The following is a 576,716-nucleotide window of genomic DNA, read 5'->3' on the forward strand; positions in this document are numbered from 1 at the left end:
GCTTCCAATGCTGGGGATGCGGGTTCAATCCCTAGTCGGGCACCAGGATCCCACATGCTGTGCGGCACGGCCACATAAATAAATAAATTGGCTTTAAAATAAATAAAGTGGGGGTAGACTTTGAGATTTTACCAACCAGTAGATTTTTTAATGCTTTGGATATCAGCCTGTGATTGCCAAGGTTTAATTTTACCAAAGACAAACCAAGAGCCACTGCCACCTACTATCACCATTACTTTATAATATAAAGATTATTTTAGCATTAAAAAAAGGAGGAAGAAAATATCCCCCAATAATCTCCATTTTTAAAGCTTGTTTCTTTTACTTTATTAGGAAAACTCATTGTTTGTCCTTTTTTCCATTTTGCTTCAGACTGGTGAAAATTTCATCATAGATCAGCACAAGCTTCGAATGCGTATTTGCACGTCTGAGGCATCCCTCCCATCTTTGACTTTTTAGATGTTCACTGCAACAACTTAACTTTCTGAGCCTCAGTATCTCCATCTGACAAATGGGCACAGAGAAACCAACTTTACTTCCCAGGGTTGTTATGAATGTGAAGTGAAAAAGTGGTTTTAGTAGTGCTTTAAAAAAAAAAAATTAAGGTACCATTCCTACCACCATCTTTTAAAATCCTTTACGTTCCATTCAGCATCAAGACTGCAATTATGGATCTCCCAACTTTTTCTCTAACTCTCCAGCCTTGACTGGTTTAATTTAGACACTGAACATTAGTTTAACAAAGTGCTTTCATGTTTATTATATTGGATTAGCAAATTATAAGCTATCATTTGAGGCTTTCAAGAACACCCAGACAAACAGTCTGCACACAGGGAACCCTCATATAGTCACCATATGGGCTTCATTTATTAAAGCTTTGGACATCGAGCGTGGGGAGAGCCAACCTCTTTGCAGAGAGACTCCTGAGGACTGGTTGCTAGGAAGCTACAAAAGCTAGTGTTTCTAATGAGATTTAAAGTATCATAAATTATATATTATTTTCTGCACTTAGGACATTCATAGCTCCTTGGCTTATTTTTGTATTTCATTTTGCATTGGTGACCTATAATCCTTTACATATAAAATGGCTTGCATAAGAATTCCCTCAGAAATCAGAGCAAAATTACATTTCAAAATTATTATTTTTTCCTCTCTAAAATAAAAGTTCACATTTCTTTGTCTCCTTCTGTGTGTCCGGGGCAGGCAATTGCTAAGAATTTATTCTCTCCAGCTTAAAAAAAATTAATCCCAGCCTTTAGCAATAATAATTACTCAAGTGAATACTGTGAGTTGAGTCTGGAGCTGCTGTTAGTAAGAATTCTCATAATTCCATTTTCGGATGAGAGTTAATGTGGGTTCTGCGGGTTTAATTCCACAGATAATTACGGAGGCAATATTTAAAAAGCCTGTTTAGTTGGTACCCTTCCTCAACTCCCTTCAGTGTTCAACATTAAATAAAGAGCCATTCCACAAAAGAAATTCAAAAACTATTTGGTTTAACTGCCCATCTTTAAGGAGGAGAGTCATTATGCAAATATGGTACCCAGAATTGGCTGGTGGAGGCCAGTTCTGTCCGATCTGCATGATAAAATGCGGCCCCTGGTCTGTTTCAAAGGGCCAGGGGCGTATTTCTGCAGAGAGTGGACACCCATAGAACAAATTAAGAGAGTGGTTTTCGATTAAGAAGCTGTTTTGATCAGGAACATTTGCGAAATGAGATTTTTAACACCTTTGGAAAGCAATGGTCCCTGAGAAAGACGTGTTTTCTTTTTTGCTTCCCCTTTGTAACTTGTCTTCTTCTCCATCACAAGCTTCTCAAATTAGGCAGCTTTCAGGGACATCTCTGTGATTTAATTTAGCAAGCTCTATTTTTCACTTTTAACAAAAACCAAGGGCTCTAGCAAGGTACAATTAATTCCAGCAAAAGTTTAGGAACAGGTGTAAGTCGAGACATGGAGAAATCTGGGAGGCATGGATATGGCCATCAACAATTGGATGCAGGACTATGGAGCCCAGGTCTTCTTGGAATGTTGAAAGTCATCTTTGTCTTGCCTTCACAGCAGCCAGTTTACACACTACTCCCCATTATCTTCCCCCCAATTCCAGTGTAGGGGCTTTTGACAGATCAGGCTCTATCTGCTTCAGGGTCCTGATCTCCGCCTTTGATTGCTTGATTTCTGGACTCAGCTTATCCCTCACTGGGTTAGTAGCTGACCAATCAGAAATCTGGGCTTCACTCAGCATCCCGGTCCCCTGTTCCTTCTGCTCTGCTTTATACCAAAATATCCTTTTCCAATTGCATTCAAATGCAACTGTTCATAGACTTGTCAACTTATGAACTACGTCCTTTAGCTGTAATTTCAAGAAAACCAGGAGAGGGTAGAAGGATGACACGGAAGGCTGGAACAAGTGGCAAAATGGAAAAAATAAGAAATTGTTGGCAGATTGAAAAGAGCAATGGAAATAGGAAAAAAAAAGTCCGAAAAGATATATATAAACCAGAATCATTAGGGTAGCTATATGTGAGTTCTGAAGGTTGATTTATATTTTCTTTTTTTGGTCTACTTGTCTTTTCTACATTTTCTACAATGATCATGCATTACCATTACAAATATTTTAAATATTTTTTTAAGCATGTACTGATTTCCCATGTTGATATGGCCAAGTGAAGCCTTCAGGTGTGGCTGCACGAGCTTGGACCCTCTTGGACTTCAGCTTCCTCATTTGAAAAGGAAGAATCTGATTCTGAAGGTCTCTTCTGGGGCTCACGTGTTGAGTCATCTATGAATACCTGTTTCATTCTAAGGATAAAAGAAAAATAAAGAAGCAAAAGGATAAGGAGGCAAGATAAATCTTATTCCTACAACTCAGCAATATTCAAGCTATAAGAGTGCTTGGAGATCTTCCAAAATGTTCCTGTGTAAGAATTATTTGAAAAGAATTATTCCACTAAGCAGAAAAAATGGTTGAGAACCTCTGATCTATTTTAATGCCTTAGATAAGAAATAAGTGGCTCAAGGGTGACTTGAGCCTGCTTCAAGCTAGAAGCAGGCAGAGCTAGGACTGGAACTTTGATGGCTTAGATCTGTCTAGGGCGTCTTCTACCAAATTATGTGCTTTCTTTAATTTGTGATGTTTCCCTATTTGACCCCTGAATAGGGTGACTATTCATTGCAGTTTGCCTCGGATCGTCCAGGTGTACAGCTGTTGTCCCAGTGAAATTCTTAATAGCATCCCTTTTGCTCTCAAAAACGACTTGAATTAGACAATAAATTTTATGGTCATGTCACTCACCCCTTAGCCCTCTCTCAGCCTGCCAGCATGACACAGCTTGACCTGGGTTCCCTCCTTGACATCTATCTTCATCAGAGAAAGGACTGACCCTAATATCTCAGAGTCCGTCTTCATTCATGGGTCATCTTATGGTCTGGATGACAAAAGAGATCCCAGGAGACATAGACTGGGGTTTGGTCTCTTAGCTCAGGAACCAAACTCTTCAACAAATCATAAGGGGAGGTGGGATGAATTGGGAGATTGATATTGACATATATACACTATTGATACTATATATAAAATAGATAACTAATGAGAACCGACTGTATAGCACAGGGAACTCTACACAGTGCTCTGTGGTGACCTAAATGGGAAGGAAATCCAAAAAAGAGGGGATATATGTATACATGTAGCTGATTCACTTTGCTGTACAGTAGAAACAAACCCAACACTGTAAAGCAACTATACTCCAGTAAAAATTTAAAAACAAACAAACAAGCAAAAAAAAAATCATGAAACACCACGCAGAGAGAGAGGCCAGACCTGCTTAAAAGGGGACCACCATATCCACATGGGGCAACAGCCCCTTTCTTTCTAAAAGGAAGAATATGGTACGTAAAATGTCTCATATCCCCACTAGGGATATGAGTCTTGTCCAATCAGCCTCTTTCATTCATTTGTTTGACAATTCCTATGTGTCAGGTTCCATGTTAGTCCTTGAGGAGAACTACGTCACAGTCTGTATTCCCAAGAACTTCACAGTCTAACTGGGGTTGGGGGGAGAGGTAAGGATGCAGGTTTCACATATCACTGCCTCATCTTTACCATTCTTAGTCTCCTCCAGACAATGTGCCGTGTCGTAGGCACTCAAAAAGATTTGTCGAACGCATTCATGAATGAACTCATTAACTAACATTGCCTTATTCTGTAATTGCATTGCGTATATATTTCTCATCTCCCAAGGGATAGAACCATATTATGATAGCATGGTAGACTCAGAGAGACAGTAACCTGTAACAGGTAAGAAGTTGGGTCTACGGGCAGAGCTCCTAGGTGTGAATCTTGGCTTTTCCACCTGCTAGTTGCACAATTTGAGGCAATTTACTTTACTTCTCTGTGCCTCAGTTTCCCATTCTGAAAATAAAGATAATATAGTAGCTACTTCATGGGGCTGTTGAGATGATTGAGCTAATGCATACTCAGTACCTGAAGCAGTGCCTAGCGATGGTGTTGTGCTGGTAAATGTTTAACAATCAGCTTTCTGGTGGTTAAAACGCACACACACACACACACACACATATACCCCAATTTGTCCCATTTGCTGATTTCAGTGGTGTAAATGCTTCCGCCACCAATCACCATCAACATGAAATCACTGAACTCAGAGCTGGGAGGAGATGTGTCCAATCTGTTTGGTGAGCCAGCTCTCCACTGAGTTATATCTAATGAGCTAATGTACATGAAATCATTTCCTAAACTTTTGTACATGTTAAGTTTGCTCTGTTAATCTTTTTCCGTTTGCGGTCCTTATTGTGTTTGACAGAATGGTAAAGATATGAGGTCAATTTCTCAATAATTATACGAACAAGCCAACTACTGTCTCCAAGTCTGGCTGAGCACCAAGGAATGAGGGAGGTCCCCTTCACAGCACTGTCCACTGTGCACGATGTTGTCAAGTTTCTTTAGAAAGATGCCATGATGATAAGTCAAATCTAAAGGACTTACTACAGTCTACAAACTGTATCAGGTGTCTTAAATACATCATTCCATTCTATCCTCACAACTTTGAAAAATCAGAAATATAACCCCAATTTACAGATGAGAAAACTGAGGCTCAAAGGGGTAAAAACAAACTCCTATTCCACCACCACTAAGTGGCAAAGCCAGGATTTAACCTTGGTCTGTGTGATGTCAAAACTCACACCCTAAACCACTTACACTTGAACTTCCATGACGCTTTTAGGTCCTAAAGTCAGTTTTAAAAAAATTTATTTTATTTATTTATTTTTGGCTGCATTGGGTTTTTGTTGCTGCACGTGGGCTTTCTCTAGTTGTGGCGAGTGGGGACCACTGTTGTTGCGGTGCATGGGCTTCTCATTGCGGTGGCCTCTCTTGTTGCAGAGCACAGGCTCTAGGTGTGCGGGCTTCAGTAGTTGTGGCTCGCGGGCTCTAGAGCACAGGCTCAGTAGTTGTGGCGCATAGGCTTAGTTGCTCAGCAGCATGTGGGATCTTCCTGGACCAGGGCTTGAACCTGTGTCCCCTGCATTGGCAGGTGGATTCTTAACCACTGTGCCACCAGGGAAGTTCCCTAAGGTCATTTTAATTTTGACTATTGGTGCCAGTAGGCAACATATCATAGTGGATAAGAGGATAAACTCTAGAGCCAGACCAGGTTCAGATAGTTGTCTGCTTTTTATCAGCTGTGTGACTTCAGGCAACTTACTTAGCTTCTCTGTGCCTCTGTTTCTTCATCTATAAAATGGGGATAATTATGGTAACAGCTTTAAAGTTTGTTTTGAGGACTAAATGAGCTAATATGTATGAAATATTTATAACAATGTCTGGAACTGAAAAGTTCTGTGTAATTGTTTAGTATATGAAAATGAAGTTCCTTTAGATGAGGTGAGAGTATCCCTGGATTTCAAGAGAGAAATCACGTGAAACCAACTCTTAGATACAATAGCCAGTTCACTTAATTCACTTTCCAGAAAAGCTTCAGGCAGATGAAACCAAACAATAACAGGACCAAATACAGACAAACAGCAGGCCTAGCTTTCCTCTCACACGTACACTCTGCACCCTGAGTTTCCAGTTAAATGACCTCTATGGAAACCCCAATCATAACAGCTTACATTTTCCTAAGCAGGTTCTTCAATGGTGACTATCAGTGCCCCTCAGAGGACACAGGATGGAAAATAAACAGGAGTTTTTATATGGTGATAAACTCGTGACTTAAGCAGCCTTTCCTCAGTTATGAGTAACACAATTCCACTCAGCTAACTAACCCCAAACAAAGCCACATAGACATGGCTCTCTCTCACATCCCTCCAAATCATAAGGAAACACTCCTGTTGAAAGGCAAAAGCTTTTGAAAAATCTGATCAAGATATAGACCCAGGTGACGTTGCTGTATCCACCAAATGGGTGGCTTTCAAAAAGTACCTGGAGGGGTCTCACTGAGTTCTTCTTTTCTTTCTAACTGGTGGTGGCAGCGATACAAGTTGGATGACCCATATACACCTCCAGAAACTTGTTTTGCATAGTTTTGATAGCACCCCTTGAAACCTTTAACCACACATACACTCATGTAGGCCATCACCTCCAACACAGTACTTACCATGTTTTCCAACAAAGTCTGTGTCTTTAAGGATTACCTCTTATGTGTAGAAAGTTATAATAAGATCTAACTACCAGTGTTCAAGGTCAGGGGTCAGAGGAACATGATAAATGGTACTACTGGGATGCAATCAGCAAACCTTGGAAATTCTATAGGGTAAATGACGTGGTTTCTTCCATGAATAAAAGGGAAGGAAATTGTTATAGATTAAAAGAGAGTTTAACTGATGAAAGAAATTAAAGATGATAGAAGCGGATGGAGAGATATACCATGTTCTTGGATTGGAAGAATCAATATTGTGAAAATGACTCTACTACCCAAAGCAATCTACAGATTCAATGCAATCCCTATCAAGCTACCACTGGCATTTTTCACAGAACTAGAACGAAAAATTTCACAATTTGTATGGAAACACAAAAGACCCCGAATAGCCAAAGCAATCTTGAGAAAGAAAAATGGAGCTGGAGGAATCAGGCTCCTGGACTTCAGACTATACTGCAAAGCTACAGTAATCAAGAAAGTATGCTACCGGCACAAGAACAGAAATATAGATCAATGGAACAGGATAGAAAGCCCAGAGACAAACCCACGCACATATGGTCACCTTATCTTTGATAAAGGAGGCAAGAATATACAATGGAGAAAAGACAGCCTCTTCAATAAGTGGTGCTGGGATAACTGGACAGCTACATGTAAAAGATTGAAATTAGAATACTTCCTAACACCATACACAAAAATAAACTCAAAATGGATTAAAGACCTAAATGTAAGACCAGACACTATAAAACTCTTAGAGGAAAACATAGGAAGAACACTCTTTGACATAAATCATAGCAAGATCCTTTTTGACCCACTTCCTAGAGAAATGGAAATAACAACAAAAATAAACAAATGGCACCTAATGAAACTTAAAAGCTTTTGCACCGCAAAGGAAGCCATAAACAAGATGAAAAGATCACCCTCAGAATGGGAGAAAATATTTGCAAACAAAGCAACTGGCAAAGGATTAATCTCCAACATATACAAGCAGCTCATGCAGCTCAATATCAAAAAAACAAACAACCCAATCCAAAACTGGGCAGAAGACCTAAACAGACATTTCTCCAAAGAAGACGTACAGATTGCCAACAAACACTTGAAAGGATGCTCAACATCACTAATCAGTATAGAAATGCAACTCAAAACTACAATGAGTTATCACCTCACACCGGTCCGAATGGCCATCATCAAAAAATCTACAAACGACAAATGCTGGAGAGGGTGTGGAGAAGAGGGAACCCTCTTGCACTGTTGGTGGGAATGTAAATTGATACAGCCACTATGGAGAACAGTATAGAGGTGCATTAAAAAACTAAAAATAGAACTACCATACGACCCAGCAATCCCACTACTGGGCATACACCCTGAGAAAACCATAATTCAAAAAGAGTCATGTACCAAAATGTTCACTGCAGCTCTATTTACAATAACCAGGACATGGAAGCAACCTGAGTGTCCATTGACAGATGAATGGCTAAAGAAGATGTGGCACATATACACAATGGCATATTACTCAGCCATAAAAAGAAATGAAATTGAGTTATTTGTAGTGAGTTGGATGGACCTAGAGCCTGTCATACAGAGTGAAGTCAGAAAGAGAAAAACAAATACCGTATGCTAACACATTTATATGGAATCTAAAAAAAAAAAGGTTCTGATGAACCTAGGGGCAGGAAGGAATAAAGACACAGATGTAGAGAATGGACTTGAGGACACGGGGAGAGGGAAGGGTAAGTTGGGGTGAAGTGAGAAAGTAGCATTGACATACATACACTACCAAATGTAAAATAGATAGCTAGTGGGAAGCAGCTACATTGAACGGGGAGAGCAGCTCGGTGCTGTGTGACCACCTAGAGGGGTGGGATAGGGAGGGTGGGAGGGAGACGCAAGAGGGAGGGGATATGGAGATATGGGGATATATGTATACATATAGCCTATTCACTTTGTTATACAGCAGAGACTAACATACCATTGTAAAGCAATTATACTCCAATAAAGATGTTAAAAAAAGAGAGAGAGAGAGAGAGAGTTTAAAGCCATGTCAACCAAGTGCAATGTGTGGACTTTGGTTCAGATCTTCATGTGAGCAAACCAATTACAGAAAGTCATTTTGAGATTGTTTGAGCACTGATTGAATATTGGATTATATTAGGAAATTTATGTTAACTTTTTAGGGGATAAAGACATTGTATTTATGCTTTTAAATCCTTCTTATCTCTTAGAAATCCATGCTGAAGTGTTTATGGTTGAAATCATGGGATATCTGGTACTTGCTTTAAAACACTTCAGGCAGAGGTGAGGGGCATTGTGGGGGGGAAGTCAGAATTGATGAAACCAAAGGACTCTATGTTGATGGTTGTTGGATATTAAGTACAAGAGGGTTTATTATACTATTCTCTCTACCTTGTGTATGTTTGAAGGTTTCTATAATGAAAAGTCTTTTCAACTTTCTGAATCAGAAACATGTGAATCCTTTCTGATTTTTCCCCTCCCTTCTTCCCTACCCCCCTTCCCTTTGGTGTTCAGTCACTAGGGCTGGTCTCTTCTACATACTACAAACTGTCCCCTCTTCATCCAATAGCAACCACCTTAGTCAAACCCTCATTTCTTCCTTCCTGCATCATTGCCACAGCCTCCGTACTGTCCCCAGTCTCCAAGCTCCTGAGCCTTCATCTTCTCTCCCACCAGAGTAATCTTACTAAAATGCAAATCTGATCAAGGCACCCCACTATGTACAACCCTTCCGTGGCTCATCTTCATCTACCAGGAAGAGTTTAACCATAACCCACAAGGCCCCTCATGATCCGTCCCTTGCCTACCATTCCAGCCTCATCTTCCCATCTTGCCTTCAAATAAGTAGGTTCCAACAATACCAGGCCACTTCTCATTCATTTGACAAGAATTTAATTAATGGGCCCCTATTATCAGATGAACACCATGCTAAGTATGGGGAACACAATTGCAAAAACCACAGACAAAGTTCCTACCTCATGGAACTTATATTCCACTAGGAAAAACAATACATAAATAAACAAGACAGTGACGAACAGTGAATGTATTCACTTACAGTCCCCTGAATTTGCTATGCTCTTAATCTTCTACATCTTTGCATATGCAGTTGCTTTTATCTGGAATGCCCTCCCACAATCAGCTCCCTTCATCTGCTGAATGCCCACCCATCTATTCACCCTTTAAGATTCAGCCCAGCCATAGCTTCCTCTGGGAAACCTTCCCTACCTCCCTCAGGCTTGGTTTTTCATCGTTGTATCACCAATATTTTGTACATTGCCTAGGCTAAAGTAGGTCTTTAATAAATGCTTATTTTTAAAAAAAATGAATGAATGGATCAATGAATGGATTTCTGCCTCCCTTAAACTGGCTTTCTTGGTCTTTTAAGTTGTGAGTGTTAAAAGCAGAGGTTACATTTGAGCATTATTCTATATCTTGAAGCACTTGGGATTATGATGTACTGTCTACTAACCAAAGTCATTGAAAATGGATATTTGCTGAAAGCAAAAGTTTCTCTGCGCATTTCCAGTGAATCGTGTTATATGCAAAAAAGGCTCTACCATGAAACACACTGAGTTAAAGAAAAATTATACTGAGTAGTTTTTTTTTTAGCTCCAGGATTTCTCAGAACCTTTAACATGCTAATTTGCATTGTGACCCTCCAGAATGATACTTTATATCATTTTCCAAAACATGTTTGACCAACGGACCCATTTGTTCTAAGGGCATCTCAACAGATGAAGGTCTTGAAGAGCACCTTCTAGGAAGCATTGGTCTACCTGATGCTCTGCCTAAGAGCTTGCCTTTACTGGTCCATGTGACTTACCATAAAATAAGTAATACAACAGGCCTTGGAAGCAGTGGCTTTTCAACAGCAAGAGAGTGCTGAAGCTCTCTGCTCCCTTGCCTCCTGGTCTGTTAAACTACGGTAATAACATGTGCTAGAATGAAATCAGCAGAACGAAAAATAATTTACAAGGATGGGATGTAGAGATTTTATTGTTGTAGTGTGTTATTATCACTACTTTCCAGCTTTCTCCCTTTCTGTCTCTATTCCTCAATCTATACAGTAAAGTTAGCAACGCCTTAGTGATTGAGAAAATGGCATATCAATCAATGCTCGTTGAAACGAACGTACAAAAATGAAAATCTCTAAGGACAAAAATCAGTAGCTGCTAAGGCTGCTTCTAGATACGTGAGAAATGAAATAAGAGTAGAGACTATATGACATTTGGGAGAAGAGAGCTTCTTTTAACACAGTGGTTTACATTGTTTTCGAGAACACAAAGAATGCAATAAAATACATGTGAATGTGCGATTTTACACATATATATGAATACCTGCCTTACACTATCGTGTGAGAAAATAAAATTGATGAAGGTTTTCTTTTCAGGCTATATCTTTGTAGCTTAAATGATGACTAATCTTACAGATTAAATCTGATCGCTGGATTATTGATATTAATTCTTTCTTTGGCTTGACAGCTGTAGGATGAAAATGTCATAGGAAACACACTGAAATTGACTGAGCCCAATTAAGAAGGCAGGACCTGGGCAGACACATAAAAAATACATCAATCACAGCTCAGAGTTTCATTTTTAAGTCAGAATATTTTTGTAACTGGAGAAAGTAAGTTTAACACACTATATTAGTAACAATATTATTTTACATGATGATTTATGTAATGATTTAAGCTTTAGTCCATTGTTTAAACCTAATCTGTCAACACATAGTAAAGATTTCTTAAACTCTTTTAAAAGCACAATTTGACCAAGAAATGATCAGACATGGAGGAGACTTTATCATCTTCAGAATTTCAAGCCGTGCTTTTGGTGAAAGCTTTTAGTTAAACAAAGATGAATCTGTCTAATCTGGCAATTCGCAAATAGGCTCATTTCAGTACCCATTCATTAATGTGCTGATTAGAATCATAATGTAGAGTTGGAGGCATCTTAAAGTCAACTCATTTATGGAAATGCTCGTAAATTTAGCACCTCATTGTTCAAATAGAAACATTCCATAATTATAGAATGTAGAAAGGGAGTAGATTTTAAGCAATCGAGGACGAAGGAGCATACAAGTTCCTTGTTACAAAGTATCTAGACGGAAGTGACAAAACCTAAAATCAGAAGACGTGAAAGATATCCAGTATCAGTGAATGGTAAAATTGGCAGATTCCAGCAGACGCATCTTTATCCAAGTGCAGAAAGCAGTGGGAAAGAAGGAAATGGAGGCGTAAGGAGAGAAGGAAGTCTTTAGAAGTAAGATTGGTCGTGAGCTGATTATTGTTGAAATGACATGACTGATACATGAGATTGACTATTTTTATATTTGTGTGAGACTTGTCATGATAAAAATGTAAAAATAGGGCCTCCCTGGTGGCACAGTGGTTGAGAGTCCGCCTGCCGATGCAGGGGACACGGGTTCGTGCCCCGGTCTGGGAAGATCCCACATGCCGCGGAGCGGCTGGGCCCGTGAGCCATGGCCGCTGAGCCTGCGCGTCCGGAGCCTGTGCTCTGCAATGGGAAAGGCCACAACAGTGAGAGGCCCGCGTACCGCAAAAAAAAAAAAAAAAAAGTAAAAATATGTATATTTGACTTCTAGCAAGAAACATACTAATTTTAAGTGAATAAAAAAGAAATCAAAAGTAAATCAAGTACTATGAAAGGAATACATTGACTATAAAGAAGAAAGGAAGGAAGAAAACTTTCCAGAGAAAGGAAGAAACCCTGTATAAGGAATATTTAGAAGAAAGCAGGACAAGCTGAACATAACAACAACAACAACAAAATTGTAACTGTGTGAGGTAAAGGACTTGTTAACTGCTGTGTTAAACTGCTTCGCGGTATATACGTGTATCAAATCATCACATTGTACGTCTTAAACTTATACAGTGTCATATGTCAATTATATCTTAATAAAGCTGGGGGAAAAGAAAACCAGATGGAGGATGATACAGATGTGTTTTGATAGATAACACGTTTTTCAATTTCAAGTAAAAACAAACAATTATTACTGAAGTACACTACATATTTAAAAGAGTACTAAGAAAAATGTACAGATAGAGGAGACAGATGTAGCTAGGACCAAAATTACAGAAAATATTCAAATCAAAATTCTCGTGAGAAGGTGCTTGAAATTAAAAAGAGGGAATATAACTTCCTACATGGGAAAGGGAGACTTGTGAAGGCAAAAAGAGCACTTCAGAAAGTTCCAAGGATTTCTTTTCTCTCTAGGATAGCATTCATCCCAGCCAAGCCAAACACCTTGCCCCTTCTGTGACCTGTATTTCTTTTTTTTTTAACGTATACTTGGTTTACAGTGTTGTGTATCTAGTGTACAAGAAAGTGATTCAGTTTTATACATATATATATTCTTTTTCATATTTTTTCCGTTACAGGTTATTACAAGATATTGAGTATAGGTCCCTGTGCTGTACAGTAAGACCTTGTTAGTTATCTATTTTATATATAGTAGTGTGTATCTATTAATCCCACATTCCTAATTTATCCCTCCCCCGCACTTCCCCTTTGTTAACCATAAGTTTGTTTTCTATTTCTGTTCTGTAAATAAGTACATCCCTCTGCATACTTCTAAGTGGTCCTAGGACAGGGCCGAAAAGAGATGACGTGCACGCCCAGGTTCTACTTCAACAGGTACAGCGAGAAGGTGACAGGTGTGTAGCTGTGCTGTTTAAAACCTTAAAATCTTTTGCTATTGAGTTTTTAACATATTCCTTGTGACTGGTGGCATACCTGGCAACTAGGCATTATTTCTCAATTAATATTTGTTGGATGAATAGGAGAATGAATAGGTGAATGTATGAAAATAAATGAATGAAGCACAGAACATTCCCTGTATGATACCATCTCCACTAGATATCTGGGCACGTGAGTGTCAGACTGCATCCAAGTCTATTTCGTCTTAAAATGAACACATCAGGCAACAGGTGGCTTCAGGGTCACCGTCATTTCCTCCGTGTCCCTCACTCTTCTTGTCCAATCAGTCCTCAGTGTCAATGTCACCTCCTAAATATCTCTCAAATCTACTCCTTCTTCCATTGTCTCATTAGACCCTTATCATCTTTCACCTAGACTGTCTGAATAGTTTCCTAACTAGTCTTCCCTTAAACCTTTCCGTTCTCCAATATGATCCTCTTTGACCACAGATCCATCATGCCTCTTCCCTTATTTAAACAGTCCACAGCTCCCCTAACTCAGAGGCTAAAATCAAAGATTCTTAGCCCAGGAAAGGCTTTCCCAAGACTCCCTCCACCCAACCCACCAGTTTCCTCTGCTTCCATTATACCCAGCTGTACTTGTCAGGGATCATGGTGGTTTTGTAGGCTTTTCCTATATAAGAATGCTTTTTTCTCCAGCTAGGGCACTATAGATCCTTCCAAGCCAATTTGAAATGTAACCTCTGAAAAACTTTCTAATCGTTCTTTCTTCTGTTTCCATTGGCATTTAGGTCATAGGCTTTTATAAAAACTTATCTGATTATCCTAGAATTATTAGTTGACTTGTCTGTTTTTCCTACTAAACAATGAGCTCTTAGATGGAAAATATTAATTCTTATTCTGCTCAGAATCTCCCATGCCCAGCAGGCACCTGACGTATAGTAGGTATTCAATACGTGTTTGTTGTATTAACACAATTCACATTTGGGAATGAGATTAAGGACAGAGAAGGGAGTGACCCAAGATAGAGTCCAAAAAATGCTATGAAAAGTCCACAAGTTTCTTGAAAAAAAAACATAAAGGAAGATATATGAACCTAACACATAAAGTCCCTAAATTAGCAAATGTTGGGAATGTAGTAAGCTTTCAGGCCAACTATTATTCCATCATTAGGAAAAATGAGAAACTATAATCCCACTGTTATCTAACCTTTCCCACTGTGTAATGTCATTCTATCTCCAAATCATTTTCTTCCTGGTCTGGCAAAAGGAAAAAGTTGATCCAAGAGGAAGACCACACCATGGATTTGAGACCTGAGTTAGAAATGAAAAAGGAAGGAAGAAAGGAAAGAAGGAAGTGAAGGAGGGAAGAAGAAAGATCTAAAAAGATAAATGCAATGACCTCGTTACATCAGTAATTTTACTTACCAGGTTTTGAGGCCCCAGTATTTTGGGAGGCCTGCTAATAATAAAAATCAGCCCAAAACATAGATACCAAATTACAGTGACGTGATGTCTCCTCTCTTCTTGTTTCCTTCTTTGCTAAAATGGCCTTGATTTCCCCCCATTAATTGCACACCAGTTCTTCTAACATACAGAATATCTTCTAAATTACCCACTAGTGTGAGCAATTCGTAGTGTGTGAGCTGAATGAAATACTCAGCTCCTCAAAGCCCCCCAAATACTTTCTTTCAAAAATGATCCAGTATTTTCTTAGTTTGAATAGTCTTTTCATCGTAACCTCAGTGACTACCAAAACAGTTTAATGTTATTAGAATGTCATCAAGTTTCATTATGTTTAATAAGAGATGGTGACAAGAGATAATTTTAAATACATTTTCACCAAAATTAAAATCACAAGTTGTAAAATTAATCTTCGAAGTGTCAGTTATAATGTGATGTAATTTCAGTCTTCTTAAACTTATTCTCATTAGCTGCTCTGGTATGGAGGTCTAGCAATAAAATTATAAATATGGCAAAGAAGTTAAGATCTTAAATACCCATCTTCATTCTCAATAATGAAAACTGTGGTTTACCTCATCAATTTATTTGCCACTTTAAACGGATTATCTAAAGGAAATTGATTGACATGATCAAATATCTCATTGTCTATTCATCATTCGGTGTATATTCATCAAATATCTATACATAGAACATTGTTGGTAGGCCCAGTGTGAACTAACAAGAAGGGTAAAAGACATTGCATGCTCACTTTCCCCCATTCTCTGTAACGAATTCAGAGAATAACCTGGAAAAGTATCCAATTAAATGTGATTTGTATTTATTTATTCATATCCTGTTTCATGTAAAAAAAGTTTTTGAGTTTCATTTTTAAAAATACCTGAAATACGAGAGTATAAAACAAAAGATAAATTAAGATGAAAGGAAAATGAAAGAAAACATATGGTCAGGTGGACATTCCATTAAAAGAGGTGAACTGTAGGGCTTCCCTGGTGGTGCAGTGGTTGAGAGTCCACCTGCTGATGCAGGGGACCCGGGTTCCTGCCCTGGTCCGGGAAGATCCCACATGCCGCGGAGTGGCTGGGCCCGTGGGCCATGGCCGCTGAGCCTGCGCTGCTCCGCTACGGGAGAGGCCACAGCAGTGAGAGGTCCGCGTACCGAAACAAACAAACAAACAAACAAACAAAAAAAAAGAGGTGAACTGTAAATGAGGCAGAGAGCTCCCTGTGGGTCAAAGCAAAGAACACACACACACACACATACACACACATACACGTACACACACGCGCATGCACACACATACACACACGTGCACATACACACACATACACCAGTTGCTTAGAGAATGCCAAGCTTTTCCGGAACTAAAACTCAAATGATGCTTTCATGGAACATATAAGGGATGCTGCAATGTTTCCTTGACAACGTCATATCTGTATCTGATGGCATGGCGAGTTTCATGTAGCTTAGCTGATAGCAGAGTGGTAATAAGAGGCCAAAGCAACATGGGCTAAGCTTGCTGCTTTCTATTCCTCATCTCCCAAGGACTCATTATCTAGTTGGAATCCCTGAGGAATCCAGTCGGAATTACAGTGCATGTGATAAGAACTATGGTAGTCTCACACACAAAGTATCATGAACACACAAAGAAACAGGTGGCCCTTGGGCAAAGTTATAAAGGAGGAGGAGGAGTTACCTTAGACTAGAGGAAGCAAACCAGCAGGGCACAGTCAAATCTCACAGTCGGCTGTATCTTTAAATGTACACCGGTTGCTAATGAATTCAGATTCCCCATTCCCACCACAAAAAATGGGAAGATTTGTCAGTCTAGAGCCCACATTCTTGCATGACAAAAGTTGGTTGAGACTGAGCAGTGGCCTCTTCTTTTGATACAGTGAGCACCCTCCAGTTTGTCCCAAATCCCATCCAATCCACTTCACTCATGAAGTTACCTTCCTTAGCCCCATGGACAGTCAAGGAATAAGGGAAGGAAAGGAATCAGCCCATGCAAAGGTATGAAACAGCATGGCACCTTGGGGAAACTGGAGTGAAAGGTGTGTGTAGGAATGATGAAGAAGAGGCTAGGGTGGTCAGCAAAAGCCAGATGCTATTCAAGACAGTACTTGTTACAGGCAGAATAAAATTTGTCACACCTGTTCTTTGCTCACGTGATCCATTGACTCCATTTGCTGCAAGAAGCTCTTAGGGTCTAATTGTTGCAATGGTTGTAGATCTTTAGTGAAGAGGCTCCACTAAGTATTTAACACATGTCTCTGGGAGAGGTTCCTTAGGAACATTAGCGTTCAAAGACTTACATTTAGATCTCTTTGCTGCACCAGAGTGGGTTCCCCATTTGAATGTAACAGTCATAAATAATCCCTAGGAATCAGTGTCCTCAGGACATTTCTTCTGTGTCTGGAAACCCATACTATAGTGAGTCTTCCCCACTCCTTTTTGCAGACGCAGAGATCAGTGCAAAGACTGCTTCCTACATGAAGCCATCTGCTTTTCATCTACCTGGATGTGATCTCTCCCCGCATTGAGTCCCTTGTGGCCCTCAGTGCTTGGTATCTTTATATCACAGTTATTTGTGTACACATTTCCTCCCTTATTTGTTGAGATTTTGGGGGGAAAAATATCAAAAAGACTTCCAGAATGAGAGCAGGAATTTCAGTTTGATGCTCTTCTGTATCCTGTATACTTGTACCACCAACTTCATTCAGTCCACAAACTATAACTGACCATCTACCATGTACCAAACACTGTTCTAGGCACTGAAGAACCACATTCTAAAAGAGGAAGAAAACGGTCCTTAGCTAAAGGAATTTAATTCTAGAAATTATAATGAAATCATTTCAGATGGTGATAAGGATACAAAATGCAGTGAAATAAAAGACAATGGCTGGGGGAGGGATGCCCGCTTAGAGACAGGGGTATCAGGAAAGACCCCTGGGATGACTTGACATTTGAGCTGAGACCCAGAAAAATCGTGGAGAAGGAAACAAGCCATGGAAACATCCGAGGGCAAGATGTTCCAGGCAGAAGGACAGCAAAGGCAATCACAGGCAGAAACAAGCTTGGTGAGTTTGCAGAACAGAAAAGAGGTCAAAGTGGCTGGATGGCAGTGAGTGAGGGAGAGAGAAATAGGAGGCGAGGCCAGGGAAGTGAGCACTTTAGTGCCCTGTGAACTAACTAGGCCAGGGGTCTGCAAGCTATGGCCCATGGGTCCAATCCAGCTCACCACCTGTTTTTGTATGGCCAAAATGGTTTTCACATTTTTGATTAGTTGGGGAGAAAAATCAGAATCAAAATACTTCATGACATGTGAAAATTATATAAAATTCAAATTTCAGCATCCGTAAAGAAAGACTTATTGGAACGTAGCCATGCCCATTCACTGACGTATGGTCTGTGGTTGCTTTCATCCAACAACAGCAGTTGAATAGTTACAACAAAGAGCATATGGCCCACAAAGCCTAAGATATTTACTATCTGATCCTGTGCAGAAAAAGTTTGCCAACTGTTGAACTAGACTATAAGCTTCCTAAGGTCCATTCATCTAGTCAACAAATATGCCTTGAGGGTCTCTTTTCCAGACATGATGTTGGCTTCCAGAGAAACCTGGTGGATTAAGTCAGACAATGGAAGATTCTGAATTCCAGTAAAGATACATTAGATACTGGGTGAGCAGGAAGACAGTTTTCTTTGAGTTCACGGATTTACAAAAACTCTTGTGACCCTCTCCCACTGAACAAAAGCATCTGGCCCCATTTTTATCAGCCCCCAAAGACAAGAAAAGCTGGATCCTGAAAAGTGACCAGCTTGTGAGAGAAATGTAGCCAATCAGCAAAATCTAAAGGCTCTGAAATATGTTTAGTCAAACTTTTTTTTTCAGAGCAAATACGAAAAAAGACGATGAAGTCCTCAGAAACGGAATATTATTTAGCAAGCGCTGGAAAGTGCTCTCACTGCACTAATGAGTGATTAAGTGAGGCATTTGGGAACTGGGGAGGTGCTATAATTAGGTTATCTGTATTTTTAACACAAGAAAAATAATCCAAAGCGGCATTAACCCAGGCAGCTGTATTGGAAGGGGGACAGCTCTTTGCAAGTCTCCAAACAGAGGGGAATCGTTTTTAACAACTCAGAGTTCAGCTGAGCAGTTAATTTAACAAAATGCTTAAGAACAAACCGTCAGCCATTGGTTGCCATCCTTAACTGTCTCCTAGTTTTACCCTAACTAGAAATCAACACACCATTCCAAAACACCAGGCCTGTAGAGATATCAGTTTAGATGGAGTGGAAACAGCAGATCTGATCATAACAAAAGGGGAACAGAAATGAAGTGAGTGACGGGTTAGGGATTTCACATAATTAAATTGTCAAAGGCCACAAAAGGAATGTGAAAATCAGGGGATATCACCATCCTAGGGGAAGAGAGAGGGGATTTAGTTATAAATACATTTCAGAGGAAGATGAAGAAAAAATAGATGTCCAGATTGCTCATTTTTGGCCTAATGAATAAATCATCTTGCTCTCCCCCAACCCCCAATGCACCTGCTGCTTTGAAAAGTCCTTCCACACCAACCCAACAGTAAATGCCTCACAATGGCTCCAACGAAGCTGGAGTCCCGCCAATGAAAATTACCACTCTTCAACCAAGATAAACATCATATTACTTCATTACCCTTTTAAAACATATGCAAATTAAATCCATTATTCTTTTTTCACCCAGAAATGAGGTTCGTTTGGCTGGAATTCAGCGATTCCTTTTGTTGCAATTGACCATGAATGGATGAACTTCATGTAGATGGTGCTCACTCCCCATCTTTGAATCAAACATTAATACCATTTGACAGTAATAAATAACACTTATCACAATAGGGATGGAATAATGATTTTCCCACTCAGCTGGCTCATCAGAGCCTATCAGCTGACAACTGCATAAATGAGATTAGCATAACAGCTGCCTATGACAAATGTATCTAAATCCTCCTAATGCCAGCTAGTGCTTTGATCTCCCTATCAAGTCGATGCCAAAACCCAAATCCATTTCTGCAAAATACATCTTGTTTATTATAGATACATATGTATGTCCCAGCCCAGTCTGCAATCCCAAGACAACCTTAATTCAACGAATTTGGAATATTGATTGAAAATTGTCAACTCTGGCTTTGTATTTCCTTCTATGACATTGCCGAATATTTTAAGAAATTTATATTCAAGATGGAGTTTATGCTTTGCCTTCCCATACTTCCCCTTGAGTCACTCACTAGAATGTAATGAGGTCCCATTCTGATGTTTTCAAATGAAAATAATTACCATGGTTTCATTTTGATTATTGCCTTTCAGAGGTATCAGGTTCATAAAAATTTAAATCAGCTCCAAGTAACATAAGCCACAGTCCTTTACTTCCTATTATACAATCACAGTGAAACACAGACTTGTTCTTTGTTTGGGAATGCAAATGGAGTTTGATCAAACCTGAACTAGAATGCCTTCATTTATCCTTCTCAACAATCCACATGGCTGATGAGGGTAATATGAGAAGCAGTAAATACACATTTTTGGTGTCCAGGTCCCTGCAAGTCTCCATTTGTTTCTCCTACTGAACTTGAAGTTGAAGCAAGACAGAGAGTCCAGTGTCCAGGAAATAATATACTGGATATTAGGGAGATTAGTATGTAAGGAGTTAGAGATTCCCTTAAGAAAAGAGAGGCAGTTTGGAAAGCAAGGCTAGCACGTGAATAGAGTGTAGGTCTTGTTACTCTGTCTTGAAACATACTAAAGGCAATGGGCAGTAGTACCTAGTTTACCTCCTGCCCCTCTATGTGGAGCATTTTAATCATGTCCGTATCGCAACACTCCTCCAAACAATAAAATTAGTCAGTCAGTCAACAGTCATTTGTTCATACAATAAGTATTTATCAGGGGGCTGCCATGTACTAATAATTAATAATGTAGGTGCTAGGAGTACCACAGAAGCCAGATAAACAAAGTCCTCACCCTCATGGGCCGTTCCAGGGGACAGATACCAAGTACTATTGAAAAGTAATTACTTAACAGTTGAGAGAGACAGGATGCTTTTCAGATCACATATTAGAGAAGATGTGAACAGATTTCAACATTTGCACAAATATGAGCCATCACAAATAAGAACAGACATAGGTGTGTTAGGCAAATACAACTGATGAAGACCACATTTGAGGTCTGACTTTTGAGCAATTTTTAGACCGGGGTTGGGATTCCTCTGTAATTAATTAGCCCAATGTAGAGTGCTCAATATGAAGCCTCGGGGGATATTCATTAATTTATTCAACAAACGTGTATTGATCAGCCACTACGTGCTAAGGATACTAGCATGAATGAGACTAAGTCTCTGCCCTCTGTGGCATGCCATCCCAATGGTGGAGTTATGGGCATCATCATGATTTACAAAAGTGTAAGTCTACTAGGCTAGGAGGAAACAGGTAAGGGGTTCATGAAGAAGTGGACTTTAAAATGAGACTAAAGAGTGAAGGCTGGTTATAATACACAGCAGAGGATCCGTGTGACAAAGGTAGACACCAGATAATATCAGCAAAAGGCAGGCATGTCAGAGCAAGAACTTCAGCAAGATCAAATTAAGGAGATCTTGGTCATTAACACCAGACCCCTTTGTAGTTGTCACAAAGTGATTTGTAGTTGGATGGACATGTGTTTCTTGACATTAACTCTTCATAAACCATCTATGCTTCATTGTGTAAGGTAGATCTAACCATGAGTGAAGGAGTCCCACAAATATTATGAGGGCAAGACTTCATAACCTTCCCAGAGATGGTAGAGAAGAAAAGTAATGCACTTAGCTGAAAGGTTGTGGAATAGAATCTAGTCCTTCTTGGTTTTGCTCCACAAAACCTAGTTAGACATTTATTAGACATCTGTTAGTCAATTGACATTCACATCAATGGTTCCACCGGAAAGAGTTCTGAAAGTCTATTTGTACTACATGCATTACCTGTTGTCGGAATAAACATTATGCATCACACAACAAAATTCTGCTTTTGTCAAATATATGTAGATGGTGCTATGACTAACAAGATACGAAAGATTTTTAAAGCATTATTGAATTTGTCTTAGTTCTATTATTGTGTATTTTTTCCATTCCCAGACACAAAAGTACTACTATCATAAAATTAGCATTAAAAATAGAGGTTTTCACCATATGATATCACTTATACATGGAATCTAAAATATGACACAAATGAACCTATCTATGAAACAGAAGCAGCATCACAGCCATTGAGAACAGACTGGTGGTTGCCAAGGGGGAGGGGGAGGGGGAAGGATAGAGTGGGAGGCTGGGGATAGTGAATGTAAGCTTTTATATATAGAATGGATAAACAATGTCTTACTGATAGCACAGAGAACTGTGCTATCTGAATCACTTTTCTGTACAGCAGTAATTAACAAAACATTGTAAATCAGCTATACGTCAATTAAAAATTATGTAATTCAAACAAAGAGAAATTATGCAACTGAGGTAACTCTGTATGCTTAAGGCCTCTTCCACAAAGGTGGAACTAGAGATTCAAGCCGAAAACCTACAGGATTATGACCAATAACCCTATTAAGGATTATTTTAATCCTGAACACAAGTATGATATCCCCAAATAGTCTATTTGGGTTAGAAAAGTTTCTACATGGACTGTTTTGGCTCCTGAAAAGAGCCATCTTTTGTAATCAAATCATTAATGAGTTCAAAGGAAGTGGTTCTGATATGCTCTTTATGTTATTAAAAGACATCAGAAAAGTATAAGGTATTGTTGATTTACAATGTTGTGTTAGTTTCAGGTGTACAGCAAAGTGATTCAGTTATATACATATACATATATATATATATTCTTTTTCAGATTCTTGCCATCGTGGCTTATCATAAGATATTGAGTATAGCTCCCTGTGCTATACAGTAGGTCCTTGTTGTTTACCTATTTTATGTATAGTACTGTGTATCTATTAATCCCAAACTCCTAATTTATCCCACCTCCCCCTTTGATAACTGTAAGTTTGTTTTCTATGTCTGTGAGTCTGTTTCTGTTTTGTAAATAAGTTCATTTGTATCATTTTTTTAGATTCCACATATAAGTGATATCATATGTTTATCTTTCTCTGACTTACTTCACTTAGTATGATAATCTCTAGGCTCATTTTTAAACTTTATTTCATTAGAGAATCAAACTTTGTTTTAAAAAATTGTATATTATTTGCCTATGCAGCATCTCCTTTCTACATTCCTGGGAATTCTCTCAAATTCCTAGAAATCTGAAAATAAAAACACACACAACCTCATAAAAAATATATGTAATAAAATTTTAAAAAGAAATAGAGGTTTTCATAATGTAAAAAATTAGAAACTTCTGGTCTATCTGATGAAAATGCCATATGGAAAAATGATCGATTCTGTGTTATATGTCTCACCCAGCTAATGATTAAGAATAACCAAGCAATTGATTCACTTGATTTCACAGAATTCCATCCTTAACACGACCCCAGAGACTTCTATTTGATTCAACATGCCATATATCCAAACTTGAAAATAAAATAATGGAATCAATAGAGTCAGTGTTATTAAGAAGACCATAGGTTTCCATCTCAGTCACGACTGAAACCTCTGGCCATGTTTTTGGTTTCTTTGTTTCCATTCCGAGCACTTGCTATGTGCCTAGCACTTTGATGGTGCTATGGAAGAGACAGTAATTTTGTCTCCTGACTTCAAGGATCTTACAGTATAATTGGGGAGATAATATAGAGAAGATGTATACCTTGGGGGGTGGGGCGTGGTGGTGGGATGAATTGGGAGATTGGGATTGACATATATACACTAATATGTATAAAATGGATAACTAATAAGAACCTGCTGTATAAAAAAGTAAATAAAATTCTAAAATTCAAAAAAAAAAAAAAAAGATGTATACCTAAGTTCCAATTCAAGACAGAAAGAGCTAAGGACCATAAGAAATATGGGTGGTCAGAATGGGAAAATTGTCCCAAACACTGGTATCAAGAAAGTCTGCTGGAAGAGAAAACATAGGAGATGAGTGTGGGAGACTGGGCTGCACTAGGCTTCTGGTCCAGATTGGCTAAAACTTCTGAGGACAAAAGGATAAATGAGAAACTAAAATTTAGGACCAATGGATGGAGGGTATTGACCACCCTCCTGGGAGTCACTAGGCTTTGGGGAGCCATCATCTACTTTTTTAAACTACAGAGTACAGTTTAATTTTCTTTATATGACACGAAGTCTGGATGTGGGCAGCCCACAACTAGTACAGCTGCTCCGTGGTGCCATCAGTTTCTATCTTTATATTCCATCATTTTTTTTAATTTAAAAAAAGAAAAAACATTTTTAAGTGTACAGTTCAGGAGTGTTAACTATATTCATGTTGTTGTGTAGCCTATCTCCAGAATTTTTTCATCTTGAAAAACTGAAATTCTATAGCCATTAGACAACAATTCCTTCATTTCCTGGTAACCACAATTCTACTTTGTTTCTAGGAATTCAATACTTTAGATGCCACGTTTAAGTGGGATCAAAGCAATATTTTTTTTTTTGTGGCTGGCTTATTTCACTTAGTATAATGTCTTCAAATGTCTTCCCTCCATGTAGTAGCATGTGACAGGATTTCCCCCCATTTTAAGGCTGAGTAAAATTCCATTGTACGTATATACCACATTTTCTTTATTGATAGACGTTTGGGTTGCCTCCATCTCTGTGGAATATAGTGAATAATGGACTAATATTGCTAGGAAGATGGGTGTGCCCTCATGCACTTTTGAGGTAGAGAAAATGATAACCACATAGATACGCAGCCATTAAGATTTAAGAGCTTTTGCCTCACTCAAACTCTCATCAACTGTTAAAGAATAGTGAGTGAATAGAACTTATTAAAATGTACAAGGGGCTCTTGCCCAGACACGGTTGTTTGCAAATGCCTCAGCAAATAGCCCATTCGACCAACCTTCCTTCCACCCTCCCCCGCCAGCTGGCCGAGATTCCTCAACAGTCTCAGCACCTACTGATCTCCTGATCTCAAGGTCCCGGCTAGCTGGATTTGTAAGACTTCACTGAGTACGAGGGATGTTAATCAGAGACTCTGCCTGGGGCTACAGCTGAGGTGAAAGTCGGGGCTGTAGGGCAGACACATGAAGAGAGAAGCAAGTATCAATGAAAAATATGTGGCCTGCCGTATCAGGAAACAAAGGGTGCTGCAGCCCTCAAGCCATCACATTACACTGGGCGCCTCCACCCATGGTGAGCCCTGAAGGAACTCAGGATGATAAAGCACAGGATACGGGCCCAGATAGCTGAGGTGCACAGCAAAGGAGAGATTTCAGTGAGCCCAGACTCTTGCATCTTCCCATACATACAAAAGCACTAAATTCCTTAACGCCAGAGAGCGGGGTTTTCTTTAATTAACAGTAATCTTTTGAAGTTCTGACTACCTGGTCTTTGTTGCAAAAACTCATATATCCTGTTCTCCTCCCTTACCTCTTCAGACCAGTCCCTCAGAGCGATCTGAGATGCTGTGTCCCAGGCTTAAGTCTTCAGTTTTGTCCGCCAAATAAAACATAATTCTTAACTTTTAGGTTGTGCATTTTTTTTCAGTTGACACAAGAAAAGCCGTCTTCTGCGAGAGAGCAAAGGGGTTACAAAGAGAAAGACAGAGATGAGAGACCAAATGACCCCAGAAGGAAACCAAAAGAATCAGTGCCTTGGTTCTGGACATATTCTAATCCCAGCCCCCTGTGGCTTCTGTCGCATACTCCTGTATACTTATAATAAATTCCATTTCTTGTTTAAGCTAGCTTGGTGTGGGTTTCTAGTCCTTAGAGCTAAAACAGCCTTCACTGGGATAGTGACATAAAACATCGCCTAGTGTACATGATAAATGTGTTTGCATTCATCAAAGTGATATTTCAATGGGTCTGTGGTCAAATAAGTGCTCTCGCCTTGCAGTTTGTCGCTTCATTTAGAATCGCTTGGAGCAGGGTTCACTCTGCAGTTTGAAGACAGGTCTCTTTATGTGGCTTTTTCATATGATAATGTAGACTGTATTTTCAGCCCAGCCCTCAATCAAATGGGCATCGTCTTAAAGAGATATAATTATAGTAGCTATTTTGCTGGCTCTTAACTGAAGACAAAGCAAACAGTATGCTAAGAAATTATATCCAATGATGACACTTAGAACAAGGTGGGGAAGAGGGTCAGGCAGCATAGAGGGACTGCACATTCCCATCTGTAACATTTTATCCTCAGAGGACTCCCCCCTAAACTGAAGGAACATGAGGATTGTTGGGTAATTTTTCTTGGGTGTAGGGACTGTGTTACTTTAATAGGCTGTGAAATGATTGATGCTGGCATACCCAACAAATCCAAATAAAATAAGGAACAATAGCATGATCACCAGTGAATCGTATTCAGCAATAACCACTTAAATCCACTGAAAACAACTTAGGTAAAACAGTCAACCATTTTTCGTTTTGTTTTATTTGTTGTTGTTTATCTTTTTTTTTTAACATCTTTATTGGAGTATAATTGCTTTACAATGGTGTGTTAGTTTCTGCCCTACAACAAAGTGAATCAGCTCTACATATACATATATCCCCATATCTCCTCCCTCTGCGTCTCCCTCCCACCCTCCCTGTCCCACCCCTCTAGGTGGTCACAAAGCACCGAGCTGATCTCCCTGTGCTATGCGGCTGCTTCCCACTAGCTATCTATTTTACATTTGGTAGTGTATATATGTCCATGCCACTCTCTTCATCCCAGCTTACCCTTCCCACTCCCTGTGTCCTCAAGTCCATTCTCTACGTCTGTGTCTTTATTTGTGTCCTGCCCCCAGGTTCTTCAGAACAATTTTTTTATTTTTTAGATTCCATATATATGTGTTAGCATACGGTATTTGCTTTTCTCTTTCTGACTTACTTCACTCTGTATGACAGACTCTAGGTCCATCCACCTCACTACAAATAACTCAATTTAGCTTCTTTTTATGGCTAAGTAATATTCCATTGTATATATGTGCCACATCTTCTTTATCCATTCAACTGTTGATGGACGCTTAGGTTGCTTGCATGTCCTGGCTGTTGTAAATAGAGCTGTGTTGTTTATCATTTAATACCAACCATTCAAATTCACATTGGAAATTTTTGCCTTCCAGTGAAGAGTCAACCTTGACAATTTCACAACCTTGACAAAACCTTGACAATTCTTTGTAGTTTAAAATTGCCCCAAAATTAAAACACTGTAAAAATGATTAACTATGATAATATAGTCTATCTTAATGCCACAATCGGCAAATGAAACATAATTAGAGAACACCTGGTTTGTAGTCCAATTATTTATCCATCTCTGTTTGTTAAGAGAGAAATTTGACTTGGTCCATCATGAAAGTCACCAAACTGCATTACATATCCTCTGTGGTGAAATAATTACATTTCAAACATACAGCAAATGTGTTTGAAAGTGAGAAGATAAGAGAAAATAATTTTAAGAAATACAAGTGATACGTGCTGGTATAAATCTTTCTAATTTTCTTTCTTTCTTTTTTTTTTTTCATTTCATAAGGTTCACTCAGACAATTGGGTTTGTCTGTAAGCACAACCGACCCATTCTCATTGAAAAGACCCTTTTCTCACTCTTCAGCTAATAATATTTTCCTTTTGTTCCACCTCATTACTTCGAGATCTCCTCCACTGTTCTAAGCTAAGTAATTTCTCTCCCTCTTCACTGCCTGCACCTTTACAGATATTTGCAAACTGTTATCATGACCTATCCTGGTACTTACCACGAAGCAAAAATCTTCAGTGTCTTAATAACTGGGCCAGCGTCTTAACTGTTTTTCTCCCCTGTCATTTCAATTGTCTAACATGTTATGGTAATTACCTAACACAGTCCTCGAAAGCACAATGTTGAATTCAAAATTCATGTTGTTTTCCTCAGAAAATGCTGTCTTGGATGAAACTACTCCAAGAGGTTATCAGAGCCAAAGAGGCACCACTGAGTCCTAGACAGTTATGAGACTTTGGTCGTGAGATTAACATAGTCGTCCTACCTCTCTCACCGTGTGGCTTTGGGCAAATCAACTTCTATGGATCTCACCTTCTTTTCTTACAAAGGGAGAGTTCACACAGACTGTCTCTAAGATGCCTTTTAAATCCATGATTCTAAGGCCAACCTACATTTTAGATTATCCCATTTTAAAACCTAAATCTAATCAAGTCACTCCTTTCTTAAGAGCCTTTGGTTGTTTCCTAATGCACTTATAGTAAAATCAAACTTCTTTGCAAAGCCCGCAAAGTGCTGCATGGTCCAGCTTCTGCCTACATTTCCAGCCTCAGCTTGTATCACCCTGCCCATTGATCTTCAGCTAGGTTTCTCCAAATGAGACCTTGAAAAAAAAGGATATGAGTTTATCTGGAAGGGGAACAATAAAGGAGTGGGGAAGAGAGGCATTTAAGGGAAGGAAGCCAGCAAAGGGTATCTTATCAAGCATCTTACCATGATGGGTTCCTGAGGTTCAACCCCAATGAGGACCCCTGGGAGGCTGTGGGGGGAACAGAATTTGCCTCCTGGTCATCCCTACCAAGGGATGGGGCGGTTGGGACATGTCTCCACCAACCCATTCATTATAGGTTGAGAACAGCTCCTGGGACATCAACTCCCTGGCAACTCTAGCTTGCCCAATATGTTGACCCAGCATGCCAGGAAAAGCCCCCACTTTATACAGGACTGATATAAGGGCTGATGATATAGGGCACTGACACATCTGCTACCCCATTTTTACAAAAATCCAGGCTTGCAGGCCTTCTTCCCGTTCCTCAGACTTGTCCTGTCCTCTCTTTTAGGGCCTCTGCAAACATGACCCACTCTGATTCAGACACATTGCAAAGCTCCCTCCGTCTTGGTGTAAGCGTCACCTTCTCAGGCAAGTCTTCCTTGACCACCTTAATTAGGTTACCCTATTTATTGTATTAGCACTCTGTGTTTGATCCCTTCAGAGCATTCTTTATACTTTGTAATTACGTTATTATTTTAATTTATTTTACATTTGTATATGCCACTAGAATATAAGTTGTCCTTATAGGGACCATGTCTATTTTATTCACCAATGTATAGCCAGGATCTGATAAATGGCTGGTAATCACTAAATTGTTCTCACATGAGTAAATTTTTGAAAGCCCATAGCTGCTTGTAAAACGTCATGCATTTATACTCAACAACAAAATGTTTGAGGGAGATACAGAGGAAATGTTTTGATGCGTTATTCTCCTACACATTGAAAAGTGCTGATTTCAATGGTCTTCTGGAGGAGACCATACCATAAATTACTATAGGTACTCAGCTCAAGTAACTTGTACAAGTACAGTAGATGTAAGTAGGGATGCAGATACTAAAGCAGTCAGAAGACAGGTTTCCAGTCTAAGCCTTCTATGCTCCTATGCTTCAGGCAATAATTGTCACTTTCTGAGCCTCTAGTGTATTTGTTCTCTTTTTTGGAGGTTTTAATTTTTTCATTAAAAAAAATCATTTGAGGAAATTAGGTTATCTTTTAAGTCTCCCCTTCAGCCTCAACATTCTCTCAGTCTATTAACTGAGAAACAAAAATATGGCCCTTGCATATTATAGATGTTCAACAAATATTTCTTTTTTAAATGCTTAACATGGATGCACTGTATGGATGGCAGAGCCATATATACAATTACATGAAATTCTGAATAACTGAATCTCAAGTTCATCTGCAAGAGATGGTGGCCTTATCTGAGTCAGAAATAGCAAATATCAATACTTGCTCTGAGTAGCACTATTCCCTGATTCTGTGCTCATGGCAGACACCACTAATCAATTGCCATACTCCTTACCACTGATCAAAATGTAGCCCCAGAAACCTGACATACACTAACTTAACCAAGAGATCAAGGTTAACACTGCCAGTGGTAAGTTACACTGAAAGCAGGATAGCATGATATGATGTGATGAGAAAGACACCCTACTTCTGTGGTATTTTTCCCAAAAACCCATAACCCCAGTCAAATCAGGAGAAAAACATTAAGACAAATCCAAATGGAGGGATATTCTACAAAATACCTGACCAGTATTCTTCAAACTGTCAAGGTCATGAAAAATGAGGAAAGACTGAGAAACTGTCGCAGACCAGAGGAGACTAGGAGACATGACAACGAAATGCAATGTGGGGTCTCAAATAAGATCCTGGGTCAGAAAAAGGACATTAGTGAAAATAAATAAATAAACACACACACATACAAACCTGAATAATATCTAGAGTTTAGTTACTAGTGATGTACCAATGTTAATTTCTTAGTTTTGACAAATATACCATGTAAGATGTTAACAGCAGTTCAAACAGGGTAACAGGTTTACAGGAATTCTGTGTTATCCTGGTGATCTTTCTGTAAATCTAAAATTATTCTGAAGTAAAAGGTTATTTTTAAGAAGTCGGTAAGCCAGACCCTTCACTAATTATATGTTTAACCTCTTTGACATTCAGCTTTCTCATCAGTATATCTTTAATCTTTTCAGATATTTTATGCAGATATAAAAGATTGAAATTAAATACTTACTATTAAATCTTGCAGTTAGAACGCCTTGCCTGGGGCACATAGTAGGAGAAAAATAAACGAGCCCGCCAAACTCAGCACTGCTTTTTTCCCACTTTCAAGTAATTTGAGTTGCTATGCAGCCACAGACCTTTCTAAATTAATGCTTTTGTTAAGTTTTTAATTTAAAAATTAGTTTTCCAAAGCATCTTTTACCTACACCCAAATTTAATTGCAAAGTCTGAAATCTGGGCGCAGGGAGAATTTATGGAGTATTTTGATGCTAAGGAATCACTGCCCCTAACACTAACAACCAACTCAATTGCTACAAATCTTCTCTTAATACCCTCCAGATGACATCCAGGCTGTGGCTAGTCTTTGTTAGATTCTTACAGCTTTTCCCTTGAAGGTACATACCAAGTGCAGTATTCAGGCTTTCTATGTACTTATGGATCCCATAATTCATTGTCTAGGTGAAATGGGCAGCTTTTGAAAAGTTGGAGACTACAGCCTTCACTTTTCAAATTGTGTAGCTAGCAGATTTCATTTACAGTATATTGCAACAAGTCCCTGGGAGTTTCCACCTAAAGCCATAAATCAGAATCAGTTAAGAAAAATGTTCAAGAGAATTTCCCATTTCTGCAGATAGACAAGGTTGAGAAATATCAGAGGGAGAGTTATGTAGTGTGAAATGACACTTTCTAAAGGGCTCTTCTGAGCAATTTATTAAGAATTTGTCAAAGACTTGCCAAGTGCTCACCAGTGAATTAAGCATGTATTATAATGCTTATTGTAGCATTTAAAGATCACGATACTTATCACTTAGATTGTACTTAACATGCTCAAAACATTTTCAGTTCTAATTAAATATTCTCCCACGTGTATCTGTGTAGAGAAATAACCATTTATAGGAGGAAGAAACACCCAGACTCACAAATTAAAAAAGTCCATCAGAGAAGGCTTGGGAACTTGAGTACAGCATTAAATATGTAGGCAATTGAGTTTCAGCCAGAAGTCTAAGCTGGTTCCTCAAACAACAATTTGGAGTTCAGTCTTCTCGTCAAAATGAGCCTTAATGCTTTTTTTTTTTTCCCTGAAGTTTGAGCTGCCCTAGACAGAGTCTTCTGAGGTTTAGGTTAATTATGCGAAGCCAAACAGGGAAGCCAAGAGATTCCAGTTTCCCAAATGCAGGGTTTGTCTTTTCAAAAATCAAGCTCCACAAATATGGGTTCAACATATTCCAGCTTCATGACTTCCTCTTCTTCGTTTTTTTTCAAGTTTAAAAAAGGCATCACTATTTCCCAGTGGAATCAGCACTTTGGTAGAGGGAACCAACCAAAAGGAGAGGTAATAATTTTGCTATTTGAAAATATGGGGTAAGAATTTTTCCTGAGAGGAGTTTGGGTTTCAAGATTCAAATTCGGCCACTCAGTGAGGAGCTTTAATTTTAATGTTCCCCCACTAAACACTAAATTTAGTGTAACCATGAGTCCCAATGGTAGACAAGATGGTGGTATTTATCCAAATGTATCAATGCATGTCCTTTGGTCCAAGCATGGAACATATAAGCATCTGTCCCAAGGTCATACCATGTATGAAGTATATGTACAAGTGTGTTTATTGTAGCACAGTTGATAATAGGAAAAAACTGGGACTCTTCAAAAGGCCCCTTGATCGGGAAATATATATTCATCCATCAAATAGAATACAACCCTGCAATAACGTGAGTTAGAACTAGGGTCACATCAGCTGGCTCTATTAGTATCCTGCTGCTCCATAGAGAATCAGCCACCACAACTTTACCCAGAAGAGCAAAGAAACAAGAGTTAGAGTTTTTCAAAAGCTAAATTACTTGGCAGGCGACAGTGCTGTCATTATGCATATGAGCAACAGAGCCAGATACTATGAATTCAAATCCCAGCTCTGCCCTCCACATGACCTTGGGCAAGGTGGCGATACCCATGATCCTTGGTTTCATTATCTATAAAATGTGGATGACATTAATCATATACCCTCTGTAGAGCTCTTATGAGAATTAAATGAGACAATGCGTGGACTTAGCACATTGTCTAGCACACAGGAAGTACTCAGTAAACATCACTTACTATGCTCATACACAGCTAGAAGGGATCTGAGAGCCTCACTACTCAAAGTATACTTTGAGGAGCAGCTGGGGGAGCTACAGCAGCAGCCCCTGGGAGCTCAATGGAATGCAGAATCTCAGGCTCTACCCCAGATACGCTTAATCAGATTCTGCATTTTAACATGATCCCCAGATGATCCGTAAGCATATCATAGTTTGAAACTAGTAAATCTGGGGTAGGGACTGAGATTCTGCATTTTCAACAAGCTTCTGGTCCGTGGCCCACGCTTTGAATAGCAAATTAATTTTGAGATATACTGCCTTAAAATTTGCCCAGTTCTGCCCCCTCTGTTTTATAGATGAAGGAACTGAGTTCTGAAAAGGTTAACTGACTTGTTCAAGTCACACACACACACCAGTCCATGGTAAACCCGAGACAGACCCAGCTTTCCTCACTCGGCGCCTTATACTTTAAACAAAGCTTTTGGATTGCAAATTGTCAAACCAGCACAGTTCTCTAAGAGCACAGTGGACAGTTTGAAATGGACTCACTATTGAATCCTGAGAATCCGTAGGCGTGTCAAGGTAAGCGAGATCCTAAATGGCTGTTTTAATGAACGCCACGTTATCATTCATGCAGAGTCACTGTTGTACCTAGCAAATCCATAATTAGAGGTAATTTTGCACCTGCTGTCACAAGAAGATGGCATTTCCTTTAATTTAACTTGATGCCTTGCCTATACTGTGGGAGCGGCAGGAGACAAGGCAATCTCTCACTCGACTCCTGGAGAAAACACACAGCCTCTGGTCTGTGGTTATGGTTAATAAAGCCAGTTATCGTCCTCGGAGACATCGGCTGGTGCTTCTCATCATACTGACGCAGAATCTTCCATGAGGCGGGAGCGCTTGTCACCATCCAACCTGTTGCAGAAAACGTGAGAGGCCACTGGGTCCTTTTTAGGATGAACCATCCCAAGAATCCCATTCAAACTAACTTGGATAATTATCACTAAAGCAGCTGTGAATTTGTTCTAGTTCAAAACCAGGAGTCTGGAAGGATACCACCTTTTCTTGTGGGCTGCTTTAAATTGGGGGAATTTATGTGGCGCCAAGTCATTAGGGATGTGATGGTTAATTTTATGTGTCGACTTGACTGGGCTAAGAGATATCCAGGTAGTTGGTAAAACATTATTTCTGGATGTATAACATTCTGTAAGGATGTTTCTGGAAGATTAGCATTTGAATTGGTGAACTGAGTAAAGAAGATGGCCCTCCCCAATGTGGGCTGGCATCATCCAACTCATTCAGGGCCCGAATAGAACAAAAGGCAGAGGAAGGGCAGTTCGCGCTCTCTCTGCTTGAGCTGAGACATCCACCTTCTCCTGCCCTTGGACATCAGCGCTCCTGGTTCTCAGACTTTTAGACTCAGATCAGGACTTACACCATCAATTCTCAGGCCTTCGAACTCAGATTGAATTACACCACCAGCTTTCCTGATTCTTCATCTTGCAGACAGCAGATCATGGGACTTCTAGACCTCCGTAACCACATGAGCCAATTCCTATATTAAATCCCCTATCTATCTATCTATCTACCCCCTGTTGCTTCTGTTTCTCTGGAGGATGCTGTCTCTTACAAGAGGAGAGAGGCTTCTAGGCACACTGACATCCACTGAGAGGTCTCTATCTGGTGCTGATCATCAGTCCCCAGGGTCACTGCTATGTCCAGTCACAGGATTAACCCATTCCAGTGCTCTCTTGGGGACTCTTGGGTGCCCAGATGTTTTTCTGCTACTCCGTGCCAGCCAGAGGAAAAGGGGGGGCCAGGTGAAGCCTGTCCTCTACCACAAAGCCACCGCGTCTGCTCTGGTATCATGCTGAGAGAGTACGGAGAACTATGGAGTCTTGCCAGCTCAGGGTTCAAATCCAGGTTTAGCTGAGGCCAAGTCACTCCTTAACCAATGCATGACTGAGCCTCTTATTTTCCCCTTCAGTGTTGATCAGTAGGGGGCATGCTCGGGTTCTGGCTACCTAACTGTGTGACACTGGAAACCTATTGAACATTCTAGGGAGGAAGCCGGAAGGTCAGGCTGGGGAGTCAGAAGAAGACACAAGTCCCTGGGACAAGTCTCTTAACCTGCCTGGCTGTCTCTCTTCAGTCCTGACCCTCTTCTCAGCGGCTGAGGAATATTCCGTGATGGCAGTCACCATCCTTCGTTGCTTTAATCCCTTGCTGATGAAAAATGAGGTCATCTGCACTTCTTCCTATTTTATGCAAAGCTGCAATGGGCAGTCTTTAGACACAGGCTGTTGTTACCTGATCAGCAGGGATGGGGACAGAGTGTGAGGTCACCGGAACCACTCTGGACTCTAGTCCCCAACCATACCATTCCTTCCCTCCTGGCTGTCTCTTTTAAAGGAGTGTTCCTTCAAAACACAGGAGTGAAGAGAGTGCAGTTTACAGCTAGAAGACTCCAGTTCACATCACAGTTGTGCTGCTTACCAGTTGCGTGACTGTGAGCCAGTTTCTTGACCTCTCCTAGCCTCAGCATCCTCACCTATAAAGTAAAAATACTGCCTCCCTCACAAGGTATTGCAAGGTCTAGATGAGATATGATAAGTAAAAAATATATAAAGTGTTTAGCATTGTGTTTCACTATTGGTAAACACTTTAAAAATGGCTTGTTGTTGCTGTTATTATTATTATGACTCGAGTAGGGAAAAAAGAGGAAGAGCAGGAGAACAGAGAAGGACAGTGAAACATTTAGGAGCTTATCATTCATGGACACACCAGAAGGTGGTCCACACCTGCTCAAAAGTGGCTGTCAAGTGAGATGAATTGTCCGCGAAGAATGGATGGACCTTCACCACCTCAGCCGGATCTCCACTTCCTGTCGTATCTCCTCACCTCCAGGAAAAAGGGAGTCCATCTGGGGTGACTCAAGAAGACCCTTCAATGCTCCGAAATGGCAAATAACTACTCAGGTATGTTAAATTCATAATAACTTTCTGGTGTAGACACATAAAGTCAGTATGAATTCTCAACGAAATGCAATTAACTCTAAGCTATTTTAGTAATTGTGAGATTTTGTTACACATAAAAAACATTCATGATGACTTGAAGCCAAACTACATTCCAAAGGATGTATGTTGTTTGGGGTTTGCTTTTTAATCAAACAGTAATAGGGGATGCAAAATTATGGGGAACATAATTACAGGGTTGAATTTTCTTGGGGGGTAGGTTTTGCTTGTATTTTTTTAAAAGGTTTTATTGTGTTTATTCTATTTGCCTCTCATGAGATTCAAAATACAATTGAAAGTGGTATTAAAAGACAATCATTACCCCAAGCCCAGAGGATAGAAGGCTCAGCGTGTTGCATATGAGCCACTTGATTTCAAGTGGTGTTAAGAGGGTTTTTAATTACTCAGCTTTGGACTCAGGTATCACCTTCTCTGACAAAACAGCAAGAGAGGAACAGCTTTCTAAATGGATTAGATCACTTCCCCCACAACCTGCCCCATGACTGGGAGCCATTTTGCCACACCGGGGAAGCTGTTTTAAACCAGCTCATTAGAGGGGGCAGGGAGAGATGCTATTTAGAGCTCCCCGGGGCCCGTGGGGAGAAAGCTGAGGGGAAAGTAGGCAACTCTCATCAGTAGTCAACATCTCAACACTTTTCCCCACCCAGAATCTGCCTCTTTCAAGGGCACCACTCAAACTATATGGAACGAACAGAGCAATACCTAAGAGCAGGGGCTTCAGAGTTGATCAAAAAGATCTAAGCTCCAATCCCAGCTTGGGTACACAGAAGCTTAGGCAGTTCTTCAGGGATTTTAGACTCACTTTCCTCACCTGGGAACAGGGCATATGAATATTATTTGCCCCATAGGAGTTTTGTAAGAATTTTTTAAAAATTTAAGTCTTGGCAAAATGCTTCCCCCTCAGTAAATGCTCATAGGAAGTAACTATAATTAGTGTTACGATGATGGCCTTTCTTTCCTCAATCTACCAAACCAATGTCATACAACAACTTCATTCTCGTCTCGTCCTAAATCATCCTTCAACCTAGTGTGTCTTCCATGATGCTCAGCTTCACCACTGGCTTCTGTGAGGAGGGCGCCCCATTCACACAAGCCCTGATCACTCTGCTTTTCAGCTCTACCATCTCTTACCCCACCTCAAACTTGTAGTACAAGCTACGGGTGGGGAGAGTGGGACTGAAAGTTCCAACCCTCCAATCATGTGGTTGGCTCCACTGGCTACTAGCCCCCATCCTTAGGTGAGACCCAAAAGTCACCTTGTTGGAACCCTCTTGCACTGTTGGTGGGAATGTAAATTGATACAGCCACTATGGAGAACAGTATGGAGGTTCCTTAAGAAACTACACATAGAGCTACCATACGACCCAGCAATCCCACTACTGGGCATATACCCTGAGAAAACCATAATTCAAAAAGAGTCATGAACCACAATGTTCATTGCAGCTCTATTTACAGTAGCCAGGACATGGGAAGAACCTAAGTGTCCACTGACAGTTGAATGGCTAAAGAAGATGTGGCACATATATACAATGGAATATTACTCAGCCATAAAAAGAAACGAAATTGAGTTATTTGTAGTGAGGTGGATGGACCTAGAGTCTGTCATACAGAGTGAAGTAAGTCAGAAAGAGAAAAACAAATACCGTATGCTAACACATATATATGGAATCTAAAAAAGAAAGGTTTTGAAGAACCTAGGGGCAGGACAGGAATAAAGACACAGACGTAGAGAATGGACTTGAGGATATGGGGAGGGGGAAGGTTAAGCTGAGACAAAGTGAGAGAGTGGTATGGACATATATACACTACCAAATGTAAAATAGATAGCTAGTGGGAAGCAGCCACATAGCACAGGGAGACCAGCTCGATGCTTTGTGACCACCTAGAGAGGTGGGATAGGGAGGGTGGGAGGGAGTTGCAAGAGGGAAGAGATATGGGGATATATGTATACGTATAGCTGATTCACTTTGTTGTAGGGCAGAAACTAACACACCATTGTAAAGCAATTATACTCCAATACAGATGTTAAAAAAAAAAAAGTTACCTGTTAACATAGCAAAAAACACCTTTATCACTCTCATCACTTAGGAAATTCCAAGGGTTTTAGGAGCTCTGTTCTGGAAACCTGGACAAACACCAAATATATATAGGTTATCATAAATCATGCTACCACACTACCTCACGGGGCTGTAGGGAGGACTGAATGAGTTATTTCATGTAAAGCACCTAGAAGAGCACTGAGTAAGTGTTGGCTATTTTTGCTTTGGTTTATTGTCCCAAACACATGTGCATTCATTCAATTCTCAGAACCATGCCTATGAAGAAAGCAGAACATGATTTACTGATGAGGCTTAGAAAGTTGTCCCTCCTATCAGAGTTCACCTTTGTTCTTCCCAACTTGCATCAAGTAGAAAGTCAAATCCCCCCTATATGATCACCCACCCAGACAAAGGCACTGTTAACAGGTGGTGTGTGTTATTCTACATGTTCAAAAAATATGAACACATATAAATGAAATTCTTCTATACAACCGGCCTTGTTTTTTAATTTAATAATGTATTGTAGACATCTTTCATGTCAATATTATTGGCTATCTCATTCTTTCCAATGGTTAATTCTGTGCCATGGCATCCATGTACCATACTGTGTTGAACTAATCCTCTAGCCACCAAAATGTGATCCTGCATTCATCATCATTTTAAATGCATCCACACAAATGTATCTGAGTATTTAGGATACATTTCTAAATGTGCACTATCTAGGTCAAGGAATATAAATATTTAAAATTTGGGTACCTATTGCCTATACACCCACCCCAAAGAGAGTTTTTACTGTATTTTATCTATTTGGTTTGCCCTTTCTTCTAGTTCTGATCAAATTTTACCTTGGGTTACATTTCGTTTCTATCTGTATTAGTTTGCTAGGACTACGGTAACAAAGTAGTCTTACAGACTGGGTGGCTCAAATAACAGAAATTTATTTCCTCACCGTTCTGGAGGCTGGAAGTCCAAGATCAAGATATCAGCAAATTAGTCCTTTCTAAGGAGTCTCTTCTTGGCTTAGAAATAGCCATTTTCTCTCTGCATCTTCACATGGTCTTCCCTCTGTACCTGTCTGTGTCCCAATTTCCTCTTCTTGTAAGGACATCCATCATATTGGATTAGGGCCCACCCTAATTTCCTCATTTTAACTTAATGACTTCTTTAAACACTCTATCTCCGATTGACATATATACACTACTATGTATAAAATAGATAATTAATGAGAACCTACGGTTTAGCACGGGGAACCTTACTCAATGATCTGTGGTGATCTAAATGTGAAGGAAATTTTAAAAAGAGTGGATATGTGTATATGTATAAGTGATTCACTTTGCTGTACAGCAGAAACTAACCCAACATTGTAAAGCAACTATACTCCAAATAAACTTTTTTTTTAAAAAGACCCTATCTCCAAATACAGTCACATTCTGAGGTTCCAGGGGTTAGGATTTCATCATATGAATGGGGTGTGGTGTGTGTGACACAACTCGGCCCATAACATTACCTGTCACCTAACAATTGCTTTTTGTATTTCTGGAATGCCTAGTATGAAAAAAAAAGAACTCAAAGAATTATTAAGGCTCTCCAATGAAAAATTCATATGAATGCATTTAGTAGACAACAAAGTATGTGTAAAGATGAAGGGCAGTTACTACACTGTTTCTTCTTGCCTCTGCTTCTCCCATCACCACATTCATGCACCCCTACCCCTCTTGGCCTCTTCAGAGTTTACCTTCCTCAAGAAGAGGTCTGCTTCCTGTGCAGTCTCCAAAGGTAATCAGGACTCACCCTCCCTCCCCAGGGTTTGTGAAACTCTATGCATTCCATGCTTCTAAAAACAGTAACCATGACTTGGTGACACCATCCCAAAAGGGACCAGTTGGCTTTGGGATAGCAGACAACGGCTTCATCGGGAAAGCCATTGATCATAATTATGAAATAATGAAATGGCTGTCAATTTGCCCATGCCTAATAACACCTAGTTAATAAGAGGGTCTTTTTATTTCTCGCAGTGGAAATGGATGGCAGGGGATAGTGTTTCTGGGAGAACATTACACGTCTTGGATGGCTGAAACGCCTTGGCCAGTGGAAGTCACTCAGCTCTTGGCTGAATGCCTCGGCAACACTCTATGAGACGTGCAAAAACCTCTCCGAAATGCACTGCCTGCCTCTGTCTTATTGCTTAATTAATCCTCTTCCAACTGATATGGCTATGCATTACCATGGCTGCTTCCCTGCCGTGAGAGCCCATAAAAACTTATTTGGCTTTTTTAACAGGACTCTCCAAAACAATGTCAAGAACATGAACTTCTAAATGACATCATACTTTGTCAGAGCTGTGAGTCCTGTGACATTGACCAAATATGATCCTGACGTCTAATAAAAACGTCCGGATCCATCGAAAGCATTACCATATTTCAAAGAATTTATATTGCAGGGAGGTGGGGGAGGGGGGCATGGAAGAAGATAGGAACTAATTGGAGAGTGGAGGCTGATACTGCCTTTTGTACCATCCCCTAGTGGACACTCTTCTTATCCTTCCTCCTAATTGTATCATTCTAATCACCGAAATGTCTCTATCAGGTACCTAACTGAGTGGTAGGCTGTGTGAAGCACTGTCCTAAAAGAAATTCATTTCCAGATCAGTCAATTCTAGATGTTTCTGAGAAGGGGTTCCAAAAACAGACGGACAGTGTTCAAATCCCAGCTCCGTCACTCCCTAGCGGGATGCCTTTGGACACGTTTCCTAAGCTCCCTACCTAACCCATTTCTCTCAAATATTTAAAAAAAAAAAATTAATCACATATAACAGTATGTTGACTAGGGCTGAGAACAAAGTCTTTGCAGATTACATATAATCAAAATCATCTTTAGAAAATCCTTTAAACCCCTGTTGTCCCTCTAAATCTACCCCTGTAATCCTCAGGCACATTCCACTTTGAGACCTCTGAAAGGAAAGTCTAGATCAAGGGTTGACAAACTATGGGCCAAATCCAGCCCACCACCTGTTTTTGTAAGTAAAGTTTTATTGGAACACAGACACACATTCATTTACATATCGTCTGTGGCTGCTTTCCCACAGCAGCAGAATCAAGTGGTTGCAACAGAAGCCATATGGCCCACAAAGCCTAAAATATTTCCTCTCTGGCCCTTACAGAAGAAGTTTGCTGACTCCTGGTTCAGGAGCAGATGTCTGTCCATTCCACCCCCTCTGCCTTCAAGACGACTCTCAAATCCCTCACAGTGAATGGAGAGAGATGGAGAATTCTCAAGCACACCACTTGCCTGTATGGTAGTCTCCATTAAGTTGTAATATGTAACCTCTACAGCCTTAATTTGGGTTAATGGAGTTGTTGGTTGCCAACAGACTTAAAAAGAAATCTTGGCAAACATCTTGCGCAGGAGTTAGGTTCTGAAATCAGCTAGCACTGCATTTGGGATTTGATTTCCCTAAACTCAGCACCTCTCTTTCCCAAGTGGGAATCAAAGTGAGGGGTGAGGGGTGTCAGCACAGAAGCAGGGCCTGTTGGGAGAGTTCTAGGGTTAGGCTCCGTCCCCCTGGGAGCTGGCAGGATGGGAGACTGAAGAATTCTCTGCGAAGGGACAAATCAGGGCTTCTTGGCTACTGGATTCACAGGAGCCTTTGACAAACTGGCTTTGCCCCCCAGCTCAGTATTTCGCCGTCAGTTCCCAATGTCATCTCCACCACTTTACGCATTCCAGCTCCCTCCTTCCCGCGAGAGCAGCTCAGAGACACTTCACAGGAGATATTAATCACGTTGATTAGGCTCGACCTTCCCTTTTGTAAACTAATGTTGATGGCCTCAAACCAATCAGTACCTGTCGCAATGTCTCTGGTCCCTAATGAGGGTGCAAGACAGTGCAAGGGGAGAGTGCTCTGTGTGAGAATTAGGAGTCCCTCCAGGCCCGGCCTGCTGGTGGCAGCTGCCAATTCTGGGAGGAAGTGGTTTTCAGAAATCTCCTCATTGCTGTGGCCTCTTTTTTTTTGGTCTTTTTTTCCCCCTCAGCTCTATTGAGCTATGATCGACAAAAACAATACACGTTGTACAACGTGATTTTTTTTTTCAAGATGTACAACATCATGATTTAATATGCACTGTGAAAAAAATCAAGTTCATTAGCACGTTCATCACCTCACAAAGTTCTCTTTGTGGGTGTGTGTGTGGTAAGAACACAAGATCTACTCTTTTAGCAAATTCCAGGTATACAGCACAGTATTATTAACCCTAATCATCACGCTGCACATTAGATCCGCAGAATTTATTCATCTTGCAACCCTTTTACGGTCTACATTCATAAGGCTGCCCCTGTTGGAAACAAAACCAAAACCAAAACCAAACCAAAACAAAACACTACATTTATGCAGCATCTCCGCGTACGTTATCTCCCTACGAAGATGTTACAGATTAGGGGCAACAGACCTGGGCTCTTGACTCACGCTGCCAGGATATGAATCTTGCGTGCCTTGTACTAGCTAATGACCTTGTAGGAGTGTGAATTTCTTTATACCTCAGTTAGACCATCTGCAAATGAGGGACAGTAGTCAGGGCCAGCTTTGTGGACCAGTGACGTCACCAGTTGCACAGAACTCCCCACTTAGCAGGGTATTGAACTTGATCTAGTTCTCTGTGGTCACCATCTTGAAATTCTTAGGAATTTTTAAACAAAGAGCCTTGCATTTTTATTTTGCACTGGGCCCTACAAGTGTTGTCGTTGTCCTGAAGTGGGTACCTCCTTCACAGGGATCACTGGGATAGATGAATGCATGGGAAGTTCTTGGTACAGTACCTGGCACATGGTAAGCACCCCAAAAATAAGCTATTCTCATCAATACTGCTTATCTGATCTCACAACAGGCTTATGAGGCAAACTGAACTGAGTCTATGATTTAGCCAACAGTATGATTTTACTTTACAAGTGAAAACTTTGAGGCTCGGGGAGGTGAGATATCTTCTCAAGATCATCTGACTCAGCTTTGTTCAACACACGTTCATTCATTCATTTATTCAGAAAATGCTTAGTAGGCTCCGATTATGTGCCCAAAGGCTCGGGGAGACTAGCGAAAAAGATAGACCAATGTATCCCTCGTGCATCTAACCATCCAGCACCAGCTCTTCAAAACCATAACCCAGGGTCACTATCCTCTAAGATCAGCAGAGCCAGCTCACGTGCCCTTTCAGCGGTGACTAAGGTGCCCTACAAACACCTTTGGTCGTGTCCCAAGTCCTTTGCGGAATTTTCGAGTCTCAGTCATGGAGGTGTGTCCACTGCCCCACATCTGGCCCCAGCGTTAACCTCCAATGTCACTTGTCACTCCTAGGCTTCCCTCCTGCAAGGACACCCCAGGGGATGACCTACTGGTCCTCAATTTTAGTTTCCTTGCCCCTGGGGAGAAAGTCCATATGCACAAATACTGCTGTGCTCAGCCCGGTGCTCTGGGGTCTTGCTTATCTGAGAAGAGGATGAAACAGCGAGTCCCTAGAACCTAATCAGCTGTTTGTCCATCATAGCAGAGCCAGAGCAGGAACTGCAGTTTCACCCTCTAGTCCACCTGGTCCCCAGGATGAATCGGTCCCCTCCTTATGGCCCCTCCAATTGATCCCAGCACCCATGATTAGTCAAGTAGTCATTGCCAAGAACTCACAACCTTGTTTCTGCCTCACCCACCCCAATTACAGGGCCTTTCCATCTATCCATGAAATAAGATGTGCTGTTAAACCAGCATTTCCCAAACGTAGAGTCATTCATGGTATTTTTCCACGTCCTCGTACACCTATCTTATAAGGTACGTAATATTTTTCTTCAAGTTGCCTTTTTTCAATTAAATAAGTTTATTTAAAAGAAATTTTATATCTTTAACAGGCCCACTTGCCCTAAACAGAAAGTGACTGCACAGAGGAAAAATAAAATAAAATAATATAAAATAAAATACTGGGTAAGATCGTGTGGGTACCACTTATAACCATCTTCCATACCTCAAGAGATATGCAGGGCCCACTCCGGGAAACTCAGGGTTAAACTAATTCCCAGCACTTCATTAACAGCTGACAACACCTGAGTGTACTACCTATTTGTGGATATTTGCATTTTTATAGGAGACTCTTGGAAACATAATGCTTAACATATAGAAATAACGTGGGGATTCTAAGCAACTGGTAATACGAGATATTTTGCTGAGAGCAGGGCTTTCCGGTAAAGCTGAAAACTTAACGCATGGGCAGCCACTTTACTCATCTCTGAGTAATGCAGACCCTGGACACTCAAGAGTGCGGTCTGGACTCCCTGTTGAACGGAGGAAGAAAGGTGATCTGCTTTCCCAATGAGCTCCATTTTCTTTGTGCTTTGGTCCTTTCCCAAGTGAAACCAGATAAGGAGCGGCTGCCAGGTCCTCCTGTCATGACAAATGACTGGTGGAGATGTGAGTTATGGAACAAATAATCTAACAGGTATCTACTGAACAGATGTTCAGGTGCTTATCTGCTGATAGCCAGGGCTGGCCTGCTGCAAAATGGAGAAGACGGTCCTGTTTGTCAGCCACGCCTTTCTTGTCTATCTTGCTTTCCCCCCGGGGGTCATGATTCCCCTCAACTTCTCAGGGGTCCACCCTTTCATAATGCACCTGCTGACTTTTCCCTCCTCTCTTCCTACCTAAATTTGACAGCCTTGATCCATTTCAAACATTGGAGCTGCTCCAGGAAACACAATTAGAACAGGAATGGCCACGATGAGCTCTGTAACTTTGCATGCTTCACCATCAGCTCAGCATACAAAACTTTCTCACTTTCTGTCCCACGATTAATCACTCCCCCGGATGACTGACAGTGGGGACATTCATTTCCTTTGGACAAAAGCACTACTTCCACCCACTGAGTGTCATCTTGTCACCATGGTCTCAAAAGACAGCCATGAAAGAGTCAGCCGTTGGTACATTTCACAATGTCCGGGCTGTCCAGTCTCATCTGTGACTAATTTGTTATGCAGATACAGAACCTTCCAGAGCCTGTGGCCTCCTACTGTTGAAATGAGATGACCTCAAGGAGAGAAGACATGGGAATGAGTTCTAGACATGTTAGAAAGCTAAGGAGAAAGGTAAAAGGACCTAGTACTTGCTAAATGACATTTCTTTTAATAATCAAATTATAGTGAATCCAAGTTCCTGTATGCTTAGGTGATCCAAGGTCCAGTCTTTCCTGGAGGTTTCTCTTCAGATATCAGAGGGATCCCCAGGTTGCTTACTGGACCTGTGAGTCAGGCTCCTCAGTGTTACCCGCTGCCACCTCCCAACTGAGACTGACTCACGGGCAACCCAGAAGGTGTGACAGCCTCATCTCCTGCTGTTGGTTGCCCTGGAGAACTTCTCCTTCCCACGGCCAAAGTGGCCCCACAGCTGGAACCCAAACAGCTCAAGAAGTCTAAAGAAATGCCCCCAGAGGTTGCCTACCATCTCCAGTGCCTTGCTTATTCCCAGCCAAGGCTAGATGGTAGGTCTCTGCTAATTGGTTCAGGTCACATTCAAGCAAGCCTTGCAACAAAACTGCCCAATACTGCAAAACAGCTTTGTGTGAAGTAAGAGACGAGCTGATGTTAGACACCGGCTGGGAGATTTTCACATTATTCCCAGACGTTTTGCAAATAGAGTTTGTTGCTCCAATAAGGATAGTGGGTAAGCAGTGACTTGTGTGTCTTTCTGGGTGAGTGCAGACTCAGGTTTTAGACTTTTTCTTCTGCTAACACAACAGCACACCAGATCATAAGGATCTGCCTGGATTCAGGAGCTTGATTGGGACTATCTGGTCTACCAAGGTGTGTGCTTCCCACTACTGCAGGCCAATACATTGAAATTCGGGGGCCCACGTTGCCTCTGTCTTCCCTAAGGTGCTATTGCATGGAGGAGGAAGCCGCCCCAAAATAGATAGAACAGCCAGGGAATAAATGTCTCCCAGCCCCCAACATCTATCCCAGACAAATGAGAACATGGATGAAACAAGGGACTCTTAAGTATAATTTTCAATGCCTTGAATTCTTAACAAAATCTCCAAACAAGAATCTCCTAGGAGAGGATAGAAAAATGCAACTGAAATAAAGACTTTTGGAAACGAAAAAGAAATGGCACATTTGACAAGGGTCAGCTGGCCAGGCTCCTGTGATGACAGCATTCTGGGAGTATTGATGTGTATCAAGAGCTGTAAATGGTTGCAAAAATGTACATGGATTCCTTGACATAATGTACTAGCTCACACCATCTGCCACTTTCAGCAGTCATGGACTGCATGCTTGAAATCCTTTTTAATCGCTTTCACTTAGCAAGGAGTTGAACTCCAAGCTAATTTTTGAAAATCTACCACTAGAGCACTTCCTTGGGGTTGTTGCTCTGGTGACCTTTAGGGATACCTAAGATAGACAGAAGTCTATGAAAGAATGCCAAGCATTTCAAAACTTGTGTGCTAGCCTACACTGGGTACTAAATTGAGCTTCTCTTATGCTAATAATGTTGGCCATACATAGTAGATAGGGCAGTGAAATCCCCACACACCAACATATAGTTTCCACAGAATTGATCCTATATTCTCAGGGGGCAAAAAAGAATTTTTAATATAGTATGGGCACTTAAGCCAATTACTCTTTCTCAAGAAACTCGAGGTCTATTCAACTCACGATGCCAACACTTCAAGGAGAGTATGACAGTGCTAAACTTATTAAAGTCTGATACCGTATGCCCTAAACCATGTATGCTACACATCCTAGTGAATATAAAATATTTTTAAGGAAATGTTCAATTATACACAGTTTTTGCCTTAGACATTTAGAGTCCTAACCCCAGTCTTAAGAGTTAAGCCTTCTTTTGAAATTCTTTCCAAGTCCACAGAAAGCCACCCTCTCTTTGGAGATTGGAGGGAACACGTGTAAGAAGACAGAATACCCAGAGTTAGTGGGTGTAAGGGTCTCTGAGGTAGACTCTCCAATTTCTGGTGGGTTTGTTTTGTTCTCCCAGGGAAGTGTCGCCTTGGCAACATTTTGCCAAAAAAGTCAACTTTTAGGGCCAAATAACAGGACTTTCTAGAAAGGAAATAAAGATTCTTCCTGTCTTTCAAAAAGAGCATAAGAGGGCTTCCCTGGTGGCGCAGTGGTTGACAGTTCGCCTGCCGATGCAGGAGACACTGGTTTGCGCTCCGGTCCGGGAAGATCCCACATGCCGCGGAGCGGCTGGGCCCGCGAGCCATGGCCGCTGAGCCTGCGCGTCGGGAGCCTGTGCTCCGCAACGGGAGAGGCCACAGCAGTGAGAGGCCCGCGTACCACAAAAAAAAAAAAAAAGAGCATAAGAGAGAAAAAAATTCCCAGATCAGGGCTACATGCACTGCCACATACCCCAGAGAGATATGAGCGGAAACCACACATTGGCACCTAAACAGAGACAGTTATATAATGAGACCTTTTTTCAAGTATCATAACTGAAGCTTTATTTCAATATGTTTCATTATTTTCGGAGCATCACTGGCAATTAAAAACTTGTATGCATGGGTGATTTTACAGTACAGTAAATAAAAGACTTTTACATATAAGCCACAGATGTCTGTCTCTCTCTCTCTCAATGGAATGACCTTTGGGGTTACATTGCCAAATGGACTGATTTTAACACCAAATTCCATTGCTCTGTATTGGCTCCAAGATTTGTTCACCATAGAATGAACCTGTTTCCCACAAAGCCTCAAATTCATCTTGTGGTAGATAATCTTATGTCTCAACTTGACTGAGCCATGGGGTGCCCAGATATGGGGGCAAACATTATTCTGGGTGTTTCTGTGAGGGTGTTTTGGGATGAGATGAACATTTAAATCAGTAGATCGAGTAAAGCAGATTGCCCTCCCTAACATGGGTGGGGCTTCATCCAATCAGTAAAAAGCCTGAGTAGAACAAAAAGGCTGAATAAGAGAGAACGCCTTCCGCCTGACTACTAGAGCTGGAACACGGGTCCTTCCCTGCCTTCAAACTCGAACTGAAATATCTCTTCTTTTTGGGTCTCGAGGCTGTCAGCTTTTAGACTGGAGTTTATACCACCTGCATTCCTGGTTCTCAGGACATTGGACTCAGATTGGAACTATACCACTGGAACTCATGGGCCTTCAGCCGGCTGACTTTAGATTTGGGGGACTTCTCAGCCTTTATAATCACATGAGCCAATTCCTTGTAATAAATCTCTTTATACACACGCTTGCACACACACATACACATATATCCTATTAGTCTGTTTCTTTGGAGAACCCTGACTGAGACTTGCCTCTGTAGGCAGAACAGTCTCTGTGGTCTGTGCATCAAACTAGGTCTCAACGTGACTATATTCATCAGAATAGGCTCTGGTAACAAGCAATTCCAAAACCTAAGGCACTTCTGGCAACATTGGTCATAACTCACAATACTCACCCATCCCAGGTCAGTAGAGAAGCACAATTATTGCAGTCACTCAGAGATACAGGCAGATGGAGTAGCCATCACCCCACCACACATCCCCCCCCAGATCCTGCTGGTCACTGTGCCAGGGGAAAAGGAAACTCTGGACAGTCTTGTACCAGGAATGTAATGTTCCAGCTAGAAAAGACATGGAAAAGACAAACTACTTTTTCTTACAACTCATTGACCTGGGCTGGTGCATGGCCTCCTCCAACCATTAGGAAAATAAGGAGTACAATCCTACTGTGTGCCTGGAAGGCAGAGAGTTGGAAATATATAGTAAGGATTGCTAAGGTCGGCTATACTCATTTAAGACATGATTCTTACTTCCTCTGCTAATCTTCTTCGGTTGTCTTAAAAATCACAAAGCAGTCTGACCAGATCCTGTGAACTCATTGCTAGAACAGTAAAAAAGAAAAAAGAAAAGAAAATCCTTGAACTGATCGGTAGGTTGTCCAGCTAGTAAATTTTCATTGAAATAAGTAAGTAAATAAATAAACAAACACAGCACCCTCAGAGTGATGCCTGGGACTCTTCTTCGATGGTCCAGTTTTGCTTTGTGGTAGTAGAAAAGCATTAGTGCCCAAGACGAAATGTTCCTTGAAGATGTCCTTTTCTCCTCTGTCCCACTTTGTGGGCAGTGAGCTTTCCAGAATTCTTATCTCATAGTCACTACTCTTGATTTTAATTCTCTTACACTTATCCCCGAATTTATCTTCCCTCCATTCCAAGAATTGATGCTTTATTCAGGTGAGATATCACATTTATCTCAAGAGCATCATTACATAAATTGTAGAGCAAGGCAGTGGGAGGGTAGCCTTAAAATCAGTGAGAATAACTGCTTCATTTTATGGATAAGGAAATTGAGGCCCAGAAGAGGAAAGTTACTTTTGCAGGTCAGAGTCAAGGCTCCTAACTATTAGCCCAATTCACTTTTTACCAAACCACGTGTCATCGCGGAGGAACAAAAAGAGATTTATTTTGCCCAGGAAGTATGGGAAAAAACAAACAAACAAAAAACTAAAAGGGGCTAGTCCCATGAATCATAGGGAAAGAAAGGAAGATAGAAAATGAGTACCTGTGATGTTTAAGAAAAAACTAGGGGATGCTTTATCATATTCAAGATTTCCAAAAACCATGTTTCATGATGTTCATGATTCACCCTCCTTGTTTTTCCCTCTTCAGTCTCTCTTTACTTACGCACAAAAAGACACAAGTTAAACAACAACAGGGTATGAAACCATTTCACTGAGCATTTCAGGACAGGTGAGTCATAAAAGAAAATGACCACTGACTCATTCCTTCTGAAGGTGAAAGGAAAGAAAACAGAGGTTCCTGTTGCATCAAGGGCATCCTTACAATTGACTTTTCCCCTACAAATGGTGTTTTCCCTGGGAGTCATAGTCTAATCTATATTCATAAAGACTAGTGCAGAAATCAAAAGTTAAATAACACCTCTGGCCTTAGCCAGCGACCTCTTCATAAGCACAAATTTCATTCTCACCTCTCTTGGAGCTCTTTGATATCTAACATATATTTAAAGTAAGTATCAGTCATATAGAACATCTGCATAATCTTGGAGAGGGTTATAGTCATGCAAATAATACTAGTAGATGAGGGACCGGGGGATAAAGGCACTGTTCACTGTAAATCTTAATTTGAAAGCTAGATCTGTAACCTGTCACTCTAATTACACCAGTCCTCTGTCCTCCACGGGTCCCCTACATATCCGTGTGTCGTGGCTTTCAATGGAAGGGACAAAGCGTTTTAGAGAAGCGACAAAAGTGTTCTTGTCGATTACAGCAGCTATTAATACTAATTGTGCTTTAGAATTCTCACTAACAACAGCATCAGAGACCCTAATTAATACACCATGGTTTATAGAGATAGGATGAAACCGAGGTGTTACTGACACCAGTGTAATAACCAGGCTGGTTGCGATGTGAACTGGCTCAGAGTTAGAATTTTAAGTACCATACAGAAAAGGAATTCGTATCCTTCAGTCTCCTGTTGTAATGGGGGTGTGCGGAGCCGGCCTCAATTGCAGAGTTGTGGCTGGAGGAACATAAAGCCCCTGAAAGGGGAGTCTTGTTTTCTAAACCTTTTGGAAAATGGAAAGGCCTTCCCAGTGTTGTCAGTTCGAGTAAACGTGTGCAGTGGGGTTGAACACAGAAGGGGGCTTATCCTGGGAAGTTTCACCTTCACAGTCAAACACCAAGAGAAAGAGTTACAAGGTGACTTCCATAGACCAGCTTCTACTTCTCGTCGAGAGAGTAAATCGGAGTGGAGACTTCTAGAAAAGAAGAAGAAAAGTGTCTCTCCTTTTGTTGATAGAATTAAGTGCTTGCCTTGGACTTGGAGGGTATTATGCCGAGTGAAATAAGACAGACAGAGAAAGACAAATACTGTATGATATCACTTATATGTGAAATCTAAAAAATACAACAAACTAGTGAATATAACAAAAAAAAGAAATAGACTCACAGATACAGAGAAAAAAAACTAGTGGTTACCAGTGGAGAGGGAAGGGGGAAGGAGGAAATAGGAGAAGGGATTAAGAGATACTACTATGTATAAAATAAATAAGCTACAAGGATATATTGTATGGCACAGGGAGTAGAGCCAATATTTTATAATAACTATAAATGGAGTATAGCCTTTAAAAATTGTGAATCACTATGTCATATGCCTGAAACTTATATAATATGGTAAATCAACTGTTCCTCGATTAAAAAAAAAGAGAGAGATTGCCTTGGTTTGGGGGTGGAGTGTTACACTTGCAAATAGGTGTTTATATCTAGGTGTTTGTATCTGTAAAAGAAACACACACACATACACACACACACACACACACACACACACACACACACAACTTTTCTCAGCCATGCTCTGCAGAGCTGCATGGTCCAACTTTACAAGATTTCCTCTCCATTCCATTGGTAGAGGCCCTCTTTTCACACATCTCAGAGGGCCAAGAGACTATTCCAGATGGTAAAACAAATTCCCTTCATTTAACTTGAATTTATATCAAGATCTGTGTGCAATAGCTTTGAGCACAGAGGCAACCGAGGAAGGGGATCTTATTTCTCTATGTGTATTATTTTCAGATCTCTGATCTCCTTTGACCTGGTCCTGCGTCCTACTATGCAACATTTCCATGCACAGATACTACAATCAAGGACTTGTCATAGAAATCCATTAGGACATGCAATCATGCTCTTAACAGATAAGATCCAACAGATTTATTCTCTTAGGCAAGGAACAGTCTTGGCCAGTGATAATGCACAGGTGAGAGGTTTTGTCAAACCAGGTACCGATCTCGGTGACCAGGACCAGTCATTTTACTGCTCTGTGCCATTGTTTCCTCAGTGGTTGAAAGAGGGTGACAACTGGTTCCTCCTAAGAATGTTATAGTGAGGAAAGGATGTGAATGCCCTTGGATGGGGGAAAGGTAGTATACAAAAGTTGGATGTTACTAACCAACTAAAGGAGAGGTTTTTAAAAAAAGGAGTAGAGAAGGGAAGATGAGAGAAAAAGGAAGGAAAAGAAAATATAAGCATATTCACAAATAGAACCATCCACCCTCAGAGGAGCTGTTGGAAAATGTCCTTATTCCATGGGATGTTAATAGGTGTTATATAATAAAAACATTCTAGCAATCCCATCCTTAGGCCTGTAGAAGAGAGGACCCTGACCTGGGTCTTGAGTGGCAGAGGCCTAGCTCTGGTCCTTCCCTGGTTGTACCCTTCAGGGCAAGGAGTCCCAGGTCCATGGGGGCATGTCTGCTTAGAACCCACACCCCTCCTTCTAGCCCACACCCTGTGTCCCCAACAGTCCCCAAGCTCCTATGGGAAGAAGCTTGGATATGGATGTGCTATTAGAGTGTCCACACACATAAACCAGAGGCTTCCTGTAGTGTGGGATGCAACCAGGGGTGGTATGGGAGAGAGAACAGACCATGAGCTGGGGGCCAAGGAATAACCCTCTCAATGCAGAAGCCTAAGGAGTCCAAGAATTCCAAATTCAAACCTGGATTTCCACGTAATTGAGAAGGTATATTCATCAGTATATTGAGGATATAGTATATATTACATAACAGTTTGTTATGGTATATGGATCTCCACTTACTCTCTTGTCAAGGCCCTGAAAATATTAGGAGTGGGCCTAGATTCCAGGGTCAATTAAGTTTGGGCAACACTGGGATAAACACAGTTAAACAGACTTTTTTTCAGGGCAGAGTGTCACAAAGCCTTAAATATGCATCATGCATTATGCATATCCAAGAAGGGATTATACTATATTTCCTTCATTCCAAAATGCACATTTTTTTTCACATTTTAACATTTCCGAAATCAAAATGCATCTTACATTGTAGTCAGCCAGAAAAACGGCTGTGCAAGAACATATGCATTAAAATTTGCATAGTGAGTGTCAGTGGCTTGGAAGAAAATCTCAGAGACAATAGTGGAGCGTGTTTTAAGAAATGTGGCATCACCCAAACTCCTGGTGACATAGAAGAAGATACCTTGGGGGAAAACACACATATCGATGACTCTTGGAGTCAAATGATACACAAGAGTCAAACTCAACGTGAAGGAGACCTAAGAAATTTAATTGGCTTAAATTTTCTTCTTTAGGTGTATGCAAGAGTGATTATGACAAAAATGTATATAACTACATAAACATTAGACAACTCTTTCAATAAATATAAAATAAAAATTCTAAGCGCTAAGAAAGAGTTGTTTCATGGTTTAGTCGGTAGCAATTTGCCTTCCTTAGTTGAGCACAAAGTAGTGGTATGTATTTATTTAATGGCATTTTGGAGCCTATGAAATACTATAGCATGCAAAGCTTCCCAGATGTCTTTGAACAGGGAGGCTCTTTTTTGCTAAACGATTACTTGAGGTTAATGATTTCTGGATCATACTTTGAAAAGGCTGCATTATATCATGAAATATTGAAATGTAGGGGTTGGAAAGGGCTTCAGATGACCCAAATCCCTCACTTTCAAGCTAAGAAAAGTGAGATACAAAGGGGAAGTGACTGGTCCAAATTTATACAGCACATAAATGGCAGATGTAAAACAAGCTACCCCGATGCCTGATAGAAAATATTTGATCCCTAGATCAATTGAATCTTCCTGGATTTTGTCACACTCATTATTTCTGTCCCACACAGAGTGAGTCAATCAATATTCTGTTCTTTTGTGTCTTGGCAAACTCAAAACTTGTTTAGGATTTGCTTGTCAATCATCAATTAAAAAAACGAAAGTGACTGACAAAGAAAATTCATCCAGAGGTCTATAAGCCCACAGATTCAAGAAGCTCAGTGAACCAGGAGCAGAATAAATTTAAAGAAGACTGCTGCAAGATACCATAATCAAATTACTGAAAGCCAACCTTTTTTTTTAATCTCCAAAACAGTCAGAGGCAAGAAATATAAATAGGTTAAAAATGAAAGAATAGAAAATAGATGTGCAAACACTAATCAAATGAAAGCTGGAGTGACTTTATTAATATTAGACAAAGTAGACTTCAGAACAGGAATATCAGCTGGAACCTTCTGAGGAGATTTCTGATATTATTACAGGTATTACATCTAACATCAAGTGATGAAAATGTAAATCATCGAGAAGATCTAACAATCCTAAACATATACACCCAATAACAGGGCTTCACAATATATAAAGCAAAACTGACAGAACTAAAAAAGAGAAAGCAGCAAATCTACAATTATAGTTGGAGATTTCAACAATCCTCTCTCAGGAATCAATAGAATAAATAACTAGAAAATCTGTATGAGCACTCCCAGTTTTACAGAAATGTACGTACACAACTCTTTGGAGAAGCACACATTTTGAACCTGGATTTTACCCCTGTAAAGTAATGATGCAGACTCCTGAAACTGTGCTCAGCATTGAGTCCTGTCAAGTGAAGTGGATTTTATCTGCATTTCAGCTTATGTCAAGAGTTAAACAACTCATGAGTCATTAACTATGGGCTCTCCACTTCTGCCCAAAGCATTTGAGAAGCTAGCAGGAACTTTTACAGAGAGTTTATCACTGAATGACTGAGATGTGTACCACCTCTTTCTTGGGGACAACAACCCCATTAGGACACAGAGGGGGTAAAACATGCATAACCCCTTTCCTGTGTCATTTATCTCTAGAGAATGCTAGATAATTCACCTTGTGGTAGATGGATACAATCACGGCCCTCAGTGAATCATGCTTCCTTGTACCTAGGCTTATATGTAGTTTCTCCCACTATGACTGTTGTCTTGTCATGTAACTTGCTTTGGCCAATGGGACATCAGCAAACATGTAAGGTAACATATTCACAGGTCCATCCTAATCCCCAGAACCTGTGAATATGTTACCTTATGGGCAGAGGCTTGAAAAGCACTAGGGAATTGGGGTTTCTCTCTCTCTCTCTCTCTCTTTCTTTCTGGAACCCAGCCACCACGTCAAGAGTCTAGGCCAGTCTCCCAGACACATGTGCCCCATGATAACCAAGCACCAACCACCATATATGTGAGCCAGCCATCTTAGCCAACCAGTTCCAGGCAAGCAACCGTAAGTGACCCCAGATGAGACTGGGGGAAGCCCTGCAGAAATTGTGACAGAATTGCGCACAATAAGATAATTGTTTTAAGTTTGGGGGTAGTTTAGAAGGCAGCGAGCAATGACCTGTTATTCCCCAAGCAACCACCAGCTCTGTACCAAGAAAGGCATGAGTAGTAACCACTCTTCTGGTGACTCAAGGGAGAGACAGAAAATGTCTCAAGGCATGAGTAGTAACCACTCTTCTGGTGACTCAAGGGAGAGACAGAAAATGTCTCATTAGTATCGCCTAGGAATTCAGGCTTAACCTGTTCTAACGCAATCCCTCTCTCAGCCCCGCAAAACGACATGTTAATAAAACACATGTGCTGGAAATCCCCTGATACCATTCTAGGCAGAACTTTTTGGTTAGGAAAAGAAAAAGAAACTTAATTTGAAGCTTTAATAACCTCCCAATTAGGTTGTTTCTGTTAGTACGAATATTTAATCTTGACAGTACTGTGACTATTTTAGAACTGAACCAAAATGAAGTAAAAATGATCATAAATAATTTCATTATTAAAAATAATCTTTGTTATGTGTGTTCCTGTGCCTATCTTTTATTAAGTTTACTTTTCATGTTGACATTTTTAAGGGCATAATTGTATGTTTTCGTTCTCAGTAATATTGTTACCATATATTAATTATGACATCATGCCAGGAACACTAGTAATGAAATTTGTTGCGTTTCTAGCCCAGCCATAGTCTCTCTCTCCTTCACAACTAACAGACAGATGATCGGCTTTGAGCTGTACATTGATTACCTGAATTATCGTCTCTCCTTCTTAATTTGTGAGTCAAGCACCATTGGTCTTGATTTATGGGAAAAAATCAGTGTGAACAAGAATGGAAGGGATCGTTATCTTTGCCCTGTTTTCAGGAGTTTCCTGGAGGCCCCATATAGCACTCAAGGAAGGGTGATACGGTAGGCAGAAAAACAGCCCCCCAGAGATGCCCACATCCTAATCCCCAGAATCTGTGAATATGTTACCTTCCATGGCAAAAGGGACTTTGCAGATGTGAGTAAGGACCTAGGGATGGAGAGACTATTCTGGATTCTCTGGTTGGGCAAAATGTAATCATAGGGGTCCTTAAAAGTGGAGGAGGGAGGCTGAAGAGACAGGCAGAGCGGTAGATATGACAATGGAAGCAGGATGGGAGTGATATCATATGAGGACTCAACCCACCATGGCTGGCTTTGAAGATGGAGGAAGGGGTCATGCATCAAGGGATGTGGGGCAGCTTCTAGAAGCTGGAAAATGGAAGGAAATGAATGCACCTCAGTTTGTGAATCTAGGCATCCCACTCACAGGCTGCAGAGCAGGAGGCAAGCTATTTAACCTCTCCAAGCTTCCATTTTCTCGTCTGTAAAGTGAGGATAATAGTGGTTATTTCCTAAGGTTATTGGGATCATTAAATGAGGTGATTTGCATAAAGCTCTTGGCACAGTGTCTAGCACACTTTAAGTACTTGTTAAAGGTCAGTTATTGTTGCCATTATTAAAACCTGTTGTGACCGAATGTGTGATTGTTCCCACTTATTTGCATTCTGCCTTCGTAGAGGATCCCACTGCCTGCCCATCTGCAAGAAATCTGCAGAGCCTTCCTAGAGGTGGTGTGCACCCCCAGCCCCCAGTGTCAGGCTTGGAAAGGGGGCTTCTTTAGCCAATGGATGGTGAGCACACCTGAGCTGAACCACATCCAAGGCGAAGCGTCCAGGCACACAGGTTGGCTGGGCCTCTTTTTCTTTTCTCTTTGTGACAAGAAAGTCATTTCCCAAATAAGGGCTGCTCCTTCCACCTGGGTCCTGGCTGGGAAGACACACGGCAGAGTCACAGCACATGTAAAGAGGGATAGAAATGTTTATTGTGGGAAGTCATTGAGATTTGGGGATAGTTCATTTTCACAGTAAAGTTGCCAAACACACCTCTCAGAGATACAGTTTAGAGAGTCTGCCAGCTCACTTTCTCTCTCTGTCTCTCTGTCTCTCTGTCTCTTTCTCTGTCTCTGTCTCTCTGTCTCTCTCTCTCTCTCTCTCTCACACACACACACACACACACACACACCCCTCCCCCTAGACTATTCCAAGAACTACACTTCGCAGACCCACAGATACAGAGAACAAACTAGTGGTTACCAGTTCAGAAAGGAGGAGAGGGGAATTGTAGGGGTAGGAAGTGGGAAGTACAAGCTATTGGGTGTAAGACAGGCTCAAGGATATACTGTACAACACAGGGAATATAGTCAATATTTTGTAATAACTGTAAATGGAAAGTTACATTTAAATTGTATTTAAATATTTAAAAAATTTTTAGTAAATTATTAAAAAAAGAACTACACTTTGTTCTCAAGTACTCTGACACTCACATTAGTATTCTGTGACCCCAGGGTCCCTAACCATAGTTATTCCAAGCACAGATGGACCCTTGGCCCTACTGGGGCCAAATAAATTCCCTGTCTGAGAAACTTGGAATTGTGACATAGAGGCAGCTAGAGACAAGCTCTATCTATGCCAAGAACTAAGGGTTTTGTGCAGCAGATGAGGTGGAAGAAGTGACCCAGTTGGATGATCTTGAAATATTCATAATTAGACTTGATAGCAGACATTTGCACCTTGGACAGATTAACAATCTGTGGGTGTGGGGAAAACGAGGAGAGGAGTGAGGGCATAAGCCACTGAGCATTTTATTGCATCTGGGGAGGGTTCTATCTCAAGGAAGAACAGTAGAGAGTAACAGTAGTTTAAACAATAAAGCAACGAAGACCCAACAACAAAGACCCAATGCAGCCATAAATAAATACACTTTTTAAAAAACAATAAAGCATCCTACTGTCTTACATATCTAAGCGCCGTAAGTTCCCTATATACGAACCTTCAAGTTGTGAACTTTCAATGATGCCGACGTGCGTTCACACATCCAATCACGTAAGGTAGTTCACGTGTCTGGCATAAATTGTCACGTGTGTGCATCCTCTACAAGTGGTTGTGCTTTGTGTACTTTACTGTACGGCACTGTATAGAGTACAATAGTGCAGTATCTTTATTTCAAGCCCAGGATGTCCTGAAGTAAGCGTAAAAGCAGTGGTGATGTAGCTGGTATTACTGTACTTTTTAAGGTACTGTACTGTAAGATTAAAAATGTTTTCCTTACTATTTATGTTTGTTTTTATGTATTATTTGGTGAAAAATATTATAAACCTATTACAGTACAGTACTATACAGCCGATTATGTTAGCTGGGTACCTAGGCTAAATTTGTTGGACTTAAGAACAAATTGAACTTACAAACGTGCTCTTGGAATGGAACTTGTTCACAGGTAGGGGGCTTACTGTATAGAGCTAGGTGTTTCTGAGTTGTTTTAGCCTCACATCAGAGATCAATATTCTTTTTGTTTTTTCCTTCCTTTTACTCCACCATCCTCCACATGTAGATTTTCAACCTCCAACTTATTACCTCATAATCACAAGATGGCTGCCATAACCCTGGGTATTGCACCCTAACACTACAGCATCCAAAGCAGGAAGGGAGAGAACAAGCCCTTTCTTTCTACATGTCTCTTTGTAACCAGGCAGGAAAACTCCTTCCAGAAATAGCATTCATCTTATGCCTCATTGGCCAGGACTCTCTCACTTGATCACTGTTGAGGGTTGAATTGTGTCCACCCCAAAATCTATGTGTTGAAGTCCTAGCCCCCAGTACCTCAGAGTGTGTGACCTTATTTAGAGATAAGGTCTCTGTAGAGAGGTAATCAAATTAATGTGAGGTCATTAGGGTGGCTCCTAATCCAACATGACCCGTGTCCTTATAAGAAGAGGAAATTTGAACACAGACACGGACAAGGGGAAGATGATGTGAAGACACAGGGAGAAGACGGTCATTTAAAAGCCAAGGAGACGAGCCTGGAACAGATGCTTCCCTTGTGGCCCTCAGAAGGAACCAACCTTGCTGACACCTATATCTTGGACTTCCAGCTTTCAGGACCGCGAGACAATACATTCCTGTGACTTATGCCACCCAGTTTGTGGTACTTTGTCACAGCAGCCATAGCAAATGCATACAGCCACCCCTTGCCTAAGTTCAAGAGACGCCACGAGAGTAAATACATAATCAGCCTCTATTGTGCGAGGCAGACCCGTAGCCATAGAATATAGAGGAGAAAATGCCCGTTGGCTGGGCAACCAGTAGTGACAATCCCCATCTTTGTTTGCAAGTCACAGAAATAGAATCTGACTAGCTTAGTGGGGAAAGGAATGCATTAGAATCATATAAAGAAGGGGTTCGGATTAGGGACTTGAGGGGAAAGCTAGAGAACCAAGCTCAGACAAGTATAGAAAGCAGGGTGGGACTGGGGGTCTGGATAGCAGGAGTGACACCACCTCTTCTCATATCTCCCCCACTATAATGAATGAGCTCCTGATACACGTTCTGCCCTTAAAATGTTTAATATTCCAAGCTCCAGGAGAGACTGGACCCACCTTTTGACCAGGTAAAAACAGAGAAGCGTAACCTGAGTTAAGTCCAACAAAGCAAGCCTACACTAAGTTGAAGACAGAGAATTCTCCAAAAGAAAATTAAGGAATTATTTCTTAAAGGATTAAGAATAAATGCTGGGGGGCTTCCCTGGTGGCGCAGTGGTTGGGAGTCCTCCTGCCGATGCAGGGGACACGGGTTCGTGCCCCGGTCCGGGAGGATCCCACATGCCGAGGAGCGGCTGGGCCCGTGAGCTATGGCCGCTGAACCTGCACGTCCGGAGCCTGTGCTCCGCAACGGGAGAGGCCACAACAGTGAGAGGCCCGCGTACCGCAAAAAAAAAAAAAAAAAAAAAGAATAAATGCTGGGAGGCCAGAAAAATCCATCCACTACACTGGTCAAAGAAGGGCAATGGGTACAAAGACAAATAAGCCTTTCTTTCAACTATTGCAGGTGTCCCAGATCCTGGGGAGGGGTCCTCAGGGCCAAGTTATTTTTAAGCTGCCCACACTTTTCAATCTAACACCCCCAGCTCTTGAGCATGATAACTAATTACCCAGTATCCATTCAGGAATCATTTTCCAATCTCTTCTTCTAAATTCTCCCTATTCCCTTTGGATCTTAAGCCCTCAAAGGACCAAATTAAAAAGCAAACACAAAAGCACTGGTGTCAATTCACCAGGATCACCCAATTTCTTCAGATCCAGCAACTTTTTGCATACAAATAACAAAGAAAAAAAATCACTTGAGTCTTTGTTGACAAGGTACCAAAACATTTAGTCAATTAGATCACATTGGCAAACAGACTGTCACTCTGGTCGAGGGAGGGGAGAGAATCTGTCACATTAGTTCTTTGACTAAATTGATGGACTGCCTTGGTCAAAATAAGTCTTTTTTATTAAATGTTGACAGATCATAGTATATCAAAAGGAAAATCTACAAAAGCCACTTTTCATCTATGTAAACAGTAAAATCAAGATGGCATATTGGAAATCTCTAAATAATACTTTGTCTACATAAAAGGGTGTAATTCTTTTTTTTTTTTTTTTTTTTTTTTTTTTTTTTGCGGTACGCAGGCCTCTCACTGTTGTGGCCTCTCCCGTTGCGGAGCACAGGCTCCGGCTGCGCAGGCTCAGCGGCCATGGCTCACGGGCCCAGCTGCTCCGCGGCATGTGGGATCTTCCCGGGCCGCGGCACGAACCCGTGTCCCCTGCATCGGCAGGCGGACTCTCAACCACTGCGCCACCAGGGAAGCCCAGGTGTAATTCTTTAGGTCAGAATAAATTAGGAAAGAAAGCCTCCTTTTTCAGTAGAAAAGGATTGAGAATCTAAATTACCTGGAGATGGTGTGTCACCAATATCAGTATGATTTCTCACCACCTCTATCATTTCACAACTACCTGCATAGTTTCAGCCCCATATACTATGCACGCCATTCTGTTTTCTATTATTATCTTATTTAATCTGAGCATCAGCTGTATCGGTAAGGAACTGCTCTCCCCTTTGCAGAAAGAGGAAACTGTGGTTTATGTAGTCTAAGTAGCTTCCCCAACTTTAGACAGATATGAAATTTCAGAGTGGAGATTTGAACTTATGTCTGACTTCAAAGCCCTTGGTTTTAACCACTGTGCTAGTGGCTGCCTGCTAAGAGCATCTGACTGTACCTTCCTGGCAACTTTTTCCTTGGGCTGACTCAAAAGTTCTAGAACATTCTTTTACAACAGTTTGGGATCAAAGAGGACCCACTTTCATCAGCTCCCATAAATACAAAGATGACCTCTTGACAACCCTGGCTTCAAAATTCTTTCACCCAGGGGAAAAATGTGCTGCCGACTGGAGCTGTAAGCAGCCTTGCTTACTGTCAGAACAGTGGCCTAAAAGAGCCAGTCCGCAAGGACTGGAAAGTGAATTACAATAGGAGAAAATCAGACTTCTATGCAGTGGATGCCTGATGCATTTTTAGAAGCCTAACGGTAATAGGGGGAGACCTTCAAGATGGTGGAGGAGTAAGACATGGAGATCACCTTCCTCCCCACAAATACATCAGAAATACATCTACATGTGGAACAGCTCCTACAGAACACCAACTGAATGCTGGCAGAAGACTTCAGACTTCCCAAAAGTGTGGCTGACAGGGTCTTGGTGCCCCGGCCGGGTGTCAGGCCTGTGCCTCTGAGGTGGGAGAGCTGAGTTCAGGAAACTGATCCACCAGAGACCCCCCGGCTCCACATAATATCAAATGGCAAAAGCTCCACCAGAGATCTCCATCTCAACGGTAAGACCCAGCTCGCCTCAACGACCAGCAAGCTACAGTGCTGGACACCCTATGCCAAACAACTAGCAAGACAGGAACACAATCTCACCCATTAGCAGAGAGGCTGCCTAAAATCAAAATAAGGTCACAGACACCCCAAAACGCACCACCGGACACAGTCCTGCCCACCAGAAAGGCAAGATCCAGCCTCATCCACCAGAACACATGCACCAGTCCCCTCCACCAGGAAGCCTACACAACCCACTGAACCAAACTTACCCACTGGGGGCTGATACCAAAAACAACAGAAACTATAAACCTGCAGCCTGCAAAAAGGAGACCCCAAACGCAGTAAGTTAAGCAAAATGAGAAGACAGAGAAACACACAGCAGATGAAGGAGCAGGGTAAAAACCCACCAGAACAAACAAATGAATAAGAAATATGCAGTCTACCTGAAAAAGAATTCAGAGTAATGATAGTAAAGATGATCCAAAATCTTGAAAATATAATGGAGAAAGTACAAGAAACGTTTAACAAGGACCTAGAAGAACTGAAGAGCAAACAAACAGTGATAAACAACACAATTACTGAAATTAAAAATTCTCTAACAGGAATCAATAGCAGAATAAATGAGGCAGAAGAACAGATAAGTGACCTGGAAGATAAAATAGTGGAAATAGCCACCACAGAGCAGAATAAAGACAAAAGAATGAAAAAAAATTGAGGACAGTCTCAGAGACCTCTAGGACAACATTAAATGCACCAACATTCGAATTATAGGGGTCCCAGAAGAAGAAGAGAAAAAGAAAGGGACTGAGTAAATATTTGAAGAGATTATAGTTGAAAACTTCCTTAATATGGGAAAGGAAATAGTCAGTCAGGTCCAGGAAGTGCAGAGAGTTCCATACAGGATAAATCCAAGGAGAAACACACCAAGACACATATTAATAAAACTATTAAAAATTAAATACCAAGAAAAAATATTAAAAGCAGCAAGGGAAAAACAACAAATAACGTACAAGGGAATCCACATAAAATTAACAGCTGATTTTTCAGCAGAAACTCTGCAAGACAGGAGAGAGTGACAGGACATATTTAAAGTGATGAAAGGGAAAAAAATACAACCAAGATTACTCTACCCAGCAAGGATCTCATTCATATTCGATGGGGAAATTAAAACCTTTACAAACAAGTAAAAGCTAAGAGAATTCAGCACCACCAAGCCAGCTTTACAACAAATGCTAAAGGAACTTTAGGCAGGAAACACAAGGGAAGGTAAAGACCTACAATAACAAACCGAAAACAGTTAAGAAAATGGTAATAGGAACATACATATGGATAATTACCTTAAATGTAAATGGATTAAATGCTCCAACCAAAAGACATAGACTGGCTGAAAGGATACAAAAACAAGACCCATATATATGCTGTCTACAAGAGACCCACTTCAGACCTAGGGACACATACAGACTGAAAGTGAGGGGACAGAATTAGATAGTCCATGCAAATGGAAATCAAAAGAAAGCTGGGGTAGCAATTCTCATATCAAACAAAACAGACTTTAAAATAAAGACTATTACAAGAGAAGGACACTACATAATGATCAAGGGAACCCAAGAAGAAGATATAACAATTGTAAATATTTATGCACCCAACATAGGAGCACCTCAATACATAAGGCAAATTCTAACAGCCATAAAAGGGGAAATTGACAGTAACACAATCATGGTAGGGGACTTTAACACCCCACTTTCACCAATGGACAGATCATCAAAGATGAAAATAAATAAGGAAACACAAGCTTTAAATGATACATTAAACAAGATGGACTAAATTGATATTTATAGGGCATTCTAACCAAAAACAACAGAATACATTTTCTTCTCAAGTGCTCATGGAACATTCTCCAGGATAGATCATATCTTGGGTCACAAATCAAGCCTTGGTAAATTTAAGAAAATTGAAATCATATCAAGTATCTTTTCTGACCACAACGTTATGAGACTAGATAACAATTACAGGGAAAAATCTGTAAAAAATACAAACACATTGAGGCTAAATAATACAATACTAAATAACCAAGGGATCACTGAAGAAATCAAAGAGGAAATCAAAAAATACCTAGAAACAAATGACAGTGAAAACATGATGACCCAAAATCTATGGGATGTAGCAAAGGCTGTTCTAAGAGGGAAGTTTATAGCAATACGATTCTACCTCAAGAAACAAGAAACATCTCAAATAAACAACCTAACCTTGCACCTAAAGTAATTAGAGAAAGAATGACAAAAAGCCCGAAGAGTTAGCAGAAGGAAAGAAATCATAAAGATCAGAGCAGAAATAAATGAAAAAGAAATGAGGAAACAATAGCAAAGATCAATAAAATTAAAAGAAGTTTCTTAGGGAAGATAAACAAAATTGATAAACCATTAGCCAGACTCACCAAGAAAAAAAGGGAGAAGACTCAAATCAACAGAATTAGAAATGAAAAAGGAGAAGTGACAACTGACACTGCAGAAATACAACGGATCATGAGAGATTACTACAAGCAACTCTATGCCAATAAAATGGACAACCTGGAAGAAATGGACAAATTCTTAGAAAAGCACAACCTTCTGAGACTGAACCAGGAAGAAATAGAAAATATAAACAGACCAGTCACAAGCACTGCAATTGAGACTGTGATTAAAAATCTTCCAACAAACAAAAGCCCAGGACCAGATGGCTTCACAGGCGAATTCTACCAAACATTTAGAGAATAGCTAACACCTCTCCTTCTCAAACTCCTCCAAAATATAGCACAGGGAGGAACACTCCCAAACTCATTCTACGAGGCCACCATCACCTTGATACCAAAACCAGACAAAGATGTCAGAAAAAAGAAGACTACAGGCCAATATCTCTGATGAACATAGATGCAAAAATCCTCAACAAAATACTAACAAACAGAATCCAACAGAACGTTAAAAGGATCACACACCATGATCTGGTGGAGATTATCCCAGGAATGCAAAGATTCTTCAATATAAGCAAATCAATCAATATGATAAGCCATATTAACAAAATGAAGGAGAAAAACTATATGATCATCTCAACAGAGGCAGAAAAAGCTTTTGACAAAATTCAACACCCATTTATTATAAAAACCCTCCAGAAAGCAGGCATAGAGGGAACTTACCTCAACATAATAAAGGCCATATATGACAAACCCACATCCAGCATTATTCTCAATAATGAAAAACTGAAACCATTTCCTCTAAGATCAGGAACAAGGTTATCCACTCTTACCACTATTATTCAACATAGTTTTGCAAATTTTAGCCACAGCAATGAGACAAGTAAAAGAAATAAAAGGAATCCAAATTGGAAAAGAAGAGGTAAAACTGTCACTATGCAGATGACATGATCTATACATAGAGAATCCTAAAGATGCCACCAGAAAACTACTAGAGCTAATCAATGAATTTGGTAAAGTAGCAGGATACAAAATTAATGCACAGAAATCTCTTGCATTCCTATACACTAATGATGAAAAATCTGAAAGAGAAATTAAGGAAACACTCCCATTTACCATTGCAACAAAAAGAATAAAATACCTAGGAATAAACCTACCTAAGGAGACAAAGACCTGTATGCAGAAAACTATAAGACACTGATGAAAGAAATTAAAGTGATACAAACAGATGGAGGGATATACCATGTTCTTGGATTGGAGGAATCACCACTGTGAAAATGACTATACTACCCAAAGCAATCGACAGATTCAATGCAATCCCTATCAAACTACCAATGGCATTTTTCACAGAACTAGAACAAAAAATGTCACAATTTGTATGGAAACACAAAAGACCCTGAATAGCCAAAGCAATCTTGAGAATGAAAAACGGAACTGGAGGAATCAGGCTCCCAGAATTCAGACTATACTACAAATCTACTGTAATCAAGAGAGTATGGTACTGGCACAAGAACAGAAATACATATCAACGGAACAGGATAGAAAGCCCAGAGGTAAACCCATGCACATATGGTTACCTTATGTTTGATAAAGGAAGCAAGACTATACAATGGAGAAAAGACAGCCTCTTCAATAAGTGGTGCTAGGAAAACTGGACAGCTACATGTAAAAGAATGAAATTGTAATGCTCCCTAACACCATACACAAAAATAAACTCAAAATGTAATGTAAGGCCAGACACTATAAAACTCTGAGAGGAAAACATAGGCAGAACACTCTATGACATAAATCACAGCAAGATCCTTTTTGACCCACCTCCTAGAGAAATGGAAATAAAAACAAAAATAAACAAATGGGACCTAATGAAACTTAAAAGCTTTTGCACAGCAAAGGAAACCATAAACAAGACGAAAAGACAACCCTCAGAATGGGAGAAAATGTTTGCAAATGAAGCAACTGGCAAAGGATTAATCTCCAACATATACAAGCAGCTCATGGAGCTCAATATCAAAAAAACAAACAACCCAATCCAGAAATGGGCAGAAGACCTAAACAGACATTTCTCCAAAGAAGATATACAGATTGCCAGCAAACATGTGAAAGGATGCTCAGCATCACTAATCAGTAGAGAAATGCAAATCAAAACTACAATGAGGTATCACCTCACACCTGTCAGAATGGCCATCATCAAAATATCTAGAAACAATAAATGCTGGAGAGGGTGTGGAGAAAAGGGAACCCTCTTGCACTGTTGGTGGGAATGTAAATTGATTCAGCCACTATGGAGAACAGCATGGAGGTTCCTTAAAAAACTACAAATAGAACTACCATATGACCAGCAATCTCACTACTGGGCATATACCCTGAGAAAACCATAATTCAAAGAGTCATGTACCACAATGTTCGCTGTGGCTCTATCTACAATAGCCAGGACATGGAAGCAAACTAAATGTCCATCGACAAATGAATGGATAAAGAAGATGTGGCACATATATACAATGGAATATTACTCAGCCATAAAAAGAGATGAAATTGAGTTATTTGTAGTGAGTTGGATGGACCTAGGGTCTGTCATACAGAGTGAAGTAAGTCAGAAAGAGAAAAACAAATACCATATGCTAACACATATATATGGAATCTTAGAAAAAAAAAATGGTTCTCAAGAACCTAGGGACAGGACAGGAATAAAGATGCAGACATAGAGAATGGACTTGAGGACACGGGGAGGGGGAAGGTTAAGCTGGGACAAAGTGAGAGAGTGGCATGGACGTATATACAATACCAAATGTAAAATAGATAGCTAGTGGGAAGCAGCTGCATAGCACAGGGACATCAGCTCAGTGCTTTGTGATCAACTAGAGGGGTGGGATAAGGAGGGTGGGATAGGGAGGGTGGGAGGGAGACGCAAGAGGGAGGGCATATGGGGATATATGTATACGTATAGTTGCTTCACTTTGCTATACAGCAGAAACTAACACAACACTGTAAAGCAATTATACTCCAATAAAGATGTTTAAAAAAAATAGAGTAAATAAAAAAAGAAATTATTTCACCCAAAATGCCCTTGCCTTTCTTTTAGGCTCAAAGCATGGAGTCCAACAAGGTCTCCCCTGCCCTGTCTAACACTCTGTTTTCCAAGTGCAATGTGATTTCCCGCTTAGGCTGCACAGTCTGTGTTCTCAGAGATAAGAACTTTCACACAATAGTGCCTGACCCATGGTGTCCACTACTGCTTTATTCTATTTAACTCAGGCACCAGAGGGGCTCTTTCTCTGAGCACAGTGGTAAGATTTTCATTGCATTGTCATTGACTTTTGTCTTATATTTATGACCAGGTCTTCAATATCTCCTTTAATTTAAAGAGCAAGGGCTGCTTGAAAGGCACCAAGACCAGCTACTCAGTGGACTGTCTCCTGCCACTTCTTTATTGCTTCTTGCATTTTATTCATCCCAACTTCAATTTCTCCTTTGTGCAGTGTGACCAAAGCCCAAAGGGGATCACAGAACATGAAGAAGTGGTTTCTGGTTAACCCTTCTCTTCAGGGATAATGGCTCAAGAGGTACATAGGACTTTTGTAGCTCATGGACTATTTTTATTCTTTGCCTTAAGGGTTGTCACAGAAATTAATAAGGAGTGAGCTTCCCGTGGTCCATTCCAGTAAGACACAAAATTATTTTGAACTATTTCAATAGCCCAAATCAATTTCTTTAAATTCTAGGCCCCTATTTTTCAACACTTATCTCTTAGACAAGCATTATATATAATTAAGCTGAGCTCCAGGATCAGACCCAGAAGGAAGAAGAGTCATGTGAGAAATGAGGTTCAGAAACATGGGCTCTTCCTTTTAAAAAAAAAAAAGAAAAAAATCTTCACAAGAGTGGTCACACTTCTTGCCCTTATCCTCACTCATCTCTACTCTTAAAACTTAAAAGAATACTTTGTAATTTTCTATCATTCTTTTTCCTTCCAAATTTATAAGCACCTTCCTGGACAAAGGACAAGTAGTGAAATGTAGCATGCCCACAGAATCATCTGTCCCAAAAGCCATCCCCAGTCAGGTCCCCAAATCATGGCTCATAGGTTCATATCACTTTTCCAAACAGGGAGAGTTTAGTCTCTAGAAAGAGATCCATTGCATCTAATTGCTTGATTCTAGACAGCATTTCTTCTCCCTCTTTCCCAAAAAGTTTTTACTAAATAGATGATATATTTTATAATCCATGTCAATTTAAAATTAAAGAATTTGGGAATTCCCTAGCAGTCCAGTGTTTAGGACTCCACACTTTCACTGCCGAGGGCACTTGTTCAATCCCCGGTCAGGAAACTAGGATCCTGTAAGCCGCATGGTGCAGACAAAAATAAATAAATAAAATTTTACATGAATAAAATTAAAGAATTAATCAATCCTCCTGCCTCTCTGTCCAGGGGACTTCTCTTAATCTATTATGTATTATTTAATATAAATTACATGTATTATTTTTGTATGTAAATCATGAAGCATACAACAAAATGAAGACCTGTCAACCCATGACCTTATGTACACCACTACTGTTGTGTCTACCTGAGAGCTTCTTCTCCATCCCAGCTCCCCAATACCTATAGAGGCCCAAGATTTTTCATTGTTTTTTTTTTCTTTTAGTTTTTACACGTGTGTCTCCCTAAATATATTGCTTAATTTTGTTACTCTTTGAATTTTTAAAAAATGGCATCATACTATATGATGTCTCCAGTAACCTTCTTTTTCATTCAATTTTATGTTTGTAAGATTCACTCATGGCTGGTCTATGTGACTGTGATTCATCTAGTTTCTTTTCTGTATAATATTCCATTGTGTAACTATACCCTAATTCACTTAACTATTCTCATATGATGGATATTTCGATTGTTTCCAATTTTGGTGGCTCCAAATATTCTTTTACATGTCTCCTAGTAAAGACATCCAAGGATATCTCTGAAGAACATACCAAGGAATAGAATGGTAAATCATAGAGTATGCAAATGTTCAATTCTACAGGAGAGTGACACATTGTTTTCCAAAGTGGTTGTAACAATTTACATCGTCTGCCTCAACTTCTATTTCAATCTTGTAGAAGTCTGAGAACAAGACTGAAAGAATGAAACAGGATGAGCAGAGTTTGACATAAGTTGGGAAGGGGTGCAAAAGAAGATTGCACATGGGGTGATGCCCACACCAGGCAAGCCAGGCTAGAATCCTCTTCCTGACTGTGTCTGATCCCTCAGACCCAGCCCAGCCCACAGCCATAGGCAACCCATAAAATCCACCATGGCTTCCTGGTCCTCAGAGCCCTTCCCACCCTCGTCTCATGCCTGCCTTCTTGGCAGGGTCTCCCAGTATCTGTCCTTGGCCTTGGCCCTGAATATTGTCAGTCTACAAGGACTTCTTGAGCATCTATCACATGCAAGACACTGGAGGTATATGAGGGATACAGCAGGCAAGGGGCTCGCCCTTATATTCTATTGGAGGGAAAAGATATAAGTAAACAAAAAGATGAGTCCAGATTATGACTATTGTCCCTTGTCCTATCTGTTTTCTTGATAACAGGTGAAGAGCTTAAGAAAAGCATTCCAGGCAGAGAGCTGGAAAGTTTGAGTTCTCTAAGGTTGAGCTCATCTCTCAGCATTGCCGAATGAAGCCGTGGCATCAAGGGGAGAGCCCTAAAATGCGAATCATGGTCCAAACCTGCTACTTCTTAATGATGTGATGTATGGACAAGTTGCTTAAGCTGAGTCTCAGATTCTTAGGATGTAAAATGGGATGGGCAGTGGGATGGGGGACTTTGAGTACCTGTTGTACATTGGGCACTGTACATATTTCATCTCTTTTAATCCTGAAAGTAACACCATTTTATGGATGAGAAAGCTAAGGCTGAGAGATATTCAAGGTAACTTTCCCAAGGCCACCATGATAAGACTCTAACCAAGGTTCTCTAAGACTCTACAGAGCAATGCCTCAGAGATATCGTGAGCACTAAGTAAGAGAATGTATGCAAAAATGTTATTGAAGCATTCTTTACAAATGTAAGGTGTAATTACTAATTTTTAATCTTATTTCTAGTTGCTTGCCCACATACTTTCTGCGTAATGAGCTATTTGCCCTTTCCAAGATGCTTCTTGTACTTCAATGAAGGCCTTTTCTCATATCATTCCTTTTCCCCAAATACTCTCCCCCATCTTATCTACCAGGTACTCTTTCATTCTATTTTCAAAAAGACTTACTCAGTGACTTCTTCCTTTCCAATTTTTCTTACTCTTGTCCTGAAAACAAGACTGATTACCACTTCTTCTGGATTCGAACGGTACCTGACACATATAGCATATATATACAGATTAGCTGTTGACACAGTAATGCATTAACGTCCACCCCAAAACTATGTAACTTCAAACAACAGTAATTTTTTCTTGCTCAAAAATCTGGGTGTTGGCTGATCTAGGCTGGGCTCAGCTCCAAACTGAATGTTGAGTCCAGATCTACTCCACATAAGTACTGCTTGGAGCTTCTCCAGAGAAGTGAACTCTTTCTCTAGATGAAAGAGCTGTAGAGTAAAATGGCAAAGGATAGAGCATCAGGGACAGGTGAAGATTTGAGGTCAATAACTCAATCTGTCACACATACCTAGTAAAATGTTCATACCATTCACTCAACAACTTCTTACTGAGCACCGACTGTGTGCCAGGCACTCTTCTAAGCTCTATGGACACAGCAGTAAGCAAAACCAGTTAAGGTGCCCAACTGAATGGAGCTAACATTCTGCTGGGAGGGAGCAGACCAACAGACAAGAAAAGTAATTTCAAATAGCGTTCAGTACTGGACTTCCCTGGTGGCGCAGTGGTTAAGAATCCTCCTGCCAATTCAGGGGACACGGGTTCGAGCCCTGGTCCGGGAAGATCTCACATGTCACAGAGCAACTAAGCCCATGCACCACAACTACTGCCTGCGCTCTAGAGCCCGTGAGCCACAACTACTCAGCCCACGTGCCACCACTACTGAATCCCGTGCGCCTAGAGCCCATGCTCCATGCCAAGAGAAGCCACCGCAATGAGAAGCCTGTGCACCGCAACGAAGAGTAGCCCCTGCTCGACGCAACTAGAGAAAAGCCCGCACGCAGCAACGAAGACCCAACGCAGCCAAAAATAAATAAATAAATAAATTTAAAAGAAATAGTGTTCAGTACTGTAAATAAAACCCAGACATATGGTAGAGTAATGAGAACAAGAGCAGGAGCAAAGGGGAACACAGATATCTTAGACGGGGTACGTGGCAATGTCCTTTCTGAAGAAATGGCTTTGGAACAGATATGAATAGGGAAGCAGAGCTGGTCCCACAAATCATGCGGAAATCTGGGGAAGAGCCTTCAGGCAGAGGGATGGCTCCTGTGTCTAAGGAGCACAGAGAAGCCAGTGTAATATCAGAATCACCTAGAAGGCTTGTTAAAACACAGATTAGTTGGGCTTTCCTGGTGGCGCAGTGGTTGAGAGTCCGCCTGCCGATGCAGGGGACACGGGTTCGTGCCCCGGTCCCGGAAGATCCCACATGCCGCGGAGCGGCTGGGCCTGTGAGCCATGGCCGCCGAGCCTGCGCGTCCGGAGCCTGTGCTCCGCAACGGGAGAGGCCACAAGAGTGAGAGGCCCGCGTACCGCAAAAAAAAAACCAACACAGATTAGTGGCCCTCACCCCCAGAGTTTCTCATTCAATAGATCTGGTGTGGGCCCAAGAACTGCATCTCTGACAAGTTCCCAGTGATGTTCATAGGGCATGGACCACTTTTGAAACCGTGGTACCTGTATGATCAAGAGAGTGTGGCATAAGATCAGGCCTGTTAGGCCATGCTGGAGAGCTTGAATGTTACAGTGTGTGCAATGGGAAGCCACTGGAGTACATTAAGCAAGGGAGTGATGTGACCTGATTTAGGTTGAATAGAGCACTCTGGCTTCTATATGGAGAGAGGGTCACAAGGGACCCAAAGCAGAAGAAGGAAGTTATTTTCATCATATCATCAGTTCTCCAGGGTTCCTACTTGGGGTGATGGGGCACATGGCGCTGCCACCAACATAGAGGAGAATCATGGAGAGAAGCTTTGGGAAGGAGGTGAGGTCAATTCAGAGACCCCCATGGGACATCCAAGATCACCATGCTGCACAGCTCTATTTAATGTGAATGGCAGCCCTGCAGCACAGAAGCATAAAGGGACAAGGTGAACAGGACCTCTTGAAGTTGTGCAACATGTCAGCCCTGGAATAGTCTCCTACCACTGAGTTGACATCCTAGTGAGAGGAGGCAGATGAGAGGCAAGCAAGGTACTTTCAAATGATGCTCAGTACTATGAAGAAAATCAACTCTCAACTATGTAGATCGAGACCACTCATGTGGCTGCTACTCCCGACTACATGGCTGGGGCATCCTGGTGCTGCATTCTTAGAACCTGCTTAGTTAAAGAAGACACACAGAGAATGGGAACTTGCAGGTAATAATAGTAGCTAACATTTATTAGCACCTATGAGGTGCTAAGCACTAAAAGCTCTTTTCGTGTATTATTTCAAATAATAGTCCTATGAGATGTGTATAATCATTATCCCCATTTTACAAATGGGAAAATTAAGGCACAGAGTGGTTTAGTAACTTGCTAGAGGGTACACAGCTAGGAAGGAACAAAGCTGGGATTCGAGACCAAGGAGGCTAAATGCAGAGCTGACTCTTGTACCCACTCAGCTCTACTGGCTCTCAGTTACTTGCTAGCAGACTCTGTCTGAAGGGGTCTATATCACCCTTGTCCCCTGGCCAGACTCCAATATTACCAAGGAGAAAAATCCAGCCTTTCCAAGGCCTATGTGCTTTGCCAATAAGTAGCTAGAACTGTCAGAGTGCCTGTAGCATTAAAAAAAGAAAAAAACCCATGCCTGAATCTATGTTACAGACCTTTTATACAGAGAAAATATGGATATTTTCTTTTAATAATGTTACAGACAAATAATGAAATGGTAGCATTACAAAAACATAATTAGGTCTTCAAAAAAAATCTCCACTGGAGTCCTATAAAAAGACCACAGGTGTTCGTCATTATTTTTTATTTAGCAGACAGTTTTAGCCATTGTTTGTTTTTTCCCCCTGTTTATTAAGTTCTGGTATTTTAAGATGATTTGTGTATAATAATATCAATAATTTCCTGTTTGCCTGTCAGTTGTGAGCTGTTTTAATTACAGATATTCATTTTCACAAGTTAACTTGGTAAACATGCTCATTTGTTATGTTCCCTGTTCATTAAATCAGTTAGCACAGCTAGTAACTACTTTAAGTATCTTGCTGTCGGGTTTCAGCAATGGCTGTTCATCGGTTTCCAATACTATTTCTCACAGAGACAGAGACTTCCTGAGAGTCCCTTCCCATTGGACTGGAGATGCAGAGTCTTCCATCCACTTAAGGCTTTGTGTATCACAGTCAAAATCATTAATTCAGACTAGAGCGCGGTACTTGGTAACCAGAGGCGAGATATGAGATAAAGGAAAAAGGACACCCTAACGAGGGAGGATTTGTGTAGACATGTTCAGAGCACACCTGATCATAACCCTGTCCTTAGACACCCTCACAACCGACCCCTGCAGAAGGGGAGAGCCTACGCGACCACCGTTGTACCAGATGACCTGGACCTCTGGCAGCAGTAATTATTCCAGGGGTGGACACCAGAGAGCATCAGTTGTCTCACTCAAGCCTTTGAAGGAGCAATGTCAGGTTGGAGAAGCAAAATTCGGATAGAATCGGGGCTGAGTCTCTGTGCCATTACCGCCCCAAAACACACACAAGCGTGGAAAACTATTGAGATGAATGAAGCAGACATTCCTCAGCAACAGGAGAACACGCAACCAGAAAAGAAAAAGCGGACAGAAGGAAGGTCAGCTGAAGACCTAGCAGTTCCCAAGAAACCTAGCTACCCGGGTCCTTGAGACTTCTGGGCGTCTTTACAATAAACTGGTTACTTAGCTAATTTACTGAGTCTCTGTTGCTTACAACCAAACACCCTTTGATCGGTAAATATTTAATCATAGTGACTAGGATGATGGTGGTTCCACTAAAAAGTGTCATATCTGGTACATTCCAATTTTTCTAGGAAGAAGCCCAAAATACCAGCGCCTAGGTGATTAGACGCTTCGTTCAAATTTTCCTTTAAGCAAGTGAGGACTACAATTGTGCTGACATGCCAAATCAGGACTAAGGGAAGTAAGGGGTTATAAGCCCCCAGTAGCTAAGTCAAAAGGCTCAAGAGGAATTAGTTTGTCCAAGGTGTGAGTCAGGATGGAGAAACTTGTGTCAAGGCACTCAAGAGTAGATATTCAAAACAGAATAAAAATTCCATGAATTGACCATGGTCAATTCTTTTAACTACTCTACCTTGTTTCTTTTGTGGCCTTGCTGAACTTTCCTAAAAGAGAAAGATCCATTGGTTGTCCCTGGGCAAGCAATGATGAGAAACCGAATGAGAAGAAGGTTTGATGTAAGCATGGGGCAATTAGGGAAGATGATATTAGGCATGCTGAGTTTAAGGCAGGGCATCTAGATGGAGACATCAGACCCTGAGGGACACCATTAATCGTCATAGGGTAAAAGCCACCACATTTAATAAACCCAAACCAATCTGGTAAGGATTCTACAAAAGGCTGCAAAACTAGTCCCATACTATTTTCTCCAGCATACATGACATTGTCCTATATTTCCTTCTCTAGTTTGCAATTTCAGTTCCTCCCTACTTGGCTCTCCTATCTGCTCATCATACACCCATCTTTTGGCTTCTCCTATGGGCCTTAGTTATCCCTGGATTTTCCCTCCTTTCAGAGAGAAATCCCTGGGTCAATGCTGGAAATACGTGCTGGAGTTCAGGAGAGAGCTAGGGGTCTCATGCTCCAACCCTGGAGGTAAGAATGGAACACCACCTAAACCACAGGGTCATGGGGGTGCAGGGTAGGTAGAGAAAGAATTTTTGTCCCAAGGCCCCCAAAGGAGGTGGATGATAATAGGACCTAGAGTTCACGTGAAGGATTATAGTCTTGGAAGAGAAAGAAACTTGAAAAGAAGGAGAAATGTCAAGGTAGAGCAGAAGAATGACAAGGGATCTCCTTTTAGAAACTTTCATCTTCCCTGTAAAGTGGACGTATGGGGCTCAGAGATAGAATTACAGGCATAAACAGAGTGGGGAATATTTGGAGAAGGCAATGCCTATGTACTTATGAGGCTCACTTTCATGAGTATATGGAGTCATTTTCGTGCTGGCACTCTGTAGGTTTTATGTACCCTGCATCCATTTTCCTGACTCTGATAATAGCACCTCGTTGTGAGGTGGATGGATGCAGACTTACTGAGACTGTCAGTCAAAGTGTCCCACCCTCCCCTGCCTAAGGGGTGGCCAGGTGACCCAAGCTAGACCAGTCAGAGGTCTCTCCCTGGAATTTGAATCTTGAGTGTAGTAACACAGAGACTGAAAACTCTTGGTGCTGATTGATTCAGGTGGTGGCTCCTGGAAGGGACTGCCGTTTGGTTCCTGCTCTCCAAAGACAAGCAGAATTCAGATGCCAGTCTTGTCAGAGGTCTGGTTCTTCAAGTCTTCCTTTAATTTTGTGAACCACTCACTGCTTTCCAAGAAGCTCCTTTTGTGCTTGCATTGGTCAAAACCAGGTTCTGTCGCGTATAACTTACAAACCCCAACCAAGGCATAAGTAAGTATTACCAGTGTTAAATAAAAGTAAGACTTGGGGGAAAGAATTAAGAATTCTTAAACCAGGGTTGCCCTCCCAGCCCTGCCACTGCCACTAAGATGCTGGGCAAGTTTGAGCAATTACCTCAAGCTCACTCAGCTTCATTTTCCGCATCTATAGCAGAGGTTCAACTGTGTGCTGCTAAGATTCTTTTCTGTCTTCGCAGAAGTAGTTTTTCCCACATCTCAAGTGCTTTAAACAGTCTCTAGTCTCTGCCATCCACTAACGCTGGCCTCAACCATTGGGCTGAAGGGACTTCAAGCAAAGGGAAGAACAGAAACGTTATATAATAATACCATTCCAATAGCCTTCATTAAAAGAATTCTAAATCCCATGTGATAAGCCAATTTTGTTAAGCAATATAAGTTTAATCTGATTTCATTATTTTCTCACTCTTTCATTTAGCATCAACCAAGTACTTCTTTCATACACTTTACTCTTTTTCAGGGCCTAGAAAAGGAAGTCAGGACATGATCTCTGCCCTTAAGAAGCTTGAAATTTAATTGACGAGGTCCATGAAATCCCTAGAGAGTATTTCCAGGAGGGCCAGAATCACACACCCAGCACCTAGCAGGTGCCAAGTATCTAGTAAGTAATTAGTAAACATTTGTTGATTAAATGAGCGACAACACACATACACATACTGTTATGTAGACTATAACCTTAAGAATTCGGAAGATGAAAAGAAGATGAATATTTCTTTTGTAAAGTACATAGAAATTTAACATAGGTTTCAATTCTAAAAATGTTGGTCAAAATAGATCAATTGAAGGATGACTATTTGCATTTCAAAAAAGAATATTCTTAACTTAAGGGAAATTATTTAAAGGGTCTAGTATGTTTAAAATAGATTTTTCTTTGAATGAGAGTTTAAGAACATTTCTGTAGTAAATGAGGGTAAACCTGAACTTGACATGCTTAAACATAACTCCATCCAAAAACTTAAGGCCTGTCCCTTAGGTGCCAGTGTAATGGAATTTGACATCCAGCAGTGTTAAGCAAATGGAATTAAAGCCTCGGGTCCCTCGCCAGGCCTGTCAGCACTTAGAGGTCTGAGTAACACAGGGGACTCTTGTTTCAAGAGGCAAAGTTCAACCTGAAGATCACAATCCCTTAGGCAGTAACGAGAGCCTTCTGGCATGGCCAAGTGGACGAGACTCGGAAAACCTGAACAGTGAATGCAATAAAATTAAAATGCGAAGGGGGTGAACTGCCGTGGCAGCAAGCGTAACCTTCCTGGTGTCTTTAGTGGTGTTAATGGATCTACTTATGGCAAAGATGGTGGTTTTCAGAAAAGTCATTTTTTCTCTTAACAAATTCATGGCTAAACTAAAGAGACCACTATCAACTTCATTATGCTTTCCAATTGACTTGCTTTAAGGGTTATTCTTTTATTACAGCCCTTAAGCTCCCATTTCTTTTTTAAAGTACTTCTTTTAATACCAATTTTCACAGCACTAAGAAATTTAACACTCCTCAATGGTTACATTAATGGCAAGGAACCACTGCAGTCTGGATAGAAGCATGAAAGATACTACTATTGGACTGGTCATTTGTTATCTCCTCCACCACAAGTTAGGGACACAGATCCTAGGGGGTGGCCATCAGATTGCCACTGAGGAAAGTGGTAATGAGAGAAATGCGGTGTCATACCTCCTCAGAGAAAACTGTCTTCCTCGCCAGCAGCACGAGAGTTATGACACACAGCAGATTCTATATTACTCTTTTCTAACATGATTCTACAATATGTCTCGCCTAGCCAACTGTGTCCAGTTAGATTTTTCAAGTGACCACAGATCTAGTTTGGGGTTGGTCACACGAACAAATCCATAAGCCTTTTACAAACATCATCATGAGTAACTGTAACCACAAAGATAAAACAGAGTTTGTATAACGTGGGACCAGCCAGAGTTCTGCATTAGGAGACAACAAAACAATTTCATTTTCTTCGAAGTGAGAGGCAACCCAAGATACAAGATATCTATAAACAAGATAGTACAACTAAATAAAACACCTGATCTATAGGAAAAGTACCGGTAGAAATACACGAAGATGCCACCAACGGTTGTCCTCTGATGGTGGAATTACAGGCATGTGCTCACTCACTCCCATTTCTCTATTTTTCAATCTTCTTACAATGTGTTTATTTAAATTTATAAGGAAAATTTTTAAATATTTTATCTCAAGTGGAGGGAGAACAGGGATCATTCACCCAGAGGTTTTAATGATAGAAAATGTGTCTCTAGTGATTTGAATTCCATTTGAAGGCCCCCCTTTACCATATGACTTTTGAACAGTTCATACCATTGCATTGAGAAATCATACTTAGCATCAAAACTGGTCAAAGAAAGGGTCACACGATCCAACCCTGCCTCTTTGCAGGTGGAGAAACTGAGGTTTGGAAGTCCCTTACCTGAGACAGAGAAAGACATTCCTTCCTTCAGCTCCCTCGTCTCTCAACTAGATCATTCCTTTCAAGGTAAATCCTTGCCTGTGGGAGAAAATCTGCATGGAATAAAGGAAGGAATAAAAATTTAAGACTCCACTTAGACTTAATCAAATTTTTTCACTGTATTTTGCCATTTGGTTGCAAAACAGACTCAAATTCAGCTGCTGGATTAGATTCAGGGAGACAATGTTTCATAATTCTTAATTTATGAAACTAAGAATTACCATGGCCTCCAAAGCCCTCTTACTTTGAGTCTCACTCCTGAGTCTAGGGGTTATGTGATGGTGTGTGCAAGTGACTGCAGTTGTGAGCTCCTGTATCCCTATTTGGCTAAGAAAACTCTGGAATCTGCCTCAACAATATTTTACTGTGACATGGTCTGTGCACGGTACAGATGTTACAGGCATATGGAGAAACACAGAGCAGCCTGTGTTATCTGGAAAACAAGAGCTTGAGTGGAACACTCTAAAATGTTTGCTTGCTTAAACTAATCCTATCCTGGGGTGAGCGGGGGGTGAGTTAACATGTTGGAATATCTGAGGAAAATTAAAGTGCTTTTCAACGAAAGGTTGAATTTTTTTAAGAAAGTTTGCTTCCGTCTTTTTCTCAGAGACATTCCCCCCTTTGGAAATGGAAAGCAGTTCTTTTTTATTCAACTTGTCTTTAATTTTTATCTCATGTGAAGAAAGAACAGTGATCACTCACAAAGAGGTTTTTTGTTTTTTGTTTTTTTGCAGTACGCAGGCCTCTCACTGTTGCGGCCTCTCCCGTTGCAGAGCACAGGCTCCGGACACGCAGGCCCAGCGGCCATGGCTCACGGGCCCAGCCGCTCCGCAGCATGTGGGATCCTCCCGGACCGGGGCACAAACCCGTGTCCCCTGCATCGGCAGGCGGACTCTCAACCACTGAGCCACCAGGGAAGCCCCACAAAGAGGTTTCAATGACAGGAAAATGGTTTCATGCTTGATCATTTCATATCACACATTGCCCCTGGAGCGCCTACAGATCGATCGCCAGCATGGGAGAGGCTATCAGTACAAGCCAGGAGCAGGCCTCAAGGGCTTGGCATATGCGGGGGTATTCCTTGAACAAAAAACACAGGAACAAAGGGCCACAATTAGAGGTACCTTTAGAGGCAGAGAGAAATACTCATATTGTGAAATATTTGAGCACTTTTGAATGTACTCTAAACTTTTAAACTCTCCCATCATTTTCCATATCCTGATTTTTAATGAGGAGCACCACAGATAGATACCAAAAAAAACCCCCAAAAAACCTGAATGAACAATCAGGAGAGTCCTTAAAAATCAGAGACATTTGAAAGAAGCTACATATATCTGTAACTCAACCTTTTCGTTAACACAATGTTGAACACAACATTGAAGAAAATTGTTCTTTGTCTCAGTGTGCAAAGTTTCTCAGTAAGTTAGACGAATGCAGTACTTAGCTCATTTCAATTCTGATTTCCCAGCACAGTTTTCTCTGCAGTAGGCTCTGAGGTGGAATGGAGCATCACATACGCTCTAGAAGGTTTTACTTTCTTTCCCATGAACTTTCAGGTTGGCATGGCGGTTAACAGATATTCATACTCCAAACCTCCCAATAAAATGCCCACCAGGATACACAAAAGGCCTATTGTGTCTACAACATTGTAAACCAAAGATTGAAGACCACAAACCTAAAGACAGAGGGAATTGATACTAGCTGTTTCATTAAATGAAATTGATTTAGAAACACATACATACTCTCTGAATCCAAAGAGGATACTTAGCTCCAAACAAGGTAAGAGAAATTAACTCTCCTTCACTATCTATGGCTCAACTCTATGACCCAAGGATTGACCTGACAGAAAAACAATCACCCTTTCCTCTGTCCCCACAACTCCTAAACTAGAGCCCCAACCTTGCCTCCATCAGCTTCTCTCTCCCCATCCATTCAGAGGCGTCAAAGCCCAACATATAACATGGCAGAAAGAGAAGGGGTTGAGAAGAGGTGTTTTTGCAGCCTGAGCTACACTGCCTTCACAAGAACAGCATCAGAAACAGGCTTGGAAAACAAGAAGTGCTGAGAGCCATGGAAGGTGTTGGGGAGAGGGTGATTTTCACTTCATACACTACTCAAAATATTGAAAATGATCTGTGACTCTTGAAATTTTTAAATCAGACTGCAACACAATTTCTAAAACAGACAAAAATAGTATATAGACCAGTGGGCAGGAGGCAATTGATTTGGTTAAAGACTGTATAACATACACGCAAGCACACATATGCATGTGCGTATACACACACACACACACACACACACACACACATACATTTCTCTTCCAATCAAATCTTTATTGCAATGAAGGTGAGGGCAAAGTCTTAGATATGGAAGCATTAGATATAGTGTTGGGTCCTTGAGAAATACAAAAGCTCAAAGAAACAACAAAACCGTCAGTCAGAGCTCAGTGCTCAGAAATGATTTGAAACATTCTTCTAATCTGAACGGAAAAAAATTAAATCCTGGATAGTGTTGGGGGATTTTGATACTTAGCTTTGAATAATTGTTTAGTAAATCACTTTGGCTACCTCAACTAGCGTTTCCCAAAAGTAACAAATTGGTCTTAATGGTTAGCTCTCCTTTTGGCTCTACTTCCTCACCTTAAGACAGGAATGTGCTAATGACATTTCTTGAAAGACTATAATAAAGAGAAGACATTAAAACATCTCAGATGGTCTGCCTGGAACATGCTCTAAGGCCAAGAGGAAGGCAAATGGATGGATGATACAGCTGAAGTGGCACATTTGAGATGGGCTAGAGAGGTGTTCAAAGAATCCCTTCACTTGTACGATATCAGCATTTCCCTACGTGACCTAAACAAACTCTCAGGCTTGGGGAAAGAAGTCTTTCCCCAAATCTCATTTTGTAGGTAGACATCTAAAGAAAGGCAAGCTAGTGTACAGTCGTAGATCTTGTGAAGTCTCCAGTGCCTGTTATTTCTCTGTGTGCTTTTAAAATGTTAAGAGTCTAAAAGTTCTTAGGAGGAGCATTGCCTTGATGGAAGAGTCTTGTTTAAGAAACCCAAGTCACTTTATTCTTTGGGAGACCTTTTCATCAGAACCATCTCCATAATGCAAATTCTAGAATAACCTTTGTTATGAGTACTACATATGTTTTCTGAAACCTCAAAGGTACAAAGCAATATTTTACTGAGACATCTTCTATTCCCACTGTCCCCAAATCTCCTGCTACAAAAAAGTCCTGATTCTGAAGGAAAGATTCGTCAAACTACATTCAACCAAGATTTATAGAGCCCCTACCAGGAATTTAAGGGAATGAATTCTACAGTTTCCAGAGACACAATATGGAGATCCTGTTTCATAAGGTTCCAAAGGCAGCTCAAAAGAAAAGAAAAAAATAACCTAAATGTGATCTTTGAGGATCTAATAATCATAATAATAACCTAGGGTATTAAGTGTCTGCTGTAAGTGACACCAAGGAACCACGCCATTCAATGTTCTCTCTCTGCAGCTTCTCTAATGCTTAGTGGCATTTGAACACCTGATCACCCCCACGGTGTTGAAAACCTTCTCTTGGCTCCAATGACGCCACATTCTGCTGATTTTCCTCCAACCTCAATGGCTACTCTTTCTTAATTTTTTAAATCAAAGCCATCTCTAAAAGTTGGCATGTCAGGCTCTAGGGCTTTCTCTTCTCTACCCATGAACCCTCTGTAGGTGATTTTTTTTCTTAGTCCCATGGCTTTAAATATTCTCTATACGCAGAGAAATCTTGAGCTCTCACCTGAGAGGCTTGGGTCCATCTGCCTATTTGATATAGTAGCAGGCACTGCTCATATCCCTATATTGACACATATCCAGCTGCCAGCACCTGCATCTCTTTACCTAAGGGCTTTCTCCGATGCTTAGAGGCTGCTCTATCTGTACACACAACAGGTCAAAAGTGCCAGGATTCTCTTTCTCCCCCAGGGACAGCCTTCAATCAATGGCTGCTGGGAGTTGATGGATTAAGAAACCCAGTTTCCTTGCCACTCAGGTGGAATAACACTGAGGTGTATGTTCCATACTGACCCCCGCAGTGTTCTCCAAGGGAAACTTGCCCACAGTGGTAACTTGCTTGATCGTTTATACTCGATTGGCTGCCTTCCCCTCCCTGCCTCGCCTCCCCGTGCCTGTACCAGTGTTTGCTGGGATCACCTCCCAAATAATCTAGTTATACTCCAATCCTTATCTTGGGACTCCTGGGAAAACTCAAATGGAGACATGTCCCTACACATATACATTAAAACCCCTCCCAATCTACCCTTCTATATATGTCTCTTTCCATCTCAGAAAACGGCACCACTATTTCCCCCCTTCCTCAAACGAAGAATTAGGAACTGTCCTTACTTTTCCCATTTCCATCCATTTTCATAGCCAAGTCCTGTCTCTTGATCTACCTTGTTCTTTCACTTTCCTTCTCTAGTCCTACCACCCATCTACCCATCGGCTTTTGTCTGAACTACTACAACAGTCTTCCATCTGGCCTCCCCAAATCTACTCCCCACCCAGATGCTATTCTCTACAAAGTGTCCAGAGTCATCTCTAAAAAAATTTCAATCAGATCAAGTCACTCCCTTGCTTTAAATATTATGATGCTTTCCCAACACACTCTGAGCAAAATCTAAACAAACGTCTTCCAGGCCCTTCACAGTCTAACCCCCTGCTCACGACACTCCAGGCCTCCTTGCTCTCCTCCAGACATGCCAAGCTTATGCCTAACTTAGGATCCTGGGTTGACATTCCCTCTGCTCACAGATATTTCTAGGACAGACCCATTGCCATCCAGGTCACCACTCAAATATCCCCTATTCTCTGGACATTCAGTCCCAGAAGTGATACCCTGTCCCTCTCTATTACACCACCTGAAATCCTTATTTCTTTACTTGCTTTTGTCTACTTTCCTACACCAGAATGCACGTTTTTGTCTGCCATGGGCACCACGGTAACCTCAGCCTCTGGAACAATGCCGGGCACACAGCAGATGCTCAAAAATACCTCTTGAACGAGTGCACACTCCAGGCGAAGCACCACGCTATGTGCTTTACAGACACAAGGAAGCATTGCCATCGACACTTACCACCCTGACCTTCAATTTTCCATTTCTAAAGTGGCTTGCCAAAGATCACTCAGCTAATTAGGGGAGATAACTGCCTACTCAGGGATGCTGAAGAGTTAGAAATGAGGATTTGTGGCTAATTGTTTCAGTTGAAACAGCTAAAGTCACGAACAGCTGCCTCATCTAGAAACTCAAATAATTAGGTCACACATTTAGCCTAAGTTTCCCGCCTTCCTATAGTCATCTTCAAAAACACTAAACTTGAAAACAGCAGTACCCTCGTTTATAAAGAGGTATCTAGCACAGAATTGTGAACGGAAACCTTCTGACTTAAATCCTAAAAATTCAAACATGTTTGAATGCTGATGCTAAAGAAACAAAAAAATCAGAAAATTTGAAAATTAGATTTCATTGACATAGAAGTTACCAAAGGACAGCAGAGTCTGACGACAGTGTTTTTTAATTTTTTATCAAAAGTCACACTTCAGAACCTCTTTGTGGATGAGACTATTCTTAGCATCCTTCTCATAGGTTAGGCTTGCTGGATGATCAAGGCCCAGTAGGAGGCATATATATATTTATAAAATTCTACATGACTTTTAGCATGTTTTACTATGATAAAGTACACATTTATCAAACCCTCACAGGACTTTCAGAATTTAGAATTCCAAGCATCATCCATAAAAAGGCATTGTATTGTTTCCTATTTAATAAGGGAATTACTTGAACTCAAAAACTTGTTTGGCGATCTAATCATAGTTTGGTTACAGAAGGTTCAACGTTAATTATGAATGTAATTCTAGGCCAGAGCAAGGCTCTATGGGAATGTTTGGGGATGAGAAAGATGATCTCAAAGGAAGCAACATCAATACTGAGGGGGGGGGAAGCCTTTTAACAGATTCATAGCACTAATATGTATGGCTGTTACCCAGCAGGTATCTATTAATGAGCGAGAAGAGAAAAAATGAAAAAAGGCGAATACATCCCTACAGCTAAGAGGCGTGTTAGAGCCAGAAGCTGGAAACTCAACCAGTTGCTGACCACTGCGGACATCCCTCAGGTAACTGTGTCTTTTGCCCATTATATTCCAGACACAGACCCTTAAGGAAAAGGAGAGGCATCAGTGGGGAAAAAAACCTACCTTCCATCAGCTGGATGGACTTTCCTAGGAGGAATTATCTTTGCTTCTCAGGAGGCCCTGGTAGAATCAGGCCTCCCCTGGCCAAGTAGCAACCTCACTCGCACTGTCTTCTGTGGACCTTTCCTCCTCCCTGTTGCATTCTCCCTAGCCCCTTACTCCACCTTCCTGAGAGCACCTGCCTCCAAGTCTTTGTCTCAGGTTTTCAGGGTAATCTAATCAAGGCACCATTCATGGGAGTTGATAGATACTACTTAAGAGATCACTTCTTCCATTTTATATAATACTTTACTCCTTCCAATTTCCTAAGAATTTCACATACTCACCTCCTTTGGACCTCTCAAAAACTTTCTGGGTTGTTAATGGAGAGAAGGTTATCTTCCTCACCTGGGCAGTTGAGGAAATTTAGATTCAGAAGTGGAAAGAGCATTGGCCAAGATGACAGGGTTTGTCGAAGGTATGGCTGGACATCATCACCAACCCAGGGCTGACATCAAGTCCTCAGCCCCACCCAGTGCACTTGGATTTTCCTCAGACTGCCTGCAACATCATTTCCTTCCTCGTCTGCCCAGCACCCTTCTCCTACTTGTCTTAACTCCTTGACTCTAGGAAGCCCACTGAGCTCTTTTAGGGAAGGGACCAAGTCTTATTACTCTTGATATCCCGTTATGACCACAACATCAGTGCCTAGGGCATCATCAGTACAATGTGTCTGTTCCTTAAATGAATGAAAAAAAAATAGTGAATGAATGAGTTCATGACTCACTCTTCCAGGGCATTTCTCTTCCTGCTCTGATGAACTGCTTACTAGTCTGCCTCCCTCGAGTCTGTGAGCCCCTTGAGAAACCATACTAGTCATCTTCACATCTCTGTGCCTGGAACAGTGTTATGCACAAGTTGGTACTTAACAGCATTTCATGAATGAATGAATGAATGGACAGAACTTCACTTTCCTAAGAATAATATGGCACTAGGCATAGGATAAACTGGCTAAAGAGTCATCTAGAAGAAAACTCTGGAATCAGGTCACAGATGAACCAAATCCACAGAAATACAAAAATCGAATCCAAGCTTTTAGTAGATAATTGTTGGTTATCTTAATCTAACAATTGAAATCTAATATTAAAAACACCAGAATTGTTGATAGCCATGTATAGTTGCTGCCACATGATGGTGGCTTTTTCACAGAGAGTATATATTTACAGACAGGTTTCATAACATTTGTGTGCCTTAGGTGTCTTAATAATAATAATAATAGTAATAATAATAATGGCTGTTTCATATATCAAGCACTGACTTTGTACCCAAGCTGCCACATTGCATTGTAGTCTATATGACTGTTGTCCACTGGAGTTGTTCAGTTCACAATCTACACAGCTTTACTTGGCAGCCCTACGTTGTGCTAAGCACTCCATGTGTATTATCTCATTTAATCCCCCCCAACAACTCTGAAAAATATAGAAGTACAGGCTCCATATTACAGATAAATCGATCTAGAGAAGTTAAGTGATTTACCCAACATCACTAAGCTATGAAACAGGATTTCCACCTGTGAAATCTGCCTCTGAGGCTCCCAGTATGAACCTCATGCAAGACTGTGCAGTATTATTACAAAGTTAGAATAAACTCATAGATAGGAAGGAGATACTTTTGCAAAGGGTAAAGTCAGGATATCTTTTAAAACCTTTTTTATCTCTACCTTTCCTTGATGATCCAAACCCAAGAGGTTTTATAAATAATCTGGGAAAATGTCTAACCTCTCTGTACAAATTCATATTTTATAACGTGAGCCTAAACTATAGCTAAGAGAGAAATAGAATCAATCCCAGCCATTACTGATGTTCTTTATCAATAACGATAAATATAGAATGATTCAGAGCAAAAGGGAGAAAGAGCTAGAATCTGTTGAATAATGGAGAGTCACAGAATTTCCTTCCTTTAAAAAAGTCCTCAAATCCATCAACTCAGCAGCAGCCCTACTTCTGAGAGTGATGTATTCTCAGGCTCCCAAGCTGAAAACAATCGATTTCCCCCCAAGTTTAGCAAGGGTGGTCCAAGATACTTTTTCCTAGGAGAGCACTGGTTTTCAGCAGGCAGCATAAACTGTGAGTACATAAAGTATGTTTTATTATTCTGCATAGATTGTTTTTAAAAACGGAGTAATGTAGATTTTGAATGTTCTCTTAAGCCCCATAGAGAATCTGGCCAAAGATTTGTGCAGAAAGCTGGTTTCATTAGCTAGTCTCAAGCTTAAAGAGCAAAAGATAAAAAATGCAGTACCACTTCAAGAGCCACAGATTTCAGAAATGGACAATTCCATGAGTTTTTCAGATAACTGACGCTCACCATTGTAAGTACAAAAATTCCTTTTTTATTTTCATCTGTTTGGTGTAACTCTCTCATATATGGTCCTTAATTCTCTATCTTTGTAATCAGGATATATGGAATATATTTTAATAGCTGCTGGAGGATGTGGGGTTATCATTATGAATCTCAGTTATCACATTTGAAATCATATCAGTGATGTTATGCTCCCAGAACGATTTCTGCCCCATGGAAAGGACTTGGAAGGGTGCATCTATATAAGGTTCTGTCTACCTTGAAGATGTTGTTTTATCCTTCCTTCTGTTCAACAGCTATTCTTTTTTTTTTTTTTACATCTTTATTGGAGTATAATTGCTTTACAATGGTGTGTTAGTTTCTGCTGTATAACAAAGTGAATCAGTTATACATATACATATGTCCCCATATCTCTTCCCTCTTGTGTCTCCCTCCCTCCCACCCTCCCTATCCCACCCCTCTAGGTGGTCACAAAGCACCGAGCTGATCTCCCTGTGCTATGCGGCTGCTTCCCACTAGCTAATTATTTTACGTTTGGTAGTGTATACATGTCCATGCCACTCTCTCACTTTGTCCCAGCTTACCCTTCCCCCTCCCCATATCCTCAAGTCCATTCTCTAGTAGGTCTGTGTCTTTATTCCCATCTTCACCCTAGGTTCTTGATGACCTTTTTTTTTTTTTTTTTAGATTCCATATATATGTGTTAGCATACGGTATTTGTTTTTCTCTTTCTGACTTACTTCACTCTGTATGACAGACTCTAGGTCCATCCACCTCATTACAAATAAGTCAATTTCATTTCTTTTTATGGCTGAGTAATATTCCATTGTATATATGTGCCACATCTTCTTTATCCATTCATCTGTCAATGGACATTTAGGTTGCTTCCACGTCCTGGTTATTGTAAATAGAGCTGCAATGAACATTGTGGTACATGACTCTTTTTGAATTATGGTTATCTCAGGGTATATGCCCAGTAGTGGGATTGCTGGGTCGTATGGTAGTTCTATTTTTAGTTCTGTAAGAAACTTCCATACTGTTCTCCATGGTGGCTGCATCAATTTACATTCCCACAGCGCAAGAGCGTTCCTTTTTGCCACAATATTTTAGATCAGAGGTGGGCAAACTATAGCCCGTGAGCCAAATCCAGCCCATTTCTTGCTTTGTAAATACAATTTTATTAGAGCACAGCCATGCTCATTCCTTTCCATGATGTCTATGGCTGCTTTCACTCTACAACAGGCCAAGTTAAGCAGTTGTAACCGAGACTGCATGTTATGCAAAGCTTAAAATATTCACTCTGCTCTTTACAGAAAAAGTTTGCCGGCTCCTGTTTTAGTTTCATAGGTAAGTCAGTGCCTTTTGGAAAAAGCTTGCCCTCTCCTTCTGGATAAAGTACTGTGTTTGGCAACAATTGGCCTTAGCAGCTGAAAGACCTTTTTCGTTTACACCTATGTTTCCAGATATGTCCCGGATGGCTGAGGAGGCTAAAAACCTGACCCTCAAGTAAGGGAGCATTTCCCAGACTTTTAAAAGTTATAAAACACCATTATGTTTGATGGTAGTTTACAATGGCCTAAAAACAATGTTTGTAAATGAGAGAGCTGTATCTATAGCCTGAAGCCGGGTATGTAAACATCACTGTCATTCAGTTCTGATGTCTTCAAGTAATTGAGCACACAGCTAGTCCCAACCCTCAAAGCACAGCTTGAGCCACTGACTTTAATAATAATAGAAAAATGAGCTGGAAAAAAGAGAATTAGGCAGTCACCCAATTAAAAAATAAAATTATAAGGAACAACAACTGAATCAAACTTCTTCTCCTACAGAGGAGAAGTCAACCAGAGACATTGTTTAAAAACTAACATGGCATTATAACCCAGAGCAGATTTCCAGCTAGAGGAATTACAGCATATGGTATTTCACATATAAAAGGTAATTAAGAACTGCCTTGGAAAAGAGCACTTGTAGACACCTCATCAGTGACCTGGCAGGCTGGTTTCTATCAGTTTCTATTCATTACTGTCAGTAAGAGCAAAACAGGGTATGATTAATGCAGTCCAGTGCAATGAATTGCAACAGAGGAAGACGCCTCCAAAAAAGTCTAGACAAAAATACCATCATTTACTAAGCCTGAGGATTCTATCTGCATTTTATACCCATAAATAGTACTATTATAATTGTTATTATTACTAACAAAGTAATGAGCATTTAAACATTGCCTAAAACTGGACTATGTGTTATATGTGTGTTAGCTTATTGAATCATTGAAAATGTCAGTGAAATAGGTGGTAACATCATCCCTAATCTACAGGTAAGGAGACATTTTTCAAGAAGTCAAGTAATCTAAAAGGTAGTAGAACCAGAATACACAACCAAACTTGAGTAATTCCCAAGGCTATACTCTGAATTCTAGTTCTACACTGCCCCCCCCACAACCCATTTCACTGGGACTTAGAACTTTGAAGCTAGACATTAGGTGCCCTCCAATATAGCTTATATCATTGCTATACGATAGAAATAGAGTACAAGCCATATATGTGACTTTATATCCTCCATGTAGCCACAATCAAAAAAGGGAAAATAAATAAGTGGAAATAAATTTAATAACATATTTTTACTTAATCCATTAAATCCATAATAGTTTCAATTCAACAAATAATAACTAATTAACTACCAATAATTATTCAACAAATAAATAATTATTGAAATACTTTACTGTTTTTTTCATGCTACATCTTCTAAATCCAACAAATACATTACATCTCAATTCAGACACTAAGGTTTCATTAAGAAACACAAGACATATTTAGATATAAAATTTACAGTTAGAAAAACCACTTTTTCATGTATTCATGTTATTTCAAACATGTTTAAAAGTTTCCCAATGCTTATTGAGTATCGGTCTTTAAATTTGAGCTTAAATTCATTAAAATTCAATAAATTTAAAATTCAGTTCCCTAGCTGCAGTAGCTACATTTCAAGTACTTATTAGCTCCATGAGGCTAGTGGCTACTATATACTGAGAAGAAAAATCTATATCCTACTTTTCACATCCTAAGTATTGGAGTAAACTGAGCAAATGATAAATGGCACTGGTGAGTAGAAAAGGGAAACATTGGGAATCCAGGGACTGGGTCCCAAGTCTGATTTTGAACGTTCAAAATTGTGTAGCCTTGGGCAGGCCTTTTAACTTCTCCAGACCTCTCTTCCCCTATGCAAAATAGGGGTTGAAATAGCTGCTCTATCTCTTAAACCTGTTGTTAAATAAGATGATATTTTTGAAATAACTCAAAATTTTAAAAGCTGTATCAATGTAAGATCCTATGATCATGCTATCTACTTTTCATGATGAGTAACTCAATTCTGTCTGGAGTACTGTTTCATGTCAGCCCAAGCCAGATCAGCATAAATGGTCACCAGGGTTAAGAAAGCACCCCAAGAGCAATAATTGGAATATTGCAAGTTGAAGTCACATATGAGGATCTCTAGATTATTATCTCCTTAAGTTTAGGGTATGTAACAAAGTAGTCACTCAATAAACATTTGTTGAGCTCATGAATCAATAATGGCATGGATGAATAAACATCTAAGCCAATCTGCCTGGTTTGAATATCAGGTCTATCCTAATTTGTTTACCTAGCAATCTAAATGTATGTCTAAAATACTTACATTTTCCCTGTCAGATACATATGTTTATTTAGACAGATGGCTCCTCATGGATGGTCCTTTACAACATGATGGCACATAAACACCTCCAAGGGTAGCATGATTAGAGGTGGCCCCTGAAATCACCTGAAACATGGGAGAATTCCTTCCTTTCTAGAGCAGAGGTTGGCAAAGTGTGTTCCATAGTACAGGAATAGGCGTTTTAGCCCAAAACACAGTGCTGTGGCCAAGTAAGTTTCAGAAAAACAGAGCTAATCAAATTTCTTAACTTCAGAAATTCTGAGAGCTTTTAATATGCTAAAGTGCATTGAGAATGGCCAACTAGAGAAACCTAGTCTACAGAATTTATCAAATTCAGTTGATCATGGCAACACTTTCTTAAAGCAATCTTCTAGGACTATGAACCTGAGAAATCCACACTGGGAATTGTTGTTATAAAGAAAGACAAATGCATCGATATGACAAAAAAATTACTAAAAACTTATGGACACAAATTGGTGGTGCCGAAGAGAGAAACCTGGGAGATTTACTCTTGTCAGGACTAGATCTCTGGTTTTAGGCACAGTCAAATTCGGGGGCTGAAACATGGTCATCAGGATTCAGCTCTTCTCCATGTGTCAGCATCTTCCACCCATGTGTGGGCTTCATTCCCAGGCTTCATAGGGTAGCCCTGGCCGTTTCAAGATCACATCCTTCTAGATTCAAGCCCAGGGAAATCACTTGCTCAAGCAAAAATCCCCAAGATGAACTGAATTTAGATGAATTAGATTCTAATTGAATCTAAGAGTACCCACCCTGACCCAATTGCTGTGGCCAGAGGACTGAAATTCTCTGAGTGGTCAGGCCAAATCAGGCATTCCACCACTGCAATTCAGAATTATTACCTCCTAAAGCACAGGGTTGAGAGTGGAGGACAGGGTGAGTCACCAGGGGATACTTTTACTAGAAGAAAGAAAAACGGATGTTGGGAGCTGAAATGAATCAAAGATTAATTTCCCAGTATTTCTAAAATACAAGTGGTTTTCTGATAGGTTGGGTAATGCCCCCTCATATTAACAGCTGATTAAAAATCCTAAGGTAACACAGCACCTGAGGAGGAGATCACATCCCCAGATTTGCTCAAAACCTGACCCAACTAGCAAAACCTTGATCCTTGCCTTTGTTTCCCTTTGTCATTTCTGTGGCTTTAGTCTTACCAAATTGGACACCACAGTGCTGTCTATCTCATATTTTTCTTCTAAATGTTAATCCCCGTTCCCCAAAACTAGAGAATAATGAATCTAAGAAAGAGCCAAATTTATACCAATTTCCTTCTTGACAAATTCCAAGGCTAAGTCTCCCGGTCCTATAATCCACAGGAGGAACATCCGATTTCACCAGAGCTATTTCCCTATTGTTGACTATTCTACATTTTAGCACTGCATTGTGAAAACTATTCAGAATAACAGGTATTATGCTTTTAGCCTGCATAAAACTAAATATTTCTGTCGTAGGAAACCTCGAGGTCTGTGCTACTCGATACAGTGGCCGGTAGCCACGCGTAGCTGTGAAGCAGTTGAAATGTGACTAGTGAGGATTGAGAAGTGCTCCAGGTATAGAATACACATTGGATATCAAAGACTTATCACAAAGAATGTAAAAGATCGCATTAATAATTTGTATTTTGAATACATTTTGAAATGACAGTCATTTGGATATCATTGGTTAAACAAAATATATTATTAAAATACATCAAAATACAGTCATCCCTCAGTATCTGTCGGGTATTGGTTCCAGAACCCCTGGAGGTACCAAAATCTGGTGATGCTCAAGTCCCTCAGAGTAAATGGCGCAGGACAGCCGCCATTCATACCCGTGGGTTCTGCATCCTCATCCACATCCGCAGATTCAACCAACCAGAGATGGAAATCAGTATCAGCAGTTGGCTGAATCCACAGACGCGGAACCTGCGGATACGGAAGGTGTATTGTGTATTACTAAAATTAATTTCATGTCTCCTTTTACTTTTTAAAAATGCACCTACTGGAAAAGTTTAAGTTACATATGCAGGCTTTGTTATATTTCTATTGGAGAGCATGGCTCTAAGCCATCTCTACGTGTGGCAGAGATAAAGAAATACTACTTTACAGTTACGGTGGTAAATACCGGAAGAAATGGATAAGAGAGTTAAACGTGAGTACTTCTAGAAAGCTGGGATGACAATTTTCATGTTACCTTTTCAGTACAATCCAAATTATCTTTAACTATGTTTATTCATCACCTTAATTTTTAAAATCTCGGTAGCAGCAAAATAATAATTAAGCATTTCAGGGGGACCGCATTGAGACCTTTTAGATATGGACTTGTTTACAACTGCTCCAATTTTTTTTCAGCTCAATACCTATACTTCTTAACCAGGGTGGATGCTTCAGAATCACCCGTGGAGCTTTAATAAAAATACATAAACCCAGGAACCATCCTAGATTTTTCAAGCATATTTTTTTCCCAAAGATTCAAGGCGATTCCTTCTCTCACATCTAGTTAAGAACTTCTGGGCTATGGCATGGAACTCTGGGATCTTATGGTAAATGTTATAATGGAGCCAAAACTATTTATTGAGGAAGATATTGGCCCAAGCTATAGGTATTCTTTAGGTAATAGGTCCACTTTCCTTTGGAAGGGGAGCCATCGTGAAATCACAAGTGTCCTTATTAGGCTCTTCAACTCTACCCTTGGGAATACGTGACTGTTAAACATATTCTGGCTTAGTATTAGCTGTTGCCACAGAATAGCTATAGGGCAGGTATTGTCAGGGTGTTACCCCAAATGCACCACCACTCAGCACATATCTAAAGCCCAATTCAGGGAAATATTTATGGCAGATTTCCTGAGGGGTAAATAATCTGACCCTTTCTCTGCACCAAAATATTGTCCAGAGACCCTACACTGGAAACACTTGGGGTTCTCATACAAAATACAGATTATTTTCTTCCAGGCCCAAGGTGGGGTTGCATTTTCCTGCCTCCCTTGAAGTTTAGCATGACCAGGTGACTCGTTTTGACCAAATGGACTTGAGAAGTAACATGCCTATTTTCCAGATGGAAGCTTTTGGAGCCAACATGTAATTTGCCCCAATCTCTTTTCTGCCTCAGCAGGCATGGAAGCTTAGAAATGGAGCCTCCCATAGCCTGGATCCCAGAGTGCAAAAGCCACAGAGCAGAGACACTCTCACCCCCTCCCCACCCACTTCCCCAGTCGACCTGCAGTGGTCATGTAGCATGAGCAAGAAATTAACCTTTGCTCTTTCAAGCCCGTGAGATTTGGGGGCTGTTTGTTTCTGCAGCATAACCTGGCTTATCCTCACATTTGAGAAGTTTAACAAACTTGCTGGGTGGATCTTATGCACAATGAAGTTTGAGAACCACTACATGGGTGTGCCATGATCTCCTCCTGGCTTAGGCATGGGCAGGAGGGAACTGCCTGTCTAGGTTTCATGTTTGGCGCCCACAGAAATGTTTTTGCTGCTTGGCACTGTGCCATTGGCCTTCAGGGAAATACAAGTATAAGAAAAACCCCAGCTACTTCGTTGTGTTTCTTTAGGATGTTGTTGAAGACTCTTGTCCCTCAATTATAGTGTCCTCTTGGTGAGGACCCAGAGGGGAAAAGTCTCTCTGATGCCAATACCAAGCACAGTTTGGCTTCTCCTGAGTCATTAGTGTGTTTCTAATCTAATGGTTACTAGGAATTATGGCATTAATCCTACGAGGAGCCTCCAAGCCAAACGCATGGTCTTCCTTTCACAGTATGCAACTTCATAACGTTCCTTGTGTGGGTCAATCTCATGCCTTCATTTTATTCTTCTAAAATGATTTCCCCCTTTCCACCAATTTTTCTGACTCACTCATTTTTATTTTATTTTGAATTATGTGTTTTTGTAAGCTGCCTTAATTCTTTTCAGGAAAAAAGGTGGTATAGGAATAAAAATATAGATGACATGCAAGCATGCATGCATAAATAACAGGCTCTTACTGCCAGAGCTGCAATAATGAACCTCAACTTGTTTTTTAATGATGGCAGGAAAAGAGGAAAGAAAAGAGCAGGAAGAGGTTGGAGGGGAAGGCGTGGGGAGAGGATGTTATGACATGAACCCTCCACAGTATTCCAATTCTGGCTCCTAGTTAGTAGGCAGCTGAGGAAGGCAGCTTTATCTTCGAGATAAATGTTATAAATTGCACCTAATGAAATAAGGTCTTATTTTCCCACCTTTCAGTTTCTTATTTTTAAGATATACAGTCCTGTGTCAACCAAAATATCTAGACTTATAGCACCCAATTCTATTCTGCTTGTAGAACAAATTCACTGGCACAGTCGATTTTTATTTTAATTATTTGTATAGAGCGGAAAGGAATGGCCTGATTTATTACCGGGTTGGACTCCAATGGCAATATTATTATAGTTGCAACAGATGCATAAACTAATATATTTCTTAAAGCCATAAAACAACCAGCTACATGTCAAGGAAAATTTTTCTCCAAAACAACTGCAAAAAAGAAAAAAGAAAAGAAAATCAAGGAAAACAGTGGCCTCCTTAGCCTCCCAAAGCCATTCCAAAGAAAACAGGACTCCCACAGACCAGGAAAAACTCATTTCAACAAACTTACTTTCTATCTACCCCCTGAAATTAAAAGTTGACTGAAATAATTGATAATATTGTCTCTGGCATTGATGTGTTTATTCCATTTGAATGTGCTTTTGAAAACATCAGTGGCCACAGAAGATGATTGTTCTCTCATAACCCAAAGTTTGACGTGCGGATGCATGCAGCCTGTGGCAGCAAGCCGCAGGATTAAGTTGATCAGAACTATGTGCTATGATGACATTTTAATGCCTGATCAGGACAGAACTGTTCTTTGCAATTTGCTTTGAAGGGAGAATGAGGAGGGAGGGGGCAAAAATGGGAGGACGTTTTTTCAATCCATCTTTGCTTATCTCCAGTGTGCATGCCATTCCTGTGAAGGCTGAGGGCAATGAACAGCGGACTACTGAGGGTGGTTAAAGTCAAGTGCAGCGCTGAATGCCTCCCCTGGAAGTCTTCATTGGATTAGGTGAACTCAGGCTGTGCTGACTGCCAGGCTGCGGGGTCACCAGTGTTTCTGTTATCCACCGAGATGCTGAGGTTGATTTTCTGGTGTTTTCCATTTGTATCTATTTCAAGGTAGGCTGCACACCTCAAAACGTGCAGAACTACCCAGGGAATGTGAAATGTGTGTATTCCAAAATACACATTAAACACACATGTAATAGTTAAGACCTCCGGTTCTAGAATCAGAAAATTTTGAATGAAATTCTCTTTCCACATACTTCTTGCAGTGTGTCCTTGGGCAAGTTCCCTGAACAGTTTGAGCCTCCCTTTTCTCATCTGCTGAGTGGGGATATTAATGCCTACCTCATACGATTATTGAAGGGAGCAAAAACAATAAGCTTAGCACAGTGCCCGCCTCGTGCCAACAGCAGAAGCTCCCAGGGGTTATTTACTACAAACCCAATCATTTTTAAATTGCACAGGCTGCTTTTTATGCCAATGACCACTTCCAAATTCTCTCATCAGGTCTGGAACTTGGTTTTCTTTCCAGGTACTTGTAGTTTCTTGGAATGTCCCATTTGAAAGTAGATCTTTCAAAGCAAGTGCTACAGCATTATAATTCAGAGAAGATAAATCACTTACCTAGGAAACATGGAATGTAAATGCTATGGGTCTGAAAATACTAGTAGGCCCACAAGGCTATCCCCAAGAGCTGTCAAAACATCAAGGCTTTTTCTCTTCTGGGCAGCAAATTTTAAAATAATAAAAATAACAACAACCGTGTGGTTGTATGTATGAGGCACTTACTGTGTGCCAGGCACTGTATCATAGCCCTTGCCAAGCCATAGCTCATCTAATCATCACAGCAGTCTGCTAAGGCAGTTAGTAGCTGCATCCCCATTTTACAGATGAAGAAGCTCTCTCAGAGAGGTCCAGCCACTCGTCCAAACTAGGAAGTAACAAAGCAAGAATTCAAACCCAAGTCAGTCTAATTCTGCAGCCTATGGTTTTAACCAGTCTTAAGTGAAAATCTAAGACGGTGGTCACCCACATTCCGTTCCTTCCCCTAGAAGTCTCTTTTGCTCCTGCTGGCATTGGAAAGTTCATGTAGCACCTCTCACCCCTCACGTTGGCACAATTCCACTTTAAAGAGCCCTTTCTAAAGGGACTGTCTGCAGGCAAAGGAATGACTCCCATGGTAGGTCTGGCTTTGGAGGAATACATTCTCTTCTCCATCACTAAGATTTCAACACACAGCGTTCAGGCACTGCGGGGATCGACCAAGTTATTAAAAAGATGGTCTCTGCTTTCAAGGAGTTCCCTTTTAAAAGCAAATGCACAAATGAAAAAGTCCCCTATTCACAAATACCCTGAGACTTAGAGGGAAATATCCCACAAGGATCGGAGTGAAGAAACCTCTTTTTCTGAATGCCAACCTTCCCTCGGCACAAGTAATTAATTTCATAGCTAGAAAACCTCCGACCTATCTGGCCTGAAGACCCCCATCTCTAGCTCAAACTAGACAACAACCAAGGGATAATCAAAAGATCAAAAACAGATGATTTAAACCTCTCTCCACTGTGAAAAAAGAACATTCATATTTATTTATTCCTTATTGAAAAAAAGATTTCATTTCTAACTCTAAAAGAATTCATAGTTTCTTTAAGCCATTGTTCTGATTTGGAGCAATTCATCACAGAGCGATAACACGCTGATGATACGTTACACTAATACATCCTTACACTGGTAATGCTCTAATGATCTGGCAGGCTCCTAAATCACCAGAGAGCTGTCACTCCCATGATGTGTTACTCAGAGATATGGCTCTGATCAGAGGAAGGCATCCAGGAACCCAGCAATGGGAGAATTATACTTTTTGACTTCAGAATTTTTTGACTATAAATAATCACCTCTTTCATAGCAAATAGAAAACTCAGCCTGAAATCAAGAGAAGCAGCAAAATTTCTTATATTTTTGAATACACCAGAGATACCAAGATAAGCATATATATTAGCGGCCTCGGCTATGTGATGGAGGAGGTCACTGATAAGAAAATTTCTGGAGTATCAATGGGGTTGCTGAATCTGTTCCTGAAAGGTAATCAGTTGGGTGCTTACGGATCCATTTGTCACTGATGTGGATTTCATCAGTGCCCTAAAATAAACAGTGTTAAAACCTGAGTTAAGAGAAAAATGACAGGGTAAGGAGAGAGGTACCCTCTTCAGCACTGTTGGCAGGAGAGTAAATTGATATAACTTTTCAGAGGGCAATTTGGCAATATTGATCAAAATTTAGAGCATGCATGTTCTGGGCCCAGCAATATCATCTCTAAAAATCTATTCTGCAGAGATTCACACATGTACAGAAGGATATGTTATGTGTAAGAACATTTAAGAACTGTTGCAACCGAAAAAAAACAAAAATGGAAACAACCTAAATACCCATCAATAGTGGAGTGCTTAACTACATCAGTCTGTGTTCATTCTCTGAAGTTTATGTGGTCATTACAAATTATGATGTGGATCAATGGCTTTGAAAGTGTTGCAGAGAATTGTAGAGCTGTGGTTGTCAATTATCTGTGTGGACAGAATCACTTGGGGAGGTAATAAAAAACACAGAGGCCCACTGAAGAAGAATCAGATCTAAGCCTCTGTATTTCCATCAGGTTCTCCAGCTGGTGATGAGATACACTAAGATCAGAGAACCACTTTTCCAGAATACCTAGAGGGGCATCCAGTACTCTGGATCCTCACTCGAACATCATTCAGAGAAGTGTCACTCTGTGTGTGTATGTGTGTGTGTGTGTGTGTGTGTGTGTGTGTTTCTTTACTTAGGGCTCTGCAAAATATTTTCTTACAAGGTTGCTTTAAACTGGTTTGAAGGGACTTCCCTGGTGGCGCAGTGATTAAGAATCTGCCTGCCAATGCAGGGGACACTAGTTCGAGCCCTGGTCCAGGAAGATCCCACATGTTGCCGAGCAACTAAGCCTGTGCACCACAACTACTGAGCCTGCACTCTAGAGCCCGCGAGCCACAACTACTGAAGCCTGCGCACCTAGAGCCCGTGCTCCGCAACAGGAGAAGCCACCGCAATGAGAAGCCCGCTCACCGCAACGAAGAGTAGCCCCCACTCACCGCAAATAGAGAAAGCCCGCATGCAGCAACGAAGACCCAATGCAGCCAAAAATAAATAAATAAAGTAAATTTATATTTTAAAAAAACTGGTTTGAAAACAATCACTGTAGAAAGATAGTTAAAACTGAGTCCTTATGCTGTACTTTACAGTCATTCTCATTTAATCCTTATAGTAACACAGTGAATTAGGTCGTATTATTACCCCAATTTGGTGGACTAGAGGCACAAAGAGGGTAAGTCAATTCCTCAAGACCAGCACAGCTAGTAATTCTGAGGCTGGGACGTGAACCCAGGTGGTGTGAGAGCTGAGAGCTGAGAGCTCTGTTTTCTGACTCCAACGTGCATGTAACCCCATGTATTTGTTGACCTGGAAACAGGTCTACAATATATGGGGTTTTTGAGAAGCAGGCTAATAAACAGCATGTGCAACTGGGTACCATTTTATTATATATGCATAAAAGGGATGGATGTGAACAGAAAAAAAAAATGAAGCTATATCCAAAATGAAGAGAATGAGAAGCAGTGTAAGCCAGCTGGAGAACGTGTCCTAAAGATTCCGAATTCGATATATTCTATTATCCCAGGCACGATCATGTCCCCTCCTCAAGTTGCATATGGGTGGATTGCCCTTGGAGAGCACAGCATTTGTGTATGACCAGCCCATATTTTGGACACTGAAATGTCTTGGGTGTTAGGGTCTTATTGAGGAAGGAGATCCTGTGTAAGCTCCATGCAGGCAAGAACCCCATCTCTCTTGTTTCTCTTGTATATTCAGTGCCTACTCAACGGAAGGCACATAGCATATGATCCATAAATAGTTACTGAATGAATAGTATTGTAACTATGAATATGTGACTGAAGGATATATGACTGTATTGAGAAGAATTTTTTTCTGCATTTTAAGAATTTATTTTTTTATATAAATTTATTTATTTATTTTTGGCTGTGTTGGGTCTTTGTTGCTGAGCACAGGCTTTCTCTAGTTGTGGCAAGTGGGGGCTACTCTTCGTTGCGGTGCGTGGGCTTCTCATTGTGGTGGATTCTCTTGTTGCGGAGCACAGGCTCTAGGCACGCGGGCTTCAGTAGTTGTGGCACGTGGGCTCGGTAGTTGTGGCTCGTGGGCTCTAGAGTGCAGGCTCAGAAGTTGTGGCACACGGGCTTAGTTGCTCTGCGGCATGTAGGATCTTCCCGGACCAGGGCTCGAACCCGTGTCCCCTGCATTGGCAGGCGGATTCTTAACCACTGAGCCACCAGGGAAGTCCCAAGAATTTATTTTTTAGAGCAGTTTTAGGTTCACAGAAAAATTGAGAAGTTACAGAGATTTCCTATATACCCTCTGTCCCCACACATGCACAGTCTCCCCCATTATCGACACCCTTCCTTGGTGACGGTTTACTGCTGGTGTTATATATTCTACAGGTTTGGACAAGTGTATAATGATATATGTCCACCATTAGAGTATCATACAGAGTATTTTCACTGCCCTAAAAATCCTTTATGCTCTGCCTGTTCATCACTCCTTCATCCCTAACCCCTGGCAACCACTGATCTTTTTACTGTCTCTATATAGTTTTGCCTTTTCCAGAATGTCATCTAGTTGGACTCATACAGTAGGTGGCCTTTCCAGGTAGGCTTCTTTCACTTAGTAATTATACATTTAAGTTTCCTCCAAGCCTTTTCATGGCTTGATAGCTCGTTTCTGTTTAGCATCGAATAATATTCCATTGTCTGGATATACCCGTTTATCCATTCACCTACTGAAAGACACCTTGGTTGCTTCCAAGTTTTGGTAATTATGAATAAAGCTGCTATAAACATTGTGTTCCAGTTTTTATGTGAATCTCAGTTTTTGACTCCTGTAGATAAATTCCAAGCAGAGAGATTGTTGGATCATACGGCAAGAATATATTTAGTTTTGTGAGGAACTGCCAAAGCGTCTTCCGAAGTGGCTGTACCTTTTTGCATTCTTACCAGCAATGAATGAGAGTTCCTGTTGCTCTACATCCTTGTCAGCATTTGGTATTGTCAATGTTCTAGATTTTGGCCATTCTGAAGATGTGTACTGGTATCTCATTGTTGTTTTAATTTGCATTTCTCTGATGATGTATGATGTGAAGCACCTTTTCATATGCTTATCTTCCAACTGTATATCTTCTTTGACAAAGAGTCGTTTAAGGTCTCTGGCTCTTTTTTTCAATCAGGTTGTTTTCTAATTGTTGACTTTTAAGAGTTATCTGTATATTTTGGATGACAGTCCCTTATCAGATGTGTCTTTTGCAAATATTCTCTCCCAGTCTGTGGCTTGGCTTTTCATTCTCTTGACAGTGTCTTTTACACAGCAGTTGGCAAAATTTTTAATCACAAGTTTGCCATAGGCATGATTAAAATTTTCTCACCTTTGTTTAAATCACCTAATCTAGATAAATCACCTTAATAGTTATTTTTTAAAGAGATTTTGCACTATGTTTTTTATTTTTTTATAGTTTATTATTATTTTTTAAATTAATTAATTCATTTATTTATTTTTGGCTGCCTTGGGTCTTCGTTGCTGCGCACGGGCTTTCTCTAGTTGCAGCAAGTGGGGGCTACTCTTCGTTGTGGTGCGCGGGCTTCTCATTGTGGTGGCTTCTCTTGTTGCAGAGCATGGGCTCTAGAGCACAGGCTCAGTAGTTGTGGTGAATGGGCATAGTTGCTCCACAGCATGTGGGATCTTCCTGGACCAGGGCTCAAACCCGTGTTCCCTTCATTGACAGGAGGATTCTTAACCACTAGGGAAGCCCACCCTAATTGTTATTTTTTAAATCTACAGATATAGTGGAATTGAACTCACTCAGGAGCCAAGGGAGAAGTGACACAAAATAACTAGCAGGTGGTTCTCCTAGCTTCATGATACTTACAAGTTCTTACTAAAATGAGAAAACACAGATTTAACAAAGAATTACAAAATGACACAAAAGTTTACAAATCACATGTTAGATTACATGGTGTAGGCTGAATTAAAGGAAAGGGAAGAGCCTAAAATAGCCACAAAAGACATAAGGTTTTAACTGGACTCTATAAAAATAATTTGCATTAGCCAAGAACATAAGTAGATCTAGATAAGTGGTTCTCAACCATCGCGTTGTTGCGTACTAATGAACCATCAGCCTGGCACAGAGGTACAACCAGATTTTGCCCAATATGACTTTTTTTGAATAAGGGCACAACTGAAAATGCATACAGTTCCAGCAGCATCTGTTTTATGGACAGTTCAGTTGAGTAGGCAGGAAAACATAAATGATGGTCTAACCTGCTGTGAAAAAAGAGTCAAGTGTGAGGTCAAATGGGCAAGAGCTTTTGAGTATTTAAGAGAGTATCGTCAAGGCAGTAAACAATTCTATTCAAATAGCAGGATGGTGTGGAACCCTAACCACTAAGCTCTTTGTAAACGCTGGGAGATATTGTGACACTGCGGTAATGATGGCATTGTAATCATTCCCAATTTGTTCAAATGTTGTTGTTAGTCTCCTAGTCACGCCAAGAGGGCAGCCAAAATTCTAATATTTAAAAGTGTGCCATGAATCCACAAAGTCTGGGAACCACTGATTTATGACCTCTCCCACTCATATGTTCTGCTTCATTTTATAGTTTTGCCCTTAGGACACAGCATTTTAATAAAACTAAGCAAAATCATTTGTGGGCTATGGAATTTTGTGATTGCCTGCAATTGTTTAAGTTGAGAAGATACTTTCTAAAAATAACGGTTTATTTTGAAAGAGTTTAAAACTCACATGAAGTTGCAAGAATAGTGTAGTGTTCCCATGTACCCTTCATCCAGTTCCCCCCAATGATTACATTTTTTTTTTTTTTTTTTTTTGCAGTACACGGACCTCTCACTGTTGTGGCCTCTCCCGTTGCGAAGCACAGGCTCTGGATGCGCAGGCTCAGTGGCCATGGCTCATGGGCCCAGCCGCTCCGTGGCATGTGGGATCTTCCCGGACCGGGGCACGAACCGGTGTCCCCTGCATTGGCAGGCGGACTCTCAACCACTGCGCCACCAGGGAAGCCCCAATGATTACATTTTGTATAACCATAAATGTCATCAAAACCAGAAAACTCACATTGGTACAATACTTTGAATCAGGTTGTACTGTTTATTTTTACAAATTGTCCCCAACTTACAGTGGTTCAACTTATGATTTTTTGACTTTACAATGTTGCAAAAGCAATATACAAATTCAGTAGAAAACATACTTTGATTTTTGAATTTGGATCTTTTCCCAGGCTAGCCATATGTGGTACAATCTTCTCTTGTGATGCTGGGCAGTGGCAGTGAGCCACAGCGGCCAGTCAGCCACACAATCACAGGGGTAAACAACTGATACACTGACAACCCTTCTGTACCCATACAACCATTCTGGTTTTCACTGTTAGTAAAATATTCAACAAATTATGTGAGATACTCAGCACTTTATTACAAAATGGGCTTTGTGTTAGAAGATTTTGCCCAACTGTAGGCTAATGTAAGTGTATTGAGCAAGTTTAAGGTGCCAGGCTAAGCTATGATGTTCGGTAGATGTATTAAATGCATTTCCAACATGATATTTTCCACTTATGATGGGTTTATCAGATGAAATTCCATCATAAGTCAAGGAAAATCTGTATACAGATAGTTTAAGGCATGTTTATTTATAAAATAAATCAATCCGACTTTGAGTTTTTAACTCTGAAAAATTTGAGGCATTTGACTCCATATGTTAACTCAGTCAGCAAAAGTGAGTATAAAAGTTTAGTTTGGGTATCTGAAAATCAACAAATAATGCTTTATTGAGAATCCAGTATGTTTTAGGCATTGAACTAGTGAGTCAGAGATACCAATAGTGCCTTCATACAGCTCACAGTCCACAGGGAACTACAAACCAGCAAATGGCATTGGGAACACAGCAAGAAATATTCTGTGATGCTTCTTAGGAAACACATGGGAACACATAAGGAAAGACACCTAACCTGGGTCTGGAAAGTCACAGAAGGTTTTCTGGAGGAAGGTGAAACCTGAAAATTACACAGGAGCTAGCCAGATACAGGAGGGGTGGGAAAGACGTTCCAGGCAGAGAAATAACCTGTGCTAAGACCCAGAGGTGAGAAAGAGCATGATCTACCTAAAGGACAGACAGAAGTTTTGTGACTGCACAGGAGATGAGAGACAAGCCCCACAGGAGGGCAGTCAACTAAGTCTACAGCTATGCTCTCCAATACAGGATCCCCTAACTACACGTGGCTATTGAGACCTGAAACGTGGCTAGGCTTAATTGAGATGTGCTGTAAGCACAAAATATGCACCAGATTTTAAAGATTCACTACCAGTATATATATATATATATATATATATATATATACATAAATTTTAAAGTATCTCAATAATTTTTATCTTGATTTCACATTGAAATGAAAATGTTTTGAACATGTGAACAAGAGCCCCAAAATGTAGTGTCTTCTAGGTTATGTTGAGAATATAAATTTTAATCTGAGGGTAATTGAACCACTGAAGAATTTTATGCAGGAAAGTGACATGATAGATTTTTAACTAAGAGGATCACTCCAATCAATGGGATGGAGCAGGAGTGAAGTAGGGGAGACAAGTTAGCCATTGTTGAAGTATTCCTGGGCTAAATATCTTTCTGCCTGTCCTAACCCTCAACTCCCCATGTCTACCCTGGTGCAAATCCTAATTAAACGCGCGCCCTACTTAGGGCATAAGGTGATGTCAGAGAACACTTGGAAACTTTATAAGAAAGCCTTTTCTCTGTAGCTCAATTTCCAAAGCTTAAATAATAAGCGATAAGGTCCTTCCTAGATGTACTGGGTGGAATTCAAAACTAATTACAGATCCATCTCTGTTCTCTGCTTTCCTTTGCCCTATGTACATCAAAGTGATATGATCTCAAAAGGACCATTAAATCAACTTAACTCTTCAATGTCCCATTGACATCTCAATTCTCCATTGAGGGGGCTTATTCAGAGATCGGAGGTTAAGGATGAGTGTGCCTTCCCAATCCTGTCCCTCAGTTCCAGCCACTGGCTAATCAACAAGCAATCAGTGAGGGATCCTGCTGTCAGCCAATCAGATATATCCAATGGGGACACGGGGGTGGGGAGCAATACAGCGTTAGTGTATTAATATGCCTACACTGACCATTGTTAGTGACATCTTTGGAGGTGATTTTAACCACCAAGTCCTCAATTATACTTTTTTTTTCCTAGGTTGACTTGCTGTTGTTTATTGTTCTCATTGTTTTGTTAATTGTTGCTATTGCTTGGGTTTGGGTTTTGTTCTTGCTTTTTTCGTTAGTTTCAGTTTGAGGGTCATCTTGGGCACACTGGGTAGATGGAAACTGAGGTCTGGAGATAGAGGTATTGTTTGTCCTATGGAGTGGATACAAAAATGAGTAAGGAAAGGGGCTTGCCTTTGAAAAAAAAAATTAGCCTAGAGGGATAATGAAAATAGTACATGCAGTAGTATAGATAATTCAGTGGTATGCAAATAGTGGGGAACGGTGTTAATCAAAGGGCACACATCAGCTGTCCTCCAGCCACATCAAGGCTGCAGGTGAGTTTTGTTTAAATTGGATGACTATAAAATATTCGACTTAGTTGTCAGCTTTTAAAAACTAAGAACTTTTCCTTCAAAATCTATATTTCAGACTTCTCTTGAAAAATAGGAAGTTTTTGCCACACTGGGCCTGTCGTCCCATATGGCAATAACTGGCTGGGGCAGCTGGGTAGCTGCTGCCCATGCATCTCCAGTACTTCAGCCTCCACTCTGCCCAGCTATTTTATACCCCGCCTCCCTTACTCATTTATGTTATCTGCCAGGCCCCCGTAGACACTTGGGCTAGCCACCCATAGTATAAATGCATAGAAAAACTGCATGAAGGCTAGGCCCCATACCTTAAGAGTGGTTACCTATGAGAAGGGTCGCGGGATTGGGAGGCACTCTCTGTTTTCCAATTTACGTCTGCATTTTTGAAGATTTTAGGACAAGAGTATATTCATGTTTTATTACAACAACTCTACAAAGCAATGTTTATTAAGAAATTACAGTCGTGTGTAGAAAACTAAAAATACCATAAGAGGAGAATAAATGGATTACTATGGATTCTTAGAAGGGAGAGAAATTATCTTCAACTGGGAAAATCCCCCTGGACTGAATTGTGAGATTATGCTAGAATCTCAGCTCTGTTCATTGACATTTAGCAGACGGATGCTATATGAGAATAGGCAATGTATTTTCTGCCTAATACATACAATGGCAAAACAGCTAAGTTGGAGATCTTCCCTGGTGGTCCAGTGGTTAAGACTCTGCACTCTCAATGCAGGGGGCCTGGGTTCTAGATCCCACATGCCACAACTAAGAGTCCGCATGCCACAACGAAAGATCCCACATTCTGCAACTAAAGATCCCACACTCTGCAACTAAGACCAGGTGCAGCCAAATAAATAAATAATTTTTTAAAAAAAAAGCTAAGTTGAAAGGTCAAACAGGATTAGACTATGTGAAACCTTGGACATAGTAGGTCATATTGAAGAAAAAAATCAGCCTTAGACCAGTCTATTTTTCTCTTCTTGCTTTACTAATACAAAAAACAAGCAAGACCAGGTTTCATATCTATTTAAGATGAGACCATCTGGGCCAGGGTGCTTTTGCCTGTCCCATACAGAGGCACAAAAAAGCATGACCATCAACTGGGCAAAACCCAGAAAAACCTTGCTCTTCTCAATACATGCTGCAGGACAAGGGTATGTTCAAATGAATAAACGCTCTTTAAACAGATTGATCAGCCAGTATTGATGGTCCTGATAAATTTGATATTCTCAGCTTATTCTCTGTGCTCCATAAAAGAATTCCTTAATCAAATTTCATTTTTCAGTTTCCATTAAAACCTAAAATAAGAGAATCCTGAGCATGTTTCAAAAGTCTACAGAAAGCAGTGAAAATAAACTTAATAGTCAGCTGGGATATAGCAAATAAAAAGAAATCACTCTTCCTCTCACTGATTTTTCAGGAAAGAGGTAACACATAAATTACAGTTTTTAAATCCATAAGGAACTGCAATTATTTGCCTATACTTTCAATTTATGGCTATGCAAACAAACCAGCTTTACTTTGAAGATTTTTAAAATAATCCCCTTCATCTTAAAAGAAGTTTGGATGAGATGAATCTGTTAGTCCTCCCAGCTCTAGGAGCCTATGTTTTATGACACTAAATTCACTCAAACAGCTGTTGTTTTTTAAATAACTAATTAGCACTACCATGGCTGGCTACTGAAGTTAATTGGGGGAAAAAAGTCCAGCAATGAATTATTTCAACCCATGTGATGATTTCTTTATTATGTATTATCTCTAAATTTCTAATGTGATTGTTTTATTATAAAAATAATGATAATATCCATTAAGTACTAAGTGTTTTTATGTGCCAGACACTTAACTGGTGGTGATTTTTTAATCTTGACATCAGTCCTATTAAGTAGATACCGTACTGCGCCCCATTGTATACATTAGAAAACTAAGGCTCAGTGGGGTTAAATAACTTTCCCAAGGTCTCAGAGATAAGAAATGGTGGAGCCAGGATTCAAACCCAGATTGATTTTATGCCAAAATTTTTGTTCTTATTCATTCCATGCTACAGTCTCCAGATTTAAGGGTAAGCTTTTTTTATCAGGAGAAGCCAAATTTAATCTATCCCTTTGACTGATCGATTTAGTGATAGACCATATAGTCTCTATAACAAGACTCCAATAGAAAAATAGCCAATTTTTCCTATCATTGTCCTATCACTGTCCATTCTACACATTTTAATATAGCTTTATATTTCCCTTTATATTTCTTTTATATTTACATTATAATATAATGCTCATGTAAAAAGAATCAGAGAGCTGTAATTATTTTCGTCGTCTCAAACACGATCTGTACTTTTAAGAAGATTCTTAGAAATGTGTATCTGAGGCCTCCCACCCACTCCCAAACATTGCTTTATTACTCAACCATCTGCATGGCTCCTTTGACAAAGAGTATGTCACTTTCATACCTAATAGCTAAATAGGATTGATATGACACCAAACAAATGCCTTTCCGTTTGGGAGAATTTATACTTGAGAAAACATGTTTCCCCCAGGAAGCCTCCATTTATCCACCAGGATGAATCATGAGGATGGGTTACAAAGGCAGTCCCCAAAGAGAGGATTTGCTCACGTGCTTTGATTGGTGGGCTTTCGGCTCTGAAAAGTATACCTGCAAATTAAGCACGTGAATTATCTTCTCAATGTCTTCTAGGTTTTGTTCATTTCAGTGGGAGAAGAGAGCAAGGCAGTGTTTAGACCCAAAGCGCTTTCCAAATGGAACATGCAAGTTAGATCTAAACATTTACTAAGAAGGCATAATCTGAGTCCAGTCATATTATTTTAAACAGAAACATTGTTTGGCCAGAAATTACTTCAGGACAGAGCTGATTCCAGCATTCACCATGGCTACAAAAGGGATTCTATTTTGGCCAGCAAATACTTCCAAAAAAACATTGCTAGCCATCCATGGGAAAGGAGTGAGTGCCCCCTGGTGAAAATGTGGGAAACGTTTCCATATGTTATTTTTGGCTGGCAAGAGGGTGCAGATGTCTTCACAATAAAAATATACTCGCTGTGAGTGCACGTCTCCTTGAGAAGAGTTGGCACCATTTGGAGCACTGGATCTACAGTGTGGCAAAGACACACAAAGAGAGGAGGGTAGCCAAAGCAATCGCCAAGGCACAGTTAAGAGGGCGGGCACCCAAGTTACACAAGGTGGGGATCATGGGTGACCCTTGTTTTACTTTTTTATACCTCTGTTGGATGGTCTCTTGTTTTTCGCCCCTCCAAATCCATTCTTCACCCATCTCCACCCTGCCCTGTGTCCCTGGAGACTGACCTTTAGGGACTACATTAAACTATTTCCTTGTTCTGTGGCTTCTAGTTGGGTTCAACCAAGGGAAGACACCAGCAGGTGATCAGAGGGTAGGAGGAGAGTGAAACTGGGGTATTTATTCCAGGAACTCACTCTTTGTCAGTAGAGGTTGGGATGGACGGTGTCCCTCCACCAGCTCTGTCGGAAGCTCTCTATTATACCTATAACTCTCCAGGATCTGGTGAACTATCCCTCCCGAAGCCCCTTGAGGCTTACAGGTGGTAATAGTTCCTTCCTGTTGTTGGCCTTGCGTGCTTCACCATTCTTTGTTGGGTTCCCTTAATCCTAACCACACCTTTGTAAAAAGTCCATACAGTAAACATACCCTCTTAGCTGTTGTGAGTGTGCCATCATCGCTTCCCCTTGTGTCCTCCAACTAATACAGTACTTTGCCATATGTTCCAAATTTTCTGCAATGGGCATCTATCCCAATGCAACTGCAGGGATGACTAAGGTTACTGGTAGTCCCCATTACACCAGTTCTGACCACTTGGACTTGGGTGAGGTCAGAAGAATCAGAAGGTGGGACCATTGTTTTCAGGGTCTCACCCCACCGTCCTGTTCTCCAGGGGGTTAATTAGGCCACAGCCACCCTCTCATTCCGGCTGCTGGCTTCCACTGCATCTCTACATTTTGAACAAGAAAAAGAAAGGCTCTGTTTACGTTCAGACTGTATCACCAGGAGGGAAGGAGAACAGGGTGTTCTGTCAGGAGGGATCTGAAAGATTAAGCAAACAGTGGACTGGTTCTGTGGGTCTGGAGCTGGCAAGACTTGGGCGCTCTGCAAACCACAAGAACAGAAGGGCAGCCCGCAGGGTCAGCTTCCAGCCCAGGGGTCGGCTTTTGATAAGAGGAAACAGACATAGTTAGACCTGGCCAGTTACACCTGTCCTCCAAAGACCCAGACTTGCTTCATTATTCTATTATGAAACAGTCTTCCAAGATCTTGCCTGAATATACCTTTTGATACTGTAAAGAGCAATGGTGAGAGGGGAGCACGGGCCCTAAAGCCGGGCTCAACTCCCAGATCCACTCCCCTCTTACTGTATGATGAAGGTCAATTTTACTTACTTTACTTCAGAGACTAACTGTCCTCAACTGTCAAATGGAAATGGCAACACTTATAGCATAGGGTGGTCTTGAGGATAAATGAAATCATGTAGATGAAGTACACCAGCCCGGACACAGAGCTGGAACTCTATGATATGATTTTGCTTGTTCCCTTTTACTTCCCGAGGTATTGTAGGGTTCCATATCTTCGTTGAAATTCAACAATTAGATCATCATGAAGAAAACAACTCAGATCTAACACAGAGATGGAATTGTTATGCATCAAGGAAGTTTCTCCTTGCTTCCTTTCACATCTGCTCAGCACTGACACACTAGGGATCATAAAATTAATGATAACTAATTATTGAAGACTCATTATACAACAGGTACAGTGCTAAGACTTTTTTAAATTTTATGTTTATCAAAAATATAAATGCACTAAATACTTAAAGAGTTGGACCAGTTTATGCAAAATTCAGCAACTCTCCCCCTTCACCTTACTTCTGTCTTCCCAGAGGCCACCATTTCCTACTCTCTGATGAGATTATTTGTGTATTTACCTTCACATCTTGAAACAATATCCTTATTACCACTTCTTTACTTAGATATTATCCATTGACCTCTTTCTATGCATAATGACAACCGAGCTTCTATTTATTCCCCTGCCCTTCACCACACACTTCCCAATATAACTTTCCCTTCTCCCTACTTCCCAACTAGTTTGTGATTTTCCTAGATCTACATTTCAGTGTTGACATGACAACTGTGTAAACGCTGTTCACAGCTGAGTCATGAGCAAACTAAAGATTATGTTTCTTTCCCTTACAAATTTTAGTTTCCCTAGAGATAATTGTCTTGTTTTCGTATCTGTTTTCCGTGAACTTATCACTAATTCAACTCCAAACTCTCTTTGGTCTGAATCTCTTTTAAAAATATTTAGATGATCAGATACTCCATCAATTTCCTACTCTTGCAGCAAACTTTCCTGGAGGCCGCTGATAGGCTCCAAACTCTATTTGTTACCCTCCAGGCCTGGTGCACAGCTCCTATCCTGGGACGTCCCCTCAACATCTTCTTGTGTGTTCCCTTTACCTCTCCCTATTTTGGGTGGAACAGATCCTTCAGTAGCTTCCTGAGAAAGGACAGTGGGAAATAAAAGTTGTTTAAACATTGCTTACTAAAAACATCCTTATTCCACTCTCATACCTGATGTTCAGCTATGTATAGATGTCCAAGTAGGAATAATTATTTTCAAGTTCTGAAGGCATTTCTCCATTGTCTTCCACCATCCATTATGGCCATTGAGAAGCTTGAAACCATTCTGATTCCTGGTCCTGTTTTGTGTGGCTAGTAATTTTCTCTCTCTCTTTTTTGTCCCCAGTATTCTGAGATCTGTGGGTCTGGTGTCAATCTTTGTCCATCCAATGTGCTGATAACTCAGTTGCCCTCCCTATCTGGGAACTCACCCCTCTCTTCTGAGAAATGTTCAGTTGTCGCTCCCTCCATCTTCTCTTTCTGGAGCTCCCGTCATTCAGATATTGTACTTCCTAAACTGGTTCTCAAAATTTTCTTCCTCTCTATCACTTCAACTTTTTACTCTACTTTCCGGGAGATATTCTTGGCTTAATCTTTTCCTCTGCCTAATGCTCAGACTCTCTTGTTGAATTTCTCATTTCTGTTCTCACTTGTAATTATCAAGAGTTCTATTTTATTTTCTAAATGTTCCTTTTTTAAAGCATCCTGTTCTTGCTTTATGCATGCAACGATAAAAGGTTTTTTTTCTTAATTTGTTTCCCCTGAATGGTCTCCACTTTTTTTTTTTTTTTTGCAGTACGTGGGCCTCTCACTGTTGTGGCCTCTCCCGTTGCGGAGCACAGGCTCCGGATGCACAGGCTCAGCGGCCATGGCTAATGGGCCCACCCACCCCACGGCATGTGGGATCTTCCCGGACCGGGGCACGAACCCGTGTCCCCTGCATCGGCAGGCGGACTCTCAACCACTGCGCCACCAGGGAAGCCCTGGTCTCCATTTTTTTTCCAGATTGTTATTGTTTGTTTGTTTGTTTAATTGTTGCTGCTCATTTTCGTTTCTCTTGTTCAATGTTTAAGCTTTCTCTTGTGTCTGGTCATCCAATTGCCTGCTGTATTTAAGAGCGGTGGAGAGAAAACACAGATTAGAAGCTCTGAGTGGGACATACTGACTGCGAACTTGACTAGGTGACCTGGCTGGACTGTTTCCTTGCAAAACATCCACAAACCAGATGAGATTCCCCAGAAAAGGACTCTGTCCACCTCCTAGGAAGGGAAAAGGCCAGAATGTTGCCTCCGGAAACTGAGTGAAGGGAGAGTTGGGGGTCGCAGCAGCTAGAATGCAGTCATTCATTTAAACCCTGTGTTTTCAGTAGGGTCACCCTTCAGGTATGACTGGGGCCTCCCAATCCAGAGATGAGGAAGGGCCAGTTGTCTAGCTATACACTATGCAGCTAGCTAGGATAGGATATGAGGCTAGAACTGTTCTGAAATAGACTTTCAACCTATCCTCCTGGCCTCTGATCCCCTGCCTCACCCCATCTGTGTTCCTGACTCCAAGCCTTTGGGTCTGTGGTTTAAATCAGGTTGATTTTCAGCTTTCCACACTGCAGGTTTGAGATTCCGTTTCCTGAAGTGTGCTAAGTTGCACACTATCCTATGTATCTGTTAATGGCCTCTAAAAACTTGCTGCTGCTGTGTCCTCTCCCGTTCGTTTATTCAAAGCAAAGCACGACACTTCATTTAGCGGTGTTTCAGGAGAGAATCAAAGTAAATGAGTAAAATGCATGGATTCCAAACGTTGTCTTTACTCAGACATCCCATGAAGCACTTTACATATATAATTTCCTTTACTCCTCACAGTCCCCCTCTGAGCAAAGTACAATTATTATCCCCATTTCACAGATGTGGAAACCAAAGCTCAGAGAGCTTAATTTGCCAAAGGATGCACAACCAACCAGAGGCATAACTAGGATTTTAAAATTTGCTCTGTCTGACTCCGGAGCCTCATTTCTAATTACCACACAAATGTGCAATGTACGTAAATCATGTAGACCTAAAAAGAAAGACAATATGGATGTGACTCTAGACCCTGTAATCTAAAGTTCCCTATGGTCAACAGACATTATATGAAAACTGGTCTAGATTTGAATTAAAATGCATTGCACAAGTGTTGGTAATATGATGTATTTGTACTAGGACGTCTTGGGCTTAGTTAAACAACAGTTTGAAAGTTTGGATTACAATTGGCATCTTATTGGATTGTAATATAATGAGTAGCATTCTAAATAAAATGCTAGAGAGTGAACGAAGAAGACTGAAATTTGAGCTCCTTCAGTGAATATTTTGATCAAAGTCAATAATTTCATCAAAGGTACTTCAGCTGCTAAAATAAGGCAGACCTAATATTCAAACTTTTTATAATGTGAGCATGTAAAATTAAATTTTCTCTCTCAGCTTCTGATCATCTTTGCTTTTCATCAGGTGTTTGAGGGAGTGAGAGAGACTTGTAATGTTTTCTTCCATGAGAAGGAATCTGCTTTAGCATAAGACTCCTGGCCTGTCTCTGGCCCCCTACCCCCCAGCTCCAGATGGGGGAATGTGGGGAGAAGAAATCGGAAATGCGTAGTTGTCACTCCTCCTCTCTCTTTCATTTTTGTATGCTAGTTGTCTGCCAGATGCACCTTCCCCACTTGCTCTAAGGGCCAGGGCTGCCTGGGACTAGTGTGTAACTGTGTGTATCCATCAGGGTTCCACCAGGAAGAGATTTATTACAAGGAATTGGCTTATGCAATTGTGGGAACTGGCTAGACAAATCCAAAATTCATAGGGCAGGCTACCCGGGCATGCTGGGAACTCTGGAACAGGAGCTGATGCTGTCATCCATGGGCTTAATTGCTCCTTCCTCAGGAAACCCTCAGTTTTGCTCTTAAAGTCCTTTCAACTGATTAGATCAGGCCCATCCAGATTATCCAGGATAATCTCCTTTACATAAAGTGCACTGATTATAGATGTTAATCACATCTGCAAAATACCTTCACAGCAACACACAGATTGGTGTTTGACTGAATAACTGTACTATAAGCCTAGTCAAGTGGGTACATAAAACTGACCATGACAGTGTGTAAGCTCATTGTTGACTCAGACCTAAGTCACATTCTTAGATACCAGCTTTCCTTCACACGTAGTAGTGCTCAAGAAGTACTTATTTGAATAAATGTATGAATTATAGTCTCCATCTGCTTACCCTTCTCAATGTTTTTGGAACTCAGGATGCAAGAAGGGATATGGTCCACTGTAGCCCCTCAAACTCACCCTGCCCTCCTCCCCCCACTCCCCAGTCTGAGTCCAGTAGGTTCGAGGGACAACAGATGCCAAGAGAGGCAGTCATCAAGCAGAGGAGAAGTGTCCCATGAGACAAGGAGGGGTCCCAATGGGGTTGCCTGCAGCCCAAAGCATTGTGGGAATAAAATAAGTGTCTCCCCAGTGAAGGGCTTTGGACAAACCCAGCAAGTTGCCCTTGACCTCAGAGTGGAACAGGAAAGCAGCCAAGTATTTTTCATGATCCCAAATGGGATGCAGAAATAGCTGACAAAGATTAAAGCTAGAAAGGCTGGGCTTTCAGAAGTGAAGGACAACACAGCAGCCTGGATCAATGACCCAGGCCAGATGGGACCATTTCAGCAAATGTCAGCAGGGCGATTTGCAGGTCCAGGACTCAATACCTCTCCTCTACAAAACTGTAACATGAGTAGGGACCCCAGAAACTAGATACAATCCAGGAGGAGCATGCAGGGTCAAGTGGAATAGACCCTGAATTGACTGAGATTGTGTCCCACCCTCCACCATCCCTCTCAGAATGGAAGTTCAACAGGCAAATTATGGTGGATTATGGAAAAATAACTTATTTCCCATGCATCAGAGTTTGTGGACCAATACTCATGCCTGGCTACACACAGAGACTGATGGTGTGGACTGCAAACGCTTCAGTTAGAAAGCCCTTCTTTCTTTCTTTTTTCCTCTCCTCTCTTTTTCTTCCTTTTTTTTTTTTTTAAATAGACACTTCTGGATCTTTCATCACTTTATATCTAGGCTAAAAGAGTGACCTGAGGTATCTAGGATCTTCTCAAGGACTGAAGAGACAATAATGCCTATAACTGGAAAAGAAAAAAAAAAAGTGTGGATGTATTCTTTACCCCAGCAGAGAAGCATATAGATGTTTTGCTCTATCCAGAAGAGGATGGAGTGTTTGGGGGAGATTTTTTTTTTAGTTGCATACAAAATTCATTTTGAAAATGAAGTTTAAATTTGTGTATTAGAGTAATTGACTATTTGGATGTACCTTCACATCAACTCAATTAGAAAAGAACCTTTATAGGGTAATTGACTATTTGGATGTACCTTCAAATCGATTCAATTAGAAAAGAATCTTTACAAAATATAATGGCCTTCTAACACACCCAGTTTTGGCAAAGGTGTGGAGAAACCCAAATTCAGACATGCTGATGGGAGTAGAAATTGGGCAACTACTTTGGAAAACTGTTTGGCAATATCTACCAGCCTGTGACTCAGCAACAAAAGAAATGAGTAAAACAGTCACCAAAAGATATTGTGATCGGTTTAAAAGCATGGCCACAGTATTTACTACCTCCTCCCATCCAAAGGTGGAATCTATTTCCCCACCTCTCGAATTTGGGTTGACCATGTGGCAGGTGCGACAGTGTATGCCTGTCAGAGTTCCAGAGTCTAGACCTCAAGATGTCTTGTAGCTTTTACTTTCACCCTCTTGGAACAATGCTCTGAGATTGCCACATAAGCCAGTCTAGCCTTCGGGAGGATGCGAGCCCACGTGGAGGAGATGCAAGATGCCTCAGCTGACAGCTAATTGCCAAATGTGAAGGCTGTCTCAAACCTTCCATTCCAGCTGAATACGGTTGCACAATGGGTCCAGAAACGACCTGCAGAGGGACCGCCAAGCCAACCCACAGATTCATGAGAAATAATACATCATCGTTGGTTTGTTGTGGTGGTTTTGAGGACAGCAATACGAAATAGATTCAAAAGTACAAAACTAGGCGCAACTATTCAATGCTTTTAGAAGTCAGAATAGTGGCTTCCTTTGGGGGATGGTAATTAGAAGGGAACACAAATGGGGGCTTGGGGGCTTGAATGTTCAAGTTTCTCGGTCTATAGGTATTAGAGGCAAGGCTATGTTCAGCTTGTGAAAATCCAACAATCTGTGTAGTCAAAGATTATAAACTTCCAGTTATAAGATGAACAAGTTCTGGGAGGTAACACTCAGCATGACGACTACAGTTAACTATACTGTACTGAATACAAAAGTTGCTAGAAGTGTAAATCTTAAATTTTATCACCACAAAAAAATGTGTAATTATGTGAGGTGATAGGCATGTCACCTAACCTTAGAGAGGTAATCATTTTGCAGTATAAATGTGCATCAGGTCCTCACATTGTACACCTTAATCTCACACAATGTTATATGTCAAATACATTTCAATAAAGCTGGAAAAAAATAAATGAAATAAATCAATGAGTTCAACAAACTATAGCCTTGTCTCCTGTGCACTTCCCCATCTGTATGTCACACTTTAATAAAAAGTTCAAAATATATACCCTATAGATTATCTACTGGGTTGGAGCTGTTGAAAGTGGGACATACCTTTCATGGCAATGCACGGTTATATATGGATTCAGAGTCTCTGAAGAGGAATTCCCAGAATGTAGCTTTAAATTATTTTACTGGGTTCTGCTAGCTCTCAGTTCTAGTTACTGTGGCCTTAAAATTTAGATACTATTTTTCCTGGGATTTAGCTAAGTGATATGACGCCAAACCAAAAATAAAAATAGAGTCTTCCCATCCTTGAATGTCCTCTACAATATCTTTGACAAATAATTAAAGTACCACTCATTCAATAGCCATTTATTAGGTATTTACTCTATCTTGAGTTCTGTGCCAGTCCCTGGGGGATACAGTGGTGAGGAAGATGGGCACTCTGGCTGCTCTCAGGGAACTTACATTCTAGTGGGTCTACTTCATTTTGACTAGTAACAGGGAACTCACTATTTCACAAGGGAGCCTCTTCTACCCCTGGTAACTTTGGTTGTTAGAAATGGCTTCCAAACCTAAGTGTCCATAGACAGATGAATGGATAAAGTAGATGTGGTATATATATATATACAATGGAATATTACTCAGCCCTAAAAAAGAGTGAAATAATGCCATTTGCAGCAACATGAGTGCAACTAGAGATTGTCATACCAAGTGAAGTAAGCCAGTCACAGAAAGACAAATATTTATATGTAGAATCCAAAAAAAAGTGGTACAAATATACTTATTTACAAAACAGAAATAGACTCACAGACATAGAAAACGAACGTATGGTTACCAAAGGGGAAAGGGGGGGGTGGATAAATTAGGAGTTTGGGATTAAAATATACCCACTACTATATATAAAATAGATAACAAACAAGGACCTACTGTATAGCACAGGGAACTATATTCAATATCTTGTAATAACCTATAATGGAAGAGAATGTAAAAAAACAATATATATATTTTTATACACATGTATAACTGAATCAATTTGCTGTGTACCTGAAACTAACACAACAACTAACACAACATTGTAAATCAAGTATATTTCAATAAAAATTAAAAACATTTTAAAAAAAAGAAATGGCTTCCCTATGTTAAGCCAAAACCTCTGTCCCAGTGGAGTCCATTCAGTTTGGTCTATGAAGTAGCAGAACAAACTTCCAGGCTTCCTGAGCCTCCCTTTCTCTGGATTCAACAGTCTTGGTTCCTTTCCCCTTATCTTGTCTGATACCATTTCAAGTACCCCACCTTTCAGCCACCCTCCTGGGACAAGCTCCAGATAGGCAAGATTTTGATTAAAGCATTAGACTCAGAACCAGATACAATATTCTAGGTAAGACTCGATCTAGAGCAGGGTTTCTCAACCTTGGCATGATTGACATTTGGGGCAGGATAATTCTTTGTGGTGAGGGCTGTCCTGTGCATGGTACAATGTGTTGCAGCATCCCTGCTTTCCAGCTGTGACAATCAGAGGTGTCTCCAGACATTGCCAAATGTCCCATGGCAGACCAAATGCCCCCAAGTTAAAAACCAGTGACCTAGAAACAGCACGATTGCCAGGTTTTCTGTCTGGACGTTCTACGTCTACCCTTAAGCCTCCAAAGTGCCAATTTTACACGGACTTCTCAGGCAATAACTACAAGTTTTCTCTTGCTTGCTCTAAACTACATCGCCCAAAATAAATACGTACACACATAAAATAAAGTAGAATAAAAAGGCAATTGCCCAGAGAAAAACAAAGTTTGTGCTGTAGCCTCACAAAGAAGAAACTCTCTCTCTTTGCTCCAATAAAATCAAGCTAATAGTTTTATTATACATCCATGTCTCTTTCAGAAGGGAACTGTAGAGTAGAATTAAACAGACAGAACTTGAGTCTCCGTGACCAGTTGAAAGAGAACCAAGGTCCGGAAACAAAGTACATATTAATTTAATTTCCCACCAACCCATTATGGTGGGGCAGGAGGGGAAAAGTTTATGGGAAGGAGAGAGCTACAGTAGACTGTCAGGTTCTTAGAATCCTCGAGTCGTCCAAGTCAAAATCAGGAAATCTGGTCTTTGTCCTATGCTCAGTAAACAGATCTTATTCTTAACTGAATGAATAACAGCCTAGTGTGTACAAAGCAGACACTTACAGATTAGGTGGGTGGTGTGCTTTTACCCTAGAACTGAAGGAGAATCTCAATCAGGCTGAATTTAGTTTAGCTCGTAAGCTTTTGAAATGGGCAATAGACTGGATCTTGGTTACTCTGTAAACCAGAAATTCAAGTTTGCGACTAGTGTTAGCTCAACACTTCTCTGTCAGAACATACTAGAATTGTCTTTATAGAATGAGATCAGCTTGCAGCCAAATTACACTTCCGGAATAGGGCAGTGCAAGCCTTTAGCACAAGAAGGTAAACAAAGCGATCTACTCTTTTTTTTTTTTCTTTTTCTTATCTATAACAAATGCACTTTGAGTTATCCTACTTAAGTGGGGGGGAAGGGTGAGCGGAGATGGGAGACACATTATTTTGTTTTTGGTGTGCATAACTGGAGGAATTCCTTCAAGCTTGGGGTGGGAAGCAGGCAGTGAAAGGCCAATGGTTAATTCTTTTGTTTGGTTTTTATTGTGCATGACTAAATGTATTAGACATGTTGGATCACAGAGAATATGCATCTGTGAATCACTGCCCTGTTGAATTTGTATGTGTTTTGCCTACTAATATCAGCTACCCTTTGCAGCTACAAAAGGCCTCCCTGCTAACATGGTATCTGAATTACCTTAACAAAACTAGAGACAGAATGTGCTATGTGAGACTTCTGCAAGAAACAAGAGATCCTTCCCGATGCCTTTATAAAGATACTGATTTTCTGTGATTTGTGTTTTCTTTAAAAACAAAATAGGAAAAGATGAAGAATGGGAAAGTAGGAAGCATTGCACAGAAAAGAGAGTGATGAATATAATAGGTTTTAGAAACAATTCTTTATAGCGTCCAACTAACTACAAATAATGCACATTTTTTTTTAATTTAATCTTTTCAACAAAAAAACCTCATTCAACGTCTGCTATGTGAATGGAGTTTGGCTTGGCTAGGTCATTTTCCAATATGGTTGCTGGAAAGCTACTGATTCAAAGGACAGGCCATTCTGTAAATAGATGGGTGGGTTTTTATTCTTTCGCCGATGGAGTAGTAATAAAGCATTGCACTGGGCTTCTACTAGACACCAGGGGGAGAAATCTGAACATCGCAAGGTTTTCATCAGCTTTATTGTCATTCCTTGGGAGAAGAAAAATGAGATTTACTTAATCACAAAAGTATGACAAATTTCTTTCTTCAAATCTCAAAATGTTTTTCAGTGAAGATTTTCAATTGAGAGAGATTATTATTTAGAGGGGACATCCTTGAAAACATCTTTGCTCCCTGTTTGAAAATCACTCACCAAGAGGATTACTTCTAGCTTTATTGCTATGTCACAAAGCCAGGTACTTTGTGTTTAAAACAAAGGTAGTGTGGTCTCCTGGAAAGAACACTGGAGCAGGAATAAGAGGTCTGACTGGCCCTCCTTCTACTATATGACCTTGAATAAGTCACTTTCTTTCTCTATGCCTTGGTTTTCCCATTTGCAAAAGGAGGGCTTTGAGCTAGATTATCTTTAAGGCCCCAATGGCTCAAAGCAATCTTAAGATTAAATGTGTTCCTGCCTGCCAACCAGATATCACTCTGAGCAAACATATTTGCTCTGCTGAATGGCTGTGTTTCCCCCATACACATAATTGAAGCTATTTTCTACCTGAAGTTACAATTTCACCACTTACCTACCCAATATCATTTAAGGTCTCCTCCTTCTGCTTTGAAGTTCAAAGAAAGAGAAGACTCCGTATAATGAGAATGGCCCCTTTGAAATGTACCCTTCGCAGCTGCAAGCTTGGCGGATCCTGCACTGTACAAAGACGAGGAGGCTATTGTGATGCAGATGTGCTCCAAACCGCGTCTGCAGCAAGAACATTTCCATGGGTCTTTACTGTATGTCTTCTATTATTCATAGAACACAATGTAAATGAAGCCATAAATTTTACCCCCCCCCCCACTAGATGTAGAAAGAAGATAATGGAAATTGTGAATTATGAATGAATCACTGTTATTGTAATTCCTTAAGGATTCTGATGGAGATGATTAAATTCATGCAAAGACACAGATTCTAAACTTTTATGCCTGAGTCCTTAGTCATGCTGCTTGGAATTTCACAAGGAATGGAATAGAGATGATCTTGGTTTTGCATTTACTTGCGAAATCCTCTCACAGGTAATCTACCTAGGCCTGGCCCCATCACCTTATTAAAGATGAATTCATTCCTGGGGGAGGGGAAAGTGTGGCAAAATAAGTGTGTCTTCCAACTATTCAGACACATTACTTGGGATCTTAAACACAAAGCAGTTGAAACCTTCAACACTGAGTTCTTGGAATTTATTTTCTCCTTTAGAAAACCAGAGGGAAAAAGAACAAAGTAATTAGGAGTCCCTATCCTTCTTTAAAAAATGACCCAGCAACATAAAGTCAAGGATGCAGATTTTTATTTTCCTTCTAAATTTGTTTTGATAACAGGAATTCTGGTCAGCAATTATTCTCTCAACCCTGGTACACAATTCTTCTCAATAATAACAGTGGACCATGAGATTCAGAAGCTCTTCTGGTTTTGATAGTGATAGAAAGTGATTAGAAGTACTTCACTGATCTGAGACAAAGCCTCCGGAAAATTTCAACCTTAATCCACTTTAGTCTTGCGCCAGGCTTTTAGAAGGTTATAGCCCCCCAAATGAGATTTGAGATGATATTTAGCAGTTCAAGTGTCATTCCAGAAAGAGTTCTCTTTTGCAGAACCCCAAAATAGATTTTTGACATTTTTATGCTACCGAATATGCATGAATTGATAAAGATATAGGCACATGCAAGCTTCTGTTCAGTAGCTGCTTTCAACTCTCAAACACAAAATAATTTAAATTTTAGAATATATGCGATTATGCACGGTGTAAAAGGTACCAGTGGAGATTCTCCATAAAAGATGCTAATATTCACCAAAATGTAGTAGATGCAAGATGAGCTAAGAGTTCTTGGGCAGCCAAGAACCCCTCCCTGATCCTCAATACCCTTATTTGCAAAATGAAAAATTTGGATTAGATGGTGTCTAAGGTACTTTCCAGCTTTAACTTTCTCACTTCTTGAATAGAAAGCAAATTGAGATGCAAATGTTCTTACCTTATGGGGCCTGGGCTAAGCGGTATATGAAAAACTTACTCCATCCTCCATCTTGAGGACTTAGGAGTGTCCTGAAAGTCTTGAATGGGGGTTGTCTACATACAGCCAAGTTTGGGGTCAAAAACAATGTCACTGCTGCTACTAGCCAAGGGGAGTCTTTGCCAGTTGCCAAAGGTAAGGACAACTAACGATCTGAGGCCACGATTCCCCCAGATCCTAGATGCTGCACCCATGGTGCTTGCTTGAATGGCTGCTCAAGTAGAGGCCAGACAGTGCCTTAAAGAAACTCCTACCTGGTCCATACGGGTCCTTCAGCTCTGCTTCCTTCAACCCAGGACCCATTCACACCTCTCCTTCCTTGTGGGCCCTGCTGACAACTTCAGGGCATCAGTCAGTATCCAGTCATGGAAACAGAGCTTACACCACACTGAAGGCATTTAAAGTGGAGAACAAGTTACAAAGGATAGAAAAATTCCAGGGCCATCAGGAGACAACCAGTCAACCTGTAAAGCTACAGGGACAAAGGGACAAAAGGAGGAGCCCAGATGCTGTTGGAATCAGGGGTGACACCTGCTGGGCATTAGAACCTTGGAGCTGATGCAGCTGCTGTCAGGGATGCCACCAGAGCAGAGAGAAAAGAGGAAGAAATGTCCTGATGTCTCCCTCCCCTCACGCCCCCACCACAATGTCTGTGCCACACCCTGGACAAACCAGATGAGTAGAAGAGCCTGGGAGCAGCGTCTGCAGGAGTCAACCTTGACATGCAAATCAGAGCAGCAGAAAGGTGAGAAATGGGTCTCAGAGCAAGCCCACCATGACCCACACACCTGGGAAACCTTTTCTCCCATTAGAAGCCAGAAGTTTTCCTCTGATGCAACTCAAATCCTTCCTACTCCTCTAAGGCCTAAGGCTTTTTTTTTTTTTTTAACATCTTTATTAGAGCATAATTGCTTTACAGTATTGTGTTAATTTCTGCTGTATAACAAAGTGAATCAGCTATAAGCATACGTATATCCCCATATCCCCTCCGTCTTGAGTATCCCTCCCACCCTCCTTATCCCACCCCTCTAGGTGGTCACAAAGCACCAACCTGATCTCCCTGCGCTATGCGGCTGCTTCCCACTAGCTGTCTATTTTACATCTGGTAGTGAATATATGTCAGTGCTACTCTCTCACTTCATCCCAGCTTACCCTTCCCCCTCCCCGTGTCCGCAAGTTCATCTCTACACCTGTGTCTTTATTCCTGTCCTGCCCCTAGTTTCATCAGAACCATTTTTTTTTAGATTCCATATATATGTGTTAGCATACAGTATTTGTTTTTCTCTTTCTGACTTACTTCACTCTGTATGACAGACCCTAGGTCCATCTACCTCACTACAAATAACTCAATTTCATTTCTTTTTATGGCTGAGTAATATTCCATTGTATATATGTGCCACATCTTCTTTATCCATTCATTTGTCGATGGACATTTAGTTTGCTTCCATGTCCTGGCTATTGTAGATAGAGCCACAGTGAACATTGTGGTACATGACTCTTTGAATTATGGTTTTCTCAGGGTATATGCCCAGTAGTGGGATTGCTGGTCATATGGTAGTTCTATTTGTAGTTTTTTAAGGAACCTCCATGCTGTTCTCCATAGTGGCTGAATCAATTTACATTCCCACCAACAGTGCAAGAGGGTTCCCTTTTCTCCACACCCTCTCCAGCATTTATTGCTTCTAGATATTTTGATGATGGCCATTCTGACAGGTGTGAGGTGATACCTCATTGTAGTTTTGATTTCCATTTCTCTAATGATTAGTGATATTGAGGATCTTTTCATGTGTTTGTTGGCAATCCGTATATCTTCTTTGGAGAAATGTCTATTTAGGTCTTCTGCCCATTTCTGGATTGGGTTGTTTGCTTTTTTGATATTGAACTGCATGAGCTGCTTGTATATGTTGGAGATTAATCCTTTGCCAGTTGCTTCATTTGCAAATATTTTCTCCCATTCTGAGGGTTGTCTTTTCGTCTTGTTTATGGTTTCCTTTGCAGTGCAAAAGCTTTGAAGTTTCATTAGGTCCCGTTTGTTTATTTTTGTTTTTATTTCCATTTCTCTAGGAGGTGGGTCAAAAAGGATCTTGCTGTGATTTATGTTATAGAGTATTCTACCTATGTTTTCCTCTAAAAGTTTGATAGTGTCTGGCCTTACATTTATGGTTCTAACCATTTTGAGTTTATTTTTGTGTATGGTGTTAGGGAGCATTCTAAGTCCATTCTTTTACATGTAGCTGTCCAGTTTTCCCAGCACCACTTAATTGAAGAAGCTGTCCTTTCTCCATTATATAGTCTTGCCTCCTTTATCAAAGATAAGGTGACCATATGTGCGTGGGTTTACCTCTGAGCTTTCTATCCTGTTCCATTGATCGATATTTCTGTTTTTGTGCCAATACCATACTGTCTTGATTACTGTAGCTTTGTAGTATAATCTGAATTCAGGGGGCCTGATTCCTCCAACTCCATTTTTCTTTCTCAAGATTGCTTTGGCTATTCAGGGTCTTTTGTGTTTCTGTATAAATTGTGAAATTTTTTGTTCTAGTTCTGTGAAAAATGACTTTGGTAGTTTGATAGGGATTGCACTGAATCTGTAGATTGCTTTGGGTAGTATAGTCATTTTCACAATGTTGATTCTTCCAATCCAAGAACATAATATATCTCTCCATCTGTTTGTATCATCTTTAATTTCCTTCATCAGTGTCTTATATTTTCTGCATACAGGTCTTTTGTCTCCTTAGGTAGGTTTATTCTGAGGTATTTTATTCTTTTTGTTGCAATGGTAAATGAGAGTTTTCCATAATTTCTCTTTCAGATTTTTCATCATTAATGTATAGGAATGCAAGAGATTTCTGTGCATTAATTTTGTATCCTGCTACGTTACCAAATTCATTGATTAGCTCTAGTAGTTTTCTGGTAGCATCTTTAGGATTCTCTATGTATAGTATCATCTCATCTGCAAACAGTGACAGCTTTACTTCTTCTTTTCAGATTTGGATTCCTTTTATTTCTTTTTCTTGTCTCATTGCTGTGGCTAAAATTTCCAGAACTATGTTGAATAATAGTGGTAAGAGTGGATAACCTTGTTCCTGATCTTAGAGGAAATGGTTTCAGTTTTTCATTATTGAGAATAATGCTGGATGTGGGTTTGTCATATATGGCCTTTATTATGTTGAGGTAGGTTCCCTCTATGCCTACTTTCTGGAGAGTTTTTTTAATAAATCGGTGTTGAATTTTGTCAAAAGCTTTTTCTACATCTGTTGAGATTATCATCTGGTTTCTATCCTTCAATTTGTTAATATCCTGTATCACACTGATTGATTTACGTATATTAAAGAATCCTTGCATTCCTGGGATAAACCCCACCAGATCATGTTGTATGATCCTTTTTTTTTTTTTCCACGGGCTTCTCACTGTTGTGGACTCTCCCGTTACGGAGCACAGGCTCTGGACGTGCAGGCTCAGCGGCCATGGCTCACGGGCCTAGCCGCTCCGTGGCATGTGGGATCCTCCCGGACCGGGGCACAAACCTGTGTCCCCTGCATCAGCAGGCAGACTCTCAACCACTGCACCACCAGGGAAGCCCCCTGTATGATCCTTTTAATGTGCTGTTGGATTCTGTTTGCTAGTATTTTGTTGAGGATTTTTGCGTTTTTGTTCATCAGAGATATTGGCCTGTAGTTTTCTTTTTTTGTGACACCTTTGTCTGGTTTTGGTATCAGGGTGATGGTGGCCTCGTAGAATAAGTTTGGGAGTATTCCTCTCTCTGTTATATTTTGGAATAGTTTGAGAAGGATAGGTGTTAGCTCTTCTCTAAATGTTTGATAGAATTCGCCTGTGAAGCCATCTGGTCCTGGGCTTTTGTTTGTTGGAAGATTTTTAATCACAGTTTCAATTTCTGTGCTTGTGATTGGTCTGTTTACATATTCTATTTCTTCCTGGTTCAGTCCTGGAAGGTTATGCTTTTCTAAGAGTTTGTCTATTTCTTCCAGGTTGTCCATTTTATTGGCATAGAGTCACTTGTAGTAATCTCTCATGATCCTTTGTATTTCTGCAGTGTCAGTTGTTACTTGTCCTTTTTCATTTCTAATTCTGTTGATTTGAGTCTTCTCCCTTTTTTTCTTCGTGACTCTGGCTAATGGTTTATCAATTTTGTTTGTCTTCTCAAAGAACCAGATTTTAGATTTATTGATCTCTGCTATTGTTTCCTTCATTTCTTTTTCATTTATTTCTGATCTGATATTTATGATTTCTTTCCTTCTGCAAACTTTTGGTTTCTTTGTTCACCTTTCTCTAATTGCTTTAGGTTTAAAGTTAGGTTGTTTTTTTGAGATTTTTCTTGCTTCTTGAGGTATGATTGTATTGCTATAAACTTCCCTCTTAGAACTACTTTTGCTGCATCCCATAGGTTTTGGGTCATCATATTTTCTTTGTCATTTGTTTCTAGGTATTTTTTGATTTCCTCTTCTATTTCTTCAGTGATCTCTTGGTTATTTAGTAGTGTACTGTTTAGCCTCCATGTGTTTGTATTTTTTACAGTTTTTTTCCTGTAATTGATATCTAGTCTCATAACGTTGTGGTCGGAAAAGATATTTGATATGATTTCAATTTTCTTAAATTTACCAAGGCTTGATTTGTGACCCAAGATATGGTCTATCCTAGAGAATGTTCCATGAGTACTTAAGAAGAAAGTGTATTCTGTTGTTTTTGCATGGAAGGTCCTATAAATGTCAATTAAATCCATCTTGTCTGATGTGTCATTTAAAGCTTGTGTTTCCTTTTCATTTTCATTTTGGATGATCTGTCCATTGATTAAAGTGGGCTGTTAAAGTCTCCTACTATGATTGTGTTACTGTCAATTTCCCCTTTTATGGCTGTTAGCATTTGCCTTATGTATTGAGGTGCTCCTATGTTGGGTGCATAAATATCTACAATTGTTATGTCTTCTTCTTGGATTAATCCCTTGATCATTATGTCGTGTCCTTCTTTGTCTCTTGCAATAGTCTTTATTTTAAAGTCTATTTTGTCTGATATGAGAATTGCTACTCCAGCTTTCTTTTGATTTCCATTTGCATGAAATATCTTTTTCCATCCCCTCACTTTCAGTCTGTATGGGTCCCTAGGTCTCTGGTAGACTGCATATGTATGGGTCTTGTTTTTGTATCCATTCAGCCAGTCTTTGTCTTTTGGTTGGAACATTTAATCCATTTACATTTAAGGTAATTATTGATATGTATGTTCCTATTACCATCTTCTTAATTGTTTGGGGTTTGTTTTTTTAGGTCTTTTCCTTCCCTTGTGTTTCCTTCCTAGAGAACTTCCTTTAGCATTTGTTGTGAAGGTGGTTTGGTGGTGCTGAATTCTCTTAGCTTTTGCTTGTCTGTAAATGTTTTAATTTCTCCATCAAATCTGAATGAGATCCTTGCTGGGTACAGTAATGGTTGTAGGTTTTCCCCCTCATCACTTTAAATATGTCCTGCCACTCCCTTCTGTCTTGCAGAGTTTCTGCTGAAAACTCAGCTGTTAACTTATGGGGATTCCCTTGTATGTTATTTGTTGCTTTTCCCTTGTTGCTTTTAATATTTTTTTCTTTGTATTTAATTTTTGATAGTTTGATTAATGTACGTCTCGGCATGTTTCTCTTTGGGTTTATCCTGTGTGGTACTCTCTGTTCTTCCTGGACCTGACTGACTATTTCCTTTCCCATGTTAGGGAAGTTTTCGACTATAATCTCTTCAAATATTTTCTCAGATCCTTTCTTTTTCTCACCTTCTTCTGGAACCCCTATAATTCGAATATTGATGTTTTTAATGTTGTCCCAGAGGTCTCTGAGACTATCCTCAATTCTTTTCATTCTTTTCTTTTTATTCTGCTTCCTGGCAGTTATTTTCACCTTTTTATCTTCCAGGTCACTTATCCGTTCTTCTCCCTCAGTTATTCTGTTATTGATTCCTTCTAGAGTATTTTTAATTTCAGTAATTGTGTTGTTCATCACTGTTTGTTTGCTCTTTAGTTCTTCTAGATCCTTGTTAAACGTTTCTTGTATTTTCTCCATTCTATTTCCAAGATTTTGGATCAACTGTACTATCATTACTCTGAATTCTTTTTCAGGTAGGTTGCCTATTTCATCTTCATTTATCTTGTCCTGTAGGTTTTTACCTTGCTCCTTTCTCTGTAACATATTTTTTTGTCATTTCAGTTTCTTTTTTTTTTTTTTTTGATGGGTGGTGCTGTATTCCTGTCTTACTGGTTGTTTGGCCTGAGACATCCAGCACTGGAGTTCGCAGGCAGTTGGATAGAGCTGGGTCTTGGTGCTGAGGTGAGGACCTCCAGGAGGCCTCACTCCAATTGATATTCCCTGAGGTCTGAGGTTCTCTGTTTGTCCAGCAGTTTGGACTCAGAGCTCCCACCACAGGAGCTTGGTCCTGACCTCCAGCCTGGGAACCAAGATCCTGCAAGCTTCATGGCGTGGTTAAAAAATAAAAAAGGAAGAAAGAAAGAAAAAAAGGAGCAGTACAATATCAAAGAACAAAAAACAAAATAAAATTAGAAAGATAAAAAATATATTAGAAAAAAAAACTATAATTGAAACTACTGCAACAAGGTAAAATAAAACCACAACAGAAAAAAGAAAATAAAAAAATATAAAAGGGGGGGGAACAAGCCAAAAGGAGAGAACAATAATAAAGCATAAAGAATAAAACAAAATTAGAAAAATAAAAGATTTATTAGGAAAAATATAAAAGAATCAACAGCAATGAATCAACAAGGTAAAACAGAACCCCAATCCAAAAGAGGAAAAAAAAAAAAGCCTTGGCTATGGGGGCATAGTTTAGGTGAGGGTGGAACTTAGGCAGGGGCAGGGTTTAGGATGGGGAGGAACCTGGGCGGATGGGTGGGGTGATGTTTGAGCATGGGGCGGGGCCTAGGCTGGGGGACGTTCAAGCATGGGGCGGGGCCTGTGCTTAGGACCTGCGCAGAAGGGGAGAGGCAGCCAGTGGAACAGAGGGCCCCTGGAGTGTAGAGTTCTGGAGTTTGGAGGTGGGGCCCTGATGAGGGTGTGTGGGTGGGGTTTAGGCCCAGCACGTTGGAGGGGTCTCAGAAGGGGTCCCCGAGGGTAGAGGTGGGGCCCTGGGTGGGGGTGTAGGGGCGGGACTTGGGCTCCGTGCGGCAGGAGGGAGGCTCCGAGGGCAGAGGATTAGGCCCGGGAACCAAACAGGCTTCCTGGCTCCTAAGTGGACAGGGAAAGCACTGGCCTCGTTCCCTTCCATTCCTTTGTGCCCCTCCCCCACCACCTCCCCCAGGGTCTGCCCAGTCGCTGCTGGACCCCTAACCGTGGGTGTGTCCCGCTGGGTGTAGGAACTCACCTCCCCCAGCCACCCCTCAGGGGTGCCGTCCCAGAGCTCTGGCCTTTACTTTTGCTCCCCCTTCCCTCCCTCCGACTCCCTCAGGACCCCTGCAGCTGGAGGCGGCCTCAGTGGGCAGAGGATCAGGCCCGGGATCTCAGCAGGTTCCTGGGGGGCCAAGTGAGCAGGGGAAACCTGGCCACGCTCCCTTTTGATCCTCTGCCCTCCCAGTGGTTCCCCAATTTCCCCCTTCGGACGTGGGATCCCTTCCCCTCCCCCAGCTGCCCCTCGGGGAGCCTGTCCCGTCCCGCCTCCACTTCTCTTCCCCTTTCACTTCCCCCCCGCCACGCCCCACGTCCTATCTGGTCACTGGGGTTTCCTCCCGTCCCTTTAGGTGTCTGTGGTCCCCCACGGGTGCCTGGTAGTTGCCCTAGTTGTGCAGAGACACCAATTCCACGTTTTCCTAGTGTGCCCTCTTGACTCCGCCAGGCCTAAGGCTTTTGAAATTCAAAACCAAGAAGAGACTCTTTTCTCTGAATTTCTGCTAAGACAGCAAAGATGGAGTGCCTGGCTGACTGGATGGAGAAGTACCAAGAGCTAGAGAGAAATTCAAGAAACTAAAATCACACTATTAATACTTTTTTTTTTTTTAAAGAAATTGGAAGTTTAATTCAGAACAAGTTTGGTTTGCTTTTTCCAACAAGAGTCATAGCATTGTTTAGTAACATCCATACTTGTTTTCCTTCTCTGGAAGGAAATACTAATGTTTAAAATTCTTCACATATTGGAGATGTCGAGATGTGCATAATTCAGATTCGTTTGGAGTTTGGTGTAATATCTTCTTAGTTAGATCCAGGTACTGTAGTTCTGTGTTATAGAGTCCAGGCTCTTGGATACTCCTGAGTTTAAATGACTAAACTCATTCTTTTACTCCTAATGATCATACATATTCATAAGAGTATGAGATGATTCAAAGACTAAATAATAACAAGTGACACCTATTATCACTTATTATGTACAAGGTACCATATTAACTATCTAATATTTATTAGTTTATTTAATCTTATGAAAACCCTGTGAGATATTTACTATTATTATCACCTGTTTTGTATGTGTCAAAACTGAGCCATGGATATTCTGAAAAAGACCATATATATATACATATATGTATGTATATATATACGTATATATACACATACATATATGTATATATGGAACTGAACCACTTTGCTGTACACCTGAAACATAGTAAGTCAACTACCATAAAAAAAATCAAAATTAACATTTATGAGGAATTTAATGGTAAAAATTAAAAAGTGAAAATTATTTACTGTTGTATTCATCTCACTTTTTTTTTTAATTAATTAATTTATTTATGGCTGTGTTGGGTCTTCCTTGCTGCGCGTGGGCTCTCTCTAGTTGCGGAGAGCAGGGGCCACTCTTCGTTGCCGCGGCATGTGGGATCCTCCCGGACCAGGGCCCAAACCCACCTCCCCTGCATTGGCAGGCGGATTCTCAACCACCGCGCCACCAGGGAAGTCCTCATCTCACTTTTAAAGAACTGAGTACTGACCTTATAGTAATGATAAAACAGAAAAAAAAAAAAGGTCAATAGCAGAGCAAGAAGCAGTGCATCATTATGGTGAACAGTATGGCCTCTAGGAATACCAGAGCCAGGTTGCCTGTCCCGTCATGGTTAGTACTTTTTAAATGTTATGCCATTACGTTTTCTTCTCTAAGCCCACAATCACACTTCTAGACACAGGTCCCCGTTGCCTGTGTCAATAGTCCCCTTACTGAGTTTCCCATCACTGCATCCCAGGATGAACATTTATTTTTACATATGGAAACAGTCACATCAACTCAACTCACACAATGGTTATATTTAATGAATGTCAAAACAGACAAATCAATTATTTCTCATCAGATAGGTAATACTCCTCACCCAGGAGTATTAGCATCACAGACATAGCTCATATGAATTCTTCATCTATTCTAATTCAGTAACACTAGGAGACAAATGCCAATGACTCATCCCTCAAAGCGACCTAGGTAGAAGTCCTTTTCTGCCCTCATTTCTCACTCATGGTGTTGGGTCATGCTTCCATAGCGCCCACTGCTTCTCTTTTCATTGCTTGATTCACACTTGTAGTTACCTGTACAAAGTCTAGCTTTCCCTGTGATATTAAGCTCCAACTTTGTAGGGATTGTGTCAATGTGATTCACCACTACATCTTTAGTTCCATAGTGCCAGGAACACAGAAGGCATTTCATAAATACTTGTGGAATGAATGGGTGAATGAATAAATAAAGCCACTCATAAGACTGCCTTCAAGTATGCTGGAAAGAGTTATTCCTCTTTGGAAAGAAAGACTTTCACAAAGGAGGAAGTGCAAAAGATTTTGTGGGCTCCAAAATTATCTGCCTGCTGGCCTGTCATGATTACCATATTCTCTTCACAGACTCACCCCTCAGGATTCACGTATAGTCCCCAAGTAGCTCCTATTAAGTAGTTCTTACTTAAGTGGCATATTTAGGCCATATCAGAGGAGAAAGTAGTTGACAAGAATGAACTGAACATTCTGAGGTTATAGGAGCGTATGGGATTTAGGCTTGGGAATAGCTACTTCAATTAAAAAAATTCTTTCCAAGTACAATTTGCAAAATGTAATTTTTTTTTTTTTTTTTTGCGGTACGCGGGCCTCTCACTGCTGTGGTCTCTCCCGTTGCCGAGCACAGGCTCAGCAGCCATGGCTCGCGGGCCTAGCTGCTCCGCGGCATGTGGGATCTTCCCAGACCGGGGCATGAACCCACGTCCCCTGCACCGGCAGGCGGACTCTCAACCACTGCACCACCAGGGAAGCCCCGCAAAATGTAATTTTGATGTGTGACTCTCCTCGAAATCTTTCACATTTTTATGACATTTCCATAATTACTTTTGGAAAGGAAAGTTTCCTTTTCTAAAAACTATGGGTTTCTGAAATACCAAAGATTCCTTCCTCAGTCCCACAGTTCTTCAGTTAAGGTAAAGCAAAGGTCCAGTTTATACAGAGCCTTCAATCACTGGATGAGTCCATCAGTGGTTTACAAACCACTTAATGTATTAAAAAAGGAGGGACAAGAAAGAGTCCTCAAAACCATCTCAGATTTTTTTGTGTATATATATATATATATATATATGCAAGCCTCTCCCTAGAGATTTCGATTCAGCAGGTCTGGAGTGGAGCCCAGGCATCTGCATAGTAATAATCCCCACATGATGCCATAGATCAGACATTTGGGGTCCCACTAAGCTCCTTTCAAGCTTTGACATTCTAAGGGTTTCAGTCTTTTCATCAGCAGAGGAGCACTTGTCCCAGCAACCCCTGCTTTGAAAGGGGACCATCAAAGGGCAAGAGTTCTGCCCCTACAGTGTTCTGCTCAGTGGTTCTCACCAGTGAGAACAGCAGCCTCTGTTTACTGAGCGTTTCTATGCAGTCAGGCTTTCAGCACATGTCAAGGGAGTTAAGGGCTTTTCCAACGTGACCTTAATTTCTGCAACAACTCTCCCAAGTAGGTCTAATAGCCTCTCTCCCACAAATGAAGCAACCAAAAGGCTTTGAGAGGCTGAAAAGATTGCCAAAAGTCCTTGGCTTCAAAATGGTGGAATCAGGATTTGAACTCACAGCTGTCTGATTCCAAATCCACAGGTTTAACCACTGCACTAGCCCATCTGCTATGCCAAAGAGCACAGGCTTCCCATTTAGACACAGGCGCTGGAGACAAGGACAAGATTCAAATCCCAACCAGAAAGTGAGCAAAAGGGAGGCAGAAGGACAAAGCCACACTCATTTCTTTTCCAAGCAAAAATCCCCCTGCTGACATTGTTCACAACAGCCAAAAGGTGGAAACAACCCAAATGTCCATCAACAGATCAATGGATTAAAAACATATGGTGTGTGTATATATTAGTCAACCAAGAAAAAGAAGAAAATCCTGCTCTTTGTGGCATGGATGGACCTTGAGGGCATTATGCTAAGAGAAATAAGTCAGAGAAAGACAAATACTGTATGATCACACTTACATGTACAATATAAAAAAATTTTTTTTAAACCTCATAGATATAGAGAAAAGACTGGTGGTCACAAGAGTCAGGAGGGTGGGCATATTGGGCAAAGGTGGTCAAAAAGGTCCAAATGCACAGTTGTAAGATAGTAAGTCCTGGGGATGTAATGTACAGCATGGTGACTGTAGCTAATAACACTGTAGTGTATATTTGAAAGTTACTGAGAGTAAATCTTAAAATTTCTCATCACAAGAAAAAATTGATAACTCTGTATGGTGATGAATGTTGATTAAACTTATTGTGGTGATCATTTCATAATAAATTCATATATCAAATTATTATGCTGTACACCTAAAACTAATACAATGTTATATGTCAGTTATATCTCAATTTTTAAAATGTGGTATATGCATACAATGAAATATTACTCAGCCTTAAAAATGAATGAAATTCTGGTGCATGCTACAATATAAGCTTTGAAAACAATATGCTAAGTGAAATAAGTCAGACACAAAAGGACAAATATTGTGGGAGTTCAGTTATATGAGGTACCTGGAATAAGCAAATTCATGTAGAGCCAGAAAGACGAACATAAGTTACTAGGGGATTGGAGGGGGTGGGGAACTGAAGAGTTATTGTTTTATGGATACAGAGGTTCTGTCTGGCGTGATGGAAAATTCTGGAAATTGTTTGCAGAACGTTGTGAGAGTACTGAATGCCGCTGATTTTTAGGCTTAAATGTGGTCAAAATGGTGAAAAACAAAGCAAAGCAAAACTCACAGCCAAACTGGATTGATCCCAGAATCGTAAGAATGGTTTCATATCAGAAAATCCATAAAAGTAGCTCACTTTAATCGACTAAAAGAGATAAACATTTTTTTAAATCTTGCTACTGTCACTGAGGTCAAAGTTATTTCCTATGCTACTCTTTCCCAGTCAATTCTGCTTGAAATTTTTAACCAAGGCATTCAAGTGAGGCATCAACAGGATACCACTGTAAAAATGGCAGCAGATGAGGGTCATCTGTAGAGTTTTTTAGTCTTTTATTTTACGTTCTTCTTCTGTATGTCCAGAGAAATCAGTTCAGTAAATATATGGACTGTCTTTTGAAATGTGATTTCTGGGGCTGGAGGTTCTTTATCTCCCCAGCATTTCCAATTTCACTGCTCCCCAAGACTTCCTACTGCAAATGTTTCAGCCAAGTAAACTTTATTTTTTAAATTTTTTATTGAAGTATAGTTGATTTACAATGTTGTGTTAGTTTCAAGTGTACAGCAAATATATATATACAAATTCTTTTTCAGATTCTTTTCCATTATAGGTTATTACAAGATGTTGAATATAGTTTCCTGTGCTATACAGTAGGACCTTGTTGTTTATCTATTTTATATATAGTAGTTTGTATCTGTTAATCCCAAACTCCTAATTTATCCCTCCCCCCTTCCCCTTTGGTAACCATAAGTTTGTGTTCTATGTCTGTGAGTCTATTTCTGTTTTGTACATAAGTTCATTTGTATCATTTTTTTAGATTCCACATGTAAATGATATCATATGGTATTTGTCTTTCTCTGTCTGACTTACTTCACTTAGCATGATAATCTCTAGGTCCATCCACATAGCTGCAAATGACATTATTTCATTCTTTTTAATGGCTGAGTAATATTCTATCATACATATGTACCACATCTTCTTTATCCATTCACCTGTCAATGGACACTTAGGCTGCTTCCATGTCTTCGCTATCATAAATAGTGCTGCTATGAACATTGGGGTGCATGGATCTTTCCGAATTAGTTTTCATCTTTGCCGGATATATGCCCAGGAGTGGGATTGCTGGATCATATGGTAACTTTATTTTTAGTTTTTTAAGGAACCTCATACTGTTCTTACAAATAAACTTTCTAATGCACAGTGGATTTCAATTTCTTGCCATTGCAAATAGTGTGGAGTTCCCCACTCACCTGTAAAAAGAGTTTAATAGAACAGTCTCCAGAGCTTTGGAAGCAGAGAGACGAACCAGTAAAAGACTCTATAAATCACAACCTGTCTGGATCTGCAGAGGGAGATTCGCCAACTTCTAGAAGGCCAAGATCTAGGGAACTCCTGCTTTTAAGTGTCAAAGAGGTAGGTAAAGAACAAGCAAGAATGGGACTTCCCTGGTGGCCCAGTGGTTAGGAATCCACCTGCCACTGCAGGGGACAAGGGTTTGATCCCTGGGAAGGGAAGATCCCACATGCCGCAGAGCAACTAAGCCCGTGTGCCACAACTATTGAGCCTGAGCTCTAGAGCCCGTGAGCCATAACTACTGAGCCCTCATTCCACAACTAAGGAAAGCCTGAGTGCCTAGAGCCCGTGCTTTGCAACAAGAGAAGCCACCGCAATGACAAGCCCGCACACAGCAGTGAAGAGTAGACCCCGCTCGCCGTAACTCTAGTTGATTCTAGAGAAGCCCGGACGCAGCAAAGAAGACCCAATGCAGCCAAAAAAAAAAAAAAGAAAGAAAGAAAAGAAGAAGCAAGAATAAACTGGCTTACTCAACACTCAGTGCTATAATGAACTTACAAATATTGTTCAGGCTCTATGTGTAAATACCTACTGACAACGCTTTGGGTAAGTGTGTGGCTGACATCTTCATTCTGGATTCTGAAATAAATACTCAATGATTACTATTTCCATATTATTTAAATTTAAGTAACTTCAAATGGTTAATGTTTAGAGAGACTGGGGCATTTGTGAAACATCTACCCCCCTTCCAAAAAACTGCAATATTAAGGGAGGCCATATTAATTCACAGATCAGACAGCAATAATGTGACACTAGGAGAAAAAAAGTCTATGGGTTGGGCTTCCCTGGTGGCACAGTGGTTGAGAGTCCGCATGCCGATGCAGGGGACACGGGTTTGTGTCCCGGTCCGGGAAGATCCCACATGCCGCGGAGCGGCTGGGCCCGTGAGCCATGGCCGCTGAGCCTGCGCGTCCGGAGCCTGTGCTCCGCAACGGGAGAGGCCACAACAGTGAGAGGCCCGTGTACCGCAAAAAAAAAAAAAAAAAAAAGTCTGTGGGTCACCTCAAGTTACCAACTGGAAAAATCTATAAGTCTAACTGCAGCACATCGAGATCTTGGTGCTCCTGACAAAGAAAATGATCTACTTCCATGTCCACTGTGCTCCACTACCTACCACTGGCCCCTTCTCAGACTCTAACAGGCCAAGCTCCTTCCTGCCAGGGGTCTTTGCCCACGCTGTTCCCTCCACCTGGAATGATCTCCCTAGAGAACTCTGCATGTTTGCATTGTCTATCCTTCAGATGTCTGCCCAAATGGCTCTTTTTCTGGGTGACTTCATTGACTCCAGCTTACTAGCTCCCCTTGTTACATACCCTCTAAGCCCCCTGGACCTGTCCCTTAGTAGCCCTCATCACAATTGGAATAGCAACTTATATAATTAGTTCATGCCTGTCTCCCCCACTAAACTAAACTCCATGAGAGCAGAACTGATTGTGTATGTATCAGGACCAGCTGCATATTTAGGAGGGCCAGTGCAAAATGAAAACATGGGCCCTCTTATTTGAAAATTACTAAGAATTTCAAGACAGCAACAAGAGAACATTAAACCAAGCATGGGACCCTCATAAGCATGTAGCTTTGGGCAAAAGCAGAGGTCACATGTCCATGAAGTCGGCTCTGGTCTTTAGGTTTACCACTATATCCCCAGCTCCTACATACTTGCTACATAGTAGGTGCCCAATAAATATGTTTTTCATAAGTAGATAGAGTGCAGAAATTCTCTGACATTCTCTTCTTCCTTTGCTCCATCCATCTCCTATCACTTCAAGGCAAGAAACATGATTCCTGCTACGGTCACTCACATCTTTCTTTAAAGGTTAGAAACTTGCTCAGCAGCCTCACCTGGAGCCCCTAAGATTGAGATTTCTCAGAAGTTGCAGCTGAGAAATGTATTTTTATGTTTTCTTAAAGAAGGCTCCAGTGCATCCTTCAGTGAACTGTTCTTGAAGAGGAGGGGAAAATCAATGCTTTCAGATAGCATTACATTGCCCTGAATAATCCTGAAGCTGCCCATGACTTACTGTAGAGGGTATAATTGAAGTGAGGATAAACTGCACACCATTTCAAAGTCTACTAAATTGAAACCGTTCTTTTTGTTGACACAGGCTTGGGAAGCTGTAGATAATGTGATTTAAAATAAATACACTGGCCCGGTATACTTCTATAATTGAAATAAATATGGAATAACCCATAGAGTCTACAGGCAGTTGGGTACATTAACACCTTGTGTACCAGGTGACAGGGCACCTGCATGGGAAGGAGGATGTTGCACTGAGTAAATTTGGGGAAGAAAAGCGCACACATCCTGAAATGAGATGGACACTTTCAAATGTTGAGTTTTCAGAGCGTTTCTGTAGAAAAAAGGCTGCCAGGTAATGAATCCTCTCTTGATTCTCCCACCACACAATTCTGTTGAGTCAATATTAAGGACTCCCGATGCCCAAGGGCAACAGTTGCAGTAGATTTAAAAAAGAAAGAGAGAGAGAGCAAAGAATTCGTTTTCCTTTTTCTGATGGTTCCCAGGGAACAATAAACAGCAAAACTCCAAAAACTTCATTCAGATGCTTTCATCAGGGCTTTTTTGAGCAATCTGAATGTGTAATTTCTCAGTCAGGATGTACCTGAACACCCCAGTGGGTGTGCATCCATCAGCTAGCTTTCCATCAGAGAAGCAGAGCCACCATGAGTGAAAAGACAGATTTGTTAGAGGGTCTAGGTCATCAGTGATCCAGGGACCAGTTAGTTGTCAGGGAAGGTCTGTTGCCCTGTCCTAAAGTCAGCAGGCTTAGCCATTGCAAAAGGAAGATCATGATGACATGAAGGTGAATAAGGACAAAATGAGACCAGAAGAACAGTCTGGAACCACAAGGACTGATGGTAATGGGTGTCTAGCCCTCGTGGGAACCAACATTGGTCTCTCACCACCTCCAAGCCTGTAGCATCATTGATACAGGTGTCCTGCTGGGGAGCCCTGCAGGAGCCTGATGCAGAATCTAGAGAAGCTGAGGGAGGAGATGCCAGGAGTGGGAGCAGCCATCTGTCTACCCACACTGCCCCCCCCACACACACACCATGATGGCCCACGCCGACGACGTGGTCAGCAGACCCACGACATCCAGTGTGAGTTGCAGCAGAACGTGACCCTCTTACCACCTTTCATAGAAACAGGACCGTAGCCACAATCCTAGACTTATCCTTAGATATTTTCCTTTTTCACTTGAGATGTCGTACAGAAGTATGGTTGCAGGCATTTTGATATAATCTAACCCTGGAAGACATACATATGAAATCTACCTCTGAAGACATATGTAAGAAAGCACAGCATCTGCCCCCAGAAAACTTTGGACCTACAAAGGAAGACAGTGTTTGTCCGAGGGAAAATAAGATTCAGGAGCTTTTTGTCGGTTGCGGTGTTTAACTTTTAAGCCAGGTGACATGAAGTTACACTGATTTATCAAAAAGCCTCATCGGAACATGCCTGCCCTTGTTGAGCTTACCTTCCAGGTATCTGTGTGGGGATGGGAGTAAAGAGGGTGGGAGGGAAAGGACCATAAGGTCAATAGAGGTAAGTAAAATGAAAGAAATAAAATATAGAGCTAAGCAGTTGAGAACAAATGGGGGCAGGGGAGGCCCCCTAAAGCGGGGATGGTCAGGAAAGAAGGTAACATTTGAGCTGTGACATGGATGACGATGAGCCTGCCATAGCCTCTATGGAAAGAGAGCTCCCAGCAGGGGGAAGAGTAAGTGGAAAGATCTCGAGCCAGAAAACCAGGTGGGGCTGCAGCAGGAGACTGATTCAAATGAACTGACACTTTTACAAATCACTCCTAGAGACCATGTAGAGAATGGGCGCAGGGTGGGAGTTGATGGGGGACAAGAATGGAAGCAGGGAGACCAGTTACAGATGGGGAAATGGATGACCAAGTAGAGGAAGGGAACTTGTTCAAGGTCAGACAGCAAGAAAGGAGCACCTCTGAATGGGCTCACTTCCCTCCTTATAGGTGAGAGCTTCTTGCTCTAGCTGGAGACATCAAACCATCAGGGGTCTTCATCCACGGCAAGTAACCAGCCACTCCCCCGGTGTCACATAGCCTCTGGGCTGCCAACAAACATTCACTGTTGGATTTTTAAATGTTTTGCTAAATGCGTCAAAAAAAAAAAAAAGGACATTTTATTCGAAGCAGCATTTACAGTCACTTGACAGCTGGTGGCTGCTAATCGTCATCTGTTAGGTTGGGCATCAGAATGTGGCATCAGGGCTTCCCTGGTGGCGCAGTGGTTAAGAATCGCCTGCCAATGCAGAGGACACAGGTTCGAGCCCTGGTCCAGGAAAATCCCACATGCCTCAGAGCAACTAAGCTCATTCACCACAACTACTGAGCCTGAGCTCTAAAGCCCGCGAGCCACAACTACTGAGCCCACGTGCCTAGAGACCGTACTCCACAACCAAGGGAAGCCACCGCAATGAGAAGCCTGTGCACCTCAACCAAGAGTGGCTCCGCTCACCACTACTAGAGAAAGCCGGCGCGCAGCAATGAAAACCCAACACAGCCAAAAATAAATAAATAAAATTTTAAAAAAAAGAAAGAATGTGGCATCAGAAAGTCTGTCCATCTGTCCTGGGCTCTATCAGGCTTCCTTATGCTTCCCATCTACAACGTGCCTTCTTACCATTCTCTCCAGGGCAAGGTGCTCTGTCTCTTGGTCCTCAAGCCAACCCTCTCTGGGAGGAGAAGACAAATTCTTATTCATGAGGTTTCATTGGCTGGAGAAGTGGAAACAGCTATACGAATTCAAAATAAGAGTCTGAACATGTGGGTCCCAGTAAGAGTCTGTCTCTCATGGCTGTCAGCCCAACACCTCAAATCCTTTTTGTACAGAGGTTGTTAGAAAGAAATAATTACATGAATAAAGAAAGCAATAGACATGCAAACACTCTCCCTGAGCTTCATCTTCACCCATAAAATGAGAATGTTAAATATACATGGGGAAAAATTGAGAAACATATACATCAAGGTGTTAACAGTTTCTATCTCTGAGTGAGATTTTTTTCTTCTTCTTGCTTGTGTTTGGTAACATTTCTATAGGAAATATGTATTGTTTTTGCAGTAAGAAATAAAAACAATCAAAGCTATTTTTAAATGAAGATAGGAAGTACTGTCTTGCCTACCTCAAAGCCCCAGTGTGCAGGCCTTAGAAGCCATGGGATGGTCTTGGTCTTAATCCAACCCCAGTGAGAGGCCATGGGAGTCTTATAAGCAGGAAGATGACATGTTTACATGTGCAGGGTGTGTGTGTGAGACACCACTCTCGCCTTAATGTGAGGAAGGAATCTGAAAGATGGCAAGTGGAAAATTGCCAGTTTTCTCCAAATCCTTCCTCCTTTCCTCCTGGGCACACATTCACCCAGCTAGAGCCTCCATTTCCCAGCATCCCTTTCAGCCAGGTGTGGCCGCATCACGTGAGCATTCGCAGAGCAAACAACTTCTACTCACTTGTTTAACAGGAAGTGTTGGCCACGGGCTTCCTCTCACCCGTGGGCTGGAATGTCGATGTGGCAGTGACCCCGCATCAACCAAGAAGACAAGGACAGCACCCTAGGAATTGGCAGAGCAGCAAGGAGGAAGCTATCTGGGCCCGCATGACCTTAGGGCACAGACCCGCTCACCCGCTCTGGACTGTGACACAAGAGACGGACAAACGTAGACCTGGCTTGACCCACTGTATTTTGAAGTTTCTGTTACAGCAGCTTAGTCTTTATCCTAACCAGTGTCATGGATATTAGTTCAAATTCTTTGGTCATAAGAAACAGGAATTCACTCAGGTTAACCTAAGCAAAAAAAAAAAAAAAAAGCAAAGGCAATTTACTAGAAGACTATGGGAGATTAAGGCCCAGAATCAAAGGAAAATCTAAAGAGCCTGGATTGGAAGCAATAGTCTCTTCTGGTACTGCCAACTGGATGAATAACTATAGTCATTTTCATTCTTTATTACACTCTGCTCAAAATTTAAATTCCGAAGACAGAGCCTCTGAACGCCTAGTATAGGTCACATGCACCCCTGGGCAGATAAGGGGGTTGGAAGGAGTAGCAAGCACCTTGTTTGATACTCCCACTAAGGCGGTACCTAACGGAACTGGATGTTCCCCCAAGAAAAATCATGGTGCTGCAACCAAGAAAAGGGGAATGGATGTCCACCCCAAGAGTGCAAGGGCAAATATGAGGCAACAATTTAGGAAGCTACTGCAGAAGTCCGGGTGACCATCGATGCTGTCTTGGATAAGGATGGTAGTCATGATGATAAAAAGAAATAGATAAATGTAAGATATAATTAGGAGGTAGAACCAAAAGAAGTTAATTCATACGTACTCCTTCAGTGCCGTGACAGAATTAAAAACAGAAAGCATAACATAAGGCCAATCTAAGACAGAGCTCTCTTCCCAGCAGGGTAAATGGGATAGGAATTTTGTAGGTAAGCTTTAAACTGAAAGATGCACACACCCATTGTAAGATTAATACCTGATCTGTTTAGCCAAAAATACTGAGAATTCTGGGAGTTATCCTTGTGGCCTAGTGGTTAGGATTCTGGGCTTTCACTGCCATGGGCCAGGTTCACTCCCTGGTTGGGGAACTGAGATCCCGCAGGCCGCGTGAGAATTCGCAGATGCAGAATGGCCATTTGGACTAGGACTGCAGCCCCAGTAGGGCCGCAGCTCCACTGATGCTGCCCGTAAAGCTAAGACTCTGCCAGAACTGAGAAGCTCAATTCTTGCTGCTGCACATGGGACTTCCAAGAAGAATGTGCATAAACAATTGGTGCCCTTGACAGAAAGTATTTACAGACATCCAAGGCTTTCCAACTCTCAAGCCAAACTTAAGGCTGGCGAGGCCACATTCTAACCCAGCTTAAAAAAGCAAAAAGCAAGACAGTGCCTAGGTGCCTCTGAACAATATTCCTAGCCCAGCTTCCCAGCATCCCAGAAGCCCCAGCACCCTGTGAAGTTAACTTCACTTCTCCCAGTGATACTGTCAGTCCTCTGCTCATAACCCCTCAGTGCTCACCATTCGCATGGGGGCCAACAGTTTCTACAGCGAGCACTCGTGGCTATGCCTGAGTGCTTTCTCTGGCTGTGGGAACATGCTCAACCCACACGAGGAGCAGGGTAGAGAGCAGCTCTTTGGCAATGAAGAATGGGAGTGAAGGGGTCAATATCCCAGGTCCTTAACCCTTGGGTAGATAATGCAGAGGTGGATGCCACACCATCTTCCAGAAGAGTCCCCAGTAGGGTTGAGTGGTAACATGCTCCTTCCTGCCCCCTGGACTGGCTGTCCCCCTTTCCCTGTCTCTCTTCCCCACTTCCTTTCTAATATCTCCTGGTATCACCTCCCAAATAAATTGCTTGTTCTGGGATCCTTGGGTCAGGATCTGGGGAAAGCTCACTCTAAGACACCCATTACAATACACTAAGATTCGGCCTTCCCTGGTGGCGCAGTGGTTGGGAGTCCACCTGCAGATGCAGGGGGCGCGGATTCGTGCCCCCGTCCGGGAGGATCCCGCATGCCGCAGGGCGGCTGGGCCCGTGAGCCATGGCTGCTGAGCCTGCGCGTCTGGAGCCTGTGCTCCGAGGCCGCGGCGGTGAGAGGCCCGCGTTCCACAAAAAAAAAAAAAAAAAAAAAAAAAGAAATACACTAAGATTGGATCACAGTGTAAAGTCCAACTACATGTTACACACAAGACATATATCTAAAACAAAATCCCTCAGAAAGATCGGAAGTGAAAGAATGAACAAGACATTCCAGGTAAAAACAAAGAGAAAATGGCCAAGTGAGTGAGGCCACAAATAAAACCTCAACAAATTCTCAATATCAGAAACATCTCCGTGGGAGAAGCGGGGAAGGGAAGTTATTGCTTAATGAGTAACAGGGAAGATGACAATGTTATGGAGATGAATGTTGATGGAGGTTGCACAACCATGCAAATGTACTTAATGTACATTTAACATGGTCAAAATGATAAATTTTGTATTATGTATATTTTACTGCAAGAAAAAATATCTCAGATAGCATACTCTAATTACAAAGCAATAACGTTAGAAATTAATGAGAATGCACTAAACAATAAACACACTGCACCTGAAAAAGTGGTGAACCTCATCTTAAGTAATTTTTGCATCAAAGAAGAAATCCAAATCAAAATATTGGACTATGTACAAAGGTGTATCAGAACATATGGAATAAAACAAAAGCAGTATTTAGGGAAAAATCAAAGCTTAATATATGTATACTGTTAAATAGGAAAGAATAAAAGTAAGTTACAAAAACTTCCAAAAGTTTTTTTTAAAGCATAACAAAATAAATCTAAGGAAATCAAAAATAAGGAATAAGTAGGTACAAAAGCAGAAATTAGTGACTTAAAAACATGAAAAGTTGGGAATTTCCTGGTGGTCCAGTGGTTGGGAGTCCATGCTTTCACTGCAGGGGATGCACGTTCCATCCCTGGTGGGGGAATTAAGATACCGCGTGCCGCACCACACGGCCAAGAAAGAAAAAACAACAATTGTTTTTTAAAGGCATGAAGGGACTTCCCTGGTGGCACAGTGGTTAAGAATCCACCTGCCAACGCAGGGGACACGGGTTCGAGCCCTGGTCCAGGAAGATCCCACATGCCACAGAGCAACTAAGCCCATTCGCCACAACTACTGAGCCTGTGCTCTAGAGCCCGCGAGCCACAACTACTGAAGCCCACGCACTCCAGGGCCCGTGCTCCACCGCAAGAGAAGCCACCGCAATGAGAAGCCCACACACCACGACGAAGTAGCTCCCGCTCGCCACAACTAGAGAAAGCCCGCGCGCAGCAACAACCCAAGGCAGCCAAAAATAAATTTTAAAAAAGGCATGAAAACTTGTGACTAGAGAATAAATCCAAGAGCTTGCTCTTTGGGGAAAAATAAAATAAAATGTATGTACCATTAACTAATCTAAAAAAGAAAGAATAAAACAGAATAGGTACAAAATATAAGTGATGATGGAAATAATGAGATAATTCAAAGAATCATGATAGAGGCTTCAATTCCTTGTAAAGTTGAAGACTGGGATGAAATAGATAATTTCCTAGAGAAGTATAATCACAGCTGACCCAGGAAGAGGTAAGAGTATAAATACGCTAATTTTTTATAGACATTAATTTATTGTAATGTTTTTACATCACAAGTGGAACCACATACAGCTATGCTTTTTTAAATACACTAATTTTAGAAGTAATTCAGAAAGGAATTAAAGAGCTAGCCACTCAAAATGTAGAAGAGAGTTTCACAAAGGAAAATAACCAAATCTTCACAGAACACATAACTCCAGTGCTACTTCAGCTGTTCAGAGTCTTAAAAGATTCTTTCCAACTCCTTTTTTCAAAGCTAGCAAAACTTTGATACCAAAATCTGACTAAAATAGCATAATAAAAAAATACAGAGTAAATCTCACTTATGAATAGTAATGCAAAAATCCTGAATAAAATATCATCACTTAAGATCTGGCAGAACACTAAAAGAATAATATAACTAGATTTAAAATGCAAAGATAGTTCAACATTAGGGGCTCACTAGAGTCACATGTCAATGGAGAGAAATGATATAGCCATCTTCAAAGATGCTGGTAAAGGTATCAGATTAAAAAACATTGTCTTGTTGAAAAAAACAAACTCTTTATTAAAACAAAGAAATAGTTACATCTTTAATACGATTTTTTAAACATATATAGAGAAATGTATATAAGAAATATAAGCAAGAAAAAGTCATCATCGTGTATAACAGTGAATTACCAAATCATTCTCATTAAAGTCTGGAATAAAGGAAGATACCCATCACCACTACTACTATTTAACATTCCTCTGGATGCTTTAGCAAGCCACAAAAATGTGATAGTTAAAATTGGAAATGGAAAGGCAAAATAATGTGCTTGTATACCTATGAAACCCAAGAGGATCAACTACAAAGCTATGTAAAAAAGGGGAGAACTCAGTAAAGTATTTAAATTTTATATACACATAACAATAGCTTTCTGTATACAATATCCCAATTAGAATACATAAGGGAAGAAAAAAATCTCATTTATAAATAGGAGTTTGAAAAGATAAAATACTGAGGAATAAGCTTTAAAGGTGCAGAATCTATAAAAAGAAAATGTTAAGGCACTACTGAGGGACATGAAAGAAAACTGGAATGAATGGAAAGACAACCCTGTCCTTGGAAGGAAGGTTGAGTATGTAAAGATGTCACTTCACCCTAAATCAACCCATAAATTTTATACAATCTCAATAATATATCAATAGAATATTTCTTGAATGAATAAAACTCATTCTAGGGAGCTATAAAGCTTCAGTAATTAAAATAATTTGGTCCAGGTGCATTATACAGACAGAAAAGAATGGAGAGTCTAGAAATGAATCTAAATACCTGTGGAAATGTATTATGTGACAAAGGTTGCGTTTCAATCAGTGAAGAAAACTAGAATCTTGTCAATAAAAGACATTATAACAACTGGCTAGCCATTTCTGGGGGGAGAAAAAAACAGATCCCAAATTCACTTCTTACCCCAAAATAAATGTTAAAAAAATCAAACATTTAAACATAAAAAATAGTAAAAACGTTAGGGAAAAAACACAGGATAATTTAGTTTTCTTTTTAATTTTGTAATAGAAAAGGCCACTTGATGATATAAAACCCAAAGCCACAAAGAAATTTTTTTAATCTTTTAAACTTAAATTTGATTCCATAAAAATTTTAAATATCTCTATAATAAAATGGTCACCATAAATAAAGTTGAAAAACAAACAAAAAATGGAAAAAAGTGTTTGTGACACATATGACAAAGGGCTAATTTTGTCTAGGATAAGAAGATTTTTACAAGTTAAAGAAAACAGTTCAACGACCCAATACATAAACAAACATGAAATATGCAATGTGGTTCACAGGGTTTAAAAAAAAAAAGCATTTAAAAAAAATACTGAACAGGGCTTCCCTGGTGGCGCAGTGGTTGAGGGTCCGCCTGCCGATGCAGGGGACACGGGTTCGTGCCCCGGTCCGGGAAGATCCCACATGCCGTGGAGCGGCTAGGCCCGTGAGCCATGGCCGCTGAGCCTGTGCGTCCGGAGCCTGTGCTCTGCAACGGGAGAGGCCACAATAGTGAGAGGCCCGCATATTGCAAAAAAAAAAAAAAAAAAAAATATATATATATATATATATATATATATACTGAACATCTAATCATCAGGGAAATGCAAATCAAAACCACGATTAGATATCACCTCACACCAGTCAGAATAGCTATTATCAAAAAGACAACAAACAAGTGTTAGCAAGGATGTGGAGAAAAGGGAACCCTGGTACACTGCTGGTAGAAATGTAAATTGGTGCAGCCACTATGGAAAGCAGTATGTAGATTGCTCAAAAAATTAAAAATAGACCTACCGTACAATCCAGCAATTTCACTTCTGAATATTTATCCAAAGAAAAGGAAAACACTAATTCAAAAAGATATTTGCACCCATATGTTCACTGCAGCATTATGTACAATGTCCAAGATATGAAAGCAACCTAAGTGCCCATCAATAGATGAATGGATAAAGACGTGATACGGATATACAAAGGAATATTACTCAGCCATAAAAAAATAACGTAATCTTGCCATTTGCAACACCATCAATGGATCTAGAGGGTATTATGCTAAGTGAAATAAGTGAGACAGAGAAAGACTGTTGGAACACAGGGATTTTGAGTAATATCCTCCAAACTGAAAAGAAATTTTGAGACCAAAAAACAAAGCAGACAACTACATAAAGTGCAATTATGAAGTTTATCGTGGGTAACTTACATACAGGCAGGATTGGGTGGACAACCATCCAGAGGCATTCACAGCTGCACTCTGCACTGCTAAAAGGGGTACAGGGGGATTTAAAGGTGCCAAAGCCAAAAATAGGATCTGACTACTAAGGGAGAAGCACATCTGCACCAACGGGAACCGGGGGAGTTTTCCCCCACCGAGGTCTCATGACCATTATTCCTCAAGGGCCATTAACCATTGCATCAGCAAAAAGGCATCCTTCCTGTTTTCATATCAGATGAAGCCAAGGGTAAAAGTTGATAGGGAACTCATCTGGCTTGGGTGCATCCCTTGTGAGTTAGGCTAAAGCTCAGCCATGCAGAAATGGGAAGGAGCGGGACCAGGTCTAGGATGGAGATGACCACATGGAGTCAGTGTGGTTTAGCCAGACAAAGACAAATACTGTATGATTTCACCTATATATGAAATCTAAAAAACAAAACAACTAAACAGAAAGAGAGGCATAGATACGTGAACAAACAGATGGTTGCCAGAGGAGGTGGGGGGGAGAGGAGGAGAAAAATAAGTGAGGGAGATTCAGAGGTACGAACTTTCAATTCTAAAATAAATGAGTCATGGGTATGAAATGTACAGTGTGGGGGAATATAGTCAATTATGTAATATCTTTGTATGGTGACAGATGGTAACGAGAGTTATCATGAGGATCATTTTGAAATGTATAGAAATATCAAAGCTATGTTGTGTAACAGGAACTAACATAGCGTTGTAGGTCAATTGTACTCCAAAAACAAAAAACAAACAATCTCATAGAAAAAGAGATAAGATGTATGGTTTCCAGAGGCTGGAGTAGGGGCTGGGGGGAGGCAAAATGGATGAAGGTGGTCAAAAGGTACAAACTTCCAGTTATAAGAGAAATAAGTATTAGGGATGCAATGTACAACATGATAGAATTAACACTTCTGTATGTTATATATGAAAGTTGATAAGAGAGTAAATCCTAAGAGTTCTCATCACAAAGAAAAAATATTTTTTCTATTTCTTTAATTTTGTATCTATATGTGATGATAGGTGTTCACTAAACTTATTGCGGTTTCATTTCATGACATAAGTAAGTCAAATCATTATGCTGTACATCTTAAACTGATACAGTGCTGTGTGTCAGTTGCATCTCAATAAAACCAAAGGAAAAAAAATATACTGAACATGACTTCTTATACTATGAAAATATAAATTAAACCATTAAAAATATGTCATTATTTTAACCCATCAAAACCCGGCAAAAATCAAAGTGTCGCTAGTGATATGGGGGAAAACCTTTATCTTCATATACTATCAGCAACGTGTAAATTGTTAAAACTCCAATACAATCTCCCCAAAATTCCCATGTACATAATCTTGACCCTGCAATTGCCATTCTAGAAACAGACTCAAGAATTTATCCTAGTGGTATATTCATACAGGTACTCAAAGATATATGTACAATGATGTCCACTGAAGCATTCTTTCTAATAGCAAAAACTGGAAATAATCTGAATGTCTCTCACTGTGGAAATGGTTTAAAAAACAAAGGTATACAACCTGCAAAGTCAGTAGCCTTTCAATAGAATGAGGTATTTCCTGGTGTGCTGATATAGAATTATCTCCATGATATACTGAATTTAAAAGAAAAAAAGCAAGGTCCAAAACCTTGTGCATCCCATCTGTTCATAAAATGACTATATCAAGACAGCATATCTCTGGAAGGCATCACAAGCTACCAGCAAGGAGGAAGGATTCTGGGAGGGAGAGCTTGGACCTAGAGGTCAGGTATAGAGGGACACTTATTTTTCACTGTATATGTTCCTATGCTGGGTGAATTTTTTACCGTGTGCTCATTCAATTTTGAAGAACTAAACATTTCAAGTAAGTCTCCCTGAACAATCCAAAAAATAAAATTAAATTAAGAAAATGATTCCATTTACAATAGCATCAAAAAATAATAAAATACTTAAAAATAAACTTAACAGAAGAGGCAAAAGACACATTGAAGAAAGCAAAACATTGCTGAAAGAAATTAGACAAAAATAATGAGAAAACACTCAGAAGTGATTAAAATGGTACATTTTATGTATGCTTTTTTTTTAAATTAATTAATTTATTTATTTTTGACTGTGTTGGGTCTTCGTTTCTGTGTGAGGGCTTTCTCTAGTTGCAGCGAGTGGGGGCCACTCTTCACTGCGGTGAGCGGGCCTCTCACTGTCGCGGCCTCTCTTGTTGTGGAGCACAAGCTCCAGACGTGCAGGCTCAGTAGTTGTGGCGCACGGGCTTAGTTGCTCCGCGGAATGTGGGATCTTCCCAGATCAGGGCTTGAACCCGTGTTCCCTGCATTAGCAGGCAGATCCTCAACCACTGGGCCACCAGGGAAGCCCTATGTTTGCATTTTTTGTTTTTGTTTTGTTTTTTTGTGGTACGCGGGCCTCTCACTGTTGTGGCCTCTCCCGTTGCAGAGCACAGGCTCTGGACGCACAGGCTCAGCAGCCATGGCTCACGGGCCCAGCCGCCCCGCGGCATGTGGGATCTTCCTGGACCGGGGCACGAACCCGTGTCCCCTGCATCGGTAGGTGGACTCTCAACCACTGTGCCACCAGGGAAGCCCTATGTATGCATTTTTTACCACAATAAAAAAAAAAAAATTTAAGTAAATCTCTAGATCCAAGGATTTTCCAAGTAATTCCCTTTGTTTCTAGGTCCAGTGAGATACGGTTTTGTTGTCCTCACCATCATCAACGTTTTTTGAATACCCTTTATGTATGCATTGCCTTATTTAATCCTTAAAATTGCCCCATGAAGTTATTACATTATTTTCTACAGGAAACTGAAACACAAAAGAGTTAAGTAACTTGCCCAAGATTAATAATTTGAGAGCTAAGACCTTGAACTTAAGGCATTCAAACAACCACTCCTCCTATTTGACCACCTCTCTTTACTCTGCCTCTCAGGAGCTGGGATGTGGAATTGAAGAGTGGAGGTGGGAAAGGCAGGCAGGAAATACCCCGTTGTTTTTGTTTTTCAGAGACTTTCACTTCCAATGGCCCTATTGCACCTTAACCCTGCCCATCCACGGGAGGTTTCAGGTGAATTAAATCAGACGCGTGTGGCAGCCCTAGAGAACTAGACGAAGGTCTTATTGTATTAGTCATTTTTCCTGTCATCTTGAATTAGTGTCATATTAGCTTAATGCAATACTAACATGATACAGAAATGTTAGCATATTACAGACTACTCAGTGTGTCAAGTAAGAACTTTATCATATTACCCTGCCGCTGATATGTCAAAGGGGAGGAGGTGTGAGTGTGCCCATAAAATAGAACCAGTTAATGTCAAATCCAAGCAAACCCCCGCAAATGAACCTTGAATTGGAGAGGAGAGAGATTATGTTAGGATATCTGATTCCAAAACCTGTAATCACATAAATATTAAGAGAAAAGCTAACATAGGTGCCTTCCAATAAGGTAACAAAGAGGGTGAATCCTTGATGAATTGATATTTTCAACCTCGTGCCCTTTTGCCCTAATTATTGACGGAGAGCAGACTTGAAGGGAACTGGGAAGGGAATCTCTACTTAGGACCCAAAAAGTTGGATCTTCCGTTCTCATATGAAGTCTAAACCTCTGCTTGGTGGATAACACCTTATTGCTGGGTAAATGGCCAGGGTTCTTATCTTGGAATAAATAGACCCTTAAGGAGTCCAACACTGACTTCCAGAGGGTGATTAAATCCCCCAAATTTTACATAAAATTATGTGTGTGCAAATGGCTTTTTTTTCCTTGGAAAAGGTCTGAAGACTCTTAAAGGGGAGTTCCAAATAGTTCGGCACCTCTACATTAAAGGTAGATCAGGAAACATCCAGGTGGAGTCACACAAGGAATAACTGGAAGACCTGGGGTCCAGTCCAACTCTAGCTTTGACTTGCTGGTTGACATTAAGTCACATCTCCCTCCATTATTTCATCCAAGTAATGGGGATAATCATATCTGTGTTATGTATTTCACAAGGTTTTGGTGAGGCTTAATGAGATGACATATTGAAAGAACTTGAAAAAGGATAAATCCCTTTTTTTAAAAAAAAGTAATCAATTAATACTTCCTTGAAAAATTATTATCAGTTTTCAAAGGGGAGAAGGTCACAGAGACACCTACACACACTACTGTGATCAGGACTCCTGTATGAATTACTTGGTCCTCTGGCAACAGCATCAACTATATTTCCATAAGAATCTTCTTGTTTTTCTCATGGTAACACATCTTTGGGTTCCTCCACCTGTGGGGATATAGAGACTTCATTGAACTAGCTCCTGATGGAACAATCTAATGTATGATCCAAACACAGAAAGCTATCAGCAACTTTGGCACAGAGAGATCAAGCCCATTTCTCAATTTTTCAAAGTGAATCCGAGGCTCCATGTCCAAACCAGGAGAAAGATGTTGAACTCAAGGCAGTACTACTATGAACCTGAAGTTCCCCTTAATTAAAAATCTATTAACAAATTTCCTGATAAGCCGAAGGTATTTACAAATATAAACTAATAGCTATTTATTAGAATGTTTATTCTAAGGCCTTAAAATGAGTTTTTCCTTGTAGTGTGATAATTGTTCAGATGGCTTCCTGCTGATTTAATTACTTCAGCTAACTAGGATTCTGAGAGACAAGTTTCCCTTAGCTTTGGATTTTCTATCCCCATTTGTCATCACTGGGGCCTCATTTTTTGTAGCTTAAGGACCAAGCTTGTATCTGTGCCACCCAGCACCAAATACCAATGCTGAAAGATGTGAAGTCAGTATGAAGAGGAAAGAAGAAAAATCAAGCCTGTGCATGTGTTTCCCAGGCCCTCCTTCACAGACAAAGAGGATGCTACTGGGTCACACATCACTAGGTTGAGTCTCTTTTGGTTCAGAATGTGGGGGGCTAGTTCTATTTTACTTCTGGCCTCTGTGTTGTCAGTGACATACTTTAAACCATTATACGAAGCCTGAGAGAGGTATATGACTCAGCAGAAGAGTGCCAGGCTTAGCAAATGATGGACTGAGTGTGCTGGTTTTAAAATATGTCCACATAGAGAACAGTCTGGTGGTTGCCAAGTGGGGGTTGGGGGAAGGATGGAGTGGGAGGCTGGGGTTAGCAGACATAGGCTTTTATATATGGAATGGATAAGCAGCAAGGTCCTACTGTATGGTACAGAGAACATACCTTATGATAAACCATAATGGAAAAGAATATAAAAAAGGAATGTGGGGCTTCCCTGGTGGCGCAGTGGTTAGGGGTCCGCCTGCCGATGCAGGGGACGCGGGTTCGTGCCCTGGTCTGGGAGGATCCCGCATGCCGCGGAGCGGCTGGGCCCGTGAGCCATGGCTGAGCCTGCGCGTCCGGAGCCTGTGCTCCGCAATGGGAGAGGCCACAACAGTGAGAGGCCCGCATACAGCAAAAAAAAGAAAAAAAAAAAGAGAAAAGGAATGTGTATATATATATATATATATATATATATATACATGGAGACAACACATGTGATAATCCAAGAAGGTGTCAGAAGAGACCAGAGCATGAAAGGTCTTATAAGCCAACAGAGGGAGTAGCTTTAATTCCAGGGGAAAAGGGAAATCAATGGAGGGATTTAAGCTGGGAAGTGACACAGTCCAATGTACATCTTTAAAAGATGACTCTGGCTGCTGTGTAGGGGTCAAGAGGGGAAGCCTTGTGATCCGTTAGCCTCAGGGCTTCACTCAGGAGGTCAAAGGCCATGGCCGGCCTGGGTGGAAGCAGGAAAGATGAAAAGAAGAAATAGATTTGGGTTAAGTTTTTATTGTAAAATAGATACGAATGCTGAGAGATTGGACTTTGGGGGGAATCAAAGATGACTCTGATTTTGGGCTTGAGCAATGGGAAAGAGAGCAGAGTTAGTGACTGAGATATTGAAGCCTCAGATAGAAACACATTTGAGTCCTATCTCTGTGACTCAGGCCTCAGCTGGTTACAGCTTCCGTGGCCAATGGGGCCAGGCTTATGGATGAAACTTTCCTACAAACCAAGGAAGTTTGCTGGGTCATATAATGCATTATAATTTGTTAAAAGGGCTTTAATGTAGGTTACGTATTTGAAATCCACAATTCTATGAGGTAATCAAGATGAATGTTTATATCTCCATTCTCAGATAAAGTAAACTGATGTTCAGAGAAGTTACGTAGCTAGAAAGAAGCCCTCCAGGGCTTCTTAAAGGGGGAGCAGATGGGATTTTGGACAAGACAATTCTTTGTGCTGAATTGTTTCCTGCACGTTCAGCACCCTTGGATTCTGCCCTAGTAAATGCCAGTGGGGAGCCCCTCACCCACCCACCCACCCAATCATTGTGACGACCAGATGCATTTCCAAACCCTCCTTAGGGGGGCACACATATATACCATGATTATCATTAACTGCTAATCCCCTCCCCCTGCACACACACACACACACACCTTCAATATTAAAAAGTAACATTATCCAGCTTCCCCCTCCCTGAATTAATTTGTTCATGAAGCCCTTCCTCTCTGCCAGGCACTTGTTGGGTGCTGAGGATACAGAGATGGATCGAATCGGTGCCTAATTTCCATGACTTCTAAGTCAGGTAAGGAGCTCACGATCCCTGCAATATCTAGAGAAAAATTTTAGGAAGGTTTTCCAGGCCTGATCTCGTGCAAAACCTTCAACATGTAACGTGAATGCCTTCCTGCTGGTGATAAACAAATATCAGGCGTCTGAATATACAAACACATCATACAGAAGACAATTCTGGGACCTCGGGCAAAATATTATAATATCTTCATGGGCTGCCCAAATTCCAAGCATTAGATTTGATGAACAGCTTTATTGAATTTTGTGGATAAATATTTAAAGCCTTCAAGGGCTTGTGTAAATCACACCTAGGCAGACCCACTTGCTCACAGCGCCATCTGCTGGTAGCTACTGGTGTTGGGCAGGGAAAAGGACGGGTAGCAAGGACTCTATCGAGAGCGCTGCAAGGCCGGTCTGGGAGACGCAGTCCTTCCGCACTGGCCCCAGAGCTCAGACCCTGAACGGGCCAACCCCAAGGCACCAATCCTCAGGAGCTTCGAGGTGTCCAAGAGCAAAAATTTTCAAAATCAACATAAGATGAAGGAAGCAGAAGGAAGGCGGGTATGAAGGAGATGCAAGAATTTCTTGTTTGCAGAGGAATTTTGGAAACATAGTGCCCTCCAGAGGTCATACAGCCCTTCCCCCTACTCCAGGCAGGAATGTACCGGAACCGTCAGGAGAGGAGAGTTCACAACCCCCCCAGGTACAACCTCCCAGGGTCCTTTGCTCCTTGCTTCCCTGACACTTATCCTGTAGAGGAAAGCTGCACAGCTCTTTTAAAAAATCATGCCCTGGGAGCATATTTAATAGTATACAAAGTGTTCATGCAGTCAGAGTGTGTGGGAAAAAAATGACAAAATAGAAGATGTCTGTGTGTGCACGCATGCAGGATATGCACCAAAGTATTGGCAATGTTTACCTCTAATGGTGAGCATAAGGGTGATTTTTAAAATTGTCTTCCTTGTGGCTTTCTGTGTTTTCCACATTTCTGTATTTTCCACATCAAATAAACATGTACTTTCCACATTTTCTGTAATAAACATGTATCACTTTTTTAAGAAGAAAAAGAAGTCTTAAGGGAAAAAATACTACCCCAAGAATAAATTATTCCTTTCTTCCCTCCAGCTGTATTGCAAGTTCACTTCCTCTGGTTTTACCCACAAGGTAAGTAGGTTAAGGCAATTAGTATTAATAATGGTGATGATAACAGCTTACAAGTGAGCATTTATTATGTAAATCTGTACGTGTAAAGCATCTAGCCCAGTGTCTGGCCCTTGGTAAAACCTGAGTTAATGTGAGCTATTATTATCATTAGCCTTCTCTAAAATATACAGAACACTGACCTCAAAAAGCTCACAGTTTAAATGGAGCAATAAAAACAATATATAGAGTTTCTAATAATACCAGAAAGAAAGTGACATGATAAATCAAACAGGAAGCAATGCCCCTCAAGCTTCTGTTTTAGGCAGGTTCTTTTGGTTGCAAGAGATTCACTCAGTCTTTAGCTCAGCTAAAGAATATTCTCAGGAGTATCTCTCAGAACCCAAATGTAAGAACCAAAGTGCAGCTTGGCCCTACTGGAATTGAAAATGGGAAGCCAGGAAGAATCAAGTTTCCCTCCCTCTTCCCACCTCAACTTCCGACCTTTCCGTTCTAGATCCCACTCTCTTACTAAGCTGCATCCTCTTGCACAGAGCTTGTACTATCCACTCCCAAACTGCCCCTGCCACCCCGTTTGTACCCCGTGCATAATAGCTAAGTTGCTCAGTTTCTGTCTCCCCATTCCAAATTCCCAAGTGGAGAATTTGATTGAACTGGCTCTTCATGTTTCCATACCAGACCACCAAATTCACTTATCACTTGCCAGCCAATGGCTGAATTACCCCTTAATCAGGTTCTCACCACTAGTGCAATCAACTTGGTAAGAGGAATTGGCACATGTACATAACAGGCACCACTGCCAGCATCAGCTGGGGTTATAGGTGAGCATATGCAGAGCAGGCAATGATTGACATTTCTAGAATAGTACTTGTTTGTTTCCATTTGTTTTGCCAGGTTTCTTTCCTATCTGTCCTCATGGATTGATTCTTCTGGGAGTGTCTGATTGCTCAAATAGTAATGAAGGAAAAGTCTTTGTCACAGGTTGGGTTTCCCAGGAAACAGATGCTGAGATAGAGATTAGGGTACAGGAGGCTGATTCCTAAGTTCTCTTGGGATCAACACCAGAGAAGGGAAAGACAAGAAGCAGGTCTGGTAGAGGGAGAGGTCAAGCTGTGATGAGATCTCAAAAGACATTTGGGGGACCCTGTGGGAAGTCCTCAAGATGGATGTACCCAACAAATCTGTCCCTAGTTGGGGCAAGAGAGCCTTTTTACCACCAACTCTAAACAGTCACACCCTCAGACAAGTTACCCCTAAAAAATGCAATTCATATGACAGACCCCTAGATCATCATAGATTTTTATCTCTCACCCTCTGGAGTTCATTTGTCCTATCAGGGCCTCCAACATACCAGCCACGTCTTGCTTATCTAGTCTGATTAGCATGATGTTATCAATATAGTAGACCAATGTGATATTCCAAATGTAGGATGTCCAAACAGCCCAGATCTATTCAGAGTATATTATGATAGAAGGTAGAGAATTAACATAGTCCTGGAGCAAAAGTATAAATGTATGCTACTGACTGTTCCATGTGAATGCAGACTGTTTCTGGTCCTCTTTTCTGATAGGGAATGAAAAGGACACATTTTCCAGATCCATGGTTATATACTATGTCTCTGTGTGTATTAACCATGTTTTTTATGTTCTGTATTCTGATGCTTTAACATCTGAGGCCTTGCTAACCCTGGAGGGACTGTCCCTCCCAGGGTTAGTCAATTCTTAGAGGTAGTGAACAGCTTGCCCACTAGCATGCTTTTCAAATGCTAGCCAACCAATCCAGTGCCTATACCCTCAGCTGCCTCCTTTATTGGGCTCTCACACTGTGAGCCACTAACAGCCCCTGTACCCCAGAGCCCACTGGAATTATTCAAACTAGCCAGTCGTAAGCCTGACAACCCTGCCTCACCCATTCCTTCCCAAGGAAGCCCCATTGTAGACTCTTTCCCGCATTTCCTCCAACTCCCTCTGCCTCCTGACCAACCTGGTGCTTCCCCATGTGCCCCTCCACCCCGTGGTGTGGTATGCCTCCTCCTCTTGGGAATTATGAATAACAAACGATTTTTTCAATGATAGTTGTCTTCTAATCTGTTGGCCTTCCTGAACCTCACATTTTCTATTAATACACTATATTTTATAACTGTGTCCTTGTTAATCTACTCTGACAAAGATATGGCATCTGACATAGTAGCTGCAAGGGAAGCTACTACTTGGTTGAGGTTGCAGTGGTCCACTGTCATCTTCCAGAGTCCATCTGATTTTTTCAGGGGCCAGACTAATCAATTGAATGAGGGATGATGGGTACCACCACCTCTGCATTGTTTAGGTGTTTAGAGTGGCACTAATTTCTACCACCCCCCTTGGGATGAGATATTGTCTTTAATTGACTATCTTTTCCAGGGTTGGGGAATGGGAGGCAGTTTCATAGCCTTACCCTTGCCCCTTCCACACTATGATAACTCTTACCCCATAGACCAAGGACTGAATGTGTGGGTTAAACCAACTATGAAGTATGTCTATCCTGATTATACATTTGAAAACTTGGGTAGAGGAAAGGGAACCCTTGTACACTGTTGGTAGGAATGTAAATTGGTGTAGCCACTGTGGGAAACAGTATGGGGATTCCTCAATAAGACAAAATTAGAACTACCATATGATCCAGCAATTCCACTTCTGGATTTGTATACAAAGAAAACAAAAACACTAATTCAGAGAGATACGTGCCCCCAATGTTCATAACGGCATTATTTACAAGAACCAAGATATGGAAGCAACCTAAGTGTCTGTCAACAGATGAATGGATTAAAAAGATGGATGTATGGATGTGTATGTATACAATGGAATACTACTCAGCCATAAAAAAGAATGAAATTCTGCCATTTGCATCAATATGGATGGACCTAGAGAATATTATGCTTAGTAACATAAGTAAGACAGAGAAAGACAAATACTCTATGTTATCACTATATTTGGAATCTAAAAAATAAAATAAACAAATGTATATAACAAAACAGGAACAGACTCACAGATATAGAGACTCACAGATATGGAGAACAAACTAGTGGTTACCAGTGGTGAGAGGGAAGAGGGGAGGGTAAGACAAGGGTAAGGTATTAAGAGGTACAAACTACTATGTATAAAATAGATAAGCAACAAGGATATATTGTACAGCACGGGGAAATATATACCATTGTTTTGTGATAATTTTAAATGGAGTATAATTTATAAAAATATTAATGACTATGTCATACACCTGAAACTAATATAATATTATAAATCAAGTCTACTTCAAGAAAGAAAGAAAGGGAAGGAGGGAGGGAGGGAAAGAAAGAAAGAGAGAGAAAGAAACTAAGAAGAAAGAAAGAAAGAAAGAAGAAAGGAAGGAAAGAAAGAAAGAAAGCAAGAAAGAGAAAGAAAAGGAGGGAGGGAGGGAGGAAGGAAGGAAGGAAGAAAGAGAACCAGGGACATGATGACTGAGTCCACAGACCTTGCAGACTGTGAGCTGGACTATAGCCAGGACTTCAAACCTGGTCTCCCATGCCCCCACTCTAATTGGGGGGTCACGATGACACTTCGGCCTCTAGGTGTCAATGTAAGTTGGGATCCTGTGTCCAACAGTCCTTGAAATGTCTGGGCATTCCCCTTTCCCCAGTGTACAGTTACTTCCATAAATGGCTATAAATCCCTTTGGGGAAAACCTGGAGGAATCATTACTGTATATACTTGTGTTATGTTGAAGTGTCCTTTCTCCTGGATTACTGGCCTCTCACTGGATTTCAGGTTCCAAAACTAGTTCAGGTCTGGCAGAAACGGGTGAGTTGTTGTGCCTTTTTATTGAGAGTGATTGATCTCAGCCTCCTGATCATCTATCCTTGATTTCTTTTGATTGTGTAGACTCAGTAGTACTCTTAATGGCTGCTCATCTCCTTTGCCCCTGGAGATGCCATTTTCCATTAAGCATCTTCATAACTCTGCAGGAAAGACCTTACTGGTTGTTCCCCTGACCTTTTAATTTATTACAAAACTTGTGCCTACCTGATGTGTTAATGTCACCCTCTGGCCTCTATTTTCCCAGAATGCTAGCTTCCCTGTTGCTATCAGTAAGCCCAGTTCTGTTATGGTGTCTCCTACTGTTACCCCTGGCAAGCCAACAGGCCAGTGCCAGACTTTAAGGAATTCTGGTGTCCCTTTCACTAGCACATATCTTATTTACTTACGAGTGTATCTTCCAAACCTTTCCATGGCACACAATCCAGTGGGTTTTCTGCCTTTACTCTGAGCCTTTCAATCCTGTTTCCACCACCTTCCATGGAAATTCTGGCATTTCCACCTCACTTACCATGGACCATTTCTTTCTCCATGCCTCTGAAAACCATCCTAGTAGCAGGTCCGCATCCTCTCCTGGGTCACAGCACCATCCCTCTGTTGGCTTCTCAAAAATTCCATCTTCTGTGTGACTACTCTTTGCATTAAATTCCCTCATTTTAAATGCTTGGAGGTGTTTCTGCTTTCCTGGTTAGACCTTAATGATTCTCCATTCAACATCTCCAGATTAAAACTCCCTGAGGCGAGGAACCATCTGTTCTCCATCTTTGAGGCATCTAACTAAGCACCTGATATTTAATCAGTCCTCAGTAGAAGTCTGATTAATTTACTGGACAATGTTTACATAGAGGATAATTTCTCCTGTGAAAATGTCTGTCATGTGTGTAGTGAAAGGTAAGCTTCTTAACATATTATGAAGCATCATCCTTTGAAAAAAAGAATTAGAAAGAGTCCTGCTTTCAACTGGAAAGAACATTTTAAATTCCTTTCAAAGATAATGAACTGGCAAAGCCTCCTTCCATTACAGCTGTGTTTATATGTCTGTTTTAGCCATTAGTATTTCCTCAGAAAGCCAAAACTGCAGAAAAATCAGTGTCCAAAGTCACCGCCCGACAGTACAGACAAAATTTCCCCTCCTCTTCTACTCCTGTCATAATGTTTTCCTTTCTACCATTTAATCTTTAACTATAGAAAACTTTAGCCATTTTCTAATCCAGTTCCTTTATTTTATAAGTGAAAAAGCAAAAATAGCCCAAGAAGATGAATGACTTGTCCAAAGCCACAAAGCTATGAGAATGCCTAAAACTTAGGTTTCCTGACTCCCCAGCCCCACTCACCTTCCTGGAATCACCCAGATTTGCAGCTCAGTGAAACAGCAAAGAAGACATAGTAAGACTGTAAACTCAAATATATCAGTAATTACATTAAATATGGATGGAATAATCATTCCGATTAAATGATATACAATTTCAACAGGATATTTTTTTTCTTTCCTGAAAAAATTTTATTGAAGTATAGTTGATTTACAATATTGTGTTAATTTCTGCTGTACAGCAAAGTGACTTATATGTATGTACATTCTTTTTCATATTCTTTTCCAATATGGTTTATCACAGGATATTGAATATAGTTCCCTGTGCCATACAGTGGGCCCTTGTTGTTAATCCTAGATTAAACATTTTTATACTTATTTTTCTTTATATGAACATATTCCTTAGTGTGTGAAAACAGTCACTTCTAGATTGAATGTGCTTAAAATACCAATAGCTACAATCAGTATGTAGCAGCATCAACAGGATATTTTTAAAGTATAAGTAGTTTACAAAGGAGATAGATAAAACATAAAGTTACAAATAAAAAGGCAGAAAATATACTATATAAACATTAAATTTTTAAAAGCTGGTATAACTATGTTAATATCAGACAGAGTAGACTTTAAGACAAAAAGCCTTATCCTATTGATAAATTTTTCAATTCATCCTTAAGATACAGTAACCAGAAATTTTTGTGTACTTAATAACATATTCTCAAAATATATAAGACAAAAATTGACAAGATGCAAAAGAGACAAAAGCATAATCACAGTGGGAAATTTCAGTGATTCTTTACAGAACAAATGAAAATCAGTAAAAATCTAGAAGATTTGAACAATACAATTACAAAGGTGACTCAATGAACATCTATAGAAAATTGCAACCACTAACTACAAAAAAACACATGCATTATTTCCAAGAAATAATATTTACAAATATTGCTGGTTGGTCCATAACGCAAGTCTCAAGAAATTTCTAAGGATTGAAACCATTGGAGTGTGTTTACTGACCCTAATACTAGAAATCAATTACAAAAAAAAAAACCTAGAAAAATCCACAAGTTTGAAAAATTTTTAATAGACTTTAAATAATTAATAAGTAAAAACTTACAGTGGAAACTTTACATATATTTTAAATGAATTGTAAAACTAATGTACAATAAACTAGTTATGTGTAGACATAAATATTTATGAGCTGCCGATAAACCCATGGTTTAAGAAAAATTCATAGCTTTATTAGAAAAAGAGAAAGATGGATAATCAAAGGGCTAAGCATATATGTCAATAAGATGGAAAAAGAAAAACAAAGGAGGTATAAAGAAACATAGAAAGAGAAATTTAAAAAATAGTAAAGAAACATCTATAAAGAAAACCAATTAACCAAAGTTAATTCTTGGGAAAACCACTAAAATTAATAAATGCATAATAAGACTCCAAGAAAAGTAGGTAGAAGGCACAAATAATCAGTCAGAAATAAAAAATGAGACATTACTACAGATTTTATAAGCATTAAGAAAATAGTAAGAGGATATTATGAACAAATTTATGCCAATAAATTTGAAAGAAATTTAGTTGAATGGACAAATTCCAACAAAAACTAACTTAAGAAGAGATGGAAATAGAAAACTTGAATGGTCTTATTAATTTACCTAAAGAAAAAGAAAATGGCCAATTTGCCACTGGAGCCTTCAGCCAAGATTAGAAAGAAAAGGCAAACTGGTGGCCTCTGGGCCAGCTCCTGTTGCAGACTTTTTTTTTTACAGCCTTACAGTGTTTTAAAGTTTTTGTTAACTCTGAATGCTTTTAGACTGGACAAATGTTCCTCAGTTCACCGTAGATCTCACCCAGTGCTTCACTTTTTTAGGTTACCTGCTAGGGTCCTTAAGGTATTTAAGTATGCAACCCTTGAAACCATGCAAAATCATTAATTTCAAACAGTTGAATAAAAAGAAGTCTGTCTAGTGCTGTTTTTCTAAATATCAAATTTAGACTATTTTACAAGTACCCCAAGTGAAATTTCTTGCTGCAGCGGGAGGGATCTGAGGCGTGAGTGATATCATTGCTGTTTAGAACTAGACACATTTGCATGTCCATAGACCTCTTTCAGTTGGTACTTAACCGTACATTATTCAAATTGCAACAGCAAGAAGGAACAGTTCCCCCAACACTCCATTCACTCCTGATGTCAGTTACAAGTTTGGGGGTTAGGGTTCCAAACCCAGTTTCAATAATTCACTAGAAGGACTTACAGAACTCACCAGAAGCTATGATACTCACAGTTATGGTTTTTTACAGGGAAGGGATACAGATGAAAATCAGTCAAAGGAATAGATGCCTAGGGCAGAGTCTGAGAGGGTAACAGATACAAAGCTTCTGTTGTCCTCTCCCATGGAGTCAGGATGCATTACTCTCCCAGGATTGAAATGTGACAACACACACAGAGTATTGACAAGCAGGGAAGCTCACCAGCTTTGGTGTTCAAAGTTTTTATTGGCGCTTCATTACATAGTCCTGATTGCCCAGTTGTTGAATTCAGTGTCCAAGTCAACTGACACCACGTGACCCAATCTCCAACTATAAATCGCATGGCTGGTCTTTCTGGCGTGGCCACTCCACACCCTAAGACTGTCAGGTGTGACTGGTCCCACATACAATCCAGTGTGCCCAGCCCACACCTAACCAAAGACACTTCACTCGTGTATGAGGAAGATTACTTCCCAGAAGCTGAGGGCAAAGCCAGACCTCTTTTGGGGCAAGTCCAAGTTCCTTACTCAAGGTTCTGACATATGGATGATGGTCCTTAATTCAAACTCTCTGCAGTCATATCTATCAACCCACTTGCGGATAGACAGGAACATAGGCAAAGGGTCCAGTTTCAATAAAGGAGCCGTAAAAAATGGAGTAACTAGAGTACAAAGTAACATCATCTTACCATATTCTTTCTACAGGAGATATTGTCTCATGATTCTTAATGTTATACCCCTGAATAACTCACTTGAGATCCCAGCTGGTTTCCTAAGGCAATTTCAGCAAAATAAAAAGGGTAAGACGCACTGAAAGCTCACCCTGCCTCTTCCTATTAGATATAGTTTTAGTATCTCTTTTCTTCCCCAGAAATCCATGTTGAGAACTGAAGAGATCTTTACCACAGAATAAGCAGCTCTATACCTTTGTTTTGTGGCTGACACCTTTCAGAGGAAAAATAATAATTTAGCATGTCTCTTCTATTTAAGTTGCTTGACAACCAGACTATCCAACCACAAAGAGATCGTGGCAGTCATAGAAACAAGCCTTGGGATATTTCATAGTACTAGTCACATAACATCCCTCAATAAAGTAGTCATTCGCTCTTTAAATATCTAACTTAAAAATCCTTATTTGTTAGTGACTATATATTCTCCAGAAACATTATTATAAAATTCTTTGAATAGTAAGCTCTCCTTATGCATTTAAAATCTGATTTACCTATGAGTTTCCAGGGGCATAGCATAAAATATAGTAAGATATACCTTGCTGATTTGCTAAGCAGACTCCTTTTTTTCATAAATGGTATAATGGTAACATTCAGCCCAGGCTGCGTTTTGAATTATCACAGATTGTGAATTAATGGCATCTCTGTTTGGCATAGCATCTCATGCACAGTGAGTGCTAAATAAATATTTGTTGTATTAAATTGAATTTGTGCATGTTTTATTATACGTCCATGTTAAAGCTCTAAGAATTTGAGATAAGAGGCTAATGGGGCTCAGAGGGTACAATGAGTTCAGTTGTTTAATATCCAGGAGTCTACATGAAAGAATACCAATTCCTCTACCATGTGTTTTCTTGAGGGAAAGCACATTTGATCAGCACTGATAAGACAATAGAACGAATCACAGAGCCAGTGTCACTTTTTTTTCAAATCCACAGTAACATATATATTCATCTTGTCAGATTGCTATATAAATAGATGAGGTAAAACAACATGGCATTTGTTGTACTTCAATTACTTTCTTGTATAATGTCAAGAAGTAAAAGCTAACAAACCATAACTTTTCTTGACATTTCCTCCCTCAAGTGACCAATGATGGATTTGCCTTAAAAAAACATTCATCATTTTAAAGAAGGGTAGAGACAGTACATTTCTTTGTGTTATTTTTTTTTTCCATTTTTTAAGCCAGTGGTTAAATTGAAAAGCCCAGCTCTCCCACAGACAGGAACCAAACCTGGTTGATAAGATTACATGTTTCTAATCCTGGGGGATGTTTGAAGTCATCCAAGTAGAGAGGGCATAGGCTGTCATAAATGGTCCAGAGATGGAACTGAATTCCCAGAGAGGCCAAAAGGCCGCCCTCACCATCACAGCACACTCCTCCCCACTGCCTTCAACCCACCTTCCCATTAAACAGGGTGCATTTTGCCAGGCAAATCTTTTATGTGGCCAGATCTGACAGCCCAGTGTGATTGTTAAGAACACTGGCACTTGAGTTTGAGGGACATAGTTTCAAATCCTGTCTGTACTATTTACCACTCTGTGACCCTGCTCAAATTATTTACGTTCTCTAAACCTCTTACCTTGTCTGTAAAATAAAGACAATAATATCTAATTTCACAGAGTTATTGCAAAGGATAAAATTAGATAACATGTTAAAAGTGTTCACAGCAGAGACTCCTCAAAAAAGAAGATATCTGTTAGCAAACTCATTGCGGGCTCTATGAAGACAGGAACTGTGTCAGGCTTATTCACCATTTGTATCCTCAGGGCCTAGCCCAGAATTTGGCCCATAGGTGTTCAATGTTTGCTGAATGCCTTAATGTATGGATATTATTATAATGATGATTTTTATTTTATTAGTAACCCCTTTGGATGCCGAGGATCAGTGTATCAAAATAATAATCATTAATATCATATATTGAGTATCATTAAGTCTAGCCACCTATGATTTCATAGGTGTTAAATCATTTAGTCCTCACAATAACCTTAGGAGATAGATACTGCTATTGTCATAATTCTATAAATGAAGAAATTGAGGTATAGAGAGGTCAAGTAATTTGTACAAAATTACACAGCTAGTAAGCAGTGGAGCAGGGATTTGAGCCCAACAGCAAAGCATTAAATTATACTCTACCAGGAAGTGGGGTTAGCCATTGTTCAAAAATAAGGATAATAGCTACTACTTACCGAATACTTCTAAAGTATTCAATACTTCTAAAGTATAGTCATCACTTTTATTTACCATTCACAATGACCTGAGGAACCATAATTACCCTTGTTTTCCAGAAGAGAAAAGTGAGACACCAACTGATTAAACAAATCACCCAAGGGCACACAGCTAGAAAGTGGCTCAGGTAGGACTCAAATCCAGGTCTGTCTGGTTTACAAAGCCATGCTTTTTGAGCCCTATGTTTGAGGACATGGTAGGATAGTTGGAGAATGGACCTTGAATTCCACTGTCAGATTTTCTATTGTGCTGGTTGTGGTAAAGATTGCTACCTGTTCACAGGTGGGTTTCCTCTTCTTCCTGGGCACAGAGCTAGACAACATTTCCCAACCTCACTGGCAATTTGGTATTATCATAAGCCAATGGAGCATGAAAGGAAATAGTATGTTTTACTTCCATGCTTGGCCCGTGGAAAACTCCTCCCTTCCCTTTCGAGATAAACAAGAGAACGACTGGGCTTTGGTGCAGGGGTCAGCAAACTATGCCCCAAGAGCCAAATCCAGTCAGCCACCTCTTTCTGTAAAACATGTTTAATTGGAAAATAGCCACACCCATTAATTTACATCTTGTCTACGGCTGCTTTCATGGTACAAGGGCAGGGTTAAGTAATTGTGACAGAGACCATGTAGCATGCAAAGCCTAAAATATTTGCTATCTGGTTCTTTGTCCAAAGAAAAAGACAAATTGCTAACCCCCTAGTCTAGGGAATGGCAGAGCCACAAGACGGAAGGAATCTGGGCTCCTGAGTGAGTTTGTCAAAGAGAGCTGCCCTGTCAACATGAACACCAATCCCAGACAGTTACTGATCAAGAAATAAACTTCTGTGATGAGCCATTACATTCCCAGGTGTATTTGTTATAGAGCTATCCTACTGTAACTTAGAGGACACTCTAGTTAGAGAAAATAATAAATTGCTTCCACGTTCAGAAAGAATAACCTCCCTGGGTTTCAAAAATGATCCTCAGACGATCTCACTGCTTCTCCATATCACTCAGCCCTTACATTCAGCCACCCCACCCAGTAATGGAAGCACCTCCTTCTTTGTGAGAATATACGGCACACAAGCATCCCCATCACCCCCAGGAAAGACCTGTCAATGTCAGTGTTCTAACCTGGTATCTCTACTTCTTGACAATCTTTTGTTTCTGTTCTTTTAATTAGAGGTTTTGGCATTCCAGAAACAATCAGAATTACAGCACTTATCCAATAATTCTATGTTGAGAAATAGGATTCTGGCAAACATAGAAAAATATATTTTTATTAGTATATCCAAAACTAGAATGTAATAAGACACAGACCTTTCAGAAGAGGAAGGGGGGGAACCCTCTGTAAAGAGAAGGAAAGCCAAGAGCAGATTACTTACTGCCACAGAATCCAATATTGTAAAGTACTTTTTTTTCCCTTTTCCTATGTCACATTTTTAATGCCTCCGTGAGCTCAGTATGCTGTAACTATCAATCACAGGAAACTACTGACATTATGAAACTGCTTTTAAGATACACAGAGTTTTCAAAGCCAAAGTTGTCTGAAGAACAAAATTTTTCAAAGCTTGTATATTTTCAAAAATATCTATTTGATACACCAAGCTGAGTAATGGTCAGCTGTCTCTAGTCTGTAACCGCTTGACAGAGTGCATGAATATTGGCTTGTGGAGAGCATTAAATACAGGAAACAAAAACTTTTTATAAGAACTCCCAATTCTGCTCTGGTCAACCTCTTCATCTGTGGGCAGCAGAGGTCATACACCGACACCCAGGGGCTGAGAGTGGGCAGATCAGAATCAAATTAATTTGGAAGTAGACATAGTCCTCTTGACATAGTGTACCTGGTTTTTGACAAATTAAAATTGTATATATTTAAGTTGTAGAATATAATGTTTTGATATAGGTATACATTGTGAAATGATTATCACAATCAAGCTAATTAACATATCCATTACCTCCTATAGTTACCATTTTGTGTGTATGTGGTCAGAACACTTGAGGTCTACTCCCTTAGCAAATTTTCAGTACATAATACAGTATTATTAACTATAGTCACTATGCTGTACGTTAGGTCTCCAGAACTTTGATGCTTAAGACATTTCGCTGTTTTTCAGACACATATGGATATAAGCCATGGAGCCAAGTTTATGGGTGTGGACTGGAGCCTATGGGGATTTGCATCATCTTCTAAGTGGCCAAGAAAGGCCACCTAGAAGAAATAGATTCTGATCACCAGCATTACTATCAGCATCAATCATTTTTTCATTCAACAAATGCTGAGTTACTGCTATGTGCCAAACACCATTCTAGATATTGGAGACATGATAGCAAAATAGAGTAAACTCCTTTCTTCATGAAAATCACATTCCAGAGGGGGATTATATAAAATAAGGAAATGTACTATAGATATTGAAACAGAGTAATATTATACAGAGCATAGTCTTTGATGACAACACAATACAATTAAAATTCAATAACAAAAAAAACCCATAAAAATCTTATATGCTTGGAAATGTTCATTTATAAATATGATGAGTTCATGGACCAAGTAAGAAATTACAGTGGAAATTAAATCTCAGTAATAATGAGGAATTTCCCAGGTGGTCCAGCGGTTAAGAATCCATGCTGGGGGCTTCCCTGGTGGCGCAGTGGTTGAGAGTCCGCCTGCCGATGCAGGGGACACGGGTTCGTGCCCCGGTCCGGGAAGATCCCACATGCCGCGGAGTGGCTGGGCCTGCGCGTCTGGAGCCTGTGCTCCGCAATGGGAGAGGCCACAGTGAGAGGCCCGCGTACAGCAAAAAAAAAAACAAAAAACGAATCCGTGCTGCCATTGCAGGGGATGTAGGTTTGATCCCTGATCAGGGAACTAAGATGCTGCATGCTGTGTAGCAGAGCCAAAAAAAAAAAAAAACTCAGTTACAATGAAAAACACTACCAATCAGGACCTATGGAGTGTGATTAAAGCAAATATATATATATGTATATGTGTATATATATATATATATATATACACACACACATATATACATATATATGAAATCTAAAATTTAATGAGATGAGTATCCAACACCCCCAAAAAGTGATATTAGCAATGAAAAGTGAGCCATAAATACAGACATAGCAATAACTAAATATCAGTATGAGTATATTATAACCATTAGGTCAATACACTTGAAAATCTAGTTGAAATGGACAAACTGCTAGAAAAATGTAACTCGACAAAAGCAAATCAAAAAGAAAAAAATTGAAACTGAATAAGTTAAAATACATCCACAAAAAGGAAAATGTTAGCTGATTTACCCAACCTTCAGGAATACATCATCCCTCTCTTATATAAAATTTCAGGGAGTAGAATAATAGCAATGATAGCTAAAACCAAAAGGTTGCTTATTATGTTATGGACACTGTTCTAAGTGCTTTATTTATTTTAACTCTTTTAATCCTCAAAATATCTCCATGAAGTTGGTATTTCCACTTTCCAAATTAGGAAACTGAGGCAAGAAGAAATAAGGCTTAATTGTTATAAGCAGCTAGAATGTAAAAGAAAACAAGGAGAAAGCATTCTCCTTTCATGAAATTAACATAACTTCTTTTGAAATTTATTTATTTATTTGTTTGGTTATTTATTTATTTATTTATTTATTTTTGGCTGCATTGGGTCCTCGTTGCTGTGCTCCAGCTTTCTCTAGTTGCGGCGAGCGGGGGCTACTCTTCCTTGCGGTGCATGGGCTTCTCACTGCAGTGGCTTCTCGTTGCAGAGCACAGGCTCTAGTCACGTGGGCTTCAGTAGTTGTGGCACACAGGCTTCAGTAGTTGTGGCTCACGGGCTCTAGAGCTCAGGCTCAGTAGTTGTGGCACATGGGCTTAGTTGCTCCACGGCATGTGGGATCTTCCCGGACCAGGGCTCGAATCTGTGTACCCTGCATTGGCAGGTAGATTCTTAACCACTGCGCCACCAGGGAAGCCCTAATATAACTTTAATATGAAAACGAGACAAGGGCAGGAAAGGAAAATTATACATCAAACTCACTTACAAAGCTACAAAAATCCTAAATAAGATATTAACAAACCAATTGCAAACATGCATTATAACCAAGCAAGGCTTATTCCTGGAGTGCAAGGTTGGTTTAACATTAGAAAATCTGGGAGGGAGAAATTAGGAGGTTGGGATTAACATATACACACTGCTATTTATAAAGTAGATAACCAACAAGGACCTACTGTATAGCACAGGGAACTATACTCAATATTTTGTAATAACCTATAAGGGAAAAGAATCCAAAGAAGAATATATATATATATATATATATATATATATATATATATACACATATATATTGAACTTATATATACAAAAAGTATATATATATATATATATATATAAAAAAAAAACTGAATCACTGTGCTGTACACCTGAAACTAACCTGATGTTGTAAATCAACTATACTTCAATAAAAATTAAAATAAATTAAAATTTTTTAAAAATTAGAAAATCTACTAACATAATTCATCATACTAACAGATAAGAATATATGATAATCTAAATAAGTACCGGGGGGAAAAAACTTTTAGCAAACTTGTAATAGAAAGAGAACTTCCTTACTGTCAAAAACCTACTGTAAATATCTATCTAAAGCTAAAACATTATACATGTGGTCTCTTTAGGGGAAGAAACAAAAATACCTGTTACTCCCTTATACTTATCATGTACTAAAGGTCCTAGCCAGTGCAATATGAAAGAAAAGAAATTACATATATTTTTCTCACTGCACATTCAATTGAGAACTATGTTATTATATTTTGTTTCATTTACATTCTATGAGTATTTCTTTTTTGAATTTTTTCTTTTTTGGCCATACCATACAGCTTGCGGGATCTTAGTTCCCCGACCAGGGATTGAATCCGGGCCACTGCAGTGGAAGTGCCAAGTCCTAACCACTGGACCGCCAAGGAACTTCTTTTTTTCATTTTTTTAACCAATTTTTATTGAAGTATAGTTAATTTACAATGTTGTGTTAGTTTCAGGTATACAGCAAAGTGATTCAGTTATATATATGTTTATATATATATACTTTTTTCAAATTATTTTCCCTTATAGGTTATTTCAAATTATTAAATATAGTTCCCTGTGCTATACAGTAGGTCCTTGTTGGTTATCTACTTTATAAATAACAGTGTGTCCCTGTTGTTTATCTCTTTTATATATAGTAGTGTGTATATGTTAATCCCAAACTCCTCATTTATCTCTCCCCCGCTCCCCCCACTACCCCCTTTGGTAACCATAAGTTTGTTTTCTATGTCTGTGAGTCTATTTCTGTTTTGTAAATACACTTATAATGAGTATTTCTTAAAAAGAGGTCTATGGATTCATGAAGAGGACTGTGGATATATACTCAGTCCTTAAATATCTCTACAATATTTTTCATTTCATTTTTTAAGCATTTGTAAATATTAAGCATTTTATATCTGGATCATTTGGATAACCTCCTTTGACCTAACTATCCCCATACAATTTTTGCACTTAAGTTGGGCACTGAGTTAATAATGATCTTTCAAGGAAAGAGTAAAAGCAGACTTCATTCTTAAAAGATGCTTTCAACATGAAAGCAAATGGTGATAGGGCAAATTGTGGTGTGAAAGTTCCACAGTAGTTAGAATGGAAACATCTTTATGTGAGAACTGAGTCATCACTGAGCCTACAAGCATGAAGGAATCCCCACCTGACAAAAACTGACCGTAGCATCATGACCCAAATGCATTCCACGTGTGATGATGCGGTTTCTGCAAAACCGTGTTTTCTATCACCTTAAATTAATATTGTCAGTTATATGTCTTTTAATTTACAGTTTCCTTTTTATTTAATTTGCGATCTTATTTTGGTTTTTATATGAGCAAAACTCATAAATTTAAGGAGTATATACAACATTTAATATGTAAACTTGTTTATACTTGTACAGGTAACATTATAATAAAACCATTTAAAATTTTTTTAAATGAGGGAATAGGACCCATGAGGATTTTGTAGCTTGCACGGAAATCAGTGGGCAGTTAGTAATTCTGGTACAATATTTATAATTGCATTATTAGATTTGAAACACCTTTAAATTTGAAGAGTCTGGATTTAACTGACAAGGAAACATGTGAGAAGCAATGGAAATGGATTGTAAATGTCAGCATCATGTTTGATCATACCAAGGTGACCTTAAAATGCCATCTTATCCACTTTAATTTAACAAGGCTGATTCCCTAAAATATCAAATATTTGATATAACCAAGAATATATATTGAACTACTGGAACAAATAGCTAGAAGATATTTTAGTTGTCCCACTTGAAAAAGCAAGATGTAGGCAGACTCTTCTTAACATGGATGGGAGGGTAGTCCTCCTTAAGTGGAAAATTTTATCTTTCCTCTTCATTGAAAGCTGGGCTAGTCAACCTTACCCAGACATGGGGAACATTTTCCTTTACAGGATTTCTTCTAAGGGCCCCTGTCCCCCCAAATGCCTACCATCAGCATGTCATTCCTTTATTCAGATATCCCAGCTCCTCTTTTTTAAAAATGCAATTTCCCTGGGAAGAACACATTAAATCCCTAAAATCTTAATGAACAAGCTTTAATCAAATTGCTTTCTTCCCTGAAATAATAGGCTGGACATATAAAAATGGAAGGAAGGAGCTGAAAATAAATAATATTTTTTAAAATTATCATTTATCAACAGGTAATTCCTTACCAGATACTGTAGGGGCTTTATGTACTCTCTAATTCCTATAATCATTTAAAGAAGGTTTTATTTGCCCATTTTACAAACGAGGGAACTAAAATAAAGAATTAAAGTAACTTGCCCAGTCATACAGCTGCTAACTAAAGGAGTGAGGATTTGAACTCACATCCTGCTCCAATGCCTTTCCTCTGCACCAGCTGTGTGTTCACAGAAAGTTAAATGTAGTCAGATTGGCTACTGAGCATCAAAGATAAATTTCTCTCATATCATCATTTTGTTGAGAGCAAATCCCAGTTAGGACACCAATCCTGATCAGCTGACCTCATCCCAAAAATTTTGTCTGAAATGTGGTTCAATCACTGAGGAGAAATTTCTCATCCAAATGGTCTCCCCGGGATCTCTGAACATTGGTTATTTGGATGGTTCAGTATTTCCACGGGTTAGGAGTCCACATTTCCCCACTAGAAAAAAACAAAACAAAAAAACGGCAGGGATTGTGAGATTTCCAGGAGATTTCTATTTCTCTCAAAGAACTCCAGGGATCAACATCTGTGGGAAGAAGAGGCCAGAAGCAGGACTGGGCAGAAAGGGAAGTTATACAGCAATGCAGCTCCATCAGAGCCTGGGCCAACAGCATGGGGCACTCTGGAACATACGTGGTCCATCAGAGCTGTCCCACAGTGGGCTGAAATGCTTTATACTCCTGCCATAATCTGTGGGCTTTCCTGGCAAGGTGGCTCTCTGCAGCCGAAGGAGCTGAGAGTTAGAGGTTGTCTGTTGACAGCACTTCCAGGAGTTGGGGAAACAAGTCCTTCTCTGAAAGGAGGGTCTGGGCGGCAAATGTCAGCATTCACCACAGTCCACACTTGGCACTGCACAGATCCACTTCGACTTTGTTCAAGGAGCTGCTCCTCCAGGATTCCAATGGGCCTCCCTGGGGGAAACTTAGAAATGAAGGTTAGTGGAATGAAATACAGACCCCACCCTGCAGCTGGTCTTGGAGCCACACTGATACTCATCATCTCCCTCCTCCATGATCCATTCTGGATTACCCTCACCCTCAAATATCACCTGTGCATGTCTCAGTGGACCACCTGGTGGCAGGACCCCATCACTGAGGGGTCTGGGCTCCTGGTCACCATGCCCTTCTCAGGCCAGGATGGCTGCACTTGTCCATTTACCATCACAGTTGAGCAAGGGAGTAGCAAGAGGCGTCCAAGTGGATCGTTTGGGTGCCACAGTTATTCCTCCCTCCCTGTTGTGACATCTCCTGATATCAAGGTCAATTGCTCCTGCCAAGATGGTGGCTCCTTGTTTTGTCTCACGTTCTCTGGAGAAGAAGGAGCCTGAAGTGCTCAGGCAGCAGCTACAGTGCACAGTTCAAAGGGACTCTTGCTGTGTTATTTTTTCCCACCACCACAGATAAGTCCTGCCAGGTTGTATGGTCACATGGCTGATTGCACCACACCCTGGACTTGCTGCAGAGCCATTTCCTGCTCCAGGCTCCACTCAAAGCTGACAGCCTTTCATGACACCTGTTATATGGGCTATAGCAGCACTCTCCAGAATCACAAGGGGTCTACCAGGCATTGGACTTCCTCCTTCATGATAGGATGCAATTAATTGAAAGATGCAATAATTTGTCTTTTACTTTGGAGAGGATTTCCTGACATTCCCCTGATTCCCGGATCCTTAAAAACTTTACCGACGTGACAGGCCCCTGAATTTTCATAGGTTTTACCTCTTATGCTCTGGAACACATCCTGCAGAATTCTAGCCAGTTCTCGCTCATCCAATCCGATTCGCATAGTATCATCAACATAGTGAATCAATGTGATATTCTGTACGATGCCCAAATGGTCTGGATCTTTTTAGACTATATTATGGCAGGGGGCAGGAGAGTTAAATAGCCCTGGGGCAAAACTATAAATGTATATTGTTGCCTGTTATTTATGAATGCAAAATATTTCTGAACCCATTTTCTGATTAAAAGAAAAGAACACATTCGCCAAACTAATGGCTGTATACTATGTAACTGAAACCATAATATTTGGCTCTAGGAAAGATACACATCTGTCATGGTGGCTGCAGTTGGGACTAGTACTTGGTTATGTTTGTGGACGTCTACTGACATCCTCCAGGATCCATCTTTTTTCTCCAGGGGCCAGACTGATGAATTGAAGGGAAATATGATAGGATCACCAATCTTTAGATCCTCAAGGTTGACACAAATTTCCACCATCCCCCAATCCTGAGATATGATCATTGTTTTTTATTTGCCATCATTGCTAAAGAAGAAAAGTTAGCTGATTTTTTTAAAAATTTAAGAATATAATAGTACTAGTGGTATGTGATATTGTAAAAATCTTGAAAGTGGTCCTTGAATGATTAAAGTTGGGCAGATTCTAGGGCTAATGTAGCATATTGCCTTTCTAGAATTCTCCCTTAATGATGTGGATGGTTCCAAAATGCAGCAATGCTCTGCTACTCATGTAAAAGCACTTCAGATTGGTAGGTACGTGTCTGTTTGATTCCTAATCCTGTTTGTCACTTAAAACTGAATGTTGGGCTTCCCTGGTGGCACAGTGGTTGAGAGTCCGCCTGCCGATGCAGGGGACACGGGTTCGTGCCCTGGTCCGGGAAGATCCCACATGCCGCGGAGCGGCTGGGCCCATGAGCCATGGCCGCTGAGCCTGCGCGTCTGGAGCCTGTGCTCTGCAACGGGAGAGGCCACAACAGTGAGAGGCCCACGTACCGCCAAAAAAAAAAAAAAGAATAGTTATAATAATATCTGTAAATAGATGTTTGTAATTTAGAGACTGCTCAGCATCCTTTCCCTCTTTTTAAAACTTCTGCAATTTCCTTGGAGGATAGACCTCTCTGATGTTGGCTACAGTCTTCACAGGAGGGTGGTTCTTGAGGATTACTTAAACTGAAGGTCTAATTCCTTCTTCTCCACAGCCCGAGACCGTGGGGATGAGGGAGAGTGGGAGGCACATGACCTAAGCTCAACTCCATCCATCATTCACACCTGGGACTTTGAGTCTTAAGAGCCTTAGGCAAGAATGAAAAGAAGTTTTCGCGGTCCTTTACCACTGTAGCCAGGGTACCTTGATCACTCTGCTCCTGCTGCCAGCTATGTATTCATTTCCTGTGGCAAGAGATTCATTTCCTGTGGAAACAGATTACCAGACATGTCATGGCTTAAAATAACAGAAATTTATTCTTGAACAGTTCTGGAGGCCAAAAGTCTGAAATCCACATCACTGGGCGGAAATCAAGGTGTCTGCAGAGCTGTGCTCCCTCTAGAGGCTCTAGGGAGGAGTCTGTTCCTTGCTTCCTCCAACTCCTGGTGACTGCCAACATTCCTTGGTGTTTTGCTACATCACTCTCATCTTCTAGGCTAGCATCTTCAGGTCTGTCTCTGCTCTATTTCCACATCACCTTCTCCTCTGTGTGTAACAAATCTCCCTCTGCCTCTCTCTTCTAAGGACACTTGTACGTGCATTTAGGGCACACACAGATAATCCAGGGTAATCTCCCCACCTCAAAATCCTTAACTTAATCAAATCTTCAAAGTCTTTGCCATATAAATTAACATTTACAAGTCCCGGGGATTTACTGATATCTTTGAGGGACATTTTTCATCCTACAACAGTCTTTGACAAAAGTGCTTGAGATTTCTATGAATTGATCTGATGTGGCCCTCAGCATTTAGGACAGAAGGAGTTTATTTACTCCTATTTCCTTTAATCTATCTAGGAAGTAAACAAAAATGAGAAGTAAGATAGTGAAAGGAAATAAATTTACATATTATCCCAGCACAATGTTCATCAAGCTAGAGGGGCCCAGAGCTTGTAATGCAATTTGCCCACACCCAGGGTCTCTTTCCCTAAAGCAAATATTTCCCAAAGTTTAGAATTCACACAACCTTCCGAAATTTTGCCTAAATGGAATAACACTTATATTCAGCATAGCACCTACGTTATTATTTATCCAATATTTTTCATTAAAGGCACTTTCTTTTTTAATTAATTTTTATTGGAGTATAGCTGATTTACAATGTTATGTTAGTTTCTGCTGTACAGCAAAGTGAATCAGTTATACATATACATATATCCACTCCTTTTTTAGATTCTTTTCCCATACAGGTCATTACAGAGTATTGAGTAGAGTTCCCTGTGCTATACAGTAGGTTCATATTAGTTATCTATTTTATACATAGTGGTGTGCATATGTCAATCCCAATCTCCCAGTGTATCCCTCCCCCACCATTTTCCCCCTTGATAACCATAATTTTGTTTTCTACATCTGAAACGCAGTTTCCTTTTAATGTAAATAAACACTGTTTTAAAGAAAATATTATTTCACTATTAAAAAGGGAAAATAAATATCACCTATCATAAAATACAACAAAAAAATAAATGGTTAAAATTCCAGGTAGATACCATGCTGCCTGCAAAGGCCCTGAGTCCGAGTCTGCTCTCTTTGTGAAAAGTAAGATTTTGCAGGTGTTGGGTGTTAAAGACTAGCACCCACCTGAGACTTTCTTCTTAGTATAAACAGAAGGATTAAATGAGAAGTGAAAAGAATATGGCCAATATTTTATAATAACTATAAGTGGAGTATAACCTTTAAAAATTGTGAATCACTATATTGCACACCTGTAGCATATAATATTGTACGTCAACTATACTTCAACTTAAAAAATAGTTTATTACTAAAACAAAAAGAGAGAGAACTGAAAAGGAATCGCTCTCTCTCCATCCAGTTCAATGTCACATAACCACTTAAAATCGTAACTCACTCACCACGTAAAATGTTCACAGAGAAGACTAGGAACCCCTGCCCTAGTGAAAAAGGAAGTTCTAAAACCTACCCAGCTCACTCCACCCTAAGTTTCTATCTTATCCTTTGTCTTCTGTGTTTTTAGAGTCTTTGTTGAAAGCAATTCTCTCTCTACAGAGACATTGAGAAGAAGCATATTGGTTATTTAGTTCCTCCTTAACCACTCTGGACTCAGTTTCCTCATCTGCAAAATGGGGGGTAATAATAATACCTTCTATAGGGTTGTGGTGAGGATTAAATCTGTTAAAACATGTGAAGTACTTACACATAATACATGGTAATTGCTGTGTCTGCTATAATAATAATGACTATTATTATTATTCCCATCAATTAGATAAGTAGTTATTTATTGCCAGCATTGATTTTTGCCTTGTGCTAAGCTTTGTGAGACTGGAAGAGAAATAAGCCATAATCTTTGCCGTCGATGAACTTACAATTTCACCAGAGAGGTGAGGAAATAACAGACAAAAAAATAGACAGTTCTATAGCAATTCTTAAAAGCCTATGCTAGAAACCAAAAATCACGCTAAGGACAGATAAACACGGTACAGGCATACCTCATTTTATTGCACTTTGCTTTATTGCACTTCAGAGATAATGGATTTTTACAAATTGAAAGTTTGTGGCAACACTGCATCAAGCAAGCCTATAGCGCCAAAAGCGTTATTTGTAATTAAGTTATGTACATATTTTTCAGACATAATGCTATTGCCCACTTAATAGACTAGAGCATAGTGGAATCATAACTTTTATATGCACTGGGAAACCAAAAAACTTGTTCCACTAGCTTTATTGCGATATTTGCTATATCGCGATGGTCTGGTCTGGACAGAACCCGCAGTTATCTCCCAGATGTGCCTGTGTTTGCTGGCGGCTCTCATTTCCATTTGCCTCCAAGGATCCATTCTCTGCCACCACCACCCGCGTAGTGCTTCCAAGGATCTGATCCCTAGGGTCTGCATCATGCCAATTCCTTGTCCTCTGGCTTCCAGTGAGAGGCAGCCAATGAGAGGCACCAGCAGGAGATCAACTGGTGAGAGGCGAAAAGGTCAGGGTATTTCTTCCTGGTTTGCCCTGCTGCAGAGCTGTGCCTCTGGCAACAGTTACCTCTCCTCTATGGCTCCAAGTCTCCCTGATTCTAGTCATTTTCTTTTTTCCTCTTGCTTCTTCCTCCTTCCCACTGTTACTGATACCTAGAGGCCTCAACATCCTTTACTGGTCCCTTAACTCTTCCCACACCTCTGTAAATAGTCCCTTCCTAGAACTCCTTCCTAGTTCAATCCTTTTGGAGGAAATTCTGTTTTCTGCCAGGTCCATGACTGATCCAAGAACTGTTAGACATCAGTGATCTGAGTGTCATCTAATTCCTCTATAAACTCTGAAAACAACTACTAAAGACACTAAGAGCTTGATGCAGGAAATAATAGAGTCACCCAGATTTTCTTTATTGGTCAGAGTATCCTGCAACATACTAGTGATGGCAGCCACATTTGGAACATTCATTACATGGCAGATCCTTTAATAGCTCCTTTTCATGCCTCATCTCATTTAACCCTCCCCAAACCCAATGAACTCATTAAGCCTAATTTTAAAATAAAGAAACTGAGATGGAGAGTAACTAACCTCTCCAACTTGGGGTAGAGAAGATCCAGGGTGTAAACCCTGTTCTGCCTGCCATAAGGCTACACTTACTCCCTTAACCACCAGGCTACACATCCCCCTTCTACCGTGGTGCCACTGTTACCAAAAGCAGGGGTCCGGCTGCTCGCCACTCAAAAGCCAACAGAGAGGCAAGGTTGACGGAAAGGAAAGTTTGCTTCATTTTGGAGGCACATTCTATGTGTGCTTCAAGCAGTAGACTTAAAGCCAGCAGTGACACATCATAAGTAGTTATACTCTGTGACAACCTCACTAGACAGTTTATAACTAGAAGCATGACTGACAACATATTCAAATTTTAGAAACTTCATGTAACTTCTAGAACAATTATATTAATGATATTTACCCATACAGTATAACCTAAGAATGTTTATCATTATTATTTGACAATGTTTCCATGTAATTTAATGTACCAAATAATCCTAGTTACCTTAATGTTTCTTCTGAGATGCCTCAGGGCCTTCTGGAATGCTCAAAGTTAGCTAGAGAAGAAACTTATAATCTGTTATCAAAAGTAGTTCAATATTCCAGGAAAACTTTGTTCTCTTAACAGAGAGAGAAAACCAAATTCCAGTCTTGTACCAGCTTACTATTAATAACAAAATTCATTTATCTAATTAAATTCAATGTAATCTTAATCCTGACAATGTACAAAATTCTTTTCTCAAAGTTCCTTTTTCACAAACCTTTTATCACTTTCTGGATCCATATTAATTTGTCCCTTATTTTCCCCACACATAAGCAAGCAGCTCTAGGACAAAATTATTCTTTTCTTCCTCGATAAAAATATCTCCAGTCTTTATACCTTCTCTCACCAGCTACACATATCTTATTTGCTTTACACACTGAAATGTTTCCCATATCATTTTAGTATCTTTAATTACATATTACAATTTTTAACCTTTAAAAGACCTAACAAAACCAAGAAACAAGTCATTGAACTGTTTATACCAGCATTTTCTGATTGGGAAACTTAAGAACATATTCCATAACCTCTAAAAACATACATTTTTTCATAGCACAATTTCTCTTTAATGTGGTGCAAGATGCATGTTTAATGAACCCAAATATCTTTTGAAGTTCTACTTATTAACCCAAGGCTGAAGTCTCAGACAAAGTGGGCTGCGTTTGTATTTTAAGGACATGATAAGAGTTAACTTCAAGCTTTCTCTTAGGCATATTTTTGTCCTCTCAGGGTCAGAATTCTGAAAACAGTATTTTTTCAAGCTAGCTTTCTTTAACTGCATATACAAAAAGAACCAGTTCTGGAGTTTTAAAAGAGTTTCATCTTAACAAATTTTCTCTGGAGTCTGAAGAATACTGTTGCCATACTTTGTTTTTTAAAAAAAATCTTTCTTTTTCTTCAGTCATAATTTCATAGCTAAAATTTTTCTAATGAATTGAACCTGAATTTCCCATTTTACAAAAGACAGCAAAGATACCAATCACACAAATGGAATATACATTCACACACCAGAAGACAGAACTGGATGACCGATACGGAGGTCATCCGTTACGGAGGATGACCGATACAGAGTCCCGAACGAACATTTCCCCAACACAAACGGTCCTCGACGTCAGACACACGTCAGAACCAACTGGTAAAATGCCCAAATAGCACTTCATGCTCAAAAGAGAAGTTTGCCCGGGTGCACACTGATGGACTTACTCGGTCTTGGAGCTCGTCAGCTCGTCCAGACGCATGTTTCCATTCCACCAAGGAAAAGCGTCAGTTGGCAGCCAGTGCTGAGCAGAGGGGAAACAGGGAGAACCCCCAAAACAAATGGTTTTAGCAGCTACTCGGAACGTCCCCCCGCAGCTACCTCTCGGGGCCAGCTAGACACAAGCAGCTGGCTCATCGCAACCATCTTGGTGCATCGTCATGGCCAGCGGCTCTATTCTGGAAAACCGGGAGCCAAATGTCGTGAGAGTGCAGCCTCATGTTGGGTGGCACAAAACTGTTACCAAAAGTGCAGGTCACTGCTCAAAAGCCAATAAAGAGGCAAGGTTGGTAGAAATGAAGCTTTGCTTTATTTCAGAGGCCAGCAACTGGTGGCGGGGTTGGGGGGGTGGGCAGACCGAAGTTCAACTCCCCCCCTGACAATCAGTGGACAAGAGCTTTTATAGACGGGGGGATGTTATGAAATTGGTCATGCCGTGGTCTGATCAGCATCATCTTGATTGCTTTAAGTACAGTTAGTCTTTAGTTCCAGGACTGGTTTGTTTCCCATTTCTTTGAGGCGGGTTCTCAGAATTGTGACAGCTTACGTCATGGCAACAGTCTGGTCATCATGTAGTTAACTTCTTCCACCTCTTGGGGGTTTCCATATCTATAAGACAGCTCAAAGGCTATGGCTCAGAATATCTATAGCCCTTGAGGAGCAACTAAATGTCCTTGGACTTCGCTTAATGGCTAAACTATTATTATTTGGTCTCACTTGACTGTTTTCCTTTGTTTCTGCATTCTCTCACTTCTCTAATTTAAACTCATTCTTTGGCAAAAGATTTTCTACAGACAAAAGGCAGACTGAGGACATGGGCAGGGGGTCGGGCAAGGACCATGGGGTCCTTCTCCATTTCACCACTAGTTGTGAGATATCATGGATTTCAGGGAACTAGGAGAAAAAAGCCCTCCCACTGCCTTTTTGCTGAAGCACATGTTTGCCTGGAATTTTTTTTAATGTATATTGTCTCCCCAAAATGTATTCTTTTCTAATATTCCTCAGATTTGCTTTCTCTGGGCTATTTTAGAAGATTTAGGTTAAAACAAATGGACAGGGAAAGGAAACACAAACATATTTCTCCTGGTTTGTGAAAACTGATCATATCACTTTAAATCATATCAGTTGACTCAATTTGCTGATCTGATTACCCAATTACATACTTTCTGGGTTAGCTTTACACTATGGTCCCGCTGGTGTAACCCTCTTTCCAAGCAGAGATCTCTCTCTCTCTCTCTCTGTCATTCTCTCTCCTCACTCCCTACCCCAGGCTTTACCTCCCCCTACCTACTTTTCCCCTAAACAACAATTTCTCTACCTATTTTTTCAATTATTACAACTAAAGCTTTCAAGTTAAAGCAAACAATGCTGTTTTCTTCCCAAAGCCAGCCATTCCCTGACACAAAGTAACAGTGATACTAAGCATTGCCAGCAATTGTTATGAAAATGCATTTCTGTTGTATCCTGTTGTCATGGCAGCTAAAGATCAAGACATGCCTGCTACATACAGCAATTTATACTGATTTGAAAGACTATTTGCGGGGGGAAACTTGAAAATGTATAATCGAATGCATTTGAAACCGTAGCCTGACAAATTACCATATCTGTTATTCAAATAACATTTCTAAAGCAAAGTACATCATTTATTTCAATCAGTGTTGTGTTCATTATTTATGCTCTTGGATTTACTTGAATTTCCAACACACTGGCAATTTTATTATTTTTCTTGGCATTCAGAATCTCTGTATCACCTTTGCTCAGGCACTGGCCAACCTAATACAGACAGAAACACTCAAGTCACATTGAGAGACCCAGAGCTGCTGTGGCATTTTCTCTACTGCTTCTTTGTTTGCTGGGCTGGGGACATCCCTTAGGTGAATTTCTCCCTCGGTCAGCAACTGCTTGAAATGTCACAGCATGGCCAATTCCCCTTCATCCAGGTTGTCATTTCACTGCAAGATACTGTACCATATATATCGTGTTTACTTCTCCATGGGGGATGGGGAGAAAAGTCCAAGAATAAAAAAGAGAGAGGATGGGGGATGCCAAAGTGAGAATATAAAGGGTTTAGATGCAAATAATTGAGTACAAAATACCACTTTTATTAACAATCTGGATGGTGGTTCTTGTCCCTAATCCTTTTTATTGGTTATCCCTCCAAATCACCCAGGGAGACCACTGGTATTTGGCAGGAGAGAAGTAGAGGCATGGGGGGGATTAAGGGCCTACGATCACAGAACAGATCAGTAGCAGAGCAACGATGAGAACATAGAATTCTGACATTCCTGAGCCATTGTTCAGCCCGTGGCCTGCTGGACAGAGGCCTCAAGAATTTTATTGAGATTGTCTAAAGCTTAACCGACTGCCACTCCTCCGAGGATAATTAGCTATACCACTTTTCCCACAGCCAGTAATGCACACTAACATTTTGGCCTTGGCTTTATGAAACTGATTTTCATCCCGCTTGAGGATAGTCACTGATTTCATTCTCTTAAATCCTGCCTCTTCAAGATTGGCATCTGCAGGCCAAACGCAGCGAGGTGCCTCCCTAAGGTCCAGCTTTCCTCCTTCAACTGTCCACTTGAGTCAGATGTATACATCCACACTTGGCTTGGAGAGCACATTCGTGTAAAATCACCAGATTACTGTGTCTCCCCTCTCACCCTCACCCAGGATGGACAGGATCTGGAGAACTTGGTCATGTCGCTGAAAAGGAAAGCAGCAAAAAGCTGTCACTACAGACTTACAGTGTCTGGTCATCAGGCACTATTCTAAGTGCGGCACACATAATAATTTTACAACAACACATTGAACAAAGTTCTTATTATAGTCTCATGTCCACAATGAGGAAACTGAGGCACATGGAAGTTAAGTAACTTGCTCAATGTAACAGAGCTAGTAAGCGGCACAGCCAAGATGTAAACGCGGTTGTGTGGCTCCAGAGACTGTCTGCTCAGCCACTATGCTAAGCTAACCTGCCTCTGCGACACCAAGTGGTGAAGAGCTTAGGCTCCAGGATCCAACAAACCAAGGTCATCTTCTAGCTGCAAGAGTGATCCTGGATAAATGACTCTACAAAGCTCCAGGTTCATATGTTGTAATAATGACTGCTAGATTTGCTAAATCAAGTCATTAGCGCTGTACGTGGCACATGCAAGCCCTCCAGAAATGTTAGCTGCTCACTGTAAGGAATGAACACTTTCAGAGCAAATGGGCCAGAACATCTGGCCCACGGTAGACTAGTCCAAGGAAGAGATTGGATATGGGGGAAAGAAAGAATTCCCTCTGCACAGTCTTGCCCCTTCCACTAAAAAGTGGGCCAGGGGGCTTCCCTGGTGGCGCAGTGGTTGAGAGTCCGCCTGCCGATGCAGGGGACATGGGTTCGTGCCCCGGTCTGGGAGGATCCCACATGCCACGGAGAGGCTGGGCCCGTGAGCCATGGCTGCTGAGCCTGCGCGTCCGGAGCCTGTGCTCCACAACGGGAGAGGCCACAACGGTGAGAGGCCTGCGTGCCACCAAAAAAAAAAAAAAATAGTGGGCCAGGGCAGAAGGGGTAAAATGAGAGCAAAGAGATGCCATAACCTAGGAAGAGAGGAAGCTTTTTCAAATGATAGGAGGCTGGCTATGTTTTGGACAAATTAAGGTAAGAAGAGAATCAACACAAGACATTGTTCTGGGAATGAAAGACCCTCTAACGAGAAGCTAATTTGAGGCAGTGGCTTCCCAGGGTGATTAATTTAAACACTCTCTTTGATCAAACAACTAGTCTGATTTTTTATGTTTACCAAGTCCTTTGTTGCCTGAATGAAGCAACTCCTTGGTGCAATGTGATCTTTTTTCCTTTCTGTCTTCATCTAGTCAAAGCTGGAAGAGTTTAAATTTCTCTTCCAGGAAAGAAACATTCTCTCATAGAAAAGCATGGAACCAGGATGAAATCCCAACTTCTGTGTGGCCAACTTCCTGACACTGGGAGTCCTGGAATCACCATATATTGAAAATTCTACAAGAATCTTCTAGTCCAAAATGAGTATCTCACAGCACCACCACAATCTGGAAATCTTCCTCTGGTTCTAGCCTAACCAGAGGCTAGATCTGATGCTGATCTTATCATCTGTCTGTTTTCCTGGAGTCCTGCTCCTAAAAGACATTGTGAGTCAGGGCCACTGAAGTTTTGTCAAGGAGTCAAAGACCTGAAGACTAAGAGTCAGAGAACCTGGGGTTAAGTCCAGGGTCTGGCACTCACTGCATGGCCTTGGGCAAGTCACACCTCCTCTCTTTGTGTCTGGTTTCTCATCTGTAAAATGAGAGCCTTTTATCTGCTTCAGGAGTCTGTGATTTTTATGAACTCATTCAACGAGAAAGATATTCTTTGATCCGTAGATACTATCCATAGCATGATTTACTACTGGGTGCGTTCGGGGGGCATATTTTTCATGGTCTATTTTTTATATGATAATCACCAGTCTCTATAGACTTGGGATAATTTTGCCATCAAAATTTTCCATTATAGTGGCATTATAGCTCTGTTTCAACAAGCTTACTCAAGTAACTTTTCCGTTGCAAATTCACATGATAATAGCATTATAAATGGCATCTCCAAAGACTTCAATTAAAATTGATTTGTCACTGTAATCTTAGCTAATAATGGTATGGTAATGGCATTATAATGAGGAGATCAAAGACTTACACTGAAATTATTTTGGCATTGTTACACTATATTCTAAATGGCTTTGAATAGGCTGCTCTATACATAGATTTGAAACAGTTGTGTCATAGTAATATTAAAAGCTAAGAGTATAGGTAATGGAATCATCCACTCCTTTCCCCCAAAGCCCAGCTAGGAATTTCTTCTACCCTTTTCATTACTCATAAAGGCGAAATTCAAATAGAACTTCATTCTAATTCCCCCTACCCAGACTCTCAAGGAAAAGAATGAGATTGAGAGGATGCTTCTGAGTGCCTACAAATCCTGCTCTCAGATGTGGCTGGAGCGAGCCCTGCAATCCTCCTTCAGCAAATGCTGGGGCCTGAGTTCCTCTGCTCTCAGCTGGGGCTGGGACATACTGACCTGAGCCAAGGGGTCCTGTTAGTGGAGACTGTGCTCTCGCTCCTTCATGGGTGGTCATGCTATGGAACTGGAATTCTGCAGCTTCTGAAGTTTAATACCTCTTGCCTCGAGCCCCTTGTGGCTTTGCTGTTGTCACCCTTGTGGGCTTTGAGTGACATTGAACCCTTCCGCTCCCAGCTCTCTGGCTGTGAAGCTAGCTGTGTGTGTGGTTGTTTTGTGTTTATTTATTTACCTTGACAGGGACATAAATTAAATGGAATGAAATATAGACTCAGTTCACATTTACTTCAGAGAATATTCTAAGGTTCTAATATTGTTCTAGGTTTTTTTTTTTTCTGGGGGGGGGCGTTGTTTGTTTGTTTGATTGTTTTTTTGGCCATTCCACATGGCTTTTGGGATCTTAATTCCCTGACCAGGGATCAAACCCGGGCCCTCGACAATGAAAGTGCAGAGTCCTAACCACTGGACTGCCAGGGAATTCCTGCTCTAGTTTAGAGAATATTATTATTATATTGGTTAACATTAAAACTAACAATTATATAGTTTTTGCTACATGACAGAAGCTATCCTCAACAATTTAAATATGGTTGATCCTCGTTATTCATAGTAGTCATGCTCTGTAAAGGCCCTACAAACACTGAATTAATGAATTCCAAGCCACGGTTCCTAGGGGAAATACAGGGTTAGTTTCCGGTGAGCCTCTGGTCACATTTTTGTCCATTGATCGATATAAAACCTTATTTTATGTATGTTTGTGTTTAAAAACACCTTATTTAACATATATTTTTCAATCATTTACATTGAACTCACGGCCAACGGCACTGTAGCTCATGCCTGAATGAAGCTTATCTAACACATGTAATTTCTCCATAAAGGACATCACAGTCTCCCCGTGCTCAGGAACACTAGACTTTAGCACTATGCCTGAGGGCCATTTTAATCAATGAAATCACTAAAAAAAAAAGAACAAAAATGCTAAAAAAAAAAAAAAAAAGGCACTAAACAGACAGTGAAAAGAACCCTTGTTTAGAATATGAGAGCTGAAACAAGAAGGCAGTGTTGCCTTGTCCAACATCTCCTGGGAGCGTGCACTTTGAGCAGCTTAAATGTTTTTCCTGCATGTCCGGGAATGACCACAAAATTGCCACAAGTATTGATACTGAGGTTAAAATAAATTTAGTGAGTAGGCAAATTTGCAAATACAGAATCTACCAGTAATGAGAATTGACTGCATAATATTTGATTTAATCTTTACATCAACGCCATAAGTTAGGTACTGTTACTATCCTCATCTCAGAGATGAGGAAACTGAGGCACAAAGAGATGAAGAAACTTGCTCGATGCTCAGTGTTAATTCAAATTAATTGATAGTTGCCCTGGGTTTGTTTCTAAATAAGTCATAAGCTTGTTTAGTTCAGTTCGTTTTTTATTTAGGAGATTGATTTGGAAAAGCAGCATGACCCTAGGTTTTGGATGGGAAGAGGTATCTGTAGACCTCCAATTTTTCAGGCCTTTGAACTAAGCCAGGTTGGGAGACTAGCATGTAGAAGCTGAGGCAGACACTCTTGGTGCTAACCCAAATCCATTCTTCCATCTTGTCCCCCTTCTTCCTGGCTATTAGAGTACCAAACTTCTGTGTGGCTCTGCACTGAAGACAGAGCCCCTCCACCATCCCAGGGGAAGTGAATCTCCATTGACATTAGCCAATGAAAATAATTCCATTTCCCTAATCCAATTGGTTTAGGCAAGGACATGTGTTGCAATTCTAGCCAGTGAGAAGTGAAGGGAAATGCATTGCAGAGCTCCAGGGGAAGGTTTTCCTTTCATTTAAGAGATGTCTGAGAAGGAAGAGTTCCTTCTCCTGCCTCTGGATATCACTGTTTGAGAATGTGATACTCAGAGCCACTGCAGCCATCTTGTGACCATGAGGAGACAAACTGGAATGGCAGAGCTGAAAGATGTAGTTAAGGCACATTCCTGAAGCCAACCTACCACTAATCCTTTTGCCAACTTTTACTTGTTTAAGCTGTTTTTAATTGGGTTTTGATTAATAGAAACTGAAAGTATCCTAATAGATACAGGAATTTTGCTTAGGAATCCATTATAATGGAGACCTGGGAGACACTAAGTACAGAAATTATATAGGCAGAAACACAGAGGTTGAACCCTATTTAAGAAGCACAATGTATTGGTTGCTAAGAGATGCTGAGAGGATATAAATGGCCAGGGAAATTTCTCCTCCTCAGAGACAGCTTATAATCTAGTTAGTTGAGAAAACCAAACACAGCCAGTTCAAGAATTCTCGTGCAAAGTAGATTCCATTTAATTCTGCCAACAATAATTCTGAAACACATGTGGTAGAAGTCTGCTGATGAATTAGACATACCCCCTGTCCTCTACAATCTAGTAGAGAAAACTAGACTGACGGGTGATTATAATTCAAGGAATATTATAGAAAAAGATGTTTGGGGAGAAACGTAAGTGCGAGATTAATTTCTTTTGGCAGACCCAGGAAAGCATCACGTTTCTCCTGTGTAAAATTCTTCAGTGATTTCCAGTTGTACTTCATTTATTCAATAAATATTTATTGAGCAATTACTTGGAACAAATCTAGATACTGGGACACAGTAGTGAACAACAAAAAAGTCCCTGCTCTTAGACCTTAAATTCTAATAAGGAGACAATACAATAAACAAATGAGTAAATATATGTTATGTCAGGGGTGGTGATACCAAGAAAAAATAAAGTAAGGTGCAGAGGGTAGGCGTGTTCTTTTATTTTTTTATTGGCAATCTAGAAAACATTTATTGAAAATCATGCATAGATTACAGTGTCATTCCAAGAAAAGTTATCTTCTGTCAGCTTGAAACTAACTGAAGGAGCTGGTGGAATTGACATGCTCCTGTTTAGATGCTGGGGTCTTAGAAATCCTTGAGTCTGTGCTTGATATCTCATTAGACTTGGGGACTCTGCATTTCCTAGAAGTCCTATTTTATAAAGAATGGTGAGAAGCTGGCATATGAGCAGAAAGCTGAAGGAAGTGAGGATGTAAGCCAAGTGTGGATATCTGAGAATAGTGTTCAAGCCAGAACGAACAGCAAGTGCAAAGGTCCTGAGGCAGAGAGCTCCTGGCATACTTGAGGAACAAGAAGCAGGTCAATGTGCCTGGAAGAGAACGAATGATGGGGGAGGAAAGTTGTGGGAGGTGAGATCAGAGAGGCAGTCAAGGGCAGAGTCAAATTTACTGAAGTTAATGTACTCAGAAAGTCATAGGTTTTGGTATAACCTGAAAAAGTAAGATATTTTAGCCACAATCGGTTAAGACTATTGTCTCTTTCCATTCTGACTTGTCCATTGCATTTCCCTTTGTGCTGGGTCTTTAGAGAGGCTGCAGGTATTTGGAGGAGCTGGATAAGAGGAAATTATCTTGGGGATACATCTAGATAGGGGTTACTGAGATATATTTATGTGAATCACAGTCACTTTCATGACTAGCTGTCCCTGTGTAGGAATGGTTCCTACAGCTCACCACCCATCACTGTGACTCAAAGATGCATGGCTGGAGGTCCAATGGGAATATGAATGTGTCCTATGGAGTCCAGGTCTGGAACTCTGTGAAGAATTTAACAAAGTGTGAGATATACAGAACCAGAAGCTAGTCTTTAGACAATTCTCCCAACATCTGATGTGTAAACTCATAAGCAGAAGTTTAGTTCTCATTGACACCTGAGAACAACAGAACTTCTCTCCCATCGGGAATATATTCAAGAGTACAGAGACTACATTGATAAATGTACCTTTGTTGATGGAATCTCAAGAAACAGTTTATCAGACAAAGGCACAAACCCAAGTCTACCCGTGTGTAAAGTCATTCACCGTCAATAACAAAACATAAATTTCCAACAATCATCCTAAAGGAGAAACTGAATTATCTTGTGTTCTCTCTATTGAACATGATATTATAATATCTTTGTCATATGGAGAGGCAATCAAAGTGTATGCAGACAAAGAATATAAGGAGGAAAATGTGACGGGGTGGTTCAATCAGTTCATTAATGAAAACATTATATTATTTTTCTGGATTCTGTGATGTTTGTGGTGTCAGCTTTTTGACTTGTAATTTGTAGTGAGTTCTTTTCTCATACTAAAAGTCTATTCACTTTTAAATGTTATTTTGTATTCCTAATTTTGTATTATTTATCTTAAAGAGACTCCCAAAACTGTATCAGCTTGAGGTTTCAGAAAACCCAGGTCCGCTACATTTTGAAGGCTTCTGAGGCATGGTTGTAACCGTATCCCAGCTAAAGTTTAGGAGGGTCTTTCCAGCAGCAGAATTCAGTAGTGATTACCAGATTTGGGGATTTCATGGACCAGTAATATTTCCAAAACAATTTTTTGAGGGGACCAATATTTGATTACTAACTTTAAAAGTAAAAAGCGATCTAAATAAGCATTTAAAACAACCATATCTATTGCTCTTTTTAAAATAAAAGTCTTATAAAGAAACATACTAAAGTCTTTATGGAGAAAATTATATAATATAATGTCTACATTTTGTTTTAAATTTATCCAAATGGGGGAGGAGGGTTGAATGAAACAAGATTGCTTATTTGTTGGTATTTGTTGAAGTTGGATGCTGGGTACATTGGGGCTCAATATACTAGTCTGCTTTTATAAGGGCTGGTAATTTTCATAATAAAAGGTGTAAAAATTAACCAGAACTAACATACCTATAATTCCATAAAAGAAAGAACATATGAGCACATCAGAAGTTGAGAGGCCATAAAGTACCATCCTTATATTAAATAAATTTAATCTTAGGAAAAACTCATCTATACTGTGCTTATTTTTGTTACTGCTGTTTCAGAGTCAATCAGGGAAATTCATACCAGGCTGCTCAGGGACCACCTATGTGGGAGTGAGGTCAAGTTGGCAGATAACTCTCAAATGTTCCAGAAAAAAAAAAAAAGCTGTTTGAATTGTTCTTCCTAATTTTTTTAATTCATTAATTTATTTATGTTTGGCTGCGTTGGGTCTTCGTTGCTGCACACGGGCTTTCTCTAGTTGCGGCGCCCGGGGCTACTCTTCGTTGTGGTGTGCGGGCTTCTCATTGCGGTGGCTTCTCTTTGTTGGGGAGCACAGGCTCTAGGCATGCGGGCTTCAGTAGTTGTGGCGCACGGGCTTAGTTGCTCTGTGGCATGTGGGATCTTCCCGGACCAGGGCTTGAACCCGTGTCCCCTGCATCGGCAGGCGGATTCTTAACCACTGAGCCACCAGGGAAGTCTCCTTCCTAATTTTTTGTAAGATTATGGTGTGTGCGTGTGTGTTTGTGTGTGTGTGTACATGCGCGCATGTACAACAGAACTGAAGTTAAATCTTGGATTTTGCCCATACGCATAAACATTACTGTGTAAGTCACCCAACCTGCCTGAGCCTTCACTTTACCTGAAAAATGAGTATAATAATATCTCCCACAATTTTTTTAAAGATTAAATAAGACACCATGTACATTTTACACACTGATGGTAGAAGCATGAATTTGATACAACCCCTTTAGGGGACAATTTGGCGACTTCTTCTCAAATTTTACATACATTTATCTTTTGGCCCAGCAATCCTACTTCTGGGAATTTATTCTCCAGCAATCCTTGCATGTATGTGAAATGACACGTGTACAAGATATTCATGGTAATATTGCTTTTAGTTACAAGACCTGAAAACAATCCAAATGTTCATCGGTAGAAGACTAATTAAATTTTGGTACCTCCATACAACGCAGCTGTGAAAAAGAACCAAGAAGTTATGTACTGATATGAAGAGATCTCCAATCTCAATTGCTTAGTGAAAAATATAGGATGCAGAGCATGTATAATTTGCTACCTTTAGGTTAAAATAAAGAAGGGAAAATAAGAATATGTATTCACATTTGCTTAAAGAAAGTGTAAGGACATGCAGTAAGCTATTAGAACAGATTCTGGTTTGGGGGGAGGTTTTCTTTTTGAAGGAGTGGGAACTGAGGAGATGGGGGCTAAGTTCAAGACGTTTTTCTATATAATTTTTATATGTTTTTATTTTAAATTGTATGAATGTATTCAAACTTAAGCTTGAAAAAAGAAAATTTATGTGGAGAGAACATTCATGGCACATGGTACAAAAATAAGGGAAGTCATAATGATTCTTACTGTTATTACTACCATCATCTTTATGGCATAATCCTCTCGATCTTCACTGTCCAACACAGAAGTTTCTAGACACATGTGGCCATTAAGCATCTGAAATGTAGTTGGTCCAAGTGGAGATGGGTCATCAGTATAAAATACACAGCAGATTTCAGACTTAGTGAGACAAAGGACTATAAAATATCACATTGAGAATTTTTATATTAAACAGCAAGGTCCCACTGTAGAGCACAGGGAACTATAGTCACTATCCTGTGATACACCGCAATGGAAAAGAGTATATAAAACACCGCAATGGAAAAGAGTATATAAAACACCGCAATGGAAAAGAGTATATAAAACACCGCAATGGAAAAGAGTATATAAAACACCGCAATGGAAAAGAGTATATAAAACACCGCAATGGAAAAGAGTATATAAAAGAACGTATACATATGTTAACTGAATCACTTTGCTGTACAGCAGAAAGTAACACAACACTGTAAATCAACTCTACTTCAATTAAATAATTAATTAATTTTTTAAAAAGAAAATCCAAGAAAAGAATCTTTTCTTTTCTTTTTTTTTTTTTTTTTTGCGGTTCGCGGGCCTCTCACTGTTGTGGCCTCTCCCATTGTGGACCACAGGCTCAGTGGCCATGGCTCACGGGCCCAGCCACTCTGCGGCATGTGAGATCTTCCAGGACCGGGGCACGAACCCGTATCCCCTGCATCGGCAGGCGGACTCTCAACCACTGCACCACCAGGGAAGCCCCAAGAAAAGAATTTTTCTATTGAATACATTTTGAAATGAAAGTATCTTTGACAGATTGATAAATAAGATATATTACTAAAATAAATGTCACCTGCTTCTTTTCATTTTTTTAACATGCTTACTAGAAAATTTTAAATTGCGTACTTGGCTCACTTCTGTGGTTCGCACTATATTTTGGATAACGCTGCTCTGTAGCATTAAGTACTAGGACTCATACAAATGAGAGGCTTCATATACGCTTGTTAAGGGAATGAGAGAATGCATATCCTGTGACAATCTCATAACATGTGACAAGACCCTGGAGGAGAAGAGTTAGGCTGCTCAAACTGCTTCTTTATTTTATTCTTAATTTTTATTGAAATATAGTTGATTTACAATGTTGCGTTAGTTTCAGGGGTACAGTAAAGTGACTCCGTTCGACATGTACATATATATATATATATATAAATATATACATCAAACTTCTTCTTTAGATTGAAAGCATGAAAGCAGAGGAAACTCTCCTTCTTGGCAGCCCTTATTATCATGGGCACACACGTGTAAATTTAACAAATTTAAATGTTCTCTCAATTATCATCAGCAATTACCCAGTATGAAGAGGATGTGTTTGCTTCTTGTACAGAATTGTTTGGAGTTTTTCAAGCACAGCAGCCTGGAGAAAATGCTCTTCTTCCTCTAGAGGTTTGTGAAAGCAGAAGACACTTGCAGAGTCCCATCCAGAAATATATTGTATTTTTCAGTTCAGAAAATGAATCCATCTCATAAATCTCACAGATACCACATGCATCACCACATCTGAAGTGGAGCAATGGAGGAGAAAGAACACTGGCTTTGGAGTCAGACAGCTCTGAATTCAAATTTGGGCTCTGTGTTAGTTTCCTAGGGCTCTGAAACAGAGTATCACAAAATGGTTGGCTTAAAAAACAGAAACTGATTGTCTCATAGTTCTGTAAGCTGGAAGTCCAAAATCAAGGTGTCAGCACGGTTGGTTCCTTCTGAGAGCTGAGAGGGAAGGATCTTTCCAAGTCTCCCTCCTGAGCTTGTAGGTGCATCTTCTCTCTATATCTCTTTACATTGTCTTCCCTCTATGTGTGTGTGTGTCTCCAAATCTCCCCTTTATATAAGGTTTGGATTAGGGACCATGCTAATCACTTCATTTTAATTTGATTACCTCCATAAAAACCCTATCTCCAAATAAGGTCACATTCTGAGGTCCTGGGGATTAGGACTTCACTATATGAATGGGGCAGGGGCTCTGTCCTTATTTGGTGACTTTCACTAAACCTCTCTGAGCCTCAGTTTCTTCATCTGGTACCTGGCAAACTTGCATAGAGAATGGAAGATTACATACATAAAAGCAGTTAGCTAAGCTGGTAGCCCCGGGACTGCCGTTAGTCATCTTTGCCATCACTTGGGGACATCTGTTTGAAAACAATGCCAACACCAAGGAGACAAAGATGGAGAGAGAGTGTTCCTGGTGATGTCGAGCACCTGGATCCAACCATGACTGAAGTCAGTAACTCCCTAGAATTTTCAGATAGGTGAGCAAATAGATTTCCTGTTGGTTTAAAACAACAACAACAAACGTGAAAAAAAAAAAAGTCCCCAGGGCCTATGGCATAGTCAATCAGCCTTTATAAAATGATGTATATTTTTCATGTTTGGCACAAGAGCATCACTGCCAGGCCCTACAGAGAAGCTACCAGAAAGTGCCTTGTAATCATTAGACTGTGCTCCTAAACTCTTAAGGAAAAGCTCATCGTTTGTGGTGTGGCTCCACAAAGACACTGATGATATTTGTACGTTTCAGACACCCTAAAGAGGGCTCCAAATTTTACCTGCAAAAGCAGGTATTTGTCTCTGTTCTGTGCCTTTTCTCTTTCTTCCGAGCACTCTCTCAGGGATTCAGGAGCGTGCCTTCTAACCTCTAACCTTTTGATTCTTAAGCAAAAGCTGCTTATTTCCCTCTCTCATGGATCCTAACAAACAAATTACTGTTAACAACTTAAAATTTTCACCGAAGTGTAACTGACCAATAGATCCTCCAGAGATAGTTGCATTTTCACAGGAAACAAATCCCTGAGCCTCTGAGGGTGGGGACAAAGAGTGGGAAAAGAACTACTGGCCCATCAAGGCCCTCTTCCAAAAAAAAGATTAAACAAAGTTGACCAGGATTATGCTCCGTTTGCCTACTTTCATAAACATTCTCCTTTTCAATTTTCACACACACTTTTTTTTTTTTTAAAAAGACCTTACAAAGTAACTATCATGCCCATTTTACTGGTACAGGAAGAGCCCAGATTGTACAGTAGAAGAGCTGGGGTTTGATGTGACATCTTTCTGATGACAAAAAGCATCTCACCTCACAACCAACCCTGCCCGTCCCTGCCTCCCTTACAGAGAAACTTAGTCCTGAGTATCCGAAGCATTCCGAAAACACCCTGGAAAATGTAAAATGCTCTACAAATGCAAGAAATGCATGTAAGACCACAAATCAACTTCTCAGATTGTTATGTGGCACCCCTGTTGAAACTGGGACCCTAAAAGTCTCTTACAGGAATGAAACTCCATGACTCCATAGCCATAAGGTGTATAGCTGTAAAGAAAAATCCCATAACCTATTAAACTCTGCCTTGCCTAGGATGCTTTCAGCTGCAAGCAGCAATGTCTTCAACAATAGAAGGGATTTATTGGCATCTGCAATGGAAAGGCCTAGAGATAGATTCAGGAAAGCCTTTATCCTGGAGCTTAGCAATGTCACCAAGTTCTGATTTCCTCCTGTCTCTTGATTCTGCCTTCTTCAGTTCAACTACATCTTAAGTGCTGCCAGCCTGCTTCTTCATTCATAGCCAAAGAAAAAGAGGAGCCTGTCCCAGGATCCCCTAGAATGATCCTGAGATTCATTCTGATTGGATGGCCTTAGGTCACATGTCCACCACCTCTGTACCAATCACTGCTGCCAGAGGATGAAACGCAGTGATTGGCTCAGTAGATCATATGCTTTACTCCTGTGGCCTGAGAAGTCTTATACCTCAAAATGAGAGGCATTCCGGGCTTCCCTGGTGGCGCAGTGGTTAAGAGTACGCCTGCCGATACAGAGGACACGGGGTCGTGCCGCGGAGCGGCTGGGCCCGTGAGCCATGGCCGCTGAGCCTGCGCGTCCAGAGCCTGTGCTCTGCAACGGGAGAGGCCACAACAGTGAGAGGCCCGCATACCGCAAAAAAAAAAAAAAAAAAAAAATGAGAGGCATTCCCAAATAGAAATTAGGAACTATTAGAAAGGGAGAAGGAAAAGATGCTAGAAAAGCATTCAATATATGTCTATTATGAAGCCTTTTTAGCCTTTCCTATCTGGTAATGCCTGATCCAAACTTGTTTGGAGCTTCCAGAACACTCTGATCCAGCCCCTAATTAGCTGGATGGCACCAGATTTTCTCATCTATATTTCTGCTCGCTGAGCACATCAGTCCTCCACTTACTCATTTTAAGATTCAAATTAGTAAGACCCTTTTAATAGCTTAAATCTCTCCACTGAACAAGCTTGTCTGTTATCTGGAAATATATGGTCACATGAACTTATTCAAAACACAACATTTTCTCATTATAATGAGACATGATTATTAATGGAAGAGTGCCCATCAGAAATGAAAATAATCCTTCATTTTGTTCAAAATAAATGTGCTCTAAAAAGTACAGAGATGGTAAAATTAATTTGAGAGTGATCAATTCCTGCATTTTAAATGAACATAATTATGTAATCATTAAATTATTTAATGGGCTTCATTAGGCTTATTTCTGGTTTGGGTGTCACATTTTTTTATTCCAATTAGCTCAAGTGTTAAAATTAATTTTTTATTACTGGTAAAAGTACTAATCCAAGTCAAGATGATAACTGGAGGCTGGCCAGCCCTACCTGGAGGCTAAGCTGAGCCATCCTTCCCCTAACAGTGGGATTCTTCATGTCAGTACAAATACAGACAATCACTGTTTGGAGAAATAGCCTGGGCAGGTCCATGACAAATATAAGACTACTTGCATCCAGACAGGACACTGTCAGATTCAACTGGGTGTTCCATAGAAAGTCTTGCAAGAGGACATCTCCCAGAGAAAACTTATATAGCAGTCCATGTCAGCGCTACATTAGTACCAAGAATGGGCACGAGCACCATCTAGAACAGGAGAAGCCTGGACATCTCACAGACCCACGTCAAATCCCAATTTTGCTAGCAGGAGGGGAGGTGGCCCAAAGCAACTTACGTAACCTCTGTGAGCCTCAGTTTCTTCATCTGCAAATGGCAGCGAAGAAGTAACAAATAGTTTCTCAGAGTTGTTTGTGAGGATTAGCAATAATGTATATGAAGTGTCTGGTGTATAGTATTCACTCAATACATGGCTATTATTCTTGCTATCACAGATTTAATCTTCACAGGTGCTAAGGTTGAGACGCACACTAACTTTTTCAGTCTGAACATTAACAATCAACCCTATAAATAACAAGGAATCCCGAGTTAAGCGTTGCAAAAAAAGAGACACTCTAAATTCTTCCTTTAAGAAGACATTATAGGGACTTCCCTGGTGGTGCAGTGGTTAAGAATCCACCTGCCAATGCAGGGGACACAGGTTCGAGCCCTGGTCTGGGAAGATCCCACATGCCACGGAGCAACTAAGCCCGTGTGCCACAACTACTGAGCCTGAGCTCTAGAGCCGGAGAGCCACAACTACTGAGCCCGCATACCACAACTACTAAAGCCTGCGCACCTAGAGCCCACGCTCCGCACCAAGAGAAGCCACAGCAATGAGAAGCCTGCGCACCTCAACGAAGACCCAACACAGCCAAAAACAAATAAATAAAATAAATTTTAAAAAAAAGAAGAAGAAGACATTATAGAATGAAGGCATTAACAGTTCCTACAAATGAGAGGGGCAATATGGCTTGGGGATTAAGAGCATGGGATCTCGAGGCAGACTGCCTGTGTTCGAGTAAAACAACTACTTCCTAGTTATGTGCCTTTGATCAAGCTACTTAATCTCTTGAAATCTTGGTATCCTCATCTAAAGTTGAGAGTAATAAGAGAATTGAGTTACTGTGACAGTTAAATTATATAATGTGTACAAAGTCAAGTTCCTAGCACCAGAAAATAACAGATATTATCTATTAACATTGTTATTCATTAGTAACAGCAGTTGTACAGAAACATAGGACATTGACAAATATGTTTTCTAGACTTTAAAAAAACAAATATTTCAAATTCAGACAAAAAGATAGATTTGGTCCACTAAGCTCAAAAACAAATTTTATTCATGCATTTCACAAACATTTAGTAGTTACCCACTATGTGTCAGACATTAAATTTAGATGTGTAACAGGAAAAAAATATTGTGAAATTTTTCAAGCTTATTATTCTAATCTGTTCTTTCTTACCGATTAAGTTAGAAAACTCTTCCTAACATGTTCTCAGGAGGAGGTGATGGGAAAAGGTCACAGGTATGCCATTCGGAAAGCTACCGTCTCTGTTCATACATTCGACAAGCCCTCAGGTCACAGTTAGAAATGCAAATGAGGAGCTCAGTGTCACAGCCAGCCTGGCCTTTCAGTAACTTGACACAGCCAACCAGGGACCAAGTGCCTCTGTGTTCCAGAACAGGTTCTTTTTATTTGTCTTGCCATATTACAGCCATTATGGATGTGTAAAATTGAAGGGATCCATCAAAATTTAAATTACACACAGAAACCTTAAAAGTAGTAGTCAACCTCTTCTTTCTTTCTCTCTTCCCTCCCTCTCTCTCTCTCTCTCTCTCTCTCTGTTTCTTTATTTTTTTCTATTTTTTCTTTTTCTTTTTTTAAGTTTAAACAACTGATACTGAAAGCTCAGCTTCTCTGTAGACCAGTGCAGAATCAAATCTCGGAGACAAGAGTTTTGGGTGAAGTAGAAAAGGATAGCTTTATTACTTTGCCAGGCAAAGGGGGACACAGTGGGCTCCTGCCTTGAAAAACTATGTGTCCCCACTTGGAGAAGACAGTGAGAAGTTTTATAGTAATTGTTCAAAGAGGGTGTGATCAGCTCATGGACGTTCTTCTGATGGGTTGGCGGTGAGGTAAGTAGGAGTCAGCATCATCCACCTTCAGGTCCAACTGATATGGGATCTACATGCTTGTGTGCAGCATACCGTCATTAATCGTTAACTTCTCCCACCTGGAGGGGGTTTCCCCGGCTGCAGAATAGCTCAAACATATTGTTGTGTGTATCCATTGATAGGGAAACAGGACCTTGCCCCAGGGCTGCTCTTGACTGTTTGTTTCTTCCTGGTCTTGCAGTTCCTCCCTTCCCTAATTAACAACTGCTTGGATCTGCCCATGTGAACTCAGGAAAGGTCGTGGAGGCTGAATGAAGGCTGTTTCCTGTAATCAAAGAAATGGGGGACACAGAAAGGCTTTGTGCCCAGGAGCCCCACAGGGCCCTGCTCCATATCAGAACCAGAATTGCTCTCAGAACTCAGGTAAGTTTTTCTAAATCAAATCAGAAGCAGATCTTGGACAGCTGGTTAGCCATCATGTCAGGAGAAAAAGGATGCCCAACAGACATTGCCTGATTCTAACTAACCCTGCACTGACACCCCTGTGATCTCTGATTTAGCAGAAGAAAAGCTGAAGCTGTAGCCTGTGGACCTGGGTTGCCAACAGTCACGACTCCCAACATTAATTAAATAAACATTCATTAGCAAAGCAGGACCATGATGAAGTCCCAGTTTTCTGACTTTTCAGGGGCTCCAACCTTTCCTTGCGTGAAAAGTTTGCTCAAAGCAGATTAGGACAGGCTTTTACAACTGCCAGCTAGAATCATCAGAAATCCTCCTAAGTCAATGGCTGGACACAGGACTGATTAAGGATCCGGTGCACGTGACATCCCTAAAGGTACAGGCTACAAGACTTGCTAGGTTCATGCAGGGAAGGGGAACGTCTTTATGCATTTTAACCCAAGCTGCCTATCTGAAGCTCATTTTGAATATTCATCAAATTAATTAACAGTCACTAGATTTGCCAATAAAAATTCCTTTTTTATACCAGTATTCTAATTAGCAAATCCATTGCTAGTGATCTCTAAAGGATGGAAGAGGACTTACAGTAGCCACTTCTGGAGTCTGGCTCCTCGTGTAGGAGGCTCCTCGTGTTCACCCCAGTCTGTGCACACTGACAGTGTGTTACCCGACACCAGGCAAGTCACCTGGCACATGCCTACTATCCCATTAATTGTGCTAAAGCATTTTAAAAGAAACTTTACAGACATTGTAATATGCTGGGAGAAAAAAGGCCTCTTGTTATTTATTGACTTAGAGCAAACCAGGTAGAGAACAGAATCCCCAGGGTCACCTCTATTCCTGGAATCTGAGGTCACCAAGTTGTAAAGCAGAGGAAAAAACTGCCCCACAGCCTCCTGAGAGATCCAAGAACTAATGCAAGTTTGGAAAGGGACACAGAGGCTTCTTTCTACTGGGCCTACGTGACATCTCTGGCCGTCCTGCTGTGGGATTTGGGAAAGTGCATTCGATTCATGGATCAGCTTTCCGTGTTCTTTCCCGATGGACTTATAACCTAAATCCCTGAGTTAACACATAAAGAACCACTGGGCTGGATTCAGGACAGACCCTAACTAACCATTAGCCCCCAGGTAGTTTTCCTAGCCTGATAGAAGTCCACACTGCCGGACAACCACTGTGTATTAAAGTGAGAGAAAGAGGGAGCTGGAATGTGGGTCCATCGGGACTAGAAGACTTTGTTTTCTCTTTTTTTTTTCTCTTTTTCCACTTTTATATATCAATACTCTGGTTTATTTTAGCCCTGTTCTTATTGTTACATCCTTTGTTTTTCAGGAAAAAATCCTCTGTTGGAAATGCTGGAATTTTCCATTAAGTTGAAAGCTATATAGGTTGTCACATTTTAAAGTATGGAAGTCTAATAAATTACATATGGAGCTAAAACTCTGATTAACATTTCACCCAACAATTAACAAAATTTTATTTTGTTTTATTATGGGTGGGGTAGGGACATACCGTGTGGCATGCGGGATCTTAGTTCCCCGACTAGGGATTGAACCTGTGCCCCCTGCAGTGGAATTGTGGAGTCTTAACCACTGGGCTGCCAGGGAAGTCCCTTTTTTTTTTTTTTTTCAATTAACAAAATTTTCATAAAGATTTGGTGAGACCCAGACTCCAACAGAGCTGATGGAAATGTAAAATGGTATAAACTTTTTGGAAGATATTTTGGAAATATGTCTCAGGAGCCTTTGGAGAGAAAAAAAAGTATGTCCTTTATTTCAGTTAATTCACATCTTTGAATCTATGTAAGAAACACTTAGAGATGTAAGTAAAGATTTGTCTATGGATGTGTTTCTCAAAAGCTTAATAATCATGACAAATCAGAAATATTTCAAATGTCCAATAATAGGGAAATTCATGAAGAAATTATGAAAACATCTATATTATAGTCTTATAACATCATTAAAATCAGGGTTTTTTTTAAAATTTAAAACATGAGAAAATGCTCATGAAATAACAGTATTTTATGAAAAGTTAACACAAAAAACTACAAACATTGCATGCTCCCTATTTTGTGTTAATATTTGTGTATACATTGTGTACTTAATTTTTAAATATTAGGAGAGGGCTTCCCTGGTGGCGCAGTGGTTGAGAGTCCGCCTGCCGATGCAGGGGACATGGGTTCGTGCCCCGGTCCGGGAAGATCCCACATGCCGCGGAGCGGCTGGGCCCGTGAGCCATGGCCGCTGAGCCTGCGCGTCCGGAGCCTGTGCTCCGCAACGGGAGAGTCCACAACAGTGAGAGGCCTGCGTACTGCCAAAAAAAAAAAAAAATTAGAAGAAAATACCCCCAAATGTTAACAGTGATCAATCTGGAATTATTGGTAATCTCATCTCTATTTTCTTCTTATATTGTTCTGTATTTTTTAATCTTTTCTCCCATGACTATGCAGTTATCATTTTGTAAATGTATTGATATATAGATGAACATTTAAGCACGATAGAATACACACACCATATATATATATTCTATCATGCTTAAATGTTCATCCCCTTTGATGAAATAGTCCTAGATCATAAACTGCATTGTTAAGAGCAAAGGTTATTGTGCTGTGGATATATCATATAGATCCCTTTATTAACAGGGGGTTCTGGTTAAACAGAAAGCCAGATGATAGAGAATAAGTGATTCCTTCATAAGGCTGCTGAGTTTGCTGATAAGCACAAAAATTGTGCCCCTTAGAACTGGCTGAGGCCCTAGAGATCATCTACTCCAGTGCTTTCAAATATTTTTTAACCATAGCATCCTTCTTTTATCAAAAAATCCTAGGAGAATCTGCACTACATAAAACCAACATCAGAGCAGCTGCTCTGGTTGAAGTGAGGGAGGCAAGTGTAGAATTCCACCCACTTGATCCCAGCTCTGAGGAAGCATGGGGCTCTGTGGAAAACCAACTGAGGACCATTTGGGGCAGGATAATTTATTGATCCATTAACTTATACTTGTTCAATTTATATTTTTTCCAAGCAGACTTTGGTCCATTCGGGCTGCTATCACAAAAAAACATAGACTGGGTGGCTTATAAGAAACAGAAATTTATTTCTCACAGTTCTGGAGGCTGGGAAGTCCAAAATCAGGGTACCCCACCCCACCCCCCGCAGATTCAATGTCTCATGAGAGCCCACTTCCTAATTCACAGACAGTTGTCTTTTCATTGTGTCATCACATGGCAGAAGGGGCAAGGGAGCTCTCTAGGGTCTCTTTTATAAGGGCACTAATCACACTCATGAGGGTTCCTCCTTCAGGAGCTAATCACCTCCAAAAGGCCCCATCTTCTAACACCATCACATTGGGGATTAGGCTACAACATAAAAGTTTGGGGGGAACCCATTCGTTCTCTGGCAGTAGACCTTTTTGTTTCAGGAGGAGTTGATGTTGGAAAGCCCAAAGCTGAAGTTGCCCACAAGAAACTTGTCTTCCTGGATTTTTTTAAAAGCCCTTTGAAAGATTATACCAAGTATAGCAGGAGTGAAACACTTAGGAGAGAATCCCCAGACTGGGGACAGAATGGGGGTCAGTAGGTCCAGGGCCTCAGACCCTGTTTCCTCAGGTGGCTAAGCCTCAAGGAAGAAGGGCTATGAGGTGCACCCATGGTGACTGGGGACTGGGCATGGAGGCCATCAAGACCACCAAGCTTTCCTTGCTGCATGTATGACACCTAAAGGGACCACACAGTCTAGGAAAACGGGCATCTCAGAGGTGGCATTAGAGACCAACGATGTGAAAACTGGAGGAAACTGCCTGATGTGTGTGTATTCTGAGATGCCACAAGCTTTGAACCACCAGGAACAAGGAAAGCTCCAAAAAACAGAATGAATTTCCCAGCAAGATGCAAGGTGGGAGCTCAGCAGCATCAGAATCAGATCAATTTAATCAGACTCATTAAAAGAAAATCAAGGAAGTGGTGTTTTTGCACACCTGAAATCAGGCACTGCAGGGTGAGTTGTGACGGTTAATTTTATGTGTCAACTTGACTGCACCATGGGGTGCCCAGATTAAACATTATTTCCGGGTGTGCCTGTGAGGGTGTTTCTGGATGAGATTAGCATTTGAATCAATGGACCCAGTAAAGTAGATCACCTTCCCCAAGGTGGGTGGGATTCATCCCATCCCTTGAGGGCTTAATAGAACAAAAAGTCAGGGGAGAGAGGATGCCATCCCCTTCCTTCCTGCCTGTGTGAGCTGGGATATGGATTTTCTCCTGCCCTTAGAGTAGAATTTATACATACCTTTGGAAAGCCTGTTTTCAGACCTTCAGACTCAGACTGAATTATATCACCAGATTTTCCAGCTTGCAAACGGCAGATCATGGGATTTCTCAGTCTCCATAATCATGTCAGCCAATTCATCATAACCAATATATACATAAAACATTTATTTTATATATATCTTCTATTGGTTCTGTTTCTCTGGAAAACCCTAACTAACACAAAAGTCCAACTCCTTGTGCTACAGAGGTGGGAGTTCTTACCCAAGGTCACACGTGGGGCAAGTTGGTGGAAGTGTCAGGCCTAGAACAAAGTTTCCCTGAGGCCTCACACCAGATCAAGAAAGTTTATGAACAGAAAAAGCATTTTGAAAAGGAAGGAAGAGAAGGTGAAGAGTGTGGTCGGTAGAATAACAGCGCCCCAATGTCCATGTCCTAACTCTGGAACCTGTGAATATGCTACTTTATATGGCAAAGGGGACTTTGTAGGTGTGGTCAAGGATCTTGAGTGGATTGATTATCCTGGATCATCCAGATGGGTGCAATCCAACCACAAGCGTCCTTATATGGGAAATAAGGAAGCAAGAGAGTCAGAGAAGATGTTTCAATTGGAGCAGAATTCAGTGATGTGAAGGAGGCCATGAGCAAAGGAATGGGGGCAGCCTCTGGAAACTGGAAAAGGCAGGGAAACCAACTCTCCCCGAGAGCCTCCAGAGGGAATGCAGCCCTGTCAACACCTTGATTTTTTTTTTTTTTAGTGAGACTTTGACCTACAAAATGGTAAGATAATCAACTTGTGTTGTTTTAGCCAGAAAGTTTATGATAATTTGTTACCATGGCAACAAGAAACAGAAAAGAAGAAAGGGGGAGGGGAAGAAATACGGGAAAGGAGGAGACAGAGAATAAGGAAACGTCAATCATGTCTCCTGGAGCTCAGCTGCTGCAGCCTCTGGAGGGCTGTGGTCACCCAGCACCCAGCCCCTGCTCAGGTCCCAGTGGGTGTTGAGTTCCTTGAATCAGTATTAGCAAACACAAACACACGACAGCCCTCCTGACTTGCCAGGCCCTGTCCTAAGTGTCGCATTCACATTAACCAGTTTGGTTCTCCCAGCACTGTAAGGAACGTGTAACAGTGGCAGGGTGGGCCTGCAGAGGTTAGCTCACAGCCACTAGCCAGAGAGCTCGCTCTTGCCCCATTCCCTGAAAGACTTGGGAAAGGATGAAACAGGACTGGAGGTTGAAATCCAGCCCCCCTAAAACTGAGTTCCTCTGCCGAGTTTATGATTAACCTCTCTATCCAAAACATGATTCCCCTTCTTGTCCAACACCTGTTCTCCTCAAGACAGGGGAGTGTCAAAGAAAAGGGGAGAATTGTAATGGGGGAGGCGCTCGTCCATTAGGCGAGACTGTTATTGCAAGACCCTTAGCGCTCAGCCGTTAGGAGTCCTACTCTGCCATCTGGGGGGCCTGAGGAGCCTGAGGGCTGGCTGGGTCCTGGGTGCCTGGCTCCCTCAGTGATGACGGCTGGGTGAGATCTGGGGACCTGGTCCTGAGGGCACCACCAGCTGAGAGCTGCCTCTTCAGCAGGGCCTGGGCACTGGCAGGAGGACCCAGACCGGGTGCGGGACAAACGCTCCTGGGCCAGGTAACTGGCCCGCGTAGGAACCCCCTTCTCTTAGCTAGGGCCTGGACCTTGGAGGGTGAAAGTCGATCCTTGGGACCTTGAACAAGTAAAATGAGGGGTAATGATGTTATTTTACTTATGGGATTTGTTAAGTGTTAAAAGCCACAAGGAGGCATGGAGACAGAATTTAATGCCTCCCCTTTCCTTTCTTGTATACTTCTCAAAACTATGACCTTTAAGAATATTATACCTTTAGGGACTTCCCTGGTGGCTCAGTGGTTAAGAATCCGCCTGCCAATGCAGGGGACACGGGTTCGAGCCCTGGTCTGGGAAGATCCCACATGCCGCAGAGCAACTAAGCCCGTGCGCCACAACTACTTAAGCCCGCACGCCTAGAGCCCGTGCTCCGCAACAGGAGAAGCCACCGCAATGAGAAGCCCACGCACCACAAAAAAGAGTAGCCCCCACTCACTGCAACTAGAGAAAGCCCGCATGCAGCAAAGAAGACCCAACCCAGGCAAATATAAATAAATTAAATAAAATTTTTTAAAAAAGAATGTTACACCTTTAGATAAAAAGTTGCAGAACAAGGATAACATTTATTTTGAACATCGTGACCTGATCGTGACCTGACCTACATAGACAGCTACAAGAGCAAAGGATCTGACACCAAGAAGTTTGCAACGACTAACCCGCCCCTCCCCGATCTTTCCTATAAAAGAGCTCTGCTGAAAGCCTTCGAGAAGTTTGGGGTTTTTAAGGCATAAGCCATCCATCTCCTTGCATGGCCCTGCAATAAACCTTTCTCTGCTCCAAACTCCGACGTTTTGGTATTGTTGGCCTCACTGTGCGTGGGGCATGAGGACTTGCATTCGTTAACAAAAGTACTACTATTGTCCCCATTTTACAGGTGAGGAGACCGAGGCAGTAGAATTCTGAGAAGCTTGCCCAAGGTGACATGGCTATTAGATGGCAGAGCTAGGTTCAAACCCAAGCAATCTGGCTCTAGTTTGTACACTTTCTTGCTGCTGTGGACAGTGGACAGAGAGAGAAAACAAGAGGGAGACAGAAGTAAGAGGAGAAGAAAGATGGGGTCTATTTTCCTCCAATGTTTCCCAATGTCTGCCTGGTTTCAAAGGCAGGGTCCATGTCGGGTCTACTGCATCCAACAGGTCATGAATGCAGGAATGGACCACTCAACTCCAGGGGTTCTACCAGCATGCTGGCTCATATCTACTGCCCCTTTCCAGCTGCCTGGGAGGGACTGAGAGACTCCACATCCAGCTCTAACAAGCATGTGGAAATAGATGGGTCACATACAAGCCAATTACGGCTGGCAGCCAGGTTTGGGGAAATCACTTTTCCTGGAACCAATTGGGAGCCCGTTTGGGGGATAAAAGGGACAGCACATTAGTCTCTGTGGTCAGAAGCATCTTTCATGCATTTCACTGAGCAAAACGAACCTGAAACATTTTGAAATGAGAAAACGGGGTAAGGCCAAATTGCTCAGTCAAGGCATTTAAAGGGTCTTTAGTGTGACATTTCATACAGGACCTAGCGGCTTGTTCAAGCGTGCAGGTAGAGACTAACATCTCTGCATCTAGAACGTGTGTACATATCCTCCCTTACATGCCTCCACGTGTGTCATTTAATACTTTTGTCATTAAGACATCCCATCACATATCCATAGAAGGGAGGGTTAGGGAAAGCGTGAACAATTGAAATTCCCAGATAGACTGAAATCTCATTATTTGCAATTAGTTGAACCTCCTTTCCCATCCAAGTTTTTTATTAGCATCAATTTCGGGAAGTTAAATAGTAGTGCCTTATATAAAGGCCTATGTCACAGAGTCATACAATCAGAGAATCTAATACAGATCTTCATCGACTTACAGTGAGGTTATATCTTGATAAATCCTAGCCTACAGTAGGACAAAATCATATAACACAAAGCCTATTTTATTTTTTTAAAAAGCATTGAATATTTCATATAATTTTTAAAATCCTGTACTGAAAGTGAAAAACAGAATAGTTGTGTGGGTACAGAATGGTTGTAAGTGTATTGGTTTTTTATCCTGGTGATCATGCCGCTGACTGGGAGCTGTGGCTCACTGCCGCTGCCCAGCATCTCAAGAGAGGATCATAATTCATATCGTTAGCCTGGAAAAAGATCAAAATTCAAAATTTGAAGTACAGTTACGACTGAATTCCTATCGCTTTTGCACCATGGTAAAGTCAAAAAATCATTAAGTTGAACCATTGTAAGTGAGGAACCATCTGTACATGGAAAAAGAGATCATTGAATCTAACCTAGAGGAGTAACCAGACTGAAATGTTTGGGGGAGCTTCAGGGTAAATCTGGTGCAGGACCAAAATTTTTAGCTTAGACATGATTTTCTTTGTCTGGAAACATAATAATGCCTGTAGTAAGTGGTCCGTTAGCCTCTGTTTGAATGCAACAAGTAACAGGAAATTCACCACTCAAGATGACTCAATTCAATCCTGTACGTCTCTAATCTAAAGAAAGAAAACCTTCTCATATTAGACCCATATCTACCACCTTGAATACCTTCAAGGAGGTCATGACTCCCCAAGAACTGATTGACTTTCAGAGATTGTCTCCAAGATGTGCCTTTAATGCCTCATCCGACTTAAGGCCAGAAGTGTAGCCATCAAACACACACACACACACACACACACACACACACACACTGTTTACTGGCCTGACATCTCTGCAAATGACCAGCCCAATTATAACATCAAACGAAAATAAGGTGCGTGAAGCCCCAGGTTCAATCCCCAGCATCTCCACCAAAAAAAAAAAAAAAAAGATGAGGAAATACGAGAAGGAAACAGAAGAGAAAGAGGAAGGAGAAGAAGAAAGAGAGGAAGGAAGAAAAAGAGAGAAGGGGGAAAGGAAAATGAGAAGAAGGGGAAAGAAAAGAAGATGGGATGGTGATATAGTTTCATGGGACTGTGTGGGCACTAGCTGTTTTGCTCTATAGAAGGGGAAAGTTGGATCTGGAAATATTGCCATTGTCCTAATTATCCAATGGAATACCCTGCAGTCTTTTACAAAAATCATGTTTTATAAAATTCAATAGAATAAATACTGGAAATATTCACAATACATTGCCAGATGAAAGGAGGTTATAAAGCATGTAGGGCATAATTTCATTTTTTAAATCTCTATGTTATATATTCTTATCTGTAGACAAAATTGATGTTATTTTTTAGTAAACATAGATTCATCTATATATGTAGTGATTATCTCTGGGTGGGCTAATGATACAATATTCTGAATATATAATATTTTTAATATTTCTGCTCCTTGTGTTTCAAGTTTTCTGCATTGATTAGTATTACTTTTATAAATAACTTTAAAAATTAATTTAGAAATAAAACCTAATATCTATTCAGTCCTGAGACTGCAACATTCTGGATTTCTAGCATATTTGCTAGGATACTTTTAAAATGGGAAAATGTAGGAATTCCCTGGCAGTCCAGTGGTTAGGACTCCATGCTTTCAATGCTGAGGGCCCGCGTTCAATCCCTGGTCAGGGAACTAGGATCGTGCAAGCCATGTGGCGTGGCCAAAAGAATTAAAATAAGATAAAATGTGAAAATGAGGTATGGCTGTTTGGGGTCACTTCTAGAATTGAGTAACCTTAGTGGTATAAGGAGACTCTATGATGATTTAATTGAACACTTTCCTTAGAAACATTGGGAAATTAAGTCCCAGAAAGATAAGTGACTTGCCCAAATTCACACAGCTACATTAACTGGTGAGTCTTGTAAAACCAAGGTTGCAGCTACACAAAACCAAAATAATCCTCTAATCCAAGCAATGTGTCACAAATCGGATACATTGGGTATGGATAAGGGACCAGCAGGGCACACCTTACAGCTAGAGTAGATGCCTAAAGGTCTACAAATCTACAGGTCCCACTTGTACAAGGTCAAAGCTCAGATCAGTGGACAGCCTCAGCTTGATGAACACGCTTGACATAGAAGGGCTATTGGCTATTTCCAAACATGAATTCCGCCCTTGAAGGATAAAGACTTGCCACTCATTGGATTGGATAAAGACTTGCCACTCACTGGATTTTCATAAGAAATATACATCTATTCATTCATTCAACAAATACTTCCTGAGCACCCATTATGCACCAGTTACTGTGCCAGGCACTTCCCACTTGTTGTCCGGGTCTTAGGATTATATATGATGTTACTTTCATCTTTCTGTTTTCTTAACATTCTGTAATATAACAGCTACATTTATAAATTTCAGAAAAATCTTTAAGAGAACATTCCAAAATAAATAAATAACATTCCATATGCTCTGTAATTTTTTAAACTTTCAGAGTTATAGCAATATCTTGGGAGGGTTAAGCCTGCCAAGTAACTATTGGAGGACAAAATTCATATTAATCCTAAGTACTGATTCAACTGTAGAAAATGGGTCTCATGATCATAGACACATTTGTCATAGTCTGAATACACATTCCAGCAGCAGAACCTATTTCCTGTGCTTGGGGCCGTTATTCCTAATTCCATAGAAATTAGGAATCAGAAGGTGCTTGCCTGAAACCAGCTACAGGAGTGTTAGCAAGGACTCAAAGTGAGCATCTTGAGGGGCAGCAACTGACCCCAAGCAAAGAGCAGAGTTGTTCTTGCTTACAGAGCTCCTGACAGAGGGGGTAATTATTTTTTCAATCAAAAGTTTGAGGGCTGAATGAATGCATGAACAAATGAACAAGTGAATTTTAAGAAAATCAAAAGTGGCTGAAGTATGTCAGAGAGGTCTTCTGGCCAACTGAACTCCCCTAATCTTCTAAAAACTAATTTCTCCCTACAGCTCTTCCTTGACACCTGGCATTCCACCACTTAGAGCCCCATTGCTTTAGATCAGGGATTGACAAACTACAGCCCACAGGCCTAATTCAGCCCACTGCCTGCTTTGTAAATAAAGTTTTACTGGAACACAACCACATGATTTGTGTTTTGTCTATGGCTGCGTTCTAAAGGCAAAGTTGAATACTTGCAGCAGATATCCTATGGCCTGTGAGGTGGAAAATATTTACCATCCAGCCCTCTGAGAAAATGTTTGCTGACCCATGCTTTAGATGACACTCCTTTAAAATATCACTGGCAATAGTAACAGTGTGAATTAGTTTATCCCAAGGTCACTTAGCTGTTTTGGTAGGGGAAGGGGTACAGAGAACTTGAGGATGCTAGGTTTTCTGTGTGTTAGAGAGAACATCTCAAGGCAGAAAATGAGCACAGAAAGGAAGAAAATGGGAAGTGGTAAATAGACTTCATCTAGTTTACAATTCTGCTTGACCTTAGATTAAAATGGAGATGAGAGTAAGAACTAAGGACTGTCAAATTTTGAATAGTGAGAGTGTCAGACTTCAGAATCAAACCCAAATATTTCCCTTTTCCAATGAAAAGAAAACTCAATATTCTGATTTTTCTTCCGTATACCAGGTCCCTCTGCTTTCAGACGTGTTGCTTTGCTTCCATTTCTCTGTAGTCCGAAGAGTTAGAGAAATTGTTTTAGATTCCACCCGTCCCAAGTAATGCACTTCTGATTTTTTTTTTCTCAACTGACCTCATTTAGCAGCGTGGAAGGCAGCTTTTCCTAGTCTATTAAGACTTCAATAAAATCATCCATTTCTAGTTAACTGGAATAGTATTCACATTTAGACCTGCATATTAATTGGCTGATAACGAGATGATAAAGCTGCTTTTCTCTGCAGGTGTACCAATCGATTTCAATGAAACTGAAAAAATGAGTTCTTTTCTTGTTGTATCTGAAATTAAAAAGTGATTTATATTTTCTAATAAAGTGCTTTTCATTGATCTCCTTCTGAAAATGTATGGTTTCATTTGCACCCTTTTAAATTATAATAGTTTCCATTTGTAAAAGAATGATTTTTCCATATCATTTCTGGCTTTCAATTGATGATTAACCTTAATATAGATTTGAAGGAGAATGTGAGGGAGGGTAGGTTAAGAGCCTCCGTGCCCACCCCCTACAAAAACCTGCAACTTTTAATGACCTTAATAGTCTCAGACTACAGAATTCTTTTCCTAAATACATTGTGGTCAGAGGAAGTTATGTTTTTCCCCCACGAAATCCATTTTTCTATTTCACAAATTTCCTTTCGTCATAGAATTTTATACCTGTACCAATTGTTTTCCATTTCTGTTGTGTCAACCTGGCTGCAGGGCAAATGTGGAAAGAGAAGGGTTTTTTCCTTTCTTCCTCCTGTCACTGACAGCAAATTCTTACTTGGAGATGCACATGGAATCCTGCTGTTATCGGCTGAATTCTGGCAGGTGTGAAAACTGGCAGAGCAATTGCATTTCACTTTAATTTAGTATTATGGTCTTCTGAGCCATAATAATTAAGTAGCCATGAAAGGAAAACTATATTCTGAACATGTGATAGAAAAATCACAGAGTCCAGCACTGGACTCTGTTGAGGAATCAGGGTCATCTCACTTCTCTGTCACACAGATGCACCTGAATTCATATTCAGGCTGGAGATTCTTTGCAAACAGGTGTAGAGTGGAGTCAAGAGACCACATGGGCATTAGACCTAATTTAAGAGGCATTGTCTGTTTATTTACATAGGAGATAAATGTTGGCTGATGAATGAATTAATGGTTGCATGGATGCATGAATGAATGAATTTATATAAAGGCAATTATCTTTGCAGCTCTCATGCAAAGATTACCTTTGTGATAGGATTTGACTGCCCCCTACACAAAAAAATTTCCCTCCCTCCAAACCTCACAGTGCCTAAATATTCCCCAATATTCCCAGATAGTTTTGTCTAGATTCAATATTACCCTCTTCCAAGTTCTTTTTTTAAATGTTCCTTGAAGGGACAAGATTTGGATGGCTAATACTGCAGCATGGATTCGTTTATCACCTGCCTTCCCATGTCTCAGGAGACTGCAGACTACCTAATGACAATGGACATCACAGCAGGGCCAAGAACATGGTAAAAGGTGGTACCAGGGTGAGTAATAATGAAGAACTCCTCTCAGGTCTGCAGAGGACTCTGTTTCTAGTTATACTCCCAGGTACAATACTTCCCAGGTTTCCAGCCATCCTTTAAACTCTCAGCGAATAACTGTCCACCAATTTCTCAGGTCAAGATGAGCCAGGGCTGAGGATTGATGACTCCTGTCTCCACATGAAAATAAAAGTAATGCTAAAAATAAAAAATAATCATAAAATTTATTTTATAGTTATATAAAATCATATTATATGTATATACATAAGTATATACTGTTACATAATTATATAAAAATAATATAATATAGTATAGTGTGATAAATATAAATAACATAAATTACATTATAAATTATAAAAATAAATAAAAAGAAGAGGAGGAGGATTTATTGAGCACCTTCTGTGTGCCATGCACTTTCCACGCATTATCCAACTTAGTCTTCAAGATAATGTCCCTTCTTTGCCCACTGAGGGAGAGGATTTGTTTTTCAGGGCCACACCAAGAAAGGCACAGAGCCAGAACTGAACCAAGATACACATGAGTCTCCAAAATCCATGCTCCAAACTCTGTTCTCCCTTCTACTTTGGCCTGATACTAAAAATAAACATTTTTTAAATAAATAAATACTTTAGGGAAATTCAATAGAGTAAATAACACAATTTCTTCAACGAATAAATTGCAAAGGAAAAAAGAGAGAGGAGGAATCTGTAAATTAAAGAGACTTAAGAGATACATCAACCACAGACAGTATATGAGCTTTGCTTGCATTCTGATTCAAACAAACCTCTTGTGTGCAGTGCTGGTGGTATAGCTGTGAGAGTAGCTGCCTTCCAAACAAACCATTTGTTTAAATAAAAGAAAAAGAGAAAACGAAAGGAAAGGAGGGAGGGAGGGAGGGAGGAAGGAAAAAAAGAGAGACAAAGAAGACAGGGAAATTTCACTGGATATTTGATGATATTAAGGAATTATTTTTCATATTTTTAGTGGATAGTAATATTCTTATTTTCTTAAACAAAAGAGTCATAGTGTAATATTTGCAGCTGAAATGACAATGACATCTGAGATTGGCTTCAAAAGCACCCAGTGGAGAAGGAGGGTACAGGTAAACAAGATTGGCCTGGGTTCATAACTGCTGGAGCTGGGTATTAAGTACTAGGAGCTTCATCTACTTATACAGAAGTTTGAAGTTTTCTATAGTAGAAAGTTTGTAAACTAAATAAACAAAATTTTTTAATGAAAGGAAAATTTGGCACTATTTTTTAAATGGTTATTTGCCTAACCCTATGACTATAAAAACCACTGAATGGAACCCTTTAAAAGAGTGAACTTTGGCTTCCCTGGTGGCGCAGTGGTTGAGAGTCCGCCTGCCGATGCAGGGGACATGGGTTCGTGCCCGGTCTGGGAAGATCCCACATGCCGCGGAGCGGCTGGGCCCGTGAGCCATGGCCGCTGAGCCTGCGCGTCCGGAGCCTGTGCTCCGCAACGGGAGAGGCCACAGCAGTGAGAGACCCACGTACAGCAAAAAAAAAAAAAAAAAGAGCGAACTTTATGGTATGTGAATTATAGCTCAGTAAAGTGTTTTTTTAATGATACAAACAAAAGAAACTAATGTAGATTAAAATATGGCCAATCACATCGTGTTCCTAAATTTTCATCTAATATCTCTTAGTAGGTGTTTTTTGATTTGTTTTGTTTGTTTGTTTGTTTGGGCCATGCCATGCTGCTTGTGGGATCCTAGTTCCCCAAGCAGGGATGAAACCGGGCCCTCGGCAGTGAAAGCGCGGAGTCCTAACCACTGGACCGCCAGGGAATTCCCACATGGATGATTTTTAATAAGTGAACTGCACGCATACTTGGAAAAAGAAAAAGTAAGTGATTCTGTCTTATTTGGGCTCATCTCATGAGTTCCAGGCTGTTATTCAAATGCTTTGGCTCACATCCACCAAGATGTCTTCAGGAACTTCAAATGAATTCTAAAATCACAAAAGCAAATACAGTTGCTAAAAGCACATTCTCTTCTCACTCCTCTTTGAGGCAGGAGGAGCTGGTGCAGACTTGCTGTGCAGTCCCTAGATGCAGTGAAGAACACAGGAAAGGAGGAGGCGTTGTTCAGTGTATGTGGCCTCCCAGCCACCAGAGGGACTAACTGCCAACACGCCCAGCCTTGGGAGAAGCACCCAGTCTGCTCTGAGCAGAGAATCGGTCTCTGTTTGGTCTAGCCTCCTAGGGAGTCCCTATCTCCTGCCCAGGGACAGTGATAACCTCCTAACTGGTCTCACCTCATTGTGGCCATAACACTCACATCCTCCTCCATCACGCCCCATGTTAATGAAAGCCGTGTCAGAGGGTCCTTACTGCTCTCAAGATAAAGACCAGCAGCATAACTGTGGCCTAATGTCCAGCACAGTGTGGCCTCTCATTCTCTCTCCAATCTCATCTCACACCCATGCCTGTCTCTCTGAACTCCAGGAACACTGACCTTCTACTCCCAGTAGTCAAACATCCTTCCACCACAGGGTCTTTGCACATGCTGACCCCTCCGCATGGTTAACACCTCCTCATCCTTGAGATCTGGAGATCTCAACACACACAAAGTTTTTCTCAGAGCAAACTTTCCCTGACATCCCTCAGTCAAACTCCCCCATTTTTGGTTCCAATGTATTTGTCACAGTTGGAATTTCACACATTTATTTGATTAGCATCCCTACTAGGCTATAAACACCATAAAGAATGAAATTATGTCTTCTTTTGCTCACCACTGGATCCCCAGGGTCACCACAAAGCCTGGCATATGGTAAGCACAGAATATCCATCAAATTAAAAAAAGGAATTAATGAAAGAAGAATGAATGAAGGGATGGGTCAATGAGCCCTCCAAAGCACAGACCCCTGCAATCACTGTTTGTTAAGAACTTATGCAAGCTCCAACAAAGTGTCCCCTCTTGCAAATTTGAGAGTTTTTCCCAAAGATACCTGAAAAATATATCCATATCCAATACAACCTACTTAAGAAGAACTCATCAGTGGCCTTCTCTCTCTGACACAAATCCATTTCATGGAAAGAATTTTTAGTACTTTAATGATGCCTTTCTGCCTTACAGCATATGACAATTCAGAGCAATTAGCTCTACCACTATAATATGAAACGTTGGAATGCATTTAAATTGGAATTGATTTTTGTTTAATCTGTGTTTTCACGGGTGGAAATCAGGTTTTTCTGAGCCAGCTCATTAAAAAGGACACGGTGGTGGGGCTTTAGGAGATGTTGAAACTCCTCCTTCCCAAGAGAAGAGGGCCTGAACTCACCTTCATTCAGCTTGACTTTCCCTAGAATTATTGTTCCCTCCACAGGTATGCCCTGAACTTGGACCTCAACTCACCTGAGCTGTAAATGTCTGCTCTTAGGAGTATACACCACTTCATCATTGACATGCCCTACCCATGACTTTCATCCTGCTTAAGGTCATTGGCCTCAAGGAGTCTTTGTCTATATGCTCCAGAGCAGGGTACCTGATGCAATCATATACTTTAATGCAGGCCAATTTCTGCCAAGAATGATGACCAGGGGAGAGTTGAGTGGCCAGGAGTCATGCCTCAGCACTTTGGTTGTACTGGATAATAAAAATACCATCTATCTTTTGTGAAGTGCAAAGATTCTTAACTTAGCATGTGCAATGAAATCACTTATGGAGTATTTTAAATCCAAGCATCAAACCACACCTCTAAGTCAGCATTTCTAGAGGTAGGGACTGGACATCTGTATGTTTTTAAAGTACCACAGTGGTTCTGATGTACAGCTGAGGTTGAGAGCCACTGATCCAGTGTTCTACAACTTGAAAAGAGCTCTCACCTTAATCCTAAGGAAGGTAATGATCACCCCCATTGTACAGAAATGGAAACTGAGGCTCAGAGAGGTTAAGTGACTTGCCCAAGTGAGGCAGGAGATAGATGGGCCCCAGGCTGAGCAGCTGGAGTTTGTCCCCTGTGGACAGATACTCCAAGATAAAGACGAGGAAGAGCTGAGCCCTGCCCAGTTAAGAGACCACATATTTCTCATTCTTGAGGTCAAGGAGACCTTCCCGACTATACATGTTCAGAAAGGCTCCGTGGAGGTCAAAAAGGGAGTGATGTCAACCTACCCATAGGCCTCTTTGCTAGAATCCATCTTGGCTAAGAGATGCTCACGCACACAGGGGAGGATCCTGAGATAAACCAAATACAGACTCAGAACCAGGCAAAGCAAGATGATTGGCCAAAGGAAACCCTGAAGAAATGCCCCATATAAGTGATTCAAACTACCACGAGGGCACGACTTTCTCTCTGAGCCCACCTTGTGCGCCTATTCACAGGTGCTCTTTTTCCTCTAATAAACACTTTACTTGCTTCACTACTTTCCATCTCTCTGTGGAAATTCATTTCTACACAGCTGATGGGCCAGGGCCTTGTCACTGGTCACTAGCTGTTGTGGTCTAGTGACTAGGATTCAGCGCTCTCACAGCCGCAGCCTGACTTTAAACTCTGGCTGGGGAACCGAAATCCTGTTTCAAGCTGCGGCAGGCCAAGGCCACCCGAGATCACAAAGACACCCAGTTTGCAAGTGGCCTAATCTAGACTCAAACATGTTAGCCTATGTTAGCCTCATAGTCCTTTAGACCAGAATGAACAGAGGGTAGAGTATACTCAGTAACTAATAAGACTAATGATTAAAGGAAGTGTAGCCTGAGACTGCTTAGCTGCGTTGGTAATGGGTTGGTAGTGCTTTTAATTCATTGTCAAGCGTCTTGGAGAGTCAGTCAGCACTTGTCCTCCTCCTGAGAGAGAGGCCATGGGGGGTTCCTTGCATAAAGTTGTGGTGGCTAGTGTTGTACGGGTTTGTACCCTGTCCACACTGCTGATTATAGCAGGCTGGGCACAAGGTCACTTACAACCAGATGGATGGTGGATGATTACTTGATCACTGCCTGATCACTACTAGTCGGCGGCTCAAAACAGAGTTTGGTGTAAGGTAATTGGGGGTGGAGGGCTGGAGAAAGGCAGCAGAAGTGCAGAGGAAGTAGCTGGAAGTCAAAAATAGAGGGAGAACCATTGGAAAAAGAAGCAGAGACAGAAGAGTCATGAATACAACAGCATCACAAGATTAAGGAGGAGCAGATGCCCACTCTTCAGGGGTGGCAAGGTGGCCAGGTCATTGTTGCAGCTCATTCCAGTTCTTTGAGGCCCTCTTTTATGTGACTGCTGGGACATATCTCTGTCTCCTTGACATCTCTGGGTATTACTAATATCCACACGTGCTATCCTTGTACCTAAAGGGTACTGACAAGCACAGTTACGCAACGGCAATAATAAGGCATCTCCCTGCTTGCTCGGCATCTCAAAGGAGGCTGCTTTGGCCTCTGGCCTCCAGAGACATGTCTGGTTGGCCATAGAGTTTCCCAGAATCCTTTGCACCTCTGAGAAACTGCAGGGCATCCACTGCTCTCCTGGATCACAGCCTGGTAGAGCTGAGTCTTCATTCCTTTGTCTCTATTGCCCTCTAGTGCTCACTTGCTATAGCTAGCTTTAGACAACATTTCTCTTCAGCTAAGTTTAAGAATCCAAAACCTGAAAAGAAACTTTTTACAAGTCTATCCATCACTTCGTGGAAATTCACTGAACACATATGGTATGTTCACTTTTCCATACGTGCATTAAACCTCTGTTCAAAGTATTTTAAAAGTCTATCCATGCATCTATCTATCAAATATTTATTGAGTGCTACCACAGGATATGCTACCACAGGATAAGCCCCCTTTTAGATGATAGAAAAGTGTTTGCCGTCATGGAGACCTAGCTTGGGAGACTGACATCAGATCTCATAAATGAATGTGAAATGACAACTGCAACAGTGTTACAAAGGTCAGGTTCATGGAGAATCGACTTGGCACAGAGGTTAGGGAAGGCTTCCCAGGGGATGTGAGAATGGACTAAACCATGAGGGAAGGGCCAGAGTTACAATGTCAAAAAGGCCAGGGAGGAGCACATGCAAGATCTCAAGAGGAAATGGGATGCATCTGAAGAAGTGAGAGAAGTTCTGTGTAGCTAGTATGTAAAAAGTAGGAATATGAGGCTGGAGGGGTAACTGAAGCACTGTCTTTATAGGGTCTTGCTGACCCATAAGAATTTTGATCTCTGTGAAAACCATTGAAGAAAGTTTGTTTTGTTTTGTTTTGCCTTGTTGGGATCAGATAGTGGTAGGTGATCAGATGTGTGTTTTGAAAAGATCCCGCTGTTTGAAGGAGGAAGAATGATTGCAACTGGGCCATAGCTTCATAAAAGACTTGTTCAAAGGCTACTAATGTAGTCCAGGCAAGAGAGAATGGTGACTTGGTCTAGGTAATAGTGGCAGAAGTGGAATAAAGAAGATGGAGTCAAAGGGCATAAAGAGAATAACTGGGCTTGGTGGTCAGTTAGAAGTGGGAGGATGGTCAAGGATGGGATGCATCAAGGATGACTTCAGACTCTAGTTTGAGTAGCAGGATGGATAGTGGTGCTGTTTCCCATGACAGGGAACACTGGCAGAGAAACAGATTTAGGGGAGCAGGGGATGAGAGGAGCATGAGTTTGGTTTGGACAATTTAAGGTCAATGTGTCTTTAGTACATTCAAGTAGATATGTCAGCCCATTCATTTATTCAACAAGTAATTTAAAAAAACAAAAGACATACTTATTGATCACTTAATATGTGTCAGGCACTATTATAGGCTTTTTCCCTTATAGAGTTCACATTGTAGGGACTTCCCTGGTGGCACAGTGGTTAAGAATCCACCTGCCAATGCAGGGGACACAGGTTCGAGCCCTGGTCCAGGAAGATCCCACATGCCACAGAGCAACTAAGACCATGCACCACAGCTACTGAGCCTGCGCTCTAGAGCCCATGAGCCACAGCCACTGAGCCTGTGAGCCGCAACTGCTGAAGCCCACACGCCTACAGCCCGTGCTCTGCAGTAAGAAAAGCCACCACAATGAGAAGCCCACGCACTGCCACGAAGAGCAGCCCCCGCTTGCTGCAACTAGAGAAAGCCTGCGCGCAGCAACAAAGACACAACGCAACCAAAATAAATAAGTAAATAAATAAATTTATTAGAGTTTACATTGTAGCTTATCCCCTTGCCTCCAAGTAGAACCCTGCCCGCCTGCCCCAGTGAAGGGGTTCACAGTATGCCCCCTCAAAATATGCCACTCTGGCATAAGAATTATTTTGAGCCAAAGGTAATTAACAAAAAGACACAGGGTAAGCTCTCTGCCCTCCTTTTGTCTAACAGAAAGCAGAACACAAATTCCCATCCTGAAGGTCTCCCCCACCCACCTCCCCTACCAAGAAGGGAATAACAACCTTATCATCAGAGACAGACAGCCCTAGGAAAAAGTCTATACAAACAAACCTCACTAATTAAGCCTTATCTACTATTGGTTTCCTCATATATTTGCCTTCCCACAATTTACTACCCCTAGAAGATCAGTCCTTTTCTTTGTCTTGTCACTTCTCTACAAAATTATGTATCTTTTGTTAAAATGCTAGATAAGCCCAAGTTCCAACCACCCCTTTGAGTTACTCATGCACTGTGTGCATGATGTACACATTAATAAACAATTGTTTATTTTTCCCTTATTAATCTATCTTTTGTTAGTCTAAGTGGCAGGACCCCAGGCAATAAACCTAAGATAGGTAGAGGGAAACAATTTTTTTTTCCTCCTCTACACCAGCCAGATGAAAATCCGTTCAGTATTCAATAAACTTATTTTGAGACTTGACTACACATGAGACACTGAACTCAGTGCTCTCCTTGACTGGGAGACTTATCCTATGGTCAGACCTTGGGAAGCATTTCTCCCTGTAAATCCAAAGTTCTTAAGGTTCAAGAACTTTGAGGAGATAATGAAGAAAACTGTGAGAATCCTTAAGCAGAAGAATCAAAGAAACACAGAGACTTGAGGAGGAAGGGAAATTATAAGCCATCAAACTAGCCTTTCCCAAGGTGAATTCCATGCAACACTATCTTTGAAGACCAGAAACAAAAATGATACCATAATCCAAGAAGCTGGAAAAAAATCTTTCATGTGTTATTGCCATTTTAGAACTTCATGATGTACATCAAGACATTAAAGGATCTGAAAAATCCTACAGCAAAGGAACCTGTTTAAACTCTGTGAGAAATATATTTCCAAACTGACTGAACCGAACCTTTATTCTCATAATACCTGTTAATATACCTGGGAATATATTCTGATAAATATACACCTATATGCATAAATATATAAATGACATAATGGCTATAATAATAGCCACTATTATTTATTATCTACTCTATGCCATATACTTTCCATCATCTCATTTAATCATCATCTCATTTCAAACACCTTGATATTATATTGCATGTATATATCTACATATGTATAATATACATGTTATATCTTCTATTATATGTGTATATATAATATATACATATTACAATATTATTTAACAGATGAAAAAACTGAGGATTAGAATGGATAAATAATTTCTCCAAGACCACATAACTGGTCAGTGGTCAAACGATGCTTTGAATGCCAGCTTTTAACCACTGCAGTATGCTGCTTCCAATCTAGTCCAAGTCCTACCCCATGCTTGAACAATCCCCTACAATCGTCAAAGAATTGTCCAGTTTCTTTTTACACATCCCCAAAATGCACCATTTCTCAAAATAACACATTTCATTACTGAATATATTTAAATATTTAGAAAGTTATTTATACTGAGTTGAAATATGCCTTTATGTAACTTCCACTCATTATTTCTGGTTTCCACCTCAGGGATGATATAGATTAAGCCTACTGCATTTCCATAAAGTTACAGTTCAAATATTTGAAGACAGCTGTATGTCTTCCATCTGCTGTCAGAAAGATAACCAAATTATAATTATGTTTTTAGAAGTGGACTATAGTCATTGTGTAAACCAGGACTTGAAATAGGTCTTCTAAGTATTTTGTCTAATTCATATTCTCTTGGAAGCTTCCCTAGTTTCCATAGTGGCACAAAGAAAGGAAATTTTTTTTATCACTGGGGGACCAGAGAGAGAGGGAGAGGAAGAAAGAGATTGAGAGTGTGTGTGTGATGTGTGTGTTCAGATGCACTTTGGGCTAATTATATACAAAGGCATTTGATGCTTAGTAATTTCAAAAAAAAAGAAACCTTGGGACAAAGCGGAATTATATAATTGTGTAACAGGAATAAGTTTATCAAAGTGTGAGCACTCCCAATATTCCCACATTGGAGAATTCTTTCTTTGCCTACCGGTCCCAGAGGTTTTGTAATGTTGTCATGAAGGTGATGCTGCAAAAGAGGAGGGAAGAAGGAAGAGAGACTCTTACTTGCTTAATTCCTGGGCTCTTTTTCCTTATGGTGAATTACAAGGTAATGGACCAAGCAGAAAAGAAACTTTAAACAAAATAAAATAGCAAGGCAAAATTAATCTACATAATAAAGAACAAGGAAGAAGAGAAACAGAAAAGCCACAGGAGCTGGAAGTTGGGGAAGAGTTTTTGAAAGGATTTGACAGGAGCCTCAAGGGCAGTTTTGGGTAGAGCAGAATTGAGTAGGAGAGGGAAAGGAATTTTAATAAGTATTGCCGTGGGTTTTGAAATGGATCTTTCTTAATGTTCTTGAAGAGAGGCAGTAACAATTGAAATTCCTTTTCAATTAATTTTAGTTCATAGATTATGGTTTTTTGAATGTCACTAAAGCTAGGCATCTCAGGCTGTAGGATTTAAGAGGATTGCTCTTTTTTTTTTTTTTTTTGGCTGCGTCAGGTCTTAGTTTGGATCTTTCATTGTGGCACGTGGGTTTCTCTCTAGTTGTGGTGCGCGGGCTCCGGAGCACACAGGCTCAGTAGTTGCGGCATGCGGGCTTAGTGGCCCCGCAGCATGTGGGATCTTAGTTCCACGACCAGGGATCAAACCTGCGTCCCCTGCATTGGAAGACAGATTCTTAACCACTGGACCACCAGGGAATTCCCCAACTCCATCTTAATTTGACCACTTCTTCAAACCCTATTTCCAAATAAGATTACATTCTGCGGTTCTGGACATGAATGGCAAGGGATACTATTCAACTAACTACCATGATTAAAGCCTCTAGAGTTCAAATTCTCATCTTGACCTAACTAGCTGTGTGAATTTGGGCAATTCACCCAACCTTCATAAATGTGTTGTCTCATCCATAATGTGTAAATTTGACTGGCCTTGTGGAGCAAATTAGGTAATGTTTGTAAAGTCTTTGAGCACACTGCTTGGCCCTTGGTAGGTGCTCCACACTTGGAACCATTGGTCATTATCTCCCATCAATATAACCCTTCATCATTTTCTGGCTCTTCTGTGGCTTTTTCTACCCAACCTGCCCTTGAAATATTGGGCTTTCCAGAGTTCTTTCCTTGATGGTACTCTCCTGCCACAGGCATCTCCTCCCCTCAGGGTGTGTGTGGTGTGGAGAAGCGGGTACAGGGAACTCATCCCCGCCAGGGCCTTAACTCAGAGTGTGTTCCTGTGACTCTACTGGTGTAACAGGGAAGAGCTAAATCGGACTCCATGTTGGATCTGTTTCTTTGACTTTAACCTTTGCTTTTCGTTGCTTTTGTTGTCATTATAATAGTACATAACGGCCTGCCTCAGGGAACCCTGCCCCTCTGCCTGAATGTTAAACTAAAGTGCCTCCAATCAGCTCGCAGGGAGACAATCTGACCCCGCCCACCTGTGGCGGGCTGCAGGAGAGAAGAAATTAACACATCCCCTCCCCGAGGCTGGCCATTCCGGGGGATATTTGCAAAACTTATGGCCTTTTTACTTTACTTCCCCATCTCCTCCGCCTCTCTGCGCTATAAAAGAAACTGGCATCCAAACCCCGTTAAGATGGTTTCTTGCAGACATGAGTCTGCCATCTTCTCCGTCTGCCGGCTTTCCGAATAAAGTTGTCTTCCTTGCCTCAACACCTCGTCTCCGATTGATTGCCCTGTCGTGCGGCGAGCAGAGCGAGCTTGGACTCTGTAACACCGGGAGGAAAACATTTCCTCTTTCAACTTGGATCCAGTGGTTGGGGGCCTGAAAATTTAACAGAAAAAACAAAGAAATATAGATTAACAAAAGAAAAGACAAGGCTTATTTTCAAACATGCACACAGGAATTTGCAGTAATGGAAAACTCAAGGAATAGCTCAAAGGGAAGTGTAAATATGTATCAATTCAATTTAACAGAAGAGGGGTTTATTAGGGCTTCAGTTGGGAGAGTATGGAAGTTTCTATTGCTTCTTGATTCTAAAGGTAATGGGCAGTCTGTCTTCTCAGCAAGTGAATTTTCAGGAAACTCCCTAAGAGGTGGGTCAATAGCTCCTATATTTTCAGGAGGCTCTGCTTTGGGCAGATAAAGAAAATTCAGATAAGATTTCTTCTGTATCGACTGTGCTCACTTTAAATGTTTTCACTGTAAAACAGTGCTTATACTAATTCTGGGGGTCCAAAAGGGTCTCCACATTTCCCTCTGAAACTACACTAGAAGTTTTACACACAAGAGAAGAAACTAGGCTGATTGCTGTGGAGAGTCAGGTTAGAAGTTGTGAGGTAAAAGATCCCCAAAGGGAGTGAAGAATATGGATTAGAAAGAGGAATAAAAAATAAATTCAAAAAAGAAGATTGGGGCTTCCCTGGTGGCGCAGTGGTTGAGAGTCCGCCTGCCGATGCAGGGGACGCGGTTTGTGCCCCGGTCCGGGAGGATCCCACATGCCGCGGAGCGGCTGGGCCCGTGAGCCATGGCCGCTGAGCCTGCGCGTCCGGAGCCTGTGCTCCGCAACGGGAGAGGCCGCAACAGTGAGAGGCCCATGTACCAGAAAAAAAAAAAAGATTAATGGTTGAAGCAGAGTATAAATGCAGTTTCTGAGTCCAGAAGGCAACCAGTTGAGATTCTGTCGTCGAACACAAGTTTGTCTTCCCAACTCACAGTGAGGCCAAACAAAGTGAAGCCTCGGAGTTTGGAGCAGAGAAAGGTTTATCACAGGGCCAAGCAAGAGGAACAGGCAGACCATGTTCAAAAGACCTGAAATCCCCAATGGCTTTCAGGTAAGGGTTGTTAAAAGCAACACTTGGGGTGAGGCAACACAGGGTGCTTGACTTTCTTCTGATTGGTTGGTGGTGAGGTCTCAGGGTAATGTTTCAAGAATCTCAATTATCAAACTTCTGGTTCCAACCAGTCTGGAGTCTAGTGCTTGAGGTCTGCATGTGGTCACCATCCTCCACCTGGGTGGTGGTCTTAGTTTCTGCACAACAACTCAGATATGTGTCAGATTGTTATGTATATCCCTTGAGTAGAAAACTAGGACTGTTTTATTGCTGAACTACGGTTTCTTGACTGCTTTTCCTTTATTTCTTCATTCCCTCACTTCCCTAATTAGTTAACCGCTTGAATCTGCTCTTTGGAACTCAAGGAAGACCTAGGAGACTAAAGCCTTTTTCTGCAAACAAGAAACAGGGGACACAGAGTTTTGTACCCCAGAGGGCCCCACAGGTTTCAGCTCAGTTTCGACTTCTAGATGTTGGGTTTGAAGCATCTTTAGTTAGGATGGTCAGTGGTAACGTTGTTGCAGGAAGGGGGACCACTTCCAGGGCCTGAGATTGGGCTCCTGTCTAACACTCAGAAATGAATCGTGGGAGGAGACACATGTGCTGACAAAGCAAGAGACTTTATTAGGAAGGGGTGCCCAGGCAGAGAGCAGCAGGGTAAGGGAACCCAGGAGGACTGCTCTGCCACGTGGCTCTCAGTCTCAGGTTTTATGGGAATGGGGTTAGTTTCCGGGTTTTCTCTGGCCAATCACTCTTACTCAGGGTCCTTCCTGCTGGTGCACGCATCACTCAGCCAAGATAGATCCCAGAGAGAAGGATTCTGTTGGATTCTACCAGAGAGAGATTCTACCAACCCAGAGAGAGGTTGGTAGGACATAGGGGCTCTCATTTTGACCTTTCCCAAATTCTTCAGGTTGGTGGTAACTTGTCACTTCCATGTTCCTTACCAGGACCTCCTGCTGTAAGATAACTCATGCAAGTGGTTACTATCCTGCCTGGCCAGGGAGGGCAGTTTCGGTCAGTGGTTCCGCTAACAGCTCGTACACAGTCTGGTAACTTCTGGAGCAGAGCATGGAAGACTTAGGTGTTCCAGTAAACTCTGGGTGGCCTGCCCTGTTGTGATAGATCCTTTGAAGTTCTATCAAGCCAACTTCCACTTTCAGTGTTTCTGGAAAAGGACAGTTTTTGTTCTCAGTGATGTCAAGTCAGGAGGGTGGGAGAAAAATTGGAAGTGTTAATTACTGACAAAACAAACAAGACAGCAAGATCCAGTTTACAAAAAGATGAAAAATAGCTCAAAGACAAGGAACAAGACTAGAATCTGAAAACCCTCAAGGGTGGGTTATAGTTTTCCATTGAAACATGTAATTTCTCCCTACAATCACCTATTTTCATTAAAGATAATCAAAGTAAGATTATTCTTGATTGCAAAATAAGTCTGGTTTCATTGGATTTGGCCTGCTTATTTACATAAGTGCAGCAAGAATGGTAACTGACTACATAGGTCTTTTAAAGTTCTCTTTGCTGGAACTTCTTCTCATAAAGAATCTCAGATTGGACTTTTAAAAGTGTACTTGAGACTAGGAAGCAAGCCAAGAACTTGCCATCAACTATCTACACTGTCGATAGATTTAGATGAAATCCTCTCTCTCCTCAAGGTCCCCAGAATATCCTAAGTTTCCTGCATCTTCCAGAAAGTGACTTTCCTTACTCACCTGTCAGGCTGGTAATCCTGTAATTCAGAGAATAGGCCAGTTCTTCCAAGAGAGCTTTGTAAGCAATGGCTCTATAAAGTCAACTTTATTTCCTTAAAACTGTCTGGTAATATTTGATTCTATGTACATCATTCTCAAATATGGCATTCCAGTCAAAACCTTGGTTATATAACCAATTTTTCCAGCTATATACTGTTAAAAGGAAGACAGGTTCTTATTCAACTTATGCAAATAATGATATTACCATGAAAATATGAATATTCAATAGGGTATCTGAATTCTGGAAGGAGCAAGAAGGGGGAAAAAGATAAATGTTTCAATTTTGTTTAAAAACATTTAATATACTAAATTGTTGTAAGTTATAGATACCCTAAGAGAAAAAAGAAAGGGGTTCCTTATATCCAGAAGATATAACATTAAAGAACCAGCAATGTTCCCCCAAAATTATAAAAATTTAATCATAAATTTTAAAAATTTTATTAAAATTATACAATTTTTACAATAAATATAAATATAAAAAATAAATATAATAAAATATTTATTTAAAATAAATTTAATTTAAATAAATATATAAAATTTATTTATTTCATAAAATATAAAAATTATAAAAAATTTTTAATTTTTAATCATAAAAATTATAATCATTCTTCATGTGTCCCATGTAATTAATTCTTGTTCTACTTGATCTAGTAGTTTCAACTAGAGTTCTTTACCCAATCCAGTGGTATCATCTCGAAGTTATTAATACCATCAGAAGCCTATACCCCAGAGTACATGCCATAGTCCTTTCTATGGGCCTGAGACAGTCCCTTTTGTTGAATATGAAGCATTCTGGCTTGTAGCTGTTTGTAAGAGCTTTCAGGTAAGCATTAGAGTAAAGCAATAACTATTCATGAATAATAAAAGGCTTAAAATGACCATGGTTAAAAATTTGACGGGGCTTCCCTGGTGGCGCAGTGGTTGAGAGTCCGCCTGCCGATGCAGGGGACACGGGTTCGTGCCCCGGTCCGGGAAGATCCCACATGCTGCGGAGCGACTAGGCCCGTGAGCCATGGCCGCTGAGCCTGCGCGTCCGGAGCCTGTGCTCCGCAACGGGAGAGGCCACAAGAGTGAGAGGCCCGCATACCGAAAAAAAAAAAAAAAAATTGATGAAAGTTTACTATAAAAATAACACAATTTCACAAAAGAAATCTGATTGTTTCAGTGACATACAACACTTTAAGTAATAACTGGAATTATGACTGTTAACATTATACCAGTATATATCATGGACATTGAGGGCACTGAAAAATTTCCAGGAGTTTCATACAATTTCAGAAGTAGTTACATTAAGAATATTTAGCCATACAAATATAGCCTAGGGAAGGTTAAGTATCACTTCTCATTTGACAATGCTTTTCATGCAATTTAACACATCAAATAAGGCTAATTAGTTTAACATCTCTCTTTTTACAAAGTGAGAAAACAAACCCTTTGAGATGTTCTAGGAGCCTTCTGCAAAATCTCAAGGTCAGTTCGAGGTCAAGAAGACTTCATGTAGAATTTGATTTTGGAAAGTTGTCAAAAATGTCAAAGGGTTTAAACCCAGGAGCACAGGTGACTGTGCGACAATACTTAATTGTCAATTAAACCGAAATAACAATGAAAGATTTCAAAAGTAAATATAGGAGGTAACAAGGTTGTAAAAAAAAACTCAGCTCTTATAAAAAGTGAGAAGAACTGTTTCTCTTTTTTTTGTTTTTTTTTTGTTAATAAATTTATTTATTTATTTATTTTTGGCTGTGTTGGGTCTTCGTTGCTGCACACAGGCTTCCTCTAGTTGGAACGAGCAGGGACCACTCCTCACTGTGGTGTGCGGGCCTCTCATTGCAGTGGCCCCTCTTGTTGTGGAGCATGGGCTCTAGGCATGTGGGCCTCGGTAGTCACGGCACGCAGGCTCAGCAGTTGTGGCTCGCGGGCTCCAGAGTGCAGGCTCAGCAGCTGTGGTGCATGGGCTCAGCCACTCCACGACATGTGGGATCTTCCTGGACCAGGGTCCAAACCAGTGTCCCCTACATTGGCAGGCGGATTCCCAACCACTGTGCCACCAGGGAGCCCAGAATCATTTCTCTTAAATAACTGAGGGCATGATAAAGACAACACAGGAAATTATTGTAATAAGATTCAAAATCCTTGTTTCCTAGGTGGATTATTCAAAAGGTAAAGAAAACCTTTTACAATCTCTTATTAAAAGCAGACCAACAATCCAACACATTTTGTCTTTTTAAGAGAGAGGAAAAATCACACTCTAGTTTTGCATTAGTACACTACTGATATTAAAGTTCATTTAAAAATCTTATAATAAATCAATTTAATCTTATCCAGCTTGACCATATGAGATTAAATAGTCTGTCTCTCTCTCTCCCTCTCTCTCTCTCTCTCTCTCTCTCTCTCTCTTTCTCTATCACAGACCCTTTACAACTTTCTAGACCCATCTAGTTCTTGTCCTACATCTTCCTCTTTCTCATTCTGGAACAACCTTTAAACAACCTTGAATCAACTAACTCAGGACAAAATTACTCTCTCTTTTCTTAACAAAAACATATCCTTAATACATTGTATACTTTTTCTTATCAAAAACATATCCTACTTTCCTGGCACATTTTGCACAGTGTTTTTTCCTCTGCTCTTATTATTTCCATTGGTTCCACTTACATATATTGATTATAATTTTCAACCCTTAGTAATCTTTATTTTCCAGAGAAAACTAGGAAAGAGACAATTGTGAACTGTCTGTGATATACCAGCATTCTGTAGTTGATAAGAAAAATTATGAATATACCATCTCACAATTTCAAGAGACATATGCTTCCTCATAGCACAATTTCCCAGTGTGGCAAAAGAACATGTTTATTAACAGGTCCAAGTATCTGTAGTCTTTATGTAAAAATAAGAAGTCAAAAGTATATAAACTTATGTTCAGTACTTAATGTTTCAGTATTTTATCTTATTTGGAAGTGATCTAGATATTTAATGAATATCTATCATTTAACTGAGTAAAGCTTTAAGGTTGCAAGTAAGCAAAAAAGATTTTGGAGACTATTTTGACAGGTTTATCATAAAACATAATCATTGTTGAAATAAAGTTGGCCAGAGTAATGACTTAATTTGATTAGAATCAAATCTATAAGTTTTATAATCTTAAACATCTAGTAAATATAATAGCTTCGACTAGAAAATCCAAGTAGAATAAAAATGTATGATTGTAGGCAAAGAAGATTTTTATTAAACCAGTAATATTAGACTAGTCTTATTTAACAAATATTTACCCAAATGATGTGAATTTGAAGATCATTTGGGTTAGTTCCCACATTTCTGAGAGTTTGAGTGATATTTAATTTATATAAGTGCTTATTTTCTCTAAGTCAATTAAAATAAATCTCCTTTGTTAATTTGGTAATACCATCCAGAGGTAGGAGAATATCAGATACATAACATACATTCATATACATAGTGGCAGCTGCAAATAGAGATAGGTTTCATTTGCATTTTTAGCCATGAATCAGCCATAAATACAGGACTGTTTATGTCCCCCAAAATTCACATGTTGAAACTCTAATTCCCAACGTGATGATATTTGGAGATGAGGGCCTCTGGGAGGTAATTAAGGCATGAGGACGGAGCCCTCATGAATGGGATTAGTGTCCTTATAAGAAGAAACACAAGAGGGTGCTCTTTCATGCTCAGATCTCTCTCTCCCCCATTCTAGTTCTCTGACCAGGGATTGGACCCCGGGCCCTAGGCCACAAAAGTGCCAAGCCCTAACCACTGGACCGCCAGGGAATTCCCTGTCTTTATTTCCCCTCCTATTTCCCCTCCCTTCCTTCCTTCCTTCCTCCCTTCCTTCCTATCTTTCTTTCTTTCTTTTTCTTCTTTCTTTACCATGTGAAAATACAGAGAGTAGCCTGCAAGCCAGAAAACTGGCTCTCACCACAACCCTAACATGCTGGCACCCTGATCTTGGGTGTCCAGCCTCCAGCACTGTGAGAAATAAGTATTTGCTGTTTAAGCCTCCTAGTCTATGATATCTTGTTATGGCAGCCCAAACTAAGACATACAATAATACAAAATTCACTAGTTTATATATAAAAGTTGGTTCTCGTCTTTGTCCCACTTTATATTTTTATCTGAATTGTGTTTCTGACAGATGGAACAAGTTGTTGCCTGCTCAGTATGAGGGCTAAAGCTTTATCCAGTATTTGTGGAGGAAACTTTTAAGATTTTTCCTTTTTTCCTGATGTATAATCTTATGGAGGCTGTGGACTAAATTTTGTTTACAATTAGTCTATTTCTTCTTTTTCAGCCTCATGTGCTTGCTTTTGAGGGTCCCTGAGTCCCTTGAGAGCCCCTGAGGAGGGCCAGGGGGTTACCTAAATTTCCAGTGACTATAGGGAGTTGAAGGGCTGAAATAGAAAGCAAAAAATCTTAGAAAATCCAGCTTGGAAGATTTAACTTTTCTCAAAGACACCGCTGAAGTTCTAAATTATCCTTAGAAAAGTCAAGCCAACAAGAAAGGAAGCAGACAGAGTTAGTGCCATGGTTGCAGAGCATACAGTCAGTGAGGGTTTAAGAAGAAAGGAGTTCAATCTACTGAAAAGTTCCCATGAGAGGAACAGAATCAAGTAAGGAGAATAGAGAGGCCTCAAAACAAACAACAGAGAGGCCTCAAAACCAAAACCAGAAGGAGAATTTCTAGCCCAAGAGGTTTCTTCCAAACAAAGATGCTAGACTATAATCCGGCTTCAGAAAGTATACTCATTTCAACTGTGACTCAAACCATAAGCATTTTTATGGCTTAACTATGGGGGCAAAACTCATCCTCAAAGAGGGCACAGAAGACACAACCCTCATACTCAAAGGTAGCCAAGAGGAAGGAAGTAAGGCTCTCCATTGCCATAGGTGATGAACAAAGGCAGTGGAGAAAGAGCCAAGGGTCCTTATGGGATGAGGCCCTTTAGAATTTAGACTTAGATGAATCCCCTGAGAGCTGGTAATGGTAAGTACTACACCAGCTGCAGATGGGGTACCCAGGCTACCCACATTTCTGCCCAGCTGACTACAGATTCTCAGGGCCTGCCACCTAGTGGTTGGCAGCAGATCACACCCCCCAGCAGGTGGAAAACCAGAGAAAATGCTCTTTTCCATTTCCAAAGCCAAGTTCTTAGGAAACAAACACTTCTAGACATCACAACACAAAACAGTAGCGCAAGAGACAGACACAATAGCTACCTAATACAGGAGTCCCAGTATCCAAAGAACTGGTTTTAAACAAAAGTTTTCTTCTGTAAATCTAAAATTTGGAAAATCTTTTTTTTCAATTTCAATCAAATTGAAAGACTCTTCCTGTCCTTGCTCTTCCGGACCCTGGCAGAGATCCAAGATTCTGACTGGTAAAATAAAGTTTACCTTTGCTGGCATTGTCAGAGGTCCTGGGATCTTAGTTGGCGTCTCCAGAGAGTGGGGAATCCCAGCCATCCCATCCTTATTGCCAAAAGTGTTGGGAAGAAAACTTTTCCTCTTCTAGCTCCCGTTGGGGGCCTGATAATTTAACTGAGAAAAAAAGATTAACAAGAGAAAAGACAGGATTTATTTCCACACAAGCCTGTGGGAGCTCCCAGTAATGGAAGACTCTTGGAATAGCCCCAAGGAAAGGTGTATACATACCACTTTAACAAAAGGGGGATTTTTAGGGCTTCAATGGGAGAGTATGGAAGGTTCTATTGGGCTTTTTGATGCTAATGAAATGGACACTCTGTCTTCTTGGCAGCTAAATTCGCAGGAAACTCCCTCAAAGGGGGTTTAAAGGCAGCTGTATATCGTAATTTCAGGCAGCTAAGGGAAATTTGTAAAAGATTTGTTTCTGCATCTTCTGTGCTCAAATGTTTTCACTTTAAAATAATCTCTATACCAACTCTGGGGGGTCCAAGAGGATCCCCACAACTCCCAAATGAGTTCCCCAAGTCTCACCCTCTGAAGCCAAACTGCCTAGTACATGTTCCAGCTCTGTCTTTGAGAGCTGAAAGAACTGGGGTAAATTACTTAACTCCTCTGTGTTTTAATCTGCAAAAAGAAGATGGAGTGGTTGAAAGGATTAAACGAGTCCTATATGTAAAGCATTTAGAACAATGCCTGGACACAGTAAGAGTGATATAACTGTTTGCTGTTATTATTTTTTATTGAGGTATAATTGACATATAACTTTATATTACTTTCAGGTGTACAACATAATGATTCAGTATTTGTGTATATTGCAAAATGATCACCACAATAAGTCTAGATAACATCCATCACCAAGCTTAGAATTATTTTTATTTTGTCCTGTTAGCATCTCAAACTCAACCCTTCCAAAACTCAACTCCTGATCTTCCCTCTAAACATGCCCCTTCTCCCAGAATCCCTTTCTTACGTGGTGGCACCATCAACAGCCCCATCACCCAAGCAGAAACCTTGACTTCTCTCTCTCCTTCCACCCCTATGTAAAATCAACCACCAAAACTGCTTGATTCTATCCCCTAAATATTGCTTGAATTTGTCCTCTTCACTCTCCTTTTTGTGTCAGAGTAGATTATTGTTTAGCAAATATTCACTGCCTCACCCTCCATGAGAGAAGGGCACTTCCCTCCCTTGTTGATGTTGGTTTTGGCTACGTGACTTGCTGTGGGCAATGGAATAATAGAGGACATGACCGTGGCTGTGCAGTTGGACTCAGCCTCTTGTGCTCCTATTTGTCATGTGAACACTCCTCAGGTAGCCTTGATCGCCTGAATCACAGTGACTCATAGACAAACGAGTTCAAAGAAAAAGCTTATGCTTGTGTGCCACTGAGATTTTGTGGCTGGTTGCAGAATAGGTCTTAATAGTAAAAGCTACCTGATATATATTTTCCTAGGTCAGGCAATTGTCTCCTAATTGGTGTTTCTACTTCTAGCCTTATCCCTCCCAACTCCATTCTTCAACGAGCTACCAAGTTACTCTACCTAAAGCATAAATCTGAGTTGGTCTGATTTACTCATAACTCTTTGAAAACGATGGAAACAAATTTAAACCACTCTCAGAAAAAAAAACAACTGAGTGTTTATTGGCTTGTGTAAATCTTCTAGGGGTGGTAACAGCTTCTGGCATGGCTGGATCCAGTTGCGCAAACAAGTTCATTGGGAATATGTCTCTCCTCTCAGCTCCACTATCTGTTGTGGCTTCATTCTCAAGCAGACCCTCTCCAGTGGTGGGAAGATTGCCATTAAGAGGCTCCAAGCTAAAATCCTGCAATTTTATTAACTCCAAAAGAAAGTGAATACTTCTTTCCTAGTTGTGTCAGCAGAAAGTCTCCAGGAAGACTGGTTTGGGTCAGATGCCCTTCCTTGAATTAGTCAATTCGACCAGGCACATACAGCACTCAGCCTTGAGCCCGAGAATGGGATCAGCAAGTCATGTAAACTGAGAGTGGGTAAGAAAAGGGTTCCCCAAAGGGAAAAGATGGGATTTGTTACCCGAAGGCAGGATACAAAGCAGTCAAAAGCAACTGACATCCTGGCATTATTCCTCTACCTAAAGTCCTTCAGTGGACTCCTCATTACCATTAGGATGAACTCTCAGCCTCTAAGTATGAAGCATAAGGCCCTTCGTGATCTGATCCTTTTAGTTATTAAGCCTCACCTCCCTGTCACTGTGTGATGTGACCTTCAGGCTCCCACAACACTGCACATCATGCCTGATGTAGCCTCCAATCTCGGCTCATACGTTCCCCTTCCCCTGAAACACTCATCCTCTTTCTCTAGCCAATTCCTACTTACTCTTAAAGGCTCCACTTGGGTCTCGCCTAGGCTGGAAAGATCTCTCTGAACCACCCTGCTCCAGGCTGTGCTCCCACTAGGCACACTTCAACATTTCATTAACAATAGGGAGTTTGGCACAGAGTAGCCTTCCAGTAACTGCTGGATTAATGGATGGATAAAGCAAGGAATAAATGATTGAGTGATAGAGAAGAGTAGAAACTCAGTAAATATCTGCTTAATGAATGAATTTGGTTTGAAATGGGAAGTTTATTGCCTCATAAAACTGAAGAATCCAAGGGAAGAGCTGACTGCATAGGTAGGTAGGAAAGTAAGTATGTAGGTAGATGGATAGACAAACAGATAGATGACAGATAGATGGATTGAATGGACTGGTTGAATGGGAGGTTGAATGGATGGATAGATGGATGGAGGGATAGGTGGATAGAAAGGTGACTAGTAAACAAACTCCTCCTCTTCCAGTAGTTTTGGAAGTGGGCCAGAGCAATGGCTTTCAAGTTATGGGCCAAGTCTATGCAGACCTGTCTTTAAAGAGTTTAAAGCTCATTTGAGTAAACATAATTCTGGCCACCTTCACCAGGCACTTGAGCCTCAGAGGGAGACAGATGAGTGATACTGGGCCCCAATGGCACAACTGGAATGTCCTTACAAAGAAACTGGGTCCTATTTCCTGTTACACATTGACTTCCTGGCAAATTGCAGCCTGCCTGCCACAGCTGGAGGTGGATGAAGAATCCAGTTTTTAAAACCCTCAGGGATCTTGAATTTAATTAAACAAGCATTTTACACAATCCCAGAAGGAAGCAAAACAAACCACCCTGTTTTCTGAACTTCTAAGGACCTGGAGTCTCCTTCACTTGATTTGCTAAGCTGAGTGAGTTTCGCCCCTCAGGAGCTGGTGAAATAAGCACCACCCTGCCTCAAAACCTCACCACCAGCTGAGAACTTTTTCCAGGAGTCCTGAGGGTATATACTGTGAGCAGCTTCTTACCAGACACTGTCCTATTTTGCAGGGTGAATTTCCATTAGGTGGGAGGAGGGAGAAAAACAAAATTGTATTAAAAAAAAAAAAATTGAAAGCAGTTACCAGAGCTTGGCCTATGCCCAGAAAGCTGTAGAAAGAGGCCCCAAACTTCCTGATCCCCAGCTGCAAGCCCAGGCCTGTTTCCTGGCCCACTGCAAGTTTCCTACCCCCAGGGAAAAAGCAGGGCTTCGGGCCAGCTGAGGGGGCCCCATCTCTCTTGCTCCCTCCCTAAAAGAGGTCAGGCTCAGCTGAAGCAAAAGGAGCGCTCTGCAGTCAATTTGCAGGCCGAATTGCTCTACTTCTTGTCCTTCCTTCTTTCCTGCTCTTTACCCCAGGTGCCAGATTCTCAAAAGAATCCTCTTCAGTTTCTGAGGTTTTGATGGCCAAAAAGAAGGGTCATTTCCAGTAACGTGCTGTCTCCATAGCCCCTTCGCTCACCTGTGTTCTACAGAATCACACCCACACTTCCCCGCTGATCCTCGAATCCCGGCTCCCCAGTCCGGTCTTTCAAACGTGTTATGTCATCATTTATTTGCAAACATATCCATTTGATTTCAAATTAAAATGCTTTGGGGTCGAATTAAAAACAAAACACATGCAAGGGGGGGGAAAAGAGAAGCTGACAGACATGTCAGTAAACAGTGAAATATTTCCAAAGGCTGGACACAGATAGCTCAGACGCTAGAGGGTTCCGATTGACAGACTCTTGATGTGAGGAGACACAGGAACATCAGCAGAGGGACACTTTTCTGGGGATTAAAAAACCAAGAACATGAATCCCTCCTCCTTCCTTCCCACCAGCACTCAGTGTTCCACGCACTGGATGATCAAGGCCTCGTTGTCTCCCATTGCCATGATCACAGTCTGATCCTGATTTTTCCCATAATTCATTAACAATTCTCCAAGTTAAATATTAAAGTATTCATACAAACAGTGTGGAGTGAGCCAAACCCAAAACCTTCCTGTGATGGGCACTGGCTGATCAGCCAGCTATTTGAAAAAAGGAGAGAGAAAAAAACAAACCGAAAGAAAGAAGGAAAGAAAGAAACCGAGTACCACACATCCCCATCAATGCTATGACCACAGAGCTTTCAGAGTTCAGAAACGTGAGGCACATGGAAGGGGGTAGGGTCACTAGACAGTCACAGCTCAGCAGCAGAGATTCACCAGAGCCAGAGCAGTCTGCTATGGGGCTCCCCCGTTTCCAGAAGCTCAGGGAAAGTCCCAGGACGTGTGAAGACTTCTTTCGTCCTCTCTATCGGAGAGCTGGGGAAATAGGACTCCCCGTGGCCGCATCTCCCTCTCAGCTCCAGAGCAAAGCCCGATGAAGGTAATTTCTGAAGCCTGAATCCCAAAGGCGGGGATTTCTCTCTCCTCCCTCTCTTTGGAACTTCTCAGGATGGGGTTTGTCCCGAGTTTCATTGGCCAAAGGCAGTTCCACGGATGAGGTGAGGGTCCGAATCCAGAGAGAAGCATCTCAGGTCTTCTGCTCAGGGGCACCATCCTTCAAGGAGGCGTCTTTGCCATCTGCTGCCTCTGTGCCAGCCCGCAGATTTGGTTCCTCTCCCTCGGGCTGTTCTGCGGGTTTCTGGGACGCCCCCGCCACCTTGGTGCTCTTGCTGGAGTGGCATCCCATCTCAGTTGGACGCAGAGGGTGAGTGCCCTGGGATGTCCCGAGGTGAGGACGCTCTGTTGTGGCTGATCCTCAGGTGCCAGTGTTAAATAGCCCTTCCTCAGAGCACAGCTGAAAGAGAACCGGTTCCGTTTCTATGGTCACAGGAAGACACCAGTCCAATCTGCATAATGACACCCCCCCGCCCCCCCCCCGCCCCGTCTGCGGGATGGGCAGGGCCTGGAAGGGGGCTCTTCCTGCTAGCACCAAGCCCTATTCATTCCATCAGAAGAATTCCCTTTTGTTTAACGGGTAACTTCTTCTTTACAAATTACAACCCCCCACCTAGTTACCTGTAAACACCAGCCCTCTCTTGCTGCAAATAAAGCCCTGTTACTAAGCAACTAGCTGTGCCCTTCCTCCGTGTCCCAGGGTCATATCCAGTTCCGGGACTCACAGACCCCCCGCTTGGAGTCCATCCCCTACCCTAGAATGCCACCTCCACCCGAGGTTGAAGAATGGGGCTAAGATGGTGGACTCCAGGGTTTAACCCAAACATGTAAGTAATGAAAAGCATTAACACTGCCGTATGTTATATATGAAAGTTGTTAACAGAGTGAATCCTAAGAGTTCTCATCACACACATACACACACAAATTTTTGTTTCTTTAATGTTGTATCTTTAAGAGATGATGGATGTTCATTAAACTTATTGTGATAATCATTTCATGATGTGTAAAATCCAAAACATTATGCTGTACAGCTTGAACTTATACAGTGTTATATATCAATTATATCTCAATAAAACTAGAAGGAAAAAGAAATAAATAGAAAAATAAATAAATAAACAAATTAGCAGGTACCAAGTGCTACTTGGTACCAAGTACAGTTTACATTCATCATCTTGTTCCATCCTTACAACAGCTCTAAGAGGCAGGTTGTGTTATTTAATCCTCATTTAACAGATGGAGACACTGAGGCACAGAGAGGTTGAATAATTTAAGGTCTAACAGCCTGGAAATAGCAGGGCTGGGATTAGAACCCAGGTCATCCAGATTCCGCTCTATCACTACGTTCATCTTATCCCTTTTAAAGACCCCACCGGGCCATCTTCATAAACCATCATAGGTGTCATCAGTTTGGTAGGCCTGTCTTGCTCTTTTTTTTTAAATAAATTTATTTATTTTTATTTATTTATTTTTGGGTGCATTGGGTCTTCATTGCTGCACGCAGGCTTTGTCTAGTTGCAGTGATCGGGGGCTGCTCTTCATTGCTGTGCGTAGGCTTCTTATCGTGGTGGTTTCTCTTGTTGTGCAGCACGGGCTGTAGGTGCGCGGGCTTCAGTAGTTGTGGCTCGCAGGCTCTAGAGCACAGGCTCAGTAATTGTGGCGCACGGGCTTAGCTGCTCCACGGCATGTGGGATCTTCCTGGACCAGGGCTCGAACCCGTGTCCCTTGCATTGGCAGGCGGATTCTTAACCACTGTGTCACCAGGGAAGCCCTGTCATTGCTCTTTTAATCCACGACACGTGGGTAAAAGTTTTCAAAGCTGTGAACGAATGCTCTATATTTGACTCCTCTTTTATTTTCTGATCACCTCGCTTTCTTTTTCCTAACTCCAAAAGGGGCCCGATAGTTCTGGCGCAGCTCCCAGGAAGCTGCAAAGAGGATCAAGCAGGTCCCTGTAGTACCTTTTCAGAGAAGCACAGACTGTATCCTTCCCCGAGGATGCACACAGCAGTCAAAGGTGACGCCAACTCCATTCACTTCCGGAGGGGTGGGTACATGCCAGCCTCGGATGTTTTACACACGTCCGTCCTCTCGTTTATTCCTCACAATCAAACAGTCCTACGAGGGAGTATTGTTAAGCCACGCTAGAGGGGGAGTAACTGAGTCCAGAGCGGTTAGTTCAATGGCCTGAGGTCACATGCGTGGTTGGCAGCCAGCTCCAGATGCTGCCTGCACACCCTGTGACCTTCCCACTGCTTGTCCCCTCCTGCTGCCACCCCCACTGCCTCTGGTTAACACCATTCATCTTCCTGGACTTAGGCATTCAGTGATCCGCGGGAATGTGGTAAGACTCCCCTGTAAATCACCTTTCTTTGAATGAGTTTCTTGCCAACCGGGCTGGCAGAGTGACAATTAGGAGGACATTATAATGCTGTCGATTTACCTCTCCCATGTAAACGCCAAAGTACATTTTGGGGGTGTCAGGGTGGAAGAGGGAGATTCCATTTGCCTTCCAGTTAAGAAATCCTAATTAAGGCAAATCCTCGTTTGGATACTGGGATCCTAAGCCAACAAGTCTCTTGTGAAGCCTCCAAATTAATCATGCTTATCCCAAGTCAGCACAAAAGGCAGGCGGCAGGAGCACCAAGGAGACAGGTAAAACCCTCAGGTTGGGCTTGGGTTAGTTTAGAGGTGTGGTTGGTAAGACAGATGAGGGTCCTTTTCTGAGTGAACCTGGTGAGCAGCCTTGTCTTGCCTGTGACACTCACACCCAGGACTGGTTACATAATTGAAGGGCCCGTGTGAAATTAAAATGTGAGCCCTTGTTCAAAAATTATTAAGAATTTCAAGATGGTAACAACAGAAGTTTAAATGAAGCATAAGGCCTGTAAAGCCAGACCTACCCACACCTAACCTCTTCCTCAACTTTCTCAGAGATGGATTCACCTCTGATGAAGACTCTAATTTGCCAGATCACTAGCTGGCTCTGCCTAGGGGGCATTGCCCTAGGAATAGGATGAGGCAGCGGAAAGACAAGGAAAGAGAAATGGACCACCCAGTGATGGATGGGACCACAGTAGGATACTTGCAAAATATTTTCAGCTTTAAAATGCTTCCTTGGGACTTCCCTGGTGGCGCAGTGGTTAAGAATCCGCCTGCCAATGCAGGCGACACGGGTTCGAGCCCTGATCCGGGAAGATCCCACATGCCGTGGAGCAACTAAGCCCGTGTGCCACAACTACTGAGCCTGAGCTCTAGAGCCCGTGCACCACAACTACTGAAGCCCGCTCGCCTAGAGCCCATGCTCCACAACAAGAGGAGCCACCGCAAGGAGAAGCCCGCGCACCTCAGCAAAGAGCAGCCCCCGCTCGCCACAACCAGAGAAAGGCCGCACACAGCAACAGAGAGCCAACGCAGCCAAAAACAAGTAAAATAAATAAAAAATTTTTTTAAATAAAATAAAATGCTTCCTTGACTTTTACCACCTACAAAACATAGCACCCAGAAAGTATCAACATAAAAAACACAAATAAAAACGAATGATGATACCATATGTTGGCAAAGCTTCAGAGCAACCGGAACTCTCATATGCTGCTGGTGGGAATGCAAAATGGTAGAGCCACTCTGGAAGACCGTCTGGCAGTTTCTCATCAGGTTAAACATACACTTACCATAGAATATTTACCTGTATCAGTCTACTCAGGCTGCCGTAACAAAATGCCACAAACTCAGAAGCTTAAACAATAGACATTTTCTCACAGGTCTGGAGCTAGAAGTCCATAACCAAGGTGTTGGCAAATTTGGTTTCTGGTGAGAGCTCTTTTCCTGGTTCGCCACCTTCTTGATGCATCTCTACATGGTCATTCCCCTGTGCTCACAAAGAGAGAGAACTCTGGTGTCCCTTTCTCTTATAAGGACACTAGTTCAGTGAGATTAGGGCCCCATCCTCATGACCTCATCTAACCTAATTACCTCCATAAAAGCCCTATCTCCAAATGCAGTCACACTGGGGATTGGGGCTTCAACATATGAATTTGGGGGGGACAACGCATCCAGTCTATAACATTACCCAAGGGAAATGAAAACCTACATTCACACAAAAACCTGTACACAAATATTTAGAGCAGCTCTATTAATAATAACTCGAAACAACCCAAATGTGAATGGATAAATAAACTGTGGTACATTCATACAGCACAATATTACTCAGCAATGAAAAGGAAAAACTGTCGTTACACGTAACGTAATTTCAAAGATGTTCGTGAGTAAAGAAGCCTAAAGGTTACCTACTGCTTGATTTCATTTATATGACATTCTCAAAAAGACAAAAATATAAGGATGGAGAACAGATCAGTGGTGTTACTACAAAGTGATGGCTGGAGAGTTTTTGGTGTTCTGTGTCCTAATTGTGGTGGTAGTTACACAAAGCTAAACATGCTGAAGTTCACAGAACTGTACCTGAAAAATTTTAAAGTCAAATTTGCTGTATATTAATTTAAGGAGAAAATGTTAAGATCATCCAAACAAAAAAATAAATAAATACCGTTTGCCAGGAGCCTAGGAGCTTATTTGCCATCTGGTCCTAGTTCTCAAGATCATTTAAAATCCTTTCTCTCCTGCTTTTCATTTGAACAAACAAACAAACAAACACACCTGCCCCTAATTTAGCTTAACAGCTGTTTATTGAGCCACATGCTACAAGGTTCCATGTGGGGTGTTGCGCGGTTTCCAGAACCTTAGTGAATTGCAATTCAGGAGACCTGGATGTGGAATCAGAGCGGGCTGTGTGCAGAGGGTCACCTTACAGCTATGACTGTAGCGCAGAAGAGTGGCCGGCCCAAGGCACCTTGCAGGAAGGGAGCTGGGGCCGTAAGCACTCCAACCTCATTTTCCTCCCTCCCTCCAATCCCTCCCAGGGCTCCCATTGGCCAAACCCAACTTGAGGCCAGTGGGCATAGAAGCCTTCGGTCTTGCCCATTTAGGTCAGCCTCCCAGGATGCAGAGCAGGGTGGAAAAGGAGAGCAGATGTGGAGAGGTAAACAAACCATCTAGCACAATCCATGTGGATCCTGTTCTCAAGGGCATAGAATCTGTTGCGGAAGGCAACATCTTTGCAGGGAATTAAACCATGAGGCAGAATGCAGTAAGTGCTTTAATACAGGAAAAAGGTCACACTGGGAAAAGGGAATAGGGAAGGGATTCCTCTAGCTGGACCCAGAAGGATAAGCAGAATATTAACTGGTAGAGGAGGAAAGGACAACCTGGCCAAAACGAAGAACTGCAAATCCCTCCTGAGGAGTTCAGTTCAATTCACCATTTGTTTATGGAAAGGCAGCTAATGGTCATGGTTAGAAGCACCAGATTCAGCCTAAGAACCTGAGATTGAATACTAACTCTACAGTGTACATGTTGTGTGGCCTTCAGTAAGTTGTTTAACCTCCCTGACTCTCAGTTTCCTGGACTTTTGGGAAGAGTCAATGAAACTGCATATATGTCATCCTGCTAATACACCTCATAATATCTGGCAGGGTTTGCAGATGCCATTCATGACCAAAAAGTGACCAAACTTACTTCTGCCGTAAGCCTATATGACCCCCAAAGTCAAGTTCCCATTTAGTCCAAGGGCCAGCCTCGCAAGACCAAGTGACCTTCCTGGGATAGGCACCTGCCCCTTTGTTGTTGGTCTCCAGCATCCTAGCCTCCTTCCTTCTCTACCGCTCCTTCTGCCAGGATCCTGACATCCTGCCCATGCTCCTGGTGACCCATTTCCAGCTCCATCCACTTTGGAAAATAGAGGATTCTCACCCTCTTTCTTTTTTTTTTGGCTGAGCCACGTGGCTTGAGGGATCTTAGTTCCCCGACCAGGGATCGAACCCTGGCCACAGCAGTGAAAGCACCAAGTTTTAACCACTGGACGGCCAGGGAATTTCCCTCACCCTCTTTAATGGAGCAAGCTTCTAGAAGATAAACAAGCCCTCACCTACTAAAAATAGGTTACATCTCATAACATTATGAATTTATTAAAAAACAAAATGCAGCACACAAAATTCTCCCTTTGAAGGAAAGAGTGGACAGAACAAGAGCACAGAGGGATAAAAATGAGAGGCCCTGTTCATGCTGTCCCGTGTCTAAAACACAGTGCCCAGCACGGTTATCCAGGCGCTCCATCAACAGCAGTGGAGTGCTCAGAGGCAAAGGTTCTGCAGGCAGGCAATCCAAATTCAGGTCCTGGCCACACCGCTTGCTAATTCTCCCACCCAAGGCAAATTACTTAAGCATTATGAGTCTCAGTTTCTTCATCAATAAAATGGGTAAAATAACAGTGATTACTTCATAGGATTATTGTGAGGATTCAACTAGTCAATCTACAATTCTTAGTGCCGAATAACATTACAGATTATTATTATTATTATTGACACTACTTTTACCTATCCAACATGGCGCATACCCTCAAGGAGATCACCTATGGAGAACCTATGCAGAATACAGACCTGTTGATAACCACAGTTTCCAAAGCACTGTGATTAGTGGAATGAACAAAATGGTAGAAGAACTCAGGGGAGAGTTCTTCTCAAAGTCCTTAGGAAACCTTTAACCTCATCCGGTGATGCCTGGCATCAGACTTGCAGAGGTTATAATCTAGGTCTTTGCTGGGGCAAGCTTTGGGCCAAAGTGGGGTGGTGTGTAGGGGCAGAGGAGGGAGCTCTTGCAAGGACTGGAAGTGACTCAGAGACACTTTAAAGTGACAGAATGGGAAGTGTACCTGTCAGCACTTCTCTGACTGATTCACCTTCACCAGGGCATGAGCAAGCCCTAAGTAGGCTGGGGGTGGCCCCCGTCAGTCACACACACACACACACACACACACACACACACACACACACACACACACACACGCCCCTTGCCCCTTCAGGTATTGCTCATAGGTAATACTCCCTCCCCCTTCCCCTCCCCCTCTACCCTTGATGGTCACTTTGACCAGATGACACCAGTACAGAGAGACCAAAGTTTAAATAGGCACATGAAGGTGGGGGAAGGGGGGATTGGCTCAGGTCTCACTGTCACAGAGTGTGTCTAATATTTCCACTGGTGAACTTATCCCCCCAAATCACCACAGAGATAAATTGCCTTAAAAGAAGTTTTTGCCAAACTTGTCTCCATCACCAGGGCACTATATAAATTGATGTATTTAAAAAAAATAATAAATCCTGTACTTATCCTGAGAAGAGCTCAATTACACTGCATTGCACCAGGGCACTGTATAAATTGATGTATTTTTTAAAAAAATCCTGTACTTACCTTGCGAAGAGCTCAATTACACTGCATTGCCTTTGTGTGTGTGCTAAAAGTTAATTTGTTACATAAATGTGAATTCAACAAGGGCAGAAATTTTGAGCTGTTTTGTCCTTTGTAGTATCCCTTGTTTGTAGGAAAGTGGCACATAGTAAGTGCTCAGTTAACATTTGTTGAAGGAAGAAATAAATGAAATGTACACACTTTCAATAAGCCACCATTTTCCTGACCTTAATAATCAGCTAATAGGTTCTCAGCCTAGGGCAGTGCTCTTCCAACCCGGGAGACAACTGGAAATATGAAGGGGTGGTTTTGGTTGTCACAATGACTATGAGGTGTCTGCTGGCATTTAGCGCCATTGAGTGAGGGAAGTAAATGTCCTGTAGTGCCAAGGACGGCCTCAACCAAAGAAATGTCAATGTCACCCGGGTCAGAAACATAACTTGGGTTGCCAGCTCCTTAGGGGCCTGTGTCTCCGGGTGTGACGAAGGCTGGGTGTTTAATGAAGTTCAGCTAAAGGGACAGGAGGGAACAGAGTAGGAGGGCAAGGGGGTGGGGAGGTGCGGGGTGTGAGGCGGGGCAAAAAGATAGGATTGCTAGTAGGGAAAATGCCTCCCTGGGCTTAAGAGAAACCCAGTCCTTTGCATCTTCTGATGCTCGCAGGACATTTAAAAGAGAGGCTCTGCCGCATTGGAGTGTACTGAAAGCTTTTGGATGAAAGGCAAGATCCCTGAGTCCCGCCAGGAAAATCCCACTATGCATTCCAGGCCAGCAGCCAGGATCTGGCTGCCCCTCCGTGCCCCCAAAAGGAAGTTCAGCAAGTTTTGCTCCCAGTGCCCTCTAAGGAGTGAAGGTGATCCCACCCAGCCGGGATTTGCTCCCGGCGCACGCAGCGTGTAGGAAAACCGCCCAATTGGGAAGCCCGGGCTGCATTTCCGCCCGGGACTGATTGAGCTCGCACCTCCCAGCCGGCGCCCCGCGCCCACTAGGTGGCGCCTGCGCTCTAGTGGGCGCCTCTCCGGCGCAGACGAAAGCGACCGCAGAGCCCGGCGACAGGTCGAACCGGAGTCTCAGGATTGCGGGCACCGGAGGGCAGCGCCGACAGCCAAGGTAGGATTCCTGAGCCCCGGGCGTTTCCCGCGAACCTCTGTGGTGAGGCGTGGGCAGCGTGGCGGCCGCCGAGCCCTGCCGGCGGTCTCCGCGGACGACTAGACAGGTCGGAGCGGCCGCACGTGTCGTTGCCTGTGGGGACCTGGACCCGCAGTCGCCAAGCTGGGCCTAGGGGCAGAGCTGGACGCCAGGTCGCTCGCACGCAAACATCCTCCACTAGCTGGTTCCTCTGGAGAGCCTGCCCGAATCCCCGAACAGCCAGTCCTAGGAGGAGAAAAGAGTTACTGCCACCCAGAGCGACTTCAGCTTTGGAGCTGAGTGCTAATAAGATCCAAAGCACCATTTCTCCAACTTGCCTGCCCATTGGAATCGGTTGGGGAGCACTAAAAAATACTGATGCCCCGTTTCCCTCCCACCCCACCCACCTCCGAGACTCAGATGTAGGAGGTCTGGGTTGGGGCCTGGGCATCTGGACATTTCAAAGCTTCCCAGGAGATTCCCAGCTAGCAGCCAAGTGTGAGGATCCTTGATTTAAAGGGTTGGAGAAAAAGGAGGACGGTTGTTGCCGCCCAGAATGCTGATTCTTCTCCTCCTCCTCCTTCTTCAACATGCCTTTTAAGCAGGAAATATCTCCACCTTTGAGCTGTCAAACCCAAGATAACAAACCAACATCTTCCCTCCCAATAGGGCTGGTTGTGAAAGGGTTGAACTCGGAAGTGGGCAGGGAACAGAAAGACACAGATGTAGAGTATGAGAAAAGACTCATGAGAGAGGCGGGTTTCTTTTTACCCAGATCCTACAGAAGTTCAGGGGGCCTCCTGGAGCAGCCCTCATCATATTAGTAAATGCTACATTTACACCAAAGCGGTTATGAGCATAGGCTTGGAGTTCCCAGAGCCAGCCCTTCGTGGGCTGTGTGACCCTTGAAAACTCATGGAACCCCTTCTAGCCTCAGTTCCTTCATCTGCAAAATGGGTATGATAGTATCATATAAAACTCTTAGAGTTGCCATGGGAATTATTGCCCATAAGAGGTAATGTTTACTACGGACCTGCCTGTGCCTGGCACAGTGCTAAATGCTTTCTTCGCATGGCCACATCAACTCATCACCATAACCCACAAGGTACTACTATAACTACCCTATTTGATAGTGAAGGAAGCTGGGGCTCAGAGAGGTCAAGGAACTTGCTCAGGGTTAAATAACTAATAAAAGGCAGGTCCTGTGTTTGAACCCAGGCAGTCTGATTCCAGAGCCCATGGCAAAAGTACAATAATCTCCTGTTTCCCTTGTTGGCAGAGGAAACATAGAAAAAGCACTTAGCACAGGGCAGCTCGTGGTGCCTGCTCCATAAACACTAGCTGTCATTGCTGCCAACGAAGCACTTTCACTGAATTGACTCATGTGTTCATTTCAACTGGATTTATTATTGAGAGCCTACTATGTGCCAGGCTGTTTTCCAGGCGCTAGAGGTAAAACGGTAAGACAGAGGTAAACCAGTTCTCAGTGAACTCACATGCTAGTGAATGAGAGAAATGGGAAGAAAGTACAGTGGATCCTCATTATTTGCAGATTCCGTATTTGCAAATTCTCCCACTCGCTAAAATTTATTTGTAACCCCCAAATCAATAGCCACAGCGCTTCTCATGGTCATTCATGGACGCAAACAGTGGCAAAAAATTTGAGTCGCTCAACACACGTGTTCCCAGCTGAGGTCAAAACAAGATGACACGGCTTTCTTGTTTCAGCTCTCAGAACTGTGAACAAGTGTCCTTTTTGTGGTCTATTTAGTGCCATGGTTTTTTTTTTGTTTGTTTGTTTTGCATTTTTGTGCTTTCTGTTGGTGATTTTGCTGTTTACAATCACCCCCAAACATAGTGCTGAAGTGCTGTCCAGTGTTCCCAAGCACAAGAAGGCTGCGATGTGCCTTACGGAGAAAATGTGTGTTAGATAAGCTTTGTTCAGGCATGAGTTGTAGTAGTATTGGCTGTGAGTTCAATGTGAATGAATCAACAATATATATTAAATAAGGAGTCTTGAAACAGAAACACACATAAAATAAGGTTAGATATTGATCTGTTGATGAAAATGTGACCAGAGGCTTGCAGAAACCTAACCTTAGGTTTTTCCCTTAGGAGCAATAGATCAGTATTTGCCAGTTCCATGTTCATGGCAACTTTATAGAATATAACCACTGTGAATAATGAGAATTGACTCTAAGTAGACATCACTGCACATGCACTGAGAGAATCAAGCACAAAGATGGAGAGGCATACAGAAAGGCATACATATGGATTAGGGGTCAGAAAAGCTGAGAAGCAGCCAGGGTGGGGGGTGAGATGTAGAAAGTATTTCAGGCAGAAAAAGCAGCATGTGCAAAGGCCCAGAGGTAGGTGAGAACTTGGCAAAGTCAAGGAGCTCAAGGAGAGCCAGTGTGCAGGGAGTGTAGTGGTCAGAGGAAGCAGAGGCCCGATAATATGATAATATGCTGGAGAGGGAGGCTGGGGCCAGGTGGCAGTGTTTTGTGGGCAGCTCACCTTTCGTCCAATTAGCACAGTAATCCTGGCAGACTGGGCGGGGTTGTTTCCACCTTTGACAGGTGATGAAATTGATGCCCCAGGCAGTTATATGCCTTGCTCAAAGCTACACCACTGGTAAGCAGCAAAACCCATCTCTCCACCCCCATCTTAATCTAATGTTGAACAGACATCTGAGTGTTGATCTGAGATCCAGGACACGATCCTGGGCTGGAGATTTGGTTTGATTTGGGGAAGAATGAGTAACTGAAGCCATCAAGAGTCGATGAAACCACCTGGGACAATGGGCAGAGTGTGGGGAACAAAAGGTCTCATGCCCTTTTAAAAATAAATAAAATTACTCCTGGTATAAAAACATTAATGCCTCAGTGGGGGAGTCCTAGGTACCTGCAGAGGGCAGAGGGAGTCATGAGGGTGGTCACAGAGATGTAGGAAAAGGAACTGTGAACATCTGATCCAAAAACCCCCTAAATACTAGGTCTGGTGATGGGCTTCCCATCCACTGGGCAACCAGGTCTCAATCTGCCTCTTGTCCCTGCAGGATAATGATCTTGAATAGGGGTCAGCAAACTCTTCCGTAAAGGGCCAGATAGTAAACGTTTTGAGCCTCGTGGACCATATATGGTTTCAGCTGCAACTACTCAACTCTGCAGTTATGGAGTAAAAGTGGCCATAGACAATATGGGAATGAATGAGTGTAGCTGTGTTCCAATAAAACTTTATTGATGGACACTGAACTCTGGGTTTCATATCATTTTTATGGGCCATAAAATGTTATTCTCGTTTTGATTTTTTTCCCCCCAACCATTTAAAATTGTAAAAACCATTCTTAGCTCACAGGCTGTACAAAAACAGGCAGTGGGAGAGCCCATGGGCCACAGGCTGTAGTTTGCTGACTCGATCTAGAATCATGGACCTAAGTGTCAGAAGGAGACTAAATGTCCTCCTGGTTGAATTCTTACCTGACTCATGAATCTCCGTGGAACATTCTCAGCCATTTCTCAAGCGCCACAGTTAAACTGTGCCATAGCTGGGGCTTCCCCAAAGTAGATCATGAGACCAGGACTTGGGTGCCCGGAATTCATTTGGGAGGTGATCCCCGAAAGCCCAGTGAGAGTGAAACGGACCGGAGAAGGGAGGAGAGCCAGTAGAGGATGCGTCGATGAGTGAGTTACCTTGGAGCAAACGGCTCAGTCTCTCTGGGGCTGCTCGGAGACACTGTGTGTCCCAGCAAACCCCCAACTTCTGCGTGCGGTCAGGAGTACGCAGCCTGCCACCAGAAAATGTCTTCGAGTAGAAAGAAGTGAGAGGCAGGCGGGGCGTCTGTAAACTGTCTGCAGGTTTCTTCCGGGGGGCGCTGGGGAGCGCGGTGGTCTATGAAATGTTTCTGACTGCTTTTTGAAATGTGCTGATCATACCACTGGGTGCCTGGTGGGATGATTCGGTATGGCAGAGCACTGTACTGCTAAAGATGACGAAGCCTCATTCTTGGAGAGGTATTTCCTTTTTAAACCGTCCCTTTGATCCGGCCCTGCCTCTCTCTCTAGAGCAGGAGCTGCAACCACACTGGCCTTTCACTTCCTTAAACTTGCCAGACTCTGCCTTCTGACTACGGTCAACAAAAGAGGTTTCAGTGAAGTACCAGACCGTTTTGGTAACACTTGCTCGTCTCCCTTCTTACGGAAAAGGCAGCAGTCCTCAAACTCAGGGGGTGGAACAGGCAACAGTAGCTAGCTAAAATTTGATAACATTGTTTTATGTTTATTTGTACAGTTTCCATCTATACATGACAAGTGTTTCTGGCTTTGCCTTTGCAGTAGTAATATAAAGTTTCCTTTCAAATAAATTTAGATAAATAATGTGTCTACTTAGAAATAGTATAAGTGGTATGAGATTATAATAAAAAATAATAGTTGCTACCACTTGCTGAGCACATAATGTGTGCTGGGCGCTATCCTAAGCATTTTGCATGTATAATTTAATCAATCTTCACCACAGTCACATGGGTTAAGTACTATTTGAGGTAGGTACTATTATTAGTGGAGAAAACAGGCATGGGAAAGTAAGGTAACTTGCCCAAAGTTATGTAGCTAGTAAGTGACAGGACTGGAAAATGAACCCAAGCGTTTCTGTTTCAGTTTGTATTCCTAATTGCCGAGTTACACTGCTTCTCACAAACGTGACAGAAGAAAGAAGAAAAATAAAAGTGGTGATATTTGAATGACTGATATTAAAGGAAAACTGCCTTTAAAAGTTCTGCTTTTTTTATCTCACCGAAATCTCTCTCCCTGTATCTGCCACCCCTTGGTTGTCATACTTTCTTCTGGAGCCCCAGGGAACAAATCTTTCCCCCTTGCATCACCGCAGTCCTTCAGGTATTTGATGACAGGGAACTGGTTGGCCCTCCCGGATCTTCCCTGCTCTAGATTAAACATTGCCAATTCCTTCTGCTTGTTTTCTGTCATGTGTTCTTGGCATCTTGCCCCAAGCACAGGATCTCTTTCTTCCTCATTCTTTCTTATTCCAACAGAACTTATTTTGGTCGCTGTAGCACTTTTCTTGCAGGCCTCCCACAGCTCATGCCGGGCTCAGGGTAGACGGCTGCGGTCGGGGTGATTGACGTGGCAAAGCGCAGCTGGCTAGCAGTGTCAGGAGAAGCACCCCTCAGGGCCAGTGTGACGGGGGCTGGGGGCTGGAGATGCTGCTCATTCTTTGCAGGTCGGAGATGGAGTGCCTTTCGTGCACATGGAACTGATCAGGCTAAAAAGGACAGAATCACCAAATTCACAGCAGCCTGGTGAGGAAGCCAGACCACAAATATATTAAATCACAATGGGACAAGCACTGTGAAGCAGCCTGAAAACTTCATGTCAGCCTATCAGCACATTCTTTCCCCTGTAGGAAAGTCACAGGGGATGCCAAATTCTACTTAGAAGCTTGGCATTCCTGGAATCCAAACAAGGTGAACAAGATGAATGATTTTAATAGCCAGGATGGCCTAAGATATTTGTATCCTCTGAGGGATACGGCAGTCCAGAATGGCACCACTACTGGCCTGATTCCCCATCTCTGTGCTCATGATAGACGTGACTAATCAATTACCGAATCTTTGCCTTCCTACTGCTCCCTGGACCAACCTTAAGATCCCTATCAAGAGAGAATTCTGGGAAGCTCTGAGCTGCCTGGAATGCTCAAGGGATTCCCACTACCCTGGACAATGTGGGAGAAGATAGACTCTCAAAGACTTGCTCTTTCTTACCCCCTTTTCTCAGCTCCTCAGACATCACCATTTCTCTCTACCTAATATTTTTCAGCTTATGTTAATACAGTTGGCTTTTTTTTTCCATTGTCAAGTCTTGATTTGATTTCCAGGCCTTGCTCTTCCTGCTTTGTCCAGAGACACATCCTGTCCTGTGCTTAAGAACTTTTGCAGATCAGTCATCACAGACATTTTGTATGCATTCTACCGATATACTGTCCCCACATTTTGGGGTGACTTGCTGTGTACCTCCAAGTAACAGCTTCTTGCAACCAAGAAGCAGCTTTCTGGGATATAGAGTTTTGCTCCATTATAGAATCGGCAGCATCACAATTTTAAGCTATTACTACTGTTATCACTCGTCTATTCCTGAGGACTGGGATACAGGTGGCACTGGAGAGGGAGGGGGTGGAAGAGGAGGCTTAAGGCACTAAATCCAAATTATTGAGTTTGCTGCTTATGAGCATTGGTTATGCTTATCCAAAGAGTTAGGAGTCCTGTTATTTTGGAGCAAGCAGACCTTTTGCCAGCCTTTAAAAAACGTACATTTTGTTAAACAACAGGATCTACTGTATGGCACAGGCAACTATACTCAATATCTTGTAATAACCTATAATGGGAAAGAATCTGAAAAAGAATATATATATATATATACACACACACGCACCTATACGTACGTATGTATAACGGAATCACTTTGCTGTACACTTGAAACTAACACAACATTGTAAATTAACTCTACTTCAATTTTTTAAAATGTATGTTTTGTGCGTAACCTCTTTTCCCCCTCATAGGAAGAACCTTGACTTACATAAAGGAAGGTGAAATGCATATAGAGAATTTGTGGCTCCTGGGGCTGCAGAGAAAGGCCTCCTTGAGCTCCTCAAGAGGAAAAGTGGGCCCTGCCCCTCAGGGGCTGCCCAGTCTGACAGGGGAGATCCACTTCACACATTAGGAAGGCTGCCAGTCCAATGAGAGAGGCACAGTCCCTAACCTCGAGGAGTCTGATGGAGGAGAGGCATGCAGTGTCCTTGGAGTGAACTGTCTCCCTCCCTGCGGATTCTGCTGTATCTGCTGCTTCTCGTCAGTCTGTCATCAGGCAGGTGGTGCGCCTGACTTCATTCACAGCTCCGCTACAGCTGTGCAAATGCGCACCAGAAGGCCAGGGGTTCTGAGGGTCAACCCAGGAATTTGTTTGTTTTTAATAGACTTTATTTTTTTTAGACCAGTTTAGATTTACAGAGAAATTGAGACGATAGTACAGAGAGCAGAGAGTTCCCATATACCCCGCACCCAGGTCCCCCTACTAACCGTTTGTTAACCCATAGTCCATTTGTTATAATTAATGAACCATACTGATACATTATTAATAACACAAGCCCATAGTTTATTCAGATTTTCTTAGTGTTTACCTAATGTCCTTTTTCTATTCCAGGATCTTGTCCAGTGTCCTACATTGCATTTAGTTGTCATGTCTCCTTAGGCTCTTGTTGGCTGTGACATTGTTTCAGAACTCCTTTGTTTTGGATGACCTTGCCAGTTTTGAGGGGTACCAGTCAGATGTACTGTAGAATACCCTGCTATTGGAATTTGTGTGATATTTCTCTCATGGTTGGACTAGGGTTATGGGTTTTGGAGAGGAAGACCACAGAAATAAAGTGCCTTTTTTCATCACATCACGTGACGTGTCCATAATATCAACATGACTTACCACTGTTGCTACTATCCTGGATCACCTGGCTGAGGTAGCATTTGTCAGATTTCTCTGTGAAGTTACTCTGTTTCCCCTGTTCCATACTGTTCTCTTGGAAGGAAGTTGTTTTGTTTTGTTTTGGTTTGGTTTTTTTGCGGCACTGTGCACCATGTGGGATCTTAGTTCCCCGACCAGGGATTGAACCCACACCCCCTGCATTGGAAGTGCAGAGTCTTAACTATTGGACCAGCAGGGAAGCCCAGGAAGATTATTATGTGCAGCCCACACTTAAGGGAGTGGGCGGTCTGTCCCCCGTACTTTAGGGTCATGTGTCTACATAATTTATTTAGAATTCTTCATGGGAGGTTGGGCTCTTCTCTCCCAATGATTAATTTTTTAAAAAATTTGTAATAGTATGGGCTTGTGGATTTTACTTTATACCCCAGGCTATAATCCAATACTACTTTGTTTCGTTGCTCAAATTATTCCAGCTTTGGCTACTGGGAATGGAATTTATGTTTTTAAACTAGCTCCTGAGGGCTTTCTTATATGTATTCCAGTTTGGGACCCATATAGGCCTGGGTTCGCACTCCAGCCCCACCACTAACTGGCTGTGTGTGTGTGTGTGTGTGTGTGCGTGCGCGCGCTCTCTTGACAGGCTGCTTTATCACTGGGGCGTCGGTTTTCCCAGCTGAAAGTGGAGCTGAGATTGCTACCTGCCGTTTAGGGCTATTAAGATGCATTTAGTAAGTACTCTGTCACTAGAAGTTATTATAGTCAGTTCACAATCCGTCGGCATCTGGCTTCAGAAGGCTACAAATCAAGGCCAAGTATGCCTTTACAGTGCTTCCCTTCCAAGACCACAGGCTGGTGTGGCAGAGAAGTTCCTGCACGGGGTGCCCTTCTCCCAGGTCGCCTCCCCTCCCTGCCGACCCAGCCTCCTCTCCCAACTTCCGCCTCTCAGTCACACCACACGCCTGCCAAACAAACAACTCACCTAGATGCCCTCCACCAATTCACACAGCTGCACGTCCTCACTCCCTCAAACCCCCCTTAAACACCACTTCCTCTGTGACACCGCTCAGCAGCCAAGCAAGAAGTCCCGCCTCCCTCCTGCACTGAACCGCCAGAGCTCCTGGCAGCTGTGTCCACTCCTGCCCGAAGGCCCTTATCGCTTCAGACCCTGCGTCCTCCTCAGCAATCCTTGTCTGTGTTCATCTTTCTCTCCCGCCTGCGCACGCTGGGCTCCCACACCAGCCTGTGGTCTTGTCTGCACCTGTGGTAAGTTTTGACAAGACAGAAGAAGTAGGGGAAGGGCCATTTCCTCGGTGGGAACTGGGCCTAACTGGACTCCTCAGAGATGGAGATGCTGACCCTAGGTCACTTCCACTTTTATGTACCTGTATATGTATATTTTTAATTATGGTAAAATATGCAGGGCATAAAATTTACCATTTTAACCATTTAATTAATTTATTTTTTAAAATTTGTTTTAAATTTATTTTATTTTTGGCTGCGTTGGGTCTTCGTTGCTGCACTCTGGCTCTTCTCTGGATGCGGCGAGCGGGGGCTACTCTCTGTTGCAGTGCGCGGGCTTCTCATTGCGGGGACTTCTCTTGTTGCTGAGCACAGGCTCTAGGGCACACCGGCTTCAGTAACTGTGGCACGCGGGCTCAGTAGTTGTGGCTCACGGACTCTAGAGCGCAGGTTCAGTAGTTGTGGCGCACGGGCTTAGTCGCTCTGCGGCATGTGGGATCTTCCCGGACCAAGGCTCGAACCCGTGTCCCCTGTGTTGGCAGGTGGATTCTTAACCACCGCACCACCAGGGAAGCCCCCATTTTAACCATTTTAAAGTGTGCAGTTCGGTGGCGTTAAGTACATTTACATTGTTATAAAACCAGCCATCACCACAGTCCATCTCCAGGTGGTTCCAGAACTTTTTCATCTTCCTAAATGGAAACTCCATACTCATTAAACAATGGGTTTAATTGTTTAATTAATTTAATTTCCTCCCCATTTTCTCCTTCCTACAGCCTCTGACAACCACCATTCCACTTTCTGTCTCTATGATTTTGACAACTCTAAGTACCTTACATATAAGGATGGATCGTTCAATCGTTGTCCTTATGTGACTGGCTTATTTCACTTCGTATAATGTCTTTAAGGTTCATTCATGTTGTAGCATATGTCAGGATTTCCTTCCTTTTTAAGGCTGAATTATATTCTGTTGTATGCATATACAGCATTTGGTTTATCCATTTATCTGTTGATGGACGTTTGGGTTGCTTCCACCTTTTGGCTATTCTGAATAATATGGCTATGAACATGGATGTACACATATATCTGCTTTTAATTCTTTGCAGTATATAGCCAGAGTGGATCATAAGGTAACTCTCTATTTTATCTTTTGAGGAATTGCTGGGATTTCCCTGGCGGTCCAGTGTTTAAGACTCTGTGCTCGCAAGTCAGGGGGTACAGGTTCAATCCCTGGTCGGGGAACTAAGATCCCACAGGCCGCACAGCATGGCCAAAAATAATAAATAAATAAAGGAAGGAAGGAAGGAAGGAAGAAAGGAATCGCCTACCATTTTCTACAGTGGCTGCACCTTTTTACGTTCCCACAAGCAATGGGCAAAGGTTCCTATTTCCCCACATCCTTGCCAACACTTGTTATTTTGTTTTGTTTGTTTGTTTTTTCATTAATAGTTCTAATAGGATCTCATTGTGGATTTGATTTGCATTTTCCTAATGATTAGGGATGTTGAGCATCTTTTCATATGCTTATTGGTCATTTGAATATCTGAAGAAATGTCTCTTCAAATCTTTTGCCCAATTTTTTTTTTTTTTTTTTTGCTGTATGCGGGCCTCTCACCATTGTGGCCTCTCCCGCCGCGGAGCACAGGCCCCGGCCGCGCAGGCTCAGCGGCCATGGCTCACGGGCCCAGCCGCTCCGTGGCACGCGAGATCCTCCTCGACCGGGGCACGAACCCGTGTTCCCTGCATCGGCAGGCGGACTCTCAACCACTGCGCCACCAGGGAAGCCCTCTTTTGCCCAATTTTTAATCAGTTTGAGTTTTTTGTTGTTTTGAGTCAGGAGTTCTGTGTGTATTCTGGATATTAATCCCTTATCAGATATGTGATTTGCAAATATTTTCCCCCAGTCTGCCTTTTCACTCTGTTAGTAGTGTCCTTTGATAAACAGAAGTTTTTACTTTTTTTTTTTTTTGCGGTACGCGGGCCTCTCACTGTTGTGGCCTCTCCCATTGAGGAGCACAGGCTCCGGACGTGCAGGCTCAGCGGCCATGGCTCACAGGCCCAGCCGCTCTGCGGCATGTGGGATCTTCCCAGACCGGGGCATGAACCCGTGTCCCCTGCATCGGCAGGCGGACTCAACCACTGAGCCACCAGGGAAGCCCAGAAGTTTTTACTTTTGATGAAGTTCAGTTTACCTATTTTTTCTTTTGTTGCCTGTGCTTTTGTTGTCATGTCCAAGAAATCATTGCCAATTCCAATGACATGAGGCTTTTTTTTTCATGTTTTCTCATAAGAGTTTACAGTTTTAGAGCCTGTGTTTGGGTGTGTGATCCATTTTAGGTAATTTTTGTATATGGCATAAAGTGAAGGTCCAGCTTCATTCTTTTGCACTTGGATATCCAGTTTTCCCAACACCATTTGTTGAAAAGACTGTCCTTTCCCCATTGAGTTGTTTCGGCACCTTGTTGAAATAAGGTCATAATGGTCATTTGACTATATACGTGAGGGTTTATTTCTAGGCTCTCTATTCTATTCCACTAGTTTATATGTCTGTCTGTATACCAGTAGCATATTGTTTTGATTACTGTACCTTTGTAATAAGTTTTGAAGTCATGATGTTTGAGTTCTTCAGCTTTGTTCTTTTTCAAGATTGTTTTGGCTGTTTGGGGTTCCTTGAGATTCCTTATGAATTTTAGTATGGATTTTTTTATTTCTGCAAAAAACATCATTGGGATTTTGGTAGAGATTGCACTGAATCTGTAGATCACTTTGAGTAGTAGTGTCATCTTAATATTAATCCATGAACATGGGATGTCTTTCCACTTATTTGTATCTTCTTTAATTTCTTTCAGTAATGTTTTGCATATTTCAGTGTACAAGTCTTTCACCTCCTTGGTTAAGTTTAGTCCTAAGTATTTTATTCTTTTTTTGTGCTCACTTCTACTTTTTGAGGCTCCTGATACATTGCAAAATGAAGAAATACAAAACAAGATACCGGAGTGGTGGTCCATTGAAACTGTATGATCCTCTCAGTGTTTCTCAGGGGCAGCATATATAGAGAGCGTGATAGGATTATATAGTGTCAAAAGCCTAACTTGGAGTCCCTTCATAAATGTGAGGTCTCCTTATCTATTTACCACCACGTGATGGGAGGAGAGGGCCTGAGTGGTCCCTGTTACTGGGGTAGGAGTGGGACTGGCATAATATTCTCTCAGGTGGGCCCTGCTGAGGGATCCAGCAAAGGCCTAAAGTCACCATAGGCCTAATCAAAACATCTCCCCAGAATGTGATGTTGAGAACATCCAGACCCCTTCAAAGCCCCAGGCTAGAAGACCCCAGAGTCCCAGGGTCATGGATACTTTCTACCCGGAACAAAAACAGTCACCTAGAGGTGCAGATGAAATAGAGCAACCAGCTTACCGACACCCGTAGTCTTGATAACCCTGTGGGGATTTTGTCGGCTGTGTTGCTGGCCCACACCAGTTTCAATTTGAGGAGTTGTGTGAGGACAAAAGGTGAGGGAGCACAGCATGTGAGGGCCAGTCCCTGTTCAGGCATTTCCCACAACCTCCTGGAAGGCTCCTAAATGGCCGCCCTCTCCTCTTCAGTCATTCAGCTGTCTTAGGGCTTTCTCGGCCATTCTTTTTCAGGCATTGGATTTATTTTGCTTCTCATTTTTTTTTTGGCCTGTGGGGATGCACATACAACACAGCCACTCACACTCATGCACACACAAACCCCATTCTGTATCCCTGCTAATGTCTGCAGGATTCACAGGCTGCGATGTCTGGAGACACAGTTTCTGTCTCCTTTTCTCTCATCTTTCCTCCTTCTCCTTCCTGCTAAAGCTTGTTGTTGTCTTATCCCCAGCCGGAAGCTCCCTCTGTCATGGGGCCAGGTTCCCGGCCACTAGCTCTACTCCAGCTGCTGTTCCTACAGGCCCAGCCAACTCCTATTACCATAGCAACTGAAACTCATTTTTCCATCCCTGCATTTCCACTTTGGAAAGGAAACCCATAATAGTCTTTTAAAAGAAAAAAAAATTGAGCTACATCTGGCATCATCAACTTGGACTGTACAGAATTTCTAGCTCCCCTGACTCCCTTGGTCCCCTAAAAACCCTCCCCTACTTTCCTCCGCCTGCCTCCACCCCTCCAAGTCCCAAGGCTCCTGGCTCAAAAGCAGGTTTGAGGAGAAGTCTGGGTGGGCCCTTTCTCTCTTTAAATTAATGCAAGAGGACTCTGTGCTTTGCCAACCCAAGAAGAGGACGAAGTTAGAGGCTCTGTTCCATTGCATCAGGTGATGCTATCCTGTGTCATCAAGGGTAACTGTTTATTTACCTTCCCCCTGGCTGGCGAGGTCAGAGGTTGCCTGAATACGTCGTTATGTCCTCTCTGAAGATGAGGCACCCACTCTCGGACTCTCGGGCAGCATGACTCTGAGGTTTTGAGCAAGATTTGATGACTACACTCCCAGTGTGGTGGCTTGGCTGGTACATTACACATACAGGAACCTAGGAGTATGATGTGAAGGGGTTTGGGATAGCTCTCCCCTCTCCTACCCCCCACAGACTTTCCTTACTGACCTGGCCCATCCCTAGTGCCTGGAATTCCACCCCTGGCTGTGAATGCCATTGGGCTCACATGCCGTTTTCTACTATAAAGGTAAAGTGCATGTTAGGTTGTGGTCAGCTTGGACACTTCCACCCCTGTCACCATACCGTGCACATGGAGCATGCTCAGTTAATGTTTGTTGGATTGAATTAATCTCTTAGCAAGCATACAGTGGTTCAACAGATAACTTTCCCTGGATAGGCAGATTTTGGCAAGAAAGGATTTTCTATATTATTATTAACCACTTTAAAAAATTATCCTACTCCCCTGAACTACCCACCGCTGTCAGTATGGATAACCGAGAGTCACATGCAAAGGGCAGGAATCCGTTTCTAGTACAGCAGTTGTTTCTTCCGGCTGCTCAAAAAACAATGTGTGCCGGGAAAACAAGGAGCGTCATTAAACCCCTCCAAGGGGAAGACAGTGTTTTTCTAAACGTGGGTCTTTATCTCTACAACATGCTACCACCACCCGCTCCCGCTGCCCACGTGAGCCGGGCTTTCTGAGTCACTCGTGCTGTGTTTTTGAACACAACGTGGGGGAAGAGCTTCCACGGTGTGTTCGGCTCTGGCTATGAAAAATACAAGCTGCGTTTGACTGAATGACAGAAAGAAATCTGTCGAGCCAGGAAGCGTAGTAAATACTGTGACTCTCTGCAAATGTGCACAGTGCAAACAGCTTTTTCCAGTCTGGAAAAATGAAGAGATGTGTCTGTGCAAAACCAGCCAAGTCTCCTCCCCTCCTCCCTTTCCACCACTCCACCTCCACCTCCTGGCAAAGGCTCCCACCCTGCCCCAGACATTCAGTCATCAGCTTTCATCCTTTGTGACTTGCTTCGCCCCAGGAAATAACATTGCCCAGGCTCTGGGGAGATACACCAGCGTCTCCCAGGCATCTCTGAGGGATGTCTGTCTGGTTGGGTTTTGCCAGTCCTCTCCGACCTTGGCCAGATTTGGCTCACAGGACAATTGTGCGGGAAGCAGAGTGGGCCTGGTGTCTCCTATTCCCTTGCTCACAGCCTGCTTTCTCCTCCCCTTCAATCTTCCCCAGTTTGCTTTGAAAGAACCTTTATCCCATCCCGACTTCCATGGGACAGGGTTTAGAGGGAAGACTTGCAAAAGGTGAGGGTTTAAAAGCCTTCGCTTTGGGCTAGTACAGGGGGCGGAGGTGCAATAGGAAATTTCCCAGTGACTCAAAGACCACCAGGGCCAGGACAACCTTTGGTTGGTACAGTTTCTATACAAGAGGGACTTACAGGGAAAATCTGGGTCTGCACCTTGTCTTGAAGATACATTTGCATAGCAACTATGCTGTTTTTGCCTCGATGGCATGTTTGGGGCTGGGGGTAGTGCTGACAAAGACAGGGCACAGGACCGTAAACACCCGTCCACTGGCGTGTTGCACCAGAGAACACGTATCCAACTGCAGTTCAGTGTACTGGATGGAGTACTGGGGTGGGAATCGGAAGAAATGGGTTAGAACCCTGGCTCCCATGAGTAGGGAGTACGTGTGTCATTCACCGCTGTGTGCAAGCCTGCTGGCAGCATGTGCTCCACTAATGGTTGTTGAATCAGTGAGTGAATGAATGAGCCAATAACCTTGGATGCTTTGCCCCTTGAGCCTCAGTTTCCTCCTCTGTAAAAAATAACATAAAAAATCTAAGCTGCCTAGCTCACCAGGAGAGTGCTTGTGTGTGTGTGTGTGTGTGTGTGTGTGTGTGTGTGTGAAAGAGAGAGAGAGAGAGAGGACAAAAGTATGAATTTTCTCTGTCCTCTGTTGTAAACTAGAATTAAAAAGTCAGTTTTTCTCAGGTTCTGTGCTTTACCCTTAGTATTTGTGTCCTTCCTCAGGAGGAGGGACTATATTCCAGTGTCCCCTGAGCACTTAGTTCTCCATCCTATATTCTGAGCACCCTAAGGACTGGAGACCATTTTAAATGCTTTTAACTGAGCAGTTTAAATAAGAGAACAATGTTTGTTTTTTTTTTTGAGAACAATGATTTTTAAGGTTGGCTTATGACCAGTGCCACGTTGGTCCCATACTTGGCTCCAGAACTCCCCTGAAACCCTCCCCAGGACGGAACTTGCCTTAGCACAAACAGTAGCTTTTCATCCAGTGCTAGGGAGAATCTGACCTCCAGATCTCTGCGCATGCTGTTTCCTCTGCCTGAAATGCTCCCCTTCCCTTTTCCTTGTCTCGTTCCAGCTCATCCTTCAGATCTCAGCCTAGACCTCACTTCTCCCAGAATACGTTCCCCCACTCCCCCCCGCAGCCTATCAGGTCACGCTTCCTCCTCCGTGCCCTCTCCACGTCCACTTCCTCCATCTGAGGGCTTAACCCCACTGAATGGCATCTTCCCATTCACTTGTCTGATTCCCTCATAAACAGTTGGTCCCCTGAGGACAAAGACTGTGTCTTTCTTGTTCATCAATGTAATCTCAGCGCATATCACAGTGCCAGATACCGAGAAGGTGCTCAATAAATATATATTGATTAGATGAACAGCAACAGGGTATTGGTGAGATGAGAGAGAGAGAGACAGGAGTCATGAAGGTTCTCTTAGGAGGGTATTGTATTTACTGAAGTATAGAAACAACACTTCTCCTTCTACCAAAATGGCTTGCATGCAGGCGAAGCATGCAAATCCAGACCCAGAGATTCACGCGCACGCCCTGCTGCAGGCAGTCGCTTGTGCAATGTACTTTCCCTTGCTCTGAAACTCTCTTGTCATCTCCTCCCACGCATCTTTCTCATTCCCTGTATACAGGGAATTGCAAGAATAAAAGAACCTACCTGGTAGAGTAAAGGTAATGCCAGAGAAAGAGATTCCATGATCGTACCTTTTTTTTTTGTTTTTTTCTTCTTTTTTTGGCCACACCCCGAGGCTTCTGGGATCTTCGTTCCCCAACCAGGGATTGAACCCGGGCCGCTCTAGTGGAAGCACGGAGTCCTAACCACCAGGGAATTCCCATGCCTAAAAGCTTTTCTCATCTCTCTCTGCCTTCTAGATTACTGCACCATCCCATTGTGAGGAAATTTTACTTACCGTTATTATGTACAAATCAGGAAGACACCTGGACTTTTAAAAAAAATAGCTTAGTGCATATTTCTGCCAGCTATTAGGAGTCCTCCCAGGTGTGTCTTTGGGCAAATAGTTCCCAGCTCTGTGCCTCTTTTCTCTCTCACAGAGATGAGGAACAGAAGTTGTCCTCAAAGCACAATGTGACTTTTGGGGGGAAAGAAAGAGCTCCTTAAGGATGCAGAGTTGCTGATCATGGTTTTGTCAACCCTGAGAGGAAGGAAGGTGTCACTTGCTTCTTCCACGGGCAGGTGAATTTTAAGTTGTCTTGAAGATTATCTTGAATGTGGTCAGAGGCTGAAGTGTCGACTTGCCTCCCCCGAAGAAAGAGTTCTGAGCTAGCCACATGAACTGCCTTGGGGAGGAGGAGAATTTCTAAAGGGGATGGGAGCGTTGTTGGTAAGGACCCAACTGGTAGCAGATCCAGCGTGGTAACATGACAGAAGCCTGCGAGTGTTTTATGAGCCTGGGAACAGCAGGCAGGGCTACCTCCTTCCTGTGCCAGGCGATGCCCTTTGCCCCGTGGCTGCCTCTGACCTCTTCCTGGCTACTTCTCCCAGCGCTGCCGACCACACTGCAGGTGTAGAGGACCAGTTACTAGGTCTGGGCTGCAAACCAGGGATGCTTGGGTGAACTCGCACTGCGAGACAGATCTTATTGAGCTCCTAATGTCAGCCTTTGCAATATGTTCCATCAAAATCAGTTCCCAAACTGGGAGACTTCATGTAAAATCCAGATCTCCACGTCTTTGGAAAAAATGGAAGATCTGGCAACACCAGGCTCACGTTCTTCCACAAGAACAACCAGCCAGAGGTGAATGGCTGCTGCCCCCTCCGGAGGGGACTTGCTGTCTCCAGGCCCCGCTGCTACTACCCAGGGCTCCTCCAGGCTGAAACCAATGTCCACTGCCTTTTATCATCATGTTACCTGCTGGGCCCTGTGAAGGCACCTGAGGGTCTCTCCCTGAGTGGGGAACCTTCTGTCCCCCAGGTGCTTCATGATGCACTGAGTCCCTTTTCCTCCCTCACCCTGTTGGTGCTCATGTGTCCAGTGTTTCAGTGCTGAGGACTGGCTTCTTTCTGCCTCTAAGTTGTAAGTTGCCATCATCATGAAGAAACACAAGGCCACAGGCTAAGGAGCAGGCAAGGACCTGTTCTTCCCTTCCCAGATAACACACTCCCACTCCAGCAGTAACCTTCTGGGAATCATGCCCGTTTCTTTTCTTCTTTCTATTCCATTAGTGGTTTTCAAAGAGGACGTTTCAGCCAGATAAAGGAAGCAGCTGGCACTGTATCAGGCCTCCTGCAGGATGAGTGTTTTGGGGGGAGTCAGGGCTTTCCTGTGATTTGTTTTCATACCTGGTAAGTTGGGATCTCCCAGGTCATTGAGGTGTGCTCTCCTAAGGAAGGAATCAGGGCCTGCTTAACTTTGATCATTGAAATCACTGTTCTCCTTGCCCTTCTTTCATAAACAAGGAAATTGGAACAGAGCTAAGAGAGGCTTTTTCATGCACTTCAGGAAAGAATGAGCAATGGAAAAAGGAAATTGAGAGCTTTGGGGAGTTTATAGCAGAGGAGTATTTGAGTTTGAAATAGGAGCTGGGAATCCATATGTTTGGGAGGAAAGAAAAGAAAAGACCCTCCACACGCACAGAGCTTCAAGGGTACGTGCGGAAATAGCTATGGCAAAGGCGGCAGGGAAGCCCACGTGGGCTTTATCAGACCCAGATGTTCAGGCAGCAGTCCTCAGGATGCCCATGAAAGGGTCCAGAGCCAGAGCCTGCTGTGCTGGACTCAGTGTTTTCTTAACTACCGAGAAGCATGTGAAATCAGTGGCCAGAAGCTTTCCACTGTGCGCTCAATGAATCCGTGAGGCCCTGCCGGGGTCTTCACCACACCAGTTACACACAGGCTGGGCTGCCTCTCGGCAAGACTTGGATGTGGACAAGACTGGCTCACCTAGCCCCCGTCCTTGCCTGTCAGCCCCCGTCAAGCAGGGGCTGCCAACTTGCCTCTGCTGCCCTCTGCCCCAGACTAACCTTGGGATACAGGAGTTGGAAAGCCTGGGTTTAGCTCTCAATTCCACCTTGCATAAATGACTTAAACTCTCTGAGCCTCAGTTTTACCATCTTTAAAATGGGGAGAAAACATTTGTGGGGTGCATACAAGATATAAAGAATAAAGCACAAAACATGTTTTTTAAATCATTTTTTAAAATTATTCATAATTAAAATATTACTATGGAATATTTCAAACATATGCTCATGTAGACAGAATAAACCCTCATGTACTGGTAACCTTGCTTCAACAATGATCAACTAATGGCCAATCTTTTTTTTGGGGGGGAGGCATAGTTGTTTTACAATGTTGTGTTAGTTTCTACTGTACAGCGAAATGAAGTAGAGTTCCCTGTGCTATACAGCAGGTTCTCATTAGTTATCTATTTTATACATATTAGTGTATATATCTTATCTCATCTATATTTCCACCTACTTTCCCCATCCCCCTGTTATTTTGCAGCAAATCCCAGATAGCGTATTATTTGATCCCATTATCACACTTATATGGATGACCTGCTCCCTTAACCAACTGAAACGTATCCAATTCTCAGATGTCCCTTTCTGCACCCTTTTCCTCTTCCAGAGTGCCACCATTATCAGCCCAGCCATGCACCTGGTACCCTAAACCCCTCTCAAAGCCATTATTCCTACAAAACTGTCACCACTGATAGCAGCTCAGGTTGTAAGCCCTGGAGTCCTGAGAGGTATTTGCATTTTACCAGAGTCTGGTATCTTCAGAGAAAAGAGTGGAACTCTAGGGAATCCCTGGTGGTCCAGTGGTTAGGGGTCCACGCTTCCACTGCAGTGGGCACGGGTTCGATCACTGGTCAGGGAACTAAGATCCTTCAGCATGGCCAAAAACAAAAAAAAAAAACTCTAAAAGGTAGACACTGAACATCAATCCTTGGAAGGAGAAGATATTGGGCCATTCCAAGCTCTCCAGGCCCTTGACATCAAGCTTAAACCCTGCAGGAATTGACTAAGCTCCTCCTCTGTTGGTGTTTTTCTTCCAGGAAGAGGGCACATGTGGTAGAGAACACCAAGTGAATTAGGTCCTCCTTCAGCCACTGACTGCAAGAGAATCAGGGCTCTCCTCTGCCAGCAGATGCTCTACTGCTGACTAAAGTCTGTGACAGAGATGACTATGAGACTCAGCTGTATTCCCAAGCCCCTGCGGAGTGGATAGAATGCAGGCTCCAGGGGCCAGGAGGCCAGGTTCAAATCCTGCCTGCACCGTTTACATCACATCACTTCTCTGTGCCTGTTTCTCTTCCTCATCTGTAGAGTTAGGGGTTCCGATACTTAGCTCACAGTTGGTGAAAAGATTAAACGAGGTAATACTGTGTCCATTAGGATTCTCTTGGTAACCAGGGACAGAAAATCCAACCCAAGATGCCTTTGGACAAAAAAGGAATTTGGTGCCTTACCTTAAGCTGAGAAGTCCAGGGCTGGTGAGAGGGTTCTGCACCCACTTTCCAGTGTGTGGTTTGGAGGGGGTGGTCCAAGGAATTCTCTGAGATGCCAGATGGGTGTCCTACAGTTCAACTCAGTCCTGACCCCACCTACCTGGAAATACCTGTCAGATCCCACAGGTTACGCAACTGCCCTTCACTCCAAGCCCACCTCACTTTAGGCACCATTTACAAGTCCAGGTGTTTACCTATGCTTCTAACCGATCAGCTGTAAATCAGAGATTCCCTCAACCTCTTCCTCAGATTCCTTTAATTTGCTAAAGTGGCTCACAGAACCCAGAAAAACAGTTTACTTACTAGATTACCAGTTTATTATGAAAGGATATAACTCAAGAACAGCTAAATGGAAGAGATGCATGAGGCAAGGTATGGGGAAAGGGGCGGAGCTTCCATGCCCTCTCCCAGCCCACTACTCTCCCCAGATCACGTGTTTACCAACCCGGAAGCTCTCTGAAAATAGTCCTTTTGGAGTTTTTTGGAGGCTTCATAACATAGGCATGATGGATTAAATCATTGCCCATTGGGGATTGAACTCTATCTCCAGCCCTCACCCCTCACGGGAGGTCAGCAAGGGTGCGACTGAAAGTTCCAACCTTCTGATCACTTGTTTGGTTCTCCTGGTAACCAGCCCTCATCCTTAGGTGCTTTCCAAAAGCCACATTATGAACATAACAAAGGACACCTTTACTGCTCTGTTCATTAAGGAAATTCCAAGAGTTTTAGGACCTCCGTGCCGAGAACTACGGAGGAAGACCAAATATTTCTTTTCTTTTTTTTTTTTTTTTTTTTTCAGTATGCGGGCCTCTCACTGCTGTGGCCTCTCCCCTTGCGGAGCACAGGCTCCGGACGCGCAGGCTCAACGGCCATTGCTCATGGGCCCAGCCACTCCACGGCATGTGGGATCTTCCCGGACCGGGGCACGAACCCGTGTCCGCTGCATCGGCAGGCAGACTCTCAACCACTGCGACACCAGGGAAGCCCAGACCAAATTTTTCTATTGCTTATTACAAATCACGTTATCACTGGTGGTCCTGGCTGGGTTTGGGGTTCTAATGTCAAAATCAGGACTTGGTTTCTCTCTACTTCTTGGTTCATATTTTATGTTTCAATTTGAGTTTTGGGTTAAAGTGGTAAACAAGATGACAGCATCCGCTTTAGCCCCTGTATCCTTTCAGGATCTCCAGAGAGAATCTCTTTTCCAAAAGTTCTAGGAAAAGTCTCACTGATCCTCATGGGGTCACATGACCATCTGTGAAGCAATCACTGTGGTCCAAAGAAATGAGATGCACTCATTTTCCTAGGCGGAGTCCCTGGATCTGTATGACTGAGGGGAAGGGGAGGGGTGATTCTTAGAGGGAAATTGCAGAGGGAGTTGGGCAAGGTTACCAAAACGAAGGTGGCCCAGCCCTGATGACAAAGCTGAATGTGTTTGCTATAGATGCTTCATAAGTCTTTGGGCACATTATAAAAGCTGATAAAAATGATTTTTAAAAATTCCCTTCTATCTCATGGAGTATTTTGATTCTTTTTCAACTATGTTCTACATATTTGATCTCATAACAGTCCTGGGAGACAGACAGGAGGACAGGTACTATCCCCTCTTACAGATGAGGAAATCAGAGCACAAAGCAGGTCAGGACTTTGCCCCCCGTCACACAGCCAGGTAATATGGGCTTGGCAGCTGGTGCCACATAACATAACTGGCTCTGAATCCCCTGGCAGATCCACTGGAACTGGAAACTGAGATATACAGTGTATGGGTTAATCAGGGCCTGACAGGGGGTTTGGATCAGCTGCCCAGGTTTGTTGCAGAGTAAGCAGTCTAGACTGGCAGCAGTCTGGGTGGGTCAAGTACCCATCACTGATGCCCGGGCAGGTGGCAAGGGAGAGAGCTGGTACACAGGCCAAGACCCTGCCACCCCAGGGATACCCTCTCATGACCAATTCCATGTACAACAAGAAACTGGGTACAGGACTTAGTTTTCCTCGTCCCGGAAAAAAGGTGCCAGTCCAAAAAACATTGGGGGGAGGGCTAAGGCTGCGTTTGTTGCCAGGCTGACTTCTCCCAAGGGAAAGTGGTCCCAGAGCCAAGAGTGTCCTTTGCCAAGACATGGAGAGAGAGCAGAATCCCCAGTTAAATGGGGGTGGTTTGGCCAGAGCACTTGGGATCCTCCTAAGTGCTGTTGGGCTCTCCAAAGAGCCTTCCAAAAAACAGCACTCCTCTTCTACATCCAGGCTGTGAACACACTGAATAAAAAAGACAAAGGAATGGCAGAGAGCCAAGGTACCACCTTAATTATCACGAAAGCCAGCATGGGGGCTGTAGCTTAGTGTGAGAACAAATTGGCTTCCTAACAGCCTGGAAGGAGGAGGGAGCAGAGCAGAACGTTGCGGATAGCCTTCCCAAGCTTTCCAGTCAGACGCCATTCCATGGGCATGGGCAGTGAGAGTCAAGACCAAAAGTGTGTTCAGGGAAAATCCCTTCTCATGGAAACCAGAAGTGGGGAAAAACAGACAGTGGCAAGTTATTCATCTCTCTGGGCATCAGTCTCTCCTGGGTACAATGGATGATGACAGTACCTCCCTCACGAGGACGCAGTAGGGTCCAAGGGAATAATGTGTATGACAGCCCTGGCATGTAGTAATCACTCAGTAAAAGCTGCCTGTCTCTGTGTACAGGCCAGGTTCATGGCAGGTGGCCTTGCTTTTCTCTCCAGCACGAAGCCCAGGGCCCCTGTGTCCTGCTATGTTTGTGTATCGCTCTTTCTCTCCAGCTGTAAAAATTCATGAGAATGTGGGTGTGCCGTGGCTTTTCAGCTCTTGCCTTCTTCCCAGGCTGTGTTCTCCCACTTGGGGGTGGCAGGGGGATGGCAGACATCCCCTTCACAGTGGTGAGAGCCCCCCTCTCCCCCCAGGCCCTGTTCCAGCAGAGCCTGGCTCAAAGTTCAAAGCCGAGGTGGCTTTGTTGAGTAATTCAGTGATACTGCCTGCTCGACCGCCATCTAAGGGTACGGCTCACTCCCACACACCCGTTTGCTGAGCATCTGCTGCCCTGTGTTTTGTGGTGTGGAGGCTGGGAACGGGCACGTCGCTCCAACTGACCACCGTGAGGCTGCGTTTCCTTCCTCTCCCCGCTGCCCTTGGGCTCTGAGTCTCACACACAGCCTCGCTCAGTGAGGTTTCAGATCCACTCCCAGGCTGCCTGGCGCTGACTGCATCTGGATTCACACCAACCTCTTCCTCCTGGGGGTTCAGAGTGTTCTTGGAAGGCAGCCTGGGAAGGGAAAGGCCTTCCCCAGCATTCCCCATCCAGTGGTTGGCTGACAGCGGAGACCTGAACTGCCAAGAGCTCTGGAGTCAGACAGACCTGAGTTCAAATCCCTGGGTGACCTTGGGCAGGCGGCTCACTCTGCTTAGGTTTCCTATTCTGTAAAAAATGTGACAGTAACAGGATCTGCCTCGTGGGATTATTGCCAGGATTCAGTGAGATGCTCACCGTGGACTGCTCACCCCGTGTCTGGCAAGCGGGAAGCGCTAGAGAGATGATAGCCCTTGACCATCAGTAAGGGACCTCCCTTCCCAGGAAGGGAGTGAACATGACCTTCTTTTGCCCACCCCACCTCCCAAATTAGACCCCTGTGTAGTTGCTCTGACTTGACCAAACCCATTTGGTTTTTTGCAGAGACCTTTGAGGCAAGGACTCTATTTCATTCGTCTTGTAACTCCCCTGCCTAACATGGTAGCTGACACTTAAAAAGCACTAAATGTTTTGAGTAAATAAGTGGAGGGTAAAGAGCAAGGGAGTGTCTGGTGAGCAGCATCTGTTCCAGGACTGTTTTCCGAACTCTACACCGTTCTTTCTGCCTCTTTCTCTTCTTCCTTCCCTCCCTCCTTCCTCCCCTCCTTCCTTGCTTCCTCTCTCCTTCCTTCTTTCCTTCCTTCCTTCTGACCTTCCTTTCCTTTTTCTAAACGGAAATAGCTTCCTTCTTTCCTTTTCTTGTAATCCAAGCTGTGAGAGCATCCCTTGAGAGCCCTTCACCCAGCCTAGAGAGCTTCGATTCCTCTTTCAAATTGAGTCTGTCCCCTGACTCATTCATTAAAATGCATAGGGCATGTGACCAAACTGCATAATGAGTCTCTCACGAGGAAGGCTCAGAGGCACAGACATGCTGCCAACTGCAAAGGCAAATACTTCCCGCCCCCAGCTGTGGATCAGGCTCATTGGCCGCCATGCCCTGGGAATGCTGGGGGCTGCCGTACATCTCCAGTAAATCAGCCAAGCCCTGGAGAGCTGCAGCCTGGCGCGGGCTCTGCAGTCTTGGAAGCCGCGTTCCTTTGGAGGATCCAACCCATGACCTTTTCTCAACCTTCCTCCACCCCCGCTTCACTTAGTTGTTCATTTATTTCAATATATTTTTAACCACACAAGTAGTAAGTGAATATATTCTTATTATAAAAAATTCAAACATAAAAGCAAGGCTCCTATGATAATTCCCCAATACTGCTACCCCTCTCTGAGATAGCCTTCTTCCAGTGTCCTCCAGCTGCTCTGTAAAAACACCCTATAAAGGCGATTTGGGGACCCAAACACCCTTTTGCCCTCCTGAAGTCCTAGGCCAATTCTCAACAGAACAGCCAACATGCATCTTGGACCCTTTCTCAGCCCCCTTCGTAGCAGCCCTCCAGTCCGCCATGTGTAATCCCCACTCACTCGGGGAAACTCCCCTGAATCCCATCCCTGCAAGAGAACCCTACCATCTACACTTAGGAAGAAAACAGATAAGCCAGATTATTCCCTGATGAGACAGTTAGGTTTAACTGTTTTTCAAAGGTGTCTGCACTTTCATTTGGAATCTTGCGGCATTCAAGGTGTCAAAATCCACTGATCATCATGGTGGCCTCTCAGGCACCAAGGCTGCCTGTGTTCCACTTCTGGGGAACGAGCCTCTCCGAACCCCCTAAATATGTCACTTGGGTAATAACCTGTTCTGCCAGGGTGTGGCCTTGGGAAAATCACTAACTTCCCTGGATCACATTAACTGACCTGCAGGATGGGAATAATACTAGCACCTCCTTCATTGGGTTGTTGTGAAGCTTAAATGGAACTATCAACGAAAAGCTTTTAGCGTTTTGCCTGGTACGTAGTCAAGATGAAATTAATTTTCATGTCATGGTCAGGAATTATCCTCATCATCATTAGTTTTACTCTAATCCATAATACTCCAATTCATTCATTCCAGAAGTATTTTTATTGAGCACTTACTATGTGCCGGGCACTGTCCTTGATCCTGGGAGTCCAGCAGAGAAGGAGTCAGACACAGTTCCCACCCTCGACGGGCGTGTGTTCTAACACAAATGTACTGGACCTTTCTGTTTGATAAGCACTTTGTCCTCGGTTATGTCATGTGGTCCTCACTGATGCCTTTTAGTCAGGCAATGACCATATGATTTTCCCCGTTGTTTAGGTTTAGAGAATTAAAGTAATGAGACAGAAACTGCCCACCTACAACCTGATCTAGGGTCTTTCTGATTCCAGTCTCTTGAGGTATCAATGATTGTTCTGGGGTGTGGGGCTGGGTGAGGGGCTTTTGAGCAGCTCCCAGAACTTGAAAGCCCTGACCCCACCAGCAGTAGCACAAAAGAGAGACAGGACCGCCCTCCGTGTGCCTCTGAGAATCCCAGTTAGTTCTGTCCGTGAAGTCAATCACCTGGGCCTAACAAGCTTTCTCTGCTTGGTGCCAGCTTCCGGGGCCTTTTTATCAATGAAAAAGTGCTTGCTCCATCCAGTCTGTGACCCATGGGCCTGGCCATGACTGCAGGCATCTTAGCTGTCTGAGTGTACTTCCCCCTGGGCTCCCCCCAGAGCAAGAGAGAGAAGGGCTAGGACTGTGGGTTCAGTGACCAAACTGCATCTCCTTGGGGAGGTGCCAGGACTCCCAGCTGGAACGGGGTTCTCTGCACACAGCCAGCATCCCTCAAGTCAGGGCCAGGCCGGGCAGAGAGAGAACAACACACAGGAACTAGAAGTCTATCCAGGGCAGGCCTGGCAAAGACCCCAGGGAGAGGGCACTGAGGACCAGCCACCACATGGATAGACCCAGGACGTGAACAGGGCTCTGCCAGGGACATTTTGCTGCCCCCATCACTGTGACCACTTGCTCCTGCCCTCTGACTGCAGGTGACAATTCTGAACCGGCACAGCAGCACGTGACTGGTGAAGGGTCCCCCACCTCCAAGGTCAATGCTGCCTAATCCTCATGGAAACTCACACACCCCTGCCCTTCTTCAGGGTCCTTTATCCACTCTGTCTTGACAAGCCCACACCCTTCCGAGGTGTGCTTCACACCCATCCCAAGAGTAGAGTTTCATTTTCTCTTTTATTGAGTCCAAGTACACAGGATCATTCATAATCTTTGATTCATGACATTCTTTCGTCTTCATTTGGACCCTGCATAGCATGCATCTGGTTATTTATTATTTATTTATGTTTACTTATTTATTTATAATACAGTAAACACCTGTGAACCCACCACCCACTTCTCCCTATGTGTTTCAGCCCTTCCCATCACTTCGCCTCCCTCACCCATCCTGAATCTTGACTTTACCATTCATTGCTTTTCTAAAAATTAATTTTAATATATTTTTCTAAAAGTTGCATTGCTTAGATCTTGTTTTTAACTTGCTTAAGAGAATATTCTGCTGTATGTAGTCTTCTGAAATATACTTTTTCCTCAAAATATTATATTGCTAAAATTCATCCATATTGTAGCATAGAGCTATGTATGGTCCCTTTGTCCTCTTTATCACATCCCATGAGTACTTTTTATTTTTTCGATAGGTAAGTGGATTTATTTAGAGAGATACACATTCCATAGAAAGAATGTGGTCCATCTCAAAAGGCGAAAACTGCCTTGGGAGAAACACACTCCACAGACAGAGGGTGGGCCATCTCAGAAGGTGAGAGGCCCCACAAGTATTAATTTATTCTCCTGTCAATGAACGTTTGAGTCGTTACCAGCTTTCCACTCCTTTGAACGTGCTGAGCTGAACGTTTGGCACACATCTCCTGAAAAACAATGTGAATGTACCCATTTACCATCTCACCAACAATGAACGTGTGAAGACCCTATTGATCCACATCCTCTCCAGTACTTGGCATTATCAGGCTTCTTAATTTTTTCCAACTGAAAGGTTATCAAATGGTGTCTCACTGTGGTCTGTTCATTTCTATTGGCCATCCAAGTATGGTTAACGATGATTAGTGGTGCAGTGGGGATCACCCTGCCAAGGGGCCATGAGATTTAATGAAGCACAGCACGCTTGCAAAGCCTCTCCCAGTTGGGACCATGTCATTGTCTTGTTCAGCTGTGGGTCCCCAATACCCAGCATGGTGCCTGGCAACTCATTGTTATCATCACTGTGATCATCCTAACAGCAACGATAATAATATATTAACAGGTATTGAGCACTTACTAAGTGCCAGGTGCTATCCTAACTAACACCTTTACTTTTATTATCTTGTTTCATCATTTCAGAAACCCTATAAGGTAGGTTCTATATTACCCTCTTATAAAAGAGGGGGAACTGAAATTAAATATCTTTCCCAGAATCACACAAATAGTAAATGATGGATCCATTCACCATACCTGAACCCTGGCATCTGACACCCAAGCCCTTAACCGCTATATTATAGGTATCCAATAATACTTGAATGAAGTGCCTTTATTTACCGGTAACCAGAGGCAGGGTCAGATGCCTTGGCACTTTTACTTTTTATCTCCTATCAGATATATTTAACATGCACCCAAATTTTGGTTATAAACAAAGCTTAGAAGATTTTTATAATTTTACTGTAGTCAAATGTAACTCATTTAATTTATGATTGGTTATAATTTCTCAGCAATTATTATGCAGACTTGAGAACTCTCACTGTGAGAGAACTCTCACCTGCAAATTGTTCTTAAATGTCATGAGATGTTTATGAATTTCTCCTTTACCAATAATTCCCCTAACCCTGCTCTATTTTTTCCTCTTATCAATCACACTTATTATCTCTAACATACCATATAATTTGCTTATTTTTGTGTCCGTTATTCACCCACAAGGGCAGGAATATTTGTCTGCTTAGTTCTGTCTATACCTTTAATTGGTTTAGCACTTATGTAGCCCTGAAACTATAGTGCCTGCAACTATACCTGGCCAGAGAAACAGCTCAGCAGATCTTTGGTGAATGAAAGGCAGAAATGTACGCTTCCAGGAATGAATGAATGAGTGAATAAGCCAACGAATAGTAAATTGAACAGTTAATGAAGATTGGCTATATTATTTTCATTTGGTGGTTTAATTTTTTTCTTTTAGAGCCAACTCTTTTTTTCAGGGTTCAGGTTTCAAACACTTCTGTAGGCCCTGGGAGGCCAGAGATTTTGTGTCTCTATGCCAGATGGCTAAAACAGTCCTGAGGATCCAAAACAATGTTTTGTTGCCTTTTCCTTTATCTCTTAAAAACCAACATCAGCAATGAGCAGCCTGCCTCAAATGAGACTGGCAACAAGGCAGGACGCATTAAAAAAACAAAACACAACAAAACAAAACAAAAAACTCCTGGCAGCATTAATATAGCAATTTTTCTAGCAATCTCCATCAGTGTCCAGGTCCAGCGCACGCTGTTATATGTGCAAAACATCTGACATATGCGTAACAGGCTTGAACCCCTGGCTGTTGTTTGTATTTCCAAACTGGGGTGCACTAGATAAATGCAGGAATCAGGAACCATCCCTCCTAGTCAAGCATTTGTGGCTCAGTTCTCAGAGCCAGGCCAAACGAGTAATTATAGCTTCCCTCTGTGGTGTACAGGGCAGGAGGCTGATTTAATAAAGGAAGCCTGCTGTCTGTCTCCAGCCTGGCTCTGACTCATGGGACCAGGGAGTCCCAAACTCGCTACCCACAGAGGGCGGGCGAGCAGCTGCGGAGGGTGGTAGGTGCGGGTGGCCGCCTAGAAAAGCCGAAAGCCCAGAGAATGAGGAAACTCCCTGCTTGGCCCTGACGAACCTGCAGCTGGAGCCAGAGGAAGTGAGGCTCAGACAGCGCAGCTGCTGTTCCAGCAACTGCGGCCCCTGCCACACCCTTGAAAGGAGGCCCCCGCCGCGTGGAGATGTAAAATAAAATGGGTTAGTAATTTTCACATTCGGGATTAATTGGGGGAGAAACCAAATCGCCTCTATGAGGGACGGCTGCCTTTGCATGCTAGGCCGGTGGCTTGGGTTTCTTGTAGGGGCCTTGGGTGGTTGGAGTCTGGAGAGATGAGCGCTCTGTCCTTTTGATTTCCCACTTGGGCAGGGGAGGCAGCTAATTAGGTCTTTACAGCCACAGTGGCAGTTTGACCTGGGAGTGGCTTCAGCTCCGTGAGGGCGACAGCCTGCTCTGGGGAGGATTTGGACTCCACCCTAGTCGGGTCACCGGCGGTCATTTTATCCTTCCTTCCGTCTCCTTCTTCTTCCTCCGCTGGCAGGCAGCCAGATGGAGACAACTTGCCCTCCTCCTCCAGGCCCCGTGGGCCAGGAGATTCCAGCCCGCACCCCTTCCCTTCCCGCTGAGTCATCCACCTCCCGGTCAGGTGATCCTCCCCTGGGCCCTTCCGAGAGCACCTTGACCCATATTCTGAACTCTCCATTGCAGCAGGTTCGAATCGTCCTGAGAGAGGGCCCGCCAGGCCAGTGGGCAGGGGGCCCTGGTGCCGCTGCTGGCAGCCCCAGGCTGCAGACCAGGCGCCCCGGGCAGTAGGAAGGGGGTGCTCCCCACTGAGAACCACCAGACAAGCCTGAAAACTGGAGAGTTAGGAGGCTGTGTGCCCGGCAGGGGGAGGGAGGTGTCGAGTTGAGTCAGCTGGGAAAGCTGACAGCCACTGGGAGACACACGCCTCCTCCCCTCCTGCTTCGGGCTGGTGGCTCCGTGCCAGGCCCCAACTGAGCGGGCTGCCGGGGACAAGCAGGGCAGTGAAGGGCACATGCGATCCCGGCTCCAGGGTTGGGTGATACTGCTGTCCAGGGGAGGGGAAAGGTGAGGAACTATGCAAATCATGGGATCAACCTAGATGACTCATCGGGATAATCCCAGCCGAGAAAATAGCTCCACCCCACCCCTACCCACAAGGAACAAGTTCCCGTCCCCAAATCACCCACAAAACAGCCTCGACTTACTTTGTCTATGGGTTCTTTGTGCAGTTGCGGCCTGTGCACTCTTTGTGTCCCCTGGATGTGAGGATAACGGGGGCGGTGCTGTGGGAAATGAAATCAGCAGGGAAGGGTTCAGAATCAAACTTCAGTCACTGTAGGCCTCAGTCTCCAATCTGTCACCGGGGGCAGGGGTTTAATAAAACGACACTACGTACGTCAAATGGTGTGAGCGTCAGGTCAGATGGCATGTGTAAAAATATTCTATTAATCATGCATAATTATGCATAACTATACGATGTTCTCTTCTCTAGATTGTTATATCATTCCCTCCTTCTTCTTTTTGTTTTTTTTTCTAAATTGTTTGGCTGCGCCCTGCAGCACATAGGATCTCCCCCCACCAGGGATCACACCCGCACCCCCTGTAGTGAAAGGGCAGAGGCTTAACCACTGGACCGCCAGGGACCCCCAACCCCAGCCCCAGCCCCTTCTGAGAGGATCATTTTATTTGCTGAATGTCCCAGACATAGAAGAGCCTGGCCCTGGGTGTGTTCACAAATGCAAACAGAAAACGGTAGTTTCTGGCTACTTTGTGGTCTATCAAGTCTAATGCACAGCCCCATGTAGCATGATTACACACCACCCACAGGTTAACTGTACATCATTTTATTCTTTCATATCAAGAAAAGCTGTGCCTGTATCATAATTTGGATAATAATCTGCAGACTGGAGCAAAGTTCATTTTTTAAATCAGAATGTAAACTTAAGAAGAAGTTACTGCCTGGGGCACAGTGAGTGCTAGATGGCAGGGCAGGTGCAAGTGACACGGGTGGAAGCAAAGACGAAGGGAAGAGGGAAAGAAGGGAATTAGTAACTGTAGGAGCAGAGCTGGATTTACCGGGAAGCTAATAATGCTTAAATTTCAGGGCCCTTCATTTGCATGCATTCCAAGGCCTGGTACCTAATTTTTAATTTGTAATTACGTATTCCTTTCCTAAAAGTGAGCCCTCAGTATTGTATACACTTCAGGCCCCACCACACCTGGATCTGTCCCTTTCCAGAAGGTCTCTGAGAGACTCAACCTTTGTTCTTGTATAAGATTCACAAGCACAAAAGAAATGCAAGTGGTATGGGGGATGTGGCATTTCCACGTTGTCTCCACCGTGAACTCCAAATCTGAAATTTGCAGGAAGATCCACATGTAAGCCAGGCAAGGACAACACCCTAAGGAATGGGATGTAGAAAGAGGGTGGAGGTCAGGAATGCACAGAATTATTGGGCCAATTCCAACTGACTTCCCGAATCCACTGTGGTAGTTCCAGGACTCTGCAGTGTCCAGGTTTGAATCTGGTTGCACAGCATGGGGCAGTGGAAAGACAGTGGCTTGCAATCTGGAAGTCTCTAACTAGTCCTGGCTGGTCTTCTCTAGTCCTCTCTCATTAACTAGCTATGTGGCCCTGGTGGAGTAACTTAACCTCTTTGGGTCTACATTTAAGATAACGGTGGGTGCTTTCAGAGGGCTTTGCTTAAATTGCCTTTTTCATCACTGTATTCTCATTGTTGAGTGCAATGTAATAATAATAAAAGTAATAATTAGTATTATTTTATATTAATAGCAAAAATTTACATAGTGCTTATAGATGTGGAAACTGAAGTACAAAGCTGTTACTAAATTTCCCCAGGTCATCCATCTAGTACACGGCAAAGCTGTGATTCAAACTCAAGCAGTCTGGCTCCAGAGTCCCCCTTTTCAATCACTTTACATTTTAAATACATATTTTTTTAAACTAATAGATTTTATTTTTTAGAACACTTATAGGTTTACAGAAAAATTGAGAGACAGTACAGAGAGTTTGAGGAATGAAGCAAATCAGCAAATGAAGTATCCTTTGATTGAGACCATGATTCATTACCCAAGGTACATGGGAAAGAAACTGGTGAGCTCTCCATTTTGTATAGGTTACTCCACCTAATTCTCATAGCTAACTACTTTGTTAAGTAGGTAGCATTAACAGCATTTTTCAGTGAGGAAACTAAGGCTCAGAGAGGCTAGGGGACTTGTCCCAGGTAATGCAGCAGATGGAGGTTTAAGACTAGAAAGTTATGATGTATCGGATCCTAAAGATATGTTTGCCTCTCTGAAAACTTCGTAATTATCACCAAAAGGTATTTTGTCTTATGTTTATTTCCCTAACGTTCACCTCTAGTGCCACAGAGTTTTAAAAATGCTTTGTAACCTTTTATATCTTTTGGTCCAGGAAGGTGGGTGAGGCAGTGATTATGATTCCATTTTATAGAGGAGGCTACTCAGGCTGTAAAAATTAAGATCCTATGATAAGTGCTGAGGTAGAGTCAGGACTGAAACACGATTTGTTGACTCTCCTCCCTTTTCATTCAAGCATCCCTCCATCATAAACTACCTCATTGCACGTTTACTCTTGCTAAGCCCACACAGAGGAAATACCTTGTTTGCTATGAGTCCCCGAGGGACTGCCTCTCTTCCCAGAGGTCGGCCAAGAAAATTTTTCCAAAACCGAAGCTTTGACTTCGTTTATGTCCTTTACTACATGTTTGGCATTTTATCTGCTCGGTTGCCAAAGCATGGAGAGAAAGGGTTAACTGTGCCATTTTCTTTTCCCCCCTGTACTGAACCAACCCAAGGGGGAGTTGGCCATTTTCAGTTAAAGAAGGTTGTGCCTGATTCTGATGGCACAATCAGAAACTGCATTGCCAGTGTTGGAAACCCATTTCATGATGGCAGCAAAGAAAGGGTTTCCACTCTGCCCTCAGCTCTCTGGCCAATATAAGTATACTTCTGAAGCAAGCAAATTATCTTTGGCACTTCCCCTTCCTTGACAGCCTCAAGCTGGAGGCACCCAACTTATTACCCCAGAGCAGAGCATATTCTTTTTCGTTCGTTTGTTTGTTTTTACTTGATCTTCTTATTTTGAAAAAATTTCAAACCCATGGAAATGGTGCAAGAATGAGGCGTCATAGATTAAGAAGGGCTTACTTAACGTTTTTATTTTAATTTTCTATACAATTTTTAAAGATTACACTCCATTTACATTTGTTACAAAATGTTGGCTGTATTCCATATTGTACAATACATCCTTGTAACCTGTCTTACACCCAGTAGTTTGTACCTTCCACTACCCACCTCCTGTACCGCCCCTCCCCCCCAAGAGGGTTAATTAACTTTAAAAACCTTATTTAATGTAATTTTTTAAATTTTAAAATATTAATTTTTTAATTTTGACTAGGAGTTACATTTGTCTGGTTCAAAATTCAAGAGTATATACAGTGAGAAGTCTCTCCCAAACCTTGTCCCCCATTATCCAGTGTCCTTTTCTAGAAGAAGCCAATGATTCAGTTTATTATGTACCCTTCCAGAGATATTTCATATGTATACAAGAAAATATAATTGTATGCATGTATTCTTGTTTTGCCTTTTTTTCCCCATGATAGCATACTCTATTATCCCACATCTTGGTTTTGTATTTGAAATCATTCTAATTCCATTCATAAAGAGTACTCTCAAATTTTAAAAAATGATTTTATTGTATTCCATTGTTTGGGTATTCCATAATTTGGTTAACCAGGTCCCCAAGGTCATCACTTAAGTTGTTTCTAAACTTTTGCCTTTACTGACAGTACTGTAATGAATAACCCTGTACGTGTGTTATTCCTTAGGATAGATTGTAATAGAGACCAGAATTAAGGTTCTACTATGAGATTATGTCCGGGAGGTTTCATAAGTTCAGGCACTTAGAAGGCAGGTCATTCCTTGCCTCTGTTCTACACTCCTTTGATCTGTGATTGGTAACCTAATCTTACATGCTCTAGGTCTTTAAATTTTCACTGGTGCTATCTCCAGTCACAGCAGTGATAAAAGAACTTTTCAGCATTTTCTCATGCTAAGATGGTCTGTTTCTCACTGGTCTCTGGTGCCCACCTCTGCTCAGAACATTGGCCAGTTAGTTCAACAAATAGTACCTGTGTTGCTACCATGAATCTAAACTGGTCTGGGACCCATCAGTCAATTTGTGTTCTGACCTTGGTGCCAGGTTAGAACACTTGAACCAGAAGTCCAGACTTCATGCTGTTTGTATTTGAGAAATAAATCAAAGTTTCCCAAGTGTGCTGTTAGAAGAATTCAAAGAAGCATGGTAAAAAGGTATAAATACCAACAACAACAACAAAAATGATAAACAGTTATTTCCCAAAGGACAGCTGGAAGGCAGTGCTGCAAAGTTAAGTAGCCAGGAACATCCTCTGCTGCTTTTTCAAATTAGGTCTTGTTACATATATTTACTAGGACACATTTCAGATAAAGAACTAAACTCCATCATTGTTAGCTCAGAGGAAAAGAAGAAAGGTTCATAATCTAGTTAAAGATGCAACTGCCACAATAAACACACACACACACCACACCACCACCATCACCATACCCCACACCCCACACCTTACATGTGGTGTGGTTACACTGTAGCATTTTGAAAAAAAAAAAAAAATCAATCTCATTTAGCATCCTGCTTCCCAGATGGGCTACCCTACATCTATTCTAAATATTAAAAAAAAAAAAAGACTGTATTTCGTCCTTGAAAATATTTAGGAAAGGAAATACGTACGTTCGTTCCACCAAATATATATGTATATAAAGGAAAGATTACATCAAAACTTCTGAGCAACCTTCCAGCTTTAAAATATGTAGTCACTCTCATCATCAAGAAGTTCTCCTTGGACTTCCCTGGTGGCACAGTGGTTAAGAATCCACCTGCCAATGCAGGGGACACGGGTTCGAGCCCTGGTTCGGGAAGATCCCACATGCCACAGATCAACTAAGCCGGTGCGTCACAACTGCTGAGCCTGTGCTCTAGAGCCCGTGAGCCACAACTACTGAAGCCCACGCACCTAGAGCCCGTGCTCCGCAACAAGAGAAGCCACCACAATGAGAAGCCCACGCGCCACAATGAAGAGTAGCCCCTGCTCGCCGCAACTAGAGAAAGCCTGCACGCAGCAACGAAGACCCAATGCAGCCAAAAATAAACTTATATTAAAAAAAAAAAGTTCTCCTTTCCATCTGTTAACTATTTTTTAAAAAATATTTATTTATTTATTTGGTTGCCCCAAGTCTTAGTTGCAACAGGCGGGCTCCTCAGTTGCGGCATGTGGACTCCTTAGTTGTGGCATGGGAACTCTTGGTTGCGGCATGCATGTGGGATCTAGTTCCCTGACCAGGGATCGAACCTGGGCCCCTGCATTGAGAGTGCAGAGTCTTAACCACTGCGCCACCAGGGAAGTCCCCTGTTATCTATTGAAATAATTGTCACCCGAGGCTTGAGCATGATACGTGACAAGTTCATTTATTTCATAAACCTTTATTGAGTATCTGCTGTGGACCAGGCACTGCCACAGCACTGAGGATGTGGTGGACAGAGATCTTTATCCCATGGGGCTTATGTTCTAGTGGAGGTGGAGAGACAGTAAACAACAGCAAAAGATACAGTATATCACATGGTGCTAAGTGATATGGGGACAAATAAAGCAGGGGACGCAGTAGGGAGTGTGGGGACGAGGGGGGAGGGTCACATTTAAAAAAAATTAATTAATTATTTTATTTTGGGCTGTGTTGGGTCTTCGTTGCTGCACGCGGGCTTTCTCTAGTTGCGGTGAGCAGGGGCTGCTCTTCGTTGCGGTGCGTGGGCTTCTTATTGCGGTGGCTTCTCTTGTTCCGGAGCACGGGCTCTAGGCACGCGGGCTTCAGTAGTTGTGGCACGCAGGCTCAGTAGTTGTGGCTCACGGGCTCTAGAGCACAGGCTTGGTAGTTGTGGCACGCGGGCTTAGTTGCTCCGCAGCATGTGGGATCTTCCCGGACCAGGGCTTGAACCCGTGTCCCCTGCATCGGTGGGCGGATTCTTAACCACTGTGCCACCAGGGAAGTCCGAGGGTCACAATTTTAATTTGTGAGGTTAAGGAAGGCCTCACTGAGAAAGTAGCATTTGAACAAAGTCCTGGAGGAGGGGAGGTGATATAATGGTGGCCCTTCAGGTACAAAGTAAATAAACCTCCTTTGTGGTATAATTTGAGGGTAAGCCCTTTTTATCTCCAAATGTTCTTTTCACCAACTAATCATGATTCCTAAAATTCTGTTATTAGTGATACACACTTAGGTTAAGATGCTAAAATTAAAAATATACAGTTCTGAACTATTAAAACCTTTGGGTGAATTTGTTTATCTGATACTTTTGTAAGTTTCAGCAATGGAGGAGAGTAAGGTGATTGAACAGGGGGAGGTATGTGCAGTGATAACAGATTTGAGGACGTGCAAGGGGCAAGAATGTGACACAAGGGCCTGGGTTTCCGCCGCTGGGAGCAGGACTGAATCCTCCTTAAGAATTGCTCTCATTTTGCCTGCTGTGTCCACGCCCATGTTGCCCAGTCCTGGGGCTGATCCTGGGGTTCTCAGCCAGTTCCTCCTGACCATAGTGCTAAGGGAGGTGCTCTGGGATGCAGGAAACAGGCTGATGGGTGGTTTAATAACATCTCCCCGGGAGCTCGGCAGAGTGTTTGGAGTTGTGCTGCAGACAGTCGTGTAAAAGGGGACACACAGGAAAGCAAGTCTGAGACTTGTAGCTCTATTAGTCTATGGTTAATTTAACAGCTCTCAGAAAAATAAACGAGTCAGGAAACTCTGAAAGTTTCCTCCTTAATCAATGCAGGAAAGCAGCATTATGTATGACGACATTCACCTCATCTTTTGAAATGAGATTATCCCCTATGTCTGTATTTTAGGTTTACCTTTGTTCCTATAAGTCCCATTCTCAAAAAATCCTTCTATAGACAAAAGCTTTAGACCATGGGTCACAAACTCAAATGCCTACAGGGACCAGAGAATAATGGACACGAGTAGGTAGGGATTGGTGGGGACCGAGACACAGTGGAGAGTGCTTGCCTCTCCTCAGCTCCTGGGAGTGTTATCAACGGGGAATGAAAGTTCAGTATTGCTAGAATTTTTCATTTTTCAACAGAAGGTGGAAATCCAAATTTTTAGGCAAAATCTTCTGATTTTTAAATGTTGGCAACCAGTCCAAGACAGTTGGATACACTGTACAGCCCATTTATGATGTCTGATATAAACAGAGAATTTTGGTACATTATGGAACACGATAGCGAAGGTAGGCAGAGGAGGGACATCTGATTAACCTGCAAGTTTGAGAAGGTACATTTTTTAGGGAGTTGACTGCTTTGCCAAGGTTCTGCCTCATCTCTTTAACCAGTTATCTTGGGAAATAAATCAAAATTTCCCAAGTGTGCTATTTGAAGAATTCAAAGCTAGGAACCTTGGAGTCGTCCTGGTGGCATGGGTGAAAATGCTGAACAGAGAATTCAGAGGCCTGGGTCCTAGTGTTGGTTCTTTCACAAACTCAGGGTGCTACCTTGGGTGGATCTCTCAGTCCCTTGGGGTTTAATTCCCTTATCTGCAGAATGAGGGGCTGGACTTCACGGATTTTTAGAATGTCCTCCTCCAAGCCCAGGAAGTCTTCAGACATGCATTCAAGGGGTGGAGAAGGGCAGGGCATCCCAAAGCTCACAGAAAGGCTGCTCAGCTTTTGTTCTGTTTTTTCATTCGGGACTTCTGCTTTTCTGTGTTTTAGATCTTGAGCTTCTGCAAAAAAAAAAAAAATCTTTTTAAAGAAAGTTTCCTCATTTTCAAAGAAGTTTCAAAATCATTGAATTAGTTTATCAGTATCAGTAATATGTTATTAGTTGAGGTTTGCAAACTCTATGAGGTGTGCAGCTAATCGAAATGATAGGTTTTTTCTCCATTTGTCTACCACTGCTTGTCTGGTTACAGCTGCTGCCAGCTCCCACCTCAGGCATAAATCAAACCAACAAGTGGCCAACAAATAGTTTAGGAAGATCTGACACATGACCCAGTTCAATAGATTGTTTGGGGGGATTTAAGAAAATCTTTCTTTTGGTGATCAGATGTGTTGTTTTTGTGATACTATATATACCTATAAAATAGAGTCATATTTGCTACTAAATAAGCTTTTCCTGGTTCACATGATTTGGTAAATTATAGCAACTTTTCACAGTGATCTGCAGCTTCCAGGGGCTCTGACACTGGGAGAAATCTGAAAATCACTCGACTGACTTTTAAAAATTAGCTATAATTTATTGATAATCTAATATGTGCCGGTTTTAGGTATATCATCTCTAAGCTTCAGATTATTTGCACTGCAAAAGAGATATTTTTAATCTCTATTTTACTAATAAATAAAGAAACTAAGTGAGGTTAAACTAGGTGAGGTTGAAGACTTACCTGGACCACATAGGATTCTAACCCATACCTGTCCCAGCATGTTCTCAGCCAGACAACCTCAAAGGTCGCTTCTAACCTTGAGAAGTTAGGAGGCAGGAGTTCTTCTGTTTTAAGCTGTCCTAGGATCAACTGCAAAACTGCTGTCAACTTGCAACTTTCCAGATCCTCTTACCTACTGAAACCCTTGAATTAAGTTTTGTTAACTCATAGTCATTCAAGTTTAGTGCCCTGATCTTTACTAATAAGAGGGTCTCTGAATTTAAATAGTCCCTTGCATAGCCAGGACATCTTCTGTAGGAGATGAAAGAACTTTAGATCAGACTTTTGGGGATGAATAGGTGGATTTATTGTGTTATGTCTGTACTTGGCCAAGCTGAGTTTCTCCTGTTGCAAAAGAAATGGCTTTCCCTGTTGGGTGATCTACATACTGTTCTGGTCTAATGGATTCAGTTTCCCTAGTGGACAACTGTTTTGTTCAACACTTTGCTGGGCACATAGTATAACCTAGGTCAGTATTTCTAATGACAGTAACCACTGGATTTATTTACTTATTTATTTATTTGCTTAAAAGTTCACCTACATGGGCTTCCTTGGTGGCGCAGTGGTTAAGAATCTGCCTGCCAATGCAGGGGACACGGGTTCGAGCCCTGGTCTGGGAAGATCCCACATGCCATGGGGCAGCTGAGCCCATGCGCCATAACTACTGAGCCTGTGCTCTAGAGCCCGCGAGCCACAACTACTGGAGCCCGCACACCTAAAGCCCGTGCTCCGCAACAAGAGAAGCCACTGCAATGAGAAGCCCGTGCATCGCAACGAAGAGTAGCCCCCTCTCGCCACAACTAGAGAAAGCCCGCGTGCAGCAACAAAGACCCAATGCAGCCAAAAATAAACAAATTAAATAAATAATTTTTTTAAAAAGGAGCTTATAAAAAAATGTTCACCTACAAGACAGTAGACCAGTAATTTTCATTTACACACCGCAACGTTTTCAGAGAATAATGTTTGTGAACATTATTAGTAAGAAACAGAAATGTGAGGCAGAGAGCGTAGGTGTTCTGATTCTCATTTAGCAGGCAAGAAAAATTGCTTATAATTCATTCAGTTGGCAAGTGGTAGGGCCTGAATTTCTACTTGTAATCCCGTGTGCTCCATTTTACTAAAGTCATTTGGTTTTTCTAACTGGAGGGGAAACCAGTTGACTTTCAGCATGAATCTAGGTTTTGTTAACAGTTCTGATGGTGATTTTGAAAAATAAAGGAAAAATAGTTTATTAATTGCACAGCTTGAGAAAAATATCAATAGCCATTGCTTTACCTTAAAAAAAAAAGTAGAGGTCCCAATTATTCATAAGGTCTTCAAATTTAGAGTTTGCCATAACAAAAAATATGGACAAATGTTTCTGAGCCCACCACTACTTGGTCTCTGTTTCCTGCAAGAAAGAGGATGGAAATTGGACACATCCCTCTGGGAGCATTGTTTTTTATTCACTTTGCACTTGAGTGATTGGTTGATTGCCTCTGACTTCTACAGCTATGTGAAGGGGTTTGTTGACGACTTTCTTTTATGAAGGAAGAGAGAAGTGTGCTGGAACTTTCCCCTTTGAGTTTGAGGTTTTGAGAGCAGGTCCTAACAGATGAACCTCAGTTACTTGGGTGCCTTTTCTCTTTCTTTCCTGGGAGGTTAATTTTTCATTTGGTTTGTGCCTAATTCTGCCCCTTTGCGATAGCAAGGCAGGTATTCAGAAGCCACAAGTGTAGTCTGAAGAACACTTTAGGTTGCCCTAGACAGAGGTGACACAGAAACGACTCACCTAGAGGATAAGAACACGGTAGTTGGATAGTTATTCAGTTTCGTGTTACTTAGAGCAGTACTTTCTACCTTGGCTGCACAAGCAATGACACAAAGAGGTTTTAAAACATATTGGTGCCTGAGACCCATCACCCCTAGGTTGGGGCCGGGTCTAAGCAAAGGTAACTTTTAGGTTTCCCAGGTGATTCTAGTATGCAGTTAGCTTTGAGAATCTCTCATTGAGGCTTCCAATATCTTATTCAAAACCAGGTGAGATAACCCCAAATGACAGCAGTTCTTTCTCCCAGGACATTACAGGTATTTTGGGTGAACATTTCATTCAGTGGAAAATACACATTTCTTTTTTTTTCTTTCTTTTTTTTTTAAGTGAGAGTTTTTAAAAATTTTTTATTTTATATTGGAGCACAGTTGATTAACAGTGTGTTAGTTTCAGGTGTACAGCAAAGTGATTCAGTTATACGTATACATGTATCTATTCTTTTTCAAATTCTTTTCCCATTCTGGTCATTACAGAATATTGAGTAGAGTTCCCTGCGCTATACAGTAGGTCCTAGTTGGTTATCTATTATAAATATAGTGGTGAAAATACACACTTGTTGAGCACCTGTGTTCTAGGTGCTGAGAATACTTCCAGGAACAAGACTGAGCCTGCCTTGGCCTCGAGATGCTTGGTTTCTAGTGGGCAGAGACAAACACACACACACAGGACTGTGGTGTTTACAAGGAAACCACCGGAGTAATTAGGGGTCAATGAAGGCCTCTGTGAGGAGCAGCCATACCTAGAGCGTACGGAAAGGCAGAGGGAATAGAGGGTGAAAAGTTCCCGAGACAAGGAAGAGTGGTATGTTTGAGGAACAGAAAAGACTGCAGTCACTTTTGTTTATCTACAAACAGGAGTGCCAGAGAATGAGCAAGCTCCAGCCTGACATTTCTTACAGTTTCCACAAATCACTCCATATATTCTTGCCAAATAGTACATACTCTGAAAAGGGAACACAAGGAGAAGTGTCTTCTAGGAGCCAGGGTACTGTGTGCTGGACGAAGACGGCTCCACGGGATTAGCCAAAAATTGCTGACTATGCGAAAAAGTCAGGCAGTCCTCCATGACACTGAGATGGACCGTGAGAAAAGGGAAAATTCAGTTATGTATTTGATAGCCAGAGGATTTGGCCTAATGCTTCGGTCTTTTATCTTGTTGCTAACCATCACTCAAATACAGCCAATCAGCGAGGCAGAACTGGCCCCGTTTTGGAAGAAATTCAGTTCTCTGACATACTAGTTTTGAGCTCTCTACCCAACCAAACTTTCTGGAAGGTGAAACGTTTGTCAACTATTTGTAATGTTGGAGAAATCAAATATATGCCTGTAGGAGACAATTTCTATGAATTTCTTGTTTTAAGAAACATTGACTCAGCTCCTTTCCTGGTTTCCACAAAAGACTTCTACTTAAACTGCACAGGGTCTGGGAATTCCCTGGCAGTCCAGTGGTTAGCACTCTGAGCTTTCACTGCTAAGGGCCCAGGTTCAGTCTCTGGTTGGGGAACTAAGATCCCCCAAGCCATGTGGCGTGGCCAAAAAGAAATTGTGCAGGGTCACTAACTGCTTACCATCTAATGGTAACCAGAAAGCTACACTGACTTACTTTCAACAAAATTTTCTAAGGCCTCTCTGCTCTTGAATTAAAAAAAAATTTTTTCAGTCATATAACCTGGAATTAATTTTCCTGGTTGGCATGTTGTCACTCTTCCTCTATAAAACAAACCATGGGGTTCAGTGCAGAGAAAACAACTATAATGAATATGCATCCTCAATCAGAATGTCCAGGAATTCCAATAATCTCTACATGCTTTTATGTAAGAGACCGCATGCTGCCCTGATAAAAAAAGAGTGCTTTAAAAGGTGATATTAATAAGAAAGATAGCCCTTCTTAAGAAATCCATATGAGGTAAGAAAAAACTCACTCAGTTATTTAAAAAAAATGCAAGACCATGTAATGGTTAAAGGATTTATTTTATTCCTAACAATAATATACGAGTTTTATAAGCTCTTTCCAAGACAGAATAAGGAGCGTGAAACCTGGCCGATGGGATTATGGAAAGATGGTGACCAAATTATAGTCATGGCTATAACTAATGAGGAAAAACAAGTCAAGAAATATTCAGGGGAAACCTGGTGCAATTTTCTCTTTTTTGAAGCTTAAACAAGACAAGATGGGTTTAAATTGCACCAGGATGGATTTCTCCTTGAAATAAGATGCCCATAATGCCTATAAAACAAACCAGTTGATTAGAAAAATACATGTCTACAGTTTCCATTAGTCCTTAGGCTCTGTGGTATAGAGCATACGTGGTTTTTTTAGTATACCAATTACAGTACCTGTAAATGAAAGTTAAGTATTAATAAATTAATAAAAATAATTAATTAGTGGGTATTATTTACTTGACAAAACTTGCCATGAGGCAAAAGGACCATGCCTATCTTTTTCATTGTTGGATTCCCAGCACCTAGCACTGTACCTGACACTTCACGGATATTCTTTTTTTTTTTTTCTTTTTTCTTTTTTGGCCACGCACACCGTTTGCGGGACTTAGTTCCCTGACCAGGCATTGAACCCGGACCCCGGCAGTGAAAGCGCTGAGTCCTAACCACTGGACCACCAGGGAATTCCTTTTCAGAGATATTCTTTAAATATTTGTTGAATGAATTAATTTCTTAAATTGCAGCTGCACATCATGCATTTCATCTCCCCAAACTTGATTTAGATATAACTTCTCCAGGAATGCTTATATTACCCAAAGAGAAGCAGATGAACAAAGAGAAGGAATAAGGTGCTCAGGGATGTCTTATCAAGGAAAACAGCAAAACCTGTTTTTTTTTTTCCTGAAGACCTTTTAAGATTAGGACAAGCAACTTTTGTTTGTTGGTTTGTTTGTTTTGTTTTGTTTTTGGCCGTGCCATGCAGCATGTGGGATCTTAGTTCCCTGACTGGAGATCGAATCTGGGCCCTTGGCAGTGAGAGCTCGGAGTCCTAACCACTGGACCGCCAGGGAATTCCCAGGACAAGCAACTGTTTATAAAAGCAAAACAGTGGAAAATTTGAACTGTCAAGTAGGATCATGCTTTGAAGTATATTTCTAGCTAAAAGCAGGGGATAAAATAGATACAACTTAGAGACTCTTAAGATCTGTCCCTGATTAAGTAGGCCTAAGATAATAGTCTGAAGAATGGCTGCCTGGCTGAACACATCCTTTGGATGTTGTTATCAGCAGCCACTAGATTTGAAAACAGTGCTGAACATGCTTTTAATTGATCTTTGAGGTGCTCTAAGCTACAACTGAAAGCCTGCCCTTTTTTCTATTTGCTTGAACAAGAGTCTGAAAAGGGAGGCTGAAGAGCTTTCTAATGATATCCTTTACCCTTTCTTCTAAAAAGAACCTATGTTTTCCACTGAGTTAAGGAAATTTCACAACACCCAGGGGCTAAAGTGAAGTTAGTTTTTATTCACTACTGAACCAACTTTCAGATTCTTTTCCTAGAGTGGAAAAGTATCTAAGCTCTTCAAGCTACTATTCGTAATTGCAGAAAGATGGAAATCATGTTATATTCCATAATATAATGGGGCATAAAACATTTAAGTTATGAATGTACATAAAATGTGTAAGAGATTAAAAAAGCATTCCTAAAGTACTTATCTTTGGTCTGTGAAACAACATTTTCTTTAGTGCCTCAACCTGTGAATGAATGTCAATAAAGATGAATGAGAAGATATTTTGTCCACACACATTTGTTCAGTATTTATTATTATTATTATTTTAATATATTTATTTATATTTGGCTGGGTTGGGTCTTCGTTGCTGTGTGCAGGCTTTCTCTAGTTGCGGCGAGCGGGGGCTACTCTTCGTTGTGGTGCACAGGCTTCTCATTGCGATGGCTTCTCTTTGTTGGGGAGCACGGGCTCTAGGCACACAGGCTTCAGTAGTTGTGGAACGCGGGCTCAGTAGTTGTGGCTCTCGGACTCTAGAGTGCAGGCTCAGTAGTTGTGGCACACGGGCTTAGTTGCTTCGCGGCATGTAGCATCATCCCAGACCAGGGATTGAACCCGTGTCCCCTGCATTGGCAGGCAGATTCTTAACTGTGCCACCAGGGAAGTCCCCAGTTTTTATTATTAATAATTTAATATTATTTATATGAAAATAATAATCCCTTCTTCTGTAGCCAACACAGCTCCCAATCTGGTACACATACATGGTGAGGGTAAGGTAAATTATACCAAAGTCACAAAACTGGTGAGCCCAATGTGAGAAATAACAGTGCCACTCCAACAGTCTTGAGGTTAAAAAAATTATTTGCTGCTGAATTAATATAAATATAATTAAAATATGTGTTCCTTTTGTCTCAACATGTGTTCCTATATGTGTGTGTGTGTGTATATATACACATATATACCTAATATATGGATTTAATGAATGTAATACTATAAAAAGAAGTTGCTGGCTATGCATTACTTTTTAAAAAACAGCTTTATTGAAATAGTATTTACTTAGCATAAAATTCACACTTCAGTGGTATTTAGTATATCCACAGAGTTGTACAAACATCACCACAATCTAATTTTAGAACATTTTCATTACCCCCCCATAAGTACCTATTATCAATCACTCTCCATTCTTCGTCCCCTTCCCTCCAACCCAGTCCTAGGCACCCACTAATCCACTTTCTGTCTCTCTAGATTTGCTTATTCTGGACATTTCATATAAATGGAATCATATATATGGCCTTTTGTATCTGGCTTTTATCATTCTACATAATGTTTTCAGGGTTATTCCATGTTGTAGCATGTAGCAGTACTCAATCCTTTTTTTAAAATTTATTTATTTAGGCTGTGCTGGGTCTCAGTTGCGGCACGTGGGATCTTCGTTGTAGCATGCAGGATCTTTAGTTATGGCATGCGGACTCTTAAGTTGCAGCATGCCTGCAGGATCTAGTTCCCCCACCAAGGATCAAACCCAGGCCTCCTGCATTGGGAGCACGACGTCTTACCCACTGGACCGTCAGGGAAGTCCCCGCAATCCTTTTTATGGCTGAATAATTTTCCTTTGTATGGATATAACACTTTTGTTCATCCATTTGTCAGTTGATGGATATTTGGGTTGTTTCCACTTTGGGGCTATTATGAATAATGCTGCTATGAACATTTATGTGTAAGTTATTGTGTGGACATATGTTTTCATTTCTTTGGGGTTTCTGGGTCATGTAATAACTATGTTTAACTTTTTGAAGAACTGTTTACCAAAGTGGCTGCGCCATTTTACATTCCCACCAGCAAAGTATGAGGGTTCTAACTTCTCCATGTCCTCATCAACACTTGTTATTGCCTGTCTTTTTTATTATAGCCGTCCTAATGGATGTGAAGTGGTATTTCATTGTGGTTTTGATTTGCATTTCTTTAATAACTAATGGTTATTAGAGTGTATTTTATTGTGTGCATATTGACCATTGTATATCTTCACTGGAGAAATGTCTATTCAAAAATACTTTGCCCATTTTAAAATTGGATTTTTAAAAAAATGTTGAGTTGTAAGAGCTCTTTATACATCTGGATACTATACCCTTATCAGATGTATGATTTGAAAATATTTTCTGTCATTCTGTAGGTGTTTTTCTTTGAACTTTCTTCATGGTGTTCTTTGAAGCACAGAGGTTTTCTATTTTGATATTCAATTTATTTTTTTCTTTAGTTACTTGTGCAAAAGTTTTTAATTTTAATGAAGTCCAATTTATATTTTCTTTTGTTGCTTATGCTTTTGGTATCATATATAAGAAACCATTGCCTAACCCAAGTTCCTGAAGATTTACTCCTATGTTTTCTTCTTAGACTCTTATAGTTTTACCTCTTACATTTAGCTCTATCATCCTTTTTCATTTATTTTTTGTATTTGGTGTGAGGTAGGGATCCAACTTCATTCTCTAGCATTTGAATATACAGTTTTCTTTCTCGATTTAAATATCTTGGCACCCTTGTTGAAAATCAATTGACTATAAATGTAAAGGTTTATTTCTGGACTCTCAGTTCTATTCCATTGATCTATGTGTCTATTCTTGTGCTAGTACCACACTGTCCAATTACTGTAGTGTTGTAGTAAGTTTTGAAATCAGGAAGTGTGAGTCTTCCAACTTTCTTCTTTTTCAAGGTTGTTTTGACTATTCTGTGGGCATCACTTCTGTAGGTCTCACTGAAGTAGGGTCTAATCCTTAGTTTTGCAGTTTTAGTATCTTGATTGTATCAGTTTTTCCCCAAAGTGAACAGTACCAGAGCATTGGTTCATACCCCTCAAACTTGCAAGAAAATGCCAAGTTTGATATACCATATACATTTTGAGATAGTCCTTTTTTGGTAACCTCAACCAAAATGCCTATACAGGGAACTCCCCCTTACAAGGTGCCAAATTAGTTTATAAAAGTTTGCTTGATAAACATGGAATTGGAAACTAAGGCTGAGGGAGGAATATAGTGTAATGGTTAAGGGTTACAGGCTTTAGGGCCAATCAGTTCTAAGTTTGAATCCTATCTTTGCCACTCAATGATTGTGTAACCAGGGCAAGATTTTGAACCCTCTCCATCTGTAAAATGGGGAAAATAATCCCTTTCTCATAGAGTCGCTGTGAAGGTAAATTAAAATAACAAATATGCAATACTATAACAAAGTTGGAAGTTGCTGGGTTCCTTGGCTAAACCCTTATAAGCCCTTACACAGTACCTGGAACTAGTTAGATTTCAGTAAATGTACCTATTGGAGACACTTGTAGAATGCTTCATTCGGGTTGTGAAGAAAGGCTCTCTGACATAGCACAGGCTTCCTAGTGACCTGAAACATTGTGTCTACAGATATGGGGGTCTTTTTGGTTTGAAAGACTTTGGGTAGGAATGGACCCAATTTTACTCTAGAGTGGAATAGAGGATCCTGGAGAGAGCATTGCTACCACCTGGTTCTGGACATTCCATTGCCTGATGGAACTAGTAGGCCAGTGTTGCTAGATTTTGATGTTGATGATATTGATTCTTATTAATTTAAATTGCAAAGAGTAGTGTTTACTGATGTATCCTCTAAATTCTGGGATTTAGAGCCATCCTTTGCAATGGTTTTTCCAGAGTGCACATATCCAGAAACCTCAGTTACCAAGAATACTACTAAGGGGCTTCCTTGGTGGTGCAGTGGTTGAGAGTCCGCCTGCTGATGCAGGGGACACGGGTTTGTGCCCCGGTCTGGGAAGATCCCACATGCCGCGGAGCGGCTGGGCCCGTGAGCCATGGCCACTGAGCCTGCGCGTCCGGAGCCTGTGCTCCGCAACGGGAGAGGCCACAACAGTGAGAGGCCCGCATACCGCAAAAAAAAAAAAAAAAAAAAAAAAAAAGAATACTACTAAGATTTCAGAAGTAAGCAAAAACTCGTCATTGAGCAAAATAGATGTCAAAAACCCTCACGTGCTTGGGGACTTCCCTGGTAGTCCAGTGGTTAATGCTCTGCGCTTCCAATACAGGGGGCCCAGGTTTGATCCCTGGTCAGGGAACTATATCCCGCATGCCCCAAATAAAGATCCCACATGTTGCAACGAAGATCCTTAATGTGGCAAAGAAGATCCTGCATGGCACAACTAAGACTGGTGCAGTCAAATAAGTAAATAAATAAATATTTTTAAAAACGAAAAAAACGGGCTTCCCTGGTGGTGCAGTGGTTAAGAATCCGCCTGCCAATGCAGGGGACACGGGTTCGAGCCCTGGTATGGGAAGATCCCACATGCTGCGGAGCAACTAAGCCCGTGCGCCACAACTACTGAGCCTGTGTGCCACAACTACTGAGCCCACGCGCCTAGAGCCTGTGCTCTGCGACAAGAGAAGCCACTGCAATGAGAAGCCCGCACACCACAATGAAGAGTAGCCCCTGCTCCCCGCAACTAGAGAAAGCCCGTGTGCAGCAACAAAGACCCAACGCAGCCAAAATTAATTAATTAATTAAAAACAAAAAAACTCATGTGCTTAACTCACAGGAGAACCCCACAGAAAATCTTTACTCAAATCTTGAAAGTCTAAACGAATAGAAGTTTATCTGTGTCTAGGTTCATAGTACAATAGAAGCATTAAAAACAAAACAAAACAAAAAACGAAAGAAGGTTGTTAGGTAGGACAATGGAGAAGGGTCAGCCCAGGAGTGATAAAGGAGACAAAAAAACCCGAAAAAAAACAAACAAAAAAAACCAGATGTAAATTTAATCATAAAAACAGCATTCTAGAGGTCATTATTATAGGGACAAATCTACATAATTTTGAGGGCATTCATTGGTTATAATAAACTGCAATAGTGTTGATAATGATGCTCCTTAATCACCAAACTTTATTTTTTCAAAGGGCTGTATTCAAGAAAACGTGAGTTTTCTTGGGGAGAAAAGTTCTGTCAAGTAGGTAAAGTTGATAAATGAGATGTTACTGGCCTTAGATTTGACTCAACACGTTGGATTTGCAAACTAAAGTGGTATTCAAATAAGTAGTGTAGCGAGCTCAGAGATGAACTGTTTCCGTGCATTCTTATCCTAGTGTGTAGTTGTTATTAAGTATCCTTGAGGGGAATCGAAACTGTAATTGTAACTTCTCTCTCAGCAGGGTTTTCTCCTAACCCTTTCAGTATCTCAGCTAAATAGAGTTGTGTTGCTCTACTCTGGAGAGCCTTCATGCGGAATATGAAGAATGGAAATTACTTGGCAACTAGCACTCTGTATACCGCGGCCATTCCATTCTGGTGAGGCATAAACAAGCACAGTGACATTGCTCTGTGCTTCTTTGTGAAGACAGAAAGTCAAGAGATTTCTGTCAACTGTAAAGTGAATGTTAGATATCACCCTCCTAGGATCTGAAACGGTAAACAGTTCCGAACAAACATCAGGGAGGCTGGCTGAAGTTCTAACGTTCCATTATTTTGTCTTCTCTCGTTCTAATATGGATGCTGAAGTTTTAGTCAGGTATTAAAGCCAGCTCAGGGCCTGAAAGAGAGACCAGTAGAATTTTAGAATCGGAAGGCTTTTAGAAAAATGTGTCCAGCCTCTTCATTTCACAGAAGGGAAAACCGAGGCCTTGGGACACGTTATGATTTAATGTAGGTCACTCAGTTAATTAGTGACAGAGCGAGAGGGAACCCAGGTTTCCCCACGCCTTCTTAGGCCGCGGTTTTCTATACGCCCCCTACTTCTGGCCCAGCGTCACCTTCTCCCTCGCCCTTTTTTTTTGGCGGGGGCGGGGGGTCTTTCTTTCCCTTCATAGCTGTTTAATTTAGAACGTGGGCCTGACCATGGAGATGACTAGGTGTGTCAGCCCCAGCTCCCTACCACTCGAGGTGCGTACTCTCTCTAGATTAGGGCTTGGTGCTGGATCTCTCCTCAGCCTGGTGCCTTTTCCGCGGCAGGTGCTTAGCACCTGGACTGAATCGCTGCATCATCGCGGCGACACTCTCCTTGCTCCCGATTTTAAAGCACAGGCGTGTGCCACCGCAGTCTCAGAGCGAAGTGAGAACCAGGGTCCAAGACTACGGCCGTGTCAAGAGGGAGGCTCTAGAAACTCTCGCGGTTCCTCGGCGGCCCCGGGCCCAGCGTGTGAGTGACCTCGGCGCCGACCCCGCCACCGGTCAGCTCGCGGCTAGGGCGTGCCTGCTGGGCCTGACGTGGCGGCCTGGCCGCGGGGAGGGGAGAGGCCGCCGCGAGGGCGCGGCCTGACGTGGCGGCCGCGGCGGGGCGGCGACGGGAGCCCGGGCCACTGCACTGCCCCGCGCTCCGGCCAGAGGGCGCCCGGCCCCAACACTTCCCCGCCCCGAGGCCGCCCAGGGCTCTCGGAGTAACCGCACCGGCGATTGGGTCGGCGGCGCGCGGGGCCATGTTGGAGCTGGGCGGCGACCCCGCCTCCCGCCGCCCTCCGCCCCAGGTCAGGCCGGGCCGTGAAGGAAGGGGAGCGGCAGAGAGGATCCTCCCTCCTCGGTCGCCCGACGCGGCGGGAGCAGCGGCGGGAGCTGCCGCCGTCTCCACCGCCCCTCCGAGCCCGGGCCAATCAGCGGCGCGGGCACAAGTATGCAAATGACGCGCCGGTGCTGCCGGAGTGCCGCTCGCAGGGGCTGGTGGGGTCGCGCTGGGGGAGTGAACTGGGCCAATCAGGCGGGTGCGTGGCGGCGCGGGGGAGGCGGTGCCCCTTCACTCCTCCCTCCTCTCCCTCCCGGCCCCGTGCTGACAGGGGGGCCTGGCCGCGCCGCCGGTAAGTGCCGCAGCTGCCCGTCGCTGCCACCCGCCGCCCCAGGCGTGGGGAGGAAGCCTGGGGGCGCCGCAGGGCAGTGGCCGCTGCTCAACTGGTGGGGAGAGGCGGGGGCGGGTTCTGTCAGCCGGGTGGTCGCCTGAGGCCGCCCCCGCCCGGCCAGCCGCGCGTGTCAGTCTCGGTCGAAGCGGGGGGCGCAGGGGGCGCCTCAGTCATGGCGAAGCCCGAGAACCCGTGAGCGGCGGTGAGTACGTGCCGTCGCCACTCCGCCGAGGTGGGGGGGGTCGGGGCAGGCCGGGCCGCGTTGCCGCCGCCGAGGTGAGGGGCCGGCCCCCGGGGGCGGGCGGGCGAGAGCGCGGGGAGGCCGGGGAGGGGCCGCTGCCCGCACGTGCGGCCCAGCCCGCCCGCGGCCAGCCCCGCTCCTGTCATGGCTGCGGGCTGCTGCCCCCGCCCTCCAGCACGCAGACCCCGGGGTCCGGACCCGGCCGCAGCGCCTGTTGCGTCGGATGGAGGTGAGGGCAGGGCGGGCCGGGCGTGGGTAGGCAGGGCCCCCCTTCCCTGCCCCGTGTGAGGTCGGGGCCTCCCCGTCCGTTCGCTTCCCTCCTGAGGGTCGGGCTTCCCTCCATTCTGCAGCCTCTTCCCCCGCCCGCCTGCTTTCTCGCCTCCGTGACTCATGACAAGGCGTCCCGCGCGAGTGCTGGGTGCCCTCGAGCCCTGGACGCCCTCGGCGCTTTTCCTGGCCTAGGCGTCCGGGTTACGACCGCGCTGCCTCTCTGTTATCCTCCGTCCCGAGGGCCTCTCCATGTCTGCAGCAGGGCCCGGACCCCGGACCCCACCAGCCCCTGTGTGTGTGTCGGGCCTCCGCCGCGACTGCTGCTTTCTTGGGATCTGGGTGTGGGACGTGATGGGTGGTTCCAGGGCTCTCTTCGCGGACATGCATCCCAAAGCCAAGCACGACCCAGAAAGCCTGGGTGTCTGACTGGCCTGTCGCAGTCGCCAGCTCAGAGTGGTTTCTGTTTGTTCCTTTTTTGGTTTTGTTTTGCTTTTTTCTTGTTTGGTTTTGTTTTTAAGGAAAATAAAACTTTTCAGAACAAAGTAGACAAGAATTTGTTTTTTTAATGGTGATATTTACAGTGTTACTTTCTTGGAAGATTGGGATTTGATGCTTTTGTGACTTTTATCAGTTTATGTGAAATACTCATAAGTACCTCAGAGTCCCCGCCCCCCGTTAAATAAAGTTTATTTTCCTTAATGCAGTCATTATCGCAGTTTAATTTCTCAGTTTTGCATTCCACTTTTCAGCGTTTCGTTTTCTCCGATTTCAGTCTCACCACTTTTACTTAAGTAGCTATGATCTTGAAAAGGAAAGAGGGCTTGTTTTGTAATGTTACTCTATCTAAACTCTGTGTATAATTGTACAGGTACTTAGAACCATTAGTCTACAAACACTTGAATATACAGAAGGTGAACTCAAGGGGGGATTCCACTTTACAGAGGGAGGGTTGTGCTGTGTTTGTTTTTGGTGTTTTTGTTTTTGCAAAAGGATGAACATAGTGTTTCTTTTCTGTTTGATTTACAGTTTTTGAATTTAAATGTGACTTTTTGCTAATAGGTAGCACAGAGCCTTCCATATGATTGATATTTGATAAATATTTACTAAATGAAAAATATCTGTTGCTCCAAGCAAGTAAAACCATGTATCTTCCAAGACTTTTCTGTTTATGCTTCCATTGCCTTAGCACTTCACATTAAATCGTTGTAGTGTACTACAAAGTATTGGCAGGTCTCACTCCTTGGGGAATTTCCTATAAAATGCAGATCATATAATATAGACATAAAATGATCTGAGAAAAAGCGAAGTAGTTGCCTCCCAGTTTTGCTTCTGGTATCTCTGTCATCCTTGAACGGTTTTAGGAGAGTGAGGGTAATTGAGAGTTAAAAAACAAAAACGTTGTGATTGATTAACTAGGAGAAGATGATGTCCTAAGGACAAAGGAAATAGCATTAGGAAGAGAACATTGTGCTGGAGTAACCAGTAAAGCCTTCTTGACTTGGAAGGAGTGCTGATTAGAGAGAATCAGGACTTTGTCACTTTACTAGCTATATAGATGTAGTCAAGTTTCTTAAATTCTGTGAACCTTAGTTTGCTCCAGTTTGACAGTTCTGTGATTCTAAGTATCCTGAGATACTCCTCTGAAATGCAAAAATTATGCTTGGATTTAAGTGTTAGAAAAAGCAGAGGTTTTGAAAGAAATAGTGGTATATTGGTATTTCAGGTAAGTTGGCCTTAACCGGAAAACATTTTTAGAATAACCTCAAGTAGGCAAGTATGAATAAAGATAAGCAGTGTTGTCAGTGGAAAAAGCCCATGACAAGATAAGATTAATGAAATCATAGAATTTTCAATTTGGAAGTATCTCTAGAAACTTTTAACTCCAAACCCCTTATCTAATATAACTGAATGCCTTCCATAAGGCATTGAACTAGACCTTGATAATTTACCTATGGAAACAAGATAGAACTGAAGGAGGGGCTTGTGTAAATTTAGGAGGCAGGAACTGAAGTAACATTACAGATTTAGAAGTAAAATCTTTTGAAGCGTCTACCAATAGTAAAATTAAAATGTTGGTACATATGAATATTTTAGATTTTCTGAAGAGTTAGATCATTGAAATAAATGTAGAACAAGGAAAAAGTCAACTGCTTCGACAGAAGAAAAAAAATGAAGTCCTAGAGAGATCAAAGGCTATAAAGGAAAAATAAATATGATTGAAATAGTAGATCTACTGGGGAAATTTCATCAGGTGTCAGTATAGTGAATAAAGAACACAGTGATAAGAATATGGAAACTTGAGGTAGTTGGTCAGAGTGAAAATGAGTTATGAAAACTAATTATGAGAGTGTGTTGTCATAAATGTTTGAAAAACTTTAAAAGCCAAAGATTAGAATTAGAAGGGATTTATGGAGACTGAGGTAGAATGATTTTATTGTAACCTTTCGAATGTTTTGTAGATGTTGTGGTCTTAACGTGATTAACATGTTTTAACAAAATACAGATTTCTTACATGATGAGAGATTCAGTTTTTTTACACTTATCTACTTTGTAAATAAAAGTTGCCACATTCCAGTTCTATAATTGTCTTCTAACACTTTGTGTCTCTTAACTCCTTATTTGGGCTTCACTCCCCATACATTCTACCTCTCCAAATTTTACCAGTCTGAATACTCAGGTCAAATTCCACCTTGTGAATAAAATCATCTCTCATCATTGTAGCCCTTAAGGACTTCTTCCCATGAAATCATACCATTATTTGTCTCACCTATTTGACATCAAGCACAATTTCCTGGCATTCCTCCTATTGTATTGCCTTTGAGTTTGCAGGAACACCTTTTGCTCCTTTCTTTTGGTAACAGTTTGCTCCTCTCTTTTGGAAAGTTGATCACGTGACGATGGGAGACCCAGAGGAGGGGAAGCCACTTAGAGCTGTAATTTGTTTCCTGGATTCTAGGTCATGCACATCCATTCATTCATCCACTAAGCAGATTTATTAAGTGATCCTTTTACTTATTAATTTATTATATGTAGTGTAATCCTTGCCTTTGTAGAATCTACAGCATAATAGTGGAAAGACATAATGAACAAGCAAATAAATGTAAAATTACAATTTGGGGTGAATTCAGTAAGGGAAAAGAGTGCTATGAGAGAAAAATGGGGAGGGTTTTAGTTTGTACGGTCAGAGAAGGCCTCTCAGGTGGTGATATTTAAGTCAAGACATAAAGAATAAGAAACCAGGCAGGGAAAGAGTTTCCTAGAATGGAAAAAATACGTATGAAGGCAGGAGAGAGGTTAATATGTTGGAAGGAATGAAAGAAGTTCAGGGTGGCAAGAGGATAATAATGGAGGGAAACCGTGCAAGATGAAATGAGAGAGGCAGAGAGCAGATCATGCAGGGCCATGCAGGGCCTTGAAGGACATGTTAAAGACTTCTGGGTTTTACTAAGGACGTTGCAGTCATTGAAGATTTTGAAGCAGAGTAATATACTTTAAATTTTTAAAACATCACTTTGGCTGAAAATGGATTGGAGAAGGGCAAGGGTAAAAGCAAAGACATTGTGCTACTACAGTTGTTGAGGTAAGACATGATGATAACTGGAACTAGGGTAGCAGCTGTAGAGATGAAGGAATGGAAAAGGATATATGTGTATATGTATATATAAAATTTGATTTGATACAGGAGATGGGAATGGTGGCGCAGTTGACAACTGCATGATGAATTGGATGTAAATGAAAGGTGTCAAAAATGACCTCCATGGACTTCGGCGCAGTGGTTGAAAATCCGTCCGCCTGCCAATGCAGGGAACACGGGTTCGAGCCCTGGTCCGGGAAGATCCCACATGCCGCGGAGCAACTAAACCTATGCGCCACAACTACTGAGCCTGCGCTCTAGAGTGCGCGAGCCACAACTACTGAGCCCACGTACCTAGAGCCCGTGCTCCGCAACAAGAGAAGCCACCGCAATTAGAAGCCTGTGCACCAGGACAAAGAGTAGCCCCTGCTTGCTGCAACTAGAGAAAGCCTGCACGCAGCAACGAAGACCCAACGCAGCCAAAATAAAATATAAGTAAATAAATTTAAAAAAAAAAATGATCTCCACGTTCCTGGCTTGAGGAATTAGGTAGATGATGGTGAGATGTACTGAGAAGAAGATAGGGGGAGAAAAAGGATTGGTGAGAAATCAAGGTTTGAACAGTATCCATAGACAAGTGCTTCAGAAGGTGAGGACTGGTTTTATCTGAGTGCTGGCTCTCAATGAGGATAGCTTTAGCTATGTGTGTGACAGCACACTAAGACATATTCATAGTATGTGTTTTTAGCATTTTTTTCTATTTTTAAAAAAATTATTTATTTATTTATTTTTGGCTGCCTTGGGTCTTAGTTGCTGTGCGCAGGCTTGCTCTAGTTGCAGGGAGCGGGGTCTACTCTTTGTTGTGGTGCCCGGGCTTCTCATTGCGGTGGCTTCTCTTGTTGTGCAGCACAGGCTCTAGGCACGCGGGCTTCAGTAGTTGTGGCTCGCGCATTCTAGAGCACAGGCTCAGTAGTGTGGCTCACGGGCTCTAGAGTGCAGGCTCGGTAGTTGTGGCGCGCGGGTTTGGTTGCTCTGCGGCATGTGGGATCTTCCCCGACCAGGGCTCGAGCCTGTGTCCCCTGCATTGGCAGGCGGATTCTTAACCACTGTGCCACCAGGGAAGTCCCCATAGAATGCGTTTTGAGACGAAAGACTGGGCTTCCTATTTATGTTAGAAAAATTGGTAACTGAAATGATCTTACTTTTTAACAATGTACTTCAGTTTTTGAAAGTTTATTTGTGAATATCTTAATATAGATTATATTAAATATGAAGGTTTGAGAAAAAAAGAACTAGAACGTAGTATTAGATGGGTTTACGTATTACTTGGGTGATGGTGCGGAATAGAAAAGTCTTGGTTTTTTGATATTCTCAGGAAATTAACAATCTGAAAGTTATTAGCTTGTAGGCAGTCTGATATTAAATGTATCATTTTAAATGAGGCTTCGGGTGCTTATGGGTAAAAATTATAGCTTATGTCATTAGTAGCTATTATTTATCAAATAGCTGTAGATATTGATGTTTCTGTTGTAATTTGGCATAATTAAATGCAGTTAGCTAAATGAATATCTAAGGGTTTTTTGTGTGTTTTTTTTGGTTATGCTTTAGAACTTTTTTAACCAGTAATTTTAGACACTGTTATTGCTACAAACGGACGTGGTTTGAAATTTGGGGGGAAAGAAAGAGTATCATTTTTGGCCATTGGTTATTTCAGTTTAGTTTACCTGAGTAAGCAGCAGCCCTGTAAAGCATATTAAATTTTATCCTAGAGGAATTCCTGGCAGTCCAGTGGTTAGGATTCCATGTTTTCACTGCCAAAGGCCTGGGTTCAGTCCCTGGTTGGGGAACTAAGATCCCACAAGCCATGTGGCCAAAAAAAAAAAACCGAATATTGGAAATCAGTGGTTATTCTTCTGAAAGATAACTGCTAATATATCTTGTTAATTATTTTATAAGAGGGAAAAAATGGTGAGGACAATGATTAGGTTTCATATATTTTGCATAAAATTTGTTTTATCTTAAAATTTTGTGCTTTACTACAGTTTGAGTAAATTAAAAATTTTTTTCCCATGGAATTAGCTGACTTGAATTCAATATATTTCTCTATATTTTCTTAGTTATCTTTGAAAGAGTTGCAGTAATTTTATGGGGGCAGAAACTAAAGTACAGGAGGACAAGAAAATGGGTATTTGGAAAATGGAGGCAGTGGATAATTTATTTTCAATATTTGTCTTTGAATAGGATAGAAACAAGATGATTTCATTTGTACATTTACATTTTTGAGGTAGGAGAGATCTGATGCCTAAAGTTGGAAGGAAAGCAGGCAATTGCAGGGGGTGATTAAAGATCCTCGAGAGAGGTGGAATGTATGGGTGTAAGTCCCTTTGAAAGGCTAGATGGAATGGTAGGTATTAAGAGGTGAAAGATTTATCTTTGGGGAAGAGTCATGCTTCCCCTTCTGAAAATAGTATTTATAGAAGAAAAAAGGGATAGATGCAAAGACAGATACATGGCTTCTGTAAAGATGATTGGTGACTTTCAACTGGAAAACCTCAGAAGTGTAAGAGGCAAAATTGTTTTGGGGTGAGAATGGGGAAGTTAGGATTGAAGAATTGAGGAGAGAAAACAAATAACTGCAAAGAGATAGCCTAGAAGCGTAGGAAAATGAATTTAAACATTAAACAAAAGCAAGGACCACATTGAAGGCAAAGGTTTGGTTCCAGGCAAATAGTAAATATTATAAATATTACAGATATTCAGAAACATTGAATTGGACTGAGGCAAGGAGGTAAAATTACAGTGGTGATGTTAATAAACTATGGTGGGTTGAGTGAGTGAAAAAGAACACAAGGGTTTTGAAGGTGATGAGAGGACAGCATTGGAGATAATTAGTGAAAGAGTCTGAGGAGGTCTAGAAAAGCCTAACAGCCATGGGAAGGTTTGAATGACTCTAGGTTGTTGGGAAGTCAGAAAAGAGATGGCAGGTATGAGAGGGAAAGCTGCATTTATTAAGCACTTACTATATTTTAGGAACTTTGTATTTTTAAACTCTGCAACAACCTTGCAAGTTAGTGATAATCAACCTGGGTCTCAGTTTTTAGTGTATTTCAAACTTTGGAAAATTCTTCACTTAAATCAGTTTCCTGTTTTTAATGTTAATAGTATACACACACACTCTCTTAATTTGATTATGAGTATGATTGATGTTCAGGACCACTTCAGTTAAACAACTTGACCTGACTCAGTAGCAACTAGGAAACTTATAATCTGTCTTCAATATCAGCCCCAAATTAGTTATTCCCAGTTAGCTTTTACCGAGAGTAGAGATGAGATTGTATTTTTAAAGATTTCCCTTTCTGTGAGATGCAAAGCAAAGCTAAATTAAGTATGAATGCCAACAAAGTAAGTTTCAATAATTGAATTTAGTAAGTGGCGATCTACAGACTGAGATGTTAATATGAGCATCAGTTGAGTGCTATTAGATTAGTGGTTTCAGTTCTTTTAAACCAAGGAATGCTTTGTTTTTAAAAAATCCTACTTGACAGATCAATCTGTAAAGTAAAAGAATATATGGGGTGGAATCTTTTATAGGGGAAGAAATGGGGGAAGGGGTGGTCTAAAGCCCTTTCTTTCTTTGGCTAAGGATCACCCAACAATCTAGGGAGCACAGTTTGAAAACAGTATTTACGCAGTACTTTATATGTGTTATTTACTACAGTTCTATGAGATCAGTACTATTACAATCCCCATTTTGCAGATGAAGAAACTGAGCTTCAAAATGATTGACTTGCCTGAGATTACATAGCTAACAAGTGATAAAGCTTACCAGTCTCTTTTCAGAGCCCTTACTTTTAACCACTATGCTATAGGGTCCCTTGTAGAATAAGTTACCAATGAAAGCAAAATTCTTTGAGGGATAACCAGGAATTAAGCTTCAGTTGGATCACTGAGACATTCTGTGTGTGTGTGTGTGTGTGTGTGTGTGTGTGTGTGTGTGTGTGTGTGTTGGGTAAATATATATAGCCTAAAATATACTGTTTTAACCATTTTTAAGTGCATTTCAGTGGAGGCATACTTCAAGTCATAAAAATGGTACATTGTTGCTTAAAAGAATGCTCTTGAATCTCAATTTTTGGCGTAACTATTAAGGATTGAGAGGTTTTGTTTTGTTTTACGTTATGACATTGAATTCTTGAAAACATTTGGGTATTTACTATGTGCCAGGAATTATACTAGTAGATGTTAGGGATAAAGATGAATAAGAACCATTCTCTGCACTCCTCTTGTTTAGTAGGGAAGACAGACAAGTAGACCAAGAATGATAATATAGTGTGTACAGTGTGGAATACAAAAAATGAATGCTTGGGACTTCCCTGGTGGTCCAGTGGTTAAGACTCTGCACTTCCAATGCAGGGGGCATGGGTTCGACCCCTGTTTGGGGAACTAAGGTCCCACATGCTGCATGGCATGGCTGAAAAATAAAAAAATAAATTAATGAATGCTTAACCTTTCCAGAGGGCCGGGTTGTGTGTGTGTGTGTGTGTGTGTGTGTGTGTGTACTGGCTTCCTAGAGATGGTAGAACTTGAGTTTAATATCAGAAGCACTAAATAGAGTAACAGGGGTGGTGGGAAGTGATATTATAGGTGAAGAGAACTTCCTGTATGTATTAATGGAGATGTGAGAAAGTTTGATGAATTCAGGCAACATTTCAATATGGTTAAGCCATGGATTACCTGTGGGGGAATCGAAGCAAAAATGGGTAGAGAGGCATTGATATCTTTAGTAAGGGAATAAAATGAGCAAGCATATATATTGGGAGGGCAAAGATGAGTTTTGGCATATTGATGATACTGCTGGTTAGTATAAATATTTTTTAAACGAGTTGGAAACTAAGTACAATCAGATATAACATGCTCTTAGTAATTTTTCTGCAAGCCAATGTAGAATCTTGATATACGTTCTTAGTTCCACAGGTCAGTGAGAGGGAAATACATATATGTTGAGCACTTACTATATTTTAGACTTTATTCTTCTGAACTCTGTAACAGCTCTGCAGTGTAGATGGTCAGGTGAGGAAAAAGAATTTAAAAGAACTGCTGAAGGTTATACAGCTTAGAGATGGCAGAATTTGAACTCACGCCTGAGCTCCTTCAACTATGCCATGGCTGATTGGTATTTGCCAGATATTTTTCTTATTGACTAGTGATCTAATTTATTTTATAACTAATCAGCTGGATGGATACCTTATGCAGTTAGATTAATCTGAAACATACCAAGAAAACATAGAACAGACATAAGGATGGGATTTAATAGAGTTCTATACGCAAATGTTAATAGAGATTGGAATACATGACTTGTAAAGCTTCTTATCTTGACTTCTGTGATGATTTTGTGTATTGTACATTAATAAAACAACCTAAGTTATCTTAAATTGTCTACTGGGAATAATTTTGAAGGATGTTTTTCTGGATAACTATTACAAATTAGTTTATTTCTTTGTTAAGTTCTAGTTTTTGCTGGTGTTCATGTTGTTATATGTTAAGGTCATACTAGCCTGAAAATTTTTTTAAAATGAGGACAGTGATACTCCTACAAATAGTAGAAGGATAGAACAATCATAACATAATAATTATTTTTTTTTTTAGAATTTTAGGTATAGAACATTATGGTTGATGTCTTCAAGAGGAAAAAATAATGTTTTTTTTTAAGTTAAAAGGTATTTTTAAAGTTAAATCTCATAAGCTTTTATTTTAGAATATAGAGCCCACTACTTTTTATCTTGCATTTATTCCTTAATGAGGATTTTAATCTTTTTTTCCTAATATCTCTAGTTTGGTTGGGGTAGGTGTTTTGTGAATATGTGAGTAGAAAATAAACCAAGTAGACAGTGTTGAGTTATAAGACACCTTCACAAGCATTCAGTCCAAACCTGTCATTGACAAGGTAACTGGGGGGCCAGACGGTTAAGTATATTGTCACACTTTCAGTTAGTTACAGGGATTAGAATTTTGGTCTCCTGGTAGGGGGAAAATAAATAATACTAATAGGTTTTAGTCTATAATATTGGATAAGGAAATTTCTCTTTTGGATCCTTTCAGTCTACTTTGAACATGTCTGTTTAGGCTTATAAGTAACTATCAGGTAAATTAAGGAGAGACACAGTTGATGTTCATATTAAAGAATTAAGTTTCATAGTATAGTATTTTGGTTAGAAGTTTTCTCAGCAGGTTAGGTCTGATAATTGGGTCACAGTTTGGGATTTGGTATCCAGACATCTTTTACTCTACTTCCCATAAAATAGCTAAGTATACTACTGAAGGGTAGATTCTATAGCGTATCATGCTTCTTGTTCAAAAAGAACTTGAAAAATACTGGAAAAAAAATTTTTTTTTTTTGGAAAAAATTTTAATGGGCCATAATATACGTACAATGGAGTGTTATTCAGCCTTAAAAAGGTAGGAAGTTCTGACATATGCTACAACATGGATGAACCTTGAATATATTATGCTAAGTGAAATAAGCCACTTACACACACACACACACACAAACACATTGTATAATTCCCCTTAGATGAGGTATCTAATGTAGTCATATTCTTTAGAAACGGCAGAATGGTGGTTGCCAGGGGTTGGGATTGGAGGAAGGAGAATGGGGAGTTGTTTAAATAAATGGGTACAGGATTTCAAATTTGCAAGATGAAAAAATTCTAAAGATTGGTTACACAACAGTCAATATGCTTAAAACTACTGAACTGTACACTTAAAAATGGTTAAGATGGTACATTTTATATATATTTTACCACAATTAAAACTTTAAAATATTTTGTGCTTTGGGGACAAAAACACTAATTTGAAAAGATATATGCACGCCTGTGTTCATTGCAGCACTATTTATAATAGCCAAGATATGGAAGCAACCCAAGTGCCCATCATTAGATGAACAGATAAAAAAGATGTGGTATATATAGAAGAAAGAATGCAGTCTTGCCATTTGCAATAACATGCATGGCCCTAGAGGGTATTATGCTAAGTGAAATAAGAGAAAGACAAATACTGTATACTTTTACTTGCATGTGGAATCTGAAAAACAACAAGGTCATAACAAAACAGAAACAAGAGTTATAGATATGGAGAACAAACAGGTGGTTGCCAGAGGAAAGAGGGTGGGAGAGGAAAGAAAGAAGTGAGGGAGATTGAGAGGTACAAACTTCCAGTTGCAAAAATAAATGAATCACTGGTATGAAAGGTACAGTGTGGGGAATATAGTTAATAACCAAGTAATATCTTTGTATGGTGACATCATAACTAGACTTATCATGGTGATCATTTTGAAATGTATAGAAAAAGACTCTTGTGTAACAGGAACTAATATAATGTAGGTGAATTACACTTCAAAAACAAATATACAAACAAACTCATAGAAACAGAGGTCAGATTTGTCATTACCAGAGGCGGGAGTAGTGGCTGGGGGGAGGGGAATTGGATGAAGGCCATCAAAAGGTACAAGGTAAAGTATAAGATAAACAAGTATTAGGGATGTAGTGTACAACATGATAGAATTAACACTTCTGAATGTTATATATGGAAGTTGTTGAGAGTAAATCCTAAGTTCACATCACAAAAATTTTTTTTTCTATTTCTTCAATTTTGTATCTATATGAAATGATGGATCTCTAAACTTACTGTGATAACAGTTTCATGATGTGTGTAAGTTAGATCATTATGCTGTACACTTTCCACTTACACAGTGCTGTATGTCAAGTATATCTCAGTAAAACTGGAAGAAAAAAACGAAAAATATTTTTAAATGGGTCATAAGCTTAATGTCCAGATAACCCCTAATGCCATTTTTAAAGAAAGTTTCACGTAAGATTTTTTAAAAGGGCAAAAACAGTTTCTGCCTTACGTAGAATTCCTTCTTTGCCGCCTACCCAAATAGAAAGTTTTGTGTGTATATGACATGAATAAGTATTTTTTTTACTGCTTACTATGTGATAAGGATAAATTTCTGACCTCTTAGAACTTACATATTCTGGGTAACATAAGCTTTAAACAAAATAAATATGTAAAGTATATAGAATGTTAGCTAATACTAAGGCAAAAAGTGGGGGGACAGAGATGTGAAGTATTGGAGGAGAACGATGACGTTTTAAATAGGTTGGTCAGGAATGACCTCACCGAGAAAGTTACTTTTGAGAAAAGAATTTATAGGAAATGAGGGAAGAGTGTATTCAGCAAGTGCAAAGGCCCCGAGGTAGGAGCGTGCTTGGCTTTGTGTGTGTTTGTGAATATATATATATATAAACATAAAATATGCCATTTTAAACATTATGTATACAATTCAGTGGCATTTCCATTCACAGTGTTGTGTAACCATCACCACTATTTCCAATTTTCTTCATCACCCCAAACAGAAACTCTCCTTAAATAGCTCCCCACTTCCCCTCTTACCAGCTCCTGGTAACCTCTAATATTTCTGTTTCTATGAATTTACCTATTCTAGATATTTTGTATAAGAGGAATCATACAACATTTTCCCTTCTGTGTCTGCCTTTTATACTTGGCACAGTGTTTATAAGGTTCATCCCTGTTGTAGCATGTATCAGAATCTTACCCCTTTTTGTGGTTGGATAATATTCTATTTTATGTTTATACCAAATTTTGTTTATCAGTTGATGGCGCTTAGAGTTTTTCAACTTTTGGCTATTGTGAATAATGCTACTATGAATATTGCTGTATAAATATCTGTTTGAGTCCCTGTTATTAATTCTTTTGGGTGTATAGTGTATACCTAGGAATAGAACTGCTGGGTTATATGGTAATTCTATGTTTAACTTTTTGAGGAACCACCACACTCTTTTCCACATTGGCTGTCCCATTTTACATTCCTACCAGCAGTGTAGGAGGGTTTCAGTTTCTCCACATTCTCCTCAATGCTTGTTATTTTCCCTTATGTTATAGCATCTGTAGTAGGTATGAAATATCTCATTGTGATTTTGATTTGCATTCCCTTAGTGACTGTTGAGTAACTTTTCATGTGTTTATTGGCCATTCCTTTAAGTTGGGTTGTCTTTACAGTATTTAATTGTAGGAATTCTTTATAAATTCTGGGTATTAAACTATTATTAGATATGATTTGCAAATATTTTCTCCCATTTTGTGAGTTGTCTTCACTCTTTTGATACTGTCTTTTGATGCACAAGTTTTCAGTTGTTATGAAGTCCAATTTATCTATTTTTTTCTATTTTCGCCCATGCATTTAGTGTTATATTTAAGAAATCATTGCCAAAACGAAAGTCATGAAGATTTGCCTCCATGTTTTCTTCTAAGAGTGTTAGAATTTTAGCTTTTAAATTTAGATCTTTGATCTGCTTGTGTTAATTTTTATATATGGTATAAGGTAAGGGTTCAGCTTCATTCTTTTGCAGGTGGCTCTTCAGTTTTCCTAGCATCAGTTGTGGAAGAGACTGTTTTTCCCCATTGAATGGTCATGGTGCCGTTGTCAAAAATCAATTGACCAGGGCTTCCCTGGTGGCACAGTGGTTGAGAGTCCGCCTGCCGATGCAGGGGACACGGGTTTGTGCCCCAGTCCGGGAAGATCCCACATGCCGCGGAGCGGCTGGGCCCGTGAGCCATGGCCGCTGAGCCTGAGCGTCCGGAGCCTGTGCTCCGCAACGGGAGAGGCCACAACAGTGAGAGGCCCGCGTACCACAAAACAAACAAACAAAAAAAAAAACATCAATTGGCCATAGATGTGAGGGTTTATTCCTGGGCTTTCAGTTCCATCCCGTTGGTCTGTATGTCTGTCCTTATGCCAGTACCACACTGTTTTGATAATTGTAGTTTTGTAGTAAGTTTTGAAACCGAGAAGTGTGAGTCTTCCAACTTTGTTCTTTTTCAAGATTGTTTTGGCTGTTCTGGGTCCCTTGAAATTCCATATGAATTTCTGCAAAAAAACATCGTTGGAATTTTGATAGGAATTGCATTGAATCTGTAGGTCACTTTGGGTAGTATTGTCATCTTAACAATATTATGTCTTCCAATTCATGTCTTTGATTTATTTTTCTTTAATAAATTTATTTATTTAATTTATTTATTTTTGGCTGCTTTAGGTCTTCATTACTGTGCACGGGCTTTCTCTAGTTGCCGTGAGCGGCAGCTACTCTTCATTTGCAGTGCCCAGGCTTCTCATTGTGATGGCTTCCCTTCTTGCAGAGCACGGGCTCTAGGCACACGGGCTTCAGGAGTTGTGGCTCACGGCCTCTAGAGCACAGGCTCGGTAGTTGTGGCACACGGGCTTAGTTGCTCCGTGGCATGTGGGATCTTCCCAGACCAGGGCTCAAACCTGTGTCCCCTGCATTGGCAGGTGGATTCTTAACCACTGTGCCACCAGGGAAGCCCCTTGTCTTTGATTTATTTAGATTTCATTATTCACAGGATGTCTTTCCATTTATTTAGATATACTTTAATTCCTTTCAGCAATGTTTTGTAGTCTTCAGTGCCCACATCTTACATGGCCTTTGTTAAATTTATTCCTAAGTATTTTTTTAAATGCTATTGTAAATGGAATTTTTTTCTTAATTGCCTTTTTGGAATGGTGATTGCTATCTTACAGAAATACAACTGATTTTTCTGCATAGATTTGTATCCTGCAATTTTGATAAATTCGTTTATTAGCTCTAACTCTGTGTGTGTGTGTGTGTATTTATAGTTTTCTATAGATGTTACCTGTGAATAGAGATAGTTGTACTTCTTTTTTTTCCACTTTGGATGCCTTTTATTTTACTTTTTTTGCCTATTTTGTCCAGCTGAATTTTCCAGTACTGTGTTGAATAGAAGTGGTGAAAGTGGGCATCCTTGTCTTGTTCTTGATATTGGGGCAAAAGTTTTCATTCTTTTACCATTGAGTATGATGTTAGCTGTAAGTTGTTCATATATGGCTTTTATCAAACTGGGGACGTTTCTTTCTATTCCTGTTTTACTGAGTGTTTTTATCAGAAAGAGTGTTAGGCTTTGTCAGACACTTTTTCTTCATCAATTGAGTTAATATTGTGTTTTTTCCTTCATTCTGTTAATAAGATATATGATATTGATTGATTTTTTATATGTTAATTACCTTTATATACCTAGGATAAGTCCCACTAGGTCATGATGTATATGTTGTATATGTGTGTATATATGTGTATAATCTGCTGGATTTGGTTTTCTAGTATTTTGTTGATGATTTCTTCATCTGTATTCATAAGGGTTATTATTCTTTGGTTGGGTTTTTTGTTTTTGTTTTTTTGTAATGCCTTTGGCTTCAGTATCAGGGTAATGTTGACCTCACAGAATGAGTTAGAAAGTGTTCCCACCTTTTCACTTTTGTGGAAGAGTTTGAGAAGGATTGGTGTCAATCCTATAAATAATTGATAGAATTCACCATTAAAGAAATCTGGTCCTGGACTTTTATTTGTTGGGAGTTTTTTTGTTTGTTTTGTTTTTTAAATTTTATTTTATTGGGGTATGGTTGTTTTATTGGGAGGGTTTGGGTTACAGATTCAATCTCCTTATTTCTTATAGATCTATTTAGATTTTCTATTTCTTTTTGTGTGAGTTTTGGTAGTTTTTGCGGTAGTTTGTCCATTTCATCTAGGTTATCCAATTTGGTGTACAGTTCACATTATCCTTTTATAATCCTTATTTTGTAAAGTCTGTATTAATGTCCTCTCTTGTGTTTCTGCTTTGAATAATTTGGATGTTCTCTCTTTTCTCTTAGCCAATCTGGCTAAAGGTTTGTCAATTTTGTTGATCTTTTCAGAGAACTAAGGATAGATTTCATTGATTTTTTTTTTCTATTGCTTTTCTCTATTTCACTTATCTCTAATCTTTATTATTCCTTTCCTTCTGCTATCTTTGGATTTGTTTGCTCTTTTTTATTTCATTAAGGTGTACAGTTAGGTTATTGCTCTGAGGTCTTTTTTTTTTTTTTTTTTTGCGGTACGCGGGCCTGTCACTGCTGTGGCCTCTCCCGTTGCGGTGCTCCGGACACACAGGCTCAATGGCCATGGCTCACGGGCCCAGCCGCTCCACGGCATGTGGGATGGCATGAACCCGTGTCCCCCGCATCGGCAGGCAGACTCCCAGCCACTGCGCCACCAGGGAAGCCCAGATGTCTTTCTTTTTTAATGTAGTTGTTTACAGATAATAAATTTCCATTGGAGCATTGCTTTTACTGCATCTCATTAGGTTTGGTATTGTTGTGTTTTCATTTTCATTCATCTGAAAGTATTTTCTAGTTTCCCTTGTTATTTTTTCTTTGATGCATTGGTTGTTTAAAAGTGTTTTGTTTAATTTCCATATATTTGTGAGTTTTCCAGTTTTGCTTCTGTTATTGATTTCCAGATTTGTTCTGTTGGGATCAGAAAGATACTTTGTATACTTTCAATCTTTTTAGATGTATTAAAAGTTTTGTGGCCTGCTATGTGGTCTATCCTGGAGAAAGTTTCAGGAGCATTTGAGAAGAATAAACATTGTGCTATTGTTAGGTGGAGTGTTTTGTATATATATTTTAGGTCTAATTGGTTTATAGTATTCAAATCCTCTATTTTCTTATTGACTTTTTGTGTGGTTGTTCTATCCACTATTGAACATAGGATATTGAAGTTTCCAACTGTTACTGTAGAACTGTCTGTTTCTTCTTTCAATTCTATGTATATTTGCTGCATAGATTATGTGGCTCTATTGTTAGACACATACATGTTTATAATTATTACATATTTTTGATGGATTGAACCATGTATTGATATGTTATGATGTTCTTTGTTTTTTGTAACCTTTTTGACTTAAAATCCATTGTTTGATGAAAATATAGCTATTGCAGGTCTCTTGATTATTATTTGCATGGGATATCTTTTTCTGTCCTTTCATCTTTAACCTCTTTGTGGTTTTGTATTTAAAGTGAGTCTTTCGTAGATCACATACAGATGGATCATGTTTTTGATTTTGTTTTTATCCATTCTGCCAATATCTTCCTTTTAACTAGAGAATTTAATTCATTTATATTCTAAGTAATTACTGATAAGGGAAAACTTATTTCTGTCATTTTGCTATTTGCTTTTTTATGTCTTACATGCTCTTGATTCCTCCATTCATCCTGCTCTTTTTTTGTATTCAATTGATTTTTTTGTAGTGTACCATTTTGATTCCCTTTTTCCCTTTTCTGTATATATTTTAGTTATTTCCTAAGCTATAATAACAGCTTGTTTGTATGCCTGTGAAAATGATCTAGTAGAATGAGAAAAATTGATGACTCAGGAGACAGAAGTAAGAGTGACTGTTACAGTGTCCCTCAGCAGGTAGGAGTAGAGAAGGAAGGCAGAGGAAAGAGAGTATTAACTTTTTACTGCTTGTTACAAAAACGAAACATTTTTTAAGTTAAAAAAAATCTAAAGCAGAGGAAATTAAAAAGTAATGTCTTCTGTGATTTTTCAGATTTATTTGTGATGTGGTTGGGAATTTGATCAGAAATAGTTTGGCTTGTGAGTGGGAGATTGTTATTCTGGTATATGAGTATCTGTATCCTATCAGTAAGGTCCTCAGAAGAGGAGAGGAAAGTAGATCTAGAAATGAATATAAAAACCTGGATGGGAGGAGTACAGTTGCTCCCCTACTTTCATTCTTATTAGGTACAGAACTTGGCAGTCCTTGTTACCTTTTAAAGGGCCAGCTCTATATAACTGAAGGGCAATATTGATTCCATACTAACTTATTATTTACATCCTTTCAATTAGTATTTGTTGCTTAAAGTCTCTGGACTTCCTACCTTTTAAAAAATAAAAATTCTAGATAATTAAATTTCAAATTCTGATTTTCATTAATATTATGCTGATGTTTTCTGAGTTGTCATGTGACATTCCAAAGCAAACTCTTCCTCAATTCTAGCATCACTTACTGTTTTTAATGATAATAAAACAATATGTTGCATTTATATGGAAAGTATAAGTGTGTAGGATAGACAACAGGTTTTATCATTTGTGACAGCATCAGAAAGGATCAGTTTAGTTTCATTGTTTATTGAACTTTTAAATTTTGATTAAAATAATCACAGTAGGGCTTCCCTGGTGGCACAGTGGTTGAGAGTCTGCCTGCCGATGCAGGGCACACGGGTTCATGCCCCGGTCCGGGAGGATCCCACATGCCACGCGGAGCGGCTGGGCCTGTGCGCGTCCGGATCCTGTGCTCTGCAACGGGAGAGGCCACAGCAGTAAGAGGCCTGCGTACTAAAAAAAAAAAAAATCACAATAGCTTATTTTCAAAAGCTGTGTTTCTTGAGTCATTTAAAAAGTATGTTTATTTTAGAGTTCTTATTTATTTTAAAATTTTACAAGAGTATAATTTGTATTTACCATTAATTGCTTAGTTTAACACTGCCATAGTTTCAAAATTACATTGGATAGCTGAAATATCTTATTTGAGAAGACTAACAGACTTCCATTGTAACTTGACTAAATCTTTCAAAGCAAATTCACTTGCTTTATTTTTTCTCAGAAAAAATGAATCTGCCTTGCAAACACTTGCCAAGTAAAATTAGTTGATAATGAGGTTGAAGAAAATAAAATTTTAATTGACCACTATAACCTTCATCCTTATTTAAGAGAGATAACAGAAAATTAGAAGACTCAAAATAATTTTGCCCATATAACTTTTTCTTTATAAAATAACTTTACTGAGATATAATTCAGATACTAAATAATTCACCCAAAGTATATAATTCAGTGACTTTTAGTATATTCACAGTTATGCATCTATCACCAAAAGTAATTTTATAACATTTTCATTGTCCCCCAAAGAACCCCCATAACCTGTATCCAACACTCACCAATCCTTCTGGCCCCACCCCTTGACAACCACTAATCTGCTTTCTGTCTCTATATATTTGCCTATTCTTGACATTTCATATAAATGTAGTCCTTTGTGACTGGCTTCTTTCATTTGGCATGTTTTCAAAGCTCATCCATGTTTTAGCATGTATCAGTACTTACTGTCAAATAATATAACATTATATCAATATACTGCATTTTATTTCACCATTCATCAGTTGGTGGATATTGGATTGTTTCCTCTTTTTATCAGTAATGCTTCAGTGAACATTGTTGTGTAAGCATCTGTTTGAGTCCTTTCAATTTCTTTGGGTGTATACTGTTTGAGGGGTTGCCAGACTGACTACATTTCTAACAGCAGTTTATGAGAATTCCAGCTTCTTTACATCCTCACTAACACTTGTTATTTTCCGTTATTATTTTCCTCCTATCCTAGTGTATATGAAGTGGTATCTCATGATTTTGGTATGCATTTCCCTGTTGACTAATGATGTTTACTGTATTTTCATGTGCTTATTGGCCATTTGTATATCTTCTTGGAGAAATGTCTACTCAGATCCCTCGGCCACTTTTTAATTGGATTATTTGTCTACTATTAAGTTGTAGGAATTTTTTTAATATATTCTAGATATAAGTCCCTTATCGGATACATGATTTGCAGAATTTTTCTCACATTGTCACCCCCTTTATCTCATTCTGCCATGGGGTTTCTTTTCGCTTTCTTCATATCCTTTGAAGTACAGAAATTTTTAATTTTGATGATGCTCATTTTTTTCTATTAAAACTTTTCTCATTTTGCTTAAGTAAAGACTCTAGTAACCATCTAAATAATATAGCAGGAGTATGTTCTGGCACATATTATATAATACTCTGTATTTCTATATTTATAAGGTAGTATATGCTTTTTTTTTTTTTTTTTTTTTGCGGTATGCGGACTTCTCATTGTTGTGGCCTCTCCTGTTGTGGAGCACAGGCTCCGGACCCGCAGGCTCAGCGGCTATGGCTCACGGGCCCAGCCGCTCTGTGGCATGTGGGATCCTTCCGGACCGGTGTATGAGCCCGTGTCCTCTGCATCGGCAGGCAGACTCTCTACCACTGCGCCACGAGGGAAGCCCCAGTATATGCTTTTTAATAGCTTTATTATATTTGCTTCCCTAAAGCTGTGTTGAGGATGCATATTTAGACTCTGGTTAGCTATTTATTTCCATTTTTTCTCTGTGTTTAATTTGTACCTTGTGAATAATTTTCCATTCTATAATTGAAGTGACAGTTTTAGTTCCTAGGTTTATTTATATCAACTCGAATTTAACCTTTCTAGTATTGCATTTCATCCTATTTTTTGAATAGGATGATCCCCCCCCCCAGTTTATTAGGATTACTTTGAAGTATATTTAAATTCATAATTTTTTGCAGTTTCATAGCATCTTCAGATTTGAGGTAGTTACTGTGAAATTCTTAGATCAATTAATGATGTAGTATAGATTATCTGTATGCCTATAAACCTTGTTGAAACTCACTAATAAGTAACTCTGAGGTACTACATTAAAACCAAGAGTTCTCAAGTGCCAGGATTCATAAAATATCAGGATCAGAAGGAACTTTAAGTCTTACTAGTCAGTTACCGATATGCTGCTGGATTCCTCTTTACAAAATCTCTTTTGAGGTCTCAGTTAGCCTGTTTAAAATTTGAATATGTAACTTTAGTAATAAGGAACTCATTATCTTTGTCTTTGGATAGCTCTGTTTCAAATTCCTTTCTTACATTGAGCCAAAATAATTTCCCCTATAGTTTTCTGGTAACCTATCATTCTAGATCTGCCATTTGGGGTCCTACAGATAGCATGAGTAATAGCGTGGAAAATGAACAATAGGACATTATAGAAAGATAACAAGTAGATTGGTGTGATTAGATTGTAGAGGATGTGGAGAGATGGTGGGGTGGTGACTGGAGATGAGAAAAAATTTGAAGGGCACATGGTCAGCATTAGGGAACAATAGGTTTCCTTTGACAAGTGACATCATCAAATCTCTGTTTCAACAAAACTTAACTTTGGTCACAATGTGCACGATAGATTACAGTGGGGAAATAATTTTGGGCAGAAAGGTTGGTTTTATTTATACACTGCCATTATCCAAATAAAAAATGTAGGAGAAAGATTTTAGAAGAAAGATTGGTTTGGGACCTGTTGAGTTTATACTTATGGGGAAGTCCAGGAGGCAGCTGGAAAGATACTACTAGACATAAAAATTTTAAAGTTGTCAGCAGGTAGATGATAGAGGATGAGCTTACCCAGGGAGGATATCTAGACTGAGGCGAGGACTGAGGAGAGAAACTTTAAGAAGCATGGTTTCAAGTAACTTCACCAATCTGCTTGCTGTCCTCTGAGTATGTCCCATTTTGTCTGTATTCTTCTTTAAATTAAACACTCAGGTGTGAATATTATACCCAGATTTGGTGTGACCAGCATAAGTGAATATAACATTTTGTTTAACCAGCATCCTGTTGATAGACATCTAGGCTATATTCAGTCTTTTGCTGGAGCAAATAATGCTGCAATAAATAGCTGTATCTGCCATTTCAGTCATACATGAACATATTTATGGAATAAATTGTTAGAAGGGAATTTGTTCAGTCAAAGCGTATGTGCACTTGAAATCTTTATGGATATTGGCAAATTTCTCTCCTTAGAGATTTCACCATTTTAGACTTCACAGCGGTCATATGAGAGTATTTTTTTCCAACAACTTCACTAATATGTGTTATTAGACTTTGGAATTGTTGTGAGTCTGATAGGTGAAAGATGGTATATCAGTATGGTTCTAATTGACATTCTCTTATTTTGAATGAGAATATGAACTGACTCTTGGTATCCTTTGCCCATTTTTTTATTAGGCTATTAGTATTTTGTAGGAAATCTTGATATATTTAAAAATGAGCACGTCAGGGAATTCCCTGGCTGTCCAGTGGTTAGGACGCTGCGCTTCCACTGCAGGGGGCTGGGTTTCAGTCCCTGGCTGGGGAAGATCCTGCAACCCACACCACAAGGCCTTTTAAAAAAAAAAGAGCACTTCATCAGTAAATGAGTTGCAGTATTTCTCAGTTTGCTACTTTTCTTTTGTAATCTAGTTTATGAATTTTTTTTTTTTTTTTTGGCCACGGCTTGCTGGATGTTAGTTTCCTGACAAGGGATTGAACCTGCACCTTTGGCAGTGAAAGCCACTTGACCACCAAGGAATTCCCTAATTTATGAATTTTTTCATAAAGTTATTTGTGTAATCTAATTAGTGATTCTTTAAATGACATGTAGATTTTGTTCCATAAATAGAAAATAAGGTGACCCTGTCCATGTTTTCTTCTAGTATTTTCATGGTTTTTCATTTCTGACATTTATATCTTTGATCCATTTGTAATTTATCTTGGTTTGAGAACAAGATAGGGATCTAACTCTTTTTTTCAGGTGGCCATCCAATTGTTTTGTTTATTTTATAGTTCATTTCCCCCCAATTTGAGATACTAAGTTACTTTCTATTATATCTGTTTGGCTTCTCATATGTCAATACCACCATGTTTTGATAAATGAAATTTTATAATGCTTTAATATTTAGTAGGATTAGTTCTTCCTGGTTGTCCTTCTTTTTTCAGATCTTTTCCTGGCTTTGCTTTTTGTCTAAGTAGAAACACCTTGTCTGACTGTGAAAAAAACCGCTGGAATTTTTACTGAGGCCACATTAATTTCAGACATTAGTGTATGGAGAGTTCATATATTTATAATAGTATACTGAGAGTTCATTTATAATATGGACATAGTTTTCTATCTAAGAGCATTTTATATAAAGAATATGAAGTAGTTATCAACATTAAAAATCAGGGAATTTCCAGCTCCTCTTTAAAACTTAGAAACAACAATTAACTGAAGCTGTCTAGTGGCCACCCCTTTGTACTTATAGTCAGCCATAGTTCTCTTCTGGCCAGCTTCACTCATTTATGTTACCGGCCTGGCCTCTGTAGAATTTGCAACCTGAATATACTTGTAGAATTGGTTATCTGTACTGAAAACAGAACCCCATAGTTAAAAGTTATTAGATTTGATCCATTGCTCCATTCTCTTGAGATTCTTTTGTATGTTGGTTCTGTTAACTATGGTAATTAAGTCTGCCTTCCAACTTAAAATCACCTTCATTTAAGCTGAACCAGACAAGCTGATGATAGAAATTCTGTAGTACACGATTGGAAAATTAATTAGTACTATTTCAGGGTGGTTTTACCTGGTTACCAGTATATTGTCACATAATTTTACTAGTGTTAAGCTAGTAAATTCTGTACTATCTACCTGTCATGTACTTAGACGCACTATAGGAGCCCTAGGGAAATTAGTAATATGGGACCAATAGTTGAAGGTTTATCCCTTTAACATTAAACCTTTATTTTAACCATTTTAGATAAAATTTTTCCCATTTCAGTAAATGGGGAATATTTTGCCTATAGCTTTGAAAAGAGAAGCTTTAAGGGAGACATAAGTCTTCAGGAATTTGAAGGTTTGTCACAATTAGGTTTATTTTAAACAATCTCAAAGTAAATGCCTAGAAAGGAAGGAGGAAATTTGACTTGATGTAAAGAAGAACTTTCTAATAGGTATTCAAGCCTAGTTTGAATGCCTTAACAAGAGTTGTTTCTAGAAGTATACAGAACATTTTTTTTTTAAACAAAGAAATGGCAGACTCAAGTTTGCCAGCTTTTTATTTTGCCAAGTAAGAATATTCTTTTCTTTTTAATTTTAAAGATCTAATTGGCTTTATTAAATGATTCATGAATTGGGCAGCATCCCATCTAGCAAATAGAGAGGAATTCCCAGGATATTCTTTAAAATGACTAATATCCTTGTCATTATCATTTAATTTTTTAAAAAAATGTTTCTGGGTCCAACTTTAAGTGTTTTGGTCACTGTCATTGGAAGAGGTGATATTTGCTATCTAACAATAACTTCAAATGTTAGTAGTCACAGTAAAAATGTTAGTCAAGTGTTAAGCCAGAGAAGAAATTTTAATCGGTGAAATAGTTCCCTATTGCCTCTAGAATAAAGTCCACATTTCTTAACATGGCTAATAAAAGACCTGGATATCTGACTTCTGCTTGCCTCTCGACATCTCTCTGTTGGGCTAATAGCATGCTCTGGCCACATTATGCTATTGAGTAGTTCCCAAAATGTCTTGTCCTGGCTCACCTCTGGGCATTTCTTTAGTGTTCCCTCTGTGCTCTTGCCAGTTTTAGGTACAATGCAAGAGAGTGAGGGGATTGTAAAAGACCTGTTCTCTACCCTGATAGAGGTTACAGCTTACGGGTAGAGTATTTTACCTTTCATCTTTGGAGCAGACAGGATTGTAGTTAATATTTTGTATAGTTACTTTTGTTCTTTGGGTTTTTTTTACAGATGAAAACAAAAAGTATGTGATCTTCTCAAGGTCATACAGCTAGAAGGTAGTAGAGCCAGGACTCAGGTCTAGTGTTTGTTTAAAGTATCATGTTCTTTCTAATTCCTGTGTAGTCATTCACTGATTTAGCAAAAATGTATTGCATGCCTACTATGCTAGGCAACATACTAAGGATACAAAGATTATAAAGGTGTTCCTTTTTTCCAAGGGTGTAGAGTCTGCTGGAGAGAAAAGGTAATATATTATCACAATGCAATATTATTTATTATTTATCATATGCACAGTACTAGACAGGCTTGAGTAGGCAGAGTCATTCTATAGGAGATGAATCCTAAACTGAATTTTCTCCAGGTACAAATATGAAATAGCTATAAGTAGCTCATAAACAAAGTAAAAATTAATGTAGCAGAAATTTAATACTGTATAGAAATGTTGCAGACATGACTATAATAGAGGACTGAATAATTTGGTAGGGATCAATGGTTGTATTAAGTTGGAAAAGCTATTAATGTGTGGAAATTACTGGGAAGCCTAATTCATTTAGTCTCAAAATTATTGAGAGACTTAGAGAATATAGAAATGTCTTGGAGAAAAAGCAACTATTAGACACTAAGGAAAGTAAATTTACCATTGAAGTAAGTTTTTATATATATATATATTCTATATATATATATATATAAGTTTATATATATATATATATATATATTCTGTTATAGAACACATATTTAGAGGTCTTATTTTTACTCATATGACCCAGTTCAAACATCACCTCTTCTCTATGCCTTTCCTGATCTTTTCCGGACATAATTAATTGCTATCCGATCTGTACTACCACAGTATAGTGATTTGTATACATCTCTGCTAAGACGTATATCATATTATTTGTTTATGTGTTTTCTTCCCCTCTAGATTATGAATTTTTTGAAGGCAGGGATTCTGTCCTATTGATATTTGAATCCATTTTATATGATCATCATCATGTTTGGCATCGGATGACTGTAGAAATGAAGATAGATAAGTAATTTGTTTTTGATTCTAAATACTTGTTTTAACTTTAGAAGAATTCTGTCCTCCAAATGTCTTAATTTAATGTACTTAATTGATAAGGCCCACTACAGCATTGCTCCAACTTGTATTTCCACCTTTATTTTCCACTTTTCTCCTTTTATATACTCTGCAGTGGTCATACTATTTCCTAAATATACTTCCTGCCTGCCTGCCATTTCTTTATTCCTGAATTCTTTGCCTGGCCTTTCCTTCCAATCCCTTTTCTAAGACCCCTTCAAATGCTAATTGGTCTAAGAAGCTTTTCCTGAATAACTTGCCAAGTATGCTCTCTTCTCTTTATAAATCACCTTATAGATAAACTTGTGCCTCTCAGGCCACGTTTATCATATTTTATTCAGTATATGACGTGCTTTTCTTGTGCCATTACTCCTTATCTCCCCCATTTAGATTCTGAACTTCCTGAGGGCAGGGGCTTTTGTAGTTTCTACAAAGCTTCTTTGGATGTAATGGACAGTCCATAAATATTTGCTTAATTAAATAGTTAAAATTGGACTGATGCGATGTTTTTATAAAGTTGGAAAATAGTAAATTTACTAGAATGAAATAAGATGATAGCTCTTAAGAGGAGCTTAATTGATTAATCAATTAAGAAATTAATCAATTGTAGAATAAACTGTTCAAATCAGAAAAGATGACCATTTTTTTTAGATTTTATGGGCATGTTTTCATAGTTCACCTTTAGTTTCTGTTTTTATAACTAAGGTTGATGACTTACATGTATCTTGTTGCATATGAAATGTATATCTTCTTAGTATAGTAAGGTGTCTATATTCATTTCCCTCATTAGATGTTCCTCTTCTGTTTGTACTTTTATAAAAGCACAAATATTGTATTGTATTATATTGGTAATGGTCTATTTACTTGTCTGTATCCCCCTTCAGAGGTCAGTTATTAATCATCCTAGTGCCTAGAAGTTGTTTATCAATAAATGTTGGAAAAGTAGATAGCAAAATTGTTTTCTTAATTAAACTTTTTACTTCTCCCCATATTTTCAGTAGGCTTCGGGTTACATAAATGTAGAAAATACTTTGCTTTAGCATAATCTACCATAATGTACAAAAATTCAAAGACTATACCATTTCTTTCCTAAATGGAATATTACTGCTCTGATACATCATAAACTTATTTCCAGAACAGTGTTCTAAAAAACATTTAACTATTTCTTAAGAATAAAACAAATGTACAAGCCTGTAGTACACAGTATAAATTCAGAATGTTTTATATTTTATGTTCACTGTTATCACAATAATTAAGAATATATGAACTAAAGTCATATGCTTCAGATAATTTACCTTCAGCATTCGATTGGGCAGTAGTTTTTTGTAGCACTGGGTTCTGAACTCTTGAAGTAATACATTCTGAATATTCAGGAAATTAATCAATTCTAGGATGCATATTTTTTCTACTTTTAATATCTCTGATATCAGGATGTGTTTCAGTCACTGTCTGCCCGGTGGCTGTCAGGGAGTAGTTGTCATTGCCTGTGTGTACAAAAACTTAGTCATAGATTTTATATTGCCATCACTTCAGCTGGGCTATGTACATCGGTACTATACATGTTTAATTACTTAAAATGTCTCTAAAAAGATACACTATTATTCAGCTTTAAAAAAAAGTTGTTGATTATGCAGAGAGGCACAGAGACAGAGTAGCAGAGCATAAATTTAATATTAGTGGAGCAAATATTTGTTGTTGAAGAAATGACAGCAATTCTACATTTTCTTACAGAGCAACAGTCAGGTATTTATGGACCAAAAAGAGTACTTCATGGGAGAGGAAATTCTCAAATCGTTTGGAATAAGTCTAAGTCTAAAAATGTTCTTAAAAGTTATTTCACAGATTATAAAATAAAAATTCAAAGTGGTATAATGTCATAGTTTATTTCTTCGTGTTACATCAGCTAATAATGTACTTTGTATTTGATAACATACTGGATTTGGTAACCTCCATTGTAATTCTTCTTTTTTCCTCTTGGTAAATAATCATACGTCCATTAAAAAATATATAGGACATTGCTTTTCTGACTATTGGGTTAGGTATACATAGATGTTCCCTTGTCTAGAGTCTATAGCTAAATATAAGGTATGTTCCAGAGAAGTGACTTAACCTACTTTATTATTATTATTTTTTTGGTTAATGCTATGTTCAGTTCAGAACATATAGTACTCTATCTGCTTTGTCTCACAATTATAAAATCTGGAAAAATAATTTCTTTTTTCTGCATTTTTACCTTTTTTAAAATTATATGTTTGTTAAAGCATTTGTATACCATTGTGATTGATAAGTCCATTTCTAGGTAAAATTAATATAGATTTTGGTAGTTTTTCCTTCTCAGAATTTTTCAGAAGTATTTCTTCATTTAAATAGTGAACAGACGTTTTGTTTAGGATATTTATATTTTCTAAAATGGACCTCCCAAAATAGAAGTTCTGGAAAAGTTTCTTAGACCTTTGCTAATTTTTGAATAAACTAATATGTAGAGAAGCAAGAATCTCCATTTGTGGTTCTCTGTGTAAGACAGTGGGGGCAGAACCCTAAATTACCTTTGTTGAAAATGTTTGGAATGAGTCCAGCCTGGAACAAAATTAGCCAGCCATTTCATATTAGCAAGTAACCTATTAGATCCTTTCCACACATAAATTGTATGTATGTATATGAGGTGTGTGTGTGTATAAATGTTATCATTTTTTCTCTTGATATTATCGTAAGATTAATTTATTGCTTAGCTTAAGCTACTGTTTGTTTTTGCCTCAGCTTGATTATCAATACACTTTATTTGCACAGTTTAGTAGCTGTAATAAGCAACGGGTTATTCCAAATGATTTAATGGTGGGCCTCTTAGGGATAGAGTAACGAATATAACTGTTAACAGAAAGGTGCTTGGTTTTGCTACACAGATGTCTAAATCAGTTGGCTGTCAGTAGGCTGATCTTCCATGGTAGATGAACAAGAGGACCATGGTGGCAATATATTGCAACATCCCCAACATAGCACATGTCTGTGTTGTCTGTCGGCTGACCAGATGGCTAACTTTTATCTCATTTAGGGCCAGCTTATCATGACCTCATACAGTTGCTCTTCTTGATGTAGCTCCACATATACCATATGAAATAGTAGCTTTATCTGCTCAAGAGGTCTAGAGCAAAAGATCACAACACACTTGCTAATCTAAGAGGATTCTGATGTCAGTTATCTTAGCAAGACATAACATTAAAATGTAATACATGTATATTTTATACATGCTAGAGCTGCTGGGGAGTGATGGCCATTTCATGGTATGGGAGAGAGTCTGACATTCCATTCTCAAGTTTACTCTACATTCTGTCATTATAACATGTGAACTTCAAAATGAAGTAATATACATCATTACTTTTAAATGCATATAGTCATGTCCCCGTACTAGCAATTTTTTCCTTGTAGGGAATATATATATATATATATATATATATATTAATAGATCTTTATTGGAGTATAATTGCTTTACAATACTGTGTTAGTTTATGTTGCACAACAAAGCGAATCAGCCACATGCATACACATGTCCCCACATCTCCTCCCTCTTGAGCCTCCCTCCCATCCTCCCTGTCCCAGCCCTCTAGGTCGTCATAAAGCACCGAGCCGATCTCCCTGTGCTCTGCTGCTGCTTCCCACCAGCCAACTATTCTACATTCGGTAGTGTATATATGTCGATTCCTTGTAAGGAATATTAATGAGCTATTTGCAATGAATTACTCTACCAAAACATACTGTACACTGAGATTTTATGTTTTTTAAATCATATGTAAACTTTGTTTGTAAAACTTTAATGAATATTCATTATCAAACTTTTTGTTCTTATTTCCTAGGATTCTGACACTTCCTGACATGTCGTTATCTAGAGCAATAATGAACATTGACCTGTTTCGGATTAGTTGATGACCTTTGGAAATGATCCATTAATATCTACTACAGAGAAGCTGAATATACTCCATTTGGAGTGAACAGCCCAGTTTGTTATTGAATTTTTCAAGATGACAGATCCAATGATGGACTTTTTTGATGATGCCAATCTGTTTGGTGAGACCTTAGAAGGTTTGTCAGATGATGCATTTGTACAACCAGGACCTGTTTCACTAGTTGATGAATTGAACTTGGGTGCAGAATTTGAACCTTTGCACATAGACTCACTGAACCATGTTCAAGGTACTCCAACACATCAGAAGATGACTGATTATGAACAGTTAAATCAGTTTGATTCAATGAAATTTCACCAAGTTAATCAGTCTTTTGGTAGCCCAGCTGAACATGTGTTATCTCCACACTCTCAGTTTAACTGTTCTCCGATCCACCCTCAGAACCAGCCCAATGGTTTGTTTCCAGATGTAGCAGATGGCAGTCCGATGTGGGGCCATCAGACAGCTACTAGCATTTCAAGTCAAAATGGGTCTCCTTTTCACCAACAAGGACATTCTCACTCTATGCATCAAACTAAAAGCTTTGTGGCACACCATGACTTTGCCTTATTTCAGGCCAATGAACAACAAACACAGTGCACTTCGCTACGCTCACAACAAAACAGAAATAATCTTAACCCAGGGCAAAATTCTCTTAGCCAGTCTAAAAATTTTATGGATGTTAATGTTTCTGGTCCACACAGAGTCAGTGTTAACCATCCACCACAAATTAATAATGCATCTACTTCACAGCAGTCCCTTTCGATGCAGCAATTTTCTCAAACGTCAAATCCTTCAGTACACTTCCTGAAGTGTAGCAATCATCAAGAAGGAAATTTTAATGGACCTTCTCCAAATATGACTTCTTGTTCTGTCAGTAATTCACAGCAGTTTTCTTCACATTATTCCTTTTCCAGTAATCATGTGTCACCAAATAGTCTTCTTCAGTCCTCTGCAGTTCTTGCACCTAATCATACAAATCAGACTTTATCTGATTTTACTGGGAGTAATTCCTTTTCACCTCATAGGGGAATCAAGCAAGAATCGACTCAGCATATGCTAAATCCCAATACATCGCTGCATTCAAATAACTTCCAAATGTTGCATTCATCACATCCTCAGGGTAATTACAGCAATTCAAAATTATCTCCTGTTCACATGAACTTCCCGGATCCTGTTGACTCAGGAACTCAAATGGGCCATTTCAATGATCATGTAGAAACTAATGGCTTTTCATCTTTAGAAGAGAATTTACTTCATCAAGTGGAATCTCAAACTGAGCCGTTCACAGGACTTGACCCAGAAGACCTCCTTCAGGAGGGTCTCCTTCCCCAATTTGATGAATCAGCATTTGGACAAGATAATTCAAGTCATGTTTTAGATCATGACCTTGATCGGCAATTTACTTCACATCTCGTAACACGGCCTTCTGATATGGCTCAAACTCAGTTGCATACTCAGGCTCGGAGTTGGCATTCATCACTTTCTAATCATCAGCATTTACATGACAGAAATCGCCTATGTTTACAGCGACAGGTAGGTAGCTCTAATTTTGGTGGTTTGGGGTGGGGTGAGTTTTTACTCATTGAGTTAATTTCATATGAGACATATTCAGAATTTCTCAAACTCATTCACTCTGTCAGGTGAATGTATATTTTGATATAGGTTTCTATTTTCAGTAGTCTCATATTTGAAAGTGATTCATTGATGTGCTCAAAGCAATAGACTTCTATATTTAGAAAATTATAAGGTATTAAGACGTCTGTTGTAACTTTCAATTATGATTGCCTTTAACAGAAAGATTTATTATCAAAAACAAACAAAAACTTAACCATAATTAAAAGGAAAACAATAGATTGGGAACATTTTATTGCAAATATAATGGGTGTAGAGTTAATATTCCTATAAAAAACTCATATAATTTGATAATATCTCAGTTGATAATTGGATGAAACATAAAAGCTGAAATTCACAAAAATTGGAAGTCGAATTAGTAAACATAACGTTCAGAATAATATGCAACTTTAGTAATAACTCAGTTGCAGTGTGGTTTCATTTTTACCTACTAGAAAAAACATTTGTTTTTGTTTAATAGACTTTATTTTTTTGTGAGCAATCTTTTTTTTTTTTTTCCATCTTTATTGGAGTATAATTGCTTTACAATGGTGTGCTAGTTTCTGCTTTATAACAAAGTGAATCAGTTATACATATACATATGTTCCCATATCTCTTCCACTTGCGTCTCCCTCCCTCCCATCCTCCCTATCCGGATCACCCCTCTAGGTGGTCACAAAGCACCCAGCTGATCTCCCTGTACTATACGGCTGCTTCCCACTAGCTATCTATTTTACGTTTGGTAGTGTATATATGTCCATTCCACTCTCTCGCTTTGTCACAGCTTACCCTTCCCCCTCCCCAGAAAAAATTTTTTAATTTTGATGCTTAACACTGGCAAATTTATGGCGAAATTGGAACTTTTACATAGCTTTGTAATTGATACAGATATTTTGGAAAGCAACTTGGTGGCATGTTTGAGTATACAAATACTTTATTACAGTAACCCAAACATAGCAAAAGTAATATACCCAAAGGTATTTATCTTGCTGTATCTATAAGGGAAAATTGGAAACAGCACAGTTTGTTATCATATCCGTATTAGATGGACTATTAGAGGCATTAAAAAGACTTTGATAATATGTTAGTGATAGGGGAAAAGCATAATTCAAAATTAAGATCACAGTAAAGTGGTTAAGAGTACAGGCTTTGGTTCCAGACTACCGGGGTTAGAATCTTGGCTCATGTTACTTATTTGGTGCGTGACTTTTAGCTATTTAAATAATTTCTATGCATCTCATTTGCTTCATCTTTAAATAAGGAAAATAAAAGGGCTTTGATAAGGATGAAGAGAGTTGTAACATGTAAAAGTGCTTAAAATCATGCCTAGCATATAATAAGCACTTAATAAATGTTTTTATAAGTATAAACTTAATTTTTAATTAAATTAAATTAAAATTATAATTTTTTCATAGCAGTATGAAAATATACATATGAAAAATACTGAAAGGAAACAGATTATTTTAGGGTAGTGCAATTACACTTTCCTTTGTTTTTTATAGCTTTTGTCATGTGAATGTATTACTTTTAAAATTTTAAAAAATGTATTTAATGCAATATTTTTATCATTTTTCTGAAAGTTTGTTGTTAAATTAAAGATTTATAAAACACTTCAGTATGTTGTTTACTTGTGAGATTTGGTGGACAATGAAGTATACCATGGTTCTTGAAACTAAGTATTTAGGAACCATTTTTGAAGTGTTTGAAAAAGATAAAATCTTTTTCTTTTCCTTTGGGCATCATGATATTTTCAGTACAGCTTTTGAATTGTCTAGATAGATTTAAGATATTTAAAAGGGACTTGTAAACTCTCCTCCTCCCCTTCTTTTTGTGGCCTGAATATAATAATATTATGATTTTGCTCCCTCTGCTGGAAGAGGATCAAGCATCTTAGTTAGAAGGACCCTGGGGAAAAACCTCTACTGATTGAACCTAGGGTCATCTATCTACTTTTTATGTAGATATCTGTCTACCTTGACTAATTAATTTGTCCAGCATATAATTGAAGTTATAAAATCTGAAATTTATTAACTTCTTTTCTTAATTGTATTTTTCTGAGGATTTTTTTTTAATTCATGTTTTCCTAAACATGTTCTACGAGCTTTAAAAAGAAGTACAGGTTCCCTTTTATAGATTTGGAATGAATGGAGGATAATTATAAATATCTAAAGTAGTCCCTAATACTAATATCTAGATATTAGTACTAAACCTAATACTAATATTTAGGTATCAGTACTTAATACCATCTGAGAGAAACTTTTTTCAGACCCATCAGCAGCAGCCTTTAATAAATCATCTTATCTACACTGATACATTCATAAGGTTTTATTTAAATCTGCTCACCTTTTTGTTTCAGAGTTTGTTTTGTTTTACTGACTTCTTATTCTTTTTGTTACATGTTTAAAAACTGATAAAGGGCAGCTGGCTTTGAATACTTATCTGACTTATTGAAAGTCTGTTCTCAAGTTTCCTATTATTTCTTAGTGTTAAGACTTGGAGTTGGACATTTTTCATTGTCGGGGTGAAGAATAGAGATGGATTGGTAGAGAAGGTAGGAGATTGATTATGATTAATATGGATTGCATATAGGTGTTATATGTACAGAATTATGTCAGATATCCTAAATGTGTGAAATTTAAATTATTTAATATTTATAATTTATGACAAATTGTGGCAGAGCATATAAGTCTTTTATCTGTGTAATTTTTGGCATTTTCTGAATAGTTATGGTTACGATGTAGACAGAATGTTACACTGTTACAGTTTTCCCCAGGTTCTATGAAAAGAATTTTTTTCCTAGGTTTTTTTTTTTTTTTAAACTCTCTCTCTTAAACGTAGTAATTTCATTTCAGACTAAATTAGCATTGTTAAATATGTGTATAGAATAAAGTGGTATAATTTTTGGTTTATCAAAATTTTAAAAAAGGACACATATTGTTATAGCCAAAATAAGATATTTATTAATCTACTGTTTGAAAACTCGCGGATGGCACTCTATTTAGAATTTTAGAAAGCTTCACTGAGAATATTGGATATGTAAAGAATATTTCTAAGCCTTGCTTTTTATTATTCCCCAACTGAGGTAGGGTGTTTGTGGATATAATTTCAAATGTCTTAGAGTCTGTGTCAATCATTAAAAACAGTGAATTGCTGAGAACATTTCTTATATAATTGACTCTAGAATTTTACCATTTAAAAAAGAGAAGAGAAAAAAGGTGAGAAGCAACAGGAAGTGTTTCTAAATGTAAATACTCACAAACCATAATAGAGAAAATACTAGCTTATTTTCATCTCTAACTTTTATAGCAAAGGAATTTTGAGAGAATAATACTATCAACTTTTCATTGCTCATTTATGACATACTGCTATTTTGTAACACAAAATCTTTCATTTTTGTCTTCTTATTTGTAAAGTGGAAACACTCTATGGAGCAGTGTGCGATCTCTCAATGTTTGTAAATTAAATTTACTGTAAAAGTTCTACAGCAGTGAAAGATATGTGGGATAGCTAAAATAGCAATCAACACAGGAGATAGAATTTTATGATGTATATAATTGTACATAATTCCTTGTTGGCTTTTGTATTCTGATGAATTTATTACTTTATTTAATACTTTGAATTTTTATTTTTTTTCCCCTGAAGGTAGGGAAACATATTATTTATGAGTTTAAAAAAAAAGAAACTTAGAGAAAGGTTAGAACAGCCAATGTAAGGCACATTTTAAAATATTGGATTTTTGAGAATTCCCTGTCCATTGGTTAGGACTCCTCGCTTTCACTGCAGGGGGCACGGTTTCAGTCCCTGGTCAGGGAACTGAGATCCCACAAGCCACTCGGTGCAGCCAGATAAATAAATAATAAAATACTGGATTTTTTTCTGATGAAAAATTTAATACATAATCATTATTTTAAAATTGGACCACATAGAGAACAGATGAAAAATGAGTTACTTGTAATATGACTATATCCCTGTTGACATTTTGTTGTATAAGTTTTCAGTGAGACCTGTTGTCTGTCTCTTCCCTGTCCTCCACCTACATATTTTTGCATTTTTAAGAAACAAGATTGAGATCACATAGTTTATGCTGTTTGGCAAATTGCTTTTTTAACCTTCCAATTAATATGTTGCAGACATTTTTCATGTCATAAAATATTTTTCTGAAAATGATTTTGAATGGCTAAAAGTTTGCCATTGTAAGGTTGCTAAATACCTTATAACAGTAAAGTTATTATTGAGATCTGGAAAAATCTGAATCAAGGTAATTAAAATATGTTTATATTTTTGTTGTGTTTATTACCATAATAGTTCAATTTAAAGTAGGTACAGAGTAGTAAGCAAAAATTAGGATAACTAGCACTATGATAGAGCACTATGTTTGTGCCACTGTTGTAAATACTTAACATATATTATTAACACATTGATCTTTCACAACAGTCCTTTTATTTGGAGTTAGTTATTTCCTTCAGTTTCCACAGGAGGAAACTGAGGTACAGAAAAGTTAAGTAATATACCGCAAGTCACACAGCCAATGTAGAGACAACCAGTGGCCAGACTGGATTCAAATCAGATTTGACTCCATTATATATGGCCTTAACTACTTCACTTACTTCAAAGTATATTATTAATGCAGTGTAATGTATAACAATACTATACTAAATGATTTCTCGCTTCTCACCTCACCCTCCACCCCTTTAAAAATCTACCTTACTGATGAGGCAGAAACTTGCTTTAGAATCTTTAAGTGGAGAAGACCATTCATCTCATGTTTTGTGGCAGATAGTTTGTTCATTATCAGAGGGAAAAGCAACCCCAAAACAACAAAGAACAAAAGTAAAGTGAAATAACTGTTGCTTGCAAAAGTGTTTTGACATTTTTTAAATAAGATTGTGTTTAAGATGATAACAACAAATGCCCTAAAAGTAAACCTGATAATTATCTTCAGATGTTTGAAGGACTTTAGAGGTCAGAATTGGGTCTACCAAGTGGAAGTCACAGAAAAGCAGATTAGTATAAGGAAGTTTGAAGTAAAGCTCTTTTACTGAAAGTGGGGAGATGGAATGGCTCAGATGTGTCACAGAAGGAATTCCTGCAATGGATGGAAAATGGACTAAATTGGTAGGTTCTTTTCAACTCTTAAGATTCTATGGTTGTTAATTTTGGGTTTCTTTGTAAGATATATCATTCATATTGCCTGTTTAGCTCCTGAGTGGCAATTACAAATAAGGAAGACAGGTAAGGAAATGTGACAAGTTCTCTGCTATCCAGGAACATCAGGGAATTATTTATCATAGATGGGTAAATTTTCCAGATAGTTGAAATGTATTAAGCATCAAAATCTTTAATTATATGGCTCCCTGCCCCCCGACCCCCTGCAAGGGTGATGGTGATGTTGGTAGAATGATCAGTTAGGAAAAGAAATCTTAGATTTTTATAGGGAGGTCTTGTATGTACAAATTTGTTATGGTTATTGTTACACCTCCAGGAATCACCCTCACTTAAGTAAGAATTTACTGGAACACATAAGATATTTGAAAGTTATCTTAATCAGAAGCACAGCTGATTTTGCCTGTAAGTGAAATTGTTATAAAAAAAAAAAGGAGGAAAACCTCTCTAAAACTAAATGTAAACCTAAAGCAAGGAACTTGCTATACTTTGCTCATACCCATTGAATTCAGAGGATCCCAAGCTCTTTGCTAGTTTTTTTGGTTTTTTGGTTTTGGGTTTTGGGGTGGTTTTTTTTTTAATAGTCATAAATTTTCCACATCAAAAAATCAACAGATAACGAATAATTTAAAAACTTGTCACTCCGCTTATGCCCTAGACAAAAAGAAGAGAAAAAACTACCTAAGTAATATTTAGATTGTTTCATTGAATAATTTAAATTTTTATAAAGTAACATCCCTCTGTTTATCAGAATTTGTTTAAATCTTTATGCATTTGGCAAGGTATTGCTTATAAGAACTTTCAAAATTCTTTGCTGTCAAAGCCAAAACACAAAATAGGAATTCTATGCAGGAATTTCCCTTTTAGTTGCTTTTTTTCAGTTATAGTGGACTAGTTTTTGACATTTCTGTCAAATCTTCTAGATTAAAATGTTCTGTTTGGACTGGGAATTTCTGGAATATTAGCTAGTTCTAAAATATGATCTTAATTATTAAACTGTGTACTATATTGTAGAAGGATTGATCTCTGCATTGAGTAACAGAAACTCTAGTTGTTAACCGTAGCTTTAAGGCTGTTGACTTCTGACATGCATACTTAAGGGTGAGAGGTGAACAGGAAGTGAATTCCAGGGGTGGGGAAGAGGCAGCAGTTGGTGAGAAATTTGTGGATTAGTGCAGTGTGTGAAGCGCATGAGACTCAAGCCAAACTTCAAAGTAGGTCTAACAAAGTTTTGCTGTATTTAAGTCTTTTTTTTTGTTTTTTACCCTTGCTATTTTTTTAAGTTGAAGTATGGTTGATGTATATAAGTTACAGGTGTATACTGTATTTAATTTTATTGATGAGGTGCACTCCCAAATACCTTAGGACCACTCAGTCATTTACTTATCATTATTAATATCTGAAATTGAAAAAAAATGTATTAGGGGCTGCTGAGCCATCAAACTTTATTCCTATTACGATAATATGAATACACAGTTGTTTTGGAGTACTTAAATGTGGGAGATCAGGTTTGTTTGGGCAATTGGACTGAAATGATTTTAAATTAAGGAAATATTTTAACACAATATGGTATGGGTAATATATGGAAAGAGATAGAAAGTGCATAGTTACTGAAAACTGCAGTCTAAGCTTTAGGAAGCTTAGACTGCAGTTTTCAGTTAAATAAAATCTGATAATTCGGGTCAACTATGCAAATAACTTGCACATTTATTATGCAAGTAATACCTTACAAATTATGAAAGGGCAGTCTTTTTTTTGTATCATTTACAATGTTATATTAGTTTCAGGTGTACAACATAGTGATTCAATATTTTTATGGATTATATTCCATTTAAAGCTATTACAAGATAATAATGGCTAAGAACCAATCTTTAAGCAAAGTTTTTCCTTACGTGAATATATGTTTGTATACCTGAAAGTAGTACAAGTTTACATTGAACATTTCATGGAATCATAGAATTTTAGAGCTGGATAATATTTTACTCTATCCTCATACAAAAAGCAAAAACAGTGTTAGGTCATTTTGCTTGCTGTCATATAACTGCTTAACATTCCTTTTTATAGTTTTTAAGGGTGTTCAGAAGCGAGAATGATACCACACTGTGGTGAGACACTTAGAATTAATGTGTTGTAAGATACAGTTACAACTGGTTGTCTCCAAATTGAGAAATATCTTTGAGTTGCTGGGTTTTGTTTTTTGTGTGTGTGGTTTTTTTTTCCATGTATACCTTTCAACGTATCTTCAGTTTATAACTATCCTTTTAGTGTTAAAAAGTGCACCCTTATTGTATCTGTCAAATGTAGATATAAACTGTAGATGTGTGAATGAATGAATTTTATATAACCTCTGTGTTTTGGAAAGTTGCATTTTTGCTGCTTTTATTTGTTTGGTATTTATTAGATGTCTACCAGGTGTAAGAGATTATACTGGGCACTGAAGTTACAAAAATGAATCAGATATGGTCCTTTGCCTTTGAAGAACTCAAATTGAAAATTAAGTCATACTTTCCCATTGATCTATATTATAATTTCAGAGGTGTTCTCTTTTCATTTGTGATTCAGTTTCAGTTGATAGAGGTTTCTAGCACTTTCCCTTAGCTTTCCAAGTAAGTGATTTGGAATGAGTGATAATTACAAACAATTAATTTCTTTGATCCATCCAATTTAAAGAAGGTATCCCTCTAAGTTTCTAGATTAGCCCTTTGTTTCATGACATTTTGGCAGTCTGTACTTACTTGATCCTTCATATATATTTTATTATAATATGTGTATATATAATATATAACTGTCTAAGGTCCAGTGGCTCTTGTAAATGGCAGAGTCAAGAAAGAAGGCCCTTTACTTTTGAGCTTCTAATCTACTTAAATTTATTACAAACTATTACAAAAGTTTTTAAAAAAAAAAACCAACAAAACAACAACAAAAAAACCCCTGTGCTATGTGAGTCAACTTTGAGCACTACTTTTTTGTCAAAAGAGAAATAACTAGTTACTGAGAGATATACTTAAACGATTATATTGCTAAATAAATTTCTCAGGATTTTTTTCCTTTAAATTCCTCACATGAAAGTAAGACTTTTAGAAGTAATTTTTAAAAACTAATATGGTAAACATTGAGAGTGTAATTAGAGATAGAAATAATAAAACAAGTTGCATAGTATTTTTAAGTGGTTTTACTTACATTATTTGAACTTTTTAGTAATAATCTGGGGTATATATAAGTTGGTATTATTTTTTAGAGTTTACAGATCTAGTGTTTGAGGTGTCAAGAGGGAAAGTGACCTGTCTAAAACCGAACAGCTACTAATGGTTTAGCAGAAACTTAACTCTAAATTCACTGTGTTTTCTACCGTATCAACTCATAAGACCATAAGCAACAAACATATTCACTGAGCACCTGCTACTTATATATCAGGTACTGTGCTGGGTACTGACATTACAAATACAGAGAGACTTACTTCTAAGGCTAGGCCTGCAAATCTGTATTTTTCTTATTTTACAAGAAAAAAGGTGACTTCAAGTCAGTTTAAGCAATATTAGAAATATCAATATTATGAATTTCTTCAAACTGTTTATATTGAAAGTATTATTTGCTTTTCCTAACTTTTTATTTTGAAAAAGTTTAAACTTAGAGGAAAGTTGAAAGAATAATACAGTGGACATCTGTATACCATTCACATAGACTCACTGTTAATTTTTTGCCACATTTGCTTTCTCACTCTATTTTTATTTTAAATAAAAGTTACTTTTACTAAGTGATAAAACATCAATAACAGAGAATCATATAATCAAATTCAGATTTCTTAAATTATCCTAGTAATTTTTATAGATGTTTGTTTTAAAATCCAGAATCCAATCAAAGGTCAGGCATTGCATTTAGTTGTTATGTCTCTTTAATATTCTTTAACCTAATACAGACTTTTCATGCCTTTTTGTTGTTCTTTCCTGACGTCACCATTGTTTTAAAAGTCCAGACCTGTTGTCTGTATTTGTCTAGTTGTTTGGTCATAATTCAAACTAAACATTTCTTGGTGAGGGTGCCACATAGATGATTTTTGTATACTTCTATTGGGTTACATTAGGAGACATGATTTTAGTTTGTCCCATTATTGGTGATGCTAAGTTTTATCACTTAGTAAAAGTACCTTCATCCCTTTGTAATAGGTGGGATTTTTCTATAAAGAGTTGGACCCATGGATTTAAAAAAAACATTGAATATGTTATAATCTGTTGCCATTATTATTATTTTTGAATATTTTGCCAGTGGGAATCTTTGCAAGCCAACTCTTGCCCTTCTAACATGTCCTCATTAGTCTCTAAGTACTTCTACTTTCTGGTGTAAGAAGATGTATTTAATTTCCTTGCCTCAGACCTGGAATCAGCCATTTCTTTAAGGAGCTCATTTGCTTTATTTATCCTGTGTAATGCCACAGGATCTGAGTACTGTTGTGTAATTTCTTAGCTGTGTTTTTGTGTTGGAAGCTTGTGATTCCAGAAATTTTGGATTCAATTTCAGAAGTACTTTGTCACCATCTATGATTTCGTGTGGTGCTGTGCTATGTATGAAATAAGAAGTGGTCCTTGCTTGGTATTTGATTTAGGTTAAACTCATATTGAACAGAGGGATTTAAGTTTTCTTAAAAGTTGGATACAAATTTTTGAGAACATACTCTGTGCTAAGCACTGATGTAGTTGTAGTTCTAAGACAGCTTTGTCTATAAGACATTCGTTTATGAATTCAGTAAACATTTTGAACACCTGTCATATGTAAGACAATATATGAGGCATTCTGCTTTTTTTGTAACTCATGAGGGAGATAAGACCCATATTACAAATATGCATGAACCTCCAGTATTATATGTTTAGACATAATATATAAATGATCTAAAATGATGGTGAATACTAAAGTTTTACCTAGCTTTGTAAGATATTTACATGTGTTTCTCCTTTGAGAATTGATAATATTTCAAGTTTATCAATGAAAGCGATTTAGTTTAAGCATCTGTTGACTGCCTAGTATGTGAAGAGATATAGTTGACAGCTACAAAAGTGAAACATGTCCACTGAACGTATTTAGAAAAAATTTAGCACAAACAAGAAAAGTCACCCTTCATCTCATCAACTAGAAGTAATCACTTTTTATATTTTGGGGCTATATGCTTTTAGTCTTACACTCTATAACCATTTACCTATTTGTTTTCTATATCAAATTTTCAGCTTAATTTAGGTATAATTGACATATAATAAACTGAACATATTTAAAGTATGCAATTTGATAAATTTTGACATGTATATACCTGGGAAACCATCGTCACAATCAAGATAATTAACATATTCATCACCCCAAAAAGTTCCCTATTGTTCCTTTGTAATCCTTTCTTCCATCCTCCACTCCCCCCGCCACCAAGGCAACCACTGATCTGATTTCTGTCAGTATAGATTAGTTGGCATTTTCTAGAATGTTGTATAATGGAATAATATGGTTTGTACTCTTTTTTAATCTGGCTTCTTTTACTCAGCATAACTATTCTGAGATTCATCCAGTAATTGGCAGGTATAATATTTCATTCCTTTCAGTTGCTAAGTAGTATTCCATTATATGGATACACCACAATTTGTTTATCCATTCACTTGTTGGTGGATATTGTTTCTGGTTTGGGGTTACTGTGAATAAAGATGCTATGAACATCTGTATACAGTCTTTGCAAGTAAATACTTTTATTACCACTGGGGAAATAATTTAAGCCATTCTAAGGAGTGGGTAGTGGTGTCTTATTGTGATTTTAATTTGCATTGCCTTAGTCATTCATGATGTTGAATATCTTTTCATGTGCTTACTGCCATCCACATATCTTCTTTGGTGAAGTTTCTGTCCAAATTGTTTGCCCATTTAAAAAATTGGGTTATTTTTTATTATTGAGTTGTAGTATTCTAGCTGTCAGATATATATTTTGCAAATTTTTTCTACCAGCCTCTGGCTTCCCTTTTCTTTTTTTTTTGCGGTACGCCGGCCTCTCACTCTGTTGTGGCCTCTCCTGTTGCGGAGCACAGGCTCCGGACGCGCAGGCTCAGCGGCCATGGTTCACGGGCCCAGCTGCTCCACGGCATGTGGGATCTTACCGGACCGGGGCACAAACCCGCGTCCCCTGCATCGGCAGACGGACTCTCAACCACTGCGCCACCAGGGAAGCCCTCCCTTTTATTTTTTTTTATTTTTTTTTTTTTTTCTCCCTTTTATTTTTGAAAGATATTTTTGCTGGATATAGAATTCTAGGTTGCCAGTGGTTTTTATGTTTATTTTTGTACTTTAAGTATGTTGCTCTGCTGTTTTCTGTTTTGCCTTGTTTCTGATGTGAAGACTTCTGTAATTCTTATCTTTGTTCCTCTGCATGTAATGTATGTTTGTTCCCTGGTAACTTTTACGCATTTTCTCCTAATGTTTTTAAGCAAGTTGATTCTGATACTTGTTGATGTGGTTTTCTTCATGTTCCTTGTGCGTGAGTTTTGTTGAGCTTTTTGGATCTGTGCTTATAGTTTTTGTCAAACATGGAAATTTTTCCTTGAAATATTTTTGTTGTTCTCTGTTACAAGTAGATTAGGCTGCTTGAAGTTGTTCCACAGCTCACTCATGCTGTGTGTGTGTGTTTGTGTTTTCTTTTTTAGCCTTTTCCCTGTCTTTGGTTTTGGATTTCTGTGTTTGGGTAGATTTTATTAATATATATTCACTACTCTTTTCTTCTGCTGTGTAATCTGTTAACTCCAGCCAATGTATTTTTTAAATCTCATTTTCATTAATTTTTATGTCTTCCATGTCTCTACTTAACATGCTTAATCTTTCCTCTAATTTACTGAACATTTGGAATATAATTATACTAGCTATGTTACTTATCCTTGTCTACTAAATCTATCATCTGTCTCATTTCTGAGCCTGCTTCTATTGATTTATTTCTCTCCTTAATGTAGGTTGTATTTTCCTGCCTCTTTGCATGCCTGATAATTTTTGAATAGGTGCCAGACATGGTGAATTTTACCCTGATGAGTGCTGGAAAGTTTTACATTTTTGTAAATATGCTTGAGTGTTGTTCTGGGATACAGTAAGTTACTTGGAAATTGGTTTATCCTTACAATATCTGTTTCCAAGCTTTGTTTGGATGGACAATATTTAGGACTAATTTTCCCCCACTACTGACAAAATAGCCTTGTGAGTTCTCTGTCCAATTCCTTGTGAAATGCAAGATTTTCCAGTCTGGCTGATGGAAAGAGGGACTATTCCTGGCCTTAGTGTATGATCTCAGTTGCTTTCATGTGGTTTGTTCTGGGCTTTGGGCAGTTTCTTCACAAAGTAGTAGTATTGATCAGTACTTATCTAAAGGCTTGAGAGGAGACCTACTGAAGATTTCTGGAGGTCTTTCCCTGTGAAGCTCTCTCCTCTGCAGAACTTTCCCCTGCAAACTAGTCTTTCTGGCTCCCCTGAACCTCCAGCTCTGTCTCCTCAACACAGGTTGTGAGATTCTACCTGACTTCCTGATATCACTGTTGTTCTGCAGCTTGGAAGCATCCTCCTTATTCTCCAAATAAGATAATAGCCTTGGCTCAATTGTTTCCCTTCTCTCAGAGATTATACTGTCATGGGTTGACTGATGTCCAGTGTCTAAAAATTATTGTTTTATATATTGTGCTTGGTTTTTTGGTTGTTTTAAGCATGAGGGTAAATCCAGTTCCTATTATTCCATCTTGGACTTAAGTGGAAGGCTTAAAACATCATTTAATAACTGTATAATAATTTATAATGTAGAAATACTATGGTTTATATAGCCAGTTTATTTTTCTTAGATAGTATGATGAATATTTTTGTAGCTAAATTATTGTGTGTACCTGTGATTATACAGAGTCCTAGAAAATCAAGGTAAATGTACAAACTTTCTGTTGAAAATTAGTACAATTATGAATAATAATAAAAATATAAATAGCCAAACAATATTGAGCAGTTATACTTAAGTTCATAGCTTTACATATGTTTTTTTCATTTAATCTTCAGAACAACTCTGTGAGGTAGATCTTCTCATCTATTCTTTTTTACAGATGCTGGCTTGAAGCATAGGATAGTTACATAGCTTGCTCAGGGTCATACAGATGGTGTTGGATACTTTTTATATGTCATCACATTTTATCCTCATAATAATCTTATTATCTTATTAATAATCTTATTAATTGCGGCACCTTAATTTATAAATGAGAAAAACAAACTCAAGGTACCACAGTTTATAAGTCACAGACCTAAAACTCGAACGCAGATTTGAGAAAACTAGATATTGAGAAAAGATAAAGAGGGAATTCGCTGTTAGTCCAGTGGTTAGGACTCCGAGCTCTCACAGCTGAGGGTCCAGGTTCAATCCCTGGTCAGGGAACTAAGATCCCACAAGTAATTAGTACTGTTTTTTTTTTAATCAGATAATCCGATTTCCAAAGTGTTGCTGTATTTTATTTTGTAAAAATGCTGTTTTTGTAAAAATAAACAAAAGGAACCTAATGAAACTTAAAAGCTTTTGCACAACAAAGGAAACCATAAACAAAACGAAAAGACAACCCTCAGAATGGGAGAAAATATTTGCAAACGAAGCAACTGACAAAGGATTAATCTCCAGCATATACAAGCGGCTCATGCAGCTCAATATCAAAAAAACAACCCAATCCAAAACTGGGCAGAAGACCTAAATAGACATTTCTCCAAAGAAGATATATAGATTGCCAACAAACATATGAAAGGATGCTCAGCGTCACTAATCATTAGAGAAATGCAAATCAAAACTACAATGAAGTATCACCTCACACCAGTCAGAATGGCCGTCATCAAAAAAATCTACAAACAATAAATGCTGGAGAGGGTTTGGAGAAAAGGGAACCCCTCTGCACTGTTGGTGGGAATGTAAATTGATACAGCCACTATGGAGAACAGTATGGAGGTTCCTTAAAAAACGAAAACTAGAATTACCATATGACCCAGCAGTCCCACTACTGACCATATACCCTGAGAAAACCAGAATTCCAAAAGAGTCATGTACCACAATGTTAACTGCAGCACTATTAACAATAGCCAGGACATGGAAGCAACCTAAATGCTCATCGATAGATGAATGGATAAAGAAGTTGTGGCACATATATACAAAGGAGTATTACTCAGCCATAAAAAGAAATGAAATTGAGTTATTTGTAGTGAGGTGGATGGACCTAGAGTCTGTCCTACAGAGTGAAGTAAGTCAGAAAGAGAAAAACAAATACCGTATGCTAACACATGTATATGGAATCTAAATTAAAAACAAAAATGGTTCTGAAGAACGTAGGGGCAGGACAGAAATAAAAATGCAGACATAGAGAATGGACTTGAGGGCACTGGGAGGGGGAAGGATAAGCTGGGATGAAGTGAGAGAGTGGCATTGACATATATACACTACCAATCGTAAAATAGATAGCTAGTGGGAAGCAGCCGCATAGCACAGAGAGATCAGCTCGGTGCTTTGTGTGTGTGGTGGGATAGGGAGGGTGGGAGGGAGACGCAAGAGGGAGGGGATATGGGGATATATGTATACGTATAGCTGATTAACTTTGTTATACAGCAGAAAGTAACACAACGTTGTAAAGCAATTATACTCCAATAAAGATGTTTTTAAAAATGCTGTTTTTGACTTTCTTTATAACTTATGCTTTCAGCACTTTTTTTTCTTTAAAGAATCAATTTTATTTATTTATGTTTGGTTGCATTGGGTCTTCGTTGCTGCGCATGGGCTTTCTCTAGTTGCGTCGAGTGGGGGCTACTCTTTGTTGCGGTGCGCGGGCTTCTCATTGCAGTGGCTTCTCTTGTTGTGGAGCAGGGCTCTAGGCGCACGGGCTTCAGTAGTTGTGGCACGCGGGCTCGGTAGTTGTGGCTCATGGGCTCTAGAGTGCAGGCTCAGTAGTTGTGGCGCATGGCTTAGTTGCTCCATCAGCACTTTCTTAATGTTACTCATGTGGCTGTATCTCTTACTGAATTGAGCCATAATTACTAGAAAGTTGAATTCATGAATTTCTGTCATCAGACAAATGAGCTATTTATGGAGAAGAGGAATTAGATAGTTTTCATTTCTGTTATTGGTATCTGTCATTTGTTTCTCAGTTCCAGTGTTGGATAATAAATATTTTGCAGGTGGTTTTTCGGGTGTGAGTTTCTTTGATAAAGTTGGAAAAGCACTGAATTTGTAGTGAAGAGAACTAGGCTCAAGTCCTAGCCCTTCTATCTACTATCATAGTAGTCTTAGGCAAGTTTTCTCATCTGTAATATGTGGCTGTATATTTTTAGCATTTCTGATTAATAAATGTGACAATAAATTTGGAAGTGCCTTGTAAATTGTAAAGTCAGCTTGTTGTTTAATAATGCTTCCTTGCTTTAAGGATTTAAAAAAATTTTTAGAACTAGGAAGACCTTTAATTATTAATCAACTTTTAAAAATTTTACGGGTATAAAACTGAGGCCCAGATACAAAGTCTACATAACTTTTTAGTGGCATGATCTAAAAGAGATCCCCTGCTTCTATTTCCTTTTTATTATTCTTTTTCTTACATAACTGTTTCTTTTGTTTTATACTCCCCCCCTTTCTTATATAACTGCTTCTTAACTCATTTTTATGCAGGCTTGCCCCTAATATTTGTGAGTCCCAGGGAAAGAGTACAATTGGAAGCTCTTAAATTGTATGTCAGAATATATAAAAGTTGCAAATAAAGCCAATAAACTGTTAAATATGTTCTGTTCTTCCTTGACAAACAGAAACACTCGTTTGAATTTAGAGATCTTGTGCTCTCTAGAGTCCCACATCCAGAATATGGCAGAAGTGAGCCATTCTACTACTCTTTCCACCCCTGGTTCCATCCCGTACCTTGAGGGGCCTCATGAACATGTGTGGACTTCTCAGCCTGCATATACAAGCTCCACCTCCTTCTTGCCATCTCTTTGCCCTAACCATGCACATACTGGCAATATGTGTTCCTTGCCATACAAGTACTTCCTTGAGAGAACAAACCTAGGGAATAGACCCAAGGTGGGCTCTGCAGGTGAGTGTGAGACTGTCTTAGGTAGGGAATTCCTGTGTACCTGGAGCATATTCTAGAAGAGGGGAGGGGTAGTAGATTCTTTTGGCCCTGAGGAGGGGTGTGATACAGGAACCAGACCCTCTAAATTGTGCAGCTCAAGGAAGAGGGACCCCTCTTGCCTGATGTAAAGGAAGGTGTTTTCTTTATGAGCAGTGACACAGATTTGTGAAGTTAGTTCGTGCGAGCTGGTAAATTAGTGAGAGATGTAGGTCGCTAGCTTGTCTGTGACCAAGAGAAAGATTTTCTCTCTATGGGAATCATCATTATCCATACGTTGGGCTTTGTGTCTGTCAGTTCAAGTATTGTTGATTTATGAATTAAAGAGTTTGTAGATGACTATATAGTTTTAAAATTTTCTTAAAAACAAAGTTGTCTGTGTTCTTGGGATTAAAGTGAAATTGTCCTATTAATATATGTGTGTTCCACTCAATGAGTTGTTGGTATGGCAGTAGATCAGGACAAGTTATTTTCTCTGATTTTCTAATGAAAAATATTCAGTATCCAAAAAAGTAAATAAAATGAGTAAATGAAAGAATAGTAAATAAATGCCCTTTCATTTCAATAGGTGTTAACACTTTGCCATATTTGCTTTGTTTTTATTTATAGATAGATACATATATTTTGTTGTTTCAGGCTCTATGATTTGAAAGTAAATTCCAGTCATCTTCATGTTCCATCTCCTAAGGCATAAGGAGATAGATTCTTCTACACAACCAATATCACACCTAAGATAGTTAATAGTAACTCCACATTTCATCTAAAATCTAATTCATATTCAAGTTTCTCCAATTGTTAGGATAAATTACTGAGTTGTTTTTTTTTTATCACTTTCACTTAAAATATCCTAATGAAATGTTTTAACCCTGTAGTTTTGATCATGACTTGAGAATTTAAAATGTACCCAAATCTTTATTGCTTTGTCATTTAAAAAAATTAGTAAATAATCCTGCCATACAAACTTTGTATATTTTGTAGTTGCCAGGATGTCCTTTGTGAAGCAGTGGTCTGTAAACAGCTATGAATTCTCTCAGACATCTTTCAAATCCATTACTTTTTCCCTTTGTTTTAATGTGCCTTCTAAATTTACTTTTTCCTTCAGGGAAACATTGGCTAAAACTGGGATAAATTAAAGGGATTTGCATAATTTGATGAAGACGAGTGAGTTGCTACGATCTCTTTTAAATTTCTTCTATCTTGAGGGAAGAGAAGAATGAGAGGAGTTATAAATATTAGAAAATATTTGTTTTAGTAATACATTAAGGGGAAATATAGATGACAGTACTTTTGGTAAGGAGAAACGATCTAGACTTACTGAAATGTGGAGAAAGGGATATACCAATTACTTCTCATAGCTACTCAATTTTTGACACTGTTGCTTATCACTTTTTCTGGGATCTGTTTCTGTGGATTCAGGGACGCTACAAAGTCTTAGACTGATTATTCTTTCTCTAATTTCTTGGTTCTTTTTTTCTCCTGCCCCATTAATCCAGGTTCCCCAAGATTCTGACTAAAGCTCTCTTGTCTTCTCACTCTATATTTTCTACTTCAGTTCTCTTAGGATGTCCCATACCTTCTTCTATAACTTTGTACCAGATACTCCCCAAATACGTATCTTCTTAAATCTAGTTTTACATTTTTCAGTTGAATGTAGACCTCTTCACCAAAAGAAGTTTTACTGCCTCTGCTTTGTTCCACTTGAATATCAGGTTAATCTGGTATAGCTTTTATCGTGATTTTTCCCTGCTCGAAGTCTTCACTTAGCCTGGCACTCAAAGCCTTGTAAATGGCACCCATCTAACTTCCCAAATCTCTCACTGCTATAAGTATCACCCGTTCATTATAATAAAATGTTTCCCTTTCTTTAAAAATAACAGTCTAACCACAGGTCACTACATACAAACCCTTTGTATAGATATCAGTCACTAAAAGAGATAGTTCCATACCTATCTCTTTTAGTGACTGATAGATGTAAGATTGAATAGGATAATACTTGTAAAGAGCTTAGAAAATAAGCACTCAAAAAATATTATAGCCAGGTATCACGCTATGCACTCCATGGATTAGCCTATTTTAATACTGAAAACAATCTTATGTAGCTGGTACCAATATTATCCACATTTTATGGATGAGGACACTAAAGTTTGGAAAGATTAACAAACTTGCCCAAAGTTACATGGCTGATAAGTAGCAGAAAGGAGTTTTAAACCCAAGGCTGCCTAACTCCAAAGTCACTATTTTCTTTTATTATTAATGGTTAATTATACACTATTTTTAACATAGAGAAAATAAGGTAACCCTCATGAAGTTAGATTAAGTAGATATTAATATTTGTCATATTTACTTCAAATCTCTGTCTTTTAAATAAACAGATATAACTATTCCTCTCCTCATTCCTTCCCCAGATGTTAATGGATACAGATCTCTAAGATGAAGTTACATAAACACAAACTGAAAAAATAACATGACAAAGTCAGAATAGTGGTTTGCTCTAGAAAGCGAGGAATGGGACTGGGGATTTCAGTAGTTTTCAAGTATGTTCTGTTTTGCAAATCTAAGGAAAAAAAACAGATTTTCAACAAATATTTGTTAAACCTAGGTGGTGGGTTTATCGGTATTTGTATAATACTTCTATACACTTTTATGTTTTTGCACAGCCACGTTTTTAAAAAGTACCAACATAGATTAGTGTTCGAGGCGTAGTCTAGAAACTGATATTTTTAAATGGCTAAATCATTTTGATTTTAATAACTTAAAAAAAGTATTATGTAGGAGGTGGATGGTTGTTGAGAGTATTATTGAAAGGACTGTGTTCATAGAGCAAGTAGAAAGTTAGCTAATTTATAGCCTCATATTTGTGCATATGTATTCGTACATTCATACATGTATTTAAAATATTTAATCTTGGGATTTACAATTCTGCATAATAAATTTTAATGAAAAGCAGGTCTATTAATACATTTAGTGCTTTATTAATAGAATTAAGGACATGTATGTGAAATCTCATTTAAAATAATCATAAAAAATTTATTTTTCATTTAATTGGCTAGATTTCTTCTTTATAGCTCAAATTCTTATGTATATTTAATTAAGTATTGAAATCTGATTAATGAAGTTGTTTTTAAACATCAGAAATTTGAAAAAAAATTGGCTCACCTAGAACATAAGGAACTTAACTCAAATATACTATGAAAATGACAACAGAAATTGTATTAAACCCAAATGGAGAGTCCTTAACAATACTTTTTCCCCAGACAGTGTCAGTTGCCATGAAAGTGTCTCCAAAAGATTATCCTCTGAAGTTACAGTAAGTCAGACTAACCAACTAAGAATAAAATTAATAAATAAAAACAAAGTGAAGCCTTTTAAATACATAAAATTTTTCATGGTAAAAGCAAATACCATGATATAATTAAATTAACATAGCAATGATAGTGTACATGCTTAATCATGCATAGTAGAAAATTTTTTTTTTTAACTACTTTTAATTAGAGACACCAGTCCTCAACAACTTTTTCAGGATTATTACTATCAACCAGAGGAATTAAATACTGCTTGAGATGTTAATATCCTGCTGAGACATTAAGCTTCTTTTACATATAGAAAAAAATTTTAAAGAAGCGTTTTGTCTTGCTAACATTAAACCCAATTTAACATTCAGAAGTACATCTGGGGACTTCTCCTGTGGTCCAGTGGTAAAGAATCCACCTTTCAGGGCAGGGGTCACGGGTTCGATCCCTGGTCGGGGAACTAAGATCCCACATGCTGCGGGGCAGCTAAGCCCGCACGCCACAACTGCTGAGCCCACACACCTCAGCTAAAGAGCCTGTGTGCCGCAAACTACACAGCCCATGCGCTCTGGAGCCCGTGCGCCACAAGTAGAGAGAGAAAACCCACATACCATAACTAGAGAGAAGCCCGCACGCTCCAACAAAGAGCCCACACATCACAATGAAAGATCCCACATGCCGCGGTCAAAAGCCAACGCAGCCAAAAAAAAAAAAAAAAAAAGACATCTGAGCTACTGTAAAAAAAAAAAAACACCAAACTTAGTTTACATAATAAATGAGTAAAAAATATATGTATTCTTTTAGTTTTAATCTTTTTTAGTATTAATATTCGTCTGCTCATTCCTAGAACTAAGTTTCATGTAATCATTCCAGTTTTTGCTTAAGTATATCATATGAATTCCTGCATGGCAATAATTACAGTTCTAAAGAATTTTTACATGACAAGTAAAATGTATTTATCTCCACTTTCAGCCAAAAATTAAAATTCTATAATAAGAAACTTGAGAAATTGTGGCTCTCATACTCATTACAGATACCCATGTTTCAATAACCATATCATTCTTAAATACACAATGATGTTCATCTTGAGATGTCTAGATATGAGAGGAAAAATAAAAGTATTTCTGAAGGTTGAAAAGATGAGAAAAATAGAAATGAGTATTTTAAATGTTAATATATAATCAACTCTCAGGAATGTGATACATCGTTTACTAAATATATCACATTCTGAGCTTCTGATTACTGAATCTGAAGCTTCAGTAAGCTTCTGATTACTATTTTGGCAAACTTAGAAAATATATAATGATAATATTTATACAGAAGAAATTAATCTCCATGTTTTGTATAGTTTGCCTAATTTTACCATATGCTTGAGTAAGTTACAACTTTTAATTTGAGATAAAGTTTATTTAGAAAGGCCCTGTGGGTGAAACAGTTTCTTTTAATTCACAGGGGAATTGCTTGACATTTAAGTGATTAAGTAAAAGAATGTATTAGGAAAAAGAAAATGGTTATTTAAATGACCATAACAATATTTTACAAGAGTCACAATGTAAATTCAGTGAAACTTTGTAATCCGCAAGAAAGCAATGAGAATAAAGTTATTTTACTTCTATAGAGTTCATTATTTTAAAAAAATAATAGCTCTGTTGATGTAATTACATTTTGTACAGTCCACCCATTTAAGGTATACAAGTCAATAAATTTTAGTAAATTCACAGAACTGTGGAACTATTACAAGAGTTCACATTTCTCTATACTTGCCAATACTTGTTATTATCTGTCTTTGATTATAGTCATCCTAGTGGATGTGTAGTGGTACCTCATTGTGGTTGTGATTTGCATTTCCCTGATGGCTAAAGATGCTGAACATCTTTCATGGGCTTATTGGCCATTCTTATGGAGAAATGCTTATTCAGGCCTTTTGCCAATTTTTAAATTGGATTATTATTTTTTTTAAATAAATTTATTTATTTTTGGCTGTGTTGGGTTTTCATTGCTGCACGTGGGCTTTCTGTAGTTGCAGCAAGCGGGAGCTACTCTTCATTGCAGTGCACGGGCTTCTCACTGTGGTGGCTTCTCTTGTTGCAGAGCATGGGCTTTAGGCACGCGGGCTTCAGTAGCTGCAGCACACGGGCTCAGTAGTTGCGGCTTGTGGGCTGTAGAGTGCAGGCTCAGTAGGTGTGGCGCACGGGCTTAGTTGCTCTGTGGCATGTGGGATCTTCCCAGACTAGGGATCGAACCCGTGTCGCCTGCATTGGCAGGTGGATTCTTAACCACTGCGCCACCACAGAAGTCCCTAAATTGGATTATGTAGTCATTTTATTATTGAGTTGTAGGAATTCTTTATCTATTATAAATCCCTTATAGATACCACTTACAAATCTTTTCTTAGGATTTTAAAAAATTAATCATGTCATGTATATGTATTCTGCATATAAATATAGTTTTGTTTCTTGCTTTTCAATCTATGCTTTTTATTTCTTTTTTTTTTTTTTGTGGTACGTGGGCCCCCCACTGCCGTGGCCTGTCCCACTGCGGAGCACAGGCTCCGGATGCACAGGCCCAGCGGCCATGGCCCACAGGCCCAGCCGCTCTGCGGCATGTGGGATCCTCCCAGACCGGGGCACGAACCCGCGTCCCCCGCATCGGCAGGCGGACTCCCAACCACTGTGCCACCAGGGAAGTCCATATGCTTTTTATTTCTTTTTCTTTCCTAATTGCCTGGTTAGGCTCTGTAGCATAATGTTGAATAGAAATGGCAAGAGCAAACATCCTTCTCTTGTTGCTGATCTTAGGGAAAGCGTTCCATCTTTTACTATTAAGTATGATATTGGCTGTGGATTTTTGTGTAGATGCCCATTATCAGGTTCCCTTCTATTCCCAGTTTGTTGAGTGATTTTTATCATGAAGAGATGATCATCTTTGTCAGATGCTTTTTCTGTGTCACTTAATATGATCATGTGGTTTTAATTCCTTATTGATATTGTTACATTAATTGATTTTCAGATATTAAAATAACCTTGCATTGATAATATAAATGATGTTTATATTTTTGTATATCATTTCGTTGATATATGTGTCTGTATTGATAAGGATATTGGTCTGTAGTTTAATTCATTATTTATACCAGTGTTTGTTTTTTGTTTATTTTTTGGCTTTAATAGGTCATCATGGATGATTGCATTAAACTGAACAATTAGTAAAATATTTTTACAGCTTTTGTTAGAATATAGTGCATTTGTAGTCACTACAGTTTATTCCATGTCTTAAAGGATGACGTATAGAAGAGGTATAAGTAAAGATAAATTAATTTTTCTTTTAAACACTTAGGATCAATAAAATAGATTAAAAATTAATGTTGATGGTATATTGTGTTGTGGTATAGACTCAGTTAAGTAGTTTTATTTTTGTATTTGTATTACAGGGATGTACTTTAACATTAAATTTTTTATTCTCTCGCCCTCTTATTTAAAATACTCTTGCCTATTCTCAAAATGCCATATTGAACTGTGGTTTATATTCCCTCATCCCCATATGCACATGCACGCGCGCGCACACACACACACACACACACACACACACAGATGCAATTAGAATAGAACCAACAAACTTCTGGTACACATTGATCCCCAAACTGTTTTTTAAAAAAAATTTATGTATTTATTTATTTATGGCTGCGTTGGGTCTTTGTTGCTGTGTTCGTGCTTTCTCTAGTTGCAGCAGGCAGGGTCTACTCTTCATTGTGGTTTGTGGGCTTTTCATTGCAGTGGCTTCTCTTGTTGCGGAGCACAGGCTCTAAGTACATGGGCTTCAGTAGTTGTGGCACGTGGGCTCAGTAGTTGCGGCTCGCAGGCACTAGAGTGCAGGCTCAGTAGTTGTGGCGCACGGGCTTAGTTGCTCTGCGTCATATGAGATCTTCCCAGACCAGGGACAGAACTGTGTCTCCTGCATTGGCAGGTGGATTCTTAACCACTGCGCCACCAGAGAAGTCCCCCCAAACTCTTTCTTAAGGCTTCCTTTCAATATGGAAAGATAAATTGCTGATTAAATCCCTCTCTTGCTGCCAAAAATTATAGCAGTTTATAATATGGCTTTCTGTCTGGAGGGGTGTGGTCTGGTGGAGATAGGTGGTGACAAACCTGATTTCTCAATTCTTAAAAACATTTTGTACTTTTTTTTTTAACATCTTTATTGGAGTATAATTGCTTTACAATGGTGTGTTAGTTTCTGCTTTATAACAAAGTGAATCAGTTATACATATACATATGTTCCCATATCTCTTCCCTCTTGCATCTCCCTCCCTATCCCACCCCTCTAGGTGGTCACAGGCACCGAGCTGATCACCCTGTGCTATGCAGCTGCTTCCCACTAGCTATCTGTTTTACATTTGGTAGTGTATATATGTCCATGTCACTCTCTCACTTCGTCCCAGCTTACCCTTCCGCCTCCAACATTTTGTACTTTAAAAATGATGACTTATAAGAGATACAAAAGAGTTGTTATCTATACTAAGAATCAAAGGTGTTTCTTAATTTTGTCCTATCAATTCTATGCAAGGTCCTTTACTACTAGTTCTCTATGGACTTCTCAGAGTGAGCTTTTAATAAATTACACTTTATCGTAATGCTCCAAGAAAGGTAAATACAAGGCAGCTTCTCAGAATTTTATAGGAATATGAATGGTTTAATATCCACAATTTCTTAGAATATAGCTTGTGAAATGCTGGTCTTTGTAAATCTTTATTTCAGTTGTTATGCTTTTACTCATGCTTAGCTCACTCCCTTGAATATCTTCTCTTTTTTTTTTTTTCGGTATGCGGGCCTCTCACTGTTGTGGCCTCTCCCGTTGCGGAGCACGGGCTCCGGACGCGCAGGCCCAGCAGCCATGGCTCACGGGCCCAGCCGCTCCGCGGCATGTGGGATCCTCCCGGACTGGGGCACGAACCCGCGTCCCCTGCATCAGCAGGCGGACTCTCAACCACTGCGCCACCAGGGAAGCCCTCTTATTATCTTTTCATTTAAAAATTAACTTATTCTTAGGCAACACAGATCAAGTCTCCTTTTCCTCTGTGATCCATATTGATTTAGCTGTTCCCTCAAACAACTGATTATTTACTGTTTTCTTCCTTTTGTCATACATGAAATGTGGTATAGATATAGCTGTGTAATCTCTGCAGTAAAAGCAGAGATAAATCTCTGCAATAAAAATATTAACTTTTTTTGTAGACAGCGTTTCTTTTTTCTTTTTTTTGAATTTTATACAGCAGGTTCTTATTAGTTATCTATTTTATACATATTAGTGTATATACATACATCAATCCCAATCTTCCAATTCATCCCACCATCATCACCCGCTCATATTTCTTATTTGTTCTCCAGAGAGTCTGTTGTTGAACATATTACCTGTATGAAATGTGTTCTTAGCAAATATTTCTAAATTTGTTATCACCAGCCAATAGACTAGCATAAATTATAGAAATTAAGATAAAATAATCTAACTTTAGTTTGTAGTGATGTAATTAAAACTAATAAAAGAATAGGAATTGTTAAATAGATAAGTCAGGGTAAAATTTATCCTGTTACGTTTATGTTCACTGGGTAAGTACATTTTAAAATTGATTTTATTCAGGCATAATTTCATACGATAAAATATACCCATTTTGAGTGTAATTTGATGATTTTTGACAATGTATACCCTATATAATCATTATCACAATCAAAGTATAGAACATTTCCATAAGCCCACAAATTTTCCTTTTTTCCTGTGTAGGCAGTTATCCTCTCATCCCTGGTCCCCAGGCAATCAGTGATCTACCTTCTGTCACTATAGATTAGTTTTGCTTGTTTCAGATTACCTATAAATGGAATCATATGTTATGTACTCTTTTGTGTCAGGCTTTTTTCATTCTACATGATATTTTTGGGATTTATCCATGTTATATCATGTATCAGTAGTTTTGTTTTTTAGATATAATTTAAGTACAGTAAAAAATTACTCTTTTTAGTGCACAGTTCTGACAAGTATATGTAAGTACCACCACTAATCAAGATACAGAATGATTCCCTATCCCTTCAAAATTCCCTCATCTTCTTTTGTAGCAGTCCCTCCCCCAGCCACCAGCTGCTGGCAACCACTGATTTTTGCCCTTATATTTTTGTTGTGTTTTTTGAGAGTGTGATATAAATGAAATCATACAGTAGGTAGCCTTTTGAGTCTGGCTTTATTTACTCAGCACAATGCATATGTGATTCATTTATGTTGTTGGGTGAGTCAGTAGTTTGCTCCTTTTTATGGCTGAGTAGCATTCTACTTTATGAGTACACCACAGTTGTCCATTTTACCTATTGATAGACATTTGGGTTGTTTCTTGTTTTGGGCTTTTTTTTTTTTTTTGCGGTACGCGGGCCTCTCACTGTTGTGGCCTCTCCCGTTGTGGAGCACAAGCTCCGGATGCGCAGGCTCGGCGGCCACGGCTCATGGGCCCAGCTGCTCCGCGGCATGTGGGATCCTCCCGGACCGGGGCACGAATCCGCGTCCCCTGCATCGGCAGGCGGACTCTCAACCACTGCGCCACCAGGGAAGGCCTTGGCTATTTTTAATAATGCTTCAGTGAACATTTAAGTTCAGTCTTTTTGTGTACATATGTTTTCATTTCTTTGGATACATACAAAGGTAATGAGGTTGCTGGGTCATATGTTGAATATATGTTTAACTTAATAAAAAACTGCCAAACTGTTTTCAAAAGTGGGGTTGCACCATTTTACACTCCCACCAGCAGTGTATGAGAGTTCCAGGTGCTCCCTCTTCTTCAGTCTTTGGTGTTGTTAGTCTTTTTAATTTTAGCCACTTGATTGGCTGTATACTATATCTCATTATAGTTTTAATTTGTATTTTCCTAATGGATAATGATACTGTGCATCTTTTCATGGACTTATTGTCCAAAAATGCATATCTTCTTTTGTGAAGAGTCTGTTGAAGTCTTTTGCACAGCCAGACATGGAAGAGATCAATTTCTCTAATGTTGCTAAGACCTGGTAAAGAGGTGTGTGTGTGTGTGTGTGTGTGTGTGTGCATGTGCGCATGTGCGCATGTGTGTTTGTGTTGTAAGACCCAGTCATTTATAGAAAGAAGTCTAACTAGGCAATTTTGTGGGATTAAGGAGGTCTAGCCACATACAACACAGACTCCTGAAAGCAGATAAGTGAGAAAACAGCATCTAGAAATCTAGGAATAGGCAATGTCTAGAGATTTAGATAATTATCATAGCATAAGGCTTCAGGGACAGCTGCTGGGATTAAGGAAAAGGGATATCAAGACATTAACCTAGATTTAGAATCTAGTGGTATTAACTTCTTAATATGGGAATTGAGACCTAAAGAACATTAATCGCTTTTTAAATTCAGGTTTATTGAGATATAACTTATATCCAGTAAAATTCACCTTTTTTAGTGTACATTTCTGTGAGTTTTGACAAACATGTACATTGTATAAACACACCGCAATCAAGATAAAGAATTTTGCCATCACCCCAAAACATCCTCTGGTGCTTCTTTGTACTCAGCCTTTCCCTCAACCCCAGATCCTGGTAAACAGTGATTAATTTTCTTTCCTTATAGTTTTGCATTTTTGAGAATGTTGTATAAATGGAATCATATATCATGTTGTCTTATTAGTCTGACTTCTTCCACTTAGCATAATGTATTTTTTGTTGCATGTATCAGTAGTGTGTTCCTTCATGTTACTGAGTAGTAGTCCATCATATGAATGAACCAAAGATTGTATATATCAGATAAAGGACATTTGGATTGTTTCTGGGTTTTGGCATTTATGAATAAAAGCCTTTTTAAGCATTTGTGTACCGGTGTTTATGTTACCATATGTTTTCATTTCTCTTGGGTAAAGGTATCAGAGTGGGATTGCCAGGGGTCATAAATTAAATGTATGTTTAACTTTGTAAAAAACTACCACCTGTTTTCCAAAATGGCAGTATCATTTTGCATTTCCATCAGCAGCGTATGAGTTTCAGTTTCTCAATATCCTCTCTTCCTCTTCCTACTTAGCATTGTTCATGTTTTTTTTTTAACCAAATAGATGTGTAGTGGTATCTCATGTGGTTTGAATTTGCATTTCCCTTATGTCTAATAATGTGAGCATCTTTTCTTGTGTTTATTTGCCATGCATTTATCATCTTCGGCAGTGTCTGCCAAAAATTTTGCCCATTTTTAAAATTGGAATAGTTGTTTTCATATTATGGAGTTCTGAGACTTCTTTATATAAGGAACATTAATCTTTATCATAATAATTAATACTAATATTTATTGAGTGCTTATTATGTGTCAGATACTGTTCTAAGATCCTTTAGATACTATGATTATCCTCGTTGCATAGATGATGCAACTGTACCAAACACTGAATAGATTTTAGAGGTACAAATCAAATATGACCTTGACTTATAAATAACTAAAATATGCTATGGCAAATATAGCAGTAAAATTACATATTGTAAAAGGAAGTGATATCTACACTGAGTTTGTTTTTTTATTAGTTACTTATTTTTATTTTTGGCTACATTGGGTCTTCGTTGCTGCGCGCAGGCTTTCTCTGGTTGTGGTGAGCTGGGGCTACTCTTCTTTGCGGTACGTGGGCTTCTCATTGCAGTGGCTTCTCTTGTTGCGGAGCATGGGTTCTCGGCATGCGGGCTTCAGTAGTTGCAGCCCGCGGGCTCTAGAGCACAGGCTCAGTAGTTGTAGCACACGGGCTTAGTTGCTCCACAGCATGTGGGATCTTCTTGGACCAGGGATTGAACCCGTGTCCCCTGCATTGGCAGGCGAATTCTTAACCAGTGTGCCACCAGGGAAGTCCCTACACTGAGTTTTGAATAGACATTTGCTAGGCTACCTTTTAGAGAAAGGACACTCTAGACAACTAGAACAGTAAATTCAAAGTTATTATAACTTGTTTTTTTTAAAAAAAACATTGTTTCAGTGTTGCTAGAATATAAAGTAAAACAAAAAATTGGAGCTATAACTGGAAAGAGAGAAGATGATCATGTTATTCAGAAGCGTAACAACCTAAAATGAGTATAGACTTAGAATATTTCTGTTTAAAATCTTCACATTTTGATTGTGGGTTTTAAAAAACTTCCTTTTCCTCTAGCTCCTACCTTCCCCTAATAATATTGGTTGAATTAGCTCTCAGATGTCTTTCAGCATTTTGTAGATTTCTCCTCTTATTGAGGGAACATATAATATCATATTTCCCTTTTTAAAATTATTTTTCTGGATGAAAAGCATGAAATATCATGCTAACACAATAAAGAAAAATAATTTTAGTGTCAAGACATCATTGCATTAGAACAGATGGTTTTTTCCTTAAAATCTGGTTGTAATGAATTGTTTACTTAGATTAATGATAATACAGTTAAATAATAGTCTTCAGTTTGAGGGTTATGTAATGTAACTTCTGTTAATGTAAGTTTTGTTGACGTATAACATACATACAGAAAAGTACACAAATTGTAAGTAGTTTGATAAATTTTCACAGAGTAAACATCATCTATTTCACCAATCCAGATCAATAAATAGAACATTATCACAATCCTAGAAATCTCCTTGGGCCTCCTACTAGTCCCTGCTTGCTCTCACCCTAAGGGTAATCACCATTTTGACTTCTACCCTCATAGATTAGTTTTACCTGTTATTGAACTTTATATGTATTTATGTTGAGTATGTACCCAGGAGTGAAATTGTTCAATTGTAGGGTATGTGAATGTAGTGCCAAATTAACCATATATTTAGTAGCTTAAAACAGCATCCATTTATTATCTCTTAGTTTCCTTGGGTCAAGGGTCTAGGCACAGCTTAGCTGGATTATCTGCTTGGGGTCTCACAAGACTGCATCCAGCGAGTCCAGTGGGGCTGTGATCTCATCAGAGACTCACAGCCCTCATCTAGGCTAATGGGATCGTCAGCAGAATTCATTTCCTTGTAGCTGTAGAACTCGTAGCAGCTCGTTTCTTCAAGGCCAGAAGGAGACTGTCTCTGAGCTCAGGAAAGGCCTAAGCTTTCTTTTTTAAAAAAATTAAACCTTTTTATTTTGAGATAATTGCAGATTTGTATGCAATTGTAAAAAATAGTACGGCTAGGTCTAGTGTATTCTTTACCCAGTTTTTTGTTATATGGATATTTTCCTGTATACAGATTGTGTTTTTAAGATTTTGCATAGGAATATTTAAGGAAGCAGTTTTCTCAGTCCAGATTTCCTATAGATAGGCCTTCAGTAGAATGGAATCATTGCAGTCTTAGTTTTATTCATCTTACAAAAACTTGAAAATCTTTGCAGTTGGCTAACATTTGAAGATAGTTATCAGATCAAGATCTCTCATTTTCTCATTAAACTTTTTGTTTTCATTGGAGAGTGTTACTCAAGAGATAGCCAAGCTGCAAAGCTAACACAGTCCCAAGACTCTCCTCACTTCTGACACCAACTACAAATTCTGGAGGTTCCCAGAACCACCCTTAGTTTCAATAATAGGCTAGCAGAACTCACTGAAAACTATTATACTTGTGGTTACAGATTATTACAGAGGAGGTTACAGGTTAAAATTAGCCAAAGAAGGGATGCATAGGGCAGTCTCAGAGGGTTTCAACACAAAGCTCTCTCCTTGGAGAGAGGTCCCAGCATTGATGCATGACAGTACGCATCGGGTATTGTTAATCAGGGATGTCACTTGAGCTTCAGTGTCAGAGTTTTTATTGGTGCTCCATTAAATAGATGTAACTGATTGATTAATTGATTGCCCAATGTGGTTGATCCCATCCTCCAGGTTGACTAATACCAGGTGACTTAAAGCCCTCCAACCCTAAATAAGAGTCTGGATTGAACTCTCCTATGAAATGACATGGAAGTATTCATTAACCTCTTAGAACAGTGTTTTTCAAAGTTTTTGTCTGGGACCCAGCATAGACGTGTTTTTAAATGTTTATGAATGTATATATGTAGGGGCGTGTATGTATTAAGATGTAACCAGTGCTTCTCAAAACACTAGTCTACTTCATTTATAAAGAATGTTAATGGCTATCCACTGAATTGATGGCTTGTAATGAGATTTTAGTTCATAGTTAAAAAACACTGACCTAGAAAATCAGACCATCAAGAATAGTCATGGCTCATTACTAGAAGGAACCAGCTTAAAAACTGTAGGACCTGAACAGATAAGATCTGAAGAGGAATTGAGGCGCACTTCCATGGAGTAGTCTCCAGATGTATAGACTGGGAAGTATAATGTAGTTGGTGCAAATGTTATCCAGTAGGGAAACTTCTTATTAAGATATAAAACCCAGTATGTTGGTCTTTGTGCTTTGTTGCTTATCTCTCTAGGCTGCTGAGAATAATTTGATTCATCTTTCATCACATCTTTACATTGCTAGTTCTTTCTTTTCATGCAGAGTTCAGTGTAAGTGGCCTCCTCAGTTAGACTTTCATTGAGTCCATTTTAAAATAGTCACCCTATCACTTTTAATCACATCATCCTATTTTCATTCTTTGCATAGCCATTACCCTTACCTGATGGGTTTGTTTTTTTTTTTTCCTTTTTGTTTATCTCCTTCTCTAAAATGTTAGCTCCATTAAAGCAGGGACTTTGTCTTGTTTACTGTGTTATTCCCAGTACTTATAACAATCTGTCTGGCAGGTAGTATGTACTCAAATAATACGTCTTGAATGAGTGATCTAGTTTGTATTCCTCTTAAACCCAAAACAGAATACATTTCTCTTGGTGAGACTAGAGTATACTGTAATTATCACCTCCCTTGTTCCTTATACCACATTTCTGTTTGTGCAATGTAAGATTGCATTTGTTTTTTGGCAAGCTCATTACACCATACACTCATTTAGTTTACAGTGAGCTAAAATTCCCTGGTATTTTTCACATGAGCTGCTGTTAAGGCATGTACTTTTTTTTTTTTTTAAGTAGGTAGGAGTGTGTGTGTGTGTGTGTGTGTGTGTGTGTGTGTGTGTCCACGCCTGCACACAAGAATACCCATTTATAGATTCAGCCTCATAAGATTTTTTGTTTAATCAGCATTTTTGTGTATGATCTAAGAGGGTTGCTAATTAAGAACTAATGGTAGGGTTGCTGAAGAGATTTTAAGCTCAAGTGAAAGGCTAGTAGGAACCCAGAAGATTGACCAGATGGCACCAGTTCACAAATTTAAACTGAAAATATTCATTTGGAGCAGTTTAGCAGAAGCTGAGGAAGTAGATTCTGTTGTACAAATTTTGGAAGAGCTCAGTTGACATGCGTAGGTTTGCCTCTTCCTATTCTTAAAAAAAATGTAGCATGACTTCCCCCAGGTTCAGACCCACCATTGGAGTTACATCCTCCTTAACTCATTGTGGACTTCCCAGCACTGTTGTTACAGGTCAGTGCCCCTCTCATATTCTTCTTAAATCTGCCTTTTGTATTCTACTTTTTGAAATCTGTAAGGCTGCACCCAGTAATTTTAGATACACTACATTTGTTGTTAGAATCATTTCTTATTGAATTGTTGGAATTTTATTTTTGAGTCCTGACTTGTTGAACTATATTTCCTGAGTTTATTGATCTGTCTATGCTTTTGTAAGTTTCAGGCCATATGATGATACTTTTTTTTCTTTAACTTCAAAAGGTGTACATTTATTGACACACAACTACTATGCCTAGACCTGTCATGGACACCAAAAGGTCATGTTTAGTTTTTTCATGTAATTCCCATCATTTCTACTTCCACAAATAACTTTTTTTCTTATGGTCAGAGTACATCCAGAGATGCAGTGTCTCTCATTACTTCCTTTGCATTCTGCAAGATGAAATTTTAATATGATGAAATTAAGTATATTTTGTGATTTCTGAAACGCTTTTGACTTTTTATATATAGATACTTTTCAGCATTTGATTTTCTTTTGCCTAAAACTGTAAATCAAGTTCAAATACCTTTAAATTTTTTCCTTATTGCAAATGTATTTATGTTAGCCTTCCCTTAACATCATTTTTATTTATGTTAGTAATTACTTGAATGTTCAAATAGCTTTTTATATATAATCTCAGAATTCTGAAAGTTAAAATTGATTTTTCATAATGCATTGTATACAAAAAAACAGTGTCTTTCAACAGAACCAACTCTCAATCTCCCCTTTAAAAGACTTGAAAGAGGTTTTTTCCTTTGTATTTGTTTTATTAATATTTTTGGAAACATTGCCAAAAGAATTTAGAATATGATGGTTAGCGTTGTCCACAGAATTATGCAGCTGTTTGGTTAATTTGCTTACACTGTTGCCCTTCTACTTTATCAGGTCTTCTCAAGACTTTAAGAGTGTATTTCACCTATTGGTTTTGTCACACTGTCACTGCTACACTCCAGTCTCTCTCTTAATCTGGAGAAAATGGATAATAGCAACTCTTTCATCTGCAGTTAGGAATAATTAATATTTGATTAATTTTAATAATTTGATTAATAGGAATATTGTGAAGTCAGATTTAAAAATACACCAGAAATTGTGAAAACTTTTGTGAAGGAAAATGGTTTTTGAATTAACATATTCAAGAAGTCTTTAAAAAAAATTTTTTCCCCTAAGAAGCATTTTAGAAAAGGTGCTATGGGAAGTTCATATTATTTACCAAAGTGATATTTATATACAATATTTTAATTTTTTATTGGTGGTGTGATAATTTTGAATTGTTATATGGAAAATGCTTTAAATTTTCTACTTGTGATAAAACTCACTCTCTAGCTTTTCTTTCTCTCTCATATGTTCAAGCAGTCTACTGACTTCTTTTCTATAGCCAATAAACATACTCAAGTTTCTAATTCCACGGTAGCCTGCCATTTTCCCTTCATTTATTTAGGAAAAGTGTTTAACACTGTATCTACTTACTTTCTTCCAATTTACTTCTTAATCTACTATAATATGGCTTCCGCCTCAACCACTCCGTTAAAACTATTCTTACCATGAACCTGGAATATCTTACAGTGCCAGAAAGTAAGGAAGTGTTCAAAATATGATGGTGGTAAACAAGGTTCAGGAACCAACTTGAAGGAGCTCTATATGGTGAAAGCTGGGACAATTTGAATAACACATAATCATAGTATCAGATTATAACCCATAGAATAAAATAAATATCTGTGAGTCTATACCAGTATCAATAATTGAATAAATGAATGAATGAATGAATGAATAAATAAATAAGGAGAATAGGCAACTTTTGTTTATAGTAGAATTCCAGGAGAAAATGTGGAAGGAATGATGGAAATAAAAAATTTCCATTAGGTGAATAACCAAATAATAATTGTTATAGGCAGGAACCATCAATGCATGCTAAAATTACTAGGCAAATATATATGAGAACAAGATATTTGCATAGTCTGATAAGATACTTGTTAATTATAAAAGGAGAAATTTATAGCAGAGAGTAATGGCAGACATTACTCTAACCAAGGGATCAAAGATAACAGTACCGGCTTCCCTGGTGGCACAGTGGTTAGGAATCCACCTTCAAATGCAGGGGACACGGGTTTGAGCCCTGGTCCAGGAAGATCCCACATGCCACGGAGCAACTAAGCCCGTGCGCCACAACTACTGAGCCTGCGCTCTAGAGCCCGCGAGCTACAACTACTGAAGTCTGCGGGCCTAGAGTCGGTGCTCTGCAACAAGAGAAGCCACGGCAGTGAGAAGCCTGCACACCAGAACAAAGAGCAACCCCCGCTCGATGCAACTAGAGAAAGTCCGTGCACAGCAACAAAGACCCAACACAGCCAAAAATAAAATACATTTTTTTAAAGATAACAGTACCAGTTATAAGACATACTGACATCATTGTATCCCCTGATATGATGATGCACAGAGGTGGGCACAATATCACATTACAGCAATAACAATAGTACCTAGCACTTCTGAGTATTTGTATGCCAGACACCGTACTAAGCACTTTACAAGCTTTACCTGTTAGGTCTCACAACAGCCCTAGAAGGTAGACGCTACTATTATCTCCATTTTACAGATGATGAAACCCAGGGCTGGCTGAGTCCAAAGCCCTTTCCTTTAATCACAACATTACGCTGAGAACAGCTTTTAGTATCATTAGTAATTTATGGACTGATGAATTCAGTATATTTAATGTTGTCAGTAAGTAAGGAACTTCGTGAGATTTTGTGGTTTAATGTTTTTAAAATACACTTTTGATTTGTTTGGAAACAAAAGATGAAGTTTTGAAAATACAGCATTAAGAAAGCAACACAAACTAATATAAAATAGAAGGTTAAATATTACTTGTTTTTATATCATATATGGCCTTTTTGTAAATAAAAAAGTTTCCATGAAGTATTTGGGTATTTTTATTGAAACCAGTTAGCAGCCCTAAATCTAAAAATCTGATCCTGTTACCTCTCTGTATGTAATCACTTATTGATTCCCCAATTCACTTTAGCTTAAAGTCCAGATACTTTAGCATAACTTATAACACTTTTGATAATCTGACCCATTACCTTTCTGTCTTTATTGCTTATCATTCTTCCACATGAATCCAGTTTTCTTGTCATGCCAAATTACCTGTTATACCCAGAATATAACGGTTTAAATTTCTTTATTATATAATATTTCAAGTGTACACAGAAGTAGAGTAGACATCACCCAGCTATGACAGCCATCAGTTTATAGGCAATTGTTTTTCATCTATACGACCCTCTGACAATCATACAGAGACTATTAGTCCCTTCAGGGACTATTTTGAAACACACCTTAATCATATCACTTTATCTGTAAATATTTCAGATATCACTTTATCTGTAAATATTTCAATTTGTATATCTAAAAGACAAAGGTTTTAGCTTTAAGACACAATTGCAAAATTAGTTTCACACTTAAAAAAATAACTGTAATTCCTTCATAATCAAATACCCAATCAAAGTTAAAGTTCTCTAGTATTAATAAATGTAGTCTTACAGACTTGTTCAGGTCTATGTCAAAACAAGGGCCATGTATTGCATTCATTTGATACGAATTTTAAGTGTGTGTCTTCTCTTTTTTCTGTTTTTTTTTTTATTTTGGCATTACATTTAGTCTTAAACCTCTTTTGATCTATGATTACCCTTCTTTGTTTCTTATTGTTTCTTTGCTGAAGAAACAGTCATTTTTCTTTAGAATTTCCCACATTCTGGATTTTGCTGGTTACATTCCCATGGTATCCTCTAACATATTCTTCTCTCTCTGTATTTCCTGTAAGTCACATAATAAATGTTTATTTTTTAAAAAAACAACTTTTATGAATATCTACTATTTGCCTGAACTGCTATGTGGATGATTAAAATAGAGGGAATACTTTTAATAGTATTACCGTATCAGTGTAAAATTCAAGATTTAGAAAAAAGAAGGAATGTCATCATTAGCTAAAAGTGGAAACCTGGATACTAGTACAAGTCACAAAATGAAAATAAGCCTTTTAATTTGTGAACATGTGAGTTCACAAATGTGAAGAAAGTGAAATAAAATAATTGCTTCAGATACATCAAAAACTCTGAAAAACAAATCTAAGGGTAAAACTCAGAGGATTTGACAGGTAATAATTTGGATCAGTTTTTCCTCCTTTTCTTCTCTTTAAAAGCAAGTCTTTATTGGTACCTTGTGGAAAAAAATGTTATATGCAATAAATGCAAAAGAAGTTACCACTAATGTTTGACACGTATTACTAAAATTAACTACAAATTTGTTTTTAGAGGTTGGTTTAATTTGAATATTTAAAAAATATCTTTATTGGAGTATAATTGCTTTACAATGGTGTGTTAGTTTCTGCTGTATAACAAAGTGAATCAGCTATACATATACATATATCCCCATATCTCCTCCCTCTTGCCTCTCCCTCCCACCCTCCCTATCCCACCCTTCTAGGTGGTCACAAAGCACCGAGCTGATCTCCCTGTGCTATGCGGCTGCTTCCCACTAGCTATCTAATTTGAATATTTAAGTACATAATTATATGATTCTTCCTAAAATAAAAATGTTAAAAACTAGCATACTGGCTTACTATAAACAATTCAACAGAACTAAAATGCTTTCTAAGTTAGCTTTATAATATCAAATTACTCTCAGATATTTACTTTCCTTTTGATGGCAGATCTTTTTATTCTTTCCTCTTGGCTTCCATGACACCACTCTTTCCTGATGCTCATCTTACCATTTTTGTAGTTTCTTTCTGTTTTCCTTCTTTAACTCCTCTTCATCTGCTAGCTCTTTAGAACTTGGTGTTTTGGGTTTTCACTAATGGTTCTCTTCTCTTATTCAGCATTGTCTCTCTAGGCAGTAAAACTCATTCTTGATCAAGTCTTGCTATCTCTATTCTGTTTTGTATTCTCTTCCATTGCAAGTTCCATTCACCTAGTCCCCCAGGTCTGAAGCCTGAGAGTCATCTCTCCTGAGATAAGTTGGAAGATTTTTTTTAGCTATAATACAGTTTTATATATGTTGTTGAAAATTCTTTGTTCTGTGTTTTATTATTACTAAGGAATTATATCTTTTATTATTTGAGACTTTTTATTCCTTCATATTGTTTTTAAAATGTGTGAAGTAGAACTTTAAATTTTTTACAATTTTCCCTAATAGTAGAACCTGTGCTCTATAGTAGATGTATGGTAGCCATGTGATCATTCTCCCCTTCTTTTTGAAAATTTATGATTTCCACTCAGGTCTACACACTGGTGATTCAAATTTTTAAATTATTTGTATGCAACTAAAATATTTGATGGATGAATTCCCCAGTGTGAGTGGGTAGGTATGTGGGAAAATTATTCCACCAAGAGGAGGAAGAACTGAGTCCCCACTCCTGTTTTAACACCTCTAATTTCTTACTCAAATCTCTTTGCTGCATTCTCTCATGAAGGAAAAGAGGAGTAGTAACCATGGTATTAAAACTATCTAATTTTTAAGAGGTAGCATTCATACAGGTTAGGTACCACTCTTTTTCATTCTGTTATATTTCATTTCTTTAGTGCTGGTCTGAACCCACTAAATTTATATCATGACTTGTTATTAGATCATGACCTTTGGTTTGAAAAACACTCATACCATAAATCCTTGAGTTTCCCTAGTATTGAAATATGACATCCAGGGTCTTTCATATATTCTTCTAGTTGCTATCAAAATAATTGATATATCGCATATGATACCATCTTTATGTTTTGCTGTGACTTGTTTTTCTTATAAATATTTGGATATGTTAATATATGTGCCTTCTTTTTTTTTTTCTCATTTAGCATACAGGTCCTTGGGGCACAAGGCCTTTGCCTTTATGTATTTATTTTTTTAAAGATTTTTTTGATGTGGACCATTTTTAAAGTCTTTATTGAATTTGTTACAACATTGCTTCTGTTTTGTTTTGGTTTTTTGGCCATGAGGCATGTGGGATCTTAGCTCCTCGACCAGGGATTGAACCCGCACCCCCTGCATTGGAAGGGAGAGTCTTAACCACTGGGCTGCCTGGGAAGTCCCTGCCTTTATTTTAAAAGTTGAGTTTTGAAATTGTGACAAACCTACAGAGAAATCACAAATGAAATACAAAGAAATTCTTTTACTTTGTAAAAAATTGGAGAGCAGATTGCAAACCGGATGTTCCATCACCCCAAATGACTTGATATATTTCCTACAGATAAAGATATTTTCCTACATCACTATAATGTAACCATAACAAGTGGGAAATTAATACAGCAGGAGCTGTTGGGACTGAGAGGAAGAAAACAAAATAAAACACAAGTAGATTGGACAGAATTTGTTGACTGCTTATGTAGGTGAAAAAGAGAAAAATTGTAACATTGAGAAAAGTTACTATTAACTGCCTTTTTGTATGTTTGTGTCTGTGTAAATTGGGAAATCACCTACATTAAAAATGATTAGTTAGTTAACACCTCAGTGTTGATGTTCTGTGGGAATATAGAGTTAAAATACTATATCCTAAGAGTAGAAGAAATATTTGATCACAGAAATGTTTGATCACAAATGTTTGATTGTCTACTGTTTTTATTGTTAAATAATTGGGATTTTTGAATCAAGTAATGGAATCTATTGAAAAACTTTAAGGAGAAGTGAGATATTTTGGAAATCATCCTAGTTTCTGTGGATAGTGTCAGTGAGTTAAGGGTATTCAAAGAAAACAGCAAGAGAATCCACATCTTATATTCCAGCCCTGACCTCTCCAAGGATCGAGTCCAAAATTTCCAGTTACTCAAACTTTTCATTTCAAACTCAGTGTGGAAAGAATTAAACTTATGCACACATACATACCCTTTCTCAATATTTCTTTTATCTCCTCCTGTACCAGTACTTGGTCTAGAAAGCAAGTATTGACTCTTCCTGCTCTTCAGCCAAAACCCACCCATATCTAGTTGATTTCTACCTCTTGGAAAGGGCACTGAAAAAAACTAAATTTTGTTCTTGCTTCCTTACTAGTATCTCTGAGATTTTGAGAAAGTCATTTAATTTCTTTTGTGTTCAAATTAATCTCTGTAAGTTATGATATTTGAACCAAATATGGTATAATACAGTGGTTAAGAGCACGGTTTCCATTATGAGGCTCTCTGCCTCTTAATCCCTACCCCATCTTTCAGTAGCCGTGTGATCTTGGGCAAGTTATTTCTCTATGCCTTACTATCTTTAGCTATAAAATGAGGGTAACAGTAGTACATATCTCACAGGGTTGTTTTTAAGATTAATTGAGTTAATATACAGTTGACCCTTGAACAATGCCGGATTAGAGATTAATTGAAAGATCCAAGTATAATTTATAGTCAGTTTTCCATATATGTGATTCTTCCATATTTGTAGTTCTTGATTCCTCCATATCTGTGGTTCCACATCCTTGGATGAAACCAACTGTACTGTAATATTTATTATTGAAAGAAATCTGCATGTAAGTAGACCCACAGTTTAAATCCATGTTGTTCATGTATGTGTCATAATAGGAATAGTGCCTAGAACATAGTAGGGAATAAGTAAGTGTTAGCTATTATTATTATATTATGATTTTAAAAACTTATGTGCTTAGGTCTATCATTTTGCAGTTCTGCTGTAAGAATATCTCTCCCATTTGTTACTCCTCTCCATTATCACTATTACCCTATTATTCAGGATTAAATTAATTATTACATGTAAAATGCTTAGAATAGTGCCTGTCACCTAATAAGCACTTGGTAAGTGTTAGCCCTTATTATTGGTTATTACGATTTTTACATAGATGACCTCCAGGTCAGTAAGATCCTTTTCTTGCATTAGTGGTCCTATGCCTTTAATTTCCTCTTCTGTTCCTTAGATTGGTCTTTCTAGGACACTGTTTATATAATGTTGCTCCATTTCGAGACCTTTGATGCCTGAAAGGAAATAACTAAAAACAGGTTCTTTAATACAGATATCAGATGACTTGCCAAGACCAATTTTTAAAAAATGGTATTAATGAAAGAGGTAAACGTGAATTTTGAGGCAGTGAAAATTTTGTTTTAGGTATTTAAGGTCATTGCTTACTAAAATAGTCTCAATATTTTATAGATGAAAAGTATAGGTATATAATGATCAAATTCAGGAGGACTTGCTACTTATTTATTTTTAGCAGGGACTAAAACTAAAATTTTATCTTAAAAACAACAGTTGAGTTGAAATAGAATGTGAGGAGTAAAGGTCAGGAATGTTTAGGAGTTTTTTTATGTTAGGAAAATGAATTAATGTATTTATTCAGGTTTAAGTAAGGCAGTAATTTAACTATGGCTAGTTATTTTTTTATAGACAGCTCTTATGTGTTCATTTCAAAATCTTAAGCTTTTTGGAATTTAAATGAAAATAGCTTCATTTCTCAGTCTTAAAAATGACATTGTTAGCTTTCTGTTAGAAGAATAATAAGAAACCTTATCTAATTTCTTAAAGAGAAGTCACTTGTTATGGGTTCATTTGCATGACCTCCTCTTTAACCCTTTGCTCGTCTTCAGATGTGTTTATGTTTTAAATATTTTAGAGTATCACGGAGAAAAGTATTTTTCTCTGGTAGAAATTGCATTGGACTTTGTTTTTTAATATTGATAGCTACCTACAGCCGTTTAACCACAGTTTTCATTTTCAGATGATTTTTTAAAATCAGGTTTTTACGTATATTTTTTAAAACTTTACTACGGGAAATGGTAGAGTGAGAGTTAATGTGTTACATGGAGGGAAGAACAGTCCATTGGGGGTTAAATTGCAGAGTCTAATGGAATAATAACTGGTAGCACCATCTGCTGGCCTACTTCCTCAGAAGGAGTCAGTATTTTTAACGACATCTCTAATATTCATGCTGATGCATTTTGATGCTTTGTGCATTCATTTCTTTCTGTGCTTTGTTGGAATCTGGCTATCTGCTTACAGCTATTGAGGAAACTCAGCTTTTTAGGACGGGTTTACAGTCTTTTTCATATCTAAATAGAATGAACAGTGGATATAAACTTGCCAAGGCAGAAATGTGTTGATACATCACAATGTGTATTTGTGGAGGGTTGTGCATCTCTTGGTTGCAGCTTGCTAAATAGGCCATTTAGGAATCTTCTTTCAATGCTTTTTTCTTGAGCACTGCCTGGGGTGGTGAAAAAGCAGAGGGCAAGCCTTTGTCTGACGCCAAAAATGTCTTCAGTGAAGAGGCCAAGAGGAAGGGTAAGTGAAAGCCTGAATGAGTGGGAGGAGGAGGGGTTCTTTGGGCTAAAAGGCTAATGGGATTGAATAACCTTCCTTATTACTGGCTGCTGCTGCGGAGTCGTACTGCATCGCCATCTTGAGCTTGTTGCTGTTTTCTCGCGTCTTGGTTATTTGTTATAGCCTGTAGGCCTTAAGGTGGCATTTTAGTAAGCGATTCTAAGCCCTCCCTCCTTTCCCAGTGCTGTAGCACTGCTATGAAACCTTTGATGAGGCAGGTATAGAAAAGATATCCAGTGAAGCACACTGGAACCAGCATGAAAATGTGTTTGGAAATTCCTGGTGGTTTTTTCCCTTGCTGTAGTCAGAGGCATGTTTACGGGTAAGAACGTAACAAAACTGTGATCTAAGAATATGGGATGAATGCGTGTTTAAAGAGAATATTCATTTTAAAATGCTGTTGATCTGCTTCCTGTGATATTGCTAAAATATTAATAATTTTAACGTAAAACTAGAACTTGTTTTTTTCCAGAATTGCTTGAGCAAAATATTATGATATAGAAAGAGAAAAAAAATCCTCATTTAACTCTTTCACAGAAAAACTAAAACTTTCTCTAATTTTAAGTATGGGAATGTCTGTTGACTAACTAGCTACATTGCTGCATAGATTGCACATTAAAATGATTTAAATGAATTCAGGTTCTCATTCCACTCTCTTATAAAGCAGAGAGGCTTTGTTTTTCTAAAAATCATAATAAACTATGGGGAGTAGTCATTCTAAATTAAAGTTGCTATTTAAAATTTATTAATAATTTTCAGAGTTCCGGAATGAAGAGGAAAGAAGAGGCTTATTCCAAATGCCCAGAATATTTACATGACTAAATTTGAATTAGCTATATTTATAGGACAAAATTTGAATCAAATAATCAAGAATGCTCTGAAAATATCAATGAATCTATATTATCCTCCTTTAACTTTCACTTTTAAAAGCAGTAGTTGAGCTTTTTATTTTATACCTACACTAATTTCTAGATCAGCAAAATGTTTTAATTTTAAATTTGTAGCATTCATATATTTGCTTATGTATTTTACTTCTTAAAGTTTAATTCTAAATTTTTGGTTATTTATGTTAATTGTTTAAATGTACTTTGGTATGTTGTATAAAAATTATTTTGATTTCTCTAGCCTCCATCTTCCAAGAAGAGTGATGGTCCTGGGACATATACTAAGTTGCAGAATACCCAGGTGAGGATCATGTCTGAGAAGAAGCAGAGAAAAAAGGTGGAATCAGAAAGCAAGCAAGAAAAGGCTAATCGTATAATATCAGAGGCCATAGCAAAAGCAAAGGAGCGTGGGGAACGCAATATTCCACGAGTAATGAGCCCTGAAAACTTTCCTAGTGCTTCAGTTGAAGGAAAAGAGGAAAAGAAAGGTAGAAGGATGAAATCTAAGCCAAAGGACAAAGAGAGCAAAAAAACAAAAACTTGTTCTAAGTTAAAAGAGAAGACAAAAATTGGGTAAGTTGGTTAAGAAATCTTCTTCCTTTGAAATTTTTGTAAAGTTCAGTCTGTCTAATCTACTTTTGATTTGCGTATGATGTGTTTACTCCCACTTTGGAGTTTTAAGTTGTTAGATACTGTGTGTATCTTACTGCCTTTTTGAATGAATTAGGTAATATTCCAGAATTTACTAAATGTTACTAGTCTATGAACATACTTTTTTGTATATTAATGTTAGTAAAAGGAATTTAAAATAGGAGAACATTTTATATATAAAACAGGAAAAGGAAAAACAAAACAAAACCCATATTGCTGTGCCAGTTCCTAATGTACTTTATTAAAAAAATGCCTTGAAATTTTTTATAAGATTTCTTTACCTCTTAATTGTACTTCACTGGGCACCTTATAGTTTGGAAACATGAAATATTATATTTTCTCATAAACCCACAACATTGAACTAAATGGAATGGCAAGAAAACTAAGACCATTTAAATCAACAATAAGCAGCTCTCGGCTCTTACAGACTTCCTCCCTTACAGTCTTTCTGATTTACTTTATGTAATAAAGAGGCCAGGTGAGGATTAATGCTCCAAGAGAATTATAAGGACAAAGAATTGCTTTAGGAGGGTATATTAATCCTAGGTATTTTTATTTGACTACATACCTAATACATTTTCAAAAAATAGAATATAGTAAGTGTTATTATTTGTTTTATATGTATGTTTGTTTTGCATGCAAGGGTAAAAATAATCTAAGGCCAACATAGTTTAGAATCGGTTTTGCAGGAATATTTGGTTATTTTTGAAGGCTTTATATGAAATTTTAGATCAAGTATTTAATCTGTTTTAGGAAAAATTCCCTTATTATAAAAATCTTCATTTGCTTACAAAATTATTTATGTATTATACATATATTTAGAACTAACACAAATCTGTAAACAATTCACAGCATTTTCAATGCAGCCACCAAACTGAGTTATATCATTAGGTCCTGATGCCTTTCAGTCCAAACCATTAAATAACATGGGCTCTCTTGCTATAATGGAAAAATAATTAATATTATTGATTTTGCATTTCATTTGCAGACAGCTAAGATAAAATTTGAAAGTTAGATTTCTCCTTTTTTATTTAAACGTTTTGGTATGAAAGTATCTTATTTTTTCAATATTTTGTCTAGTTTTAATTTAGGAAACCCCATATTTAATCCTTTAATGTATTAAAAGTTACTGTTATTAAAATTTTCCAGTTTTAACTTATACAGAGATACAGGCAGAGTAGTGGTACCATTTGAAAGGGTATTTAAAAATAATGCATAAAATAAGAGAAAATAGGTAGAGAACCCTCAAGAGTTAACAGTAAGTTTAAATTGATTGGGGGGAGATAACTAGAGGCAAAAGATAACAGAAGTGAACCTGGTTCAAGAAAAAACAATATATAAGGGGAAATTAGAAATAATTAAATTGTAATAGAGAAACATGGATTTTTGAAAAATGTGGATTAATATGTAGGGAATAGTAACACAGTAGAGTATCTGCGTATTCTGTGATATTTGTATTTTTGTTAGAAATAGGTAGATTATTAACAATAAATTATTTTAATATTGCACAGCATGATCAATTTAGTATTTGTTTTTAGAGATAGCATTCTTGAGAAAAGAGGTGAGAATTGTATTGGAAACATATTTCCATGGCAAGGTATTAAGTAATTGACAGAAAAAAACTTGTTGAGAGTGGATTACTTTTTGATAGAGGAATTTATAAGTTGCAGGCAAGTAAAAGTGAAGCTTGCCCATATATTATTAAGCTGTTGGAGTGAAACAGTTTCTTGATCATCTTTATCAGACAACCAAAGATTATTATCATGTTGGAGGAAAAAGCATGGTTGGAAATGAAATTCATATACAGTCTAGAGTTCTATGTTGGTCACTTGAAATATTTCATTACTGTGCTTTCCAATAAGCCACTACATTTTTGAATTTACCATTTTTAATTTTTCAGCGAAGAAGCATCATTTAAATATTAAGTTTACTTGCATCATTTTTTTTTTTTTTTTTTGCGGTATGCGGGCCTCTCCCGTTGCGGAGCACAGGCTCCGGACGCGCAGGGTCAGCGGCCATGGCTCAAGGCCCAGCCGCTCCGCGGTATGAGGGATCCTCCCGGACCGGGGCACGAACCCGTGTCCCCTGCATCGGCAGGCAGACTCTCAACCACTGCACCACCAAGGAAGCCCAACTTGCATCATTTTAATTAATAATATTTCATGATGTATTAAATGTTTTCTTGTAAAGATTTTGTTTTTCTATGAGTTTTAGAAGAATTGAACTTTTGCTAATATCAGATGGTTTATATCAGGTAAAATTAAAGAGAGTGTGTGTTGGAACTTAACCATGAGCAATGTGAAATATAAATTTCAAAAGTGACTAGATTTGTAGACAATAAGTTATGGTTGATATATAGTCAGAGTTGGTGTTTATTTAATCCACATATGTGATGTGATATAATCTAGGAATACTAATCTGAAGAAAACCAATACTGCCTTGCCTCTGCTTGCTAGTGTGCTTGAAAACCTTTTCAGTTTTTCTGTCACTTTCATAGATTAATTTTTTTTAATACAAGGAATAGAGTGTCCTTTTCAGAGACTTTAGTCTCATTTAATCTTTACAACAATTCTGTGAGTTAAATTGGGCATGCAGTATGATAATGTGGTTAAGTTCTTTGACTTTGGAACCAGTTGCACTTATTCAAATTCCCCCTTTGTCACAAGCAGTGTGATCTTGGACAAATACTTAACCTCTCCAAGTTTTAGTTTCCTCAGACATAAAATGAGGATAATGATAGCGCTTGCCTTATAGTGTTATTTTGAGGATGAAATGATTTAATAACACTTAAAGCATATAGAACAATACCTGTTAATAATGTTAGCCATTATTTTCTGAAAATATAAATAACATATAGCTATTTAAGGAAAAAGCCAAGGCCAGGAGCCATGCCCCTTCCTTCAGGCCTAAACTCTCACCTATCTGCCTAGGTTCTCTTTCCATTAAGGCCCTGTTCCTAATAAGATGAATTTAAAAATCAAGCAGACAAATGAAAACAAACAGTTGCTACCTGGTAAGAAGGATAATAGGTTAACCTGTTAATGTTGTTGTTGGTTTTTTTATATGAGAATGCCTCTGTTTATCAGGTTAGCTAGAGTAGCATTTAGGACAGGTAAATTTTGTTTTGAAATATGCTTGGAGTTTGAAAGGAATTACATGGTTATGTGGAAGAGTATAAGTTGAAATGGAAATGGCCGGTGTAAAATGAAGAGTGAGGTAGGACTGGAAACAACCTTCTTCTATTTTGATGTTTTTCATGGTCTTGGCAGTCAGGTTCTAACAAGCTGCCTTTCAAGTAGAGGAGCAGGTATTTCTTTAATAATGGGTGGTACATAATAGATGCTCCATGAATGGGAGGGAATGAATTTTATGGAATGAATGAATGAATGGAAGATTAAATATTAAATGATACCAAATGGTTGTGTTTGATTTGTTAAATCAAGATTAGAAGTGGCAAGCTAATCCTTCATTAAATTACAGGGACAAAACTAATGGTTTAGTAATAGTAGAGAGTTAAATTCTAAAATAAATTCATTCTAAGACTTCTGGTAGAATTTTCTTATTCGGCTCTCTTCGGTTTTAGATTATGTAATAAAATATCACATGATTTGATTGAAGCATTTTTAGATTTATGTTTTATAACTTTGACATTTCAACTATGTTTCCATGTTGTCAGTTATAATTTACTTCTTGCATTAGATTATCAGACTGACAAGTAGAATGCCTTTGATGCTTTAAGATGCTCTTGTGGCCCTGTAAATTTAATCAGTAAAGGTACTTCATGATTAAAAGTAAAAAAATACTTTTTTGTATTATTCATAATTATTCTTTCTGTTTGTTACAAGAATGGGAGTTATCAGGTGCTTAGAAGTAGCTTTTCTCTTTAGTTAAAGCAGAAAACATCTAAGTTAGGAAATATCAAATCAAGTTGGAATTAAGGGTGTCATGTTATAAAGAAAAACAGTAAAACATTAAATTAGATCTGGAACTTATATTGTGCCCTTCTTTGCGATAGTCATTCTGAACCCCCAAGAAGGAAGAAGCAAAATAACATTTATTAATTACCTACCATCATGTGTATACATAGATATGTACATGTGTATTTTTAAACAAAACGAACATGTATGTCCACATGTATGCCTAGAGAGACACATCTAAATAATAATGTAAGGGAAAAATAATGTGAACAAAGTCTGAAGGGAAAATAAGATGAATCATCAGAAATTGGGAATAATCCCTTTATAGTCCATGTTAATAAAGTAACAGATGAGACCCTGATTGCAAGTATTCAAAATAATAAGAATTTAGTATCTGTTTGGATAAAATATAAATGTATTAATTAATTAATTGTTTTTGGCATATGATAAAAAAGCACTTTGAAAAATATATGGTATAAATTTATTATATATATTTTAATTATTAATCATGCCATTAGTAGTCTCTATGTAAGTTCTATAATTTTTAAATGCCAAGAAGATAAAATGTTTTATTGATTTCACTCCTTACATCTAAACTTAAAGTCAGTGAAAATCTGAAACATATTCATCTGCAGAAAGAATTGATATATACATTATGTATTATTACGAATTTAATTAAGATTTACAGGTCCATTTTTAAGATGTATACCTTTACATAAGATGTATTAGTAAGGTTTATCATTAGCAAATGATGTGCTGTTATTTCATTGAATCTAAAATGTCATTGATTATAAGACACACCATTATATGTCAGTAAGAAAGAAAAACATATATTGCCAGTTAAAACTTGGCATATCTTTGTTTATTAGATGAATGTTTGTTTCATAGATGTTAACATGTGGGTAAAATGTGTACCTTAGGACACTGAAGTAAAGTATTTGATTTTAATGTTCCTATTTTGTCAGTATTTTCAAGCATAAACATCATTTTCTTTTTTAAAAAAGAAGAAATAACTTTTTTAAAGAATAAAAATTAAACTGTGCTGATAAATATACTGCCTATGATTAATACTTAGCTAATACTTCACCTTAGTGGCTATATGAAACAACTCAGTGAATTAAACTTTTTGAAAAACATGATGTCCAGTCTTAAACAGGAAGTGATTGATTGATTGATTTTACTTTATTTTATTTTATTTTTTGGCTGTGCCACCTGGCATGCGGGATCTTAGTTCCCTGACCAGGGACTGAACCCGTGCCCCCTGCAGTGGAAGCACAGGAGACCTAACCACTGGACCACCAGGGAATTCGCTAAACAGGAAGTGATTTATAATCCAAGTTACCAAAAATTTACAATACAATGCTGCTTTCACAAATTTAAGGATTAACTAAAATAAAGAACCACTTTAAAACTTGTTTTTTCCAGATGAGTTTAAGCTAGAGTCTTGAATTGAACTTTAAACTGGAGTGATTGCATCAAGTTAAATGTGTTTCTTCTTCTAAAAAAAAAAAATAACACATACATATATTTGATGGCTTTAAAAATAACCTCAGTGCCTTCCACTGGGCTTGCAAAGAGAAAAAAAATTATAATGTAAAATAGTATTTTTGCTTGTTTCCTTTACTTATGATGAATTGGATGTATTAATTACAACAAATGGAATAATTGGATAAGATTCATTGTTTGTCCGGTTATTGCAGTGAGAGGATCTACAGGGGGCAACTGCAGATTGACACTGTAGAATGCAGCTTGTTACACAGCCTCCATGAGTAACATGTGGGCAGGATTTAGATGAGGGCATAAATTGCATCTGAAAATCAAATATAACGTGAAGTATAAACACTGAAGTTTTCTAGTGCCTGTACTTGTCAAATGAATTAACATTTCAAATTTATACTTAGTTTGAAATTGCCCTTGGCTGTCTGAAATAAGTTATGTTTTAATATTTAGTTCATTTATATGCCTGAATATCTGTTGCTGCAGTTCGCTAACATTGATAACAGATCCCTTTCATGTTTTAAAAAACAAAACTTGCATAAAGCCTTTATTATTAATACAGTCTGTATTATTTTGTTGCTTTACTCTGTGATATTTCTAAGAATAACAAACGATCAATTTATTTGTAGAATGTACGTATGATGAAATTTTATTTTAGAATTTTATTTTAGTTTAATATAGTAAACTTGTAATTCATGATGGAAGAATGGAATGCTCTTTGGTAATGGGGTATTTTACTGAGCTGAAATTATCTTATTTCTTCTACTTTTGGATCATCTGATTTCCTTCAGATAACATTTATGGCTATCAGTTGTCATTGTGAGGCAATAGAAATTTCTGGTTGTTCAAAAGTCAATAAACTTTAACCTTAATGATTTTCTAAAGATAATGTAGTTTCATAATTCTCTTTATTCATTAAACTATATTTATTGATATTAAATATCTATTGACTGGTTGAAGTATAGTGTCATTTTATTTTAAAATCAATAAGATATGTTGGAAATAGTAGAGTAGGAGTAAAGAGACCTTTATTGTCTTTTACTGGACTTGTGATTTTGGCAGTTTGTTCTATCTTTCAGGGCTAAAGTTTCCCTATTAGTTTGGTGGGACCAATGTCTGCCTTGCCTATGAGGATCAACAATATTATAGACAAAAGCACTTTGAAATTTTAAGTGTTCTATAAGTATAGAATAGTTTTATTATCCTAAATATTTGTTCCTAGAGTTTTCTTCACTAATTATTTTGAGCCAGTGGTTCCCAAACCTGGTGAGAATTTTTTTACAGTCTGATTGGGATCCCACTTACTAGTTCAGAATTCTGGAGTTGGAACCTACAAATCCGGGGTTTGGTTTGGTTTTGTTAGTTTCTATTTTGAACTAGTCTCACACTTGCAAAAATAGGTCAGAGTTCCTTTAGGCTCTTCACCCAGCTTCCTCAAATGTTAATATCTTATGTAACCTAAGCACAATGATCAAAATCAGGAAGTAAACACTTACACAATTCTGTTAACTGATTTACAGACCTCATGCAAATTGTGTCAGTTGTTCCATTTTTGGGAGCCAGGATCCAGTTAAGGATCCTACATTTCATTTTGTTGTCATAGCTCCTTACACTCCTCCATTTTGGAATAATTCTTCAGTCTTTGTCTTTAATGACACTTTCAACTTTGAAGCATACTAGCCAGTTATTTTGTAGAATGTCTCTCAATTAGAGTTTGTCTTATGTTTCTCATCTGGAATCTGTATTTTTAACAAACAAGCTTCTAATGAAGCCTGCCTCACAGGTTTAGGAATTACTGATCAATACCAACCAAATGTTTGTTCTTATTTGTAGTTTCACTTATATACCATTTTAGAACATATAATAAACTGATATGACTTCATTGTTTCCAAGAATCAGTGTTCTATGTAAGTAACCATAGTATGTGTATATGTATGTATGTATGTATGTGTGTGTGTGTATAGATATATTGTTTTCTTTTTAACTCAGAATTATGTCAGTCAAGAATGACTTCAAGTTTTAGAATCAACTTTTTTCCTACAATGGAAATGTGCCTTTTTTGAACAGAATGGGCATATGTAAATATTTTGGATTTCAGAAGTTTAGTAGGAAACTATTACATTTGAAATAGCTCTTACAAAGTTACAATTTGAAAAATATTTTTGCATGGGTTAAGGATAGTTAATGAGTTTATGAAATAAGATGCTACTCCAGGTCTGTAGGAAAACATTGGAAGAAAATGCAGAATATATGAAAAATAAGATTTGAGGTCTTTTTTAAAAATTTATTTATTTTTGGTTGCATTGGGTCTTCGTTGCTCCGTGCGGGCTTTCTCTAGTTGTGGCGAGTGAGTGCTGCTCTTCATTGCGGTGCACGGGCTTCCCATTGTGGTGGCTTCTCTTGTTGCGGAGCACGGGCTCTAGGCAGGCGGGCTTCAGTAGTTGTGGCACGCAGGCTCAGCAGTTGTGGCACACAGGCTTAGTTGCTCCACAGCATGTGGGATCTTCCTGGACCAGGGCTCGAACCCGTGTCCCCTGCATTAGCAGGCAGATTCTTAACTACTGCGCCACCAGGGAAGTCCCTCTTTTTTTGTTTTAAGTACAATTTTCAAATAATATAATGAAGGTTTATCTAAGGTATTATAGGAAACGTTTTTATCTAACCTACCCACCTCTACCAAAAAGGGTGAGTGTTTAAGATTGCTTTGGTAGAACCTAGTATTTAGGCAATGTTTATTTATAAAAATATTGTTTAAGCAACTTAGTCCACTGTCCTTAGAGAGTTTCCATTTAATTACTTTATACTGCTAGAAAGGAAAAGTACAACCTCTTCATAGTCATAAATACAAAAAATTAAATATCTCTGCTCCTGATTTCATTGAAGTTTTATTCAGTGGGATTTGAGTCTTGAAGCAGCCACACAGATACCATATCAGAATATGTATACAGAATTTATTTAGCTTACCAGACACTGAGAAAATTCCTTTTTAATCAGTATATTGATGGGTTTTAACAAACCTTGATCTGTATTTCATAGGAAATTGTTATCTAAGTAACTGAACTTTCCTGTCACTAGTGTTATCCTCATCTACAAACTAGTCTAAAATATGCATTTAGGTTTGGAGATGGATAGCAAATGGGGGAGTGCATGAAAACTTTTCTACCAGTCATTTTACTTTGAGTTATCCCTTACCTTGCCACTGAAAATCATCTGCACAAGTACTTTAGGTTATATTAAATCACCACAAGTAGCATAATGGTTACCCTAAGGAGGAGGTTGTTACTTGAAGAGAAAGCATGACAGGAGACTTCTGGGAAACCAGTAATGTCTTGTTCCTTGATCTAGGATCTGGCTATGTATTTATGTTCAGTTTGAGAAAATTCACTGAGCTGTATGTACTCTTTTGATGTGTGCACGTTTCTGAATTTACATTATACTGTAATATTAGTACACTATTAGTTTTAGGAAAAGTGAGGGATTGCATTTGGGGCCATTTTGAGATTTTAATGTCTGTGAGATATCCATACTGATGTGTCCAATAAACAGTTGGTTTATTGAATGAATCTGAAGTTTGGGGAACGGTCTGAACTGGAGATACGAGATTTGAGAATCTTCACCTTCTAAGTGGTTGTTAAGAATAGATTAAATTAAATTTCCTGGAATAGTATATAGAGAGGGAAGAAGGCTGAAGACAGAAATTTGAGAAATACCAAAGTTTAAGGGACTGACAGAACAAACTGAATCTTGCTGAAAATCAACATACTAAGAGAAGAAGAGCCAGAGAAGTTTAGTGAGAACCAGAAGAATGTTGTGTCATGAATCCAAGGGTGCAGATGAGGAAAAAGTGATTAGTTATGTGTTGGTAGATAAAATTTTTAGAATTTCCGTCGGATTTGGCATTACAGGGGTCATTTGTGGCCTTAGACATTAGGAGTTCAGAAACATATTAGGAGTTTAGTGAGGCATATTTAATTTCTATTTCAATTCTTACTGTGGTATGACTTTAAACAAGTAATTTAATTTCTCTAAGCCTCAATTTCCTCTTCTTACAAAATTTGCCTGTCAGAGTTGTATGACCATGAAGTGAGAGAACACATGTAAAGCCAGCAGAGGCTGACCCAGTAAACACTGAATAAATGGAAGCTATGAATATGAAAAGTAGTTTTAAGACTTCAGATTATAGTGGGTTGAAGAATGAAAGAAACGGTATAGATGACTTCTTTGAGAACTGTGGATAAGGAGGAGGACCATCATGTGGTATCTAATAGTAGATATGACCTCAAGGGAGATTTTTATTTTAGGAGGGAAACCAGAGTAAAGGAAAAGGGACCAGAAGACTGAGGAAATGACCATTGAAAGAAGGGAGAGGGAATAGCGTATAACTATGGTTGGTTCCTTAATGTTGTTTCAGAGTATCTTTTTGTACTTCCTCTGATTTCCCGGTTCCAACATAAGCTATATGTTTGCTCGTATTTATTTCACATACTCATAAAAGTGCAAGTGAGATATCAAGTAAGAATTACCATTATACTGTTGAAGGTGGCGATCAAACCAATATGAGAATACCCTGGGGATAAATCATTCTAGAATTTTTTTCTCACCTCTCATCATCCAGTCAATAACCAAGTCCTGTTGTTTCTGCTTCCAAAATGAAAAATTGTATCTTTCTTTCCCTCTTCACCCACACTACCATGGCCCTATATTTCACTCTTCATCTCTCTCACCTGAATTGTCAGTCTTACCGCTGGTTTCCCTGACTTGCATTTCACTTCCTTCTGGGTGCATTGCTCCCTTGTTTAAAATTCTTTTTTTCCCCCAATTTTATTGCGATGTAATTGACATATCACAGTGTCTTAGATTAAGGTATACAACATAATGATTTGTTGTGTGTATATATTGTGAAACTATTACCACAATAAGTTTAGTTAACATCTTATCACCTCACATGGTTATATATTTTTTTCTTGTGATGAGAACTTTTTAAGATGTACTCAGCAACTTCCAAATATATAATTCAGTATTATTAACTATAGTCACCATGCTGTTTACACCCCTAGAATGTTTAAAATTCTTACATCTTCCAATTGGTTTATTTTTTTCATTCATTCAAAAATATCTCAGTGCCATTTGTTGTCAGTCGTGAACTAGACAGATTTCTTTTAAATTCCTGCCATGTCGAGCTTAAAGCTGAGCTTAAACTAAAACATTAAGTCCTTGCATGTAATACAAGGTCTTCTGTGATCTTGACCCATCTCCTCCTGTAGTACTTTGTGTGTTCCTGACATGCTCTTATCATTGCTTATTCTCATTCTTCTGCAATGTACCCTGCCTTTTCTTTTCATTACTTGTTGGACTCTCTTTCATCATTCAGTTCCCTATCTCAAACTTTACCTTTTCTGTAAAGCCTCCTTTACTCTTCAGTAAACATAAGGATTTCTCCCTTTGTCTTCACATTACATCTTGTGCTAACTTCCTCTTTAGCATTTTAGCTGGGATCATATTCTAACAATGATGTGTTAAGGTTGGGAACCGTGTCCACTCTATCTTCAAAACCTAGAACCTAGGAAAGTGCCTGGCATATCACAGTTAGATATAGTTACCATTAGTTGAGAAGTTACTGTGTGTTAAAGGCTGTGCTCAGACATGTATTATCCCACTTAATTCTCAACAACAATAGAACTAGCTATTGTAATATCCCTATTTTACAGGCAAGGAAGCTATCAAGTAATTTGCCTAGTGTCCCACAGATAGGTAAATGATGAAATCAAGCTTTACATCTTTGAAACTACGATTTCAAAGTGCATGCTCTTAACCTTCAAGTTCTCCAACATTAGTAAATAATTATTGAAAAAAATTTTGATATATTTCTGATATATCATACCTGAAAGATAATATTTGGGGAGTTTTCTATGTTTGAAATGCAGAAATCTAAAGTAGAATTTTCCAGGGACTTCCCTGGCAGTCCAGTGGTTAAAACTTCACCTTCCAGTGCAGAGGGTGTGGGGTCAATCCCTGGTGGGGGAACTAAGATCCCACATGCCTCGGGGCCAAAAAACCAAAACATAGAATCAGTATTGTAACAAGTTCAATAAAGACTTTAAAAAAATGGTCCACATTAAAAAAATCTTGTAAAAAAAATAAAATAAAATAGAATTTTCCTGATGGCGCTTGAAGATCATTCCATCTCATCTGTTGAAACAGATATGGAAATGTGGGATGTACTTCTATGTACTTCTATCGTTGATCAGGAAAAAACATAGAAAACACATTTTTATTTTAGACATTTAGAGTCAGTGTGTGTTAACATATTAGAGAATGTAAACATATACGTACTACAGAAATATAAAAAAAGAAAGTCCTTACTCTTTAGGAACATATAGTATAGCTAAGAAAAGCCTTAACGTAAGTGAAATAATCAAAGAACAATCAATTGGTAAAGTGTTTTAAGTAAGGGAGAAACTACTATAGGGTAGAAAGAAGTATAGAGGCTTTTGGAGAATAGGTGGGATTCAAAGGAATTGAGCGGAATTTGAAATAAATAGGTAGAAGGAAAAAAATCCCTCATTCCAAACCTACAAGATAATAAAATAAATGAATTACTTTAATTATTAAATAGTTATATCACCTGACATTTTTCTCATGAAAAATAATCTTGAGCCTAAAGAAACAAGTGATAGAATTTGTCTGCCTTTCTTTGCTTAGAAATATGTTAACTGTAGTACTGGTTTGTATTTGTTCCATTGGAATAGAGTTTATCATGTGAAAATGTCATTATGGATTTCATGATAAATAGCATCTTTGGTTGGACATTCAAGTGATATAAAATGGAAAAAAGTTTATCATGGGAATCTTAATTTGCCCCAAAATGGAAAAGTACAAAGAGATCTTACTGTTTGCTCTCTTTCTCTTGAAACAGCAAACTCATTATTACATTGGGTAAGAAACAAAAAAGAAAGAATGAGTCTTCAGATGAAATATCTGATACAGAGCAGGTGCCACAGCATGCATTCAAAGAGGAAGACTCTCAAGTGAGTATTAAAATTTTTTCTGAGAAATGAAGCACTGGCAGAATTATTTAGATAGCATAATATTGTTTTATGGGTATTTATACTATAGTTTAGTGGTAAAAATGCATTTTATTGTATGGTAGAACTTATATGACAGCATTATTAAAATATGGTCCTAGTAGTATTCCCATAGAATGTTAGACCTGGGAGGAAACTTACACATCCTCTCCAAACCCTCTCAGTTTTCAGATAATGAAACTGAAGCCCAGAGAGTTTAAGTAACAGTCCAAAGTCCCTCGTGGCTTTTAACATGGAGAAGTATCCAGGGATATTATCCTATACTTACAGAGTACTTTTGAATGAATTTAATGCTGGAGATATTAATTTTAAAAGTCACATACAAATGATAAAGCAAATGGGTTGAATCATTCCTAGAAATAATTCCTTTGGTCTGCTTCTATTGAAGAAAAGATAAACAACTGTTCTAAAAATCCCCTAATGTAGACAAAAATACTGTGCATTTTCCTCTTTCTTTCTTTTTGTTTTTGAATAGCTATATATTCAAAGTAACCTTGTGAAGTTAAAAAACTATATATATATATATATATATATATATAGTGAAGGTCATAATAATTCAGGCCACCCTCTGCTTTCTAATAATTAAAGTACAACTATAGGCCGTAGGGGCGGTGGCATTTGTTGCATTATGGGGCCAGAAAGCCCCTGAATGGCCTTTCTTCTTCCTTATGCAGCTTCTTATCCAATGGGAGAGTAGTGGCTCAAGGCTCCTGGGCTGCTGCAAGAGTTGAGGTAAGGGCAGTGACTAAAGCTCCTAATATTATATGGCCTGGCTTTTTCTTCATATGTTATCCTTAACTTAGGCAAACTTATAATTATTCAACATGAGAAAATTAAGTTAAATTTTTACTAAAATAATGCTGGCCATTTTTCCATTATGTAATTAACAAACAATGAAATGGTAGAATAGGTTAACATGCACATTTTTTCCATACTTTTCACTGTCGTTAATTAGGTTGCTTTGACAGATGTGTTGCTTTAACACAAAAAATTTAATGGGGAAGGAAAAAAGAATTTTCTCGTAAACAATTATAAATCTATATTATTGATATATTTAAATATATTATTATATAAGTGCTGTATAAATATATAAAAGTAGCTTTCAACCACAATGGATTGTCAAAATTTGAAGGTTTGAAAAGTAATGCAAGGTTTAGAGCCAGGTGGAAATCTGAAAACATGATTATCATACTTAATTTTTTACCTAACAGAGAGTAATGCAGTAGTCTAACTATATTTAGAGACTTAAGTTATTTTAAAAAGCCCCTATAGCACATTTTATTAGGATTATTATAAGAAACAAGTGATATCATAACGAACTATTCAGTCATTTAAAAGCATAATGTTTCTGACCTCTTATGTGAAGTGCTGTTGACTGATCTATTAAAGCCTTTAAGACATAAGAAGAATAAAGCTAGAAAAAAGAAATATGAAGAAAGAATTTGTCACTGTTTTAAATTGTCCTTCGAAAAACATTATGAAGAAAGAAAGCCAAAAATATCCACATTAGCCTAAAATGCGGACATTCAAATTAGCTTTGTATTTTTAAAGTAGTAGAACTATTGTATGACAGAGAAAGTTAATTGGTGAGAGTGGTACCTTACTTGGCTTTGCCTAATATGTAACTATATGCTCTAGTGGAATGTAAGTTATGATGAAATCAGCTCATAGAGCTGAAAAACTCAGAGTTTGTTTAATTACTCAGAAACTGATAAAGTCTTCATAGAATGAGGGAGCAGTTTACAGTAAGTAGCTCTCATTCTGTCTTGTGAAAAATTACCTGAGTGTGCACTTTTGTGAGTTGAAAGGATTCTTTCAGGCCACTTGTTTACTACTTACTAAGAACTGTGTGTGACATTTCAAAGTTCCAGTAGATGCCTAAGTGACCAGAAAGGAAACTTTAATGCTGAAATCATCTACAGAATCTTCTAAAAGTGTACTGAATTATTCCCAAACTTCATTATTTAAAAGATTTATGCCTAGTGAGACATAACATTGGTTATATAGGTTATTGTTAGAATAATAAATGTCATGAATGGTTATTAATTTAAACTGTTCTTGAGCATTAAGAACTATATGATTCCTGTAATCTAACTCCAAACATTCCTTTAGCCTAGTATTAGATTTGAGATCCATAGAATTTTCCCTCCCAGGGAATAATAAATATTTCATATCTTTTCCAAAATAGGATGTGGGAAAATTGGGTTTCTTAAGAAGTCCTTTTTTATAACTTTTGTATGCCACCTTCCTGTCTCCCATAATGACAAAATTGTTACCTTGAGTTTTGAAAATGTAAATATCTTCATGGCTAAGAGATGGTGACCCATCCTAATTGAGGCATGGAATTTTTCTACTACATTTGGCTGAGCTACCTCACCACAGTAGTGCCTTTCTTTCTCTCAATATTCCACTACTCTCAAGAGAAAGAGGCACTGCATCCTTTCTGGATGCAAATAACAGTTTGTACCCACACTGCTGCACTGATTCAGTTTTGTCATGGCAACGGAAGTATGAAAGACCTCCCAAATTGAAGACATTGGCAGAAACCAAAAGGAGAACACATGGGTTATTCTTTTGGTTGCATCTGGGGGGAATGTCATGGGAGTTACTAAATACACAGAAGAATAGTAAAAGGAAGAAGGAATATTGAGCAGTAGAACAGTTGGCTGAGATGCCTCCATCCACGAGATTTTAGGGAGGTGAGCAAAAGCAAAACCTAAGTCCTTTGGGATTTTCAAGCCATTGTGAGATTTGTCTTTATAGTGGGAACATCAAATATTTGATATTTAGGGAGGTAAGTAAAGCCATGCGCATTTGATACCTGATTTTAAATCATTCAGATTATTATTAAAATTAGTTGCTACACATAATACTATCTGAAAAGCTTACCTCTGTTTTTATGATAGTGGTGTTCTGTATTTTTAAGGGAAGCTAGTAAAGGTAGTAAAACACTGGTTCCTCCATTCACGTTTAATTTTTTGGTAGATTTCATACTTTATTTTCTGTATCTTTTTTAAAACATTTAATATTATTTTGGGTTTTTTTAAATCTGTTTTAAACACAAGTTCATGGGCTTTGTGTCAAATATTATCTAATTTCTTCTTTTAGTTTTATGCCCCTGATTAATTATTTAACCAACATTCATCTGATATGTACTTTTTAGATTTGGGGGCAAAAACTGTGAAAGTATTAATAGTTTAAAATATGTTTCCCAAGCTGTGAAATAGTTAAGTAAAAAGAAACCTTTTTATTCTTAACAATTTCTAAAGAAAAGTAATAAAGGTATTATTATTAATCATTGTTATTTGACACTTTAGGAAGTAAAACTAAAGGTTGTAAACCTTTGGCAAAGGGCAAATCATAATCTTCCTTTAATTAAAAGGAAAAATTAGAAAAGATGAATGTTGAATACAGTTTTGAAAATTTAATGTACAAAATTGCCACACTAGAAATAATTTTTTTCCTTTAAAATAATCATATATATGCTCCTTATCGTTCATTACAGAAAAGAAGATCAAATCGACAAATTAAAAGAAAAAAATATGCAGAAGATGCAGAAGGGAAACAATCTGAAGAAGAGGTTAAAGGCTCTATAAAAATAAAAAAGCATTCAGCTCCTTTACCTGGTGAACAGCCTTTACAGTTATTTGTGGTAAGACAGATTTTGGATTATGGCAAAAAACATTTTAAACCCATGTAAATTTTAAAAAATATTTTCATTATCTTTCTTCCTAAAACCTGCTCCAGCTTTTCCTCCTAGATTCCGTACTGTAGTTAATAGAACCATTAGTTATTCAGATCAGAAACCTAGGGATTTGTTCTCTGTTTTTTTAATCTTTGCTTCTTCATCCAATTTTTTACATTTTTCACCTCCTAGATATATATTCCTAAAACTCCTCCAAGCGCTATCCTTCTCGCAGTATATTTCTAAGTTACAAGCCTAATCACAGTACTTTTCCACTGAAAACTCCTCTAATGGTGTCCTAAGTCAGAAAAAAATGAAAATACACTTTTCAGCATAACTTACAAAGCCTTTTGTATGGATTTTCTAGCCTTATGTCCTTCCACTTCTCTCCACTCAGTCTTCTGGTTTTATGAACATAGTTGTCTAAATGCCATGTTTTGACACCTTTGTGTCTTTGCATATGCATTTTCCTCTTTGTAAAGTTCTTTCACTCTCCCTTGTCTGGGTTGTAAACCAACCACTCACCTGCTAGCTGAGGGATCTGGCACCTTAAACAAGAACTTATCTTCTCTGTGCCTGAGCTTCCTAATCTGCAAAATGGAGATAGTACCTACTTTATAGTGTATTTGCAAGGATTAAATTAGTTGATATATGTAAAATGGTTAGAATAGTGCCTAACACATTAAAAAGCACCATATGTTTACTATGATGATGATGCCAATGATGACGAGGACAGTAACAACAATTGATATTTTTCATTTTCCTAACATTTAACATGGTCCCTGGAACGTGTTAAATTAATGTTTGTTGAATTTTAGTATATTCATAAACAGTGGCAACTAAAGTGTTTTCAGAATGTGTCATCATACATTTTTCTTCCCTCACATAGGAGAATCCGAGTGAAGAAGATGCTGCAATTGTGGACAAAATACTATCTTCTAGAATTATAAAAAAGGAAGTAAGTAATGATATATTACATTTTACACTTTATATTCCATGGCCTGATCATAAAAGTCATAATTATTGAATTTATTTTCTTAGATATCACCTGGAGTGATGATTGATACAGAAGAATTTTTTGTAAAATACAAGAATTAGTAAGTATTTGAGTTAGAAAAATAATAGAAAGGTATTTAAATATGAATTAATATTTTAAGTATATTAAGTTAAATTATGATTTTTATTTTATCTGCATTTAAAAATATTTTTTTACTTATTATTTCATAAACTTAAAAATTATTAAAAAGTGAAAAGATTTTGAAAACATTTCATGTTAAAATTGAGTGTTTTATTTTTTTCCCAGAAAACATTACTTATAAACATCAAAATGCAGTAATATTTATACATTACACTTTTACAAATTACAGACATTATCCATCATATTTATATTGTTGAACTTTTCAGATTTTGTTCAACTTTTTCTAACACTTTGGTGAAGGAAGGTGTTTTAAATAAAATAACATTGGTTTCAAAACAAGTTAGCTTTCTGATCATGACAAAATGATTATAATGAAGGAATAAACTAAAAGTCATATTTTGTTACCCTTATGATTCAGTTTACCATTCTGCTTCCATATGGCAAATTGCAGACCTTTAGATCACAGTGGCTTTATTTTAGTAATTATATGGAGTCTATTGACATTAAATGAAATGATGAACTACCTGTTTGTAAAGTTGAAGATAATATTTTGTTTTAGAGGCTGTGATTAAAAATAAATCTATAAAAACTCAAAACATGGTTTTCTATATCATTCTAATATATTGCTTTTATAAAAATTTTAGCTCCTATCTTCACTGTGAGTGGGCCACAGAACAGCAGCTTCTGAAAGATAAAAGGATCCAGCAGAAAATCAAACGATTCAAATTGAGACAAGCACAAAGAGCACATTTTTTTGCAGACGTAAGAAAAAAAAAAAGACTATTATGTGTTGAACTCTGAACACATGTAGTATTATGTATCAAAAATTTAAGTATTATTAATTTTAATTCTTAGGCTTCCTCTTATGATATTTGAATATAAATGCTATCTACATATTTTTTCTTTCCCTAAATTTAGCTTGGAAAATAGCTAAAACAGGGACAGTGATAATTCAGAATGGTAGCTAACTCTTGTATTTTTAAATTAGCATATATTTCAGTACTTTTTAGAGTTGAATGTGAGTGTGTTAATATCTTAAAGCATTTTATCAGTAGAGTTCTTCAAGAAATGGAAATGGTAGCATAGCAAATAAATGGAAAAGAAGATTTTCCAGTATGTGAAATATATTGCATATTTCCTGTATCATCTTTGTGTATGCATGAACAGAACCTCATTGGAAAAATTCATTAACCTTTCCAGGCCTCACTAAAAAGTCTGATGTCCTTTCCTGCTCTAAATTTTTTTTCATTTTTCTTTTAATAGACTAAAATTTTTTTATTTTACTTTTTATTTTTTTAAGTTTTTTGCTGCGTAGCACAGCATGTGGGATCTTAGTTCCCTGACTAGGGATCGAACCTGCACCCCCTTCATTTGAAGTGCGGAGTCTTAACCACTGGACCACCAGAGAAGTCCCTTAATAGACTTTTTTAGAGCAGCTTTAGATTCATGTAAATTTTTTTAACTTTTTATTTGAAAAATGTAGTACAACAAATTCCCACATATATTTTAACTAGATTCCCTAAATGTTAACATTTTACCATGTTTGCTTTGTCATTAACATTAATTCTCCTTTTGTCACTGTGCACCCCTCTCTCTCTCTTTCTGCCTCTGCCTTTCTCCCATGCACATACATTTTTTTCTAAACCATTTGAAAATTAAGTCTCAATTTCAGTATTTTCTAGAAACAGTCTTACATAATAATAGTATAATTAACATTGATGTAGTACTGTTATCTCACCTTAGACTTTATTCATACTTCACTAATTGTTCCACTAGTATTTTTATAGCAAAAAAAAAAAGTGTGAGTGTTTAGAATCCAATCCTGCAGCATATAATGCATTTAGTTGTCATGTCTCCTTTATCAGTATTTCTTTGTTTTTCATTACTTGGACACTTTTTAAAGAATTTAGGTGGTTTATTTTGTAGCACATCCCTCAGTTTGGGGTTATCTGATGTTTTCTCAGCTTCAGGTCATGCATTATTTAAAAGAACACTACAGAGATGATGCAGCAGCATTCTCAGTGTATCATATCAGGAGGTACATGATACCTATTTGCCCAGTTACTGGTGGTGTTAACTTTAATCACTAGATAATGGTTGATATCTTATGGCAGATTTTTCCACCATGAAGCTATTGTTATTTCTTTGTAATTATAAAATCTACTTCAAAAATTTGATGACTGAAATGACCTATCAGTTTATGGATGCTGGGAGGTCCTCAAAAATTTCTCACTACCTCACTCTGATATAGAAGTTTCTAATGAGCTGAAGATTTTAGAAGTACTTAACTAATAATCTTCTAGTTTTTCATGAAGATTAGGTACATTCATGACTCAGGTACAAGATAAACTGGAGCTGTGCAGATTTTCTTAGAATACCTTCTTACCATTCTGGTGTTGGGCAGTGCTCTTTAACAAGTGTGTCCTGTACATGGAGATGATAGTATTGCTCAGGAAAGGATTAAGATAGTGAGGAGAACTAAAGGCAGAGCCATGGAGTACTATAACATTTAGAGGTTAAACAGAGGGAGGAGAGGCAGCAAAGATAGCTGAGATGGGTTTTTGGAAGTAAGACTTTGAGGAATGGGTAGGAATTAGCCAAGCAGACAAGAGAAGGAACAGCAATCTATTCAGAAGAGAGAAAAATTAGTATAAAACTATGAAGGTGTGACAGAACATGGAGTTTGAAAAGCATCTGTTTTTGTACTCTAAAGCATGAAATCTGGGAGAGTCATTGAAGGATTTGAAGCCAGGGAGCAATATATGATTTATATTTGAGAAAGAGTACTATGGGGACAGTGTGAAAATAAATTAAAGGGAGGCAAGACAGCAGTTGGTGACTAGTTAGGAAGTTATTTGTAAAGATCCAAGTAAGGAGTGATGAAGCAGTGAGAATGAGGAAGGAGGAACCAATTTGAGTTACAGATAAAAGTAGGATCTGTGTGAATTGATGAGTTAAGAGATGTGGGAGATTAAAAAAGAGAAGGAATCTAAGATGACTTCTCCATTGCTGGCTTGTGTAACTGGGAGTAGGGTGTGAAGTTGGTGCTGTGTTACTGTTAGCCCAGTTAGAAACTATAGGAAGAAGTGTAGGTTGAAGAGTAAATGAGTGCAGTCGAACGTGAGGTAGCTCAGAGAGTTTGCGTTTAGTTAGGTAGGAGGGTCTTGAGCACAAGAACCATCAGTAGATAGAGTGTTTGATACAAATGAGACAGGAGCCTCCAGGTCGGGTGATTAGTCTTCAACTCTTGGACCTGAGGAAAGTAGTACCTTTACAGAGGTAAAGGAGAGCCTCTTTCCAAAAGAGGCTCCCTTTCGGAAATTTTTAAAGAACACATCTTCTAGAGTAACTTACTTGTCTGGAGTACCTATTTTTTTTAGTGCTGTTTAGTTGAGTTTTTTATATATAACATGGTGATTCAAAATATAGACAAATATCCTAGCAATCTTTTTGGAATTAAAATGGAAGGATTCCATTTTTTGGAAATTTAATTAAAATCAAACTTATGTGTTTGTTCTATAGTGAATAGCTAGTAAATTTGTCTTTATTTCACTTTCATCTTTCTACTTCTTTATCATATATCAACTAAGTTACTTTTTAATTTTAGATGGAAGAAGAACCATTTAACCCAGACTACGTTGAAGTAGACAGAGTATTAGAAGTCTCTTTTTGTGAAGATAAAGATACTGGTGAGGTAAGTAAATATTTGATAGAAATATTTTCTAAGTAAGTAAGAAAAACCTAAAGACTTCCAAATATTAAAGCATTACTTTTTTATTTTTTATTTTTATTTATTATTTTTTTTGCGGTACGCGGGCCTCTCACTGTTGGGGCGTCTCCCGTTGCGGAGCACAGGCTCCGGACACACAGGCTCAGCGCCCATAGCTCACGGGCCCAGCCGTTCCGTGGCATGTGGGATCTTCCCGGACCGGGGCATAAAGCATTACTTTTTTAAAGTTAATGACCTAAAAACACCAAAAAAAGTTTCATAAGTTTTTACCAATGTAGGTTAATATATTTAAACTATTTCTGGGGATTCTCAATTTAAACTGTTTCTTACTATTCTTTTTCAAAATGGTAAAATGAAAAAAAAAATTTTTTTACAGCCTGTTATTTACTACTTAGTAAAGTGGTGCTCATTACCATATGAAGATAGTACTTGGGAACTAAAAGAAGATGTAGATCTTGCAAAAATAGAAGAGTTTGAACAGTTGCAAGCTTCACGGCCTGACACAAGACATTTGGTAAGAACATGCCTTAGCATCATAAAATCTTAGCACTTCTTTATTCAACAGATTTATTGTAATTTTTGAAATTTTAATTTAGTCTGGTATGCAATTAATATTGTATTTTAAAAATTACTACATAGTATCTTATATATGTTAATTTAACCGTTCCTCCATTAGTGGATACTCCAGTGTTTTGCTCTTATAAACAATGTTACATTGAACATTGAGCCCTTGTAAGATAAATCAGAAGTATAATTGTTCGGTCAGAACATATATGCATTCAAAAGTTTGATAAGTATTTCCTTTTAAATTTCCCTCTGGAAAAGTTGCAAATACTTCTACCTCATCTTGAATTTAAAAATTTCCCACTACTTTTTCGCTCAGGTCATTTATAAAAATGTCAAGAATACCAGTTTCAGCTCTAAGCAGAGTTATGAATTCTCTATCAAAGAAAAATCCTTACTATACCCACCTTTCCCTTGTTTTCTATAAACCAGTTATTTCTTCATAACTAAATAGTTCTACTTCCATAGTAGCTTTATTTTTAGAAAAACCTTTTGTATAGAATATTGTCAAATGCCTACATAGTGGGGCAGAGTCAAAATGGTGGCGTGGGAGGACATGGAGTTTGCGTCTCCCCACAACTAGGGTACCTGCCAGATGCTGGTGGGGGACCTCAACACCCAAGGAGATGGGAGGAACCCACGAGTGACTGGGTAGGATGTGAGGGATTGTGAGGGGGGAGGAGAAGTGGAAGCCGGACAGGACTGGGGCCCCTGAGGGGTGGCTAGGAGAGGGGAGGGGTTCCCATGCCTGGAGGGACCCTCAGAGGCTTGGAGGATCAGGAGAGCGCGCCTAGCGTTTCCCCTTCCCAATCGGGCCCCAGGAAGCCTGCTGATCTCCTGGGCCGGTTCCGGCCCTCCAAGGCCCCCTCCAGACAACGTGGGTCCTAGGGATGTAGGAGGGAGGGAGGAGGAGAGGCAGTGGGAGGGACCCTCCAGGAACATGGGATCAGGGGAAGTGCCTTGGGTGTTTCCCCTGCGCTCAGCCACAGTGAGCCTGTTAGGCTTCCCGGTCTGGTCCCCTGCCTTCTGGGGGCCCCCTCTGGCCGTGTGGGTCCTAGGGGCATGGGTAGGGAAGAAGAAGAGAGGCCAACAGGGAGAGCACCATCTGCGATTGGAGGATCAGGGGGAACGTGCCTATTACTTCCTCTGCCTACTCGGGCCCAGGGAGCCTGCTGGGGTCCCAGACCTGGTCCTCCACCCTCCAAGGCCAGAGGCACTCCTGGGCCCCTCCTGCTGTGGTTGAGCCTAAGCCTGATCACCCATCACCGCCTTTTCCAGCCCCGTGGGTCCTAAGAATAGGCCCGCCCACCACCTAAACCCTGCCCCTGCCTAAGCCCTGCCCCCCACAGCCAAGGCCTTTTCTGGCTTTTTTTTTTTCCCCTGCTGCCCTGCACAGCTTACAGGATCTTGGTTCACAAGCTGGGGGTCAGGCCTGAGCTCCTACAGTGGGAGCTCTGAGTCCAAACCACTGGACTAACAGAGAACCTCAGACCCCAGGGAATATTCATTGGAGTGAGATCTCCCGGAGATCCTCATCTTGGCATCAAGACCCAGCTCTACCCAGCAGCCTACGAACTCCAGTGCTGGAATCCTCAGGCCAAACAACCAGTAAGATAGGAAGCAATCCCACCCATCAAAAAAAAAAAAAAAAAAAGTAAAATGACAAAAATACATGTCACAGAGGAAGGAGCAAGGTAAAAACCTACAAGACCAAATAAATGAAGAGGAAATAGGCAACCTATCTGAAAAAGAATTCAGAGTAATGATAGTAAAGATGATCCAGAATCTCAGAAATAGAATGGAGGCACGGATTGAGAAAGTACAAGAAATGTCTAACAAAGATCTAGAAGAACTAAAGAACAAACAAACAGAGATGAACCACACGATAACTGAAATGAAAAATACACTAAAAGGAATGAATAACAGAATAACTGAGGCAGAAGAACGAATAAGTGAGCTGGAAGACAGAATGGTGGAAATAACTGCCTAGGAAAAGAATCAACAAAAAAGAATGAAAAGAATTTAAGACAATCTCAGAGACCTCTGGGACAACAATAAACAAACCAACATTCAAATTATAGGGGTCCCAGAAGAAGAAGAGAAAAAGAATGGGCCTGAGAAAATATTCGAAGACATTATAGTGGAAAACTTCCCTAATTTGGGAAAGGAAATAGTCACCCAACTCCAGGAAGAGCAGATAGTCCCATACAGGATAAACCCTAGGAGAAACACACCAAAACATATTAATCAAACTAACAAAAATTAAATTCAAACAAAAAATTTTAAAAGCAACAAGGGAAAAGCAAAAAATAACATACAGAGGAATGCCCATAAGGTTATCAGCTGATTTTTCAGCACAAACTCTGCAGGCCAGAAGGGAGTGGCAGGAGATTTACTTAAAGTGATGAAAGAGAAAAACCTACAACCAAGATTACTCTACCCAGCAAGGATCTCATTCAGATTCGATGGAGAAATCAAAAGCTTTACGGACAAGCAAAAGCTAAGAGAATTCAGCACCACTAAACCAGCTCTACAACAAATGCTAAAGGAACTTCTCTAGGCGGGAAATATAAGAGAAGAAAAAGACCCACAAAAACAAACCCAAAACAATTAAGAAAATGGTAATAGGAACATACATATCAATAATAAGCTTGAATGTAAATGGATTAAATGCTCCAACCTAAAGACACAGACTGGCTGAATGGATACAAAAACAAGGCCTCTATGTACGCTGTCTATAAGAGATCCACTTCAGACCTAAGGATACATACAGACTGAAAGTGAAGGGTGGAAAAAGATATTCCATGCAAATGGAAATCAGAAGAAAGCCGGAGTAGCAATACTCATATCAGATAAAATAGACTTTAAGACTGTTACAAGAGATAAGGAAGGACACTACATAATGATCAAGGGATCAATCCAAGAAGAAGACATAACAATTATAAATACATATGCACCCAACACAGGAGCACCTGAGTACATAAGGCAAATGCCAACAACCATAAAAGGGGAGATAGATTGCAACACAGTAATAGGGGGACTTTAACCCCCCACTTACAACAATGGACAGATCATCCAAATAGAAAATAAATAAGGAAACACAAGTGTAAAATGACACAGTAGACCAGATAGATTTAATTGATATTTATAGGGCATTCCACCCACAAGTGGCAGAATACACTTTCTTCTCAAGTGCACATGGAACATTCTCCAGGATAGATCACATCTTGGGTCACAAATCAAGCCTCAGAAAATTTAAGAAAATTGAAATTGTATCAAGCATCCTTACTGACCGCAACACTATGAGATTAGAATTCAATTACAGGAAAAAACTGTAAAAAACAAAAATACATGGTGGCTAAACAATGCACTACTAAACAACCAAGAGATCACTGAAAAAATCAAAGAAGAAATTAAAAAATACATGGAAACAAATGACAAGAAAAGCCCTAAATCTGTGAGACGCAGCAAAAGCATTTCTAACAGGGAAGTTAATAGCATTTCAATCTCACCTCAAGAAACCAGAAAAAAATCTCAAACAGTCTAACCTTACACCTAAAGCAGCTAGATAAAGAAGAAAAAAGAAAACCTAAAGTCAGTAGAAGGAAAGAAATCATAAAGATCAGAGCAGAAATAAATGAAATAGAAATGAAGGAAACAATAGCAAAGATCATTAATACTAGAAGTTGGTTCTTTGAGAAGGTAAACAAAATTGATAGACCTTTAGCCAGACTCATCAAAAAAAAAAAAAAGGGAGAGGACGCAAATCAATAAAATTAGAAATGAAGAAGGAGAAATCACAACTGACACCACAGAAGAAACTAGTACAAATAACTATATGGCAATAAAATGGACAACCACGAAGAAATGGACAAATTCTTGGAAAGGTACAATTTTCCAAGACTGAACCAGGAAGAATTAGAAAATATAAACAGACCTATCCCAAGTAATGAAATTGAAACTGGAATTAAAAATCTTCCAACAAACAAAAGCCCAGGACTAGATGGCTTCACAGGTGAATTCTATCAAACATTTAGAGAATAGCTTACACTTACCCTTCTCACACTCTTCCAAAAAATTGCAGAGGTAGGAACACTCCCAAATTCGTTCTACAAGGTCACCATCACCCTGATACTAAAACCAGACAAAGATATTACAAAAAAGAAAATTACAGACCAATATCACTGATGAGCATAGATGCAAAAATCCTGAACAAAATACTGGCAAACAGAATCCAACAACACATTAAAAGGATCATACACCATGATCAAGTGGGACTTATCGCAGGAATGCAAGGATTCTTCAATATATGCAAACAATCAGTGTGATACACCATATTAACAAATTAAGGAGTAAGAACCATGTGATCATCTCAATAGATGCAGAAAAAGCTTTTGACAAAATTCAACACCGATTTATGATAAAAACTCTCCAGAAAATGGGCATAGAGGGAACCTATCTCAACGTAATAAAGGCCATATACGAAAAACCCACAACAAACATTATTCTCAATGGTGAAAAACTGAAAGCATTTCCACTAAGATCAGGAATAAGACAAGGATGTCCACTCTCACCACTCTTATCCAACATAGTTTTGGAAGTCCTAGTCACAGCAGTCAGAGAAGAAAAAGAAATAAAAGGAATCCAAATTTGAAAAGAGGTAGTAAAACTGTCACTGTTTGCAGATGACATGATACTATACATAGAACATCCTAAAGATGCTGCCAGAAAGCTACCAGAACTAATCAGTGAATTTGGTAAGCTTGCAGGTTACAAAATTAATGCATAGAAATTTCTTGTATTCCTATACACTAACAATTGAAAAACAGAAAGAGAAATTAAGGAAACAATCCCATTTACCTTCTCAACAAAAAGAATAAAATACCTAGGAATAAACCTACCAAAGGAAGCAAAAGACTTTTACTCAGAAAACAATAAAACACTGATGAAAGAAATCAAACATGACACAAACAGATGGAGAAATATACCATGTTCTTGAATTGGAAGAATCAACATTGTGAACATGACTATACTACCCACAGCAATCTACAGATTCAATGTAATCCCTATCAGACTACCAATGGCATTCTTCACAGAATTAGAACAAAAAATTTTACAATTTGTATGGAAACACAAAAGACCCTGAGAAAGAAAAACAGAGCTGGAGGAATCAGGCTCCCCGACTTCAAACTATACCACAAATCTACAGTAATCAGACAGTATGGTACTGGCACAAAAACAGAAATATAGATCAGTGGTACAGGATACAAAGCCCAGAGGTAAACCCACGCACATATGGTCACCTTATCTTTGACAAAGGAGGCAAAAATATACAATGGAGAAAAGACAGCCTCTTCAGTAAGTGGTGCTGGGAAAACTGGACAGCTACATGTAAAAGAATGAAATTAGAACACTCTCTAACACAATACACAAAAGTAAACTCAAAATGGATTAAAGACCTAAATGTAAGACTGGACACTATAAAACTCTTAGAGGAAAACATAGGAAGAACACTCTTTGACATAAACCACAGCAAGATCTTTTTTGACCCACCTCTTAGAGTCATGAAAATAAAAACAATAAGCAAATGGGACCTAATTAAAACTTAAAAGCTTTTGCACAGCAAAGGAAACCATAAACAAGACAAAAAGACAACCCTCGGAATGTGAGAAAATATTTGCAAATGAAGCAATGGACAAAGGATTAATCTCCAAAATATACAAACAGCTTATGCAGTTCAATATCCAGAAACAAACAACCCAATTAACAAATGGGCAGAAGACCTAAATCGACATTTCACCAAAGAAGTCATACACATTGCCAGCAAACACATGAAAAGATGCTCAACATCACTAATCATTATAGAGATGCAAATCAAAACCACAATGAGATATCACCTCACACCAGTCAGAATGGCCATCATCAAAAAGTCTACAAACAATAAATGTTGGAAAGGGTGTGGAGAAAAGGGATCCCTTTTGCACTGTTAGTGGGAATGTAAATTGATACAGCCACTATGGAGGTTCCTTAAAAAACTAAAAGTAGAACTACCATATGACCCAGCAATCCCAATACTGGGCATATACCCTGAGAAAACCATAATTCAAAAAGACACATGTACCCCAATGTTCATTGCTGCACTATTTACAGTAGCCAGGATATGGAAACAATCTAAATGTCCACGGCAGATGACTAGAGAAAGAAGGTGTGGTACATATATACAATGGAATATTACTCAGCCATAAAAAAGGAATGAAATTAGGTCATTTGTAGAGATGTGGATGGATCTAGAGCCTGTCATACAGAGTGAAGTAAGCCAGAAAGAGAAAAACATTGTATATTAACACATATATGTGGAATCTCGAAAAATGGCATAGATGAACCTATTTGCAGGGCAGGAATCGAGACGTAGATGTAGAGAACGGACATGTGGACACAGAGGAGGAGAGGAGGGTGGTATGAATTGGGAGTTTAGATTTGACATAAATACACTACCATGTGTAGAATAGATGGCTAGTGGGAACCTGCTGTATAGCACAGGGAGCCCAGCTCGGTGCTCTGTGACGACCTAGATGGGTAGGATGGGGGGAGGTGGGAGGGCGGTCCAAGAGGGAGGGGATATAAGTATACATATAGCTGATTCACTTCATTGTACAGCAGAAACTAACACAACATCATAAAGCAATTATACTCCAATAAAAAAAAAAGGCCTACATAAGTTAAGTACACTGATTTTTTTATTGATACATCTGTCTCTTCCCTGCTCAAAAAAAAAAAAACTTGAGTCAGTTATTGTTTTTTCTAGTACAAAGACTATAGAATTCTGGAAGGCGATGGCAAGTTGTGATATTTTAATAATTATATATTTTTTTATTTTCATGTGAATCCAGTTTGGGGAGCCAACCAAAAGAAATTCACTTTAAAGAGACATATTATGATTTTATTAAATATTTTGGCCAGTTCTCTTTCTTTTTTTTTTTTTTTTTTTTTTTTGCGGTATGCAGGCCTCTCACTGTTGTGGCCTCTCCCTTTGTGGAGCACAGTCTGCGGACGCGCAGGCCCAGTGGCCATGGCTCATGGGCCTAGCCACTCCACGGCATGTGGGATCTTCCTGGACTGGGGCACGAACCCGTGTCCCCTGCATCGGCAGGTGGACTCTCAACCACTGTGCCACCAGGAAAGCCCTTGGCCTGTCCTCTTTCAAATATAATTTGGTCATAGAAATTTCTTACTTCACTAAAGAGGGAGTTTATGCATGAAAAGACAAGAACAGATCACTTTTTGATTAGCACCAGAGCTAATGATTAGCTGCCATGAAAAATGTGGAGATGTGATGTAAGAGAAGGAAATGAATGAATTGTTCCATGGAAGAGATCATATTGTTTTTATAACAGTTTTTTTTTTCTGGTTGTCTTCTTATTTTCTGGTCTTCTTAGTTTATCTCCCAATAATACCCACTGTCTATCACCAAGAACATAGCAGCTCACCTCCATTCCTTTTGACTTCTAAGTACCTTTCCTTGAGCCAGGAAACAAAAGTGTTAATTAACTAATTCAGGGAGGAGTAGTCTAAAGGATATTATGAAAGGGAAAGGTATTCTTTTTGGGGTGGGGACCATGCTTCAGTAGTAACCTGATCTTTAACCTCATTAAGTAAGCTGTTTTTTTAGATCAGTGGTTCTCAGTCAGAGGTGCTTATCAGAATCACTTTTGGAACTTTTAAAAAATTAGAGATTCCTAGTTTCTATATCCTGGCTCCAGAATCAGAATATCTGAGAGTGGACCCCAGGTGTCATTAAAAAGGTGATTTTGAAGCACATGGTGGGAAGAGCCAGTGCCTTAGATATGTAATGTAGTCCTTGGTAAAGGGGACTCAGCCAATAAAATTAATCCCCTCAGTTAATGTAAAATCAACTTGACAACAGTGCTGGTTTATCAAAGTCAAATAATGTAGGAGGTAAGTGATTTTTTTTGCCAGTCTATTATTATTAAATAAAACAACATATAAAACATGTAAAGTATCTTTGATCAAATGAAATTTGTTCCTGGCCTAAACTAAGGAAACAGTGATTGGATTGCTAAAAAGAAAATTATGGAGAATATTAATTAATGTGGAAATTATTTTAAATAATAATTAGAGCAGTAGTATATGTTAATTATTTTAAAGTTCATTGGCTACCATTTAAGAAATATTTTCTTTTAGTAAACCCTAAATTTTTCATATTTGGATGCCATTATAAGATAGTATTTTTGTTTCTACAATGTAGAATACAGTTTTCTGTATATTGATCTTATATCATGCAATGTTAGTAAAATCACTTCTTACTTTATCTTTTTTCTAGATTCCACAGGATTTTCCATGTAGACAAATCATGTCTTCTGTCAATTAAGAAAGTTTTACTTCTTCCTTTCCAATCTTAATGACTTTTATTTCTTGTTCTTGCTTGATTGCTCCTGTTAGAACCTGTAGTACAGTGTTGAATAGAAGTGATGACAGTGGACATCCTTGCCTTTTTCTGATCCTAGGGAGAAAGCATTTAGTTCTTCCGTTTTCTGCATCTGCTGAGATTATCATATTTTTGTTTTTTAGTCTGTTGATCAACATTGATTAATTTTCAAAGTTAATCCACCTTCCATACCTGGGAAAAACCGCACTTGGTCATGCTGTATTACCCTTTTTATATATTGTTAGATTCCATCTGCTAAAATTTTGTTATGAATTTTTCATCTCTGTTCATGTGGGATATTGGTCTCTAGTTTTCCTGTAATGCCATTGTCTGATTTTGGTATCAGTTTCATAGAATGAGTTGGGACGTATGCTTTCCTCTTCGGTTTTCTGGAAGAGTTCGTGTAGGACTTATTTGGTGTTTAGATGTTTGTAAAATTTCATCATAATGTCATATAATGTTATTCTTCTGATTATTTTAAAAGCAATGCTTTTACCATGTATGAGATATAGGGAAGATCAAAAAATCTAAAATACATCATTCATTCTTTGTTTTTCCACAAAGGACCGTCCTCCTTCTAATATTTGGAAAAAAATAGATCAATCCAGGGATTATAAAAATGGCAATCAACTCAGGGAATATCAACTGGAAGGACTCAACTGGCTCTTATTCAACTGGTACAATAGGTATGTAGTATGTATTAATAGAAAAAAAATTTAATGTGTGGTTTTTTTATGTGTTCCAAAATACATTAAGTAAAATTGGTACTGATGTTGCTACATTATTACTGTCATGGAGTGTTCATTATTGAAAATGAAGTTGTGGTTAGCTCAAGAAGATACGTACATTATAATTTAGGATTTTGACTACAGTTGCTTCCTTTTAATGTGTACCAATGAGAATAGAAGAAAATTGATATGTTAATTCATAATTAAATTTGAAATACCTTTGTTAACATCATCAAACGTCAGCTATGTTACAGAATGTTTTTCAACTTACACTACTGTCTGCCAATAGTTGAATCTAGTTAGTAAGGTGTCAGCAGTTTCATCTGTAAGAATTAGATAGGTCTGTAATGTATGTCTTCAAGGAAGCAGATTGTCAGCAAGTGATAAGGAATAGAATACTAAATATAAGAACCTAGTAATGAATCACCCCTATTTATTATTAATATTCCAAGTTGTTCAAAATGCTTTTTGGAATATTATCTCACCTTTTTTTAGTGAGATGGAAAATTAATTGCAAAAGAAGTAAAGAATGGTATCTTGATTGAGAAAGAAGTCTGATAGTGTATATAAAAGAGCAAACGAAGGTACTATTATTAATAATAGCAAAATTTTATGACGTATTCAAAATCATTTTTCTGTGTTTTTACTTGTCACATGATTCTTCTGTTTCACTAAGTAATGGTGAGTCATGAAACTCAATCAGGTGGAGTTAGGAAAAACCTGTTATTCCACACAGTGCTCTTTCCCCTGATTTATATTTTCTAAATGTTAATCATTTTTCCCAAGAGAATCTTCCTGGTAAAATAGTTAACAAAATTTTATTTTAATTGTCTTTTATCAATACCCTTTCCCAGTTACTTGTTTCAAACTTGTACCACTTTCCTCAAGCACTTTATCACAACCCTATCCCCTTCACTCTCTATATATGACTGCTTCATAGAGAAGCCTAGGGCCAGTAGGTGAATTCATTCAGATTCTTGCCTGTCCTCACACCCAAGCCTACAAATGTATCTCCATCCTTAGCCATTCTTACCTCTGTCCTCATATCAGAAGTTAAAAGGTGCCTCCTCAGAACCAAGACTAATGCTACCACCTCAACTCTTGGCAGACATCTAATCCAATCTTTTCAGAACCTCACTTCAATCACTTATTATCCTTCTCTGTTATATCTTCAAACTATCTCTTAAGACTAGTGCCATCCCTTCAGTCTGTGAACAAATTTGGGTTTAACTTATATATAAAAGTAAGGAAAGGAAAGGGTAAACCTTCTCTTGGCTCTGTTTTTCCTTCAAGCTACATTGATCCCTCTTTGTAACTTCCTAGGCAAAGGTCTAGGAAGTATAGCCTGCATGAACTCTTCCCATTTTCTCATCTCCAATTCTCCTTAAACCTGTCGTTTGACTTTTGATTCTGTATCATCTCTGAAACTCCTGATTTTCCAATCCACAAGATATTTTTTAGCCCTAATTTGCTGTCTCTGCTGTGTTAGATAGTAGTTGCTAGTCCTTCCTTTTTTAAACTTTTCCCCCATTCTCACTCCCAACAGCTTCCACAGTGTGACTCTCCTAGCTCTCCAGAACCTCTGTAACTATTCCTTTCAATAGTTTTTGCTGATTCTTCTTCCTTGCCTACCCTTTCAGTGTTGTTGGTTTTTTTCTTTCCCAAAGTTCTGTTTTTTACTTTCTTCTCATATTACATTGTTCTCTGTAAGCCAAACTCTACTCCCCCGTGTCTTCAGTTATCAATAACATCTTTAACTAAGGCCTTGAACTCCAAGCCCATATTTGTTTACTTCTGGCTACCTTAATGTCTATCTCAATGATTCTTTAAACGCAGCATATTCAAAATTAACCTTATTATTTCCTGTTTCTTCCATATCAGACTTATTCAAATATTTTACATCTTGGTTAATAATAACACAACTTATTTAGTCACCCAAACTGAAATCTGACTGTCATCCTACACTCCATATATCGGATTGGTCACTAAGTCCAAATCATTCTAACATGTAATTAACTTTGGGATCAGTTTTCTCCTTTTGATTCCTCCTACCTTAGTCCAAATGTCCACCCATTCTTTCCTGCATTATTGCGGTACTTTCCCAGTTACTGTCCAAACTTAAGTCACTTCACCTTCTAATATTCACAGTGGCACCAGAGTAAATTTCAAGTACAAACCTAATCTCATCAGGTTTCTTTAAAAATGTTCAGTGACTCTCATTCATAATATTGTAGAATGATTTCTAACCTTTATTTGTGACCCCTGCTTATCTTAGTAAGATCCCTTCCCTTTACTATTCCCTCAAAACCATATTAAATAACTTGTGGCCTCCCAGTTGATCATGTTCTTTACACTTATGCTCCTTTGCTCTGCCCTCTGGCAAAATCCTACTCATTACTGCCCTTCTGTTTGAAGGCAGTCTTATCTTCTCTCATCTCTTCTAGCCAGGGTTAGATGCTTACTCCTCTGAGGTTCCATAATAAACACTGATAATTCTTAACTGGCCATATATCATAATCATCTGTGCAGCTTATTTTAAAAATTACAGTTGCTTTTATCCTACTCCATGCACATTGAATTGAAATGTAAAGGAGAAGGCCATGGGTATATGTTTCTTAGGCTGTTCCAATGTATAGCCAGAGTCGAAAACCAGTTCTTTATTTGTGCTTCTGTGATAGCACATTGCATGACTGTTTATTTATTTATTCATATGTCTGCTTTTCTAATAGATATAAGCCCCTGGAAGGCAGAGAACATGTTCTATTTCTTTTGTATCCCATCTTCTCATACTATCTGTGAGATACAGAAAGCATTTAATAAATGTTTCCTGAATAAATAACATATTTAGTTTGCCTTGCTCTTGCCATTTCGTTCTTCTAAAAAACTCAGGTATCTAACAGGTGGTATCTTTATTTTAGAGCTACAAAAACCTATAGTTGTCCCTTTGCAATATTATAATAAAATTATAATCTTTAGCCAAATCTGCACTTCAGCAACTTCTACGTTATAAATGCAAGTATTTTAACTTGATCACTGGTTATTTTTTTTAATATTTATCTTTTAAAACATTGTAGTATACAGAAAACCCCAAAATCTACATGGGTAATATATTTGTTTATTTCAGACGAAACTGCATTTTAGCAGATGAAATGGGTCTTGGCAAAACCATTCAATCAATTACATTCCTCTACGAAATCCTTCTGACTGGTATAAGAGGACCTTTCCTGATTATTGCTCCACTTTCTACTATTGCAAACTGGGAGAGAGAATTTCGTACGTGGACTGATATTAATGTTGTGGTTTATCATGGGAGCCTGATTAGCAGACAGATGATACAGCAATATGAGATGTACTTCAGGGACTCACAGGTGTGTTATTGGTGATGTTTTTTGTTGTTTGAAAGGTCAGGTTTGCAAAAGATAAGCATTACATATTAATTACTTTCAAATTTATGATAGATTTTAATTGCCTACTTAAATCTTAATCTGATCTCTTTATTCATCATATTTATTTTACAATAAATTTTAGTAGCTGAAGAGAAAAATGACAGAAGTAGCCAAGTTCACGCTCTAGTTCACTGGAAGGAAGTATGCTGATTTATACAAATGTACAAATTTGATTGTATACTTAATTTTTCAACTAGAATAATTGTTTTACTAATTGTTTTCAACTACACATTAAATTTATTTTAAAAATAATGTGTCTCTTTGATCATCCTCCAGTTTTTTTCCTCCATTTTAAAATTTACATCTTCAGTGACCATGGGTTTGAATGCCCTTTGAGGTGAAACCATAGGTTCTCTTGTGTTCAATGAATTTTGATTTTAGACGGTTTTTAAAAATTTGGTTTGTTTTGTATATTGGTACAAGCATACGTCTGTATTTTTCTACCCTTTGGATTGGTTATTTCATTACTCTATTGCTTTGATGGTTTTCTTCTTCCCTATATCCTAGGGGCACATTTTCCGTTTTACTTTGGCCAATTACTCTTTAGGAAGGAATACCTATTTTTCTGCTAAATACACAGATCATAAAATTGAGATGACATTATAAGAAAGAATTCCCTAGCAGAAGGTTAAGACTAGAAAACATGAAGTTCCGAGTTGCAGTTTTGAGTGGTAGTTTGACTCTTCTTAGGTAAAACTTTTATTAAGAAATAAGAAGCAAAATTAATTAAAACAACTCACACAAAATTGTACTTTTTAATTGGAAAAGGTTATGGCACTCTGCCTCAATATAGCACCTTAATATTTTATTTTCTTTCACTGATTCTTCTGTTTTATAAGGACCATTATAACATATGGCCAGGTCATGGGATATGATACAGGTTAAGGTAAGGTAAAGTGCATAGCCTTCTACTTTTGCCTCCCAATTACAACTGATTTTCTACTTATTTGGGGCTGAATACCAATAAAATTAATTGATATTTTCCTTTAACCTCATTTCCCTTCTATGGTTGAAATAATTAGATTTCTATGAAATTAAGTATGTCTACAATCAGTTGTACTGAAAATTAATTACCCTTGCACCTTTGGAGCCTATGACATCTTAGTTAAGTTATAGTTTCATTTCCTTCCATAGTGTTTTATTAGTCTTAATTGTACATTTATAGAATTTTAGAGCTCTATGATATCATTAAAATCATTTAGTTCAATCTCATTTTTTAAAGGTACATTAAAATATTGGAAGTTTAAGGATTTTTAACAAGGTTACAGTTTTAATATATGTGTTGTATGAGTTTGGTATAAATGTGAGCCAGAAGCTGAAAGATTCTTGATGTGTTGTAAACTGAATAGTATATATTAAATTATATTTTTATGCTAAATGTTATGCATTCTAGGAGAATATTATGTGAAGGGTTTAAAATTTCAAGAGGTAAAGATGTCTTGTAATGAGCTAAGTAGCTCTATACTTCAAACATAGAAATAATTTTCAGAGTTAATTCTTTCAAATATATTTTAATATAAATTAAATGAACATTTAACTTCTGCTTTTTCCAAGTTATTAAATAAGCTTGAAATCACATAAGTAGTAAAATGATGTTGTAATTTTCTCAATTGCCTTGGAAAAAGTAACAGATAGTAACACTAATATCCACAGGCATTTATTGAGTATTTACCATGTGCCGGGCATTATGCTAAACAGTTTGCATGTAGTATTTCACTTAATCTTTGTAATATCAAAGATTAATATCAAAGATTAATTTATCACCTTGTAAATAGGTGATAATATCATACTTATTTACAAATGAGGAAACCAAGGTAAAAAGAAGTGATGTAGTTTCCCCTAAAATCACAGAGCAAAACTGGGATTAATAAACCCAAATCAGTTAGACTCAAGAGCCGTTGTGCTTAAACACTGCAATATTACTCTCACTGAATGCATTGTATCCCAGGTTTTTAGAGCTCTGTAAATACCATAGACTTATACTTTATAACTATCAACATTTTAATAATATTCTACTGGAGCTATTGTTCATCTTAATGGACAGCATATGCAATCAATGTGAATTATTCTAAAATTAGTGTAATTAAGTTGATAGGAATTAAAATCTAAATCAGATCACATGATCCTTCTTAACCATTCATTTCTTCTAATCCCTAATAGTTTATAATTTTCAGTCACATTTAAACATTCTCTTCACTTGGATTCCAGTACTTTATACTGTCCTATGTCACCACCTATTCCTTCTGAAGCCCTCTTTAACCAATTTCTTCTTGTCTTCCCATATCTAATCTTGGGGGTGACCCAGGGCTCAGTCTTCAGACTTTTTATATCCATACTCATTCCATCAGAGATTTCATTCAGTCACACAACTTAATTACTATCTGTACTGCTGGAAACTCCTAAATCTATATCACCAACTCTAACCTCTTTCCTAAATTCCAGAGTCATATGCAAATGCCTACTCAATTACTCCACTTGAATATCTAATAGACAATATCTAGTCTCAAACATAACATGTCCAAAACCAAAATCCTGTATTTCCTCATTGTAGTCAATGGCAACACCAACTTCCAGTTGAGCGAAAAAGTTTAGTCAAACTTGAATCCTCTCTTTATCTCACTCCACTCCTATCCATTAATAAATCCTGTTGGTTCTACCTTCCAATTAAATCCAGAACTGAGCACTTCTCATGACCTCCATTGACGATCTCTTGCTTGGATTACTACAGCAGCCTCTTAACTGGTTTCTATGATCCTGTCCTTGGCCTTTGTCAGACTATTTTTACCAGAACAGCCAAGGGATTCTTTTTAAATATATGTCAAATCATGATACTTCTTGTCTCAAAACCCTCCTATAGCTTCTTGCTCACAGTAAGAGCCAGAGTCCTTACCACAGCTTTTAAGGCCGTATATAGCCTCATCCCCTCCATTCTCACTGGATTTCAATCACTCTGGGTTTCTTGCTATTATTTGAATACTGCCAAAGATACTCCCACATTACAGCATTCACACACTCTATTTCTACCAAGAATTCTTTCTCTTGCAGATCTCTAGATACTAATATGGCTTCCTCCCTCATCTTCAGGACTTTGCTCAAATGTCACTTCTTAATGATGGCCTCCTAGTCACTCTAAATAAAATGGGAATGGTCACCTCCAACCCCATACTTCCTACTCTCCATCCCTGTTTTATTTTAGCCTATGACTTCTGTTACTTTCTTAGTTTTTTTTTTAATTTTTGGTGGGTTTTTTCTTTGTTTTTCTTAGTGGCTATGTCCTATATTTATTTGAGTCATCGGAATGTAAGTTCCACTTGGATAATTATTTTTGTCTGTGTTGTTTCCTACTATACCTCCAACAACTAGAACAGAGACACTCAATAAATACTTGCTGAATAAATGACATAAGTGGCCAATTTTTATATTAACTATTTATCTGCCATTATATGTGTGGAGTCACGGATATAAGTAATAAGCATTAATACTGAAATTTCATTGGCTAGATTTTATAATAACCATTTCTTTTTTGACTTAACATTGTTATTACAACTCTTAAAAATTATAAAATGTTTTATCAAGGAATACTTATTTGGATATAGTTATTAATTGTATAATTTTTAACAACATTCTTGAAGACAGCAATCTAATACAGTTTTAATGCTAAAGTTCCTCATTTTAAGGGAGTGTCTGTGCATACATAAAAGTTTCAGTGGAAAATGTTTTATAGCAGATGTCATTAAATGATTTTTATGCTGCTTGACAGGAATTAAAAATTATGATCAAGACATTCTAGCAAATTATTGTATTTGGTAATAAATTTCTAGGGGCGAATCATTCGAGGAGCTTACAGATTCCAAGCCATCATCACCACTTTTGAAATGATTCTTGGAGGCTGTGGAGAGCTTAATGCAATTGAATGGCGCTGTGTGATTATTGATGAAGCACATAGGTTAAAAAATAAAAACTGTAAACTTCTAGAAGGTCTGAAACTCATGAATCTGGTAAGTAACTTAATGTCATTTTTATGACTTCTGTTTCTTAGCTACATAGTAAAAAGAGCTAATGCCAAAAACTTATTCCTTTTTTTATTTTAAAATACAGATTTCTGATTTCTATCTGTGATAATTAAGATTATTTTGCTTTAATTAATTAGTAAGGGGGAAAGAATCTCATCTGTTTTCTAAGACTTAAATTTTTTAGTTCTTTCCTCCAAAAAGCTTTAGTAATTAACTGCTGGAATTAAAAAAGAGAGAGAGAGAAACCTCTGTAGAGTGTCCTATTGAAAGAAATAAAACTACAAGTTTTAAGGCAGAAATTCCTCAATAAAAAGCCCTTTCACCAAAGTTATATTATTCAGATCATTTATGATAGAGGGATAAAGTTTCTACACAATTCTACATACTTAGCATATATTTATTATAATTAATGGGATTTTTGAAAGTCATTAGTGTGTTTGCTTTAAAATCAAAGCATTTTGTGTTTTTTAATATTTTGATTTAATTAACATCACATAATTAGTACATGAGCACTTGAACAAATGACTCAAAGATATAGAACTACATACAGTAAAACACTAAAGTGCTCCTTCTTACTCTTCATCCACGCCCACCCGTTCTCTTCCCCTCCTTACTCCAATATTTGCAGATTGGTATATATCTGCCTAGACTGTTTCCTAATATTAAATACTTATGCAGACATACAGATACATATACAAATATTCAGGTTAGGAATTTAGAGGTATTGTCAAATCAAATTTCAAATACTTTGTGCTATTATCATTAAAAATATTTTATTTCCTGTTGTTACTATTATGTTTAATTTGTAATGCAATTCTAGTTTAGAAGTATATTCCAATCAGCCCTTCACATTGTTGGTTTGTAGTTTTAATGATTTAAGAATTCTTGTGTAAGAAGTCAAGTGATGATCTGCCGAATTATAAAGAATGAGCACTGTTCTCTATACAAATTACCATACCAAGAATGGTTGAGTAACCCCCAAAATGCCCTCTTTGTTCTTTAAAATGTCTGTTTCCTTGAAAAAAACCTAAAATATGCTTCTTAATTATTTAGAATTTTTCTTTCAAAAGCAATAGGTAAGAATTAATAGCAGACAAAGTAAACTATTATGAGAATGATACAGAGTTTTTAAAAAGTGATTGAGAAAGTAAATTAATGATGTATGGGTAGAGATGTATTGGGTTGACTCTTGAAAATTATGGTCAGAAAAAGATTTGCTTTTCAAACACTGAAACATTTGATAACCTATGTCAGCTTTCGTATAATTTTAGTACTGTGGTGTTTGACATGAACACTATAGTACATGTTATTGACATGTTATTCTTGTTTTATATAGGAGCACAAGGTGCTTTTGACTGGTACACCTCTCCAAAATACAGTTGAAGAACTCTTCAGCCTTCTTCACTTTCTGGAACCCTTAAGGTTTCCTTCTGAATCAACGTTCATGCAAGAATTTGGGGATCTGAAAACAGAGGAACAGGTATCCTATTGGTCTTTGTAAATAAGCACATCAAATCTCTTCTCATTGTACTTATGTATATGTATGCTACATGTATTTTCATCATTTTTTATGCAGGTGCAGAAACTTCAGGCTATCTTGAAACCAATGATGTTGAGACGATTGAAAGAAGACGTGGAAAAGAAGTTGGCACCTAAGGAAGAAACCATCATTGAAGTGGAACTTACTAACATTCAGAAGAAATACTACCGGGCTATTCTGGAGAAGAACTTTTCATTTTTATCCAAAGGAGCAGGGCAGACTAATGTACCCAACTTGGTCAATACCATGATGGAGCTCAGGAAGTGCTGTAATCACCCATATCTTATCAAAGGTAGCTTAAAAGGATTGCAAACAAATTCTCTTCTTTCAACAAATACTCATGAAAAAATAACACACCACCACTACAGCTGTAGTGGCTGTTATAAAGAGAGGCGGTGATCCTATAACTCTCCACCCTGGTGTTCCGAGGGATTACAAGTGTTCCAGAGTCAGGGGCAGTGTGAGCTACTTCATTACAGTGTCCCATGTTAGCATCACCAGATTACAAAAGCAGGAGTTGTGTTCAGTCTAACGTGGGCTGTAATTCTTCCTCCAGTTTAAATCCTCCTTATGGACAAAGACAGCAAAGCCTGTCTTTGAACCTCCGAATTTACATATTTCTTCCTGGTTTCTTTTCAGTCTGGATACCCTAGTTATTGTCTCTCAATTTTTGTGTTCTAGTAACATTACTTTTTAAGGTCTTGTCAGCTTCTCTACTAATAGTCTGTCTGTACAACATTTGGGTATTTTCACTTATTCCTGGGAGTATACTCTTAACTTTATCCAAGACAAGCCATTTCTTAGACTAGTAACCAACTCACTTACAATCCTGGTACTCTTATGGCTAGACAGGCTGAAGGAAAGCAGAGAGCCTCTAATGCTAATCTAGACTCTGGAAGAAGTATGGTCAAAGACCTGTAACTTGACTTCCCCTCTAATTTTTCTTGTTTGTTTGTTTTGATGGCAAGCAAGATGCCCATCCAGATTAAGTATGATCACCTTTCAGTCATGATCACTGTTATATTGGTGTTTAAATACTAGATGTTTATTTAAAAGTATGTGTTTACTCACCTAAGTTAGAACCACATTTTCATTAATACTTTTCCTAATAGCATTCATTAAACATTTAGCAAACATAAAATTTATATAAGACATTATGCCCAGTGTCTTGGGAGATAAAAAATGCTTAAGACACTGTCCATATCCTCAGTTACAGGCTGGTGTTGGTGGGGATTTAGCCACAAACATAAATAATTCTAATAAAAGCAGTGTACCTACCATTAGAAAATTTTAATGTTACAGAAGCACAGAGGAGCACTATTTAAAAAGAAAGTAGTTGGGAGTCATCTGCATTTGTGCACTGATGCTGTCTTATATTTCTTTGACAGGTGCTGAGGAGAAAATACTTGGAGAATTTAGAGATACATATAATCCAGCTGCTTCTGATTTTCATCTTCAAGCAATGATCCAGTCTGCTGGTAAATTGGTCCTTATTGATAAATTGCTTCCTAAAATGAAAGCAGGAGGTCATAAAGTGCTCATCTTCTCTCAGATGGTACGCTGCCTTGATATCCTGGAGGACTATCTTATACATAAAAGGTAAGGCGTATAATTCACCACTGAACTATGCTAAGTATATGTTGTTAAGTTTATTGCAGCACTGTACTGTAACCCAACTTTAGTCACATCTTCCTCTTTATCTAGGTAAGAATCCATTTAAATCTCTGCATAAAGATTGTTTAAGATTATGTGTCAGGTGTTTTCCTAACCTATATATGTTGCAATAGTAAACAGGTCTAAGGAGACTGATAAAGAAAATTTTGCAAATTGACAGGTATTTGTTGACCTACAAATGGGTTTTTTAGTGTACATTTTATTTGATTTTTTAGCCTTGTAGTAGCAACATTTTAAATGGATTTATAACTGTCTTCAAAATTAAAATGATTCAAGATCCTTTTCAGATCTTTTTCATTGTTAAAATTAGAACCTGAACTTGCTGCACTTTGACTTATTGTACACTATATAATACTTGCTCATGTTTTAATTTTTTCTGATGCGTTTAATGTTGGTTTTTTGTTTTGGTTTGGTTTTTTGGTGCATGACAGTAAGATAGTCTTAAATAATGTCTAATCGGTATTTGGATAAATAGAATATTTATCATAGGATATTTATCAGAGCACTTTGTGGGCCAATTAGAAATCAGCACATTAATACAAGAGAGAATCTGAAGGTTCAGCTGTAATTGTAGTTTACTATATTTTGATCCTTATTAATAAGTAAAGATCTGTCTATACTACTTTATATTATCAGAGATTTTGTAGTTCATTTTTATTTTTCATTGTTTTTAGTTCCACTTTTAGTGTCAGTGTTCCTTTCATTTAGTCTTATTCCAAAATGTGTATTATTCTCAGTTTTATACCACGTAAGTAGATTAAATTGCAATATTCCTAAAATAGCCATTCTTGCATTTTCTTGATGTCTTTACACGAAGAACTTTGTAAGCTAAAGATAAATTTGACTTACGATGAATTTCATGGAAAACCTCAAATTTCTTTAATGTCAAAAGTAATGTCAAAAGTAACATTATTAGAAGTCACACCCCCATGTCACAGGTACTAGAGATAACAGTGGAGCTGCTGCTGAGACTCTAGTAAATTATAGGTGGAAAGAAGTGTCTTGAACCAGAAGAGGTGTGGCAAGTGTCATGTGTATTCCTCTTCTAGTTCCTAAATTTTTATGTATTTTATTTTTATTGATGTTAAATGAGGAAGGATACAAGAAGTTAAAATTCAATTGCTTGGCAGTGATGACTATAAAGGATTAGCATTATAGTTTGCCCTTAATAAATTATAGTTTACAAGCAAGTATATCAGTTGAGAGAATAGCATGATTGAGGTAGAGAGAAATGTTTTTAAGCTTCTTATATCGAGTTTTATGAAAGTCTTTGCTTCTTGCCAAAAAAAAAATCGTTTGTTACAATGAGATCAATAAAGTATATTAATTATAAAGGTATTTTACCTATACATCCAGGAATGCAGAGATTTTGTAACTTTGTGTTTCCTACTTAGCACCAACACTGAGAAGAATAAAACCATAGAAACTAGTTGGGGTAATATCACTTCTTAATTTTGTAGAAAACATAATGTTGCAGGAAAACAGATATGTGTCTGTCACATTTGATAGAATGCCTTCATTTTCATTATACTCATCTATCTAAATTTATTGCATTTCATTTGATAGATATTTATATGAGCGAATTGATGGAAGAGTCAGAGGGAATCTTCGACAAGCTGCTATAGATCGATTTAGTAAACCTGATTCAGATCGATTTGTCTTTCTTCTGTGTACCCGAGCTGGTGGGCTGGGCATCAACTTAACTGCAGCTGATACATGTATAATTTTTGATTCTGATTGGAATCCTCAAAACGACCTTCAGGTAAACAGATTCCTTGGCTAAGAGAATTTTTTTTTAAATTCCCATAGCTATCTTTGATAATCCACCTGTTTTATTTTTATACGGACAAACTAACATGTATGTTTCCCTAAGAAATATCTATGCCAAATAAAATAGGTGAAATTATTTTTATTTTAATTTAATGACAATAAAATAAAAAATACTTGTTTAGGTTATGTATCATACTTCTAAAAAAGGTTTACCTACTCAAGTACAGTATTGTTCAAAGTATATCATGTAAATTTGAGAAAGGCCTACACTTTAAGAATAACTTACTTCACTTCCTTAAAAATAAGTACTTGCTTATCCTGATATCATCTTCTTAATCATTACATAATATAGTATGCATGGAATTGAGACATATTGCCTTTTTATGAAATTCTGTAGAAAATTAATGTACACATATAAATTAAGACTGTACTTGAACTTCGTTGGAACATAGGAATATTAATTAGTGATTAGAGTGAGTCAAAGTTTACAGAAAATGTGTATCTAGGAGGGATATGAGAAGAGAACAAAGTATTGGAGAAATTCTTCTTTTATTGTTCATGATAGTCTCAGTAGTACTGTAATTGATATTATTCTTGAGAATATACCTGGCTTAATAAAAGATAATGTTTTAACCTCTCATGTGTATAATCTAGTTCAAAATTTATCAGACAAATTTTAAGTTTAGGAACCCAAGATAAAATGTGAAGCTCTTACGTAATCTCTGATGTCTCTACTTCCAACATGTCTGCATATTAGATAATTAGTTCTTTCTTTGTTTAAATAAAATTTAGGCCTCCAGAGTTGTTCACCTTAGGTTTTTACTCCCCTCAGAATTACCCAGCTTAACTAAAATATATTGAAAAGATTGTTGATAATGTAGTAGAAAAAAAATTAGAAATTTAGGGTTAGATTTTAAGTTTAAAGCCAGAGGCTAAAAGAAGTCCGTTCACAGAGTTTATGTTCCTGTCTAGAATTATGCTGATGACACCCTCTTTAAAAAATAGTATTTCTTCATGGATTTATGGTCTCTGAAATATGTTTAAAGTTTAATTTATTGCTGATTGTGGAATCATGTCTCATTTTAATAAGTTCTACCTTCATTTCCAGAGAAAGGTTATATGCAATTCAACAGCAAGAGTGTCTAAAAATTCTTGCACATACTTTTATATTCCATCAAGATAGTTTAATGCATAATGCCTTTTGTGCTATTTTATAAATTAATTTAATCTATAACTTCTCATTTTTTATAGGCCCAAGCTCGTTGCCACAGAATTGGTCAGAATAAAGCAGTTAAAGTCTACCGACTAGTAACTCGTAACTCATATGAAAGAGAGATGTTTGACCGAGCCAGTCTGAAACTGGGCCTAGATAAGGCTGTATTACAGAGCATGAGTGGAAGAGAAAGTAATGTTGGTGGTGTACGTATATTTTCTTCTTCACCTAGAGTTTTCCTGTTTTTGTTTACATTTAGTTTAAACCTCAGATAGCATATTATTTAATTCTGATCCATACTAAGCAGTAGATAGATACTTTTATGTAAGGAGGAATGTCAGAATAGAGCTATATTTAGTTAGTACTTTTGGAAACTGTTCTGTCTATATAATGTCAATGCTTGTAAATTCTAAGAATGTGTTTTCAAATAGAAATTCTTCCTTTCAGGACATTTGTATCATGGCACAGCAAAGTAGAATTTGTGTTTTTCTGCATTTTTAGTATAAACAGTTTTTCAAATTGTTTTTTTAGGGCCAAACTATTAGCGTTGGCTTTCTCTTGCTATAAATGATGTTTTTGGCATTTTTTCCCCTCAAAATCTTATTTATATCTTGTGCTTATAACAGCTCTCGAATCCTAGTACTAAAAAGAACCTTGAGAGGTTACCTGCCCCAGAGGTTTTGTTTTAACTGGAGTTACTTTAGGCAAATGGCAAATCGTAGTTTAAAGATAGTAAAGAGTCAACAACCTCAATATGTTCTTTCAGAGAATTCTGTCAGGTACATCCCAAGCCCCAAATGCAATTTAAACATGACTTCTGTGTTCTTTAACATTCTTTAGGGATACTTTCTCATTTTATGAACTTGAAAAAACTATTACCAAAATTTTGTCTCTTTAGATTCAACAGCTTTCCAAAAAGGAAATAGAAGATCTGCTTCGAAGAGGTGCTTATGGTGCCATTATGGAAGAAGAAGATGAAGGCTCTAAATTCTGTGAAGAAGATATTGATCAGATTTTACTACGTCGTACAAAAACCATTACAATTGAATCAGAAGGACGTGGGTCAACGTTTGCCAAGGTAACAGTGAGTGATATTTTATAAAAAAAAAAAACCTGTAATGTTTTCTCGTAAAAAAAATTTAACTGTCTCTTACTCTACTAATTATTTGAGGAGCATCTACTTAATGTTTAACTAAACTGAATTACTCAAAAGAAGTAGGTAATATATTCTTTTCCTTCATTTATTTCTGATCTCTCACATCAAATTTCACATGTACTCTTCTGATGCTAATGAAATGGAGTAGGAGTAATAACTAGAAATGGTTCTAAGTATTAATCAGAGTAGAACATTTGAAGTCAAATTTAGAAATCAAAGAACATATATGCCAGACTTCCCTGGGCGTGCGGTGGTTAAGAATCTGCCTGCCAATGCAAGTGACATGGGTTCGAGCCCTGTCCCGGGAAGATCCCACATGCTGCGGAGGAACTAAGCCCGTGCACCACAACTACTGAGCCCACGTGCCACAACTACTGAAGCCCATGTGCCTAGAGCCTGTGCCCCACAACAAGAGAAGCCACAGCAATGAGAAGCCCGTGCACCACAACAAAGAGTAGCCCCCGCCCACCGCAACTAGAGAAAGCCGAGGCACAGCAACAAAGACCCAACACAGTCAAAAATAAATAAATAAATAAATAATTTTAAAAAAGAACATATATGCCAAAGTCAGAGCAAAATATAAGTAATATAATGTAGGAGGTTAAATCATCTTACATTAACTTATAATAATTCAAAGTACTTCAAGGAGAGAAAGTATTTCTAATTTAATTTTAAATATTTAAATCAAGTTTGGGGAGGATAAAATGAAATTTTTGTCTTGAAGAGAAATATTAATAATTGTATCACCCCTATTTGGGGAAAACATTTTAAAAGTTTACTAACTGCCTGTATGTTCTTCCCCCCAACCCCCAGTAGAGACATGGTAAACCTATATCTTGCATTCATCTGAAGAGTTTTTTATTGCAGTATTCTGTCCCACCTGCACTGATTCATACAGGTTTTCTCCTTTCCACTTTACTTCCTTTCTACATTTTCTTCATTCATCCCCTCTCCACTTCCAACCCAGAAGTCTTTCTTCATCTTTATGGAGAGCACTGTAGTATAGAGCAGGTAGTCCAGGTGCTACACCAAAAGTAATGATACCAATCTTAATACGAAATTTTTTTCTCACATTCATTCAGGAAACTAATGTAATCTTGTGTTAGGTACTTTACTAAGTGTTGGGAACACTAAAATGAAAGGATTCTAGTCGCTGAAAAAAGTAAAGAAGAAAGTATTAATTCTGCGTAAAATGGGAGAACAGCAAATCAAGAAAGCCTTTTCAGAGAAGATAACATTTGAGCTGAGTCTTGAAGGAAGTTTGAATTTCATTGTGTTACAAAAAGAGAAAGCCACATAAATGAATTATATGTTACTAACCTACAAGGAAGATTTCAAGAACTATGGTGTAGGCGTGTATGGATGCACAGTGTAAATTGAATGGAGATGAATATGAAGGTTAGGGAGGTTGGACCCAAATTGTGAAGGGCTCAAAAAATTCCATTGTGAGGAATTAGAACTTGATCCTGAGGCAGTTAAAAAGCTTTGAAATCCCTTCAAACAGAAAATGGGCATAATGTGTTCTTGTTTAGAAATTTAACTCTAGCAGCAGTGTAGAGAATGAGATTGAAATGAGAAAGACTAGAGGCATAGAGACCAGATAAGAGACTTCTATAGGCTGTGACGATGGGCAAACCAGGGCACTGGAGACCCACTTGAATTAACAGGAATTGATGACCAGTTAGAAATTTGTGGAAGGAGGAGTCAAAAATAACTTGAAGATAGATTTCTGGCCCAAGTAGCTAGGAGGGTCATGGTGTCATTAAGTAAGATAGAGAATTCAGGAGAAGGAAGTTTATATGGAGAAAATAAAATATTGGAGCTGTTATATTTGTGGCATTTACAGGGCATCCAAGTGGAGATGTCCAGGAGAGTTGGCTAGATATAGATTTGGGAGTTAATAAAGAAAAAAGCAGAAGAAAGTAGTATTGTGGAAACAAAAGGAATACTGCAGAAGTAAAGTATAAGGTTGAGAACTAAAACTAGTCACGATTGGGTAGCTACACCCTGGCTCTATCTTCTTTCCTGAGAAATCTTGTTTCCTTTGGATTCCTTGGTCTTACTCAAGTTGTCAACACACTATGTACAGATACTTTACCCCTCATGCCTGAAATTATCCGAAATTTAATTTAACCAAAAGGTATTAGTCACAGAAATCACCTTTGTTGATTAGGCCAAGTATAGGGATATTCTCCTTAAAGTGTTTTTTTTTTTTAAAATTAATGAAGGCATATCCTCATTTACAATGTTAATGATAATAATCATGGAAAGTCAGAACTTCAGGGTTTGAATTCTGACTCATGAGCTTAGTGACCTTGGACAGTTAACTTAACCTTTATGAGTCTTTCTTGTCCTGAAAAAGGAGAGCATAATAATCATGCTTGACCTTTCCTACTTTACTATAAAGTGCTATGTGAGTATTATTTTACTCAGGTATGCTCTAATCATAATCAGCTATACTCTAAGAATGTGCAATACTTAAGCACTTAAGTATCTATTTTAAACCCTCAGACCAGGGAGTAATTGTTGCATTTGAAAAGAGAGCTTACTGAAAAGGTACCGCAGTAGCTGAAGAGGTACCACGTAAACCTGTACTTGTATTATAATTTTTTCATTTCCATAATTGTGTGGGAATGCCACTACATGGTGGGCATTTGGCATAGTGGAATATGGCACTACTATATAGTGGCACCAAAGGAATAAAGTTGATACTATTTTTTGCTTTTCCTTGGAATGTCCAGAAACTTCAGCTGAGCAGTTATTTTCAGTGGTTTTGGTAAATGTCATTCCAATCCATGTTTCTACGTATTATCAAAGAATTTTCGATAAGAAGCTACATTTATGGAGTAGGGTGCATAATAAGACTAATTAGAATTAATAAATATATCCATCGATTAACTCATTATTGGTAACCTCATTTACAAGTGGCTATATCACGTAAATCTTGTTTGGAGAGATTTTCATAAGGGCAGTTAGGTGGATCCTAGAAACAGAAAAGTTTCTGGTCTGCTGTTAAATTTGGTGTAGCACAAAAGGCTTTGAGTTGCTTAATTTACAAAAAGAAAACAAAGTGGTCTAAATGAAGCTTCAGTTGGATTGCTTACTTTTAAGGGCCCTTCTTTGGAGCCTAAGATCTTCTGCTACTTTCCGATATAGGAAGATAGACTTCACCATTTAAAACTTCCCCTGCAAATAATAAAGGAATTTAATGATTAAACAAATACATTTTAAGAAAAACATTTTGAGGGGAACTGGGATATTAAGATTTAACATTTGAAAGTAGGCAGTAAACCAGTACTTGATGGAATCTTCTACAACAGGCATTTCATTTCTGTAGGCATTAATCCATCGTTAGAAACCTTGAGAGGGACTTCCCTGGAGGTCCAGTGGTTAAGATTCCATGCTTCCACTGCAGGGGGAACTAGGATCCCATATGCCGTGCAGCGCGACCCCCCCCAAAAAAAGAACTTTGAGAATTTTATATGTCACCTTGAAAGTAGGTTGTATGTCAGTTAACAAGAGCATCTGGAATTATTTACAAATATTAAAAATTTTTAAGATTGAAAAATGAATTTATCATTTTTCTTATAATGAGTATATATTTTAAAAGCCATTTAATTGTGAAGTATAGTTTCTTCTGCGCAAGTTATTTTAATTATCAACAGTTATAAGGTAGCAGCACAAAATTGATTCTCTATTGTAACATAGAACATTTTTTTAAGATAAGCAACCATAAAGTAGTATGTTTCAAAAATCTAATTATTTCCTTTTAGTGACTTTTCATATTTAATGGCTTCTCAAGAGGCATATATCAATGAAACTGTAGGACAAAATAAAACCCTGTGAACTTCAGTGAACTTTTCATTGTTCCTGAAAATTCATGAGCTTATGTTAATGAAGATTTGAAAATGTGGATATTGTTTGTCCTCAATTAGGAGAAATTCATTTCTGAATTAACAAAATGAAGTCCCCTCATAGATTTGGAATTACTTGGGTATAGTTAAGATGTCTGTTACTCATATTCATACCATGTTGATGAATTGTCATCATATACTTTTATGCAGGTGATGATGGCTATCTACTTTTCATTTTATCAAACTAGTTAACCTTTACTCTTTTAAGTTGATGATGAGTTTTTAGAATTATGTGGTTTGTCATTAAGAGGTATCTCACTGTATTATTTTCTGTTGCTACTGTAAAAAATTACCACAAATTTAGTGGCTTAAAACAACACAAATTTATTCTTTTATAGTTCTGAGTGCCAGAACTCCAAAATGAGTGTTACAGGGCTAAAATTAAGATGTCAGCAGGGCTGATTTCTTCTGGAAGCTTTAGGAGAGGATCAGTTTCTAATGTCTTCCAGCTTTTAAGAGTGCCTACATTTCTTGCTTCTGACCACATTATTCCAGTCTCAGCTTCTGTTGTCACACAGGCTTTTCCTCTTCTGTAGTGAAATCTTCTCTTCTTTCCTCTTGCATTCAGGACAGTTGTGATTGAATTTAGGGCCTGCGTTGATAATACAGGCTAATCTCCCCATTTCAGGATCCTTAACTTAAGCACATCTGCCAAGGCTCTTTTGCCATATAAACTAACATTCACAAGGTTCCAGAAATTAAGACGTAAATATCTTTGCAAGCCATTATTCAGCCTACCACACTCATCATTTCAAAGAAATAAAAAATTGCTTTTTTTTAGTAGTTTCATAATAATAAAGCTACACTTTAGAACAAACAAAAAAACGGAATTTAAATTCATTTTGTTAAAGCATTTATTTCTGTGACTTGTTTCATAAATATGCCAGGAAAATGCGTATTTTCAAACATTTATAATAGTTAAATACTTCCTATAAACAAGCATCTTAATAACCCAGTCTCAAAAGAATGATGGAATGAATGTATTTATTACTTGGTAAACAATGTCATGAACAGCCATTGCAAAGTTCAGCAAGAAGCATTTAGGATTTTAGTTTTTTTCTACTCATTTTTAATTTTATTTATTTTTGCCATGCCGCATGGCATGTGGGATCTTAGTTCCCTGACCAGGGGTCGAACCCGCTCCCCCTGAAATGGAAGCACAGAGTCTTAAACACTGTATCACCAGGGAAGTCCTGTCCTACTAATTTTTTAGATGTTTTATAAACATTGAAACTACAAATATAGGCAGAATAGTATAATGAGACCTGTGTATTTATCACCCAGCTTCAACAATTATTTACTCATACTAAACTTTCATCACCACCCTACCCATCTTTCATATTATTTTACTTTTTACTTTTTATTTTGTAAAATTTATTTTATTGAAGTATAGTTGGTTTAAAATGTTGTGTTAATTTCTGCTGTACAGTAATGTAATTCAGTTATATATATATATCACACATAACCTTTTCCATTTTGGTTTATTATGGGATATTGAATATACTTCCCTGTGCTATACAGTAGAACCTTGCTGTTTATCCATTCTATATATAATAGTTTGCATATCATTAATTTAAAGCAAGCTCCAGACACAGTATCATAACTTCTATAAATGTTCCCATCTGTACCTCCAAAGATAAAGATTTCTTTAACACAACCATGATACTGTTAATCACGTTTTAACATAAAATTAACACTAATTCCTTTTTTTTCTTTTTTTTGGCCGCACCAGGTGGCTTCTGGGATCTTAGTTCCCTGACCAGGGATTGAACCCACACCCTTGGCAGTGAGAGCACAGAGTCCTAACCACAGGACCGCCAGGGAATTCCCAACACTAATTCCTAATATCATCAATTTCCCAGTGTTAAAACTTTCAGTTATCTTGAATGTCATAAATGGCTTCTTTGCTTGTAATAGTTTTATTACCTTTCCTATGTGTAATTTTCTGCATTTTAAAGTTCCATCAAAATGGGTTCTTTTTTTTTTTTAACATCTTTATTGGAGTATAATTGCTTTACAATGGTGTGTTAGTTTCGCTTTATAAAAAGTGAAACAGTTATACATATGTTCCCATATCTCTTCCCTCTTGCATCTCCCTCCCTCCCACCCTCCCTATCCCACCCCTCTAGGTGGTCACAAAGCACCAAGCTGATCTCCCTGTGCTATGCGGCTGCTTCCCACTAGCTATCTATTTTATGTTTGGTAGTTTAAATATGTCCATGCCACTCTCTCGCTTTGTCACAGCTTACCCTTCCCCCTCCCCATATCCTCAAGTCCATTCTCTACTAGGTCTGTGTCTTTATTCCTGTCTTACCCCTAGGTTCTTCATGACATTTTTTTTTCTTAGATTCCATATATATGTGTTAGCATATGGTATTTGTCTTTCTCTTTCTGACTTACTTCACTCCGTATGACAGACTCTAGGTCCATCCACCTCACTACAAATAGCTCAATCTCGTTTCTTTTTATGGCTGAGTAATACTCCATTGTATATATGTGCCACATCTTATTTATCCATTCATCCGATGATGGACACTTAGGTTGTTTCCATCTCCGGGCTTTTGTAAATAGAGCTGCAGTGAACATTTTGCTACATGACTCTTTTTGAATTATGGTTTTCTCAGGGTGTGTGCCCAGTAGTGGGATTGCTGGGTCATATGGTAGTTCTATTTTTAGTTTTTTAAGGAACCTCCGTACTGTTCTCCATAGTGGCTGTACCAATTCACATTCCCACCAACAGTGCAAGAGGGTTCCCTTTTCTCCACACCCTCTCCAGCATTTATTGTTTCTAGATTTTTTGATGATGGCCGTTCTGACTGGTGTGAGACGATATCTCATTGTAGTTTTGATTTGCATTTCTCTAATGATTAATGATGTTGAGCATTCTTTCATGTGTTTGTTGGCAGTCTGTATCTCTTCTTTGGAGAAATGTCTATTTAGGTCTTCTGCCCATTTTGGGATTGGGTTGTTTGTTTTTCTGATATTGAGCTGCATGAGCTGCTTATCAATTTTGGAGATTAATCCTTTGTCAGTTGCTTCATTTGCAAATATTTTCTCCCATTCTGAGGGTTGTCTTTTGGTCTTCATTATGGTTTCCTTTGCTGTGCAAAAGCTTTGAAGTTTCATTAGGTCCCATTTGTTTATTTTTGTTTTTATTTCCATTTCTCTAGGAGGTGGGTCAAAAGGATCTTGCTGTGATTTATGTCATAGAGTGTTCTGCCTATGTTTTTCTCTAAGAGTTTGATAGTTTCTGGCCTTACATTTAGATCTTTAATCCATTTTGAGCTTATTTTTGTATATGGTGTTAGGGAGTAATCTAATCTCATACTTTTAAATGTACCTGTCCAGTTTTCCCAGCACCACTTATTGAAGAGACTGTCCTTTCTCCACTGTACATTCTTGCCTCCTTTATCAAAGATAAGGTGACCATATGTGCGTGGGTTTATCTCTGGGCTTTCTATCCTGTTCCATTGATCTATCTTTCTGTTTTTGTGCCAGTACCATACTGTCTTGATTACTGTAGCTTTGTAGTATACTCTGAAGTCAGGGAGCCTGATTCCTCCAGCTCCGTTTTTCGTTCTCAAGATTGCTTTGGCTATTCGGGGTCTTTTGTGTTTCTATACAAATTGTGAAATTTTTTGTTCTAGTTCTGTGAAAAATGCCATTGGTAGTTTGATAGGGATTTCATTGAATCTGTAGATTGCTTTCTGTAGTAGAGTCATTTTCACAATGTTGATTTTTCCAATCCAAGAACATGGTATATCTCTCCATCTCTTTGTATCATCTTTAATTTCTTTCATCAGTGTCTTATAATTTTCTGCATACAGGTCTTTTGTCTCCTTAGGTAGGTTTATTCCTAGCTATTTTATTCTTTTTGTTGCAGTGGTAAATGGGAGTGTTTTCTTGATTTCACTTTCAGATTTTTCATCATTGGTGTATACGAATGCCAGAGATTTCTGTGCATTAATTTTGTATCCTGCTACTTTACAAAATTCATTGATTAGCTCTAGTAGTTTTTTGGTAGCATCTTTAGGATTCTCTGTGTATAGTATCATGTCATCTGCAAACAGTGACAGCTTTACTTCTTCCTTTCTGATTTCGATTCCTTTTATTTCCTTTTCTTCTCTGATCGCTGTGGCTAAAACTTCCAAAACTATGTTGAATAAGAGTGGTGAGAGTGGGCAACCTTGTCTTGTTCCTGATCTTAGTGGAAATGCTTTCTGTTTTTCACCATTGAGGATGGTGTTGGCTGTTGGTTTGTCACATATGGCCTTTATTATGTTGAGGAAAGTTCTCTCTATGCCTACTTTCTGCAGGGGTTTTATCACAAATGGGTGTTGAATTTTGTCGAAAGCTTTCGCTGCATCTATTGAGATGATCATATGGTTTTTCTCCTTCAATTTGTTAATATGGTGTATCACGTTGATTGATTTGCATATATTGAAGAATCCTTGCATTCCTGGGATAAACCCCACTTGATCATGGTGTATCATCCTTTTAATGTGCTGTTGGATTCTCTTTGCTAGTATTTTGTTGAGGATTTTTGCACCTATGTTCATCAGTGATATTGGCCTGTAGTTTTCTTTCTTTGTGACACCCTTGTCTGGTTTTGGTATCAGGGTGATGGTGGCCTCGTAGAATGAGTTTGGGAGTGTTCCTCCCTCTGCTATATTTTGGAAGAGTTTGAGAAGGATAGGTGTTAGCTCTTCTCTAAATGTTTGATAGAATTTGCCTGTGAAGCCATCTGGTCCTGGGCTTTTGTTTGTTGGAAGATTTTTAATCACAGTTTCAATTTAAGTGCTTGTGATTGGTGTTTTCATATTTTCTATTTCTTCCTGATTCAGTCTTGGCAGGTTGTGCATTTCTAAGAATTTATCCATTTCCTCCAGGTTGTCCGTTTTATTGGCATAGAGTTGCTTGTAGCAATCTCTCATGATCTTTTGTGTTTCTGCAGTGTCAGTTGTTACTTCTTTTTCATTTCTAATTCTATTGATTTGAGTCTTCTCCCTTTTTTTCTTGATGAGTCTGGCTAATGGTTTATCAATTTTGTTTATCTTCTCAAAGAACCAGCTTTTAGTTTTATTGATCTTTGCTATCGTTTCCTTCATTTCTTTTTCATTTATTTCTGATCTGATCTTTATGATTTCTTTCCTTCTGCTAACTTTGGGTGTTTTTTGTTCTTCTTTCTCTAATTGCTTTAGGTGCAAGTTTAGGTTGTTTATTCGAGATGCTTCCTGTTTCTTAAGCTAGGATTGTATTGCTATAAACTTCCCTCTTAGAACTGATATTGCTGCATCCCATAGATTTTGGGTCGTCGTGTTTTCATTGTCATTTGTTTCTAGGTATTTTTTGATTTCCTCTTTGATTTCTTCAGTGATCTCTTGGTTATTTAGTAGTGTGTTGTTTAGCCTCTATGGGTTTGTGTTTTTTACAGTTTTTTTCCTGTAATTTATATCTAGTCTTATAGCGTTGTGGTCGGAATAGATACTTGATATGATTTCAGGTTTCTTAAATTTACCAAGGCTTGATTTGTGACCCAAGATATGATCTATCCTGGAAAATGTTCCATGAGCACTTGAGAAGATAGTGTATTCTGTTGTTTTTGGATGGAGTGTCCTCTAATTATCATTTACGTCCATCTTGTTTAATGTATCATTTAAAGCTTGTGTTTCCTTACTTCTTTTCGGTTTGGATGATCTGTCCATTGGTGAAAGTGGGGTGTTAAAGGTCCCCTACTATTATTGTGTTGCTGTCAATTTCCCCTTTTATGGCTGTTAACATTTGCCTTATGTACTGAGGTGCTCCTGTATTGGGTACATAAATATTTACAATTGTTACATCTTCTTGGATTGATCCCTTGACCATTATGTAGTGTCCTTCTTTGTCTCTTTGTAATAGTCTTTATTTTCAATTCTGTTTTGTCTGATAAGAGAATTGCTACTCCGGCTTTCTTTTGATTTCCATTTGCATGGAATATCTTTTTCCATCCCCTCACTTTCAGTCTGTATGTGTCCCTAGGTCTTAGGTGGGTCTCTTGTATATGGCATATATACGGGTCTTGTTTTTGTATCCATTCAGCCAGTCTGTGTCTTTTGGTTGGAGCACTTAATCCATATACATTTAAGGAAATTATCCATATTTATCTTCCTATTACCATTTTCTTAATTGTTTGGGGTTTGTTATTGTAGATCTTTTCCTTCTCCTTTGTCTTCCTGCCTAGAGAAGTTCCTTTAGCATTTGTTGTAAAGCTCGTTTCGTGGTGCTGAATTCTTGCTTGTCTGTAAAGGTTTTAATTTCTCCGTCGAATCTGAACGAGATCCTTGCTGAGTAGAGTAATCTTAGTTGTAGGTTTTTCCCTTTCATCACTTTAAATATGTCCTGCCACGCCCTTCTGGCTTGCAGAGTTTCTGCTGAAATATAAGCTGTTAACCTTATGGGGATTCCCTTGTACGTATGTTATTTATTGCTTTTCACTTGCTGCTTTTAATATTTTTTCTTTGTATTTAATTTTTGATGGTTTGATTAATATGTGTCTTGGCATGTTTCTCCTTGGATTTATCCCGTATGGGACTCTGTGCTTCCTGGACTTGATTGACTATTGCTTTTCCCATGTTAGGGAAGCTTTCAACTATAATCTCTTCAAATATTTTCTCAGTCCCTTTTTCTCTTCTTCTCCTAGGACCCCTATAATTCGAATGTTGGTGTGTTTAATGTTGTCCCAGAGGTCTCTGAGACTGTCCTGAATTCTTTTCACTCTTTTTTCTGCTCTGTGGTAGTTATTTACACTATTTTATCTTCCCGGTCACTTATCTGTTCTTCTGCTGCAGTTATTCTGCTGTTGATTCCTTGTAGAGAATTTTAAATTTCATTTATTGTGTTGGTCATCATTGTTTGCTCTTTAGTTTTTCTAGGTCCTTGTTAAACGTTTCTCATATTTTCTCCATTCTATTTCCAAGATGTTGGATCATCTTTACTATCATTACTCTGAATTCTTTTTCAGGTAGACCACCTATTTCCTCCTCATTTGTTTGGTCTGGTGGGTTTTTACTTTGCTGCTTCTTCTGCTGTTTATTTCTCTGTCTTCTCATTTTGCCTAACTTACTGCATTTGGGGTCTCCTTTTCACAGGCTGCAGGTTCATAGTTCTCGTTGTTTTTGGTGTCTGCCTCCCGTGGGTAAGGTTGGTTCAGTGGGTTGTGTAGGTTTCCTGGTGGAGGGGACTGGTGCCTGTGTTCTGGTGGATGAGGCTGGATCTTGGCTGTGTTTTGGGGTGTCTGTGAGCTTATTATGATTTTAGGCAGCCTCTCTGCTGATGGGTGGGGTTGTTTTCCTGTCTTGCTAGTTGTTTGGCATGGGGTGTCCAGCACTTTACCTTGCTGGTCGTTGAGTGGAGCTGGGTGTTAGCGTTGAGATGGAGATCTCTGGGAGAGCTCTCCCCAATTGACATTACGTGGGGCCGGGAGGTCTCTGCTGGACCAGTGTCCTGAATTCAGCTCTCCCACCTCAGAGGCTCAGACCTGACAGCCGCTTGGAGCACCAAGACCTTGTCAGCCACATGGCTGGCGAAACTGGGCTATGAGTTGGGTGTCAGCCACTGCCCTGTTGTAGCTCTGTCTCAGCTGTCTCCAAAGGTCACCCAGATACGTTGGGTTATTCCACCATTCCTCAGAACTTGCACATGCCAGTCTGGGATTTGTATATGTCCTCCTGATACTCTTCATTGAAATACCTTGCATTCATGGTGGTGAGAGATATGCTGATAGTGTTGGTTCTCTTCAGTTCAGAGACTGGAACAGTCTGAGCCTTCATGTGGCCAGGTTAGGAGCAGCTGGCCAACGGTCCCAAACTGATTACATGTCAGATTCCAAGACGGGTTTCTGCAGCGCCCGAGCAGTAGTCCCAAGCAGCCGCTCCGCTCAGCTGCAACACTCTGACTGGGGAATTTGGTGGGGCCCTCAAACAAGGATTTCTGCCGGCCCTATAGCCTGACTTCTCCACCCAGGCAAGGAGCTGAGGAGAGCATCTCCTGACTCCATCTCACCAGAGGAGCGGACACCTGGAAGCTCCTTCCATTTGTCCTTATAGAAGTTTAGCATGCATCTTTCAAGCCCTTTTGTTAAAGCATTATATATCTTCTCTGTATTTCATTTTTATAAAGCACTTTGATAAATTTTCTTTGAAGCAGCATATCTATTTTTAGGAACTTAAGTTGCAAATAATGGTTATTTATGAATCACAGTGTTGAACTATAATGTCTAAAATTAGGTCCAATGAAAAGATTTTATAATTTCTGCAACATTTAAGAAAATAAATCATTTATATTTTCTTTTATTCCTCTGTAATTTCTTAAGTTTTTACAATACTTATGCAGTATTTTTTTTGTAAGGAAAAGAGTTTTCAAAATAAAGTTAGGCAGGGGGCTTCCCTGGTGACGCAGTGGTTCAGAGTCCGCCTGCCGAAGTGGGGGACGCGGGTACGTGCCCCGGTCCGGGAGGATCCCACATGCTGCGGAGCAGCTGGGCCCGTGAGCCATGGCCACTGAGCCTGCGTGTCCAGAGCCTGTGCTCCGCAATTGGAGAGGCCACAACAGTGAGAGGCCCGCATACCGCAAATAAATAAATAAATAAAGATAGGCAATGACTCATTTTTCTGTATTTCTCATATTCTGTATTGCATTGTTTTAGGAGACGTATCTATGTAAAAATGGGATGGAAATAAAGTAGGAGAATACCAGAAAATGAACTGTCTAGGGCAAATAGGTTTGAAATTCTTCTTGTAACCTAATTTCTTAATGTTCATTTTTTTTTAATTATTTGTTTTAGCTACACTGGGTCTTTATTGTAGCACACAGGCTCTCTAGTTGCGGCACACGGGCTTGTGACCTGAGGGCTCTAAAGCATGCGGGTTCAGTAGTCATAGTGCATGAGCTTAGTTGCGGTATGTGGGATCTTAGTTGCCCCACCATAGATTGAACCCAGGCCCCCTGCGTTGGGAGTGTGGAGGTGTAACCACTGGACCACCTGGGAAGTCCCTATTCATGTAGTATTTCCTTTTTTTTTTTTTTTAACATCTTTATCAGAGTATAATTGCTTTACAATGGTATGTCAGTTTCTGCTTTATAACAAAGTGAATCAGCTATACATATATCCCCATATCTCCTCCCTCTTGCATCTCCCTCCCACCCTCCCTATCCCACCCCTCTAGGTGCTCACAAAGCACTGAGTGATCTCCCTGTGCTATGCAGCTGCTTCCCACTAGCTATTGATTTTACATTTGGTAGTGTATATATGTCCATGCCACTCTCTCACTTCGTCCCAGCTTAGCCTCCCCCCACCATGTCCTCAAGTCCATTCTCTACGTCTGCGTCTTTATTCCTGTCCTGCCCCTAGGTTCTTCAGAACCATTTTTTTTTTAGATTCCATATATATATGTCAGCATACGGTATTTGTTTTTCCCTTTCTGTCTTACTTCACTCCGTATGACAGACTCTGGGTCCATCCACCTCACTACAAATAACTCAATTTCATTTCTTTTTATAGCTGAGTAATATTCCATTGTATATATGTGCCACATTTTCTTTATCTATTCACTTGTCGATGGACACTTAGGTTGCTTCCATGTCCTGGCTATTGTAAATAGTGCTGCAGTGAGCATTGTGGTACATGACTCTTTTTGAATTATGATTTTCTCAGGGTATATGCCCAGTAGTGGGATTGCTGGGTTGTTGTGTAGTATTTCTAAAATGCAATATTGTATCCCGTATGGTTTTTTGACTAAAAAGGTTTGATCCCTGCTTACCCAAAGTTTAAAAGTCAAACAACAATAATAACTTCTTTAATTTTGCTCCTAAAACTCCAGCCTGTGTTGGTATTAAGCCTTTTGCCTTAAGCAGATGCTGTGCTATGTTTCAGACCATTGTAGTTTGAAGCATACTTTGAGTGTATGTGTGTATATCCTGAATTCAGATTCTGTCCACACTAAATGTGAAGAGATAAGGTTTTAGATATACTTTGATAGATTTTTCCTCTACGTTTCAAAACATTTTGAAAAACTACCATTATGTATTTCAGGCAAGTTTTGTGGCATCTGGAAATCGAACAGATATTTCCTTAGATGATCCCAACTTCTGGCAAAAATGGGCGAAAAAGGCAGAAATAGATATAGATGCCATCAGTGGTAGAGTAAGTATTTATTTCCCTTTAAAAAATATTACCTGTGGGAATACTTTGGTAATATTATTATAATATTTTAAGGTGTTCCACTATGTACTGACTGAAATAAATTTATCTGCATAAATAAATTGATACAGGGCTGTAGAATGATAACATTTAGTCAGGCACTGCTTCCGTTTAATTCTTCTGATATTTGTTGTGATAGGTTGTAATACGGTTAAAGTTTAATTTTGGAGGGTGTTTATGTTCTTAAAATTATAATATGTTTTTTAATTTTTAAAATGTCTTAAAATAATGGATTACTTTTATTTTGCTTTTTAACCTTCTTTTTGTTATTTTGGTGTCAGATACCATTAATGATTTAGTCAAATACAAAAGGAGAAAAAAAAAGCAGTCAAGAAAGTGGCATCTTCAGAATCTGACAAAGAACTATAAAAAATTTAAGATCCAATCCTACTTACGTACATAGATCTAGCTATGCTTAGTAAATATTATGAAATTTAAAACATAAAGTGGCATTTTTAAACTGTTTCTTTTATAACATCCCTTGGAGTTAAGGAAGAAAGGGCCAAAAAGCTAGCACAGAATTCGTGGAACTGATAATAACGTAACTGTTCACTTCAAAAGACATCTACCTGTCTAATAATTTATAGGAATCAATGTTTGTGAGCCTTACCTACTTCCAAAATAACTGCTAAATGATTAAAAGAAATTTATATTAAGCATTGATGCATGGGATCTATTTTAATAGATAACCTTATAAGATGATGAATAATGCCACTGCCCAATAATAATTATTATTTAATATATTTTGGAAATATGTATAATTCTGTATGAAACACTATAAAAAAGTAAATTAGAAAGAGATATTTATTAAAATGTTACTATTTTCATATTGGCATGTTTATATGCCTTAAAAAGTCAATGGAATTTGCAAACCACTATAAATTAATAGATGAATTAGTGAATTAACTGATAGAAGATAAATATGCCATTTAGCCTTCTTAAATATCAGTACTAACAGCAGTAGAAAAATACATGGAAGAGGAAGTCTACTTCGTAGTAGAAAAAAAGATTTAGAACACTTAGGGGAATACCTACTGGACGTATATGATTTCAGTAAAGTAAATTACCAAACTTAATTGTGAGATTTGTCAATTGGGAAGAAAAACTACATATTTTAAACATTTGTAGGTTGAGTTAATAAACATAGAAATGCAGCCCCAATCAAAATGTTAATAAGTTCATATAACCAGACAAAATCTAAAATTACCCTGGAAGAATAAATACTCAACAATATTAAATCCACTTTTAGGAATCTGTCTTACAGCAATAATCACACATGTACAATGATAATGTAGTACAGTGATGTACATCACAACATTTTTCATTTTAGAACAAAATTAGAAACTAATTGGTACTTTTACACTGTCTAATGCAGTAAGTAAAAATAATCATGTATCCCTGTGTACTCACATAGAGCTCTAAGACAAGACAGTTAACTTTAAAAAGAGAGAGGCCTTCCCTGGTGGCGCAGTGGTTGAGAGTCCACCTGCCGATGCAGGGGACATGGGTTCGTGCCCTGGTCCAGGAAGATCCCACATGCCGCAGAGCGGCTGGGCCCGTGAGCCATGGCCGCTGGGCCTGCGCATCCGGAGCCTGTGCTCCGCAACGGGAGAGGCCACAACAGTGAGAGGCCTGCGTACCACAATAAAAAAAAAAAAGAGAGAGAGAGAAATAGAACAATACTTACAGTGTGATGTTTGTTTATGATTTTTCAAAAGTATTATAATGGTAATACGCAGACACTCGTACATTTGTGCTGAATCCAGCTAGAGCACACTGTGAGCCAAGTACCATTCTCACATTAGGGCTAAAATGAACAAGACAGATGAAGCACTACTTAATAGAGCTTACAAATTCTGGTGGGTAAGTAAACAAATATATAAGATAATTTCTGAGACTGAAGAAAATAAAATGGCAAGATGGTAGAGAATGCCTGGAGGAGTGTAGATAGCATTAGGAAAAGTGGTCAAGGGAGGTCACTCTGAGGGGACATCTGTGCTGAGACTTGAATGATGAGAACCAGCCAACAGTGTAAAGACATGAGATAAAAGCTTTCAAGGTAGAGGGAATGGCAGTGAGCCATTGTTTGAAATAAGCTTACAGTGTTCCAGAAATAGAAATGGCATTGTGTCGGAATGAAGGGGGATAGTGAGAGGGGTGACAGGTTAGGTCAGAGATGATAGGTATGGCTCATTTCAATAGGGCCTTATAGATTATCCTAAGGGGTTATGGATTTTATAAATAAACTTATATGAGCATATAGTCATGTAATACTTTGCAGTTATGTTTTCTAATTTGTACTCTTCAAAAATTTTATAATTTTCTGACAAGAAGTACCATGAAGACAGACTGGCATTACTTACTATATGTTAAAACATAAAAGCATATTAACATGTTATAAAGGAACCATGATACTGAGAGAAATGTATACAGAGCAAAGAATAGAATAAGGACAGGAGAAGGTCAAATTATAGGATGTAAATAAAGAAATAGCATTAGAGAAAAAGGGGTTATTTAATAATCATGATTAAAATTTGAGTTAGCGTTGGGGAAACATTTTAATAATATACTCTATGCCAAGTAAACTCCAATTTGTGATAAAAAATTTATTTTTGAAACAAAGCATGAAAAAATAGTAAAAATAGATTTCTATTTTATCAAATATTTGGTGGGAAGACATTCTAAATTAGAAACAAACCACAAAGGGAAATAATTGGCATATTCAAATATATGACTAAAAATTATGTAATGGAAAAATAAAATTGCAATCAGACTGGTGACTATTTGTAGCAGAAGTATATATGAAAGTTAATATTTTTATTATATAAAAGCTAATGTAAATTGATCACAAGTAGAAATAAATCAAAATCTTAAAAGATTATGGGCAAAAAACACTTGAAAATTTACTCAAGAGAAAATACAATTATGGTTGTTTTTTTTTAAGTTGGGACCAGGGAAAGGGACAACTCTTTCTTTTTTTTAATTAAGTAATTATATTTTTTGAAGTAGGTTGATTTACGATGTTTTAGTTTCAGGTGTACAACAAAGTGTTTGTTATAAATACATAATTTTTTTTCAGATTCTTTTAAGCTTATTACAAAATACTGAGTATAGTTCCCTGTGTTATACAGTAGGTCCTTGTCAACTCTTTCTTATATAGAAGGTGCCAATTAATAAATGTAGAAGGAATAAGAGAAATAGAAAATCTCAATCCACCCCATTGATGAATTCTAAAATTAGTGTGTAGAATATAAGGAGAAACAGAATTTTTATATATCTTCAAAGTATATCTTCCAAAATATTTATTAATTACAAAAGGAAAATAGTAAGTTTACAGTGGAAAAACTTAATAGAGAAGGCTAATGTCACCAGTATTAAGACATATTAACATTATGTACCCCTTTAAGTTCAGTGCACTGTGGTCATACTACTGTGAGACAGCAGAACCTACATGGTCTGGTCCCTGCTTCCCCTCCTAGCGTTTACCGTCTCCTGCTCTAGGACTTGAACGTAGAATACCTTTTCAGGTCCATTACTGTTTTCTTCACTTATAATGCCATCTCCTCCTTGGATGCCTAGTAAACTACTTCTCATTCTTGAAGATCTCTTTCTAGTATCACTACTTTGTAAATCTTTCTGACTTTTCTGGCACCCATCTTATAAAATATTGCATCCTGAATAGCATTTATTTGTTTACACATTAAACTGAGCCTCAAGACTGTGAATTTCTCATGAGCAGAAAGCTATCTTAGTCATAGGCCATAACATAGTGCCTAACTTAGAGAAATTGCTCAATAAAGATAAAAGTTTGTCAACTTATGTTGTTTTGAATGAATTAAACTTCATTGACCATAGTGAGGTTCATATACTTATTACTTTGCTTGTTGTAGATTAATGTAAGTCTTTTGGAAAGCACTGAAACATGATTCTGGATCCATAAAATAATTATGCCCTTTGACCAATATTTCCATTTTTGGATATTTCACTTCCTTTGGACTTATCTTTAGGATAAACTTAGATTACAAAGATTTACTTTTTAGCATTATATATTTTAAAAATTTAAAACAATCTATTTGTATTAATTCAAATTACATTATGAATTAATTAGGTAAAGAAAATTATGATGCATAAATTCAGTTTAAAATATAGTTTATAGTTGTAGAAGCACAATACAGTAACTTTCATATTAATAAAGCCATATACCAAATTTTTTTATCCTATGATTGTAATATGAAATTATGACAAATGGTAATAAGGATTTTAAAGGAATAAAAAAATTTTATGTTGATTTGGTAGGTCAGTGGAATTGTTAGTAATTTGTTCTGGCTTTATAAAATTATTGTTTGTACAGTTTGAAAGGTAAAAATGTAAAATATTGTTATAAGCAAAATAATAAAAGGACCTTCAAGTAATAGCTGTTAAATTTTACAGAACAGCTTGGTTATTGACACTCCAAGAATTAGGAAGCAAACAAGACCCTTCAGTGCTACAAAAGATGAATTGGCTGAATTATCTGAAGCTGAAAGTGAAGGAGATGAAAAGCCCAAACTCCGGAGACCCTGTGAGCGTTCCAATGGCTATGGAAGAACTGAATGCTTTAGAGTAGAGAAAAATCTGCTAGTTTATGGGTAAAATATTATTTTTAATGTTTACTGTTAGTAGTCTGGTGTACAAATTTATGGGAAACATATACTATATTCTAATAGGCATTTTATCTTGTTAGAATCAATAAAATGCATTTTTTAAGTACCATGAATTTATATATTTAACATATACTTAATAGCAATTGATGAGATATCTTTAAATTTTAATATTATAAATGTATTGCTAATATCAAACTCCTTGTTGTTCTTAGATTTGCATATTCAGTAACAAAATGGATAATGTTTTTATCCATTATTGAATAAAATATACTAGAAATTACTATACCATGACTCTGCAGTTTATTCTATGGGGGAAAAAACTTTAGTAGGTAAATTCTATCAGTGACAAAGTGTGTTTTTTGCAGGTTTCAGGCCTTTTATCCATGAGTTATGTTTTCTCTAGGATTTCACCCAATATTAATATAAATATACCTTTTTTTAACTAGGTGGGGCCGATGGAGAGAGATTCTGTCTCATGGCCGTTTTAAAAGGCAGCTAAATGAGCACGATGTGGAAATAATTTGCCGAGCCCTCTTAGCTTATTGCCTTGTTCACTACCGAGGAGATGAGAAAATTAAAGGCTTCATATGGGATCTCATTACTCCAACCGAAGATGGGCAGACACGAGAGCTACAAAATCATCTAGGTAAGAACATTCTTTTATTTCCTTTTTAAATTTAGTTTTAGTTATGTAAGTAGCACTTAACATAGTACCCTATAAAATATCGAAGCATTTCAGATAATGGTAAAGAACCCTTAAGCTTCACTCTTTTTTTTTTTTTGCGGTACGCGGGCCTCTCATTGCTGTGGCCTCTCCCGTTGCGGGGCACAGGCTCCGGACACGCAGGCTCAGCGGCCATGGCTCACGGGCCTAGCTGCTCCACGGCATGTGGGATCTTCCTGGACCGGGGCATGAACCCGTGTCCCCTGCATCGGCAGGCGGACTCTCAACCACTGTGCCACCAGGGAAGCCCAAGCTTCACTCTTAATTCAGGTCCCATGTTGGAAAGGACCAGTGTTATCGGTTTGGTTGGGTTTTATATACTGTTATCAAACATGTATTTGTTTACAAGTTGTTGACCCAGTAGTATGTCTTAGAGGTCATCCCATCTGTATTCATGTAGATCTATTTTATTTTTTAAACTCCTGCTTAGTAGTCCATAGTATGGATATTTCTTAATTCATTTAGCATCTCCTTTGATGATGGGCATTTAGGATGTTTCCAATTTTAGATAATTGAAAAACAGGTTTTAGTGAAGATCCTTTTACGTTCCTCCTTGTGCACAGGAATAAATCTTCCACTAAAGTAAATATCAAGAAATGGAATTGTTGAGGTACGACATATATACGTCCTTAGGACCTAAAATGTGGTCTGTGTGTTAACAGCATCAGCATCTCCCAGGAGCTTCTTAGAAATGCAGAATCTTAGACCTCAGACTTACTACATCAGAATCTACATTTTAACAAGTTCTTCAGCAATTAGTATGTATATTACAATTTGGAACACTGTGGTATATACATTTAAAATTGTTACAACTATTTTAATTTGCTGTCAGATGTGGCTGTGTCAATTTATAGTCCCATCAGAGATATATATACAAGTAGCATTTGCTGCATAACCCTACGAACATTCTTTTTTGCGTAAAATAATTGAATTTTCTATAAAGATAAAAAGATTACTATGCCCTTAGATTGGTGTTACAATTTTATTCTATTTAATCAACAAATACCTGTTAAAGTGCCTGTTCTGCGCTTCTTGTGCAAAGTACTGGGAAGATGAGAAGGAACAACACAGACAAGATCCCTGAGCTCATGAACCTGGTCAGGCAGACAGACATAATAAGAAAGCAGATAAATTACCTAAGTAATTATAGATTATGATGAGTACTGTGAAGTAAATAAACTAAGTGCTGAGATTGAGAACAACAGAAAGCACCTAGTTTACATTAGGGTGGTCACTGGAGGTCTATCTTAATAGGAGGCAATGAAATTATTAATGTGAAGAGCTGACTTCTGGTAAAGATGGAAGATTCACACAAATATAATTTCACTCTTCCTTGAAACCCAACTTATATGTCAATAAAGGGAAAAAAATTCAAGGCATCAAGCTTTATAAATTGTACAGGTATAAATTTTAGTTTATTTAACAAATAAATAGTGGAAGGGGAGGAAATGGGGAGGGTATCTATAAACCATTGGTTCACACCAGACATGATCTTGTGCCCCAATCTTGTTCCCACCCTGGGTTGTCACAGCTTTGAGCATGTTAATGGCATCTAGTTTGTAGAGACCACAAGAGCACAGACTGCCCCTACAGTGAAAAACTGTGCAGCTCAAAATAGCAATAGTGCCAAGATTGAAAACCCTGCTATAACCTGAAAGATGTTTATGAGTCCTCAGCCAGTTGCAGTGTGTGGGCCTTATTTGGATCCTGATTGAAGCAAACAGCCCAGGAGAAATTTGTCTATTATCTTTATTAGATAATTCTAAATTTGAATAGTAAATATTAAGTACGTGTCATTGCATTTCTTAGGGCTGATGATGGTATTGTAGTTTTTTGTTTTGTTTTTAAGGAAGCCTTATATTTTACATATGTTAAAAGATACTCAGACATTTATTAATGAAGTGGTGGTTGTCTTCGATTTATTTCAAAATAGTGTTGGAGGTTGGGGAACAAACAGGATATAGATGAAGCCAAATTGGCTATGAATTCATAATTAATGAAGTTGGATGATAGGATCTGGTGATCCATCATATTATTCCATTTATTTTTGTATATGCTTAATTCCATAATTTTAAAATAAATAAGGATAAACCCTTAAAAGTAGAGAGAATGGAAAAGGAATTTTGGAACCTAGAAGCATTAGATTAGTGATGACTAACTTAACCAACCAGAGAGAGCTGAATCTTAGGTCAACAGTAGGAAAGGGCAACAACCAACTGATTTGCTTCATAGATTATCTAAAAGTTTCAGGAGTTTGTGACATCCGTGACCTCTGAAAGTGGATATAAAGGACAGGGGCTTTGATTTAAAGTTGTTTAAAAGGGGGATCAGATCCCTAAATACCCTTTTCAACTCCATGTAGCCATGGCGAAGATTGACTGAATGTTTATTCTCTGGAGAAGATAAAATAGAGAATGTCTGCATTTCATTGGTATTTGCAACATGGAGCTACTAAATGGCTGTTAAATGAATATGTATACTGGACAGTGTCATACTCAAGGAAGAAAACTAAGGAATTGTCCTTGGTGAATATGACCAGACCAAAACCTAAAGATAAGGACAGGAAAAAACAGCTGGATTACCCTTCAAAGAGTCAACAGTTACCTCCGCTCATTCAGCCTGTCTATCAACTTTTCTGTCATTCTTAAATATGAGCAAATAACCAAGGGTATCAGGCATCTGAGGAACGTCTCCAACATGAGAGAGAGACTAAAAACAAACCACTAAAATGAACTTGTAGGAAACAAAGACTGTGAAAGGAGAAGACAACTTTTTAAAAAATATCATTAATATCTGCAAAGATACTTCAGATATACTATGATTTTGAAAAAAGACAAAAGTACTGTAGAAACATTCAAGACACAGACCTTTTAAAAATTACAAATTAACATGTAAAAATTAACATGCAGTTACATGAAAAAACATAGGATTAAATGATGAATCTGAGGAGATTATGGTAGGGAGAAATTTTTTTTTTGGAGAAATTTAAAAATATAAAACATCTCCATATTTTATTAGGAAAATTTCAATATGTGTATTTTTAGATATGCACTGTTTAGTTTCCAAACCACCAAGGGTCAGGAGGACTAGAATACAGAGCATTATTAACATAGACTAAAATGCAATTTAAGATGGAAGCATTAATTGAGATTAAAAAAGGATACTACATAATAAAAAAGACTAATCCATAAAAGAAGATATAACAAAATGAACCTGTATGCACTGAACAAAATAGTATCAAAATATAAAGGCAAAACCCACCAAAATCCTAAGGAAAAATGGGACAGACCTACGTAGTGCTTCTATTTACCATTGTGATGAAACTCCTAGCTGGTAGAAAATGGCAGGGAAAAGATATGAGACAAGAATTGAAAGGAAGAAGCACAACTGTATTATTTGTAATCGTGAAAACTTGTAAGTGAAACAACTCCAGCATAGTTGAAGAATAATATGCAGGTGATATAGTCATAGAATAGATTTTTACACAGCAGTTAAAATGGATGAATTAGAGCCTCCATGAATCAGCAAGTATTTATAAATCTCAGAAAAAAATTAAATATAATAAATAAGTTACAGAATTGCATGTATAATGTAATGAAAGCTTAAATACTGAATATTTCTCCAACACACAAGTATAAACGTGTATGAAATGAAAATCAAATTCAGGGTAGTGACTATGTCTGGGAAGGAAAGAGTGAATTGGACTTTATGTATTATTTCCTTTAATAAAAAACTGACCAGGGCTTCCCTGGTGGTGCAATGGTTGAGAATCTGCCTGCCAATGCAGGGGACACAGGTTCGAGCCCTGGTCTGGGAAGATCCCACATGCCGCGGAGCAACTGGGCCCGTGAGGCACAACTACTGAGCCTGCGCGTCTGGAGCCTGTGCTCCGCAACAAGAGAGGCCACGACAGTGAGAGGCCCGTACACCGCGATGAAGAGTGGCCCGCGCACCGTGAAGAAGAGTGGCCCCCACTTGCCACAACTAGAGAAAGCCCTCGCACAGAAACGAAGACCCACCACAGCCAAAAATAAATAAATTAATTTTTTAAAAAAACTGACCAAATATGGAATATGTTAATTAAGATTAAGAGTGGGAATACTTTTTTTATTTTTGACATATTTCACAACAAAAATGTCAAAGAAATCAAATGAATTTAGCTCTCTTAAACAGGAACCCCACAAAACCTAATCCATGTTATTAGTAACAATCAGTTTTGAAAATCAAGAGGCCACAACTTGTGTTTTTGTAACTAAGGAAGCAAAAAGTAAAGCAGAGGGAAAGGTTTGATCTTTCAGTTTTTACATTTGGAAAAAAAATGTTTTGCAACATAGAGGTAATCAGAATGATTAATTGGGGATATGAAATTGAGTGGTTGGCAGAAATTGTGTTAATATGTGTGTGGTATCGTGGACTTATCTTGTGATTGAGTTTATATTTTTACCATTAATATTTCAAAGATCTCTGTATAGCCTACACAGACCTCTGAAAGTCTCCAGAAATTTCTTCCATTGAAAAAATGTTTCAAATTGACCGTCTTTATACAAATTATCCCTGATTTCATTTGTCCTTCTCATTTTAACAGGCCTGTCAGCCCCTGTACCCAGAGGTCGAAAAGGGAAGAAAGTAAAGACTCAAACAAGCTCATTTGATATACAAAAAGCAGAATGGCTTCGAAAATACAATCCTGAGCAGCTACTTCAAGATGAAGGCTACAAAAAACATATAAAACACCACTGTAATAAGTAGGTAGTAGGGTATTTTTAACACAACCCATTGCAAGTTTACTTCTGAATTTATTAACAATCTTAAAGCATGCTGATTTTGAGTACAGAGACAGTGTGGTCTAGGACCAATCCTAATCTTATTCTTACCAGGGTATCCTTCAGCAAATCATGGTACCTCTTGTGTCACTTTTCATCAGCAGAGAGAGAAAAAAAACTGGCCTCCAAGTGATCTCATTATATCTTACTTGGATATTAAATAATGATGATTGTAAAGATTTTGAAGAAACCTATTTTATATATATGATAGTAATGAGGTTTATTTAATCAGAAGTAATTATTATTATTTCATTATAAAAATTTTGTATACAAATTCTTTTCTAATTTTAACCCCATGGATGAATTTTCTTTAATGATTAATGTCTTTGTGTCTTTTGTTTTTTTTTCCCCCCTCATTTTTAGAGTTTTGCTTCGTGTAAGAATGCTATATTATCTAAAGCAAGAAGTCATTGGAAATGAGTGTCAGAAAGTGTTTGATGGAGTTGATGCAAGGTAAATTAAATAGCATGTTTATTTTTCAGCAACATAATGAGGCAAAAGTTAAATGACCAGAAAATTGTATATTAAGTGAATGCTTATTCAGTGAAATTCACAGGAAGAAAAATCTACCAAACTTAGAGTGACCTTTGCCATTTTGTTGCCTTTCGTCTATTAATCTCATCGTTGGCTCTGTCGCTGAAAGTTATCATAAGAATAATAACATTAGCATTAGTAATAGCTTCCTGCTACCAAATCTAAAACTTAACCTTCCTCCCTCTTACTGCAGTGACTTTTACATCCTCATATGATCCATCCAGCACCTTAGTCTCTCAGTTCCTTGACCTTTATCTACAATCATCTTCTTTCCTCTCCACCACAGCCACACACGCACACAATCACATACTTAATCTTACTATCACCAGTAACAGCATTACCTCTTCAATCTGCATTTCAGCTGTCACTTATTTCCTTCAGACTCACTTAACTTGGGTACTTTTCACTCTCATTCTCTAATTTCATCACGATGTCCCCCATCTTATCCATCTCCACCTTCATGCCCCTGTCTCCTCATTATAAACCTGCATTCTGTAGTCCAGCAGCGTACTCACTAACTGAGATTCTTTGCCTGATTTCCCCTCTGTTCTACATTCGTGGCACAACCCCAACTCATGTTAAACTGAAAAATCGTTTTACCCCTTGCCTATACCTAAGCAGTTGAACATGGCTGGAGAAAATCACACAAACCCTGCCGAATGACTAACTTCAAATTGATGAGCATTGATCTCAAGCAAAATTAAACACAAGTAAGCTGTTTAACCACCATGACTAGGAAGTTCACTTACCTACTCTTCAAGAGGACCATTCTACACCTCTCTCCTCAAGCCATCTTCCTGTCCCACCAGCATCACCCTCCAATAATGACTTTGCTATATATATTTCACAGAGAAAACAGAAACAATCAGACAAGAGCTACCTTCAGTTCTACTTGTCATATGTGTCCCCCTATTTATTCCTTCCCTTGGGATGCAGTAGAAATCCTCCTCCTCCTAAGAGCAACCCTTATGCTTGGAACTTGTTTCTTACCTTTTAAGGACTTTACGCCTGTAATCACCTTCTGAATCATTCTCTTGGCATATATACATTCCTTAATATCATGTATCATACATACATCGTACTACTCCATTTCTCCACTCCCCTTCATGAAAATAAAGAGTTGTCTGTGTTGACAGTCTCTACTTCTTTACCTTGCATCTTCTCTTCAATCTATTCCAATTAATCTTTCATCTCCACTCTCCCGCTGAAATGATTTTTAATCAGGCCACTAATAACCTACCATGAGGTCAGTCTCTCAACTTATTCTACTTCTCCCTTCTTGAAGTGATGTCTTCAGTACACATCCTTGCTGCTACCACCTGGTTGTCCTTTTTTCCATATTGGTCTTTCCTTTGCATTTTCCTTTGCTAGCTCTTATTTCTCTAATAGATCTCTAGACGTTGGATTGACCAAGACGTGTGTCCTCAGCTTTTTTATCTGTACTTTCCCTTTCAGTAAACTCATGCAACCTCATCATATTAAATATGATCTTTACACAGATGACAGTCAGATTTACATGTTCATCCCAGACGTTTCCCCTCAGCTCTAAGCTCTGAGTTAGCTGCTTCTAAACATTTCCACTTGAAAAATCTAATTAACAGCTCAAACTTCCCGTGTATCTCCCAAATCTGTCTCCTATTCTTTCCTCCCCACCTTCACACATACAAGCCTTCTCCATCCTACTAAATGTACCACCCAGTTGCTCTGGTATCATTCTTGATTCTTCTCTTCTCCTCAAACCCTACAGGAACACTTGTTAGCTTGACAAAGTATATGCCAAACCTGAGCACTTTTCACTCTCCTCTGCTAACTCCCTGGTCCAAGCCACCATTATCTCGTGTTTAGACTTTTTCAGTGGCCTCCTAAGTGAGTCTCTTTGCCTCTTCTTTTTCCAAGAGTTGTTGGGTATTTTTTTGGCTGCACTACGCAGCATACAAGATCTTAGTTCCCGGACAAGGGATCAAACCCAGGCCCCCTGCAGTGGAAGAACAGAGTCCTAACCACTACTGGACCACCAGGGATTTCCCATCTTTGCCTCTTATTTTGCCTCTCTACAGTCAGACCTTCACACAGCAGCCAGAGTGATCTTTCTAAAGCAAAAATCAGGCCAAAGCACTTCTTAAAACCTTCCAGTTGCTTCTCATTTCTCTTAGAATAAAGCCCAATCCTACAGTGCCCTACATAACTCTGGGACCTCTTCCTCCATTCTGTCCCTCATCCACAATGTTCCTCCAACATGTCAGGCTCATTCTGTGCTGTTCCCCCTACTACAAATATTCTTTCCCTTAATCTTCCACAGAACTGCCCCTTCATATCATGCAGGTCTCAGCTTAAGTTTCACCTCTTCAGATAGGCCTTCCCTGCCCACGCTAGCTAAAGCAGCCCACCAGTCACCCACTATTATTTAACCTTATTTTATCTCATTCATGTTGCCTACTAGTATTAAAAATAATATTTATTTTTTAAATTGTATTTCCCCTATCATTACAATTTAAGCTGGTTGAAGGTGAAGTATGCTATCTGTCTTATTGATCATTGTGTTCCCAGCCCCTAGAATCTGGGAAATAGTAACACCCAGTAAATACTTGTTGACTAATTGACTCCTCTTTTTCCTTGGTCTGACTGCATTCAATCCCCTTGTGATTTCCCAGGAACTGTACTGTGATCTATGAATTATCCTCTTTCATTATTCTTTCCCTCTCTGGCTTCTCATTTGGATTTTAAGATATTTACATCTCTTTCAACACACACACACATGCACATGCACACACACACTCACACACACCACTTTTGCACCCAGTTCTTCTCAGACTACCATATTATTACTCTCCTTGGTTTCACAGCCAAACTTTTTTTAAAGAAGTATCTGTATTTGCTGTCCTCTTTTTCTTTTCTCGCATTCACTGTACATTCCACTACAGTTCAGCTTCTACCCCCTCACTCCACCACCTACTTTAAGAAGTTCTTCACCCACATTCTCACTGCTAAATTTGATGGATATATCATAGTGTTTATCTTATTTACCTTTATTGATCACTTCCATATTATTAGAATGTGTCTGTGATACCATTCTCCTGTAGATTTTCTTTTTAGCTTTCTGCTTGCCACTTTTCATTTTCAGTCTTCTCTTCCACCTGTCTCTTAAATGTGTTCACATAGGCTCTCTCGTCGCTTACTCTTGGGTGTTCACATCTTTTCTGCAGCATCAATTTGTATTTCCATACTGATGACTTCCGAACCTAATTCTAGCCCACATCTCTCTTCAGAACTTTAGATCTGCATTTGTCAAATATGCCATGGTTACTAATGCCTCCAGGCCTTTGCATTCTTGCAGGAACATTCTCTTCCCCATTTTCTTTCATTTTCCCTCTCTTACTGCTCAGCCAACATCAACTCAGGCTCCCTGTCCTCTCATGTCTGGGTAAAGCACATACCCAGAGTGCCCTGTCACAGCATTCATCACAGGCATTGAAGAGGTTTTGCAGATACCTCTTCAAAAGGGCAAGGATATGTCTTACTATTGCCATTGTTGGCACATTGTGAATACTGTGAATATTTAAATCAAAATGAATATTTAAATCAAAATAGATTAAAAAATCTATTTTGAGTGGATGATCTAGCCTGGGGAAGTTAGAGGCTTTATGCAAGAGATAGCACATGAACTGAATCTCTAAAAGCAGAAATCAACAATAGGAGTACATGCACCTTATTGTATTCCTTTCCCTAGCAGTTAAGGAACACTTAACATGCATATGGCACATTTAAACCGTGAGGTAGAGCTCTTTGGTGGGACTAACAGCAGACTCTGGGAGAGCTCACACCAGTGAGTACTTCCCAGAACTTCTGCCAGTGTCTTTGTCCCCATGATGAACCACAGCCAGCCCCCACCTCTGCAGGAGACCATCCAACACTAGCAGGAAGATGAATCGCTCCCCCAGCTTGTGCCTGTAATTACAGTTATAGCAATATTAGTTCACAGTTATCAAGTGCTTTCTGTGTGCCAAGTACTCATGTAAGAGCCATGTGGCTGACAGGGTCTTGCTGCTCCAGCCGGGTGTCAGGGTCTTGGTGCTCCAGCTGGGTGTCAGGCCTAAGACTTGTAGGTGGGAGAGCCGAGTTCACGACATTGGTCCACCAGACACCTCCCGGCCCCACATAATATCAAACGGCGAAAGCTCTGCCAGAGATTTGCATCTCAACGCTAACACCCAGCTCCAGTCAACGACCAGCAAGGTAAAGTGCTGCACAGCCCATGCCAAACAACTAGCAAGACAGGAAAACAACTCCAGCCATTAGCAGAAAGGCTGCCTAAAATCATAATAAGTTCACAGACACCCCAAAACACACCACCAGGCACGGTCCTGCCCACCAGAAAGACAAGATCCACCCTCAGCCACCAGAACACAAGCACCAGTCCCCTCCACCGGGAAACCTACACAACCCACTGAACCAACCTTACCCACTGGGGGCAGACACCAAAAACAACGGGAACTACAGACCTGCAGCCTGTGAAAAGGAGACCCCAAATGCAGTAAGTTAAGCAACATGAGAAGACAGAGAAATAAACAGCAGGTGATGGAGCAAAGTAAAAACCCACCAGACCAAATAAATGAGGAGGAAATAGGCAGTCTACCTGGAAAAGAATTCAGAGTAATGATAGTAAAGATGATCCAAAGTCTTACAAATAGAATGGAGAAAATACAAGAAACGTTTAACAAGGACCTAGAGGAACTAAGGAGCAAACAAACAATGATGAACGACACAATAAATGAAATTTAAAATTCTCTAGAAGGAATCAGTAGCAGAAAAAATGAGGCAAAAGAATGGATAAGTGACCTGGAAGATAAAATACTGGAAATAACTACCACAGAGCAGAATAAAGAATAAAGAATGAAAAGAATAGAGAGAAAGGGAAATAAAAGCAAAAATAAACAAATGGGACCTAGTGAAACTTAAAAGCTTTTGCACAGGAAAGGAAACCATAAACAAGACGAAAAGCCAACCCTCAGAATGGGAGAAAATATTTGCAAACAAAGCAACTGACAAAGGATTAATCTCCAAAATACACAAGCATTTCATGCATCTCACTATCAAAAAAGCAAACAATCCAATCCAAAAATGAGCAGAAGACCTACGTAGACATTTCTCTAAAGAAGTTACACAGATTGCCAACAAACAGATGAAAGGATGCTCAACATCATTAATCATTAGAGAAATGCAAATCAAAACTACAATGAGGTATCACCTCCCACCAGTCTGAATGGCCATCATCAAAAAATCTACAAACAATAAATGCTGGAGAGGGTGTGGAGAAAAGGGAACCCTCTTGCACTGTTGGTGGGAATGTAAATTGATACAGCCACTATGGAGAACAGTATGGAGGTTCCTTAAAAAACTACAAGGGAACTACCATACGACCCAGCAATCCCACTCCTGGGCATATACCCAGAGAAAACTGTAATTCAAAAGGAGTCATGTACCACAATGTTCATTACAGCTCTATTTACAATAGCCAGGACACGGAAGCACCCTAAGTGTCCATCGACAGATGAATTGAGAAAGATGTGGCACGTATATGCAATGGAATATTACTCAGCCATAAAAAGAAACGAAATTGAGTTATTTGTAGTGAGATGGATGGGCCCAGAGTCTGTCATACGGAGTTAAGTAAGTTGAAAGAGAAAATCAAATACTGTACGCTAACACATATATATGGAATCTAAAAAAAAAAAAAAACAGTGGTTCTGAAGAACCTAGGGGCAGGACAGGAATAAAGACACAGATGTAGAGAATGGACTTGAGGACACGGGGAGGGGGAAGGGTAAGCTGGGAGGAAGTGAGAGAGTGGCATAGACATATATACACTACCAAATGTAAAATAGGTAGCTAGTGGGAAGCAGCCACATAGCACAGGGAGATCAGCTCGGTGCTTTGTGTCTAACTAGAGTGGTGGGATAATGGAGGGTGGGAGGGAGACGCAAGACGGAGGCATATGTGTATATGTATAGCTGGTTCGCTTTGTTATACAGGAGAAACTAACACAGCATTGTAAAGCAATGATACTCCAATAAAGATGTTAAAATAAATAATATATATTTTTTTAAACCCATGAGGTATATATTTAGTGCCTTTTACTCTCTAAAAACAGGAAAAACCTTCCACCTCAGATGACAGTCACAATATTTTGAGCTTTAGAGTGCTACCTGATGATTGGTAAGAGGAAGTACAGTATCTGACCCACTTTATTTTTCCCCCTTTGGCATCCTGTCTCCGGTGTTCTTTCCTCTTTCTTTTGTCATTCTGTGCTTCTGCTTTGTTTAATCCTGACCAGGAATGCAATAAAAAATAAATATCTTCTTTAACTGTATTTTTCCTCATCTATTTTTCAACTTTTGCCATATCACCGGAAAATCTCTCTTCCTCTTTCTCTGTTTCTGCACTAAGCTAAAAAATATTGTGATTGTGACATTTCTGTTTTTAAGCAAAATAAAATATAATGAGGTGTGCGTTTAGAGTATTGAAAATTTTCTTTTTGTCTCCTGGCAAAACACTTAGGAAAAATAAAAAGTAATTTTTTAATCCATTTTTTATGATTTATTTACTTATAAAAACTTAAAACTATTTTTAATTGTCAATATCTTTTATTTCAACTATATTAGTGGTTAACTGTTGGGTTCTTGTGGACTAGCCCAGGAACATATTGACCATTTATCAGTTTATATCTGTATGAAAATTTATTTTGCATTCCCAAAGACAACCAACTTACAGATGAACTTTTGCCACACAACTTAGTTATGAGTAAGAAACGCTCCATTTCTTCACACCTATAGGCCTTTCTTAATTAATTTATAAAATTTATGGTGCCACGATGAAGAGATGAAATTCTACTTAATATAATTTGTGTTGTTTTTTGTTATATCTCTGATTCTTTGGAAATTGATAATACATTAATGTCATAGGGAAAATCTCAAGTAGAATATTTGATTCCCTGAGGTAATTTACCCTATCCAGTCTCTTTGACTGTTGAATACAATATAAGAATGACGTGTATTTATATCAAAATTAATGATATTTATTTGCTAATCCTTCTCAAACATTATTAACTCTTTGCTAGGCTTCCTTTACTGGTAAGCAGTGCTTAATTTTTCAGTGTGGCTTTCCTAGCAATAGCGGTCTAAAAGAGACATAACTTGTTTTACAGCCTAGAGCCATTCATTTGCTTTTCTAGGGCCTCAGTCTCCTCATATACAAAGTGAAATTTTTGACCCAGATGATTTTTGCCAAGTTGTTTGCTGACATAAGACTCTACTTTCTGATAGAACCTTTTGTCTATATCTGAAGGAAATTAGTGGAAAGAATATGATTCCTTAAGAATAAAGTAAACCTGTTGAAACTTATTTCTTCTGTTGCGCTTAAGAATATTAATTCATTTTATGGTACCTTTGTTGTTATTGTGCAGTTTTATAATTTTAATATGTGGTAATTGTGGAAAATTTTTTTAAATGAAATAAAATTGTATCCTCTTTTTCTTAAAAACCACAATGCTTTTTAGAAGCTATGTAAAATTTTGCCCCCTCTTAGACTTGTTTGTAGTAACTTATAAAGTCATATCATGATTTTTTTTTAAGTGACATTGATGTTTGGGTCCCAGAACCAGACCACTCAGAAGTTCCTGCTGAATGGTGGGATTTTGATGCTGATAAGTCACTCCTTATTGGAGTTTTTAAACATGGTAAGTGAGAAGTAAGATAGGTAGAGTCTTCATCTACGTATAGTGTAATTCAGCTACTTCTCAATTTATTGATTTCCACTTACAGCTTTATTTCAGTAACACCCATATTATTATATACATCATATAAAGCATACACTCCCAAGCTATGTTTGTCCGTCACTACATTTCCTCATGAATGGGTGGCATATGTGAACTGCTTCTCTTGGACGTAAGTCTCACATAACGTCCCCTCTCAGGAAGAGTTTTTATGTGAAATATGTGTGGTCAGTTTTTCCTCTTTTCCTTTTAACTGATATATTTAATCTAGATTTTTAAATATACATATTGCCAGACCATGTAATGTTTGTGATAATTTCTAGAAAACATGTTTAATCAATGTCATTTTAATACATGGTCCCTTCAGTCCAGAAATACCACTCATCATAAATATGAGGAATGCTTACATTTATATTTTTTTCTTCTTTTTATCCTTTTTACTTTCATAATTGGTCATCCCTCTAGGTTATGAAAAATATAACACTATCCGAGCAGACCCGGCATTATGCTTCTTGGAAAGAGTGGGAAAACCTGATGAGAAAGCAGTTGCTGCAGAACAGAGGGCGAACGATTATATGGATGGGTACGTGGATTTCAGAGTCGTGAATTCTCCATATAGCTCTATCAACATCAGCATATTCTATGTCGGTGATGTTTCTCTTTAAATAATGTAGCAGTACGAGAATTGGAGTTTACAATTCAAAAGAGCTAATGATACTCTAATAAGTTAGCACTTGTCTAACAGAGTGCAATGAAGGAAGAGACCAGACCTTCCCCACACCCATTCTTTTGATGAGTCCTTCATTTTTCCATTCTTAATGGTCATGGCAATTAAGACTAAAATTTTAGGGACCTAGGAGGGAAGAAGAAAGCTAAGCATATTACAACTGAAGAGAAATATGATGTTGTTCATTATACCTATTATGAGGCCTTTATTATCTTTCTTTTCTTACCAAAAGAGAAAAGTAAGAGACTATGTTAAGGTTAATACCACATTTATAAGTGAACTTGGGAGTAAGAGTAAATTAGAACTAGCTTTCTTCTGACTTGCCATGTAAATAGCCTTCACGCTATTAGGCTTGGGCTCCTCTGGCTGAAGAAGAGACTTCAGTCAGACCATTAAAACATACGAAGAAGTCCTTCCAACAATACCCCATTTGTTTGTCCTACCACGAGAAATTTGAAGTTCAGTACGATAATTATAGCATTTGTTGGTATTTAACAGGGATGTGGAAGATCCAGAATACAAACCTGCCCCAGCTATCTTTAAAGATGATATAGAGGTATGCTTTGGATCATGATTTTAAATCCTCGAATCTAGTTATCCATGTTTTCTTTTGCTTGCTATTTCTTTTGTATGTTTTTCCTTCATACATTTTCATTATGCATCATTTCTTAGAACATTAGCTAAGTTAGTGACTAACTTAGGTTGCCAGACATCACAAATAACCATTCAGAATTTGCTTGGTCTCCTCTTCTAGACAAGCTGGAGGCTGGTTTGGACATATGGATGAAATGGGGATTCCCAACATGCTACACTGCTAGGAACCAAAGAAACACAGTGTTCAGGGGCAAAATCTCAAAGCAGAATAAGAGCTAGATACTAAAAGCACACAGCAACAGATAAAGCGATGTGAAGCAGAGGGTGGAGCCCAGAGGAATTCTGAGCTGCTAAAGCATAGTTCTAGGTGTTCTGTTTATAGAAAGTCAAAAGGAAGAAAAAAGAGTTGGTTGAAAGTACAGAATATAATCTGTTGAGTTGGGAAAATGATGTTAAAAGAGGAGAAGAATTTCTATAATATTTGTGAGAATATAGTAAAAACTAGACAGTGCTATGGCTGTCAGGTAGGGTTTGTTGGTCTTGGTTGCCAAGGGAATTGGATATTGAGGAAGAAAGATGAGGCTTAGGCCAGTGTGTAGCAGTGAGAATGAAATCCAGTAAAGTCAGAACCCTTAAAGGGTAGTACCTTCTGCCAAACAGCACAGGGAAACAAGTAAATTTATCTCAGCATGGTTTCTGGGTAGGGAGAAAATTGTTTCCCCTGAAAATTCATAGCCATAGGCCTGCCTTCGCTTGAGTTTATGGCTTGATTTCTTTTACTTAATCTGCATGGTCCAGGAACTCTCAAGGCAAAAATGTAATATAAAGAGAGATCCCAAGCTGGTAATACCCTTGAGGTACTTGGTTAAAAGAAAAAGAACAGTTAGAAGAAACAACTTCAATCTAGATTACACTTGAGTCTTGAAGATAAAGCCCTCCATAAAATGAGGTCAAAATCCAAAAATTTTTAATTTATGAGGAGCAATTTACCATGAGTGAATGTTAGCACTACCACAAAGAACAAGATTAGATCTTTAAGAATTTCTGTTAATGTATCTCCTGAAATAGAAAATAAATAAAATTTTAAAGACATAAAGAACTAGGAAAAAAAGACAAGATAAGATTTTAAATGACGATGGACATATGAAAGAGAATTATATGTAACTTTAAAGGTGGAAAATACTGTCGTTGAAATTTAAAACTCAACAAATAAGTTAAACATCCTGCTGGAGAAACAGATTAGACACAGCTCACGAGAGAAGAAATTATTTAGAAAATAGAGGAAGTTATCCATAATGTAGCGTGATGAATTAGTTTGAGCCAATCAGGAGAGAAAAACCACATAGTAATTTGAACAGGGAAAGTTTAATGTAAAGAGCTATTGACTATAATGTGGGGTTGAAATACTGAGTAGCAAGAACTTGAAAGAATATAGATAGGAATAGCCACTATTCCTAAGGCTGAGATACAGCAGCCAAGGAAGGGTGCTGTCCCCACCAGGGCTGAGGTTCTGACCTTTTGGGGAGGGTATGACCACAGCTCACTAGATGGAAGAAAAGTTGTTGTGCTGCCACACCTGAGCAACTTGCTGGAAATCCACCCTCTAGAGTTGCCAAGCTTTTCTTGGGGAAGTGTCTCACCGGAGGCATTCCACTACAAAACCACCCAGGGGGAGGTTGCTCAGGAGAAGCTGCCGGGCAAGAGGTGCTAAAGAAACTGCATAAACTGCAAGAGCTGGGCACTGAGAAAGCTGCATGTGCTATAGGAGCTGAGCAGTGGAGGAGCTCACAGCAACCAGGAAGTAAAATGCCTTTCTTCTCCAGCTCCCACTACTGACAAAGCTTAATATCACATTGGCTGGCTAAGAAAAAATAAAGAGCCTAGATCCGTTGTTTTTTTTTTTTTCTTAGAGCTGGCAAAAGGTATGAGAGGCAGTAAATTTAGAGCTAAGAGGCAACAAACCGAAAACCAGTACAATGGAGTATATAAAAAATCTTTTCAGATACGAAGAGTATATATAGCATGATAATGTCCGGTGTATGTCTAATAGGCGTTCCAGAGGGACAGACTAGAGAGCATAAGGGAGAAGCCCTATTTTACGAGTTACTAGCTGAGAATTCTTCAGACTTGATGAAATACATGAATCCTCAGATTCAAGAAGTAAAGTGAATCTTGCAGGGATAAATGAAACTAAATCCACTTCAAGAAACATCCTGGTGCAAGTACAGATACACCAAACAAAGAGAAGATGTTTTTTAAAACAACCAGAGGAAAAAGACCCACCTACAAAGGAATGATGATAATTTTAACTTAGGGCTTTCTAAAACAAAAGTAGAAACTAGTAGTCATTGGAATAAAAAGTTAGTTGGTAAGCTCCTTGGCATAGGTCTTGGTGATGAGTTTTTTGAATCTGACACCAAAAACAAAAGCAAAAATAAACAAGTGCAACTACGTCAAACTAAAAAGCTGCACAGCAAAGGAAATCATCAATAAAAGAAAAAGGCAACCTACTCAATATGAGAAAGTATTTGCAAATCATACATCTGATAAGGGGCTAATATCCAAAATATATAAAGAACTCATACAACTCAATAGCAAAAAACCCCAAACGATCTGATTAAAATATAGGCAGAAAATGTGAATAGACATTTTTTAAAAGAAGACATATAGATGGCCAACAGGTACATGAAAAGTCTCTACATCATTAATCATCAGGGAAATGCCAGTCAAAACAACAGTGAGATATCACCTCACACCGGTTAGAATGACTATTATCAAAAAGACTAGAAATAACAAGTATTGGCTAGGATGTGGAGAAAAGTGAACCTTGTATATTGTTGGTGTGAATGTAAATTGGTGCAGCCACTGTGGAAAACAGTATGGAGGTTCCTCAAAAAATTAAAAATAGAGCTGTCATATGACCCAGCAATCACATTTATGGGTATTTATCCCAAAAAAATGAAAACACTAATTTGAAAGATATATGCAGCCCGATCACATGTGGTTTGAAGTTTTATTTACAGTAGCCAAGATGTGGAAACAACCTAGGTGTCCATCGATAGACAAATGGATAAAGAGATTGTGAGATATATACATACACACATGTATATTCATTTATATGTGTGTGTGTATATATACACAATGGAATATTATTCAGTCTTTAAAAAGAATGAAATGTTGCCATTTGCAACAACATGGATGGACCTTGAGAGCATTGTACTAAGTAAAATAAGTCAGAAAAACACAAATATTGTGTGATGTCTCTTATATGTGGAATCTAAAAAGAAATTTTTTTTAACTAAGTTGATAGATAAAGAGAATAGATTGTGGTTGCCAGAGGCTTGAGGTTAGAGGCAGGATGGAAATGGGTGAAATGTTTTTGGTTTGGGTTTTTTTAGTTTAAATAAATTGAATTTTAAAAATTCTATTGCAAAAGAAAGTATTCTATTATAAAGAAAATCGATTCTCTTATATCTTGACCCAGTTACCCTGTGACAAATTTCTGTTTTCTTTTAAAAGGATGATGTTTCCTCACCAGGAGATCTTGTTATAGCAGATGGAGGTAAATAGCATTTATTTCTTTACTTAGTATTATTGTAAATTAACATTCCCATGATACCATGAGATCAGTAAACTAATACACTTCTGTATGTCTCAAATGTATGTGAAATTTATTGAAGACAGTTGCAATCATTATAGAACATAGTTGATAGGAAATTTAACAATATTTTTAGTTGTAAATCTTTACTCAGTGACTCACTGAATTTTTATAGAATAGGAGCTTTGATGATTTTGTGGCTTATTACACTGGTATGTGACATTTCACCATTAAACACACCATTAGTGTTAATTTAATAATCTGTTTCTTATTTGTTCATACACACATTGAGAAACATTCTTTTATCACTCAGTTTCTACAGGCTTTTCTGTACCCGGTCTTGCTTCTCCTTCCTTCTGATATCAAGATAGAAACGTACTGTCACTAGAGTACATTCATTCCCAGCTGGTACCCAAGGGGAATAGTGCCTCATCTTCCTGTAATTCAACTAGGAATAAAGGAGTAGTTTTTCCTTCGCATGAATGATTACCACTTGATTATGGTATATATGGTTATATTACACTGTAGAAATAGAGAGTTAGATCTTGCACTTTTATTAGGTGAATGAAAACTTAAAAGTTACAGCATTGTCATATTGAATTTTTTAAAACATATGTTCCTCCCTGATGACTTTTTAAGTGTTTCATTCTAATTAAATTGAGACAAACTTAATACAGAAAGCTTTAATTTGAAGAGTTTATAGTGTTCAACTTCTCAATGGATTTCAGTTGGACTTTTAATTTATTTAAGTTAAGGCATTGAGTATTTGCCTTCCAGTAAGATATATTAGACCTGGAAATGCAAGAGTTGTATTTTCTGTGCAAATGAAGTTCTCTTTAAATATATAACATTGTAGTTCTTTATTCCACCGTGACCTACTCTTTGAGCTTGCTCTTAAAGTTTGTTGTAATTTTTAGAGCTATAGTTAAAACTTTTTTGAGAGATTTGTTTTGTTTTTCACATAATCAGATTGGAAGAAAAAATTTTAAGTAGGGAAATTTTGCTGCTTTTGTGAACTTCATGACAGTATCTGTTTAGTTTTTGGGTTTTAGTTTTTTTTTTTTTTAATTGACATGAGTTTCTTTAAATGTAGATGGTCAACTGATGGAGGGCGATAAAATTTATTGGCCTACTCAGTCAGCTTTAACCACACGTTTGAGGCGTCTCATCACTGCATATCAGCGTACTAATAAAAACAGACAAATCCAGCAGATACAACCTACTTTCTCAGTGCCTGCCAGTGTTATGCAGCCTCTTTATGAAGAAGCCACTCTTAATCCTAAAATGGCAGCCAAGATAGAAAGACAGCAGAGGTAAGACAATAGCACTAAATTTTTAATATATAGTATCTAAATATAGTGTTCATTCTGAAGTCTGTTAGGGTACGATTATCTCACGTTGTGAAAAATGTAAGTAGGTAGAGAAGTTGGTCAAAGCAAAATGCTTTATGCATACATACACATGTATATAAATATATGTACACACAAATATGGTTAAGATAATACAGATTATTGCATTTTATAGTTATTAGTCCATACTTTAATCATTCTTTTGTCATGTTTATGAACAGTGAGGTATGGGGAAAAATGAAGGTGCAAACTCAAGAATTAAATTATCAATGAAACATATGTTTAAATTATATGAAATAAATTCCACTGTATCTTATTTTACATGATGACATTAATGAAATATAAGAATGTATGGAAGAGAAGTTCATCTATGCTTTTTACAGAGGATGAACCCTTAAAACTACTGATGTCAAGGGGGAACAAATAGTAGTAGAACTTCTTCAAGAGGCTTGTTAGGAAGACAGGCAAACTTCTCTCATCCCAAAAGCTTTAACTTCTTAAAAAGGATAGAATATATGGAAAAGAATAAGAAAGTTTAGCAATAACCTGGCGTCCTTATTAAACCTGGATCTTTGGATTTTTTTCTGAAAGATAAATCATTGTTCCTTTGTTTCATTTGCAACACATTCATTGTAACCAGAATTTAGTCTGACACTTAAGATTTTAGCTATCCTAGACGTAATCTTCAAATACTACTACCTATGTAAATTTACTGTTTCAGTTATCTATCGTTGCATAACAACCCACCCCAAAACATAGTGACGTAAAAACAACATCAGTTTTTTGTTTGTCACTATTCTGTGGGTTGACCAGATGGTTCTTCTGCTTCCCATGGTGTTGGCTGGAGGGAGGTGAGGGCTGGAAGGTCCATAATGGCCTCACTCACATGGTTGGCAGTTGGTGCTGACTGCCAGCTGGGAGCTCAGATTCTAAGAGGGAGCATTCCAAGTGGCAGAGGCAGAAGCTGCAGATTTCTTAAGACCCAGCCTCTGCAGTTACAGAGTGTCACTTCTGCCACCTACTGTTGGTCAAAAAAGTCACAGGGCCAACCAGAATTTAAGGGAAAGGAAAATAGGTTGCATCTCTCAAAGCGAACTGTGGCAAAGACTTGTGACCATCTTTAATCTACTGCATACATTTTCCCTTGCTCTGGCAGATCTGGATAATCTTCCTAAAGTACTAGTTTTATCATGATATTCAATGGCTCTTTATTTAGTATAGGTATAAAGTCTAACTTCTTAATTAATTCGAGTCTCTTCAATTTAGGCCTCAGCATGCATTACTAATTTTATTCTCTCCTATTCCCTCTGCCTGAATGCCCCACTTAGTCTTGACTCAGTACCCTACTTAAGTTGTTCCTATCACCCAGAATACCCTTCTTCCTACTTTTTAGTCCATACCTCACCCTACTACTCCTTCAGAGTTCAACACATGTTCTATCTCCTCTATTAGTGTTTTTCTCAACCAGACTAGCTCACAGTATTCTCCCTGCTTTCTGCACACATATAGCACTTATCTAAATAAAACTAGTCATTTTCAGAATAATAAAAGATACTGTAATGGCATTCATCTTTTCCTTTCCATGTCTTACCTTTCTAACTTGTAAATTCTTTGAAGGTAGGTGTCATATTTTTTTGTGTCCTATGTAATCCTTGAATTTATCCTTTCTTTTCCATTCCTACTTTATCACTCAGGTACAAGGTTCATATGACTTGATTGGTTGGTTTCCCAGAATGACTATTTTTACATCATCATTAATCTTCTTAATGTATCATTATGATAAAAATGGCCTGTTAATGTTTTTCAAAGGTCTTTCTCATATGCTTTTTCTCATTACACAACAAACTTGTGATTGTTAACCAGGGAAAAGATTCTACTGTGTTTGGAGATCTATGGTGTGTGAGGATATTACCCTCTTAAAGTATCTTCAGGAACTTTCAACTGAATAGAGACTATTTTTAGCCAGACATTTAGAGTGTTTTATAAACTGACCCCAAGCCTACCTTCCTCTGTCCCCAATATGAGCCTTCTCCTTTTCAATCTGGAATAGTCATCATCCCCTTAAAATGTAGATTACTTCCTACTTTGCTTATTCTGTGCCCTCTTTCTAGTTCCCTCCCTTAATCTTAACCTTGTTCCATCTTAAATGCCACTTACTCTGTGATGCGTTTCTTCATCACTCAAGTTTGAACAGATCCTTCCATCTTCTGTGCTGTCCTAAAATTCATGGTTTCTATAATACATACAACTGTAAAATACTACCTTATACTGTAAATATGTTTGAAATGTTTTATCTTTTTCCCAAAGGGAGGGTTGTCATATCCTATACAATCTTGTATCCCATGCATATTTTTTTGCACAGTAAGTATGCAAAAAACTATTATTGTCTGAAGGAAAAGAAGCACAGTTGGATAGATGAGTCAACTGGCATTTTAAAATCTATTTCTAAGGAAATAGCCCTGGATTTAATCCTTTAAAGTGTTAGGTACTTGGAATGGTTTTAAATTTTTATTATAGTCATTGTATTTTGCATTAATATTTATTTACTTCAGTGAGAAATGTGACTTTTTCTTTATTCAAAATAGATGGACAAGAAGAGAAGAAGCTGACTTCTATAGAGTTGTATCTACATTTGGAGTGGTGTTTGATCCTGACAGAGGCCAATTTGATTGGACAAAATTTAGAGCTATGGCTAGGCTACATAAGAAAACTGATGATAGTTTGGAGAAATATTTGTATGCATTTATGTCTATGTGTCGGAGGGTTTGTCGTCTTCCTTCCAAAGATGGTATGTATAAAATTTCTTTTTTTCCTCGTTTCAATCAAAGAAGCAAAATTAGTAAAATTCAGAAATTTCCAGCTATTTTATTTTAGTACTCTCTAATTCAACATTTCACCAGTTTTTCTGAATTGTAAATAAACTCTGCTCAAAGATCCTTTGCTCCTTAATTCTACTATTGAAATGAGATCTAAAGAGAATAAAGGTACACATTTAATTTTGAGAAAATAGTGTTTTTATTAGATTTAGATTTATGATTGTGGGAGGTGGAAGATAAAGGATAGCTTTTGGTAAACAGAACTAACATGTGTTTTTAGTCCGTCTTATAGGAACTGTGCTTAGAGGGCTTATTTACGCAAGTAATTTTGCAAGAAGTGAGGCCTCCACTCAAAAGACATTTTAAAGAGTTTTAGTAGGAAAAAAACACCCAGGGCCTTCAACAAAACAAAACAAAACGAAAACAATCAGAGCTACTAATGCTCAGCTAAGGGACTGTTCTGGGGTGAATTTAATTGTTTTTGAAGCCCATGTAGGGATTTTCCATATATCCCTCACTCTTCCCTAATGTTAAAATCTTACATGACTATAGTTATAGTATAATTATTAGCCCAATTAGTACAATACCATACTAAATACCTATTCAAATCTTACTAGTTTTTCTACTGATGTCCTTTTTTGTTCCAGGAGCCCACATTGTATTTGGTGTTCTTTCTCCTTAGCCTCCTGCAGTCTGTAACAGTTCCTCAGTTTTGGGGTTGTTGTTGTAGTTGTTGTTTTCTTTAATGACCTTGATACCTTTGATCAGTTTTGCCATAAACCCCTCAATTTGGATTTGTCTTGTGTTTTCACACAATTGGATTGAGGTTATGCCTTTTTTTGCAAGAATACCTCAGAAATGATGTTGTGTCCTTCTTGGAATGTAATGTCAAGGGGTTCATGATGTCATTATGTCTTATTACTGATGATGTTGCCCTTGATTCTTTGGATTAGCTAGTTTATGCTGCATTTTTCCAGTGTAAAATGGTTATCTTCTCCCCTGTAGTTAACAGATATCTTAAGAAGATACTTTGAGACAACACAGATCCTGTTCTACTCAAACTTTCACCCATTGATTTCAGTAACCATCAGTAGATCTTGTCTGCAACAGTTTTTACTATGCAGTTCTCCTGCAAGGAAAAGCTGTTCCTTCTCCCTAGTCTACTTAATTATTTATTCATATTAGTATTTTTTCATGTGGGTATTTATTTTTTATTCTGTAGGTTATAATCCAGTACTATCAGAATTCATTTTGATGTTCAAATTGTTCCACATTTGGCCATTGGTAACTCCTTCAGGTGGTCTCTACATTATTTCAACAAACCTCTATCTTTTTTTGAGTACTTCTCAACTGCCAGTATCTCTGCTCACAAAGATAAGACCTCATCAAAAGGAACAGAGTATGGTCTGATGTTAAAACTGAACTATCTCAGGCTGGTAGTTCATACACTGTTTGACAATTATTCCCATGTTTCCATCAAATTTTAAGAAAGCCTTTGTTGTCCCTGTGAGTTCACTGTAATGCCCTGAGTTACCTCGGTGCAGTTAAGGATATGTGGACTTAGGTTTGCTTATGGGGTGTTAATTTAACAGGTTTAATTTGTATTTATAAATGAATTTGAGTGCTTTTCTCTTTAAAACACATAATAGTATGACATTGGCTCATGGGGAATTTCTTAAAAGTAACTTCCTAGTTATATTAACACACCTCCAAAATAACTTTAATGTTTTACTTAACTTTCTGTAGATCCAGTGTTATATGTTACATGATTTTTAGTACTTCTTTCTAAAATTTATATTTCTCCTCATTTAAAAACGTTAAAAAGAAATTCTGGAAAGTATACAATGATATTGAGTAGAGGTGCATTTTAGAAGTTGCTTTATTTGTTTTAAATCTATAATGAAGTATCTTTGAGTGTAATATGTTTGTTCTTGTTTCAATGTAGAATTGGTGGATCCAAATATTTTTATCCAGCCAATCACAGAAGAACGTGCTTCTAGGACTTTATATCGCATTGAACTTCTAAGGAAAGTAAGGGAACAGGCCCTCCGACATCCACAGTTGTTTGAGCGCTTGAAGCTTTGCCATCCAAATCCAGACTTACCAGTCTGGTGGGAGTGTGGCCCTCATGATAGGGACTTGCTCATTGGAGCTGCTAAACACGGGGTGAGCCGAACAGACTATCACATTCTTCGTGATCCTGAACTCTCATTTATGGCAGCTCAAAGGAACTACAGTCAAAGTAAGATGGCTCATTCAAGGACTTCTACCCCACTTTTACAGCAATATCAAGTAGCACTTTCTGCTTCTCCTCTTACCTCTCTACCTAGGCTCCTAGATCCTAAAGGTATTATTCTAGAGGATGTGAAAGTTAAAAGTGAAAACCTTAAAGAGGAGCCTCAGTTTTCTGAAGAAGAATCTATGACTTCTGAGGAAACCAGGACACTAATAAAGTCTGAGCCTGTAAGTCCAAAGAATGGTGTTTTACCACAGGCTACTGGAGACCAGAAATCTGGTGGAAAAGGTGAAACAGACAGACGCATGGTTGCAGCCAGAACAGAGCCTCTGACTCCAAACCCAGCTTCTAAGAAGCAGCGAGTCCACAAAAGAGGATCAGAGTCTAGTTCTGATTCTGACTCTGATTCTGAGAGATCGTCCTGTTCTTCCAGATCATCTTCTTCCTCGTCTTCCTCTTCTTCTTGTTCCCACTCTCGATCAGGCTCTAGCTCTTCTTCTTCCTCCTCTTGTTCTTCAGCATCATCTTCATCCTCATCCTCGTCCTCCTCTTCCTCCTCCTCCTCCTCATCTTCATCAGAAGAAAGTGACAGTGAAGAAGAGGAAGTCCAAAAGCGAGGTATATGCATAAAGTGCTTTTTCTATTTTAAGACAGCATTTCACATGAAAATGAAAAGAATTGATTTGGATCACTTAAGCATATTTAAATTTTATGTGTACAGACTTTCTTAGAGAAGGACTACTGAAAACGCAACTAAATTCCTGGTTCTTACTCCATATTCAGTATTCACATTGCAAAATGGGTTAGTCAAACCGGATTAGCGACTTGGCACAGTAATTTTATTACTTTGTGATTGCCTTAAATTTAGTATTACATCTTGCCTGGAACAAGTTGATCAGTGAACAAATACAGGTAATATTTTATAACAGCCACCAGTCCGACTTACAAGAGTATCATAGGCCCTACTTGGCCCTACTTAGAAAGATCTAGCATAGGAACTTCAGCCTGTCGGTAGTGTTAGGTGGTCCTCTTCTGCGGGTGTCCTTATAGAAGTCTAACAGCTCAGGAAATGAGTCAACATCAAGTGGACACAGGAGCCACTGTGATACCCACAAGAGTGAGAACCTCCTATAACAACTCCAGAAGCATGACTTTCAGGGTTACCACAAGGGACGTGCCCAATTATGAGAGTCCCCTCTTTAGAGAATGATAGCCTCCCCAGCAATATTTGTGTCCTCCCAGTGCAGATACAGTTTACCAATCAGGAGTTTATGTATTTCCAGGGAAACAGACCTAGAGTGTTAACCATGGTTCAAATTTTCATGCAAAAGGGATGTTTTGTTAACCCTTTTTTCCTCAAACTCCTTTATGCCACTTATTGTGCTTTTATTTCAATTTTAAAAATAATGAGTACTTTATTGTATTCTAGGTGAATTTTTTTTTACTTCTAACTTTTCATTTTCAAATATATCTGAATAATTATATAGGATTTGAAAAGTATATGTAAAATTGTGTTATGCAGTCTTTTTAAAACAGTTATAATTGGTTATGATTATTCTTAGCAGAAGGTACCCCTCACGTGAAAGCCTATGATGAAGAAAGCGTCGCGTCACTGAGCACTACCCAGGATGAGACCCAGGATAGTTTCCAGATGAACAACGGGACCCCAGAGCCTGCTTACATCCTACAAGGTGGATACATGCTGGCAGCTTCGTACTGGCCAAAGGTAAATGAGTAATTTCTTGCTGGAATAGGTCATTTTTTGAGTATTTTTCTATATTTCTTTAATGATAGATATTATGTAGTAAAAAAAAAAGTCACTTATATGTGGAATGACATTTTGGTGTTAGCATTAAAAGTATCAAATATTACTATCAAGTAAATTAGGTCTACTTAAATATATGTGTTTCTCAATATAACCTTAGAATATTTAGAAGAAAAGATAATGAATGCTTATGTTCACATACAAGTTAGTATTCAGGTGCTACTTTATGAATTAAGTGCTTTTAAGTGGGTCTTCTTGAAGAAATTTACCAAGCCAGTTGTGACCTAGAAAAAAGGTTCATTTAAGTACATGTACATATAGTGGTGGAAGTTCAGATTGGATTAAGACAGTTCTTCTTCCAGTATGTGACTAGGCTAGTAGAAGAGTACTTACCTTTAGGAGTGAGGTTGGGAAATAAATGGGAGAGGAGAGAACTCTTTACTTTTATGTACACTTCTGAGTTGTTTGAACTTTGTACAAGGAACCTGTGTTACTCTTATAAAAACAAAAGAACAGAAAAATATCTTTATAGTATAATATTTTTTAATGTCACCAATGGGAATTTGTATAGAATTGTAAATGTATGTGAGAATATGTATGCATACCAAATACACATATGTTGTACCAGGGTTAAATCCATCAAGGCTGTGATCCCCAAAGTTCTGACTCAGTTATTAAAATTATCCTTTGATGTTCATGCTTTTCCAGGACCGTGTGATGATCAACCGGTTGGACAGTATTTGTCAAACAGTCCTGAAAGGGAAGTGGCCTTCAGCTAGAAGAAGTTATGATGCCAATGCAGTGGCTTCTTTCTATACCACAAAGCTGCTGGACAGCTCTGGCGCAGCTACAGAATATAGCGAGTCCAGCGTGCCCACTCCTGCAGGTGCTGGCGTTAAAGAAGAACACGATCAGTCAACACAGATGTCAAAGGTGAAGAAGCATGTACGAGAAAAGGAGTTTACAGTGAAAATCAAAGACGTATGTTTATTTTTATTGCCCTAGGACCTGATTGCGATTGCGGTGTGCAGCATGCTTTTCCTGCAAATGGCTGCCTGCTCTTACTCTTACTTCCTTCACGTACTTGTTTTCTGGCATTTGGATTGTTTTCTTTTAGATATCCAGGTTATTAAACTTGAATATTCTACTAGAGGAATCATCATTAAATATGTTTTTCTACCTATACTTCTGAAAATAGTCCTTCTGCAGATCAAGATGCTTTCTTAAACAGTCTGGCAATTTCTTATTGTTTGGTTCTTTTATATAGTATTCACATGGTATGTCAGTGCACTTCCTGTTTTAAACATTTAGCATGCCCTGTTATCAGTAACATTTCATTGTTCAGTATGATTCTTGAAGCTAAATTGATTACTCAGTGTCTAAAACATGGGTAATATCTTCTAATATGTCATGTGAATAGTGTACACAGAGACATAGGTCAGAAGCTGAAAGGGTTACAATGTGCTAGTCACATGAAAAGCTCTGTTTTGCTCAGAAAAAGTATATGTAATACCTGGATGTTTTTCATTTAAGATAGAAATTTTAATATTCATTATAGAAATTGATTAAATGTTTTTCTCCAATTGATGTATGAATAAGAGAACATGACTAACTTTTCAGGGTTTTTAACCTCACTTTTTCTAAGTAAAAGATTTCTCTCAGTATACTACGAGTTTTTTTTTTTTTTAATCATTTCTTTCTTATTAATGGTGTTTGTTTAATAGGAAGGTGGTTTGAAGTTGACATTTCAGAAGCAAGGGCTTGCTCAGAGAAGGCCGTTGGACAGTGAAGATGGTGCTCTAGGGCAGCAGCAGTACCTCACTCGACTTCGGGACCTTCAAGGTGCGTCAGAGACCAGCCTCGCCAGTTTTCCAAAATCCATGCCAGTATCAGGTGAATATGCTAGTAATCATTGCCTCAGCATGAAATAGTCCATCATTTGCAAATCCTTTTTACTTACTCATAGGATACTTACAAGAACCAGATTGTTACTACTTTAAACAGCCCTCTTATTATTAGAAAGCTCTAATTATCACAAAATTTCTCCTTATTTGGAAGCAAACTTTGCCTGCAATTGGTTCTTCTCAGTGACTGAAGTCCTGTCTTCAAAGGCCTCAGAGAATTAACCTAGTCCTATGTCTGCATGATAATCTTAACATTCGGAAAACAATGATCATATCTCCCCTTGGGACGATATTTTGTACTAACCTTTTGACTATTTGAATCAACAAGTATTTATTGAATACTGAACTGGTACCCTGTGTTCTGTGCTCTCTAGGCACTGAGGAATCCATCCATAAGCAGTTTTTTCATTTTGTTGATGTATCTAGTTGTACTTTAATTCTTTCTGTGTCCCTCTTAAAGTATGCTGTCGAGAACTGATAATTTTAGTTAAGAGCAGCTGAGTCTTAAAATGTATGGACCACAGCATACTAATCGTAAAAAATGTAACTTTTCAATTAAAAGCAGGTAAGTGACTGGAATTTCCTTTATACCTCCATATACATAAGGCTAAGGACTCTATTTCAGTATTCTGCTAAATTCGTTTGCCATACAATAACCTGTAAACATTTCAAAACTCCTGTGCCTATGTACAATGTGTGGAATTCCTGAAGTTTGGGAAAATAGTGCTTTATTATAGGTGTTAAACTGATTGCTGTTTCCAGTTGCTGCTCTTACCGCTTTCTAATTATAAATTATAATTAAATTATAACTTAGAGTCATCAGACTTACTTTTGTCTCTTATGGTTTCATTAACCATTCAGTGTAAGTCTCCAATTACTGGACTTTCAGACACGTATGAATGAGCCACAGTTCTCTTACTGAAGTATAAATCCCCCAAATTGTGATTTACAATGGCAAGGAGCTCTTTTTTTCGTGAGAAAATGGGAAGAGATGGGGAAGATAAGCTCTGGGCTTTTTTGCCCAACCTAAGTGGATTTAATAATACCACTGCTTGTACCTTGATAAGTCCATAACTCTATAAAGTGGGATTGATACATCTATCATCTGAACATTTTACTGCTATTGCAGCTGAAGATTTTACAGTCTTTGCCTAGAAGTAATTCTTTGGTAAATAATACTGTTTTAATAGTATCAATAGTAATTATAACACTAATTTGCACCTATACCAAATATTAGAAAGCCTCAAACATTAAAACTAGATAGAATTATCTAAGAATTGTATCTCATCCATCTTGATAATTGCAAATGTGAAATCTGTTTTTGTTTTTGGCCGTGCCATGTGGGATCTTAGTTCCCCAGTGGGGGATTGATCCCTTGCCCCCTGCATTGGGAGATCCGAGTCTTAACCACCACTGGACCACCAGAGAAAAACCTGTAAATGTGAAATCTAGCTCTGTCTTCCTACGTGACTCTTAGGAAACTTGCTAACATTTTTTAACCTTTTCTTGTTCGCGAAGTGAGGAGTTGGGGTCAATGGAGAGGTAGCATTGTTAGGTGGATTAAATAATATATGTAAAGTGACTAGTATGGAAATTGGCACATAATTAGATGCTAAACAGATGTTAAAATTAGGTTTTAGAATTAATGCTCAACAACTGGTATTATAATTCTTCGTATTAAGCCCTTTTTATGTTTGTATGGGCACCCCCGAATTTTATCTAAAAGCTTTGAGTGAAGATACATCATATAATGTAAATTAATTAATGAAGGACAGTAAAATAGCATAAATTATAAGAGGACAAAACTAAAGAGCCTATTCCAGAAACCACCTGGAATAGTACACAAAAGATAGTAGAGCCAAACAGCCTGGATTTGAATTCTGTCATTTACCACTGTTGTGACATTGGGCCTGAGACATAATGTTTTTGATCACATTTATAAAATGGGCTTAATACCTCTGTGTTTTGTTTGTTTTGTTTTTGGTAATTTAAGAAAACATTTGTAAAACCTAGTCCAGAGTATGGCACCTAGTAGGCATTCAATAGAAAGAAGGTATTTTTAATATTGTTGTAATTACATCTAAGATAAAGACAACACAGGCTTTATAGAGTAGACTAGGTTAAATTTTCCATTTTGGATTCTAGGTTAAAATAAATCAGTAATGTTTATTAAAATCACTCTCAAAAAGAAGTCAAGGTAGCTGGGTTTGTTGTTGATTTAAAAAATGAAAGAAGTCAAGGAAGTATATAATTTGCCAAATTGGATATGTTTATAAATGATCAAATAGGATTTGTTTATAAATACATAATTTGGTGTGTATACTAATGTTTTTCCATAGATAATTGTATTAAGTACTTTTCTTTTTATATAGCACTGGGATAGCAGTAAAGGGAAAGTGAAAGAAACTTAAGACAGTCTCTGCCTTTCAGTTGCTTGGTAGACTAGACCTACATGTTAAAATATTAGACAATATGTTAAAAACAAGATAATATATCTTGCTACACAGCATTATAGTTAATAAATATTGGAAAAGAGAGAAGTCACTGCTGTCTAGAGACTTAGATAGAGTCCTGTGGAAGAGGCAGAATTGAACAGAATTTATAAGAGGAAGATTAGATAATGGTTTTTCTGGAAAATGACATTGAGAGAGAGTCAGGGAATAGCGTGAACCAGAGACTTGATGTTGGGAAAATTGTATGGTTTTAGGATAAGACTGACCTAGCTACTGTTTAAATTCTTACTGGAGAGATATTTGTATAAGGTCAGAGACTGCTTAGCAAAGATAAATCTAGATTATGGGCAACATCAAAAAGTGAGCTGGGGAGGGGATTGGGTTGGTGGTCAGGCAGGAATGAGGCTTGATGTAAGGCATTTCATTCATACTAGAATAGGAAGCCATGAGAAGTTCTTATAAACCAGAATAGTACTTTTAAAAGTAATATTTTAGGAAAGTTATTCTATTATTACAGTTAAAATGTACTATAGTGAAAGTATTTTCAAATATTCATAATATTTTGTTAATCTGATTTTAATGAAATAATGAAAGCTGTTCTTTTAATAATGTTATGTCACATTCCTCAGTGCTTTCATATGCAAAAATAATTTTTATTCATTGTAATTAGTTATTCCTTACTAATTATGAATTAAGGTATTTTTTGTAACTGAGATGTGAGGAGAGTGACTTCCATAAGATTACACAGCCAACCAAAGGGAAATGTCTTTTAGGGATACACAGGACTTGGTCAAAAATTCTCCTTGAATGATTGAAAATGCATTTCTCGCTACAAACTGTGAACCATTTTAAGCAAACATCTCATTATTAATATTTTCTTTTATAAGAGTGTTCTAGATTACGTACTCTTTAAGGACAGGAACTGTGTCTTACCTTTGAATCATCATAGTGCTTTGTACATAGCTGTTTGATAAATGCGTATTTATTTATTAGGAAAAAAATGAATGCATGGAACTGCTTCATTCATACCTCTTACAAACATTTTTTAGTGAGTGCCTACTGAAATGAAGAGTGAGAAGGGTCAGTTTAATTTGGCAAGAAACAATGGTGGTCTTAAAGAAAATACCTTAAATAGGCTGGGGCAGGAGTGGACTGTGGGAATTGAGGAGTGAGGTTGTCGTGAGAAAGGGGAGCATAATAGCAACCAACTTTTCAAAAGTTTTGAAAGTTATGAAAAAGCCGAAAGAAGTTTATTTTTTATTTGAGTTGGACCATGTTTTTAAGTTGATAAGAATCTAATGTAGAGTAAGATATTTTGGCACAAAAAAACAAAGATAAATGATAAAACAAACGTTTAGAAAAAGTAGGAATTAATGGGTTCAAAAAAGGGGGAAAGGTTTGTCTTGTACATGAGAAAGGCATGGTTCTTCCTCGAAAAGGGGACAAAAGAAAAGATGTGTGACTATCCAGGGGAAAAATTTGAGGAGACAGGTCAAAACTTGAAAGAGACCTAGATTACAATTCTCCTGGTTTTTAAATGAGAAATGAGGTGGTATTTTTAATCCAAGAATTGCTTGATTTTGTCTGACTGCTTGTAAAATAAGAGCTAAATTTCTATGTATTTTTTTAAATAAACTTTTTCTTTGATCATGCGTATCATTACAAGCATTAATTATTTATTTTATTCTATTTTATTGGAGTATAGTTAATTTACAATGTTATATTAATTTCTGCTATACAACAAAGTGATTCAGTTATACATATATATACATTCTTTTTCATATTCTTTTCCATTATGGTTTATCACAGGATATTGAATATAGTTCCCTGTGCTATACAGTAGGACCTTGTTGTTTATCCATTCTCTATATAATAGTTTGTATCTGCTAATCTCAAACTCCCACTCCATCCCTCCCCAACCCCCGCAAAATGTCTGTGTATTTAGAAAAGTAATTACGTTTAATTTAAGAACTAGATTTTTATCACTCTTTTGCATTTTTAATTTGTTAGGTACTCCCATTCAATCAACCCTTGGTGCCAATGGAGTTTTATTAGACAACCAGCCTGTAGTCAAAAAAAGGCGGGGAAGGAGGAAGAATGTAGAAGGTGTTGACATCCTCTTTTTCAACAGAAATAAACCACCTAATCATGTAAGTAAAATAATGCTTAAAAACTACTGATTCTTGAGTCCAAAATTCAATTCTAGTAAATATACATATTGCTGTTTGTGAATGTTTTGTAGAATAATAAAGATAATTAGAAAATTAGGAGTATGCTATATAGCTTTAGATTGTATCTCAGTAGAATCCAGCACTGGCTAAGATTCATGAAAATTTTAAATTTGAAAGATTTAGCTGACCTTTAAACAACTTTTTTTTTCCTCTTCAAAAAGAATTGCTTCGTTGGACCAAAATCAGAATGCTAAAGCATGGAAATAAAATTGTCATTTGATGTTTTTCTACAGGTTACGTTAGGCTTAACCACCTCACAGATTTCTACAGGGATAAATCCAGCACTATCCTATACTCAACCTCAAGGAATTCCTGATACAGAAAGTCCCGTTCCAGTTATTAATCTTAAAGATGGGACAAGACTTGCAGGCGATGATGCACCGAAGAGAAAGGATTTGGGAAAATGGCTTAAGGAGCACCCAGGTTATGTGGAAGATTTAGGAGCTTTTATTCCTGTAGGTGATGCCTTATAAAACTTGGTATATTTTACTTCTGTGATTGGTCACACCTATAATGATGAAGCATAAATTCTCACCCACTTATATGTTCTGCCCAAGATTTAGGAAAATTAGCAGAAAAAAATAATGACTGTCTTTCGATACAATACAATATCATTTTCCATTTTTCCATTCTGCATTCAATAAGTGTTTAAGTAACAAAAATTACCTCTCATATACAGAGTACTATCATAGACCCAATGAATATTGTAAAGTTACAAAACTTGCAATCTTTTCCCACAAATAATTTGTTTTAAAATAATAAAAATGATCATAGTAAACATTTATTGAGACTTAGCTGTGTGCTTGGCTTTATACTTAGCATGGATTACCTAATTTAACACCCCCTAACTTTATCAGAATGGCATCATTATAACTTTATAAAGAAATGGAAATACTGAAATTTTAAATATTGGGTTGGCCAAAATGTGCCTTCGGTTTTTAAGTAAAAATAAAAGACACACTTTTCATTTTCACCAAGAACTTTATTTAACAACATATTCACCATTTTGTTCCACTACCTTCTGCCATTTTTCAGGCAACTTCATAATTCCATCTTCCCAAAACTTTTTATCTTGTTGAGCAAAGAACTCTTCCAGGTGCCTTTTATAGTCTTCCAAGGAATTGAAATTTTTTCCATTAAGAGAATTTTGTAAAGACCAAAATAAATGGAAATCTGAAGATGCAGTGTCTGGTGAATATGGTGGATGAATCAGAACTTCCCAGCCAAGCTGCAACAGTTTTTGCCTGGTCATCAAAGAAACATGCGGTCTTGCGTTATCCTGATGGAAGATTATGTGCTTTCTGTTGACTAATTCCAAACACTTTTCATTGAGTGCTGCTTTCAGTTGGTCTAACTGGGAGCAGTACTTGTTGGAATTAATCGTTTGGCTTTCCAGAAGGAGCTCATAATAGAGGACTCCCTTCCAATCCCACCATATACACAGCATCACCTTCTTTGGATGAAGACCAGCCTTTGGTGTGGTTAGTGGTGGTTCATTTTGCTTGCCCTACGATCTCTTCTGTTCCACATTGTTGTACAGTATCCATTTTTCATCTTCTGTCACAATTTGTTTTAAAAACGGAACGTTTTCATTACGTTTAAGTAGAGAATCACATGCGGAAATATGATCAAGAAGGGTTTTTTCTGCTTAACTTACATGGAACCCAAACATCAAAGCGATTCACATAACCAAGCTGGTGTAAATGATTTTCAGCGCTTGATTTGGATATTTTGAGTATGTCCGCTGTCTCCCGCGTGGTATAATGTTGATTGTTCTCAGTTAATGTCTCAATTTGATCACTATCAATTTCAACTGGTCTACCCGACCATGGAGCACCATCCAGCGAGAAATCTCCGGCACGAAACTTTGCAAACCACTTTTGACACGTTCGATCACTCACAGCCCTTTCTCCATATACTGCACAAATCTGTTTTTGTGTTTCGGTTGTGTTTTTACCTTTCTTGAAATAATAAAGCTTAATATGCCGAAAATGTTGCTTTTTTTCTTCCACCTTCAGTATTAAAATGGCTACGCAAAAATTCACCAATTTTGCTAAGTTTTTTTTTTAAATGCACGCTGATATGAGAGCTGTCACAATACAGTCTAACGAAATTGTTTCGAATGAAGTTAAAGACAACTAAGTGCTACTAGAGCCATCTTATGGAAAACACCAAATGAACCTTTTGACCAACCCAATAAATAGTGCAAGGCCACACAGCTAATAAGTCTTAAATCCACTGTTCAAACTGCTACACTTAAGATCTCATAAGAATACACCTTCTGGTTCTCGTCAGGTGCATGGTTTATATTAGTCAAAGAGGAGAACAGATATATTAATTTGCATTTTTCTTATCCTCTGAAATACTTTCTACTCACTATCTTATGGGCGTATGTCTTTCTTACTCATAGAAATCTATTATTTAAGTTTGTAATGCTTTACTGTCAGATGCTGATGTACCAAATTTTGTATCAGTCTCCCTTGATGTTTCTATATATTTTAGAAGGTAAGAGAGTAATGGCATATCCTCTGTACAATGAAGTTAGTGGGTTTGTTCTATCTGCTTCCATTATGAAGATTAATTGGATAACCCATTGAAGTCGTCCCCTACCCCATGAACTTCTTGAGGGCTGTCCTATTCACCTTGTATCCCCAGGACTTAGCACGTAATTCCTGCTACAGAGGATGGTATCTAGCTCCTTGTAAATGTTTACTGAGTCAGTGATTTAAAAAATTAAAAATGAAAGTCTTTTGGAGACTAAAAAGTGCTATATAAAGGTAAAGTGATTGTTATTTTATTAACAAAAAAATTCATTACCTTATTTTTTCATGCAAAAGAACCACAGAAGCTCCAGTCCCTAGAATGTGACTGTAATATATATTTTTATATACTTGTATCTGTAATATATATTTAGTTTAATATTTTACATTGCTATTATTGTCCTCAAGAGATAACCTGGTAGTCTAAAATAGGGAGCCTCAGTCTTGGCTTTTGAATGCCTTTCATATCCCTAATTTTTTCAAAAGATGCCACAAATTCTCAAATAAACTTTCTCTTAATTCTTTTGATTTAAAAAAAAAAGCACCAAATAAAGCTCTTGTAACTATGAGGGGAAGGGTTGTCAGTAAGGTGAGCAATCATAAAATGAGTATTGCAATTCTAAAAATAATGAGAATTGTTAGTTTAACCCTATACTTATTAACATGTTAGAAAATACCATTTATTCAGTCAGTAAATTTTTATTGAGCAACTATTATGTGCTAGTTACTATTTAAAGGGATTTAGGATAAAACAGTGAACAATATAAAGTTCTTGCCCTCATGGCAGTTATGCTCTAGTCTCTGAAGATTGTCATACCTTTCTCTTACCACTGCAAAGGAATCTTTATTACTTTTTTTTTAACTTATAGGAGTTCATCATTTTCCCTGCAAATAAACCTTTTGTCCTAATTTTTTATATAACTTTATTATTAAGATTTTAAAACATTGTTATAAGTAGCATTTGTTGGAGTACAGAATACAAGATAACAACTGGTATGATTTCCAAGGGCACTTTACATTAATGGTATATTGGATCTCACACTTTGCTGTGATATCTCTACAACAAAATGATCATAACGTGGTATATGTACTATACCAGTGGTATGTATAAACTGCCATGGAAACTGATAAAAGAATAATTACTCTGCCAACGCAGAGTATCTGGGAAAAGATAGAAAATAGAGCTGACATGACTGGTGGAAGATAAAAGAATAAGTAGGCATTTGACCAGGTTAATACTGGTCAAATGCCTACTTATTCTAGGCAGGATAAGAGGAGGATACTCTAGGCATTACAGAACAATTATGAAGAGAGTCTAAAAAGGATATAGTCATAAAACAGTGACTAGTCTGATATTCCAGAGTATGTGAGGGAATGAGTGGGGTAATAGTAATTGGATAGAAAAGGTGAATTCAGTCCAGGCTGTGATGGGACTGGTATGCCATGCTGAAGAGTTTGAGCTTTAGTCTGTTGGAATTTCTAATTGTTTAGAAATGACTACAGACATCAAGCCTTACTTTGTTAACTGTTGTTAACAGAGGTGAGCAGCATGGTTTGATAGAGTTTTTATTGCCACCTGCTAGGTGCATGACCTTGAGGAAGGTATCTTCTCTGAGCCTTGATTCCCATTTGTAAAATAAGAATAATATCTTTGGGGGACTTCCCTGGTGGTCGAGTGGTGAAGACTCTGTGCTCCCAACGCAGGGGGACCTGCGTTTGATCCCTGGTCGGGGAACTAAGATCCCACATACCGCAACTAGAGAGCCTGCGCACCGCAGCTACTGAGCCCGCGTGCTGTACAGCCCACCCGCGCACTCTAGAGCCTGCACGCCGCAATGAAGACCCAGAGCAGCCAAAATAAATAAATACATTTTTTTAGAAAAGAATAATATCTTTGAGTATTGTGAGGATTATGTGAAAAGAGATAAAGTTTATTAGTGAGATGAAGAGAAATGAAAGCCACTAGTACACATATAAATGCTATCAGAGCACTGAGAAAAATCTGATGTTTCAGGTGAAATTCATCAGGAGAAAATGTAAAGAGGAAGCTCTTCCAGCATTATTAGATAACTCCTTCAAATAACACTCTAGAAATACAGTGATCTTTGAGGGCATTTAAGGAAAGAACTAGCAATGTCCTCCTCATTTCAGGAGCCTACTTTCATACAGAAAGATAATACTGATCATTATTAATTGCCTTGAATAATTGTTTAAATATATAATTTGAGGAAAAGGTTCATGTAACATTGTCTTATTCAGCATTTTTATTAATAAATATAAAAATATTTAAACCTTAAATATTTTAAACATATAGCTATGGGGTAAATTCTTTAATATGATATATTGAAGGTATGTGATAGAATATATATGATATAATATAAATCTTCAATATATAATATAAACAGTTGATCCTTGGACAGTATGGGTGTCAGAAGTACTGATGCATGCCACCCCCTCAGCCAAAAATTTGAGTATGACTTTACAGTTAGCCCTCCGTGTCCTCAGTTCCGCATCCCTGGGTGCAGTCAAGCATGGATCGTGTAGTCCTGTAGTATGTATTTATTGAAGAAAATCCACATATGAGTGAGCCTGCACATTTCAGACCCATGCTATTCAAGGGTCAACTGTATTAATATATCTTATCTATAACATATCTTCAATTTTATATGACTAAATTTCTTGGATCAGCTTATTTGTACTAGTTGCACAGTTAGATTTTCAAGCCATTCCTTTGTCCATGTATTTTAGAGAATGCAGCTCCATGAGGGGAGACCCAAGCAAAAAAGGCATCGTTGCAGAAACCCCAATAAACTAGATGTGAATAGTCTCACTGGAGAAGAACGTGTTCAGCTGATTAACAGAAGAAATGCCAGAAAGGTATTTATATATTTGTTGTTAATTTTTCATGTTGATTCACTGCTTAAGAGATCTCTAGAACAGTACTTCATTATGCAGTATTTTCTAACAGACCTGGTTGGGTTAAATGTAGAAGATTTGCAGGAAAAGACATGGACTACAATTTTATGCAGTCTAATTTCAAATCCCACATCTTTGTCTAAGCTGTTGAATGAAATAAGCAAGTTAGTTTACATTATCTGTGCCTAAGCAGTGGCCCTGAGCAAGAGCACTACATGTAAGTCAGTGGTTCTCAAAAGGGGGCACCTTTGTCCTCCAGGGGACATTTAGCAACGTCTGGAAATATCTTCGGTAGTCACAACTTTGGAGTAAGGAGGTGGGTGTTGGGGAGGTGGTGAGCAGGGGAAGGATGCTAGTGGCATCTAGTGGATAGAGGCCCAGAATGCTGCTATACCTCCTGCAGCACAGGGGCCAACCCCTACAACACCAGTCCAAAATGTCTGTAGTGCAAAAGTCGAGAAACTCTGTTGAAAAGGGGACACTATTCTCATCATGGCCATTATAGATTTATATATTTGTCACGTGATTTTCCATCATTTGGCTGTTAAGTGTCTCGTTCTATCAAAATGGGCACATTACATAATTTTCTGATAGATGGAAATAAAATGTCTTAAACAAAGGTACCTTATGCACTAATAGTATCCCTGTGTTTACCTTCTTGCTTTATTGATTGATGAATGGTAACAGTCAGGTTTTTCCAAAGTCTATTTCTGAACCAAATGTGGCTCAACATTTGTTTTCCCAAATTGTGTCTGTTTCATGTTTGGATTGGTATATGTCTCTTTTACCTCCTAAAGTAAATGATGGAACACTTGTGGCACCCTTTTGTAAGTTCATAGCTTTGACATTTTTATTGTTTTCTATTCTGATGAGCAAGCAACAAAATAAGTAAGAAAGAAGAAATGGCCTCAGAGTAAGAACAGCACATTTCTCACTGAGTTCCTTCACTCACAAATTAAATTACCCTACAAAGGTCACATTAATTCCCTAGTTCTGTCTTGCTCTCTGTTAAATGACCTCACTGCTAGTATAAAAATACATGAAATCATTTGACTTTCTCAGAAGAAATACTGAAATTGGAAGAAAACTACTTTTAAAATAACAATTGTCTTAATATTATCATATGCACTCATTAAAATTAATACTGATTTTTCCCCAATTTTGTAGAGATAGCTTATTCAGCTTTTGTTAGTGCTTTAAAGTGATGTCATAGATGTATTAGGGGAAGAACAAGATGACATTTTAGTTGCATTTTACTTAATTTTATGCTTGCATAGATTGTGTTACAAATCTTTGCACTTCATCTTATAATGAAATTAGCATTTCTAGATATGAATAAATTTCTCTTAGCCAGTTTTAAGGAAATGGAACCAGTTTTTAAATTTTTACTTGTTAGGTTTAACATTAAACACCCTAAATTTTATTTTTCATTGTTGTAACCTGATAAAAGTCCTGTTCATTTCCTTTAGTTTGTAGATTTCTTTATTGTTCTGAGTTTCTAGAGTGCAGACTTGAGGATTGATCAGTTACTAAGGAAAAGATCCACTTGCTGAATCCCATAAACCATATAGAGGGCCTCCAGTGTAAACTGGAGCTTAATGAAGGTCATAATAAAAAGGAGATGGCAACAGAAACTTGAGAGGCTAAGTAAAGATTATAGGAAATACTAGATAAGAATACCTATAGGTATTATAACTGGCCATATTAAACCCTGTCTACATCCTAACAAGATATAGTATGTATTCATTCAAAAAGGTGTGGAAAAAGGAATTATTCAAGAAGTGTCTTTAGACTCCAAAGGAACATTAAATTGGTAGGTTCAAATCATTTAAACATTTAAAGGGATATGTATATTTTTATACTTTTAGGGTATCAGTTTACATAATAGATAAGTGCATGGGTTTTTGAGACCTGAGTTCGAAAGCTGATCCTAACACTTACTAGCTAGCTTTAGGCAACTTGTATAACTTCTCTGAGGCTTAGTTCCTTCATTTGAAAAGTAGAAATAATACCTTCTCAAATGGATGTAGTGAGTACCAAAATAAATTATGTACTCTAAAGTCTTTAGCACAATAGTTGGTAATATGATAATAATAATAATAGCTTATATTTATTATGTGCCAGAACCTTTGCTGAGGCACTTGAATTATCTCATCTTCATAAAACCCTATGAGGGAGGTGTTGTTATCTCCATTTTGCAGATCAGAAAACTGAGGTTCAAAGAGATTTACTGATTTACCCTAGTTCATGTAGGTGGTAAGTCTGACTCCAAAGGGTATACTCTTAACTAGGCTACACTACCTACCCAACATAGTAATTTCACAGTAAATGGTAGTTATTTATTTTACTGTTCCAGTAACTCAAAAACATTTAAGGGACTTCCCTGGTGGCACAGTGGTTAAGAATCCGCCTGCCAATGCAGGGGACACAGGTTCGATCTCTGGTCCAGGAAGATCCCACATGCTGCGGAGCAGCTAAGCCTGTGTACCACACTACTGAGCCTGCGCTCTAGAGCCCACGAGCCACAACGACTGAGCCCGCATGCCACAACTACTGAAGCCCGCACACCTAGATCCCGTGCTCCGCAACAAGAGAAGCCACCACAGTAAGAAGCCTGCGCACCGCAACGAAGAGTAGCCCTGCTCGCCGCAACTAGAGAAAGCCTGCCCGCAGCAACAAAGACCCATTGCAGCCAGAATTAATTAATTAATTTTAAAGAAAGAAAGACATTTAAAATTTACATTAGCACATGTTTATATAGTATATTAATAGTTCTTGTGGATTGTGGTAGTCCTTTTTAATGTAATAAAGATTGTCAAAAGTGGTTCAATGAATACATGTGTTTTAAAAAAATAAACTCTGTACAGCACAGAATAAAAGCAAGAAATGTCTTCATATTTAATAGTGCTTTTAAGTGTCTAACAATCTGTTTTTCATTTATAGGTTGGAGGTGCCTTTGCTCCCCCTCTGAAAGATTTATGTCGGTTCCTGAAAGAAAATACAGAATATGGAGTAGCTCCTGAATGGGGAGATGTTGTTAAGCAGTCTGTGAGTATTTCATAAATACTAATTCAGACATCATTTTTAAAATTAGATGCCATTTAATTATAACTTAGATTAAATTTTAAGTTAAGAATTAACAAAATAGGGCTTCCCTGGTGGCGCAGTGGTTAGGAATCTGCCTGCCAATGCAAGGGACACAGGTTCGATCCCTGGCCCAGGAAGATCCCACATGCCATGGAGCAACTAAGCCCATGCACCACAACTCCTGAGCCCATATGCCACAACTACTGAGGCCCACGCACCTAGAGCCGATGTTCTGCAACAAGGGAAGCCACGACAGTGAGAAGCCCACGCGCAGCAACGAAGACCCAACACAGCCAAAAATAAATTTATTTTTAAAAATTAACAAAATATTCCAAGAATATGTGAAGGTATTTTTTAGTTCACAATTTTTGTTTTGCAGAATATGTTACAGATTTCTCAGATGCTGTTGAGTTAGAATGCAGAATCAATATTTGCTGATTTGTGTTTATTTTAATCTCTAAGATACTATTTGAGCAATACCACAATGAATAGTCAAAAGATATTGGGCGGCAGGGGCAGGATTCTCTGGCGGTCCAGTGGTTAGAACTCTGTGCTTCCACTGCACGGGGCATGGGTTCAATCCCTGGTTGGGAAATTAAGATCCCATGTGCTGCACAGCGTGGCCTAATTAATTGATTGATTGATTGATTAAAAGGCATATTAAGAAAACAAAGATGGGGAAAGATATATATATGTAAGGTTATTCATCATAATACAGTAATAAAAATTGGGAATATACCAGTGGTCCATCAGTATATTGAAAAACTGCAACTATTTTAAAAATTATATCTTAGAACATCTAGTGACAAGGGAGAAAAAGTTCACAGTGTTGTTAAATGGGGTAGTAGTTAAGCTCTTGGAGTATCAAAGCCTAACCATGTGGTAAGTGCTGAATAAATAATAGCTATTATGTCTACAGGTGTCTAAATGAAAAAGACAGGCAGTAAACCTATGTTCAGTATGATTCTATTTTTTTTTTTTTTATTTTAGAAAAGAGGTGAAGAGAATTGTAAAATCTGTTTATATGCACAAGGGGAAGATGGAAGCACACATCCTGAAATGTTAGCAGTGGTTCTCTCTGAACAGTGAAACTATGGATGATATTTTTCTTTGTATTTTTTTGTTGTCCTGTTTTCTGTAGTGAACCCTAATGCTTTTGTAAAGAGAACAAATAAGTTGATCAGTTCAAAACAATTTTAAAATAGTCCCATGAGAGTCTTTCAAACCACTGTCTAGAGCTACAGTGTCACAAATGGTAGCCACCAGGCACATGTGGCTATTGAGCACTTGAAATTTGGCTAGTCTGAAGTAGGAGGTGTTGTAAGTGTGAAGCACTGTTTCTGGATTTTGAAGGCTTAGTTTGGAAAAATGAATATAAAATATCTCATTAATATTCATAGATGACATAGTGAAATGACAGTGTTTTTGTTATGTTAAATAGACTATATTGCTAAAATTGGTGTCACGTATTTTACCTTTTTTTAATTGTGGCTACTAGAAAATTTTAAATTACATACGTGGCTTACATTATTTCTATTGGACAATGCTGGTCTAGTGGTTCTAAACTCCTAAAACTTTTAGGAATTTTCGTTCATTTGTTTGTTTTTTACTTCTAGGAGTTTTGAGCCTGAGAAAATCATGGGAGAATTTCAAGAAAGTAGCATAGGTTGCCCTCCATTGCCCTGGACTTGGTGCTTCCCAGTCTGCAGGTGCTACTGCTGTTCTGAGCCAAGTGATTTTTCCCCCCTGTTGATTATCTTTTTCGGTTTGGCTCTGTCTCCTTTACTCCCAAAGTGATAGGAAAGAGTCATATGAAGCATCTCATTTTAATCTTTACTTCTTCTGTCCTTTGCTTATTGTTCTTCCAGATTAGAAGAGGGGCACTCCTTTAGTCTTCTAGAGCAATTGGTGATGTGAAAAATGTAAGGGCATGGCAGTAGTAACCCTCATGAAAACATTTCTTCGGACCTTCTGTTTTCCAGAACTATTCTACTAACTTATGCCTCACAGTATAAAAGAGGGCCAGAGACCTCTTTCTGCCCTCTTAAGATAAAATGAGAAAAAGAGCTGTTTCAAGCCACTACTTATACTAAGATGAAATTGGGTTATCTCTCTCATAATTGGTTATATCAATACAGAATAAGTTTATGAATGATTACCTATCTTTAATAGCTTATTTGTATCACAAACTAATAGCTATTGATTTTATTTGAAAATGGTTATTATTGATGGATTTTTTTTTTTTAGGGATTTCTTCCAGAAAGTATGTATGAACGTATTCTCACTGGTCCCGTTGTGAGAGAGGAAGTAAGCAGGCGAGGGAGACGGCCTAAAAGTGGAATTGCAAAGGCCGCTGCGGCAGCAGCAGCTGCAACTGCCACCAGTATTTCAGGCAGTCCTTTATTAGCCAATGGATTACTTCCAGGTGTGGACCTCCCAACTCTTCAGGCCTTACAACAAAACCTACAAAACTTGCAGTCACTGCAAGTGACTGCAGGGCTCATGGGAATGCCTGCTGGCCTTTCTTCTGGAGGAGAAGCTAAAAACGTGGCTGCCATGTTCCCCATGCTGCTGTCAGGAATGACTGGATTGCCAAATCTGTTGGGCATGGGAGGACTCCTGACAAAGCCTACAGAATCTGGAACAGAAGAAAAAAAGGGAAATGACTCTACGGAGCTAGAAGGAAAAAAAGAAAGGACAGAGAGCCAAAATTCAGAGAATGGTGGTGAAAGCTCTGTGTCAAGTTCTCCTTCAACATCCTCTACTGCTGCATTAAGTGCAGCTGCAGCTGCCAACCCGTTAGCTCTTAACCCACTGTTACTATCCAATATACTTTATCCAGGGATGCTTCTCACTCCAGGCCTTAATCTTCATATTCCAACTTTGTCCCAGTCCAATACTTTTGATGTACAGAAAAATAAAAACAGTGACTTAGGCTCATCTAAGTCTGTAGAAGTAAAGGAAGAAGATTCCAGAGTTGGAGATCAGGAAGACAAAGGGGGAACTGAACCGAGTCCTCTCAATGAAAACAGCACAGATGAGGGTTCAGAGAAAGCTGATGCTTCATCTGGATCTGATAGTACACCATCGTCATCTGAGGATTCAGATTCGAGTAATGAAGACTGATTCCCAGACTGCACTTAAATTATGAACTGATTTTGGATTTTTTTTCTTTAATTATTAATTGTAAATACCCCAGTGTTGAGTGCATCAATAACTTACTGACTGAACATTTCAGTTATTTGTTTAGAAGTGCAAACTGCTTTCAGAGACGTTTTGCATGTAATATTTCTTAAGATTCATAAGTTTCTGAACTCGTATGTACTATCAAATACATAAAGGTGTAAAATTACAACAAAAGGCATTATAATTTTGTTGGGGGTTAATTTTATGAAAATTATGCTCAATAAGAGTTGTATATTTAATATATTTGCAGTGAACACAGAATACTTTATGCATATTACTGATTTAATTTGAATATAGTTTTACAGCCTCCTTGACACCTATAATTTACAGATCAAAACTCAGCAATAATTTGGGCAGCTAATGAATGTCATGAAAGCTGTAGAATCTACATCACCATCCATTGCTTTAATTACATGAAAATGCTCTAGTGTTGTGATGCACTGCTGATATTTCCAATTCAGGTACAAGTGTGTTTTAAAGAAGAAATAAGTTTCCCAATCAGCCAATTTAACTGGCTACCTGTTACCTCAGCTGAGTTAGTTTAGGAAGTTTACATTCGTTTCTAATTCTATACTTGTTTTCAGGGGTTTTTTAAACACATCCTATATATCATGTTAATCTGGCAAGAAATATGACTTGCTTTTTGCTGAGCTTCACTCTTAAAATCAGTAAAATTAAGTCATGAAATAATCCTGTGTCATGTAACTTTGGCACCCTCTAGACATATTTAGTTTCAGCTCTTCAAAGTTTGGCCTCCTCTTAGAAATAATTGTCTCAGATGAGTAATGTCTGTTTCCAGGGTTCAGAAAAGGCAAACTCATGAAATGCCACTGAAAAGAACTTTCAACACAGCATACTTCATGTAAAAGAAATTGTTTGTTTGCTTTATTTGTGTAGATTTCTATTTGTGTTTTACGTCATGGAAATATTCCGGAATTAACAGATAATAGGGTAAAGTAACATGCAGATAGTCTCAATTCATTCTGAGTTTCTACGTATAAGCAAACTAAAGGTTGCCCAGAATCAGTGTTGGGTTATCAGTTTATATTAAATATACTGAGTTGCCCATTTTGAAAATGCACTTTGAATAATCTCAAAAAAATATACGTTACTCCTATGAACCACAAAAAATGAAGCCAAAGGCTTCTGATCAATTTCTTAGAACCCTTTACCATGTAAAATTTGTCTGTTTGATTTGTGATACAATTTCTCCTGCTAAAGCTGCTATTATTCTGACAAGGTAGAGGTCCAGGTTCACCTTCATATACATTTAAAACAATGAGAACTGAATTGGAAATAAAATATCATTTACATCCTAAGGAGAGACAAGTGTTAGCGTTTTTCTGGTACTTAAAAATAAGTCAGTGATAAAGTTTGCGAGGGGAAAAGTACCCCAATTCTCTCCCAGAGAAAAAGTAACTTTTAGTATGTTTTGATAGAACTCTATTGCTTTGTCATGAATTAAGCAATTATATTGGATTTTCCGAGACCTTTACCAGTAAATTATGTTTCTGTATGTAAAATAACTAACCCCTTATTAGAGAGACAGTGTTATATGTATTTACAAAGTTATATAAGTTCCATTGGGATTGTATTGATTTTTGTATTTTCCCAAAATAGTACTTTGAATTGATAGTCCTTTATGCAATGTCTTAGCAATAGTCACTATAATGCCCTTCCAGGAGAAGTGGGTAGTAATTCTTCATCATGAAAATGATATATTACATATTTAGTATCTTCCCTTTGCAGTATTGCACCTTTGTTTAACTAGAATACACCTATGAGATAGCCAAAGTTTTTCAAACACAGTTAACTTAGTTTGCCGGTAAAGTATTTCAGCACCATCCACATTTCCCTTCTCTCCCCCTAGTTATACCCACATGATCTTCGTTCCTTTCTGTCTCCAATTTAAAATAAAGGGGAAAAAAGCCCTAGATCTTGTCACTAAAATCTAATTTATATCAAATTTATGAGATAAAGTATTTTCCTAATTATGATCAAATGAATTTGGTTAACATCTTAGTGATTCTCTTTCTATGTAATAAGGCAGTTGCAGTTTTCAAAGCATTAAGGCTAGTATTAACTTTAAACATTCTCTTGGGTTTCAAGACACTTCTATCTAGTACTGATTGGGGAAAAGTTGTCCAGCTATCAGCTTAAAAAAACATGCAAACATGGTTGTGTAAAGTTAAGGGTTATAAGAAAAGAAATCAGTAGAATTACATAATACTAAAGTTGCAGTTGAAAGGATATCCAAGTATGTGTTGGTAGTTACTAAAAGAATTATAGCTGTTATTGCCTTGTATTTATAGCCCTTGTTTCAGGTTTCATGATTCAAGTCTTAGTCCAATTTTTCTTTTGGACATTGCAATATTTACCAGTTGTGTTTTGTGTAGTCTGAATTTGCTTTCTGTAGTTGAGCAAACGTCTTAAAAAGTCATTTGTAATTTATTAAATTACTTTCTATGATGTTCTATAGAGCAAATGGAAGTTTAATTATTTTTTATTAAACATATTCTTTGACTACCCATGATGTCAGCCTCTGTACATGACAATTTTTTTTATTTTTATATATAATTTATCTTATTCCAGTTATGAAGGAAACCATAGTCATAAATCTTTAAAAGGAAAGTGGAAGAATTTTTAAGAGACAGAAGTTGGCTATAATTATATCCACAATATTATTATTTCCCAAAGTTTTCTTCCCTTGGACCTTTAAAAATCCCGAAAGACCCAGAGATATACCTAACCTCTTAAGTCCATTTTGAAGATCAGTATTTATTTTTTCCCTTGGTCCTAGAGACTTTCCTAATTCATCACTGTTGTTTGCAGTGTTTTTTTTATAAATATGAAAGAAATTTGTTTTTCCTCAAACTACAAAAGTAGAACAGTGGAGTCTCATCACCCTCATTTAACTTGAACACATTCAACTATACTGCCATGCTTTAGAAAACCTTTCTTTTTTGTAAAATATACTAAACAAGTCAACAACTTCATCTGGTGCTCACCCAGAGGATCAGTAATATGTTCCACTGCTGGAGGAAGAATTGTCTGTGTCGGATGATTTTGAGAGAAGATACACTATGTATAAAATGATGTGTTCTGTATATTTTGAGCTGTAGGAGGGAAAAAAGTGGTTTGGGGGGAGAGTAATTTTTGACTACAAGTAATGTTCACCTCATTCAATAAATTAAGAACTTAATCTCTACATAAATGCAACTTCAGTACAGTAAGCTATTTATTTTAAAATGCAGAAAAACAAAAAGCTATTTAAATCATCCATAAACCCACCCTGAAATACTGTTCATGTAGCTATCCAATCTTTTTATCTGTATGTTATATACATGTAGTGGGTTGAATAGTGTCCTACAAAAATTCATGTCAACCCAGAATCTCAGAATGTGGCCTTAATTGGAAATAGGATCTTGGCAGATAAAATTAGTTAAGATGCAGACATACTAGATTAGGGTGGGCCCTAAATCCAATGACTGTTATCCTTATAAGAAGAGGAGAGGACATAAGAAACACAAGGAATAGGGCCACGAGGCAATAAGCAGAGATTGGTGCTGTGCAGCTACAAGCCAAGGAACACCAAGGGCTACCAGCAACCACCAGAAGCTAGGAGAGAAGCATGAACAGATTCTCCTCCACAGCCTCCAGAAGGAACCAACCTTGCCAACACCTTGATTTTGGACTTCTGGCCTGAACTGTGGTAGAATAAATTTCAGCTGTTTTAAGCCATCCAGTTTGTGGTAATTTGTTATGGTAGCTTTAGGAAACATACATTTTCATATTAAATCAGTACTATATGGGACAGAATATTGGCTGTTTTGCCTTTAATATACTGGCCTCTATGTCAGTAAGTATCCTGCAATGTGATTTTTAATACATATATTGCCCATACAGGTGTAATTTATTTAACCAGGAACCTAATTATATATGCATTTTTTTGTATCCATCCCTAATGATTTCCTTAACCCCTAGAAGTGAAAATACTTCTGTTTTTAAGGCTTTTGATTTGTGTTGCCAGTGCCAATGACATTAGTAACAATTTATACTACTACTAGCAGCATACATTTTGTGCCTGCTCATTTACCCCAAATTCTTACCAGTACTGTGTGTTGCATTTGAAATCATCTTTGCCTTTATTAACAGGCAAAAATAACATCTTTTTAAAAAACTGAAGTATAGTTGATATACAATATTATGTATGTTACAGGTGTGCAATATAGTGATTCACAATTTTTAAATGTTATACTCCACTTATAGTTATTATAAAATATTGGCTATATTCCCCATGTTGTACAATATATCCTTGTAGCATACTTCATACACAGTAGTTTGTACCTCTTAATCCCCTCCCCCTATATTTCCCCTCCCCCTTTCCCTTTCCCCACTGGTAACCACTAGTTCTCTATACTTTTGAGTCTGCATTTTTGTTAAATTCACTAGTTCGTTCTATTTTTTAGATTTCACATATAAGTGGTATCATACAGTATTTGTCTTTGTCTGACTTATTTCACTTAGCATAACACCCTCCAAGGCCATCTGCATTCCTGCAAATGGCAAAATTCCATACTTTTTTATGGCTGAGTAGTATTCCAGAGTGTGTGTGTGTGTGTGTGTGTGTGTGTGTCTCCACATCTTAACATCTTAATGAATTTTTAAATCATTCTTCCTTTTTCTTAGTAAAAAATAAGACAGAATGTTATAGAAAATCATGGGGAAGAAGAGAGGAGGAGAAGCACAAAGTAAACAACCCATAATGTTGAATACTCAGACATAATTGTTAACTTTTGGGTCATTTTTTTTGCATATACATATTATGTATTATTTTAATAAGAGTGAAGTTAAACTGTACATACCATTTTGTAACCTTTTCATTTACTATATCATAATAATCTTCCCATACCATTAAAGAATCTTTCACAATTTTTTTTATACAGCAGGTTCTTATTAGTCCTCAATTTTATACACATCAGCGTATACATGTCAATTCCAATCGCCCAATTCATCACACCACCATCCTCACCCCACCCCACCCCCGTGGCTTTCCCCCTTTGGTGTCCATAAGTTTGTTCTCTACATCTGTGTCTCAACTTCAGCCCTGCAAACCAGTTCATCTGTACCATTTTTCTAGGTTCCACATACATGTGTTAATATACGATATTTGTTTTTCTGTTTCTGACTTACTTCACTCTGTATGACAGTCTCTAGATCCATCCACGTCTCAACAAATGACCCAGTTTCATTCCTTTTTATGGCTGAGTAATATTCCATTGTATATATGTACCACAACTTCTTTATCCATTCGTCTGTCGATGGGCATTTAGGTTGCTTCCATGACCTGGCTATTGTAAATAGTGCTGCAGTGAACATTGGGGTGCATGTGTCTTTTTGAATTATGGTTTTCTCTGGTATATGCCCAGGAGTGGGATTGCTGGATCATATGGTAATTCTATTTTTAGTTTTTTAAGAAACCTCCATACTGTTCTCCATAGTGGCTGTATCAATTTACATTCCCACCAACAGTGCAACAGGGTTCCCTTTCCTCCACATCCTCTCCAGTATTTGTTGTTTGTAGATTTTCTGATGATGCCCATTCTAACTAGTGTGAGGTGATACTTCATTGTAGTTTTGATTTGCATTTCTCTAGTAATTAGTGATGTTGAGCAGCTTTTCATGTGCTTCTTGGCCATCTGTATGTCTTCTTTGGAGGAATGTCTATTTAGGTCTTCTGCCCATTTTTGGATTGGGTTGTTTGTTTCTTTAATATTGAGCTGCATGAGCTGTTTATATATTTTGGAGATTAATCCTTTGTCCATTGATTCGTTTGCAAATATTTTCTCCCATTCTGAGGGTTGTCTTTTCGTCTTGTTTATGGTTTCCTTTGCTGTGCAAAAGCTTTGAAGTTTCATTAGGTCCCATTTTTTAATTTTTGTTTTGATTTCCATTACTCTAGGAGGTGGATCAAAAAAGATCTTGCTGTGATTTATGTCAAAGAGTGTTCTTCCTATGTTTTCCTCTAAGAGTTTTATAGTGTCCAGTCTTTAGGTCTCAAATCCATTTTGAGCTTATTTTTGTGTATGGTGTTAGGGAGTGTTCTAATTTCATTCTTTCACATGTAGCTGTCCAGTTTTCCCAGCACCACTTATTGAAGAGACTGTCTTTTCTCCATTGTATATCCTTCCTCCTTTGTCATAGATTAGTTGATCCTAGGTGCATGGGTTTATCTCTGGGCTTTCTATCTTGTTCCATTGATCTATGTTTCTGTTTTTGTGTCAGTACCATATTGTCTTGATTACTGTAGCTTTGTAGTATAGTCTGAAGTCGGAGTGTGATTCCTCCAGCTCTGTTTTTTTTCCCTCAAGACTGCTTTGGCTATTCGGGGTCTTTTGTCTCTCCATACAGATTTTAAAATTTTTTGTTCTAGTTCCATAAAAAATGCCATTGATAATTTGATAGGGATTGCATTGAATCTGTAGATTGCTTTGGATAGTATAGTCATTTTCACAATATTGATTCTTCCAATCCAAGAACATGGTATATCTCTCCATGTGTTGGTATCATCTTTAATTTCTTTCATGAGTGTCTTATAGTTTTCTGCACACAGGTCTTTTGTCTCCCTAGGTAGGTTTATTCCTAGGTATTTTATTCTTTTTGTTGCAATGGTAAATGGGAGTGTTTCCTTAATGTCTCTTTCAGATTTTTCATCACTAGTGTACAGGAATGCAAGAGATTTCTGTGCATTAATTTTCTATCCTGCTACTTTACCAAATTCATTGATTAGCTCCAGTAGTTTTCTGGTGGCATCCTTAGGATTCTCTATGTACAGTATCATGTCATCTGCAAACAGTGACAGTTTTACTTCTTCTTTTCCAATTTGTATTCCTTTTATTTCTTTTTCTTCTCTGATTGCCGTGGCCAGGACTTCCAAAACTATGTTGAATAATAGTGTCACGAGTGGACATCTTGTCTTGTTCCTGATCTTAGAGGAAATGCTTTCAGTTTTTCACCATTGAGAATGATGTTTGCAGTGGGTTTGTCATATATGGCCATTATTATGTTGAAGTAGGTTCCCTCTATGCCCACTTTCTGGAGAGTTTTTATCATAAATGGGTGTTGAATTTTGTCAAAAGCTTTTTCTGCATCTATTGAGATGATCATATGGTTTTTATTCTTCAATTTGTTAATATGGTGTATCACATTGATTGATTTGTGTATATTGAAAAATCCTTGCCTCCCTGGGATAAATCCCACTTCATCATGGTGTATGATCCTTTTAATGTGTTGTTGGATTCTGTTTGCTAGTATTTTGTTGAGGATTTTTGCATCTATATTCATCAGTGATATTGGTCTGTAATTTTCTTTTTTGTAGTATCTTTGTCTGGTTTTGGTATCAGGGTGATGGTGGCCTCATAGAATGAGTTTGGGAGTGTTCCTTCTGCTGCAGCTTTTTGGAAGAGTTTGAGAAGGATGGGTGTTTGATAGAATTCACCTGTGAAGCCATCTGGTCCTGGACTTTGTTTGTTGGAAGATTTTTAATCACATTTTCAATTTCATTACTTGTGATTGGTCTGTTCATATTTTCTATTTCTTCCTGGTTCAGTCTTGGAAGGTTATACCTTTCTAAGAATTTGTCCATGTCTTCCAGGTTGTCCATTTTATTGGCATAGAGTTGCTTGTAGTAGTCTCTTAGGATGCTTTGTATTTCTGTGGTGTCTGTTGCAACTTTTCCTTTTTCATTTCTAATTTTATTGATTTGAGTCCTCTCCCTCTTTTTCTTGATGAGTCTGGCTAATGGTTTATCAATTTTGTTTATCTTCTCAAAGAACCAGCTTTTAGTTTTATTGATCTTTGCTATTGTTTTCTTTGTTTCTATTTCATTTATTTCTGCTCTGGTCTTTATGATTTCTTTCCTTCTACTAACTTTGGGTTTTGTTTGTTCTTCTTTCTCTAGTTCCCTTAGGTGTAAGGTTAGATTGTTTATTTGAGATTTCTCTTGTTTCTTGAGGTAGGCTTGTATAGCTATAAACCTCCCTCTTAGAACTGCTTTTGTTGCATCGCATAGGTTTTGGATCATCGTGTTTTCATTGTCATTTGTTTAGGTATTTTTTGATTTCCTCTTTGATTTCTTCAGTGATCTCTTGGTTATTTAGTAATGTATTGTTTAGCCTCCATGTGTTTGTGTTTTTTATGTATTTTTCCCTGTAATTCATTTCTAATCTCATAGCATTGTGGTCAGAAAAGATGCTGGATATGATTTCAATTTTCTTAAATTTACTGAGTCTTGATTTGTGACCCAAAATGTGGTCTATCCTGGAGAATGTTCCATGTGCACTTGAGAAGGAAGTGTAATCTGCTGTTTTTGGATGGAATGTCCTATAAATATCAATTAAATCTATCTGGTCTATTGTGTCATTTAAAGCTTCTGTTTCCTTATTTATTTTCAGTTTGGATGATCTGTCCATTGGTGTAAGTGAGGTGTTTAAGTCCCCCACTATTATTGTGTTACTGTCGATTTCCTGTTTTATAGCTGTTAGCAGTTGCCTTATGTATTGAGGTGCTCCTATGTTGGGTGCATATATATTTATAATTGTTATATCTTCTTGGATTGATCCATTGATCATTATGTAGTGTCCTTCCTTGTCTCTTGTAACATTCTTTATTTTAAAGTCTATTTTATCAGATATGAGTATTGCTACTCCAGCTTTCTTTTGATTTCCATGTGCATGGAATATCTTTTTCCATCCCCTCACTTTCAGTCTGTATATGTCCCTAGGTCTGAAATGGTCTCTTTTAGACAGCATATATATGGGTCTTGTTTTTGTATCCATTCAGCAAGCCTGTGTCTTTTGGTTGGAGCATTTAATCCACTCACATTTAAGGTAATTATTGATATGTATGTTCTTATGACTGTTTTCTTAATTGTTTTGGGTTTGTTTTTGTAGGTCTTTCTTTTTCTTCTCTTGTGTTTCCCACTTAGAGAAGTTCCTTTAGCATTTGTTGTAGAACTGGTTTGGTGGTGCTGAATTCTCTTAGCTTTTGCTTGTCTGTAAAGCTTTTGATTTCTCCATCGAATCTGAATGAGATCCTTGCCGGGTAGAGTAATCTTGGTTTTCGGTTCTTCCCTTTCATCACTTTAAGTATATCATGCCAATCCCTTCTGACTTGTAGTTTCTGCTGAGAAATCAGCTGTTAACCTTATGGGAGTTCCCTTGTTTGTTATTTGTCATTTTTCCCTTGCTGCTTTCAATAATTTTTCTTTGTCTTTAATTTTTGCCAGTTTGATTACTGTGTGTCTCAGCATGTTTCTCCTTGGGTTTCTCCTGTATGGAACTCGCTGTGCTTCCTGGACTTCGGTGGCTATTTCCTTTCCCATGTTAGGGAAGTTTTCGACTATAATCTCTTCAAATATTTTCTCAGGTCCTTTCTCTCTTCTCCTTCTGGGACCCCTATAATGCGAATGTTGTTGCGTTTAATGTTGTCCCAGAGGTCTCTTAGGCTGTCTTCATTTCTTTTCATTCTTTTTTCTTTATTCTGTTCCGCAGCAGTGAATTCCACCATTCTGTCTTCCAGGTCACTTATCCGTTTTTCTGCCTCAGTTATTCTGCTATTGATTCCTTCTAGTGTAGTTTTCATTTCAGTTATTGTATTGTTCATCTCTGTTTGTTTGTTTAATTCTTCTAGGTCTTTGTTAAACATTTCTTGCATCTTCTTTTTTTTTTTTTTTTTTTTCAGTACGCGGGCCTCTCACTGTTGTGGCCTTTCCCACGGCGGAGCGCAGGCTCCAGATGCGCAGACCCAGCGGCCATGCCTCCCAGGCCCAGCCGCTCCATGGCATGTGAGATTCTCCCGGACCGGGGCACGAACCCGTGTCCCCTGCATCGGCAGGCGGACTTTCAACCACTGCGCCACCAGGGAAGCCCACTTGCATCTTCTTGATCTTTGCCTCCATTCTTTTTCCGAGGTCCTGAATCATCTTCACTATCATTATTCTGAATTCTTTTTGTGGGAGGTTGACTATCTCCACTTCATTTAGTTGTTTTTCAGGGGATTTATCTTGTTCCTTCATCTGGTACATAGCCCTCTGCCTTTTCATCTTGTGTATCTCTGTGAATGTGGTTTTTGATCCACAGGCTGAAGGATTGTAGTTCTTCTTGCTTCTGCTGTCTGCCCTCTCTTTCACATTTTCAAAGGGTTTCTCATTCCACATTTATATATATGTAGATGCATCGTAATTTATTTAATACCCAATTATTGAGCATTTAGATATTTTTCAGTTTGGGGCTATTTAAACAGTAATGTGTTTGTAGTCAAATCTTTGCATACACTAATGATTTTTTTCATTAGAATAAATACCTAGGCATGATATAATAATGTTCAAATTTTAAGACCAGTTTGATTGTTATCATTTTATACCCCAACAGTAGAGTAAAAAACTACTTTCTTCTCTATGTCTCCTTAGAAGTACTGGGCATTATAACTTTTTAAAAGTCTCTGTCAATTTGATAGATAAAAAATAGACTCTTTTTTTAGTCTATTTTGGTAACATATAGTATAAAATAGGAATCTTAATTTGAATTTTTCCAAAGAGTTATGCAATGTCCCAGCATCATGTAGTATATAATCTCTCCACTGATTTGACATGCCCTCATTAGTCATAATCTAAGTAATTCATACATGTATATGTGAATTATTTAGGTATATATGATATAGACCATATCTACCATAGATACACATGATATATCAGTAATATATCATGTAAGGAGTAACCATAAGAAAAGTGGAGTAGCTATGCTAATAAAAGTAATAGACTTTAGAACAAACCAAAAAAAAAAAGTGTTACTAGAAATAAAGGAGAACATTTTACAATGATTAAAGGGTCAATCTATCAGGAAAATATAACAATTATAGACATATGTGCATCTAACAACAGGGCCACAAAATACATGAAGCAAAACCTAACAAAATTGAAAGGAAAAATATACAATTCAACAATAATATTTGGAGACTAATAGCTCACTTTCAATAATGAATAGAGCAAGCAGGCCAAAGGTCAACAAGAAAACAGATTTGAACAACACTATAAATCAACTAGACCTAAGAAACATCTATTGGACACCACCCAACAATAGCAGAATGCACATTCTTAAAGCACACAAGGACCATTCTGCAGGATAGACCACATGGTAGGTCATAAAACAAGTCTCAAATTTAAAAAGATTCAATCATACAAAGTATGTTCTGCAACCACAAAGGAATGAAATTAGAAATCAGTAACAAAGCTTGGAAATTTACAAATATGTGAAAATTAAACAACATACTCATAAATAAGTAGTCAAGAAGAAATCTCAAAAGAAGTTAAAAAATATTTTGTGATGAATGGAAACAAACAAGTAATATACCAAAACATATGAGATATAACCAAAGCACTGCACAAAGGGAAATGTATAGCTGTAAATATCTACATTAAGAAAAAAAAATCACAAATCAACCTAAGTTTGCACTTTAAGAAACTAGGAAAATCTCAAACTAAACCCAAAGCAAGAAGTAAGGAACTAAAGATTAGAGCATAATTACTGAAATAGAAAATAGAGAAAATGAATGAAACCAAAAGGTAATTCTTTAAAAAGATCAACAAAACTGACAAGCCTTTAGCTAGACTGATCAACAGAAAAAGAGAAGACTCAAATTTCTAGAACCAGGGAATTCACTGGTGGTCCAGTGGTTGGAATTCTATGCTTTCACTGCCGAGGGCCTGGGTTCAATCCCTGACTGGAGAATTGAGATCCTGCAAGCTGAGTAGTGCAGCCAAAAAAAAAAAAAAATTACTAGAATCAAAAGGGAACATCATTCCTACCAATATTACAGAAATAAAAATCATTATAAGGGAATATTATGAATAATTTTATGCCAATAAATTAGATAAACTAGATGAAGTGGACAAATTTCAAGAAAGACACAAACTAGTGAAGCTGAATCAAGAAGAAATAGAGGAAAAAAAAAAAAAAAAAGAAGAAATAGAGGGACTTCCCTGGTGGTGCAATGGGCACGTCACAGGGCACAGCCCCGAGCCGTCCATCCTTATACGGAATTGAACTCTGCATTCACTGCTGATAAACGAATCCTTGTTCAAAGTCAAGGGGAGTTTGACCTATGGTCACCACGGTCACCCTCAGCCTTTTGCCATCCGCACATTTTATAAACATGTTTTACCTGCCTTCGAGTCATGAACAGAGCCACATTCAACAGGATGAATACAGGGCGCTGCAATGGTTAAGAATCCACCTGCCAATGCAGGGGACATGGGTTCGAGCCCTGGTCTGGGAAGATCCCACATGCTGCGGAGCAATGAAGCCCGTGTGCCACAACTACTGAGCCCGTGCACTGCAACGAAGAGTAGCCCCCACTCACCACAACTAGAGAGAGCCTGCATGCATCAACAAAGACCCAATGCAGTCAAAAATAAATCAATTAAATAAATTTTTTTAAAAAAGAAAGTAAATTAGTGGTTGCCTAGGGCTGGAGGCGTTGGACTGCTCCTGGGTATGGGGTTTCTTCATGGGGTGATGAAAATGCTCTAAACAGATTTTGGTTTGTTGCATAACTGTGAATATACTGAAAACAACTGAACTGTATACTTTAAATGGATGAATTGTATGGTATATGGATTGTATCTCAATAAAGTTGCTTTTAAAAACTGACAGAAAGTAAAATGTACAAACTCAATGTAAAATCTTTAAATTTTTAACCTTAATAAGTACCCACTTTGTCCCTCTACTGGAGCTCCTACTGACATGTGGAAACCTCTGCCCCCCTCCACCTACCCCTTTTGCTGATCCATGAGGCTCAAACTAGCTAGCAGCTCCTGCTACTAAGAGCACTCCCTGGGGACCAAGAGGAAAAGCAAGAGTTCTGGAACCTCTTCTCCTCTTCTGTGCATTTACTCCCAAAGTGATCTCATCCAGTCTTTTTTTAAATTATTTTTTTCCTTTTTAAAAAAATTTTTGTTGAAATATAGCTGATTTACAATGTTGTGTTAGTTTCAGGTGTACAGCAAAATGATTTAGTTATATAAGTTTTGTATAGAAGTTCTTTTTCAGATTCTTTTCCCTTATAGGCTATTATAAAATACTGAGTACAGTTCCCTGCTATACAGCAGGTCCTTACTGATTATCTGTTTTATATGGAATAGTGTGTATATGTTAATCCTAAACTCATAATGTATCCCTCCCTCCCCCTTCCCCTTTGGTAACCATAAATTTGTTCTCTATGTCTGTGGATCTATTTCTGTTTTGTGTATAAGTTCGTTTGTATCATCTTTTATTTTTAGATTCCACATGTAAGCGATATCATGATATTTGTCTTTCTCTGTCTAACTTACTTTACTTAGTACGAAAATTTCTACGTCCATCCATGTTGCTGCAAATGGCATTATTTCATTCTTTTGTAGGGCTGAGTAACATTCCATTGTATGTACATACCACATCTTCTTTATCTGTTCATCTGTCAATGGACATTTCGGTTGCTTCCATATCTTGGCTATTGTAGATAGTGCTGCAATGAACATTGGGGTGCAGGTATCTTTTGGAAATGTGGTTTTCTTATGGAGAGCAATCTGCTTTACCTAAAGTCCACCAATTTACATGTAAATCTCATTCATAAACACCCTCACAGAATCATCCTAAATAGTGTTTGACCAAATATCTAGGCACAGTGGCCCAGCCACGTTAACACATAAACTTAACCATCACAGCTTCTATGTTAAGAAGAAATTGTGGTAAAAGGAAAGACAGAAGCAGGAAGGCCAGATGGAAGGACATTGCAAGGATGCTGGTAAGAGAAGATGGAAGCTTGGATCAGAGGACTGGCAATGGAGGAGCTGAGAGGTGGATGGATTTTGAGTAAGTGAAGACTGAGCTGGTGGATTGGATGGAGAAGGTGAGAGAAAGAGGAATCAAGGATGACTCCAAAGTTTTTTGGCCTAGTCAACTGGAAGAATGATGTTGCCTTTTCCTAAGGGGGGAAAAATGGAGACCATGGGGTTAGGGGATGGGCTTCGATGACCTGAGGATGGAAGAGTAAGGGTTCAGTGGGCACAGGGGGCAGCAGAGAGGACACAGCCCCTGCTCCTGGCCTTGAAGCCTGGGGGATATGAGGAAATGCTGGGAGTTCCAGAGCGCACAAGGAGTCGGTGGTCATGGAGGAGAAGGATATTTCATCCTGACCAAAGTAACTCAGGAGAGAAATGACTGGAAGGGTTTTTATTTTTTTTCTTTTTTTTAATTGAAGTATAGTTGATTTACAATGTTGTGGTAGTTTCATATGTACAACAAAGTGATTCAGTTTTTTATACACACACACACACACACACACACATATACATATATATATATGTTCTTTTTCAGATTCTTTTCCCTTATAGATTATTACAAAATATTTAGTATAGTTCCCTGTACTATGCAAAGGTTTGCATTTTTTTAATGAAAACTGAGGAAATCAGTCTGATCAGCCTGGTCAATTTCATCTCAGGAACACTGGGCCTCACAGAATTCAGTGGTGGCCTTGAAGTCAAACTAGGTGTTTAGTTAAATGAATATTAATTGAACTACTGTTAAGTGATAAACACTGTTCTAGGTTTTGGAGACAGAGTGACACTGTTCTCCTTACCCTAAAACCTTAAGTGGCATCCAATCACCTTTAGCATCAAGTCCAAAAACTTAACCAGAGCTTTGACCTCATCTCTATCCATACCTCCTGTTCCTCTTGCTTTTTACACTTCAACCACATTCATATTCCTACAACTCCCTGAACCACCCATGCTTTTTCCCAATTCGAGGTCTTTGAAAAAGCTTTTTCCTCTACCTGAAATGAACCCTTTCCTTATTCTAGTTATGACTTTTAGACTTCTCCTCAGGGAAGTGAAGGGGAAGAAGGCAAAGCCTTTGTCCACCTCCAACCACCCAGGCACTCCTGCCCCTGTGCCTGAGAAAGGTCTTCTGGGATGCAGTCCTATAGTTCCCTGACTTTCTTTTTTTTGTAATATATTCACACTTGATAATTACTTGTTCTAGGTCTGTTTTTCCCATGAGATCATAAGCTCTTGAGGGCAGAGACCATGCATATACCATTCACTACTATATCTTCAGTGTTTGGCAAAGTACTTGACACATAGTAGGCACTCACTAAACATTTGCTGAATATTTGAGTGGTTGGATGACAGGATCTCTGGCTAAATGAATTAATGAATAAATGAGTGAAAGAGTAATCAGACCCCAAGAACCAAACCTCTGGAATAACCGAGATTGATTTCTCTTTTTTTTAAAATTCTTTTTAAAATTGAGATAAAATTGATATACAACATTGTATTAGTTTTAGGTGTACAACATAGTGATTTAATATGTGTGTGTGTGTGTGTATATATATATATATATATATATATATATATATATATGATTATCACAAGAAGTTTAGTTAACATCTATAACCACACATGGGTACAAATTTTTTGTGTGTGTGACATGAAATTTTAAGATTTATTCTCTTGGCAACTTTCAAATACGCAATATGGTATAGTTAACTATGGTCACTATGTTGTGCATTATATCCCCATAACTTATCTATTTTATAACTGGACGTTTGCACCGTTTGTCCACCCATTTTTTTCACCCATTTCACCTACCCACTATTGCCCACATCTGACAACCACCAGTCTGTTCTCTGTATCTAGGAGTTTGGTTTTTGGTTTTTTGTTTTTTTTTTTAGATTTCACATATCAGTGATATCATACAGTATTTGTCTTTCTTTGTCTGACTTATTTCACTTAGCATAATACCCTCAAGTTCCATCCATGTCGTCACAAATGGCAGGCTTTCCTTCTTTTATGGCTGAATAATATTCAATTATATACAAATGTCTTTATCCACTCATCTGTCAATGAGCACTTAGGTTATTTCCATGCCTTGGATACTGTAAGTAATGCTGCTATGAATATAGAGGTGCAGATATCTTTTTGAGTTAGTGATTTCATTTCCTTCCAGTAAATACCCAGAAGTGGAATTGCTGGATGATATGGTAGTTCTATTTGTTTTTGTTGTTGTTATTGTTGTTGTTGTTGTTGCTGTTTTTGAGGAAACTCCATACTGTTTTCCATAATGGCTGCACCAATTTACGTTCCCATCAACAGTGTACTAGGTTTTCCTTTCCTTTTCTCCACATCCTTGCCAACATTTGTTATTTGTAGTCTTTTTGATGATAGCTTTTCTGACAGGTGTGAGGTGAGAGCTTACTGTGGTTTTGATTTGCATTTCCCTGATGATTAGCAATGCTGAGCATCTTTTCATGTGCCTCTTGGCCATTTGTATGTCTTCTTTGGAAAAATGTCTATTCAGGTCTTCTGCTGATTTTTTAAATCAGGTTGCTTGTTTTTGTTTGTTTTTGTTTTTGTTTTGTTTTGTTTTTTGGCCGCATGGTGCTTCTTGTGGGTACTTAGTTCCCCAAACAGGGATTGAACCTGGGCCCACGGCAGTGAAAGCTCTGAATCCTAACCACTGGACTGCCAGGGAATTCCTGGGTTGCTTGTTTTTTTGATATTGAGTTGCATGAGCTGTTTATGTGGTTTTGATATTAACCACTTATCAGTCATGTCCCATTCGGTAGATTGTCCTTTCATTTTGTCAGTGGTTTCCTTTGCAGTGTAAAATCTTTACAGTTAAATCAGACCCCATTTGTTTAGTTTTGCTTTTGTTTCCTTTACCTTAAGAGACAGAGCCAGAAAAATATTGCTATGATTTATGTCGCAGGCTCTAGAGCGCAGGCTCAGTAGTTGTGGTGTACGGGGCTAGTTGCCCCGCGGCATGTGGGATCTTCCCAGACCAGGAATTGAACCCGTGTCCCCTGCATTGGCAGGCGGATTCTTAACCACTGCTCCACCAGGGAAGTCCCTTGATGTAGTTCTTCATGTTTGTTTTGATTTTGTTGCTTTTGCTCTTGGTGTCAAATCCAAAAAATTCATTGTTAAGGAGCTTACCACCTGTGTTTTCTTCTAGGAGCTTTATGGTTTCAGGTCTTATGTTCAAGTTTTTAATCTATTTTGAAATCATGTTTGTGTATGGTGTAAAATAGTGGTCCAGTTTCATTCTTTTGCATGTGGCTGTCTAGTTTTCTCAACACAATTTATTGAAGAGACTATCTTTTTCCCATTGTATATTCTTGGCTCCTTTGTTGTAAATTAATTGACCATATATGTGTGAGTTTATTTCTGGGGTCTCCATCCTGTTCCATTGATCTATGTGTCTGTTTTATGCCAATAGCATACTGTTTTTGATTACTATAGCTTTGTAATATTGTGATAAAGTTTGAAATCAGGAAGTGTGATGCCTCCAGCTTTGTTCTTCTTTCTCAAGATTGCTTTGGTTATTCAGGGTCTTTTGTGTGCAAGTTTGATTTCTTTTTTTCTTTCTTTCTTTCTTTTTTTCCTACACTGCACAGCTTGCCAGATTTCAGTTCCCTGACCAGGGATCAAACCTGCACCCTCAGCCGTGAAAGTGCAGAGTCCTAACCACTGGACCACCAGGGAATTCCCTGTTCATGTATTTTTAAAATGAATAATAGTGAGTATCTGCTATGATATTTAAGGTCCAATGGAAATATTTCAAGTTTAGTAACAGTTTCACTTTAAAAGGTCTGTAGTTACATGCTGGATGTTACATCCTTTGCTCTTGATCAAACTTTTAATGAAACCTTTTAGATGTCAACTTTAAAGTATGCTAGAAGGTGATTTTTTTAGGAGGACATACCAAAGTGTGTGAAGACCACTGTGTTTCATTGTAGAAATGTTTATGTGATGTTTCACAGTTAAGTCATATATTTTAGGGTGATATAAATAATGTAAAGGTAAACTTTATTTTTAGATGACTGCCGTTTATGGTCTTTGACATTCTATTGGACTATCAGATCACAGCCAGAGTAAGGATTTTATGTGCACAAAACCTGAGACTCCAATAAGAACAAGATATATCTTGATTATCATAATCAGTCATTTATTCAATAAATATTTTGGCGAGTCAACTAGATGCCCAGAACCATGTTAGACTCTGAGGTCACAGGATGGAACTAAACAGACACAGTTGCTACTCTCATAGCACTTAACACATAATGAGGACAATAGACATGAAAGATAAACATGTAAATAATTCACTATGACTATAATGTGTCATGAGAACATTTAATAGGGAAATCCGAGAAATTGACATTGAAGGTGGTACTTGACTGATGGAAAGCGATTTTCAATGAGAATACAGAGGCAGGTGGGAGGGAACCTGTAGGCCATGGAGGATGTTGACTTCTAAGATCAGTGAGAAACTATTTAACTAGGGGAAAGAGGTGATCAGATTTGTGTTTTGTTTTGTTTTTTTTGCAGTACGCGGGCCTCTCACTGTTGTGGCCTCTCCCATTGCAAAGCACAGGCTCCGGACGTGCAGGCTCAGCGGCCATGACTCATGGGCCCAGCCGCTCCGTGGCATGTGGGATCTTCCCGGACCAGGGCACGAACCCGTGTCACCTGCATCGGCAGGTGGACTCTCAACCACTGCGCCACCAAGGAAGTCCCAGATTTGTGTTTTAAGATGGCCACTCTAACTTCTGGAGGAGAAGGAGATAAGATAAGGGATAGAAATGTTTTGTACCCATAGTCTAGAGATTCAGTTTCAACTCTTTTCTTAGCTATGTCTAAGTCAGTTAATCTCCATCATCAAAAGTGCCTCTTTTTTCTTTTTTTTTTTAAGGACTGTTAATGTCAATTATTAAGTAATTTTAGCTTTTCAAAGTTAAAAAATTTAATCTATTGGTAAGACTAGTGGAAGCATAAAAAATTACCAAGAAAAAATTCAATTATTAAGTGATTTTTTTTCTTTCATGATAATTGATAGATACATGTCTTACACTTAACAGGTGTTTAATTATTTATTGCTGCGTAACAAACTGTCCTAAAACTTTGTGATTTGAAACAAAATAATTATTGCTTTTGCCCACAGATCTGCAGTTGGGCAGGGATCAGCGGGAAGGTTCATCTCTGCTTCATACAGCATTAGCTGGGACAGCTTGACTGGAAGCTGGAGGATCTGCTTGTAAACGGGCTCATTCAACATGGCTGGGGCTGAGGGCCAGGGGTCTCAGGTCCTATGTGCATGGTTAGAACAGCAAAACTCTCGTCCAAACCCCTGCACTGAGATGCCATAACTCTAGCATGGCTTCTAGCAGCATAAGGCTGTGTCCTAGGGTGACTCCAGCCCCTATTATTGATAAAATGCCTGCCTGAGAAACCTCAATGCTTCCAGAATTTAAAGATTGTTCTTGCCAACACCTGAGGAAAGGTCTCAGCCTTCCCTTTCTTATAGCATTTACTAAATAGGGCTTACAATTGTGATACCTTCCTCTGTCCTTTTGAGATGTACAGTTGTCCCTGGTATCTGCAGGGATTGGTTCCAGGAGCCCTGCAGATACCAATAACTGCTGATGCCCAAGTCTCTTATATAAAATGTCATAGTATTTCCATATAAGCTATGCACATCCTCTTGTAAACTTTAAATCATCTCTAGATTACTTATAATACCTAATAAAATGTAAGTGGGATGTAAATGTAAATGCTAAGTAAATAGTTGCCAGGGTACGTGACAAATTCAAGCTTTGCTTTTGGAACTTCCTGGAACTGTTGTGTGTATTTTGTTTGTTTGTTTTGTTTTTGTTCTTTTTTTTTTTTAAAGGGAAAGTCTTGTTTTCAGTGAGGTGTTTTTTCTTTTCTTTTTCTTTAATTAAATTTACATATTTATTTATTTTTGGCTGTGCTGGGTCTTCGCTGGGGCACACAGACTTTCTCTCTAGTTGTGGTGTGCAGGCTCCTCATTGTGGTGGCTTCTCTTGTTGTGGAGCATGGGCTCTAGGCGTGTGGGCTTCAGTAGTTGTGGCACGTGGGCTCAGTAGTTGTGGCTTCTGGGCTCTAGAGCACAGGCTCAGTAGTTGTGGAGCATGGGCTTAGTGGCTCCACGGTAGGTGGGATCTTTCCAGACCAGGGCTCGAACCCATGTCCCCTCATCAGCAGGTGGATTCTTAACCACTGCGCCACCAGGGAAGTCCCTGTTTTTGTTTTTCTTAATATTTTTGATCCACAGTTGGTTGAACCTGCAGATGCACAACCTGTGTATACTGCAGACCAACTGTATATCCTACAAATCAGGAGTGTCTTTCTCAATGACCTGAAAGCCATTCCTTTGATATGTAATCATCAGGAAGTATAGAGTCTCTGACTCCCAGTCTCTGTGGCAGGATACAATCCTAACTTCAACAAATTGATAACTAGCAGGTCCACTTGGCCTAATCACATATATAGTCACCAACCCTCTGTAACTTTTTGCTTGAGCTCTGCTCCCTCCCCATCTCTACTCTTTCCTTTTCCCTTTAAATCCCCAATTATCTCTGCACAATTCAGAACGGAGTCCAGCACTTTCCCCTACTGTCAGGAATGACTGCATAAAATGTTTTCATCCCTTTCACTGATGTCTAGCTTTGTTTATCTTTGACAACAGGCTTCTCTAAGTGACCTGGGCTTCCTCACAGTATGGTGGCTGGGTTCAAAGGATCAATGAAGACAGAAAATGACCCCATAGCAAACCAGAAATGCCTTAGGGCTCCTCGTGCATGAAAACGTTTTATACCATACCCCTTTAAGAAATCAAAGACGACTGGAAACAAAGTGATTCATATAAATTTTAAAAGAGAAAGCAAAATGAAAATAAAAATAAAGGAAATGTAAATTTAAGCCAATTAATTGGGTGACTTAGAGTAGGACAAATATGTCACTTATAGTGAATGTAAATTCACCCTATGGGGAAAAAAAGAATTACTACTTAAAAAAAAAAATCCAATAATTATTTGAAAGTCGCAAATAAAATTAAAACATAGGAAAGAGCTAGAATTAGGAATGACGCCGAAATTTGAATTTAGGCAGACAGGCCCTTACTATTATCTTTATTTTTTAGATAAGGAAACGCAGGTGATGAGTGTTATTTCTGGGGACACTTTGGACACTAAACCTTCACATGTCAACGTTTCTTGGATGTTTTCTCTTCAGTACAGCCCTGCTGAATGGTCTCCCGATGAGGAGGTACTTGAAACGGAGAGAAGTCGCTTTTATTTCCACCCGAGGGAGACGACGCGAGATGATTTTTCTACATATGAGTTTTGATCCCCGTGGGCCCCCGGCCTGGACTACATTTCCCATCAACCCGTGCTCGGAACTACGGGCACCGATGTGTGGTCCAGCGCCGTTGGCCGCGGCGCAGTCGGCAATCAGTCGGCCGACTGGCGGGCGCTTCGCGGTTTGAATGGCTGGGGGCCCAGGCCCTCGGCTCACCTGAGGCCCCGCCGCCCAGGTGTGCGCTATGCCGTCGGGAGGCAACCAATCGCCGCCGCCGCCCCCCCCTCCCCTTCCGGCGGCGGCGGCCTCAGATGAGGAGGAGGAGGAGGATGCTGAGGCGGAGGACGCAGCGCAGTCGGCCCGGTCGCCGGCCCCTCAGACCCAACAGCGGTTCGACGAGCTGTGCAGCCGCCTGAACATGGACGAGGCGGCTCGGGCCGAGGCCTGGGACAGCTACAGGAGCATGAGCGAGAGCTACACGCTGGAGGTGCGCCCGGGGGGAGGAGACCAGCGGCTTTCCGGGCCTAGTGGTCCCGCCCCGCCTCCGGGAATGGGGCCCCTTGTCTCCCCGGCTCGGGCGCCCCGCGGTTGGGGGGTAGGGGGGACCCCCTCCGCCCCTGCCGGCCCCGGCTCTCTGGGTCCCCAGCCTGGAGCAGGGAGGGAATCCTCTTTGCGAACCTTCGTCCTGGAAACCTGGCTTTTGAAAAGCTCTGTAGCGGCCCTGAAAGTGAACTCTGTCTCGCTGCTCTTCCCCCTCCGGTTCCGAAGCGGGAACAGCCCTTGCCCTAAAGTAGCACCGCGAGGCAGAGGTCGTGCTGCGGTCCGATTACAAAAACAAGCACCTTGTTGGCAGGATGAACAGGTGTAGTTGTCAAGACCATACACAGAAGGGGGTGGGGTGGGGCGGGGGCTTGCCTGCATTAGCTCTGAAATTAACCCGATGTTAGCGCCTGCGTTTCTGGGCTTCTTCTTCAGTTCTTTTTGAACTGTACTAAATTGCCTTTGTCCAGGCCATTGCCTCCGTTTGAGTAAAAGCGTTACGTTTCGAGCTGTGTTTATGTATGTGTGAACAAAGACGAATTTTTCCCCTGCGCAAATTAAACGGGCTTTCTGCCCGCCTGGATAAAGACACGCATTTGTCTCTAGGAAGTCAGGACTGCGACGACCTTGAGGACCTATTGGTCACTCCAGACATTGCCCAGGACTCTTATAGTCGCTGCGATCTAGGCATGTTTTGTCCCTTTCTTCCGACGGGGCTTGCAGCGGAGAAAATGGCCATTCTAGCCAGTGAGGCTCAACCCTGTAGGCACCTCCCCTTTATGGGCCAATGGGAAGTGACACGGAAGTCTGCATTGTTTATCCGCTGTTTGCCTGTGTGAGTGGTATTTAAACTGCAGGCCATACGATTTTAAGTTGTTAAATAGTTTGTGGAAAGAGTAGGGCAAATAGGCTCAGAATGGGAAGGCCTAACCGAGGTGTTATTTAACTATAAGAGGGTGTTTTTGCCTGTGTGGCACTCACTAAGGTTATTATTTTTTTATTCTTGCATTAATAGAATTTTAATTCAGTTCCTTATTCCCATTTTTACATCTGCAGCGGGGCGGGGTTGGGGGGGAAGCTAGTAATATACTGGCTTTGGAACCTGACAGACCTAGGTGACTTTGGGCAATTTACTTACCCATTCCAAACTCAATTTTATGGTATGTTACTTTGAGATATTTGTACCTACCTTACAAAGCTGTTCTGATGGTTAAATAAGGTAACGTGGAGTTTCTGGAGCATGAAGCACTCATATGGATAGCGCTTTGGAGTTTACAGAGCTCTTTCACGTGCTTTGGTGATCTGGCTGAATAGGCCATGTTCTTGTTTCTTTCCTAGTGGTTCCTGTAGGCAGACAAAGAGAAGGACTCTTTTTTGGTGATGGGCATAAGTGCCTCCAAATAAGCTCTTATTTTACCCTCAGGATAACCCTGTAAATTCGATAGAAAAAGCATTATTTCAACTCACAGCGGTTAAGTTGTGTGAAGCCCAGGGTTATATAAGCAAGTGACAAATAATAGATGGTTAGTAAATTATTTTTAAAAATAACTGTTTGATTTCTCAGTTTTTTAAAGACTTCGATCTCAGATTCTTAGCTCAGTTTACCCAATAAGTGAATGATATTCATTCATTTCCCAAATATTTTTTGATCACCTGTTCATGGCCAGACACTGTTACGTAGGTGCTGGGGATAGAGCAAGGCACAAAACATAAAATCCCTGCCCTTGTGGAACTAGTAGTCAGGTATGCTGTAAAATAATGTCGGGTGTCAGTCTCGTGGAAGTGTACCCTGGAAAATAAAGTTCGTATGATATTTAATATAGAATAGTGGTTATAGAATTTTATCTTTTGATTTCTTTTATTTTCTCAATTCTCACGGTCCTCAGGTAAGAAAATTGAGCCTCTACAATTGTTAAGTAATTTGCCCAAGGTGATCTACTCCCATGCTGGGACTTCCACGGTGTATGTCCTGAGAGAGAGCACCAGGTGGAATCTGTATTGCCTTTTATGATCTTGAAAGTTACATAGCATCACTTTCACCTGTGGTACTGGTTGAGACAGTTCAAAGTGAGAGAACACAGACTTCAACCTCTCCGTGGAAGAATGTCAGTGTCACATTATACGGAGAGCATTTGGGACAGGGACATCATTGAAAATGCAATTTCCCACAAACATATAAATAACACTTTGAATTTAAACGAGTTTTTCATACTGAAATATATATAGTTCATTAGCTAAAAATCAATTTTCTTTTATTTTACAGGGAAATGATCTTCATTGGTTAGCATGTGCCTTATATGTGGCTTGCAGAAAATCTGTGCCAACTGTAAGCAAAGGGACAGTTGAAGGAAACTATGTATCTTTAACTAGAATCCTGAGATGTTCAGAGCAGAGGTAACTATGTCAGAGTTTGTAGAGTGTGACTAATATAAAAGCATAGTGACAGTAGGAATTTCTCTTTATCATTTTCTAAGCATTTGTACCTATGGAGTGCTAAATTTAGAAGTTAGGTCATGGTTTTTCTTTACCACATCTAAGTTAGTGTCCATTATATTTTATTTCTTTGGTGAAAAATAATTAAATTTTAACGTATTTGGTACTTGTATGAAGCATTTACTATTAGGTTATCATTACATTTAATTACATTAAGATAATCAATTACATTTTCATTCCTACTAGGTTAATATTACACAATGACTTATCATTGTGTAATATTGGGAGAACTCTAAGTAAAGATACTCTAAATTGAAAAAGTAAATATTATATGGTATTAAACTGAGAACTACATGTACTGGACTTGTATCTAAAGAGGAAGCAGAAATTGCTTTTTCTATCTGTTGTGTAATTGAATTGATTACATTTATTATTTGTGCCATTTGGGTTAATTTTCTCTTGGCTTATTAAAGATTGGTGGAAAAAGGATGTTTGGCATTTTGGAGGAAGTGCCACTGTCAAAATTTATGGACCTAGTGGTTTAAAAAAAAATCACTTACTATTAAAATAACAAGAAATGTAATCTTTTAGCTGAAGTCTATTTATTAACCTTGAACTCCATCCTGAGTTATATTTAGACCTAAGAACAAGAGGCAGTGTGTAAAGAGTTGAACACCTGGGCTGTAAACCTGCAGAAGTGGGCTTAAATAAGGTGCAAAGTATAATCATTACAAAGAAGAAAAGTGGAGTCAGACTCATCCAGTTAAATGACAGACAAGGGACTTTAGAAGCAAAGGTCAAATTATGGAATCATCATTATAAACTCTAGTAAACTAAGCTTACCTAATATTTTAATGCAAGTAATATCTCAGACTTCAGTTTTATTTCCAATTCGAAAGCTCAATTTTTATTTTTAAATTTTTACCTATGGGTTCAGATTATTTACTTCTCTGCAGCAATGGACTAAATGAATTAAAAAGAAAGAGCAGATTGGGAGAAGATATTTACAGTGTAACAAAAGATTAGTATCCAGAATTACATAAAGGACTACTAACAAATAGTTAAATAATTGACAAATAGCTACTAAGAAATGGGAAAAGTATATGATTTCACAAAGGCCTAAACTCACATAGCTAATACATGTAGGCAAAGATGTTCAGTCTCACAAGTAATCAAGGAAGTTCGAAGTAAAAATAAGGTAATATTTCATTCTCATCAGATTGGGGAAATTTGGAGTCTCATGACACCAAGTTTGGTCATTATGTAGGGAAATAGGAACTCTGTATTGCTGGTGTACATTGGAGAGAGTATAAATTGGCACAATCACTCTAGTGGGAAATTTGGCAGTATCTAGTAAAGTTGAAGATGCATATTCTCTGACTCAGCAATTCTGCTTCTCAGGGTAGTTCTTAAAGAAACTTCAGCATACAAGTACAGAAATGTGTTCATTACAGCATTTTTGTTATAGTGAAAAATTAGAAACCTCAATTTCCATTGGTTGGGGAATGAACGCAAAACATGGTAGTTCATATGAAGGAATATTTTTAGCAATTAAAAATTAGATCTACACGTAGCAACATTAATCTCATAAACATATTGAATGAAAAAACAAGTTGTAGAATGCTACTTACAGTATGATACCATTTATATAAAATTTTAAAACCACACATACAAAAGATACTACTAAACTGTTTATGGGTACATATATAATCACATAGTAAGTGTAAAAACTCGGATGGGAAGACTCAGACTATACAGTGGAGCTTATCTTTGGGGAAGAAGAGTCCAAAGGGAACTGGCTGTTTCTGTAGAATCTGAAGCAAACATGGCAAAATGTATTTGATATGTTTATATTTGTTAAATCTGGCAATTGTTACATGAATGTTGGTTATGTTCTCTGGTTAACTACTTATTTTCCACTTCTTTTGTATTGATATGTATTTCATACTTTTTTTAAACTTTTAGGTAATCTCAGGAAAAGAGATTAGGGAAATTAGATTTGGAAGATGAGAGAAATAAACCAATCTGTGAGATTAGCCAGAGAGGCATGAGTTGTGATTTTATATCACTGTCTAAAAGTAATATAATTTAATGAGTTAATTTCAATTTACTTTTAATTATCTAATTTGTATATTTTACCCTGTGTTAATTACACACAAAAAAACTCATTTTTTATTTTTAATATCAGCTTAATTGAATTTTTTCACAAGATGAAGAAATGGGAAGACATGGCAAACCTACCCGCACAGTTCAGAGAACGGACTGAGAGATTAGAAAGAAACTTCACTGTTTCTGCTGTAATCTTTAAGAAATATGAACCCATTTTTCAGGACATTTTTAAATATCCTCAAGAGGAGCAGCCTCGTCAACAAAGAGGAAGAAAACAGCGGTATGTTTCTATATTTGTTAAGCAGGAATACACATTTGTCTGTACTACAGTTTTGATCCCTTAGTTTGTGTCCCTCAGTTTATTTTGCTGGTCTTAAGAAACAAATGTGATTTCATAAGTAATCTTTTTTTCCAATAATAATTTCTTGCTTTTCATTGTATGTTAGCTCTGAAGAGTTTGGCTTCTTTCACATTGCAAAATGTGTGGAATCTCTGTTTCTATAAACTTTCCCTGTTCATTTAAGCAACCAAAAATGCAAAAATCAGACCTTAGATACTCTCACCAGTTAGCAATCTTGGGTATAGAATTTGACTACTTAATGTTCTATTATCGACGATATTGACTATTTCTATTATTTTCTACATATTATAATACATATAGACTATTTCTTTATTTGACTTTTATGTCAAACTGAACAGTGAAAAAATCCTCCTGAAAAGGCTTCTCTATGTATTTTGATGTTTACAACCAGTGAAAAGTAGAGAAACTGGATTGGGGGGAGAATGGTGGAACTGAAGACTGAAACTATTATGAAATTCTGCTGACTATGTCTGCAAATCTGTAAACTTATTCTGGCTCGATGTTTTCCATCTTTCCTGGTAGATAAGGGCAATTATGGGATACAAATTCTCTAATTTTATCACGAAAGTTTTTTTCATAAAGTAGAAATGAAAATTTGTTCTTAAAATAGAACTAGAAAAATGTTGACAAGAAAAGTAGGGGAAAAGAAGTTATTGTAATTGAATGAATAATGTTTGCTTCTCTTTCAATATAAAAATGTTCCCAAACTGTGAAGGATGTTTACAGTAAGTGAGCAGCTTTAAAAAATAAAACAATGTTCATTTTTATATACTTGACCCCACTGATACAGAAGCAGCTGGTCTAGTTTGCTTGCAGTTTTAGGGAATTGTCTATTTATAATTAAGTATTCTAAAGTTTGGATAGAAGCTTGTTTCTGAGTCTTAGTGAGGCTGATATGATCATTTATAGAAAGATATAGAATATCTTCTTTCTTTGAAGTGTTGTAAAAATGATTTCAGATTGTATTTGCTTTGATATTTATTAGGGTGTATGGACTACTTAATTCTAATTCAGAAAATTCTAATAAGTTTATCTAAAAATTTACATCTATATCACCCTGTATACTTTTTATTAGTACTTTTGGCTAATATTAGTAATAGTAATGTATACCATTTACTGAGTATTTATTATGGGGCAGGGACTCTTCTAAGACTTAAGCATGTATTACTTCAGTTAATCATTACGATGGCTTTATGAGGTTGATACTGTTGTTACAGGTGGGGGGGAAACAAGCCTTTGAGAGGTTAAGTAATTTGGCCAAGGTCACACAGTAAGTGTGGAGCTCTTATTGAAACTTAAGTAGTCTGCCTGCAGAACCCGTGTATTTCACCACGACTCAGTACTGCATCTCACACACTGGTCTTTGAAAATTTCTCACTGAGTATTTATTGAGAGCTTACTGTATGTAGGATACAAATGTTAAAAAAACAAACAAACAAAAAACAAAACCCAGAGTCACTGTCTTTTGAGAGCTTACAGTAAGTATAGTCAGGGAGAGGCATGTATAAGTGCAAAAGATAATAGAAATGTAGGACTTTTGAGGCAAAAATAAGCCACTCTGTATAAGACAGTTAGGTAAGGTTCCATGGAGTAAGCAGAAATAGGACTGGAAGGATGGGTAGGATTTTGATAGGTGAATTTGGAGATACAGGTAGCCTTCTATGCAGAGGATGAAGAATGAAGACACCAAAGCAGCAAAGTAGGAGGAAATTTGGCTGAGTAGGTTAAGTTTGTTCTAGAGTTCTAGAGCCAGTTTTTGGAGTGGCTTGAGTGTTGTTTTTTTCTTCCAGTTTTATTGTGGTATAATTAACATGCAGCACTATATAAATTTAAGGTGTACAGCATAATGATCTGACTTACATACATCATGAAATGATGACCACAGTAAGTTTAGTGAACAGCCATCATCTCACTTAGAAATACAAAACTAAATAGAAAAAAAATGTTTCTTTGTGATCACAGCTCTTAAGATTTATTCTCTTAACTTTCATATATAACATACAGCAGTGTTAATTATATTTATGTTGTACATTACATCGCTAGGACTTATTTATCTTATAACTGTAAGTTAGAATGGCTTCTAAAATGTTTGACTTTTATCTTGCTAGGTATCAAAACTAGGTAGTTTATCACATGCCTATGGTGGGGAGCCTACTTTTTAAAGCAGGGCAGTGACGTTTAATCCTTGCCATCGACTGGTGAATTAAATACAGTATTATACCCAAGTAGAATGATCTTTTAGCAGATGGAGAGACTAAGGCACATGGAGAGCAAGTGTACTTAGCTAATGACAGTGCGGGAACTAAACCCCAGTCTTCAGATTCTTCTCTTCAAAGCACCTTGGTAGAATAAAGCTATTGGAATATGGAGCCAACAGATGTCTTACCTAAACATTGGCAGAGGATTTGGTAGAAAAGCCAAGTTTAAAACAGGTCTAAAACTCCCTGTAGCAGACATCTTAGCAAATATAACAGGCACACTTTTATTTTCCCCCTTCCTCCTCCCTGCAACAGGTACTCCTAATGATAGAAATATAAGGAATTATGGGGAGCCCCGAATTTACATGAAAAAGTCCTTTTGTGGGACTTCCCTGGCGGTCCATTGGTTAAGACTCCGAGCTCCCACTGCAGGGGGCACGGGTTCGGTCCCTGGTCGGGGTAAGATCCCGCATGCCATGCAGCACAGCCAAAGGAAAAAAAAAAAAAAAAAATCCATTTGTGACTCGATATATAATCTGGAATGTCTTTAGGGAGGGAGGGTTTACATTTCATCAACTATGGTGGAGGGGAAAAAAAGTTGGAGGAATATCTGCCTGCATACATGGGTCTTAAAGCAGCATTAGCCTTGCTGATGTCATCAGAAGGACTATTGTTACTCGTTTTATTTTCTACCTTACTTATCTTGACCTGCAAAAGCTTTTACACTTCTTCAGAATTTTCTTCTAAGATGAGTGCTTTCCCTCGCTCCCAGCTATTCCCTTACCAGTATTTGGTTGGAGCAGAACTTCTGCACATTTTCCATGTGAAATGAATCTGCTGTCACTCCCTCTAACTGTGGGTTTTGTTTCTCACCTAGTTTACAGTCATTTGTCATGTCTTTTTCTGATTCTTCTGTTATCTCATGACTTTTTTCTCCCCCAAAGGCGACAGCCCTGTACCGTGTCTGAAGTTTTCCATTTTTGTTGGGTGCTTTTTATATATGCAAAAGGTAAGGAAAGAGTGATATTTATTTAAATATTAGTTTATTTAGAAGTTCAGGTACTACTATTGTCAACCTATAATGTGTATCAGGAAAAGATTCTCACTGAAAAATTTCTCAAGGATTTTAGTCCCAGGTTCTTTTTTAAGTATTGCCTTTTCATAAGAGTCTTTTGAAATTCTTTACAGTATCCCAAACTTCCTTCATTAAATGGAAAATCCTTCGTTTTGTTCTTACACAGCATTTTTTCCAAAGCACATTATCTCTGAATTATGGACTGAAACACATTAGTGTGTCTGTGCTTATATCTTGGGCTGTATTTTTCACGAGACATGTCTTATTTAATTGAGTGGGACTGATCGTTCTCAGAGTAGTTCAGATTACTTTTTACATCTTGTTCAGGTAAATATGCTTGATCAAATACCTTTAGATACAACTTATTTTCTCTACCTCCTCTTCTCACTTAACCTGTCCAAGGTCTGCATTCAGTGAAATACATTTTTATTCTTATTATTGTCCTCTCTGTATTTTTTTAAATCAGGAATGAATTGACTATCACTAAGTTTATTGAAATGAAATATAAAATATGTGTAAAATTTATGTAGCTTATTCCTAGGCATAGTGTCTTTTTTTTTTTTTTAATTGAGGTATAGTTGTTTTACAATGTTGTGTTAGTTTCTACTGTACAGCGAAGTGGAGTTCCCTGTGCTATACAGCAGGTTCTTACCTCTCTGTATTTCTATGTAGAAATGATTCTTACTAATATATAGAAGAGCAGAAAGTACATTTACACAGCTTTTTCTATAGATTATATAGAATGCCTTTGCCATTAAGATATCCCAATAAAATGCAAGGTTAAAATCAAAGAATTATTAGAGCTGGCAGGTGTTTCATAAGTATAAGAGGTTCTCATTATTAGATCAATTTGTCCAACTTATTTAAAGAGTCAGTAACTGAGGCCCAGAAACTAGCTGCTAGAAACAGAGCTAGGATTTGAATCCACATCTCCTAGCTCTTGGTTTCATGCCGCATGTGTAGGCCCTCTAGCAGGGATGTGTCACTCCCTTGGTGTCAGTTCAATTTGTCTGATTGTAGCTGGTCCTTTCTAGCTAGTTAGGTTAGAACTTATCCTTCCTTCCCTGAGTTGCATGCTTTATTGAAAAGAAAAATCTTTCTTTTGTCAAAAATAAGCTCTTGGTTATTTTTGCTTTCCATCACACTGGATGTTTCTTTAGCAGAGATGAAGGTGGTGTGATCAGTGGCATGAAATTTAGAAAGACTTAAGAGCATATAAACTGTTTTCATGATGGTTGGAACATTTGCTACCACTTGGCTTACTGTGGCTGGTGTTATGATATTAGTCTTGACAGTAGATTGTGGGCAGGTATATCTGACTTCTAGGATTTATATCTGTTTTATGTCTTATGACATATGTATACTTGGAGGTAAGTATTTGGTACTATATAAATTATTGGAAGAGAAGTGTATTGTCTTTATTTAGGTTTTGGTCTCACTTGATCAACTGGGGTGGCACAGCTTTTGTCTCTACAATTAACTCAGTGTTTGAGTTTTACCTTACTGTTATTAATTCCGATATAATTATTTGGTCTAAAGAGCCTTTGTCTACCCACGATCCAGCACTATGATCGTTTATGATTCACTAGGATCTTTTCCAATAGAGTAGTTTAGTTGGTTTTATTCAGTTCTTGATTTAGTTATTTGGGGGACGGTGTACTCTTATAGACACCTTTTTCATGACTTTGTCTGCAACAGTGGGCATCCCAGATTATCTCATTCCTGATAAACAAGCTAACTTTTGCCTGTTATCTTTGTTGACTTCCAATGGCAAGTACACACCAGTGACAAGTTTGGGCTTGTTGTCATGAAGGGCTTTGTGGACTGAAGACTGTTAGGTGCCACTTCCTGTTTTACATGTTATCCCAAGTCTTCAGTCAGATTATCTTTGTTGATTGAAAGATAAAATATCTCACGAAGTGAGATTTATTTCTAAAGTCAGGATTTGAAATGTAGAGTATGTCATGATGGGAGAGTCGTGGAGTTTAGGTTCTGATCTTTAGGGGCATTTCAGATTTTTGTTAGAAGTCACTGTGCTGCCAGTTATTTCCTTCCATGGCAGGTACAACACCAGCGACAAGTTTAGGCTTGTCAGTGTGTAGGGCTTTGTAGCTTGAAACTGGTAGGTACCACTTCCCGTTTTACATCTGAGGAATTGAGTATATTTTAATATTAAGCATCTTTTTTGTGAAACCATGCAAGTTAGTTTGGTTATATCAATGCAAAGTTTAGCCTATTAATTATCATTTGTCTTTTTGGCAGCAGAAAACTATTTTTTCTCTTTAATCCATTTAAATTGATTTGTTGAAATATTTCCATCTATTAAAAAAAAAAAAAGAATTGCTTATCCTGCTACGCTGAGGTAAGTGGTAACTTTCTTTAGAGGAAAGGAGAGAAAACAGCCTGAAACAGAGTAGTGTGAGTGTGTGTGTGTATGCATTTGGGTAGTCATTTAGTGTGAAAGTGTCAAGGTTTAGAAATAATTCTTCAGACGTATGTTAGCTATTTAAGTTGAACTCATCTGATGTTATAAGAGTGTAAAATCAATATGAAGCATATATATGCAGTGTTTAATGCTTAAAGATACAAAAAAATCTAGAAATATTCCTTAATTTCTAAGAATAATAGAACTGTTTTCACTGCCTATAAAAACTGTTTTCAATGTTAGAGTTAAACCAGAACTACAGAAATGACATGTTTCTTTAGGTTTAGGTTTTGGTTTATTTTTTTGTTACCAAGCATCAACAATTATTCTTGAGATACTAGCTCTAGAACTGAAATATCTTTTATTGTGGTCCTGTTGCGTTAATTTATATGAGCTTGTATTACTACATCAAAAGTATTTAAAATATTACCGTTAGGAGTCTGATTATAGTTTCTGGTCTTTTTAAAATACATACATGAAAAAATAATTATATTAATCATTTTTTCAGCTTTTCCCATCTAAGCATTTCTACCAGTTTTCTTGACAGAAAAATATTTTCATACCAAACAGTTTCTTACAGCTTGAGATAATTTATGAAGTTGTTTGTGTTCAGAATTTTCAAAAGAAAAACCAAGTATGATAAAATTTTGATCAGCTATTAGGCATTTAATAAATGCTTATTTAATGAATGGCATTTATAGTAAAGTTTTGGTTTTTCTTAAACTCTTTTTTTAAAAATACTTATTTTTAAAATTTCTTTATTTGGTTGTGCCAGGTCTTAGTTGCGGCCGGCGGGCTTCTTAGTCTTGCTCTTATCTATCTAGTTTAATAAATTTCTAAGAGTTTAATATTTCAAACTGTAAATTTGCCAAAACACTTTCTGTAGCTCTTGAGTCAGCTTTGTACACTGTTGTATAATGTCATTTTAACTAAAGGAAGAAATTATTTTAAAAATATTGTGAAGTTGATGCAAATTTAACTCTATAATTGTTTATAATCCTGTAGGTAATTTCCCCATGATTAGTGATGATCTGGTTAATTCTTATCATCTTCTGCTGTGTGCTTTGGACTTAGTTTATGGAAATGCCCTTCAATGTTCCAATCGTAAAGAACTTGTGAACCCTAATTTTAAAGGTAAGTTTGTAAATCAAAGACTGTCAGACAACTCACATTTCTACATTATGTTTACTGTTGGGAGTTGTACACATACTATGGCTTTCCTAGCATCAGAGAACATAAATGCTTTTCAAAGCTTCATCACCAGAGTACTTACACCTAGGAGTTGAGCTCTCTGTAAAAATATTTATGGAAAAAGAAATTGCAAATATCACAAAGTTTAAAGTCTTAGATGGCAACTTTAGAAGTTTCTGAAATATATATTCAACAAGAAGAAGGAATTTAAAAACCTGGAGTAGCAAAGATGACATTAGAGCTGACGGTGGTTTTCTACATTGGCAAGTTTCATGGCTGACACACAGGAGGAGGTCAAAGCAGATTTATTGAAAGAATCTCCATTTCAGATCTTTTCTATAGAAGAGGAGTAGCTATGGTTCTAAAATAAGTAAAATGAATTTTCAACTCTAAACTAAAAGGTGTTTAGAAATGATAGTTATTTTGGCAATCCATTTAGTAGGCTTTAAGGTATATAATTTCTATGAATGATATACAGTAAGAGACCAATTATGTATAAAGCAAATATTAAAAATTATTTATTGGGCTTCCCTGGTGGCGCAGTGGTTAGGAGTCCGCCTGCCGATGCAGGGAACGCGGGTTCGTGCCCCGGTCCGGGAGGATCCCGCGTGCCGTGGAGCAGCTGGGCCCGTGACCCATGGCCACTGAGCCTGCGCGTCCGGAGCCTGTATTCCGCAGCGGAAGGGGCCACAGCAGTGAGAGGCCCGCGTACTGCAGAAAAAAAAAAAAAGTATTTATTGAGCTATTATATAATGCTGCTGCTATTTGAATAATACCTTGGTAGGATTCTGAGTGATTGTCAGTTGTGGGGTGGTTACAATTAGAATTTCAGCTTGTCTGAATCTCAAGGTAGATTTTTAAAGTTAGTGGAGTTAATTACTTCAGTTGCTTCTGGTTTGGTAAGTTTAATGTTCTCTGTCCTTTCTTTTATTTCCTTCCTAACTCCCTTTTATATTTCTATATAGCTGCTTCCCTTCATTTTATTCCCTCTTCTTTATTTCTCTTGCATTGAGTCTAGAACAAGGGCTGTAAATTAATATGATAAATACATATAATATAATTAAATCAAAGTATATAAAGAGTGTGTACTTTGAACAGTAATTTTTTTCAAAGTGCTATTTTTTATTTGAATGTAACGCTTATTGGCAAAATTTTATTTTTCTGGTTTTTAGATCTTATAGCAATATACTAAATTATTTTTTTAGTTTTTCTTTTTTAACCATCTCCAGGTAAATAACTGAATAACCGAAATCTTTTGAGCAGTGATACGCTTTACCTCTATTTGCTATTTTTGAATTATATTTAAATAGAGTCAAATTAGGCCCTTACACTATTTCCTGTACACTCATATGCTAACTCAAGTGCTGATTAGACTCTCTATTATTTATATTTTAGTTTATTACAGTTTGGTTTATGGAATGCTACCTGCTATCTCTATGATTTTACCCATCACAGGTCTATCTGAAGATTTTCACGCTAAGGATTCTAAACCTTCTTCCGACCCACCTTGTGTCATTGAGAAACTCTGTTCCTTACATGACGGCCTAGTTTTGGAAGCAAAGGGAATAAAGGAACATTTCTGGAAACCTTATATTAGGAAACTTTATGAAAAAAAGGTTTGTAAGTAGTAAAGAAGTAATTTGAAAATATCTTCTGGGCAAAGACTTGATTTAATACGATGACTTAAGGATCTTTTCTTTCATCATAGCTCCTTAAGGGAAAAGAAGAAAATCTTACTGGTTTTTTAGAACCTGGGAATTTTGGAGAGAGTTTGTGAGTACTTCTGTTATAAACGTACTTTAATGTTTTAAATTATGTACCTAGGAAACCTCAGAGTTTCATGTTTTTGTTTTTTTTTTAATTTATTTAATTTATTTATTTTGGCTGCGTTGGGTCTTCATTGCTGCGTGCGGTTGTGCCGAGCAGGGGATGCTCTTCATTGTGGTGTGCAGGCTTCCCATTGTGGTGACTTCTCTTGTTGCGGAGCATGGGCTCTAGGCGCGCAGGCCTCAGCAGCCGTGGCTTACGGGCTCCAGAGCTCAGGCTCAGTAGTTTTGGTGCACGGGCTTAGTTGCTCCGTGGCATGTGGGATCCTCCCGGACCAGGGCTCGAACCTGTGTCCCCTGCATTGGCAGGCGGATTCTTAACAACTGTGCCACCAAGGAAGCCCGAGTTTCATGTTTTTATTGTTTGTATCCTGGAAATTTAGAATATGTCTTGTGGCAGAATATAGGGATGCAATAAAAAATTCTGTCAACTGTTACTCGAAGCACATGTTTTAGATTTATTGAAAACTGTATGGCCGTTCTTTAAAGCTTTAATAGTTAAGCTTTTGGATCATGATTTTTGAAATAAAGAAATTCTTTTGGAACTACACAGGGGAAGAATGATGATGTGGAAGTACTTAGGTCTTCAAACTTGCCTGGAGCAGCTAAGAAAGATAGTTAGGCTTCTCACCTCTACCTACCAGGCAGCTTGGTACAGGATACCCATCCTGAAATACTGTCACCAAAATATACTTACTGTACAATGCATGAGCATAATGGAGCAGGCTTGCATTTTATACTCCTCAGTTTTTATAATTAACAGTGATCCCACTAAAACTTAACTTTTACAAAATTATTAGAATTTTTAGTAAATGAAAAAAATGAAACAAGTAGCCTAAAACAACTGAAATGGCAGTTCTGTGAGTATACATTTTGCCTATTTTTTTTCCCCTATAGTAAAGCCATCAATAAGGCCTATGAGGAGTATGTTTTATCTGTTGGGAATTTAGATGAGCGGATCTTTCTTGGAGAGGATGCTGAAGAGGAAATTGGGACCCTCTCAAGGTGTTTGAATACTGGTTCAGGAACAGAGACTGCTGAAAGGGTGCAGATGAAAAGCATCTTGCAGCAGCACTTTGACAAGGTGAGTTGAGCCATGCCAGAAGAGTGGAAATACAGGAGCAGACATGCCAGAGGTTCTATTTTATTTTGGTAATTGTGTGTGTAGATGCGTTTTACTTGCTTCCAGTGTGAAAAAGAAAATTCACATCTTAATTCATATCTTAATTGAAAAAGTTATCTCCCAGGAGATAGAAACAACTTAAGTGCCCATCATCGGATGAATGGATAAAGAAGATGTGGCACATATATACAGTGGAATATTACTCAGCCATAAAAAGAAACGAAATTGAGCTATTTGTAATGAGGTGGATGGACCTAGAGTCTGTCATACAGAGTGAAGTAAGTCAGAAAGAGAAAAACAAATACCGTATGCTAACACATATATATGGAATCTAAAATAAAAAGGTTTTGAAGAACCTAGGGGCAGGACAGGAATAAAGACACAGACGTAGAGAATGGACTTGAGGATATGGGGAGGGGGAAGGTTAAGCTGGGACAAAGTGAGAGTGGCATGGACATATATACACTACCAAACATAAAATAGATAGCTAGTGGGAAGCAGCCGCATAGCACAGGGAGATCAGCTCGGTGCTTTTTGACTGCCTGGAGGGGTGGGATAGGGAGGGTGGGAGGGAGGGAGACGCAAGAGGGAAGAGATATGGAAACATATGTATAACTGATTCACTTTGTTATAAAGCAGAAACTAACACACCATTGTAAAGCAATTATACTCCAATAAAGATGTAAAACAAAACAAACAAACAAAAGACACTTTTGGGGCTTCCCTGGTGGCGCAGTGGTTGAGAGCCCGCCTGCCGATGCAGGGGACACGGGTTCGTGCCCCGGTCCGGGAAGATCCCACATGCCGCGGAGCGGCTGGGCCCGTGAGCCATGGCCGCCAAGCCTGCGCGTCTGGAGCCTGTGCTCCGCAACGGGAGAGGCCACAACAGTGAGAGGCCCGTGTACTGCAAAAAAAACAAAACAAACAAAAAAACACTTTTGAGGACCAAAAAAAAAAGTTATCTCTATGTTTACTGTTTTAAATTTTGTCAACCTTGACTTTCAAAATTTTTGGTTAGATCTGGGAAAAAGAATTTAATATAAATGTAAATGAATATATCATGCTGAAGATTGTTGGTTTTGAGAAGGTGGCCAGTAATATACAGCCCATATTGAACATAGTAAGTGTTTAGAAAATGTTGATTGACCCAAATTGGTACCTTCATCTAAGAGACTAGAGAAACTGAGAATCTGTAGTCTTTAAGAAAGTTCTGTTAAACTGAGTTTCAGGATCATATGTATATTTCATGCAGACACTTAGGATGATGGCGACTAGGAGTTTCCCTTCTGTTGTGTGGTGTTCATACAACAGAAAATAAGCACCTTCTGACAGGTGCTTCCAGAGGCAGTGTAGCTAATTCCAAGGGGTAACTCACCTGTAAGACCAGACTTAAGACTGGTTTGCTTTCTCATTCAACAAATATTCTCAAGGTATGCTGTATGTCAGATTGTGTCCTGGACACTGGGGCTATGTCAGTGAACAAAACAGCTATGAATATCCTGGAATTTACTGATGGCTTGGATCTAGGGTGTGAAAAAAAAAGAAAACAGTGATGACTCCAGTTAGGTGAATGGTATAAAAGCTAAAGTCCTTACAAATGCCTAAAAAGTCTTCAGTGATCTAGCCGTGCTACCTCTCTGAATTCATCTCCCACCACTTTCCTCCTCACCCTTTCCACTCATGCCACATTAACCTCCTTTTTCATTCTTCAGATATGCCAAGCATACTCCCAGCTCAAAGCCTTTGCTCTTGCTGTTTTCTCAGCCTAGAGCAAGTTTCTTCAAGATGCTCATGTGGTTTACTTCCTCGCTTCCTTCAGATCTCTGATAACCTGACTACTATATAAAATAATAACCACTAGCATCCTCCCCTACCTCAGGACTTGCTTTCCCCCTTATTTTGCCATTAGTGTTCCTGTTAGCATTTATCAGTGTCTGATGGTTGGTAGGTAGGTAGGTAGAAATAAAGAATTGATTGTCTCAAGATAATAAATACATAGAAAGAGAGAGAAGGAGAGGAAGAGAGGGAGGAAGAGAGGGAGAGAGGAAGAAAGGAAGGAAGGATAGATGGATTGTTTATTATCTGTCTCCCTGCATTAGAATATAAGCTTTATGAGGTCTATGACCAGTGTTGTATTCAGTGCTTGTAGGCATTCCATAAATATTTACTATTGACGTTTATTGAGGGGAAAGAACAAGTCTAGCGGGGAAAAAATCAAGAGTTAGAGTTATGAGCACGTTAAGGGTGAGATGTCTTTTTATATTCTAGTAGAGGAGTTAAATAGGCCATTTAGAGATACAAGACTAGAGCTCACAGCAAAAGTAAGGGCTATATATATATATATATATATATATATATATACCCTTAGGATATATATAGTGTCATTAGGATACAGATGGCTTTTAAAGCCATGGAATTAAGAGAGGTTACCTAGTAGTATGAGTTGATAGACAGTAAAAGAGGTCTAAGAAGTTAAAGAGAGACTCTTCTTGATCAGAATGCACAGGAAGCTTTAAACTAAGAACTTAAACAGGGCTACCAAGAAGCCCCATGCTGACCTTGAGGACTACAGGCAGGAAGTTGTTTGTGGTCGTCGTATGTCATTTCCTTTGTGGAAGTGCTGCTACCTGTGGGCCACGTGGTGAGATGCTGCTGGCTGCTGTTGCTTCTCCTCCCAGCAATGCACTGGTTCATAAACAGGGAAGAAGGTGGCTGTAAGAAAAGCTGTTAAATATAGGGAGAAATCTTCTGAATGTAGTTAATCTACGTAGATCATCTTATTGACCTAAAAAAAATTACAGAATTAATTTCTTTGAAACAAAGTGAAAGTCTTGGCTCTACTCTTGCTTAATTCACAGAGAAAACACATATAGATTTATTTCTGTATGGCAAATTACTGTGTTTTTCTGTATCTCATGAAACTTGAATAGTTCTGTTGCCAGGTAAAATTTTTGCTGGGTGTTTTTACAACTATCTCTAGAATAAGCACATTTAATACATAGGGAAATATAGTCTATCTTGAATAGTAAAAAACTCTTTAGCTGTCTTAACCTTTCAGAGTTCGTTGTAAAAATTAGAAAAGATATTTTATTAGCCTATGTATTTTTTAACATCTTTATTGGAGTATAATTGCTTTACAATGGTGTGTTAGTTTCTGCTGTATAACAAAGTGAATCAATTATACATATACATATGTCCCCATATCTCTTCCCTCTTGCATCTCCCTCCCTCCGACCCTCCCTATCCCACCCATCTAGGTGGTCACAAAGCACCGAGCAGATCTCCGTGTGCAATGCGGCTGCTTCCCACTAGCTATCTATTTTACGTTTGGTAGTAAATATATGTCCATGCCACTCTCTCACTTTGTCCCAGCTTACCCTTCCCCCTTCCCATATCCTCAAGTCCATTCTCTAGTAGGTCTGTGTCTTTATTCCTGTCTTGCCCCTAGGTTCTTCATGACCATTTTCTTTTTTTTTCTTTTCAGATTCCATATATATGTGTTAGCGTACGGTATTTGTTTTTCTCTTTCTGACTACCACTCTGTATGACAGACTCCAGGTCCATCCACCACACTACAAATAACTCAATTTCGTTTCTTTTTATGGCTGAGTAATATTCCATTGTATATATGTGCCACATCTTCTTTATCCATTCATCTGTTAATGGACACTTAGGTTGCTTCCATGTCCTGGCTATTGTAAATAGAGCTGCAATGAACATTTTGGTTCATGACTCTTTTTGAATTATGGTTTTCTCAGGGTATATGCCCAGTAGTGGGATTGCTGGGGCATATGGTAGTTCTATTTTTACTTTTTTAAGGAACCTCCATACTGTTCTTCATAGTGGCTGTATCAATTTATATTCCCACCAACAGTGCAAGAGGGTTCCCTTTTCTCCACACCCTCTCCAGCATTTACTGTTTGTAGATTTTTCGATGGTGGCCATTCTGACCGGTGTAAGATGATATCTCATTGTAGTTTTGACTTGCATTTCTCTAATGATTAATGATGTTCAGCATTCTTTTATGTGTTTGTTGGCAACCTGTATATATTCTTTGGAGAAATGTCTGTATGGTCTACTGCCTATTTTTGGATTGGGTTATTTGTTTTTCTGATATTGAGCTGCATGAGCTGCTTGTACATTTTGGAGATTAGTCCTTTGTCAGTTGCCTCATTTGCAAATATTTTCTCCCATTCTGAGGGTTTTCTTTTCATCTTGTTTATGGTTTCCTTTGCTATGCAAAAGCTTTTAAGTTTCATTAGGTCCTATTTGTTTATTTTTGTTTTCCATTTCTCTAGGAGGTGGGTCAAAGAGGATCTTGCTGTGATTTATGTCATAGAGGGTTCTGCCTATGTTTTCCTCTAAGAGTTTGATAGTTTCTGGCCTTACATTTAGGTCTTTAATCCATTTTGAGCTTATTTTTGTGTATGGTGTTAGGGAGTATACTAATCTCATACCTTTACATGTACCTGTCCAGTTTTCCCAGCACCACTTATTGAAGAGGCTGTCCTTTCTCCTCTGTACATTCCTGCCTCCTTTATCAAAGATAAGGTGACCATATGTGTGTGGGTTTATCTCTGGGCTTTCTATCCTGTTCCATTTATCTATCTTTCTGTTTTTGTGCCAGTACCATACTGTCTTGATTACTGTAGCTTTGTAGTATAGTCTGAAGTCTGGGAGTGTGATTCCTCCAGCTCCATTTTTCTTTCTCAAGATTGCTTTGGTTATTCGGGGTCTTCTGTGTTTCCATACAAATTGTGAAATTTTTTGTTCTAGTTCTGTGAAAATGCCATTGGTAGTTTGATAGGGATTGCATTGAATCTGTAGATTGCTTTGGGTAGTATAGTCATTTTCACAGTGATGAATCTTCCAATCCAAGAACATGGTACATCTCTCCATCTATTTGTATCATCTTTAATTTCTTTCATCAGTGTCTTATAATTTTCTGCATACAGGCCTCTTGTCTCCTTAGGTAGGTTTATTGCTAGATATTTTATTCTTTTTGTTGCAATGGTAAATGGGAGTGTTTTCTTAGTTTCACTTTCAGATTTTTCATCATTAGTGAATAGGATTGCAAGAGATTTCTGTGCATTAGTTTTTGTATCCTGCTACTTTACCAAATTCATTGATTAGCTCTAGTAGTTTTCTGGTGGCATCTTTAGGATTCTCTATGTATAGTATCATGTCATCTGCAAACAATGACCGCTTTACTTCTTCTTTTCCAATTTGGATTCCTTTTATTTCTTTTTCTTCTCTGATTGCTGTGGCTAAAACATCCAAAACTTTGTTGAATAATAGTGGTGAGAGTGTGCAGCCTTGTCTTGTTCCTGATCTTAGTGGAAATGCTTTCAGTTTTTCACCATTGAGGACAATGTTGGCTGTGGATTTGTCATATATGGCCTTTATTATGTTGAGGAAAGTTCCCTCTATGCCTGCTTTCTGGAGGGTTTTTATCATAAATGGGTGTTGAATTTTGTTGAAAGCTTTCTCTGCATTTATTGAGATGTTCATATAGTTTTTCTCCTTCAGTTTGTTAATATGGTGTATCACATTGATTGATTTGCGTATATTGAAGACTCCTTGTATTCCTGGGATAAACCCCACTTGATCATGGTATATGATCCTTTTAATGTGCTGTTGGATTCTGTTTGCTAGTATTTTTTTTAATTTTATTTAATTTATTTGTTTTTGGCTGCATTGGGTCTTTGTTGCCGCGTGCAGGCTTTCTCTAGTTGCAGTGAGCTACTCTTTGTTGCAGTGCACGGGCTTCTCATTGCGGTGGCTTCTCTTATTGTGGAGCACGGTCTCTAGGTGCACCGGCTCAGTAGTTGTGGCTCACGGGCTCAGTAGTTGTGGCGCACGGGCTTAGTTGCTCCGTCATATGTGGGATCTTCCCGGACCAGGGCTCAAACCCGTATCCCCTGCATTGGCAGGTGGACTCTTAACCACTGTGCCACAAGGGAAGCCCTGTTTGCTAGTATTTTGTTGAGGATTTTTGCATCTATGTTCATCAGTGTTATTGGCCTGTAGTTTTCTTTCTTTGTGACATCTTTGTCTGGTTTTGGTATTAGGGTGATGGTGGCCTCGTAGAATGAGTTTGGGAGTGTTCCTCCCTCTGCTATATTTTGGAAGAGTTTGAGAAGGATGGGTGTTAGCTCTTCTCTAAATGATAGAATTTGCCTGTAAAGTCATCTGGTCTTGGGCTTTTGTTTCTTGGAAGATGTTTAATCACAGTTTAAATTTCAGTGCTTGTGATTGGTCTGTTCATATTTTCTATTTTTTCTGGTTCAGTCTCAGAAGGTTGTGCATTTCTAAGAATTTGTCCATTTCTCCAGGTTGTCCTTTTTTTTTTGCGGTACACAGGCTTCTCACTGTTGTGGCCTCTCCCGTTGCGGAGCACAGGCTCCAGACGCACAGGCTCAGAGGCCATGGCTCACGGGCCCAGCCACTCCGTGGCATGTGGGATCCTCCCGGACTGGGGCACGAACCCATGTCCCCTGCATCGGCAGGCGGACTCTTAACCACTACGCCACCAGGGAAGCCCCCAGGTTGTCCATTTTTGGGGCATATAGTTGCTTGTAGTAATCTCTCATGATCCTTTGTATTTCAGCAGTGTCAGTTGTTACTTCTCCTTTTTCATTTCTAATTCTATTGATTTGTGTCTTCTCCCTTTTTTTCTTGATGAGTCTGGCTAATGGTTTATGTATCTTGTTTATCTTCTCAAAGAACCAGCTTTTAGTTTTATTGATCTTTGCTATCGTTTCCTTCATTTCTTTTTCATTTATTTCTGATCTGATCTTTATGATTTCTTTCCTTCTGCTAACTTTGGGTGTTTTTTGTTCTTTCTCTAATTGCTTTAGGTGCACGGTTAGGTTGTTTATTTGAGATGTTTCTTGTTTCTTAAGGTAGGATTGTATTGCTATAAACTTCCCTCTTAGAACTGCTTTTGCTGCATCCCATAGGTTTTGGGCCGTCGTGTTTTCGTTGTCACTTGTTTCTAGGTATTTTTTGATTTCCTCTTTGATTTCTTCAGTGATCTCTTGGATATTAAGTAGTGTATTGTTTAGCCTCCATGTGTTTGTATTTTTTACAGATATTTTCCGGTAATTGATATCTGGTCTTGTAGTGTTGTGGTCGGAAAAGATACTTGATACGATTTCAGTTTTCTTAAATTTATAGCCTATGTATTCATGCTTAAATTCTTGACGTTAAGTTATATCTTTTTCATATTTGTGTTCAAGAATTTCACTTAAACTTATTTCTCTGAAGATCTGTCTGCTTTGGGGGGAAAAACTGTGATAGGTTCTAGTAACTAAAGGTAAAGAAGGGCAAGAAGACTGAAGAAGGCTGTTCTGCATCAGGTTGTATTCTGCATCTAAGAATGTTTGTTTTATCCTCTCTGTGAAGCAAATTTGATTACTTTTTATTTTTTTATAAATTTATTTTATTTATTTATTTTTGGCTGTGTTGGGTCTTCGTTGCTGCGCATGGGCTTTCTCTAGTTGCGGCGAGCTGGGGCTACTCTTTGTTGCATTGTGGGGGCTTCTCATTGTGGTGGCTTCTCTTGTTGTGGAGCATGGACTCTAGGCACATGGGCTTCAGTAGTTGTGGCACATGGGCTCAGCAGTTGTGGCTCACAGGCTCTAGAGCGCAAGCTCAGTAGTTGTGGCGCACGGGCTTAGTTGCTCCACGACATGTGGGATCTTCACGGACCAGGGCTTGAACCCATGTCCCCTGCATTGGCAGGTGGATTCTTAACCACTGCGCCACCAGGACAGTCCAAATTTGATTATTTAGATGAGCTTTTATTAAATCATGGATTTCATTTGGGCCAGATTTATTCTCAGCTTTCCTTTGTCAATCTTTGAGTAATTACAAAAATAGCAGTAGATGGGAATGGTGAAATTCTGTTTGTCAGAGATAGCCTTAATATTTTCATGCTTATGTTTGCCTTCAAGCTCAAGTTTTTGTTTTTTGCGGTACACGGGCCTCTCACTGTTGTGGCCTCTCCCGTTGCAGAGCACAGGCTCCGGACGCGCAGGCTCAGCGGCCGTGGCTCACGGGCCCAGCTTTTCCGTGGCACGTGGGAACTTCCCGTACCGGGGCACGAACCTGTGTCCCCTGCATCGGCACGCGGACTCTCAACCACTGTGCCACCAGGGAAGCCCCAAGCTTAAGTTTTGAAGGAGGAATAATAGGGAACTATGCCTTATCTTAAACATTTAACCTTTTATTTTATTTTTACTTTTTTTGTTTTGGCTGTGCCACACGGTGTGGTTGGTGGGATCTTAGTTCCCTGACCAGGGATTGAACCTAGGCCCTCAGCAGTGAAAGTGTGGAGTCCTAACCACTGGACTGCCAGGGAATTCCCATAAACATTTAACTTTTAAGAGACAGACTTCTTAGTTGTCTAAAGTGCAGATTGTCCTTTCACACAATTTCACATGGATAGTCGTGGCTCTTGGTGGTGTAACATTTAAATTCCAAGAACAATGACAGAAATCACTAATATTTATTGATAATATAAAGTTCTGATTAGCTTGAAATTCCCATTCATGAAGTAATTGAAAGTAGTTTAGGTCTTTTTGACCTAAAATAATGTTCTTTTTCCTCCTCTTTAGTCTAAAGCACTTAGGATCTCTACCCCACTTACTGGTGTGAGGTACATTAAGGGTAACAGCCCTTGTGTGACTCCAGTTTCTACAGCTACACATAGCTTGAGTCGTCTTCACACCATGCTCACAGGCCTCAGGAATGCACCAAGTGAGAAACTGGAACAGATTCTAAGGTTAGTTTGAGCCATTCTTGTCTTCTAAGATTTGGTTGTTGACTGTTTTCCAATTTTCTATTTTAATTTTTCACCCTTTGTGCCTTAATTCACCCATTGATAATTTTATATCAATTGCATGCTCAGTTCTGTTGTTAGTCTTTAGAGGACATAGCAATATAAAACGTATGAATAGAAAATGACCCTTTTTTTCTCAGTATCTTAGTCTTCTTGGGCTGCTATAACGGAATATGGTAGACTGCTTATAAACAACAGAAATAAATTTCTCACAGTTCTAGAGGCTGGAAGTCCAAGATCAGGGTGCTAACGGATTCAGTGTCTGGTGAGGACTGCTTCCTGGTTCATAGATAGTTGTCTTTTGCTGTGTCCTCATGTAGCAGAAGGAGGCAAAGGAGCTCTCTAGGGTCTCCTTTATAAGGGCTCTAATTCCATTCATGAGGACTCCACCCTCATGACCTAATCCCTCCCAAATGCCCCACCTCCATACACCATCACATTGGGGATTAGATTTCAACATATAAATTTGGGGCAGGGGGTAAGGAGGGGGGCAACACAAACATTCAGTCCATAGCTCTCGATTATTTTTTAACATAGTTCAGGAGATAGTAACTAATAACACTAGACACTGTAGAATAAAGCACCAAACTATCTATTACTAGTTGTTCTCTCTTAAGATTTCAGGGAAGCGGGGGATCTGTAAAGATGGGTGTTTGTCAAAGAGCTTCAGGAAGAGGATTGGACCTGAGCAAATTTCTGAAGGGTTGGTCAGATTTGAAAAGATAGCCAGTTAGATTCATAACCAATGTAAAACCACTGTAACTTTCTAAGTTTTATAAAACACCCTTAGCCTGAAAAGGAAGTCAACTACCTTTAGTTCCTTTGATCTGTCTGATACTAGTAGGAATATCAGGAAGCATTAGTGAAAAACACAATAGACTGAATTTCATTACCAGTGCATAATTTTTGGCAAATTTATTTGATTACCTCCAAGACTGCTCCTGTTCCTAAAAATTTATGATTTAATGATGTAGACTCTATAGGAGCCAATTTGATTTCTGGTGATATGGTGTAAGAAAGCTCTGTATAAACATACAATAATTTCCCACTCATAGCTAGACTTATTAAATACCAAGGCTGACTAATTTTCCTGTACATTTTCATGAAGTCTACTTTATTCACAAACTTGATTGTGATTGACACCCAACAGGGTTTGTCTGTATGGCCTCTTCCTAAGTCATATTTCTCAGATGGACCTTGTTTACCTAGAATTCAGAAGCATTTCATAAATACATTTTAGAAGCCTGTCTTAACTGTTATGTCTTCCAGATCTCTTTACAGTCTCTAACTAGGAGTAGCAGCTTCTTTAATCTTAAATAACCATTAGTGGAGTTAAATATTGCCAGTAGCTACTAGGTAAAACCAAAGGGTCCTGTTTTTGTAACCTCTGTGTATGTTCATAAATAAAATTCTGCTTGCATATGATATTCAGTAGCCATCTCTACCAAGATTATAATTGATTATATTTCCTTTATAATTTTCTAAACTTGCTGCATTTTTATAGAGAATATTTATGTTTATGATCGAGATAAAGACATAGTTGTTACAAAAGCCCACATGGTGATCATCTGTATTATGCTTCTGCATTGAACATATATTGCCTTTCTAGTAAAAAAATCAATGAAATAAACTTCATTTTAGAGGAGAAAATGTAGAATGCCAGTAATGATTTATATAAGTTTGTTGTAGTATAGATCATATACCCCTTCACTCTGTTTTTTTCTAGGAGTTCTTAATAAGAGTTGTACTGCCCTCTAGGGAAACAGTTGAGGGCAGTTTTGTTTGTCATCAGTGATTGCAGATGTGTAGGCTAGGTGGGTCATGAACATCAAATAGGCACCGGTCAAAGTTCCTAAACTTAACTGCAGTAAAAGGTACAGCTCCACGAAAGAAATATTTTTGCATTCAAATGGTAATACTAACACCTTTGATAAGGAATTATGGGATCTCCTGGTTTAATAGGGAAGTGTATAGTTTCTCTTTGAAGTATTTTATATTTACAGGTTAAAATTACTCTGAAATTACAGAGTTGTAAATAGTTTATCACTTTGTGACTTGACAAAACCTTTAAATCAGATAATTTCTTCTTATTCTTTTAGGACATGTTCCAGAGATCCAACCCAGGCTATAGCCAACAGATTGAAAGAAATGTATGAAATATATTCTCAGCATTCCCAGCCAGATGAGGATATCAGTAATTGTGCTAAAGGTAAGGCTTAATATTATCTATATTGTTCTCATCTTTGAACTTTAACTACATGCATTCCTTTCTTGGAAACCGAGTCAGAAATATGAAGAAAAAATTTGACTTTAGACTGAGGGCCAGAATATGGATGTCCAATTTTTCTGTCAACCAACTGATTTCTGGGCCATTCTCAATAAGAGAGAAATTTTAGACTGATAACCTTTATTATGTTGGACTTCTGGCACTTTAAAAAAATCTTTGGTTTTCATTTGTAGACTGGATTTTCAGTATAGAACTATAGTGATTCTTCAAAATGATAAGAACAAGGACAGAATATAATAGTTGTTACATGCCCAGACCCATTGGAGTTGTTTGATGTCATGAAGTATGAATACCAAGTAGGAGTGGAATAATAAACCAATTACATATGTCTTAGCATAGAGCTGCTCTATTCAAAATACAAAAAGAAAAAAAACAGTGTGAATCTTGATGGAATGCTATTGCAGTTTTTATGTGCAAACTTCATTTCACAATTTTAGAAAAATTTCAGTGTTACCATGAAGATGAAATTAAGGAATCTTAGGGATGATTGAAATAGCAACTGTAGGAAGTGCATGTATATGAAGTGTTGGGTTGGTTTTTAAATTTTATTCTGCTGTAGGGAATGGGATGGATCCTCATTTCCCCCAGTATTTGTGTTCTTTGCATGTGATTTTTGTGTTTTTTATTATTTATGCAGAAATTGCCAGCAGACATTTTCGTTTTGCAGAGATGCTTTACTATAAAGTGTTAGAATCTGTTATTGAGCAGGAACAAAAAAGACTGGGAGACATGGATTTATCTGTGAGTAAATAGCTAATGTACTGAGCACCACAATAAAATGTAGTTTCCTTTCAGCCCCACCCACCAAAAAAAAAAACCCATTATTGAAAAAATAATACATGGCTTTGAGGGAATAAGATTGGCATCTAAGAAAACTTGGGTTCTGAGTCCTCTTACCTCCAGTCCCCCACTTAGTGTTTCTCATTGCAGCAGTTTCTGTGGGTAGTAAGACTCTGTAGTCAAGGATTAAAACGTTCAGACTTAACCTTAATTGAGGTTTTTAAATAACAGAGTTTTAATTCAAGCCATGTATAGAATAAATTGAGTATTGACTATATAGGAATTTAACATGAACATTCAACCATTGATCTTTGGCTAAGATAATTTTTCTAGATTGTACAAGTGATATTACTTTTAATGACATCAATAAAAATTTTTTAAAAAATAATTTTTAAATAACATTTTAGAGAAAATTGTAAAATTGACAAATAATTGTTCCAACTCCTTGTAACTATTCACACTTCTCTTATTCTATATAAAAATATGGCTGTGTATACAATGGAATGTTACTGAGCCATAAAATAGAGTGAAATTCTGCCATTTGCAGCAACATGGATGGACCTAGAGATTATTATGCTTAGTGAAATAAATCAGACAGAGAAAGAAAAATACAGTATTATATCACTTACATATGGAATCTAAAAACTATGCAAAACAGAAACAGACTCACATATATAGAAAACAAACTTGGGTTATCAAAGGGGAGAGGGAAGGGGGAAGGGGCAAATTAGGCATATGGGATTAACAGATACTAACTACTATGTATAAAAATAGGTAAGCAACAAGGATATATTGTATAACACAGTCAATTATAGCCATTATCTTGTAATAACTTTATTTAGAGTATAATCTGCAGAAATACTGAATCACTAGGCTGTATACCTGAAACTAATATAATATTGTAAATCAACTGTACTTCAATAAAAATATTATATGGCTGTATATGGTTGTAGGAATTTAAAAGGCTGTTTTAGGACAGTTTTTTTTATTTTGAAAACATACAGAAGGGTATATAAAAGTTTCTAAATGTTAAAGCTTTGTTTTTTTTAATAGGGCATTCTGGAACAAGATGCATTCCACAGATCGCTCTTGGCCTGCTGCCTTGAGGTCGTCACTTTTTCTTATAAGCCTCCTGGGAATTTTCCATGTATTACTGAAATATTTGATGTACCACTTTATCATTTTTACAAGGTATTTTTAAAAATCTGAAACTGATGAGGAAATTGTGGATGAGATCCACTTCCTGTGGTTAGCCATCTAATTCATTTTAATATATGAGTACATTTCTTCTATTTTTAATTACATATTTAATAATTTCCACTCTAAATGGGGAGCAGAGAAGAAATAGGAGTCTTAAGAACTATATACTTTCAATGTATTGTATAGACCTATTTTGTGTAAAAGTTTCATATAATTCCTCCTTTTGTCTGATAGTCTTTTAGAATACTTTCATTTTATGAGCTAAGAAGGTTTTAGAAAAGTAGCAAACATATCACTAGCTAATCGTGATAGCAACCTTCTTTTTTTAAAAAAAGTTTTGACTTACTTATTTGGCTGCGTCAGGGCTTAGTTGCGACAACGCGGGATCTTCGTTGCGGCATGCGAGAGCTTTCATTGAGGCGCGCAGGCTCAGTAGTTGTGGTGCACAGGCTTAGTTGCCCTGCGGCACGTGGGATCTTAGTTCCCCAACCAGGGATCAAACCTGCGTCCCCTGCATTGGAAGGCAGATTCTTAACCACTGGACCACCAGGGAAATCCCCACAACCTTCTTTTTTATTTTATGAAAATTAAGTGAAAGTGTCTTTCCAAAAAAAAAAAAAAACAACTCCTTTTCACATACTATATAGAGGCACAGAATTATAGCATTGATTTGGTTTCCCTCTTAATATTGATTTAGTGTATGGATTTAATTCTCCTACGGTAGTCAAAACTAATTTTTATAGTGGCATAAACTGAATGTTCAGAGTTTTTAAATGTGAAATTTTGGGACTTCCCTGGTGGTGCAGTGGTTAAGAATCTGCCTGTGAATGCAGGGGACACGGGTTCGAGCCCCTGGTCCGGGAAGATCCCACCTGCCGCAGAGCAGCTAAGCTGGCAAGCCACAACTACTGAGCCCGCGTGCCACAACTACTGAAGCCTGTGCGCCTAGAGCCTGTGCTCCGCAACAAGAGACGCCACCACGATGAGAAGCCCGTGCGCCACAGTGAAGAGTAACCCCTCCTCACCGCAATTAGAGAAAGCCCATGAGCAGCAACAAAGACCCAATGCAGCCAAAAATAAAATAATAAATATATAAATAAATAAATATGAAATTTTGAGTAATGTTTTTTAATCTCAATAGACAAGGCATGCTTTTTAAAGATTTTTGAAATTTTTAATTTAAAGATTTTTGAAATGTATCACTATACAAAAGATTTTATATAATTCATACATGTAGTTTAAATAATTATTTATAAAGATAGTGAAAGGAAGAGCACCTGTTTCAAAATAGTACTAGTCTTTAAACTTGTAATTTTTGATAAATTGACTTTTTTGTTTCTATAAATATGTAAAAAAACTTAAATAAGTTTACCAATTTTGCTTTTGCACTTGAACAGTTTTTTTTGTTAAAAAATTATTGTTACTAAACAAACCAAGACATTTTTAAAAATTTCAGGTGATAGAAGTATTCATTAGAGCAGAAGATGGCCTTTGTAGAGAGGTGGTAAAACACCTTAATCAGATTGAAGAACAGATCTTGGATCATTTGGCATGGAAACCAGAGTCTCCACTCTGGGACAGAATTAGAGACAATGAAAACAGAGTTCCTACATGTGAAGAGGTTTGTGAAAAGATGTTAACATCTTTCTATGATAAAAGTATATCAATATATAGTCTATTCATAATTCTCTTTCACCGACCACAGTTAAACTTAGCATCTTCCTCATAAGTATGGGAGGGTAATAGCTGGGTTTAATTTGGTACAATCACCCCTATATCTAAGAGGAACCAAGAGTCAGAAATAATTTGTGACTGCCCCAAGGTTTCAGTGACAGAGTAAGAGTTCAGTGTTCTTTCTTGATTTTCTAATCAAGTTTCAATACCTTAAAATGGTTGTCTAATTCTCTAAATCAGTAATGAAGGTTAATTTATATTTAGTATCCAATTATTAGATTTGAATTTTTTAAGCCTGCCAGAATTTTTTTTAACTTCAGTATGAAAGTGGAAAATACAGGGGATTTTATTTAGGTGGAATAACTGATGAGCCAAGATAGTTTTCTTTTGCCTTAGATTATTATTATATTTCTAATTAAAATACTCTTTTGAATAATGGCATTCTGTGTAAACATTCCCTAATAGGTCATGCCACCTCAGAACCTAGAAAGAGCGGATGAAATTTGTATTGCTGGCTCCCCTTTGACTCCCAGAAGGGTGAGTGAAGTTCGTGCTGATGCTGGAGGACTTGGAAGAAGTAAGTTTAAAATATTAAGGGAAGTATTTTGGGGCCTAGCATCTGGAGATTTAAATTCCATCTAAAACTACAAGTGAAGTTAGTAGGGTGTATATAGAAGAAAATATTCTGTACATTATAGTACCACATGGATCACTTTAATGCTTTTGAAAAATATTAAAGAACACAGGAAAATGTGTGAAAAGTCAAGTGTCTTTTAAAATAGATAGAATGCTGTATAGTAATGTGATTCCTATTTATTAAGTGTATCTTTTTTCTATAAGCATGCAAAAGGGCTGAAATGGAAAAACCAAACTATTAATGATTATTGTTGGGTAATAGAATTCTAGGTGATTTCTGTAAATTTTTAAAGATGAATATGTATTACTTTTAAAATCGGAAGAAACAGAAAAATCTTCTTAAAGGTAGAGTGTATGATCTAATTAGGTACAGATGAGCCATTGAGTTAAGAGGACTGAATGGCCTGAGCATGTTACAGCTTTTTTTTTTTTTTTTTTTGGCTGCACCTTGCAGCTTATGGGATCATAGTTCCCTGACCAGCGATTGAACCCGGGTCGTGGAAGTGAAAGCAAGTCCTAACCACTGGACTGCCAGGGAATTCCCAAGCATGTTCAGCTTTGACTCTTGTCAGTTGAGCAGTGCTACCCTGGTTAATACAACAGCATTGCTGGCCCTGAGGTACAGAAAAGGGAAATTTTGCTTTTCATCTGGTTACATTTTAGGCAGTTCTTTATAACATCTGCCAGGTGCAACGTTTAAGTTTACATCAGATAAAACTACTTTTTAAAAAAAGCAATTCTGTAAATCCAGAGAGTTCTAAATCCTTGGATTCCATTAGAAGGACATTCTTGTTTCTAGATCAGCTTTTTAATGTAATTGATAAGCACTGGCTATAGAAGAAAGATCAGTTTTAAAATGAGGAATCACTCTGTGTCAGTGCATACTCAATGAATATGGATGATCTATATGAAAACTTACTCATTTTTGAAAGAGGAGGCATAAAGGCTTAATGGTTTATTTTTCTGCTTATTATCCACTCAGACCCATAGATCTGATAGCTGGTCTTCCTCAGTCCTATTTCTGTAGAGTTTTTCCTTCCCTAATCAATGGATTAGGACTTGACTTTAAACTTCATTTTTTTGTACTTATCACTTCTCCATTTTCATGAGGGCTTTTAATATTTTACGAGATAACGATCATAATTTGAAACACTTTTTTTTTTGGCCATGCCTCGCGGTATGTGGGATCCTAGTTCCCCACCCAGGGATCAAACCTGTGTCCCCTGCGTTGGAAGCATGGAGTCTTAACCACTGGACCGCTAGGGAAGTCCTTGAAACACTTTTAAAAAAATTTTATTGAAGTATAGTTGATTTACAATGTTGTGTTAATTTCTGCTGTATAGCAAAGTGACTCAGTTATACATATTCTTTTTCATAATGGATTATCAAAGGATATTGAATATAGTTCCCTGTGCTATACAATAGGACCTTGTTGTTTATCCAGAGATAATGATCATAATTAATGTATTCTTCCTAACTCTGCAGCTTTGTTCCAAATATAAATCTAGTATGTTTATTTGCTTTTGTATCACCAGGAAATTATAATGTTAAGCCACAGTCTGTCAGAACTGCTCCTGTCAGTCCTCTTATGAGCTCCCTACATAGATTTTAATATTTAAAACCCAGTGATGTGCAGTTTTTACAGCTGGACATGGAAGAGGGAAAGGGTTGCCTCTCAAAAATTCAGACAGTGGTGTGAATACTTAACTATAATGGTTAACAGAGTTTCCGTGTGGGATGTTGAAAAAGCTTTGGAAAAGATGTTATTGGTGTTTGCACAGCACTGTGAATGCAGTGCCGCTGAGCTGTACACTTAACAGCGGGTGAAATGCCAAGTCCTATGCTATACGTATTTTACCACAATTTTAGAAAGCTAGTAATATACCCAGAACCACTGAATTGTACAATTTAAGTGGGTGAAATATGTGTGAATCATATCTCAGTAAAGTTGTTTAAAAAAAAAATAAACTAAGCTTAATTGAATCCAAAACATGTATGTCCATTCTTGCTAAAGAACCGAATTGAATTTTAGTAACTTTCTACATGTAAAAAATGACAAAGATGAAAATGCATAAAACAGGGGGTAAATGCTCCCAGATGATACATAGTAATATCAAATCCATCAAGTCTTATCAAGTAGTATCTTTACAGTGAAATCACATCTTACATGAGTGTTCTGTAGAAATTGGATATGGTAGAAAAATAGAAAATTATTTAAATTGCCCCTCAGTCCTCAGGACCCTGTGGTAGTGGAGGGCAAAGTCTAGTTTGATTTAGCAAAAGGTGGAGTGAAGAAGGGAACACTGTGAGACACATAGAGAAAAATCCTTCCTTTAAATTTTGCTCTTAATAGTATTCAGTTGAATTTTCATTTATTGAATGTAGCTATGATGTGACTCCTGTAATTTTTGTTTTTTGATTATATAGTATTTCAAACACTAATTAGTTGTGAACATCACTTCTAGGATGGAAGTCAGATCTGTCTCCTTGAGTTAAGTGATTTTTTTTTTTTTTAACCCTAGGCATAACGTCTCCAACCACATTATACGATAGGTACAGCTCCCCAACAGCCAGCTCTACCAGAAGGCGGCTATTTGTTGAGAATGATAGCCCCACTGATGGAGGGACACCTGGCCGCATCCCCCCACAGCCTCTAGTCAATGCTGTCCCTGTGCAGAATGTATCTGGGGAAGCTGTTTCTGTCACACCAGTTCCTGGACAGACTTTGGTCACCATGGCAACAGCCACTGTCACAGCCAACAATGGACAAACAGTGACTATTCCTGTACAAGGTAAGGAAGGCAGAGTTGAATATTGCGTTCCTTCTCTGTGGCACTTATTAGAAAGTTACTCGAAATTTGGCTGGAATGATGATATGAGAGAAGAGTGGGGGAAAGGGGTTGGGAGGGGAAATAATTGAAAACCTCTGCCTGGAGAATCTTATAGTATCAACATTTTCTTCATGCTTTTTTTCTCTGAAACAAATTTTAGGCATTGCCAATGAAAATGGAGGAATAACATTCTTCCCAGTCCAAGTCAATGTTGGGGGGCAGGCACAAGCTGTGACTGGCTCCATCCAGCCCCTCAGTGCTCAGGCCCTGGCTGGAAGTTTAAGCTCTCAACAGGTGACAGGAACGACCTTGCAAGTCCCTGGTCAGGTGGCCATTCAACAGATTTCCCCAGGTGGACAACAGCAGAAACAAGGCCTACCTTTAACCAGCAGCAATATTAGACCCAGGAAGACCAGCTCTTTATCGCTTTTCTTTAGAAAGGTAATTTTTCTAAAGAAAAATGTACCCTTACCAGTTCTAGAGCTTGGGAAATACAAGGGTTAGATAAACAAAGTTTGAGATATTTTTGTTTATCTACTAGGTTTATCACTTAGCAGGTGTCCGTCTTCGGGACCTTTGTGCTAAATTGGATATTTCAGATGAACTGAGGAAAAAAATCTGGACCTGCTTTGAATTCTCCATAATTCAGTGTCCTGAACTTATGATGGACAGACATCTGGACCAGTTGTTAATGTGTGCCATTTATGTGATGGCAAAGGTGAGTACCATTAGGAATTTAAAGGAAAAAGTAAAGATGCTACTTCCTTACTCTCAGAACACTTTTAACAGCTTTATTGAGATAAAATTCACATACCGTATAATTCACTCATTTAAAACGCACAGCTCAGTGGATTTTAGTACATTCATAGGTATGTGTGACAATCACCACAGTCAATTTTGGAATATGGTATTCCATTGTATGCATATATAATATTTTGTTTACCATTCATCAGTAATGGACATTTAGATTGTTTCTACTTTGGGGCTATTATAAATAACGCTGCTATGAACATTTGTATACAAGTTTCTGCGTGGACATCTTTTCATTTCGCTTCCGTATATACCTTAGGGTGGATTGCTGGGTCATAGGGTAAACTCTATGTTTATTTGAGGAACTGCCAGACTGTCTTCCAAAGTCATTGCACCATTTTACATTTCCACTGATAGTATATGAAGGTCCTTATTTCTCCACATTCTCATCAACGCTTTTTATTATCTGACTTTGTTTTTTAAAATAATTTATTGAGGCGAAACTCACATAACATTACCCATTTTAAAACAAACGTTTCAAGTTTTAACATTGGTAACTTTTTTCTTCTTTTTCAAGGTTTGTTTGGCTAGTCTAAATACCTTGAAATTCTTTATGAATTTGTCAGTTCTGACTTCTTGTCACAGAGAAGTCAGGTGGGGTTCAGATAGAGATTATGTTGAGTCTGTAGATCAATTTGGGGAATATTGCTATCTTAACCATATTTCACTTTCTGATCAATGAACGTTTGGGACCTATGCTTTTCTTTATGGGTAGTTTATTGATGGATGATTCTTTTTCTTGTTATGAGTCTATTCAGATTGTCTGTTTCTTCTAGAATCAATTTTGGTAGTGTATGTCTTCCTAGGAATTTGTCTGTTTCCTCTGGGCTTTCTAATTTGTTGGCACACAGTTGTTCATAATATTCCTTTTAGTCCTTTTTATTCTTTGTCAGTAGTAATTTAACAATCTCTCTTTTTATCTTAGTGTAGCTGAAGGTTTATCAATTTTGTTGATTTTGTCAAAGAACGAGATTTTGGTTTCATTTATTATTATATGCTCTAATCTTTATTATTCCCTTCTTTTTGCTTGCTTTAGGCTTAGTTTTTTTTTTTTTTCCTGGCTGTGCTGCACGGCTGGTGGGATCTTAGTTCCCTGATCAGGGATCGAACCCAGGCTGTCAGCAGTGAAAGCACCAAGTCCTAACCCCTGGACCGTCAGGGAATTCCCTAGGCTTAGTTTTTGCTCTTCTTTTTTCAGTGTCTTAAGATGAATGGTTAGGTAATTAATCTTTCTTCTTTTTTACTATAGGCATTAAGAGCTATAAATTTCCCTCTAAGCACTGCTTTAGCTGCATCTCATAAGTTATGGTATGTTGTGTCTTCATTTTCATTCATCTCAAAGTGTTTTCTGATTTCTCTTTTGATTTGACTTACTGGTTACCTAGGTGTGTTAATTTCAACATATTTGTGAGTGTCCCAAATTTCTGTTAATGATTTCTAGTTTCAATCCATTGTGGTCAAAAAACATACTTTGTATTAATTACTTCAATCCTTTTAAATTTATTGAAGCTTCGTAGCCTAGCATATGGTCTATCCTGGAGAATGTTCAGTATGCACTTGAGAAGAATGTGTATTTTATTGTTGGGTGGAGTGTTCTATAGATGTCTGTAAGGTTTTTTAGTGTTTTTTATAGTGTTAAAGTCTTCTGTTTCTTTGTTGATCTTCTATCTAGTACCCATCCATTATTGAAAGTGGGGTATTGAGCTCTCTAAATATTATTATTGAATTGCCTATTTCTCCCTTCATTTCTGTCAGTTTTTACTTCATATATTTTGGTACTCTGTTATTAGGTGCATTTGTTTTTTGTTTTTTTGCATGTGTGTTTTTAATTGTTGTACCTTTCTGATGGATTGACCCTTCATCATTATGAAATGTCCCTTTTTATCTCTAGTAACTTTTTTGTTTTAAAGTCAGTTTTATAGTGTGATATTTGTATAGCCACCCAGCTTTCTTAGGGTTGCTGTTTGCATGATATACCTTCTTTCCATCATTTTCTTTCATATCTGTTTGTTTGTTTTAATGTAAAGTGTGTCTCTTATATAGGGAGTATAGTTGGATCTCTTTAGTCGGACAATTTCTGCCTTTGATTTTGTTGTTTAATCCATTCATATTTTAACATAATTGTTGTAACTGGATTTACATCTATCATTTTACTTTTTGTTTTTTATGTATGTCTCATGTCTTTCAGATACTGTCTTCCTCCTTTACTGCTTTCATTTTCATGTGCATTCATGGCATTTTAATTTCAGTGATGACTTTTTTTTTTTTTTGCGGTATGCGGGCCTCTCACTGCCATGGCCTCTCCCGCCATGGACCACAGGCTCCGGACATGCAGGCCCAGCAGCCATGGCTCACGGGCCCAGCCGCTCTGCGGCACATGGGATCCTCCCGGACTGGGGCACGAATCCACACCCCCCACACCGGCAAGTGGACTTCCAACCACTGTGCCACCAGGGAAGCCCTCAGTGATGACTTTTAAACTTTATTTTTCTTAGTGGTTTCTTTGAGGCTTACCATATACTTTTCTTTTTCTTTTTGCTCTATTCCCCCCCCCATTTTTTTGCCCCATCTTTATTGATATATAATTGACATATCACATTGTATAAGTATAGAATGTACAGTGTGATGATTTGATACATGTATATATTGTATTATGATTACCACCCAGCTACTTTTTCTTGGTAGTAAGAATATTTAAGATCAACTCTCTTAGCAACTCTCAAGTATACAATTCAGTTTGTTAACTATAGTCATCATGCTGCAAATTAGTTCCCCCAAATTTATTCATCTTATAACTGGAAATCTGTACCCTTCGATCAGCATCTCCCCACTTCCTCCAACCCCCACATATACATCTTTACTTATGAAAACCAGCTTCAAATTTATAGTAACTGAATGCCAGTGAGATATAGAAGTGTTACTTCTATGTAACTGTTTCCTTTTTGTTATACAGTGGTAGTATTGTTACACATATTATATCCATGAATGTTATAAATTCAAAAACATTGTTATTATTTAATATTTTTATGACTTTTAAAGGAGCTGAGACAAGAAAGGAGTGCAAGTATTTATTTATAGCTTTTATCATGTTAACCTTATTCACTATTTACTTATTTACCTTATTTCTCTCTGTTGGTTCCTGGGGATTTGAGTTGTCATCTGGAGTCATTTCCTTAGCCTAGAATAGCTTTCCTCCTAATCTCCTCCTTTGTGCTGTTTTTGGCAAATATATATATCACGTTTCTTCATGTATGTATGTTGTTTTATACAATTTTTAAAAAATCAGTTAAGAGAAGAAATATGCATTTTATACTGCCTTTCCAGTTACATAACAATCTTTACCATTGCTCTTTGTTTTTTCACTTGTATTTGAATTTGTGTGGGGTCACTTAACTTTTATTTTTTTATTTTATTTTATTTAATCTATTTATTTGGCTGTGTTGGGTCTTTGTTGCTGCGCACAGGCTTTCTCTAGTTGCGGCAAGTGGGGGCTGCCCTTCATTGCAGTGCACGGGCTTCTCATTGCAGTGGCGTCTCTTGTTGTGGAGCACAGACTCTAGGCGCGTGGGCTCAGTAGTTGTGGTGCACGGGTTTAGTTGCCCCGCGGCATGTGGAATCTTCCCGGACTGGGGCTTGAACGCGTGTCCCCTGCATTGGCAGGTGGATTCTTAACCAGTGTGCCACCAGGGAAGTCCTGGGGTCACTTTTATTATGAAGAACTTTCCTTAGTATTTTCATGTAAGATGGTTCTGCTAGCAGCATATTTTCTTTCTTTATATTTATGTGAGATTGTATTTATTTCACTTTCATTTATGAAAGATAACCTCGTTGGATACTGGATCCTTAGTTTTTACTTTGTCCATCGTCTCATAGCCTCCATGGTTTCTAATGAGAAGTTTTCTGTTACTTTATCGGAGTTTCCTAGTAAGCAAAAAGTTGCTTTTCTCTTGATGCTTTCAAGATATTCTCCCTTTCTTTGGCATTCAGCTTTTTTACTCTATGTCTTGGTATGGAGCTCTTTGCATTTGTCCTACTTGGAATTTGTTAAAATTCGTGGATATATAGATTGTTTTTAAAATAAATTTGGGAATGTTTCAGTCTTTATTTCTTTGAACATTTCTTTCAGCTCCTCTCCCTCCCCTCCTCCTGGTACTCCCACACTCTCTTGGTGTGCCACATTTCTCTGAAGCTCTGTTAATTTTTCCTCATTCTTTTTTTTTCTCTGTTCTTTGGATTGCACAACTCCATCTTCAGGTTTGCTAAGTGTTTTTTGCCAGTTCAAATCTAGTGTTTCATTCCTCTGATGAATTTTTTGTTACTATAATTTTTTATTCTAGGTCTTGGCTCAAATACCATTTATTCCCTCTGTTGTTACTGAATTTTAGTAGATTTTCTTGAATATATATTTCTTCATTTGTTATATGCCTTTTAGGGCCATTTCCAGAGGCTTTAAATGATGTTTTTTAATATAATTTTCACTGGGGAGCAGGTTCACAGACCATCTCATAGTATTATGCTGGAAGTCAAATTCTCTCTCAGAGAACTCTTATTCTTTGCCAGGTCACAAAAGAAGACAAGTCCTTCCAGAATATTATGCGTTGCTATAGGACTCAGCCGCAGGCCCGGAGCCAGGTAACTTACTACACTTTCTCTCATGGCTGAAAATAAAGATCAAAGTCTTTGAGGCATACAAAAAAGTTAACTACAGTTGATTCTGTGGCCTTTTCTCCAGGATAAAAAACTAAGGTTCTACTTTAAGGGAAGTCTTTATTTTAATCTTATTTAATTACTGACAGATAGCAACGCATCTTGATTAACAGACAGCTACACATCTTGATTAGTTTAAGTTCTCTTTTCACCAAAAGGTAATGATGTGAAATAACTGATTCCTTTTTAATTCAGATAATCACAAGATAGATGTAAATTAGGAAGGTGTTTGGATTCTATGTCACCTTGAATTCAGTCTGGTTTAGGAAACATAATGCTGTACATTTAACCAAAACAGCATTAAGTGAAATTTTAAAACTCATTTTACCTTTAATGCTATTCATTTGTTTCAAGAGGTAGGTAGGTATTTGAGATCTTTGTATTGATATTTGACTTAGAATGACTTGATTTTACAATTGCATATTATTACTGCTCTGTAGTATTGTAGGCAGTACTTGGAAGTTGAAGCCTGACAGGCCCTGATGTAAATCCTGTATCTGTTATTTAATAGATATGTAACCTTGGCTGCATTTATTAACCTCCCCTGAGTAGGAAAACTACTACTATACGGAGTTGTGAGAATTAAATAACATGTCAAAGTCACATAGTCTAGGATGTGCTCAATAAATAACTCGTTTCTGTTCCCTTCTCATGCCCTGTCTAAAGGTGTATAGAAGTGTTCTGATAAAAGGGAAAAGGAAAAGAAGAAATTCTGGCAGCAGTGATAGCAGAAGCCATCAGAATTCTCCAACAGAACTAAACAAAGACAGAAGTGAGTGGGATCTTTATGAACTTATAAAATGAAATTAAAAGCTTCTCTTATTTTTTAGGCCTAGGACTAAGGATTAATAAATTACTGTTGTAGAAACTATGAAAATATTTTATTGGCAAAAGATTTGTTGGACAATAAACCAAATTCTAAATTTAGTCACAGAGCTGTTTGTCCTTTATCCCGTGGCCTTGAGGCACATTGTGCATAACACTTTTCTCTAGAGGGATTAGCAAAGGATGGAGAAGGCAGGCATTTGTTGACTTGAGTTCGAGAAAAATGTGGCATGTTGACAGAAACCATGCTATGGAAACACTATCCTTAATTGTTGGTTTATACCACTTAATGCAGGGCTCAGGTCCTAGAAAGCTTGGTGTAAATTAATGAAAACTACTCAGTAAGCCCTTGCTACATTAATAGCATGGTAGTACAGTTAGTTTTTTTTTTTTATTAATTAATTTCTTTTTGGCTGCATTGGGTCTTTGTTGCTGCGCATGGGCTTTCTCTAGTTGCGGCAAGCTGGGGCTACTCTTCGTTGCATTGCGTGGCCTTCTCATCGCGGTGGCTTCTCTTGTTGCGGAGCACGGGCTCTAGGCGCGTGGGCTCAGTAGTTATGGCTCACAGGCTCTAGAGCACAGGCTCAGTACTTGTGGCGCACGGGCTTGGTTGCTCTGCGGCATGTGGGATCTTCCTGGACCAGGGCTCGAACCCGTGTCCCCTGCTTTGGCAGGCGGATTCTTAACCACTGCGCCGCCAGGGAAGCCCTGAAGTTAGTATTTAATATCTTATCTGTGCTTTGCTCCTTGGTATGAAAAATAAGAGTGCCCATTTGCTGCTGTTCAGTAAGTAGAGCAGGTAGCCATTCACCCTTATCTTACTGAATTTTCTTTTTAAAAGCAATCTGCACTAGCAGTCTTCCTGTTTAACACTTTTTGTTCCACCGGTTATAGCCAGTAGAGACTCCAGTCCTGTCATGAGGTCAAGCAGCACCTTGCCAGTTCCACAGCCTAGCAGTGCCCCTCCTACACCTACTCGTCTCACAGGTGCCAACAGTGATGTGGAAGAGGAGGAGAGGGGAGACCTTATTCAGTTCTACAACAACATCTACATAAAACAAATTAAAACATTTGCCATGAAGTACTCACAGGCAAATGCAGTAAGTTTGATGAGGATCATTTCACACTTTTTTCACTTGTGAGGAATGAGGAATCACTTATGTTTGAGCTGCTTCTGTGTAAACTAGTTTTACAAATAATTCTTTTTGTTAAGTAAGACTAAGGAAGTCTCTAACAGAAATGATGGGCTTAACCAACAGAATTTCTACTGTTGTGAAGCATTAAACAAGATGATATTTGGATTCCCTACAAAGTACAGTAATATGAGACAGATTGCATAGGTTCAGATTATCCAAAACTTACCAGTTGTGGTGACCCTGCAAGTTATTTAACTTCCTCTGTATCTTGTTTCCTTATATATAAAATGGGACTAGAAGTAGTCCCTTGCTTATAGGGTTGTTGTGAGGATTAAATTACATAATGTATTTAAAATGCTTAAAACAGTGACTGGCACAAACAAAGCACTTAGATGTTTGCTATTTGTATGGTTTTCCTTAGGTTAGATTTTTGCCGCTAATACATCACTATCTACCATTCATAAAGCTACTGGTTTATTATACCTCTTCACTCTTTCAATAAAAATAACCATTTTCAAAAAAAAGCACCTGGTTACAAATTTCGTTTACCTTTCTTAGAAATTTTTTTTGTTAAACAGATGGATGCTCCTCCACTCTCTCCCTATCCGTTTGTAAGAACAGGCTCTCCTCGCCGAATACAGCTGTCTCAAAATCATCCTGTGTACATATCCCCACATAAAAATGAAGCAATGCTTTCTCCTCGAGAAAAGATTTTCTACTACTTCAGCAACAGTCCTTCAAAGGTGAGCCTAATATAAATCTTGGCCTTTATTAACCCCAAAATGCTTAGGATTCTAGAAACAGGGTTTTTGGGAAACCCTCAGTACTCACATGAGTGATGGGATCTGTCAAGGAAGAGTGACCAGTAAGTCCCAAAGCAGCAAAAAACAAGGGTTTGCGGGGAGAACTTTAGAGCTGGAAATAGGGTAAGGGATCTGGATTTTCATTCCTCCCATTTCCTCTTTGTACATTTGAATATTCTGCTATAAATCTGGAATTTTATTTTTTTATTCCATTTGTAAAACTTTTAAAATTCCAAATTTCTGTTAGGGAAGGAAAATTTGGATCCCTTAACTGATTTATTTACTAAGTGCCTCCTTCTGGGACAGGAAGTGTCTCTGTCTCTGGCTTCTCAGTCTAAGGGGAGAAAGGGGCATTTTGGACACTTGGACAGTGTCACATTAGCACAGATTTAAGTGGTAGCATCTGCCTCAGTCTGCAATGGGGAGGGAAGCTTGAGTGAAGCCTTAATGGATGAAAAGTTAGCAGATTGCTGAGGCGTAGAAGGAAGGGCATCCAGGATGAAGCAGATAAGGGAAGGGAAACAAAGTTCTTGAGGCAGTAAGGCTAGATCCCTAGGAATCATATGCTATGTTAAGGAGTGCACCTGCATCTTAAAGGTCCTTAAGTGATATTTGTATTTATAAAGATTGCTTAGGAAAAACACATATATAACACATTGCCTAGACTCTCAAAAAAATGCCAGTATCATGAAGAGATAGATGATAGATAGATGGTAGGGAGAGTACTGATCTAGAGTAAAGGAGACTAAACAGACATGACAGCCAAATGCAAGGCATGATGACTGATTGGATCCTGCATAGAAAAGCACAGCTATAAAGGATATTTGGGGGACAAGTGGGAAAACTGAATATTGACTTTAACATTAATGTTTATCTTTAAATTTCTGTTAAATGTCTTTGGTATTGATGATGGTACTAGATTATATAGACTGTACTGTATATAAATTTATACATATTAATGTACGATGTATAAATGTATGTTCTACATTAATGTATATTAATGTGTTATGTATAGTAAGGTACACAATTATACACTGCACAGTATATTCATAATATAATGCTGTATACACATTATATACAAATAACATTTATACAATTAGTGTATACAGTTAACAATTTAAGGAATATTCAAGTAAATGGGAGACTAGAGATAGGAAGTGCAGAGCAGACTTAGGGAGGCAAAGAGTAGAAGAGTCAGTCAGAGGAAAGCTTTCTTAAGACGGTTGAAATTTGAGAAGGTGCATATACTGATAATGAAAAACTGGTGGTTTTATTTAAAACCTCAGAAAAGCCTATTATTTCAAAATAAAAGTAAAATAAATATCTAGGATTTGGTTTAAAACAATCTGGGGGGTGAGAAATGAATGAGGGGTATAGATCAAATAAGACTGGCCAAAATTGTTGAAGTAGGGTGATGGTCATGTGAGGGTTCACTATACACTTCTACTTTCCCGTATATATTTGAAATTTCCTATAATAAATGCATATGAAATGTGCTCAGTATGCTTTCCACTAGGAAACATGGACAATGACATTAGCAGCACATGAAAAAAAATTTTTTTAACTACCAGAAAATAATGCGATAGCTAACTTTTGGGGCTTTGGAGAAACTTAGTGCTGAAGGCACCTATAAATAAATCCAGTCTCTCTAGCCCTCTGGCGAAGTTTTTCTCAATCCGAGTTCTTCATGTGAACCAGAGAATGCAGAAAATAATTGGCCTGAATTTTTCTCAGTTCTCCCAAGGATGACATGTAACTAATATCAATACATTCTAGAATTCTAGATCATACTAATAAATTACCTACAATGGATGCCTTAGGGAATTAAGGCTTCTCTTGTGAAATTCCATGGCTGTTAAAAAATGAGTAACACTAGACTGGGGGAAAAATGGCCTAATACTGTGTAAAGTCGTGCTATTTTTTAAAAAAAGGAAAATGGAAATGTATGAAACTGATTAAATGTGGCATAACAATGTGATGCTCTATAACTTTTGTAAAAAAAAATCATAAATTTGTGAACTCTTACATTGTGGAAAAGCTTACATCAAAATCACCTCTGGAGCTTGTTAAAAAATAGAAATACTCTGCCTCTATCCCAGATAGTCATCAATGTCAGGCAGCTGAGAAGTGAAATTGGAAGGACATAAGATTTGGTAGTACGTTTCTTTATAAAGATGTTCAAACTCTTCAAGATAAACCGCTTAACTTATTTGAGGTTCTTTGACTTAACACTGAACTATGTATTAGAATTTTAAAGTTTTTATATTTATTTTTAACCCCCCGCCCCCCCCAGAGACTGAGAGAAATTAACAGTATGATACGGACAGGAGAAACGCCAACCAAAAAGAGAGGGATTCTTCTGGAAGATGGAAGTGAATCACCTGCAAAAAGAATTTGCCCAGAAAATCATTCTGCCTTATTACGCCGTCTCCAAGATGTAGCTAATGACCGAGGTTCCCACTGAGGTTAGTCTGTTGTACTGAAACTGTCTTTTCACAAACTCTGTTTAGCAGCATCATGTAATGCATGCTGGATTATGGGGCTCTTTTCCTTAATCCTTCCAGTATCCTTAGGATATTTTTACTTATCCCAACTGCCTTTTTCCCTACCTTTCAGTGCTTGCCATCAAGGCTGCTTAGAATCCAAACTTGGATTTTTTTTTTTTAACTCTTTGGCAAAGCTACTACAAGAATTGCAGAGAACAAAGCGCGCTCAAACGTGTGTATAAGAGGTCTCTGTTAGCGTGTTCCAGCAGAGGAACTGTATTTCAATTCATTCCTACCTGGCCCTCATGAAAAGCAAAAGTAGGTATTTTTGTCCTAAAACACTTGGTAGGAGTGTAAGATTTTTGCATTCCTAAAAGGTAACAAGGTAGAGCGCCTAGATTTGAAGGTCCTAGGTTATTAGTCCAGTCTCCCATTCCCTTTGTGTAATTCTTCCCTCTCCCCGTTAGGTGTGGTGCAGTGTGACAAGTGCTTGACTGGTGTGCAATGTGTGAGTGAACCTGTATAAGAAGTGGCACTTTAGGGCTGTAAAAAGCATGATTTTGTAACCCAGATTTTGCTGTATATTTGCAATGGCACTTTCTACAATGTGAACTTCATTAAGTACAAAACTTCTAGGCTGAACTTAATTCAGTATCTTCTTTGATGCTTTTGTACTTTTTAAAAATTGTTAAAGCCCCAGTAGCTACCTTTTGGGCATGCGTTTTAAATTCTCCATTTTTTGTTGATAGGGATCAGCTGGCTAGTAAAGATTTTAAATCAAGTTGAATTAAGAGATTATGAAAAATTATGACCTCTTCCTTTAGGAGGTAGTTATCCAAAAGACGTGTGTCTTTATTAAGGTGATATATTTTAAATATCTTTGGGTGTGTTCCTGGAAGTTTAAAAAATAGATTGGAGAATTTAGGTTTTTATTAGTACATAGTACCATTTATACAAATTAGAAAATGTTAATTTAACAGCTACTGAATTATCTATATATACCTTTATTAATCACTATTGTTCCAGCAGTTTTAAAGTTGAATGAATAATCTTATTAGGGAGAAAATTCAATTGTAAATTGAATCAGTATAAACAAAGTTACTAGGTAACTTCATATTGCTCTGAAAGAAATATGGAACTTACTTACACTGTTCAATTAGAATAGTGTTCTGCAAAAATATTTATAAAACCTCTCAAGATACTTACTGCTACTGTAATTTTATATGAAAATAAGTATTTTTCAATAAAGCACTTATAAATTAATCTTTGTTTATTTATATTGAGAAAAGGGTATTTAACGTCCTGCATAAATGACAAAGAACGATCATTTATTGGTTTATTGTCTCTACGAAACACATTAGTCATTCATCATTTAAATATCTGACTTCATTAGAAACCGTTTTAACACTTTTTCTCCCTCCTGCCATAAAAATACAATAAGTAATTTGCTTAAAAAAAAAACTATGAACAAGTGTTCTGGTTTCTTCTCACTCACCTAATATGTACCTCAGTGACAGCAGTTTGTATATCAGTAACACAGTAGGCTGAAGACTGAAGTTCAAATGCTCTTCCACTTAAAAGTGCTAATAAGCTATGGAAACTGCTCTCTCTGTACATCTCCTCTCCATATCCTAACATATGTACACCTGAAACCACTGATTTAAAAATCACTAGATAGTGCTGAACTCCGCCTACTTCATTAGTTTAAATGAATGCAACTTACCTTTAGCATTATATTCAGAAAAATGCATAAGCCTCCAGGTCCCCAAGAATTTGGAGTACTGAACTAGATAACCACCCTGAAGACACTTCTGACAGAAGTAATGCATTACGTAAAGAGAGGTTTCCAGAACTTGCTGTTAGAACCTAAGCATACACGGACAACACTGACACCAGTCACTGCGCACACCGTTTTACTCTGCAGGCAGCCCTTTGCCACTGGTCAGCTCTACTAGCCCAAGTCCAGCAGGAAAGTGCACGGTGCACCAGATTCACCAGCTCTTAAGTTGCTACCGTTTTCTCTTCTTTACTGAAAGGTTGTACTGAGCCAGGCTTTACCCATGACAGGCCAGCAACGTGAACACTTTTATTGTGCTGTTCTTCAGGCTTCTTCTAGGCACAATGAAAAACAGACATTAAAAAATGACTGATGAGGGGATTTCAGCACTGTGCAAATTTGTTTCCTCAAAAGTTATTTGTATATACTGAGTAGTCTCCAGTGAAGATATTTTAGAAAGGAAACAGTGAGTTAACGATTTCCAAACTGGTAATCTACTTACTTTCTGAGTTAGCATCTTCTCTCTGGCTTCATCATGTACAGAAGGATTCCACGGAGAAAAGCTTCAGGAAGAGAAAAATATTAAAAAAATAGCTTACTAAATTTGTTTAACATCCATTTTTTTTTTTTACATTTTTAACCCAGTTCCCCTAACAAAAGTTAACAAGGAACAATCTTTATTAAGTTGTCAATATGTAAGTTTTAGACATTATCTAAATGAATGGGTTAGCTCATTTAAGCCTCACAACCACCCCTGAAGTCCTATTACTTGAAGAAAGTGAGGCACAGTAAAATTACATAATTGCTCTGGGTCACCAAAGCCAGTAAGTGCAAAAGTCACTCAGTGTAACCGTAGAGCCCAAGCCCTTGACCACTACCACTATGCACAGCAACATCAGTGCTGCCCAAGAGCTCCATCGCTTCCGTTTTCAATACTCCTGCAGACACCCTTCCTCAGCATAAACTAACACAATGCTCAAGGAACCCAGCATTCACACTATCCACTCTCACACTGTTCAGTCTCCCTCCTTTCACCAAGTCCGTAAGCTGGTTGGGGTATGGGAGTTTAAGAGGGGCTCCAACTGGAAAGAAAAGTCCTTACATTTGAATGAGCACATTACAAGGATCCTGAGGAAACCAAAGTCATTAAATAGCTTGCTATTGGCACAATGCGTCAGTCCACGTTGAAAGCAGAAATCAAGCTGATACCAAGTTAGAAAGGTGGTAGGCTAACAGATTATACACTTTCCTTTTAAATCCCCATTCTAAGGCCACCTGGAAAACAGCAGCACAGTACTGCAAAGTGTACTTTATCTTGATAATGTACCACTTACCTAATTGCATAGGGGTCTTCTATTTTAGGTTGGTCAAACAAATGAGCAGTGCACACCTTAACACTGTCAACCACTTTACTTTTAAAAAGCTGAATATCTTTTTCGTACCTGTGTTAAAAGTTTAAATCAAAAGGTTACCAACATAATCTACTTTGCTATCTTTTCAAATTTATCTTACATAACAAAGCAAAGTAACATACAGTACTGCAGCCTCTGGGTTTAGGGGGCTTGCTGTATCAATCTTGTAGAAAACTCTCCTTGCATACATCAATACTTGCCAAATATGATTATGGTTCCGCCTAAAGGGAAATATGGCAGGATTACGGAGGCTTCCTCTTGCTGGCTTATGTCACCACACGAAACTTTTATTTACTAACCTCCATTTTGCAAATGCTCTCTTCACATCCAGTTCACCTGAGGTGGGATCAACTAGCGGGTGAAAGACGGGAATATCAAACACCAAACGCTACATTGAAAGAGAGACACATCCTTTAATGGAAGCAATGGAGCATATTAAACCCACACGGATAAGTTGTAAAAGAAGCTTCAGAACAAGGCAGTTTTGTTGCTTAAAGTCAAAGAGCTGCCTCAAGAGGCACACCTAACTACTTTCACCATTTTCCTGTAAGACTAAATTTTGCAGTGAAGCAGGGGAAAAGTCGCCCTTCTCTACCACAGCATAACAATCGCAATTCACGTAGTGAGAGCTGTACTACAGCTTCCAGCCTCACTTGCACACCCTGAGCAGAGAAACAAGTAAAGCTGAAGGCAGAGGCTGGCATGGCAAAAGATGCAACAAAGCAAAAAATCCCCCTGAAAGACTGCTGAGTAGACAAAACATTTCGGGAAACTGAAATCATAAAAGTATTAGGCCAGGAAAAGAACCAAGAAATCTTTAAAGCCCCTTAAACCCTCTTCCTGCAGTAAGGAGGGTGAGGAGGGTCCAAGAAAGAAAAGAAGCCAGACTGTATCCCCAACTTACTGGACAGTCACCATCTGGGTAGTTATCGGGGATGTAAACTGTAAACTTAAATACACCATCTTGATAAAGTCCATGCCGTATGAATATTACTCCAAACCACACTGTAGGAAAAAATAAAAACAGTTACGGGCTAAGTTTGTGTCAGAGGAACCAAATATGCTATAAAAAGAGCGAATCCTTCTTACTTAATGCAGATCGATAAGATGGCTGCACATAGACACCAGGTAACTTCTGCTTCACAACCAAGGTACTAAAACAGAAGCAGCAGAATAGTGAGATTGCACAGATGGAAACGACATACAGACCAAACCACCCACGTTCATCTTCTGAAAGAAGGAATAGTCCCTCGAAGGGCAGCTGATACTCTAACCATACAGACAGAGTCATCACAATCTCTCACCTGGCCCTGACTGCTGCCTGTTCACTGGTTTCATAACACATGCTTACAGAGAAACACAGCCAAATAAGGGCCCCAGATTAAGAAATTAAAGCCGAACAGGGATACACAATCAAGTTTTCCACCCAGAAATCAGCTTCCCCAAAACACCATCTTGGAAACCAACCTGTAGGTAATTCTGGACATCAAATTTTAGGTCAGTGCGAGTATCTGTACGATTATTGCTCTTGTGACCATGAACAACACATCTTACCCACACACATTTAAAAGCCTTTTTAAAATACAACTTTAGGTAATTAAGACATTAAAATTCCATGGAATTACCCTCACTTGGGGGTCATTTTAAGTTTGAACACCAGTCGGTGCGGCAGTGTTCCTGGTAGAAGGCAGGCAGCCTGAGGCGCTCACACTTTACTCTGCTCCTGAATTTACCCCCAACTCAGACACTTGAACTCTGTGGGCTGTGGCGTGGGAAACGGTGGGTGCTGAAACAAGGGAAGACAGAGGCTGCACTGGCTCTTCTGGGACCTGGTCACCTGACAGCCATTCTGCTCTGTTCCTTTTTTAGCTGAGCTATGAGCCTAAACAAGTAACACTGTGACCAGACCTTGAAAAGAACAATGTTGACTGAGGGTCTTAAGACACATTAACCCGCCAATCCTGAATGTTACTGCAAAGCAGCTTATTGGACCTCAGCTGACTGTTTTTATTTAATACCTATTTGCTACCACACTTATATTTCAATCATTTTAAAGTAGTTATTCCATTTTTAACTCACTATAATTCAGCATGTCAACAGCAGCATGGTTGGCAGATGTATCTACTACAGTGAGGTTTGCCAAAAAGGCAATTTTGTGTCCTAATACAGACAGCAGATTTAATGCCACAATAGAAGCCTGTCCAACTCACTGCCTCGCCTCAAACACAGGCTTCCATTATAAAGCTAAAGGGACCTGTGCTACCAAATCACACTCGCCATTCACACTGCGGCCTCAGACCCTCTGACCATTACAACGTTAGCACAGTGAGGGACGGTTGGAGGATGCTTTTAAAATTAAACTTCACGTACAAAGGAAGTTTTACATGACTGAAATTCAGAATTAATTCTCCAGACGTTCTGCCCATATAACAAATGAGCAAATCAAATGCCATCTGCACTCAATCACTATTTGAGCCCCTCTGATGGGCCAAGCACTGTGGCACCACCACTAGACTCTGCAGAAGTGCCCATCTCCTCACACACTACTGATATGTGCAACTTCAGTCCAGTTTCTGACTTCTGTGACTAGTCAAGTTCTTACTTACATGGAGCCCAAATCTTTAAAACTTCCCCATAATGGCCTAGTTCTGCCCCTGGGGGTCATATAGAATAAGTCAAATCCCCTTTCTAATGACGGACCTTCAGGTGAAGACAGCTTTAATAAGTACTTTCCAGGTTTTCTCCAAGTCAGTGGTTCCCGTTCCTTCAACTGCTGACTGCCAAGGTCAGGCTTCCTGACCTCTGCCTACTGGGACCATCTCCTCCTGGGACCATCTCTTTTGGGGACCCTCTCCTCAGTCTGTCAGGATAGATGCCTCTTACAGGGTGATCACCAGAATGGAGCACAAACCTCCAGCTGGGTTTGACCCAAGAAAGAACAGATCGCCACCCTTCCACTGTCCCACCCTCTACAACAACCTCTTCAGAGGTGAATTCCTCACCTCATATAAAGGTAGACCAAAATTAAGTTCCTGGATGCTTAATAAATCTGTTTCCTCCTCCTCTTGCTCTCCAAAACAGACATGAAAATTAAAGCACACATTTGCCTTTAAATCTTACTTAGCCAAGCTCTCAATAAGAATCATTACTTTTAGAAGAGGATATTTATATAACATCACTTAGGCCTTGGTGAAGAAAGGTTATATTGCTAGCAATAGAATCCATCCTATATACATTAAGGCTAATACTGGAGGGGGGTGGGTTTGAGCTTTAAGATTAAATGGCTGCTGTTTACTGAGTCCTTCAGAATAAGTTTCATTCTTCACCTTCAAGGGTCATTCAAAAGTTAACCAGTTAGTTTCAGAACTTACAATTCCGCAAGAAGGGAGTATTCCAGGTAGAAAGGTCCGTAAGAAGCATGCGTGCCATTTGCTGACTGTGTTGCCGGGGCAGGAGATGAAGGCTTAGTTATGGGCAAAGCATTTTTGGGAATAGAAGGCAGCTGTTTCTTTGGAGCAGTGCGTGGAGGACTGGTTTTCACATCCCCTGTTAATGTCTTTTCTTCACCATCAGATCGCTATTCAAGATGAAGCGGTGAGAACATTTGTTAGGATGATTCTTAAATCACAAGACTGCACGTGATGTCCTTTAGTCTTTGACTGAAAAGCTGGAAGTGCTCTTTTACAAGGACATCCTAGCACCGTGATCAAGATGAGCTGAAAGTCTGCTGAGCAGGCAGGCTATTACAGAGAGCAGAGCACAGCTGGAGCAAGGCTACATCATAAGAGAACTCATTCATCAGATGCATCCCATAAAGACAATAAGGCCAATATTTACAGGGTTTACTTGAAACGGAGAAAGAAATGCTTTCTCCCGGTGGCCCCAGAAAGAGGGCAAGGGCTTACTACACAATTAGACAAGACTAGAAAGGTCCCCTCGCATTTAGCTGTAGAAGGGCGGGTGCTAAGCATCTCAAAATAAATAGTGTAGAGGACTGAAAGCAGTCACTACCTGATGTCACCGCTTCGGTTAGAAACTAAGAATGAAGCTATTCTCTCACTTGCACGGGTCTGATTTTGATCTTGTCCCTAATGGACACGTTTGCACATTTGGACTATCATCAGTATAAACTGTCATTCTTAGTCAAAGGCAGAGGGGTAAATGAGTCAGAGACTAAACTGCCGTCTCATAGGCATCTCCTCGGCTCAAGTGCAGTCAAAGCCTGAATTAGCTGTGTTAAAAGCGTACACAGCATCGTGTACAGGAAAAAAGATTAATAGTGGTGTTCTCTTACACGTGGAATTATGGGTGACATTCATTTTCTTTTTGTGTGTGTATTTTAAGCTTCCCTAAAATGTATTTTATTTAGAAAACTTAAACCAGTGCCCTCAAGTCTGACTTGACCATATTGGACTGGTCTTGCCCAACACTTCTCTAACCATGAAATCTTGCAGTTTGTCAAAAGACTGCTACAATAAAGTGTCACAAATTTCATCATGTGTAAATATAACCTAAGTCAAAATAACAGCATTTTGATTACTAGAATGATTTCTATTTGAGATGTGATCTTGGTCTCAGAAACTGACTTTAATCAACCAAATAATTGTTTCCCAAAAGTAAAACCTAAACTAGAAAAACAAGGTCATTTTGTTAAGATTATAGGCAACCTTGGTATGAATTATTTTGGCCTCTGTTCTGACACAAATGGGTTTCCTCAGTAAATTTATCAACTATACCTACTTTGCGTACAGAGCTTGTAGACATGCTCCAGAAAGGGTTCATAACGTGTACTCCAAACAAAGAAATTCAGTGGTCTGTGTCATCAAACTCTTCTGTCTGCAGAATTCACTTTACCTTAAAATGAGATGGGAAAACAGAGAAACAGACCAACACCAACAGTTAAGACTTCTGAAATAGTTAAGAACTAAATCTGTATCTCTAAGCAGAAATACAGTATAATGTTATATAACATGTAGTTATAAAAACCTAGGGGGAAAAATCTTTAGAAACAGTTTCCTTCTATACCCCCTCCCTCTCCTGACTCCAATTTCTTTCCCATCTTTAAATGCCGACAGGAATCTGTGTACCAAGTCCTTGGCCAGGATTCAGAATATTCAGTGACACAGTTCAGCTCTGGCGCCAGAAGTGCAAAAGATATGGACTACAGCAGCTGCTACTAGCATAATGTCTAGGCATTTAACTACTGGGAAAGCCAGGTTCAGAATGCACTGTACCCACTGACACAAAAGGTCTATCACAGTTCTTAGGGTTATGGCAATTAAAGATCCAAGGGAGCTGATTTGAGAGTGTCTTAAGTACAGAATGATTCTCTCCAACAAAACTAGCAACCAAAGGCAGAGCATACGAGACAGAGGGGGAGGGAGACCTGGGTCCTGTCTGGACCATCCACAAAACAAACAAAAAACGACCTTTTCCAACTGCTTCAAGTGTGGAAACAGCAGGATTATGCGAAGTGGATAAGAAAGCATGTTTCAAAAGTCACAAAGTCAGTGGGTCATTTACTAAAAATATAAAGGAAGAGGCAAAGGACAAGCAGCAAGTGGAACATAAGAACAGTAATTTGTCTGCTCTGGTGACTTCCCCCAGGCTTGGTCATGTTTAAAACAGAGCTCTGCTAAATTCCTACTTGCACCAGTCAACAAGCTGAAGGTGAAAAGGGTAAAAATTTAAAGCAACATTTTACAAAATTTGTAAGAAGCAAATCATTAGAGAAGCATGTACCAAATGTCCCTAATCAGCAAAAATTTGTTTTCTGCCGAGCCTATGACGTCCACAGGTGGGTCCCATACCCTACCAGTGCCCATTACTGCTGCTTTGCTTTCCAAGATACAATGCCACCCAATAATTGAATCCAAGTAATGAGGATTCTGGTTCTCCCACCTACCTGATGACTTACATCCAGTAAGCAGCAACTTATTGCTGAGAGCTCTCTGCAAATCTGCCTTTAAAGGTAACTATGATACAAGCCAAAATAGCTGGGACATCAAAACTGTGTGGGTGTGTATGTTCCTGTTTGGTGCAAATAAGAACAACACTGGTTTTCAGATCCAGAGTATTGTGCAGCACCCAACCATCATCTTGAACAGACCTGATTTAACAGGGAATCCTGTCCCCCTGGGATACAGCGCTCACCACCATGTAAATTTACTGGGGTAGATCAGTCACCTGTAAGGTCCCTTCCAAGTCTAACACGTAAAGATTCTATGACTTTGCCCTTAAGAATCAAATAAAACTTAGCCCCAGTTCCTCCTGTCTTTAAGAAGGAAGTATTGTCTACTGCTGCCTTTGTTTCCAGCGACGACATAATCGAGAAATTGTAGCACGCTTTTCATGAGCAACTACACTCTTTAATAGCTATCTACTTTACCCAGGCACAGTACAGCATTTTTCCAACAGGAGTGACATAGATGGAAGAAAACACAAGGCACGTCCTACTCATTCCGAAACAACTTTAGAATTTCTGCTGGTCTGGTCGTACAAACAACACATGATTGTCTCTCTTTATATCATACAGCTGAGAAGTCGTAGCTCGGCCCTATAAAAATGATCCGCACCTGTCCTGAACCAAAACTTAAGAGACGGGCGGTGCTTACCTCCTATGTACCATAGTTCCTAAATAGGCACATCACCCCGAACAGCCTTAAATTCCATGTTAAGAGGCGACGGAGCAGGGCCCAGGGAAAAGATGAAAACAGCCTCGGCCCCGTCTCTCTGGGGACAGCCGAGACGGGCACCCGCGCCCGGGGCGGAAACCCATCTCCGCACACGCAGGGAATCTGGACAAACCTGTCTCGGGATGATGCAAGGCAGGAGCCAAATCCCGACCTCGCAGATAGCTCGAGGCCGGCCAGGCCCGCGAGACCCTCTGGTGGGGGGCTGTGAGCCTCGGACGCCCCCCTCAACCTGGGAGCGGGGACAGAGCCGGGAGTGGGGAGGGGGCCGAGGAGTGCGGGCCCCGGACAGGGCGAACCGGTCCGGCCCACCTCCCCTCCTCAGGCCGGCCCGGCCCCGCTCCCGGGCAGCCCCCGGCGCCAGGCCCCGGGCCCCGCGGCGGCCGGTGCAGCAGGTGCCTACGAACGCGGACAGGTGCCCAGCCCCGCCCCCGTGTCCCAGTGCGGCCGCCGTCGCTACGGAGTCGAGGGCCCCTGGTAGGGTATACAAATGCCGGCCCCGAGAACGCTGGCGGTCCGCGTTTGAGGACTCGACAGCCCTCGCGTACCTACCACCGGCCTGGCAGCGCACCCCCACCTCGGTGTTTTTAATGCAGTGCTCCCAGCTGCAGAGCGCCGTCGCGGCCCCTCAGCATCTCTGTCCGCAGAGCCAGCCCAGCCCCTACCTACTCCCCGCCCCGCCCCGCCCCGCCCCGCCCAGCCCGGCTCCCAGCCTCCGGCTCCGCCCCCTGCCCCCTCCCTTGGGCCCGGACGCTTCCGCCCAGCCTCGCGGCGCCGAGTGGCTCCTACACCTGTCCGTCAAGGACGTTCTTCCGGGGGCGTTGGGGCGGCAGCACTAGGTCCTGCCAATCAAATCTGCTCGGTTCGGGTGGGGCCGCACTTGACCCTCCCCTTACGTAACAGCGTCCAGAGGGAACTGTCAGTCACGGAAGTATCGGCCCCGGGGGAGGGATGGGGCGGAAACAAACGCCGGTACATAATTGGTCACAGCGTCCGCCAGTCACCATGGAAACCCGCCCACAGGTTTGTGCGTGGCCACCGCTGTTGTTCAGGCAGGCTAGGGCTGCGGGTTTTCCAAACCCGAGGCAGGGCGGGGCCGGGCTCGGGGCAGGAGTCCGAGAGAGGAGCCCGGTCGCCGCCCGACCGCCTGGTGCCCGCCCCTGCTCGATCCTCAGTCCCTGGCGTCGCTGCGGGGCCCGAGACCGCCACGTCGGGTCCGCCCGACGTGGGAGGGGCTGGGGCCGTCAGGTTGATAGACGCTGTAAGAACTTCTGGTGTAACATTGAGAAACGCCCATTTTCTGTGTCAAAGAATGGAGGAGCGAAGGGATGCAGAGGATGGGAGCTAAACTCCCAACTCATCCCTTGGCAGTAGCGCTGCCAGAAGGCTTTTTTAAAAGTGTACGTATCGGACCCAACCTATAGAATCCCAATCCGGGAGGTGGTGAGTACCAGGAATTTACATGTTTCACAAATTCCTCTGGTAATTCTGGTACGGACTGAAGTTTGAGAACCTCTCATGGTAACGTAGCGCCTGGTCCTCTGATTTTTTTTTTTTTTAACCTAACAAAGGTGATCTGGAACACCTTTACCACATCTAACTCCTTACTGTTCAAAAACCTTCCACGGGAACCGTTTCAGACTGAATAACATGTAAACTTAGCCTGATTTACAAGGCACACCCTATGCTGACCTCGTTCCCATATTCCCATCTCATTTCCCACGTTTTTCTCCAGCCTCATTCTGTGACGTATGCTCTTGGCTTACACCCTCCGAGCCTTTTATTACGATGGTGCCTCCTCTTGGGATGCCCTTCCAATCTCCACCTAACTCAGTATCTTACACTCAGAAGAGGAGGAGTATTCCCTGATCAGGTTGTTTGTTCAATTTTTGGTTGCCTTTGAAATTCTGGTAAAGTGACCTCCTTGTAAAATGGCAGACAGCCAAACTCCCCTAATCCCAAGGGTTGGTTCTGAAATCCAACTTCCTCCTCTAGCGAAAACATTCCTGAGCCACTTCCTTTTGTCCAGTTTGAATGTTATAATGCCCTTCCTTAATATTAGTCTCAATCAATATAAAGAGGAAGATAAACAGGAATTCCTTTCTCCTGGCCACAGGTGGTCTCCCTTGGCACCTCTCTGACCCAATCCCTCCTAAACTTCTTGGCAGTCTCACCCTCTCCTAAACTTTTTTCTGATCTCACCTTCTACCCTCCTCCTTGGCAATCTATCCCTTCCCTCAGCTTCACCAAGGACTCATATATATTTCTCCAGCTCGGACCTCTCCACTGAGCTTCAGCTGCACGTATCCAACTGCCCATTTGGCACCAGATGCTTCAGACACATATCAGAATCCTTACAGCCGCACATGCCAGAAAACCCAACTCAAATCGGCTTGAATAGCCAGGGGATTTGCCTCACATGTAGGGCAGGTTCCAGGCGTGGCACTCTGGGCTTTAGGCACTGCTTTCAGGCTGGTCGCAAGATGGCTGCTGCCATTCCAGACACACCTAGATGTGACAATGTCTAGCAAAATAAAAAGCATCCTTTTCTCCCAAAGGTCTTTTTCGAAGAACAAGAAACCCTTTCCCAGAAGCTCCCCCCAAGCAATGCTTACCAGAAATGAGTCACTGGGTCTCTGCCCTCAGTGAAACCAGTCAAGGGCAGGTGGAATGAGTCTGCCATGATTGGCTAGGGCTCAGCAAGATTTACCCCAGATCCCTGGCCTTCAGACAGAGAAGTGATATGATTGGATTTGTAGTTTGAAAAGGCCACTTCGTATGGAGAACAGATTGTGCACATACAAGAGCGTGTGGGAAACCACTGCGGTGGCTCAGCAAGACACCATTGCATGAATTTGACGGTGGAGATGGAGAAGTGAATGAGTTCAGATATTTAAGAGGTAGAATGGACAGGACTTGGCCATGGATTAGATATGGAGGGTAAGGGGTTGAAGACAAGGGGGGGTATCATGGATGGAGCCTAGATTTTGACTTGAGCTACTGGGTGAACAGTGAGGCCACTCACTGAGATGAGAAACAGTAAGCCATACTGTTTACGGGGGTGGGGGAGATGGGGAAATAGTTCTTTTTGGGATAGGCAACATTTGGGGTGTTTCTGTAAGTACTGTTGCTTGCGTACCTGGTAACCATTTCCCCCTTCTTCATTGCTAACAGAGCCTTGATTTTTGTTGAGGAGCCCCACCCTTCAGTGGTTTCCTGTTGCTCTTGGGACAAAGACCAAACTCCTTACCATCACCGAGGGCCCAGCATGGCAGGGCCAACACCTGTCCAGCCCCACAGGCCCCAGGTTCCAACCACTTACATCCTTTTAATTCCTTGGAGGTGTGATGCTCTCCCTCTCTGCCCCACCGCAAGAGGGGGCCTTTGCACTGGATGTTCCCTTTGCCTGGACCTTTCTTTTCTCTCCCCCTACACAGACCTCTGCTCAAACACCACTTCCTCAGGGCAATTTTCTGTCTATTTGGGAGATGACTTATTAGTAGCTATCTCCATACTAGACAGTAAGCTCCACCAGGCAGGAACCATGTCTGTTTCATTCTTTCTGGTCTCCGCAGCATCCAGTCCAATGCCTGGATATAGTAGGTATGCAACAAATACTTGACAAAAGAAGGACAGAAGCAACTAAAGTATATTTAAAACACCTGCCTACCTGCATGCCCCCAGCTCTGCACCAAGAAAGGACCTCATTATGAAAATGAGGATGATTTATTTAAACGGAAATGAGGAGGCAGCCTTGAGGTACCATTTCTATAAGACTAAAATATAAAGTACTAAGAAAAAGAAAACTACTGGCCCTAAACATTACCAGTAAAACATTTTTAATCACTTCATATTACATTCATTATTGTAAGTTTTGGGAGCATATCTGATGTTTGTGTCAAAAGATGAATTGTGCATAGAGGGAACTTTCCTCGACATAATAAAGGCCATATATGACAAACCCACAGCCAACATCATCCTCAATGGTGAAAAACTGAAAGCATTTCCACTAAGATCAGGAACAAGACAAGGTTGCCCACTCTCACCACTCTTATTCAATATAGTTTTGGAAGTTTTAGCTACAGCAATCAGAGAAGAAAAGGAAATAAAAGGAATCCAAATCGGAAAAGAAGTAAAGCTCTCACTGTTTGCAGATGATATGATACTATACATAGAGAATCCTAAAGATGCTACCAGAAAACTACTAGAGCTAATCAATGAATTTGGTAAAGCAGCAGGATACAAAAATTAATGCACAGAAATCTCTTGCAATCCTATACACTAATGATGAAAAATCTGAAAGTGAAATCAAGAAAACACTCCCATTTACCACTGCAACAAAAAGAATAAAATATCTAGGAATAAACCTACCTAAAGAGACAAAAGACCTGTATGCAGAAAATTATAAGACACTGATGAAAGAAATTAAAGATGATACAAATAGATGGAGAGATATACCATGTTCTTGGATTGGAAAAATCAACATTGTGAAAATGACTCTACTACAGAAAGCAATCTACAGATTCAATGAAATCCCTATCAAACTACCACTGGCATTTTTCACAGAACTAGAACAAAAAATTTCACAATTTGTATGGAAACACAAAAGACCCCGAATAGCCAAAGCAATCCTGAGAACGAAAAACGGAGCTGGAGGAATCACACTCCCTGACTTCAGAATATACTACAAAGCTACAGTAATCAAGAAAGTATGGTACTGGCACAAAAACAGAAAGATCAATGGAACAGGAGAGAAAGCCCAGAGATAAACCCATGCACATATGGTCACCTTATCTTTGATAAAGGAGGCAGGAATATACAGTGGAGAAAGGACAACCTCTTCAATAAGTGGTGCTGGGAAAACTGGACAGGTACATGTAAAAGTAAGAGATTAGATCACTCCCTAACACCATACACAAAAATAAGATCAAAATGGATTAAAGACCTAAATGTAAGGCCAGAAACTATCAAACTCTTAGAGGAAAACACAGGCAGAACACTCTATGACATAAATCACAGCAGGATCCTTTTTGACCCACCTCCTAGAGAAATGGAAATAAAAACAAAAAGAAACAAATGGGACCTAATGAAAGTTCAAAGCTTTTCCACAGCAAAGGAAACCATAAACAAGACCAAAAGACAACCCTCAGAATGGGAGAAAATATTTGCAAATGAAGCAACTGACAAAGGATTAATTTCCAAAATTTACAAGCAGCTCATGCAGCTCAATAACAAAAGAACAAACAACCCAATCCAAAAATGGGCAGAAGACCTAAATAGACATTTCTCCAAAGAAGAGATACAGACTGCCAACAAACACGTGAAAGAATGCTCAACATCATTAATCATTAGGGAAATGCAAATCAAAACTACAATGAGATATCATCTCACAGCAGTCAGAATGGCCATCATCAAAAAATCTAGAAACAATAAATGCTGGAGAGGGTGTGGAGAAAAGGGAACACTCCTGCACTGCTGGTGGGAATGTGAATTGGTACAGCCGCTATGGAGAACAGTATGGAGGTTCCTTAAAAAACTACAAATAGAACTACCATATGACCCAGCAATCCCACTACTGGGCATATACCCTGAGAAAACCATAATTCAAAAAGAGTCATGTACCAAAATGTTCATTGCAGCTCTATTTACAATCGCCCGGAGATGGAAACAACCTAAGTGCCCATCATCGCATGAATGGATAAAGAAGATGTGGCACATATATACAATGGAATATTACTCAGCCATAAAAAGAAACGAAATTGAGCTATTTGTAATGAGGTGGATAGACCTAGAGTCTGTCATACAGAGTGACTAAGTCAGAAAGAGAAAGACAAATACCATATGCTAAGACATATATATGGAATCTAAGGGAAAAAAATGTCATGAAGAACCTAGGGGTAAGACAGGAATAAAGACACAGACCTACTGGAGAACAGACTTGAGGATATGGGGAGGGGGAAGGGTGAGCTGTGACAAAGCGAGAGAGAGGCATGGACATATATACACTACCAAACGTAAGGTACATAGCTAGTGGGAAGCAGCCGCATAGCACAGGGATATCAGCTCGGTGCTTTGTGACCGCCTGGAGGGGTGGGATAGGGAGGGTGGGAGGGAGGGAGATGCAAGAGGGAAGAGATATGGGAACATATGTATATGTATAACTGATTCACTTTGTTATAAAGCAGAAACGAACACACCATTGTAAAGCAATTTTACCCCAAAAGAGATGTTAAAAAAAAAAAAAAAAAGATGAATTCTTGGGGCTTCCCTGGCAGTCCAGTGGTTAGGACTCTGTGCTCCCAACGCAGGGGGCGCAGGTTCAATCCCTGGTTGGGGAACTAGGATCCCACGTGCCGTGCAGCAAAAAAAAATAAATAGAAAATAAATTTTTTTAAAAAGATGAATTCTTCTTGCATCAGGACTTAGTAGACGTGTGATCTGTATGAGTATTCAAGATCCGTGCTCATTTTCTAATCAGCAAAATATTCATTGAATCCATTCTTCTTTTGGTCTTTGGGAAGTTAACTGTACAAAGCAGTTTAGATCACTGATTTACTACTAAAGGAAGGCCTGAACAGAAGGAAGAGACCAAATGATGGTTAGTTGGAACGTATATGTGGTTTCATACATGTGGACACATATGAGCCAGGACGTTAAGCTCAATTCATTGGCCTCCTAAATCCTTCTCTGAAAGGTAGACTCCTATATAGTATGGTGTGTGTATCACTGATTACGCCCATTGTTAAAGATACATGTGATGATTGTATAGCTATGCATTTATTTTAATACATCAGAGAAAAATTCAACAACACATCACAACCATGACTTTATGGATAGTAATGTCTAGGGTGAGACCACAGTAGGCATTTAAGTTGTTTTTTTTTTTAAGTGAATGAATTTAAGAGAGGATATTAAGTATTACAGTTAATGATCCTCAGATATGGCAGAAATCATGAATTTTTGTCAATGATTGAAGTTTGAGAAACACTGCTATAGAGGATGATGTGGCTTTTATCCTTTCTACATCCTCACTGATCATTATAATTCTTGCTTATAACATCACGAATGGGCTTCCAGTTTTGGGGTGCGTCACATTTTCTTCCCTGACCTAGTTCCTGTAACTCCTGGTTCTTGAATAAATTAGTGAGTGGATGGTTGGATGATTGGATAGACAGATGAAAGGATGAATTTTACAGAATACAGTATTTCAAGTCTAAATCAGAGTAGCCGATGGACCACTGTATTTATGCCTTAAGGAAAAGCAACCAGTATACAACATTGCAGCTCATAGAGGGCCAGAATAGAATTGATTTTCTTTTATAAACAAACAGTGCTTTGGGGACTTTCCTGGTGGTCTGGTGGGTAAGACCCCATGCTCCCAATGCAGGTGACCCACGTTCGATCCCTGGTCGGGGAACTAGATCCTGCATTCCTGCCACAGCTAAGAGTTTACATGCCACAACTAAGAAGCCCGCGTGCCGCAACTAAAAGATCCCGCGTGCTGCAACGAACATCCTGGGTGCCACAACTGAGACCCAGCACAGCCAAAATAAATAGAATACTTAAAAAAACCAAAACAGAACACAATCAAACAGTACTTTGAACATGGCATGACACTACAAATAACCACCCACTCTCGGCATGCTGCTAACTATTCCACCAGCCACAAGAGCTATCTTCTCTTTAATTGGCATTCTTTGCAAAATCACCTCACTCTGCAGTTTTAAAGCATTTGGAAAGATGATAAAGGCTTAAGGTTAGCTTTAACTAGAGTGGCAGATTTAGAAAGGGAAAACCAAAAAGAGAAAGAAATATTCATTCATTGATAAATAATTCAGGGTCTGCTGTGGGTAGGACACTGTTCCTGACATAGACACCTTCCTTTCTTACACAGGTAAATAGTGATTTGTGGAAGACAAGAAGTCCCAATGATTTTGAGAGTCTGCTACCCAAAGCAAATGACATTGTCACCATCATTTATTCCAACTTTTTAATGTAAAAATTTTCAGTCATACAGGAAAGTAGAGTACAATGACCATCTTATACTCACCACCCAGTTTCAACAACGTTTAATGGTGTAATCGTTTTGCTATATTTCCTTTCCTTGTCTACTTTTTTATTCCTGAATCATTTCAAAAGAAGTTGCAGAGAGAGACAAGATGGCAGAGAAGGAGGATGGGGAACTCACTTCCCCCCACGAACACATCAAATACATCTACATGTGGAGAAATTCTCACTGAAGACCAACTGGAGACTGGCAGAAAGGCTCTTGTATAACCAAGGCTGAAAGAAAGTTCCACACGGAATTGGGTAGGAAAGGAAGAGAAGCCATCAGGTCGGGGCCTGTGCCCCTGGGAGGGGACTCAGAGGAATTCCCTCGGACTCCTTTTACACAGGTGGAGTTCCTCCCTGGGGAGTAAGCACTTTGAGCCACATACTGGCCACACCAGCCCCGGGGGATCTGACTTCAGGAAAGGCATCCGCTTGGCTGGCTGGAAGGCTGGTAGGACTAACAGGAGGACTGTAGGAAGCCTGGACTCCACCTGTGAGGCATGCATAAATGCTTGCTTACTCCCCAGACAGCGGGGAAAGGGCAGATTGAAACTGCCTGGGATGCTGGGTTCTTGCAACCACCCTGGCACTCAACCCAGCCTGAGGTGAGTGCCTACACCAGCCCTGCCTGCTCTGCAGCACAGCTCCACACTAGAGTGAGGGCTTCAGGGGCCAAGGGGAGAGCTCCGTTGTGAGGAACAAAGGTGGCTCTGACTCAGAGTGGCCTCTGAGTGGGGTGGGGGCAGCCACTATGGGTGCTCATGGAGACAGTACATCAGAAGCGATCAGGGACCCCGACTGCAACCAGGACCACCACAGCTGTACCCAGACCCAGGCCAAGCACCAGCACCAGCCCCTCTGGCTCCAACACTGCTCGCCTCTGGGACAGGGGAGCCAGTGCTGGGGTGGGAGGAGAGCACACCCTTAAAGGGAACAGAGCCAGGTCAGACCTGACCATCAGGGCTTCTGCTCCAGCAACTTGGAACTTGCCTCCACCCTCAAAATAGTGGTGTTGGCCACTGAACAGAGGAGAAGCCCTGGCTCACACTTGGTGCTGGCTCTAGCCCCTTCATCTCCAGCCCCACCTCCTACCAAGGTGATAGCTGCCAGAACACCCTGGAGAAAGGGGTCAAAAATGTATTTGATGAAATTATGGCTGAAAACTTTCTAAACCTGAAGAAGGAAACAGATATCCAAGTACAGGAAGCACAGAGGTTCCCAAACAAGATGAAGCCAAACACACCCACACCAAGACATATCATAATTAAAATAGCAAAGGTTAAATACAGAGAATTCTAAAGGCAGCAAGAGGACAAAGAGTCATATACAAGGGAACCTCCACATAAAGCTATAAATGATTTTCTCTGCAGAAACTTTGCAGGCCGGAAGGGAGTGACATATATTCAAAGGGCTAGAAGGGAAAATCCTGCAACCTAGCCTAGCAATAATATCATTTAGAATTGAAGGAGAGATAAAGAGCTTCTCAGACAAGTGAAAACTAAAAGAGCTCATCAATACTAAATCTACCCTAAAAGAAATGATAAGGCTCTTCTTTAAGTAGAAAAGAAAGGGCTATAACAAGAAGTAAGTATAGGAAAGGAAAAATCCCACTAGTAAAGGCAAATATATAGTAAAGGATCAACCTCTTAAATAAGCTAGTACAAAGATTGAAAGACAAAATATTGTAAAATCAATTATAACTACAATAATCAGTAAAGGGATAAACATAAACATGTAAAATATGACATCAAAAACAAAATGTTTGGGAGGGGAGCAAAAAGTGTAGATCTTTTGGAATGTGCTTGAACTTAAATGAATGTGCTTAAACAAGTAGATATAGTTTTAGGTCAACATATATGAACCACACGGTAAACCACAAATCAAAAACCTACAATAGAAAAACAAAAGTAAACAAATGGGACTTAATTAAACTCAAAAGCTCTTGCACAGCAAAGGAAACCATAAACAACATGAAAAGACAACCCACATAGTGGGAGAAAATGCTTTCAAATGAAGAGACTGACAAGGCATTAATCTCCAAAATATACAAACAGCTCATGCAGCTCAATATCAAAAAAACAAACAACCCAATCAAAAAATGGTCCTAAGATCTAAGTAGAGATTTCTCCAAAGAAGACATACAGATGACCAAAAAGCACATGAAAAGATGCTCAACATCACTAATTATTAGAGAAATGCAAATCAAAACTATAATGAGGTATCACCTCACACTAGTCAGAATGGCCATCATCAAAATAATCTACCAAAAAAAAAAATCTACAAACAATAAATGCTGGAGAGGGTGTGGAGAAAAGGGAACCCTTGTACACTGTTGGCGGGAATGTAAATCGGTACAGCCACTATGGAGAACAGTATGGAGGTTCCTAAAAAACTAAAAATAGAGCTACCATATGATCCAGCAATCCCACTCCTGGACATATATCCAGAGAAAACCATAATTCGAAAAGATACATGCACCCCAGTGTTCATTGCAGCACTATTTACAATAGCCAGGACATGGAAGCCACCTAAATGTCCATCGATGGACATAAAGAAGATGTGGTACATACATACAATGGAATATTACACAGCCATAAAAGAGAATGAAATAATGCCATTTGCAGCGACATGGATGGACCTAGAGATTGTCATACTGAGTAAAGTAAGATAGACAAAGACAAATATCATATGATATCACTTATATGTGGAATCTAAAACAAAAATGGTACAAATGAACTTATTTACAAAGCAGAAATAGAGTCACTGATGTAGAAAATAAACATGGTTATCAAGGGGGAGGGGGGAGGGATAAGCTGGGAGATTGGGATTAACATATACACACTACTATATATAAAATAGATAACTAATTAGAACCCACTGTATACCACAGGGAACTCTACTCAATACTCTGTAATGACCTGTATGGGAAAATAATCTGGAAAAGAGTGTATATATGTATTTGTATAAATGAGTCACTTTGCTGTATGGCAGAAACTAACACAAAATTGTAAATCAACTATATTCCAATAAAAATTAACTTTAAAAAAGGCCTACAATAGATACACAAAAACTAGAAAGAAAGTAACACAAGCATACCACTAAAGAAAATCATCAAACCACAAGGGAAGAAACTAAAAGTAGAAAAGAATAGAGAGGAACTACAAAAACAACCAGAAAACAAGTAACAAAAAGGGCAATAAGTACATAACTATCAATAATCACTGTGTCAATGGACTGAAATGCTCCAGTCAAAAGACATAGGATGGCTTAATGGATAAAAAACCTAGACACATCTATATGCTGCTTACAAAGAGACTCATTTTGGAGCTAAAGACACACACAGACTGAAAGTGAGGGGATGGGAAAATATATTTCATGCAAACGGAAACAATAAGACAGTGGGGGTAGCAATACACATATCAGACAAAATAGACTTTAAAACAAATTCTATAACAAAAGACAAAGAAGGTCATTATGGAATGATGAAGGGATCAATACAAGAAAAGGATATAATACTTATTAACATATGTACATCTAATACAGGAGCACCTAAATGTGTAAAGCAAATATTAACATATATCAAGGGAGAAACTGACAATAATACAAAAATAGTAGATGTCTTTAACATCCCAATGGACAGATGATCCAGACATAAAATCAATAAGGAAACAGTGGTCTTAAATGAAACATTAGACCAGTTGGACTTGATAGATATCTACAGGACATTCCATACCCAAACAGCAGAATACACATTCTTTTAAAGTGCACATGGAAAGTTCTCCAGGATAGATCACATGCTAGGCCACAAAACAAGTTTCAACAAATTTACGAGGATAGAAATTATATCAAGCATTTTTTAATACCACAATGGTATGAAGCTAGAAATAAATTACAGGAAGAAAAATGGGAAAAACACAAACATGTGGAGACTAAACAACATGCAACTAAAACAAACAAACAAAGAAAAAATGGATGGAGTTCCCATTTAAAATCACATCAAAAAGGATAAAGTACATAGGAATAAACTTGACGAAGAAGGTGAAAGACCTATACTCTGAAAACTATAAAACATTGATGAAGGGAATTGAAGATGATACAAAGAAATGGAAAGCTATTCCACACTCATGGATTGGAGGAATTAATATTGTTAAAATGTCTATACTATCCAAAGCAATCGACAGATTTAATGCAATCTCTATCAAAATACCCATGACGTTTTCCACAGAACTGGACAAATAATCCTAAAATTTATATGGAACCACAAAAGACTCCAAATTGCCAAAACAATTGTTAGAAAAAAGAAGATAGCTGGAGGTATCATGCTCCCTGACTTCAGACTATACAACAAAGCTACAGTAATCAAAACAGCATGTTACTGGCACAAAAACAGACACATAGATCAATGGGACAGAATAGAGAGCCCATAAATAAACCCACACACTTACAGTCAATTAATCTATGACAAAGGGGGCAAGAATACACATTGGAGAAAAGACAATCTCTTCAATATGTGGTGCTGGGAAAACTGGGCAGCTACATGTAAAAGACTGATATTAGAACACTTTCTCACACCATATACAAAAATAAACTCAAAATGGATTAAAGACCTAAATGTAAGACGTGAAACCATAAAACTCCTAGAGAGAACATAGGCAGAACACTCTTTGACGTAAATTGTAGCAATAGTTTTTTGGATCTGTCTCTTAAGGCAAAAGAAACAAAAGCAAAACGAAGTGAATGGGTCCTGAATTTGTTATATTTGAAAGCTTTTGCTCATCAAAGGAAACCATCAACAAAACAAAAGGCAACATACTCAATGGGAGAAAATATTTGTAGATGAGATGGACAAGGGGTTAATATCCAAAATATATAAACAGCTCATACACCTCAATATCAGAAAAACAAACAACCTGATTAAAAGATGGGCAGAAGACCTGAATAGACATTTTTCCAAAGAAGATCTACAGATGGCCAACAGGCACATGAAAACATGCTTACCATCGCTAATCATCAGAGAAATGCAAATCAAAACCACCGTAAGGTATTACCTCACACCTGTCAGAATGGCTATCATCAAAAAATCTACAAATAACAAATGTTGGCAAAGATGTGGAGAAAAGGGAACCATAGGGCACTGTTGGTGGGAATGTAAATTGGTGCAGCCACTGTGGAGAACAGTATGGAGGTTCCTCAAACAACTGAAAATATAAAACTACCATATGATCCAGCAACTCCACTCCTGGGTATATATCTGAAGAAAATGAAAACACCTATTTGAAAAGATACATGCACCCCAATGTTCATGGCAGCATTATTTACAATAGCCGAGACATGGAAGCAGTCCAAGTGCCCACCAACAGACGAATGGATAAAGAAGATGTGGTGTATATATATACAATGGAATATTACTCAGCCATAAAAAAGAATGAAATTCTGCCATTTGCAACAACATGGATGGACCTAGAGGGTATTATGCTTAGTGAACTACATCAGACAGAGAAAGAAAAATACTGTATGATATCACTTACATGTGGAATTAAAAAAAATAAAACAAATGAATGAATATAACAAAACAGAAGCAGATTCACAGATATAGAGACCAAACTGTGGTTACCAGTGGGGAGAGGAAAGGGGGAGGCAAGATAGGGGTAGGGGATTAAGAGGTACAAACTACTATGTATAAATTAAATAAACAACAAGGATGTATTATGCAGCACAGGGAAATATAGCCACTATTTTGTAACCACTTTAAATGGAATATAATCTATAAAAATGTTGAATATGTTGTACACCTGAAACTTTTATAGTGAAAATCAACTATAATTCAATTTAAAAAAGTAAGTTGGGGACATCATGAACTTCACTCCTAGATACTTCAGCATGTATCTCCTAAGGTCTAGGACATTACACTACCTACAGGGCCACTGACACATCTGAGAAAATGGTCTAAATTCCTAGCCTCATTGCATGCCTACACCTATTTAAATTGCCCTTATTTTCACACAGCATAAAAAAAGCTTTTATTGTTACTATTTTTCAAAACCACCATCCAATCAAGATCCATTCATTGCATTTGGTTGTGATGTCGCTTTAATCTCTGTTATAGAACAATCCTTCCCTCCGCCCCCATAACATGGACCACTTGAACAGACCAGGATGGATTTCCTGTGATGTTGTTTAGCTTGATCATCTGTCCCTGTATTTCTTGTATACAGTAAGGGCTGAACACTTGATTAGATTTAGCATTTCCGGCAGGAGTACTTCGTGGGGGAGGAGCTTATTTTGACTCCTTGAACTATTAATTTAATAGAATTGCATCCTAATGATGATGGATGAACAATTAAAAACAGAAACATTGTCTGTGCTGACACAAGTTACTTGACTATCTGACACTGTAAACAGTAGTAAATTTTGAAGTTTCCAGTTGGATAATTTGGCCTTTGCTACTTCCCACTTTTAAGGCTGACTTACTGTAAACGACTTTGTTCTCACAGGAATCAATGAGACCATAAATTGGACTTGCTATTCATGGCCACTTGCTGAGCACTTAATGCCAGCCTCGTTGAATCCAGTTGAAAAATTAACTGAATGCGGCTCGGAAGACACTAGGTGGAGAAGGGTGGTTGCTGTGTTGGCGAATGTGAGCGAGGAGAAGTGGGGCCGGCGGGCGTCTTAAGGACGATGGTCATGCATTTTGCACTTGAACGTTTGTTACATCCCACCTGCAGCCAAGCCTGGGCCTCAGGTCCCCACTAAGGGGTACCCTGTAAACCTGAACGACGCTCACTTTTTTCCTCTCTCTCTGGATATGACAAGGTACCAAACATTCCTTAACGTGTAGAGCAGAGAAAATAAAGACTGCTTGAAGGAATATTAAAGCCTGGTGCACTGTTGCTTCCTTTGGCAATGTGACTCTAAACAAAGGTGACGGCAGAGACCGTTACTGTATATCCTAACGCGCTCATGTGAATGTATTTGTATTTCCCCAGTAACAGGCAGCAGTTTTTCCTGACACCATTTATATGGCCCTTCCCTTTCAATTGACACTAACTGGCAAACCTTGCCCTGCTGCGTCTAATATGGCTCCACGCCCGGGAAAGCGCAGGGCGAGTAAATTACCCAAGGGGACGTCGACCTTAACGCCTCCTGGTGGAGGGTCGAGTGCCCTCTGGTGGGCAATGGGAAGAATGCGTGCAGCAAAGCAGGAATTAATTTACCTAAGGATGTTTCTCATAGAGAATATTATATGTACATTTTAAATAGACTCCTGCTCTTAAAATCCTGCACCTACACTTGCATTCCTGAAAAAAATCCACAGCTAAAAGAGTTATATTTCCCTTACACAAAATGCTTAATAGTCTCAAGCACGGCAGCATCTCCACCAGGGGTTTAAGTACCCAGAGATGAGGGACGGGTTCAAGAGAGAGGTTTTTACTGAATCTTTCACTGAAGACGCCTTAAACACGCTGTAAGTATTATCCCAGAAGCCATTCCCCAGGGCTGCCCCACCTAAGAAAGTTCATGCTTTTAACCCCCAGCGTCTCCCCGTTGGTTCTCGCACTTGACTTTATCCCTCTACAACTACCCTCCTCCTACCCCCATCAAAACCAGAACTCGGAATCTTCATTCCCTAAAACATGAATGACTAATGAAAGCTGAACCCTCCCGCACCCTCTAGGATCCAAAGCCCGAAGTTAAAGAGATGAAATGCGAACGGGGCGTTTCCAGCACTGACCCAGAGCACGGTTGACCAATTCTATCCACCGCTGGAGGTGGTCTGGGGAGTGAGGGGACGGGGGAAGGGATTAGGAGAAACGGGGCTGGGATGAGCAGGCGACTGCTGCACCCCCCTCCCCAAGGCTCCACACTCAAGCTGTTAGATGGCTGCAACACAGTCGAGGAAAAGGCCAGCCTCGAATATGCCCACGTGACTAAGGATGAGGGCGGTCAGCTGGGCGTCTCTGACCAGGTTTGCGTTTAGGTAGAAACGCGGGGACAGAGGTGTTCCCCGGGAATACGAGTCACTTAAGAGTTAGGCCATCGCCTGAGGGTCATGTGATCCAGCTTCTAAGGACAAATATTTACATTAATCATTGATGACTGGAAGCTGCACTGGTTGCCCTGTTCCGCTGGTATGGGCAGATTAACCCAGATGATGAGTCCTCAGCTGGGGAAATCCCAACTTCCAGGAGGGTTTGGGAGAAAGCCCGCAGCCCCAAACTGCCGTCCAGCCACATCTTCACAACCAGTAACTGGGTTTACTGGGGTCTTTCTATCTTAAATCCCAGCATGGGGTACAGTAGGAGGCCCTGCCTACTGTATAGGAGGCCCTCCCACTCCCCGCTGTGGGAGTCCTTCCCTTTCTCTTCCCTTCTGGAAGAGCCACAGTGACTCAACCCAGCCACTGTCCCAAATGCAGCTCTTTGGCTGATTAGAGTGTGTGTCGCTACTGCTTCCTGACCAGAAATATCACTCAGCAGTAACATGCAAGGTCACACACACGGAGAGGAAGGGGAGCAAAGAATTATGCCACAGTACAGACAATCCCTAAGTCATTCATATACCTCCACTGCTACCACCCTGGTCCAAGCCACCATGACCTCTGACCTCTCACCTGGATGACAGCACCAGCCTCCTTGCTGGGCTCTGGCTTCCCCTGCCTCCTCTTAGTCTGTCCTCAACATGGCGGGTAGAGTGAGCATGTTAAGTCTCAAGTCAGGCCATGTCACTCTCTGCTCAAACCTTCCAATGGTTTCCCATCTCATACCAACTAAAGGCCTAAGAGATCCTAGGTAATCTAACCACTGCGACCCACTCACCTGTCCCCAGCTCCTTCTCTGACTTAATCCCCTACCACATTTCTCCTCCTCACCCTACTCCAGCCTTGATGGACTCAGCTGTTCCTGGAAATTTCCAGGCATGTGCCTGCCTCAGGGCCTTTGCACTTCCTGGTTTCCCTCTACCTGGAATGCTCTTCCCCCAAATATCCACACAGTTCATTCTCTTACCACTTCAATTTTTTTTCCTATCCATACCCTAACCCTAACCCTATTACATTGTGGGCTTTCAATGAAGATACAAGGAGAATGGTATGGCTAGTTATTTTGTTCTTAAATATTACAAAGAATTGTGCTAAAATCTGCCTAATCTCTGCTGATACCAGAGTACAACAGTTACCAAAATACAATTGTTCAGAACACTACAATTATTTTTGCAATACTGTATTTCATTTTAAAATGGTAAAATGTTTAGTCATCCAAGACATAATTGTGAGTGACTGGATTTTTTTCAGTGTAGGATTTCATTATATCAGGGAACTAGAAATTGGTATATTAAAATTTCCATGAACACATATGCAGGAAAAGTAGTTCTGTGATTTCTTTTTCCTTTATGTTACATGGTTTCCTTTCTTACTTTATTAAGGTACGACACACAAAAAGTTGTACTTATTTATTTATTTATTTTTGGCTGCGTCGGGTCTTTGTTGCTTGCGTGGCTTTCTCTAGTTGCAGAGAGCAGGGGCTACTCTTCATTGCGGTGTGTGGGCTTCTCATTATGGTGGCTTCTCTTGTTGCGGAGCATGGGCTCTAGGCACGTGGGCTTCAGTAGTTGTGGCTCGTGAGCTCTAGAGCGCATGCTCAGTAGCTGTGGCACACGGGCTTAATTGCTCCAAAGCATGTGGGATCTTCCCGAACCAGGGCTTGAACCCGTGTCCCCTGCATTGGCAGGCAGATTCTTAACCACTGCACCGCCAGGGAAGTCCCAAGCTGTACATATTTAAATTAAACAACTTGATGAGTTTGGAGGTAAGTATACATCTGTGAAACCATCACCACAATCTATGCCACAAATATATCCTCCCATCCTCTCTTTTATCTGTCATAATCAACACTTAATATCTACCCTCTTAACAAAAAAAAATTTTTTTTAATATTTTGTCCACACTGCACAGCTTGTGGGATCTCAGTTACCCGACCAGGGATTGAACCCGGGCCACACCAGTGGCAGCGCCGTATCCCAACCACTAGGCCACCAGGGAACTCCCTTAGCAAAAATTTTAAGTGTACAAATTTTATACTTACAACTCTAGCGCTAACTACACGCACTATGTGTACAGTAGATGTCTACGACTTATTCATTGTGAATAACTGAAACTCTGTACCCTTTATCAACACCTCCTTATTCTCCCTCCTCCAGCCCCGGTAACCACCATTCTACTCTCAGATTCTATGAATTTGACTATTTTAGATTTGTAATATAAATGGTATTGTGTAGTATTTGTTCTTCAGTGTCTGGCTTATTTCACTTAGCATAATGTCTTCTAGGTTCATCCATGTTGTTGAAAATGGCAAGATCTCTTTCTTTTTTATGGCTGAATAACACTCCTTTGTAGTTAAATACCACATTTTCTTTATCCACTCATCTATCAACGGACATTTAAGTTTCTTCTATGTCTTGGCTGTTGTGAGTAATGCTGCAGTGAACGTGGGACTGCAGATATCTCTTCAAGATCTTGATTTCAATTCCGTTGGACATATACCCAGAAGTGGAATTGTTGGATCATATGGTGGTTCTATTTTTAATCTTTTGAGGAACCTCCATACTGTTTTCCACAATGGCTGCACCAATTTACATTCACATCAACAGTGTAAAAGGGTTCCCTTTTCTCCACATCCTTGGCCACACTTCTTATTTATTTTTTTGATAATAGCCCTCCCAACAGGTGTGAGTCTACCTCACTGTCATTTTGATTTGCATTTCCCTGATAATTTTTCATATATCTGTTGGCCAGATACATATTTATATGTCTTCTTTGGAGAAATGTCTACTCAGGTCTTTTGTCCATTTTGTAATTGGGTTATTTGGGGGGTTTTTTGCTATTGAATTGTAGGAGTTCCTTATATGTTTTGTATATTAACATTTTATCGTGTATATGGTTTGCAAATATTTTCTCCCATAGAGTACATTGCCTTTTCATTTTGTTGGTGGTTTCCTTTGTTGTGCAGAAGCTTTTAAATTTGATGTAATCCACGTTTATTTTTGCTTTTGTTGCCTGTGCTTTTGGTGTCATATTTAAAAAAATCATTGCCAAAACCAATGTCAAGGACCTTTGTTTTTCCTTATGTTTTCTTCTAAGAGTTTTATGGTTTCAGGTCTTACTTTTTAAGTCTTTACTTTGAATTGATTTTTGTGTATCATGTTTTTAAGGTCCAATTTTGTTCTTTTGCATGTGAATATCCAGTTTTCCCGACACCAGTTATTGAAGAAATTGTCCTTTTCCCATTGTGTTTTCTTGGCCCTCTTATCAGATATCAGTTGACTGTATAAGTGTCCATTTATTTCTGACCTCTCTATTCTGTTCCACTGGTCTGTATGTCTGTTTCTATGCCAGTGCCATGCTGTTTTGAATACTGTAGTTTTGTCATATATTTTGAAATTAGGAAGTGTGATGCCTCCAGTTTTGTTCTTTTTTTCTCAGGATTGCTTTGTCTATTTGGGGTTTTTGTGGTTCCATATGAATTTTAGGATTGTTTCTTCTATTTTATAAAAATTGTCTTTGAGATTTTGATATGGATTGAATTGAATCTGTAGGTCACTTTGGGTAGTATGGATATTTTAACAGTATTAACTCATCGCATGAGCACAGGACGTCTTTCCATTTATTTGTGTTTTGTTAAATTTCTTTCATCAACATTTTATAGTTTTCAGTCTTTCACCTCCTTCGTTAAGGTTATTCCTAAGTATTTTATTCTTTTTGATGCTATTGTAAATGGGATTGATTTCTTGATTTCCTTTTAAGATTGTTTGTTGTTAGTGTATAGAAACACAACTGATTTTTATATGTTGGCTTTATATTCTGCAACTTTACTGAATTCATTTATTTCTAACAGTTTTTTTTTTATGGAGTCTTCAGCATTTTCTACACATAAGATCATGTCATCTCAAACAGAGATAATTTTACTTCTTCCTTTCCAGTTTGGTTGCCCTTTATTTATTTATTTTTTCCTAATTACTCTGGCTAGGACTTCTAGTACTATGTTGAGTAGAAGAGGCAAGTGGACATCCCTGCCTTGTTCCCCATCTAACAGGAAAACCTTTTAGTTTTTCACCATTGAGTATGAGATTAGCTATAGGCTTTTCACATACGGCCTTGATCTTGTTCAGGTAAATTCCTTTTATACCTAATCTGTTGAGAGTTTATATCATAAAAGGGTGTTGAATTTTCTTAAATGCTTCTCTGCATCTATTGAGATGATCATGTGACTTTTATTCTTCATTTTGTTAATGTGGTGTATCATATTGATTAATTCACATATGTGGAACCCTCCTTGCATCCCAGGGATAAATTCCACTTGGTCATGGTGTATGATCCTTTTATTGTGCTGTTGAATTCAATTTGCTCATATTTTGTTGAGAATTTTTGCATCTATCTTCATCAATCTTTTCAGTTTTCTTCTCAAACACCCCTTATCAGTGAGCTCTTTCCTGGCCACCATATTTAAAATAGCAACTCCTCTTCACCCTCTAGCACCTGCTCTATTTTGTCCCTTAACGTTTATCACCAAACATACTTCACGTGTTTATTTATGGTCTGTCTCCCCCACCTCCTTCTCTGACCCCTGTAAAGCCAGTAAAGGCAGGGATTTTTATTTTTTGTCTGTTTGGTCACTTCTATAGTTCTTTTGCCTATAAAAAAAAAAAGTGTGGCAGACAGCAGACAAATAATATGGGTTGAATTGTGTCCTTCCCCAAATTTTTATGTTGAAGCCCTAATTCCCAGAACCTCAGACTGTGACTATATTTCGAGGTAGCGTCTCAAAGTGTTGATTAAGTTAACATGAGGTCATATGCACGAGCCCTAATCTGACTAGTGTCTTGGTAAGAAGAGAAAATTTGGACACACAAGGAGACAACAGATTCACACTCTTAGAGGGACAACCATGTGAACAGGCAGTAAAAGGGTGGCTATCCACAAGCCAAAGGTGGAGGCCTCAGAGAAAACGAACCCTACCAGCATCTTGATCTTGGACTTCCAGCCTCCAGACTCTGAGAAAATAAATGTCTGCTGTTTATTCTACCTAGCCTGTGGCATTTTGTTATGGCAGCCTGAGCAAACTGATACAGCAGGAAATATTTGTTGGCTGAATGAATGTCTTTGGAAGGCCTAAAATAGTTGCTTCCAGTTGTGGACTGGCTTCAATGTTTTTCTCCTTCCCATATTAAGATGAGCGTCCACTATATATTTTTCACTCCTGGAGGGATCTGTTGGCCCCAGGGAAAGCTGGCCTGTGATTAAGGTTTCCCCACATCTGTACCAACATGTGGGGTGGGCCACACTGGAGGTTCTCAGGAGCTAACTGTACAGAGGTGCTTCTAATGATGCTTTCCCCAATGGCCTGCAGCGTGGGTCAGTAGAATTGGCCGTCTCCTACAATGATGCTCTGACTACACTTAAAATCAGAAAACCCTATAAACCGGAAGGGGCCGTAAAGATCCCTGTAATAGTAGTAGCAGCTGTGGCAGTAACAGCAGCTATAATTACTGTTATTTCTGACATTTAGTGAGCTTTTACTCTGGGTCAGTATGGTAAGCACTCTATAAATCTTAGCTCTTTAATACTTGTGATAATCTGGTGAGATGGGAGCTTGTACTGTCCCTACTTCACAGAGAAGGTAACTGCGGATTGGAGAATGAGGCCACAGTCAGTGAGAATAAGCAGAGATGGAACCTGTTTTTATTTCCCCCTCTTGCCAAGCTCTGCTCCTCCTCCTGATAAGAGCACCCTAATTTCCCTTGAGAAAGCACCCTCCCTAACTTGTTCTTTGTCCAGGCAACTCAGATGGGACTGACTCCCATGAAAAATGCAAGAGAAAGTGGTTAACACGTAAGTCCATCCCTTGGATGGGCCCAAGCAGGGCTCTGTCTGTCAGCAGCATAAGAGGTACCAGAGGCAGATGGCCACAACTTTAATAGTTTGACATGGGAACCTTGGTGAGAAACCCAGGTCAGGAAAGAGAGACATCTCTTTGATTAGGAAAAACTCTCTCTTCCACAGCCCTCTTGGTTTGGCTGAGTGGCTCCCAAAGGCATCCTGATTTCTGTCTCATTTATTCAGGAGAAGGATCACATTTTATTTTTATTTAGCACAGCAAAGCCATGGGAAAGTTTCCACTGTCAGTATCTACACCACAACTTATAAAAATGAGAGAACATCCCACTCAAGAATAAGAGGGTCAAGTTAATAACTGTGAGGAGAAAGGAGGCTGCATGCAAATGAACATCTGGATACGCAGATTGCGACCTGGGCCCCTGGGGCAGCTGACCAAACCCCGATCACTGCCCCCTCCTACAGTCCTTCTATCTGTGCACAAAGAACGGGCAGCCTTAGGGATTCCAGTGAGCAGTGAAGGGACCATGAGAGAGTGTCCAAAGAAGGAGAAATCACAGAGATAAATTTTCACACCGAGACGAAAGAACAGCCAGGAACCCTGCAGCCGTGGGTGCAAATAATACAGCTCTAGTAACTGGAAAAACCAAGGAAATTAATTCTTCCCCAAAACTTCCAGAGGGACTGCAGCCCAGCTGACGTTACGTGGACCTGCCCACCAGAAAGACAAGATCCAGCCTCATCCGCCAGAGCACAGGCACCAATCCCCTCCACCAGGAAGCCTACACAAACCACTGAACCAACCTTAGCCACTGGGGACAGACACCAAAAACAATGGGAACTACGAACCTGCAGCCTGCAAAAAGGAGACCCCAAACAGTAAGATAAGCAAAATGAGAAGACAGAAAAACACACAGCAGATGAAGGAGCAAGATAAAAACCCACCAGACCTAACAAATGAAGAGGAAATAGGCAGTCTACCTGAAAAAGAATTCAGAATAATGATAGTAAAGATGATCCAAAATCTTGGAAATAGAATAGAGAAAATGCAAGAAACATTTAACAAGGACCTAGAAGAACTAAAGAGGAAACAAGCAATGATGAACAACACAATAAATGAAATTGAAAATAGTCTAGAAGGGATCAATAACAGAATAACTGAGCCAGAAAAACGGATAAGTGACCTGGAAGATAAAATAGTGGAAATAACTACTGCAGGGCAGAATAAAGAAAAAAGAATGAAAAGAACCGAGGACAGTCTCAGAGACCTCTGGGACAACATTAAATGCACCAAATTCGAATTATAGGGGTCCCAGAAGAAGAAGAGAAAAAGAAAGGGACTGAGAAAATACTTGAAGAGATTATAGTTGAAAACTTCCCTAATAAGGGAAAGGAAATAGTTAATGAAGTCCAGGAAGCACAGAGAGTCCCATACAGGATAAATCAAAGGAGAAACACGCCAAGACATATATTAATCAAACTGTCAAAAATCAAATACAAAGAAAACATATTAAAGGCATAAAGGGAAAAAAAAAACCAAATAACACACAAGGGAATGCCCATAAGGTTAACAGCTGATCTTTCAGCAGAAACTCTGCAAGCCATAAGGGACTGGCAGGACATATTTAAAGTGATAAAGGAGAAAAAGCTACAACCAAGATTACTCTACCCAGCAAGGATCTCATTCAGATTTGATGGAG

General features: G+C 39.1%; 4 protein-coding genes and 1 pseudogene across 36 annotated transcripts; 2 read left to right on the forward strand and 3 right to left on the reverse strand.

Moving 5' to 3' along the window:
• Positions 1 to 229,940: 229,940 nt before the first annotated feature.
• On the reverse strand, positions 229,941 to 235,643 carry CHD9NB (CHD9 neighbor). The gene has a single exon (XM_089903047.1). It carries the CDS (start codon positions 235,517 to 235,519, stop codon positions 235,361 to 235,363), a length of 159 nt encoding a protein of 52 aa, XP_089759173.1. The 5' UTR covers positions 235,520 to 235,643; the 3' UTR covers positions 229,941 to 235,360.
• Positions 235,644 to 243,099: 7,456 nt separating this feature from the next.
• LOC149744638 (uncharacterized) lies at positions 243,100 to 244,731 on the reverse strand (annotated as a pseudogene). Its single transcript, XR_016390970.1, has 2 exons — positions 244,053 to 244,731; positions 243,100 to 243,891 (listed from the first exon to the last, which is right to left on the reverse strand). The product of XR_016390970.1 is annotated as an uncharacterized LOC149744638 (transcript).
• On the forward strand, positions 243,603 to 480,224 carry CHD9 (chromodomain helicase DNA binding protein 9). 22 transcript variants are annotated; one of them, XM_089903045.1, is made up of 41 exons: positions 294,032 to 294,185; positions 319,510 to 319,618; positions 323,514 to 323,724; positions 324,844 to 325,136; positions 367,642 to 367,973; positions 380,382 to 380,493; positions 384,056 to 384,202; positions 385,125 to 385,193; positions 385,277 to 385,332; positions 386,018 to 386,135; positions 388,981 to 389,067; positions 389,480 to 389,617; positions 398,678 to 398,799; positions 401,966 to 402,209; positions 406,109 to 406,285; positions 407,637 to 407,780; positions 407,877 to 408,132; positions 409,229 to 409,439; positions 411,081 to 411,276; positions 412,536 to 412,703; positions 413,396 to 413,575; positions 427,637 to 427,747; positions 432,236 to 432,432; positions 432,894 to 433,093; positions 437,757 to 437,916; positions 438,358 to 438,447; positions 446,157 to 446,260; positions 446,762 to 446,879; positions 447,522 to 447,579; positions 451,137 to 451,179; positions 452,309 to 452,528; positions 455,150 to 455,352; positions 457,326 to 458,234; positions 459,179 to 459,342; positions 460,090 to 460,362; positions 461,106 to 461,274; positions 465,749 to 465,888; positions 466,203 to 466,424; positions 471,258 to 471,386; positions 474,369 to 474,473; positions 476,760 to 480,224. In XM_089903045.1, the coding sequence occupies exons 3-41, from the start codon at positions 323,679 to 323,681 to the stop codon at positions 477,636 to 477,638; spliced, it is 7,590 nt and encodes a 2,529-aa protein (XP_089759171.1). In that variant the 5' UTR covers positions 294,032 to 294,185; positions 319,510 to 319,618; positions 323,514 to 323,678; the 3' UTR covers positions 477,639 to 480,224. The 22 variants fall into 22 exon arrangements, with proteins under 22 accessions (XP_022410846.1, XP_022410841.1, XP_022410844.1 ...); XM_089903042.1 differs by having other exon boundaries at positions 294,038 to 294,185; positions 323,514 to 325,136; positions 457,326 to 457,622; positions 458,136 to 458,234; XM_022555133.3 differs by lacking the exon at positions 294,032 to 294,185 and adding an exon at positions 243,607 to 243,627 and having other exon boundaries at positions 323,514 to 325,136.
• Positions 480,225 to 498,690: 18,466 nt separating this feature from the next.
• AKTIP (AKT interacting protein) lies at positions 498,691 to 553,170 on the reverse strand. Of its 9 annotated transcripts, none has more exons than XM_089903049.1 (11): positions 552,999 to 553,170; positions 551,125 to 551,238; positions 549,756 to 549,961; positions 547,474 to 547,538; positions 547,289 to 547,389; positions 546,684 to 546,772; positions 546,507 to 546,605; positions 546,307 to 546,414; positions 545,475 to 545,535; positions 516,734 to 516,899; positions 498,691 to 511,937 (listed from the first exon to the last, which is right to left on the reverse strand). In XM_089903049.1, the coding sequence occupies exons 2-11, from the start codon at positions 551,164 to 551,166 to the stop codon at positions 511,741 to 511,743; spliced, it is 1,134 nt and encodes a 377-aa protein (XP_089759175.1). In that variant the 5' UTR covers positions 551,167 to 551,238; positions 552,999 to 553,170; the 3' UTR covers positions 498,691 to 511,740. The 9 variants fall into 9 exon arrangements, 8 of the variants coding, with proteins under 8 accessions (XP_089759175.1, XP_089759176.1, XP_089759177.1 ...); XR_016390972.1 differs by lacking the exons at positions 498,691 to 511,937; positions 552,999 to 553,170 and adding exons at positions 514,873 to 515,079; positions 515,551 to 515,698; XM_089903050.1 differs by lacking the exon at positions 552,999 to 553,170 and having other exon boundaries at positions 516,734 to 516,860.
• RBL2 (RB transcriptional corepressor like 2) lies at positions 499,052 to 550,878 on the forward strand. 3 transcript variants are annotated; one of them, XM_089903048.1, is made up of 23 exons: positions 499,055 to 499,381; positions 501,698 to 501,828; positions 504,056 to 504,256; positions 507,480 to 507,544; positions 511,041 to 511,169; positions 512,682 to 512,842; positions 512,935 to 512,999; positions 513,950 to 514,136; positions 522,797 to 522,963; positions 525,120 to 525,229; positions 525,945 to 526,048; positions 527,141 to 527,278; positions 528,744 to 528,908; positions 529,427 to 529,538; positions 532,120 to 532,389; positions 532,589 to 532,869; positions 532,970 to 533,146; positions 537,799 to 537,870; positions 538,612 to 538,717; positions 539,665 to 539,870; positions 540,485 to 540,649; positions 543,003 to 543,174; positions 549,958 to 550,878. In XM_089903048.1, exons 1-22 carry the CDS (start codon positions 499,139 to 499,141, stop codon positions 543,171 to 543,173), a joined length of 3,426 nt encoding a protein of 1,141 aa, XP_089759174.1. In that variant the 5' UTR covers positions 499,055 to 499,138; the 3' UTR covers position 543,174; positions 549,958 to 550,878. The 3 variants fall into 3 exon arrangements, 2 of the variants coding, with proteins under 2 accessions (XP_089759174.1, XP_022410784.2); XM_022555076.3 differs by having other exon boundaries at positions 543,003 to 550,878; XR_016390971.1 differs by lacking the exons at positions 539,665 to 539,870; positions 549,958 to 550,878 and having other exon boundaries at positions 499,052 to 499,381; positions 543,003 to 543,113.
• Positions 553,171 to 576,716: the final 23,546 nt, after the last annotated feature.

This window comes from Delphinapterus leucas, chromosome 20 (genome assembly GCF_059928025.1).
Source record: "Delphinapterus leucas isolate spDelLeu-1000000601 "Yukka" chromosome 20, BTC_Dleu_Yukka2, whole genome shotgun sequence".
Classification (NCBI taxonomy): Eukaryota; Metazoa; Chordata; class Mammalia; order Artiodactyla; family Monodontidae; genus Delphinapterus; species Delphinapterus leucas.

Bases quoted from the DNA above. Each gene is read 5' to 3' on its own strand.
- CHD9NB (XM_089903047.1), bottom strand. From the start codon at position 235,519: ATGGGATGCCACTCCAGCAAGAGCACCAAGGTGGCGGGGGCGTCCCAG.
- CHD9 (XM_022555138.3), top strand. From the start codon at position 323,679: ATGACAGATCCAATGATGGACTTTTTTGATGATGCCAATCTGTTTGGT. The intron at 437,917-438,357 runs GTAGGTAGTAGG...CCTCATTTTTAG, and splicing joins ATAAAACACCACTGTAATAA to AGTTTTGCTTCGTGTAAGAA. The intron at 458,235-459,178 runs GTATATGCATAA...GATTATTCTTAG, and splicing joins AGAGGAAGTCCAAAAGCGAG to CAGAAGGTACCCCTCACGTG.
- RBL2 (XM_022555076.3), top strand. From the start codon at position 499,139: ATGCCGTCGGGAGGCAACCAATCGCCGCCGCCGCCCCCCCCTCCCCTT. The intron at 532,390-532,588 runs GTAAGGAAGGCA...AACAAATTTTAG, and splicing joins AGTGACTATTCCTGTACAAG to GCATTGCCAATGAAAATGGA. The intron at 539,871-540,484 runs GTAAGTTTGATG...TTTGTTAAACAG, and splicing joins AGTACTCACAGGCAAATGCA to ATGGATGCTCCTCCACTCTC.
- AKTIP (XM_089903049.1), bottom strand. From the start codon at position 551,166: ATGAACCCTTTCTGGAGCATGTCTACAAGCTCTGTACGCAAA. The intron at 549,962-551,124 runs GTAGGTATAGTT...CATCTTGAATAG, and splicing joins CTACAAGCTCTGTACGCAAA to CGATCTGATGGTGAAGAAAA. The intron at 546,606-546,683 runs GTTAGTAAATAA...ATTTCCCTTTAG, and splicing joins AGAGCATTTGCAAAATGGAG to GCGGAACCATAATCATATTT.